Source organism: Mauremys mutica, chromosome 8 (assembly GCF_020497125.1).
Source record: "Mauremys mutica isolate MM-2020 ecotype Southern chromosome 8, ASM2049712v1, whole genome shotgun sequence".
NCBI classification, from domain to species: domain Eukaryota; kingdom Metazoa; phylum Chordata; order Testudines; family Geoemydidae; genus Mauremys; species Mauremys mutica.
The window spans coordinates 53,209,750-53,786,465 of NC_059079.1; the positions used below are offsets into that span (position 1 = coordinate 53,209,750).

Below are 576,716 nucleotides of genomic sequence, written 5' to 3' on the forward strand. Positions count from 1 at the left end.
TTGCAGTCCACACTTGGTACTTCCCATTGAATTGAATGGGATTTTTTTTCCTGAGTAAGAACTGGCTAAAAATTGAAGGATTTGGTCCAATCTTTAATTTACCCAATGCAGATCATGTGATAAATTTTAAGCATTAATGTAGACACTCAAATTACTCTGATAATCAATATCCTTATCTATTCCCTATTGAACAGATTCAGAACATTGGAGCATTATGTACATACCCTGCTTTTTTGAACTAAATTACGCTATAGATGGGTTCCTTCAAACTTTTAATTGGCCCCATTTAGGCAAAGATTCCCTGTTCAGGAAAGTAGTTGCTTAGGTTTTCTCCTGAATTAGGGAGAGATTTAAGCACATTCTTGGTGCTTATCTCACTTAGGGTCAATATGGCTTGTACCAGATTAATTATTTGGTAATAACAGAACTGCTTTGAGATTAATATAGTTTAATGACATGGGCAAATGCCTCAAAACTCCCTGTGTACATTTATAGTCATCTACATTCCATAATCTATTAAGCACACTTGTATCATTTAATTAACTAAGTTTTATGTTATTTCTTTCATTTTATAAAAGTGCTCTTTTCCAATATTCTGAGGACATTAGAATAAGGCCAGGACCAGCCTTAGGCATGGTCAATCAGAGCAATTGCCCGGGGTGCCAACTTCCAAGGTTGCCAAATCAGTGTTCGGGGGCGAGAGGGAGAAAGAAGGGTGCCACATCTCACTCAACGAGGGAGGGAGGGAGGGAGGGGTGTCTCTGTGTGTGTGTGTGTGTGTGTGCGTGTTTCCCCCACCCACTTGGCTATGAGGGATGAAGGGTACCAAAAATATTTTCCAACATGGAAAAACACTTAGGGCCAGGCCTGAGTAGGACCAACATAAAAAAATGGAAACCCTCCTATTTGAAAAAAAGCACTTTGAACAATATATTGTGAATAGAGATAGGTATTGCACTTACCCTACAAAGGATATGATTTCAGACATTTCATATATTGCTGTAAATATACTAGGATGAACTAATTATCCAATGTGTCATGAGTAACATACATGATACATTTGATGCATATAACATTTTTATCTAAGGATCTCAATGCACTTGACAAACAATCCTCCCAATGTGCTTGCAAGGTAAACATTATTTGCAGAAAGGGAAACCGAGGTGCTGAAAAGTTACAGGATTTATTCACAATCTCACACTGGAGGTAGTACCATTATATTATATTTATTATCTAGAGATAGCATTTCAGTTCATTTTTTTTCACCAGTTGACTCAGTGAGAAATTTACTTGACAATGAAAGTGTGTGGTGGGGAGGAATAGGAGAACTATCTATAAATATTTTAAGCCAGGAAAGGAGAAGAAATTGGTTAGGGTGGTCCCAAGGGATGCAACTAGCCCTATTGTGATTAAATAGTCTCGCCTGGAAAATAGCAAGAGCCCCATTGCTTGAGTCATTTAAAACTAGACTGGACAAAGCACTTGAGAATAAATTGTAGAGAACAGTCTTGCACTGACATCCATGGGGTGGAAAAAGTGACCTAATTGAGACTCTTCCATCTGTAGTTTCTAAGAGCCTATGACAGCCAATTCATAATGGCATCAGCAAAGTCTCATAAGAAAAAAGCATCAGATACTAAAGAAAAACAAAACCCATATAACAGAATGAATGCCTGCCCTCCTTTAGTACTGCTAGAATTGTATTAAATCATTCTAAGAAATAAGGCCAGAGGCATATATTAAAAATGAAGATGGGTAATTATGTTTTGGCTATTGGACTTATTGTATCTTATAGATGTATTAAATTTGATAAAATATTTTATTGCATTATATATCATTTGAGAATGCAGATGTTGGATTTTCTGATGAAAGAAGCTGTTGCAAAACACCAGTGTGAGGAAAGGCTCTCCCAGCCTGGATGTTCACGCTGATTCACCTGCAATTATGTTCAGTTTGAATGTGTTTTATTTTATTTTATTTACATTTGAGTCAACTTGAATGCTCACGAAGTTTCTTTAGAACTAGTGTGAGCCAGGCTTAGAATCTGAGCCAATACTCTGCAAGTTTCCCTACCCTTCAGAGCTACAAAACTTTCAGCTAATCCAATCTTGAGCAGAGATTGCCAGTAGTGCTGATTTCTGTCAAACTGTGAGGTGGTTTAATAATGTTCTTCATAGAATATCAGGGTTGGAAGGGACCTCAGGAGGTCATCTAGTCCAAACCCCCCTGCTTAAAGCAGGACCAATCCCCAGATAGATTTTTAATCCCACGTCCCTAAATGGCCCTTTTAAGGATTGAATTCACAGCCCTGGATTTAGCAGCTCAATGCGCAAACCACTGAGCTGTCCCTCCGTCCTGAAAAATAAAAGTGGCCCCCCTCAAGGATTGAATTCACAACCCTAGGTGTAACAGGCTAATGCTAAAAACCACTGAGCAATCCCTCTCCCCCTTTATTTCCTACCCGACGTGGCCTTCAGCAAAACTTGCATTTAAACAGGGGCATAAATTACACTACTTGTGCTTAAAGTTAAGCAGATGCTTATTTATTGCATTGCTGGATCAGGACTCTAATCTACATACAGCCTGTAACTGATAGGTGGTGTGATCGCTCCTGAACATATCTTTTACTTATCTTTTTTGGTTGTTGTGAGGTTTCAGTAATATTTGTGAAGTGCTTTGAGACCCTCAGGTGAACAGTGCCATAAAAAGACAAACTGTTAGTATTGTATTATTATTATTACAGAATAAGGAATTGTGTTGTATACAGTAACTGAGCACTGTAAGATCAGAGCTGGTTGAAAAATGATGGAAAACTTTTTGCAAAATAATTTTGAATTTTTTCAGAAAATCAAAAATTCAAAAGGTTGGTGAATTGAAAAAATTGACTTGCAGTAACTTAAAATGAACTAATGATTCCTGAATAATCCTCACAGAAAGAATATTCATAAAGTGCTTGTACAATTAGATTAATAATGTAGAAATAAAAAGACCTAGGCCTAACTGGAATACCCATATTGCCCTCAGTCATTTAGTGCAATCTGGAAAATGACTGTTTCTGATATGGATGCACATTTTGGTGCTAAAGATTGTGATTTGCCCACAGGCAGGCAGAGGGAGCAGTGTAGAACCACACTGCTCCTTGGGGAGACCACAGGTATATCTACACTGCAGTTGGAGGTGTAATTTTCATCTTGGGTACACATACCCTCGCTAGCTCTGTTCGAGTTAGTGCACTAAAAATAGAGTATGTACCTAGGCTTTCAGATGGCTCATACTTGGGCATATGGCTCATACTTGGGCAGATAGCTCATGCTTGTGCCACCAGTGCTACATTTCTGTTTTTAGTTCACTAGCTAGTCAAAACTAGCTTGGATATGTGTACACATGTTGCAATCACACTTCTCAGTTGCAGTGTAGACATACCCTTAGTGAGGCCATGAGTGGGGAGTGTATGAAGGAAGAGATGGTGGAGAAGTGCAGCCAGAAACTCTTTTCAGGGATTAGTGTTCTGCTATTGGGACATAACCAACTTTTTGGTTTGTTTGTTTACAATGTTACTCTCTACATCTGTAATGATTGCAAAGGGAAAGATTAGGAAGAAGCATTATCTAGTGGTTAGTGCATGGGAGTGAGGAGCTTGGTGGCCTATTATTGGGTATGCCACGGATTGTGTGACTTTGGACAAGACACTTAAACTCAGATATTCAAAGGCATTTAGATGCCTAGGCACCTAAATGCCTTTGAGTGTCTGGGCCTTAACCTCTGCACTTCAGTTTCCCCATCCATAAAACGAGGTTAATAATGCATGCCTACCTCCCAGGACTGTTGCAAGGCTTATTTAGTTAAAATCTGTAAAGTGCTTTGAAATCCTTGAATTAAATTTAAGAGCCCATTCCTAGTGGGGCCCAAATCAACCAATCTGCTCAAGTGTTCCTTAATCAGCACCAGGAAGCGCCTGTTAAACATCAGTAATGAGAGAGAATGTGATCAGGTAAACATATAGGATAGGGCTGTCAATTTCAGTTAACTCAAGTAATTAAGTCAAAACAAATTAACTCAATTAAAAAAATAATTGTAGTTTTAAACAATAATAGAATAGCAATTTAAATTTATTTATTTATTTATATTTTGGATGTTTTTCTCCATTCAGATATATTTATTTCAATTACAACACAGACTACAAAGTGTACAGTGCTCACTTTATGTGATTATTTTGGATTACAAATATTTGGACTGTAAAAAAGATAAACAAAAGAAATAGTATTTTTCAATTCATCTCATACAAGTACTGTAGTGCAATCTCTTTATCATTAAAGTGCAATTTACAAATGTATGATTATTTTTTTACATAACTGCACGCAAAAACGAAACAATGTACCTACAAATCCACTCAGTCCTACTTCTTATTCAGCCAATTGCTAAGACAAACAAGTTATTTTACATTTACGGGAGATAATGCTGCCTGCTACTTATTTGCAGTGTCACATGAAAGTGAGAACAGGTATTCACATGGCACTGTTGTAGTCCTTTGACAGCCCTAATATAGGGGCATATGTAAAGTTTAATTACAGAGGTAGCTCAGTCTGGATAAAGACAGCAATGATTTTGATGACATCTTTCATTCTTGTCACATAAGACAGTGCTGTACACTGAAGACCTTTTGGATTTCCTTAACAAAATTGTTAGCTTTGTTTAACTCATGCTGAAAAGTCCAAGGTGTTTTTAGAGAAAGAGAGCTGTATGACTGGCCTTAGAGCCGGTACTAGGTATGCTCTAGTAATTCTTTTGCACAGTCCTTTTCTCCACATAAACTATTTAAACACTGGTTCATACTATCATATTAGTTGCAACAGTTTATCAAAATGGAGAGTAAGGGTGGTCTTGAGGTTAGGTACTGGACTAGGACCTCTGAAGATCTGGGCTCAATTCCCTGTTCTCTTCAAGTTCTATGTGACCTTAGCCCATTCACTCAGGCCAAGATCCACAATGGGATTTAGGCATTGCAATGCTCAGCATTATGGCACCTCGAAAATCACAGGAGCGATACTGTGAACCACAGAGCCTGAGTTAGGTCCTTAGGTTTCCAATACAATGAATGGGAAGAGAGAGACACCTTAGAATGTGATTGACAAAAGCCAGAATACTAGACAGGAAGTTGCCTAACTAGCCAATGGAAGATGCTGGTCCGAGGGCTGTGTTTTAACCCCCACCGCTATCACAGAGATAGATGCCTATGTCCAGGCAGGAAGATGCCTCCCTCTGCTTGGGATTCCCAGCTGCAAGCTCTCTCTTGGCATGAGGCACTTGAGTCATCTTTGCAAGAAACCAAGGGGTGGGGAGAAGGACCGATGTTGTGTCTTTTAGCCCAGTGGACTCACTGGAATATGAGAGCTCCTCAGTTCAAATCCTCCCTCTACCTGAGAGGGAGAAGGGAGTGAAACAGGGATCTACCACCTCTCAGGTGACTGCCTAAGACAGTCTAAGTTACTCTGATGTGGGGCTCCCTCAGTCTCTCCTGCTGAAGCTGTTCCACTGTGGTTAAAAAAATTTAAAAAACCATTCGAGCAGGGAACTGGATTCTGGGTCTCCCATGTAAGTGCTTTAACCACCAGACTACATAGTCATTCCTTTTCTTGCTTGCTTTCTCTGGCCCAGTGTTGAAGCTGTTGCATTGTGGATAAATAATGGAAGAATCACTGGGCCTCCCTGCTCCCCATCTGTTCAGTGGAAGCTCGCCTATAGGGGCCCAATCCCGTAGGCGAGGTCTGAGCATGCTTTTGGGATTGGGCCCCACAGGCAAGGTAAGCAAAGGAATGCCTATCTTTTCCCAGTTTGTGCATCACTGTGGGGCTTAGGCATCTGGAAACCTGGCAAGGGGATGCAATGCACACGCTAGAGGCAGAAATAGAGATGTCTTAGGGAACTTTTACTGTAAAACTTTAGGCGATGAGCAATTTTTAGGTGCCTATAGGGTTTGGTTGCTGCTGAACAAGCAACAACAACAAAAGTTCAGATAATTAAAGTAAATAGCACTTGTGCCATAGCTGATTTCTGTCAATTCTCCCCCCCACCTTTTTTTTAAACGAGGATTCACCTGAAATCCCTTTTCAAGTTGTTGTTGCATATGAGAAGAGTATGTTTGAAAAGAACGTGAGTGAATGCTGTGCTGTTAAAAGATGCCATCTGAACAATTTTGGAGAGTGAAATCCTTTATTTACGTTAATGTCTTCCCAACATTGATCCTCTGCCAGCGTAACATAACTCTGACCTGAACAGATTAATCTGAATGCCTGTTCAGCCTTGGCTTCTCCCTGAATCTGGCCAGTTAGTTTGATTTGTGGTGGTTTTAGGATATGATTGCATGCCCACCAGGAGCTGTACTGAAAGTAGAGCCTTGCAAATCTGTTGATATCCCCTTTACATCCGCAGATATCTGCATCTGCGGATATCCACAAATCGCTTTTGCAGATCAGATGCAGATACAACTCTTGACTAGTGAACAGACAAACATGATTTTTCTTAAAATGTGGTAATCACCCATCTGGGCTGTGTTTGAAATGATGCTTAATATGCGGTACCCTGTTACCATTCCACAAATACAGCCACTCCTGAAAAGTTTCCTTTTAAAAACGGGTTTGTATATTTTTTGGTCTAACAAATGTGTTAAACTTGGAGTCAAGTAGCCAAATTGATGTGAGGACTTGATTAGTTTCTGGGAAGGGTACTACTGCCCCAGCTGAGTTTTTATATAGGGACATCTGAACTGAGTAAGAGGGAAAATAAGCATTAAAAATGATTAGTAGATGAAAATGTAGTTAGAATGGTATTGGTCTTTAAATAATAGTTATGAGTTTAGGTCTTTTAAATTTTAGCATTGAAGAGTAGTAGAGAGGGCTTAATAACAAAATAAATCTAAGTATGATCAGAGGGAGAATTGCGTGTCAGTGGAGGGAGACCAGTGTGTTTTGGAAGATTACAAATGGGGCTTGGGGAGGAGGGATAGCTCAGTGGTTTGAGCATTGGCCTACTAAACCCCAGGTTATGAGCTCAATCCTTGAAGGGGCCACTTTAGGATCTGGCACAAAAATTGGTCCTGCTAGTGAAGGCAGGGGACTGGACTCAATGACATTTCAAGGTCCTTTCCAGTTCTAGGAGATTGGTATATCTCCAATTATTATTATTTATTTAAACCTTAATGAGCTGAGGAGAGATCTTCGCTCCTGTTGGAGAGGCTTATGCAGCTCTAGATTTAGCTTTGGGAAGATTGGGGAGCAAGAGACAGATCCTAAGGGAGGAAGAGTGTAGTTTCACAATAAGTTTTTCTGAGACTGGGAGTTCTGGTTATTCAATGAAGAGAACTAGTCTGCTCTGGAAGCTGTTAGCTTTCTCTCTCCTTTTTGTGTAGCAGTTACTTGTTGCTCTCGTCTTTCCCAGAGCTACCTGCATTTTATTTGTTCTACACAAATGTATACAAGGTGGAATTAATATTTAAGAACTCTCATATATAATCCCTCTTTGAACTGGGACCAATAGCAGCATTGGTTTTGGTAGCAGTTTATGAAGTATCAGCATTATTGTAATTAATTATCCTGTAATAAATATCTGAGCTGTAATAATACAGAAGTTAGCTGGTCTTACCCTTTCTTTCTGAGAACTAATCAGTTTTATATCAATTAAGCAGACAAAAGACTTGCTGCATTTCCAATTACTATAAACACTGTTAGAACAAAACCTTTATAATGCTTCTCTCAGAAAAAATGGAGAAAAAGTTTCTAAGGTCAATAAGTAAAGAGAGCAGTTTAGTCAGAGAACATTGCTCCATTGCCACAGATCTAGTAGATAAAGTAACAATCTGATATTTGTGTGAAAAACAAATCTAATAGTGCTAGCCACACCGGCAGCAGAGGTACTATTATTTTTGGCCCTTCCTACCGAATGCACCTTTGGACAATATTAAGCATGCTGGACAGCAGGAATAGGAATAATGGTGAATCAATTGGCTGGTAGCTTTCAGTTTGGTATGTCTGTCAGGTATATGAAATTAGGTTTCCTTTGGAAGCTGACCCTAAGACCATTCACCTGTGCATAAATGGTAATGTTCTTTATTTTACAGGCACTAACAATATGCTAGGGCAACTTTATATCACAAAGTTGTAGCATGGAATAATTGAGGCTGCCCAAGGCTCTGACCATACTGTGCTGAAGTGCCTTATTTTGCCCCAAATAGTGATCTAAATATACAAACTAGACCATAACTCTTGACGGATTTTATGAGGAAAAGCCCCTTTAGAGAAAACCTTTCAGGGCTGGAGTGGGGCTCTCCTAAATGGCATCTCTATAAGCTCCCATATGTATGGCTTTCCTGTTTACAAGCTGAATCCAAAGAGCCCACAGGTGAACTAAGTTCTCCAATTATTTCTCCCCAATCAGGCCCAACAGGAACCATATAAATCTGAATCCGTTCTATTTGACTCTCTCGCTCACAGGTAGCTATACTGCCACAAAATCATTTTACAGAATAAATCATATACCCATATTATTTAAGTCATTTTTGGTTAATATAGCTACAGAATTATAATGAATATTTTTATGTGTGTGTATATATATGTATGTGTGTATATATATATATATATATATATATATATATATAATATACCCAAAATAATGTTCTGGCCGCGGCTTCCTGCCTCCCGCATTGGCCTGGGACCGCGAACCGCGGCCAGTGGGAGCCGCGATCGGCCGAACTTGCCGACGCGGCAGATAAACAAACCGGGCCGGCCCGCCAGGGTGCTTACCCTGGCGAGCCGCGAGCCACCGGTTGCCGACCCCTGCCCTAGACCACCATACCCAAAACCCACCCCAATGAAACTCAATCCCTGCATCTGGAGCCCCCCTGCACCCAGACCCCCTGCCTCCAGACCTCCACCCCTGCACCCAGATCTGTGTTAGGTGGAGGCAGTACATTTTGAACTGAGTGTGCCTAATTATTGCAATGAATAACTAACAGAACACAAATTGGGTTTTAGGAGTGTTTTCTCTTCATGTAGCTAGTAATAAAATAAAGGGAAATAACTAGAGATGGATTGTTTTCTTCTTTTCTGTATCCAAGGTATGTTCTTGACATCTCCTTTGCTTAAACAAATATACGTAGAGATTGGACATTTAATAAAGTGAAATACAAATTTCATATTAACAACTTTGTAACTGTGATATGAGACAAATAGATGAGCAGACTTCAGAAGAAAATTGAGTGTAACATGAGGCTGAACAATGTGAAGGAGTAGAGGAGTTTGCATCACAGCTTAGTATATACTGGTAGACATAGGCTTCATACATCCAATTTTTTTATTTCCCCCTCTATTTTAACGGAGAGGCAATTGTTCTTATTCAATATGTTGCCATGTTCCACAGCTTTCTGCCATATTGGTACCAGCAGACGTTCTCAAGGGTCAGGTAGGAAATTGCATCTGCAATTACACTAGCTAAAATAAGAATAAAAGTTATCAAACCCCATATTTCAGGACATAACTAATCTCCAGCTGGGATCAGGAAGAAATCTCCTCCCTTTCCTGTGTCATAGAATAGAATGGTTTGGTTATTTGAGGTTTCACACCTTAATCTGAATCATTAGCATCATGGGTAGAGACAGGATACTGTACTCAATTGACTATTGGTTCTTATAATCTCAGGAATCAGTTACAGAAAACCTGTTGACGTTCCCTAGTACAGCGCCAATGAACATGTCTGACCTAGCCATGAAGGTATTCTCTAGGTAGTCAGCTGATATGATTCTCTGTGTGTGTATATTTATACATTTGTCATAAAAATATTTTTACAGTACTCAAAATCTGACAAATGCATTACAGCATAAATAAAAAAGACTCCCCACTTTGCAGAGTTTATAATCCAATTTTAGTATATCAGAGAGATGTGTCTGAAAGGGAGGAGTTGATAGGATTTCTTTTCATAAGCAATATTTTATATTTTCAGAATGAGTCACAGTTTACAGTCACAGTTTACAGTCAGTAAAGTAATCATTAGTGAATAATATTTAAAAATACATACCACCCTTTAGACATATATTGTATTTCAAACAAACCAGAAGAAATGGACTGTCAGAGTTCCATATGTTTGATTTTTAGAGGAAAATATTAGAACTGTTGATAAAAAGACTTATAGACAGAGTTTTAGCAAAGAGAACTAGAACTCTCCTGAGAGGACTTGGCACATCCTTGGATATGGATTAAAAGATATACCTGAGGGACAAGTACTTAGATTATAATTTTTGACACAGAACCCATTTTAAAACTGCTTGTAAATGGCAGATGCCCATCTTGCTTAAGTCCCTTAGCTTGGTCAGTTTTGATCTATTGCTTTTGGGAGAGTCTTTAAGGACTAAATCACAGACTGCAAAAGTATAATTTTAATAACCAAAATTATATACGGAGGCCATGCTGATCTGGTATCTCAATGTCCTTTTCAAATTAACCATGGAAATTGTTATATTTTTCTGATAATTTTTCTTTCTTCCTTTTTTGGCTGCCATGATGAACATTAGCTGGCATGATGATCATTAGTGACCTTTTGATTGCTTAATGTCCTGTATACATTGAAGGATAAGTGTAATGATTCAGATCATTATAACCTGACCTGACCCTTCTCCCCAAATTCAATATGAACTTGAATCTTTTTTTGGTGTGGGTTAAAAGTGTTTTGACAATCTTTTTCCTCATTTACATCAAGCTCTGTATGCTTATGGTTTTGGCTGAGAGCAAAAGTATCAAATGCCCCCTCCCCCCCAATAAAAACCCCAAACATATTTAGTGGTTCACTTAGGGGTTCAACCAGTGAGCATCAGAATTCTCAGGAAGCAGCCTGTTCCTATCAGACTTCTAGCCTGATTTCTTTACCAAAGTATTTTGAATGAGCTTAAGTATCTGGGTATCTATACTTCATACTGAACTGAACTTCCAAATATTTGGATGTTCATCCTCCATTAATATTAGTGACCTAAGAAAAAGAAACTAAAATACATAAAGATGGAGAAAGTACAGTGGATGCACACCAGAATGATTAAGGAATTCTTAAGAAAGAAACTGAGGACAGTCTAGTGAAATATAACCTCTGTACTAAAGCTACAAAGAGACCAAGTGGCCCTGATGAAGCAACATATTTTGGAAACCTAGAAAACCAGGACAAACCATGTCAAAAACTGGGGGAAATAAATTATAAATAAAGCTGTGAATGTACTATTCCACAATCATCTTCAGGCAAAAGTTTGTGACACAGAGTATATGCCTACATGAGTATATTTACCTCTATTAAGGAAAGGTTAAATCTCTGGCTTTGACAGGCATCAAAATTGCTATATGAAAAGATAGTCCAAGTGCAAATCGTGGGTATGAATATAGTGTAAACACACTAAAGTGGTATTATAATTGTACCCAGATACTGCAGTAATGGAAACATGATAGATTCAGATATATAATCTCAGATAATCTAAATAGCTCAAACTTTCCCATACCAAAAAGGATAATATTTCAAGCCTATGTGGCCAAAAAGCAAGTCTTAGATTCTGAATATACTATACATATGCTAAAATTATATTTATATAACTGGAAAATGCTCTCTCAGTCTAGTTATCAAATGTCCCTTACTAAACAGGAGATTGAGTGATTAAAGGGTCTTTATCAAGGTATGAAGAATGAAGATCTCAGCTCTCTCTCAAAAACTAAACTTCTCAAAATGGACACCAAAGTCTATTGACAAATCATAGAAATGAAGGACCTCTAGAGGGCATCTAATCCATTCCTTCTCCTCCCCGCCAACATCCGCACGAGCATACACACACAGAGGATTAAGAGTAGCAGCCGTGTTAGTCTGTATCCGCAAAAAGAACAGGAGTACTTGTGGCACCTTAGAGACTAACAAATTTATTTCAGCATAAACTTTCGTGGGCTACAGCTCACTTCTTTGGATGAGCTCTGACGATAGCTCATCTCAATTGATTGGACTCTTCCAGTTGGTATGCATACTTCCACCTTTTCATGTTCTCTGTATGTATAAATATCTCCTGGCTGTGTGTTCCATTCTGTGCATCCGAAGAAGTGAGCTGTAGCCCATGAAAGCTTATGCTGAAATAAATTTGTTAGTCTCTAAGGTGCCACAAGTACTCCTGTTCTTTTTACAGAGGATTAAGTATAGCTAGACCAACCACAACAGGTATTTATATACTCTGTTCTTAAACTCTCCAGTGAAAGGGATTCCACAACTTTCCGAAGTAATCTGTTCCAGTACTTAACTATCCTTTATAGTTTGAAAGTTTTCCCTAATATCTAACCTACATCTCCTTTGCTGCTTACTAAACTGGGCGTTTCTTGTCCTGCCCTTGGTGTTCATGGAGAACAATTGGACCTCTTTCTAACAACCTTTTACATATTTGAATGCTTAGCATGTGCCCCCTCAGCCTTCTTTTCTCTAGACTAAACATGCCCAATTCTTTCACCCTCATATGTCACATTTTCCAAACCTCTTATTTTTGTTGCTCTCCTCTGGATTATCTCCAGTTTGTTCATATCTTTCTTAAAGTGTGGAGCCCAAAAATGGCCAGATTACTCCAGCTGAGGCCTCACCAGTACAGAGTAGAGCAGAACAGTCACCTTCCATGCCTGATGTATGGCACTCCTGTTAGTACATTCAGAATATTTGTCTTTTGGGCAACAGCTTCACATTGTTGACTTTCATTTAATTTCCAAGCTACTATAACCCCCCACATCCATTTCTGCAGTTCTCTTTCCTAGCCGGTTATTCCCCATTTTGTATTTGTGCCGTTGATTTTTCCTTCTTAAGTGTGGTACTTTGCATTTTTTGTTGTCTTTTTTTTTAATCTCAACTAAAGATTTGTGCATAGTTTGATTTCTAGGCCCAATCCACAAAGTAGGCCAGTTGAGACAGTGTTAAAGCTTTATCCCGAATGTTTTATTATTTCTTTGTATTACTATAGTGCTTACGAGCCCCAGCTATGCTAGGTGCTATTCAAGGCCCAGTTGTGCTGAGTGCTGTATAAACACAGAAAAAAAGGACAGTCCCTACCCCAACGAGTTTACAATCTAAGTATAAGATGAGAGACAATGGATGGATAAGGATTGACCAGCCGGGGCATACTAGGAAACAATAAAACCATATTTGTTAGCATGATAGCCAGTATTCTCAGTACATCAGCAGCCTAAGGGCTAGTCTACACAAGACAGTTTATGTCGACCTAATTACGTCAATGTCTACACTAGAGCCTTCCTTACACTTATGTAGGTGCCTTACTACACCGACATCATTACTCCACCTCCAAGAGAGGTGTAAGGCTTATGTCGGTGTAGTTAAGGCAACCCAGTGTCTAGACAGACACTGGGACCCTTATGTTGACAGTCTGGTCAATTTCATGGCGCCTGCTGTGAAAATGACATGAAAGTCCTGTTCCCCTAGAGAGCTGGGCAGCTGGACCCTGCTCCCAGCTGGGAGCCAAGGCGAGAAGCCTGAGGGGTGTCCCCCTCCCGCCCACTCTCTGCTGGGAGCCAGGTAGCCTTGTCAGTTTCATGGCTCAGGGAGCAGGCAGGGAGGAGAGGGGGATTGAGAAGCCCTGGCCAGTTACCCCGTGCTCCTGGCAGGAAACGTGTGTGTGTGTGTGTGTGTGTGTGTGTATGTGTTCCCCTACTCCCTGTGGGGAATGGGGAGTGAGGGGTAGGTAGCCTGCCAGGAGCCCAGGGCCTGCAGCAGCCAAGCTCCTGACAGGGAGCTGCCAGAGGAACTGAGAGACCAGGCTCTCAGCTCCCCACAGTGCCTCTGTTAGATCAATGGAAGTGCTCCTGGTGAGGACGTGGCCCACCAACCCAAGGAAGGCAATGTAGACGTGCACCACTGCAGTAATATAGGTTGACTTAGGTTTGTAGTCTAGACATACCCTAACTATTGTCAAGCTTTTTGTAAGCATGATGGGAAAAAGGAGAATTTTAAGGAAGGGTTTGAAGGAGAATGATGAAGTGGCTTTGCGGATGTTTACTGGGATGTTTACATACGCTCAAGCATGAAGGGCAGCACAGGAAAGAGCACAAAGGTGCTTGTTTGGAAATGTAATAAGTGGAGTATGGAGGCTGACATCATGAGGTAAATGTTGACCTTTCAATACTGAACGAGAGATGATAGGTAGGATGGGGATGGGTCAAGAAGGGCCTTGAAAATGGAAACAAGTAGCTTGTGTTTAATGTGATAGAGAAGAGGGAGAGGGTGGAAGGATGCCAAGAGGAAGTCACATGGGCAACATCCCAGGCTAGGAAAATGATCTTCATAGCAGTGTTCCGAATGGATATGAGCAGAACAAGATGGCATTTTTCATGGTGTGTGACTGCATAGGACAGACTGATCTTAGAAGTTACGCAGATTCTTTCTGCATAAAAACTTTTTCACAATTCAAATGAGACTTTGGGGAGCCACATTCTCCATGCGCCAGAGGCTGGGATATTGAGACTTGGGGAGGCAATGGTAAATGCACAGATGAATATTTTTCCAGAGATAGAGTCAAGGCACCAGTATATTTTTGCCAGTGTTGTGATGGTGATCAGTTGATTTACAGACACAGGATGTGTTGGAGAAAACAGGGAATTTAGGGTCAAGAACATGACACCAAGATTGTAGAGCGACAGTGAGCACAAATAGGAGTTGTGAATTGAGGAAATAGATGGAGATGGTTTCAGGTGCTAAAAGAGACTCTCTTGTCTTCGACTCATTTACCAGCATTCAATATGATGACTCATCTGTACCTAGCAAAGGCTACAGTCAGATGCTTGGCAAAATTCTAAGGTTGATGTTAGGATATGAATAACATTCTGTTCCAGTATTGCTGGGTGGGTTGGTGAGCATGACTGAGCAATACTCAATGGCAACACCCGAGAATTCTTCAAAGCTTCTTTCTGTCTGCTGTTACTCAGCTACATCTATCATTTGGCCCGGAGATGTCACAGCATTGTGACATTTAACTCCCCTTACTATATTTAGATCAATACATTTCAGAAATGCAATCTATGAAGGTCCCAGATTAGAAGAAAACTAAGGAAAGGTTAGTCATTTCAGCTTTATTGAAAGGCAACAAAGTAATATGAATTTGTCCCTTCAAATCTTTATAATTTTAGCAAGAATTTTACCATCAGAATGTAGGGCCAACAGTTATTTCGGAGACATTACCTCACTATGAATGGATCAGACCATAATTGCTTTCCGTTTACTAAATCATGTATCATGCACATCTGCTGAAGAGTCCTGTTTGGTCAGTCAAAACAGTTTTGCCATTACATAATCTGCATGGGGGAGACAACAACATATTCATTTCCCAACTTCCTGACCTTGGAATTGAAACATTGATTGCATTGAGTATTATACTTTAATCCCTTCACTACTGAGGGAGTTGCAGCCTCCTGAATGAATTTTGTCATTTTGTGTGAGGGGAAATTCTCATATAGTTGAAAATAATGTTCTTTCTTTGAGATACCTTAAGCAAACTACACAACCATTATTTTTCTTTGCAGACCACACAATTTTAGTAGCATTTTGTTTTTTGAGGACATAACACAGTAAGAAAAATGTACCCAATGTGGGCACATCCAATATTTCTTAAAATACAGGTAAGCCTGTAACATATGCTCTATAGAAACGTGTGTGTGTGTGTGTGTGTGTGTGCGTGCATGTGTGTGTAAATATATAAAAATATTGTTGTGATCAGTACATACAGGTATATAAATGCTAGAAAAAATAGTCTATGTATTTATTAATCAAAAAGTGATGAACACAAAGGAAGTCAAATTTGTATTTCAGGCTTGGAACTAAAGCTAACCTTACACTCACTTGATGAATCTTCTAAATGCCAAAAAAGAATCCTGTGGCACCTTATAGACTAACAGACGTTTTGCAGCATGAGCTTTCGTGGGTGAATGCCCACTTCATCAGATGCAAGCATCTTTGCATCCAACAAAGTGGGCATTCACCCACGAAAGCTCATGCTGCAAAACGTCTGTTAGTCTATAAGGTGCCACAGGATTCTTTGCTGCTTTTACAGAACCAGACTAACACGGCTACCTCTCTGATACTTGACTAAATGCCAAAGATGCCCTAGCACATATATACTGTTATCCGTTTTTGAAATAGCATCTTAAATCCAGCTTTCCCAACTGATGTATATTTTACCAGTTTTGAACCAATATCACTAAATCCTGGAAAACTTTGACTATTCCCACTAGCACCAGTAACTCTGTCAAATAAAAGGAAACAAGAATAGTGGCATACCTACGAAATGTACTGCCTGCCAGATCCTGTTCACATTGAAGCCGGTGACTACCTTTCCAACAAGATCAGATCTCACATCTAAAGCACAACAGTACCATATATGATATAGATACTATCTGGAGGGAGAACAGGTCTGTAAAATTCCACTTTGTCTCTTTTTCTGCTGTGAATGTCGTGTTCTACTCACCCATAACTTTTTGGCTTGAACCCAAAAAAGTAGTTCAGCCTTAGGTATTATGGCACATGTATACATTTTCTGTAATTGTACATGTAGTGATGATTTCAGGAATATATAACATGATTACTTTAAAGCTTTTTACGTTATAACTCTCTGTGTCTGAAGCAATATCAAGGAGTACTAAAAAAAATCACTCCATTTTCCATTAACCTGTCCACAAGTCTTTCTGGCAGAGCTACAGGCAACATAAATATGGGCACATTTTTGGATTTCCTCATATGTTCTGATTTACAAATACTATTTTGTATCTTTCATGGTAAAATTAATTTCTGTCGGACTAAACCTTCTATCAAACCAGAGAAAATGGTGGGTGAGATGCTTACCCAAATACTTTTTACTTAGTTCCCAAACGTGTCTGCTGGGAATTAGAGTGGACACTTGACTGACCAAATGTCATATCAACACTGTTTTTACGAACAGCACTAGCAAAGTAGTATATTTTTATTATTTGTTTGGACAGATGATGCAAAACCAAGCTGGACAACATGGATTAATGCCCCCTGAGCAGATCTGGTAATAGAAGAAATAATTTCCTATTACTCTCCGAATTCAGATGATGGTGATTGTGGTGACTTATTTTGCAACATTTAAATAGTGCCAGATGCTTTATGGTACAAATAAAATTATGGTCCCTACCCCAGTGCAGTCCAAGAGTCTGATCCAAAGATCAGTGAAGTTGATGAAGTCTTTCTGTTGAGTTTCACAATTCCCACTGACATTCTCATTGATGGAGCAGAGTGCACATCTGCCATGTGTGCAAGGAGCAGCCCCAGGAAAGCATGTCCCCTTAAGTACAACATCTTTAGTGCTACAGTCCAGCTCCCACAATACTCTGGGCTGTGACATATATATAGCAGAATCTAACCCCAAACGTTTAGAGCCAAATTTATATTTGGTAAATGCAGATACAATGATGATGAATTTGGCCGGTAACCTCATTTTATTTCCTAAACCTGAACAGGTCTCTGTAAGGAATCTAAATGAATGAATCTTCACACAGATAAAAATGGGCAAATCCCCTTTTTATAGCAAATAAAGTGTGAGCTAGTTTCTGAAGTTGCCCCTGGTATGCTATGGAAAGGTGATGTCATTTATAGGCATTCAGATACCATGGTGATGTTCTATAGTACATACACAGATATCTCTTTTGACTCTCTCTCTTTATATCCATCAATCATACAACACCAAATATATCTATCTATAGTGCTAAGAGAGAGTTAGTTATAGTTCATATTTGGATAGGTGTGGCTCTATAAATCTATTGCGCACTATAATACTGTATCTGGTGTCCTTTTATGCCTTACCTAGTTCACACCCATAGTTCATCTTGTTTGGAATGTTGCTAACTCTGGAAGGGAAGTGTTTCTATGAATTGGCGTTCCTATGAACTGAGCTAGCCACTATCCGCAGCTTTCTTCATATCACAGGTCTACATATTCAAACATGAGGCTGGAGAGAATGGATATCTGGAAATCCAAAATAGGAGCAGCTGTTATTTGCTAGTATATGATGAAAATATTGTGGCTGGCTGACTGGGCCATTTGCAGCCCAAGTTTCTTATACCAAGGTAGAATTTTCCCTGTGGTATCATTTGTTTTTATCATTTGCTCTGTTCTGCCCAACACTCCTATATGTTTGTCGCACTCAACAACACAAAAGGGTTTATTTCTAGGTGTGTCCTGCCAGGAAGCATCAACAATGCTCTCGTAGTGGATAGTTGTGGAGAATTACACATCGCTTTTGTCTATATATTTCAACCAATGTTTCCTCATGTCTGAGAGCACTTATTTCCCCATGCTCCTGCTTTTTAGCAACAAGGTTTTGAAGTAGCCATTCCTGTTTGAGTAGCACAATCTTCACCTCTACCTAAACAATAGAGAGGACAAAACAGTGATTTCTAACAGTAATCATACAGAGTCTATAATAAATGATAATGAATGGAAGCTATTCAGAATTAGGGAGGGACTGGGCTTTATTTAAAATTGGGCCTGACTTTATTTTATTTTTTTTCATCTCTCAAAATATGGGCCAGCAAGGGATCTGTTTTCCCCCCTGATATGCACGCGAAATAGTGACAGATTTTGACAGTATGGTCTATTTGTGCAAGCACCGTTTACACATTCTCAGTTGCGTGCACAAATGGAGATTACTTATGTAAACTGCACTTGCAAGTACAAAAAAGGTTGTTACAAGGAGGAGGGAGAAAAAAATTTCTTCTTAACCTCTGAGGATAGGATAAGAAGCAATAGCCTTAAATTGCAGCACGGGAGGTTTAGGGTTGGACATTAGGAAAAACTTCCTAACTGTCAGGGTGGTTAATCACTGGAAGAAATTGCCTAGGGAGGTTGTGGAATCTCCATCATTGGAGATTTTTAAGAGCAGGTTGGACAAACACCTGTCAGGGATGGTCTAGATCAGGGATGGGCAAACTTTTTGGCCCAAGGGCCACATCTGGGTGGGGAAATTGCATGCAGGGTCATGAATGTAGGGCTGGGGCAGGGGGTTGGATGTGGGAGGGAGTATGGAGTGTGGGAGGGGGTGTGGTGTACAGGAAGGGGCTCAGGGTAAGGGGTTGAGGCACAGGAGGGGTGAAGGGAGTATGAGAGGGCTCAGGGCAGGGGGTTGGGGTGCAGGAGGGGTTCAGGCTGTGGCAGGGGGCTCAGGGCAGGGGGTTAACGTACAGGAGGGGTGCAGAGTGTGGGACGGGTCTCAAGGGAGGGGGTTGGGGTGCAGGAGGGGTGCAGGGTGCAGCAGGAGGCTCAGGGCAGGGGGTTGGATGCAGGGTGCAGGAGGGGTTCAAGATGCAGGCTCTGGCCTGGCACCGCTTCCCCGTTCCCAGCCAATGGGAGCTGCGGGGGGCGGTGCCTGCAGGCGAGGGCAGCTCTCGGAACACTCTGCTCCCCCCCCCACTCCCTCAGGGGCCACAGAGACGTGGTGCTGGCTGCTTCCGGCAGCGGCGCAGGGCCAGGGCAGGCAGGAAGCATGCCTTAGCCCCATGGCACCACAGGACTGGCAATCCCGCATGCTGGCTCCAGCCTGTGGGCTGTAGTTTGCCCACCCCTGGTCTAGATAATACTTAGTCCTGCCTTGAGTGGAGGGGACTGTACTAGATGAACTCTCGAGGTCCTTCCAGTCCTATGATTCTATGAAGGCACTGAAAGAGCTGAATCCTTACTGTAAGGATAGAATAAAGCGCTGCTAGAGGGGGACAAACGTTTTAAAAAGCATAATGCTGTATTCCTATACACAAAAGAACGTGTAAGACTTTATAGCCTGAAACAAATTTAGTGGGTAGCACAAAACACGAAGGTGCTGTGCCATAACTGCACTTGAGCCAGCCCTGTATACACTTCTGTGAAGTGCTGTATGTTACTATATGGACGAGGTTGAGTGACAGAAGTTCATAGAACTAGTATTTCAAAATGTATCATAAACCCTCAGCTTTCCAAATGTTGATATACTATGTTCACCATTTTCAAATAGATGTGTGTGTGTAACTTTTACAGTGTAATAATGGGCTATGCAATTTATGTTAGTATTAAAAGCTACTGTAATAATTTTTGGAATTATCCTGTCCGAAACATTTAATAAATTAGCCATTACTCATTTTTAATGGATCTTTTTTGGCTAAATAATTTGGAGGTACTTATGGAAGAACCACAAGAGATCAGTTTTGCTGTCAGAGTGTAAGATGAACCCAGATAGCAAACTTTTTCTGCAGTGTAAAAATTCTAGAGCCGAACTAATCCAGAGAGTAATTCTCTGAGGCCAGTGGAGTTGCACTGCATATGAATTGTTAAAATCCTTAGCAATAGCTTCCAGTCACTAGCTCATTGTTCTTTGTACTATTGAAGCATCTAGGAGCCCTAGTCATGGACCAGGACCCCATTGTGCTAGGCGCTGTACAAACACACAACTAAAAAGATGATCACTAAGAGCCTGGATAGGAGTTTCATCTGTGTAGATGGATAGGAAAGGCCATATCTTAGCTGTATACAGAAAGAATCTACAAGATTTAAACATAGCCTGGATGTGAGGACCCAGAGACAGGTCAGAGTTGGAGATGGCACATAGGTTACAAGCCACAGTGATAGGCAGGATGGAGGTGGTGTCAGCAGTAACCAGGGGCAGCTCTAGGCATTTTGCTGCCCCAAGCACGGCAGGCAGGCTGCCTTCGGCAGCTTGCCTGCCACGGGACCAGCGGATCCTCTGCAGGCATGCCGCCAAAGGCAGCCTGCCTGCCGCCCTCACAGTGACCGGCAGAGCGCCCTCAGTGGCTTGCCGCCCCAGGCACGTGCTTGGTGTGCTGGTGCCTGGAGCCGCCCCTGGCAGTGACTGATGAAGGTCGTGGGGTGGCTTGGGGGAGATGATTAAGAGCTCTGTTTTAGCTATACTGAGCTTGAGCTCATGGTTAGACATCCACAAGTTGATGTCCAAGAGACAGGCTAAGATTTAGTTTGGACAGAGGGAGACTGATTGCTCTTTGTTCTTCTCACTTCAGTTCCCAGTTGCTAGGTACCCTTGTCAAAATGCCACCAACTACTGCAATTGGCATTAAGCAATAACCTTGTTGGCAGAAATAGAAATATGGAGTGTCAAAGTATGTGTGTTTATTACTGAAAGGTTGGAAATGATGCTTCTTTCACCAGGAAGACAATCAAAGTGCTAACAGAAGAGTGGTTTAAAAAAAAGGTGTGTGTGTATGTGTCTCTCTCTCTCTCTCTCTCTAATGGGGAACTGATAAGTGGAGCTGTGCAGAGGATGGAAGTTCTGCTTCATGCAGGGGTGAAAGTAATATTAAATACTTACCGGTATGAGGGCTGGGAATAGTTCACTCTTGTTTTTCATGACTATTTATGTAACTGACGGTTAATCTATTAGAATGTTTTCAAATCTCGAAAGTTTATGAAACTTTGGCATTAATGATTTGGCTAAAACACTATTTGCAATGTGTTTTCAGTTTTTTTCAAAACAATTTAGCTACTCAATTAGGGAGCAGAATCAATACTATGTGATATAGATGACCACTTTTTAAAAAATGAATAGTTAAACATTTTTCTTTCTTAACTACCCTATGTATTAATTTCACTGTCAATTGAACTTCCTGGCTGAGTAAAACATTAAGTGTATTTTTCTAAGAAGTTAGTTTCCCAGTATCTACAAAGTATTTTGGCAAGAATTGTCACACGTTGTTTCACAGGTACACTTTTCCTGTGTCCAAAACTGTTTAGCTATGGTGGGAATGGGGTCTACCAACAGTCCTGGCCCGTTAGCTAGATGGATTGTTGCAGCTATTTCATCTTGTTCTGTCTCCAGAGACATGGACACAGCATTCTCTCAAACCGCGGGCCCAGGTGCTTTGGAGATTATGCTGGTAATGGGGCAGGTTCTAGCCACTGAATGCCGATTTTGGGCCCGGGAAACAAGCAGACTGGTGGGACCACATAGTGTTGCAGGTGTGGGACGATTCCCAGTGGCTGCAAAACTTTCGCATGCGGAAGGGTACTTTCATGGAACTTTGTGACTTGCTTTCCCCTGCCCTGAAATGCCAGAATACCAAGATGAGAGCAGCCCTCACAGTTGAGAAGCGAGTGGTGATAGCCCTCTGGAAGCTTGCAACGCCAGACAGCTACCAGTCAGTCGGGAATCAATTTGGAGTGGGCAAATCTACTGTGAGGGCTGCTGTGATGCAAGTAGCCAAAGCAATCACTGATCTGCTGCTACAAAAGGTTGTGACTCTGGGAAATGTGCAGGTCATAGTGGATGGCTTTGCTGCAATGGGATTCCCTAACTGTGGTGGGGTGATAGATGGAACCCATATCCCTATCTTGGCACCGGAGCACCAGGGCACCCAGTACGTAAACCGCAAGGGGTACTTTTCCATGGTGCTGCAAGCACTGGTGGATCACAACGGACGTTTCACCAACATCCACGTAGGATGTCCGGGAAGGGTTCATGATGCTTGCGTCTTCAGGAACACTACTCTGTTTAAATGGCTGCAGCAAGGGAATTACTTCCCAGACCAGAAAATAACAGTTGGGGATGTTGAAATGCCTGTCGTTATCCTGGGGGACCCAGCCTACCCCTTGATGCCATGGCTCATGAAGCTGTACACAGGCAGGCTGGACAGTGGTCAGGAGTTGTTCAACTACAGGCTGAGCAAGTGCAGAATGGTGGTAGAATGGGCATTTGGCCGTTTAAAGGCGCACTGGTGCACATTACTGACTCACTCAGACCTCAGCCAAACCAATGTCCCCTTTGTTATTGTTGCTTGCTGTGTGATCCACAATCTCTGTGAGAGTAAGGGGGAGACCTTTATGGTGGGGTGGGAGGCTGAGGCAAATCACCTGGCCGCTGATTACGTGCAGCCAGACACCAGAGCAATTAGAAGAGCACACCAGGAAGCGGTGCGCATCAGAGAAGCTTTGAAAACCAGTTTCATCACGGGCCAGGGTACGGTGTGACTGTTGTGTTTGTTTCTCCTTGATGAAACTACCCCCCCTTGATTGACTCATTCCCTGTAAGACACCCACCCTCCCCCTTCGATTACCGCTTGCTTCCTAAGGAAATAAAGTCACTCTTGTTTAAAAATCATGTATTCTTTATTAATTAATTATAAAAAGAGGGAGAGAACTGACAAGGTAGCCCGGGTGCAGTTTGGGAGGAGGATAGGAGGGAAGGAAAAGGCCACTAAAAAAATTTCAAAATAATGACAGCCTTTTGGTTGGGCTGTCCACTGGGGTGGAATGGGCAGGTGCACGGAGCCTCCCTCCACGTGTTCTTAGTCGTCTGGTGGGTGAGGAGGCTAAGGAACATGGTGAGGTGGGAGGGCGGTTATACAGGGGCTGCAGTGGCACTCTGTGATCCTGCTGCTGTTCCTGAAGCTCCACCAGATGCCGGAGCTTGTCCGTTTGATCACGCAGCAGCCCCAGCGTTGCATCATGCCTACTCTGATCTTCCTGCCGCCACCTCTCATCTCAAGCGTCTCTCCTCTCTTCATGTTCACTGGCATCTTTCCTGTACTTTGATACCACGTCCTTCCACTCATTCAGATGAGCTCTTTCATTGCGGGTCACTTCCATGATTTCCGAGAACATTTCGTCTCGCGTCTTTTTTTTCCACCGCCTTATCTGAGATAGCCTTCGGGATGGAGGAGGGAGACTTGAAAAATTTGCAGCTGCAGGAGGGTGGGAAAAAAGGGAGAGAAGTATTTAAAAAGATACATTTTATAGAACAATGGTTATGCTCTTTCAAGGTGAACAACACTATTCACCTTACATAGCACATGCGATCTCACTACAAGGTCGCATTTTGCATCTTAATATTGAGCGCCTGCGGCTTTGGTGTTAGAGATCACAGACGCAGGTCCGGGCAGCAGAATTCGGCTTGCATGCGACCATGGTAAGCCATTGTCTTTCGGCTTCTGCAGCCTTCATATATCCAGCGCCCTCCTTTCCCAAATAGCAAGCAAAGCCCGTTGAGTGCTGCTTCTTTCCTGTTAACGTGCAGCACCAGAACCACCCCCATCCAATTCTCTGGGATGATCGCTTTACCCCTCCCCCCACCACATGGCTGGTATCATGGAAGATCGCTGCTAGCCACCCTCCCCCCGACCGCGTGGCTGGTAGCAGGGAAGATCCCAGCTAGCCAAACGCAAAAAAGCTCAGTGCCAGTCACCCTCCCCCTCCTCCCTGTGCTTGACTAAATGCAGGGAAGGATTTCTTTTAAGCCACAGGCAAACAGCCCAACCATCTCTGTCCCCTTAATTAAATTCCTGAATTTCAACCAGGTTACTATGAACGATATCACTCTCCTGAGGATAACACAGCGAGATAAAGAATGGATGTTGCTTGAATGCCAGCAAACACTGGGACCATACGCAGCTAGGCTTTGTCATGCAATGATACCAGCTTACTTGCTACATGCATGGCGTGGTCAAGTGTCCTACCATGGAGGACGGAATAAGGCTGCCCTGCCCAGAAACCTTCTGCAAACCTCCAGGAGAGCTTCATGGAGATGTCCCTGAAGGATTTCTGCTCCATCCCCAGACATGTTAACAGACTTTTCCAGTAACTTTACTGGCCGCGAATGCATCCCAAGTCCTCAGGGCAAATTAATCATTAAAAAACGCTTGCTTTTAAACCATGTTTTATATTTACAAAGGTACACTCACCAGAGGTCCCTTCCATGGCTTCATTGTCTGGGATAGTGGCTTGGGAGGGCTGGGAGGGTAATTCCATCAGGGTGAGAAAAAACTCCTGGCTGTTGGGGAGAACGGAGTGCTGTGTGCTCTCTACAAGCTCGTCCTCTTTTTCCTCCTCCTCATCTTCCCCATCCGCAGAATCCTCAGCCATGGCTGAGATTACCACTCCCACCTCGGAATCCACAGACAGGGGTGGGGTAGTGGTGGCGGACCCCCCTAGAATTGCATGCAGCTCAGCATAGAAGCGGCATGTTTTCGGCTCTGCCCCGGACCTTCCGTTTGCTTCTTTGGTTTTCTGGTAGGCTTATCTGAGCTCCTTAACTTTCACACGGCACTGTACTGAGTCCCTGGTGTGGCCTCGCTGCATCATGGCCTTGGAAATTTTTTCAAATGTTTTTTCATTTCGTCTCTTGGAACGGAGTTCTGTTAGCACGGAATCCTCTCCCCATACAGCGATCAGATCCAGTACCTCCCGTGCAGTCCATGCTGGAGCTCTTTTTTGATTCTCAGGAGACTGCATTGTTACCTGTGCTGATGAGCTCTGCGTGGTCACCTGTGCTGGTGAGCTCTCCACGCTGGCCAAACAGGAAATGAAATTCAAAAGTTTGCGGGGCTTTTCCTGTCTACCTGGCCAGTGCATCCAAGGTCAGATGGCTTTCCAGAGCGGTCACAATGGTGCACTGTGGGATACCGCCCGGAGGCCAATACCGTCGAATTGTGGCCACACTAACCCTAATCCAACATGACAATACCGATTTCAGCGCTACTCCCCTCGTCGAGGAGTACAGAAATCAGTTTTAAGAGCCCTTTATATCGATATAAAGGGCTTCGTTGTGTGGACGGGTGCAGGGTTAAATCAGTTTAACACTGCTAAATTCGGTATAAACGCGTAGTGTAGACCAGGCCTGACATTGACTTACTCTTTGACCTTGGGAGTGTCATTTAACATCACTGTACGTAGGGCAGTGACTCTGAAAAAGAGCTCCCAGTGCAACTCTGTAGCCAAAAGGGCTAATGTGATCCTTAGAAGCATAAACTGGAGAATCTCGAGTAAAAATAAAGAGGTTATTTTAGCTCTGTATTTGGCACCCCTGCAACAGTGTGTCCAGTTCTGGTGTTCACAATTCAAGGATAATTTGGAAAGAGTTCAGAGAAGACTCACAGGAATGACTAAAGGATTTAGAAAACATGCCTTCTAGCAAGAGACTCAAGGAGCTCAGTCTAGGCATTCTGTCAAAGAGGTTAAGGGGTGATTTGATTACAATCTTTAACAGGGTGGTCAAACTTACTGGCCTCCAAGCTGCATACAACAATCTTCAGAAGTGTGAGAACTGTGGCGCACCTGCCAAGGGCCGGGGCTTGGGGCTTCAGCCCCACAGGAAGCACCCGACAGAGCTTGGGGCTTCAGCCCCACTCCTGCTGAAGCCCCAAGCCCCAGCAGGTGCACCCCACAGGGCTGAATCCCCAAAGTCCCCTCCCTGCTGGGCAGAAGCTCCTACCCATCAACCCTGCTGCAAGGCAGAGGCTCCCAGTCTGGTCGGTGGAGAGTGGTAGTTGTACAAAATATGCCTTGTGAAGTATCATTTGAAAAATATCATTTCAGCAGTGTGTAGCGTGTGACTAGAGGCGCAGCTAGGGTCACAGAGGCAAGTCTATTTGACATCAAGGATTCCATTTCTTATTGTTCCTAGCATATGTGGGCAATGGTGAGAGTCATTTATGACGATGACATATTTTGGCTAAACAAAGTGTTCGATTTTGAAGGCATTTGGATATTTTCTTCAGGATTGCTGCTGGCTTCCATTTTGTGACACTCTGATAATCATTGATGGCTTATTTTTGTGTACAGTGATGCTACTGTTTACACAAAAGATGCCATCATTTCACCTTCCTGGGTGTGCACAAAAGAACTACTGTGCTATTGAGACCCACAACCTCATTAAAACATCCCAAAACCTTTCAAAACAACTTCAGCCATGAGATTTTTAGTGCTGTTTTAGTAAACACTCTGCAGGGTTATGCCCATATCTAGGTCCTCTCTCACTCTAGATATTGCTACCTCTAACCATATAATGATAGAGAAAAGGGGAAAAAAGCAAATCCTGAGCAGATTAAGGCATTTGATTTCAGAAAAGCTTTCATGGAAAAAAATCTAAATGTTGTTAGCACCTTTCACCCGAACGATTAGCCAATATTCAGAATCTTGCCAGTTGTTTTTATTAGGGGGAGAAATTGGTGATGGTGTCAGGAATATTTGTATGCAATCCTGTTTGTTTACTAAGATATATACTGATTCCTGTTGTTTTCAGGGATACAGGACGTTAACAGCAGGAGACAGCTTCTTTTCTCACGGTTGCAAGCCTGTTCTGGTATATTTGGGGGTGCAGCGAGGCATCCTTCAGCTGTGAAGACAAACTGCCAGTGGGCTTGAGCTTATGAAAGGGGGATCTCAGCCAACCTGGTTGAAAACACTGGGAAAAGGACTTGGGATAAACTATACTGTAGGCGACAAGAGAATTCATGTGAGTTAAGATTAGGCTCTAGAAAGCATGTTGTTGTGTTTTATATGTGATCATTTGCTTCAATATTCATATTTTTGATCCTTTGAATCTCTGTTCTTTGATAACAGACATATTCTTGTGTTCACTATAAATATGCCAAAGTGTTACATAGAATGGGGATCCTGAGGTGAATCGTGCAAGCTGGGGTGTACTATTCCTTTGGGCATAGCGAATCTGAGAGGTCAGTGTGTGTTCAGTGGAACAGGGACTGGACGTGCGGAGGACTTAAGGATTGTGTGCGCTTATAGGTAACCTGTACAGAGAAGGCAAAGCCTGCAGCAGCCTGGAAGGCAGTGCGTTTATTGCCAGAGGCCGGTGGATTCAGGGAGCTCGTCCACAGTAGGCACGGACAAGACAAGCTACTGCTAAGGGCGGGTGATACCAAGGTGCCTCGCAACCCAAGTGCTTGGTTTCTGAACCTCAGTACAGCATTAGCGTTTGCTTTTGCACTGAACACATATAAACTAGTTCAAAGTCATGTCTGAAGAACAGATGACAGTGGTAAGAAGAGACAGCGAAGGAGATGAGAGGACTGAGAGGTTTAGAGTAGCCATATCTAGTCCACTGAGGTATGACTATAACAGCCGCAATATCTTGATTGGTTTAAGAGGCAGTATGGCAAGTGACCTTCTTTGGAGCCTCTGCCTGAATGACTACGCCCATCAGGGAATGGGTGGTATTGCCACATAACTTGTCCCAGTGCTGCATGTCCTGTCCTGAGCTGTATGTAATTGGAGGGTGGACACTCAGATTCCAGCCACATGAGATAATCACATATTTTGAGTTTCATCATTTTAATAGTTTTATTTGAGGCAGCTTTGAAATTCAGCTTCCAGTACTAGAAATGCATTTGAGCTGAAGAGATACTAGACCTCCTATTTGAACTAATAGTCCTGGCACATCTACAACACTGATTTAACAGTGGTCATCACTTTCATCTCATTCTGCTCAGTTATTACTTGCATTCTGCCATTACTTATTGCAGCATTGTATGTCTGAATCTCAATTGACAGGGGTGCTTTATAGGTCAGGCCCTGATCCTTCTGACTGTGGCTATCCATCCTCTCTAATGTGCACTGATTATTTATTCTTTAACACCTCAGGGCTAGGCACTGCACAAACACAGAGTGAGATAGAGTTCCTGTCCCAAAGGGTTTAGAAGTCTATCAGGTCAAATCTTCAGTTGGCTTGAATTGGCATAACTCCATTAAATTTAACAAGCTGGTTAATTGGGTTCTACATCTTCAGCAAACAGCCGGAGCCTTTATTATCTGTTACGTGGAGACTGCCTTGAGGTAGGGATCATCAGAGATTTCATCCTTCCTGAGCCCCTTTCCAGGGCTTTTTCCCACTGGTGGGCTGATCCAGGCCTAGAAGTGTGATTAGATCCAAAAGGGCAGAACAAATAATATGTAGGGATCCCTTCACCCACCACTAAAATGCAGCCACATCTGAAATGAGACTGCAAGTGTTTGATAGAGAACAGCATATTAGGGAAGGAAGTGAAGGTTAGCATACCCCACTGAGAATGTAATTGCCTGAGTTAGAGTTTACTTAGGCATCAGGTTTAAAATCCCTGCTCTTTCCAAATGTGCCACTGACTCTGTAATAACCAATGGTGGTCAGGACTTCCACATTATGTTCCCTCTAGGTTCCCTAACATTATGCCTGAGGCTTCAGTTCAGTAATGATGCTCAGGGAGGAGGGCTACTTACCGAATCACCAACATGGCTTCCGGCAGCTCCACATGTTCCTTCTAGAGCATATGAAAGTACTGACCCAGCCACGCTACTTAGCATGGGAGATCTCGCCTGGTTACAGCACAAAGGGGATAGGGCAGTCCGCTGAAGCACTATTCTAAATTCCATCCAAGAGGGGGCAATAAAGCACATGCACAGAGGAATTCAGTAACACTGCAAAGCACTGATTGATTGCTAATAAAGTTGCATATTAAAGAGGAATCTAACACACTGCTGCAGCCAAAATGCCACATTTTGGAATTCAATTTCTTCTAGCGTATCGTAGGCAAGGGTGTTTTGTGGGAGAGGGAATGTGTTAAGTAAAATGGACAGCGTAATGTCCTAACAAAGGCTCAGCTTCACCATATTATTCTTTTAGCATAAACCAGGCATAGATGAGAAAGAACACAGCTATCTTTGCTATCAGTAAAAAGATCCTGGAATAAAGAATACTGTGATGGAATTATAGTTTAAAAGCCAGCCGATGCTTTGAGAGAGAAGGTAGCCAATACCACAAAGAAGGCACAATAGCTCAACCCAAATAAACTGAAGTCTATCATGAGGTCTATTTTAGTTACATAAAGGTCAAACCAAGAAACCATATATTTCACCTAATAACAGTAACAGCTGGGCATTCCTTATCAAAGATGTACAGAGCTGAATCGTACTGAGCAGGTAGCTGATATCAAATATAAGTTCATGCGATGATGGATAATCTTGATGTGGAACTGAGCTTCAGGGAGATTCATGAGAGCAGATGCATGCAGTTAACTCGAAAAGCCACAGGATGTCATACTCAAACTACCAAAATCGATAGGCTCAGCTCTTGATGGTGTGGCATACCATTCACATTTTGCTACAGTTTTTCCAGGAAATATTTAGACTATGCTGTGTCTGAGTATTTTAATCTGCATCTGATGTGTTTTTAATAATCACTAATCTCTTTCAGACCTTTGCAACTGTTACCACAGAGTAAATATTTTAGGAATGCTGTGAATACTGTATGTGCCCAGTGGCACAGAGGCAGCAGTAATACATTCTCCAGTTGCACGCATTCTGCTCTATTCAGCTACTCCCGCAGTTAGTTACCCCACGTGTGAGTGAATGACAACTGGCACATATAAAGTTGTTTGTTTTCTTTTTTAAAATATAAACATATTCAATCTGGTATAAGCAAAACACTGATCTATATGGAGAATGATTTGAAAATATTTAGCTGTAGAAAAATTATTTTAAATGCAGTAGAACCACAGGAAAAAAATACTTGTTTATATCATCTAGTCCAGGGGTGTGGCACTTACTGATAGTTGCTGGGTCAGGGAATAAATTTAGGATTAACTACACTTCTCAGTCTACAGTGGTTCTCCCACTGATGTCAATGGCAGATTGGCATCAGTGGTAGAATAGGGCCTTTATATACCAATGGACCTGTTAGTTGATTTGTTTAGTACCTTATTGTCATATTCAACAAAAGAGACCCTCCCCTTTAGGACCATGGCTCTTTCTTCCTCATGCTCCCTTCTTGTCTCCCCAGTTTTTCTTTCTTCTTTTCCTTTCCTGACCAATTCTCATTTCCCCCAGGGGGCTCTGCTCCCACCACTTCCTCATTCCATCTGCTTAAAATGATCAGCAATGAAATAGTTACTATTGATACTGAAATATCATCACTGGGACTTACACATGGCACACCCAGGATTTTAACTAGGGCAGGAGAGTTCATGGCTCTGTTATTGGTTCTGGCTGTCTGCAGACTAAGGCAAAAATCACTGAAGCCTTTACACTCAGTTCACTTGCTAAAAGTTCTCTTTGCAAACCTGAAGGCTAGAAACTTAGCAGTTGTTTTTTGTTAAATGAAAACTTAAGTTTTGCAGAAACTGACTATGCCACGTGTTCCAAATAAATATGTGAAGTGGGCCGGATCAGACGCCTTAATATTTCTAATCTAGTCTATTTCTGGTTGCTGTGTAACTGTTCCCTACAACAAGACATCCAGTGCTTTTCTTATTCCAGTTTCAAATAACTCAAGTGAAGGGACTTTCACCACTTCTCTTGGGAGACATTCCATACTTTAATAGATGCATTAAAAACATATTCCTGTTTCTCTGCCAAATTTCCTCTCATTACACCCTGTAAAAAAATCCTTGGATCAACTTAAGCAATCGCTCTTGCTTTTGGGATTCACACCCTTCAAATATTTCCATCACTATATAATTCTGCAATGAGAAAAATATATTGGCTGCTTTTCCCCCAGAAATGATATAAGAATCTATCATTTCTCTGAAAAAGAATTAATTTGCATCTTTCTATAACACATTCATATTTAAAAGATATTCCATCATCACTGAAAGGGTGGGGAAGCCAGTGTACCTCTATTAATGGGTCAGTCAAGCAAAGAGATTGGGCAAGATTCTTCCTGCTGGCATAGGAATGGCCCCACAGGTATTACTTGGCCATTTGGTTCCATTTCCCAGAGAATGTAGGGGATTAAAATTATGCAGATATCCACTGGTCTTACATCTACATAATGCGACATTTAGATTTGCCAGTATCATACTGGAGCCTTGTTTTAGTACTGACTCAAGGAAAAGTGTCACCTCCAGAACAACCAACATTATTTCCTGCAGCACCTGGATTTTCTCTGTATTTCATCTAACTATGCATGTAGAATGGGCTGCCATTCGGTTCCTTTTTTTTTTTAATTGACGGCAATTCCTACAGAAAATGTAAATATTTTAACCTTTTCTTAGACTATTATTTTGTGTAGGGACCATATTTACTTGTGTGTTTGTACACAATGGGCCTCTCATCTTGAGTGGGGCTTCTGAGTAATACCTTAATGGAAGTGGCCAAAAAATATAAAAATGAAGATTTTAAAACATGGACGTAAGGGCCCGATGCTGTAGATGCTATGTAGGTTAGTCAGAGAGTTCTATGCATAAACTGGTTGCAGAATTAGGTCCAAAGATAGTGAGCAACAAAACTTTTTAAAAAGGGGAAATGTTTAGTAGCGCTCAGTAGAACACTTTCATCATATAAAGTTTATTTTTGGCTAAGGGTCACTCTGAAACATACACGTATGTGTTGTGTGCAAGTGCACTCAGTCATCTGACTCTCAACTTTGTTAAAGTTAACTATAAATCCTTTTCCAATGCGATTAATAATATGGGATAGTTTATGTTGGTGCCTTTGCGCTGGCTCCATTCGCTCTCAGACTAGGTCCAAAGTAGTTGTGATTCTTTTCTCTAAAGTGAAACAGCTCAGAACCTTGTTACGTAGTGCAAGATGTGCAGGCAGAGAAAGAGGGTGCATTACACAGTGTTTCCTTTTTATTTATAATTTCCTGTCAGCCAGTAAGAGTGAAAATGGTAAAGAGCACAATAACCCTAATCCTTCCATTCCCCAGCGGCTTCCAATCTGTGACATCAGCTTAGCATAACTGCTTCCATATGGGGAAGTAGCTTGTTGGCTTGCTGGTCTCCTCCCTTTTTGATCTTCAGTTGACCACCTGAAAAGAGCAAACTTGCTGGTGGCTATGTCTGGGGGATTTTAATTGAGTTGCCACTGGAGAGTTCCTGACCCTTAAAGGAATTATCTTGCCTAGACGCTTTCAACAGGAAGGAAAGCAGAAATGGAGGAATTCAACAAACTTATCAGCACTGAGAGGGCCTAGATTTATTTGCTGCAGCTTTACATGAAATGTGGATTTTTCCTCCAGCTTCACTCTGTCTAATCACAGCCCCTTGAGAAGGAAATTAACAGAGAACTACAGACTCTTGTTGTCTTCCCTCACCCCCCTTGCTTTTTTGTGACAATCTCTGCTTCATTATCCATTATTTTTTTCTTCTATCATCTCAGCTTTAGCAAATTTTTAACATTGGTGGCCCTCACTGCACTATTTGGTTCCATGACAAATTAAAAACAATCAACCCTACTTGCTAATATTTTCCCACTTATCTTTATGGAAATTAAAATATACTGCAAAATCCTGGACTAGAAAGGGATTTCAATATGTTGAAAAATAATGGGATTACTAATACAATGGAGACTAGCAGTATAAGGCCTTAAGCCTAATTGGATGCTTTTACTGATTGTAAATATTTTAATAATGATTGTAATCTTTTACCCCTTCCTCACTGATGGCTGAACGTTATTGTCTGAAGGCTTTTAGGGTTATCTCCGTGCAGGGCCATCCCTCGGGCGGGGGGGGGGGGGGGGCGGAGCAGATCAACCTGTGTAGGAGCCCACCCTTAACATTTTTTATACAGGTGAAATCAGATTACAGTGAACTTCAAGGGCAGCTGCTGGCCACAGCTTAAGTATTGATAGCACCCAGCTGTCTAATTATGTTATATTATATTGTAGTTCTTTTTTAGAATTATAATGAAGTTCATATAATTAAAAAAACACACTCACTGTTCACAATCAGTGTTGCACCACTTACATTCTGAACTCCACCTTCCTGGACGTCCTTGCAGCAAATTCACTTCCCAGGTGCATATGGTTTCGCTACCCGCAGTGGATTTTTTGTTCTTTAAATGTAATTGCACACGCGCAATACTGAGAGCCCATGTCTCAGGAACTGGGTGGCCAATATGTGCCCTGGTGCTGGGGAACGCCAGGACCCTCCAGCATGGAGGAGGGGCCCTAAAATCTGTTTTCTATGGGAGCTGGGAGGGGAAAGGGAGGTGGAAAAGCAGATGGATGGAGGACCCGAGTCCTGGGGGCTGGTGGCGAGAGCAGAGTTGTGGGCCCCCCTCAGGGCCTGGTATTGCAGCAGGGCTGCCCAGAGGATTCAGGGGGCCTGGGGGTCTTCGGTGGCGGGGGGCCCCCGCTGCCGAATTGCCGCCGAAGACCCAGCACTTCGGCGGTGGGTCCCAGGGCGGAAGGACCCCCCACCCTGGGTTTTCGGGGCACTTCGGCGGTGGGTCCTGGAGCGGAAGGACCCCCCCGCTGCAGACCCGGAGTGGAAGAAGCTCCAGGGGCCCAGGCCCCGTGAGAGTTTTCCAGGCACCCCGGAGTGAGTGAAGGACCCTGCTCCAGGGGCCCCAAAAACTCTCATGGGGGCCCCTGCGGAGCTCGGGGTAAATTGCCCCACTTGCCCCCCCTCTGGGCAGCCCTGTACTGCAGGGAAGTGGACCCCAAGGCTGGAAAGCTGAAAGGCAAGGAGGACTCTGAGGCAGGGGAGTGATAAGGGCTGGCACTGGCCTGGAGGTGGCATTGAAGGACCCCACCCAGTGCTGGGAGAGGGGAGAAAGGGCAGTGGAAGGGGGAAGTGAGGGGCACTGGCAGGATACCAGTGCTGGGCAAGGGATGATGGTGACTACTGTCTGGCACTCATCTGTGCTAGGGGACCCCCTGTGCTGGTGGAGGGTCCTGCCAGAAAAGGGAAGGATCCGTCTGAGGCAGAAGGGCAGGGTCAGCCTGCCCTGGCACTAGTGGTTGGGGGATGCTAGGACTCTGTGGTGGCAGGCAATGCCAGGAGCCGGCAGAGCGGAGTGGGCTGGGGCTGGTCGCTTGCTGCCCCAGAGACCAAGACTGAGCCCGGTGTGTGTGTGTGTGTGTGTGTGTGTCGGGGGGGGGGGTCTGCAGGCAAGAAAAATAAACAAACACCCAGGCCGGAGAGTGTGGGGCACGGGCCCGATGCCTGCTGATGGCGCCGGGCCGCCCTGAAGTGCAGGCCTGCCCCCCAAAGCATGGGAGGGCTCTGCCTATACGAAATGAGCTGTTCTTACTCCAGTGCCTAGTGGACAGTTGTTTACATCACTAAGCCACCATCACAAGAAATCCTAGCTGGGACAGTGCCCTGATTAGTGTCAGCAGGAACAATGCTCTTGTGGTTTAAAACACTCAGAACTGTCTTCAGTTCCCAGCCCTGCCATAGATTCCATGTATGATTTTTGGGCAAGTTACTCACTCACTTTGTGCCTCAGTTCCCCATTTCTCCCACCCTTTCGTGAGTCTTGTCTAAAGATATGTTTGGGGGCAGGCTATATACACCTAGCACAAAGGGGCCCAGGTCTGGGTGGGAACTTTAGGTACTGCTGCAACATGAGGTCAACCACTGAACCTTGTGGTGGTATTGAGGTGCGGTGGTGGGGAGGTTTGGGGTAAGCTTGCATTGCTGTTGGCCATACCAGCTCTGTTCTGTACATAAAATGACATAGCAATTTGAGGAGTCCTTGTGCTGTATATTTATACCTGCTTACTGTGTTTTCCACTCTATGCCTCTGATGAAGTGGGTTATATCCCATGAAAGCTTATGCCTAAATAAATTTGTTAGTCTCTAAGGTGCCACAAGGACGCCTCGTTGTTTTTACTGATACAAACTAACACGGCTGCCACTCTGAAACCTGATAGAAATTTGAGGCACTAGTGTTATCCATCTAGCACCTTTCACTGATTTTACGTGTATGTGAACTATAGAAAAATATTGTTTATTAGCAACCTCTAGGCATATTTACAATTAAACCCAAGTTAGTAACAAAATAATTTCCCTTCTGCGCAACAGTAGCAAAAATCCACTCCCCTGCTCAATCAACCCTGTATGAACTAATAGTCCCTGAAGAGTCCCAGCCTTGGGCTTCATTGATGAATGGGGGACATGGAAAGAATTCCTGAGCTGAGGGCTCTCCCAGTGTGGATGCCTTCAAATTGTACAAATTCAAAAGATTGTCAATTCTTCTTTCAGCTTCTGGGTTACACTAGAGATGTGTGACTAATTCATAGCAAGTAAGTTGTTCTATGAAAAATTCTGCAGTAATCTCACAGGTTAAGAAAAAGTGAATCTTTATTTGATTATTTCTGATGTAACATTATCCTTTGGTAAAAATGTTGTTATAAAAAACTCAAGATATTGCATAGAAAATACACATGGGGGAAAACCACATATATACATTTCATAAAAATAGAATACATCTTGACACTATTACTTCCAGAGTTTGTTACCATCTTTATACAGTGTATTGACACCTAATATTTTGCTGAACCAAACTTGCTAGATTTTTTGGGGAAAAAGTTCCATTTTTGAAAACAACCAACCAGCAGTAGTGGAATGTGGAAGATTTGGAGCTAAATTAATGGGTTATACCAAAATGTCAGAGTAAGATTTGTATACTAAAATATCTGCTGTCTAAGGTAAAAGTAGCCGTGTAATTTTTTCTTCAGAACAGTAATGGCCTGGCTGAAATCACATGAATGTCACAGGTTCCTATTCAAAAATTTCCAAGTGAAAATAAGCACCAGTATGGCATCCATTTTAGCATTTGAGTGTCGAGTGGTATTTTTCCTTTTTGACCAAATGAAACAACGTACATACAAACCTATTTCTATCAAGTATTTGGTAAGAAAAATATCATTTTTCAGCAGATAAATTTGTAAAACATTTAGCAACCCTTAAAAATGCAGAAATATATCTGGTCCTCTGTTTAGCTTCTTAGGATTAGACTGATTTTTGTCTACTACTTTGACCACTAAAATTCCACCTTGAACTTCTGATTTGTTCTGGTGAATTTTCAGAACCATCTGTGGAAAGTTACTGCTCCAGTGTAATAAATAAAGCAAGTGGTAAAGGCTCCTTAGAACCATGGATTTTTTTTTAAAATTGGAATAATGGAAATATTGGCATCTTCAGGGAAAGCATAAGAAAAGAGCATAGCACCACTTTCACATTGCAAAGTTTGCAACTGTTTTCAAGAGGAGGCAGTACTGTGAGTCTGGAAGTGGTAATACCCACTGGCACTTATGAATATGGTTAAAATACTTCAATTACTGGTTGAAGTGTGCTTTTTAATATGGATAGGCAGACACAGCTATATAAACAATGAATGTTGTCTGATATTCAATGTTTCCATCAGTGCTGTAGGACAAAGCTCTGACTCTCATCCGGTATGTCTCTGGCACTTGCAGTGGCCTGGTTGTGAACACTACGCCTTTTAAATTTTCATCTCTGAGAGCAAATGGGATTGTTGGGTCCTCATCTACCATTAGGAAAGTTGTTCTGGGATGCATCACTTGATCTTGAGTGTAGACAACCAGTCGAATTAAATCCTGATTGGCAGCTATTCCAAATGGCAGGGAAACGAGTTTGTATTCCAAGGCATATGGGCTAAGGGCACATTCCAAATCATTAGGTGGGCAGTTCTTGAGACAGAAGCTAGGAATAAAAACAATACTTTGAAGTAGCTAGGCAGAAGGTATTATGCAGGTCACTATAATTTAGTACAGAATTAGGGCATTATGCAGCAAAGGCCAAATTCCGGTGCACATGTGTGACACACAGTTACTTCAGCATAGACAACCTGATCTTGTTCCTTTGAAACCACAACCGAGTTTCACTGATAATAGAATGCCCTGGAAGCCACAGAGAAGTACTAAAAATACTGATAGCTTTAAAAAGAAATCCTAAATTACTTCTTGTTTTGGTTGCTATAGTCAATAGCTCATCATTTTAGTGACCAAGCTCGTAAACAATGCAAAAAGCACCTTGTTTGGGACAGCCTATAACATATTTAGGCTTCATTCTCCATTTGGTGTGTATGACCTGTTACAGAATTTTGCCTCCAAAATTCAAAAAAAAAAAGATATTGAGAGGGGATGTTTGTTCTCAAGCATTAGTAACTATTTTGAAGTGCTCTAAAAATATAAATGGAAGCATCTAAGCACTGTCCAAAAATAAACTAGAGCCAGAAAATGTCAACGAGCAAAAAGGCTGAAGGAAACTGAATCATCAGAAAGAATCTGAACAAAATCTGTCATGGCAGGGTTTGAAAATTTGTGTGTCAGATTCTGTTGGTACACAAACAGTCTGACCTTGCTTCCACTGAATCGAACATTAGTAATATTGGATCCATGATGGCAGCCAGAAATCACAACATTTGTGTAAACCCACTGCAGTCTAATACTATTATTTATCAATAACATGAAGCAACAATGCATATATATCACTGTCACCAGTGACTAATCTTTGTACAGAGACTGTAACTGTAATCCACTAGTGTGGATCTCTGCACCAATGCAGAATTGTACTGATGTCAGTGGGATTCTGTGCTAGCAGATTACACTGCAGGATCAGGGCCAATGTTTGGGGACAAGAAAGAAACTGAAAAAACAAACAAAACAAACAAATAAAGCATACCCAGAAAGAGGATCTCGTTGATAGTTTGGTGGACAAGGTGTATCTATACACTGGTAGCTTCCTCTCACGTTAAAGCACATGCGATTTGGTCCACAGTGAATGTTCTGTTCAAGGCACTCATCAACATCTGATTGTAAAAAGATTCAGATAATCATTTATTTGTATTGAGGTGAATTTCACAGGTACAGGAAAAACTAAGCACATCACTGTCTTAAAATATTGCCAGACTACAGTATGTACCATATGTCTGCATGCAAAGTAGCCTTCCCCACTTCCCCGTTTCATGTTCCTATTCTTAGAACGCTGCCTCAGTATTTGATTTAGTGGAACTAGTAACCCCAGTAATACACATTGATTGTTGTTGTTTGTATTGCCAAGTGCCTAGGACCCCGTTGTGCTAGTTGCTCTGGAAACACAAAGAGGAGAGAGAGAGTCCCTGCCCTAAAGAACTTGCGATCTAAACTGCAGCTACATTGTCATTGTCCTTGAAACAAAATCTTGTCAGGGACTTTGGTGGATTATCAGGTGTGAGGGCACCATTTTTGGCTGATGCTGAGGACATGCTAAGGATTAGTTTGGTTTTGAAATCTGTTCTACTTCTAACAGTGAAACGTTGTGGTCAGGGTTAGGGACATATTGGAAGGACCACATGGGCTAACTGACAGAGTAAGAAGGTGCAATAGTTTACATAGTCAGTTTTCCGAGCATCACCACTTGGTTTAATATTGTCACACACCATCAATCTGTGCTATACCCATGAAGCACATTAACTAGAGACTGCACAATATCTGTGGTGAAATTCCATGCAGGGAAACTGCAAAGGTTTGCATCTTGTTTTGACTTAGTAAAATTGTTTTTAAAATGGCTGTTTTTTGTTGTTGTTTTTTTAAAATGGAAAACCCACAACATTTTTATAGGTTTTTAGGAAACTGGACTGATTTTGTGAACTTTATATGAAATGCAAAAACCTCAAACTATAAAAGTCTCTTGGGTTTTTAATCAAACAGATACTACACTTCACAGTTTGACTACTTATCTGAGCCTTAAGAAGCTCAAAACACTTTTTTGGAAGCCTTGTGCAGGAAAATGCATATACACACTTCCACTTTCCTCTCAGCACATGTCCAGTCCTTTGTGTCATGTGACAGTTAATAGTAGAAAGGCTCAGATTCAATTTAATCCTTCAGTGCTATCACTTCCACTAGTTTCTATGTGCAAGATACATCATATAAAATGTAGTCTCATCTATCAGGATATCAGGATATTTCAAATATGTGCTGGCTCCAGGTGGGCAAGGGGTACCATAAAAACAGTCTCTCTCTCTCTCAGTATTTTGGCTAAACCCATCTGTAACCAGAAGTACCATCAAACTTAAATCTCCATTTTGAATACCCCAAAATTCAGAGGAGTTTGGATTTGAGACAATAAGGGTCAACTGCACTACTAGGATCTGAATCCAAATTCAGGCTCCAAACTACAACCACTCCTAATCTCAGTTCTGGATAGATCAGATCCAGAGTTCTGTCTCTTTTGCTGGCCCTGTGTAGAAATGAAATGCTTGATTTCTGTATATGCTAAGACCTTTTTACAACACTGCCCAACACTGTCCTTAGTGTAAGTGCAGAAGAGGATTGAAATGACAAATGCTGTAGTTGGGTTGGGTGTCGAGAGCACTTATATGTGACCTTCAAAGATTAAACTAGAATTAGGCTTCTGCCCTTTTTCCCTTCTAAAAGAAGCCTGAAAGCGTTTATCCAAAAGGAAAAGAAAAACAGGGTTTTCTTTTTTCCTCTTTGTTATTTACAATAGAAATTCAAATCTTGTCTTCCCCTGAAACACGCTGCTGACTAGAAGATCAGTGAAATGGGCATCACAAGAGTGAAAGTGGATGGAGATTTTTGTCAGGCCGTTTGAAACCCTATTGTTTGGTTTGGATTTTTAAATGCCTTTTAGTTCCAGTTGATTCAACATCTCAAGCCCTTCAGTTAAATTGTGAGAGTTAATCTGCGGCTTCCTGGAAACTCCTGATATTTCTAAGGTAAAAACAACTAGAAAGAAACCTCTTTCAGGTCTTCTTTATACATCATATAACAAAAAAACCCAAACAAAACAAAACCCTTTTTGCATGTTTTGAGTTCAGTTTTAGACTTGAAAGTGTGAAATTCTTATGTCATCCCTTTTAGGGAACAGCAGCTGTTTTGTAACACACCAATTAAAATATTTTAGCCTCTTTAAAGATGACAGACTCCCATTGGAATATATATGAGTAAGGATTTCCTTATGAAGAAATAATGGTCTTCTACTACAGCTGTATTAAATCAGTATAACATAAAACCAATTTAAAGGGGAAAGGGTTTTTTTTATTCCACCTGGTTTTAATTTTTCTGATTCCTGTTTTCTTCTCTCCAGAGCTTAATTCCAGAATTTGAACAATATTTTCAAATAACCAATAGCAATAAAAAAAATTAATGGTTCATAATTGAAAATATAGAGTGTTCTTTAGCATAAGAACAGCATTTAATGGCTTCTTATTGGGATGAAGAATTTAGTGAGGTAAAATTTTAATGCCAAATATTTTGGTGTTTAACTTCCAGATGTGCTGGTCAGTACCCACAGATATATGTGATGCCTATGTATTTTCTAGTGATGGAGGGACCTCTGAATCAGCTTGGATAAGTATCCAAAAAAGATCATGTGCTTGTCTGAACCTCTTGAATCTGAAGAGTGAGCTGCAAATCTTGTAAAATAGGCTTGCTTAAGCTCTCCATCAAGGTAGGCTGTTCTTCAGCCATTTACAACCTTGCTTGAAGCATTTCTAGCTCTGCTCCCATCAGAACAATTATGACAGGAGCCAGAGTGGCTCATGTTGCTTAGTATATGACTCGGGGTTGATGATAAAAAATTGATTTTTTAAACCTATTTAAAATTATGACACTCTATGTACAGTCTAAACTTATTATAATCTATTAAAGTAGAAATTATAATATTAAGCAGTACATGTTTGCTGCCAAAATTTAAAGAAAATTACACAGCTGAACTGATGGGAAGTCACTGGTTAAGCACCTTGAAGTGCTAAACCAGCTTTTGACTGCAGTAGCATCTTGTGCACAGGGAACATTTTCTTGATTTCAGTTTATTCAAATAGTTCATTCAAAGTTAAGAAACTGGGAGTTGAAAAAGCAGGAAAGCTTGTTTTCTTCTTCCAATCTATGAGTAAAAAATTAGGTATGAAAGGATGATATCTACTAGTTCTAAAATCTGGGAGGACATGGTGGCCATAAACAATCAGTTTTATCTGTGAATTGAACTAACTGATTTATTAAATAAAGGAAGTATTAAATGTAAAACCATGTTTTGATAAACTATTTTTATGCATCCAGCATATTTCAGGTAGTCCTAGTTAATAAAAAAAATATTTTGAGCATTTTAATTGACTCTGAATTTCCATCCAAACAGAGCTAGTAAGTAAGAAATGCATCATTCAACATTTTCTAATGTTATAAAAATTAAGAATCTGAATAAATTAAGCTAGAAAATTGCTTAAATAAATGTGTATAGATATCCTCCTGGTTAGCAAAAAAGTACCACATTTAGTGCAAAGGCTATATTTAGTTGCAAATCAATATGTTTTAATGATCACCAACCAATGAGAATCAGCCTTGCTTTAGGAAAATAACAAAAGGTCCAAAAGCAAAACACGATTAAAACTGATGATTTAAATGAAGGTTTTCTGCTTGTTGATTTAAATCATAATTAAAATCAGTGATTTAAGTAGCTTTGATTTAAATCAACCTTGAAATGGCCTGTATTGTTTCCTTGCTGAGCATCATTTTTTATTTTAAAATTGTGCCCAGATAGGTAAAAAGTACAAATCAAACAGATGATGAGGCGAGTGGAGGCTCTGCAGTGAGAAGGAGACAAGTCCGCGGTGGCCTGTGTTTTCATCATAGCATCTTGGTCTGTGATCTAGCTTTGCCACCCTCACAGTAAACATAGAATAGTTTAGAAAAGGTTTGTTTCTAGTTTTCAGCAAAGTCTTACTTTATCTGAGGTGGTTTACCCAATCTAAAGAAGCCCAAAGGAGTGTCCATCCCCCCATCCCCATGCTGTGCTCTAAAGCACTACTCTTTAAGTTGCTTTCTTTGTCTCTTCTCTCATATTTAAAAATTGTTCAATTCAGGGGTTATTGCCTGGTATACAACTGGTTGACACATTGAAGGTCACAAGTAGAAATGGAGCCAAACTCCCAGGTCCAAACAACCCCAATCTGGGATATATTGAAATGTGAAGCCATATTTGAATTTCACAAATGGCTTTATAATGGACTGAACCAAATCCCTAAGACTAAGAGCCCCTGCATTTTGGGATGTTTGAAAGTTAGACCTGAGTTTTGGGGCTTGAATCTATATCTATCTGCAGTTGCAATAGAATGGCACATGTTTGTTGATAGGAAACAAATTAAAGAAATACTCCATCTATGTATTCTCCACACACACACAGATCTGGAGATATATTTACTTACCTTGGCATGTTTTGCCATTGGGCATAAGATGATAACCCATTGGACAGACACACTGATAACTTCCTAAGGTGTTTCTACACTCATGCTGACAGGCATCTCTGTTTTCACATTCATCAATATCTGCAAAAAAAGCATGAAAATATAAATGTTCAAATACTCAAGCAGACTGATCTCTGTCTTTTTGCTAACCAGATCAGACTAGTCTGATCTTTCTGTGCAGAAACTTCCCCAAACAGTATACTAATACAAAAACCTTTGAGTGATTAATCTACATCTGTATGCAGTGCACATTCTGAGCTGCTTGGGAAGTTTCAGGATCTCGTAGTGTCATGGAATGGCCATCTAGCGAGTCTGAGAAATCTTTTCCATTCAAAATACATGTATTCAGTTGCTCATAATTTTTTTCTCAATTTTTACTTTTGGCCTGACATTTTGCATGTCTCGCCTCAATTCCTAAGTGATTAATAATCATAATTAAATATATATATTTAATATATATCCCTCTGTGACATTGTATTCCATATGATTTTATGAAAATATGCTAATGAGTGTGAATATAATGTAACTGGAATATGCTTCATGCAAAAGGTCTCTTGTAAGGTATCATTACAAAGCTTATAATCTACTGAGTGTGGTATTCCAATTTGTATAAATGTATCATTCTTGTATCTGAAACTAGAAATATGAACTATACCCCTGAGGTCTATTGTAATTATGCAAAGTCCCACACTTTGGGAGGTTTGGAATCTTGATGGCTCCCATCAACTAGGACAATTGTTGTCCTAGTTGGCTCTGTTTACTTGCAAGCCTTCCTGTGAGTCAGGCCAGAAAGAATGAAGGCTTGGGGGTCTCCCAGGACATGTGACCATGTCACCTGGTACTGGAATCCATCTTAAACCTGGTGCTTTTCCATTTAGGAGGAGGTGTGGGGACCCAGAGAGACAAAAGATTCCCACCTTGTACCAAAGCTATGTAAGGGAGTGGACCAGAACGAAGGGGCTGCAGTCATGAGAAATCCCCTAGCTACCACCTGAGCTGGAACAAAGACTGTACCAGGGAAAAGGATTGGACCAGACAAGAAAGGAGTCTAGTCTGTGAAAGAAGCTTATTGGAACAGCTCTGAGGGTGAGATTTTATCTGTAATCAGTTTCTTAATGTATTAGGCTTAGACTTGCGTGTTTTTGTTTTATTTTGCTTGGTAACTTACCAGGGTGGATTTGATTTAAATCATGATTTAAATCAGTAGTCAGAAAGACTCGATTTAATCATGGATTTCTACACAAAAGTGCATTTTTGTTGGTTGTTATAACCTTAATACATATTCTTCACAACTCAGAGGCTTTGGCTACACTTGCACTTCAAAGTGCTGTCGCGGCAGCGCTTTGAAGCGCTAAGTGTAGTCAAAGCGCCAGCGCTGGGAGAGAGCTCTCCCAGCACTGTCCGTACTCCACCTCCCTGTGGGGAATAACGTACAGCGCTGGGAGCCGCACTCCCAGCGCTGGGGCTTTGACCACACTGGCGCTTTGCAGCGCTGGAGAGGGTGTGTTTTCACACCCTGCTGCAGCGCTGCAAATTTGCAAGTGTAGCCAAGGCCAGAGATAGATGTAGGTTTCATTTTTAGAAAGTACACACTATACATTTTTGAAGTGATTTATTTTGAAAACTTTTCAGATTAGTTTTACAGCTATATCAGAAAATGAATGATTGTTTGGTTATTTCATTTACTCAAGGTAATTGAAGCAGATATTTATGAAGTTACTGAGAGGTGAACTATCTCCAATTCAACAGGTTAATCAACATTGGAGGATTTTATTGCCATGCTGTATTAGGAGGAGAACGCCACCAGACAGACATTTAAATTGTTTTATTTAACTAAAACAACAATGTTATGTATTCTGGATTTTTTTCTTCAACAGCAAACATATAATATTTTAACAAAACAAGCATATGAATTTTTTAATTTAGTTAAACATTCAAGTTTTTTAAAATCAGGTTTGTTTTTGTTAAAACTGTTTTAAACTAAATAAGTGAAATGCAATTTTAAAAAAATTAAATCGACTGTGTGTGCCAGGTCAACATCAGAAACTTAAAATATTGGCTTCTATAATCTCTTCAGAAGCCCTTGGGCCCCCATAAGATTGGGTCCCTAATCCGTGAACTATTGGAACTCATTTACAAAACTTTTTTTAAACATTACATGAATATATTGTCTCATACTATAGAATTAGAATGTATAATCCCTATTCCAGGATGAGATATTTTTGAGCTATAATGTATTTTAATTAAAACTATCTTTAGATAGGGTTTTTCCTCAAAAAGCATTTTATAAAAACAAATCCGATTTAAATAAAAAAAAATCCGATTTTTTTTTTAGATTTAAAAAAAAAAATTATTGATTTTTATCCACCCTGTAACTTACTTTGTTCTGTCTATTATTACTTGGAACCACTTAAATCCTACTTGTTATAATTAATAAAATCACTTTTGCTTATTATTGAACCCAGAGTGAGTGATTAATACCTGGGAGAGCAAACAGCTGTGCATATCTCTCTTTCAGCGTTATAGAGAATGGACAATTTATGAGTTTACCCTGTATAAGCTTTATACAGAGTAAAATGTATTTATTTGAGGTTTGGATCCCATTGGGAGCTGGGTGTCTGGGTGCTAGAGACAAAAGCACCTTGTTTTCAGTTAAGTCTGCAGCTTTGGGGCACATGGTTGTCACACCCTCACCTCTGATATAAGTTTTCTCAACATGAGTATTATACATTCCACAGGGAGAGGCCAGATTGCTGGCTTTTAGTGCTGGAAAGTAGTGTCTGGGGAGAAGAAAGAGGGGAATACCATGGAGCAAATTGCCTACAACACGTTGTCTGCTGTAGGTCCCACAGCCAGTCAAACCCTCCCCAGACAGTAGGGGGAGCTGGCTGAGGAGAGGACTGAGTCAGGGTACCCAGGAAATGCACTGATTCAGCACAGTGCCAGTGGAAGCTTCCACTTATGGGAGCTGCTGTACCAATTTAAAGCTTTCCAAAGGGTGAATCCCTCCTGATGTGCAACAGCCTCCCTCACAAGTTTCTGCCTCCCTTGCCAAGGTGGGACTTAAGCTCAATATCTGGAAAGACCGTCAGAAAATTAGGTTTCAGAGTAGCAGTCGTGTTAGTCTGTATCCACAAAAAGAACAGGAGTACTTGTGGCAGAAAATTAGTCTATGCTCGTTGTAGACTTTTTATAGCTCCAAAATAATGCAACAGGTTAAGATTTTCCAAGCAGGCTGGGGGATTTAGACACAGATCTTCCTTAATTCTAATTCCTTAAACTGCTTGAAAACCTCCACTTATTCAGGTAGCAAGTCTTTACTCAAGTTAAACTTACACTAGCTCAGGCCTTGTGTGGTTTACACTTGGGAGAAATATCTATTCACATTCCCACTCCCCCACCTCTGTCTCACACATCGTTCTTTACATAAAATTCAACACAAAATGGTGAAAGAGATTTGTAATTGTAATTCCCAGGGTGTGTATCTTAACCAAATCTTAACTTTTCTCCCTCTCTTGGGAAAGGAGTCTTGTGTACTATATCATTTCCAGCTTAGACTGTGGAAGAAATTAGTTTAAAAATCTAAATTTCAGTTCTACTGAAATGACTGTAAGTATATTACCTGAAGAACTGGATCCTTTACAATGGACCCTATCTCCCATCTCCTGCTGACTTCAATGGGAGCTGTATCAGAGCCCAAAAGATCAGTTTAAATCTTTAGACTGAAAATGCATATTCCAAATCTTTGACTAAAATAGTTGTGTCCACAATAAATGGTGCTAACTAGAAAACTGACAGAAGTCAGTACAAGTTTGGTTAAGGTCCGCATGACTGCAACATATGTTTGTTAGCATTAATTATTAAGTCTTCTGCGACTAGAATATGGTACATGAGATTAGTAGCTATCTTGTGAGCATGTTGTGCCTATGATGTGCATCATTAGCGTCTATGGCAGTATGTGCAGATTATCTAAAGCAGCATGGACTTCTCTATTAAATGCATTCAGAAAAGTTATAGTAAGGGCCAGACTTCCTCACCATGAATAGTACCTTATGCAATATGACTGAATAGCCCATTGAAGTCAATAAGAGCACCCGAGGAGTAAGGGTGAAAGCGTCTGGCTTTAAAGCAGCATATTTGATAAAGATTAAATCACTCTTCATGTCCTTTGCTAGTTGTCATGCTGCTCACTCTCTTTTTGAAAATTAAAATGAGTGTCTGCCTAAAGGTCATCCCAGTCCTCTTGTTCCCCAATGCAGTTCTGCCCTTATTTATTATTTGCTTGTCTGATACAGGAACAAAACATGCAGAAGAGAGGCCCTGATGTGTATTCCAGTCCCCAGCCTTCTTTCTTGCCTATTGTCTAGGCTGCAGTGAAAATGACCAGCAGACATTAGAGGGTTTGGGTAGTGCTCGTCCACTGCCAATAAAGATTGCCTTAGGAAAGATGTCTGAAACTCTTAACTGCTAAACATGAAGAGATCGATCCTCTTGCCCTAAAATAAATCAGTCAACAACATGTGCTAAGGGGTCTTTGATTTCCATGGGAGCAGAATTATAATAATTGTAATAATAAACACCAGTAATGCTGAAAACACCAGCCCTTCTTCCTTGGACTTCACAGATTGGGCAACTGAACTGTAGATGGGCAAAGGGCTTGGTTTTCTGAGGTGCAAATCACCTGCAGTTCCCATTGACCTCAGTGGAATCTGTAGTTGCTCAGCACATCTGAAAATCAGGCCATGGGTGACATGCCTACAGTCACAGAGTGGGCCAATCACAAAGAAAACCCATGTCTCCTTACTCCCACATACAGAGAAAGGGCAATTCGGCCTTTCTGACCTTTTGCAGAGCATCTTGTTTGTCTGATATGTTCAGTGGGTTTCAGAGAGTGCTGTCACTTCTATGTTTCACAAACTGTGGTATCCATTTCAAACCATTCTAAAGTGTATGTTATGCTGCACTTACAGATGTGACTACCCTCTGCCCATACTAATGAAGCTATTGTTTCCACAGTGTCCAGTCCAGAAATCATTATTCAGAATCTACTCAGGCCAAATTCTCACTGAAGTCAAAGGGAGTCTGATGTGAGTAAGATTTTCAGAACTGGATGCATAGTGACTGTTGGTTTTCAAAGGGAAAAAAAGTCAAAGGAAGGCTAATACCCACAGAAAGGAAATATAGTAAAACATTATTCACTTGAGAATATACAGCAGCTGACAAACAAAATATGAGGGGGTTGGGTGGGGAGGGGTTCCACAAAAATGTTACTAGCACTTGTTTGAAAAAACATGCATAACTCATTGAAAATACATCATGGCAGTAAAAAATGTATGGCACCCTACACCATCATGCTTCGAAGCGAGCGACAAGAAAGGTCAATATGTGAAGACAAACGAATTGGATAGATATGGCTGACATTTACCTACACATTTGTCATTTCGTGCCTCATAGCCTCCAGGGCAGGTTTCTCTAATATTCCTTCTAGTCCTGGAGAGAGGTATTCTGCTGTTTCTATACTCTGAGTAGGAGCTGTAGAGATCTGAGGCGTGCCTGTAATACTGTTGAGGTTGATAGTTGTCTCTCACAGGGGAGAATTGAGCATGGTTATAGTTATTGTAATAGGTGCCAGAATTTGGCAACCTCTCCAATCCAGCGCAAGATTTCCCATCACCTAATAAATGTTGTCCAGGTGGACAGATACACTTGAAGCTGCCGGGGGTGTTGGCACATTGAAATGCGCACGGTTTAGGCACTTGTTCACATTCATTAATGTCTGCTCATGTGACATGATCCAGAGCAACAAACCATATAAAAAGGGAGAAAAAACACACACACACATACAGAAAAAAATACATCAGTCTTTGGAGCAAACTGAGGACATAAATGAAATCCTGAAGTCAGTAAAATATTCAGAGCCCAATGCCAAAAAAAAGTGGGTACATTATTTTGCCATGTACAGTAATTTATCTTACTCTTCCCATGAAACCGGTTAGGACATGAGACTGTAGCACTCAATTTTTATCCTGTGTGGATTAAATCCCTTTAAGGCTTAGCACACAATACGTCTGAGGGATGAGGTAGCTGTGAAATGGGGGGATCTGTGTTTATTCCTTTCACTCCATGCTTGCAAGTGCTGAGTGATTCCTATAGGGCAGTGATACTCAGACTGCAGCTTGTGAGCCACAAGTGGCTCTTTAATGTGTCTGCTGCAGCTCTTTGCAGCACATATTAAAACACTGGGTAATAATTAAATCACACAATCAGGATGCTTTTACTATGTTATTAACCAACTAAGTTATCAACTTGCACTAACTTATTTGCTGTGAGAATTATATATAAACTAAATATCTCCCATCATACTGTTTAATTTACTAGAGTACTACCATATTTAAACAATGAATTCACACAACTGTGGCTCTTTTGGGTAATGTTGATCACTAATTTGTCCCCTGAACCACTGAGGTCTGAGTATCACTGCTATAGTGACTGAAGTTATCTGAAAGTCAAATTTAAAACCCCAGACTTTAATGCATGTTGATTTTTCCCATATTAAAAATCCCATACTGTTGGTAATTTCAGATTTATTTCTTAGACTCTTTCTGGATGCTCCATGAGCAGCTTTGATAGGCTATGGGGGAAATTGTGTCCAGCTCTCCTTTCCATGCAAGACTACTCTGTTCTTCTAGTGCCTTGGGAGTAAATAAAAGAGAAAGGAGCTGTAAGGATTCTACCCCCAAAAGGTGTGTGGAAAAATCCAAGAGGCACTAATATATGTTGTGAATCCTTGGTAGCAGCATTATTTCTAGTAACAGGGGAAGATGAGGTCCATTCTACATGCTGTGATACTGAGGTAGAAGGAGATAAGTTATTGAGATTTCTGGGCTGTAATACTGAATTTCCATGCTAGGGTGAGTGATAATGATCATTGACCCTTCAAAAAGTCCAGAGGTTTAGTTCCATTTGAGTAAGAATCCACACTTTTAGTTTGTGAATTTTCTCTGAATTATACAAAGAATTCAGGTCTGCAGAGCAGAGCAAGAATCTCACAACAGACTCTCTGGGCATTGTTTGGGCACTTCCACTTCTGGATGGAATCAGGAGGAATCAACTTTTTTGCATTTAGTACTTTTTATGTACATAGATTCCAAGGCCAGAAGGGACCACTCTGATCATCTAGTCCAGAGATGGGCAAACTTTTGGCCTGAGGGGCACATCTGGGTATAGAAATTATATGGTGGGCCATGAATGCTCATGAAATTGGGGATAGGGTGTGTGTGTGGGGGGTGAGGGCTCCGGCTGGGGGTGTGGGTCTGGGGTGGGGCCAGAAATGAGCAATTCAGGGTGCGGGAGGGGGCTCCGGGCTGGGGCAAGGGGTTGGGCTGCGGGGGGGGGGGGGAAGGGTAGGGTTCCGGCTGTGGATGAGGGGTTTGGGGTGCAGGAGAGTCCTCCAGGCTGGGACCAAGGGGTTCGGAGGGCAGGAGGGAGATCAGGGCTGGGGCAGAAGGTGGGAGTGTAGGAGGGTGCTTTGGGCTGGGACCGAGGGGCTCGGAGCGAAATCAGGGCTGGGGTGCGGAGGGGTGGCTCAGGGGTGCAGGCTCCAGGTGGCGCTTACCTCAAGCAGCTCCCAGAAGCAGCAGCATGTCTCCCCTCTGGCTCTTACATGGAGGCATGGCTAGGCGGCTTTGCTGCACGCTGCCCCATTTGCAGGTGCCGCCCCTACAGCTCCCATTGGTCGCAGTTCCCAGCTGATGGGGGGCGGTGCTTGGGGTAGGCACAGTGTATAGAGCGGAGTCCCCTGGCTGCCCCTAAACGTAGGAACCGGAGGTAGGCCATGCCGCTGCTTCCAGGAGTCACGCGGAGCAGCCCCCGACCCTGCTCCCTGGCTGGAGTGCCAGAGCGGGGCAAGCCCTAAACCTTGCTCCCCAGCGGGAGCTTGAGGACCAGATTAAAATGGCTGGCAGGCCGTATCTGGCCCGTAGGTCATAGTTTGCCCACCCCATATCTGGTCAGACCTCTTGTATAAACACAAGCCATAGAACTTTCCCAAAATAATTCCTACAGCACATCTTTTACTAAAACATCCAATCTTGATTTAGAAATTGGCCGTGATGAAGAATCTGCTACAAACCTTGGGTAAATTATTCCAATGGTTAATTACTCTCACTGTTACAATTTTTCTCCTTATTTCCAGTGAACTTGTCTAGCTTCAACTTTCAACCAGTGGATTATGTTACACTTATATCGGCTTGACTGAAGAGCTCATTATCAAATATTTGTTCGATTTCTAAGCTTGACAAAAATTCAGTTTGGGTTCAGGATCAGCAAAGGTTCTGGTTAGTTTTTAATAAGATCCAAAATCCAATCCTAGTCAAAATGTTACCATTTTCTTTTAGGGTTAATAGTTTTACAGAAGCACAAGCAGTACTATAAAGGTCCTGATGCAGCAGGGCGATGAGTTGCAGGATCAGGCCCAAAGTTTGTTCCCCCACCCTGAGAACAGAAGAAACATCCACATTCTTTAATCATAGACCATCAGGGTTGGAAAGGACCTTAGGAAGTCATCTAGTCCAACACCCTGCTCAAAGCAGGACCAATCCCCAGACAGATTTTTGGCCTAGATCCCTAAATGGCTCCCTCAAGGACTGAACTCAGAACCCTCAATGCTCAAACCACTGAGCTATCCCTCCCCGATGTGGACATATGAGTTGTGATTCTGACACCTATACACCCAACAACTAAAATTTTCAATTAAGTAATATCTGTGGTAGGCAGAGATCCCTTAAGCGCAAGGGACTGGACTGGATGACTTATTGAGGTCCTTTCCAGTCCTACACGTCTATAATTCTAGTGGAAGTGTTCTGGTTTTTCAATAGTATTAAAATTAGGAACATTTCAGGAACTTTTCACCTTTTTGGATGACTTTCAATCAATATAAATGTTAGGAAGAATGGCTTAAAAATGGGGGAGGGAATGTACTGGTGATTCATTTGATATAATAGAAACTAACATACTTGAAGGATCGGGGTTTGGAGTCTTAACAACACTGACTGGGGCCACAAACAGAGGTGAAAGTAAGCCGGTATGGGCCAGTATGCCGTGCCGGACTGGACCGGCTTTTCCAGTGGTGATTTAAAGGGCCCAGGCTCCAGCTGCTGTGGGGAGCCCCAGGCCCTTTAAATCACCACTGGAGCTCCAGCAGCTGGGCTCGGGCGGGGCTGTAAAGGTCCTGGAGCTCCGGCCCCTGCGGGGAGCCCCAGGCCCTTTAAAGCGCCGCCCAAGCCCTGCTGATGAAGCCCCAGAAGCCGGGCTCTGGCGGGGATTTAAAGGGCCTGGGGCTCTCCGCAGCGGCCGGCGCGCCGGGCCCTTTAAATCACCGCCGGAGCCCTGCCGCTGCTACCCCAGCAGCAGCAGGGCTCCGGAGGCGATTTAAAGGGCCCGGAGCTCCCCACAGTGGCAGGAGCACTGGGCACTTTAAATCCCTGCCTGAGCCTGGCTGCTGGAACCCTGGAAGCCGGGCTCCCAGTGGGGATTTAAAGGGCCTGGGGTTCCCTGCAGTGGCCAGAGCCCCGGGCCCTTTAAATCACTGCTGGAGCCCTGCTGCCACTACTCCAGCCCTATCCCAAGCCCTGCCGTCCCAGGGTAGCAGCAGCAGGGCTCCCGTGGTGATTTAAAGGGCCCAGATCTCTGCGGCAGCCAGAGCCCTGGGCCCTTTAATTCACCCCTGAGCCCCGGGGCTCCCAGCTGCTTCTGCAGCTGGGAGCTCCGGGGTGATTTAAAGGTCCTGGGGCTCCCAGCCACAGCTGGAGCCCCAGGGCCTTTAAATCTTGAAAGGCTCCTCCCCTTCCTTTTGAGGCCACGCCCCGCTCAGGACTCCAGTGTACTGGTAAGTCCTTTAAGTTACTTTCACTCCTGGCCGCAAAGCATAAATTCGGTCACAAGTTTTCTAGGTGCCATTGCTAAAGTAATCTCAGAATGCGTCTTTAAAGTAACTTGGCAATTAAGAGTAAAACAAGACAGTGACTGCTGGATGATATCACATCTTTTATGAGGAAGTCCTCAGCAAATGCTCTTTGTTCATTAGTGTTGTTATGGGTGGTGCGCCAAAGAGACAATAAAGGAGCAAAATGCTAAAAAGGAAAAGAATGTAATGGGAGAATGACTTTTGTTTTAAAGACTTGTTTCTGGTTGTTTTTTTTTTTTTTGGCTAATACTATACTTCTTAAGACATCTGTTAACACATTCATCTCTAAACCCTCAGAATGAATAGAACTGACTGAGATTAAGATCCGTAGCCATAACAAAACTCTATTAAATTTAAAAAAACCTCTTTAAATAATAGAGGAACATAGAAGAAGTTTATCAAACAAGTTATAATAATTTTTTCAAAGTACATGTAATTTTAATTTACATAAAATCATGTATCAATCTTCAAAATAACAGGAAATATTGCTAAAAGGTGTCATTTTGGTCCCTTTTGGAGATATACAGCTCTTAACCCTCAGTCAAAAAGCAGTGATACTAGTCTTTTAAAAGGGACATTGTCCAGAAATGTAAGGCAAGAAGGTAGGGCGTACACAAAGTGTTTACAAAATCTCATAGGATAAAAAAATGTGTTTGTTTTCTCTGAAATTCTTACAAAATGTTCTGGTTTGAGATTGGGATTTAAATCTTAGTTTGCAGTGTTGGAAATCTAAATACTGCAGTATTGCTCTAGTGTCTAGTGCAGGAGAACCAGTGAGGAAGGATGCTAACTATAAATAACTAAAACTAACTAGTTAATGTCATTGTTCCCAACAGAATGAAAAGCAGAAAAAATAGACAATATAAATGTCAGAGAAGATATTTGATTTAAAACATTCTTCCAGTTTCATTATTTTCAGGTGTTATAGGCAACACAGCTAAGGATTTTTTTAAATGAGATCAGAGCCTCAGCGGTATAAATCTGCATAGCTCCACTGAGTTCATTGGAGCTTAATTGATTTATACCTGTGAGGATCAAGACCATGACAGCACCCTCTAATGTGTGATTAAGAGGCAAAATATAATAAAAACAAATCATATGGGTAAAGAAATCTTGAAACTCCGTGCAGTTAATTACTTTACATACAGCAGTTTTTACAACTTAGGTTTCTTACCTGTGCAAAACAGTTTTTGGTCTGTAAAATAAGCTCTATCCTTTGCAATGAGTTACAGATGAGACATATATGAAGATATGTAAATGATGAAAATGAAAAACCCAGTAAGAATTGCAGCCATTTTTACAGGAGCAGCAGATACGACAAAGTAGAAAATTAAAAGCAACAAGTCACAGTTCTGCATTACACCAAAGCCATGCTTAGACTGCAGGTGAGCACTGACCATATGGCAAACCAAAGCATTCCAGACAGTATCCCTTTGATTATGCAACATGAATATCAGGTGTAGATCAGAACATTAAAAAAAACCCTAAAATACATCAGCTTTTAAATTTGTAAAACTAAATTTTCCAATTAGTCCCTAAAATGCACTCCTTTCTTTTGGTATTAAAAAGAATCGAGGCTTTTCTGTTTCAAACAACTTAAGTTTTCAAAGCAGTTACTGAGCATTTAATTATCAAGCTTTCTATCATATCATCTATCTTACTATGGACAACACTTGACATATAGTAGTAACTGAAACTCCCGTTAGAGTTCCGTGAGCGATGCACCAACATTTTCACAATAGTTTCACTGATAAGTTAGACAAGCTATCATATTTTTAAATATCCCATATAAAACATGAATCAGTTTGATCCTATTACCATTCTAAGGTCTGCAGAAGTCCAGGAACTGGTATCAGTGGAAATGTTTCATACACTTGAACTGACATTATAATGATGCCCAATAAACTGCATTAAAATATCTCTGCTAAAGATATTAAAATGTTATGGTGAGAATTCTTTTCCTTGAGGCTAGACTGCCCCTGGCCCTGTGCGTACATGGGGGAAAGGTGAGCCCATTTATGGAAGAAGCCTTTACCACAAATAGTGCCCCATACACAACAGCCAGACATAATCAGTGTCTGTAGTCCAACAGACTTCCCTCTCCCTTTAGGGAGAGAGTGAGAGGCAGGAAAGCAGCAGGGCAATATCTCCCTCCCTCCATGCTGACCATGAGACCTAGAGGGGTGCACAGCTGTAACACACTGCATCATCCTAAGGGACTGTTAAATGTGCACACTCTTGCTCACAGAGTGAGTTCTAGGATGGACCATGCCTCTGAGCACACAATCCCTGCTGGAATTCCCCTAGGATGGGCCAACTCCAAGCCATACTCTACCTAGGCCTAAATCACCCAATCTGATCCCAAGTGTGCAGCCTGCATGTACATACCCATCTTTATTGTTAAAGAAACTAACTAAAGCAAACAGATTTGGAGTTACATCTGCCGTGATTTCCTACAGTCACCCTAGAATGCCTGGATATTGCAGCACACATGAGATACACCCTCCACCACTGTTCCAAGACCGAAAGCACTGTACACTGGTACAATCAAATGCTTTTTGATTGTACCAGTAATTAGTAATTGTTTGCAGTTTTTTAATGAAAGACATTGAATTTTAATTTAGGGGATTTTGAGTACCCACAACAGACTGTATAGCCTACAGCCTTCAAAAGGGATAATGTCCCTAGGTTTATTACAATACAAGAGGAGCCAAAAGCAGTAATTGAGAACATGGAATGGTATTAATGTAGGCTGGTTTCCACTCAACATACCCAGACAGGGTCTTCCAACTCCCTGGGATCGATACCCTCTTGGACATATGCAGTGGTAGCTCCCTCGTGTATTCTCACAAATCTGGTTGTACCTGCAGTGATGGGTACCATCTTTGCATTCGTCAATATCTAAAGGGAACAGAGGTAATTAGTAGTAGTCATGTTTTTCTGAAGCCCTGGTTTTCTCTTTCTAAATATAGAGAACAGAGTTACACCAGGGAGAGAGCTGGTCCTGTATTCACAAAATAGCTGATCATGGTGGACATAATACATTTTTCATTTATGACAATAAGATTGGATATCAGTCTGCACCAACTGTGTGACAGATGGTGGTGGGTCTGGATTATACTGGGAATGGAGACGGACGTAAGCAATCTTTCAGCTGAGTTGCATCTATATAATTCAATCTTTTTATAAATTTCCAGATGATTATTACCAGGTTTCTAATCTTACCAAATCCAAAACACTGAGGTGGAAATCTGCCTCCCCCTGGTGTTAGCTGGAGATTTGACAAGGCCCCTTGCATTGCTTATGGTTAAAGGCACCCTGATAAGCAACAGGGACTTGTAATCTCAATATAAAAACCTTAAAAATATATTCAGGAAGAACAGGTACATTCTGCAGGATGTTCATATATAAATCCAAAAGGGGCACAGTATCCCAGCCTCCAACACTCACATGAGTTTTCTAGGACTGAGAGTGAAGGGGGAGGGGAGAGAAAAGGAAATTCAGGGGCCCAACCACTGTTTTTCCTCAAAAAAAGAGACTAGAGCAACAAACACATCCTTCTACCATTTGTCCACAGGGGGTCAATGAAAGCCTGTGGGTGATAGAAAGTCTTGCCACTTGTAACATGTCCCTCACTAATTAACATGAATTCTCACCAAGAAATCACAGTGTATGCATGCCCTTGAACCAAGGGAAGTCAGTGCTGCTGGGTGCACAGCACCTTTGAAATGTAGGCCATTTCTTTAGATGGCTAGAGAGTATTTTGAGGAACCAATATTTGGAAAATATTAGCCATGCCTTTTGTTTCAGAATCATTATATGATAAATAAACCAATGTACCCACCAATGCATGTTCCATTTTCTGCTTTGGTCATTCCATTTGGACACAGGTCAATGCACTTATAACCACCACGTGTGTTCTTGCAGTGCTGATCTGGTCTGCATACATTCTGCCTGCATTCATTTACATCTTAATTTAAAAAAAAAGAATTTAAATTGTTAACTGATTTTCTTATGCTCTATTCCCAAAGGCCAAGGCAACCCCAATTTAATTATACTAGGTAAGTACCTTTGAAAAATGTGTATATACAGTCTGTATGTGTGTATCAAGCACATTTGACAGTTTCTCTTGCACTCATTTATCCATTTCCACTGAGTCTACTTGTGTTTTGCAAGCCCACTCAAAAAATGTTAAAGCTCGCTTCCGTGATTTGGAAAGGGATCCAACAAAGCAGGGGATTCTTTGTTGTTGCATATACCATAAATCTTCTACAGGGAATTTTATTTGAATCATGTTAACATATTACATAGAAATCCATTCCCCTGACTCTATAGTTCATTTCATACCCATGCATTTTCTGCCTTTTAGCTGATATCCTGGGTCACAGCCACAGTGGAAACTTCCTATGGTATTGAAGCAGCGCTGATGACAGGAGTTGAACTCTTGGCATTCATTAACATCTGTTGAATAATGCAAAGCCTTAAATGTTATAGCTGTGGATCTTGTAATAATTTGCAACAAATTGTGCTTTGGTATATTTCACGTTGTAGGCTCTGCTTTGATCTAAGTTCTTCACCTTCTCCTTTTCACATATTGCCCTCCATAAGTAGTCAGGCAAGTGATTTTTACATGAGAAAGAAATTCACAGTGACATAGGAGTGAAAATTTCTGATATAGATACAGGAAAGTATGCTTACCGCACTACATAACAAAGGAAAACACATACAGGACTCAGCAACAAGAATGTTATTTTGTTCTGGGTAGGATTTTTCCTTTCAGAAGATGTAGACAGTGAAATGTCACTGATAAAGTGTCACTTACCAGAATGATCCAAGAACACCTCTGCATAAGTGGATATCAGGAATCAGTAGGAAGCTTATTCCCAGAGAGCCAAGACATTCTTGGGAAAGTTACTTACAAACATGGCTTAAATAAAAGTAGTGTCAGTTCATTAGAATTAAGGTCAGAGTACTGCACACCTTGACAGCTCAATCCATCAGATGTTCTTCTAAAGCCAATTCCACACCTAACCACACAACGGTAGGAGCCAATGATATTCTCACATTCCTGAGCAGCATGGCAGGTGTGTCCACCTAATGCACATTCATCAATATCTACAATAAAGTGCAAACAATAAAAATGTGTTCAGTAAATGAAAATATTTTGCACCTTAGGAAATAAACCATTCTGGTATAACGTATGAATGCCATCAGTAAATTTTATGTTCTTATGTTAGTGGCAAAAAGTCTTGTGTCCAGTCTGTGCATGTCATTTGAAGTCTGGCTTACCCTGACACGTTCTTCCATCTGCTGATATAGTGAGGCCCCTGGGGCAGGAGCAGTAATAGGTTCCTATAGCATTATGACATGCATGAGAACAAGGATTTCGCACTGCACATTCATCTTCATCTAAAAAATAAAAGTGAACAATTTTACAAGAACCTATGGGATTTCATGTGTGTCTCAGTGATAGAACAGGACAAGACTCTTCCAGGCCTTTCTATGGGTTCACAGAGGGTACAAAGTGTTTTCTCCTTCTTCATGCTCTCCGTACAATGGCCAGGGACAGCAAGCCGACCCCATGCTCAGTGTAGGGTTTTACCTGTCATATAATCCCTTGTAGGATACCCCTGAAAGTAAAGCATCTCTATATTACTCTCAAATCACATAAGGCCTGGTTCTCCCTTGTGTTGCACCTGTTTGACTTTAGTGAAAGTCAATTAAATTCAGTAAAGCTACACTGGAGTAAACTGCAGCAGAGAATCAGGCCCACTGTATTTTAGGAAGCCAGTCAAGACAATTGACATGGTTTGAATTAATCTGTGCAGCAGAAAACAACAGCCTTAAAAAGTTTCAGTTCAAGTCAAATGTTTCTTAAAGGTCTCTTTGTATTTCTTTAGAGTTGGAATCTGAAGGAGTGAAAAGTATGTGTATGTAGTAGATATTTGTTGTTCAAGTTAAGGCTCTATTTTTAAGACACAGTTTCACTTACAAAGATAGGGTCTGATATTGTTGTCATTTGGAGTTCTGCTTGAGTTAGATCTATAGGACTGAGCAGTTCAATTTTAAAAGTGATTCATACTCTGTATGTACCGCATTCAATAACACTGTACAAAAGCAACCTGTGTGCAGTGTATTTGATTATATTTTTGTGTTCGTTTTCATTTCCTTACCTGAACAGTAGGGCCCGGTAGAGTTCAGACCAAACCCAGCAGGACACTGATTGCTATGGTCTCCTATGGGGCAAAGGAAGCCAACCATAATGAAAAAATATGACCATCTCATGGCTTTGAGAAGATTAAAATATTGCAGCCTAATGATTGGTTAACCAAGTAATTTCAATCAGTGGCACAGTCTACACTTTAAAACTAAATATACACTTGGCATTGTGGGACTCCACTGTATTTCACTGATTTCCCATAACGAGTTGTTCAGTGAAGGCATGATTTGAAGACAACAGGATTGCACAGGTTCATCTGGGGGCATATTAACTTAGTCTGCAGTTGTTCTATTACAAGCAGTAGTGCATGAAACAGAAAGCCCCAAACTGACTTTCAAATCTCAGGGTAAGTTGGGGGCTGGTAGTTAGGGAAAAAAAATCTTTTACTTTGGCAAAGGAAATAACTGATCTAAAAATAGTGAGACGGTTTAAATAAATTCCCCCCTCCCAACCTTTCTCCCCAGCAATGACATTTTTACAAAGTCCTTTTAAAAGATAAAACCACACCTAAAAGTCCTACTTTTTTAATAGGCCTAAAGTGGAATTTACAAGGTGCACAGGGCCTTATGCTGGCCACTTATATTGAATGAATTTAACCCTTTTTATTTGCAGCAGTGCTGCTAAAATTAGCTTTTGTTTCCCTTTTTTTTTTTTTTTAAACATTGCGGGTTTTTAGTCTTTCAGGTGAGCCTTTAGGATAATATAACAATAGCCCATTATTTCACAGAGTCTCTTTCTGGGCCTCATTCATCATTGCCCTCCACTTTGTATAGTCATTTGCACCAGTGCGAAGTGGGTGTACCATGCTACCTGTTCAGGATGGAAGTATTTTACACTCACTTTGCACTGATGTAAATGATTATACAAGTTGCAAGGCAATGGGCCACTTTCTCTCTCTCGTTCACTCTTGTATTATATAGGTTTTGTGTGGTTTCTCGTATTACTATCACCAGCACTTATCGTACATCTTTTACTACGTTGCCTGCACTCTACCTATATTAATCCCTCTCCACCAGGATTTCTAATACTCTGAACCTCTTAGAAGCTTTTAAATAACTGCCATTAAAAAATAACAACCGGCTAGAAAAAGTTTCCTCTCCTACTCTTCCTGCTCTTGGCCTGAAGCACAGAGTGGGCTACAGTCAGCACTGGAGAAGTACAGGTTAAAGCCTGTACTGAGATCCACCAGGACTACAGATGAGTCACTATTCTCCAGCTTTACTAGGCTTGTTTCTAGCCATCTATTGTCACATGAGCTCTTAAAAATGCAGGTAATCCCAAACCAGAGCCAATAAAGCCTATATATACCACACCACATCATTTATGTTTTCTGTACATTCCAATATTTTACAGAAGAACAATTTTAGGAATGATTTAGAGGCTCTTAACCAAACTTTTCTCTTTCAGTTTTTTAAAAAGGCAGTTTGAAGCTGTTCAGAGGTATAAGTAGTCCCAGAAAAAGTGGATTTGGGGGGGGGGAGTGCAGGGGTGGACACCAGAGGTATAAAATAAATACATAGCTATATAACAAATTGAAAGTGCCATCAACATCAACATGTGCCATCAACATGTGTATATCTGTACTAAAATAATCTGAACATCTCAATGTCTCAATAGCCTCCTCTTCCAAGATCATACTCTACTGTTGAGGATCTTCTATTCTTCCAGTATTCTTCATTCATATTATCTTTTTATTTTGAAGTAAGCCTTACTCTAAATTGGATACATTTTCCATTAATAAAGAGTCAAACAATACCTTTTGCAATGGAAGCATGGATTCTAAAAGCTAGTGTTTCTTCCAGTGGGTTGTACTCTGTTGCAATAGAGGAAGCCCGGAGTGTTTCCAGCAGGAATGGCATTTTTCCTCGAGTGTGATCGTAGGTAATGGTGTGGTTCCATGTATATGGTACACTAACTCCATCTATGGTGAAGAGCCGTGTAGAGTAGGCATACAGTCGTCCAGGGCCAGTCTGAATATAGTCTTCCGTGTAATCCTGAAATACACATCACAAATCAAGATCTAGCTACCAGCAACTGGATTCTCTGGCTCAGCTAGTATACTGCAAAAGAGGTTTTTTGTTTTTAAATAGCATGAAATGTATCTAGAGAAAGGAGCTTTTTAAAAAGCTGGACAAATTGTACTTCAAATGGCACATGGCTATTTAGCTTCAGTTACTATAAATGTTGAATTTTAATGGTTCCCACTATATGTCCCTATTATTAGTGAGGGAAATAACTGTAGTAACTGAGATGCCACAGTCTAGTAGCAATTGGTGGATCCTGACTTTAATGATGGTGGCTGTATGACCATATTTCCAACTCCCTGCCCCCCACACACAGCCTGACAACCATAAGAGGTCCTGATTGGTTTGATAACAAGATCTCTTATGGTCTGAAGTGCTACTAGCAACCACACAATATTTATTATTTAATAATCTAGGAAGTTTACTGGAAATGATAAGCTAACTAAACAATTTACTGCAGAAGTATTACACCACAGTAAGGAAACTTTTATAAATATTTGGGGGCGCTGCACATTGATTGTTCCAAAATGTCAAAAAAATTCTAAACATCCTTATTTACTATACCCAGTATTTATATATTAGGATTGGTTATCCATCAACAAGCACATGCAGATGTTACATTTATAATTTAAAAAAAACATTCTTTCAGGATAAATACCAGTTACGAAATCCATGATACATAATTAAACCCTCAATCCCTATTGTTAATCCAAGCAAAATCTTCCATGGCTTGATCAAGCAGTTAAGACTTGAAGTGTTAAATAGTGACTTTAGTGGGATGATGGAGTGAAGAGGTTCCAGAGGTGTGGAATGCCCTGTCACTAGCCATGAATAGTGGAGCCAATGAGTAGTAGTAGACCTCTTTCAACAAGATGAAACTAACAGACAAGGCAGTAGATTATAACCTCTTGCTCTGAAGACTGCCAGACAAACCAGTCTGTATCTGATCATTTTGGGAAAAAAAGTATGGGAAAGTCCTCATGTTTAGAAAAAGCTGATACTGTAAGGCCTGGTCTACACTAGGACTTTAAATCGAATTTAGCAGCGTTAATTCGAATTAACCGCTCAACCGTCCACACTAGGAAGCCGTTTAATTCGACCAAGAGGGCTCTTTAGTTCGAATTCGGTACTCCACCCCGACGAGGGGAGTAGCGCTAAATTCGACATGGCTATGTCGAATTAGGCTAGGTGTGGATGCAAATCGAACTTACTAGCTCCGGGAGCTATCCCACACTGCACCACTCTGTTGCCGCTCTGGACAGCAGTCCGAGCTTGGATGCTCTGACCAGCCACACAGGAAAAGTCCCGGGAAAATTTGAATTCCTTTTCCTGTCTGGACAGTTAGAATCTCATTTTGTGGTTGGACATCGGGGCGAGCTCAGCAGCACCGGCAGCGATGCAGAGCTCTCCAGCAGAGGAGTTCATGTAATCTCTGAATAGAAAGAGGGACCCAGCATAGACTGACCGGGAACTCTTGGATCTGATCGGTGTGTGGGGCGAGGAGTCTGTGCTTTCGGAGCTGCGCTCCAAAAAACGGAATGGAAAGACCTACGAGAAGGTCTCCAAAGCCATGAGAGACAGAGGATACAGGCGGGATGCAATGCAGCGCCGCGTGAAAATCAAGGACCCCAGATAAGGCTAACAAAAAATCAAAGCGGCAAACGGACGCTACGGAGCCTGCCACCACTGCCCCACCAGCAACCATGGACTCTGACGATGGGACAGTGTCAACGGCCAGTTCCTCGGCGATGTTCGCGGACGGGGAAAATGAGGAAGGGTTTGTGGAGGACGAGGCAGGCGACAGCGCTTACAACGCTGGTTTCCCCGACAGCCAGGATCTCTTCATCACCGTCACGGAGATCCCCTACCAACCCTCCCCGGCCATTAACCCGGATCCTGAATCAGGGGAAGGATCACTCGGTAAGTGCTTTAACCATGTAAACTTTTATTCTTAATATAACAGGAATCTGAAGTATGTGAAAAGGAGGTCTCTCTATATATGGGGATAGAACAGAAATCCTCCTGGGAGATCTCCACAAAGCTCTCCGGGAGGTAATCGAAAAGCCTCCGCAGGAGGTTCCTGGGGAGAGCTGCCTTATTGGGTGCTCCGTGGCAGCACACTTTTCCGCGCGAGGCTTTCGTGAGGTACTCAGGGAGCATTGCCTCCCCGAGCACGGCTGCATAGGCCCTGGTTTGTGCTGGCTTTCACGCAGCATGCGCTCTCTATCTCCTTCAGTGACCGTCCTCAGGGTGATCTCGCTCGGAGAGTCTTGCATCTAATTAGGGGAATTACTGTAATGTTACGCCTGGTCCAGAGTATTTTTCAAAAAACTCCGGACAGACGGCATAGCACAGACTCAGCACGCTGCTGCGTGACGAGCGTAACGGAAAGCCAAAGAATCAAATGGACGCTCATGGAGGGAGGGGGGACTGAGGACGCAAGGTATCCCACAGTTCCTGCTGTCTCCGAAAAGCATTTGCATTCTTGGCTGAGCTACAAATGCTTCTAGGGTCAAAGACAGTGCCCGCGGTGGGTCAGGGCATAGCTCGGCAATTTACGCACCCCCCACCACTCCCAGAAGTGAAAGGGAAAACAATCCTCTGTTGACTCTTTTACATGTCACCGTATCTTTACTGAATGCTGAAGATAGATGTGATGGTGCAGCACTGAACACCGACATCCTCACTCCCCCCATGCTATGGATGGCTGATGGTACAATAAGACTGATATCCATCGTCATCATCAGCCTATTGGTACATGGGGCAGTGCAAAAGGACTGGTAACCATGCGTACTAGCATCAGTGAGGTCGATCAAGGGCGCCTGGCCCTAATTTTTCCTGGTAGATGGTGCAGTATGGCTGGTAACCGTCCTCATCATAGCAACAGGGGGCTGAGCTTCATCAGCCCCCACCCTTCATGTGTAAAGAAAAGATTCAATTGCCCCTGGACTAGCAGCAGGATGCTGGGCTCCTCTCCTCCACACTCCTTAATGTCCTATCTGGACTATCATAGCAACTGGAGGCTGCCTTCCACTCATTTCTCACTAACAAGGCACTGTGTCTTATTCCTGCATTCTTTATTACTTCATCACACAAGTGGGGGGACAATGCTATGGTAGCCCAGGAAGGCTGGGGAAGAATGGAATGAACAGGTGGGGTTGTTGCAGGAGCACCCCCTGTGAATAGCATTCAGCTCATAATCTATGCAGGATCTGACACAGAGCAGCTGTGCTCTCTGGTTCTCTGATACAGTGGTTCTCTAGTACACTTGCCCATATTCTAGGCAGGACTGATTCTAATTTTACATACCAAAAAGGAGGGATTGACTCAGGAAGTCATTCCCAATTTTGGCTTTTGCGCCCCTGGGTAAGAGCAGCCAGGGGCACTTATGACAGCAGCAAATGTTGCAGTGCAAAAGGACTGGTAACCATGCCCATCTTATTACCAATTTATGGTATGGTAGATGGTACAGTATGGCTGGTAACCATCTCTGCTATCATGCAAAAGCAAAAGCATGCTGCTGTGTAGCGCTGCTGGGCCGCCTCTGTCAGCGGCATCTAGTACACATACGGTGACAGGCACAAAAGGCAAAATAGGCTCCATGGTTTCCACGCTGTGGCGTCTGCCAGGGCAATCCAGGGAAAACGGGCTTGAAATGATTGTCTGCTGTAGCTTTCCCGGAGGAAGGGATGACTGACGACATTTACCCAGAACCACCCGTGAAAATGGTGTTTGCCCCATCAGGCACTGGGATCTCAACCCAGAATTCACAGAGACAGACTACACTGTGTTCATTGTTCGCCAAAATTTATCTTTGCAAGGAATTCACTCCCTTTTTCCCATCACACAGCTTCGACTGTCTCCAGACCTGCCACAGCATCCCCCTCACAGAGGCTGGCAAAGATTAGGCGGTGAAAGAAAAAGACAGGGGACGAGATGTTCGCTGAAGTTATGGGGTGCTCCCGAGACGAGGCGGACCAGCAAAGCCAGTGGAGGGAGACCCTCTCTCTGTACCAGCGCTCACACAGCGAACAGGAGGAGAGGTGGCGTGAGGAAGACAAGCAGTCGACTCAAACGCTGCTTGGACTAATGAGGGAGCAAACGGACATGCTCCTGCGCCTTGTGCATGTTCTGCAGGACCTCAGGCAGGAGGACAGAGCCCCCCTGCAGTGTATCTGCAACCGCCCTCCCCCGCCACAAAGTCCCATACCCCCCTCACCCAAAATAACCAGAAGGAGGGGCGCCAGAGGCCGTGTAAACTGTCACTGCACCCCAGCAGAGTGCTCAAGTACCGAAAAGCTCTCATAGCCTAATTTTTGAGAAGTCCTTTCCTTCCCGCCTCACCCAAGCCCCCATCCCAGTTTCATCCCCTAACTGTCTAGTTGATAATAAAAAATACTTTTCTGTTAATTACTTTTTCCGTCATGTTCTTTTAGAGGAGACTGTGTTTGAAGGGGGGGAAGGGGGTTGGTAATTTGACAGGACAATCACCTTTACCAGGGTACAGACATGGGGGCAGGATCAGCAGCAGGTCACACACACAGTGCAGTCAGTAGGCACCCTGGTCGGTATGGGAGGTGGTTTGCAGGTTCTGTGTGGGTGGGGGGGTACGTGACTTTGTAGCGGGGGAGGGGGGTTACAGATCTCATGCAACGGTCCCTGTCCTGGACCACAGAGCCACGCAGCAGAGGAATCTGTATCCGTCCTCCCCCGCCAAAAGGCCACATAGCCCACGCACACAGAGTCCCAAAAAGGAGGGATGGCAGGCTCCGTTGAAACATCCAGTCCGGCACTGCAGACCGCTCTGGGATCAGGAGCCTGTCATTCCTCGAGTTTACAGGCGGTCTTTACATCACCGCACACCCTACCCAGCACAGTCCGTGTCCCAGTTTCAACCCTGTAACGCAAAGTCATCAATAAAGAAACCTTTGTAAAGTTACAGTGGAACATGTATTTTATTTTTATACGTGTGTTGGAAGTTGGGGAAGCGGGGTGGGCGGGGTATGTAACTGCAGATGCTAGTCAACAGTAACTTGGTAAAGAAACAGGGGCAGGTTCAGCTTCTCTGTAAAGAAACTGAACAGTCACAGGTCACGCTGCTCACTGCTCGCTGGTACTTGAAGAGTTCCTTGTCGCTGTGCAAGGCGCCTGCACAGAGCTTCACGAGCCAGGGCATTAGCGGGTAGGCTGGGTCCCCGACGATCACTATAGGCATCTGCACATCCCCAAGACTTATTTTGTGGTCCGGGAAGAAACTACCTTCCTGCAGGTGTCTAAACAGACCAGAGTTCCTGAAAACAAGCACGTCATGAACTTTGCCTGGCCACCCGACGTTGATGTTGGTAAAACGTCCCCCATGGTCCACCAGTGCTCGCAGCACCATTGAAAAGTAGCCCTATTTCTCAGCAACTGCCTGTGGAAGAGGTGGACGATAAGGTGCGAGGAGTTGACAACGGCCATAACTGCAGCGGGATCCGTGCTCAAAGTGCTGTGGCGCCCGCGCTGTCACTGAGCAGAAAAGTGCACGAACAGATTGCCCGCAGGCGCTTTCAGGGAGGGAGGGAGGGAGGGCGTGATTGACGGTTCAATGATGACAGTTACCTAAAACCACCCTCGACACATTTTTTCCCCCAGCTGGCATTGGGGGCTCTACCCAGCATTCCAATGGGCAGCGGGGAGTGCGGGAACTGTGGGATAGCTTCCAAAGTCGACGCTGGCCCCGTTACTGTGGACTCAGACAGTCAAATTAGTGTATTTAGTGTGGATACACAAATTCGACTTCATAAGGTCGATTCCACAAATTCGAATTAAGTAGATTCGAAATAGTCTTGTAGTGTAGACGTACCCTAAGAAAAGTGAGGCAAGTCAGAGTAATTAGACTGCTCACCATTATGGACAACTCCATGGGACAAGACGTTAATGCTATGGCACAGAAAAAGGTCCTCCTTACCTCTGCCACAGCCACATTATAGGAAAAATTAAATCATCGAGATTTTATGCGACCCAACACAACATGTTTTCTGCAGCCACAGCTCTAGCCTCCATCCTTGCAGACGACCTGTGACAGAAACCTTTGAGGACATTGTGAAGGTAGGGAATGCATAGATGCCAGCCTGTCAGTGTCGTGGCTAACAAGTTGTGAATAATACTCTACAAAAACTTTGCCAGGGTTGTGCGAAATGGAGGACTAGCATTACCCTTAGAAAGTCTAGGAACCTAGCTTGGCTGATCAGTCTTTTGAGCAAGATAAAACAGGCCATCTACCTGACAGCAGTAAAGCCTCACCTCATCTTGGAAGAGGGGGTGATCTGATCGTGATCAAAAACTTACCTTCACATGTCCAAGCCAATCATAAAAATAAGTCAGAATACTGTAACACAGCTTATGGTGCTGTTGATGGCTGTATTAAAATGTCAGATAAGAAAAATACAAAACTGAAGCAAGAGTGCAGAGGTGTCATTTTTGCTACCAATTTTACCTTCACGCTAACATCAGCTGAGGACTGTAGCTGCAGAACATGGCCACTCACTACCACATCTAGCAGTAATGCTCCATCTGAATCCATACCACGGGCAATATGAGTCATTCGCAAAATCTCTCCTGTGAATTTTAACACACATTGATTTGTAACCTAGCATGATTTATGATTTATGTTAACTGCACAGTATTTGAATTAGGTCCATGTTGAACCATGTTCGTTTATGCTAACATGTCATTCTTGTGTATAACCACTACTTTGCCCTATATTAATCCTCAGATTCAAACTTGGAAAAGTGAGGCTATAAAGCCTCATGTTCAGCTAGTTATCCAGAACATGCTGCTGTGAACAAACATAACTATGATAAATGATATTTATTAAGCAATTCAACCTTGTATTATGCTTGTCACATACAAATAGAGATGGTGTCCCATTGTTAACTAACCAGTTGCAAACTCCACTTGAGTCTCTCTCTTGAAGATTGCATTGGTGAGAGTAAATCCATTCACTGCTTCTCCAATTTCCTTTGCAGCTGCCCAATAAACAGGATTTAGAATGGAAACTAGCTTCCTCATTGCTGTACCTAAAGAGAAATAACATACTTCTTTAAAAATGCCCTTTGTGTGCTCCTCCTTTCTCTTGATGTAAAGAGAATGTAAATATATTAAAAGACCTCCACCTCCCTCCTGCCCATGAAAAATTGAAGCCAATTCCTTAAAATCTTGGATGCTGCCTTAACGAAAGGAAACTGAAAATTGACAAGCCTAAGGAAGATTCCTTTGTTTACTTATAACTCAAGGAAGCAAACTGACTTACCAAGACTCCGAGGGACATTTGTGATCTTTGCTTGTATTATTCTAGTGTCAGAGTCAGGGCTATCTGTTACTGTGGAATTCAGGAAAGCAATTCCAAATTCAACATCATTAATATTTCCAATAACACTTCCTCTGGCACGTGGAGGCCCACCTGTTGGGGGAAGTGGAAAAACACCCCATGTGAAAACTCTATTTTGAAAGAAAAATATTCAAGACTAGCACTGAGTGCTCTGAGAGAACACAAAGTTCTCTATGTGCATGTGGACTTACATTTTATGGAATGTTTATTCATATAATATTAATAATCATAGCATCTCATATCCATAAGGATACCAGGACTGTTTATAAATGTAAGCTGATGTATAAATTATGACACGGGGATTATTTTCTGGACCACTGAAATGCAGCCACTTCTGGGGAAAAAGCAACAATTGTTGAACAGTGCAAACTGGTGCTACACAACAGGTTACAGCAGGTAAGAAAGTACAACTAAACAACTGAAACTACTGGGGAATTCAGGCAGGCAGAATGTAATTATTTGGCCAGGTCACTGGAGTGTATTAGTCATACCAGATGTCAAGCAAGACTTCTGTGTGTTACCACTCTGTTTTAGAAAACAACAACTGACAAAACAGAACGTATTGGTAAAGAGAGACGTGTTTTCTAATTTTTTTTAAAATGTAATAATATTATTAAATAGAACTTTTCACTAGTATAGCACTCTTTTGAGGATGCATAAGTGATTTTCCCATATCACTTTCAGATTTACTCTCACAATATCATACATCTAGAACAGTTGTTCTAAATCGTTTCACTATTGTGCACTATTTTTTAAACTAGAGATAAGAGCTGATTGAGTTAACCATTGCAAACATAGCTCCATTTGCTGTTTATGAACCATTTGGAAACTAGCCTGCATTTGTGCAAGTATATTTATTTCTTGATAGCTCAGGTGAACAATTTTCAGTTTTATACCTTGTTCAGTGTGACTATTATTTATTCACTTTTAATGTTATATGACTGGCTACCTAAGTTGCATGGTATTTTTTTTTCAACAATTCAATCATGAAGCAGAAACCTTTTAAACACTGCGGTTTTTTAGTTTAATTGATCAAAAGTGCCTCTGGAAATTCTTCTTGAAAACTGTCATATGCTTCAGCATATAACAGCATTCAGCTGACTACAGTTTGCCAGTGAATGGTTACCAGATTCTATGTAAATGCTGTTACATGTCTGGAGAAAGGATATGCTGAATGGACAGGCTTACTCATTACTGAAAGATTATAAATAATAAACTAGGCGTTTTTTTTGGTTCATTTGCTTTAGTGTTCAGTCTCTGCAATAACATACCTGGACATGCTTGGATGTTACACCTGGAAAGCTGTGAAGAGTCTCCTGGGCAAGGACGTCCACCATTTGAGGGGGCTGGATTAGTGCACAGTCGTGTTCGGGTCTGCTCCCCTCCTCCACAAGAAGCAGAGCATCTGATCCAAGCTTGCCATGTTCCCCAGTTTCCATCCACTATAAACAAGGATGGAACATTGAAACAAGTGGCTTTTTGTAGCAGATGTTTCAGATTACATACAGAACAGTGAATTACACTTCAAATATAAATTCCACGTTGATAAAGCTGACATCTTTAAAAATAATCAAACAGCTACAAGAATGGCGTACCATTTTCAATGATAGTTCTGTAGGCAGGGTTGCTGCCCCAAAAAGTGCAATACCTTTGAAACTGTTCATGCCCATATATCAGCCTTACTCAAAAGAAAGAGGACCTTTCAGGGAATGTTTCCAGTGCAATGGATGAGGATTTAGCAGGGAGATATGTGACTAAATCCCCATGCATCCAGGGGCGACTCTAGACATTTCGCTGTCCCAAGCACGGCGGCATGCCGCAGGGGGCGCTCTGCCGGTCGCTGGGAGGGGGGCAGGCGGCTCCGGTGGACCTCCCGCAGACGTGCCTGTGGAGGGTCTGATGGTCCCGCGGCTTCGGTGGAGCATCCGCAGGCGTGCCTGCGGGAGGTCCACTGGAGCCGCGGGACCAGCGGACCCTCCGCAGGCACGTCTGTGGGAGGTCCACCGGAGCCGTGGGACCGGCAACCGACAGAGCGCCCCCCGCTGCGTGCCGCCGTGCTTGGGGCAACGAAATGGCTAGAGCTGCCCCTGATACTGATAATATACCCCTCATAACTAGCCAAGAAAATTATATGCACAATATGGGGCGGTCCTTGCTGCCTCCTCTATGGCTACAGAGTCTCCCTGCCAGTGGAATACACCATGGCTCTTCTGTGCAAAGAGTGGGCACAGGCTCGATTTGGGAGTTCTCTTATGCTGCAGTGCAGGCAGGTTGCAGCGAGAGAATCCGCTGCCTGGACTCCCAACCCAGACCAAGAGAATGCTGGAGACAGAGACTGCTTCCAGCCTCCATTTGTGGGCTAGGCAACTGAATCCATGGATCTGGCTCTATAACAATAGAAGACTGTTTATGAGCAGAGGTGAAGAGCTCAGACTGAGTCCCATTCAAAACTGGCTCAGTTAGGTAGTAGGTTGCCGTGCGTAAAAAGAACTAGTGGTCTCAGACCCGATCTTAGTGAGCAGGTGTCCACATTCAAAATCTACTGTCATCCTTGCTGGCAGTCTCACTAGAGACTCCAAATATTTGACTGGGGCTTGGAGACTGAACTACCCTCTTAATCCTAGAGGTGGTCAGGGACGAAGCACATTGATGGTCACTGAAGGGGAATAATGAGCAAAAGAGGGTCTTCCACCTTTGGGGCCAAGAACTGGTATTTCTCACAAGTGCTAACATTCACATGGACCAAAGAGATCATTATAACCAATTAAACTAAAACAATACCAGATGGGTACCACACAGAAGGAAAATACATTAATCATCAATAAAAATCAAATATTTTTAGATCTGTTAATCATGGCACAATTAAATGCAATCCATTTCTGGATTACTGTTGTAAATACTGATCTGAGCCACGATACCCTCATGGACTTGATAACAGGTTTCAAATCACGGGGCTTGACTGGTAATTCAATAGAACTCAGTGGGGTTGAGCGGGGTATAGAACTGATGAAATAAGAGGAGCGTCAGGCCAGATAAGGCTGCTTGGTAAAAAGACATGTTTTAGCTATCCAGGAGAAAGCAACTAGATTTGGTTTAGGTTTTATCAGATGTACTGACTTTGCTCCTGGAATACATTATAAAAGGTCACTGGTATCCTCTGTAAAATGTCATTAGTGTGAGAATTAAGAATTGGTGGAGGTATGAAGGGTTTCATTTTCACAAGTTATTTGTCTTTTGATTGTTATTTCCCCGGTTTATATAAAATATAACCCCTTAAAGGGGGAATCATTTTAGTGTGGCAGACACTTAATTTTTTTTAAATAAGTACCCAGTGAGACTGGATTAGATCTTTCTGTGAAGTTGGACATAATTACAGAACTTTTTTCTTTCCTGCTTGCATAGTATATACATCTTGGTCTCTGAAGAATGTTAGCGAAGGTTTATTTATTGCCTTCTGTTACCATAGAAGCTCACCAGGGCACAAGTCAGTGTTACATCTCTGTATCTGCGTGTCAGCCCCTGCACATGCTCTTCCACCATTGACAGGGCGAGGATTGTCACAGGTCCGATATCTCCTCATCTGGCCTCCATTGCATGTTCGGCTGCAAGTTCCCCAACCACTCCATGGACCCCAGTTGCCATGAACTGGAAATTTTAAATAAAAGTCTTTACATACACTCTGCTTAATGGCAGCAGATATGGAATCAATGAACAGTTAAACCAGAAAATATATTTTTTGAAGAGAAAATTTTCACACAATTCCAAGTTTACTGCTCTTTTAGCTAAAAAATGTGAGACTTAAGCATCCAGTTAAGTCATTTTTTCCACAGCAGGGCTATTCCACCGAGTATATTAACAGTCCCTTGAGCCCTGTAGTTCAGTGCTTTACTACTTTAGGAAAGCATGCAGCATGCAAGTCAAATATCTAATGGAGAGAGGTACTGAAAAAGGAGATTACACTGACTGTGGGTGTAAAATAGCAAGACTGTGGCTTAAAGATACTGCCTGCAGCTCATGGAAGCACGCTGCTTCTGACGTTGCTGCAGGAGCTCATACAACAGTTACTACTGCTATGTCGTTTAGCAGTGCTTACTCCCCAACTCCTGGCCTATGCAATGGTGCAACTATGCTGACTGATGAAGAGGCTGGTTGGGGATACGGATTTCCTCTCCTCCCTCCTCCCTTGGTGAGTCTAATGCAGCTTCTGGTGTTCAAATCCCACTTTTCATTGCTTGAAGCAGGATTGGGTTAGTGCCCTGTGCAAGGGCACAAGGTGAGGAAGAAGGCGTTTTCCATTTCCCCCTATTACCATAAACACCCTTTGAGAATCCATGTGCGGGGAGGCACAATCTAACACACAGTCATCCCAAACACTTACTGGGGCAAGGGTCACTGTTGCAGAAGTCAATCTGTATGTCATTTCCTTCACATTTGTGCCCTCCAAACTGAGGGGCTGGGTCTGAGCAGTCCTTTGTCCTCTGCCTGGTGCCTCCTCCACAGGATACAGTACAGGCACTCCAACTGGCCCAGGCAGCCCACTTTCCATCCACTGGTTAAAAATTGATGACATTGTACAATGAAACTTTCACTTTTTAAATAATCAAAACTAGCATAATTGTATCAGCAAAATACTGCACTAAGTGTGCTGAATGACAATCTGTGCAACCCCTTGAACTACAATAGGACTGCAAGGAATGTAACCCAGAACAGGATCTGGCCCATTACTTTTTTACTTAAATTAAAATCCACCTGTTAGCATAATAGTTGCAGTGACTGTCCATCCACACTGACGCCCCAAAATTCTTGTGTGCCTATAAGTAGGTCAAACAAGTAGGATATGTAATAACTGAAATCACCAACACAATAAAATGGTCAGTAGCAGTCAGCCAGTGGAGGTGCTGAGTCATCCAAAGGGACTCCTCAGCTATTCAATTAGTACAGCTTCAAGTCTCCTTTTCACCATTAAGAGGATAGAATAGGGATTTAGCATAGGACATGACACTGTGTGTGTTCAAGCTTCATAGCATTTAAGGCCAGAAGGGACCATTAGATCATGTAGTCTAACCTCCTGGATATCACAGACCATTCAATTTCACCCAGTTACCCTGTACTGAACTTATATTAAGGGAGTGTTTTGAAAATTGAACCTTTCCTGTCCACATATAGATGTGGAAGATTAATGAAAAATGAAGGGTAGTTAGACCTGGTGGGAAGATCTGCAGAAATTACATGCTTAGCTGCCAAGGATTTACATACTACTTTTACACAATGGCAAGCAGCAGGAATGGAAACATAGGAAAGAGCAGGATTGGGAGGGAAGGGCTAGTTCCATATGTTATGACTGTTAACGCTTTTCATAGTGAATGTTGAGTAGGAGCAAGGAACTAAATTCTGATTTGATCAGGGATTGCAGTATTTGCCACCACAAATGGAGCAGTTATACTAGCTCTAAGGACAAACTAGGTAGAGTTTTGAGAGGAAACAAATAGGCTAGTCCTTTATTTTCTGTTTGTATCTTATGATTCTTACCTGGGCAGTGTCTCTTGTTGCAGACCTGCATCTGTGTATCAGGCCCCTCACAATATGACCCATCAAATGATGGAGGAGGGCTATTGCACAGCCTCAGTCTGATCTGAGTACCTTTCCCACAAGTATCACTGCAAGATCCCCATGGCAGCCAAGAGCCCCATGCACCTTCCACTGTCAAGAGAGCACAAACACAAACTACATTTACACTACAGAACGGCTTTAACTTGAAGTTCAAAATCAAATCAAAAGAAAGTGATGTCTCTGAGAAGTATTCACAGTAAAATCATTATAACTCCATTTTCTCCATTACACACTGTCCATAAATTAAATATTCTGAATCAGACATTGAAAAATCTGTTCCCTGAACAACAGCTCTAACTGACCAGCAGTTTCCAGAGAGATATTAATGCTTTCCTTTTTTGTTTCCTTACAACATTACTTCACCTGACCACAAACTTGGAACAACAGTGATTCTGCCAGGTGAATGAAGTAGGCTTGGGATCAGACCTGCTGGTTTCCTTTCATAAATCACTGAATCTGACAGTCTTGTAGTGCCACACAATCTCGCTGGGAAAGGGGCTTGCTAGGTATATAGCTCATACAGCAGCCCCACTGGCTAACATACAGCAGGGACCAGCAGTTAGAACTGGTTTTGTAGGGCACTACAGGAAACTGTCTCAGTAGATCAAAGTACAGCATCACAGTATCAGAGAAGCCCAGGGAGAGAGAGAGAGAATAGTAGGAAAAATGGCAATAATGAATAGTCCTATCCAGTCCAAATGTACTAAGCAAAGAAAATCCTAATTAAAAATTAAAAGGACGTTGTCAAAGAAAATACATAATTACCTGTGACACTGATAATACCTTAAATGACTAAACCCAAAAGAATGTATTTTACTCTGCACCTTTTATGCTGCTTAGTAATCTTTTTTCCACTTTGGACAATGGGACTAGAGTGGTCAGTTTTATTGCACTAGCATACAAAGCTGATGTGTTTAGGTTGCCAACACTTCAAGGAATGTTAAAATCAATATAAAAAACCCTATGAAAATATTTTTATGGTCAGTTTTATAAACCACCCTCACCTCCATATTTTAAAAACCTAAATTTTAGACCTACATTTCAGTAAATTGAAAACCTTTCAATTACTGCAGGCAATTTTTAAATAGATCAAATAGAATGTCATTTTTTCCTTTTTCCCCCTCCCATAAATGATTTCAAAGTGAAAGAGGTAAGTATGTGGGCTTTAGAGAAGAAGAGATACCAAACTGAAAAGTTTTAAAGATCAATATCTGCAACTTATAATGAACACACTCTTCTCACCTGGACAAGGCCTGATGTTACACATGATCGATTCCACAGCATTGCCATCACATGGTCTTCCACCATGTTGAGTGGTTGGGTTACTACAAGTTCTGGTTCTGGTCTTGTTACCTTGTCCACAAGTTCTCGAACACTCTTCCCAAGACCCCCACTCTGACCAGTTGCCATCCACTACATAACATCAAAAAAGCACCGTTTTACCAAATATATTATAGAAAATATCCTCTCCCCGATAAGTCAAAGAATTCCAGACAGCAGAAACAATGAAAGGGTGGTGTCACATGGAAATCTGTTTAACATACACTGTATGAGTTCATTAAAGAAATCTACCTGGACATGGTTTGTTCTGGCAACTGCGTATGTCTGTATCTCGCCCCTGACAATGCCTCCCACCATTTGCAGGGAGAGGGTTGTTACACTGACGGATCCTCTTCTGAACACCTTGACTGCAAGTTACACTACATGGTCGCCATTCAAACCATTCTGAAAATCCGCCATGCACTGCAGTGGAAAAATTACATTTGAGCATTTATAATATGGATGTTATACAACTAGGCTCAGGAATATACTTTCTCAGCTGTGTTAAAAGATCTGCAAAATTTTTGCATTTCTAGAAAAAAAGATCAAAATAACCCTACACAAGTTCAGAGGCTACCCTCAGGTATCCAGATAGCATCACATTATCATTAGTGAAGAATTCTTCATGCTTTAGTTGAGAAAATACTTCAGTTATTCTGGCATGGTTATCAGTTATTCTCCCACATTAAAGATGAACTCAAGTTGTGGAATGTGCTCTGTAGGCAGCATCTCTGTTCAGGATCATCTCTATCATAGAGTCTTTGGGCATATCTAAACTGCTCTGCAGTTCACACTACAGGGGTCTGAAGAGCATTGTGCACCAAAGGGCTGTGGTGTAATTCCCCGTGCAGACGCTGCAGGTGCAAACTAAAGAGTTCGCATTAACTTTTCAAATAGGACTACATTAATATTAAGTAGGAATCTTTTCATTTGCACGCACAGTGTCCACATGGGGCAGTTACAGCACAGCACTTTGGTTCACACTGCTTTTCACACCCCCGGATCCAAACTGTGGGGCAGTGTAGACATGCTTTTACATATTCCTTCACTCTCTGCTGCCTGTCTTGGGAGCATGCTGAGGGTGATGACAGTTGAGAAAGTGGAACAAAAGTACAAAATTTTGTGAAGAAGAGATACACTGACATGTCCCACTAGACTTAACGTGTAAATGTAAGGAATATAAAATCTTGGTCATAGTTATTCTGTTTTAAAGCTGGAATCTCACAATTTGGTAATCACTAGACAGCACTTTGGTGTACTACCTTGGACAGTGAATGGTACTCGGACAAGGACTGATCCCATCAGATTTCTAGCCACACATTCATATTCAGAGGTATCCTCTTTCTGTGCTGCAACAATACGCAAGGAGCCATTAGACAAGACAGTCGCTCTGTCATTGCTGAGGATAGGATGGCCTTGGCGGGACCACTCAATGGTTGGAGTAGGTTCTCCATTTGCTTGGCAGTTCAGGATTGCTGTGGTACCAGCATCAACCACCATCTCTACTGGTTCAACTGTAATAACTGGAGGACCTGAGAGAGAGGAGAGACTGTTTTAGCATCACTGCATTCTGCAATAAATGGCTACAAGAGCAGATGACATTTTTTTCATTGCATTGAGGTTTGGTCTGAGAAAAAGCATGAAATCCTATTTCATTAATTTTGGCATTAACTACAATTATACATCTTCAGAGATCTTTGAGAAATACAAGGTCAATGGTGGAAATTAAACATGACCCAGAATACACAAACAATGACAGTGGTATTGTGATTTGTATTATGGTAGCACACACAGGCCCCAAACAGGATTGAGGCCCGATTCTACAAACAACTAGTACCATCAGTAGTGCAAAAACACTTTTCAATTAATTCTCACAATACCTAAATGTGGTAGATATTATTCCCATTCTATACACAAGGAAAAAAAAACAGAGGTAAAAGGTCTGATTCTTCTCTGAGTTATAAATGGAGAAGAGATGTTTGAAAATTCTGTCAGAAGAAAAATTATTCTAAAATTCCATCATTATTTGTGTAAGAATTAATTTAAAGCCCAGTTCTGCCCTCAAGAATATGCCAAAATCAGAAAAAGCAGTGAGGTGCCCAATTCCCATTGGTGAATTTTGACTGTCTCCTCCCAAAACTACAAAGGGACTTGCACACATGTATCCAAAGTCATCTTCTGGCCCCACTCTTGTAGCACTAGATATCTGATTTGAGTCTTACTCTGAAGCGTTAGTGTCACACTGCGCTCAACCACGCCAGCATCATTTGTAGCTATACATGTATAGTCACCAGCATCTTCATTCTAAAGGACAATAAACAAGTAATCATATAAACTATCAACCTACATGGAGTAAGATAATCTTTTCACAATGTATTTCCTGTCAGTGAGTTTGCTACAGTACAGTATGGCATGCAACAGACCTTAAAGAAGTAGAGGGAAATCATTAATTAACAACTACCAGAAAAGTTTATCATACAAGCTGCCAGTCTTTTAAACTACACCCAAAGTGACTTGAATTAAAAGGTTAACTGGGATGGGAGTTTGTTACAAATAGGTGAGGATAGAGAGAAAAACAAGAGAACTGCATCCAAGTAGTATCTGCATGGAATTCTTTCCAATGTTGCTTATGTCCTTTTATAGACTCATAGACTCATAGACTTTAAGGTCAGAAGGGACCATTATGATCATCTAGTCTGACCTCCTGCACAATGCAGGCCACAGAATCCCACCCATCCACTTCTATAACAAACCCCCAGCCTATGTCTGAGTTATCAAAGTCCCCAAATTGCGGTTTGAAGACCTCAAGCTGCAGAGACTTAGTCTTTTTCTGAAACGTATATGGTAGGTTTCAAGTCCGTCAAAACCATCTGCTTGTTAATATTGTAGATTCCTATACAGTATGGTGCTGGATGTGTAAGTATATAAAATAGATTATAAATGTAGCGATACAAAGAAGATTATAGACTACTATTGTTACTACCCAGTAGCCAAAAGTTTTAATAGCAATTTGAACATTTTACGTTTATTAATATTAAGCTAATGTCTGTTTTTTTCCTTCAACTATTTACATTTGTAAATCTAGAAGCTTTTTCTAAAACCTTTTATAAGGGCCATGTTTTCAACTGCAGCTTCTAAACTTGAATGTGCAAATCATGAACATGCAATTTGAACATGCACACTAGGAGGTGGGGAGCTAACCAGGTTGAACTTTCAAATGTAGGATTTAGGGGCACAAGTAATTAAAATGGGGGAGAGGGGGAATCCTGGTACCATTATAGCCAATGTCAAAACTCCCACTTACTTCAACAGAGCCAGGATTTCATTATCAGATTTGTATGCCCAAATTTTGAGGCTTTGTTAAATCCTATTGAAAATTCAGCTCTGCAAGTTTATAGGGGATAGACAGAATAGATACAACATTCCCTTGCTTTGTTAGTGAGATCACAGTAATTTGAGCAGAATATTTTAGACTGCACTAAAAAAATTACATCTTTTAAAATGTAGAGTAACTACTGAATATTTTTTTAATAAAGGAAAATTTATATTCAGTTAAAATACACACCCTCTTGGATAAATGTATTTACTTACAATAATTAAATGTAGCATACAAACACATTTTAATGACTAGTGACTCACAACAGTGCCATAGATGGCAAGAGAACCATTGCTGAGTTGTCGGATCCTGTTGCTAATCTGAATGCCAACTCCTTTTTTGCTCCATTGGATTGTTGGAGGTGGATCTCCTCTGACCTCACAGTTCAATATAGCATTACCACCCAAGGGCTCAATCCAGCTAGAATAATAATCCCCTTGGAAGACCGGAGGCTCTGAAAATGATAAAAAGCAAAGCGAAAGCAAGAGATTCTAAATGAAACTACTGATAGGAATCCGCCATTCTTTGTTTTCATAAGATCTGAAGTTCAACTTGTTACCCCTTTCCCAATCAACCATGGCAGTGCTATTGGATACAACTAAAAATGCGGCTGTGTGAAATTGTCACTGATTGTGCTTAATATTGCAGTTATTTACACGTACCTTTGACATACACAAATCCAATAGCCTTTATAGAGCCAACTGTGTTTTCTGCTGTACATACATAGGTACCAGAGTCGTCTTTAGATACTCTTTCAATAACTAGTTCACTGTGTCCATTAGCATTGTCAAGTTTTGCTGTGGGGAGAAAAGATGTCTTTTAAAAACATTGAAGTAGCTCTGGAAAATATCAAAAAGTGATAAATATTTTGCAGGAACAGGTTTAGATTTACAAGGCTGCTTAGTAGCATGGCTCAATGGCACGCTTCTATAAAAGAACTTACCATTGCATTGGACTAATTTCTGAGACACCTTTGATTACAGCCCTAAAATGCCTTTCCCTGTCTGCGTGTATGTTTTAGAGGGCTGAACAAGTAAGTCAAACAGTGTTCCTTGACTGGTCACTCTATTGTGAATGAATTTGCCCTGCTTCTCCTTTCAGTCCATTCATGTTTTGCATTCCACCACCAGTGAAGTTTTATTCAGACAGGTGCTTGTGGAAGTCATCTTTTGTGCTTAGATGCTGGAATATTTATTATACCCAATGTGTACATTTTAATATGGGGCATGCAGCTTGACACAGAAAGGGTAGGAATTAATGGTAAATTCTCAGAATGGAGAGGGGTAACTAGTGGTGTTCCCCAACGGTCAGTCCTAGGACCAATCCTATTCAATTTATTCATAAATGATCTGGAGGAAGGGGTAAACAGTGAGGTGGCAAAGTCTGCAGATGATACTAAACTGCTCAAGATAGTTAAGACCAAAGCAGACTGTGAAGAACTTCAAAAAGATCTCACAAAACTAAGTGATTGGGCAACAAAATGGCAAATGAAATTTAATGTGGATAAATGTAAAGTAATGCACATTGGAAAAAATAACCCCAACTATACATACAATATGATGGGGGCTAATTTAGCTACAACGAGTCAGGAAAAAGATCTTGGAGTCATCGTGGATAGTTCTCTGAAGATGTCCATGCAGTGTGCAGAGGCAGTCAAAAAAGCAAGCAGGATGTTAGGAATCATTAAAAAGGGGATAGAGAATAAGACTGAGAATATATTATTGCCCTTATATAAATCCATGGTACGTCCACATCTCGAATACTGTGTACAGATGTGGTCTCCTCACCTCAAAAAAGATATACTGGCACTAGAAAAGGTTCAGAAAAAGGCAACTAAAATGATTAGGGGTTTGGAGAGGGTCCCATATGAGGAAAGATTAAAGAGGCTAGGACTCTTCAGCTTGGAAAAGAGGAGACTAAGGGGGGATATGATAGAGGTATATAAAATCATGAGTGATGTGGAGAAAGTGGATAAGGAAAAGTTATTTACTTATTCCATAATACAAGAACTAGGGATCATCAAATGAAATTAATAGGCAGCAGGTTTAAAACAAATAAAAGGAAGTTCTTCTTCACGCAGCGCACAGTCAACTTGTGGAACTCCTTACCTGAGGAGCTTGTGAAGGCTAGGACTATAACAGCGTTTAAAAGGGGACTGGATAAATTCATGATGGCTAAGTCCATAAATGGCTATTAGCCAGGATGGGTAAGGAATGGTGTCCCTGGCCTCTGTTTGTCAGAGGATGGAGATGGATGGCAGGAGAGAGATCACTTGATCATTGCCTGTTAGGTTCACTCCCTCTGGGGCACCTGGCATTGGCCACTGTCGGTAGACAGATACTGGGCTAGATGGATCTTTGGTCTGACCCAGTACGGCTGTTCTTATGTTCTTATGGACAGGGTTCCTAAAGCCCTTCTCCAGAGTCCAGGAACAGAGGCAATTTAATGTTAATTGTAGTTGTGGTATTCTACGCTAACAAGTTCCAGATATTACCATTGTCTAGACCAGTATTTCCCAAACTTGGAACACCGCTTGTGTAGGGAAAGCCCCTGGCAGGCCAGGCCAGTTTGTTTACCAGCCACGTCTGCAGGTCCGGCTGATCACGGCTCCCAGTGGCCGCGGTTTGCCGCTCCAGGCCAATGGGGGCTGCCAGAAGCGGCAGCCAGCACATCCCTTGGCCGCACCGCTTCCAGGGGCTTTCCCTGCATGAGCGGCATCCCAAGTTTGGGAAACACTGGTCTGGACAGTTTGTTACCCAGGCCATACTATGTTTTTCCCCTTATGAACTTTATACTGTAATCTCAAACTGACATCACTGCACACTAACACCACTTCTGGAGGGGGAAAGACTCTGTGTCAGACTGACTATTAAGTACTGATATCACTCACCAGGGACAATATTGTTGTTAAAAGTCCAAGTTATTTTGGGTATCGGAGTCCCAGTTGCTTTACAAGTTAATCTGAGTTGTTCTCCTTTATTCAAAGCTATATCTCCAGGCAGTTCAGTGAAAGCTGGGAGCACATGGACCATCAGACTGACAGTGTGTATATCTTCACCAACAGCATTGCTGGCAACACAGGTATAACTACCAGAATCTTCAGGCTGAAAGAAGAGGGAAAAAAACAGGGGGAGGCGTTGGCGCTTGAACATCATCAATTGTAATGATGGGGGGGAATCCCAAAAAATTTGGAACTTGAGTTCAGTTGGAATGTTCATCTGACTGAATTTTAAATTTTGGCAACTTGCTAGTAATATATTGGAAGCTACGATGAATCAGTCTCATCAGCCTAACTTGATGATTGAATGTCACAATGTAGCAAACCCAGCAGATTACCTGAGGCCTGGTCCACACTAGGACTTTAATTCGAATTTAGCAGCGTTAATTCGAATTAACCGCGCACCCGTCCACACCAGGAAGCCATTTAATTCGACATAGAGGGCTCTTTAGTTCGAATTCTGTACTCCTCCCCGACAAGGGGAGTAGCGCTAAATTCGACATGGCTATGTCGAATTAGGCTAGGTGTGGATGCAAATCGAACTTAGTAGCTCTGGGAGCTATCCCACAGTGCACCACTCTGTTGCCGCTCTGGACAGCAGTCCGAGCTTGGATGCTCTGACCAGACACACAGGAAACGACCCGGGAAAATTTGAATTCCTTTTCCTGTCTGGGCACTTTGACTCTCATGTCCTGGTTGGACATCGGGGCGAGCTCAGCAGCACCGGCAACGATGCAGAGCTCTCCAGCAGAGGAGTCCAGGCAATCCCAGAATAGAAAGAGGTCCCCAGCATGGACTGACCGGGAAGTCTTGGATCTGATCGGTGTGTGGGGCGATGAGTCTGTGCTTTCGGAGCTGCGCTCCAACAAACAGAATGCGAAGACCTATGAGAAGGTCTCCAAAGCCATGACAGACAGAGGATATAGCCGGGATGCAATGCAGTGCCGCGTGAAAGTCAAGGAGCTGAGACAAGGCTACCATAAAATCAAAGCGGCAAACGGACGCTCTGGAGCCCAGCCCCAGACATGCCGCTTCTACGAGGCACTGCATGCCATTCTCGGTGGGTCTGCCACCACTGCCCCATCAGTGTGCGTGGACTCTGACGAAGGGATAGTGTCGACGGCCAGTTCCTCGTCGATGTTCGCAGATGGGGAAGATGAGGAAGGAGATGAGGAGGGGGAGGCAGTCGACAGCGCTTACAACGCTGATTTCCCCGACAGCCAGGATCTCTTCATCACCCTCACTGAGATCCCCTACCAACCCTCCGCAGCCGTTACCACGGACCCTGAATCAGGAGAAGGATCAGTGGGTAAGTGCTTTAAACATGTTAACATTTATTTCTTAAAAGAACAGGAAAATAGACTAGGCGAACAGAAGGTCTATATACAGGGGAATGGAACAGGCATCTTCCGCGGAGATCTCCAGGAAGCTCTCCTGGAGGTAGTCGAAAAGCCTATGGAGGAGGTTCCTGGGGAGAGCTGGCTTATTGGGTGCTCCGAGGTAGCACACTTTTCCGCGTCACACTCTCAGCTGGTACTCCGGGACCAGTGCCTTGACGAGCATCGCAGCATAGGGCCCTGGCTTGTGCTGGCTTTCATTCAGCATGCTCTCTCTCTCTCTCTGTGACACCCTCCTCAGGGTGATCTCGCATGCAGACTCCTGCATGTAAGTAGAGTAATTTGTGTACTATTAGTATTGGTAGTGGTTCACTGTTCCTTAGAACAACAAGAAGCGTCACTTTAGAGCCACGTGCTGGAGGCTACAGAGTGGCAGCATACAGGGATCTTTTGCAAGGGAAAACCGCGAGGGGGTGGAACTGGGGCAGAGTTTATGCTTTCAGGATTGCCTGCAGCAAGAGGACAGAGCTGGACATTGACTTTTAAGCAGCCAAAAGCCTTTGGCTTACCATGCCTGGCTGCTCCACGGATTAAGCTTTCCTGCCCCGCTTGTCTGGTCTGCAGTGTAATACCCCAGGCAATCAAAGCGAATGCAGAGAAATCGAACTTTCCCTGAGTGAGTGAGCATGAGATAGGTGCCGTCCATGGTCTGGTTCACAGACAATGAGTAGACTATGTTTCATTTTTGAGAAAATGTATCTTTGTAAGCAATTCACTCCCTTTTCCCCATCACACAGCTTCAACAGTATCCCGACCTGCTCCACCATGCCCCTCACAGAGGCTGGCGCAGATTAGGCGGCGTAAGAAAAGAACACGGGACGAGATGTTTGCTGAACTTATGGGCTGCTCAAGAGCAGAGGCGGACAAGCAGAGCCAGTGGAGGGAGAACCTCACACAGCAGCAGCGCTCACAAAGCGAACGGGAGGACAGATGGCGTCAGGAGGACCAGCAGGTGACTCAAATGCTGCTTGGAGTACTGAGGGAGCAAACGGACACGCTCAGGCGCCTTGTCAATGTTCTGCAGGACCGGAGGCAGGAGGACAGAGACCCCTGCACTGTGTCTGCAACCGCCCTCCCCCGCCACACACTCCAATACCCACCTCACCCAGAATAACAAGAAGGAGGGGCACCAAGGGCCGTGAAAACTGTCACTGCACCAAAGCGGACTGCTAAATTACCCAAAAGTTCACAGTACCTAGATTTTGAAAAGTTCTTACCTTTACTGTGTTGTCGAGTATTAAAAGTAGTTTGCTGTTAATTACTGTTTCTGTCATGTTTGTTTGCTGAAGACTTTCTGTGAAGGGGGGAGAGGGGTTTGGTAATTGCATAGGACATTCACCATGAACAGGGTACAGACATGGGGGCAGGATCAACAGCAGGTCACACACAGAGTGCAGTCACTAGGCACCCTGGTCAGTCTGTGAGGTGTTTTTAATGTTCTGTTCATAGGCGGCAGGTGCCCTGCTCCAGGTATACTTGGAGGTGGGTCTCTCCCCCTGCCCTGCCTGGATCGGGCCCTGGCCCACGCGGGTCTCCCCCGGCCCCGTCAATTCCCTGCCTGGAGCAGGTCCCAGCGCCCACCTGCCACCCCTCCCCCAGCGTGTCGTCTCCCCCCCCCCACGCTGCATCCCTACCTGACAGTAGAGTGGCTACCGGCAGAAATGCTGTCTGCTGCCCCAGGGTCCTAGCGCCTGCCATCCACAAATGGCAAGGCAGGTTGCCCTCACCCTGCCCTTCTACCGTAGCCCTGAGCCTCTACAATGCCCCAAACCCTCAGCCCCAGCCACAGCACGCAACCCCCTACGCCTCCTCCCTCTTCCCACACAGCCCTCACCCCTTCCTATGCCCCCACCCCCAGCCCAGAGGCTGCACCCAAACTCCGTCCCAAAGCCTACACCCCTCACCCCTTCCTGCACACCCACCTGTAACTGTCCTCCCCCCAGAGACCGCTGTAGGAGCAGTAGCCTATCATTCCTGGAGTCTAGAAGCGGTCTCTACATCACTGCACACCCTACCCACCACAGTCCGCGTCCCTGTTTCAACCCTTTAACGCAAAATCATTATTAAAGAAAAGGTTTTTAAATAACAATGCTCCATTAACTTTATTTTTACACGTGTGTTGGAAGTGGGCAAACGGGGTGAACGGGGTATGAAACTGCAGAGGAGAGTCAGCAGTAACTGGGTAAAGAAACAGGGGCAGGTTCAGCTTCTCTGTAAAGCAACTGGACAGTCATAGGTTACGCTGCTCTCTGAGGAACCTAGCTTTCAAAGCCTCCCAGATGCACAGCGCTTCCCGCTGGGATCTTCTAATGGCACGGGTGTCTGGCTGAGCGTAATCAGCAGCCAGGCGATTTGCCTCAACCTCCCATCCCGCCAAAAAGGTCTCCCCCTTGCTCTCACAGAGATTGTGGAGCACACAGCAAGCTGCAATAACAATGGGGATATTGTTTTCGCTGAGATCCGAGCGAGTCAGTAAGCTCCGCCATCTCCCCTTGAGACGTCCGAAAGCACACTCCACCACCATTCTGCACTTGCTCAGCCGGTAGTTGAAGAGTTCCTTCTCACTGTCCAAGGCGCCTGTATAGGGCTTCATGAGCCAGGGCATTAGTGGGTAGGCTGGGTCCCCGAGGATCACTGTAGGCATCTGCACATCCCCAACAGTTATTTTGTGGTCCGGGAAGAAACTACCTGCCTGGAGGCATTTAAACAGACCAGAGTTCCTGAACACACGCGCGTCATGAACCTTGCCCGGCCACCCAACGTTGATGTTGGTAAAGCGTCCCCTATGGTCCACCAATGCTTGCAACACCATTGAAAAGTAGCCCTTTCGGTTAATGTACTGGCTGGCCTGGTGGTCCGGTCCCACGATAGGGATGTGAGTCCCATCTATAGCCCCACCGCAGTTTGGGAATCCCATTGCAGCGAAGCCATCTATGACGACCTGGACGTTTCCCAGGGCCACTACCTTCGAGAGCAGGAGTTCAACGATTGCGTTGGCTACTTGCATCACAGCAACCCCCACGGTAGATTTGCCCACGCCAAAGTGGTTCGCTACTGACCGGTAGCTGTCTGGCGTTGCAAGTTTCCAGAGGGCTATGGCCACTCGCTTCTGCACAGTCAGGGCTGCTCGCATCCGGGTGTCCTTGCGCTTCAGGGCAGGGGACAGCAAGTCACACAGTTCAAGGAAAGTGCCCTTACGCATCCTGAAGTTTCGCAGCCACTGTGATTCATCCCAGACCTGCAGCACTATGCGGTCCCACCAGTCTGTGCTTGTTTCCCGGGCCCAGAATCGCCGTCCCATAGCATGAACATGACCCAGTGCCACCATGATCTCCACGGCGCGGTGTCCCGTGCTTTCTGAGAGGTCTGTGCCAGTCTGAGACTTCATGTCCTCACCGGGCTGCCATTGCCTCCTCGCCCGATTTCTCAGCATCTGACTGTTGAAGAGGTGTACGATAAGGTGCGAGGAGTTGACAACGGCCATAAGTGCAGCGATGATCGCAGCGGGCTCCATGATCGCAGTGGAGTGCTGTGGCGTCCACGCTGTCACTTATAACAGGAAAAGTGCGCGAACTGATTTCCCGCCGGCGGGAGTGACGGTTGAATGCTGACCGTTACCAAGGACCACCCTCGACACAGTTTTCCCCCCAGCAGGCATTGGGGGCTATACCCAGAATTCCAATGGGCAGCGGGGAGTGCGGGGACTGTGGGATAGCTTCCCACAGTGCACCGCTTCCAAAGTCGATGCTTGCCCCGTTACTGTGGACTCACACAGTCGAATTAGTGTATTTAGTGTGGATACACAAATTCGACTTCGTAAGGTCGATTCCACAAATTCGACTTAAGTTGATTCGAAATAGTCTTGTAGTGTAGACATACCCTTAGACTAATACATCACAGCTATGGCAAGGACAAGTAAGTGAAATAGGCTGACTTTCTATTCCAAACTTAAAACTGTCTAGAAGCCACGCACAGAACAGCTTGGTATCATAAATAATGGAGCTGTCCATCTTACTGTCCTTCCAACTGAAGGTACAATAAAGAGTTCACACTACACAGAAGAGAATCCAAAGAGCTAAGAGGGAAAAGGTAAATGCGACTAGCAGTTGAGCTTAGTAATAATTTCAGGAATGGCAAGTAGAGTGGACAAAACCAGCCTTAAAAGTGGCACTTCATAACATTAAGCTGGACCCCACAATCCTTATGCTGGCAAAGCTCCCCTGCCGTCAACAGACATTTTCCCTTAATAAGGACAGTATGCTTGGAACTAGTGTGACTCCTTCTAAGACAAAAGTATATGATGTGGAAGAGAAGAAAAAAATATTGGTCAAGAAAGGGGATGTGAATATACTGATCTGGAATTTCCAGATGTTAGCTGACATGCAGGCTCCTTGGTGAAAATGCCCAAATGGCCAAATCCAAGAGCTTTCCATTGCAAGCTTTGCAGAAATATTTCCACTATTTAATACATTTTTAAGGCCAGATCTGAATGGTACTGGGCACTTCTTGTGACATGCTGCTTGCCCATACCTTCCATTGACTCTAAGGAGAGCTGAAGGCGTACAGTACCTCACTGGAGGCATTCAACACCCTCTGCTCATTAGAGGCTTTACAATGGGCTGACATTTCATCATGCTGTACATTTCTTAGGCTGTAAAAATAACATGCAAAACACTAGAAAGGAGGGTGCTGACCTTCTAAACAAAAAAACAACTATGATCCATGAAATCCTCCAGTATACTTAATTTAAGAGAGCACTGGACTGTTTTAACAATGTGTATTCTATGCAGTTATGTTCTAAAAATGTTGTGAATTTATCTCCCATGATCAGCACTCTTGGAACCAGTGGTCCTCTGTTTATCCACAGAATAGGTAGCAATTGGCTAGTTTCAGGGCATGTTTTCTACAAGTAAGCCTATACTGTGCCTCAACCCTGACCTGCAGGGACTTTCTTTTGACATAAGAATTATAGACTCCACACAATCTTTCTGTTCATTCATTCCAGACAAATAAAACCTTTCATGCTGCTCAATTTTCACATGAAAAAATACACAATATATAATGAGGAGATTCAAATTCATAACACTTACAACAGCATTCTCCAAAACGAGATCTCCGTACTGCATAGCCCTGTATTTTCCTACTGTGTCTGTTAAAGGTATATTGTCTTTCTTCCAGTTTATTGTTGGCGCTGGGATACCATCAGCCACACATGACAGAACAGCCTGGGAATTCTCAATGACTGTGTGCTGCACTTCTGAACTACGGATTTTAGGTGGAACTATGGGGAGATTTAAAAAGAAATTAATTACTGTCTATAGTTTTCAGCCTTCCATTCAGCCAGATACTGGTGTAGGAACATCAGAAATGACACATCAGACCAGACCAGTGGGTCATCTAATCATGTCTCCAACAGTGATCAGTATCCAAAGCTCCAGAGAAAGGTGTGGAACCTACATAACAGAAAATTATGTAGAGACATACCCACAGGGGCTGGTTCTTCCTAAAGCCAGCCAGTTAGTGGTTTGCTTATGTCATAAACCAGGAGTTTTATGCTAGCTGGTGTAACTATCCTGAAGTCTCTCACTACAACTTTGGCCTCTAACACATCAGTGCAAGAGACTTCTGTCACGATAATGGGCCAGCCTATGTCATTCCTTTCTAGTCGTACTTACTGTGCACAATGAGTTCCATGCTAGAACTGCTTGATCCTGCCACGTTTGCAGCCATGCATGTGTAATGTCCACTGTCACCAGGCTGTACAAATGCAAACTGCAAAGCCCCAGTGCTGAGAATTCGCTGCCTGAAGGACTCTGTAACCTGCTGTCCTTCTTTGTGCCATGTGATCTCAGGCACAGGGTAGCCTTCCACTTCACACTGCAGAGTGGCAGATTTATCCACAGCAACTATGTATTTCTTAGAATGAGATTTGATAACTGGAGGAACTGAAAGAGAATGAAGAAGTAAAACACATTGTTCAGAAATGTATAAACTTAAACACACATACACAGATACACACACACATGCTTTATTTCCTATCCAGAATAATTTAAAAAACACAGTTTATTCTTCTTGCTAAATAATTTCACCTATCAGTTACAGTTGCAAAACAGCATCCAAATCCAAGTGCAAAGTAAAGCAAATAGATGACATTCTATTGGTAGCACATTACATGCCCTGCCCTGGTGGGAAGGAAGGTGCAGAGTTACGTCCTTCTGGGCAGGGACGAGGAACAACCCCAGATCTGGTGCTCATCTGAATGCAAAGATCGTGCAGTGCGTTTTTCATGTACTAAACACTACAAGCACAATTGTATGGCAAACTGACATCAGGACTGATACCTCTTAACAATACCTGTAATGGTGAAGGTCATGAAGTTAATAGGGGCTGTACTTAACGGCAAATTGTGGACCATTACCAGAACACCTGACATAAGTGTTCTTTGTTGGTAGCAGCTCAAGTGGGTTTGTCCTGGAGGCGTGAACCCATCGTGAAGCACATGACAGAGAATCTGTTAAAGCCCTATTATTGCACTGCACGGTCACACAGTAATGACAATTCATATCCCTGCTATATTTTTGGTTTCCTTTGCTCTTGATGTGAGATAAAAACCAATCTTGTTTTTCTTTTTGAGGTGTACCGCTGTCTCTGAAGGTAGAGAAGAAATGTTTGCTGGCCGCTGCAGGGAATTGACTAGTTCTATTATTTGTTTGCAGGAACTAATTTTACAATCTTAAATGTTTACTAAGTAATGAGTCCAAATTATAAAGGAAAAATCTTAAAACTTACAGTAGGATCTAATTTTCCTGTGGGTGAAAATGGAAATAAATCCCAGTGCCTTCCGTAGCAGGTCAGCTAGGAATGAATTTGGTCCATATACATTGCTCAGAACAGGGACCTCACTAACTGTGAATATGCACAGCTTTCTTTTGTAGAAAACTGGAGTTATGGTGATGACTTACCTTGAACTTTTAGCTTAATCTTCCCTAGGGCAGTACCAGCTGGATTCTGAGCCACACACATGTAAGTGCCAGCATCCTCAACAGCTGTTCTTGCAATCTGTAAACTACCACTGGGAAGAACTGTATAACTATTGCCTAAAACATGCATAAGAAAGGTAGAAAAAACATTTTTATAAATAAGGTAATTAGACCAAAATCTTTAAAGAATGAGAACATGAGTTTAAATGCTACAGCAGAATTATCAGCATCATAAAGCTAAGATACCTGTTGTGTTTACATTGATGCCCTCCTTCTGCCACGTTATTATGGGACGAGGTGTACCTGTTGCTTCACATGGTAAAAGAATGGGGTTGTTCAGGATAACATCTAGTGTTCCTGGCTGCACCTGAATAGCTGGTAGCTCTATGAATTGGAATGGCAGAGAAAGAGACAATTGATTAGAAATGGAAGTTATTTACCAGTAACTGGAGGTTCTTCAAGATGCGTGGTCCGTATCTGTATTCCACACAGGGTCTGCATGTGCACCAGTGTTTTGTTTTGTTTTTTAAACAAGCATTGTCCATTGGCCTGCACTTGTGCCATAGCTTTCCTCATGCTCCGAACCGAGGGCATAAAGCATGGTGTGGGCTGATGCCTCTCCAGTTTCCCATTTTTACCACAGTCCAAACAATCGGCAGCAGAGAATGGACAGTGGAATACAGATAGGGACCACACATCTCGAAGAACCTCCAGTTACAGTAAGTAACTTCCATTTCCTCTTTGAGTGATGGTCCCTATGTGTATTCCACACATAGGAGATTAATAAGCAATAGTCAAACAGGAGGTGTGTGCAAGGACACAGAAGTGATATCTGACCCTATTACTGCTGTCCCCATCGCTGTTTCCATGGTGGACAATTGGACCAAAGTGTAATGTCTTGTGCAAGTTTGCGAAGAGCTCCAAGTATCTACCTTACATATCTCTAGTAAGGGTACATTTCTCAGAGCTGTAACTGAAGCATCCTGCCCTCTCGTGAAATAAGCCCTCATCCCTTCCGGGGTGTGTGTGTGTGTGTGGGGGGGGGGATATAAGCTAGTAGGTAAGAAAGGATAATATAACCTGAGATCCACTTAAAAAGTCTCTGTGCCATTATAGCTTGACCTCGTTGATTGCTCTGCTATGGAAACAAATAGTTTAGTTGTCTTTCTAATATCCTTTGTTCTTTGTAGATAAAAAGCCAAAGCCCTTTGAACATCCAGATGCATCCTTCTCTCTTCCTCTGAGGCATGAGGATTGGGAAAAATGCTAGTGAATGGATGTCCTGACTCATATGAAACTTGAAAACTACTTTAGGGATGAATCTGAGGTGGGGGCATAATGAGACCTTTTCTTTAGAGAAGGTAGTATATAGCAGGTCCCCCATGTGCCACCCTCCCCTCTCCCCCCCCCCCACAAGCTCCCTGACTCAGGTTAATGTTATAGCTGTTAGAAAGGTCACCTTCATGGACAGATCAGCCATTAAGCATGTCGCTAGAGGCTCAAAGGAAGGTTTAGTAAGATATGATAGAACAAAATTGAAGTCCCACTAAGATGCGAACTTCACCAACGGTGGAAAGGATCTGAGAAGCCTCTTCAGAAATCTAGTTGTGACAGGATGAGTGAAGATCATATGGTTACCCACCCAAGAGGGAGGAATTGGTAATGATGGGTGCCTCTGGAGTTGGTGTGAGGAAAGGGGTCCCTTCTCAAAACTTCTCTGGTTTTGTCCACCAGACAAGAGAGTCTAACACCTTGGATGGAACAGACACCCTGCTGTTTATGTTGCCTTTGTCTGGTGAGTACATGGAGAGAAGCCAGGCTTGTAAGCAATGAAGATGAAGCCTGGTGAGTGGTGTCATATGTTTGCATGAGGACACATGGCTAAGGAGAGAAAGACATCCTGAGTATGATAGGTACTTGTTGTCTGAGAGTGCTCATGGCCTGAAACCTCTCAAGAGGTAGGAACGCTCTTGCTGTGGTCGTATCCAGTGTTGCCTCTATAAAGTTTATGTACCTCATGGGGATCAACGTGGATTTTTCATGGTTGACTCAAATACCAAGGGAAGCTAGAAGGCTAAGGTGCCCACCAGACTTCTTCTTGGGAGTTGCCTATCAGAAGCCAGTCATCGAGGTATGGGAAGACTGTAAATCCCACTCTTCTCATCCAAACTGCCACCACTAAAAAAAAATCTTTGTAAAGACCCTGGGTGCTGTGGCCAGTCCAAGGAGATAACTCTGAATTGGTAATGGTCTTGACCAAAAGAGGAACCTGACAGCAGCTGCTGCCAGCAAGCTCCCTCTGTTCTGAGCCCTGTTGTGTGTCCCCCTGCTCTGTGGAGATGGCCTGATGGGGTAAAGGAGTGGGGGCCAGGAGCAGAGGGGAGGGAGACATCCTGACATTAGCACCCCTCTTTCCCCCTTCCCCTTGCACAGAAAGCAGGAGGCTCCTGGGAGCAGCTCCAAGGCAGAGGCCAGGAGCAGCCAGGGCCATCCTTATGCATATGCAAGTACACAGCTGCATAGGGCACCAGGACATTTGGGGCACCACATTTCCTGGTGCCCTGCACAGTTGTGTGCTGCTCCAGCCCCTGCTCTGGCTCTTCCCCAGGGTCCCCGCCCCACTCCGCCCTGCCTCTTCCTGCCCCTGCTCCGCCCCAGCCCCACCCCCACTCCCCTGAGCTCTGCAGTAGGGCTGGGCCTGCACTCACTGGCGGTGGGAAGTGCAGCAACCCGGCCCCAGTTGCGCCGCCGGTGAGCCAGCCCAGCCCCCTCCCCCCCCTGCGTAAGGCCCCAGAATAGCTTGGGACAGCCCTGGTGGCAGCACACAGCAGTCAGGGGAGGGACAGCTGAACTGTTCGGCAATTGATAGCCTGCTGGGCGGCTGCCACACAGGGAACTTAGGGGAGCGGGGAGCTGATAGGGGGACTGCCGGTCCATCCTGGTTCCAAGCCCCACCAGCTAGCTCCAGCGGGCTGCTCTTTCTGCATGCAGTGGACAAAGCAGGCGGCCGTCAAAAAACGTTATAAATGAGCATTGTGCAACTTTAAACGAGCATGTTCCCTATAACAATGAAACAACGTTAACTGGGATGACTTTAAGTGAGGCATTACTATACTGCATTGGCTCTAGAAGTGGATGGGAGCACCAGGAGCTGTTTTTCCTGAGTCTTCACCATCAGAGCCAATGTCGGATCCGTCAGAGCTATACCCTTGTGCACCAACTTCTCCTGCTGAGAAGATATACTCAGGCCTAAGTCCTCAGCGCCCATGTGTACTGGGTCTCCCAATTTTGACATGGTCAAGGAGGGATCCTCTCTCTTCAGGGCAGTTTTAGACAAAGATGACTCATCCCTGCGTCTATGAGAGTGCCCCTTACTCTCATGTGAAGCTTCCTCCTTAGGCTTAGCAGTCTTAGCCTCCGTCCTCAAGCTCATGCTTGGAGGGGTGCTGCCTGCTTGCTGAGACTAATATACAAGGGGATGTCCTCAGTTCAGAACTGACTGGGGTCCCATTCCTTCTCCATCATATATTTTCTAAGTCCCAGTTCCCAACCCTCATGAATTCTGGGGGGAAAGGAGCATCAGATGCTGCACTTGGCAGAGATGTGAGCCTTACCCAGGCAATAGAGGCAGAATTGATGTTTGTCGCTCACAGAAAAGGAGAGGGCAGGAAACACAGTTTTTGCACCCCAGGACACTGGGCACAATCCCATACTTCTTGGGGGTGGGAATTCCGTGTGGGAACAGAAGGGGGAAAACCTATGTTAGGCTACACTATAAAAACTACAAAACTGCTAAAAACTAAATATACAATATCTTTAGAGCAATGATGCAGTAGAAAGAAGCTGAGAACACCCAAGATTCTGACTCAGATCAGGTAGTGCTAAGAAGGAACTGGACAGGCATCGACCCACCCCACCTTCTATGCCCTCAGTTTGGCGCTCAAGAGGAGCTAGAGCGCATGTGTGGGCGAACGGATACTGCTTGTAAAAAAAAATTCCAGACTCAGGTCCAGGTACACTTGCATACTTACGTGTGGAATACACATAGTGTACATTGACGAAGTTGTAATATTTTTATGGCTGGAAAATAAAACGAAGACAAATTGTACAATGTGAGAGGCTAAGAACATTTAACTATTGAGGGCAGGGTTCTATTATCCTTTTGATGAGCCCAGTAGGACTACTCTTGCATAATATGGAACTACTCAGCATATGGATTAAAGAATTTAGCCCTGCATATTTAGTTCACCTAATGAATCTACTTTAATTAAGCAAAACAACAAAGCAGAAAAAGCCCTAACAGAAAAAATCAAAGCAGGTCATACCTGTGGCCAGATCATAATATCCTAGGCATTAGAGTTGGAAAAAGCTATCAGATCATTTAGTGCATGCCTTCATCAATGCATGATTGCTTTCTACATTGTATTCCAAGTGCTGAATCAGTCTAAATTAAAAGAGCCCACGCTTTGTAGCTTCCACCAGATACAAATATATTTATACAAGGCCAAATTTTCACACGCTTACTTATGTTGAATGGTATCTTACTCCCCGAGTAGCCAGTATATCTATGAAACTACTCACATGAGTAAGATACTACTGAACATGAGTAAGACTGGCACAATGTGGTCCCACCATTATTCTGTATTATTATTCTAATATTTTCTTTTCAAAACCAACTAAAGCTGTTTATAAAACATGTTTCTATTCAAGTTCCCACCTCACCCTGAACATGAAGAGTAACATGTCTGTGTGCAGTGCCAGCAGCATTCCGGGCCACACAGGTATACCTTCCTGCATGGTCTAACTGTGCAGCAGTTATTTCAATCATTCCTAGAAAAAAAGAGAATTCATTATACAGTATTGTAGTATATTACACTATCTTATGTTCAAAGAAAACAGAGAAACCATAATACCGTTTAAGAACCCTAAATTTTTATTCCAAAATATTTACAATGAAAATAGTAATACACCTTCTTCTAGCATTTTCTGCATCTACTCAAATCCTGCATAATACCTGAAGATAGAATCCTGTAGCTATCTCCTCTGGGAAGGAGTCGTATCCCATTTTTGGTCCAGTGGATTGAGGGGACAGGAACACCTGAAGCAGTGCAGGAAATTACTGCTGGAGACAGTTTTGTTACCAGAAGATCTGTAGCTTCATCTGCTATGGATGGGGGCACTAAAGCAAGGAGAACAGTGTTATGAGAATGATTGATAATCCTGTCATATAGAGGTTTGCATATAGCAATGTCCTCTTTCTTAACAAGAGTAAAAGCTCAATAGAATAAGCATCAAAATTACAGTTCTCATTTAAATAAAGGATTGTCCTGAAGACATTTGTGGTATCATAATACATGTGCATTTACAATGTCTGCTTTACCTTGTACAATGAAATCAATTGTTCTTTGATCCTCTCCCGCATCATTTGACACAGTGCACTCATAGACTGCAGTGTCATCCACAGTGGGAGAAATGATTAGTAGGGAACCTGAAGACAAAAGCCTGAAATAGAGAAATTAGGAGATATTGAAACATCTCTTCACTCAGCACGTTGTCAGTCCATTGAATTCATTGCCACAAGAGGTCAGATTTTAATATTGTTGCTGAATTTTAAAAATGGCTGCACTATTTTATATATTTAGTATTCATACTGCATGGACTAAAGACTTGACTGAACACAGGACCTTCTGTTCTAAAAGCACAGACCTGTAAATATGAACTAAAAGGCAATCTGTTAGTTATAGACTTGTTTAAGGTTTGTAGAAGACTCTGAGACAAGCCACCAGAGGATTATATAATTACAGACATGCAAACAAGTCTGGGATTTCACAATAGAAGACAAAGGTACAGAGCCACAATGTTACTACAGTAACATTAATGGTAACATTAATTACTTGCAAATAGCAATTGTAAACATTTAGTGGAAGTTAGGTAAGAAGTCAATTCTCACATTTCAGAGTGTAAGCTGAGCACTATAAGGGTCAGGAAAGATTTCCCACCTACACAGTAAAACAAGAGCACAGAGAGATGGAGCTCTTTACATGGGGATCTTGCTGCTCTGGCATGGAATGGGAGTCAACTCTGGGGCCCCAAACCCATTCCCAGTATCCCATTAAGAGCTCTCTGTGGGAGTGGAATCTGGGCCACTATGGGAAGCCAATGTTTGGTGGGGTCAGGGCCAAAAGAAAGCAAAGTGTCCCCCGCACCATCCCTTTCTTGTAGGTCAACCCTGGCCAGAGAGAATCCCTCGCAGCCTGGCTTTGGGGGAGGGTAGAGATATGAGACACTGGGGTTCCACAGTAATAAATCCACAGGGTTTGAAGGAGGAACCCACCACTCTTTCATCCGAGGAGCAAACCCCATACAGTTCCAGGGGATCCTTAGGAATTTTTCTCACCCTTGGCCATTCTTTGTGCATCACTGTGGCCCATCTGGCCAAACAGCTGCAAACTGAGAACTAATTATTGCTGTTCTGAGCTGCAACAGTTTGCTCTTAGCAAACGTTAGTGCCTCACTCTGGCAAAATCTAAATGTTTCCAGGGTCTACAGGGCCCATATACAAATGGAATGTCTGAGCTTTCTCTCTCTGGTTTTCTCAGTGTTTCCACCAACCAGGAACATAAATACCATGAAAAGAGCATATTGTACATTATTTTGACCTCTTCAATGGATCTCAGAGGTGAGTAAAAAACATTAAGTCAAATGCAAATAGATACACATTGTTAAAATACAAGGCAAAGAATTGAACTTTATTACTAAACATGTGTACATCAGGTGGCAGGCAATGTTTTATTTAAACCAGTTCACCAGTAAACCAGTTCAGTACTGCTACTAACAGTCATGCAATGAAGTTTGTCTATTTATTTAAAAGCAAATTTTAAATTAAATTAAAATAGGCCAAACCAATCTCTGAACAGATTTGCACCAGAGATGAATTTAGCCCTCAACAAAGATTAGAGCATTTCTCACCTGTATGTATTCTGATTCTGATCAACATTAAGGAGATGCCCATTCTTCTTCCAACTTATTGCTGGCCTGGGGATTCCAGTGGTGTCACAGGGCAGGGTGGTTTGGACATTTACAGTAACTGTAAAATTGGTGGGTCCAGGAGCGATAGATGGAGGAACTAAAGAACATATGAAGCCCAGGTAATTTTAAGAGAATGTATATTTTTTCAGGTTGAACTATTTGAAACTATCCTTTTCTGTAGCACGGATCATTTGACATTTATAAATTTGCCAAAAAATGCACTCGGGAATGTCTCTCAGTTCTGTGTATATCCTGTTGATGTACACACACCAGTTAACAAAGAACAACTGGTTTTTCTGTTCACAAATATTTAGGCAGTGTTCATAACAAACAGAATTTCTAAGGACTTACCAAAAAAAAAAAACCACTAGAGAGAAGCCTTAAACAAAATTCCAGATGTGAATAATCCTGCATTTTGGGGACATCTATATTCTGTGCTTGGATCTGACTTTCATTGACCCCTTTCTCTATAATGGCCTGAACCAATGTCCCAGATCCAAGTAGCCCAAAGCCTGAGTACTTGAAAAGCAGGCTCTGAGTTGCTTTTCTGCAGTTCCAGTCCATTACTAATATGGATTTCAAGATTCAGCAACAATCAATAAATCCAATGTGTCCAGTTTTTGTAGAACATTTGTGTTTATCTGAAAAAGAAATATTTACCCTGGACCTGTAGATCAATTCGCTTGCGTTCAGTACCGGCTGCATTGGTTGCCATACACAAATATCGTCCAGTGTCAGTAACGTGTGCTGTGTGAATGTACAGGGACCCATCCTCTAACACTGAATGTCTAAAACAAAGTTATAGGCATTAATTACATTTTTCATGGCAGGAAATGTGGCTAAGTGTTGTGAGGAAAGAGAAACAGAAGAACACAGGGGGCACAAGGATAGGCAAAATGTGTAGCACCTTAATTTGGCCATATAAAATTTGCCTTTTTGAACATATTACACTCATTCGGCCTTGAGTCTGTCTTTCTGCACTTCTGCTACCCCCTTACACAGTAATTATGAAAACTGACTCCTACAATGACTTTCAAATGGAAATACATCAGCTTTGTATATGTTATGAAAGAGGAGATTTTTATTATCACTCATTTAAACTGAGAAAATCCAAATGATGAATGAATACACACTGAATGAATGAATACTAACATTAATACTGAGTTTGTGAATGTAAAACTATTGCAAATAAAATCCCAAGAGATTTCACTCCAAGTCTTCTATTACAAATACATTGTTAAAAAGTTTCTACAGAATGTTATTCTGACTATTAGATGCTACCTGGCATTGTTTCCAGCAAAAATAGCCCCATCCTTTCTCCATGTAATTCTTGGGGTTGGCACTCCTTCTGCAACACACTCCAGAACAACAGACTTATTTATATTCACAACAACTGTCTGAGGACCATCTTTGATTGTGGGAGCAACTGTATAAGAAAGAATGCCACATGATATTAGAGAGAGAGAGAGAGAGAGAGAGAGAGAGCTGTATTCTGAACTGTTTTAAATTAGACCCATGGAAATGTCTGCTATGACAAAGGAATTGTGCCCCCATGAGTGTACCAACAAGCTTCTTTAAATCTGATTCAATACATGAAAGCTGGTATGCTGTAATGGAAAATTAAAGAAAAACTTCTTATCTTTTACAAATTAAAAAGATGATAGATTTCTGTGCCACCTACTAATGATCTTACATTGTTAGAATTGGCACATGGCATGGTCTCAGCACAGGGGGATGGACAAGATGACCTCTTGAGATCTCTTCCAGCCCCACATTTCTAAAATTCTTTGATACCTTTTAAAAATCAGGAAATCAAGTAGGACACTGAGACCATCTGTCCCAGACTATGTTTTATTACAAGCAAACTGTTCGTTTGAACTGAATCTAGGATTTTGACTCTGGCATGAGAGATTGAAATTAGGGCTTATCCCTCCCCCAGTACTGTACCTCAAAATTAATATCTGTGCCTTTGCAGACTGCAGTGTCTTGTAGTAGTATGGCCCTGTCTTAATAAGAGAAAAACCCACCCTGGGCCTTGTTAACAATCTTAATAGAAAATTTATGCATGGCCAGGAAGGTCCTATGCTTAGCCTCTCTTCAGAGCTGTTCATTCATTTTTGTTCCATGCATCAACCAGAAAAATATGCTATAGAAGCAATTCAGACATCAACCTGCTCAATGGAAACCAAATGCCTCATCTCTGCAAAGCACCTCACCCTAGACCTACAATGGCATTAGGCTCCTAACTGCCACTGATTTCAGTGGAATACCTTTGTGGATATGGGCCCTAATGTGACTTTTATAACACAAACGCACATGAGGGCAGAATGAAAGTTTCCTGGGCTATCTTAAAACATTCTTTAAAGTATTTTTTGGATTGATATAACAACAAAATTACTGTACTGCTGCTTATTGGTTGTGAGGAGTCCAGTAAACATATTCCACCTTTTCCAACTTTCAGACATACGGTGCAAAGATTATAATAGTTAAGAATTAATCAATATTCTTTACCATTTACAGTCAGCACAAACTCTCTGGTAGTTTTTCCTGCTATGTTACTTGCCACACAGGTATAGCTTGCTGTATCACCTAGGTCAGCATTATTGATCTGCAGATATCGGCCACTGGATAGGATGCGAACTCGAGGAGTTGCCTAAGGAAAGTTCAACAAGTAGAACTAATTTTACTATGTTTTTCCATTGTACTGAAAATTCATGTTACAAAGTAATAGGAGGTTTGATAGGGTGGCCATAAGAACATAATGGGTCAAATTCATTGATGGCTTAACTTCATTTGTATTGGTAAAGTTACAAGGATAAACAAGGGAGACAAGGGGGATGGGGTAATATATTTTATTGAACCAACTTCTGTTGGTGAGAGAGACAAGCTTTAGAGCAGTTTCCTAGAGCTGAAGAAAAGCTGTGTGTAAACTCAGCAACTTGTCTCTTGCACCAACAAAAGTTGATCCAATAAAAGATATTGCCTCACCTTGTCGCTCTAATATCCTGGGACTGACACAGCTTCCTAAACACTTCATGCAACATAAATGAGGCTCTCTTACATCTCTTAGAAAATTTAGTTGAGTTTTAAAATATTGATGGCAATTTATAGACTCAGTCATGAATTCATTACTCAGGAATTTTGCCAGAAAGGGGATTAGAATTTGTGACCAAAACAATTAATTATAAATATTTTTTTTGGTTTTCATGTAAGATGGCAGTTTGATGGCACGAAATTGAAGTGCATTCTTTATCCACACCCAGGCATATCACTGGTAGAAGAAATAAAAGCTTTCCCACACTGCTCTTTCAATGTGCCACAGCCTTGATCTAAAGGAATCATTTCCATTATGCAACAGATTAGCCTCTACATTGAGACTGCCTGTAAGGATGCCAGAGGTGGTACAGATCTCTGTCTGTTTGGCAATGCACTGAGCGTGAACACATTGTGCAAAAACAGCCACTAGATGTGAATTGCTTTTGGTCACTGCCAGTCTGGACAAGATTTGTACTGGTGTACTATAATACTGCCAATTCCAAGTGTTCAAACCATCCAAGGGCACACATGATCCTCAAACTGGCTTAAAAATCATGATGGGTTCTTTTAATACTACATTTGGTGTTGTTTAACTTCTCTTATGGTTTCAGAACCTTTAGGCCTCCAATTCTGCAACTCCTTCTCTGCAGGCGGACCCCAGGCTAGTACAGAGCCCCACTGAAGTCAATAGGGCCTCCCATAGTCAAAGGGGTCCACCCATGCAGAACAGATTGCAGCACTGAGGCCCTAGAAGTGAAATAAGCCAACTCCCATTGCCAAGCCCTTGGGCAGAGGCTACTTAAAATGCCTCATATTTGTAATAACCGGGTTTTTTTGTATATTTGTATTTACTCCTCTTACATATTTCAGCACAATTGCTATGACCTTGGAAGCATATAATATAACCGAGAGAAATTAATTCACTGTCATTGCTACTAAGTAGTTTTAAATATAGTACCATATATATGACAAAACAAAGGCAAGGAAATTATAGTTTAGTCCCCAAACTGTACTTTAATTATAATCCTCGTGATAATGAAAACTCCACTGGGTCCTATCTTTAAAAAACAAAATCCACTGCTCTGTTAGGGCCTGATCCAAAGCCCAATTAAGTCAATGGAAAGACTCCCATGGATTTCAATGGGCTTTGAATCAAGCCTCTCTAATGTATCTATTAGTTAATACTCTTAGGGCCTGATCCTACATTCCTTGTGAACCCAAATATCACAGTCAAACCATTCCTAGAAATATAGTAATGTCAGATAAACCTTTTGTTCTGCTGTCAGAGATGATAACGGTGCACAAACATACTATTAAACAAGCACAAGATTTAAGATTTGGCTATTAGAGACAGAATAGGAGAGAAGATTGAAGTTTTCCCAATGGAAGAAGACAAAACTGGTAGGGAATGAAGTTTCATTTAAAAGCTCATAAGAGGGTATAACTAAAAACAATGATAATTTTCAATTAAAATAATGCTGAAGTACTACCATCCGAAAACTGGTATTTTCCAAAAACTTCCCTCTCCTCATTGTGAAACTGTCCACTTTTCCCAAGGCAAAGCAGGATTACTCTTTCCACTCCTGGGTGTACCTCCCTCTATGTTTCTTTAGTGGATGACAGTCCTCCCTTGAGGTCAGGAAAGCATTTGGCTAATTATGTACACAACTTGAACATCTCATTTTTCCTTATTAGGCAAAAGTGATCTGTCTCCAGTCAGACTTCCGAGATCAAAAAAAGAAAACGATAACTGTGCCCCAGAAATATGGGAGATATATGCTGACATAGCTACACTCACCAATGGAAAGAGTAGTGGGGGATAAAGGAAACCCAAATCTCATAGCTGCACTTCATATGGCAATTTTTTTACAAAGGTTTGAGTGGACTGCGCGGTTCTTTTATTAGAACAGTGTGAATGTAGTGCAGCTGAGATGTTCTAAATAGCTCTGCAGACTGAAGTCCTCTATTGACCCACAAAATATGCGCAGGATAGTGGAAGCATCACCATCCTGCCAAACTAATATGCCTCAACCCTAACTTGAAGGGCCCAGTTCCAGGGCTCATAGTAGGGCTGGTTAATACTTCAAAAATAATTCCCAAATATTCATGTGAATAAATGATTATCTTTCAACACTATTCACAAAACGTCTTAATTTTTGTTTTCTGCAAACACTTGTACGAGTGACTTTTTTTTCTTTTTTTTTTTTAAACATAGGAATGTTGACAGAAAACAAAAGCCTCAAATACTTTTGCAAATATGTTTTCCAGGAAGGTACATGTCAGAAGCATTCATGCTGCCTTCTTCCAATCTCTTTCCAGCCTCCTGTTTATAAAAGCTTGTTATACAGGTAAGAAGTAGAAATAATACCAGGTGACCTAAGTGGTCAACCATGTACCATGAAGGAATAGCATCCAAAGGAATTGTGCTTATCTCAGATATAGTGACTGCAGGAGCTACTGTTGAAGTGGTGCCCTTCCTGACTCTAGACTATCCCTCAAAGGCACAATCCAGTACTCATTTAGCATCCAATATTATTTTGTTCTTTAAATATACATTAGATAAGAGTCTTATGGATAGGAATTTCTTTCTTTCTAAAGAGAATAAAATAAGCCTTCTTACACACACAGAGGACAGTGGAACACTCTGTGAATCCCATAAGCAGTCTCTATTTCCAAACATTTCTTCCTTTTATTGGAACTGGACAAGTGAAGCTGGAACTGGCAACAGCCTATTTGTACTGGAACCTTTTTTGATGCAGTCATGTCTTTGCCAGTTAAAACACTCATGTCAGTACTGGCATGGCTACCTGGCCCAAGTTCTTTGAGCTAACTCAAACTTAATGTATAAGTATCATCCACTGTCATTGGGGTGGGGGTATGGGGGAGAGACAACAGGGGGATGGACACTTGAGACACACACAGCCAAAGAATGTCTGTGCTCATCCTAAATGGATCACAGTGAACCAAGAGGTCATGGATGAAGTCTGGAAAGGGACCAAAGTTAAGGGACTAACAAACTGATGGTTCACATGGATTTACCTTTTCTTTCTGAATAATTAAAGGGCCAATATAAAGCAAAAGCCTGAGTTTGCTCAGCACAGTCTCCAGGAAACCCAGCATGACATTAGACAAGGCCAAGTAGTCCACTGGGGAAGGGCTATGTGATTGAAAATCTATGTGGCCTTACAATGGATGACGAGCAATAGAAAAGTCTCCTGTTGAACTACTCTGTTCTTCCTCCTTTGACTTAACCAATAAGGATGTGATGCCTCACTGCCACTGCATTAAATTCTGAGTCAATAGGTGCATTTGGTGCAAAATTGTGATGATTAGCAGAGATTAAAGTAAGCTACTTATTTCTCTTCAATTTAAAGAAATTTCTTTCCTTTCTAAATGTTACTAGAATATGAAAATTCATAATATACCCAAAGTTAAATGTATAGTGTAGTCTTTCTCAGCTACCTTTCCTGGGAAGCCATTCAGGAGTATACCGAAGGCTTCTAGGATTGCTCAAAGGATCCAGGAGGAGCAAGGGATCCCCCTAAAGGAAAAGAGAACAAATCACAGAGGGATGGCCAGTTCATGTGGTCACTGTCTTCATGTACTTGTTTACGTCAAGTTGTATTTGGACCAGGGCTACTCAACAACAACCTTCTCTTGACCTCAAGGGACCACAACTCAACTGCGCTGAAGGAGCAAGTGAGTAGAATCAGAAATTTAAGTTCATGCCCTTTGTGCAGAATGCAAAGATGCGACAAATTTGTGAAAATAACATAGCAAATGTACCTGTAAAAGTTCTCCATCTTTAAGCCAGGTGATCGTAGGAGGTGGCACTGCATCTGACTTGCACTCCAATATAACTTGTCTGTTCTGCAGCACAGTGAGATCCTGAGGCCCACTGGTGCCAGCAATGTTAGGGGGAACTGTTAAAAAAAATAGAGAATAAGAAAAGCATGACAAATATGAACTTTAATTAAAACATTTCTATGGATAGAATCCCAGTGTGTAATTCTCAAACAAGTTTTCATGATATACCAGCAGAGCAGCAGTACAATTAAATGCTTTTGCTTTTCATTGCCAATATCAGATCTGGCTTTTATCTGCAAAATGTATCACCCTAATTTGACTAGCCTTAACCCACTTCCTAAAACCGCATGTCACAAACCACTAACTGATGGAAATTAGTTGAAAGTCCATTCTCTGTGAAGAAACCAGCACTTAGCCAGATGAAGTCAGGATACCTCAAGCTCCATAACCCTCTTCATCAACAGATTCAGATATGATCTGTCATTCACTGGATAAGCAAAACCTTGATTTGATAAAACTTCTTCACTCTAGGAGGAACTCATGTAGGAATTGTGCAAGTCTGCAAGAAGCAGAAGGCTGACTCATCTGAGAGACATCTTTTGTGAACTTACTTCTGCTACCATATAGTCATTTAACACTGAGTTTTCTCCCTAGGGCAGAGAGGAAATTATTTTGCAGTGTCTTATTCTTCAGCGACTAGATTGACAAGATCTAAGGTCTATTCTTGATCTAGAGGAGCTGACATACTGATTCAGCTGCCATTTCTTTTATTTTTTTATATAATATGAAATGTATATTGCAAATGTGTGTCACATACATATATCCTGTCCTCTTTATTCCTTCTGAGTCTTATTGCAAAAGGCCAAAGGACATCAATTCCTCTAACTTTCTTTGTTACTCTGATTTCCATTATAATTGCTTGTGTTTTATTTTAAATAACTACGTTTGCAATGTTCCATCATAATTGTGTCATGTTCTGACTAGCTACATTATATACAAGCATTAAGTAACTGCCCTTGATTTAATATCCTCTTTCTGAGGAGGTGTATTGTCACTTCTGTTTTCCTGACCCACGGTATACAGATTTATAGATTCCAAGATCAGAAGAGACCATTGTGATCATCTAGTTTGACCTCCTGTATATCACGTGCCATAGAACTTCCTCAAAATTATTCCTAGAACGTATCTTCCAAAAAAACATCCCGTTGTGATAGAAATTGGTAATTTGTGCCAGTGGTTAATAATCCTCACCGTTAAAAATTGACTCCTAATTTCCAGTCTGAATTTATCTAGCTACAACATCCAGCCATTGGATTGTGTTATACTTCCGTTTGCAAGACTGAAGAGCCCGTTATCAAATATTTGTTCCAGATATAGGTACTTATAGACTGGGATCAATTCACCCCTTAACCTTCTTTTGGATAAGCTAAATAGCTTGAACTCCTTGAGTCTTCCTGTTTTATAACAATTTTCCCATCCTCTAATCATGCTTGTGGCTCTTTTCTGAAACCTCTTCAGTTTTTCCAGAATACTTCTTGAAGTGTGAACATCAGAACTGGACACAATATTCCAGGAGTGGTCACACCAGTGGAAAAAAAGAGACATAATATAACCTTTTTACTTCACTGAAGATTCACCTTGGTTAGTCCTTTGACCAAAGTGTCACACTGGGAGCTCATATTCAGCTGATTATCCAACATGATCCCCAAGTCTTTTCCCAAGACAGAGTCCCCCATCCTGTAAATATGGCCTTCATTTTTTTGTTCCTAGATGTGTGACTTTACATGTCACAGTACTGAAACACATCTTGTTTGCTTGCACCCAGCTAACCAAGCAATCCAGTTTGCTCTGTATCAGTGACCTGTCCTCTTCATTATTTACTATTCCCTAATCTTTGTATCTTTTGCAAACTTGATCAGTGATGATTTCTTGTTTTCTTCCAGGTCATTGTTCAAAATGTTAAATAGTGTAGAGTGAAAAACTGATCCCTAAAGTACCATCCTAGAAGCACATCCACTCAATGATTCCCAATTTACAATCACATTTTGGCACCTATCAGTTAGCCATTTCTTAACCCATTTAATGTGCTATGTTGATTTTGTATCATTTTAGTCTCCTAATCAAAATGTTATGTTGTACCAAGTCAAATGCCTTATAGAAGTCTAAGTATAGTGCATCAATTACATTTGTCTACTAAATTTGTAATCTCAATGTTTCCTTTCATTTGTTTATCCTTTTCCTTTTTTAATGTAAGAGTAGTTAATTTGTAAAAGGGAAGGACTAATAACTAAATAACCTTAAAGGGTACTATGAACTCCACTTCCCTTAAAAAAGATCTGCTTTGTTACAGAGATCCTTACTTAGGACATAGTCCTTGGATCTTCTGTTCTAGAAAGGAGATGACAGATGCAGTCCAAAACCAGGTAAGATCACTAAAAATGGTACTCAAAAAGTTTTTTCTTTGTCAGGCATTATTCACTTCATAACTTTTTCTAGCTTTTAAAAGCAGTAGATAATTCAGTATTAGGCTTACAGTATTAAATAATGCTTTAATTGTTTCCAGATCAAGCTTACCATGCACTCTGACTAGATATTCTTTATCGTCATCTCCTGCAGGACTAGATGCCAAACACGTATATCTTCCTGTGTCTTCCACCTAAAGGACACCCAGATAACTTTAGTAGAAACTTCAGAATATGGGACCAATTCAATTAAAACAGCAAAAGAAGTAGTGATGTTCGCAGTTGTCTTTGATTAGCAGATATCGGTTAAAAAACACAAGGGAAACAGAAGAAAATAGACAAGCAATTCCTGGGAGAGTAAGCAACCAGAAATATTTGAAAGCTTGTTTATTTTATTTGGGGTAGATTGTGGCCATCAGGCGACAACCCTTTGTAGAGGTGGTTGGCAGCTGCAGCATCCCGGAAAAAAGCACCAGGGCTAATGTGCCTCGAGCAGATACATTCTCTTCTGGTGCAGCTCTCTGCAATGAACAATCCATTAGGATGGAATAGATTGTTCTCTGAATGCATCAGCCCATACAATGGACCAGCATGGGACGAAGGGGAGGAAATGGGACTCTGCCTCCTCCTCAAACCTTTCTTGGCATCTTGCTCCCTGAGAGAAGGTAGCACTAATAGTGCCTTTGCTCTCCAGAGCACAGGAGCACACAGACTGCTATTATGAAGAGGTCCTTTGCCTGCCTACAAAGTTTTTGGCTCTCCCCTCTCTCTACTCCTGCACAGCCATGCAATTACCTCTCACAATCTGGCCTTTACATAGGTATTCTTGTAAAATGTATCCTTCTGCCCCCAAGAATTATTTGACTTCTCAAATATTTACTAACATCTTTATTATCTTCTGCGCTTCATAAATTGTTCTTTGTAAAGTCTTGGGGGTGGAGGGAGGAAGGGGTTTATCATATGACCAACAATAAAAAATTAGTCTAGATCTGTTTTTGTCCAACTCTTCCCATGACACTACATGATGAACTACAAAGTTGAAGTCCAGCTGTCTTCATAGTGATTAAATTTAAATGTGGTTTTAGTTTTCTAGGGTTTTTTTAAGTCTCCGTTTAAATTGTCTGAGTTGATTTGAATTTTTTCTTGTATGATAGGATAAATAGCAGTGTAGCTATGGTAGCATTGGTGGTGGCAGTGGAGGCACAACTGAGCTGTGCAGAGTACAAACCCGCCTGAAATCAGACTGTAGACATAGTGTGCCATGAAACTGGTGATCAGCTCAGCTCTGCAAGCCAGTCCAGGGTTTGCAAAGCCAAACGAAATTTACACGTGTCAGTCACCTGAGCACTGGCTATTCGAAGGACCTCTCCTCCTCTCAGGACATGAACATTGTCATTTTGTGGGAGTGGACGCCCATCCTTCATCCATGTGATTCTGGGAACTGGGATGCCAATAGACATACAAAAAAGCTCCAGTAGGTGGTTAACAACCACAGATATCTCTTCTGGTTGATCAGATCCATTGATATGAGGGGGCTCTGCAGCAAGGAAAGACAATTCATGTTCTTTACTAACAAAAATTCAGATTTATAAAACATGATGGGCAATCAGATGGTTAGAGAAGTAGATTCTAGATTGGTGTGTTTTATTCGTGCTCAGTCACCGACTCCCTGTGTGATATAGATCAACTCACATGAGTTCTCTTTGCCTCAGGTTAGCAACATTAGTGAAATATAATCATATTTTCCTCTGTTACATGGGTGTTGTGAGACTAAATTAGTCTGTGTAAAATGTTTTGATATCCTTGGGAGGAATACACTATACAGTAAAACAGAATTTGTATTAGATCTTCAGCTGCTGTAAATAGGTATAACATCGTCAAGCTATGCCAGTTTGCACCAGCTGATGATCTAGCCCATTGAATTTAATTTCTGTTACACCGAAGTTACCTGGTTAAAGCAAATTATTCTGTACATCAATATGCTGATTTATATTTAGCATGTTGCTGTTACCTGTAAATCTCAAATACTAATATACAAATTTTCACCATGTCCACTCAAAGGTAAATTCCAACCCTTTAATTCTACTATCTCATGAGCACTACTTCCTGAAAATGTTCTAAATTTCTAAATTATTCTCTCTATTTTAGGCATATTTTTCATCTTGTCTGAATGTAAAATTAACACTTACCCAACACTTTTAGGGTAAAGTGCTTGCTGACTTCCCCCGCTTCATTGGATGCTATACAGGTGAATCTGCCTGTGTCATCAGTCTCTGTCGTTGAAATGTGAAGAACCATTCCTTGATTACTTATAGTCAGATGGGTTCCAAGGCTTAGGGGTTGTCCATTTTTAAGCCATACCATATTGGGGGTGGGGGTGCCATCAGTAAAGCACATCATAGAAGTTGGATTGCCTTTTACTATAGTCACTTCCTCTGTTTCTCCTGCATTGTCCATGCTTGGTGGTACTGCAGAGAAACAGATATGATAATTATGGAATACACTCACACACTAATTCTTAATATAAAATAAATGCCCTGTTAAGCAATTAAATTTTCTAGGTTTCTTACACTCATGGGGTGTGTATGGGTGTGGGTGTGGCTGTGGCTGTGTGTTACAATTCAAGTAGAAATAATGCACCACATTTATTCAAAGAAGAAAAGTCTACAACATGTTATCTGAGCCAAAAAACGTAAAGAGGGTTTTAAGGTTCAACTCTTCTTACCTTACAAAAATGTTAGCAAAATTTAAAGTTTCCATATAAAGCATTTGCCAAATATCTACTTAGTAAAGTCTTCAAGCTTGTGTTGGTAAGAAAATAAATAGAATTCATCCTCTGAGAGGCAAAATCTTAATGTTCTCAATTATCCAGAGAGTTTCAATCAGGGGAAGATTTCTACCCTTCTGCTGTTACACTTAAAAAATTAACTACAAAATGCAACTTTTTTCACTTAATATCACAAAGAAACTTACCATAAACTTGAAGATTATAGTGTTTATTGTCCACTCCAGCTCTGTTAGATGCTACACAAGTGTACACACCAACATCAGACACCTGAGCTCTCACAATTCTGTAAAGAACACAGCTGCAGTTATCTCACCCATGGCTACCATATGGAATGCTTTGCTCCACTTTGAATATGACAGAGTATGATTGCAGAGGGCCAAATTCTACCCTGGCGTACACCAATTTCAGCAGAGTTGCATTAGGGTTAACTGAGGGCAGAATTTAGCTCAGATACCTTAGAGAACTGAAAACTCACCTGAGAATCTGTCCAGCTGACAACAACCTGATCTGGGATGAGATAGAGAGAGGAAGCCCATTCTTAAGCCAGTTTATTTGTGGTGTTGGGGTGCCAACAGCAGTACATTCAATGTTTATGGAGGCATCCTGTAGGGCAGTTAGCTTCTCTGCTTCATCTTTATTATTAGCTATTGCTGGTGGAACTAAATTACATAACAGGTGAATAAGAGAGGTGTTAAAATTGGCTGCTCAAAATTATTCCTGTTCTAATCTTAGCTCACCTTGTCCTGAACTGCAAGATGTTACAGGTATTGCTATTCTAACCAAAAAAAGAATCTCACAAGAAACATACCCACAGGATTCAGCAAGAACAGAGTGTCCAAACTTGGCAACCAATAGACCTTCTGATATTAGTAACTGTGGGCCACAGCTAACTTACATATACATTTACATCTTTAAAAATCAAGTGCACATAGTAATATTTACTTAGATTAGAGTAACAGAAGTTGCTTGCAGACTTCACCACAATTGATCACACAGGTACATGGTGCCATATTTTCCCACTAAGAGGTATTTATTCATTATGAAGGATCATACCTGTTGGCGCTACCCACACAAATTGTCTTGTTGGGCCTGATTCTTCCCAGTCCTGCTCCTGGGGTAGTCATTCACTCCTGTGCCAAATGAGTGTAAAATACTCCCAAAAGCAGAACACTCTGTTCACTCACACAACTGGTAGCCCTGACACCCATTTTTACAGGTGTAAATGGCGGCAAACTGTGCCAGGCAGAGGATGATTAGTCTTACTTTCCTCAGTTGTGACATTAAATCAAGAGGATCTGGTACAAAATTATTTCAGATTATTGTTTGGATTAATTTAAATCCTGAGTAAAACAAAGTTTAAAACTTGCTTCACTTCCGCATTACTCTAATTTTAAGAGGGCACAATGTGACTGAGATCAACAGAGCTAAGATGTGTAAAACTTGAGTAATGAAGTGTTGAATTAGGCCCATACAGTGTCTTTCTCCACAAAAAATAAAAAAATAAAATAAAAAATCATCTTGGGTGGGTTTGTTTTGTTATGGAATATACCATAGGAACTGACTTCTGTTTATCCCAAAATTTATTACTCAGCAATGGTTTCAATCATTTTGATCCTCTGCAGTATGTTATATAGAACACAATATGATATCTACATCAACAAACTACACATGAATATAGATACATAAGATTACTTAGGCAGTCACTTCTTTGCCCTATCATGTGAGTGGTAACAAAGTCAGGCTAATAGGTCTGACTTCAGTCTGTCACATTTAAAAACTCACCATAAACATTCAAGTTGAAAATTCGATCTTCTTCTCCCGCAGGATTAGTAGCCACACATGTGTATTTTCCCACATCAGATGTGAGCACTCCGAAAATGTTTAAGGTGCTGCCATCTGGAGTCACTCTATAAAAAAGGTCGTAGAATACAATGAGTTTGTTTGCTAGGTCATAAGAACAAGTAAATAAACAGCTAGTATGTACATTTCAATTAAATTACTTCCCCACACACTTTCTATGGAAATTCAGTTATAAATCTATTACTCTATTCAAAATTTTAGCTCCCAGAGAAATTTGTTTTTAAATCTATTATTATGAACATATTTCATGAAATTCTGGTTTAAGGATTGAGCTGTTTTAGCTTCCATTTAGATTCAGTTCCATCCAATTGCAGTCAAAATATGTCCATCATTCTCAGAGTATTTTTACATACATGTTATATCCTTGGAGGCTTCAGCTTTAGGAAGAAATCACTGGAGACACAGAGAGCTGTAAACCTTGGAGCAGCCATTTATTGCTACACACAGAACTAACCAACAGCCAGCCAAACAGACTGGGCTATCCTCTAATAATCTGATCAGTTGCCATATCAACACAAGATTCTATTACCATGACAACCAAATACACAACAATACAGCTCCCACCTCTTAAACCTCATCTGATAGGAACAGCTATTTAAATGAGAAACTTAGGGATATTATGTGCCAATCTCTGAAATACTTAAAACACAGAATCATGGAAGATTAGGGTTGGAAGACACCTCAGGAAGTCATCTAGTCCAACCCTCTGCTCAAAGCAGGACCAACCCCAACTAAATCAAAATAAAATAAAAATAAAAAATGTAAAAGTAAAAATAAAAACGTTGAGTAAGATATCATGTCACTTTCCCAGATTTGTGTATTTAGTTGTATAGGCCGTTGGGGGTACTCTAAGTTGTGCCTCTGGAGTGGACCTGGTATCCCCACAATTGCGAAGACATAAAGATGGCTTACAAGCAACATTTGTGCCCCCCTCCACCCTGAGCTGTATCAGCACCAAACAGCTTGTCCTAAGGATCTGGTACGTTGTCTCACAAATCATGTATTTATTAGATCTACCTTGTGTATAACTACTTATTCTGAAGTAGGCAGAAGAGAGGGTAAACTACATCTGTAACACTATTTGGTTAGCTAGATATATTATGTAAAACAAAACAGATGAGCAACAAATCTACATAATTAACAAAATATCCTAGAATTAGAGAAATTAAGGACAGAAAAGATCAATGTCACTTACTAAAGTTAGATTATTCAGGCTCATAGTTTTATAATTCTTCTGCCTATGCCTTGCAGATGTTGCAGACTGAGAGAACACAGAGTTTTATTTTTACTCACCTTATTCTTTGTGATTCATTGCTGGTAACTGGGTTTCCATCTTTAAGCCACTGAATAGCAGGTCTGGGAATTCCTTTGGCATTGCAGACAAGCTGGATACTTTCCCCAGGGAGGACGCTGACTTCACTTGGCATTTCAGATCCAACAATATTTGGAGGAACTTTTGGGAGAGGGGGTGAAATTCTAATCAGTTAGTTAAATGGGGGTAAACCAGGAGTAACTCCATTATTTCAATGGAGTTTCTCCCAGTAGATCAAATTAATAGGGAATGTGTATATTCCTCCTGATGGGATGTTTACAAAGGTGACTAGAAAAATCAACTTTAACCATTTCATAATCCTTCCAGTGTGTACAGTAACCTGTTCATATTCAGCAGATTGATAATAATAGATAATGCTTCCTTTAGCATCTATTATAGCAATGCAAATAAAATCTATTGGATACCCTGATGCAGCAAACACTTAAGCACATACTTAACTCTGAACATGTGAGTAGCTCCAATGAAGTCCACAGGATTATTCACACACTGAAAGTTAAGCACATGTTCAAATGCTTAGCATCCCTAGTGATGTAGTGACACATTACTCAGCCCTAACCATTATTCCGTTACTCCACTGATTTTTTTTTCATAAAGATGATGTGTCACAGTTTTCCTTTAAAACCTCCTTTTGGCATCAAACATCACCTAGCAAAAGAACCATAGCATACTACTGCTCCTGAAACCCTTTTGGGCTCCACAACGTTCTACTCACACTGAGATTCGTGTAGCATTAGTGTCCAGCGTGATGGAGCCAGTTGCTGTGATCAGCAACGAACATATGGAAACAGTGCAATATAGCAAATAAACCTATTATTTTCAAACTGCAGTGTAATTAGATGTAAAGAATATTCTTTTGCATACCAACTTCTGAATAACATTGTAGCAAGGTTTTGTTATCCTTATTTTTTGCTATTGGTTGCCTGACAGAAATGATGGCACTGATTCTCCGCTCCGCTATACCAGTTTTATATAGCTAAATCATCTTAATTGTCTTCAGTGGACTTAACACCAGTTTTATGCCAGTGTAAGTGGCCAGTAAGTATGATTCTGTTTAGTGCATACACATACTGTACCTTGAATGGAAAGGATGTAACTCTTCTGCGCTTTTCCTTCTACATTTGAAGCTATGCAAGTGTAGTTTCCACTATCTGAAATCTGAGAGCGGGCAATCTGCAGCTTGCTTCCTCCAGACAAAATATGTATTTCAAGTGAGTCAGAGTTTTCTAAAAACACACAGATAAGAAAGAGTTGATTAGTATTAGAACTAGTCAGAAACAGCAAACACATTTTGTGAAAAAAAAATCATCAACAGATCAAAAATTTAAAAAGATTTCATCCCGCTCTAGTTCATATAAGGGGTAGCTAATATGGGGAGAGAGGGAGGAAAAACAAAAGAATAGTCCCTGAAAACACCACAGGAAAGACACACTATGATCTATTATAGGAAAGAAAACGGGGGGGAGGGGTGTGAAACCAGGAAGGAAAAACATTACCTATATGCTTCCCATTCTTTAGCCATATTAGTGTTGGTGGAGGAATTCCAGTAGCATCACATGCAAAGGTGACAGGATTACTGATTGTTTCATTGATCCTGTCTTGTTCAGGGCCTTCTATACTTGGTGGAACTATTAAATAGAACAGCAGCTGCATAAATACCTTAGTTACCAAATTCCTTAGTAAACTGACTTTGGTTCAATTTTACTGTAGATAATGTGGTATATGCTCACCATAAACATTAAGATGGAAATTTTTGTCATCTCGCCCGGCAACGTTTATGGCTTTACACACATACTGGCCAGTGTCAGACACCTAAAATGGAAAAAGAATTTTTATGTACTGGGTCAATTTTCCTGAAGATGATAACAGACCTTTTAACACTAGAATCCCCTAGTGGTCATGGGCTCTGCTATAGTTAGACTTAAAAAAGGCTTTGCCATTTGTAATCGGAACTTGATTCAAAGCCCATTGAATTTAACAGAAAGACTCCCACTGACTTCAATGGTCATTGGGTCAGACCTATAAAGAGCAAAAATAACTGGTCAACAATAGTGACAAAGTGTGCATTAGACTAATTTAGTATACCTCAGCACTCTTGATTTGTAGCATTTGTCCATCTGCTAGGATCTCTATGTTTGCAGACTCCGTGATCATGCGTCCATTCTTGTACCATGTGATAACAGGTGGTGGGACTGCATTGGACTCACACTCTAAGGTCACTGGGATTCCCACTCTCACAGTCACCACTGCAAGAGATGCTCCACTCTGGTCTTTAATATTCGGGGGGACTGGAGAAAAAATTAAAAGAATTATTTTCTTCCTTGTTTTGTGAGGAGGGGAAAAATCAACCTAAAAAAATGGAAGATGTCCTCATTTCATAGTAATAAATATTATTTAATATGATAGTGAAAAACAAACCATAAACAGTAAGGAAACTCTTTTTCTTGCTTTCTCCAGCTTGGTTTCTGGCTATACAAATGTATTCACCACCATCTGAAAGTCTGGCTCGAGGAATTTGCAGAGTCCGACCACCTAAAGTGATCCAAAGAGAGAAGGTGAGTTAAAATGACACCTAGATTTATTCTGTAGTTATTGTATTAATCTGAAATGAAATTTTGCAATAACGTTTTCTATGAACTGCAATTTAGGCACTAGATTAATATAAGATTCTAAAGAGCAGCACTGCTCTTGCTGACTAGTGCTGCCTAACCCTTAGAGAAATTTCCTTAATGAATTACAATTTTGGGGGAAATTCTTGGCTGGTGTAAATGTGTGAAACCACTGAAGTCAATGGAGCTTTCACCAGAGAATTTGGCCCATTAATACTCTTCTTCACCCTCTTTTCCTTCGCAGCTACTTCCTCCCTCCTAACACAATCATGGCCTTTCCACTTAGCTCCCTGACAAGCCCCTCCTTCCTTTACTGATCTCACATGACTTCCTCCGTTTGTGGACTAACTCCATCCAGATATCTGCCAGTAGGCCACAGGCCTGCATCCCAGCTGCCGGTAAGCAAGTTCCATGTCAGTTATTTCCCATACACCTACAAACGTCCACCCCAGCTAATCCATCTCCAGCATGTCAAGTCAGAACCCATAGCAGGGAACTGGATTGCATTAGGATCTCTAGCTTTCAGCATTAGAAGTGGAGGGTTGGGTGTAGGTCAGGGTGGTTTCCTGACATGATTCCTGTGACAAATAGGGCAACTTCCTGTAATATCCTTGAAAACCCTTACTATATTAAGCTTATGTATTATTGTGGGCCAGGATTGCATGTAAGCTCTCCAGGGGGGAAATGTGACAGATGTGAGACCTGGGAGTTGAGAAGACTATACTGAAAATGTGCCAGACATGTATGGACTTTTGGCTAGGGAAAAGTTAATGCAAAATTCCCCAACTCCAGTTATGCAAAAACACACTTTTGAAGCTACGTCTGAGGAGAGGGTCATTGTCTGCTGGTTACCAGTTACAGAAGATCAAGATCAAAGGTCAGAGGCTGACTTGCCCAACCTTGCTTTGGGTTCCAGATCAAAGACAGATGAACTTGTAACCACCGGAGCCCTAAGCTGGAGTTGAGTTGAGGGTAACCTCACATAAGCTTTTTAGCATGCATGCAGAGTATTTTATTGTTTTAATATTTTTCTCTGTAATGCTTTTACTTTAAGAAAAAGTGTGCTTGCTTAAAGAAGTTGTTTGGTAACTTATAGCTGCAGGAAATACACTGGTCATAGCCCTCAGAGAGGTGCTGTCCTTTTAAGCAGTCTGGCTTGCTGGAGATATCACAGCATAAGGCAAGGAGCTGTGCAGCCTTAAATTCCCCAGTCAGGAGGGAGTGAGACATGGGTCTCTTCCCAAGAGAGGTGACAAGTGGGAGCCAGAAGCGTAAAGTGGGTGCCCTTGGTGGAACACAGATGTAGTTACAGGTGTAGTTACCCTGAAACTGTAACAATTCCTACTCCACTTACTCCCTGATAGACGCTCACAGCCCTTATTGTCTAAGATCCCTGCAGTACCTTTGTCCTAGAAACCCTTAGGAAATAATGAATTCCCCCTGGGAATTAGCAAGGTTCTTAAGGGTTGAGTTGAGGGGCCAATTCCCAGTTAAGTCAGTGATAGGGTGGTTGTTTTTTTGCGGTCTAGACAAATGGGATTTAGATTGGATCCTTAGTTGATAAAGTGACTGTCTCACTCAATCATCATTCCTTTGAAATAGTCTGTGCTATATGAGCTGTCCAACAGTCTGATCCACACCAACACAAACGGTTGTTTGTTCCAATCCTTCCAGCCTGATTATTAAAAAAAACAGTGACCCCATTCAAAAGCAAAAGAGATTCTAAAATATTTTAACTATAAGAGGCCAGATTTATTACTTGTATAACTCCACTTAATGGAGCTACACACAGAGTAAAGTTGGTTCTACATATTTTGCTGTCATATTTATCTACAGAAAAGGAAAGGATGAGACCCCAGAGTTTACAGAAACAGCAGCGATTCCTCACCAGGCACAATGAGAGCATTAGTATTCAAGCTGATAGGTTTTCCATTCTTGAGCCAGCTGAGATCAGGAGGTGGGAAGCCAGTAACCTCACAGGTCAAGGAGACGAAATTATTCACCACCACAGTCAAATTCTCAAAATTAGTACCCACAACACTTGGAGGAACTGCAGAAAGAAATACAGTAATAGAACATACTTCAGTGTCAGCAAACAATACTCCCAAAGACCCTTAATTACTAAAACAAAAACTGAGTTGCTGAGTGCTGCCAAATGGCTGAGTTAAAAACATCTCTCACATCCCATGCACTGATCCTCAGCTTTCTGCAAGTATCTGGAAATACTGTGATTAAAGCCAATCCTGCTCTCATCCCCTTTTCTACAATTCCTTAAAGCCTTACCAATGCACCCACAGTTTCTTCCCTGTATGGGGACATGGCAGGGATGACCTAGCCTGTGCTGAAAGCGGGAGTGAGTAATTCCAGATTCAGGAATTATAAAGCAAATCATTTCTCAGGACATTTGCTCTGTAAAAACTAAATTGGAGATTACCGTGTCAGGGTGAACAGGAGGACTATACATCTTTTTGCTGATTTTGTATTTTTATTACTGATTTTTCTGCAATATTTTCATTACTGAGAAACCCCGAAAAGATTCCTTCAGAATAGGGTTTTTTCCCTCCCTTCATGTCCAGACAGGTCTGATTTATAACTGGTTAGCTATGCAGTTTAAGATACTGCTATGTGTGTGGAGGGGCTTCCCACTCACAAATTAATTTAAAGACAAAATAGTTCAAAATTTGGTCCTACTCTGCATTTTCACTTTAAAACAAAATATTTGTAAATATATTCCTCTCATTGAGATCTGAATTCAGGATTCCAACAACTCTGAAAGAAATGCAGGAGAGAGTTACTGGCTTTCTTTTCAGTGATATAGCCATTGCGAGGAACAAGGATTCCTGATCTTAGAACATGGCAAAAGGATGTGATCAAATGTTCTAGGTCATATCCACCAATTACTCTCCAGCTGTTGTGTCATTGCAGTGACACAAAGCAGTGGTCATTAAGTCAGGTTTATGGCTATTTTGTGGCACGAAGAGGCATAGAGCAACCAGAATCAACTAGTGAATCTGGTTTATAGTTTTAAAATTTAAATATGCGGGTCCTATGTGATCAATACATTTGTTCAACATGAGTATAAAATTCTACCACTAGTGTGTGTACATTGTCGTTATCCACAGAAATTTGAAAGTCTTGAAGTTCAGAGATCAGGTTTACAAAGTTCCAACAGCAGTCTTGGGATGTGATCCCAATGGAAAGTCTGCCATTGACTTCAGCTACCTTTGGATCATGTCCTTAACTGTGCCTTGAGGTGGAAGAAACCCACTAATTGCCACATGAAAGAAATTTAAATCCTTCCCGAAACATATATGGATTAGATTAGAATAGGCTTTTTTTGTACTATACAACTGAAATTCCCATGCCCTTTACAGGAGAATAATGGGCTGATCTTGTGAAGGCATATAGATTACTGAGGTCTGTGATTGTATTCAGGGAAGACATAGATAAAGGTGATATGTCTTATATGATGTTTTGAATAGAGTGGGTTATCGAACTGATAAGGGGTTCTGTGTGGATCACATGCAGAAGGTTATGTTATATGCTGAGATCTCTGAACCATACCACGACAGAAAGTGTGGATGCAGTCTCCAGTGTTTACTTGGTAGGTTTACAAGGTCATAACCCAGTATGAAGTTTTCTATGATATAGTGTATAAGGTAGGTCTTCAGCCCACAGCTGAAAGTTAGAAGGAGGAGTGGACATGGGTCAGAAATGAAGGGGTAGATTCAAATTTAGTGCTGAAATCTTAACTGAATAAGTCCTTTTTGCAGCTTTGAGTTTTTAAAAATAGAAAATGTTCTAATTTCCTGACCGCATTTACATTTGTTTTATACTCGTGAATCTGAAAATCCCAACCTTCCAACTTTATTTTATTCCAACAATATCACGCTACTGTTATTTTAAATGGGATTATGAATACTGTAACTCTATTTCAGCAAAATATTTATCTTGGAATTTTGGGGGTTTTTTAAAGAGAAGAAAAATAAGTTTCTAAGACATTTCTATTCCTGATTATTTTTAAATATTATTTTTCATTTAATTTAAATGTTAATTTCCAAAATTAATTTTCTTGAAAAATGTTATTTAATAAAAGAATCACAAAACATGTTATTACCCTATATCCTTGCAAATAAAAAAAATCCCACTAATTCAAATGTGACAGTCAATAACAAGACATTGCCTTGCACATAAGACAATAAAGATTTTTACATTGGTGCAATTGGCTTCATTACAGCGGTCCCATTCATGGCCTAGTGCAGGGTCGGCAACCTATGGCACACGTGCCAAAGGTGGCACGCGAGCCAATTTTTGATGGCACGCAGCGGCGGGCTGAGCAGCTCAGCCCGCCGCTGCTCTGGGGTTCCGGCTGCTGCCCCATTGCCAGCCGGGGTCCTGGCCGCCGGCCCCACTCAGTGCTGTCTGCTGGCCTGAGGACCCCCAGGGAACCCCAGGCTGGCAATGGGCTGAGCAGGCTGCTGGCTGAGACCCCGGCTGGCAGGAGCCGGCGGCCATAACCCCAGAGTGGTGGCGGGCTGAGCCACTCAGCCCGCTGCCAGCCTGGGGTTCCATTCACTCAGCTGGCGGCAGGCTGAGCAGGGCCGGCGGCGGGCTGAGTGGCTCAGTCCGCTGCCAGTCTGGGGTGCTGGCAGCACTCAGCGGGGTGCCGGCAGCACTCAGCCTGCTGCTGGTCTGGGGTTCTGTCTGCCGGCCCCGCTCAGCCTCCTGCCAGCCTGGGTGAGCAGAACCCCAGGCTTGTAGTGGGCTGAGGGGGACCGGCGGCCGGGAACCCGGCTGGCAGGAGCTGGCGGATGGAACCCCAGACCAGCAGCTGGCTGATCGGCTCCGCCTGCTGCCAGTCTGGGGTCCCGGCCACCGACCCCACTCAGCCCAGACCGGCAGCGGGCTGAGCAGGGCCTGGGATCCTTGTCTGGGGTTCCAGCCACCAGCCCCACTCAGCCCGCTGCCAGTCTGGGGTCCAGCTGTTGGCCCTGCTCAGCCCGCTGCTGGTCTGGGGTTCCACTCACTCAGGTGGCAGTGGGCTGAGCGGGGCCGGTGGCTGGGACCTGAGACGAGCAGCGGGCTGAGCGGCTCAGTCTGCCGCCAGTCTGAGGTCCCGGCCGCTAGCGCCACTCAGCCTGCCGCCGGTCTGGGGTTCCGTCCACCAGCTTCTGCCAGCCAGGATCCCGGCCACCAGCCCCCCTCAGCCTGCTACCAGCTGGGGGTTCTGCTCACCCAGGCTGGCAGGAGGCTGAGCGGGGCCGGCGGCTGGGACCCCAACTGGCAAGGGGCCAGCAGCTGGAACCCTAGACCGTCAGAAGGCTGAGTGCTGCCGGCACCCCAGACTGGCAGCGGACTGAGCCACTCAGCCCCCGCTGGCCCTGCTCAGCCCACCACAGGCCCGCTCAGCCCGCTGCCGGCTGAGTGAATGGAACCCCAGACCGGCAGCGGGCTGAGCGGGGCTGGTGGCTGGAACCACTGGCAAGGATCACACTAAATTGATAAGATCTGCATTTTAATTTTATTTTAGATGAAGCTTCTTAAATATTTTAAAAACCTTATTTACTTTAAATACAACAATAGTTTATTTCTATAACAGACATAGAAAGAGACCTTCTACAAACATTAAAATATATTACTGGCACCTGAATCCTTAAATTACAGTGAACTTGGCACACCACTTCTGAAAGGTTGCCGACCCCTGGCCTAGTACATCACTCCAGAAGCTTTATTTGAGGGCTTAGGTGGGATTTAAATACTGCAGAGACATTGTGCAGGTCCTCTGCACAGGAGTAACTTTCACCTATATAGAAATACATATGGTAGCAGTGAGCTGGCACCACAGAGTATCAGTAATACTAAGTCCTCCATTCAGCAAGGTACTTATGTATGCTCCTACCATTCCGCACATGAGTAGTCTCATTAACCTTAAGAGCACTAACTAAATGCTGGAAGTGAGGCACATGCTTAAGTACCTTGCTGAAATGAGTGCGTTTAAACTAATACAGAATCTGCAGACTGTTTACTTGCAATTGAAATATGAGCCACATGAACAGTAACGCAGCATTAATTTCCTTTATTTCAAAAGGGAACAATCAGCATGTTAGGAAATAGTAATCTTACCGTGAACATTAAGGTTAAAATACTTTTTGGCACTTCCGGCTATGTTCTCCACAACACACACATACCTGCCGGTATCTGTTATTTGGGAATTTAGGATCTAAAAAAGGAAAACAGGCTTCAGTAGAACTAATACGAGGTCATTTACACTTAAAACTGCAAGATATGTATTGCTGATGTATTAGTGTTATTAGAGGGATAACAATAACCAGTGTCATGAACAGGTCAGCCTAGGGAAGTATGCACTCCTGCTACCCAACGGTACCTGCTCTGCCAACCTGCGTGTTTCAATCACCGGGAAAGTCAGCATCTTTCACATTTATTTTTAATTTTGTACTAATTTAATGAAATCCTCTTAAATGAGTTAAAAATAAAGGCCTGATTCTCCACACCATTTTAATGCCTGTGTAAAGAACAGAGCTGAGACTCAGGCCTAACTTTTTTACTATTCTACCAACACCTTCCATTTTTACCTGTAACATCCTTCCACCGGATAAAGACTTGTGTTGGTCATCTTCTGCTAGGAGCTGGCCATCTTTTTGCCAAGTTATGCTTGGAGCAGGGCTGCCAGTTGCCACACATTCCATCACTGTGGTCTTGTTCACAAGCACAGTGACCTCTTCAGGCAGATCAACATCAGCTCCGTTAATGGATGGTGGCACTACATAGCATGCAAAGCGGAACAAGGAGATTGCTACATAATACCATATAAGCAGTGATTTCTTTGTGAAATTGCCAGAGGGATAGAGCCACACATAGATCTTGAATTGGCAGGTTAAGGTAAAGATAACTTCATAGTTAAATAGGGAGCAATAATAAAATCCCAAGGAAAAATACAGCACCAGATCCTCAGCTGGCATAAAGCAGCATAGCTCCAGGGACTGCAATGGAGCTACAGCTATTTACACCAGCCAGGGATCTGATTCAGAATGGAGAAGAGGGGAAAATTAATTTTCCTGCTGGGAAGTTGAGTTTTTAGAGCTATGACAAAGGAGGATTTCCAAGGCATTCCCCTCATCCTATTAATAAATCACTGGTTCTAGCAGTTTTGGAGTTGGAAAAAAAACTGAGTACACTCAAAGCCAAGGCAAGAAGCACAAAGATTTCCTAGAGTATGTCTCTGACTGGATCATACAAGACTTAGACTTTGAAGCCATCCAACCCAACTTATGGAACATTCCTACAGACTGTTAGGAGTAACTCCAATACAATTATATAGAAATTATCTAAAAATCTATAGCATTAACAGAGAACAATGCCAATGATATAGAATTCTATAGCAGGGATATATATTTTTATTACCTTTTATATGATCTTACTGAGTTATTCTATATAATGTAATCATTCTCTTTTAATTTCAGCGGGACTTTTCCTTTAGGGTCTTTTGCCATAAAAAGTGAATTTAGAATTTTTAAAAATAGAAAATAATGCAAGATTAGCTCACAGAGCACATGGACATCGTATTGAATGGAATCTTCTCCAGCTTCGTTTACAGCCACACATGTATATCTCCCAGCATCTTCTGCCTGGGTCCGTGGAATCTGTAACACTCTGCCTCCTGGAGGGAAAACACATTCAAAATTTAAATCTAAAATCAAGTGATTTCCATCACTCAAACATACCACATTCCTCTGGAGACCTGAGTCAATGACATCATGCATGACTGGGGGCAAAGGGCTGGGTATGTAATTTTCTCCCCATTGGTTTGTCTTGAATGATCACTTTCAGTTCTGGACTAACTAAAGCTTTTTGTTTCATAGTTGCTTTCTCTACATCCAGCTTGGTTTTAGTTGGAGGTTCATAATAAAATGTTGGCAAAGAATTAATTCCATTGGAAGGAATCTACATTCTTTGGAGACATATCAGCAACAGAGTTGTTGATCAATCTAGAAGTGAAACTTTCCACAGTGAGCTAATAGAAAACTTTGTCATTGACTCCATTAGAGAAAGTATATCAAACTGAAGAATATTTGCTGTTTGGTAAACTATGCATGACTGGAAATTTTCACTCTCAGTGCTCAGTTATATGTGGTTTTACTCTTTGATTTTCTTCTGTATTTAAAATATTATCCCTTAACAAATTGGTGCAATTCCCTCCCTGCTCAGAGAAGAGAACAAATGTTGGAAATAATACAGATCCAGATTGTGGCTGGCTTCTGAACAGACAAGCAGAGATGGGGATGGCACAAGGAGCCTTCCCACCTATAAGCTGTACCGCCACCCTCTGAACAGAATCCAGATAAAACTGCACTGCTAAGTGCAGGAAATACTCCCTACAAGTGCTCCCTGGAGCATGAGCTTTTCCAAAGGGATGGGTAGCAGGAGGCCATGGGCCTGTCTGCAGGAGGCCATGGGCCATGGGCCTGTCTGCATGAGGCAGGGGAGCTGATTAGCTAGGCAAGGAAGTGCATTCTGAATCCTCTAAAGCAAAGTGTGCTCTGACGAGCTCTGGGACACTTTGTATCACTCAAACAAAATCCCTTCTGGAGCTTCTCTGGGATGATGTATTTCTGCACAGCCCCTTACTCAACGCTGTATCTAGAGGGCACAATCAAGCCCACAGAATGTGAACAAATCACCTATTTGCAGAGTTCCACAGGGACTGTTCCATTTTAGTGTTTCCATGGCTTTCACTGTCGATGGAGAAATGTTACTATTCCAAATGTGATTGTTTTGTTACAGTGAAACGCAGAAGGAAATGTAACAACAGTGGATTGTAGGTGTTGTTCAATGTCTCTGTTGCATATTCACCTACATCTGTCAATCAGCATGTAATAGCTGAATGTCCATATTCACGATCTGTTAAGGGATTATACTTTAAATAAAGAAGAAGAAAAATCAAAAGCATATATAAAGTCTGAGCACTGGGAGTGAAAATTTCCAGTCAAGAAAAAATGGATTGAGAAGGATGCACATCCAAAATTAATTATTAGTAAATTGAGTACTTTGAAGATGAAAATGCAATTGCCATATAAGTGCTAAGTATTATCATTATTTATTAAGCTCATCAGGTGATATGTTAAAATACCCACCTGGTAATATCAGTACTTTATCACTGGAGCTCAGAGGGTAGCCATCTTTATACCATGTGAGAACAGGAGGGGGCACAGCATTGGTCTCACAATACAGAGAAAGAGGATTGTTGACAATCACATCTTTGGTTTCTCCACCTCTGCCTGTATCTACTGTGTTACCAACTTCCCATGCTCTAGGAGGTTTTTGGAACCTAGGAGGAACTACATTCAGAGAGAAAAAAGAGGTTAGAGTTAGGATTTTATAGCAGAAATCCATATTTGGACAATCTAGTAACAAAAAAATATTGGAGTTGTTAAATAGCATCTTTAAGCTACACGGCAAATAAGCATTCTAAATTAGATCCCATCACATCAGCCATGTACTCCATGCATGAAAATCCCGAGGCCCAGCAGCAGTGTGAACGTGGTCATGCAAACAGTTTAACCACTACTGAGTAATGTCTGGGCACTTCCTGTAGGTTAATGATTGACTAAATAGGAAGAACTGATTAAAAAAAAAAAGCCAGGAGAGGACATTACTCCAAGTTAACTCAAAGCTGTTTGGGACAAGTATTGTGTTTATCCAAGATTTTCATAAGTGACTAGTGATTCTGGATGTCCAACCTGAGACATCTTAAAGGCACCTGATTTTTTAAGAAAAATACTTTTTAGAAGTGCCTTATTGTTTTACCCATCATCACTGCTCTTACAGCTAGTGTGAGCAAATTAATAGGTTTTCTTTTTCCTGCAACCTTTGTTCAGGCAAAACTTCCTGTGAAATAAAATTTGGTGAACTATTACACAAGAAATCAACCTAACCGCCAGAGCATAGGCTGGCACACAGGCATGGGTATGAGGAGACCTCATATCTAGATGTAGCTCTGCCAACCACTAGCTGTGTGGCCTTGGGTAAGTCACTTAACTATCAGTGCTCATCTTCCCCCTCTGTAAATGGAAATATTTGACACTTTCCTTTCTTTGTACATAGATTTTAGATTTATAGATGAAAAGTGCCAAGTATGTTTTCTCTCTCTTATGCTAAGCAAGTTTTTGAAGCTATCTTTTTTATGTATGCATACAGTGCCTAGCACAATGGGGGTGCAGATTGGGGCCATTAGTGCTACTGGGTGCTGTAGGGAGAAACTTAATATTGATGCAAAAATGACATTAATAAAATGATTATAAATGTTTTAGATTGTTACAAACTTGTTTGCACCTTTACTGAATAGAAAATGTAACTACAAGAATGTCATAGCCAGGCTGCTTGGGAATATAACAATACATATGTTTAGCTGGTTATGTTACAAAGCATTTAATCTAATCAAAGAAATACCAGAAGGTATCCACGCCTGTCTCCCAAGGACAAGCAAACCTCAAGAAGAGAAACGACTTAAAACATTCATTCTAATAAGGAATGTGGAGTGTGTTATCAGAGTCATAAATCTAGGTTGTAAAGTAACCATACCAATACCAATGCCTTTTCTTTTCAAAGGAAAAACTTTGCTTGTATTTTTGAAACCCCAGGAAAAAACATGTGTAGTTGGAAATGTCTTACACTTTAGTTTATTTCTTAAATGTTGAAATGACAAATACCTTTGTGAAAGCCATGCTTGCAAATAAATTAGCTAAATGCAAAGCTCCAAATATCTCCTAAAGTCATTGCTATTTAAATAATAAAATGCTTTATGTACAACCTGGAATCTAATGACCTTGCTAAACTGACTACTACTACTACAGAGAAGCCACTTAAGTATAGAATATTTACATTAATGGGGAATTAAATAATTACTGGCAATGCACAAGCAAATCCTCATTGAACTCAGGAAGACAAAAACATTATAGTTACAAAAATCTTCAGTGTAGAAACAACTACTTAAGCTAAAGACTTTCTAAGACTAATTGAAATTTAAAAGACTGTTTTGAGAACTGAAAAGCTTGATATAAAGAACAAGAGCATTGGTGGACTTGTTGAAAACAGAATTTCTTTTCTGTCAAACTCTAATAAAAATGAAAGAATATTTAAGAGAATAGACTGAATAAAAGGAAAGAGTTGATGTCTGAAGCTGTCAGGCTACAAGAAGAACAAAGGCAATTAAAGAAATATTACATAAAGAAATGTTACGGTCCTGGGGCTGGTTTTGTTCAACATCTTATTTAATGATCTGGATGCTGGGATGGATTGCACCCTCAGCAAGTTCACGGACAACACCAAGCTGAGGGGAGAGGTAGATATGCTGGAGGGTAGGGATACGGTCCAGAGTGACCTAGACAAACTGGAGATTGGGGCAAAAGAAATCTGATGAGGTTCAACAAGGACAAGTGCAGAGTCCTGCACTTAGGACGGAAGAATCCCATGCACCGCTACAGGCTGGAGACTGACAAGCTAAGCAGCAGTTCTGCAGAAAAGGACCTGGGGATTACAGTGGATGAGAAGCTGGATATATGAGTCAGCAGTGTACCCTTGTTGCCAAGAAGACTAACGGCATATTGGGCTGCATTGTAGGAGCATTGCCAGCAGATCGAGGGAAGTGATTATTCCCCTCTATTCGGCACTGGTGAGACCACATCTGGAGTATTGCGTCCAGTTTTGGGGCCCCCATTACAGAAGGGATGTGGACAGATTGGAGAGAGTCCAGAGGAGGGAAACAAAAGTGATCAGGGGGCAGGGGGACATGACTTACGACGAGAGGGTGAGAGAACTGGGCTTGTTTAGTCTGCAGAAGAGAAGAGTGAGGGGGGATTTGATAGCAGCCTTCAACTACCTTAAGGGAGGTTCCAAAAAGGATGGAGCTTGGCTGTTCTCAGTGGTGGCAAAACAAGGAGTAATGGTCTCAAGTTGCAGTGGGGGAGGTCTAGGTTGGATATTAGGAAACACTGTTTCACTAGGAGGGCAGTGAAGCACTGGAATGGGTTACCTAGAGAGGTGGTGGAATCTCCATCCTTAGAGGTTTTTGACAAAGCCCTGGCTGGGATGATTTAGTTGGTGCTGGTCCTGCTTTGAGCAGGGGGTTGGACTAGATGACCTCCTGAGGTCTCTTCCAACCCTAATCTTCTATAATTCTATGATATTCATAAGGTGAAGAGGCTTCCCAGGGCTACCTATGAACTCATGGAGCCAATGAAAGAACCCACTTGAATCTAAACAAGCCTGAAAGAGGTGTGTTTTCCTCTAATTTCGTGAATAGGAAGGAGAAGGATATAAGAAATTCTGAAGTGAGCACCACATGCACACACACCCCTGCTAAGAGAGCAGGACTCCATAACTAATCCTGTCTCTCTCAACAAGCCAACTTCCCAGACAGACAGGGAAAGTAGAGAAGACTGAAAAAGAAACCAACTCAAGGAAAACCTGCCCAAACTTCAACATAGATTGGTGAGAGAAAGTTAACTAAGATACTGGCAAGGAATTATATTTAAAACTCTTATAATGAGTTCACTGGAATATTGAAATGTTGTAGAACTTAAAAGACTAATAGTTTCTCCTGTTAATCATCAAATGGTTAAACCATATATTCCAGGAAAGGAGACAGAGACTAAACATTTAATAGTGGGATTTAAGATCCTTGATATTTATAATTGGTCTGTATTAAGACAGCTCTTTACATAACTTCTTCTAAGTACTAGTTTAAATATTTAGTAAAGATTTAGTTTAGATCACTTACTTTCCCCAATGATTTATGTATGGCAAATTAACTTGTTTAAGGGCAACTGAAGCCTGTCTAGTTATTACTAACCTAAACTTTATATAAGTATTTAATAAGGGGACTAGATTAAATGACCTTTGCAGTTCCTTTTAACTCTACGATTCTATGATACCTAAACTGAATACACAATAATTCTTTAAAACAATATACTGTACTCTGGTCTTAATTTACCAAGGCTTTGGCTACACTTGCACTTCAAAGCGCTGTCGCGGCAGCGCTGCCGCGGCAGCGCTTTGAAGCGCTAAGTGTAGTCAAAGCGCCAGCGCTGGGAGAGAGCTCTCCCAGCGCTGTCCGTACTCCACCTCCTTGTGGGGAATAACGTACAGTGCTGGGAGCCGCGCTCCCAGCGCTGGGGCTTTGACCACACTGGCGCTTTGCAGCGCCACAATTTGCAGCGCTGGAGAGGGTGTGTTTTCACACCCTGCTGCAGCGCTGCAAATTTGCAAGTGTAGCCAAGGCCCAAGAGAAAAGTGACCCATCAAAGGTGGGTTCATTCACAAGGGTATAATCTATTCTCCACAGGGTTAAAAGCTCTCCACAGAAAGGCATAAAGAAGAGATTGTAATTGAAGTAACTAGTTTATCACTTGTACTCTGTCATGTGTTGTTTTGTTTAATGATTTCTTTTTCTTTAATAATACAATAACCATGGTTAATAATTGTGATTAATTTGCTTGGCCTTGATCAAGTGTCCCCTAAGGCGGGGTTCTCAACCTTTTTCTTTCTGAGACCCTCCACCCCTCAACATGCTATAAAAATTCCATGGCTCACCTGTGTCACAGCTACTGTTTTTCTGCATATCCAGTAGATTAAAAACCCGGTGTTAGTGGGTAGCAGTCAGGGCAATTGCCCAGTAACCCCATGCCCCAGGGGCCCCTGTGAAGCTAAGTTGCTCAGATTTCAGCTTCAAGCCCTGTGTGATGGGGCTCAGGCTTTGGCTTTCTGCCTTGGGCCCTGGTGAGTCTAGCACCGGCCCTTCTCTGGTTTATTTTAGTGGACCCCCTGAAACTTGCTCACAGCCCCCACGGGGCCCCAGACCCCGGTTGAGAACCGCTGCCTTAATGTATGTAAAAGAATCTGCATCTCTAAACAGTGGGAGCCACACCCCTGAGTTGATAGAAACAAGCAGCAGATCTGGCCTACCATTTCTCATTTCTCTGGACTAAGTATTTTTTGTAATTTTTTAAATAAAATTAGTTGGCATCCAACAATTGAAAACTACCCCCTTCCACTCCACAATAAAATATAATGCATTAAAAAGTTAATAAGCATATACATTTTCAAAACACTCTGTAGATGACATGGTTGATCTTCCTTTCACTTACATCAGTGTAATTCTGTTGGCTTCAGATTTACACCAGTGTAAGTTAGAGAAGAAATATAAATTTAATAAACAGCTCATACTTAAAATATTTTATCTTACTAAATACCTAAAAAATTAGAGCAAGCAGGTCAAATTATCCTTGGTCTAGACTGATCCAATGTGGGGGTAGGGGGAAGAAGAGTATAAACAATTTCAGTGCTCCAAAATAAATATTATAAGAAAATGACTCACATTGACAGAATAGGAGAATTTTATTAGTATTTGACCTTTGTTTCCCTCTTTACCTTGTATGTTCACATCAAATTCTATTTCATCCTCTCCAGCAACATTGGATGCCAAACATGTGTAACGGCCAGTGTCTGATACCTGAGCTTCCTTTATCTGCAGAGTCCGGCCACTGGCTTGGATGGTAACATGAGCATCTGGTTTAATAGGCTGTGATTTAATTTAAACAAAGTATTAAATAAAATAAATACTTGAAGAATTAAGAATCATGAAAGTAATCTGATGGTACAGCTCTTTTGCTCTAACATACCAGTCAAATTACTTACTCCTACCTTGACATGACTACTTGACAAGCATTTGAAAGCAAGTTGGGAATAAGAAAACATGTTCTTTTAAACTCATCTCTTTCTTTTTTGATCGCATTGGCTTTGCCAAGAGTAACAGAAAAACATATCTATTATTATTGTTCCCAATAACATTAGGAATCACACTCCAGACAGTAGGCCTGATCCTGTGAGATGCTAAGCATCTCCTGGATGTGCTCAGCCTATTCATGTGCCTATGGCCTAGAATATAGCAAAAAGTCACATTACCATGATACTAAGCTTCCAACCTAATGAAATATATGTGATAAATGTAAGTGAACAAACTTAATGGGAAAGGAGCCCTTTATGGTAATAAAAAGTTATTAACAAAGAAAAAAAACCTACTCTTTCCAAGCAGATGACTTAGATTATTTTATTTTAAAATGCAGTTAATCTGAAGAATGACTCTATAATGTTGTGGTGCCCCCAATTCATTCCCTTTCAATGACTTTTGTACTCAGGGTCCATTGTTTTCCCAAAATCTGCACATGGAGGATGCCTTTTGGAAGATCAGCTGCTTCTGGGGCATTGTCACCTCTTCCCAGAACCCAGTGGAGGGTTCTCTGCAAGTTCTAGAGAACCAGAGTGAGTAGGGGCAAGGCCAGGATGGCAAAAGGAGGACTGAGGGTGGGACCAAGATGTTACGCCTCTTTCCAGCACAAGCCTTGTGGGGAATCTGCGCAAGAGGTAGTACAGCCTGGGGGTGTATTACCTTCTGTGCAATGACCACTCAATACTAAGGAACAAGCAGTCTCAGGCAGATGAAGTCTGGCAGCACTGTCCCACCTGCACTGCAAGTGAACCAGAGGGAGAAGTAGGAGCTCTAGTGCCAGTGGGCAGAGGCATCTGGCCTATTACAGATTCCCTGAGATCCATAAAATTGTGGGGTGGTACCACTGTCCATAATATTGGGGATGGGGGAAGGAAGAAGAAAGCAGGGAGGCACTGATTTCAGTGGTGCAGGATCAGGAGCCATGTGTGCACCTATGGTGCTATAAAAATGTTGATTAAAAATGATGACAAATGTTCAACTGCTTCTGTAAGAAAACCACCCATTAAAAGGAATTAAATTTGTGACTGACCTGTCCATCCTTATACCAGCTGATGGCAGCAGCAGGAATCGCATGAACTTCACACTCCAGAGTAAGGCTGTTGTTTACTTTGATCTTCACTTCTTTAGGAGAGAGGCCCATCCCTGAGATATCTCCTTTGTTAATGACAGGTGGAACTGCACAAAAACAAACATCCCAAGGAAGTGAAAGAGATTTCCCTGACTGAATTAACATGTTATACATCATTTAAAGTGAACCAGACATAGGGAAACCAAGTATAATAACCTTAGAGTAAAAAAATACATTCCTCTGTGATCCTGTTCTCTGAGCACCACAGCTGGGTTATTACAAAACAGGAGTGCTTAACTTATTGGTGAAAGTGCACCAGACTACATCCTTGACTGTCCCACTCTACCATGTACCTGGCTTTCATGCTTACCTACTATTTAATCAAAAATAATAAAAATTAAAGCCAGTATTTTCAAAAACTTGCCAAAAGTTAGGCTTTTGAATCCTTAATGAGTAGAGCTGGTCAAAACTCAGAATATCCTTCCCATGGGAAATTCTGACATTTTGTCAAGTATCAGAGGGGTAGCCGTGTTAGTCTGGATCTGTAAAAGCAGCAAAAAGTCCTGTGGCACATTATAGACTAACAGACGTATTGGAGCATGAGCTTTCGTGAGTGAATACCCACTTCGTCGGATGCATGTAGTGGAAATTTCCAGAGGCAGGTATAAATATGCAAGCAAGAATCAGGCTAGAGATAACAAGGTTAGTTCAATCAGGGAGGATGAGGCCCTTTTCTAGCAGTTGAGGTGTGAAAACCAAGGGAGGAGAAACTGCTTTTGTAGTTGGCTAGCCATTCACAGTCTTTGTTTAATCCTGAGGTGATGGTGTCAAATTTGCAAATGAACTGAAGTTCAGTAATGTTCACACCTCAACTTCTAGAAGAGGGCCTCAACCTTCCTGATCGAACTAACCTCGTTATCTCTTGTGCACCATCTCTACATTTTTCCCTGGGCTTGCAAAGCCTACAGTAACCTCAACTGAATGCTTGTAAATGGTGTCCTACAAATCTTCCTGATATCTTTCAAGATGGTGAGCATGATTTGTATTAATGCAAGTGTTAGCTGGATAGAATGAGTACCTGCTGGTTCAGAAACCCTAGTGAGCAGCAGAATGGGTAAAACTGTAAAGAAAAAATGGAGGAATGAGAAATTAATATATTCCATTGTTATAACAAACTTACTGTAGATTTTCACTTCATAGTGTTTCAGTGTTTCCCCAGCTTCATTTGTGGCTATGCAGGTGTATCTACCAGCACTGTCCTCCTGTGCATTTAGAATCTGCAGGGTTCGCCCTCCTGCAGAAAGATTATATTATTCACTAGCATTAGCACCATACTCCTGATCCTCATTATTAATGTTTTCTGCAGTCATACTTTCAACCCTAATAGCTAAATTCTTCTCTTGGATGTGCATGCACAATTCACATTGAACTCAGAAGGAATTGCACATGTATAATTTAGGTCAGGATGTGACACTATGTAATAATGGATGTACAGTAGCTGAATTGGGTATAGGCTCACTCTCTCCTTGACTAGGTATGTGTCATAGTTCCTATGAAAAGTATTAAAGCAGTTCTGAACATGAATTGATTTATGGTCCTGTGCTTTGTCTGTGCTTCACCTTCTCTTTTCTGTGAACAAGTAAAAATGCACTAATTCTATATATAGGGCTGGATCTGAGGCACTGTACTGTAGTTTAGTTTCAGCACTGTACTTCAGGTGAAAAGATGCTCAGTGTGGAGAATAGAGAAAAGATAACACACTTATGTGAAACATTGTGAATATTAGTGAATCAACAGGATTTGAGACTCCAGATATGCAATTAAATCAATTTGCCTGTACACTTCAGCATGCATCAGTTTCCTTCTCACAAATTCATACTCACTACATTCTCAGAGCACAACCCCAATTTAAACGGGCTAAAACTCCCTTCAGCCTGCATTCTTAGGAACTGCCCCCCAGTGAAGTCATTTAATTCCCACATACTAGTAATGCTCACATTTCCTCCCACAGGTACAAAATTACCAGTAGCGAAGTGTAACAAAAGTGTAACATTCATTTTAATTATTACCTACAATCTTAACAGAAAAACTTTTCCTTATTTCATATATCCACAAAGGTCCAGACAAGAGAGAATCCAACAAAAGGGCAATTACTTTTTAACTTTCTTGATGGCAAGCTACTAACGAGCTATAAAAAATGCTACAGTAGAACCTCAGTTACGAATACCTTGAGAATAGAGGTTGTGTGTAACGCTGAAATGTTCATAACTCTGAACAAAATGTTATGGGTCTTTTAAAAGTTTACAACTGAACATTGACTTAATACGGCTTTTAAACTTTACTATGCAGAAGAAAAATGCTGCTCTCTATTTTTTTAGTACTTTACATTTAACACAGTACGGTATTGTATTTGCTTGCTCTTTTTTTGGGGGGGGTGGGGGGATGGGGTCTCTGCTGCTGCAATTTCAAGGGCCCCTTCCATAAAACAAAGTTGCAATACTATAGAATACTATATTATCGTGGGGGCCCCTGTGGGGCCCAGGGCAAATTGCCCCACTTGCCACCTCCTCCCTCCAAGGCAGCCCTGGGAAAAATAAACATTTAAAAACCTTCCGCATCTTGGCACAACCCAGTTTTGAGAGAACTTCTTTTCAAGTCACCTTTACAAGGTGTCACTAGTTCTCAGCATCAGCTAGTGCTAAAAGGCACTAAAGCTCATTAAAAGGGTTGGACAAATATTTTCCATCAAAACTTTTTTTGGATCGAAAACTAGGGGTTTTTAAAAAGCAGAAAAAAATCACAGACAATGTCTGCTTTCCTTCAAAATTTGTTGTGGTTTTTTTAATTGAAAAGCTGAAATTAGTCTGCCAAAACCTGAACATGGTTTGGGGTTTCAGAAGTGTGGCCAAATATTTGCTGCTTGCTGTGTTTGATTGTTTAAAGAAACAATAAAAAAATTCTGCTTAAAAAAAAATCCAAAACTTTTGCACCACCTCATCTTGTGACCAAACGCCTGAGCCCATCCAGTCAGATTTTTCCAGGTTTCTGATACTCTTCTGGCTTCCTTGACTCATATCTGACTCCATAACTTTGGGTTCATTTAGGTTAGAACATAGGAATGGCCATACTAGGTCAAACCAAAGGTCCATCCAGCCCAATATCCTGTCTACCGGCAGTGGCCAATGCCAAGTGCCCCAGAGGGAGTGAACCTAACAGGTAATGATCAAGTGATCTCTTTCCTGCCATCCATCTCCACCCTCTGACAAACAGAGGCTAGGGACACCATTCCTTACCCATCCTGGCTAATAGCCATTAATGGACTTAATGAATTTATCTGTTTCCTAGAGACTGGCTCCATGGGGTCCCTCACAAACTAGAGACGGTTACTGTGGGTTTGCCTTTAGTATAACTTATGTACATACTCCACAAACTGGGCAGTTGAGTTTGTTCCAGAATCTGGGATGAGCCTATGTTGTGAAAACTGAAATGCTCAAAATAGCACATGCATGTGAATGGACATAGGGTGCTAAAATTAAATTAACCCGGTGGGGGTCTCAAACTGGGGGTCAGGACCCCTCAGGGGGTCACAAGGTTATTACTGGGGGGCGCGAGCTGTCAGCCTCCACCTCTACCTCAAACCCTGCTTTGCCTCCAGCATTTATAATAGTGTTAAATATATTAAAAAGTGTTTTTAATTTATAGGGGTTACACTCAGAGGTTTGCTGTGTGAAAGGGGTCACCAGTACAAAAGTTTGAGAACCACTGAATTAACCCCTCTGGAGCCTCAGGGAATGCAGGGGAGTGGGGGGGGGTCTCCCTTGGTAGGGTTGGGAAGGAGGTAGGTGGTGTAGGATATTGCTCTTCTCATGTGATCCCTCCCCCATGGCTCTCTTGGCTCTATCACTGTTAATCTAAAGTGGCTAATTTTAATGACGCTACCCTCCCCTGACATGAATCTCTCTATGCCACTGAAATTAAATGTAGACTATACTTTTGCATTTGAGAAGTGAAAGGGATGGTAGCCCTAAGGGAAAAGATAACAGCTTGGCTCTTTGTGTTAAATAGCTGTCTGCAAGCCTCAAACTGCTGAATGAGCTTTAGCGTAGGGAAGGCTGTGCCTCCCCAAACAGCCTGGCCCTGCCCCCATCCGACCCCCACCCACTTCCTGCCCCCTGACTGCCCCCCTCCGAATCCCTGACCCATCCTGCTCCTTGTCCCCTCACCACCCCCTTGAGATGCCCCCCAACCACCCCCCCCACCAGCCCTCCCTGCTCCCAGTCCTCTGACTGCCCCGACCCCTATCCACACACCACCACCCCGCCAAGTCCTGACAGACCCCCGGAACGCCCACGATCCAACCCCCCACTCCCATCCCCTGACCACCCCCCCAGAACCTCTGCCCTCTCTCTGTCCCCTGACTGTCCCCAGGACTCCCTGCCCCTTATCCAACCCCCCAGCCCCCTTACCATGCTGCTTACCCCCCGCCTTCCCCCTCTCCCGGAGCCTCAGCGCACCATGTCCAGGAGCAGCCCTGGACAGCGCTGCAGCAGCGTGGCTCCACGGGACCTGAGCTCCCGCTGCTCGGCCTGGAGCTCGGAGCCCTGCCCCCTTACCACACGGCTCTGAGCGGGAGGAGCTCAGGCCCCGCTGGAGCCACGCTGCTTTAGGTCTGTCCAGGGCTGCTCCTAGACACAGCACGCTGAGGTGCTGGGGGATGGGGGAAGGCAGGGCCAGGAGGGAGCCTCAGACATTCTCGTGGGGGCCCATGCGGGGCCTGGGGCAAATCGCCCCACTTCCCCCCCTCTAGGTGGCCCTGAGTTCTGGTTCCAAATGAGATGTGTGGTTGACTGGTCAGTTCGTAACTCTGTTGTTCATAACTGAGGTTCTACTGTATCTTATTTATTTAGCTTTTCTGTTTGTGCTGTCTATCTTCACTTCCTTTCCAGTTATACCCACCTATTTTTGAAGTGTTTCCATTATTTTCACAGACAAGTCTAAAGATTAACAGCATAATGTAGGACATATTTTTAGCAGACCTCCTTAATTCTGCTTAATTAGTTTGTGGGCATATCCATTTTATATTCAAATTGTAGTAAGAGGGTAAAATTGCCTAATTTGCACAAACAGATCTTCCTGCAAATTTTGGGAGGTAATTAAGGAGGTAAACTGAAATTTCTATAAGTCATTCAATTGCCTTTTTAATATGGATATGATGTAGTATGGTAATGAATACATTTTAAAGTTATCAAGCGACAGTGGTGATGTGGGTTACTGTGTGTCATTATCAATATTTCAAATGAAATTACCATGTTGTTGTTATGCTGTTACCACCTAACTTTAATTACATTGTAACTGTGCAATTAACTTATCTCATCACCATCTTTTAGAGAGTAAAGGGATAATTATTATCTGAAAGCATAAAAATGTTTGTGAAACTCTTTGAGATCCTGGGATGAAAAATGCTACAGAAGTACAAAGTGATGCTATTATTACAACTAATTGCTTTGATTTATGAATGTGTCATCTGATAAGTGCCAAAACATTTACTTTGTTTAAGAATAAAAAAATTACCTGGCAAAATTCGGATATTTCTGTTAGATTCCAGTGGAGCTCCGTCTTTGAGCCAGGTAATTGTAGCTGGTGGAAATGAATAAGCCTCACAAGCCAGGGATGTGGGGCTATTCAGGATAACAGTGACGTCTTCTGCACTGCCATGACTGTCTGTACCCGCAATAGTTGGAGACACTTGGAAGCAATAAGAAGATCCTCAGCAATGGAACTGACAGCCATTAAAAGCAATTTAAGGCTACAATAACTTCTAAATGGAGAACTGCTGTTATTTGAAACCTCTTTATAAAGAAAATTCAATATCCTGTTTAGGGACTTGGTTCTAACTTAAATAAGTGGATGTGCATCACTACTAGGCATGTGTGAACTGCTCATAATGAAACCCAGAACCAGGCAAAAGGCCAAAAGCACTACATGAAGTTGTATCTGGTTTCTTGTTTTGTCCTGAAGTTGAAATTCAGCGCATATTCATAGAGCCTGTCAAACGGGCAGGGGGGCGGGAAGAAAGGGAAGAGGGCTGGCCACCAGCCACTTCCCCACCACCTCCCAAGGACTATTATTGGCTAGATGTCAGCTGGCCTATGTCTGATCTTCCTGAAAGCTATTGCTAGGCAGGGGATGTGGGGCAAGATATGAGAGTATGTAAAGAAACTCTACTGTATTAGTTGTAGTCTGTAACGTGATAACCATCACAATAAAATAACAGGTGGTCTGAGTTTTTATGAAACAATGTTTCCTTTAATGGTGTCCTTAACACATTTCTTCTGTAAAACACAAGACAATGCACTGTTTTGTTCAATCTATATGTAGATTAATTCCTGTTCTAACTCCCTGTTTTCCTACCTATCTTGTTTCTTCTTAAAGGTATAAGTGCCTTATTAATATTAAATACTTTAGCAAGTATACAGATGTAAGTATTTAACTCTAGTCAGGTAGATTAGACATTGCTGTAATTAACTGTTAGAGCCATTCTAGCATGAATATCTACCCTTCAATGAGATTAATACCTGCTTTAGATAACCAGCACAATCACTTACCAAGTACACTGAGACTGTAACTTTTGCTTTTGTCACCAGCTATACTGGATGCAACACATGTATATCTCCCTGTGTCAGCAACTTGAGTGTTGGTGATTTGAAGAAAACGTCCACTGGACAGAATCTGGTGATCTCCATCCTGGGTAAGAGACTGACCATCTTTTACCCATGTAATCTGTGGTACAGGATTCCCTTAATAAAAATACAATTAATTGTAAGTGGTAATTACTGTAGCCTCTAGAAAATGAAAAGTTACTGAACAATAGAAAAGAGCATTTTCGTGTGTCCACTTAATTTCCCTTTTAAGAACATTCTATAGAATACATATTCTATAGCCCTATAGATTTTTTAACCATCCTCTAGAATTTTATAAGAACAGCCATACTGGGTCAAACCAATGGTCCATCTATTCCAGTATCCAGTTCCAACAGTGGCCAATGCCAGGTGCTTCAGAGGAAAATAAACAGAACAGGTAATCCACCAAGTGATCCAATCCCCTGTTGCCCATTCACATCTTCTGGCAATAGAAGGTAGGGACACCATCCCTGCCCATCCTGGCTAATAGTCATCGATGGACTTATCCTCCATTAACTTATTTGGTTCTTTTTTGAACCCTGTTAGCCTTGGCCTTCACAACATCCTCTGCCAAAGAGTTCCACAGGTTAACTGTGCACTGTATGAAGAAAGACTTGCTTTTGTTTGTTTTAAACCTGCTGCCTATTAATTTCATTTGGTGACCCCTGGTTCTTGTGTTATGAGAAGGAGTAATTAACACTTTCTTATTTACTTTCTCCACACCAGTCATGATATTATAGACCTATCATATCCCACCTTAATCTCTTTTTCAAGCTAAAAAGTCCCAGTCTTCTTAATCTCTCCTCATATGGAAGCTGCTCCATACCCCTAATCATTTTTGTTGCCTTTTCTGTACCTTTTCCAATTCCAGTACATCTTTTTTGAGATGGGGTGACCACATCTGCACACAGTATTCAAGATATGCACATATAATGGAGATTATATATATGGAGAGAGAGAATATATTTCTGTCTTATCTATCCCTTTCCTAATGGTTCCCAACATTTTGTTAGCTTTTTTGACTGCCACTGCACACTGAATGTATGTTTTCAGAGAACTATCCACAGTGACTCCAAAATCTTTCTTGAATGGTAGCAGCTAATTTAGACTCCATCATTTTATATGTATAGTTGGGATTATGTTTTATGATGTGCATTACTTTGCACATAACAGGAATATACTTTCTGTTAAATTCTACAGGATGTTTAAAAAAATAGAAAGAACCTTTCTATAGTTTAAGTTCTATAGGATATTTCTCTTAATGTGTTTTAGTAAATAACCTTCATTTAAAAAAACTACCCTATTGACAGTGATATTAAAACATTTAAAAAAGAACAGTCAAGATAAAACTCAGAGCCAAATTCTGGCTTTCAGCTCTTTGTACACATGTACTCAAACAACTGTGGTCAGGAAGGGAACTGTGATGTGGACAACTAACAAACACACCAAGCTGCTGTGGGTTTAGCTGTTAAATAGGGAACATATTGTGACATTGCAAAGCCTTACCTATGACTTCACAAGTTAATGTAACACTGTGTTTTTCTTTCACTTTCACATCCTCCAGTTTATTCTCACCCACAATTCCTGGGGGCACTATTAGGGAGAAAAAAGGCATAATATTGCACACTACTAGTTACACCAAATTTAAATATAACACACTACAGACCTATATTGGTATAACTACATCACTCAGGTGTGTGAAAAATTCATACCCGAGTGCCGTAGTTATACCGACACAATCCCCTGTGTAAACAGTGCTATGTTGGTGGGAGAGCTTCTCCCGCTGATAATTACAGCTACTGCCTCTCGGGATGGTGGATTAATTACGCCAGTTGGAGAGCTCTCACCCGTTCACTTAGAGTATCTTCATTAAAGTGCTAAGTATAGTCCTACCCGAAGACGTTGTCTCTGTCTGAACGTATTGTTTCTTTCATATAAAAATAACAAATGGCTTAATAAGACCTACTAGGAACAGGCCCACATTCGCAACAGCAAAGAGTTACGATACCCTAGCAGGATTTACAGGTAACAAAATGTTCCACTCTGCAATCAGCCAGCACCCCCACCTCAATCTCTCCTGCTTGCTCCTTTTGAGCTGGCTTGTCCTTTTGTGACATGCTGGTGAGGAGCAGTCCTTGCACACTCAATACAAGGACTACATTTGTGAATAACCCTGCAGGGGAACACAGGAGAGAATCTGCTCATGACCTCTGTTACCACTTGAGCACTTGCTCAAAGGTCGACCTGCAGTCTGACCCAAAGTCTGTTCTATTTCTAACCATCTGTGTGCATATAGAAAACACACATCTGTGCAAATTATATACAAACAAGAAATCCTCCTCTTACTCACAGTAGTGTAATTCCCCACTAATTTCAGGAGAGCAATCCCTGGTTTATGCCAGAAGACGCAAAATCGGAATCAGGATGATAATGTTTGCACCACTGCTACCCACACTCACTCTCATTCATCTGCAGCTTTAGAGACTCATTTCCTGGAAACAACCCCTATGTTTTCAGTACTGTGCATAAATAGACAAGGCACATGAAAACTGGTTCATTAGTATGTGCGCCAACATGATTAACAATGACAGGAGGCAAGCTGTGAACCTCTTACTCCCATTTGTGAGCCACCTCATTGGCACGATATGCTTCATTTATTGTTGGGAAAAGCACAACACAGTTAACTCTATGGTTTTGGAGAAGCAATTACTTCTTTAAATGAAGGGTATTTTTTAGTACTGGGGCAAAAGAAAAAGGAGTTGGGACTCAGAGCAGTAATAAAGCATAGAGGCTGAAGAAGAGGAAACAACATGGCTATAAGGAGGACTGGTTAGGTTCTCTGAAGTATAGGACAGGTTAGGTTCTCTGAAGTATATTTAGAGAGAGAGCTTCATAACTGGGAAGGAAGAGAAGATGATGAACTAGGGACCAAATTCTACCCTCATGTAAACCCAAATAGTGCAGGTGTGACATTGTATTCCATAATGTTTTATGGAAATATGCTTATGAGTGTGAATATAATGTAACTGGAATATGCTTTATACAAAAGGTCTCTTGTAAGGTATCATTACAAAGTTTATAATCTACTGAGTGTGTTCATCCTATTTCTATGAATGTATCTGAAACTAGGAATATGAAGTATAACTCTGAGGTCCTATTGTAAATATGTAAAGTGTGGGCCATTAATGGTGGTTTGGAAGCTTGATGGCTCCCATTGACCAGGACAATTGGCTGTAAATGGCTCTGTTTACTTGCAAACCTTCTAGTGTATGTGTAGGCCAGCCCAGGAAGAGGCTGGGGGTCTCACAGGACATATGACCATGTCACATGATACTGGAATCCATCTTAAACCTGGTACTTTTCCATTTAGAAGGAGGGGTGGGGACCCAGAGAGACAAAAGATTCCTGCCTTGTGCCAAAGCTATAAAAGGGTGGAACAGAACAAAGGAGGCAGTCATGAGAAATCCTCTAGCTACCACCTGAGCTGGAACAAGGACTGTACCAGAGGAAAGGATTGGGCCCAGACTAGGAAGGAGTCTAGTCTGTGAAAGAAGCTTATTGGAAAACCTCTGAGGGTGAGATTTTACATGTAATCAGTTTCTTAATGTATTAGGCTTAGACTTGCGTGTTTTGTTTTATTTTGCTTGTTAACTTACTTTGTTCTGTCTGTTATTACTTGGAACCACTTAAATCCTAATTTTTATACTTAATAAAATCACTTTTGTTTATTAATGAACAAAGAGTAATTGATTTATACTGGGGGAGCAAACAGCTGTGCATATCTCTCTATCAGTGTTATAGAGGGCAGACAATTTGAGTTTACCCTGTATAAGCTTTATACAGACTACAACAGATTTATTTGGGGTTTGAATCCCATTGGGAACTGGGTGTCTGGGTGTTGGAAATAGGTAACCTGCTGAGTGGTTGTCAGTTAAAGCCTGAAGCTTTGGGGCCTCATTCAGATCCTGGGTCGGTGTTGCAGCAGGCTAGTGCATCTGGCTCAACAAGGCAGGGTTCTGGCATCCCAAGCTGGCAGGGAAAATGGGCTCGAGATAATTTCAGCATGTCAGGTGACAGTTCCAAGGGGGATCTCTGTGACCGAACCATCTAGATAGCTAGATGCACCAGAAAGACAGGAAGTGAATTTTTTGCTTTCACACAATCTAGCTGTGTTACCAGTAATTTGCAAGTGAACGTTAATTTTTAAAAAACATTTCAAGATATAGAATTTACTTTAAACTGATGAGAAAATAGTAAATTAGATCAGATCTTAAGCACCTGATAAGGAGAAAGAGTTTAAAATGAAAGCGGGAGAACAAAAATAAATCAAGCCTACAACTCAAACTATGGGCTGAAAGCTGGAGAAACTACTTCATTGTCAGTGGCTAAAACTTGTCCTCTGCACAACGTGCTTAGTGGGGTGATGGTTACTGGCAGACTCAACCATGGTGATAAGGTCAGTGGACAAGCAGACATGGCTAATACATGGCACATCCTTGCCAAATGTGATGAAATTAGGGCCAAACCCTCTTAATCTGAGTGTATGAGCACTGCTGAAAAGGCTTTTATGAGAGTGCTACTTTAAAATGTGACTAGACAAAAACAATCAATGGGAGACATGGAAAAAATTACAGATGAAATCCGACAAGCTCAGGACTGGTTTGAGGAAAGTTGGGCCAACTATTACTGCTCACAATGAATTTTAAAAATAGAATTACACACATAACACAACCTTGTCTCCAAATTAATTCAGTAAATAATCAACACTAAATTATTCCAGACTTTTAGAAAAATATGACAGTTACCTCAAATATTTTTGCAAATATAATACTAATAATTCCACACCAATGTGTCTGAACAACCTGGCTTGCCTGCTACAAAGTGATTTATGGAAACAAATGCCAGCTTGACTGCCAGTATAAGAATGGTCTGTTAGTATCTCAGTGGTACCTTCTGTTTACAGCATTTACTTGTTTAACTTGGGGTATGCTCCATGTACCTAATGGCTTAATTCCTATAACTAGCCCTTTGAAATACGAATAAATTATTAGAATGCAAAAATAAATACAAAAAAGGAAAACAGAAGAGGCTTCCATCCTGCAAATTTCCATGTAACCCAATTAAGATAGGTTTCACTTAGCATTTCTGCTCAAGGCAAGTGAAGACTATTGTAGAGAGGTTCCCAATTCCATCATTGGCATGCTTCTGTTAAAGTTAGAACCATTTGATGAAAACAGTGAAATGATGAATACTTTTTACTGCTTATCCCGCTTACATTTTTCCATGTGCCTGAGCTGATCAAATAAACCTGAACGGACAGAATATAGTTACCATTTAGGGTCTGACTTTCAGAAGGGCTGAAGACCCACAACTCCAGCTGCAGTCAATGAGAGCTTATAGTATTATCCTGCCAAATGGTGTGATTGTCAGTCAAGTTTCAGGATGCCTGACAATTACTTGCTGATTAAAAAATAATACTGACTACTAATCTGGAAATAGTGTGCCACCCCAAATTTAAGTACATTCCTGGGGAAAATGTAACTTTAAAAAAAAAAGTTTGTGACTGACAAAATTATATAATACAGCATTTTGGGTCATTGTACTACAAAGTGCATTATACCCGAGCCTGTTTAACTGTGCTGGCTGGCTCAGCCATTACTGCATGCATTGTTTAATCACTTTCTAGAAATGCTGCAAAACGTCTTTTAGTCTATAAGGTGCCACAGGATTCTTTGCTGCTTCTACAGAACCAGACTAACACGGCTACCCCTCTGACACTTTCTAGAAATAAAGTCATAGACATGGAAGGTTTTCAGTGGAGCACAGATTTTGCAGATAAAAGTTTTGGTTCCACTTTTAGCTCAGCTCCACCATTTATTTTCATGGTAGGCCTGGGCTTTTCCTTTACAATTATGTTACAGCAGACCATTATCCTGTAACCACTCTTTATTCTATTTCCTTTATACTGAAAGTAGTATAAACTTGGCTGTTTCAGTTCACAAGGGTTTTGCACAAACATTTTGTTGTACCCTGAGTGTTTCTCTGAGCTCTGGCACTGAATGACATGGATTCACAGTATTAAGTTTCACGTGGTTTACTGCTGTAATTTTTACAAACTGAAAATAAGTAGTTATCAGTGATTCCATTATACGTTGTCATGCCTAAATAATATTAATTTTCAAATAAAACCATGGCCAGTTTACATGCAAGTCTGACTTGTTTAAAATTGATTTTCAGATCATGTTATCAAGTGAACATTTAGTGCGCAGCAACTTGGGGTGTAAATCTACAGCACACTAGCATGTAGCACACTAGGGAATTTTTTCAAAGCAGAGTAGATGAAAGTGCTCTAGGGAACTTTTAGTGCATGGTAGGAGGGTCTACATGGACAGTGCATGGCACACTAGTGCACTGTAGATACACATCCAGTTTGCTATGCGCTAACTGTTCATCTAAACAAGCCCTAAGAGGAACTATGTATAAACTTAAATATAAATGCTGGTGAAACATACAGTATGATACTTTATCTACTTTCATTAAAATCATATACTTACCTAAAACTGAAAGGCCAAAATGTTTCCTTGCTTCTCCTGCAGCATTGGTTGCTATACAGGTATATTGACCAGCATCTTCCACTTTAGTTTGCATTAAACGCAGGGTCCTACCCCCTAAAGAGAAAAGCCACAAGAATATACAGGTATTAAAATAGCCTCCCAAACAAATAAAGGATGCCAAAAATCCCACAATGAATGCATCCAAACCATTTTTGTGATTTTACAATCACGTTTAAAAATAATTTATCTCCTGATGCTATATAAAAGACTCTCTAACAGTAGAAACTGACTGGGCTCAATTCTGCTTCCTTTGAAATCATTGGCAAAACTCCCATTGATTACACTGGGGCAGGATCAGACCTTAATCCAGCAAAGTATTTACGCCTGTGCTTAACTTTGATCATGTGACTATTCCCATTGGAGTCAGTGGGACTATCACCTATATAAGTGCTTTGGTGTACAACTCACTGGCTACACATGGAAAACAAATGTACTAAACACAAGGTGCTATCAAATGGATAAATTAAGAAGAGAATTTTTTTTAAATGTCCTCTAATATATTCTAATTCTAATATTATTTTTAGGTATTATCCATAAAAGTAGGCAACAATTTTAGTAGGCAAAAGGTAATTTCTTAAGTTGATTGCTTCTCCTCCATCAACACCCTCTGAGCAGTGTACTGAGCAAACATCTGCAGAGGGCTGTGTGTCTTCCGTCAAATCTTGTCCTCCCCACACTTGCACAGCAAAAGTTGCACAGCTTTGCTGGCAGGGTTTGCCCCCATCATACTTATACTAAAACTTACTAAAAGCTCTTCCATTTCCTACAGCTATTATCTATCTTCATGAAGATGTGATGTGATGGTTTTTTCCATGTTTTTTAAAGGAACCATATGAGAAAAACCATAGACAAACAGAGGAGGATTCAGAGTGAATGGAAGCAGTGTGTGGGCCACTCAATCAGTTTTTGATCCCCTGCCACACAAAGCATGTGTTTGATCTACAGAACTGAGTTGCTTTGGCAGAGTTAAAGGGTGAACAATTTTAAGATATTAATTTAGGGATTCTTTCCTCAGCATCTTCACAAGCAAAAACAAAGAAAACTCCAACTCTAAGGTCCATAAAAACAAAAAACAAAAAAACAGAATTCACCACCACTCTCTGCAGATTTCCTGAGTGATTACACAACAGCATGTAAAGTTCACAAGAAAACAAAGCAGGGGGTTGTTGTTAGTTTCCCCCTTCACCAATATTCAAGGATAACTTGAGGACTTTCCATGGCTCATCTCTCTGAGCTCAGCAGTGACTGAGCACTGTGGAGTTAGTGACATCAGAGTGGGTTGAAGCAATCAATGGACAGAATGGAAACAATTGATCTCAAAAGAGGTTGTTTGAGCTGATGGCAATATCATCCATACAACAGAAAGCCAACATCAGACCAAAAAATAAGGTTTATATCACATAATAACCAGACACTCAAACCCTTTTTCATACATACTGTGGATAAGAAAGGGAACATACAACTGGAAATAGGACTAACCTTTTATGTTCAAGTGTAGAGATGGGAAAATTATTTCAGATAAAATAAAATATCCTCCATATCTCCAGATTCAAGTTTTAAACTATTTTGAACTTCTGACAAGGTTCTGTTTGTTTTCCATTATTTTTCCATGTTCATGCTCCTCTTCCAAGTTCTGGGCAAGTTTGAGAACAGAGGGGCTGAAATCCCAAGAGAGGGGCTGTCTTTGGGTAATGCATCTGGCCCAACCAGAAGAACTAGAAACTTCATGAAACTCACTTCTCATTATATTTCCAGTCCAGTTTTGCAGACCCAACTTAAGAGAAGCATCCTAACTTTTATCAATTTCTCCCAGCCACACTCAGCTGCCAAACCTTGCACAGGTCATTCCTTAATACTTGAATGCTGTAAAGGGCCTGAGCCAAAGCCAACTCAAGTCTATGCAAAGACTCTCATCAACTTCAAAGTGTTTCCAATTGGGTCCATATATCCCTTTGTTAGCTTCAGAGCTGCTAAGTCAATTATATATTTTAAATATGAAGTTACCAAACAGCAATTATATGCAGAGTAACACTGCAGGTGTCAGTCATGTAGGAGGCTGCTCTCTCCCCTCTTTGTAGTCTTGGAGCTATGTGGTTCATTGGAATGGAAATCACAGTCCTCTCACTTAGGAGACTCCTGTGTCAATCCTCCCCTCAGAAAAAAAAGTATAAAGGCCAGGCCTTTCTAGGTGGCCCCAGCAGACTGAAGTTAGGAGTCAAAGATCCCAATTGCACCTGCAGCTATCACTCAGATGTCTGGCCAATCAGATCGGCCAGTGGCAGAGTCCAAAGTCATAAGCATTGATTGCTTGGGACATTTCTCCTGCCTTAGTGTAATGGGGCTTCTCTAGATGCAACAAGCTTTTTCCCAGCTCTCTGCCTTGGGAGGGGATATGTTTCCCCATAGGCCTGGCTATAGGTTAGGCACTCCAAAGCCTGTACTTCCTTTCAATATTGATGACCTGCTGTATGGTGTGCCCAAGGGCTGTCTTTTTTGGCTTTTATCAGAAGGTGCTCTGTCTTATCAAACCATCTTAATTTCTTGTTCTGTGTTTGCTCTAGGATTAGATCTGATTGGCTTTGAGGTCAAAAAGGAATTTACAACTTTAAATCCAAGGGCACACAAGCAGGTTTTCCTCTGATTCTGGTATTTAGAGTCACTGCAGACCCACATATATTCAAGGAAAAGTTCTCTTATTATTTGGGTTTTCATTCTGTTTTATGATCAGTTAGTGAGTCCTTGCCAAAAAAAAACCCCCAAACCACAAAAAGTATGATCCAGAGGTAAAAGCTTGATTAAGTGAACTAACTTCATGGTGCACATACACACTGAGAGCCTCACACCTATCAGCATCCGCAAGGTAAGCTATTACCATTTGAAATGGCTCTGGAGATAAATGTTCCTATGCATAGGCCCTTACCAGGTTGGACCAATCAACAGGTTGCCAAATCCCAGAGTGGGATCTCACTTGTAGATGCTAGCTCTTGCACACCATTGGATACTGGGCTGCAAGCCATGCACTGCAGCAGCTCTGAGATTCTCAGATCTGCACAAGTTAGCATAGCTCTAAATGAAATTTGGTAAGAACTTTCTGCTTGGTTCAGATTTGGTTCAACTGGCTATTTAATAAATGCTGCAGCCAATCTGACTCTAAGCTATGTGTGTCTTTATTTAATGGACAAGCACTCAGCAAGAGTTCCTATTTCTGCTTGTGTTGTTAGTATATCAGACTCTCAACTGTACCTGACAGAATTCTCACAGAGCTATTCAAGGGCATAGGCCTTCCATTCTTGAGCCATGTTATTGATGGCAGGGGAATTCCAGATGCTTCACAAATCAGAGTGACAGGATTTTTCTCCACAGTGCTGATGTTTTCAGGCACTTCCAGGTCACCTACCACACTTGGAGGGACTACAAAGCAAAACACAGGAAAAAACACACCTGATAACACTGAACAAAAATAACTAAGATTACTTCTAGGTAAGACACACCACATTCTTTAAACTAACAAATTAATTCACTGCAGCTAAAACCATCCTGACCAGTATGGGACTGCACAGTTGCAGTGTAACTTCATTTTTCTATTCTAGTTACATAGTAGCAAATTACCATCAGTTTAACATTTTCAGTCTTCATATTATTGAGACATCATGTCACAAAGGTAGAAGATATAAACATCTAGGACCTGATTCTATCAATCCCCTTAGATCCTTTTATGGGTTCAAAATCATAGTTAGTACACAATATTACATTTTGCTTGCTATGTCCATGTAAGAAAAATTGTGTCAGACTGCGAGAATACTGTACTTTTTCTAATAGAAAAAACAAAAATATGATCTAACACCCCCTTTCAGGGATTTAAATAACAATAGTAAATCTCTTCTTGGTTTTTCATTGTTAGGAAGAGGAATAATTCGATGTTTTGCATGGTTCCACATTTCACACTTCCATACAGGAAATTCAGGCTTAGGAACAGATCTGAGTCCGCGAGCATATTAAGTTTACAATTTTCTCTTTGATACATCCAAGTTTAATAATAAAATAAGAGAAATGTTAGAAGTAAAAAAAGAAAATTTGCCAACCCAGAGGCTTCCAACTAGAAAGAACCCCAGTGTAATTATCACCTCTCTTTTTTAATAATTACAGAAATAAACATATTTTCTTCATTTTCAACTTAATTTCTATCTTTTCCTCTCTCTTTCTCTCCCTTTCTTCTCTAGTTGCCATTTCTCTTTCTCATTTTATAGGAAGACTTTAGAATTGGAGATGGGCCGCATGGCTCCCGTTATCTCAAGATGTTCATAAACCTTCGTGTTTCAGAGGGATCTGTGGCAGAATACTTGTCAAACAAACCATGTTAGTAATGATAATCAGTCATCTTCATCCAGTGATACAGTAGCTACCCTAACCCAGTAGTCAAATAACCTGTGTCTAATGAAACAGGAAGGATAGCCAGAGTGTAGATAAAGTCCCATTCTGAATCTGACTGGACACACTGATTTTTGAAATCACATACCATGGCTTTTCTTTTAAATGCAGGTACTCACATTGTAATCCATGCCACTGAAGTTAGATTACTGAAATATACTCTACCTGGGGCTATAAATGAAACCATTCTGATATTGCAGCTAGTGCCTGCTCATTAATTGTGCCTTCTTGCTGGGTGCACATGCACACTTGTGCTCCATAACTTGCATAGGCTGCCAGCTGATTTCTGGATGAAGTTTAAGGTTTGGTTTTAACCTGTAAAGTCCTAACTGGTTTGCATCCTGACTACTTGAGAAACTGTCTCTATCCTCATGCAATACCTTAGCAGCTGTGATTCTTCAGTGCATCCAAGCTAACATCCACCTAGTTTTATCAGGTGAGGACGAGCAGCAGAGTTTTCTTGGTTTCTCACTCGTTTCCTATCTTAGAGGATCTGAGCCCAGATTTGATTATCTTCAGGATGCTCCAGAAGACCTGGCTATTTTCCCAGGTTTTCTTTTAGGATGAAGTTGGGATGGAGACTGGGGTTGGTTTGATTTTAGGAGGGCTGTGTTTAGGGGTTAGAAGATTTGTATTTGTTTTGTTTTTTAAAATAACATTTGTGCTTTAATCTATGTAATGTGCCTAGAGCATGTGATAGGCACAAATGGAACATCTACATCATTATGACAACTGTTTTCTTACTTCCCCCAGCTAAACCTGAAAACATATCTGTGTCTATATTGCCTGCTCCATTCATCTCTCCTACTCACCATGAATGTTTAAATCATATTTCCTGTCAGTCAGTCCTGCCACATTTACAGCCACACACACGTAGCGGCCAGTGTCAGACACTTGGGCGTTCTTCAGCTGAAGAAGATATCCATCATTCAGTATTTCTATTCCCCTCCCGTTGACAAGGGTACGACCATCTTTCATCCAGGTTATTGCTGGCTGTGGGTTACCCTGTACTTTGCACTCCAGTGAAACATTATTCCCTCGGGTTACAACAACTTCAAACGGGTGGTTCCCACTGTTCAGTATAGTTGGGCGAACTATTAAAGAAAAGGAAACAAAATGTAAAACTTTAGCATAAGAAGCTGAGGTTCAGAATGTGCACTGATTCTTACACATAAGAATGAGTGAAGTACTTAAAAGGGAGATCACCAAGAAACACCTCACTGCTGCAGAAAGTGGTGCTGGCAATTCAGTAGGTTGCACTCTGTCTTCTGAGTCGGTACTCAGATAATGCTTGGTGTCAGGAGACACTGCTACTGAAGCTAAGATGTGAAAAAACATAAGCATGTAAAAATGTCTTTACCACTTGTGGTCAATGGCCTTTTTCACAAGAATATAAGTATTAATCCCAATATTTTGGCTAAATTCCAGTTAAAGTATTAATTGCATTTGAATGACTTAATATTCACCCCACAGTTTCAAGTGGCTGCTTCATTCTTATTCAGTTCCAGTCCCAAATAGTTGTATTGAGCTACTGTAGGTACATTTCAATTTAAAGGGAGCTACATTTCAGTGGTGATTCCTGCCTGTGTGTAAGGATCCCAAACCACTTTATAAACATAGAATTATAGGACTGCAAGGGACCTCAAAAGGTCATCTAGCCTAGTCCCCTGCACTCATGGAAGGACTAAGTATTATCTAAACCATTCCTGACAGGTATTTGTCTAACCTGCTCTTAAAAATCTCCAGTGATGGAGATTCCACAACCTCCTTTGGCAATTTATTCCAGTGCTTAACTACTGTGATGCATGGCCAGAAAGGGTTAAACATCCTGAAAAATAAATAACCCTCAAAAGATATATGGGAAGATAATGTTTGTGTTTTTGTGTATTTACATATGCAGGAGTAGGGTTGATAATGTAATCAACAGTCCCTGTCTATGCTATAGTCTGATAATTCAGAGATCAAAAAAAATCCTAGCATTTAAATGAATTGTAAACATGGGATATCTCTGTATTCATCTCTCTTTGAAATGTATAGCAAATAATCTGTGAATAGTGGAGGAACAAGCAAATTGCCTTATGTTAATTCTATAGCTAAATTCCAGTTATGGACCTCCTTCAAAGTCATCCTAATTACCTTTTGTTCCCGGAGGAACTCCCAACTTGTCAAAGAGGACATTAAATTGTATAAAAGATCCTTGGGTCCTCGATTCTGTCATCTCAGATCTGCTTAAACTTCATCGGGGAAGTTTGAGTTGGAAGACTGAGGTCCCAGTTATTCTCGTATGCCCTGAATATGATATTTGGACATTGGACTATAACCTACAAACTAAATTCTAAAGGAACTCTTTACAATCACAAAGCTCACCATCTCTGCTGTGAATCTAAACCTCAATGAATTGAACTCATGTCTGTATGTATATTGATCTTTTAACCATTCTCTCTCTCTCTCTCTCTCTCTCTCTTGTTTTTTAATAAATTTTAGTTTAGTTAATAAGAATTGGCAGTAGCATGTATTTGGGTAAGATCTGGAATATTCAATAACCTGGGAGGTAATCTGTCCAAGCCTTTGAGATTAGTAGAACCTTTTCTTTTATATGATGAAATAAGATTTTCAGAAATCATCATATTTGACTTAGGTACCTGGATGGAGGCCTGAGGCTGGATCACTTTAAGGGAACTGTGTTGTTTGGACATCTGAGTAACCAGTAAGGTAACTGTTTTACGAAGTCTTGGTAAATCTAAGTACTGGAATATCCACCACCTTTTGGGGGTTTGGCAGCCCCATTCTTTGCAGTTCACCCTAATTGAGTGACCACAGCTGGCCCCCACTGGGACCACGGTCACAACTACCACAACAGTTAGGAAGCTTTTCCTAATGTCCAACCTAAACCATTCTTGCTGCAATTTAAACCCATTGCTTCTTGTCCTATCCTCAGAGGTTAAGGAGAACATTTTACCTCCCTCCTCCTTCTAACAACCTTTTATGTACTTGAAAACTGTTATCATGTCCTCTCTCAGTCTTCTCTTCTCCAGGCTAAACAAACCCAATTTCTTCAATCTCCCCTCATAAGTCATGTTTTCTAGACCATTAATCATTTTTTTTGTTATTCTCTGGATCCGCTCTATTTTGTCCACATCCTTCCTGAAATGTGGCACCCAGAACTGGACATAATACTCCAGCTGAGGCCTAATAAGCACGGAACAGAACTGAAGAATTACTTCTCACATCTTGTTAACAACACTCCTGCTAATGCATCCCAGAATGATGTTTGCTTTTTTGGCAACAGTATTACACTGTTGACTCATATTTAGTTTGCGATCCACTATGATTCCCAGATCCCTTTCTGATGTACTCCTTCCTACTCAGTCATTTCCCATTTTGGATGTGTGCAACTGATTATTCCTTCCTCAGTGGAGTACTTTACATTTGTCCTTATTGAATTTCATCCTATTTTCTTCACACCATTTCTCCAATTTGTCCAGATCATTTTGAATTTTAATCCTATTCACCAAAGCACTTTTAACCCCTGCCAGGTTGGTATCATCTGCAAACTTTATAAGAGTACTTCTATGCCATTTTCTAAATCACTGATGAAGATATTGAACAGAACTGAACGTGGAACTGATCCCTACAGGACCCCACTTGATACGCAGAGGGACAGTTTGCCCACGTGCCCTTAATAATATCTCTTTGAAAAACTGCCAACTTTCTTGAACTGTTTTTTCCTCTTAGACTTACTTCCCATGGGATCTTACCTACCTACTCCCAGAGTTTGCTGAAGTCTGCCTTCTTAAAATCCATTATCTTTATTGTGCTGCTTTCCCTCCTACCATTCCTTAGAATCATGAACTCTACCATTTCATTACTACTTTCACCTAAGCTGCCTTCCACTTTCAAATTCTTAACCAGTTCCTCCCTATTTGTTGAAATGTTACAGGATTTTTCAGGCTGAAAAGCATTCTATATCTGCAAGGTTTCTAAAAACTTCCGTATTTAGTTATTCTCATCATTTTTCCTTAGCTGCCTTTTTCTAGGCTGTCTCAGTATTGTGTCCTTTGCTATTTACAATAACAGATAATGTATTTGTTGTATAACACGTGTAATAAGTGTGTATCAGAGCATTTCTGTATTATACCATATGCAAAACATACTCCTAAATAAACACAGCCAATATATAATGTTATCACAGCGGAAAGTAATTTTCAGGATGAATTCAAGTGAAAATCACTTTTGCATCTGTATCTGTTAGATATCAGAACAGACTCAACCAATTCCAGGAATTTCCCATCTGGTGGCTGGACTCACTGTCTGGGTGCCTTACATATTATTTCAGCTGAGATTTGAATCAATATCCTTATGGTATATAGCCAGCAGGTTTATCAGGTGACTCCAGAAATTAATCCTCACTCTGGCTGAGCAAGTAGGATCTTGTGCTGTTGTTGTTCCATCTGGAAGTCACTCTCTGAAAACCTTACAGTCTTAACACAGCTTTACTAATTAAGGTTTCATAATGTAATTGATTTTCCAGATCGATAACCATATAGAGAATATGACCTACCATAAACTTGCAAATTGTATTCTTTCTTTGTGTTTCCAGCTATGTTTGAAGCCAGACACATATAGGATGCAGCATCAGATTTTTCAGCAATTGAAATCTGCAACTGTCTGCCTCCAGACAGCACTCTGACTCTTCCTGTAGGGTCAGCCGGCAATGGAGAACCTGCAAGAGATATTCTTTCAGATAAAAACACAGAGAATGATAATGAGGTTGTTCAGTAAATTCCACCAGCTCTTTTTAGAAAAATCTGAGCCCAGAGTTGCCACTCATAAAAATAAAGAAGTTGCTTAGACCCAAATTTTCAAACTTGGATGCCTAACTTTGGATGCTTATCTCTGATTTGTGCATTTGAAAATCATACATTTGTTTATGGAGGAGATTTTTGAAGGTGCTGCAAAGTGTGAGCTCTGGGTACTCAGAAAATGAAGCTGCCACTTTCAAATGTTTTTCTCAATGTTGAAATTTTTTTATTTAATTTTAGGCACCTGAGTGTGAAAATTTAGGCCTTAATATACAGTAATAAGACTACTTGTATTTGCCTTTTTAGCTTCTATAAGATGACAAAACGACTAAATGATAACACATCATAATAAGGATTTGCCACAATTGAATCTTGTATGAAAATTCTACTAAGTAAAAGTAGTGTTTTATAACAAACATTTCTTTTCCTGCAATTCCTACAAATTCAGTTAGGTTCAGGCATTCAGATACCACAAAGAACAGCGCCCTAAAAAGAACATAGATATACAGATAAATAGATAAGACAGGGGGGAAAGGCACGTCTAGACTTAACACTGGGACTGATTAAGAATATAGGAATTACCATATTGGAACAATGATTCTATCTTGTCTGATATCCTGTCTCCAACTGGTTAATGCTTAAGGGTAGTGAGGAAAAATTCAAAATGCACCTAACTGTGCAATATTAAATCATAAGGGGGACATATGCTGGTGATCAGTTTATACCCTGAAGCACAAGGATTTACAGATCCCTCTCAATATTGATCTGGGTAAAGGAAAGTTCAGTAAATCACAAATGGCAATAACTGTACCTAGATACTATTGTCATCATGCTGAGGCTGGGCATGTAAACAGAGCCTAAGGAAATCCCACTGAAATTAGCACTGAATTTCAATGGCATTTAAGCACCTTAATTTCCTTAGGGTCCTATGAAAATTCCTCCCAAAGTGTTTGAGGGGAAAAATGGTGAAAATTGCAAGAAGAAAATTAACCGTTTCTTTTGTAATTATTGACAATGGTAACTCACTGTTCTTTTTCCAGGTAAGGCTTGGTGGTGGAATACCACTGGATTCACATACCAAACTGATAAGGCTTCCTTCAATTACTGCCAGTTGGGAGAGTTCATGTGAGCCATAAATACTTGGTGGCACTGAAAACAAATACCAAAAAATGCACTCAGTGAACCAGAATGAGACCTGCTAACACTGGGATAATGTCAGACCTGGTAAAAGCAAATGGAACACCACTGTGCATTGAGCAGGACACAGGTACTGCATCCACTGCCTGGAGGAGTACCCTTTTGTGGGGTACATCATACTCCCTCTGGGTGACTGGCTCCCTCCTCCAGGGGAATCAGAGCAGTTCCTGCCCACTGCTGAGCACATACCCTGCAATTCTGACTGGCTCTCATGCAGGTTGCACAAAAAGAGGCTCCTGTGCCTTTACCTACCTTACAGACCTGCCAGGCAGAATCTGACCCTGAATGATTGCCCAACTCATTATCTTAGCTTATGAACCTTTTGATACTGTAAGTCTGCAAGCTACTCAGCCCCTTTTAAAATTCAACCACAGCCAAGATCTTGATTACTTCCCATGGCCACAAAGTCCTTGATTGTCTGCATGCTTCCCAAAGAAGGATTTCCTTTTGCTGGGTCTAATATTGAGTGTCCCCCTGTTCAGTTATTATGCAATAGGAAAGGAAGCACAGAAAAGAAGGGCCAATCCATTTTCACTCTGATCTTCAACAGTTTTTAATATTTTGGGTCAGTTCCCAAAGAAGAGATAATGGCCTGCTTGGAGCTGGGGAGGCAACTTTCCTTAACATGCAATAGTAAATCCTTGAAAATCGACCAGGAGAAGTAGTGGATACCTCAGGCTGAAGTGGGAGAAGGGACTCTCACTAGTGAATGGATTATCCAACACATTTCTACCAGATGAAAATAGGAAAGCATTTCTGTCTGACACTCTAGCCCTCTGATTCCCATAATTTTTTATTAAGCAGAAACAGATGCATGAGTTTCAACACTGGCAACTGTAAAGCTTTATACAGTATTATACTGGTTTCAAGATCTGGTTTCATTTGTTCTGCTTCAAACCATTAAGCTTATGCCAGTCTCCAAGGAGACAAATATTATCTTTAGTACACAGGCTGTGTTCTGACAGTTTCTGCAATTGGAGTTAGCTCTGGGGATCTCACTAGTACTCAGAACATAATCAGACAGACACATTTCCTGTATTTACCACTCAAAAATATGGCAAGCACCATTTCTGCTCCTAGTGAGTAAACAAAGGATTTCATTCTAAACAGTTAACCACAGATGGCTTTTACAGGCAACTTTTGGTTTCCATTAACTTTTTCCAGTCAATGCTGCTAACGAACACAAAATTATTTCTTCTTTCAAAATGGTATTAAAATGCTCTCTGTGCACAAAAGGGCAAATCCAGCTCCCTCTGCTGATGCCAGAGAAGAATCTTTTGCAACAGTGAGTCTGCTGTAAAATTGGAGTTGGATGTAGGGTGACCAGATAGCAAGTGTGAAAAATTGGGATGAGGGTGGGGGGTAATAGGAGCCCATATAAAAAAATGCCCCAATTATCAGGACTGTCTCTATAAAATGGGGATATCTGGTCACCCTATTTGGATGTAAGGTGGGAGATGCAGGGAGTGGATGTGTTGCTCATGAAAAGTGTGTGGAGACAGAAGTTTTCTATTTATTTACAAACTAGGTACATCCTAGGCATCGTCCACATTGTAATACAGCCCCCAACCACCACATAAATGCCAGTCTAAATTAAGATTTTACATTATCTGTTTTTCAAATAAATCCTGATTTATGAGGGTTCAGGAAAATATAATATTTACCTAGAGTATCATGCTTTATACATAGAGCCAGATTTAAAAAACCTGGCCTCCCTTTTGATGACTGCATTTAAGAGGGAACAATAATTGCACCTAACTTTGCAGGTCGCTAACAGGAAGCCAAAAATTAGGCTCAAAATATGTGCACTGGATACATATATCACCAGAATAAAGGAATTATTTAGTTTTGTTAAGGTTATTTTTTTGTTGTTCATAATGGGTGAAATTCAGCCAGTATCAATGACCAGCACAAGGCATATATGCCCTTCTTAGTCCCACTTTACACTCTATTTTGAGGATTTATGTGAACTTAAATGGTTCCTGGGCCTTGTCCTGGCCCCCTGCACTGAGGTGATTTTCACCTAAACAGGACAGTTTTCAGACCTTTATAATAAATCAGAATCAGCAGTCCAATTGTCTCTAAGCCAAGTCATTTATCACATTAAAATCCCATGGTTTAGGATTCCATTCATGTTTCACTCACTTGGCATTGTTTTATATAAATATACTAAAAAGTAGTAATCAGTCATACTAATCACTGATTGACTGATACCAGAAAATTGCAATCAGATAACTGTTTCTGACTGGTGACAGAATAAACTGATAATGATTTTTTTTAAGTATATTTACGGTCAGAAAATGACTATGCTAAAATAGCACCTTCTCACTCAACATATCTGCAACGTGTGATTTCTGATTCATATCTGTCTACTAGCATGACCTATTTTTTTTTTACTACAGCTTTTGTTATTATTTACAACTGTTAAACTGTGCAGAGTAAATATAACTGAGAGAGAGTAATCTGGATTCTCAGACTGCAAAATTGCACACCCCAAAAACTCAGAAATTATGTGGGTTTAATCCATATGACATTGGAGTAAACCAATTGGTTAGTTATATATCTAACTACCCATAGTGGATATGTACAGTTTATGCATGCAAATCTGAGATTGTGGGGTGTCTAAACATTTGATTACATTATTTAGAAGCCAAATTGACGTCGTACTGAAAATGTGGCCTAATATTTTTATGTGGGCAAAACTGTGCTTTTGCTCTCTTCACTCCATGTATCATAATGCATAGGTATACATTTTAGGTTTGCCTGAAAGTAACATTTGGGTAGTCTCATGTTAATTTCTAAGCTCCTTGTGAAACACTAAGCATGGCTTATTTATATAGGCAGCAGAGGATCAACCTCAGAAATGAACTACATATGAACTACACAGTGCGCTCCAGCATTATGCTTCACAGCTTTACTAGAGTTTTGTCCCCAGGCTTGGTATAGTATTATAGACTTACCCCAAACATTGACATTATAATTCTTTTCTGTTTTCCCAGCAACATTTGTGGCTTCACAAGTGTAACGTCCAGTGTCTTGAACCTGAGCTTCTTCAATCTAGAAATAAAATTAAACCTTTTGACTCTCATTTTGATGAGTAGGTTGTTATTTTGTGTATAGACTATTATGTATTAAATGTTATTAGGATGAAGTTGTTTATTTTCACAGCAGTCAATCTAAAACTTTAAACATAAATTTAGTAAGGACGATACACTGTCCTAAAAACCCAGGAATATGTGCTCCCCATAGCACTCATCCATTATTCATGTTAGTATCAATGGGACTAATGCTGTAAAGATCTCCTCTCAAGTAGCTGGTAGCCTGGAAAAAGAATAGTGCCTTCATGATTGATAAGTGGCCGAGGAAGTAAGCGCTACAGGAGTCTCAGAAGTGAGCTTTACCTTCAATACACTTCCATCTTCAGAGATGCTGAGGCCTGGTTTCTTCAGCAAAGGTCGGCCATCTTTGAGCCAAGTCAGCATGGGTGGGGGAATGGCATTGCTCTGGCAGCGCAGCTCCACTGCTTGGCTGATGAGCACAGACACATTCTGTTCTTCTCCCATAATGTTTGGTGGAACTAAAACAACACATAAAACAAAGAATAAACCCCCTGGCCAACACATACTTTCACAGGACACACTGAGGAGTTAGTACACCCACCTAACAAAAATAAGACAGCAGTTATCAGCCAGTTTGGCACATTGTGTGTGGAATGAAACAGCTGGTTTACGATCACGTATCAGAGATACTGTCCCAATTGTGTACAAAGAGTTCTCACCACGAGAGAGATGTTAGTGAAATTCTGAGTGGAAAGAAATGGTGAAATTCTGCTTGCAGGGAGATGAAGATATAAACTAAGGCTATGTCTTCACTATGGACCTTACAGCAGCACGGCTGTACCTCTGCAGCTGTGCTGTTATAATGTCTCCTGTGTAGCCGCTCTATGCCAGTGGGAGAGAGCTCTCCTGCCAGCATAATTAAACTATCCACAGCAAGAGGTGGTAACTATGTCAGCGGGAGGCACTCTCCTGCCGACATAGCACTGTCCACACCGGCGCTTTTGTCGGTGAAACTTATGTTGGTTGGAGTGCATTTTTTTCACACTTCTGACCAACAGAAGTTTTGCCGACAAAAGTGCTAGTGTAGACAAAGCCTAAGGCAAGTAGGCAAATAGTTAATAATATAATTTAGCAAATGAAAACCACAGAAAAGTTTTTAAGTCCCAGACTGAAAAGTCAGAATACATTTAGAACCATGGAACAACTATGGTTCAAAGGGTCGAATAAGGAGCAATGAGATGAGGAAAGAGAAGACAGACTTAACCTGCTTCTTGCAGTGCCGTGATGACTAATGTTGAAACTATCTCATGTTAGGTTCCTTAAGGAACCATTAATGGAAATCAGCAACAGAAAGTTGTTGAGGAACGCTATGGCCCAACTTCATTTTAAATCATCTGCTACACTTTCTGGTCTTTGGGAAGTGAGAGGAGAATTTTGCCCAGAGCGGGCTGAATGTTTATGGTTCCAGCCAAATGAACGATAATTAATAATTTAATCATCATTAGTTCATAATCTACCATTCCACAGTTATCCTCTGTTTGTTATGTATGGTATTTGCTAGCTAGTTATTACATTTGCTGAGAACAAACACTATAATTAAATGCGTGTAACAGCTTCTGTGACAATTCCCACCTCCCTCTACCCCACCATTTTCACACATGTATAATAACTTCCTGGAAAATAATCCCCTCTACACAGAGAAAACTTTTTGGAAGTCTGAAAGCTCATCAGCTATTTTGGAATGGTAGAAGAGTAAAAAAACATGCACACTTTTCCTCATTTTAAAAATGGGAAAAAAGTCATTGTCGTCGTTCCTCCCACCCCTGCCCCGCGCGCCCACCACCAGCACCACTGGTTACTAAAAAGCAACTGTCTTAGCACTTGACATTTAAGTAATACTCACTGAGGAATACATCCAGGACCAAGTCTGAAAAGAGATTTAGATTTTAATTGGGGGACAAATCCTGCAGATCCTTACTTACAGGAATAGATCTTATTCATGTGAGATACTCTTGTGAGTAAAAGCAGCAAAGAGTCCTGTGGCATCTTATAGACTAACAGACGTATTGGAGCATGAGCTTTCGTGGGTGAAAGCTCATGCTCCAATACGTCTGTTAGTCTATAAGCTGCCACAGGACTCTTTGCTGCTTTTACAGATCCAGACTAACACAGCTACACCTCTGATTCTTGTGAGTAAGGATTTGGAGAAGGCCCGCATTGGCCTGCTAAACCCCGGGTTGTGAGTTCAATCCTTAAGGGGGCCACTTAGGGATCTGGGGCAAAAATCAGTACTTGGTCCTGCTAGTGAAGGCAGGGGACTGGATTCGATGACCTTTCAGGGTCCCTTCCAGTTCTATGAGATAGGTATATCTCCATATATTTTTAATGATTGAAAACTGGCTACTGTGAGTGCACACCTGGTTAAGTCTGAATATTTGCCCTTGCACAGATGCACAGTACCCGTATGGGTTCTTTCATACGTGTGTGCTTATCCATAGTAGGCTGAGATTTTCAGACCTACTTGAGAGGGATCAGACAGAACTGGGCTTCCAAAAGCCGTAGGCAGCTTTGAAAGTGTCAGCTGTGCATCAGAAAGTAAAATTCTTGATAAAATCTTGAAATGATATAAAAAGTTAAGACAGCTTAACTGCATCGGTATTCTTCAGTCCATAAAAAGCAACATAGTGTGCTGTTTCAACCCTTCTTTCCTTTCCTGCTATATTTTTAAAAGGAGGCAAATTAAATATAAAAACTTTATTAATACAACATTAAGCTGCAGTCAAAAATATAATAAATCAAGAACTGAAAAAAGTTGAGGTCCTAACAACAACATTTGCTTGGCTACATTGCACATGTCTAATGGGGTTTTTATTTCTGCTCTGTACCACACATCTGCAATATGACATAAAAGGGTGCTGCAATTTCCTTTTATTTTTAACTGTGCAACCTTAACATTCCCAAAATATGGGGGAGAGAAAAAGGAAACACTAGGATTGTCTGTGAGAAATATCTAAAATGACCCAAAGAAGAGCACTGTGTAGCTCGAAAGCACGTCTCTTTCATCAGCATAAGTTGGTCCAATAAAAGGTATTACCTCTTCCACTTTAGGAGAAATGCCACAAACCTTCTTCAAAACAAAGATGTTTTCTTAATTAGTGCATATGAGATTAAAACTGCCCCAAGGTAGTACTCAATACACCAGCAATACAGCTCTCAAAATATCATGAGAAAAAAAACCCATAATATAGCCTTGCTTTTCTTAACACAGGAAGTACTAAACAGAACAGCTGATATCGCAGCTTGGAAATAATTTAGGGGGAAAGTCTGGTCTCTGTGGATAAGAAACATAATAACTGTAAAAAAATCTGTTTATCTTACTTTCTTTGTAGAATTTACAAAAGGCCTAGATTCTTCACGACAGTTTGTGGAACTAAACATTGAAAGCTGACCTGTTACTGCAGAAAGCTAATTTATTTCCAAATATTTTTCACCAATTACTTCTCCTTTCAGCTACGTGACTTGAACTATGTTCAAAAGGAAACTGCATCACAAAACTGAGAAGCAGGGACTAAAAAAACAGAGAATCTGTTTCTGAAGGAACAAAGGATTAAAATGAATCTAATTATTTTACAGGATATGTTAACAAACTTGTTCGAACTCCTAGTTTGGCCAAGTATGTATCAAGTCCCTAACCATCTCGGCCCCACTAACATTCCAAAGTATTCTCTCCTTCTCATTTCTTAATTACTCTACCTACTGGAGTTAAGTATTAACAATAATATTACTTTTTGGTGACAGCCTTCAAAGCTACTCAAGACTGCCATGCAGCTGAGTTTAATCCAGACCAGCCTCTATTTCAATGCTCTTTTTAAGCATGCATCACTACAAGTGCATAGAACCCTCTGTCACAGCTGGTGAAATCTCTCACCTTTGCTGTAACCTCAGAGAGGACAAGTACATCCAGTAATGGGTTGTGGAGACCCTTAGAGAAGGTCCCACCAGCTCAAGACTGAGAAACATTGGCGGGGAAGTGTGGAGGAAGCTCACACTGCCCTGCCTCTGCTATACTTGTCTTGTAGATACACAGAGGAATATACCGGTATTCCTTCTCAGCATCTGGTCTCTTTCCTAGTTTACATTCGATTAGGCCCAGCCTTCCTTAAAGTAGCTCTAAGAGTTGAACCCTTGTTATGGATAAAAACCAGTTTGGGCATCAATTTCAATGTTCATACTAAAGCAAGCTGTCAGAATGCTCACCGTAAACTCTGAGATCAATATCCCTTTGTTTCTCCCCAGCAGCATTCACTGCAACACAGACATACTTTCCTGTGTCACTGATCTGAGCGCTAGTCAGTGCCAAGACACGACCCCCAGAGAGAACCTGTAAAAGAAAGGTTGAAAGAACACGTTCATTATACACTTCTTAGTTTCTCTAGTAATATACTGCAGTATAACAGAGTTCGAACCATTATCTTTCATTTTGAAGCGGAAAAAAAAATGCTCCTATTACATCTCTTTTCCCTTTCCCCTGTGTTTCTCCCAATTCAGATCCTGCAAAGACTGAAGCACATGCTTAACTTTATGCAGGCCCCAACTGGACTATTTGTATTCGTAAGTCTTTTCAGGGTCTGGGCTTTAGCCTCTCACTCTCGGCTTCACACCTATTTTGCCTCCCTCTCTGCTTGGAACAATCTCCATTTTCTACCACATTCCCTCTCTCCCCTCTTTCAAATCTCTCCTTAAAATCTACTTCTTCCAGGAATCATCCTATCTTCTCTTCTCCAACTACCCAGACTGCTTTTTCCCCAGCTATTATTTTGTGTCTTATCTTAGCTATCTCAATGAGAATCCTTCCTTAGCACATACTTGTAACTTGCAATTTTACTGTATGGTGCTATATACATTATTTTTATTAATAACAATGCTACTAGTTATTAGGGTGACCAGATGTCCCGATTTTATAGGGACAGTCCCAATTTTGGGGTCTTTTTCTTATATAGGCTCCTATTACCCCCCAGCCCCGTCCCGATTTTTCACATTTGTTGTTTGGTCACCCTACTAGTTATCATCATGGCATTGTATCCATGGTTAACATTTCCCTGAATTCCTTTAATGGACATTTTTGTTTGCATTTACTACTGCTGAAAAAGTGCTAGGTTGACAGCCTCTATTTATCCACAGGACAGGTTTTCAGTGCAAACTTCCCCAAATTGCCCGACCATTGTGGCTCAGTCTTGATCTCAGTGAATCACCTCACATTTTCAGCACAATTTAATTTCCTTTTTCATTCATTCCTTGGGATCGCTGAGAAGTGTCAATTTTAGCGGTATGAACTCTTGACTGAGAGCACCAATCAATTTCATAAAGGTCACAGTGAGCAATCTTCATACTTATGGTTACTACCAACATAGGTAGTTGCATCCGACGAAGTGGGTATTCACCCACGAAAGCTCATGTTGCAAAATGACTGTTAGTCTATAAGGTGCCACAGGATTCTTTGCTGCTTTTACAGATCCAGACTAACATGGCTACTCCTCTGATACCTACCAACATAGGCTAGATTTGAACCAGTAACCTTGAGAGGAAAGGCACAACATGCCTCACGCAAAACCCTGTAAAAATCCAGTTCCATTAAAAGGAAGTAGTTTTAAGTACCCATGTCAAGATACCAAAAAACCCACAAGTACGAAGGTTTGCATCAGTTACCTGGAGTCCATCAGAAAAGCTGGAAACAGGGCTACCATCTTTCAGCCAAGTCAGAATGGGTGTAGGGATACCTCTGGCTTCACATTCCAACCTCACTAGATTATTAACGACTACGGCCACCATCTCATTCCTGCCAGAAATTGATGGGGGGACTGAAAAACAGAACAAACTTGAAATAGCTATGGAGGAATATAAATCAGAACAAAATTAAATGGGCCACTTATTTTTGGAAAGAGTTTTTCTTCCTGCAACTGCAAGGCAGTACATGGTTTGTCATTTGTCCACACTGTGCCAAAACGTGCTCTCTTTACTTACATAAGTAGTCAGATAACTTCAGTGGAACTACTCGTGTGAGTATGATGAGCAGGATTGGGCCCATAGCCCAGAGGGCAGCCATGAAAACCAGAAATTATAACATAGAATCTGAAAATGTTCTCTCAAATGTTTACAAAAATGTTTAAAGCAAAAAATGTAATCTAAATCTAATGAAGCAAATGCATATGCAATATAGTAAATGAACCTTGTGAAATTGACATGCAAATTTACAGGTCCAGGCGCCTACAAAATCTACCTGCCCATTTTTTACATGATAATGAAAAACATCTTAACTACTCATCATAAATTACTTGCTTCAGGTAAGTGGCCGAGTAGAATTTTGCAGGGCTGCATTTAAAGGGACACTTGCTTGAATTTTTAAATGAATTACTTTGGCCATCCTAGTGTTCCTTTCCTTTATGTTTGCTTTCCACAAACATTCAAGTGAATGAAATTTTATATTCTACAAATATTTGTATCAGTGCAATTCAAAGTCAAATGGATGAGTATTTGCAGAAATAGAATTTCAATGTGCATGTGGGAAATGTCTGACTCATCTAGTCAGGAAATTAGAACAGTATCATTTGACATATCTTACCAATTACAACCAAGCAACATAGCTTAAATATTCAGTATCTGTAATAACAATTTAATTTTTGCAGTGAACCTTTCATGATTAACATAGAAAGAAGAAAATGTCATGATCTACTCACAGATGTTCTATGTATAGAAAAAGAGGGTATGTTAATCAGATTAATTATTCATGGCAAACTAGTTGCTCAATTATGGTAATGAGTGAACAATTTCTGGTAAACCATGATGCAGACTATTCATTCTGCCTTATAAATAAGCTCTAGTAGAACCAGAAATTCTGGAAGATAAGCAGTTATATACACTTTGCCATAACAAGCATCCATTGTTCTTTGATAATTGCAAATGTTTTATAATGGTGAGAAACAACTACAAACATCTTCAGACAATGAAATCATATGAATATACTTTATTTGAATTCAAAAGATTTGGCACCTACAAATAGTTCTATAACTCCTTTCAATGTTAAGATTGTAGTATTGTTTTCTAAACAATGAGAACGCAATGATAATTTATGCTGTAGCTACTGTAACCAAAATACTGTATTTACAACAGAATTTGAATAAAATGAGATATTAATGGGATGAGAAATATACTCATACACTACAGTGATGGGCATGATATAAGAATCAAGATAAGATAAATATATGTTCATTAAACTCAATATAACTTCTCCTGTGTTCTGCCATGAATCCTTTAGAGTCCATTATCTCCTCATTGTGAATAACTTCCACTTTAAACTGAATGAAATATTGAGAAATAATTTACACATGATGACCGTACTTATGTAGGGTAAAAGAATAGCATTATGATCTCATGCTTCACAGAGTAAACTGATCACTGCATAGGTCAGAACGGATTCTCTTCCCAGAGCCATTAGGTACACACTGAACTGGCTACGTGCATTAGGAACGGTTTCATCTTTCTTTGATGCAATCAGTACTGGGTGACATGTTTTGATCTGGAATGGCAAACAAATCCTGTGGCTCTAATCTAGCTGGCTAACCCAAAGGGTATTAAACTGAACTGAAACTCCATCATCCATAAAAAGAAGCCCATGTGTTTAGGAGTTATTTTTTAATTTTTAGCTTCGAATAGAAATAATGACCTTGGCACCAAACATTTCCTGGGAATTAATAATTGTGTGGGGTTAATTGCCTTTGGCTGTGTTTTGGGCCATCAAATTCTCTCAGATGGTCATTAATACCAAGGAAAGGCACTGCCCAAGGTCATTATTGGTTAATTAACATTAAAAGGAATTACATACTGTTTGTGCGTCTCAGTGGAATAATACAACCCTGACACCATTGTGCCAAATTCTGGCATCAGCTTAGCAAGGAAGGCTCCCACTGAAATATGTTGTGTGTGCACAAATTCTGAAGGCAAAATTTGGCTTAGAGCTATGGACTAGCATGCAAGGCCCACTGAAATCAGTGAAAAATCTCCAACTGACTGAGGGGTTTTGATCAGGTTTTTAGTGACTATAAAGATTCACAATTTCATTTAATTGTATACAACCAAATACAATTTCCTCTAAAACCTCTGAACTATGAATCAGCTTCTGTTTTCTTTCTATTGTATAATTACCTGTTGTAGAGTTCAAAATGATCTACAACAAACAATACCCCATATCTTTTCAAACTGCTGAAGCTGCAACATTTAAGTCTCTGACAGATTTGGCTAAACTGCTCTCTCCTATCAAAATTGACAAAGGGTTTGGCTACACTTGCAGCTGTACAGCGCTGGGAGTTAAAGCTGTCTTCGTACAGCTTTGTAGGGAAAGCGCTGTAGCGTGACCACACTGACAGCTACCAGCGCTGCAGTGTGGCCACATTTGCAGCGGTGTTGGGAGTGGTGCATTATGGGCAGCTATCCCAGCATTCAAGTGGCTGCAATGTGCTTTTCAAAAGAGAGGGGTGGGGTGGAGTGTGACAGGGAGCGTGGGGGAGACAGAAGAGAGAGTGGATTTTTGGAGCTGACACCGTGTCAGCTCCCTGCTTTGCAAGTTCTAAGGACTTGAAGATACACAGCACCAACCTTCAATCATTTTAAAAGTTTCGACCCCTTCCCCCACCCCTCTCTCATTCACTAAATGCAAATAGCCTTCAGACCAGATAAGCAGCTGCTCCAAAACGGATCCCCCTGCCCCCTTCCGGGCTGCTTCTCTCCTCAAGCAAACATTCCAAAGGGATCCCTCTGCCTGCCTCTGCTCGAGCAAACAGTAGCTGTGTTTGTTTTTTAGATAAGCAGCTCCGGGAGCCCGAGTTCACAACAAAACAAAGAGAGGCATCACAACAAAACAAAGAGTATTATCTTTACTTAAAAAGCATTATGGGAAGGTTCCAGAGGTCAGTTACAGCGTAGTAAGATTAATCACTGTTTACACTGGCACCCCAGCGCTGCAAGAGCAGCGCTATAGTCGTTATTCTTCAGGCCGAGGTGGAGTACAGCCAGCGCTGCAGCCAGGGAGATACAGCGCTGTATGTGCCTTGCCAGTGTGGACAGGGAGTAAGTTACAGCACTGTAAAGCCATCACCAGCGCTGTAACTCTCAAGTGTAGCCAAGCCCATACATCTTCAATTGAGTTTTCCCATGTCAATGCTCTAAAGGAAAGAAATGTGTCCTTCGTATTCTCCACAACTCCTCTCAGAAAATGATTAGTGATAGGAAGGAGCATATTAAGTATGTGTAATAAAACTGGAAAAGAGCAGGCAAAATGCACATAGATGATTTTCCTCAAGCTGTTTTTATGATATGCAACACTTACCATGAACTTGCAGGTTGTAAAAGAGCTCAGCTGTTCCTGCTGTATTGACAGCCACACATTTATAAATGCCAGTGTCAGAGATCTGGGCACTGTCAAGCTGAACAATTTGCCCCCTGTTTAAGAACGTGACACTTGCAGCACTAGTGAGTGGATGACTGTCTTTGTACCATGTGATAGCTGCAATGTGAAATAAGAGAGAGGGAAAAGTTACTGACTGTACCCTTATAACTGGTAGTAACAAAGCTAGCTCTAAGCAACTGTAGAAAGATACTTTCCAAATTATCTTAAAACTTTCAGTCTCTGTTCAAATGCTGGTTAAATGTTTCTAAAAGCTAACTAAAAATAAATCAATATTTAAACTACAGTAATAATAAAGTTATAACAATAGTAGTGATAACTACTAACTTTTTTGTAAAGTACTGCATAGACCTATGACATTCAGTAACAAAAACAACAACTATAATTTTATATGTATATAGATACTTCCATGCCAAAGCAATTTATCACTTAATAAACTGTTATATTAAGCATGTATATAGGGGCCACTTCATCTACTACTAAACTGAAATACAACTGTTTAAAAATACACTGCAACATGACAACACTTCAATGCAGAAAATCCCAAATACTATATTAAACTGAAACTCATGTGGAAGCTTACAGAGGCAGAATACACTAATCCTAACAGGAATTTGACTAGGGTGGTGGAATTAGAGTGTTTGGGGATTATAACAGACCATAACTGTTGAGGACCTTTACTTTGCATCTCCGTCACAAGATGGCCCTTCCATCAGCTCAGTTCTCACTAACACCTTGCTGGGACACTGGTTCCATGCTTACTCAGATGAAAGTTTTACCTATTGAATCACTCTTACAATACCTAAATTTTCTATGAAAGTCTCCCATCCAAGAAATACATTGGCCTGACTCTGATTAACTTGTGAGAACTGCATGCTGATCACAACACAAGGTAGTGTGACTGCACGCAACACCCTATTTTTTTCAGTCATGTCAAACAAGGAGATTTGTTGTTGCTTTTCAAGGCCATACCTTCCCATCATTTAGCACAAAGAATTCTCATGGAACTGAACAGGAGTTTGGGATTAAGAATTATGGTGAGATATGGTAAAGTGGCATTCTAGCACAATAGTGTAGCAATTAAACGTTTTTTGTATTTCAAGGACCTTTGATGCTCCTTCACAATGTTATACAGAGTTGAAAACCCAGCACAGTAATTGGGCAAAATGCTCTGCCTTTTACTCCATGAAGAAGGGAGTGAGATTTTCCTTGGTGCTTCTATTCCCTAATCTAAATAGTGATATACTAGATTATTCATTGGGTTGTTTTTTTTTGGAGGGTGGGAGGATTGTTTTTGTTTTGTTGTTAATTTGTTTTAGGTTTTTTTGGGGGGTGGGGTTAAGTTGATCCAAGTGGAATTTTTGCTCTGCACTGAAAATTCATTTAGACAGCTTGTAACACATGGCACTATATCATAAGTAGAAGAGCTGGTAGAATTCTATGAATTTAACCATTTTAAAAAAATAATCATCATTAGGTTTGAAGAAACAGTGCTGAGGAAAAATGAGTGCATGCCAAGTGGGCGTACAATGCTACCCTTTGGAACTGTTGATATCTTACATCTAACTTTCTACAGGTGTAAATGACTACACAAGGATGGCAGGCACTGGAAAATCAGATCCAAAAGGTACAAAGTTCAGTTTGGATGCTCATTTGAACTTTAGTCAAATCTTGTTTCTAGAAACTGGGCTATAAACTAAATAAAAATAAACCCTCTTGCAGAATTTCAGTATTTCCTGAGTTTAACTGGGCAGCAAATGCTACAAGAACAACCTCTCTCACATTATTGTAGTTCTTTCACTTCCTGACACAAGCAGGAAGTTCTCAGAAATACAGATTACAGAAAGGAAAAAAATGCACACTTCTCAAACCTTAAAAGAGGTTCAAAGTGGGAAAGAATCCAAACCAAAATCCTAGATCTAAAAACATTCAAACAATGGGGTGTTTGAAATCCAGCTTCTTGAGCTTGTCTTTCTGGTTTGTTTCAGCTCAAGTTTTAGGTAAAGATTATTGTATCTGAAGGGATTCATCTGTCCTAATTATGAGCCAAATATTGAGGTCCTTACTCAAGCAAATTCCCATTGGAGTCAATGAGTGTTTGGCTAAGAAAAATAATGAGGAAGGATTTAGCACCATAAGAATAAATGTGAATTAAATTATGACTAGATATAGAAGGCCAAATTTTCAAAGGCCGGCATTGAAGGTACAGTTCCAAAAACATATGCATAACCTACCACCATCTCAGCAGGCCAATCAGGAAACAAACTTTAAGGTTTTCCACGTACACTAGGGGCCAGATGCAAAGTCCACTGAAGAGTATGGAAAGACCCAGTGGATTACAGTGGGTTTTTGGATGGGGTCCTCAGTGTTGGCCCATTTTTTGCAGGCATACTCATTACACTGGGCTTTGTAAATTTGACCCACACTATGCAGTATTAACCTGATAAGATTAAGTGAGTGGATTTGTTTTTGTCTATTTTTTCACAAAAGCATGTAGTGTACAATAACATCTGCTAACATTGTTACTGACTGAGGACATGGCCGTTATGAGAGGACAATTTATCCAATTTCTCGTTCATTTGAATGGGAAACAGTGGGGATCACTGAATTTTACTTTAATTTTAAATTTCATCTACTGTACATCACTCAAATTTATTAGAGTTTCCCATTAGATATTCACGGTACTATTGATTTCACTAGTTTAAATACTAGAGATTTATGTTCACATTAAGAATCTCAATTATCATAAGCCTTTAAAAATGGATAACCTGTTAGCAGACTCATTTTAACACACGTACCTGGCAAAGGATTCCCAGATGCTTTGCACTCAAGGTGGATTGGGTTATTCACCACCACTGTTTCATTTAACATCTTCCCTGCATGCTCCAGACTAGGCGGTTCTGAAAAAGGACAGAAAATTATGGTTTAATTCATTTAGCCACACAATGGCAGAACATCTCTGCACAAAGCACTTTGTATAATGAAATACCATGCTTATTTACTGCTGAATGTCTGGGGAATATCCGACACCTCCTTTTTGTAGGCTCTCCCCAGATGAGCTCCCATCTGCAGTTGGACCATTCCCTAGCTGTACAGAATCTTCAGCATTGATAGGAATAAAAGCTTCTTTTGCCAGTAAAGTAGGTGGATTTGACTCAAGATACACACAGCTTGAGTGGGGTAGGAAGGGACCAGTTTTGAAAAGGCACTTTTCTAACATGTCAAGCTTTTTAATCATACTCGGTTTACTTTTTAAATGGCTACATTGAACTGAATGATGCAGAGAGCTTTAATAAGGCAAGGCACTTTACTTTACCTAGCCCACATATGTTCTAGAAGGTGGCAGACACACAAGGCAGTGACACACAGCACTCTGACAGGAAGAGTAGAGGAAAAAGACAAACTAGTGTGAGTCAGTCTCAGGACAAAAGCAGCTGGATACATCAAATATGGCTTTAGGAATACAGGAGGAGCAAGGTTCCTCTTTCCAATCCTGATGCAGGTCGGTGCTGCAATCTCCCATTTAATTTAACATTGTTGTGTTAACTTCCATATTCACAAATCAAACAGATACAATAGAAATCATAGAAAAACCACCATATCCACCTCTTTGCCACAGAGGGGTTCCAATCCAACTCCCATTGAAGTCACTAGAAAGACATCACATGACTCCAGTGGAAGTTGGCTCTGGCCTGGCCAGTAGTTTTTAAGCTCTGAGGTTCATATACTTAAAGCATGGTCAAACATTTATCAAACTTACATGCAAATAACTCCTGAACTTTCCTTACTCCCTTCTGTATTGGTTCATCTGGAAATTAAAAATCCCTTCCAGAAGTTTGAAAGAATAAAGAATCCTAACATATGAGAAAAAATGTTTCTGCAGAAGCTTGCAAAGAATGCTTGTTCTCAGAAGATTTGGATCCAATCAGTAATGCCGATAGTGGTGCCTTGTTTCTGGGTCCGGAACACAGAGTTTACCTCCTAATGACTTGGAAGCTTCTCTCAACTCAGCTGTACTGTGTAAAAGAGGATGACACACTGAGTTTATTGGAGAGAGGTGCTCATTCCTGTGACATTTGGTATCAGATGATGCAAAGGCCCTGTTTCCCCCTGAACTTCTTGGAGAGACAGTAATGAGTTCAGACAAAAGCAGAGTGACCAGAAAAGGAGGAAAATGGAGTGACACATCTCTGCAGATAATGCAAGTGTGGGAAATTAACACAGCCTTCCTGAATGTGCTCAAAATAGAAGAAGTGAATGGACAGTTAGAAGCTAAAAAGTGGCAATTTTAAGGCAGCTTTTTTTTATGAGAGGCTGAAACATCATTACCATGCACATGAAGACGAATATGCTGCTGGGCTTCTCCTGCAGCATTTGTTGCCACACAGGTGTATCTACCAGCATCTTCCAGGAGGGCCTTGGCAATTTGCAGAATGCGGCCTGAAGACTCCAGCTGCCCCAAAACAGAAAGCAGAGGATTGTTTTGCACTATGACTCCAGACATAGCCACTGAGATGAATGACAAGATACAAATTTACACTATATACAATGTCTCTTCTTCTTTTCAGACTGGGGCTTACATTCACACAGGAGGCCTAGTCTTGATGGTTAGAGAGCCCCTGAGCCACAAGGCTATGATGGCTCATTAGCTGATATAGCTGTGAAGAGACCCAGATGGCAAAGGACAGGCAAACACTGTGAAGCAGTGGCTGCAAGCAGAGAGGGCTGCTACTGCATAGGACTGCTGGCAGGATGCCAGAAGCCATTCCAGTCTAGCATAGATCAAAGCAGCTTCAAGCCCCATTGCTGGAGAGCACTGAGGTGCCAAGGAGTTACGAGCTGAGGCATGGATTTGCACCAGATCAAACCTCCTCTGGGAGAGCCACACAAACCTCTCCAATGTGAAGGGCATCTCCCAACACAGAAACCCACAGTCCAAGGAGAGTAGAAGATTTAGGTGCCAAATTGACACAGAGGTGGTGCTCAGAGAGAAATTGACATCATCCTGCTTCCCAGTCAGCAAATGGGTGGTGCTACACCCAGTAGCTATCCCAGTTGGAAAGATGGCCACCTCTGGAGAATTAGCTACAGCTGAGAGGTGTGGATACTGTATCTACAAACTAGACTTCCAGCAAACACAGCATATGGATTTCTAAAGGGATTCACACAACAGAACGCTGCAAGTCAAATCCCAAATTCCTTACTCAGACAAAACTCCCATCGACTTCCACGTGGATCTTTAGCATCTTCATAGCATCACGTGAGAAATAAAAAAGGAGAGGAAAACTAATGGGGGTGTGTGTTAGCACTTTAGTGTAAATATCTTTCAAATTTTGGATGCCACAAAAGCATTGTGCTTACTCGGATATTTCCTCTGGCTGTGTTTACAGGCTGGCCATCTTTTAACCATGTAATGGAAGGACTGGGAATACCATTGGCTACACATTGCAATGTCATGGGTTTGTAAACCACCACAGCTCTCTCAGAAGGGCCAGTGGATTTGATTGTTGGAGGAACTGCAAGACACAACACAAACAAAGATAAATCACTATTTGCAAGTATTAGTGTGCAACCTACAGAATCTCTCAAATGCAAATGGCTTTGATTATTACAATTCTACTCACTGTTGTCTCCAATTTATCACCACATTTCTACAAATTTTACAGTTCTGTATAAAACTACAATACCTTCTTGCTAATGAAGGTACGCAACATCATTTTAATATAAAGTCAGTCTGCCGCTCCTTTCTTCCCTTGTGTAACGTACCATGCACAGTAATATCCAATTCCCTTTCATGGTCTCCTGCCTGGTTTGTTGCCACACACTTATAGCGGCCTGTGTCCGACACTTGAGCCCGGGAGATGAGAAGTTTGCGTCCATGTAATAAGATCTTATATCCATCTCCCTCTTCAACTGGCTGGCCATCTTTCAACCACCTAGCATGAAAAAAGCAAAAACTTAAGATGCTTCTTTTTTTTAAAGTGGGTGACAGTCCAGAGACATGTTTCTGTTAACTAGAAATAGAAAGTCACAATACAACTAGATCTATTTTTCAAGGAAGCCTGGAGATATTACGTAGATTTCTGTTTCTTTGGGGCTCCCAGAGATAAGTGAGGGCTTGAAGCGAGCTATCAGGAAACGAGGAAGCAGACACCAGAGAAGGGGAAAGGAAGGAGGCAGGCACTGGAGGAGGCTGCAGAAAGGACAGCTGCCACCAGAGAAGAGGGGAGGTGACAGAAGTGAAAGATTCCATGCAAGAGGGACTATAGTTACCAAAGGAGAGGGAAAGGAGACATCAATAGGGGAAGGGTCATTAATAGAGTTCTGCCATTTCTTTTTAATCCAGAGTGGTCTCTAAAATATTTACTTTGGTATAACCAACAAGGCTACTTTTAAAAAAAAAAAAAGAGGTGGGCAAAATTCTGACCCCACTGAAGTCAGAGTTTTGCCATTGGCTTCAGCGAGGCCAGGATTTCACTCACTGTATTTTAGTCTATGATCAAATGGTATGGTCAGTGCATAACAATTACTTCCAAGCCCATCTAAGCAAGTGGTGGGATTTATAACTGACATACCAACCCCCTTACATGATAGTCGGTGGAGGGGTTCCTGTTGCCGGACAATCCAGCTCCAGAGGGCTATGAAGGATCACAATGTAGTTTGAAGGTTCCTCTCCCCGTGCCACAAGTGGTGGGACTGTAAAGTGATAAAAACACACCAGAAGAAACATTTAAACATCAGAAAAAGTGTCAAAAACAACTTCATATTGTAAAATATATATCTTAGCACCCACCGCATACTGAGACAGGATATTAAATTGGGTTCAATGTACAGAGTTGTACCCTTGCAATGAAGGGCACCAAACAGATGGTGTCCTCTGTCCTATCATTTTTATTGCTCTTGGGTGGCACTTTATCTAGGGCCAGATTCCCCCTACTCCCTCTATGCACGGAGAAAGGAAACTAAGAGCCTTCCCACCCCCCTTTTACATGGCCCATCTGATCTTTTGGGGATCATGGCACTCCAAGGGAGTGGGAAGATGTGGGAGAGGCAGGGCCTTCTGTCCCCACCTCATTCACAGACCAGCAAAGCCATTCAGGGGACAGTAAGCTGGGCACACTGCATCTGCAAGCCTATGGCCCCCAATGCTCCCCTGTGGTGGTGTGTCTCAATGCACATCTGTGCCTACAAGGCATAATCAAGACATTAAAGAATAGTAGGACCTATAATACAAGAAGCCTTACTATGCTGGAAGTTGCTATTTCATGACTAGCATTTGCATGACTCATATATAGAGATGGGCCAACGAGGCAGTGTTCAGATCTAGGTTGGCTTGAAGGTTTCAATGGAAAGAGAGAAATATTTTTCAAAGGAAAGTTTAGAATTTGCATAATGTAGCCAAAAATTTACTGGCAGCCTAAAAATTGAAGAATCCCTTGATATTACTTTATTTATTTTGCACCTGTGATTTTTCTCCTGTCCCTGATCTTAAGGCACATTTGATTAGATTAATTGGAGATATACCAATCTCCTAGAGCTGGAAGGGACCTTGAAAGGTCATTGAGTCCAGCCCCCTGCCTTCACTAGCAGGACCAATTTTTACCCCAGATCCTTAAGTGGCCTCCTCAAGGATTGTACTCACAACCCTGGGTTTAGCAGGCCAATGCTCAAACCACTGAGCTATCCCTCCCTCCCCCCATCTTTGTGTCCTTCCAAGTGATGTTTACAATCTCCCTCATGAAAACTGTCCCAGAAGTAGTCTGAAAGCAGCCGTCCTCCGCAGGCCTATCAAACTTGGCAGAGAAAATGTGCAATGGTTGGGATTAATTAAATGTGACGCTTGACCCACTGAACTGCAGTTTTGTGACACCAGCAAAAATAAATGCAGGTTTAATTCAGTTGCAAGTTCTGTAAATAAATTGTTCTGCTGCTCACGCACCTAAGATTTCAACATCATATTTGATTTCTTTTTCTCCTGCTATGCTGGTGGCCACACATATGTACTGGCCACGATCGGCCTCTACAGCATTCAAGATCTCCAGTTTCTTCCCACCAGACACAATGTGGAGGTTATCATTTGCTTTCACAGGCACTCCATCTTTTAACCAGGTAAGGAGAGGAGGGGGGTTGCCGGCAGCTTTACACTCCAATGTCAGTGAATTGCCAGCAACCACCTGCTTGTTCTGGACTGTGTCAGAGCCACCCTCAATAACCGGAGGAACTAGAGAAGGGGAAAAAAGATATATTGCAAGTGATTAACTTTGCAGCCAGAAAATGTATTAACAGCAAATGGGTCAGGTCCTCCCAACCCCCTCTGGCTCTACCTAATTTTATATTATATATTATTTTATGTGAGAAATCTTTTGTCAGAAGAGGTTAAGATAAAGTAGTTATAAAGAACAGTTAACAATTTAATAGACAAATGCCGTAGCTGATTGTTCACCACGTTATTAAAAGAGATGATGAGGCTCTGAGATGGAAGAATAGAGACTAAGAGTCTCAAGTCAGGTGTGACACTGGCAGACCAGATTCCAGCTCATGCCAAGGCCCCAGGCCTCACTGAACACTAACAAATACATAGCTGGCAACCAGTCTGGCAAACCTGTGTGTTAGTATAGTTAAAACAGTTATTTGAGTTATAAGAATGTGTTTTGACTTTATGGAATGCTTGTAGGATGCTGCATGTATGAACCCTACTTATAATATTTGTATCCAGTGTTATAAGGTAATGTCTAAATGTTTGCCCTGTAAGTATAAAAATGTTTGCTAAGGGTATGTCTACAGTGGCAGAGGTACATCGCCGGCAGTTACATTGCCACTCAGAGACTGCTGAAGAAAAACCACTGTTGTGTGTTCACACTGTCAGCTGCCTGCACAACAGCATGTTCACACTTGTGGCACTTGCAGCAGTATTTGGAGCGGTGCACTCTGGGCAGCTATCCCACAGAGCATCTCTTCCTCTTCTGCCGCTAAGAGTTGTGGGAAGGCAGAGGGCATTGCGGGGCATCCTGGGTCCTGTCCCACCTAGCCACCGAGTACATTAATCGGAAGGGGTATTTTTCTATGGTTCTCCAGGCGCTTGTGGATCACTATGGGCATTTCATGGACATTAATGCAGGCTTGTTCAGAAAGATGCATGACACACGCATTTTTTGGAACACTGTCCTATTCAGGAAGCTGCAAGCAGGGACTTTCTTCCCAGACCAGAAGATCACCGTAGGGGAAGTTGAAATGCCCACTGTGATCCTCGGAGACCCCGCCTACCCCTTAATGCCGTAGCTTAGGAAGCCATACACGGGGAATTGTGACAGCAGCAAGGAGCGGTTCAACAACAGGCTGAGCAAGTGCAGAATGACTGCTAAGTGTGCTTTTCGCCATTTAAAAGCCCACTGGACCTGGCCGATGACAATATTCCTATGCTCAGGGGCGGCTCTAGGATTTGTGCCGCCCCAAGCAGGGCAGCACGCAACGGGGGGAGCTCTGGCGGTCGCCGGTCCCACGGCTCCGGTGGACCACCTGCAGACGTGCCTGCGGAGGGACCGCAGACATGCCTGCGAGAGGTCCACCAGAGCCGCCTGCCACCCTCCCGCGGCACGCTGCCCCAAGCGCGCGCTTGGCGCGCTGGGGTCTGGAGCCGGCCCTGCCTATGCTTATAGCCGCATGCTGTACACTCCATAATATTTGTGAAGGGAAGGGTGAAAGCTTCACTCACGGTTGGACCGCTGAGGCTCAACGCCTGGAAGCTGAATTTAAACAGCCAGAGACCATGGCTATGAGAGGGGCACAATGTGGGGCCATAAGGATATGGGATGCCTTGAGGCAGCAATTTGAAGCTGAAAGCCACTAATATTTGTTGCTATGCTCGGGAGTGCAGTGCTTGTAATGATAGGAGGTGATTGTGATTGGTGCAGACGATGATGCACTGTGAAAAGTTAAGAAAATTGCCTGTTGCTTTGCAGGGCTCTGTTTGCTTTCAATTAATGGAATAAAGATTGCTGTTTCAAACCCCAGCACAGAAAGCTGTACGCCTCTCGTTGAGGTGGGTTTTTTTACAGCGTTGCAACTGTGCAGTTTCTGTGCCCTAAGTGGCGTGGCAGTGTGTACACCTCAGGAGTTGCACCGCAGAAAGCTGCTTTCCTGTGCAGAAACTTGCCAGTGTAGAGAAGACCTAAGAATGTAAATCCCATGCAGTCAGGAGAGAAGCATTATCAAGTGTGAAATACCAGTTAGCACCTCTTGTAGTAATCTCTTTCCCAACAAAAGAAGGTCTATAGACATCAGACAAACCATTGTGGATGAAAGGCTTGTTGATTGCTTTCCCCACAACCCTGAAGAGGGTACATGCCCAACCCCTTGTCCCATCAAAGCTGGAATACGGAGGGAAGGGAATAAAAATGTCTCGTAAGGAGAATTCATTATTACTATGCTGTCTGAACTCTGAGGGGCAAGGATGTCTAAGTATATGCAAGAAGTCCTCAATTATTTTGCCTGGGTTAGCCCTAAAGGTTATACTGAGTTTGCTTACTATAGAAATTTCTATTACCTTTTGAAACCTGACTGTACCTCACCTGTGTGTGTGCTTTAACCTTGTAAATAACTCATTTCTTTTTCCTAGTTAATAACTCTTTAGTTAGTTTGTTTCAAGATTGGCTACAAGCATGGCCTTCGGTTTGAGATCTGAGTACAGTTGACCTGGGGGTAAATGGCTGGCCCTTTGGGACTGGGAGTAACCTGAATATTATTGTGATTTTTGGTGTAAAACAATCATCTACCAGAAAGTCCAGTTTGCCTGGGTGGCAAGATAGACTAGAATGCCCAAGGCGACTGTCAGTGACTCATTGGTAAGACTATAATAGTGTTTTAGGAGTTCACACTTGTTACTGGATTGGTGAAATTTAATTATAGAGAATACAAACAGTTTGGGGGTTTTGCCCTGCTTCTTGACAGTCTGTCCGGAGGTCAGCATTCATGGTCATGAGCCACCCCAGATGTGACGTTCAGAAAACTTAAGATGACAGGAGGGGGGAATGGGGTGGGGAGAGAAAGAAGGGATTTGTGGGGAGGGAAGTAATTTTAATGTTTCCTACATATAAAAGGTACCAACTGACAGCTCTGAAGACAGATGCCTTCTTCAGAGCTGCATAGATGATATTAGATATAGCGCAGGCTGTGACAGTGCAAGCTTTCCCATGCTGCCTTGCCAATGTGTGCCAAACCTTAGCTTCAGCAACCAACTCTGAGTGACAGGATACTTCAGTCCTTCAGGAAGCACTACACAACCTATCTCTATGAGAGTGTAGCTAGAGTGTTGAATAAGCATGTTTTATAAGCCAGAACAAATGGTGAACAAGCATGTTAAATAAACTCTCTCTTTACCATAGACATCCACTTGATATATTTTTTCAGCAGTGCCAGCAATGTTGATCACCCGGCAGGTATACTTAGCAGAATCCGAGACTTGAGCCTGAGGAATCTGAAGGAACTGCCCCCTGTCCACATAAAGAGCTTGTGGACTTGAAATAATTGGATGTCCATCTTTGTACCATGTAATGGAAGGGGCTGGGATTCCCCTGGTTTCACATTCCAGCTTTATTAAGCTGTTGAGCAATGTGGATATCTCAGTAGTAATATTTCCTCCTTTAATAGTAGGTGGGACTATTTAAAAAGATAAAACAACAGCATTAAAACCTTATTGCTAGAGTCCGCATTACAGCAAATTTGTGCAGCTATAAATGGGTTAAACATTACAGTGTTGGAAGATTTAAAGAACTTATGGGCTGATAAGACCTCGAGCATCCCCAACACATTGACCGATGCAGTTATCCACTTTCAGCACAAACATCTGTGGCACACTTGGTGCATGCAAGATAAATGGAATTTAATAAGAAAAGGCCACACCATGCTTTTAAGGCACAGCCCATTCTGTCTTCTGCAGCTCCCCAATATGTCCGTTGGGCAAGGCCCTTGCTATACTCCTTCCAGGATGCACTTACTCCCCTCATAGAACATGGCTCTGTTTTTACCCCATCTTTCTCAGGTAAGTCTAGAGCAGTCCCTCCACTGCTCAGTCAGCTAGTGCAACTACTCAAACTACTGACCTGTTGTTCAGAAGGGCTGAGTATTGACTTCAGTGGGAAATGCTGAGTACTCAGCACTTCTGAAAATAAAGTCACGTACTTATAAGCCTAAACAGGCACTTAGGAGCCTTGATTTAGACTCCTATTTTTGAAAATCTTGACCCAGAGTCGCTCTTATCACTCACTAGTCAACGGTACTTATATTTTTCTAGCAAACAAGCTTTTCATGTAAAATTATCCAATATGAAAAGTTCACAAATCTCTGAAAAGGGCAATAAAAACACATTGCAATTGGCAAAACCTAAATTAACTGCTTTACTGCTCTTGAAAGTACCAGATACATCTGGCAGACACATACCTCCTCTCAGGGCCGGATCCAGTGTTTTTGCTGCCCCAAGCGACGGAAAAAATAAAAAATAAAAGCCACGATTTGCACTTCTACCGCCGTTGCTTCATTCTTTGGTGGCAATTCAGCGGCAGGTCCTTCCCTCCGAGAGGGACTGAGGGACCTGCCGCCAAATTGCCGCCGAAGAGCCCGACGTGCTGCCCATTTCCGTTGGCCGCCCCAAGCACCTGCTTGCTGCGCTGGTGCCTGGAGCCAGCTCTGCCTCCTCTGCTGCCAAACATACATGGTACACCCTAACATACACTGATTTCCATGAAATATTCATTTAAAATGGCAGCACAGAAAAATAAAGTAGAGAGGGGAAGAGGGGTTAAACCAATGAGCTGGGTGTTTTAAGGTTACCAAATTATGCTACAGCTTTATCCTAGTTAAATAATTTACATATAAAATAAAGCTATAAAATATGCTAAAACCTACTTAAATGAAACATAAAAATGTTTCAGCAAGTACTTTCACATACAGAAATTGAGAACAGTAGGAATAGTTTTAACATGCTGTCTTGGGAAACGATCAAAGACAAAACAAGGCTTCTCTTTGCCTCTTCGAGGCCACAGCTATACTAAATACTGGGAGCAGAAGAATACACTAACAGACACTGACTACATCAGTAGTTCTCAAACTTTTGTTCTGGTGACCCCTTTCACATAGCAAACCTCTGAGTGAAACCCCACTTAAAAATTATCATAGACTTTAAGGTCAGAAGGGACCATTATGATCATCTAGTCTGACCTCCTGAACAACGCAGGCCACAGAATCTCACCCATCCACTCCTGTATCAAACCTACATCTGAGCGATTGAAGTTCTCAAATCATGGTTTAAAGACCTCAAGGTGCAGAGAATCTTCCAGCAAGTGACCTGTGCCCCACGCTGCAGAGGAAGGTGAAAAACCTCCAGGGCCTCTGCCAATCTGCCCTGGAGGAAAATTCCTTCCCAACCCCAAATATGGTGATCAGCTAAACCCTGAGCATGTGGGCAAGACTCACCAGCCAGACACCCAGGAAAGAATTCTCTGTAGCAACTCAGATCCCACTCCATCTAACATCCCCTCACAGGCCATTGGGCATATTTACCGCTAACAAACACCAATTAATTGCCAAAATTAGGCTATCCCATCATACCATCCCCTCCATAAACTTATCAAGCTTAGTCTTGAAGCCAGATATGTCTTTTGCCCCCACTGCTCCCCTTGGAAGGCTGTTCCACAACTTCACTCCTCTGAGGGTTAGAAACATTTGTCTAATTTCAAGTCTAAACTTCCTGATGGCCAGTTTATATCCATTTGTTCTTGTGTCCACATTGGTACTGAACTTAAATAATTCCTCTCCCTCCCTGGTATTTATCCCTCTGATATATTTATAGAGAGCAACCATATCTCCCCTCAGCCTTCTTTTGGTTAGGCTAAACAAGCCAAGCTCTTTGAGTCTCCTTTCATAAGACAGGTTTTCCATTCCTCGGATCATCCTAGTAGCCCTTCTCTGCACCTGTTCCGGTTTGAATTCATCCTTTTTAAACATGGGAGACCAGAACTGCACACAGTATTCCAGATGAGGTCTCACCAGTGCCTTGTATAACGGTACTAACACCTCCTTATCTCTACTGGAAATACCTCGCCTGATGCATCCCAAGACTGCATTAGCTTTTTTCCCGTCCATATCACATTGGCGGCTCATAGTCATCCTGTGATCAACCAAGGTCCTTCTCCTCCTCTGTTACTTCCAACTGATGTGTCCCCATCTTATAACAATAATTCTTGTTATTAATCCCTAAATGCATGACCTTGTACTTTTCACTATTAAATTTCATCCTATTACTCCAGTTTACAAGGTCATCCAGATCTTCCTGTATGATATCCCAGTCCTTCTCTGTATTGGCAATACCTCCCTCAGCTCGCGGCCCCCCATGTAATAACCTCCCAACCCCCTGAGGGATTCCAACCCCCAGTTTGAGAACTGGACTACACCAAGATAAAGGTGACAATAACTAAATACCAAATGCAGTCACTCAGCATTTATAATCCTGGCTGTCATCCTGCTGTTAAAATTCTGGTTTTCCGTATTTCAGGTCTCAAGGGGGAAATCCTTCTCATGAATTTCACTTCATGTATCTCTTCAATTCCAAAATTTTAATAATGAAAGTTATTGAAGCTATATCAAGAGTTTGAATTTAAAAAAAACAAAAAAACCAAACAAACCCAAGAGGACTAAAGAGCAAAGAAAACTAAGATCTAATAGGAAATTATGCCCAGATTCCCCTCTCCCTCTCCAAGCATCTGTCTATATACCCAGGGTCATACCCTTTGACATTAATGGCATATGCCTCTTGGCTCTTTAACTATTGTCCAATTTATCCCCTCCCTTTGTTTTTGAAGACTATGAATCTGCTCGCTGCTCGTATTACTTAGATTTTTCCTCAAGCTCTCTCCTCAATCCCCTCCAGCCTGTCTTGCTTTCTTTCCATTCCACTGAAACCACCCGACTCATGGTCGCTAGTGATATCCCCAACTTTTTTGCCAGCACATCACTGTCTTCCTACCTTTTACAATGTCAAATTTAACCTTCTATAACTCACTTTTTTTCAAGGCCAACAGAGTCGTCCTCCCAACTATCTCTCTGCTCTCATTTCCCATTATACTCCTCCCAGCTCGCAGGCTTGACTGGACCTTCACTGATGCTGCCCATTCCAAATGGAAGGCTCTCCTCCCTCTTCTTATCTGCCAGGCATGTGAGTTCCTCCTTCAAACCCATTCCTCCCAGGAATCTTTCTAACCCTGTTCTTGCCACCAATAACTCCCATACCTGCCCTTACCTAAACATATCCCACCGAGTAGCTTAAATTGTCTTTGGTTGGCTTGTCCTTATTATGTTGCAAGGAAGATGCCTTACTCTGTTTGTAAAGCACCAGGCAATTGTGCTATATATGTGAACCAATAATCAACAATAATTAAATGTTAATATAGTTAGCTCCTCTGGGCCAGATCCTCAGCTGGCATAAATTAACATATTTTCATGAAATCAATAGAGTTACACCAAACTATGACAACTGACGACCTAATCCTCTAAATCTACAGATCTAACTCTTTTGGAATGGTGTATATTTTAAGCCATTCTCTGCCAGATTTTCTTCCCAGACCAATTTTACACTGGTGTAATTCCACTGGCTTTAGTGATCTTTTACTTCTGATCTACACTGGCATAAATTGAGGAAAGTCAGGCCCTCGCTGTAGTAAGAAACAAAAAAAAAATCAACAAAATGAAACTAACTAGATGATAACATTTCAGTTGATATTAATTTTTATAAAGAACCCAGGGACTACAGGTTTATGAAACTGCTCCAAAATATTTTCAATAGCTAAAAAACCCAAGAAAATATACCCAAAGCTGGCTTAGGTCCCGTTCCTGCAAAGATTTATGCACATGCTTAACTTCATACATCTAGGGAATCCCATGGAGGTCAATGGAAGGACAGATAAATGTAAAATTAAGCATATACACAGTTCTTTGCAGGACCAGGGCCTTAATCTGCATATTGTTTCCCTGAAAAACAGAAAGCTAAACAGAATGCCTAATCCCAGAGAATTTTTTTAATTTACCATGGACGATCAGCTTGACATCCTTGACTTGTTTGCCAGCAGCATTGGTCACACTGCACTGATAGCGTCCTTTGTCGAGTCTTCGGGCACTCTTTATGCGCAGAACTTGTCCTTTGTCCAGAAGGTCGATATTAGGATCTCCCAAAAAAAGGGGCCTGGAGAAAAGTTTATTTCATTTCCTGGCACTGTACTCTCTATCCCCACAAGTATGTGTTAAAATAATTTTTTTAAAACCCTTCTAATAGTAATAAAGAAAGAGCTAAAATTGCTATCCAATGGTAATTAATGATCATTATTATTATTCCCATTTTACAGAAGAAACCAAGGCACAAAATACTTAAGTTTTGACCAAGGTCACACAGTATGTCAGTGGCAGAGCCAGGCATAGACTAAGATCTCCTGATTCCCAGTCCCCTTCTCTAATTATTAGACCATAATGACTCCCTTAGTAATGACAAAATGTCTCTGTTTAGTAGATAAAAGCTCTGAAGTCTATACACCAAAGAATAGCAAGCAATTGTCACATCAGGATAGCTGGTTTTGCTGGCAAAGAACTACACTGTGACATGTTAATGCTATTTTTTTCAGCCTATTAATAGTACCATTTTTGTTTTTCAGCTAACATTTGCACTGCCAAAATTCCTCTCTTAAATGGGCTTTCCTGAAAGAAGAGCTGAAGAACTGAGACATGCAGTCTAAAGTTATAAAATCTCAACTCTGTTTATACACAGCAATACAGGGCACTATCTGGAAAAATGTTTAACAATTTGCTCATGGGTACTATCCACCACCACCAAAAAAAAAATAAAAATAGCCATTTTAGCAAAGAGGTGACTGCACTTTGAACAACATTAAAATAATCTCTGTGGAATGACCTCAAAGAAGTGGTTGTGTGTTTGTTTTGGTTTGTGTGCTGTATGGTTTTACCCACCATAAATATATACTGCATGTCCCACATTACTTACAAATTGGCATTTCGCTATGAAACAGCAAAATGATATACTTAACCACACAACCTCAACATATAACAGTCGTCTGAGTCTTAACTGATTAGTCATACACACCACTTAATACTAGTGTGCATCTATCTCCTTTCTCCCCCATCATAACGTCCTTGCCACAGACAAAGAGGGGGTACTTACTTGCCATCTTTGAACCACTGAATGACAGGAAAAGGGGAGCCTTTGACTCTACACTCCAGACTGGTCTCTTGGTTGAGGGTGACTGAAACTTCCCCTGGTGTGTCAGCACCTTTTATGTTTGGTGGAACTTGGAAAAAGAAATGTTACAATGAGAACTAAACATGGCTAACATGGTGACTAAATGTGGAAGACTTGCTGACAATGGTACTAACTGAACAGATTAAATCATGAAGGTCATGAGTTCAGGATGACCATGTAATCAGTATACCGTATGTAGCAAAGCTTCAACCTTAATTGTGAAAGTGAATGCTGCAGCTGCTGTTCTATAACACCTTTCTATTGTGCCTATGATCCTTCACATAGAAAGCAATTCTGCACAAGTGCTGGGGAACTGACTATATGGCACAAGAAAATCTTTCTAGCCTGTCATCTGTGTTCCATTAGTAAAATATGCACAAGACACTAAGATAAAATATCTTATATCAGAATTCTGAGATGGAAAGCAGCATTTTGTGTATGGTACCAAAAAGATGACAAAGTTAAAAAACATAAGATGTTATTGTGTGGAGAGATACTATATCCTGTATTTAACATGACCAAAAAAACCCCTGCAATGTAATGACTTTAAGTACCATATACCATTTTTTCAGATTACCAACTTTAAAGAGCACAGTACTAACCTAGCACATCTACATTAAATAGCTTCTCAGAACTCCCTGCTATGTTAGTTGCTTTGCATGAATACTGTCCACCATCAGCAGCAGCAACCTTAAGGAACTTCAGTATCTTCCCATTGTGCAAAATCTGGAGAGTACTGCTTTCCACAACCTTAAAAAAAAAATCAAAGAGATCAGCATTATGTAGTCCAGTTACATCAGCCAAACACTGCAGCTGGATTTTGAAAAGAAGGTAGTAGTTTTTCTTAAACAATAATCTATCCACTTAATGTCCCTTCTCTATCACAACCATAATACCTTCAAAGAACAATGTAAATTATCAAGCATAACCTGTAGATAGTTATATAATAATGGGCAGATAACTGTATTGCAATATTATAATTTGCAGTTGTATGATAATCAAATCTCCTTTTTAGTCTCTTTGCTGCAGGGGTTAAAATACTTGTCCTTCTTTGTAAAGTGTTTTGAGATCTAAGATATAGATGACAAGGTTTGGGGGGAGGCTTGAAAGGTGCTTATCTGTTGCTTTGATTTAATGAATGGGTGAGTTAATTTATTACCTGTAAAAGCAGCAAAGAATCCTGTGGCACCTTATAGACTAACAGACGTTTTGCAGCATGAGCTTTCGTGGGTGAATACCCACTTCTTCGGATGCAAGTCATGACTTGTATCCGAAGAAGTGGGTATTCACCCACGAAAGCTCATGCTGCAAAACGTCTGTTAGTCTATAAGGTGCCACAGGATTCTCTGATGCTTTTACAGATCCAGACTAACACGGCTACCCCTCTGAAATTTATTACCTGTACACAATTCAGTGGTCATCATTGTGATTTATGTGTCCACATATTTAATTAGTTACAAAGGTGCCCAGTGCTTTGTGTATGCATGTTTTTATTGTTGCTTAAATCTAAGGCCAGGTCAACACTACAAATTTCTGCTGGCAGAAGGTATGATCCCTGACCAACATAATTGTGTTGGAACAGATGCAAGTTATATTGGCAAAATTGTGCTTTTACCAGAATAGCTTGTTTCACTTGTAGACAGTGGTTTTACTACATTGCTACAAAGCTTTTCCAATAGAATATAATGGTATTTCTATACCAGTAAAGCGCTACTAAGTAAGCTAAGTAGACATACCCTAAGTAAATAAATACATTTTATTTTATTTAAATGAACTCTCTTCTCAAGCACTCACAAAAAAGGCTTTAGAAAGCTCATGTGAAATCTGCTGGAATTGGCTTTTGTACATTTACAGTCGTTTCACTTAATTTGCCATGAAATCAACAAACACTGCATACCTGGACATCATCTTTATACCATGTGATGATGGGAAAGGGGTTGCCTGACACTTCACAGAAGAGATTCACAGGCTGATTAACCACTACAGATGCATTTGTCACCTTTTCTTGATCTTGAATTTCAGGAGGGACTATAATAAATTATGTTAAGCAAAGATTTATTTAATCAAAAATGCCATGGCCATAAACATGTAAAAAAGCAAAACCAACATGTCTTGAAGTTCTGCACATTTTCACCATGTCAAGTTTTTCTTTATAGCTGGTATTTATTAATGCACATATAATAGCTTTATGCTATAGTCAAGTGTCTGTTAATGTCTGTGTCATCAAATCTGTGTTGGAGTAAGGGGGTTAATACCTCATATCAAACTGTGTTAGGTTAAAAGCTGTCTCACTGTACAAGTTATCAAAGGTAGATTACAGTGGAAGCTGTTTACTGTGAACTCAGATACAGCTAAATACAATGTAAGTCCTAAATCATTTCAATGAATTGCAATATTCCAATTGCAGTTCCATTTAGTGTGACCCTTCTCTGGGGATGAAGATTTTCTTTGGGGAAAAAAAATGATTTCATTGTAAGAGGAAGGGATCCTCTTTATAAAGAAGTCTCAGTATTATTTTAAGAAGAAGACAATGTCGAGGTTAGCCAGGTGAGAGGCTCTCTAAATAAGATCTTACTTCAGCACTTTCATCAGACTGACACTTGCTAGACAGGATACAAACCTGAATAGAACCCTTGTCACTTAGTTTCCTTCTTCCTACTGGTTTAAGTATAATCCTTTATTTTAATTTGACACATTGCTAATAATAATTATGGTTGACCCAGCACAGATGCACTGTGGGAAAGGGTGTAAGGAAACCGTTCCTCCTTTATGCTCTCGGGAATGAGGGAGTCCCATTAACAATACTGGAAGTGCTCAGTGTCCCAGAAGGGGCCTGTCTCCAAGGGGTAGGAGAATCACCATGATTCTGGTCCCTCACATTGCACACTGACTTGTGAATGCAGAGCTGCATTGGAGAAAGTATACGCTACACCTTTTCCAGAGGTGTAGCAATGGCCACTAGTGATCACTCTCTCTACAAATGCAGCTGGAGGCATGATGCCTGATCCTGTCCTGTATAGGCATAAAGAAAAGTTACTTACTTTTGTAACCAAAGTTCTTTGAGATTTATAGTCCCTATCTGTATTCCACTGTGGGTATGCATGTGCTCCACATGTCTGAGACTGGAAAATTCTTCCAAGTAATGTCTATTGCTCTGTAGTGGCCCTTACTCTCCTCGTAATCTCTGCCAACAGTTTAAGAGGCAGTATAGACCAAATAATCAGACATGAAAGCAGAGGGAAAGGAGGATGAGTAGTGGAATATAGATGGCGACCATACATACTGAACGTTTCCAGTTACAATAAGGTAAGTCATTTCCCTTTCTTCCTGGAGTGATGGTCCATATGTCCACACATATTCCAGTGTGGGTAACTCAGAGAGGATGAGGTTATGAGGATGTAGGTGGTATAGCTGCTTGTAGAATCGCTGTCCCAAAGGAGAATTGGACCAAGGTGTAATGTCTCAGGAGTGTGTGGATGGAACTCCACATTGCTGCCTTGCAAATATCAAGGAGCAGCCTGGAACCCCACAGAGCCTATGGTCTATAGGGAAAGCAGGCAACATCCTAATGGATCCCATGGTAACTGCACTGGAAACAGAGCTGCCTATGGTGCTCCACTGAAAGAGTGATACTGAGGGAGCGATGTAACCATAGGCTCTCCGTGCATGCCTGTGCCCTACCTCCCCCTGCTAAATAGAGTAGAAGACACAGAGGGGGAGTTAACACAGCTTGGGGCTGTGTTAATTCCTGTGGGAATTTCCTATTGGAAATAAACCAGATTAGGATGGAAGTCCACTACACAGAGTAGCTGCTATGAGGGTCCACTATCTCCCGATATATGCTGTAATAGATCCCCTACCAGATGGTGTGGTAGGAGCTTTGTGGGGTAGGGAGGGGAGAATGTCATGGAGCAGCTGCTTCTCCATTCTATGCTAAGTTCTTCGAGCAATGACTCCCCTCGCCTGCATTAATAAGGGGAGCATATCTAGCACTTATTCTATAAGCTCTTTGAGAGCAAACGCCTGGTCTTTTACGAGTTTTCCAAGTGTCATATAAATTTATGGTTGTCTATAATAATCATTTGGTTATTTGTGTAAACAGAAGTTGGTTTCTGCATTAAGCATAAGTAAACTGAACTAACAATCAGTCAGGTAGCTACAGGTACAAATACTCAGATTTGCTCCCACAACTACAAAAATGCAGGCACGCATTTTGTGTGTGCAATTTACAAAAACAAAGGAGAAACTGCCCTTTTGAAAATTACCCCTTAAGAGCTATAGTTATTTACCATGAACCTTCAGATTGTATTTTCTTTCTGTGCTTCCTGCTTCATTCTCTGCTAGGCAGATGTATTCTCCATTGTCGTACGGTGTAACTGAAGCAATGATAAGCAGTGTCCCATCCTCCAAAATTGAAATGCCCGGCTCATTGCCAGTCAGCTCCCTGCCATTACGTAACCATTTGATGACAGGTTTTGGGGTGCCTAATGAGAGAAATTTATGAAATTTCAAGAGACTTCTTGCTTAATTTGAAAAAGAAAGGCTTGATATTACTTGGGAGAAAAATGTACAGTAAGAAAAATCTTTGCTGCAGCTTCTGTAAATCACAAAACACACTGCAGTTTGAACTGGCACAACTGGCTAAAAGGGCTTGGGGACTGAACTCTCCTTCATGCTTAGAGGTAGTCCCTGACACTTCAACCATTGGGCAATGTGAAGAACCCTTGCACTGTCATTGTCCTACAAAAATATACTACCTAATTAGTTAAATTACTTAGTATCAATGGCTCTTTTTCTTACTGTTAATGGGTTTTTTTAATATCCTGGTGAGATGCTTGTTTTAAGAAGGACTATACATTTCTACCTTTCCAGAAAACACCAAGGCCTGGTCTACACTAAGGGCGGGGGTCGAACTAGGGTACGCAAGTTCAGCTATGCGAATAGCGTAGCTGAACTTGAAGTACCCTAGTTCGACATACTTACCCGTCCAGACGCGGCGGGGTCGAACTCCGCGGCTCCAAGGTCGACTCCGCCACCGCCGTTCGCGGTGGTGGAGTTCCGCAGTCGACCGGAGCGCGTGGGGAGTTCGAACTATCGCGTCTTGATTAGACGCGATAGTTCGAACTTGGAGAAGTCAAACTCACCGCGTCGACCCGCGTGGTGAGTATGGACCTGCCCCAAGATGCATTGCAACTATGAGTGCCTAAGAGAAAAAAGATAGTTATCAGCCACAATGGTTACAGTGTTGCACACCTTTTGCTGGACATGGAAATGCAACGCGTTGATTTGCAACTCTTTCTTGAAATGGAGTGTTGTAAGGAGGATCAAGATCATCAACTGTAGGAGGTTCTAAAAGAAAAGCAGAAACAGAGTAAACAGTCCCTCCTGTCAAATGTCAAAACATACCATGTACACAGGCAATTTACACCTCTTTCTTCCTTCCCATTCTCAAATGGCCAGATTCTCATATCCTTACACACACTCAGTAGATGGTAGTATTCCAGCAGTCCCATTTATTTCACTGGGACTACTTAAACAGTAAACTATAACTCTGTGTGAATTAGGATTTCAGAATCTAGTCCAAATTGGTTTGCTCTGACAATTGCTATATTTACTCTGACGGCAGAGGATGTTTCTGCAAAATTTGATGGAAATTGGACAAATTGTTTTTGAGCTACAGATCATTAAAAGAATTATCCTGGTTTGAAATTTTGATTCTTCTCTTAATGTTTCTTTGTCTTCCTGTAGCTCAAAGACACCATCCTACCCATTCTGACTTTCTGTCTTGCATCTCCTTGAAAATTCACGTGCTCGGTGTATCTGAAGAAAATAGTTCGTAATTGAGGAAAGTTATTAACGTTTTTTTGTTGTAGATCATTCTGAACCCAATCCCGTTTCACTGTTTTAAATAGGAATTATGGTCAAATCCAAAGCAGTGTTAATGCTCAGAGTATGGGCTTTCAGACCACTATAAATGAGAAGTCCCCCCACTGAAGTCAATGGAATTGTATACATGTAAAGCAAGTAAGTGAGGAAAGACTCAGACATTATATTTGTGTGAACATGTTGCCCACTGTTGGCTGTTTGCATTTTAAAAAGAACAAGAATCCTCCTGCATGTAGAACTAACAGACCTGTTCCTTTAGCTCAAGTGACAGAGGTGTGTGGTTTTGGAGCAATAGAGCCAGGATTCTAATGCAGTCTTGCAGGTGTGTTTATTATGAAGCAGAGGAAGCCTCACCATAGTTCAGGCTGATTTTGATCCCTCTTGTAATATCAACCAACCACAAGAAAGTCCCTTTCAAAATTAAAAGAATTAAAAAGTTTTGTTTTGTTTCATATTTTTGCAAACTATCTAATGTTTCTTTGTGCCTTCCCCTGTTCAAAACAATCACATTATATTACTGCATTTGAAACGTATGTAGATTTTTATATTGGATCAGGCAGCAGTGTCAATAGTGATATGTCTCCTAAGTAGGATCAGTTACAGGTCAGTGGAATCAAAGATCCTTTGAAGATCCTCTACCTCTCTGAAAGTGCAACAGTTTATCTTCCCCCACAACACAAGGTATTTCATATATTAAAATAAAGCTACATTTGATCACAGCTGTAAGTCCAAGACTCAGGCCATGTTATAAATACCTTGAACTTGTATTGTTATCTCCAATTCATCACTGCCAGCTATGTTACTAGCAACACACTTGTAGATTCCAGAGTCTGAAAGCTGGACTTTGCTGATGCTCAGTGTTCCATCCGGATTGCTGATATACTGTCCTCCATCTATTAGCATGGTATTTCTGCCTTTGAACCAGGTGACTGTTGGGGGAGGGATCCCTTGAGCATTGCACGGTATATCAACTCTGTGACCAACTTGTACTTTCATAATTCGAGGCCCACGTTGTATCTTTGGAGGAACTAGGCAAGACAAATAAATCAATGGTAATGAGAAAAAGAAGATCTGGCAGACTATTCATGGAGGAAATATGGTCAGTGTTATCCTTTTAGAAAATACCTTTCCCTTGCCCAATGCAATTTAATGTCCCTAAGTAACACCAAGCAATCAGAACTGAATGTTCCTGCAGACAAGATTTACAGTACTCCATTGCTTAAGTCATTTGGAGACTCTACATTTGAAATCCTAAAACATTATTTCCAAAGAAGTATTGTACTCTCATTCTTCCAAGCACATTTTAAAGAGCTCCTGGGTACTGGCTGCCCGTAGTACAAAATAATTCAAATGTTTTAAGATAAAGTCAATTACATTTGCTCTTTAACATTCTAACTTCCTTCCTCTTAATCCCAGCTATGTATGTTTCTAGGCTAAATTCAGACAGGAAGATAAAATGTGGCTGGAATAGATTTTTGCTGGTCGCAAAGAATAAAAGCATGGTATAAATCAAAATTATAACTGTCTTGCCCCAATGCTTTTCTTTATAGGAATCACTAAAGATAAAAAGACGCAAGTAGGGATGCAGATTTGTCATGGACATTTTTAATAAAAAATCACAGAGCAGCCACACTAAATGTAGTAATAGTCCTGGGGTTAGTGACTGTTCCTGGATATTTGATAAAAAAGGCCGACGACAAATAAAATTTAACTATATCTCTACAAAATCACAGCAGGCCAGTGCCCTCCTCCTCTTGCACCACCACTGCCCCCTCCTCCTCATCCCACAGAGGGGGCACCACGCACCTTCAGCATCACCTTCTGCTCCAGTACTACAACCTTAATCCCAGCCTGGTGAGGAGGAGAGGCCCTGGGGAAGAGAGTGGCTTCGAGAGAGACCCCACCCTGCATTCATCCTGGGCACAGGCAGTAGTAACTCCTGTGATCCTTGGGGCTGGGCTCGGGGATTGAGAGGGAGCCTGCCTCACACACACCTACAGGACAGGCAAGTGGCAACTCCTGTGTCCCATGGAGCTGGGCCTGGGGTTGAGAGTGAGTCCACTCTGGGCAGCAGCAGCTCCTGTGTCCAGCAGGGCTGGGGCTAGGTGTTGAGAGCAAGCCTGCCCCACGCTCATCTAGGGCATGGGCAACCATGGCTCCTGGGTCCCAGGGGTTGGGCCTGGCTCCCCACTCCAGGCATTGAGCCTTGGCACACTGGGTCGCAGCGCCTGCTGTCTCTCTGCTGAAATACCATTCACTCAAGTTTGGCCTGGTCACGGCCCTATCATGACGTGGGTTGAGGCTGCAGGATGAGTGTGAGGCAGGTTCACTCTCTGACCCCACCTCTTCCCTGGGCCTGCTCTCCACATTGGCCAGTGAGTAACCCACCTAGAGCCTTCCTACATGGAAGCTGCGGACAGAGAAGCCATGGTATCCATGACCTTTTCATCACCATGACAAACTGCAGCCCTACACATAAGGAATCTCTGAAACAATTAACCATTACATTCATGGCAGAGAAGTTAGATAAAAAGAGAGAACTTAGATAATAAATGTATATACTCATGCTGGAAGGTAGCAACATATTACTACTTTATTTCTTTGAATTCAGAACAGTAGCACACATGAACCCCAAACCAGAGAAAGACAAAGCAGGCTGCTCTCTAAAACAGAGGCACAACTCACCAATGTTCCCTCTAATTTTTCCTACACATGTGCGGAATGAATTTTGTTATGTGCACCAATATGGAGGTGGTGTGTGACACATCACCTCCATTTTGGTGCACATAACAAAATTCATGTGGCAGGGGTGGGGCCAAGGGGTTCGGAGTGTGGGAGGTGGCTCAGGGCTGGGGCAGAAGGTTGGAGTGCAGGGGCATGAGGACTCCGGCTGGGGATGTGGGCTCTGGGGTGGGGCTGAAGATGAGGGGCTCAGGGCTGAGGCTTGGGGTGCAGGAGGAAATGAGGGCTCTGGGGTGGGGCCACAGATGAGGGGTTTGGGGTGCAGGAGGGAGCTGCAGCAGGGGGCTAAGGTGCAGGGGGTGAGGGCTCCGGCTGGGGATGCAAGCTGGGGATGAGGGGTTTGAGGTGAAGGCTGCCCCGGGGCTAGAGTGGGGAGAGAGGACTCCCCCCAGCTCTCTCTCCCCACAGCAGCACCTGGTCTGGTGGAGAGAGGCGCCTCTCCCCGCCGCAGCAGCTCCAGGGCTGGAGCTAAGGAATAGGCACCTCTTCCACCCGTCTGTGGTAGCTCCGGGCCAGGGCTGAGTTGGGGCACCTCTTACCCATCCATGGCAGGTCCGGGCTGGGGTCAGGGCACCTCTCCCTGGGTCACGGCAGGTCCATCCGCAGTTTGGGCCACCAGTGACAGTCTGCTGCTTTGGGCTCCCCAGGGAGAGTCTGAAGCAGCAGACGGTCCCTCACCGGTGGCCCAGAGGAGTGCCATTATAATACTTACCAGTATCTCAACCTTGCAATGGAATCTGTGCAATTTTTTTGAAGCCCAACTGAAATATCATTAGTTTTTCCACTATACTATACCACCATGAGAAAAGGCAGGCAAGTAGATTCTGTGTGCCCCCTGGATTGGTAAATATTAATGAAAGTTTTGTAAATATTTGTTGACATTCTGGCTACTTTGCATTAGAACGGCAGTTCTCAGCCCATAAAGCTCTGGTGGTTCAAAGAGGGCAGACTGATCATATGGTGCTATATTTCCTCCAGATTTCCACTTTCGAAATCACATTAAGAGAAGAGAAGGAAGTACGTTATGTGATAGCAAATGGGAGGAGGGTGTGGTCCATGTGATATTAAATGAGACAGGGAGATGCCTATGAGAGGTGGTTCACACTATGAAAAAGTTTAGGCACTAAAATTCCAGTTGCTTCCTTAGTAGAACCTCCAGAAGGGATTACTCTTGTAGTTAAATAACTCACCATGTACATTTAGCTTTACTGACTGAGTCACATTCCCAGCAATATTTGTGGCCACGCAGATATACATTCCGCTGTCTGAAACTCGCGTCTCAGTGATCTTCATTGACCCTGAGGAAAGGAAGGTGTGTCTGGAAAAATAGGAAACATGTATAACTGTATAAATATTTATTGAGAGAAGGAGGAGCTTTACTTAGACATTACTAATAAATACCATGAACCAGGGCCGTCCCTAGCTATTCGGGGGCCCCAGACCTCCATGGAGGGAGTGCGGGGCTGGCTTGGGTGTAGGGGGGAACTGCCCCCCATCACTCACTGGTGTCACAGCTGGGGCTGGGTCACTGCACTTCCTGCTGCCCGTGAGTGCAGACCCCACTGTGGGGGCCAGGCTGGGGTGGAGCAGGGGTGGGAAGAAGTGGAGCGGGGGCAGAGCAGGGATGGGGGCTTTGGGGAAGGGGTGGAGTGGAGGTGGGGCAGGGGCGGAGTAGGGACGGGGCCATGGGGGTGGGGCAGGGGCTGGAGCAGCACGCAGCTGCGCAGGGTACCAGGAAATTTGTTGCCCAAAATTTCCTGGTGCTCTACGCAGCTGCGTACTTTGCGTATGGGTAGGGACGGCTCTGCCATGAACTAAAATAATCCTGTTTAGCATGACATTTAGTGCCGTTGAGCAGGTTTTTATGTAACTATAATTGTGATTTATCATTCCTAAATTTTTCCTAACTCATTACTGAATCAATAAATTCAGAATACAAAGCAAATCATCTGAAACATGGCAGGATCCACAGGACAAACTGTAGGTGTTCCAGGTACTCACAGGACTTCTTAAATCCTGTCCTTTTTCTACTGGAAACAAACTTTTTGAGGAATGTGTGATTCATGGGACTGGTAATAAGAAATGGAACCCTTTCACCTAAGTCACAGGCTCAAGGTCAACCCAAATCAGCAGCAACAGAAAGTTGCTATTAACCGATTGCTCACATTTAGCCCATTTGGTGAAGTCCACTTCATCTAGGGAATAAGGATGGTCTTGTGATTAAAGCACTAATCAGAGACTCAGGAAGGCTGGGTTCCATTTTGCACATCTGGTTCAGTGACATGAGCAAGTAACTTAATTTCTCTGTGCCTCAAAGTAAAATGAGGATAGTAATACTTCCTTACTTCAAAGGGGTGACATGAACAAAAATGAATATGTGTGAGGTGCTACAGCAACTATACAAAAATTTACAAATAAATTTGCTCCCCATACACAAGAGCACTCATTACAAAAAACACCAGCACAACTGGAATTGCTAACTGTTGCAGTCTCAGGAGAAAGGGCAAAATCTGAGGGCCAGACTTTGTCACTAAGGCCATGTCTACAGTGTGCAGCGTAGGTGCAACTACATGCCACAGTGAAAAGCACACCCTGATGACACTGCAGTGTGTAGCTACATGTATCAGTGAAAGGCTCTGACAGAGGGGAGACAGCAGTGAAAGGCTTCAGCTGCTCCCTGCTGCCAGAGCCTTTCACTGCAGCAACAGGACATGCTGTGACAGAGGGGAGGCTTCAGGGAAAGGCTGACCCACCGCCCTGCCACAGCCTTTCTCCACTGCCAGAACCTTTCCCTGTGGCAAGGAAGAGGTCCAGCAGGGGGGAGCTAACAGCCCTTCCTTGCTGTGGAGAAGGGAACCAGCAGCAGGGAGCTTCTCTGCTGTTCAAACATTTGCCTGTGGAGGAGGTGGTCTCTAGCAGAGGGGAGCTGCCAGACCCTTTCCCCGCTGCTGGAGCCTTTTCCTGTGAAGGGAAAGACTCTAGTAGCAGGACACTACACTGCTAAAAACAGCAGCATAGACAGGAGGCATGCTTTGGGCCAGAAAAGAACATGTAGGATATGTACCCCAGGTACATACTCACACCTTTCAGCCATGTCTTTACCGGGTTACTCCATGCCTCACCATCTATGTTACTATTTATATCCGTACTAGGGGGGCTGTGTGCGTATGGATACTACATGCCACTGAAAGAATCCTACAGTGTATACGCACCCTAAGGCCCTGGCCCGTATTGGGGGCTAAGACTTCATCCCACTGCGTGACAGTCTCTGGGAGGTTCTAAAAGGGCACAGCATGCTCTCAGCTATGTCTGGCCAGCACTGCTTGCTGGTGTGGTGGGGACAGGTCCATGCCCCTTTTCAGGTGGGTTGGGGCCCTGATGGTGTTAGCAGGCCCTCTACTCAGGGGAACTGAAACTGTGCCTACCCCTTAGCTTACACTGGGAAAAAATGCCTCCTTCGGCCCTCCCCAATCTTGTACAACACCACAAGAGTGGGGGCACAATCTGGCCCAGAATTAATTTGGGGAATAAACCATCTCACCCCTAAAGATGGTCTCTGCACATAAGGACTGAGGTACCTTAACAGGGCATAATGAGGAAAGCTTGTACCACTGCTACCCATGCTGTAACTGATGGGCAGACAAAGAACTTCAGTCTCCAGGGAAGTCAGTTCAACACTTTTCATAAGCCCTAAACTAATATATGTTTTCACATTTTTTAAAGCAGCTGGAGAGTTTCTGAATCCAAGATACAACAGCAATAAGTAGACGCCTGCAACCAGTTTTAAACATTAACAGTCATTCATATTCTATTAGGAATTCATATTTCATATAACACAGACAATTCTCCCCATAACTCAGCGATTAAACATATAACTGTAAAAGAAAATGGAACTTTTAAAGATTTTAGATCAAGCACAGATGATCAGTTCTGGGTGCCACCATAAAATAAATATTAAATGATAATAATGAGGTGTCTGTGTACAGAAGGCTATTTGGACTTGGCCTTCTGAGGAGTGAAACATTGTGCTGACTTCTAACGCTTGTTTTTTCTTATAAATGCATATTGGAGTATGGTATGTACCATGACTGATATATGGCTTTAGTAATGTTCAGAGCTTTACAAGATAGCCACGAGGATTAAAAGCTCTCTTTCAAATTGGTTTATTTACATCTATGAAGTGTTTTGTGATGCATGTTGTAAGAAATATGTTAGACAAAACAACACAGTATTGTACAGAATATGGAGGCCAACAAAGACCATGGTGGGATTTTAACAGGACTGTAGAACTTAAGAGATGGATTTTGCTCTCATTTCTCTCTTCCCTTCCCCCCCCCCCCCCCCCCCCCGCCCTGCCCCCTCACAGTGTAAATGCAGAGTTATTCCAGTGACCACAATAAACTAATTCTGGTTTTACACTGGAGGAACCAAGAGCAGAATCTGAGAGCCTGGGAAAAAATTGTAAAATGCCAACAGTAGGAAAGCCTAAAAAAATCAGTTCAAAAAGGTGAATAATGTGCTGAGTTTGGGAATGAGAATTTCAAAACCAGCTGTCACAGAAGTACAGATTTTCCAACGCCTTACTCACTCATCAGAATGGAACAGGCAGTTAAAAAAAATAAAAACTTCCAAAAACCTGAGAGCTTAGAAGAAATTGCATTTTGTTTTGTTTCTATCACATTTTGTTACCTTGGAGAGAATGGAGAGATAAGCTGCATTTCTTTGGCCCAGGTAATTATGGGGGGTGGCAAACTCTTCACCTCACATGGAAGTGTGACATCTTCCCCTGCAGTCACTGAAATCTCTATGGGTTTGTCATATGTACTTCCTTGCTGGTCTCCAGGCCTGGACACTCTGGGTTTCACTAAAATAAAAAACATGTTAATAAAGTGAAATAAATATGTTGTCTATTTTCACGTGTAAGATAAAATAATGTAGTGTAAATTAAACTTTTTCAGATTAGACTATCCTACATCATATTGAGCATACAAAAATCCAAACTTATTTATCCGACTATCTTGGAGCATAGTCCAAACCTTCAGGTAAACAGGGTTTCAGATGATAGTGGGAGATGGTCAGAAAGCATCAAAAGGCACTCTAGGGGCTTCACTCTTCTCTCCTACAAGGTGTAATTCCATTAACTTTTGTAGAGTTTCTGCCAGTTTACCCCAGTATAAATGAAATCAGAATAAGGCCAGAGGTTCCCAGGCAAAGAGCTCAAAGAAGTGAATGCCAGATAACTGTACAAACCAGACTGCTTTAAAGGAACCGTACTTCTTGGAGCATAATCCCTTTAATCTCACTACCATGGAACCCTGGGGACCACAATTAGATATTGGTTAATGGGAAGTTTGGTAAACCTGAGTTTCACTTCAGATTTTCCAACTGAGTGCATTTTGAAGTTGAAAACAGCTTGCTGGAGGCTAAATACGTTTGATTTTAACTTATACTTACCATAAACAGTTAGTTGGACTTTCCGTGTTGCATAACCAGCCGCATTTGTTGCTGTGCACATATACTCCCCAGTCTCCTCTCCTCCTGGTGAAACTACATACAAACTTCCATCAGACCCAGCAGAAAATTTCATATTCCTGGGAGAAATCAGTTCTCCTTTCTGTACAAAATAAAAATAATAATAAAAACCCTATGAATTTTCTCAGACAAAATAGCAATGTACAAGTGCTTGATCAAATAGAAATCAACGCTTCCAGAGATAAAATGAAGCCTAACAGAAACATTTAAATTATTAGAAGTATCAAACTTGTTAGGGCTAAAAGTAGCTCAGAACAGTTCATCTAGTCCAGCGGTGGACAATCTTTTTGGCCCGAGGGCCACATCTGGAAAATTGTATGCAGGGCCATGAATGTAGGGCTGGGGCAGGGGGTTAGGGTGTGGGAGGGGGTGCGTTGTGCAGGAAGGGGCTCAAGACAAGGGGTTGGGGTGCAGGAGGAGTGAGAAGTGCAGAAGGGGGCTCAGGGCAGGGGGTTAGGCTCTGGGGTGGCAGCAGTGCGCAGCAGGGCTAAGGCAGGCTCTCTGTCTGCCCTGGCCCCGCGCCGCTCCTGGAAGTGGACAGCATGTCTGGCAGTGGCTCCTGGGAGTTGGAGTAGGGCAGGCAGCTCGGCCATGCACTGCCCTCGCCTGTGGGTACCATCCCCGAAGCTTCCATTGACCTCCGTTCCCCATTCCTGGCCAATGGGAGCTGCAGGGGGCAGTGCATGCAGGTGAGGGCAGCGCACGTAGGCTTCTGCCCATCCATCCCTCCCCCAGAGGCTGCAGGGACATGGTGCTGGCTGCTTCTGGGAGCGGCGCGGGGCCAGGGCAGACAAGGAGCCTGCCTTAGTCCCGTGCGCCATGGGGCTGGCAATTCCGCAGGCAAGATTGAAAGCCCTGATGGGCCGGATTTGGCCCACGGGCCGTAGATTGCCCACCCCTGATCTAGTCCAATCCACTGCTGCTTTCCCCCCGCACCATTCTGAAAACTGTCATTGATAGGTATACCTCAAACTGCATCTCAAACGATTGAATAATTAAACTCATTCCCCAAAATATGTTCCAGGTGTAAGGCTCCCTTAAGAGCTGGACTTCTGACACAAGGCTAAGAAAGCACTCAGGAAGCTACTTGTAATGCACAATAACTTTATGTAACCTACAAATTTATGAACAGTGGTACATATTCTTATATGCCTTATACATATTTATATTAACTATCTACAAATACTGATTTATACAGATATATGTTTCTTTTATACAGATTTTCAGCCAAATTTTTAGCTTCACCTGTGTCATTAAAGTCGACTGGATAACACCAGCATAATTGAGAAGAGAATTTGGCTCACTGTATATAAGTAAGGATCTGAGTACTTGATTTGGGACAATAGACTTCAATTCAACACTGCTGCTTTAAACTTTATGTTGAGGAATATGTAATATCCACATATTTAATATAATTCACTAGGCCAAATTCTGCCCTTAATAACAGCAATACAACCTCCAGGCAATCCTACTGAAGTCAACAGAATAGTAACTGAGGGTAGAATGCAGGCCCAATGATTATTACAGAGATGAAAACAAAATAGCTTGGTTACCATAAGAACTCTGACCCAAACGTCACCCATATTAGGAATGACCAGAAGTTCTGAAATGTCTGAATAACATTCTACACTGTTTCTGGGGCCACCCTTTGCTTCTCTTTCCAGCAAGCAATATGAGTGCAAGTGCGGGGAATCATAACAGAAAACCTTGTGAGCTTTGCATCCTAATTCTGGAGACTCAAGAGATTTGGAGACTTCTATCATGTCTTAAATTGTCATTCTAATCTGAAATAAGATTAAAAAGGCACCTTCTTACTCAAAAGGTCTGCTCCCTATGTGCATCAAGAATCATATTTAATAACTTTAATGACAAAAATAAGCTTTTATTGTGTTTTACTCCTATTAGCCTTGTAAAGCCAACATAGCTGAGAGAGACTGAACTGGACTCTATTCCTTCTTGAGTACAACGAACAGAATTGTTTACTGAGTTCCAATCAGTTACATAATGTCCCCTGAAGAAGCCATTATTACATACTCACTTTTCAGAGCAGAAATTCACTTTAAATAAGCCTCCAAAATGAATCTGAACTCTCAATCTATGGCAGTTTGCCCATCCCTAATTTTTCAAACCACAATAATTATATTAACCTTTTCCAAGACTTAAAAAAAAAAAAGGATCCAGAGATAACCAATAAAGTCGTTCTAGCTTTTCAAAGTGTGGAAGCTGAATGTGTCGCAGCCAGAGAGTACTGCATGGAAAAACAGAAGCAGATATGAATAAAGAGTGTTTTCTAGGTCCCTTAGGATAGAGATTTTTGGCTGCCTTCATTGTACATAGCTTCTGTTATAGCTAAATCATGTGTTCAGTTCGTCTTTTAACTTAAACAGCTCAAAGTTTAGAAGTTACCTTGGACCAGACAATGGATGGCTTAGGAACTCCACTTGCTTTGCACGGTAATGTTACTGGGATTCCTTCAATTGTACTGAATATCTGCTGTCCATACTGAATGATAGGTAGAACTAAAAATATATACATACACACAGATACATATTTTAAACCATGGTATAATTATCACACTGTATTCTGTACCCAATCAACTGCTATTCAGCAAAGAAGACTCAATCTACATAAAGTGGGCCTTGAAAATACCTATTAGAATACGGAGTTGAGAAATTTCACTCTGCCCTCAATGACTCAACACAGACTTGGCGCTACCGCCCCTAAGATGTGGTCTATACAAAAATTACCTGTTGCTGACAATGAGTGTCATCAGCAAGTTAAATACTAGTTTGGGTGCACACAATTTCAGAACATGTGTAAAACCATGACAGACTATGTTCAGCATCATTTCAGAAAGCCATGGTTAGGACATCCTCCAAAAAGGTTTTAAGCAAGGTTTTCTGAAATGGTGCAGGGCATGATTTGTTCTCGTCTGCACTTGCTGTGAAAATGGATGCAGCTTATCTGCTGATGAACCCACTGCCATCAATGGGGAACTTCTCTAGGACAGACCACTCCAGGCCCAAGGCCAAGAGGTAGGTCACTCTCCATGCTCATTCAATCTTTAGTTGTTAAAAATGCTAGTAAAGGTTTTTGTAGGGAATGTACTGGCTTTTGCAGAAACTTGACTGGGAACTCCAAATCAGTTCCCACAGACCCCAAACAGATAAGAGATAATAAAGACTTCAGTTCACTATCAAACTGGCCTGATTCCTATTTAGTGACAGAGACAAAAGGCTTCATATTCCTACACTATCCTGCCCTTATATTCTAGACTCTTTAACAACACATACCAACTTTTTCACCCTACCTCATGTTCCCAAGATCTGAAAAATCTTCCCAAAAAGCTGCTCACAAGAGAGAGTTTGTCAAACTCAAAACAGTTGCAAAGCATTGGCAAATAACAACATGTACAGCGCTCAGTTTTGTACTGAAAAGGATGTTCCAGCATTCTCAGTGAAATTTAAAATATGTCTCCCTTGATTAATTTAACATGTAAGAATTTCAGACCATGACACTATGGGTCACTCCAGAGCAAACATTCATTTCACCATGAGTGAGAAACTTCCATTTTTCATGGTATTAAAAATGCATCTTTGCCAAATGATTTATTTTTAAGCACTGTACTCTCATGAGTTGTGCTCCCTTTCAATAGTTATGTAACCTCTTAGATAGCACTTGGCATAGTACTCCAATAAACTCCCACTTGTGTGTCTGTTTTGTTAATAAAGTAAGGGAGTCTGCAAAACCCATCACTTGTAGACAATTAAATAGGAAGATTTTTATGGATGTCAAAAGTCTTTTTTGTCCTCTTTTTCAAACAGGGCAGGCTTGATCATTTAAGTGCATTATATGCAGGGTCCTGATTCTCCATTGCATTACTCCACATTGTAATTCCATTGCGCCCAGTAAATTCGAGGTATTATTGTAATTTTAAATTAAAAAAAAGTTCTCTCCACAAGCTACTACTTCCAAAAAGTGCAACCTTATTTTGAAAACAAATGGAAGCCCTGAGACCATTTCCCTTACCAAATACACTGACGGTGGTAGTTTTGTTGTTTGTCCCAGCTACATTACTTGCCATGCAAGTATATTCCCCTCCATCCTGTAGACGAACTCTTTCAAGGTGCAGACTCCCATCACTGCGAACATTAACATAGGGATTTGGGACCAACTAGAGAAAGAGGAAAGTATGTTTTAACTATGGAAAACACACAATTTTATTATAGCCCTAAGTATCTCAGATACTAGTGGCTTTGATGTAATAACTCGGGCCTTTTTCTCAAAGTCATGTTAATACAAAAGAACATTCCTCCACTTGTCACATGAAATATATTTTGAATAGGATTTCAGTAACATCAGGTAAGGCACCTTTTAGTGCTGGAGTCAGAAAAAGAGTATTTACTCTATGACATAGTACACATACATAACATGCTTCCCAGTTAATGCTAAGGAGTGCTTGTGACCAGGCTCGCTAGCATGGAAGGGGTCCAGGAGCCAGTGGGCTGGAGTGGCCTTTCACATTTGCAAATTGTGCCAGGACTGGAGAGGTAAAAAGAGGGAACTCGACCTGGATGGGCGCAACCATGAGAAGGGAACAGACTGTTAAGCATCAGCAGCCCTGGAGAGAGGACATACAACCTACAGAGCTGCTGCCCTTGCAGAAAGAGGGTGCAGGACCCCTGAGTTGAAATGGAGAAGAACTGAGGCTGGCACTGGAGCCCACTGAACACTGAGGAGGACACTGATTCTCCCAGGACCCCTCTGAAGAAAGAGAGGCCCATATCCTGGAGGGAGCTGTTCATATCTCATATCCTGGAGGGAGTTTTTTCTTTGCCTTTCTTTTGCTTAATTCCTTTTGCTAACTAGAGGCTGTTAGGTGGACACAGAGAGTAGATGAGACAATTGAGAGGCTCTGGCTGGAAGGTGAGTACCAGCCTGCTAAAAAGATGTCCCATAGCACCCACTAGGGTAAGATGGAGTAATTGGACTCATGTGCATGTACTCCCCATGAAGCCTGAAGGGGACGTGCTACCATGACAGTTTCATGACAACTGGATGAGAATATGGGTATGCTGATCGGCTTGGTATAAGAAGAAGGGACTTTGTTTAAAAAAAATATGGATCTGGATAGACTATCAAAGTTGGCTACAGAAAACCAGAAGCAATAGTAACAGCAGCAGCTGGCCTTCCAACAGCAACCACAGATGTGCAACAGCAGCAACAATTAGAGACCTAGCAGTACAACCACAGAAGCAGCAGTAATGCCTAGTGCAACAAATACTGTCCTTTTTCTTGTCCTTATGGGATTCATCAACAGGGACCCCACCTCGCTGGCCACACCAATGCCAGTGAAGCTTACAAAAATGGTGACAACCTGGATATGGTCCCTACCACCTTTGTTCAGGTAGTAGTAGCACTGCCATGCACCCTGGCATCTTGTTGGCCCCTCATCTGACCAGATCCGCCCTGGCTGCCAACTGGGGGCTCGACCCAACAACCGTGCAGGATTACCCCAGAGTCAAGGCAACCATCCTTCATTACTTTGATACCTCAGAGGAGATGCACCATCATTGCTTTCAGGAAGAGAAGTATCCACTGGCATCCAGCCGCACATGGTGACCTAGAGATTGAGGGTGCACTGCTGGTGCTGGCTAAAACTGGAAACCTGGATGGGGGAGCAGGTTGCTGAACTCATTCTGGTGGGGAAATTCACCCAAAACTCCCCATCAGAGGATGAGGATGGGTCCTGAAGCACCAATTGGAGACCTTGGCTGAAGTGGTCAGCTTAATGGAAAACTACATGGCTGCTGACAGCCTACCAGGGATGCCAAGAGGAAACCAAATGGGCCAGGAGTCTGAGACAACTAGAGGTGAAGGCTAGCCAAGGTGAAAGTGCCCCCCCAGGGGCTCTTCTTGCCCTGCCCCCAGGAACTACAAGAGCCCAAGACAGGATGCTATGGAAGAAGTGACGGCTGAGGGAGAAATCCATGTGGGCAAAATGCAGTCCCAGCCACGTCCTCTGGGGAGACTACCCAAAAGGGCAGAAGGAACTATCCCAGCTGGAAAGCTTGACCTGGAATCAGGGAATGAACCCAGAGGCCTGTTTCTCACATGATCTCCACCAGGATTGCCACTTTATGGATTGTAATTTCTGTAATTTCCCATCAGCTGGAATCTCAGGCTAGCAAACCTTACCGTAGACAGATATATTTCTTACATGGAACTCTCGTGTGATCACTTCCTTCAGTGATGAAATACCAATTATTTGCTGCAATCTTTTATTTACAACCTTTCTTCTCCCAAAAAAAATATACAAAAAAAATAATTGCTTAAGAACAGTAGCTATATTACACGGTGCTTAGTTTATATCATGTCTTAAAATGTTAAATGCATATTTTTCTCCCTCAGGGAATATGAAACTGCAAGACTATACATAAAAATAAAAAAAGAGTGTCTTACCACCATATCATTTTTAATCCATCTCCGCCCTGGAATTGGGTTTCCAGCCAGCAGTATACAAGGCAAAGTAAGCTGCTGTCCTTCAATTACATTGGCTACTGCTGGGCTCATTCCAATTAGAGGCGCAACTTGAATTAAAAAAAAAAAGATATTTACGCATTTCTATGTGCTTGCAGAAAATGAAATACTCCTTACTATCATTATGATTTACAACAGTGCCCAAGGACCAACCAAGAATGGGGCCCCATTGCTCTAGCTATGGTAAAAACACAGAAGACTTTATAATTTAAATATACAGGACAGACAAAGGGTAGAGGAAAGGCAGAGTGAACAACGTGATAGCTGGCAAATGTCATGTTAGTGCCAAGATATATTTTGCAGGGGGGTGGTGGGAGGGACATGGGGGTCAGCCAAGAGACAACTAGCTAAATGTAAAGACAAGGGAAGGGATGGGGGACAATGAAGGTATGAGGACAATGGGGACACAGGTCAAGAGAGAAGAGAAGGAGGAGGAAAGCATGAGAGGCAGGTTTGAAGTGAAGAGACAATGAGTGCAGGGGTTGGAGCAAACAGCAAGTCAACATAGGTCAGAGATTGTCCATTCAAAATTATAAAAACAGTATTCCCTTTGGGCTTGACCCTGCATTTCCTGTACACTCAAATTCTATTGATGTAAAGTCAATTTTTTTTTTATTTCTTGTTGGTAGCAGAATTTCTAGGAATAGAAATAGGTAGGTTCACAAGAGCCATGACCAAGAGGTGACTTCCCTTCTGAGCACAAGCTATTAGCTCTCATGGGAAAGGTCAACAGCCCGGCAGAAAGTTCTGGATGCCAATAAATATCTAACATATTGCTTACCAGTTCATAAACAGCTTCACTTGTTTGTTTGCTTTTTAAAGTGACCTTGAAATAGCGGAGATTAAACAGAACGTTTAGATAGGTCAAAAACTGACTGTTTATAAAGTGCTGCTTGCTATGAATGTAAAGATTCCTGACATGTGGTCCAAGATAAAAAACACTTTACTGAATGCATAAATGGACCCCCATTCACTTCCTCCTACAAACGCACACATTTCACAGCATTATGTCTAATTATTTTCATTTCCCACTCTCTACAATAAAACCAGTTACTTAAAGATAACTCTTGTACAAACTATACATTCACTGTCTTCTTAAATCACAGAGATTTCTTATACTCCAATTTTATCAAGAAGTTGCCTTGAGCACTCTCCCTGCTACCTTCAGTTTTTAAGATAAATTATGGCAGGAAACCTCTCCCACTCCCCATCACAAAATGTTTTCATGATGAAGATTTTTCTGCCTTTAACAAACTTTTCTAACAGGAGGAGGATAAAACAAAACTAAGGATAAAGTACCTTTTTGAAGATCCATTTAATTAAGTATAGTTGGAACTAATTCAAGTCTTGCAGCAAGTCAAAAGATTTTAAAAAATGTTCTAATGTGCAAAACTCAATGATTTTGGTTTACACTGTTCCATGTTCCATTCCTATTTCAGTTAGTATAAGTATGTATATATACACACACATCTGATTTGCAAGTACGTATCCTATTTTCTTGTACAAATTCTGTCAGATGAGTATGTGCATAAAACTATGCATTAAGATTTGTAGACCAGGTCACAAGTTTTGTGTGGGATTTTCAAAAGCTCTGCTCGCATTAAAGTTAATGGCAGTTTTACCATTGCCTTCAATGGGAAAAGTGGTGGGCCAGTTCAGTCACTTTTGATAATCCTACCTAGGGTCCCTTAAGGTGTTGAACTCAGTATAGAAGCTTCAGACTATCGGGGCATAACCAAGGGCCTAATCCTGCTCTTATTTAAGCTAAGGGGAGTTTGGGGAGAAGGAACCCAACAAGGAACAGGCCCAAAACTTCTAAACTAATTTGTATGAAAATAAATTAGACTCTTGGACAGGAATAGTTCTCACTAAGGTCCAGATTCTGCACTGGCTTACCCCCTGTGCAGCCCCAATGACCTCAAGGGTCTGCACTGGATGTAAATCAGCACAGAATTACGCTTACTATTTCTAATTTTAAAGACAATTGTATTCATAATATACAGCTAGTTCTTCTAATTAAAAAAATGATTCTTTTATTTCGGACACAGAAGAAATTAACTTTTTTATTAATTACTTCTTATATAAAAATAAAATTATTGGCAATAGATGAAAATTAGACATGGGTTCAAGGCACCTAATTCAAGTCTGGATTTCCCACACCCCAAAGATCAGAAGTATTCACGTTCAGGATTTTTGTTCAGACCGATATAAAAAGAGGGAGCATTTGCTAAGTTCAGATTCAATTCCAGGATCAGATTTCAAATACCATCAGAATTTGGGGGTGTTTAAATTGAAAGTATTTGGTTTGGGCTCATATCCAAAGAAAGAGTGGTCAGATATATTACAGCTATAGAACCTCTACCAGGCCTGGTCTACACTAGGCGTTTAAATCGGTTTTAGGAGCGTAAAACCGATTTAACGCCACACCCGTCCACACTGAGAGGCCCTTTATATCGATATAAAGGGCTCTTTAAACCGGTTTCTGTACTCCTCCCTAACGAGAGGAGTAGCGCTAGTATCGGAATTACCATATCGGATTAGGGTTAGTGTGGCCGCAGATCGACGGTATTGGCCTCCGGGTGGTATCCCACAGTGCACCACTGACCGCTCTGGACAGCAATCTGAACTCGGATGCAGTGGCCAGGTAGACAGGAAAAGCCCTGTGAACTTTTGAATATTTCCTGTTTGCCCAGCGTGGAGCTCCGATCAGCACGTGTGGCGATGCAGTTAAAAATCAAAATAAAGAAAGAGCTCCAGCATGGACCACGCGGATGTGATTGCTGTAAGGGCAGGCAAATCTGTTCTATCAGCGCTCCGTTACAGAAGACGAAATTCAAAATCATTTTTAAAAAATCTCCAGACAGACGCCATAGCAGGGACTCAGCGCACTGCTGCGTGACAAGCGTAACGGAAAGCCAAAGAATCAAATGGACGCTCATGGACTGGAGGACTCAAGCTATCCCACAGTTCCTGCAGTCTCCGAAAAGCATTTGCATTCTTGGCTGAGCTCCAAATGCTTCTAGTGTCAAACACAGTGTCCGCGGTGGGTCAGGGCATAGCTCGGCAATTTACGCACCCCCCCACCCACCCCCAGAAGTGAAAGGGAAAACAATCCTCTCTTGACTCTTTTACATGTCACCCTATCTTTACTGAATGCTGCAGATAGACGCAATGCTGCAGCACTCAACACCAACATCCTTGCTCCCTCCCCGCCATGGGTGGCTGATGGTGCAATATGGTTGATATCCATCATCATCATCAGCCTATTGGCACATGGGACAGTGCAAAAGGACTGGTAACCATGCCGACTAGCATCCGTGAGGTCGATCAAGGGCGCCTGGCCCTAATTTTTCCTGGTAGATGGTGCAGTATGGCTGGTAACCATCTTCATCATAGCAACAGGGGGCTGAGCTCCATCAGCCCCCACCCTTCATGTGTAAAGAAAAGATTCAATTGCCCCTGGACTAGCAGCAGGATGCTGGGCTCCTCTCCTCCACACTGCTTAATGTCCTGTCTGGACTATCATAGCAGCTGGAGGCTGCCTTCCACTCATTTCTCACTAACAAGTCACTGTGTCTTATTCCTCCATTCTTTATTACTTCATCACACAAGTGGGGGTACAATGCTACGGTAGCCCAGGAAGGCTGGGGGAAGAACAGAATCAACAGGTGGGGTTGTTGCAGGAGCACCCCCTGTGAATAGCATACAGCTCATAATTTCTTCGGGATCTGACACAGAGCAGCTGTGCTCTCTGGTTCTATGATACAGTGGTTCTCTAGTACACTTGCCCATATTCTAGGCAGGACTGATTCTATTTTTAGATACCAAAAAGGAGGAATTGAATCAGGGAGTCATTCCCAATTTTGGATTTTGCACCCCTGGCTGATCAGTGCCAGGGGCACTTATGACAGCAGCAAATGGTGCAGTGCAAAAGGACTGGTAACCATGATCATCTTATTACCAATTTATGGTATGGTAGATGGTACAGTATGGCTGGTAACCATCTCTGCTGTCATGCAAAAGCAAAAGCATGCTGCTATGTAGCGCTGCTGAATCGCCTCTGTGAGCGGCATCTAGTACACATACGGTGACAATCACAAAAGGCAAAACAGGCTCCATGATTGCCATGCTATGGCATCTGCCAGGGCAATCCAGGGAAAAAAGGCGCGAAATGCTTGTCTGCCGTTGCTTTCCCAGAGGAAGGAGTGACTGATGACATTTACCCAGAACCACCCGCGACAATGATTTTTGCCCCATCAGGCACTGGGACCTCAACCCGGAAATTCCAAGGGGCGGGGGAGGCTGCGGGAACTATGGGATAGCTACGGAATAGCTACCCACAGTGCAACGCTCCAGAAATCGACACTAGCCTCGGACCGTGGACGCACACCACCGATTTAATGTGTTTAGTGTGGCCGCGTGCACTCGATTTTATACAATCTGTTTTGCTAAACCGGTTTATGTAAATTTGGAATAATCCCGTAGTGTAGATGTACCCTCAGTCAATCCTTTTGCTAGGTTAGATTGAGATGTTAACCCGCCTTACCCAGTCCTGTTACTGTTATTGTGGCCGGCTGTGACTGGATCTTTCCAAATTGGTTTTCAGCTTCACAGATGTAAGTTCCCTCATCGCTGACCCACAAATCTAAAAACAAATTAAATTTAAAAAAGGACAAGATTGCATTATCTTAAACTGTTTTGCACTAAAAGGTTGCAATGCAAAAATATTTCACTTTTAATGTAATTTTACTTGGCCATTCCTTGTCACTGGCCGCATTATATTATATACACATAATGCATTATTCTTCTTCAAGTTCTCTTATGTGGACATTGCTTCTCTCCATTGTGGCCAGTGACAAGGAATGGTCAAGTACAATTATATTAAAAGTGAAATATATTTGCATTGCAACCTTTTATATATACTGCTTTTCATCCCAAAGGATTTTAATGCAATTTACCAACAGTACCTACTGGAATCACTTCACCCATCTAAGAATATAGCTGTCTGGGAGGGAACAAGGCAGTTGTTTAACAACGCAGAACAATACCGCACAACTGTTTAGAACAAAAGGTGAAGAATACAATAGCCAACTGAAGCTGCAAGAAGAAATTAGACAGGCAGAATGTACAATAGCTACCCAAACTAGGACTTGGCACAAACAATGGAGTTAACATCCTCTTCTCTTGCAAAGATTCCATGGAATCTTTAGTGTCAACAATTGGCCAGGACCCAAATTTTAATCTTACCCCAAATACTGTACTTCTACGGCACTGACATTATTCTCACTCAAATACAAAGAGATTCAAATGGTAACTGAAGTGCATTCAGCCCTACTGCCAGAATGCCAGTGGAATTTTGATGTTAAATGGATATAGTCTGTACTAAAAACTGACATTGTTAAAGGCAAAATAAATACTAAAGTATTACAGTAACTTTGATAAATATATTTTTACAGTATATATTTTATGATCTTGTCTTTATAGATTTTTGTCTACCTACTGTTAATAGACAGGGCACCCGTTCTGAGCTGACTGATGGAACTAACTGCAAAGGGTCTGGAGAAAAGAGGCGCGCCATCCAACCGTCTCCATTTAACCTTTGGTTCTGGGTAACCCTGAACATAGCAAGGCAATGTCACGTTTGATCCAATATCCACAGATTCATCACTAGGTTCCTGTGTGAAAACTGGGAGAGCTGGGAGAGATGGAGTACACAGAACATAAAACAGAGAAGTAACATGGCATTAATATTCCCTTTGCAGTTTAGGTTAAACTACAATTTCAATTATATGTCCCATCATACAGCATGTAATATCCAAACAGCAGGTTCTAAATTTAGCAAAACCTTGCAACTGCAGTCTTGCATCATCATTTATTTATTTTTGGTGGTACTCAACAATATTCTAGGCACTTCACTGAAATAAGAATATACCCAATTCTGTGCAAATGATCTTACAGACTAAGACCTTGGCTGTGTAAGTTACACTGCATGAGAGGATCTCTACACTAGCAAAAAGCCTCTCTGGCAAAAGCAGGACTCCATATAGACACAAAGATCTGCCTCAACAGAGTAATTTACAGAACTAGGGCCAATATTCAACATGATGCAACAAGTCAGTGTCACTGTCTGACCAAAAAAGGTTGGGGAAAGAGGAGAGGAAGGACAAGAGTGACAATAATGTTGTGTGGTTATTCAGGTCAGTGTGGCATGTGCACATCTTCATGCTTGCACTGCTTTAAAAAAAAAGGGGGGGAATGTTTCTCCCCTCCCTTCACTTTTCATGAGCTTTGCAAAAAGAAGTGAGGAGGAGGAAAAGTTGTAGGAAGGATTTGAATGAGGCAAGGGAGCTGGCTTGATGAACTACACTGGAAAGTATTCCAAGTATACAGAGCTGCATGGAAGAAGGCACAGTGACATTTTTGAAAGGAGATGTAAGAGGAATGGAGTTTGGTGTTATTGACAGAGTGAAAGGTTAACTGATCTGCGCAATCTTTCACTAATAAGCACAGGTTAAGTTAATGTGAAGCCTAGGTCTCTAATTGTGAGTCTTTCCAATGTCAGGAAATGGAAACATTTAAATCATGGGCAGTTACTGCACTTAAATACAGGATACTTACAACCAACATCTAAAGTTATCTTGCCAGATGCTCTTCCTGCATCATTGCTGGCCACACAAGTATAATCACCAGCATCCAGATCCTGTGTTTCCTGGATCTTCAAAAGACCCCGATTAGAATCAATAATAAGAAACATCGACGCCCTCAACTCTAGGTCACCTAGGTCCACATAAAAAAGATAACATGAAATAACACGGAGTATTTCCAAAACTGTTTCCAATGAAAGAAATATCCTTTTCATTCCCAATTTGAGATTACATCATTGTTCGATTATATTTAATTATGCACTCCCAGATAAATACATTGGCTTCCATTCAACAGAGAATGAGAACATCCACCATTACATTAGACTGGATAAAATCACTTTTTTAAGAAGAGCTATAAAGCCTCTTTCTTCAGTGAATAAGCCAACCTCTAACTGATGGGAGTAAGGAAGAGACTTTCCTTATGGGCAGGTTATCCCAGAATAGTTCACTATGAGTTCTTTGCACCTTCTGCTGAAGCATCTGGTACAAACCACTATCATAGACCAGAGGATGCATCTGCCTGATCTTTTAGGGCAATTCTTATGTACCAGGGCTATTGGGATTCCAGAAAACACAGGTTGAAGTCTTTTCTAGTATTCAGCCTACTTCAATAGTTTACACCTTTGTGCATGGAACAATAAACCTTTTTTTCTGGGAGTTCAGATTCAGTTTCTGAGGGTGAGGGAGAACATCATGTAGCTCTATGATGACTCTCTGAGTGTCCTTCTACTCCAAGAGTGGGGGTCTCTAAAATCTTGATGGCAGGAGAAGTAAAGAGCTCCTTGGGCTTTTTGAGGGGGTTGGAGGAGCCATTCAATTACCAAGCATAGAAAAATACATTTGAAATTTTAGTCACATATATCTAAACATTCTACAAAGTAGGAAGGCCATTATTTAGAAGACACAAGATTCGACTCACCACTCTGTTACACTCGTTTTACATTAGTGTAATTTCACAAAGTCCATGGAGTTAAAATAGTAAAACAGAGTGTAATATAGCAGACCTCAGAGGTCTAGTGCTGTATCTCCAAAATTAGAACCTCATGGTTTAGTCACCACTTCGATAGTAAACCAGCTTTTAGCACTATTAAGTCACAAACCAAAGTAATTGAGTAAGATATCATTGTTCAGTAAATAAACCAAACCAAGCAAAATAGATCCAGATGGATGGAAGAAATGCACCTTTAAACCATTTAACTTGAGGAGATGGGACCCCAGTGGTTTTACATTCCATTACAGTCGTGTCTCCAAGGGCAACCAGAATTTCACTTTGAACTACAGTCAACTTTGGGCCCTCTGGAAAAAAAGAAAAATATTAGATTTTTTTTCAAGTAAACAAAGAATGTTTACTTTAAATATTTGTTACTTAAGTTAGGATGGTCTCCAGTTTACTCTTGTTACATGGACATTAGACAGAATATTTTAACTAAAGCTGATCAAGCTTGACAATCTTAGGTGAGCTGCAAAATATTGAGGGAAATGGGGAGAATAAAGAAACTGGAGTGGCGGGATAACTGAAAGGTGAGTGGAATAAGAAGTGAGAAATAAGAAGTGAGAGGATTTGAATATTCAGAGGATCTGGGAAGATTCAGAGACACTCTCTCGGTGTCTACTTCCCAATATTAAATAGGTGCAATACTGTAGTGCTCAGAGACCCACTGGGCTCAGTGCACTACAGACATATATTATTACTCCTGAGTGTATTCTGGGCCAATAAATAAATAAAAATTCTGCACTAAAAAATTAAAAATTCTGCAAATTTTATTCGTCAAATAAATGTGGAAGCTCCAGCACGGCACTGAGGAGCACAGGCCACTGGCTGCACAGAGGTGGGAGATCACTTTGCAGCTCCCCTTGGGACACGGACTCAGCAGTGAGGCTGCACCCAACCCTGACACAGCGCAAGGATCGGGCCTGCCCCAGAAACACCCCAGGGCCCTGCCCCTCTGTGCCAGATGCAGGCAGGGGCTCAGCCAGCCAGGGTCCAAGTGTAGAGGGGCTTAGTGTGGGGTGATCCAGGTGTGGGTTGAAAGGGTTCTGTGTAAGGCAATCTGGGTAGGGGTGGCTCAGTGGGGGATCCAGGTGTAGAGGGATCTGGCTGCACAGGGGCTTGTTGGGTGGTTCTGGGTCCAACGGTAATGGGATGCTGCAGGGGGATCCAGGTGAAAGTGGTTGGGGCTCAGCGGGGGAGGGAGGGAATCTGGGTGTGGGAGGGGATAAAGCTGGCAGAGGGGGTCTGGATGTGGGGGGGGTCCACATGATGGGGGAGTGGGGCTCAGGGGGATGGGGATCCAGGTGTGGGTGGCTCATTGGGGTGGTCCAGGTACAGGGGGAGTGGGGCTCATTGGGAGGGTTCTGGGTCACGGGAGAGGCTCTGCAGGAGGGTCTGAATGCAAGGGTTGGGCAGATGGGGGAGCAGCTCCCCGTACAATGATCCCTCCCTCTGCAGCTGAGGAGCGATGGGTGCAGGATACCTGGGGGAAGATAGTTTGCAGCTTAGGGAGAAATCTGGGGTGGGTCTAACCCAGCCCCGGATGCTGTGCAGGGGAAAAGAAAGTCCCCTCCTTCCCAGCCCAGCTGAGACTAGCAGCTGAGCCTGATACACGGTAGGAGCCATCAGCTAGGCCTTCCCCTCTGCCCCATAGTGATTTACCTCTCTGCCGGCTGCCCTGGGCACCTGAAACATACTGCTAGGGGGAATCGCATGGCCACTCATGTAGCTTCCCTTTGATTCCCCATAAGAAAAAGATGGTTACTTACCTCTTGTAACTGTTGTTCTTCGAGATGTGTTGTTCACGTCCATTACAATTAGGTGTGCACACATTGCATGCACGGACATCAGAAACTTTTTCCCTTAGCAGCTCCCATTGGGACGGCAGAGGACCCCCCTAGTGTGGCGCCCTTACTGTGGTGTATATAGTACCCTGCTGGCCTGACCCCCCTTCTGTTCCTTCTTGCCGTTGTCTCAGACAGAGGGATAGGGGAGTGGGTATTGTAATGGATGTGAACAACACATCTCGAAGAATAACAGTTGCAAGAGGTAAGTAACTGTCTTTTCTTCTTTGAGTGATTGTTCACGTCTGTTCCAATTAGGTGACTTCCAAGTTTACAATCAGAAGTTGGTAGGAGTCACGGAATGATTGATTGGAGGACAGCCCTGCCAACCACTGCATTATCTCTGGCCTGTTGGTTGACAGCATAGTGGGCTGTAAACATGTGGACTGAAGACCAGGTATCTGCCTTACAGATTTCCTGGATGGGGAACTGCACCAGAAAGGCTGGTCGAATGGGCCGTAATTGGTGGGGCTGGGACCTTGGCCAGCTCATAGCACATTCAAATGCAGTCTGTGATCCAGGACAATATGCGTTGCGCAGAAAGGCCATGCATTCTATCGACTATGGCCACGAACAATTGGGTTGATTTGCGAAAAGGTCTCATGAGCTCTATGTAGAACGCTAAGGCTCTTCGAACATCCAGCATGTGTAAGCTGCGGTGCTGCGGGCTCATGTGGAGCTTTGTAAGTAACACTGGCAGGCAAATGTCCTGGCCCATGTGGAATTGGGAGACCACCTTGGGGAGGAATTTAGGGTGCAGTCTAAACTGTACCTTGTCCTTATGAAACACTATGTAAAGGGGTCCAAGGGTGAGAGCTCTCAGCTCAGACACCCTCCTTGCCGATGTAATGGCCACCAGGAATGCTACCTTCCATGAAAGGTAGAGGAGGGAACAAGTGTGTAGGGGCTCGAAGTTTGGAGAGGCTCATGAGTTTGTAGGGGATGAAGTTCAGGTTCCAGGTTGGGATTGGTGGACGAGAATATGGGAACATCCTCTCCAGTCCTTTAAGGAAGCACTCCACCATGGGATTTGAGAACACCGAGCACCCAGATTTCCCTGGATGGAATGCTGAGATAGCTGCCAGGTGCACTCTGATGGACAAAAGAGACAGGTCTTGTTGCTTGAGGTGTAGGAGGTAGTCCAAAATAATTGGGATAGGAACCTGGAGCGGTTGGAGATGCTTGGGGTCACACCAGCAGGAAAACCTTTTCCACTTTGCCAATTAGGTTGCCCTGGTGGAGGTTTCCTACTACCGAGGAGAATCTGTCTCACTGACTGAGAGCACTCACTTTCCATGGGATTTAGCCACAGAGTTTCCAAGCCATGAGGTGCAGAGACTGTAGGTTCAGGTGGAGAAGGTGCCCGTGGTCCTGTGTGATCAGATCCAGGTAGAGGGGCAGGGCTATCGAGGCGTCTACGGACAGCTCTAGGAAGCTCGTGTACCAATGCTGCCACAGCCAAGTCAGGGCAATAATGATTACTGTCGCCCTGACCCTGCGAATTTTGAGTAGAACCCAGTGGACCAGCGGGATTGGAAGGAAGGCATACATTAGCCCCTCGCCCCACAGTATTAGAAATGCATCAGAAATTGAACCTGGACTGTGGTTTTGAAATTAGCAGAACCGAGGGCACTGTGTGTTGCTCTTGGTGGCGTAGAGGTCTACTTGGGGATAGCCCCACCACTGGAAAATCAACTGTATGATGTCTGATCTGATCGACCACTCGTGAACGTAGTAGGACCTGCTGATGTGATTGGCCAGTTTGTTCCGTACCCGGGGGGGGGTAGGATGCTTCCAGCTGAATGGACCGGGCTATACTGAAGTCCCAGAGGAAAAGAGCCTTGTGGCAGAGGGTTGAGGAGTGGGCTCCGTCCTGTTTGTTTATGCAGAACATGGCAGTAATGTTGTCTGTCAGGATGGTCATGCTGTGACCTTGCAAAGTGGCATGAAAAGTTTGGCAGGCCAGACGAACCGCCCTGAGCTCCTTCAGGTTGATATGGAGAGGTATGTCATCCCTCGACCACAGACCTTGTGTCCTCAGATCCCCTAAGTGTGTGCCCCAGCCCATATCTGATGCATCTGTTACTAGCATCAGAGAAGGTTGGGGTTTGGAGAAGGGAACCCCTGCACAGACTACTGGTTGGTCCAGCCACCAACGCAGGGATTCTTGGACCTGTCCTGGAATCGTTACCACAAGGTCCAGGGGGTCTCAGGATGGGCGGTAACACAGTGCGAGCCACGCTTGTATGGGCCTGAGTCTCAGTCGGACATGCCTGACCACATACGTGCAGGCTGCCATATGTCCGATTAGCTGCAGGCAACACCTGACTATCGTGGTGAGGTATTGAAGTGAGGACTTGGGTACGTTGAGGAGGAGCCCCAGCCTGTGAAAGGTGTCCCTGACAATTGTCACTTGGGACTGGACCTCATCCTTGGATCGACCTGTCAGTAACCAGTCGTCAAGGTTTGGGGTACAGTCAAACTTACCTTTTTCACAGGAAGGCCTCCACCACCACCATGCTCTTCGTGAACACACGGGGAGCTGTGGACAGACCGAATGGGAGTATTGTGAACTGGTAGTGTTTTTGGTTTATTACAAATCGGAGGAAGCATCGGTGTGCCGGATGGATGGCGATGCGGAAATAAGCATCCTTCATGTTGAGGTCAGCGTACCAATCTCGCAGATCCAGTGATGGGATGATAGTGCTTAGGGAGACCATGCAGAACCAGAGTTTGACCATAAATTTGTTGAGTCCGCGAAGGTCTAAAATGGGTCGAAGACCCCCTTTTGTCTTGGAGATTAGAAAGTAACAGGAGTAAAACCTCCTTCCCCTTAACTTCTGTGGAACCTCCTCCACTGCATCTATCTTGAAGAGTGAACAGACCTCCTGCATAAGGAGTTGCTCGTGAGAGGGGTCCCTGATGAAGGACAGAGAAGGTGGGTGGGAGGGAGGGAAGGAGGAGAACTGGGCTGAAGCTTGCTGACCCTGGCGTTCCTTTTCGTTAACTGCTGAAACGACCAGAGAGCAGGGAGTTGGGTGGCAGAATAGGAACTCATAGCCCTTGGATGGGGCAAAGTATTTTCTTTCCCCACTCCTGGCCGTTGGCATGATGGAGGCTGGGATTTGCCATATAGTATTATAATTACTTTGTATGGTCTTTATCAGAGGGAGCGCAACTCTGGAGGGACCTTCAGGAGCCAGGATGTCCACCATTGGATCCTCCTGCTGGACCGTTTCCTCTGCCTGGAGGCCGATGTTGAGGACAATCCTGTGGAGAAGCTCTTGGTGAGCCTTATGTCAATCGGTGGTGGTCCTGAGACTGATGTACCCGCCACCGCTTCGTCTGGGGAAGAAGAAGACATGAGCTGCTTTTGGTTGCCCTCGTGCTGACCCTCCTGCAAGTCCCCATAGGCCTGGGCCACGTTGGGGCCTGATGGGGCTGCCATCTCCTGAGGCATCGTCTGACTTGGTAACACCACAGGCACTGCTCTTGGGGATTCGAGGGTGGCCTAGACAGCATGGCCCCAATATAGCGACCTGGAATGGTGTCGCATAGAGTGTCTGGACCTAGAGGCTCTGGAGATGGTGCAATGTTGTTGATGGTAGGCCCATGGGGTCCAGAAGGGCCACTGTCCCGGAGGTGGCCACTGTGGCTGCCAAGCTGAGTGTGAGTCTCTGCTGGCCATTGTCCAGTGCCTGCTGTAGCTGGAGAGACCGGAGTCGGCTTCAGAGCCGGAGGATACTGACAGAGAGGACCAATGAGGTGCTGATTCTTGAGCAGCTGTAGGGTGCCGTGAGATACAGGCTGGGGACCAGTGCCTGGATGATCAGGACCGCGAACAGTACAGGGAGTCTTGGGACTAGAACTGGTGCCTCTCACACAGTGCCGGGGAGGTTGCTGGCGCCATGCTCCAGTGCCAGGCGACCGATGGCATCCTGGAATGGTGTCTACATGCTGATGCAGGTGTCACGGGTATGTCCGCCTCCAGTGCTGAAAGCTCACGTTGGGTTGCGAGTGCAGGGGAGTGGCGTTGCACTGAGCTCAAACGGGACACTCATCAGCACTGAATTCACTGGGTACTGGACTCAACAGGGCCTGTGGCACTGGAGTCAATGGTGCCAGTTCTTGGCTCGGGCCTGCAACCTTTCTTTGCATGCCAGAAGCCTCTCTAAGCATCTTGGTAGCTCTTTGGGGAGAGCGCCCTCTTTCCCCCTTCTTATGACACTTGATCAGTTCCGGAGAGGTCGATTGGTGCCGAGATTGGGCAGCCTGCTTCGGTGCTGGCGATTTACGGTGCCTGGGTGGTGCCAGATCGCACACCGATGCCGGGGCACTTCGCCCTGAGGAACCCGGGCCTGGTGCCGGGCGGTCTGGGGCCAGTGGTGATAGCGCAGCCTCCATGAGCAACTGCTCACAACAAAAGTCTCTTTCTTTCTTAGTGTGTGGTTTGAAGGCCTTGCAAATTTTGCAGCGCTCAGCCTGATGTGCCTCTCCCAGACACCGGAGACAGGAGTCATGAGGGTCGCTATTAGGCATAGACTTGTGGCACGTGGCGCAAACTTTGAAACCCTGGGCTTGCAGCATGCCCCGCAGCACAAGGTTGGTGCTGGAACTAGCTTCTAGACACCTGAATACAACTATATGTAAATATCTGATAACTATCTAAGAACAACTCTAACTAGAAGACTGAAAAGCTAAGGATCACTCACAAGAGAGAGAAAATGTTCCAATGCCGTCACAGATGGTAAGAAGGAACTGAAGACAGTTTGGGCCGGCAGGGGACTATACACCATCATAAGGCCACTCTAGAGGGCTCCCCTGCCGTCCTGATGGGAGCTGCTAAGGGAAAAAGTTTCCAACCTCCGTGCACACAATGCGTGCACACCAATCACTCGAAGAAGTCGTCATTTTTCTGCAGGGAAGCAAAGAAATTCTGCATGTGCGCAGTGGCGCAGAATTCCCTCAGGAGTAATACATGCACCAGAGAGCTGGTCTAATATGAAGGGTGATGGGAGAAGAATAGATGAAAGTTATCCAGTGGGAGAGATAAGGAAAAGGAGAGAAGTCAGTTGAGGTCCATTTGCCTCCTATGTTCACTGGCAGGTAGCACTGCTCACTGCAGATGTAATTTTTTAACACATTATTTCTTATTGTAAAATTAAAACTAAGATAAACAGAAACATGAGAGCCTTAAGTGAATAAACAGTAACAACCACTATCACCACCTTTAACATTATCAATATTTACAGCTTGTTAGAAAACAGAGGAAAAATTTGTTAACATTTTCAGGATTTTTTTATTTTTATTTTAAATTTTATTTCATTAGAAACGTTCTGAACTGCTCTATCAATATTATTCAACTTTTCCCCTCAGATCATCTGTTTGTTTTTTAATTTCACTTAATTGTTTCTTTCTATACTTGCCAATGTATGTGAGGGTAGAAGTCTGTCTCTCTGTCCCAGCTGAGTTACTGGCCAAGCAACCATAAAGTCCTGCGTCTTTTGAAACGGCCTTTTTGATTATCAAGGTGCCTTCTGGGGTCAACCTATATCTGGGGAGAAAAAAAAGAGTATCGACAAAATTCAGTAGTCATTGAGAAAACAATCTCATGTAGTAGCAACACCATGTCCAGATGGTTTTCATATATGCAAGTGTTTTGTATAAATAGTAACTTCCATCAGAGCATCTCAAAGTGCTTTGGAAGCATCATCAAATTAAGTCTTGCAATATACTTGTGAAATGGGGTAATCATAATATCGCCATTTTACAGATGAGAAAACTGAGATTAAAGGGCCAGATTTTGGAGTTTACCCAACTTCCTTTCCCCCCTCCCCGCAAGCACTATTTACAAGTCTCACAGGCCTTTGAGGTTGGTAGGAAATTTTCATTCAGAACATTTCATAATTCCTAAATGCTAATTCCTGAACACTATCCTCCTCAAATAGAAAAGAGGGAAAGGTTGCAAGCCCATTACCATACCTGTTTGATCCCATGATAAACATGTCATTGTGTGTCCAGACTATCTTTGGCTTTGGATAACCTGTTGCAGAACACATTATAGACACCTCGGAGCCTTCTGTAAAAGACTGATTCTTAGGTGATATGACAACTTTGGGTGGTTCTGTTAAAAATAAAATAATAATAATAATAATAATAATATTGAAACATCAGCTTGTCTTTTATGATGTTCAAGTTTACAGCCATTTACAGAAAACCTTGATAATAAATTACTCTATACACGCTTCAGACACATTCTTATGATGGAAAACACCACTAAGAAAGGATTAACCAGAATTTTTTCCCTCATTGCCTCCTTTTAATACTATTGATGATTCTCAGATCTGCATGAAAAGAGTAACAAAGCATCAGATGCTGCTCAAAAGTATAAATAGAGATTATATATTTATAGAATCCCTTATATCTAGGCTGGTTCTCAAAATGTTTCATATTACATACTTCTTAAACTAGAGAGGTCTTCTTGTAGACGCCTCCCCTCCCAATTGCCCAACCCCAAGCTTTGGCAGGAGACATGCATGGCTAGATGAAAAAGTAGTATTAAAGATGGTATTTAGGTTACAAACAGAAAATAAACCCACATATTCACTTAGTCACTTCAGCTGTGTGTTTTGTGTGTTTGTTCCAACCCAGATGTCAGCATGAAACTCACGGAGTGGGAATCCACAAGAAGGGAGACTTAAGAAAAAACTATTAAAAATCCTTGAAGACTAAAAGACCATTGAGTTCTGGATAACACCCCTTGACTATTTAGGGATAGGGGAGCAAAGGACCAGCAGGGTGTAAGTAGCATTTAGGCAGCTCATAGGCTTTCTGGCAGCCCTCTCTACAGGGATACATTTAATCCTGGGTGACAAAATTAAATACAGACTTGAAATATAATATTTTTAAATTAAATCATCAGCAGTCATAGTGGAGCCAGACTGCATCTATGGTGTTGATGATACCCATAGTGTTATCATGGGTTCTCTAGGGGAAGAGACTGATCAGAGTCAATGAAGCTGCTCAACAATGCCCTAGACTGATTTCCCCACTGAAGTCAGTAGACTATCAATACAGTTCATTTTGGCAAGTGATGAATCTGCTCCTTTTACAACACAGCCTCACATGCCTTCATGCACTTTTAGAGGAGAATCAGCGGCAGATGATGGAGTATCAGAAGGAGAAGAATCTTTCAGGAGTAAATGCTGATGATTCTCGCTAATGCCTTCTACAGTAATGTTGCATTTGTTTCACCACCACCACCCACTATTGGATTAGCAGCATTTGCCTCCATTGCTGCAGCCTGTGTTACAATTGCCTTAACTGCGTCTTTACAATCAGTGCCAATCATGTACCATCTGAGGTTTAATACATGTCCTTCTATTCTCCTTGCTGGCAACAACCAATTACACTGAACAGTCAGGGTCAGGCAGTTTAGGTATTAAGGTGAAAGTGGACTTCAAGAGTCAAGTTACAAAGACCAGGATGCATACTGCTAAGAGAGTCACTCTGCAATTAAAGCCAAGCTACAGACTGCTAAGAGTCACACAGTAAATAAATGTGTAGTACACAGGTGTGATGACATCATCCCTTGGGAGAGGGTGGGGTAAAATCTGCACTTGTGCTGGAAAATATACATACATTATTGCTGACATTAAAGTAACAGTGCAACAAACAGCAACAGCAAAACGATTTTAAAAAACTAATCTGGGACTCCAAGTTCATGCTGAGATGGTCACAGGCTATCTAATCAGCATGAGCGACTGACAGCAGCATTCTCACAGTCCCAATATTTGCCACAACTTAATTTTTTTTTTAACACATATAAGAATTTGTCAAGAAGAGACATAATTTACAGGTAACACAGAGTGATACATCAGTATGTATACTCTCCCCTTCCTTCACCTTAGAGAGTAAAGGCCAGGGCCGGCTCCAGAGCCCAGCGGGGCAAGCACCCGCCTGGGGCGGCCCTTTCCCGGGGGGGCGGCAGGCTGGGCCGGCGGACCTGCCGCAGTCATGCCTGCGGGAGGTCCACCGGAGCCCCGGAAGCAGCGGACCTGCCGCAGGTATGACTGCGGAGGGGACGCTCGGCGGGCGGCTCCAGTGGACCTCCCGCAGGCATGACTGCGGACGGTTCGCTGGTCCCGCGGCTCGGCTGGACCTCCCGCAGGCACGCCTGCGGCAGCTCAACCGGAGCCGCCGGACCAGCGAACCGCCCGCAGCTGCGGGAGGTCCAGCCGAGCCGCGCGACCAGCGGACCCTCCGCAGTCATGCCCGCGGGAGGTCCGCTGCTCCCGCGGCTCGGGGGCGCCTCCCGGGCATGACTGCTTGGGGCGGCCAAATTTGTAGAGCCGCCCCTGGTAAAGGCGGCCATATATGGCCATACTTATATATATCGGGGTGGGGGGGCGTATTTGCTTCAATGGGAAAGGCTGCCATATAAGACCCACAGTGTATTGCATATTATTTTATTTTATTGGTTGAGAGGGAAAAAATATGTAAAATATTAGCACAATGCTAATACGAACTATGCATTTGTGTGTGGGATAAGCAACTAAACATAGTGGAAATAAGGTTACGAGGACTGTATGATTAACAGTGTAACTCTTCCTAGTTTAGTCACTGGAGATCCCTCCACAATTAGTTTAAGATGATGTGAAAAGCAGGGCCGCCCAGAGGGGGGGGGCAAAGGGGGCAATTTGCCCCGGGCCCCGGACTCCGCAGGGGCCCCCAAGAGAACAGCGGAGGCTCCCGCCTCCGCCCCTCTCCTGGAGCCTCAGCGCATCAAGCGCCGAGTCTCCGCCAGGGCCCCTGAGCCCCGCCCCGCTCCGAGCCGTGTGGGGAGGGGGCGGGGCTGGGAGCTCCGCTCCCTCCGCTCGGCGTGGAGCTCCCAGCCCCGCCCCCTCCCCACGCGGCTCTGAGCGGGACGGAGCTCAGGCCCCGCCGGCCGCACACTGCGGCTGTTCCGGTGAGGCGCTGAGACTCCGGGCGAGGAGGGAGCCGGGGGCAAGAGGCTGGGGCCGGGGCCGGGGCCAGGGGGAAGCGGGACCCGCCGCCGAAGCGCAGCCCGGTCTTCGGCGGTGGGGGGCCCCTTCCGTTCCGGGACCCGCCGCCGAAGTGCGGGCTCACACAGCTCTAAATATCACTAAAATCTCTAAATAAAGCTTCAGTGGTATACAGATCTTACACTGGGCCTCTGCAGAAGTTGAATTTCACCTAAGGATTTCAGGTTCCACTGTTGTCAGTCCCGCATTTTTTGCTGGCACTAATGCTCATTAAAACAATTTTAAAAAAGTTAAAATTAACATTTAAAAACCCAGAGTGATTTTTATTTTTAACATGGAAAAATATTGTATACTTCTATTAAGAGAACAGGAAATATATAGCATAATGTACAGTATTAACAAATTATTTCACAAAAATATTTTTCATTCCTCTAAGCAACTTTTTATCATGCTCTTTCACTGTACTTTTGGAAAAACCCATTTGGATAGTAGTAATTGAAACAGCATTTGTATATAATCATATGACTCTTTAACAGAACATGAAGGAGGACTGTCTTGAAGCACCTTAGAGATTCAGTAATTCTTTGTTGTCTCTTTACCGTCTCAAACAACAATTCTTTGGAAAGGCGTGTGATTTAAATTGTTCGCACGACTAGGAATGCATAAACAAAGATAAATAAGTAAAACAAATTAATTGTGTCCAAATCAAAAGCTATCACACAAAAAGGCAATAGTTTTAGTGACTTGCATAAACATTTTGCAAATTTTGCCGATAAGGTGTGGTTTTTGCAAAATTCACTTCTACAACATACTGACCACACTAACTAGGCAAATCTCAGTCCTTGCAATCTGGCCTTCCTGCAACCAAGCAGAGAGCCCCATTATCTTCAAGAGGATTTCACAGAGACATCGGTATCTGCCTGCTTGGATCAGATACCAGGATTAGAGTCACTGTGTACTGGCCACTCTCTATAGGCCTGATTCAATTCCCACTGGGAAAGAGTCCCAATTAACTTTAATGGGCTTTAGTTTAATAGTCTATTTTCAGATGTGAGCAAGTATGTATCATATGTCTTAATTTAAGAAGTAGGGCGCTGTACTTTTGGATCAGAAGAATCATCTCCACTTACAACCATGAAGTGCTATGTGGTCAAAGCATGCAATAGAGGGATGCCTGTGAAGTTCTGTATGGCCATCCATTTGTTAAAAGATCTTTAATTCTACATTTGTAAGTGCCAGGATGGAGGCACGCAATTTTGATCTTCAATTTTTTGAACATCTGCGGTTAGTTAGTGTCATGAATGCACATCCCAAAAAACTACAATAAGATCAAAACCTGCTTGCAACAGATATTAACATATATGTTGCTGAGATAAAAGGGAGGATGGAGTTAGGATGATACTGTGCATTCCCACCACAGACTGGTATTTCTACTTTGAAGTCAATTCTGGCACAGAATCTAGGTTGGATCCATTTCTAGGAAAGATTATCTTTATGCACATGCACATACACAGTCAATATATTTTCAAAAGGAATCTTTCCTTCTCATCTGACTTGTATTAGCTTAGATCGTATTTACCAATATGCATTGGATTTTCTATGGTTTCATATTAAATATTCATTGTATTATTTTACATTTTTGTATTGTGAACTAGATGAAATCAGCTGTGTAAAAAAAGGCACACAAACACAGTTCAGCTACTGTTGCAATGACAGGTCTGAAGAATAGACTTGTTAACGTATGTATCAAAATTAATAAATAATATTTATTAGATACATGCAGAAGACTTCATTATCAAGTAGCCACATTGAATGGATTGGCCACAATTGCATGCACTTAATTAAAAGAAAAGTACAATCTTAGGGAATAGTTCTCCTTCTCTGACGCATGGAAGATGCACCGCATATTAATTGTTGAAAATTTAATGTATTTTTTTGCAAGAAGGGGCATCATGGGAACATTAATATAAAAGTGAGCCATATTCACCATCATTCCTCTAAGGCCCTCTCAGAACCCTGAGGATTACTTCTTCTATCCTCCTCTTTCCTATGTCTTTCTGCATACAAACGCCCACATTGTAATAACCATCATCCTGGTTGAGGAGAAGTGGTTCCTCCAAAGCCTAACCAGATTCCTGAATTAGCTATGGGTTGCTACACAAAACAACATGAGGCACCAGAGCATGCTCTAACCCTAATGTCACAGCAAGAAAAGACCAAAGTCTGTCTCATTCTTGGATCACTGTATGGTAATACGTAATGGCATCTGAGAGGAGAGTAGCTGGCCTATCCTTGTCCATGGATTACAAATACGATCAGTCCTCCTTTATTTTACTTTTATATGTACTTCTAAAATCTTCTGCATTTACCAGACATCTCACTTTGGAAATGTCTTCCTGGCCATGTCCCACTATTCTATCCTCTATGAACTTATCTAATTTTTTTTAACCCAACTTTACTTTTGGCCTTCACAACATCCCACGGCAATGAGTTCCACAGGTTGACTGTGCATTGTGTGAAGTTGTGAGTAGTGCAGGGGGCACAGAATTCATATGGCCTGCATATTTCCGTGCCCCTCATCTGAATTTTTTTTTAAAAAATCGTCCGGGGGACACGCATCTCTTCCCCAGCAGCGCATCTGTTCTAACATGCCTGGAGCAGCCTCAGAAACGGGAGGGGGGGAGAGGAAGAGTGGGAACGGGGGCTGGTCATGCATGCCTGTGTGGTTAATCACTGTGCGGGGAGGAGGGCTGGGCATATATGCGTGCCAACAAACGAGAAAGAAAGAGAGAGACTCTGTCCCTCTCTCTTGCTAGTGCAGCTCGCTGGTGTAGAAGGGTAAGGCTTTTTATTACGCACGAGGCAGGCTATGTCCAGGAGACAGTGTAGCAGCCTGCCTGCTAGTTAATTGATCTCATTCTCTAATGCACAAATGTAGCAGCCTGCCTGTGTAGTAACATTGTTAAAGTTACTGTTGATGGTTAATTGATCTCATTCTCTGAGGCAGAAGTGTAGCAGCATGCCTATTGTTCCTATTGTGAGTTATCTGTTCCCATTTTCAGTCAATTCCCCCAGGAGCATAAAACCCGTAAGAGTTTTAAGGCCCCTACATTACCAGAGTGATGTAAAGGAGCCTTATTATAAATGATAATAAGGGAATCGTCAGCTAGGAAGATCTATGTGCTTTTTCACTTTTTTCCTATGCCAAAGTGGCACAACGGGGTTAGATTACAGCTCAGGATTTATTTTACTTACCCATTTAAAAAAAAAAAAGACTTTGAGGGCAAATAAAACATTTACCAAGAAGTCAATAAAATGTCAGGATAATCAGAACCAAGCACTTCCCAAAGTACCCAGCCAGGTCCAGGACAATGATTAACAAAACTGTATGACTTTCATGTGTGAAAGTATGAGCAAATAAAATGACATTCTACTTTTGTTGTTGTTGTTGTTGCTTATGGTGTTCTGTAATGTGATTTAAATGAAAATCCAGGATTATAACTGGAATGCAGGGTATTAGCTACCAAGTGTTTGTAACTTAACTTTCATGTGTTTAGGAAATGCTGAATAGTTATTGTGACTTTTTTCTGTATTGTAGGTTAAATAAATTACCAAGACAATTGAAACTGGTGTGATTATATTGCATTATTCTGACAAATAAAATATGCAGAATTTTGAAATTTTTGGCACAGAATCCTCCCAGGAGAATTACTCCAAGTTCCTCCTCTTAAAACACTCATCTTTCAAAAAGCCTATAGACTCTAGTTCTTCCCCGTCCCCCAAGGAAATGCTAACAAACTGACAATACAGAACAGGAAATCCAACCCCACATCATAGAACAAGACGAGATACATCTAGTCATTCAGTCACTTGGCTTTTTGTTGCATTTAATTCCCCATTCTTTATCTGTACTTTGTTTCCTTCAACGCATAATCCCTTTGGAGCACTGGCTCTTATCTTCTTACTGTCTGTAAAGTGTCCAGCACACTTTGAATACTATAAAAATAACAAATAGTAATAACCTCTTTTTGAGGTTCATAAGTGACAAACAATCACGTGTTGGAAGCATGGGAAGTATTTGATGAGAAAGCTTTGTTTGCTTAGCTCTTAAATTGTAATGCTCTGCAGATGATCTCATCCAGGGAATATTATCTGAAGAGGCTTCCCAAACCTAAGCAAATACAACCCACAGAGAAGCTTAACAATGCAAACACAGACTTCACTTAGATTTTTCCCCTAATTCCCTTTCACTGCAGGTAGGAAAAAGACTATTTCTCTGTATGATCTAGCAGGAGTCATTGAATGGGAAACCCTGAGAGAGAGAGAGATTATTAAATTTGTAATACTCACTAACTTCCCAGAGACAAGTAGGTGAGGTAATATATTTTATTGGACCTACTTCTGTTGATGAAAGAGACACACTTTCAATGCATACAGAGCTCTTCTTCAGGTCTCTGGATAGGCTGCTCAAGCAATCTCTGACACCCTCCTCCAAACACATGTATTTCCTGTGTAAGAGGCTAACTTCAAAAACCAGTGTAATGACTATCATTGAGACTGCTGTAAATGGTAATTAGCAGCAGCTATGCCATCCAGACATATGGCTACCTACTGATTTAATTATTTTTTATTCAAAGAACATTGACTTTTGTATCAAAGAACATTGCTTGGGAGTTTAACTGTTTTATTTCCTGTTTTGAAAAGAGTGGAAGTACCATAGCGATAAGAGACTTTAGCTAATAACTTTAGTTAACATTTTCCAAGCTGTGTATTTTAATCATCTTAGATAGCTCTCAAGAACAGTTTAGAAAGAACCACTTTGCTATCAAGACTGCTTAATATTTTAATTTTTTAAGGCTGAATAATCTTGCATTTCCCCCATTTAAAGTATCAACAAACGAGGTTGCAATATTCCAGTTTCATTAGATTTTTTTTCCTTTTGTGCTGGGAGGATCTCAGCACTGTATTATGGACTATTCCTTTCATTTTATATGGAAATCTGCACTATATTTTTGGAGTTCGGGATGTCATGCCAAGAGAATGAATGGTATGTATACAAACTTTTCATTCTATAATGTCTTTATTTCCCCGTTATCTTTCTTTTTCTCCCACAACTGCTGCCAAACTGCATTCAGAATGCTTAACCTCTTCTCTCACCAGCACAGGGGAATATTAATGCTGGGTTGTCCAGCAGAGAGTACACAAAAGATATTTTGGGCAAAAGATTCTCCAAAAAAAAAAAAAGTTTGATTTTCCTCTTATACCACTGTACATTCACTTTCCTGGAATTACTTCATTACACTACTGTAGGTGAGGAGAGATTCAGGGTCAACGACTGTGATTAGATATCTGGCTGTGTTCAACACTGCTTGCTGCCCTCTAGGATTCTCAACCAGGGCTAAACATGGTTTTGTCCTTGTTGTGGAGAAGCCCAAACCATGTACAGCATGGGAGCCCAACCTATGGCCCACAAGAGCATTTCATAAGGCCTGTGGCCTGCTTCAACAGACCATACTCAGGGCCTATCCATTAGTGTTTTGTCATCATGTTTACATCATTTTAGTTTACATAAGTGTGTAAATAGACAATAGTATACCTAGAAACAACCTATCTAAATACATAGGAAACAAGCTGAATTTACAATATAAATCAATACAGATGACTTTAAATCTTATTAAAATATGTAGAATCTGTTTGTCCACACAAAGTTGTGGTTCTGTTTATGTGGCCCTCCTGTGTGATAAGGTTGGGCACCACTGATGTACAGTACGCCCAGGGCCAGATTCTAATCTTGATTCTGAGTTGCATTGGTGTAAATCACAGTGATTTATCCAAACCTGTTCCCTGGCATAGGAATGTGGTTGACCTGTTAGGACAAGAGGTTGAGAATGCTTTCTTACAACAGGTATTCAACACAGTTGACTCTGTCTACACCATCAGGACTGAAATTGTTTCAAATGCTATCTTGGCAGGAGGTAGGTGGGGGAAGTTGTCATAGTTGACACCTAATGTCAAACATGCAGTTTTTGTAGTACAGTGTCCACGGTATGTTCACTGAATTTCTGTATTGGGTACCACTGAGATCTTTCCATCACAGTACCACTTGTAACAGGCTGATGCAAACCTTTCAGTTGTGACAAGAAAAATCCTATTTGAACCTTTACAAAAATGCTTAGCAAAATAAATAGACAATAAATTTGTCAGACTATTGTAGCCCCCAAGGAGATTACCTAGATTCCTGGGGCTCTGTCTGCTGGCAGCTCAGGGAGAGGCACACTGTCCCTGGTAGGGAGGGGGAGCCTAGGCAGACTCAAGTCTGCCCAGCAACCAATAGGGAGTGAGATGCCCCTCCCAGGGAGCTCAGGAAAAGGGAGAAGCCATTTTTGAGTCAGTCTGGAGCCAGCCAGGGCCGGGGCAGGACTGGCTATGTGGGGAGCTGGTGAGTCCCAGGCCTGCATGCAGGGTTCCCCCTGAGAACTGGCCTCTAGTAACCTGAAAGCAAGATCCCTCAGCTGGGCTTTTCCCGCTCCACTGATGACTCCCAGTTTGTAGAGTTTTGCTGGGAAACTTCCCCAACCAGTTAGCCCTCCAGCTCCCTAGGTGAGACCAGTCACCACATAGTCAGCTCTGCTCTGGCTGCTAGTCCAGGGCTGCTGCCTGCTTTGAGTGTGTCTGGACGTTGGGCTAAGAGACTAATTTTGGATTTTAGTATAGTTGTGTAATCTGCACCTTGAGCCGGGCACCCCTTTGTGGTGAGGGGAAATCCTGAGACCGAAGCAGCCTGACTCCTGCCTGAAGAGGATCCCTGCCAGCAGAGATCAGCCCGCTGCAGTGACTGAGGAGTCCAGAGTCATCTCTGAACCTGAGGATCATTCATGGAGTTTGTGAGTGCACCATCTTTTAGTTAGTCAGGGAAATTGTTTTGGGGACCCCCTAATCCCTGAACTGTGTCCTCAAGCCAGAGAGTAAGGGTTTGGGGATTTTATAACCTGCTGCCTATTAAACCTGTGGAAGGATTTACCACCTTCTCCCATTTGTGAGTCCTTTGGGCTATACTGAACCCAGTCAGCCACACTGCTAAACCACTGCAGAGAAGATATTGTGGTCATAGGTCATCAAGGGCCCCAACAAAGTACGCGTACCAACGGGACACTAATCTTACATTCGCTACATCAGGTCACGTGAGTGGAGAAAGTCCTGAGTATTATCAGCATGGGCACCAGTGACTCTAAGAATAGTGTTTTACCCTGTGATGTTATACTTGTCTCCTGTTTAATATAATTTTTGTGTTTGTGTTATTTCTTGGAAATCTCCAACTATCTGGCATGTAAGTGGGGATTACCCTGTGGTTAGAATTCTCCTCCCAAGCTGCCCTGGTGACCCTGCCAGGAAGGAGCAAGGGGGGTGGAAGTACCGCCAAATAAATTCATATTAAAAAATACAGACGATACACCCTGCTGAGTGGGTGGCGGGATCCAGAAGAACCCAGACCTGTCCATCAAAACCTTTAAGCAGATTGGCATTAAAGAATGTAACTGCGTGGAAAGGGGGCACTACACTATAAAGACACCAAATTAATTATTTATCATGCGATGCTCAGAATATAATACAAAAAGTTTATAGCTTTCATTCTGTCTAGTATGTGACAACTCATGTAAATAAGCTCATCGACACAAAAAACTGACCTATATGCTGTTTATCAATAGGCCAAACCACCAACAGCCAATGCTTCTTCACCTTCAACAGGTCCCTATTTTTGTGAGATGAAAGCACAACATACCTCATTTCTTATTAATCTGTTGCTACAGCCATGCATGAAATGCTGAAACTGCTGAAAGCTAAACTTCTCTATTAATCCTTAACCAACACACAACACAAACCACAAAGGTTTTCCCACACAATACAGCTGTGTTGCAGAGCCAAAGAGCAAAGTCCAAATTCTATGATAGTATTTCATTGCTGGAATACTCAGAGCTGGAAATCTTAAAAACCAAGATTTTGCCAATAAAATTACATTTTGGCAATATGTAATGTTTTTGGGATTTGAATTTTAATGGTACACATGAAATTCAACAGTCAAAGATCACCAAAAATGAACGTTTTCAGCAAAAAGGACATTGGTTACAAAAATAACTCATTTATGCTTCCAAGCCAGAAAGATTTGATAATCCCAGATATGAGAAACATTGGTAATATTATACAACTATCAGGACAACGTGTTCAAATATGGGTCTACTCTAATATACATGCATGTATCATGTTAATATTTTGTTTACAAGACTGGGAAATAAGGCAAAGATCACATGATAATAGAATTTCTCTCTCCTCCTTGTGGAAAAAATAATCCTAGAAAGATATACTGATTATCATTTCATGCTCCTGGACAGTCCTTACCATTACACTGTTCACATGCTCAGAATACACTCCCCAGGATCCTGGTCAGTGCTCTGAAGCAACCGAAGAGAAGACAATCTACGCCAGTTTCAACACTAGACCCCAATCTGGTATGAGACAGAACTTTGGGAAGTTCTGTTAGTACTGTGTAGACCCCCACACCATGTAGTCATTTTCATAGTGGATAGCTCATAGAATCATAGCGCTTAAGGCCAGAAGGGATCATCAGATCATCTAGTGAGACCTCCTGTATATTACAGACCATCAACAGCACCTAGGTACCCGCACACCAAACACAACAATTGAAATTAGATAAAATGTCAAAACCCGCAGGAGATTAAGATGTTGTGTGCTACAGGCATATAATCGGAGGGACTGGGATGCACCAAAGGCCAAGGCCCCTGCAGTGCTGGGAACTGATTAATGATACACACCGAGATGATCCTAGCATTCAATGTGTGCTCCATGTTGTAGAGGAAGGTGAAAAACCCCCAAGTCCCTGACAATTTGACCTGGGGGAAAATTCCTTTCTAATACCACATATGGCAATTGGTTAGACCCTGAGCATGTAAGCAAGAACCAGCCAGCCAAGAATATGAGAGACAGAATTCTCATGACCATCTTAGAGCACCAGCTCGGCCCTGTCCAGTGTTCCATCTCCAGATGGGCCAGCTCTGATGCTTCAGAGGAAGGAAACAAAACAAAACAAAAAAACAGACTGTTGGAGGGGAGGGGGAATCCTGATCCCTGCAGTTACCTTAAAACAGTCTTTGGGCCAAATCAACAACAGCAACAAATCCTAGGCAAGTCCTTAGACACCTACTAAGGCAAAATTACCATTCAGTGAGTGAAAATGGCAGGATTGACTTCAGTAGGACTAGAATTTAGCCCTTCAAGGCTCAATTCTGACACCTTGGTTCACATTGTTTTGTACATCACTCCACAAGTAGCCCCAAGATTTTCAATAGGACTGCTTGTGGAGTAAGCTGTTACTCAATGTGAGTAAGAGTTGGGCATTTAGTACATTAATACAAGAAGCTCCCATTAATATGGGATGTGCCCCATCAAAAAAAGTGGGACTACTTCCAGTTTAAGATTTAACTTACAGGATTGTATAGCCCCTTTTTGCAAAAATCAGAATTGGCATTTCTTCATTACTATCCTTACTATTTTAACTTATAACTTTCAAAACAAAGGTTTAAAATAATAAACTACATGAACAGCTTCTGTCCACTCTTATTTTTAGAGTTAATGACACCTCTCTACAGCAAAGAACATTTGATAAAAGTGAAATTAATTCTTTCATGATCCAAAATGTAGTAAATTTCTTCATGTTAGATGTAGCTCTATAACAGTGTGCTTTACTATGAATTAAGGAGCTAAATTTATCCTGGGTATAACTCCACAAGACTTCACCAAGCATGGATTCAGCCCACTCTGTTGACGTGGCCACAAATTTCCTTCTTTACAATGTTATTAATGATGAGATTCATTTTTTTCATCCCTTAATTGATAGCCAGCTTCATTCTTCTGCTGCCCAATATTCAGGCCAGAGAGATGTGCAAGCACAAGATTACTTCCCAATAGATTCCCTCTGAGTGTTATTCCACAGATTAGCCAGTAGTGAGTGCTGTACTTGATGCAATTTATTGACATTGATCAGCACTGCAACTCCATACATTTACTTCATACTGCAACTTCATTTGGTCCAAAATATTTCCAAAATGTAGTTGATCATAGAACATGACACCACATGAGTCCATTTCAGCTTCCATACACAATATATTTCAGAGTGTGGAAGTGGATTATGCAATCCAGAAGAAAGTAGGAGGATGCCACTGCAGAAATCAGAGGTACAAGGTGGGTAAGGCAATATTTTTAATTGGACCAGCTTCTGTTGGTGAAAGAGTCAAGCTTTTGAGCTACGCAGAACTCTTCTCCAGGTAGCTCAAAAGCTTGACTCTTTCACCAACAGAAGTTGGTCCAAAACAAGATATCACCTCACCCACCCACTTTGTTCTCTCTAATATCCTGGGACCAACATGGCTACAACACTGCAAACTGCAGATAGCCACATTCAGCTGCAGTTTAGTTTTACTACCTGCTAGTGATATTCCAAGCATCTTTCATCAAACTCAAAAGAAAACAACTGTCAGTCTCTGAACTGACCCTCTCTAAACCATCTGAGAGGTTATCAGATGTTTTAAACAGTTAGCAGTACCAGAACCAGCCAAAATGTAATTCCGATCTATTTGATATAATCAGCCTCATATATTTTGCTGAGACAGCAGCAACCCTCTTTAGCTTTACTGTAATAACCTGCCAGAAGTCATTTAGTAATTGTGTTAAGCCTCCCAACTGGTTTATAGACTTTAGGAAGAAAATCAAAATCCTATGAAGGGATGGGGTGGGAACTGTAAGAATGCTTCTCTTTCTCCCCTCAATGGCCTTGAACAATTGCTCTTATGGAAAACCTCTGAAATTTAATAGAAAATTATATGCTTTCTACATGGTTTTTGTTTTGTTTTGTTTTGGGGGGGGGTGTTAAGCTCTGCTCTCAGTTTCCACAGGCTTTTACCAAATTGCTCAAAGGGCAAAGTTGTTATCAAGGAGAAGAAAAAAAAAGTGCGGAGGAGGAAAAAGAAAAGAAATATACTTCAAAAGAAGATTAACATGCATCTTCTTTGTTACCTTGTACTGTGAGGAAGACAGAAGCCACACTCAATCCACCTTCATTGGAGGCAGTGCAACTGTACTCGCCAGCATCTGTGAGCTTTACAGATTTTACTTCTAAAGACAAATTGCTCATCATCCTTATTCGGGAGGGCTCCACAAGCCTCAAGTCATTGCCATTTCTCTGCCAGGTGAGATTGTAACGCACTGTGCTTAAGGTTAGGCAGGTCAATATGGCTCTCTCCCCAGGGGTGACGGTGACATTATTAGGAACCTGAACCACAGGTGGGGGCTCTATGTGGAAAGAACAAAGAGAGAGGATTCAGAAACTATTAAAACAACAAGGAGTCCGGTGGCATGGTGAAACTATTAGGCTCACTTGTAGGTACTTTGTAAGTAACCATAACACAGCAGTAGTAGACGTAAAAAGGCATACCATTGGGTTATTTAATGCTTAGTTTCATTTCACAGCACTGAAGCCAGCACACCGGGGTCTGATCCAAGGCCCACTGAACCAAAAGGGAGCCTTTCAGTGAGATCTGGATCAGGTCCTAGATTTGTACATGCTGCTGTGTGAAAAAGAGATTACTGAAGAGCTACCCTGAAGACAACAATACTGTATATGTGGGCTTTTTCCAGTGCCACTAAACAGCTCTGAAATTATCATCGTGTTCTTCAGATGTTAGTCTCAACTTGAGTTTTAATGGATTTTAATCTCTTTTTGTTCACATCAGCACCCAGTCTATGCTGCAATTCCTCCTATATTTTGTTGTTTTCTTTCTGACTTCCCTCTCTGCTCCTTTTTACCACTGACTTCCCCTTCAGCAGAATGCAAACTCAGTAACTTTGAACTGGATTGAATTTTAAACACACAATGGTTTCAAATTAGGTCAAATGATCCTTGTTGAGCCATCCCTGAGTAAAAGAGACAAGAAATGCAAACAGGAAAGGAAATTTAAACTCATATAGCTTTATAGGGGCTTGCCCCACGCGTCTTTTGTTTAAACCCAGTGGTGTTTGTTCTTAAACACAGAAATACAGATCTGCAGAGGATAATAGTCTGAGTGTGACACAAATGTCAAAAGGTGGAGTAATTTACCAAGATATGACTGAAATCAACAGATTACCATAAGCAAAGCAAAGATAACCAAACAGGAGTTCTCTGTTAACAGAGAAAAATTCATCCCTGTGCTGAGTAGGGTTGCCAACTTTCTAATCGCACAAAACCCAACACCCTAGCCCTGCCCCTCCCCCAAGTCCCCCGCTCCCTACTTTCCCCCTCCTTCGGTGGCTCGCTCTCCCCCACCCTCACTCATTTTCACTGGGCCAGGGAAGGGGGTTGGGGTGCGGGGTGAGTCCTCCGGCTGGGGGTCCGGGCTGTGGGGTGGGGCTGGGGAGGAGGGGTTTGGGGAACAGGAGGGGGCTCCAGGCTGGGGGGGTGGGGCCGAGGGATTTGGAGTGCAGGAGAGGGTTGCAGTTTGAGGCAGGGGTTTGGGATGTTGGAGGGGGTGAGGGCTCTGGGCTGGGAGTGCTGGCTCTGGGGTGGGGCCAGAGATGAATGGGGCCGGGTGTGGCAGGGGGCTCTGGGCTAGGGTTGAGGCAGGGGGTTGGGGTGCAGGAGGGGGTCTAGGATGGGACCAGGGATGAGGGGTTTGGGTGCAGGAGGGGGCTCCGGGTTTGCTTACCTCCGGCAGCTCGCAGTCAGCAGAGCAGCATAGGTGCAAAGACAGGCTTCCTGCCTGTCCTGGCATCGCAGACTGTGCTGCGCCCCGGAAGCAGACAGCAGCAGGTCCGGCTTCTAGGCAGAGGCGCGGAGACGGCTCTGCATGCTGCTCTCACCCACAGGCGCCCCTGCCCCCCAGAAGAGAACTAGCCTGTCTTAGCCGGGCAGCACCACCAACCGGACTTTTAATGGTCTGGTCAGCAGTACTGACCAGCACCACCATGGTTCCTTTTCAACCAGGTGTTCCAGTCGAAAACCAGACACCTGGTCACCCTAGTGCTGAGGGCCACCCATTCAGCTCATTTAAGATCTCATAATAGGTGCACAGGCCTTGGGCTGGATCTCTGCACAGTGGTGAATTTCTTCAAAAGCCCTGGGCACCTGGGTCTGGAGCCTTGCTTTCCCACAAGTATGGTCCATGTGGGCTCCCCAGCAGCAGTCATCCTTATAGCCACCACCTCAGCACAGATCACCCATGCCAGGGGAGAGGGAAAGAAAGCCAGAGTTGCTTACTAAGGACTGAGTTTTGCTCCTGCACCTTGTCTATATATATATATATATACACACACACACTCACATGTGTGTATGCACACACAGTCCTATCTTTGGTAAGTTACTCCACCTTTTGACATGTATATATAGCTTTTATCTAATGCTTTTCATCTGTAGATATCCAAGCACATTACCAAGTAGGTCAATATCTTTATCCCGTTTTACAGATGGGACAACAGACACAAAGAGGGGAAGGGACTTGCCCAGCAACCCAGAGGCAAAGACAGGAACGGAACCCAGTGTTGTATCTGCTAGGACACAATACCTCCTGTTGACCTCATGTACACATACATACATAGTACGTACCAATGTTTTGTTCAAACCCAGAACCAAATTCCTCACATTCAGTACACATGCCTTTGTTGGCCCTTTATATAAGATGTCTGCACAAACTAACAAGCTATTTGACAATTTAAGATTTAATACTAGCAGGAAAAAACAAATGCAAATGTTTGTTTTTCTGAAGTTGAAGAATGTGGAGATCATTCCTATAGCAGTTGACAAAAATGAACAATCTGTGATATACTGTCTGTCAACTTGATAAACTGAAAATACTTGAAAAGAGTAAGTTTACTTTGCTCGGAGTAAGAAAATTCAAATAATTTTGTTTCAAATATTTTTGTGTAAGGATTTCAAAGTGTCTCCTTACATCATCCCAACTGCACAGTTCAAAACAAATATAATAATTCACATTTACATAGCATCTTTCTTCCGCAAGAATACCCATATGACTGATACATAACAGGAATTGTTTCCTACAGTATATTTTCTAGTGCTTTTGTCTGGCCCAGTTTTAAATGACCCAAGTAATGAACCTTCAGCCACTTCTTTGGGACAATGTTCCACAATATAATGAATTTCACTATTAAGGCATGTCTCTAGATTCAACCTAATTTTTCCTTTACTTAATTTCATCACATTATTTCTTGATAATCCTTTCAGGAATTAAAATAATAATTATAATAATAATAATTAATAATAATAAAAAAATTCCAGATTTCCAATAAATCATCAGGAACTTACTTTAAAACTAAAGTAGACTTAATTTTAGATGCAAATCTTTGTAATTTCACAGCTATCTGATTTGTGCCTACAATCAGGGAGTTAAAAGTGTAATCACTAAGGTTTGAGACAAAAAAAATATGGGTGGATTCTCTCAGGCTGCAATTGCCTCCAAAAGAAATTTAGCCGATCACATCTAATCAGGGAAGCACTTAAACATGTGCTTAAATCCCACTGACTTCATGGAAGAGTGTTAGAAAGAATTCAATGGCACTTTACTTAATATGAATGGATTTATTTATGTGCTTAAATGCTTTAAACTGGGGCCTAAATGCTTCCACTAAGGTTTTGAAATGTGATATATTGCAACAAAAAAACATACATTAACATAAAACATTTTATTGGTATTGGATTGCCATAATCTATGCCACCCAATGTTGCTATTTTCTGTTAAGTAAAAATGACCGTATGCCAGCACTTTACAGTTTAGGAGTCTAATACAGAAATAGTAAACAATATTTACCTGACACATCCAGAAATGTCTGAGCACGTCCAGTGCCCACACTGCTCATAGCAATGCATTCATAATATCCTTCATCAGACAAGGAGACCTTGGCAATTTCCCAGTTCACGCTTGACGATTCTCTGTAAAATTATAAAGCCTCTGTAACTGCTTGAAAGGGATGAAGAGAAGGGCATGAAAGGGTCTAGTTTCCTATTGATTGGCATGTGACTCTCAGTAAAGCTAATGAAAATTTCACATACGGAGGAAAAAGCAGACCCTTTTAAAATCCCTTTTGTTTATGCATTATATTGCATACAGTTTTTAGGGTCTGATTTAAATAAGAAGGTGGGGGGAAGTTATTAGACTTTTATGAGTATTAAGAGGCATGGATTCCTTACACAATACATCCATGGAGACATCCAAAAAAAAATATGACAAGTAAAATACAAAACTGCTGTTTCACTCAGCTGTTTCTACTCTTGGATCAGCCTTGGATTTTTTTAAATGGAAGAAAGTATGAAATACTGTTATATTGATTATTTATCAGCAAAGTATGCACAGAATGCACCATCCCTTACAATGATGCAGACTTGTTCCTTCTAAATGTGTGGGTCAGCTCCAAGGACCAGTGCAGTGAGGGATGAGTCTCACTCACACTTTCTGCACCCCATGCTTTGGTTTGGAGTACCTTATGCCCACAAGACACACACAGAGCAATCTCTGCCCTTTCCTATCTGTCCCTATCCCTTGAATGAGGAGAATAGCATGGTGAGTTTGTGTGCAGAAGGCTCTTTGACACCAAAGTAGGACCAAGAAGAAATATAGTAATTCAGCATTCTCCATGTCAGCTTACCAGCCACACACACTGAAGCAAATGGAGCAGTAAGTGTAAATACAGAAAGATGCAGAAAATAGTAAGTAAAGTCTGTAAGAGTTGGGTTTGGTAGAAGTTGCAATCAGATGTGGGTAAAATAATCAAATGTGCGCTCTTGAAACACCTGGCTTTTGCCCATAGAGTAAAGCTGCTGGTTTATAATACCTTTGTCATTTATAATGCTAAAGGGGAAAAAAGGAAGTAAAAATTTAAACTACATAGTGTTACTGTGTGTGCTTCTTAAAGAAATTGTGATGTCTTCTTAAGATTCAGCAGCTACATTTTGTACGGCATGATATAGTGCAAGTACTGTATTACAATAGCCTTCTAATTCTGTATCTCATAGCTGACTGTGATCTGTTGCTACAGTAAGTAAATATATCTAATGAAGACAAGACTGAACATGATGCCTTTGGCAAAACACTTTCCACAATATGGGAAAGCTGTGTATTAGTGTTCCCACTGCCTGCCCTCTCTCTTATCTGCCCAAAGTCTTGGATTAACTCCATAAAATGTTTTGGGATACAGTAGGAAGAAAAGATTAGATACAAAATAAGGCCACATTTAATTTGGTATTATAGTAAAAAGTTAAGTGCTTCAGCATTGTGAGGCAGTAGAATGTGTTTGCACAAAAGGTTAGGTCACAGATAACAACTGCAGAGCGATCTTGGACTTTCTGCTTATTCCCTCTGACCCCATGCTCATTACAAACTCACATATCAGAGCTGTTGTTCCAAGGCATTCACCAGTGCACTGCCAGCAATGGAAATGCTAGTTACTGCTAGCAGCAGGGAGGTGGTAAGAACATTTACTTGAGAGATCTGCATGCTTCTCCCAAATATAAAGTAGAATTGCTTTTCAAGGAATATATACATAACTGCATTTTTAACAATCTTGTTCCTTTTCTGTTTCCAACTTTATCTTACACACCTTAAGTTACCCTATCACAATGCCTGTTTATTTAAAAAACTTAAACTGGCAAAAAAGCATAATATATGCTTGCAATAAAATCTGGCCAACTCCCTGCAACTTCCATGTCAGTTCCTGGTGCTCAGCACCTTTCAACATCAGGCTCTGTCTTCGCTCAGATTGTTTAAATTTATTTTATTGCACATTTTACTTATTCAATTTAAAAAAAAATACATGCAACTTGTGGATCAAGATGCTTATTTTGTCAGTCAAGGAAATGCTAGCACACGCCATTGGTCGAGCTGCAAATGCTGACGGCTGAGTACCATCCTTGCTCTCAGGTGGGGTGGAGATGAACACCTCAGGGTAGGTAGATGTGGCACCCCAATCTGCCTGTACAGAGTGAACATGGACAGAATGCCTCAGGGGCACAGGGGAAGCACACTGCAGTGTTCCTTCTACCTGCTGTACCTGTCTCCAGATGCTAATAGACATCAAGGCAGTCCTTGGCCATGCCACAATCTATCTGGCTACATCACTTTGGGTGGTACCAATATCCTAGTTGAGCTAGCCAGCAACCCTACTGTATTCAGGTAGTAGTGGGTCCTTGTGAAAGAATGTGGGCTAATAGGCTCTTGCATCCATTCAGGAATGTATTGTGTGTGTTTGGCTGACTAGGATACAGACTTAGCTAACTGAACCACAAACATTGGTGGCTTTACAGTGCATAGCTTTTAATAAATGAGCTCAGGGCTGCATTCCTTGCTGCCAAAACTGCATATTTCATTTTCAGTTTTCATATTCCTTGGTGATCTCATTTAACTTTTCTGTCCTATACAACACAGGAGAGATTTTCAAAAGGCACAAATGGCAGTTAGGCACCAAACCCCCAATGACTTTCAACTGAAATGAGGTGCCTAATTGCCATTTGTGCCTTTGAAAGTCTTTCCCTGCATCTTTTCAAACCAAGAGTCACTTGGACAAAACATCAGACTTTTGAGCGCACATTTACTCTGAGTCCCTCACCACTCTAATTCTCCTTCAGCTAAAATAATAGTTACAGTAACGATACTTCATACTTCCTATGTAGAAAACCATATATCTCCATGTGTTTCACAAAGATGAGTAAGCCTTATTAGTGCTACTTTTACAAATGGGAAACTGATACACCAAGGAGTAAGTGACTTGCCAATAGGGTCATAGCAAGATCTTTTGACTGGACCACAACACTATATAGTGGGCACATTGAAAAATTTGTTGCCATTTTAGAGTTATTTCTGATTCCAGCAATATTCCTGACACTTAAAATGGGGCATAACTCTAGAGCCACTAATATATCTAGAAAACCAGAATGAACTATTTTTAAGCATATCCACTGTAAATGCTTTTAACTCATATTAATCCTAATGTGATACTACAGCCAGAATACACAACTCTCATGATCAATAAAATATACAAATATATGAACCAAGCATATAAACAGCCATTTAATAAACTGATGTAGTTTGGTCATCAGCAAAGTAGAAAATAAAACTCATCAGATGAAGTGCAGTAATACAGCCCAATTATACAGTTAAACCATTCATAAATAACTTAAGATGGACCAGTTCAGTATGGAACTTCAGTACTAGTAAATCACACCAAATAGCAGCCAAAATAACTAATTAAATTGTGCATCAGTGGCATCAATTCAGATATTTCGTGGGGAAGCCCCTACTCATCCTCCCCCATCCCCCTGCAGGGACCTCAGGTCTCCCTCAGTGAAGGAGTATCCCCTCTCTTACCCACACAGTGCATGAGCAGTGTTGCCAGGATCTCAGTTCTTGGTAGACTCCCCTGCACTCCACCATACAGGAACAGATTCCCAGTGCACCAGGTCGCAGCACCTTGGTGTGGATGCACCTCCACCAAATTTTAGTGGTATTGTGACCCTGTGTACCCGGTTGCAACACCACTCACTGAAATTTGTCCCGGCTGCCCCGCTATCTGTACAAAGAGGTGGCCAGAGCAAATTTCAGTGGCATTGCAAGGATGCCTCTAGACTGCGCTAGTAGCAGCTGTTCTGATTTAGTATAGGACCACTGCATAAAGTTGTTAGGAAATGGCTCTCCCAGTTCTGAGGTCTAGGGAACTTTGAGCAAGTGCATAAACCTTGGGAAGGGCATCTGTCATTATGTAGGGATATTAAAGAAGGTACTAACAGTGATTCCCCCAAGTGACAGTGACCCCCCCAGTTTCACCAAGTACGGCACCTGTGTTGTGCATCTTGCTCAGTAGCATTTGTCTTGAAGAATATTTTGTTAAGTCAGTGTAATATTCAGCTCCATTCTACAGATAAGTAACACGATCACTAAAAATACAGCTTGGTACCTATTATGAAAAAAATAAGAAGTAAAATATGATATTTGATCATTAAAGTATGAAAAGAATTACAGAGCAGGAGAAGTATGTGCCTAGAATGTCTAAATGTAAATAGCACCTCATAAAAAATGGGGCTGCAGAATTTTACTCTGCCAAGAATTTACAGGAGGATTTCAGAATTTATTTGCTCTGTTATCAGGTATAGTTGCTATAGAATGTGGTCTTCATTCTTCTTCTGAAAGGTTTGGTGTTTTAAAAGAGGGGATGGTGGTTAACTGTTTTCCATGAAATATTTTCTTAGACTTGAGGGTATTGTTTTTTTCTTTGATTGATTACTATTTCATTGTTCCTGGATTGTTCTATAGAAAAAGAGACTATTATTCCCTTGGTATCTGCAGTCTGCATGGTGGTAGTGTAGATGGAGTCCAGAGACCCTCATGATATATTCCGTGGAAGCTTTCCCAAAGAAGAGAATGATATTGCCCTTGGAGCATAATAAAGCAAAGCACATAGATATCTGCTGGAACCATGTGATCTCTCCGCCTACAAACAGAAAATGCGTTCCCCCCCCATCCCCTCACACATCCCAAACCCACAACAATATACAATCTTAATTTCCTCATGCAGTTATTTGCTTGTTATTCTTTGTTATTTGCTTAAATTCTCACAACTGATAAAAAAAATCATTAACATGGTTACAATGTAAGATTTATCATATATAGGTCTTTCATAGGTCTGACTTCAGTGGGAGCACAGTTAGGCCAGTGCTGAGTGCTTTGGAAAATCCCACCTTAAATGGGCATTCACCATTATGAACAAAGTACAATACAATCACCAAGAATAAAGCTACAAAATCTGCTCTGAAGTTTAATTTTGATTTTTTTAAATGCCCAAAATTATGTTAGGGAATGGCTGCTTACCTGAAGAACTGATCCATTCCCAATTTTATTCCATTTCTGCTGAAACGCTGAGTAAAAGGTATAAGACTTTCCACCTGGCAAGATATATACCCTGGCTGCAGGTAGTATCCTGGAGTTTTCTTGGGCATTATAACTTTTGGAGCATCTACAGAAAGCAAAATATTCATAAACAAGTTATTAGCAGTTACTCACCTACACTCTATTCATTGTGATTAATACACATGCTAATAATCTTTTCTTTAATGTCCAGATTTATCAAGACACTAAGGGCTGGTCTATACTAGAAAGTTAGACTGGCTTAAGTACATTGCTCAGGGCAGTGAAAAATGTCATGTCCTGTGCAACATACTCAAGCCAACCTAGCCCTGGTGTAGATACCGCTAAGTCAATAGAAGAATTCTTCCATCTTGGAGAGGTGAATTTACTACAGTGATGGACGAACCCCTTCTGTCTCTGTAGTTAAGGTCTGTACTTTAGCACTGCAGCTGTGCTGCAGTAGCGTTTCTAGTATAGAAATGCCCTTAGCCTAGACAAGGCCAAGGTGAAGCTAAGATTTAAAGGTGTTATATTAGATCATGTTAGCTAGGACAGCCTAACCAAACTTCTAAAACTCTGATCAAGACAAGGCAAGCTGTACTTTAGTATGTGTTAAGCTGGTGGAGTTAAATTGGAATCTTCAGAAGTGGTCAGTCTCTGCTTCTACTGAAGTGGTAATACTCCCACAGATTTCAATGGGAACCAAGTTAAACTCTATCGGATTAGCGTATGCTAAAGTAATATTTGCTTTGCGTTGACTAGAGCTTTAGAAGACATTACTTAGATCAAGATAGTTTATCTAGGTAACAAGATCTAACATTGAACCTTTAAATCCTAGTCAAACCTAGGACCCAGGGAGCAGCAATTCAGCACAGAATCTCAAGAGCGACAAACTAAAATGAGACAAATTTTTACCCAAAAAATAGAAAAGAAATTAAGTAAAATACCCAGGAAATGTGGGAAAATGTCTGTCTGGAAAATGGCAGTTCTTGAATACTTCGGAAATAAGTGAAAGTACCACTACAATTATTTTTCACACTACTGAATGTACAGTATCTTCCGTTATTATGCATTTTTTCTCTCCATGGCCTTGTCTTCACTCTGGGAAAGAGTGTGTTCTTAATTCCTGTTTACTTCATGTTCAAATTTCAATGTAGACATGGCAAGTTGTAGTTTCAACACTTGTTAGGCTATATCTTCATAGCAAAAAAGGTGAGTTTTTACATCGAGTTAGCAATCTCAGTGTAAAATCCTAGTGAAGACAAAGCACTGTAGTTTTTACTTTGATGTAGCTAATCAAAGGTGTAGTAGATAGCTAACTCGACATAAAACACACACACACACACACACCTTTTTACAGTGTAGTTACAGCCTTAGCTGGTCAAGATGAAACCATAAGCTCCTCCCTAGGGTTAACCTCAGTCAGCTAACACCAATTAAAACTCAAACTTGCCTTGTCTTCATGTTAAGAACACACATTTATTCCTAGTACACTTCCGGGTATGACTACATTAGAGTTTTTCCTAGCCTTTGCAAATGTGTTAACTACCTAACCATTAACTCTAGGTTAAAAACTCTAGAGAAAACAAGCCCAATAAAGGCCTGATCCTTAAGCATGCTGAGCAGCTACTGAGGGTCCTTGGCTTCCATTGGTCTGAATGGGATCTGAGGGGCCCAAACATCTATCAGGTGGTTTGCAGCACTTTTTCAAGATCAGGCCCTGAATATACTTTCCATGCTAATTCTGGCTCTATAGCAACAACTACTAGTAGTGGTGGGTTTATCTCTTAATTCCCTCTCACACCTATTTCTATAATGAGAAAATTTTACCTAGAAAATAGAAATGAAGTGAAGTCACTTAAATATTAAGTGTAGAAAAACGTTTCTTTAAAAATTGGCAGTTCTTGAATAGTTTGGCAAGCTCTTACATGTGAAAGCAGAACACAATTTTTTCCCCACACTACTGTACATACAGTATCTTCCTTTATTATCCAAATGTTTTCTCTCCATGACCTTCTCTCCATGACCTCTGGGAAAATTCATGTTAAAATTTCAGTGTAGACAAGGCAAGCTGTAGTTTCAACACTTGTTAGATTATTTTACACAAAATTAAATTCTCCTTAGTAGATGCCTCCAAGATGCTCAGAGTGCATTGTATCAAGTTGCAAGTTTTGTAGGCAATGGGGTAAGAGAAGTTTTCCTCATTAAATGGGCAAGTAGAAAAAAAACATAAGTAATCCATTCCATTAATTCAGGCATAATAAATGTTCACTGAAGTGAAGTAAAATAGAATAAAATAAAATAAATCTTACCAGGAACAATACTAGAAAATGAAACACTTGACACTCTCTGGAAGAGATAATCATCCTTGTCATACCCCATTATTTTAACAAAAAAGGCTTCATTTGGTGGGATGAAGTCAGTAATATTCCATATTCCATAGGGTTTTCGATCAGGATAGTATTTCACAGGCATTGTCTTAAGAAGCTCCCCTGTGATACTCAGAAGTTCTAGACGGTCCACTCTAGCTGGAAGAGAGATCCCTGTTGTATTCAATAGCACATAGGTAGGTATTCCTATGAAAACAGAAATATATTGTTGTAAGTGTTAACAAAATATAAGAAAAGGTTAAACTCTGTAGATGTGTCTCTCCAGCCCCGCAGTAAATGCACACAATTCAGTTTAAAGCACTCTCTACGAGCTGTTAAGAAACACAAAACAGTGTGTTAGCATTGATAACGTGCTCTATTTAGGATTAAATTACTAATTTCCAACAGGTGCTTATAAAGCCTCATTAACCCCCCCCCCGCCCCCGCACCCCCAAGGGTCCAAATTGAAACATTTTACGGTCTCTAAAAGTAAAAGAAGGGAAGTTGTAACTCTGAGCCATACCATAAATAAAAACATTGGGATTTATGGGACATAAAAACTCTAATACACAAATGTAGCATAGTATCATGGGGTACAACAGGTAATGGCATCATGAATGGAATTAAGGACAGGGCATGGCTCCCTTCGGAACCTGTCGATGGTCTGAGTTTCAGCAGAGGGCTAATTATAGAGGACAACATAAAATATATATTTCTTCCCTACGGTCTGAGCATGCTCCCTCCCCAAACAATTAAATACAGTAGAAATGGAACACAAACTGACCTTGCACTGGTCTGCTGGATGCTTTTTTGAAGTCTAGTGTTGGCTTTCTAGAAAAACCAGCTCGAAAATCAATAGTACTGAGACCTGTTATACGAACAGAGTGCCTTCCACTGCTGGATGTCTGAAAAATATTGAATTGAAACACTGTTGGAGCAATTTGCACTTCAAACTAGCATCCATTGAGCTCACTAGACTTTAAGTATCACTAAAAATGGAGTAAGAAAATGTCAGATGTTATAAACAAAATGAACCATTTAAAAGCTTTTGTTCTAGATAACGGACCCTTCTGAATTTAGTGCTTGTGAAAAGAGAGACTGAATGAAAGTGATGTGCCTCTAGGACATACTATGATGGGCATCCATATGAAGCCAAATATTGCTCGACATGGTTGCATGACTGCAATGGGGGGATGTGTATGAGCAAAGCATTCAAGATTAGACAGTTATAAAGTACACGGGTAATTTTGTAAAGCAAAAAAAAACCAACAGAAGATAGCAAAAGATTAGTGTAAATAATGTCCCATAATTCATGAGTTTACTTCCTGTATCAAGAAAACATATTTACCCTTGTATTTCCATTAGACAATAAGTGCTCTTTTTAAACAAACGTCACTCAAGCTTTAGCAATGAAGCAGATGAAGCGGACAGGGGGCTGCAGACAGGGGAGTTTAAGAGGGAGTTTGACAGAGGGAGGCCTAAGATGGCTAGGAAGACCCACAACACCTGTGCCAGCACTGCTTCTGTCTCCTCCACCTGCACCTGTAGCCAGACAGAGCGCCTGAGCATGGATGCTTCTACCCAGATGCTGGTGTGGTTTTGCAGGGACTGTAACTTGCAATTCCCACTTACTGATATCCAGGCTGGGGGGACCATCCAATGTGAAAGGTGCCTGCTGGTGGAATCTCTCAGGCAGCAGGTGGGAGAGCTACAGGAGGAGATGGCTAGGTTGAGGAGCATCCAAATCCACGAGCAATTCCTGAACAGTGTCCATGTGGAGACAGCTGAGGTAGCTGTCCCAGTACACAGGACTGCTGACACACCACTGGTGGAGGAGGAGATGGCTGAGGGTGGACACTGGCAGCTTGTTACTTCTGGCAGCAGGCAGTGCTCCACCCCTGCTCCAAACCCTCCCACCGTGGTAATAGGTAACCGTTATGCTCTTCTTGATCCAGGACAGAAGGAATCACCCCCTACAGCAGAGGAGGAGAAGCCTCATGCCCCTAAGGCTGGGAGGTCTGCTGTCACCAGGGCTGGATGCAGGCTTTCTGCCACCCCAAGCAGCAGGAAAAAAAAAAAGCCGCAATCGCGATTGGTGGCTCTTCGGCGGCAGCTCCACCGCGCCGTTTTCTTCTTCGGCGGCACTTTGGCGGCAGGTCCTTCTCTCCGAGAGGGACCGAGGGACCCGCTGCTGAATTGCCACTGAAGAGCCAGACATGCCGCCCCTTCCCCTTGGCTGTCCCAAGCACCTGCTTGCTGCGCTGGTTCCTGAAGCTGGCCCTGGCTGCCACCACTGCGAATAGGAAACATAGGGTAGTTGTGGTCGGAGACTCTCTGCTGAGGTGCCTATCTGTTGCCCTGACATTTCATCTCGGGAGGTATGCTGCCTACCAGGAGCCCGTATCCAAGGTGTTACGGAGGCATTGTCGAGGATTATCCAGCCCTCTGACTACTACCTCATGCTATTCATACATGTGGGCACAAATGATACTGTGAGGTGTGACACTGAGCAGATCAAGAGTGACTACAGGGCTCTGGGAGTACGAGTGAAGGAGTTTGGAGCGCAGGTGGTATTCTCTTTGATTCTTCCTGTCAAAGGTAGGGGTCCAGGCAGAGACAGGTGCATCATGGAGGTGAATGCCTGGCTGCGAAGATGGTGTCGCCAGGAGGGCTTTGGCTTCCTTGACCACGGAATGCTATTCCAAGAAGGACTGCTAGGCATAGATGGCATTCACCTTTCAAGGAGGGGAAAGACCCTATTTGGACACAGACTGGCTAACCTTGTGAGGAGGCCTTTAAACTAGGTTTGACAAGGACAGGTGAGCAAAGCCCACAGGTAAGTGGAGAATATGGAGACCTGGGAGATGGGTCGGAAATAGGAGGGAGCATGGGCTATAATGGCAGAGAGAAAGGAGGGTCAGGGCAAAACTGGGAGGCAAGATCAAATCAGTATTTTAGATGCCTATATACAAATGCGAGAAGCATGGGTAATAAGCAGGAAGAACTGGAAGTGCTAATAAATAAATACAACTATGACATTGTTGGCATCACCGAAACTTGGTGGGATAATACACGATTGGAATGTTGGTATGGATGGGTACAGCTTGCTCAGGAAGGATAGACAGGGGAAAAGGGGAGGAGGTGTTGCCTTATATATTAAAAATGTACACACTTGTACTGAGGTGGAGATGGACATTGGAGATGGAAGTGTTGAGAGTCTCTGGGTTAGGCTAAAAGGCGTAAAAAACAAGGGTGATGTCATGCTAGGAGTCTACTACGGGCCACCTAACCAGGTGGAAGAGGTGGATGAGGCTTTTTTTAAACAACTAACAAAATCATCCAAAGCCCAAGATTTGGTGGTGATGGGGGACTTCAACTATCTAGATATATGTTTGGAAAATAACACAGCGGGGCACAGGCTATCCAATAAGTTTTTGCAGGGGTGGCTCTAGGTATTTTGCCACCCCAAGCATGGCAGGCAGGCTGCCTTCGGCAGCTTGCCTGCGGGAGGTCCCCGGTCCCGCGGATTTGGCAGCAGCCTGCGGGAGGTCCGCCAAAGCCACGGGACCAGCGGACCCTCCACAGGCATGCCGCCAAAGGCAACCTGCCTGCCACCCTCACGGCAACCAGCAGAGCGCCCCCCATGGCTTGCCGCCCCAGGCATGCGCTTGGCGTGCTGGTGCCTGGAGCCATCCCTGAGTTCTTGGACTGCATTGCAGACAACTTTTTATTTCAGAAGGTTGAAAAAGCTACTGGGGGGGGAAGCTGTTCTAGATTTGATTTTAACAAATAGGGAGGAACTTGTTGAGAATTTGAAATTGGAAGGCAGCTTGGGTGACAGTGATCATGAAATCATAGAGTTCACAATTCTAAGGAAGAGTAGAAGGGAGTACAACAAAATAGAGACAATGGATTTCAGGAAGGCGGACTTTGGTAAGCTCAGAGAGCTGATAGGTAAGGTCCCATGAGAATCAAGACTGAGGGGAAAAAACAAATGAGGAGAGTTGGCAGTATTTCAAAGGGACACTATTAAAGGCCCAAAAGCAAGCTATTCCGCTGGGTAGGAAAGATAGAAAATGTAGCAAAAGACCAGCTTGGCTTAACCACAAGATCTTGCATGTTTTAAAAAATAAAAAGGAGTCTCATAAAAAATGGAAACTAGGACAAATTACAAAGGATGAATATAGGCAAACAGCACAGGAATGCAGGGGCAAGATTAGAAGGGCAAAGGCACAAAATGAGCTCAAACTAGCTACAGGAATAAAGGGAAACAAGAAAACTTTTTATCAATACATTAGAAGGAAGAGGAAGACCAAGGACAGGGTAGGCCCACTGCTCAGTGAGGAGGGAGAAACAGTAACAGGAAACTTGGAAATGGCAGAGATGCTCAATGACTTCTTTGTTTTGGTCTTCACGGAGAAGTCTGAAGGAATGCCTAATATAGTAATGCCTAAAGGGAAGGGGGTAAGTTTGGAAGATAAAATAAAAAAAGAACAAGTTAAAAATCACTTAGAAAAGTTAGATGCCTGCAAGTCACCAGGGCCTGATGAAATGCATCCTAGAATACTCAAGGAGCTATTAGAGGAGGTATCTGAGCCTCTAGCTATTATCTTTAGAAAATCATGGGAGACAAGAGAGATTCCAGAAGACTGAAGGGCAGATATAGTGCCCATCTATAAAAAGGGAAATAAAAACAACCCAGGAAGACCAGTTAGTTTAACTTCTGTGCCAGGGAAGATAATGGAGCAAGTAATTAAGGAAATCATCTGCAAACACTTGGAAGGTGGTAAGGTGATAAGGAATAGCCAGCATGGATTTGTAAAGAACAAATCATGTCAAACCAATCTGATAGCTTTCTTTGATAGGATAATGAGTCTTGTGGATAAGGGAGAAGTGGTGGATGTGGTATACCTAAACTTTAGTAAGGCATTTGATACGGTCTCACATGATACTCTTATCAATAAACTAGGCAAATACAACTTAGATGGGGCTATTATAAGGTGGGTGCATAACTGGCTGGATAACCGTACTCAGGGAGTAGTTATTAATAGTTCCCAATCCTGCTGGAAAGGTATAGCAAGTGGGGTTCAGTAGGATCTGTTTTGGGACCAGCTCTGTTCAATATCTTCATCAACAACTTAGATATTGGCATAGAAAGTACACTTATTAAGTTTGCAGATGATACCAAACTGGGAGGGATTGCAACTGCTTTGGAGGATAGGGTCATAATTCAAAATAATCTGGACAAATTGGAGAAATGGTCTGAGGTAAACAGGATGAAGTTTAATAAAGACAAATGCAAAGTGCTCCACTTAGGAAGGCACAATCAGTTTCACACATACAGAATGGGAAGAGACTGTCTAGGAAGGAGTACGACAGAAAGGGATCTAGGGGTTATAATGGACCACAAGCTAAATATGAGTCAACAGTGTAATGCTGTTGCAAAAAAAGCAAACATAATTCTGGGATGCATTAACAGGTGTGTTGTGAGCAAGACAGAAGAAGTCATTCTTCCCCTCTACTCTGCACTGGTTAGGCCTCAACTGGAATATTGTGTCCAGTTCCGGGCACTGCATTTCAAGAAAGATGTGGAGAAATTGGAGAAGGTACAGAGAAGAGCAACAAGAACGATTAAAGGTCTAGAGAACATGACCTATGAAGGAAGGCTGAAAGAATTGGGTTTGTTTAGTTTGGAAAAGAGAAGATTGAGAGGGGACATGATAGCAGTTTTCAGGTATCTAAAAGAGTGTCATAAGGAGGAGGGAGAAAACTTGTTCATCTTAGCCTCTAAGGATAGAACAAGAAGCACTGGGCTTAAACTGCAGCAATGGAGGTTTAAGCTGGACATTAGGAAAAAGTTCCTAACTGTCGGGGTGGTTAAACACTGGAATAAACTGCCTAGGAAGGTTGTGGAATCTCCATCTCCGGAGATATTTAAGAGTAGGTTAGATAAATGTCTATCAGGGATGGTCTAGACAGTATTTGGTCCTGCCATGAGGGCAGGGGACTGCACTCAATGACCTCTCAAGGTCCCTTCCAGCCCTAGAATCTATGAATCTATGAATCATGGGTATTGAATATCCAAGAATTATATAAATAAGGAGTGTACATCAGCTGATATTATATATTAAAAGCTAATTTCTGGCTTTTACAGCCAAAGTCTGTGTTGGAAGACTGCTATGCAGAGGGGCTCCACCCAGGGTTTTTTCCCCACACAGGCATTCTGACTGAGTCAACCAAAACCATTCTGAAACCCTAGCAGAGCACAACTCAGAGCGGAAGTTCCAACAACTTACAAAGAGTTGCACCATGGGGCCCTTAATCCATTCAGAGAAAGACTGGCTCATGTCAAAGGACCCAAACCTGCCCCCATCCTGTTCCGCCCTATTTGGGGTATCTAGCAGTCCTGTATACTTGGAAGGAAAGGTAGTGATTTCCAAAGAACACAAGAGGCCAGGGCTCTTTGCATTCACCCACTCTGCGCACCCACTGTGCCTTGTTGTTTATGGAACTACCTTTAACTATTTTAATAATGAAAAATCTATGAACTATTTCACATAGAAAGAGTACAAAAAGATTGCAAAGGAGGGAAAGATTTATAAAGGGTTCATTATGCTATGATTAAACTTTAATCTGTAGAGTCTTCTCTAAACTTCATGCATAGAGAATGCAGCCTGAAATGTACATTTTTACCTACAAAGTAAATTCTCTATTAAATCTCCTCATTCCATTGGGAGTACAGATTGAGAGGAATTATTTTATCTAGTCATAAGTGTATAATTTCTTAGATCTAGTGAAAACTCTGCTCATGATTATTTTTAGATGAAGCAGTTGTTTTTCATTACTGGCTGCCTGGACAATCAGCCATCTAGGCATTATGACAAATTGGTGTCTGTCTTACTGGAACAACCACTATTTATTTCTATTAGTTAGCCTTTCACCTCAGAAAATCACTATGTAAAGTCTTTTTAATATAAACCAGCTGTTAATAATATTAAAGGATACAACGTAATATTAAACGCAATACCAAATAACTTCTGTTATCAAGCATTAATTGCCTGCTAAATGTTCATTGGATAAATGCGGTAACAAAGTTTTCTTTTCATAGTTTTATATGACATCTGTATAAGACATTTATAGCACAATTAAAAATTTTGCAAAGCTTTCCCTGACTTCTTCAGATGCTGTAAAATCTTAATGCAAGCAAAACAGGCCAAGGATCAGAACTGGGTGAACTATTCATAACAAATAATACAGCTGACAAATATTTCTGTTAGTAAATTATCCAGAGACTTGAGTATTAGTGACATTGTTTATTACTAAAAATAACAGTATATTAAAACCATTTTTAGTAATAACCTCTTTTATTATACTACAGCCTGGAGACCTTAATCAGGATCTACGCCCCATTGTGCTAGGTGTTGTGCAAACATCTAAGAACAAATTTAAAGCTGTTGGATTGTTTTCAAACTATGTTTTTTGCCTATTTGTGTTGCATGATGGGTCACTAAAGTCACATATTATCGTTTTTGCTCCTTGATTGGATGGCTGAATGTTTTATAAATAGAAGGAAGGAAATCAAAAAGATGTAAAGACAGCTGCATAAGCATTTGCTATGTGAAATTTTGTGCAAACATGTATTCATCGCACAAACATTTGCAAGACTTGGAACATTCCAGGAACATTATTACAAACAAAAAACAAAACAAAAAAATAATTCAAAATGTATGTAGGTGATGAATAAAGAGGTATTTTTTATTAAATTAAGAAATGTGGTATCAGACAGTTTTTTTATTTTTATATAATTTGTTCCATGCAAGCTGAAGAACTTCAAACTATCATAGCTAGGAGATGGGGGAGGGGTGTGTGCTAATTGTAAGATTCTATTTACATATAGTTATTTACAGGTTACTATAGAGACATCATTTTTGCATTAAAAGTAGATTTCAAAGGATGTGTTCATTAAATGGAATTTATTCTGGCCTGCTTTATCATTACACTCCATCTAAACAGCCGGATTTGGCTTGGAGGCTGTAAATGGGTAATTATAATGGCCATTTAAGAACTCTCTTGTTCACAATAATTACAAGCTTTTCTATTGACTCCTTTTTTCTTCTTTTTCTTCTTTGGCCTTGTGTGAACAGCCATTTAACCTAAATCAGCAGGGAAGCTTCTGCAACATCCTCCAACAGAAAAACTGCAAGGCCTTTTTGATTCACAATTCCTGCCTTGTAGGAAAACAAAACAGTGCTTAAGGATATCTCATTGCTGACTCTTCTGAATGGGACTGCCTCCTCCTATGCCTTGTGACAAGGCTTTTTATCTTAACAGGCCTGTAATTGTGTTAATGGCCTGTAACTTGTTGCCAGCAAGACCTTAAGGAGTAATTAGATGTGATCACCTACCAAAGCTTCTATTATGGAGCTAGTAAATAAAGATTACAAGTTATTTCCAAGCCAACCTGCAGAAACAGTACCTTTAAAATATAGTTTGAAGCACTGACTTCATCTTTGGTCTTTGTTGGAAGGCTTTTGTTAACCAAAGTGATGCACCATGTATATTGATATATTTATTTTATTATGGGACAGACTGTGGCTTTTAAGACCTGTCTCAGGTTGTGGGGAGGAGAGCAGCAGGACCCCCTAGAGAAATTTTGGTTCTCTGCCAGCATTTCTCCTTGGTGCCCAGAGAATACATACTGCACTTAGGGTGACCAGATGTTTCGATTTTATAGGGACAGTCCCGATTTTGGGGTCTTTTTCTCACATAGGCACCTATTACCTCCCACCTCCTGTCCCGATTCTTCACACTTGCTATCTGGTCAGCCTAACTGCCCTGGCAGCCCCACCACCTTGGTGAAAGTGTATTGAGTGCACCCTTCAGCAGAAGGCCAGTTTTGCTGACTGATGCAGAGTGGAAAAAGGAGCCATGGACTTGTCCTCATACCATCTTCTCATTGAAACAAAGCCGAGTGCTGCCATTAGCATCAACAAGGAGCATTGTGTGTGCTCTTCATCCAGGCTGTGGTAGGAGCACAAAGAAGGAATCTCCTTGTTTAAACATATATGTATCCACTTAACTGGCACTCTGACAAGTCTAGAGTGGAGACAACTAGACTTAGTACAATGCAATTCAATTTACTCTAGCCTCTGATTCAAGGCCACACTTAGGACTTGTCTACGCACAGGACTTGCACTGATTTAATTAACCATTGATGAACCTTTCCTCCATGAATTTATCTAATTCTTTTTTTGACCCAGTTATGCTTTTGGCCTTCACAACATCTCCTGGCAATGAGTTCCACAGGTTAACTGTGTGCTGTGTAAAGAAATATTTCTTTATGTTTGTTTTAAACCTAATGCCTATTAATTTCATTGAGTGACCCCTGGTTCTTGTATTATGTGAAGGGGTAATAACACTTCCTTATTCACTTTCCCTATACCATTCATGATTTTATAGACCTCTATCCTATAAGAACATAACATAAGAACAGCCATACTGGGTCAGAACAAAGGTCCATCAAGCCCAGTATGCTGCCCTCTGACAGTGGCCAATGGCAAGTGCCCCAAAGGGAATGAACAGATAGGTTATCATCAAGTGATCCATGCCCTGTCACCCAATCCCAGCTTCTGGCAAACAGAGGTTAGGAGCACCATTCCTGCCCAACATGGATAATAGCCATTGATGGATCTATCTTCCATGAATCGATCTAGCTTCCTTTGGAACCCCATTATAGTATTGGCCTTCACAACACCCTCTGGCAAGAAGTTCCAGAGGTTGACAGTGCATTGCATGAAAAAATACTTTCTTGTGTTTGTTTTAAACCTGCTACCTATTAATTTCATTTGGTGGCCTCTTGTTCTTGTATTATGAGGCGTAAATAACACCTCCTTATTTACTTTCTCTCTACCACTCATGATTTTATAGTCCTATATCATATCCCTCCTTAGTCGCCTCTTTTCCAAGCTGAAAAGTCCCAGTCTTGTTAACCTCCTCTCATACAGAAGACGTTCTATACCCCAAATCATTTTTGTTGCCCTTTTCTGAACCTTTTCCAATTCCAATATATCTTTTTTGAGATGGGACGACCATATCTGCACGCAGTATTCAAGGTGTGGGCGTACCATGGATTTATATAGAGGCAATATGATATTTTCTGTCTTATTATCCATCCCTTTCTTGATGAGTCCCACATTTTGTTCGCTTTTTTGACTGCCGCTGCACATTGAGTGGATGATTTCAGAGAACTATCCACAATGACCCCAAGATCTCCTTCTTGAGTGGTAACAGCTAATTTAGACCCAATCATTGCATATGTATAGTTAGGATTATGTTTTCCAATGTACATTACTTTGCATTTATCAACATTAAATTTCATCTGCCCTTTCATATCACCCCTTAGTCATCTCTTTTCTAAGTTGAACAGTCCCAGTGTTTTTAATCTCTTCTCATATGGAAGCTGTTCTGTTTTGCTGCCCTTCTCTCTGTAACTTTTCCAAGTCTAGCATAACTTTTTTGAGATGAGGCGACCAGAACCGCACAAAGTATTCAAGGTGTGCGTGCACCATGGATTCATATAATGGCATTATGATATTTTCTGTCTCGTCGTCTATTCCTTTCCTAATGGTTCCTAACATGTTAGCTTTTTTGACTGCTGCTGCACACACTGAACAGATGTTTAAAGCAGATGTTTTCAGAGAACTATCCACAATGATTCCAAGATCTTTATTGAATGGTAACAGCTAATTTAGACCCCATCATTTTGTATGTATAGTTGGAATTATATTTTCTAACGTGCATTACTTAGCATTTATCAATATTGAATTTCAGCTGCCATTCAAACCAGGCAAACCAGCCTCAGTTCATTCTCTACCACAAAACTCCATAGCAGAGAACTCTGCAGTAGAGAGGAAGAAGGGCAGGTAGTGGAGCACCCATTGGGACATGTATCTCAAAGAACAACAGTTACTGCACAATGGTGAGTAACCATTTCTTCTTCTTTGAGTAGCGTCCCTATAGGTGGTCCCCTCTAGGTGACTTCAGAGCAGCTCTCTTTAAGGAGGAGCGGGCTTTGGAGTAGAGTCCAGTATTAAAGGAAGTATAGCTGAGCTCAACACAGCATCAAAATCTGAGCCGTGAGTTATTGCATAGTGCTCAGCAAAGATATGTATAGAGGTCCACATCACAGCTCTACATAGTTCACTGATGGGAACATTTTTGAGAAAAGCTGTAGAAATGGAAATAAATCTCGTAGAGTGAGTTTGTATGTCTGAGGGTGCTTGGAGATTACAAGATTGGTATCAACAGCTAATGCAGTCAGATATCCACTTGGAAAGTCTATTGAGAGATCTGTCTTCAATTGAAACAAATAATTTGGTCTTTCTGAAAAGTTTAGTCAGGTCAAGATAGAAGGTCATAGCTCTTCTGATATGAAGTGTATGTAACAATGCCCCCTCTTTGTCTAGGTGAGGTGTAGGGTGGAAGATTGGGAGGTGAATGGGTTGGTTAATATGGAACTTGGAAGATATCATTTGTAAAAACTTGGGGTGTGATCGTAATGTGACCTTGTCTTTGAAAAAGTCTTGTGAAACGAGAGTAAGCCATAAGAACCTCTATTTCTCCAACTTGTTGAGCTCTCACAATAGCTATCAGAAATGCTGTCTTCATCGACAAATGGAGAAGTGAGCAGGGAGTTATCGGTTCAAATGGAGATCTTGTAAGATGTTTAAGAACCAGATTGATATCCCAATCCAGAGAGGGACATTTGACTGGTGGAAAGAGATTTCCAAGTCCTGTCTGAGGAACCTCATCGTCATTGGGTTGGGAATACGGAATAACCTTTTATTGGAGAATCTTCTTCTTAGCATATATGCTACGTGCCTCAGGTGGCACATGACCAAAATTCATCACCCAGTTTGGTCTGCTGGTTGGATCGTTAGCTTCCCCAGCTTGGGCTGTGTATTGACAGGGAATGCGATGTGAATGCTGATCCATGAATGGAAAGCTGTGATGGCTGACAGGTGAACTGTAATGGAACTCAGAGACACCCCTGAGTTTCTTAGTTATAGAATGTAGTCAAATATATCTGATAACTATCAGGCTGTTGGTGGAATGTGTTTGAGGTCACAACAGCAGGCAAATCTTGTCCATTTTTAAGTGCAGTGTGTAGATTGTTTTCTGCTCTGTAATGGCACTCTTTTTACTTCCTCTGATCAGATAATCTCTGGGGTTTCCACTGCCAAGCTCCCACCGCTGGTCCCACTCAGCACCCACTGCCGGCCTGGGGGAAGGAACCCCAGGCTGGCAGTGGGCTGTGAGCCCAACTGACAGGAGCCGGCAGCTGAAACCCCTGAGCAGCGGCAGGCTGAGCTGCTCAGCCCACCGCTGCTCTGGGGTTCCTGCTGCTGGCCCCTTGCCAGCCGGGGTCCCACTCAGCACCCGCTGCTGGCCTGGAGGAAGGAACCCCAGGCTGGCAGTGGGGGCTGAGACCCCAGCTGGCAGGAGCCAGCGGCTTAAACTCCAGAGGGGGGCTGGCGGAGACGCTCAGCCCACCCCTGAAGCCCCAGATCTGGGCGGGCTGACCCACTCAGCCCGCTGCTGCTCTGGGGTTCCAGCTGCTGGCCCCTTACCAGCTGGGGTCCCTGCTGCAGCCCCACTCACCTTGCTTCCAGCGCAGGCCCCCTGCCAGACAGGGTCCAGGCTTCCGGCCCTGCTCAGCCCTACCAGCCGCCAGCTCCACTCACCTCAGATGCTGATCTGGGGTTCCAGCCGCTGACCTCCTGCCAGCTGGTTATCAACTTATAACTCAGAAGCCTGTGTGCAGCTTAAAGTATCTAAATAGGTGCTACCAGACATTGGAAAACTCAGCAAGGGCAAGGATCACACTAAACTAATAAGATCTGCATTTTAATTTAATTTTAAATAAACTTCTGAAACATTTTGAAAACCTTGTTTACTTTACATATAACAGTAGTTTTGTTATATGTTATAATTGGAGATATACCAATCTCCTAAAACTGGAAGGGACCTTGAAAGGTCATTGAGTCCAGCCCCCAGCCTTCACTAGCAAGACTAAGTACTGATTTTTGCCCCAGATCTCTAAGTGGCCCCCTCAAGGATTGAACTTACAACCCTGGGTTTAGCAAGCCAATGCTCAAACCACTGAGCTATCCCTCCCCCCTATATTATAGACATATAGAGAGACCTTCTAAAAAATGTTAATGTATTACCGGCACGCGAGGCCTTAAATTAGAGTGTATACATGAAGACTCGGCACACCACTGCTGAAAGGCTGCCGACCCCTGCCCTAGAGAATTGCTAGTGATAGGCCACCCACAGGTCCCAGTGTGGTCAAGGAGGTGGTATATATGGCATGGGTGGAGGCATCCATGAGTGCTCATTCCAGTGAGATAGTGGCTGTGAATGTCTCTCAGGAATAAGATCAATTTCCTCAGAGACCTCTGGAAAATAGCCTCTATAGGGATGATGTGGAGAACCTTGGACAGATATTTGAGAGACAGAGATAAGATCTTCAACAGAATCCTCCTCTTCCAACTCACTCTGAAATAGTGGACCACCAAAAGAAACATGACATGTAACTGTCAGTACTGGGCAAAAATCTGAAGATCTGGAAGTCTTCGGTACCAAGAATATATGAGAGCTGAGCAATGGTGAATCAGGCATTTCAGACCTGCAGTACCAAGAATGTTGTCGTTACTGTGTCCATGGCCTGCACCGAAGCGATAGTTGGTGCGGGAGTTGACGAAACTGTGAATCCCAAATGCTCCAAGGCGAGTCCAGATGAAGCTAGAGCAGGCTTCTTCAATACCGAGCGAGAAGAGGAGGACATCTTGGAGCCTGGGATTTTTTAGTCTTTATACTTAACTGTGCCCTCGGTACCTGAGGGCCAGAAGCCTTGTGGGTACCAGACAGCAGTGGGCACCAAAGTGGCTGAAGTCATTGGAGACCTTGACACCTTTGAGGTAAATTCCCTATCTGGAGAATTCGAGAGACAATCTTTGGGAGTCTTATGAGAGAAATCTTGGATGTTCCTCTTAGATGCCCCTGAGGAATGCGGTTCGGAGACAGTGAAGGCAGCAGACTTACTCTGAGACAGGCATATGGGGTGTGGGGGGAGTGTCTCCTGGCCAGCATCAGAGGCCACACTTAATGAGCTCTCCATCATGAGGAATTTAAGTTTGATCTCCCTGTTTTTTCTGGCTCTAGATTTTAATGCCAGACAGAAAGTTGTACTTTTGGGAAATATGAAATTCCCTGAGGCAACAGATACACTGAGAGTGTCTGTCACTCATCGGGATTGCCTCCTGACATAAGAGACAGTGTGTGAAACCAGGAGAACTATATAAAAGCGATATCAATAAATAATTTTGGGGAAGAGGTTAAGTTGGTTTTTTTTTTAAACTACAACAGCTGAAACTACTACTAAGAACTACTATAATAAACTAACTACTAAACGAGCTCAGGGGTCACAGTTCAGATAAAACTCAAAAAGGACAACTGCTAAAGCTCTGCCTCAGGCCAAGGCAGGTGAGAAGGAACTGAGAGCGGTTTGCCCATGACATGCTATATAACAACATGGAACATGAGATTAACATGCATGTGCAGGCTGAATGGACACTGCTATGAAAAATCTCCAATCAAAGGCACAGGGAGCCCAAGCACACCTAGAGTGGAGCACCTATAGGGACACCACTTAAAAAAGAACAGGTGTTCTCTAGGTGGCCCTTCATTCACTTAATAACAATTTCCGGTTCTGTTATTGCTGCTAAACAAGTTGGTATTACATCTATCTAGGGCTTTTCTAAGGGCTTGTCTATGCTTACAATGCTACAGTGGTGCAGTGCCACTGTAACGCTTTAGTATAGACACTACCTTTGCTGACAGGAGGGATTCTCCCATCAGTGTAGATGATCCACATCTCTGAGAGGCAGTAGCTAGGTTGCCTAGCACTGTCTACACCAGGACTTTGGTCATCTTAACTAAGCTGCTATGGGGTGCATGGATTTTTCACACCCCTGATCAAGGTAGTTATGCTGATCTAATTTTCTAGTGTACACCAGGCCTAAACCTTTTAAGGCCCAATCCTATGAATGCATATGCAATGACAATACTCACATGTGTAAATTTACTTGTCTTCTGGAAGGTTTGAAGGATTGGGCCCTACGCTCTCTGTTCAATGTTCATTCATAGAGTAATGCATCAAATAAAAGATCGTCTGCACAGTTCATAGGCCTACAAACCAAATCTGTGGTCTGCACATTGTACTCCCTTTCTATCACATGTCCCACTGTGCACAGAGAGACATAAAGCAGCAGTCTCCCCCTGCACATGCTCTCTGACAGCTCAGCAAAAACACATCGTGATCACTGTGTTTTGCTCCTGTGTACAGGAAAAGGACAAGCAGGCAGGCATTGACCTAAAATAACTCTCTGGGCAAAGTTTTAATTCTACTGTCATCAAAATTAGTGACTGCACCTCATACACAGAGACAATAAGCTAATACCTTAATCGTCCACATTCCAGGTTCTGGATCTTTTACATTCACCACCTTTGCAGAGTTATGGATATTTAGCAACTCATTCAAGCCAGATCCTTTTCCCATCTGCTTACCTAAAACACAAGTAAACACGGAGTGAATATATTTCTCTTAGCCATGTCACACATATGGGTATTATATGACTTATTAGCTAGCTCATTTTGTGATATTTACAGTAATTTCCAACTTCAAGCTGTTACTGGAAATTCTTTGTCAGGATTCTAAAAATGCTCAAAGAGTCATTCTAACTTTTCCATTCATTTAATAACTTTACATCTCTGTGTGGTGAGTAATGACTTACTGATATAAGAATCAAATTATCAGGCAAATAACTTTCTCTTCTTCCCAGAACAAACTGATGCCAAATGAGAGGTAGAGATTTGGTGGCAGATGCTGTCTATGGCCAGTTTTCATTCAGAATTTTAGAGAATTCTTCCATTAGTGATGGCACTGATAGTACTGACCAGCTGCCAGCATGCTCATCCTTCTGTCCTCCAGAGTTAGGCCTGCCCTTAGCAGGGTGGATGGCATGGTGGTAGAAACACTGTTAGCCAGTCCCGACTAGCAATTCCATTGTTGCTAGCACTGTTGGTGCTGCACCAGTGTATTAACTTTAAGGAAGTTTCCCACTCTTGTTCGAACTCCTTAAATTTTCATTGTGAATTTAGCCTGGCTATCAGGTACATTCTGCCTCAGTAAGGGAGTACCAGTTTTCATAATGTCTTGGTACTCAGATAAGTTTATAGGCTAGAATTGGTTCTCTAAAGAGACGCTCAATTACCTACTCTGCTAATCATTAAGTGCCATCCATGGCTGAACAATATGAGGAAGAGCTTCAAAACAGCAGATGAGGCTCAAGTGCAGGAAAAGGGCTCAACTTTGGGTACTGGATATATGGGCCACATTGTTGGCTGTTGTATATTGGCATATCTCCACTAATTTGGAGTTATGCTGATTTAAACCAGATGAGAATCTGGCCCTTAGAACATGAACAAGAAGGGCCGATTGGCTATATTGGTCCAGATCCTCAGAGAAGGCGGAGAAGCACACAATGCAGGTCAGCGTTCCTTTGATTCTGAGTTGTGAGCATGCCAGATTGGTCCCTGGTGTAAATTAGAGCAGCCTACCAGTTACTGATATGGCTGACAATTAAAAGGGTAGAGGGACACGCTGGCCATGTCCTTTTCTCCCCAGTCTCCCCCCAATGTCAGCAGTGGAGGGAGGACGAAGAATAGAGACCTCTGTGCCATAGATGGTGCATCCCATCAAAGTGGGGTGATCTTCCTGGGGCTGTACACGAGGACGTTGGGGCTGGGTTGTGCTGGTGGTGTGTCACAAGCAGCTGTGCAGCACAGCCAAGGATCTGGGACGTTACAAAGAACAAAGGGATGGAATTGTTTTCTGATTCAGGCCCTGATCCTGCAATCAGAGAGTACTGGATTTAGTGCTTAATGCAGCAAATAGTCACACTGAAGTGAAAGGGACTACTCAGGGCAGTAAACCCAACTCTGGCAGTCCATGTTTACAGGATGAAGCCCCCGGACATGATAAACTGAAAGCACTGTCATGCAACCCTTAAACACATTTTCCCAGATTACCCATGATTTGAAAGTCACTTTAAACAACAAAGGGTGATATGCATTTTTAAAGTGTACAAAGTAAACAAAGCACATCTGGCAGAGCTAGTATTTAAGGCAGAACTCCACACAACTGTGTTAATCGTGCTCTTCAGAGACACACTCTAAGCAAGTCCCCCTTCCTGTAAACAAAGGAGGAATGCCTCAGATGGAAGACTTGACCGGGGTGCCTTGCAGAGAACCCATGCTGTGAGAAGGAACATTTCATAGACACTTTAAAGAGCTCTAAATAAATCTCCAGCTGAAAGTCACTCAGAGCCCAGAATGCACAATCTTGAATTTTAATTTCTGGAGCATTACACAGGCTTCAAAGGACTCTAACTTATAAAGGAGTAATACATCTATTAAAAATACCTTTATTTATAAATAGTATTCCAAATCAGTAACCTGCATTCTTTTTTTCACCACTAAATAACTATGATGCAGAGTTTGAATTGGAATGTTCTCATGGTTCCGGTGTGTTTGACTCTTGGTTTTGGTTTGGTTCATAACTAGTAAGGGCCAGCTACCGTATTCAGGTATGTTCAAATGCTGAGCTCCAGTTCAGCCCCACTGTACACATATGACATGATATAGCCAAAAACTATATGAAGACAGACTAAAACATTTGCCATGTAAATCAGATACTAAATAAAATGGATATGGTAGAAAATCATCAAGGGTCAAGAAAGAAAAGTTGTATGTTGTGGTGTCACCAGAAGGCACAGCTGTTGAATAAGATAATTAAAATACTTTATAATGGCATTAAAAGACTGAATGCCTTCATGCTAGCAGTGACTATTTACAGTGCTATTTAACCTCATTATCTCTAGCTTGCTTCTTGCTTGCATATATATACCTGCCCCTGGAAATTTCCACTACTTGCATCCGAAGCAGTTGGGTATTCACCCATGAAAGCTCATGCTGCAAAACGTCTGTTAGTCTATAAGGTGCCACGGGATTCTTTGCTGCTTTTACAGATCCAGACTAACATGGCTACCCCTATGATATTTACAGTGCTATCACTTTTAGAATTGAGCAGATCCATACCTCAAGGCCACACTAAAGAAAACCCTTCAGAGTAATTCATCTGTAATACTAGATTGGATATAGCACTAAAAACTGCTGTAGAATACAATCCTGCACTAACTGGAGATTTTTAATGAGAGTTTAACAGATTTAAGCACCCACCTCCCTTAAGCCCTTTTGAAAATCTCACTCTGGATCTTCCAGGTCTCTCCCCAGATGAATAAAATAGGCCTTTTTCATGATTCTAGGACTCACCACTCCAGAATACATTCTTGGAGCAAGTAGGAGGAAAGTCCCAGTATCTGTTTTCAAAGTTTTACAAACTTTATTTTCACTGAGAAAAGCATATTTAAGAGTTGGTTACTCTCAAATAGGCTTTTTCCAGTCAACTTCCAAAACAATATCTTAAAGTGTCAAAGGGATGTGGGTGCTTCTCCTGTGAAGCAAATATTGAGCCAGACAACAATCCCAGTTATTGCTGTATAAATTCAGAGTAACTTCACTGAAATCAGTGGATTACTTCAGATTTATGCCAGTACAAATCTGGCATAAGGTATAAGATTTTGTTTAGAACTGTAAGAATTTCTTGCCATGGAAAGCATACTTGAGCATAAGCAATAAAGCAGGGGAAACAGTGCCTATTTTGTGAATAAACACAAGCTATTCCAGTCTTCGAAGCTAGCTATGTGGCACCCTGCATGCAAGCAAGTTAATTAAGAAAAGTCAGGAAGTATTTTAGCCATTGACATTTCTGGGAATTATGTGATTAAACTGCTGAGTAACCTTCTGGCTATATACTCCTCCAACTTTTCTTATAGACTGATCAGCTAGGTTTCAAAATAATACAAAGACGTTTAGACCCAGTCGTGCTCCCACTGAAGTCAATCAAAGTTTTACCACTGGGCTCATAGTTGCATCAGTACAAATTCAGAGTAACTCTCTGAACTCAGGTTTCAGAGTAGCAGCCATGTTCGTATGTATCCGCAAAAAGAACAGGAGTACTTGTGGCACCTTAGAGACTAACAAATTTATTTGAGCATAAGCTTTCTTTTTTCTCTGAACTCAGCTGAGTTATTCCAGAGCCACATAGGTGTATGGAAGCAGAACTTGGTCTACTGACTTCAGTAGGAAAAGGACCGGGCCTTTCCTGTTGGAGAGTGCAAAGCTGGATTGTCTTGTTTATTTTCCCCCCCACTAAATATAAAAGAATATATAGATATCTCACCTAATGGATCGTGAATTTCAATTACTGGAGAAGGACCACTCAGTGACACTGTGACCTCTTTCAGACTGGGATCAAAAGGAATTTGCCAAGTATTCACTGCCAAGGTTAAATGGTCTGTGGATAGGAGATGCACTTTGGAGGCCTGCACCGCTTCTTCTACCCACTTCAACACCTACAAGAAAAAATAATATTCATGTCACAAGACAGCATGTAAATCTTCCATAGCACTGTTTATTGCAAGTTGTAGGTACTACTTTGATCAATGTTTTGACTGCTCTGAGCAATGACCCTATCACCTAGACCCATGTTAGAACCGTGGTTATCAAATCACTGAGAAAGTTGCATGATAAAAGACTTGCCAATGCTAAAAGTCCTGCTTGCCTGATCAAGCACTCCCACCAATTTCAGTGAAGCTATCCTCCTGATAAGACAAGTAGGATTTGGATCCATATCAGGTAACTACAGCAGCCCAGAAATAAAGTCAAGAGTTGCAATATCTGATTTGGGGATATCTGTAGGACAACAAACAAACACACAAGCAAACCTCTAAGCTAAGGTATGCCTTTGTTTTCATTGTGTAATATGAAAACAGACAGAAAAACATTTGCCATGTAAATCATATACTAAATAAAATGGATATGGTAGAAAAACATCAAGGGTAAAATTCTTGTCACTCATATGATTATCCTTGCTGAAGCCAATGAGACTGTTCACAGCAGTGGTTCTCAACCAGAGACCAGGGGCCCCCTGGGGGAACGTGAGCAGGTTTCAGTGGGGTAGCCAAGCAGGGCTGGAATTACAGTTGCTGGGGCTCAGGACAGAAACCTAAAGCCCCAATGCATAGGGCTGAAGCTGGGGCCCTGAGTCCTGCCACCCAGGGCTGAAGCTGAAGCCTGGGCAACTTAGCTTCACGGGGCCACCTCTGGCTTGGGGCCCAGGCAATTGCCCTGCTTGTTATCCACAATGCTGGCCCTGGCTTTTATATAGAGAAAAACAGTTGTGGCACAGGTGGGACATGGAGTTTTTATAGCATGTTGCCGAGGACCTCAGGAAAAAAAAAAAGGTTGAGAACCCTTGGTTCACAGGATTAAGGTAAGTAAGCGTAAAACTAAAAAAAGAAACTTATTTTTAAAATAATACCACATGTAATTAACCTATGAAATTTGCTGCCACGAGATATCACGGAGGCCAAGACTAACAAGATTTTTAAAGGATTAGACCTGGATACAGATATTGAGAACCACCACAGTTATAATGGTACATAAACTCTCATGCTTCAGGGCATATGCTAATCATGAACTCTCTGGGCTAGGAGAAAACTTTCCTTATACATGTTATGCCATAACATTTATGGAGTTTCTTGAACCTTCTTTTGAGGCATCTGGGACAAGCCACCATCATAGCTGGGATACTGGACTAGCTGGACTTCTGGTCAGATCCAATGAGACAATTCCTATGACACTACATAGACATTTACATCAGGGCTGAATTTGTCCTTAGGAGAATCATGACCCTTAATATTTTGCATTTGTGAACAGCGTCAAATCAACATGAGAAAGTAAAATAAATTACCAGAGTTCAAGGCTCTGTATTTCCGCTGCAGCTGCCAATGATCTTACTAACAGAGCTGTGAACAATTTGGCACATTTGCTTGACAGCACTTTATGCAAATTGTTTTTGGTACTGGTTCACATTCCCTGAGTTTCAGAATCAATCAAGCCCTATAGTTCAAGGCTAAAGCCGGTCAAAACCACTAAAAATCAAGTCAAAATCATGCAAGGTTTAAACCTTTCAGTAAACCTGGGCTGCGTTTCAAGTTTTTACTACAGGAGAAAGCTTGACATGTTTCATGGGATTTCAGGTTTCAGTGTGTTTGCATAGCTCTTATCATGCTTAAAACAAAACAAAGAGCATCCCCATGACACCTCTTTAAATCATCTGTTACAGGGGAAACAGTGAAGGGAAGGTGATATGGCCATAAGCACCGACTCTGTAAGTGCTCCAGGGCTGGATCACCCACGGGGGAAAAAATGGTGGATGCTGAGCACCCACCGGCAGCCCCCCTATCAGCACCTCCACCTCCCCCAGCACCTCCTGCCCACTGGGGGCCCTGCCAAGCCCCACTGATCAGCGCCTCCCCTTCCCTCCCCATGCCTCCCACTGGCCGCAATCAGCTATTTTGCAGCATGCAGGCGGCTGGGTGGGGAAGGGGGAAGAGTGAGGACACAGTGCACACAGGGGAGGAGGTGGAGCGGGTGTGGGAAGAGGTGAGGCAATGGCTGGGCCTTAAGGGAAGGGGTGGAGTGGGGGCAGGGCCTGGGACGGGTCAGGGGGTTGAGCACTTCCTCCCCCTCCCCCCCCCCGGCACAATGGAAAGTTAGTGCCTCTGGATATGGTCCTATCTAAATTCACTGAAGCACTACAATGGTGCAGCTGCACCACTGCAGCACTGTACATGTAGAGAAGCCCTAAGGTGGAAGACATGGTTAGTGAAGAATATGAGAAACATGGGGAGTCATATGGCATCAAAAAAGAACCATTACATTATAAGCTTTCCATTGACATAACTTATTAATGAAAAAAATTCCCCACATTTTCTGCAAAACTGTTCCATTTTCCACCCACTAAGAATCAAAACCAAATCTCAAACATTTTCAACAGCAAAAAGGGGGAAAGGAAGGAGAAAAGGGAGAGGAAGGTGGAAAAGCGGGGAGGGGAAATCATTTTTCTTTTTTTTTTCCCATGAAAAAACAGAATTTTTTAAACAAATGTTTTCTGCCAAAATATCAATTTAGAGAATGCCAGTTTTTCCCAAAAATGTTTTCAAACGAGAAATTTCAACCCAATCTATTTACATTATATTAAGAGAAAGAATTATGTTTGTGTTCTTTTTATTTGTAGTGGCTGTGAGGGTGAAGAATCATAGATTCATAGACTTTAAGGTCAGAAGGGACCATTATGATCATCTAGTCTGACCTCCTGCACAAGGCAGGCCACAGAATCTCACCCACCCACTCTTGTATCAAACCCCTAACCTATGTCTGAGCTACTGAAGTCCTCAAATCGTGGATTAAAGTCTTCAAGGTGCAGAGAATCATCCAGCAAGTGACCTGTGCCCCACGCTGCAGAGGAAGGCGAAAAACCTCCAGGGCCTCTGCCAATCTGCCCTGGAGGAAAATTCCTTCCCAACCCCAAATATGGTGATCAGCTAAACCCTGAGCATGTGGGCAAGACTCACCAGCCAGACACCCAGGAAAGAATTCTCTGTAGTAGCTCAGATCCCACCCCATCTAACATCCCATCACATTGGACATGTTTACCACTAATAGTCAAAGATCAATTGCCAAAATTAGGCTATCCCATCATACCATCAATCCACAAACTTATCAAGCTTAGTCTTGAAGCCAGATATGTCTTTTGCCCCCACTGCTCCCCTTGGAAGGCTGTTCCACAACTTCACTCCTCTGAGGGTTAGAAACATTTGTCTAATTTCAAGTCTAAACTTCCTGATGGCCACTTCATATCCATTTGTTCTTGTGTCCACATTAGTACTAAGCTTAAATAATTCCTCTCCCTCCCTCGTATTTATCCCTCTGATATATTTATAGAGAGCAATCATATCTCCCCTCAGCCTTCTTTTGGTTAGGCTAAACAAGCCAAGCTCTTTGAGTCTCCTTTCATAAGACAAGTTTTCCATTCCTCATATCATCCTAGTAGCCCTTCTCTGTACCTGTTCCAATTTGAATTCATCCTTCTTAAACATGGGAGACCCAGAACTGCACACAGTATTCCAGATGAGGTCTCACCTATGCCTTGTATAATGGTACTAACATCTCCTTATATCTACTGGAAATACCTCGCCTGATGCATCCCAAAACCGCATTCGCTTTTTTCACAGCCATATCACATTGACGGCTCATAGTCATCCTGTGATCAACCAATACTCCGAGGTCCTTCTCCTCCTCTGTGACTTCCAACTGACACATCCCCATCGTATAACAAAAATTCTTGTTATTAATCCCTAAATGCATGACTTTGCACTTTTCACTATTAAATTTCATCCTTTTACTATTACTCCAGTTTACAAGGTCATCCAGATCTTCCTATATGATATCCTGGTCCTTCTCTGTATTGACAATACCTCCCAGCTTTGTGTCATCCGCAAACTTTATTAGCACATTCCCACTTTTTGTGCCAAGGTCAGTAATAAAAAGATTAAATAAGATTGGTCCCAAAACCGATCCCTGAGGAACTCCACTAGTAACCTCCCTCCAGCCTGACAGTTCACCTTTCAGTACGACCCGTTGTAGTCTCCCTTTTAACCAGTTCCTTATCAACCTTTCAATTTTCATATTGATCCCCATCTTTTCCAATTTAGCTAATAATTCCCCATGTGGAACTGTATCAAATGCCTTACAGTAAGAAGGTTCCCACTAATTCTGGGGGCTTACCTACATGGAAAAGTTTGACAAGTTAGACCTCGTTTACACAGGAGATAACATATTATACAAATACAGATTAGAAAATACAGATTATGCAAATATATTAATCTAATTAGACCATTCTGAAACTATTTTAAGGACTGTAATCCATCTCTCCATAATATAATCCAATGGCCTAAATTTGTTACAATTACAATATTAAAATTATTAATTGATATCTCACATTATTACAATGTCTCCAAGGATCCCAAAGTGCTTGACAAATTCTAGACAAAAACAGCAACAACAGAAATGTAGCCATCCCTGAAGTTGGAATCAGAGATGCACTGACAATGGTCCTGATCCTGCAAGCAATTACACACATGCACAACTTTAGGCATGTGAATCATCACACCGACTTTAACCTCCACTGATGCCAAATGATGGAGTTCACTTAAGGTACATCTACACTGCAATTAGAGACCTGAGCCCAAATGTCCACACTGCCATGTTTAGCCCTGGAGCCCAATGAGCCTGAGTTAATTGACCTGGGCTCTGACACTCAGTGTCATAGGGTAGATGTACCCTTAGATTACTTCAGTGGGACTGCTCATGTATATAAAGTTAAGCATGTGTGTTTGCAGGATTGGGGCCAGTATTTATGAAAAGGGTTTCCCATATTAGTGTTCCCATTAACCCAGGCTGAATCTTGTATAGCAGTTTGCAAAGCATATGATGAGAGGCTGTGGAAGCTATAAATTTATTTCCCCATTTGAACACACATACTTTCTCATAACCATAATAAAGGAAGCCACTGAGCAAAGAGACCTAAAAACCTCCAGGGCCTCTGCCAATCTGCAAAATTTTTATTAAGACACGCTTTGCTGGATGTGTTTATACTTTGTTCCTTCAGATATACTTTGCCAAATCTAACACTGGTATAAGGGATGCAATTCTACTGAGCTTATCTTCAGAGGAGTTTATGCACCTTTGCAACAGAGCTGAATTTGGCTCACTGAATATTATTGCAGTACTGAACCATGTTCCAGTTTGAGTAATTTCAGGGAGCAAGTGGGAGTATCATCCAGTGGGAAATTTTTGAACATTCTTATAAATCAGTGCAACAGTTTGTATTTCAAAGGCCAAAAAAATTGCTCTTCAAAATATTGTTATGAGACCCCTGGATGTCCTCTTTGGCAGGGATGATTTAAGAGTTTTCATGGGAGTGCTGAACTCTATCAGAGCCCGGGAAATCATTCCATCCCTCCTTTTCATTTGGAAGCAGAGTTTTAACAAGGCATTGCTGCATATTACTGGGTGGAATGTGATACCCATTGAATGGTGCACAGCAACACAATATATTTCAAGACAAAAATGGAAGAAGAAAATTGCATCTAGTTGAAAATGCATGGGGGACTTTAAGTAAACAAAACAGATTGGTTCTTTTGAACTATTCCAGCTGCTCTGTGCAGATCAGCAGCACAAAGCAGCTACAAACCCAGTTTAACCAGCCATCTAAGGATTCCAGGTGGCAAAGACACATTTGTAACAGCTCCTAGACCACAACACACCTGCCTGAAGTAGAGGGCAAGGCAGCAGAAATGCAGACATGGCCAGGTATCCCTCACCCTCCAGAAATCCCTGACTGTTAAAAAGGTCCCAGGAACCATTGGCAACTGTGACTGCTTTAACTTACATCAGGGGGCCTGCTGATCCCTGGACTGAGGGAAAACCACCTTTGTTTCACCTCCCTTGTCCTGGAGCAGTGCTTAATTTGTGCCGGAGCTTGCCAGAGCTGAGCCCAGCACCTCTAGGCACCTCATAGCCCCAGAATATCTGGGCTTGGTGTGTCAGGTATGAAAGTAAAAAAATTACTTGAGTCCTGGCCCATCTTTCATTATAAATTAATCACTGTCCTGGACTAAGCACAGCTCAGCATAGGATCTGGACTAATGTAGTTACCAGAGCTTGATCCTGAATTACTTATACAGTCCTTAGTCAAGCAGAACACCCATTGACTTAATTATGGGTGCCATAAAACATCCAAGTGATGGACTATAGTTGATAAACTAAAATACATGCCTAATGTGAAGTTGTATAGCACTATTTGCATTGTGACTTTTGCACAGCACACAGCATAAAACACATTTTGAAAATTCCCCATTGTTTATCTGCAGTATGGCAGACTAGCTCTAATTTGAAAAAAGAACAGAAGTACTTGTGACACCTTAGAGACTAACAAATTTATTTGAGCAAATAAATTTGTTAATCTCTAAGGTGCCACAAGTACTCCTGTTCTTTTTGTGGATACAGACTAACACGGCTGCTACTCTGAAACTTCTAATTTGAAAATACCTGCATAAACGAATATTTAGTACTTATGTTTTATCTGTTCGGGCCTGATCCAACTTCCAATGCTAATAACCTGGCACCTTTTTAGACCAGTGATATCATACCTAGAAGGATAACATCTCCAATGGTTCTGTTGGCCATCCAAGTTCTATCAGTCAAAATCACTATTCACGGATTAGCATAGGGATAGCAAGTTGGTAGAAAGGAAGCGAATGAGCTCATGAGTCTACAGCTTTGATTGAAAACCATATTTTAAAAATAAAATCCTGTCAAAATCTGATTTTGTTTTCTTCTTGTTCAAGAAAATGTTTAATGTGACAGACAATGAGATAATGCCAAGAACAAAAAGAGGCAGGGGGATCTTAATGAGAAATACAGGATGACAGAGAAAATCAAGAACAGTCCACGTGGTATGTTATTAATTCTTACATAAATATGCAATCGAATTTAAGTTAATTCATACTGAATGCTGAAATGTAAGTGCATATTTCATATGTTTTTGTTTAAAGACATGGGATCAATTTCCCTCAAGTCCTGCCTGTGATAAATGGATTCCATTTGTGTTTACCTTTTTATAAAGCTGAACATGAAAAGAAAGCCAACCCTAGGGCACTGCAGCAAATATAATTTATTTTATCCACAAAGGGCCCCTAAATTCTACTCAATGGGTCTCAGATGCACTACATATAACTAGTGGATGAGTCAGCAACACCATCAGAAAACCTGATGAATAAGCACCTTCATCGCAGTAATTTAGGAATAGTTATTACAATAGATGGGTAAAGTGGTTCCAATAAAAGAACCCCCAGTTTGAACCTCAGTCAAAACCCTACTTGATTTTTTTGAGCTTTGAAAAAAGTTAAAGTTTTCATATGTCTCTGTATTTCCTATTTATTTTATCCAAAAGCAGAAATATCTATCGTAAGTATTCATGTGGCCCCCATTAAAACACCATCTTTCATGTTTTACCCCCATTTTACAGATGGGGAACTATGGCACAGAGAGACCATGTGTTTTGCCCAAAATCACAGAGGAAATCTGAACCAAAGCAAGGAACTGAACCCAGGTCTCCTGACTCTGAGGCTACTGCCCTAATCGCTGGACTATCCTTTCTCTCAATGTGACAGTAGTGTGAGAAAAGCTACTCTGATAGTATTTCCAGCCAGGCCTAAATCAGGAAGTACCAGGTAATTTGTGTGCGATTGCCAGCCTGATCTCTAGGCCAAAGAAATCTGGATTACTGAAGGGTCTGAACATCCCTGAATTTTGAAGAAATTTTGATCCAGTTCCATAGCCAGATCATTACTGCTGGTTTTTGAGTGCCAAAATATATGGCACGCAGTTCACAAAACTTTGTAAAGAAACTAGGTAAAACCCTGGACCCTTTGAAATCAACAGCACAACTTCCATTGCCTTCATCGAGGCCAGGATTCCTCCTGTGAGCCCATACCTGAAAAGTGTATGATTTAAATTCAGCATGTAAAAAATGTTAGGATTACAAATTAAAACAACAAAAAACCCAAAGGCTGAGGAAGCAAGAAAAGAACAAGGGTAATAATAATGAGGTTACTCAATAATGGCCTGGTCTGGATCCCATTCAATTCAATGGAAGACACCCAATGAAAGATGGATTAGGCCCAAAACAGTTACTTATCTTAATAGTTAATTCAGGTTTTGTACCTTTCCCTTCTTTCACTTCCCATTGGTAAGGCAGCTGAAATCAAGGGAGGCAGTTGGGAGTGAAGTTTTAGGGAGGGTATTTCAAACACAAGGGATCAACATGGAAGAAAGCATAAAGACACGAGTCTATAAAAGGAGGCAGCCACAGGGATGTCTGTCTGTGTCACTGGTGAAGTGAAAAGGATGGAAAAACAAGAAAGGAAAGCAGATCAGGGACAAGAAATTCAAGAGACTGAGGTTCAGGGGTTTCTCTAGCTTCGGACAAACATCTGAATTCTTGGATGCTTAACCTGACCAACTGAGCCTCTGGAGAATCACCCATCACATATGGCTTGAGCTGAGGAATTTCAACTCATTACGAAGACATAAACAAGCAACAACAGACCAAAATAGGAAAAAAAAAAAAAAGAGGAGCATCTCCTTTCCTGTTTACACCATAGTTTGGAGCCTCTTAGTAAAGTCAAGAGGAGCACTCTCTACATGTGGAAATAAAGCAGTTGTCAGACAACTAAAATTCTCATTTTAATTACTATAGCACGTCATTAGTTTCTGAAGACAAATCACTTCTCTGGCTAATGCAGCTGTTCAGAATACAGTCCACGGGAGGGAATGGGGATCAAGTTTTGAAATGAGATGATAAACTAAAGATGGATTAAAAAATGAGAAAAATAAATTCAAAAATATAGAGCAATCTTGCATGGAAAGAAAAACAAGCTATGGAAAGAAAACAGATTCAGCAAAGGAAAAGAAAATGTAGGTACCATAAAACAAATGAGAATGAGGCATCACAGAAAGGGTTAATGTTCTAGAGAGAGCACCTTTTTTCTGTACAAATATTAATGAAATATTATTATTACTCAAGCATTATTATCCCATTTTGCAGATGCGTTGACTGATTTGGTCAGCAAGCCAGAGTCTGAAAAGTTGTGTGTACAATCCATAGCTCCCAATGTTCAGTGATGTGCTTCAACCATTAGAGCAGAGGTGGGCAAACTATGGCCCGCGGGCCACATCCGGCCTGTGAGACTGTCCTGCCCGGCCCCTGAGCTCCTGGCCTGGCAGCTAGCCCCTGGTTCCTCCCCTGCTGTCCCCCTTCTCTCGTCCCCCACCACCCCCCACAGCCACACCACTGCGCAGGCAGTGCTCTGGGTGGCTGGGCTCCGCATTCAGGCAGGGCAGCATGGCAGTGTGTGTGGCTCCAGCCGGGAGGCGCAACTCCAGACATGCTGCTCTGAGCGGCATGGTAAGGGGGCCAGGGCCGGGGGGTTGGATATGGGGCAGGGGGTCCTGGGGGGCAGTCAGGGGACAGGGAGCAGGGGGGTTGGATAGGGGATGGGGTCCCGGGGGGGCAGTTAGGGGTGGGAGGGGGCAGTCAGGGGACAAGGAGCAGGGGGGTTGTATGGGTGGGGGGTTCTTAGGGGGGCAGTCAGGGGGTGGAAAGTGGGAGGGGTTGGATGGGGGCAGAGGCCAAGCTGTTTGGGGGGCACAGCCTTCCCTACCCAGCCCTCCATACAGTTTTGCACCCCAATGTGGCCCTCAGGCCAAAAAGTTTGTCCACCCCTGCATTAGAGTCTACTCTAGACCATACACCCTCTTTTCCAACTGCTTCCCCAACAGATGGTGGGCTATGCCTAATCACATCTAGTAAACATGCCTCAGCAGCTCATTACTTCAGTATTGACTCTTCAGACCAAATTCTAACTTAAAGGGCATACAGAAAGGTCTCACTGAGTTTATTGGGAATTATGTATATGCACCCAAGGGTGTAACTTGGCCCTTGGTATATTAATTAAAAGGAACATGGGATTCAACACCACTGTGTGGTCCAGACCACAGTGTACAGACAGGGAGTGATGTGTATTCATTTGAGAGAAATGCAAGAAAACAATGCCACTTAGGAGTTTTGGAAATGTTATGGTTGGAGGGCTGTTAGTGTTGTATATTCCATTATGATTCCATCTGGCATGGAAGTAAATCTGGAGAAGATTAATACCAATACATATTTTACAATGAGACCCAAAATATTGTATGTATGAAATGTAACATGTCAAATATACAATGACTAATGTGTTATAAAAGACATAATAGTGGCATAATGGGAGGAGACAACTGGAATCAATTTGCTTATTTTATGAATTTCAGGGTAGAGGTGTTTCCCTCCTTCAAACAGAAGTAAGATGACATTTTCTCACTCTCTTTCCTACCTTGATCTACCTCCTTGATCTACAAATAAAAAAAAATGCTTATCTTAAAGGTACCAGTTCCACCTAGGGATTAAGCTCTCAGATAATGGTGGACTTTAAAGTAGCTAAACACAATTTTAGAAGAGTTGATCAAAAGCAACTGAAACACTAAAATATTTGCATGCTTGCTTCATACAAAATCTATATTTGGTTTTAAAACGACTTTAAAATTTAAACTTAAAAAATCAATCATAGGCTGATAACTTTTATAACAATTTAAATCATCATAGTTAGCATGGGGGGCTTCTGAATTAGAGTTCACAATAGTGCAGGGCAAATTTTCAAATTTTCGAGCCCCTGCTGGAGCTAGACAGTGCAGAGACAATGAAAAACAGTTACTGGCGGAAAATGGTATTTGAATATTTACAAAGTTTCAGCTTAATTCTAGGACGGATCTGCATGTTAGTTCTTATTTTATCTTTATTGATCCATCCATCTTTCATCCTTAATGGAAACATCATCTTAACTTTCAATATATGCTGTGGCTTTGTAGATCCCTGAAGACTTCTTTGTTACAATTTGACAATGTGTCTAGGGATTGCATGCAGGGCTAAATTCCAGAACTTCCAAGTTATAATCCCTGATTTGCTGTGTGACTTTAAGTCACAGATTATGTTCTCCATTGTCTCAATTTGCACATCTGTAAAATGAGGATGATAGTATTTACCTACACTCCAGACATGTTGTGCAGTTTCAGTAGTTCAAATTATCCAGCTGTTTTAATACTGCACACATCACCATACTAACTAACATGCTTGTAAAGAATTTTGAAAATATGAAGCACCATAGGGCCCAGTCCTGTGAAGTGTTGGGCATCCTCAACTCTAACTAATATCACTGGGAGTTGAGGATGCTCAGCACCATGCAGGATGTAGCCCTAAAAGTACTAAAGTATGTTTATGATCAGGAGTATTAACTATTCACAAGTAACGTTTGTCCAAAACTCTCCAGAAATTCAGAAGCAAGAACCAAGGATGAGTTATTATCAGGGCCGGCTCCAGACCCCAGCACGTCAAGCGCACGCTTGGGGCGGCATTTTGCCGGCAGGGCAGCAGCCGGCTCCAGCGGACCTTCCGCAGTCATGACTGCGGAGGGTCCGCTGGTACCGCGTCTTCGGTGGACCTCCCACAGGCATGACTGCGGAGGGTTTGCCGGTCCCGCGGCTCAGGTGGACCTCCCGCAGGCAACCCAGCGGATGCTCCACCGGAGCCGCGGGACCAGCGGAACCTCCGCAGGCACGTCTGCAAGAGGTCCCCCAGAGCCGCGGGACCGGCAACCGCCAGAGCGCGCCCCGCGGCGTGGCGCCCTGCTTGGGGCGGCGGGATTCCTAGAGCCGCCCCTGGTTATTATTACTCCAAACAAACTAGTCTCCAAAAAGACACATTTTCCCCATTACTGTACCTGTTAAAGATATTAAGTGTAATTTTCCAGTCTCCTCTCTAAAGAACTCCTCTCTAACCTGCCCTCCCCCTCCCCCGGAGCTGAAAAGAACAGCCACTGACTACATAGAGTAGTGCAGGGGTCTCAAACTCAAATGACCCCGAGGGCCGCATGAGGACTAGTGCATTGGCCCGAGGGCCGCATCACTGACACGCCCCCTTGCTGCCCCTGGCCCCACCCCCAATCCACCCCTTCCATGAGGCCCCGCCCCTGCCCTGTCTCTTCTCCACCTCCTCCCCTAAGTGCGCGGCTCCCCGCTCCTCCCCCCTCCCTCCTGGAAAGTGCTAAGCGCCACCAACAGCTGTTTGGCGGCTTGGCGGCAGGAAGCGCCTGGAGGTAGGCAGAAAAAAAAAGAAGAGTAATATAGTAGTATAGTATTAAAATATAGTATGCTATTAAAAGTCAATTTATTAACTTTTTTATTAACTTCTTTAACTGTAATGTGAAACGTCAGTGCTAATTTTGACGTTTTGTCAAATTTTGTACTAATTTTGGTTATGTCATTGTGACAGTGTTGGTTGACACTTTAATGTAGAATCTACAGTTTTAATAAATATATACACTCAGTAATGCACCTCACTCAAAGGACAAAACACGCACTTAGATTTACTGCCTAAGGCTCTGGGAGGGAGTTTGGGTGGGGGTGGGGGAGGGGGTCTGGAGTGCAGGCTCTGTGCTCGGTGCAGGCTCCAGGCTGCGGCAGAGGGTGGGGGTGCAGGCTTTGGGACGGAGTTTGGGGATAGGAGGGGGTGCAGGGGTGAGGGCTGTGGTGCTGAGGGTGAGGGGTTTGAGGCATTGGAGAGGCTCGGGGCATTGGAGAGTCTCAGGACTAGGGCAGAAGGGCAGGGGAAGGGCAGCCTGCCCTGGCCCTAGTGCAGGGGGGCGCTAGGACCCTGCGGCAGCAGGTGATGCCGGAAGCCGGCATAGCGGAGGAGTGGAGTCAGCCTGAGCTCCCGGGCAGGCTCCCGGGCGGTGAGGGGGCAGCACGTGGGGGCCGGGAGACACTGGGGGGAGGCGCGTGGGGGCAGCAGGTGGGGCCAGGGGAGAGACCCGGCCCCAAACATTGGGGAGCAGCGCGCGGGGAGCTTAGGCACAGAAAATAACTCGGGGAGGGGGGCGGGGTGAGGGGAGTTTGGCGGCGACAGGCAGTAAGTGGGGGACAGGGCGGGCTCTAGGCACCAGCGGGCCAAGCACCCGCTTGGGGCGGCATCCTGGGGAGGGCGGCAGATGGCCCCGGTGGACCTCCCTCAGGCATGCCTGCAGGAGGTCCACCGGAGCCGCCGACCCGCAACCGCCAGAGCGCTGCCCCCCGCCCCAGCAAATCCTAGCCGCGGCTGGGAGTTAAAAGGCTCTGGGCTCCCTGCCCCGGCGGGCAGCTCGGAGCCCCCTCTGATTCCCGGCCGCGGCTGGGATTTAAAAGGCTCTGGGCTCCCTGCCGCGGCGGGCAGCTCGGAGCCATCTGATTCCCAGCCGCGGCTGGGAGTTAAAAGGCTCTGGGCTCCCTGCCGCAGCGGGCAGCCCGGAGCCCTCTGATTCCCAGCCGCGGCTGGGAGTTAAAAGGCTCTGGGCTCCCTGCCGCGGCGGGCAGCCCGGAGCCCTCTGATTCCCAGCTGCGGCTGGGAGGTAAAAGGCTCTGGGCTCCCCGCCGCGGCGGGCAGCTCGGAGCCTTCTGATTCCCACCCGCGGCTGGGAGTTAAAAGGCTCTGGGCTCCCCGCCGCGGCGGGCAGCTCGGAGCCCTCTGATTCCCAGCCGCGGCTGGGAGTTAAAAGGCTCTGGGCTCCCCACTCTAGAGCTGGCCCTGGTGGGGGAGCTCCACGGGCCGCATGTTTGAGACCCCTGGAGTAGTGGAACTGCTGCTAACGCAGAACCCGACTGACTGATGAAGTATCAACATGACACTTCCCAAAAAAACCTTCTCCTATGGAACACAAGACTTTACTTACCCTGAAAATAGGACTGGTACTGAGCTTCTAAATGTTTAGTGAAATCTGCTTTTATTTTTAAATATACAGTTATATGGTAAAATTTAATATTACCATTTGGGAAGTGATTTTTTTAAGCCCTCCAGTGTCTCTACCGATATTATAATTACAGGATGTAGATGATAGTTATGGCCTGTTTCTTATATTTTTACTTCGTGAAGAGTTTACTTTGTGTAATCGCTCAGGGCTAGGTGGTGGCTTTAGGCACTTCAGGTTGTAGCTATGCTGCAACACCTCAGGAATAGCCTTTGGAGGCACTGTGACTCTTGGACACCCTCAGAGGCACAGTTCCCTCCCTCTTGGATGGTGGTGGGAGTTGAGTAGCAATTTGCTGCTGGCTTAAACCAGTGTTGGGGGACAGAGCCAAGACTCTGGACACTCCCTGTCCACCTGGAAAGAAGTGTGCGTATGCCCAGACCCAAGGTCCAGGTAGGCAAACACAGGAAAATAAGAGGTGGTCTTGAGGGAGGGGAGTGTTTCCTTACTCTTCCCTATTCCTTTGTGTGGTCAAATGGTCCATGTCACAAGTGAATCCCTCAGATTTTTACTTTGTGCATGTGGCTGTGATCCAAGGAGTAGGGCAGGCATTTATACTCAGAATTAAAGCTACATGTTAAAGCTACCTTTGGAATGCCTGACTTATTAATTATTATTAATAATCATTTGTATGGACCAGGACTCCATTGTGCTAAGCGATGTATAAACACAGAACAAAAATGGCACCACTAATACGAAGCCAACAGTTACCAAGAGTTACCCCACAGTATCTCAAATACTGCTGCAGGGCCGGCTCCAGGGCTTTGCCGCCCCAAGCAGAAAAAAAAAAAAAAGCCACTTTTGCGATCTGCGGCAATTCAGCGGGAGGTCCTTCGCTCCGAGCGGGAGTGAGGGACCCTCCACCGAATTGCCGCCGAATCCCTGAAAGTGCCGCCCCACTCCCAAGTTGCCGCCCCAAGCACCTGCTTGATAAGCTGGTGCCTGGATCCGGCCCTGTACTGCTGCTATTTCCTTTTTTAAGTGTAAGGAGAAATTGATATCTTGGACAGTCTGTTGTAACAGCTGGCACACAATTACTCTTTTTAAGTGGGGGCTAATAGAACTGAGAGGTCAGGGGGATGTAGCCTCACTCCCTTCTCTGTCAGCTGAACTGTTTACCACCAGTACAGAAATTAATATTAAAAACGGTCCTTTCAATTCTGGGGGTTATTTTAAATGCTTTGGACTCCTGTCAGCACTGCAGAGGCCAACAGAGCTAAGCAATAAAGCTGGATTTTATTCTAGCTCATGCATCAACAACAGGAATGGGAAGCAGAACGTACTGGCCTAGGACTCAGGGGACCTGGGTTCAAGTCCCTGCTCCACACAGGCTGTGTGTGTGACCTTGGTTAAGTCACTGAGTCTCAGTTCCCCACCCATAAAATGAGGATAACGATACGTCCCTACCTTGCAGGGGGGGAGTTGTCAGAATCAATACATTAATAACTATGACAGGAGTGGGCAAACTTTTTGGCCCAAGGGCCACATCTGGGTATGGAAATTGTATGACGGGCCACGAATGCTCACAAAATTGGGGTGTGGGGTGTGGGAGAGGGTGATGGCTCTGGGGTGGGGCCGGAAATTAGGAGTTCAGGGTCTGGGACGGGGCTCTGGACTGGGGGAGGGGGTTGTGGTGCACGGGGGCATGAGGGCTCCAGCAGGGGATGCGGGCTCTGGGGTGGGGCTGGGGATGTGGGTTTGGGGGTGCAGGAGGGTGCTCTGGGCTGGGACCGAGGGGCTTGGAGGGCAGGAGGAGGATCAGGGTTAGGTCTGGGGATTGGGGTGCAGGAGGGAGCCAGGGGTGCAGGCTCCAGGTGGTCCTTACCTCACGCAGCTCCCGGAAACAGTGGCATGTCCCCCTCCCCTCGCTCCTATATGGAGGCATGGCCAGGCAGCTCTGCACGCTGCCCCAACTGCAGGTGCTGCCCCTGCAGCTCCCATTGGCTGTGGTTCATGGCCAATGGGAGCTGAAGATCCGGCGCTTGAGGTGGGAGCAGCATATGGAGCCCCCTGGCTGCCCCTACACGTAGGAGCTGGAGGGGGGACATACCACTGCTTCCAGGAGCTGCGCGGAGCCACATCACACGTGGACCAGGGCAAGCCCCAGACCCCATTCTGGGAGTTCGAGGGCCAGATTAAAATGTCTGAAGGGCCGAATGTGGCCCCCATGCCACAGTTTGCCCACCCCTGTCCTAACATCTGAGTGCTTGATTTTTCAACCTTAATGATATTTCAATGCCGGTTTTTGGTGTATAATATATGAATATGTATATATAATGTTTATGGCATAATTTTCACAGTGCTCATTCTCTACACTATTTCAGATATTGATCTCCCTCATATAATGTATGTGTGTGTGTGTGTGTGCGTGTGCGCACACTAGAAGACAATCAGGATTTTAGCTTTCGGTTCAGGAAGCATGGGGGAACTAGCTAATTAAGCAATTAAATAGTTAACTTTAAATTCTTGCCTTGAGTGTTTGAAAATCTTTTTTATGACCCAGAATAAACACATGGGAATAGTCCATGCTCTATATATTTTCCAGGTTTCTGTATGCATTCCAAGGGATGACCTGACGACAGGAGGAGAAGGGGGTGAAATCTCTGGAGAAATGTTGTAAATTATTTCTGCTTTTTCCTCCATAGTATTAATCAGGCCACAATTTGGCAAAATTACACATTTTTGGATTTTTTGTAAGGATCCCAAAGGGAAAAAATAACTACTTCAAAGTCGATTTTACAGGAGAGTTGAAAACCACTTAGGAATAAAGGAGGGAAAATGGGGTCTCCCAGAATTGCTGATTACACTTTGGGGAAAATTATAATCAAACTGGTAAGTTACTTCCAGAGGTAGGACAGCTGGGTTATTTGATTTGGCTTTGATATTCAGATGTGAGCTTGTAAAACTCACAGATGTATTTGTTTAAAAATTGAAGTCCAGTTCTGCTCTGAATATGAGTCCATATTTATTGACTTGTGATGAGTTACATATCTAATATGCTCGGGTTACAAGCAAAGGTGTGTGTTTGTTTTTTTAACTAACTGTCAGCTCTGCACCTCAACCCCAGATCTGAGAATACAAGCAGATTTTTTTCTCCTGCTCGTACCTCATCATGAGTAATAATGGTTTTGCTGGCCAAGTTCTGCCATCAGTGACACAAGTGCAGCTCTACTGCTATTGCTTTCAACCAGCTTGCACAAGGTTCACTAACTGGAGTTTAGTAAACAATTCTGGTCTATATTTAGGTACTTATGTGGCCCCCATAACCATTGAATCTGAGCACCTTATAGTTCAGGGGTGGGCAAACTACGACCCAGGGGCCACATCTGACCCTTCAGATGTTTTAATCCGGCCCTTGAGCTCCCGCCGGGGAGTGGGGTCTGGGGCTTGCCCCGTTCCATGTATGCTGTGGCTTCCCGCGGCTCCTGGAAGCAGTGGTATATCCCCCCTCCAGCTCCTATGTGTAGGGGCAGCTAGGGGGCTCCATATGCTGCCCCCGCCCAAGCGCCAGCTCTGCAGCTCCCGTTGGCCATGAACCACAGCCAATAGGAGCTGCAGGGGTGGCGCCTATGATGGGGCAGAGTGAAGAGCTGTCTGGCTGTACCTCTGCATAGCAGCTGGAGGGGGACATGCCACTGTTTCTGGGAGCTGCGTGAGGTAAGCCCCACCCCAGAGCCCGCATCCCCAGCTGGAGCCCTCACACCTCCCGCATCCCAACCCCCTGCCCCAGTCCAGAGCCCCTTCCCAGACCCTGAACTCCTCATTTCTGGCCCCACCCCAGATCCCTCACAAACACACACCCCGCATCCCAACCCCCAATTTCGTGAGTATTCATGGCCCTCCATACAATTTCCATACCCAGATGTGGCCCTTGGGCCAAAAGGTTTGTCCACCCCTGTGTTAGGAAATGCCAGAGTAAATGTTGCCTGTTGCAGCCCTGCCTGTAATTCATATGTATTTACATTTGTAAAGTCATGTAGTCCCCACAGACTTGATGGTGCTGATGATCTTGCATTTACAGCATGCTTTTCTAATCTAATAGTAAAGCCTGCAAAGTACTTTGTGAGCCATTTGGTTGAAAAGCGTGCTATAAATGCAAGATCCATGACAGTGGAGGTGAGGTGAGTTTTATTTAAAGCCCAAAATTGCTATCATCACAAATATGCAAGAAACTAAATGCAACAAAACTAATATAAAAAATATAAAATCTCCACTTTTAGTAAGAGAATGTAGCCCTGGTTCAAGGAAGGATATTCTACACATTTTTTTAAAAAGAACAAATAAGCTATTAATAACTATTGTCACTATTTTCAAGGTAAATGCGCCTTTGACCCCTTTATGGGGGTCTTCACGGCCTCCTTAAGGCCACCCACTTAGGACTCAGGCCGCTAGCAGTCACCCTTCTTGGGGCAAAGTCCCATGATATTCTTCCTTTTGGACCAAGATTTAAACTGCAGATTTCTGCAATTTACTGTGATCACCTCGCAATGTCTACCATCCTGTTCTCTCAGGGGCAACTAGTGACCAGCCAGCCTTCATAAAGCAAAGTATTATCTATTCAGAACAAAAGCATTGCAGAGGAAACCTATCTTCGAACCATCAGTAGCTTCTATGCAGGTGTGGCTTACAAGGTTTCCACCTGGCAGATTTCAAAGTGTTTGAAGTATTTCAGGTCTTCTCATAGGACCTTTGCCTCTGGTCACAGTGTCATGTCAGTCAGTTCTCGGAAAGAGTGTGTGAGAAAAGACATACCTCCTGATGTAAGGGAATCTTACAGTATCTCTAAAGGGTATGTCCTCACAGTGGCAATGAAGCTATGTGGTTTCTCCAGCTACATTACACACAAACTCTGACACAATAACAGATTCATTAATGAAAGAGTTTCCTTTCTAGAAAAAAAAAAAGTCCACCATAACTCGAACATTAGAAGCAGCAAAGAGTCCTGTGGCACCTTATAGACTAACAGACATATTGGAGCATGAGCTTTCGTGGGTGAATACCCACTTCGTCGGATGAAAGTGAACATTAGAGGAGTTTTTTTTAAATAAAATTGTGACAAAAGAAAATTAAGGCCCCCAATCCTGCAGTGAGCTCCATGAAGGCAAGTCCCCTTCAACCACATAGAGGCCCATTGAGGTTAGTGGGGTTTCCCTTGCAGGGAATAGTTTGCAGGATCAGGACATAAATAATTTTGTATCTGACAAAATGACAAATCAGTTAAAATAGATAAAATAATCTTATCAAGAAAAAGTGAGTAAATTGCTTACCAAAGGGTGTTCATTTTAGAATGGATTTTATAAAAGAAAAGCCCAATATTAGAAACATTGCTGGGAAATTAAAAACATATTATAAGGCTATTACTCTCAACTAGTTCAAAAAGAAGTATTTATAAAAAGTCTCCGGATAATATTAATTTACTTAAATTAGACCACCAGTAACAAAACTGATCTTTCAAGGAAGTTGTCAATGAAATCTTTTTGCTTCCTTCTAATGCAGCCCTTAGACCAGAACTTAAGAAAATAAGTAAAAAAATACACTTATTGTTGCGCTACTGCAAATCTGTAATGTTCTGAGTTCAGAGTTACCCATGGAAAGGATGATGAATACAATATTGCAATTAAAGGGAAAGTTAACTTTGAGATCAAAATACTATCTAGTGTTCTGGCTTTAAAGTTGGAGGATCTCCTTCCTAATTAAATACACAGAGACTAGGTTTGTTTTGTCAAAATATGACACTCCTTTGACACTGGTAGAGTCCTAAATGTCCCGCACATCGCTCAGTAAATAACAAAGCTCTTCAATGAGACTGTTCTTAACACTTTACTGGACTGAAGTCTGACCCCAACATAATTTTGTCACTTGACACAGAGGAAGTCTTTGACTCAGTTGAGTGGAACTACTAGTTTGAGGCAGTGATGAGCTGCCAAAATATTAACAACAGGTTCCCTCCTCCTCACCCACGAGGGGGTCGTGGCCGCCCCCCCCCCGGGACCCCTGCCCCGTCCATCCCCCTTCCCTGACCCCTGACTACCCCTGCCGCCCCATCCAACCCCTCCTCTCATTCCTGATTGCCCCCCGGGACCCCTGTCCCATCCAACCACCCATTCTCCCTGTCCCCTGACCGCCCCTGGAATCCCTGCCCCTGACTGCCCCCCGCCACCCCATCCAACCCCTGCTCCTTCCTGACTGCCCCCCCAGGACCCTTGCCCCCATTCAATCCCCCTGTTCCCTGCCCTCTGACTGCCCCAGCCCTATCCACCCACCCACGACCCCTCAAGTTCCCCTGCCCTCTTCCAACTCCTTGCCCCCTTACCACGCTGCCTGGAGCTGCTGGGCTGGGACCAGCACCAGCGCTGTGGGGCCGAGCTGGGCCGGGCCAGAGCCGCGGGCTGGGACCAGCACTGGTGCCCGGGACTGGCCAGGCTGGAGCCAGCGCTGTGGGGCCCGAGCTGGGGCGGAGCCACAACCGCCGGGCCTGGCCCAGCACCGGCGCTGTGGGAGCCGGGACCGGCCGGGCTGGCGCTGCGAGGGCCGGGCTGGAGCCACGGGGGCAAAGCTGGGGGCTCTCGGCAGGGGCCAGGACAGGACCGGGCTGGGGCTGCTCAGCCGGGACCAGAAACCGGGCCAGAGGGAGCCACAGGAACTCTCCCTCCGGGCCCCAGCTTATCTGCCTGCCTGCTGCTTGTTCAGGCTTCCCGCGAACATCTGATTCGCGGGAAGCAGGGGAGGGGGAGGAGAAGGGGATGGAGCATTCAGGAGAGGCGGGGGAAGTGAGCTTTGGCCAGAGCTTTTGTTAAATAAAGCCCTTATAGAACCGGTTGTCCTGGAACAACTGGTTCTAAAAGGCCTCCTACATTTAACAACCAGTTCCTGCGAACCAGTGCAAACCAGCTCAAGCTCACCACTGGTTTGAGGTGATGCAATGAACAGGAATAAATGATGACTTCTTAAACTAAACTGACCCTGTACAGTCCTACTAGTGCTTCCCTGATAATGAATGGCAGGCGAACAAAGAGATTCAATTTAATTAGGTGCAAGCAAAGATCCCCCTTCTCATTTATCTTCTTCCCCCTTCTTATTTGATCCTTCTCTTGAAATCATTGTATGTATGATTAGGGTAAAAGCGCAGTAAGTTTAGAAAAGCCCTAAGATACTAATAGATCCAAATTTTACTGTGATTTAAGTCAAAGGAAATTTTATCACTGACTTCAGTGGGAGCAAGATCAAGCCCTAAATAAACAGGCAAAGCCATTCAGGCACAAGAGGAAGGCTATATCTTCCAGTGTTGCAGTAGAAGCATAACATTACTTACTATGGAAGGCTTTCTAGAATACATGGGCTTTTGGGAGAGATTTCAATTAAGAGACGGTTGCCCTTTGTTCCAGGAGTGCAAAAATACAGCATAGTCTTTTATTCTTCTTGAGACCATGTAAATATTGGGTGACTACCCAAGTATTGTTCTCTTTGTTATGTTGTGTTTACTGGTAACTAGTTTTTCTTTTCTGTTTAGTTAGTTAACGTTGCTTCATTTTCCACTTAACATACAAAGAGCAAGGATGAGGATGTGGATTTGAAAACTATGTACATTATAAATAGTTTTTTTGTTTAGGGCTTTTTTGGACAAAGCAACAGAAATAGTTTCAACAAAACGAAATACTGGCTTTGCAGGATATTCAAATTCAGCTATTTGAAGCCCTTTCCAAATTTATAATTCAGCATTAGCAGTGAATAGAACCAAAACAGCGATTATGTCTTAAAATTTATATATTTCATTCTTTATAGATTACGGGCCTACACTGATGAAAGGGATAGTAGCATTTATTTCTGTTAAAGCCCACCTGAAGAATATGCCGTCACTTGTGGATATGTATTGCCACTGTGTATTCTGTTTATTAGCATCTGGACTTCTGCTGGACTCATCAGCATATTTGGGTCCCTTGAGGAAGTAGAAATTCTGGGCCAGAACCTGGGGTCCAACTGATCTGAATGGAGTGCTGGGAGGGTTTTTTTGGTATACATGCACATGTGGCAGCGCTTTGACAAATGTGTTGTAAAAAACTCACCTTAGCACTCCTCTGATCCTGCTATTTCTCTGCACAGGATCTACACTCAAAAGTTACACCGGCGTAACTATCTCTCTTAGGGTGTGAAAAATCCACACCCCTGAGAGATGTAGTTAAACCAACCAGACAGTGCTAGGTTGCAGAGCGTGAATAATCTGAACCTTATTCAGTAGTTTACTATAAAAAAGTGCTGGGGGGTGAGGAGGAGTGAGTTACTATTGAATCTCCACTGTAAATTTTCATATTTGTAGTTTAAAGGTGGATTATCCTGAATTGGGATAAAGGTCTGTGACAGAATGTATCCCTGTGTTCAGACCCTACAGACTATTGTAATAATTTTTGTACAAGGCATGTCTTGTAAGGTATTATTTGAAAACTCATAATTTGCTGGTCAATATTGTCTGAATAAAATAGACGTGGTAACATTATATGTGAAGTTATAAGATTTCACTGTATGATGTTATTAACACATGCTACACAAGCAGAGGTTGGCAAACAGGTCTGTCCCGAACAAAGGAATGTGTGTTCTTCTTAATTTGCATTTAATCAGTAAACAGAGAGTCACCAAGCAGGAAGAGGAGACAAAGGAAGCTCAAACAGGTGAGAAAAAAGCAGCCAGGAACTTCCTTCCGGACAGACTTTTTGTCCCCTGACGGAAATATTTTTCAAGAGGGGGACTGAAATGATAAAAAGGAGGGACAAACACCCCAAGCCACACCCCACCTCTCTGCCAATCAATTCACTGCATCTGAAGAGACAAAGTAAGCAATCTTTGGACTGGGATAGGGGTCCTGACCTAAAACATTTGGTCAGTAAGACTGCTGAAAGCATGTGGTGAGAAAACTTTGCTTTGAATTTAATATAGGTTGTTAAGTTAGGCACACGTTGCATTTTATCTTTACTTTTCTTGTAACCATTTCTGACTTTTATGTCTCCTAAATTATGCTCACTTAAAATCTCTCTTTGTAATTAACTTATTTTACTGTTTTATCTAATCCAGTGTGTTTAAATTGAATTGTCTGGGAAACTCCATTTGGAGTGGCAAGTTATGTGCATATTATTTCTAAATAATAGATTTAATATAGCTTGTATTGTCCAGCAGAGGCCTGGGCAGTACAGGACATACATTTCTGGAGGAAAATCTAAGACTGGGGATGTGCTGAGGTCATCCTAAAATATAAACAAGGCTGGCGAGAGCCAAAGTGTAACCCAAATGTGGCTGGCAGACTGCAGTTGCACCCAGCCACTCAGGGTGAGGCTTGCATGCTGGGAAAGCTGTTTGTGAGCAGCTCAGATGGGAACTCCTTCAGCAAGGTATTATAAGGCACTCAAGCTTGCAGGGAAAGGGTGACAGCTGCTCATTAGTCTAGATTGTACCCTAGATTAATCTAGATCCCATACCTTGGCATGTCACAGGATCCTTCCTTTGACTCCCCATGTAGGTGACTGGTATTACTGGGCCTGGAAAGATGGAGGCCCCACTATGTGAGGACAAATGGAGGCAAACTGCCAATATAATATTATATGTTAACTCTTTCTGAATACTGGTCTGATGCTCTGTAACACCAAAACAGGTATACTAGGAGAACAGAGAGAAAAAATAATATGTTTTATTATATCACTGTTCCCTATGTACAGAACTGGCCAAAGCTGAGCTCCCCCACTTCCAACCCATAAAAAGAAAAATCAGTACCCTGAAATTCAAGTTCTGAAAAGGGAAGTTTCCTGTTAAAGTTTTCCACTAAGTTTGTTTTAAAAGTTTCTATTCTGGGCTAGTTCTATGAGACCAGTGGCTTTGGTATTAAATATTTCACTATGCTGGATGGAAACAAAGTGACATATTTTGCTTTGTAGGACTGTTTGTATAGTTTGGGATTTAGTTGTTTATGTGTGTGGTTTTGGTTGTGCTTTATGTGGAAATTTACTGAAAAAGAAAGATGGCAGCATGATCACTTCCAAGTTTCACACTCAAATAATTGCAAAGGTAAAGTCAGAAGTTGTGCACAGTCCTAACAGACACTCACTCTCTCTCACACACACACAAACATCACACATGATTTATTCCTTAAGAAGTAGTTACTTTTAACCAGAGCCAGTGCTAGCCCATTGGGGGCCTTAAGCCGGACTATTTTGGGGATTCCCCATACTAAAACAGACAAGTTCTTATAATAAAAATGAATAGGGGGCACCCTGGAGCTGCTCGGAGCCTAAGCAATTGCTTAGTCTGCTTATGCCTAGCTCTGGCTCTGCTTTTAACCCTCTGCCAACAACTTAACAGGGATACAACCTCATTTCTACCAGATAAACCAAGTGCAGCAAATTGCAATGCACCAGCAACATTTATGGAATCAGACAAAATTGTGACAAAGGGAAGTAAACAAACTTTTTTTGTTTAGATTTTACTTATTTATAATAATAACAAAAATCAAAACCCAGTGACAGAATGTTGTGTACACCAGGAAGTCAAAGTCATGTTTACAACATTGACAGATGATTCCAATTACCCAAATAACTAACATGTGACGTTGTCTTCATCAAATTAATTCTCCTGCATTTGGGAAATGTCAGTTCTGTTTGTAATAATATAGAACCTGAAAGTCACTGGATGTTCTATAGAAAATGTACATTTTAGTCTATGGTTACCATCACTTCTAATTAGCAATAATACAAATCATTTATTTAGAACAGAATCTGCTCCATCATCTCATTTAGTAGTAAATCAATCGGATTACTCATGAGCAAGATACTGCACAAAGGCTCTAGTCCAGAAAGCTGCTCCAGAAAGACAGGCTGAAGTCAGTGGAGCTCTTCACAAGCACAGAAGTCCATCCTGTCCTAACAACATAATTAAAATTGGCAGAATCAGGCCCTTAAGAGGCCTGGCAGAGGGATGGCATAGAGTCAATACACCAGGCCTACAACAACCAGAATTCACCCTATGTAAAATTCCCAAGAAGCTGGCTAAACCAGCTCTCTGCCTGCTTTGTACCTCAACAGCAGCTCAAAGGAGTTGGTACAGAACCAGAATTGGGACCATTAGATATATGGAGCCATTAAATAGAAGCCCATACCTTACATCGCTCTGTATATAGTAGATAGCCATAAAAATTAACTACAAATTACCTCATTAACTTGCTTTTTGTCCAAATGGAAAACTTGACCAGAACTGGTTGAGGCAATTTCTTCGTAGACCTTGTAACCAATATGTGACCTATCATCACAGTCTCCAGTCAGCACAAATACAACCTGGGGTTTAAAAAAGAAAAACACACAAAGGAAATGAAAATATAGTCAGTCAGCACCTATGGCAAACCTCAATGGGAAAAATCTTACTCTCAAACTTAACAGCAAAGTATGCCAGAAAAATTGAAAGGTTCTCACTGCTCTGTGCGATGGACAGCCATTTTACTTTTGATTAATCTACTCTGAGTTCTGTACAAATGAGACGTACACCCCAAAAAAGGCAGGCAAGGGATTTGGAGCAGAGTTGGATTCTGTACCTACTCCATACATAATACTCTAAATTATTTCAATGTGATTCTTTTCAATTGGAGTTCCATTTGGAAGGCAAAGCCCATCAGGATTGAGTGATGGAAAGTGACTCATTGATTGAAGAAAACAGACATACAGAAATCATGTCAAGAGGGGATGAAATAATAAATCTTGTATCTGCACTTTTTATTCCCAGAGTAATCAGTATTATAACTCTCAGACGAATCCACAGACACCAATGCAACTGCCAAGGGGGCCAAGAAGACAAATATTGGCAGTGGAATATCTTACAGTATTTAACTAATAACCTTAATTAATGTCCCTTTAATTTCAACTTTTATTAATCAGACCAATTTAATTTACAACAAAATAAACACTAGATGCTAGACTGGCAACAGCATTACCTCTTTTACAGAGAGATATCAAAAATATCTTGGAAAGGAGTTTTTCTGGACAATGCTGCTACTGCATTGGTAGTAAATGGGTAAATAAACAGGAATGGTAGTATATGAATCTTCTCCTTACCTGTGACTGCTTCTGCTGAATGAGCTGCAGTACTTCATGTGTCAGCCTATAATCTTTGGATCGTGCATCAGTAAATACATAGATGAAAGAACCAGGAAGAGAAATTTCTAGAGCAATTTTGATTGCACCAATGCTCATCTCTGGACAGTCACCACCACCCTATTCACAATTAGAGAAAGAAAGAAAGAAAAAACAATCACAAGAAAGGAAAATGGATGTTAGCTATAATAATTGGTTTCTTTTTCAGAAAGATCAAGGCAGATTTCTTTTCCAGCTTCCAGCATTTTATCCTTCTTTTAAATTCACAGCATTGCGTGGTTTCTGAAAAATATTTATTTTATTAAGAAAAAAAAAAAGAGCAAGCCAAGTTTTAAAACTTCCCATTGATAGTCAAGTTCTAAAGAAAATGCAATAAAGATACTAACAATCAAACTACACGAAATAGGATAAGTACATGTCCACCTCTGTAAGAGCGTGTCTGAGCCGGGGTGCTAGTAACAATGAGGAATGCATAACACACTGACTGATCTATTCCTTCCGACCCACACCATACCCAGAATCTACCTGCCATTGTACACAATGGGCCATGTTCTGTTCTGGTTTAGCTACATTGGTTAGATTTACACCTAGATAACTGAGAGTAGGGGAAATAGCCCAATTAGTTTATAGTTGGTTTTTATGTGTATGCGCACATGCACATTCACACACACACACACACACACACACACACACACACACACACGCACCCAAGAAAGTTAAAGAAATGAGTTCTGTGTTCAGCTCTGAAAGTGATTAGTTTCACAATCATTCTTATCTCTTGTGGGAGTGAGATCTGTAGTTTAGATCCAGCTCCCATGAAATCTCTGTCTCTTGCAGTTACAAGCCTCCCTCACTGGTGACGATGTAATTGTTCCAGTGGTACATAGCCCTACCGGGAGGTCATGAACATAAAGGGAGAAGTGATCTCTCAGGTAGCCAGGACAATCCTATGGAGGACTTTGAATATCAGAACAGTGAGATCTTGAACTGGACTCTGCACTGGGGGGCAGAGTGGATAAAAATCAATGATTTTTTAAAAAAATATATATATAAAATCAGATTTTTTAATTTAAATTGGATTTTTTGATAAAATGCTTTTTGAGGAAAAAACCTATCTAAAGATAGTTTTAATTAAGAATAATCGCTCAAAGATATCTCATCATAGAATAGGGATTATAAATTCTAATTCTATAGTATGAGACAATATATTCATGTAATGTTTAAGAAAAGCTTTGTAAATGAGTTCCAATAGTTCATGGATTAGGGACCCAATCTTATGGGGTTCCACAGGTTTCTCAATAGATTATTTAGGTTAATCTTTCTATCTACCCAATGGGACTCAGTGCTAAGTCTAGAAGATACCATCAGAGATGTTTAATTTTGCAGTTCTCAAATGTGGATTTGTGTCTCCACAGGTAACATGCTTGTTAACAGCAAAAATGTTTTTACATAAATAAATAAATAATATATAGAGGTGAGAAATAACAGACCTCCACTCTATTGTCCCTCTGCAAATTTGTGTACACAGAGTCAATCCCTTACCTCTCTCTAAAAGTGCAAAGCTTCAAAAAGTTCAATTAATAGAAGATTTTTGGGGGGCGGAATAGATTTGGACAAGGAGAAGAAGTCTGGAGATAAATATGAGAAGCGAGGGGCATATGTTTTTTTGTTAAAATATTATATGTTTGCTGTTGAAGAAAAAAATCCAGAATACATAACATTGTTGTTTTAGTTAAATAAAACAATTTAAATGTCTTTCTGGTGATGTTCTCCTCCTAATACAGCATGGCAAGAAAATCTTCCCAATATTAATGATTAACCTGTTAAATTGGAGATAGTTCACCTCCCAATGACTTCATAAATATCTGCTTCAATTACCTTTGGTAAATGAAATAACCAAACAATCATTAGTTTTACAGCTATATCAGAAAATGAATCTGATAAGTTTTCAAAATAAGATCACTTTTTAAAAATGTATATTGTGTACCTTCTAAAAATGAAACCTACATCTAGCTCTGAGTTGTGAAGAATATGTATTAAGGTTATAACAACCAACAATAATGAACTTTTATGTAGAAAACTATGATTAAATCGAGTCTTTCTGACTAGTGATTTAAATCATGATTTATCAAATCCATCCTGCTGGGGGAGAACCAGTATATGGAGCTTAGGCCAGGGGTTACAGGGGATGTGTTCACAGTAACCTGTGTTCCTAAGCGGGCGGCTTCAGAGTTTATACTAGTTGGAACTTGTTGAGGTTTTTTGGGGTGGGGGTGTTTAATCAAAATATTAAGTATTGCTAAGTTTAACATTATCTAAGAGTCAGTTTCTCCGCTTAATTTAAAATTTATGGAAAAATAACACTTAAACAAAAGTTCATATTTCTTGCAAAAATATAATGTTTTCCTGTAGAAGACAGAACTTTCAAAGCATCTGAACTATGCATCACATCCCTGCAGGAGATGAGAATGACAAGAAACCTCACCACTTTTGGAAGTAAATGCAAAATTTAGGGCTTGTTTGCATTTGAAACGTTACAGCGGGAGGGGGTTCTCTTGTCAGCATAGTTACTCCATTTCCACAAGAGGTGGTAGCTAGGTCAATGGAAAAATTCTTCCATTGACCAAGTACTGTCTACACTGGAGGTTAGGTCTCCCTAACTATGTGACTCGGGAGGGGGGGGCGTGGATTTTTCACACCCCAGGGAAATGTAGCTATGCAGATGTAAATTTTTTTCAGTGTAGACCAACCCTTATTTCTTCTACTTAGCTTTCCCATAGTAAATTCCTCACACACATACACACACACACACCCCAACACACACAAACATATCTCTGTAATTAAACTACCTCTCCAGGTTGAGAAAAAAGAAAAATATAAATGTTATTGTTTTTTCTACACTTTGGAGGCAGTCCAATATCACAATGAAGGAGAGATTAATAAAACTGGGACTTTTCAGGTTGGAAAAGAGACAACTAAGGGGCAATATGATTGAGGGCTATACAATCATGACTGGTGTGGAGAAAGTTGTGACGGGTTCGATCACAGAGACCTCCTTGGTACTGTCATCTGATGCGCTGAAATTACCTCTGAGCCCGTCTTCCCTGTCAGCTTGGAACTCCAGAACCCTGCCTTGTTGAGCCAGTCACGCCAGCCTGCTGCAACACAGACCCAGGTCTGAAACATGTCCCCAAAGCTGCAGGCTTTAACTGAAAACCACTCAGCAGGTTATCTATCTCCAGGACCCAGACACCCAGTTGCCAATGGGATCCAAATCCCAAATAAATCCGTTTTACTCTGTATAAAGCTTATACAGGGTAAACATAAATTGTCTGCCCTCTGTAACACTGATAGAGAGATATGCACAGCTGTTTGCTCCCACAGGTATTAATCACTTACTCTGGGTTCAATAATAAACAAAAGTGATTTTATTAAGAATAAAAAGTAGGATTTAAGTGGTTCCAAGTAATAACAGACAGAACAAAGTAAGTCACCAAGTAAAATAAAGCAAAAACACGCAAGTCTAAGCCTAATACATTAAGAAACTGAATACAGGTAAATCTCACCCTCAGAGATGTTCCAATAAGCTTCTTTCAAAGACTAGACTCCTTCTTAGTCTGGGCCCAATCTTTTCCCTGGTACAGTTCTTGTTAGTTCCAGCTTAGGTGGTAAGTAGGGGATTTCTTATGACTGCAGCCCCTTTGTTCTTTTCTACCCCTCTTATAGTTTTGGCACCCCCTTTTATTTTCCACCCCCTTTTATAGTTTTGTCTCTGTGGGTTCCCACCCTTCCTTCTAAATGGAAAAGCCCCAGGTTTAAGATGGATTCCAGTATCAGGTGACATGATCACATATCACTATAAGACCTCATTCTCCATTCTTTCAGGGCTGGCCTGCACATACCCAGGAAGGTTTGCAAGTAAATAGAGCCATTTACAACCAATTTTCCTAGTTAATGGAAGCCATCAAGATTCCAAGGCACCATTAATGGCCCACACTTTGCATAGTTATAATAGGACTTCAGAGTAATACTTCATATTTCTAGCTTCAGATACAAGAATGATACATTCATACAAATAGGATGAACACACTCAGTAGATTATAAGCTTTGTAATGATACCTTACAAGAGATCTTTTGCATAAAGCATATTCCAGTTACATTATATTTACACTCATAAGCATATTTCCATAAACATATGGAGTGAAACATCACAAAAGTAAATAAGGAAGTGCTATTTATTCCTTCTCATAACAAAAGAACTAGAGGTCACCAAATGAAATTAATAGGCAGCACATTTAAAACAAACAAAAGGAAGTATTTCTTCACACAACACACAGTCAACCTGTGGAACTCTTTGTCAGAGGATGTTGTGAAGGCCAAGACTATAACAGGGTTCAAAAAAGAACTTGATAAATTCATGGAGGATAGGTCCATCAACGGCTATTAGCCAGGATGGGCAGTGATGGTGTCCATAGCCTCTGTTTGCCAGAGGCTGGTAATGAGCGACAGGGAATGGATCACTTGATGATTATCTGTTCTGTTCATTCCCTCTGGGGCACCTGGCATTGGCCACTGTTGGAAGACAGGATACTGGGCTAGATGGACCTTTAATCTGACCCAGCATGACCATTTTTATGTCATATATATAGATAGACAAAAATATGATGCTTCTAATAATCTTCCAGCTCTCAGCAAGGTTGGATCTTTGAATGGTAAGCAATGGAACGTTAAACTGTTAGGCTTTGTCTACACTACTACTTTTGTCAGTAAAACTTTGGTTTGTCAGGGGTTTGAAAAAAATACATCCCTGACTGACATAAGTTTCAGCAGCAAAAGTGCATGTGTGGACAGTGCTATGTCGGCAGGCGAGGCTTTCCTGGCAACATAGCTATTGCCGCTCATTGGAGGTGTTTTAATTATGTCAGCAGGAGAGCTCTCTCTTGCCAGCAGAGAGTGGCTACGCAGTAGACATTATAGCAGTACAGCTGTAGCTGTACAGCTACGCCACTCTAAGGTCTGTAGTGTAGACATAGCCTTAGTAACTATAGAGGTTGTAATCTCAAAGAACTGTTTACATATATGCTCCCAAAGTAGGACTACCTTATCATCTTCTAATGTAAAGAGTGTATCTGTTCTTTAAATGTAATTCTAATTATAAAGCCCTCCAAAATGGCCTTCTGACTTTTATTGAAAAAGAAAGCAGTAAAGCAGACATCCAAAACACTGTGAAAAAAACCCTTTTTGATTTTAATGTGTCAGAAATTCATCCTGGCAATGCTTTTGTATCCTAGAGGATAGCTCAGTATATCCCAATTAATTTTAACTGTTGTTGTTAAGTGTCCTCTTCAACAAATGACTGCTCTGCTTTGTGTGTTACATGTGGACACAAAGGCTAGACAATGGTTACTTCCTACAGCCCTCTTCCATTAAGGAAAACCTCTCGCTAGTCACATTTAAAATCAATCAGAGTATTGTTACACACCAGCGAAGTGTTCTATTATGCTAATGTTTATTTTCCATATAAATAGTAAAACTACTTTGTTAATCACTAATACACAGTGTTCCCAGTACAGCAGGAAACAGAAAACACAAAGGGCTGCCTTCTCAAAAGGTAGATCACATTACAAAAAAAAAATTATGGAGGAGAGCAGCTTTACATATCAAACTTTTCCTAATGAAAAATTCCTTTAGAATTTTTTTTTTCTAAATTGCAATTAAAAATGCCTATAGTTACATCCTGAACTTCCCTGGAAAATTAGTGTTAGGTTCAGTCTAGTTTGATAAGCACCCAGGAGCTCCAATTAAATATCTGAATTTATCTTAACTAGCCACATTTCTGAGGCCTAAATTTAGCCTTGGTTTAACTCAACTGACTTCAAATAGAGTTGCACCCACTTATTCTATGGCTGAATTTGGCCCTTAGTGTGCAAAATCTGACTGGAAACATCATTAGAAAAGACTCTTCTCATTAAAACAGTGATAATTTTTCTATTGGGCTCTATTAAATTAAGCACAATCAGGGGTTCCTTCTATAACTATTAGCAGCTGAAAGCCTGTGCTGTCACACTGCTATAATTCAGAAAATCCTGTGTAAAAAAGCCAAAATTGGTTGAGATCTTAAAAACTGGATAGTAACAAACATGGGGTTGGTCCTGCTTTGAGTTGGGGTTGTTCCTTTTTTGAGTAGGGGGTTGGACTAGACGACCTCTTGAGGTCTCTTCCAACCCTAATCTTCTATGAATCCCAGTGATGATTGAACCTGGTGATAGTCTAAACAAAAAGAGCTCATGCTTTTTAGCTATTTCCATTGCTTCACACTGACTCAACAGACATTGTAGGCTTCAGAGTGATGTTTGAGGTTATTGTGTGTGGTGACTGTGTTATATGAGTGATGGCATTGATTTGTATGTGGGTTGTGTTGTGCTCAGAAAGTTGTGTAGATTTGTGTGAGTGATGAATGAGGGGTGTGTGCTACTTTGAGGGGCTATTTGTGCTTGGGGTTATTGTGTATGCTGGTTGTGGTTTTTTGTAATGGTTGTATTGATTTGTGTCTGAGGGGGTTGTGCTGGGAGATTTGTGATTTGTGTTCAGGGATGAAATCCTGGCCCTACTGAAATCACTGAAAGTTTTGTCATTGACTTCAGTGGGACCAGGATTTCATCCCTGGTTTCGGCTCCAACTGCTATAGGAGCAAGAACCCACCTTTTCAGAAAGTATGTAAGAGAAGCTGGGAAATTTCCTTTTCGAAATATGCAAAGTCAGGGGTTTTCCCCCAAGGTTTGTTGATTTAAACAAAGTATACCCTTTTTTACATACTCAGCTCTAGGGTGACCAGACAGCAAGTGTGAAAAATTGGGACAGGGAGTGGGAGGTAATAGGAGCCTATATAATAAAAAGACCCAAAAATCGGGACTGTCCCTATAAAATTGGGACATCTGGTCACCCTACTCAGCTCATCCTTTTAGGATGCACGTTCCCTTCCATACAACTGGAAAGGAATCTATCTGGAGAATTTCATCTTTTGGAATATTCTTTTGAACAGATCACTGATTTAGCAGAACTTCAATGAGAATGCCACACAATACAGTTCCCCCTTTTAAACTTCATGTAGATTTGAGAAACATGCTGCGTACATGAAGAAAGAATAGGGTCACTGTATAATTAGGGAAGAAGAGAGTCAAGTGGTTTTTTTTCATATCCTGCCATCACTCAGTGCACAAAATTCACATTTAAGTTAATGGGTGCATTGCATTAAAAATAAAAAAGATTATGGTAATATATAGATAATAGTCATTTCACCCTTTCTCTCAAGATAAGGCCCACGGAAATCAGTGGGACTAAATAACAACAGTAAGGGCTGAAGGATTAGGCTTGTATTGGAAGCGCCCCCTCTAGCGACTCGTGTAGTCTGTGCTTTTGTTTTGTGGACAGATTGATTTTGTTATTCACAAATGACCCCTATTAGATGGATGTCAAGTTTAGCCTTGATGCTAATGAAGACAAATTTCATAATCTCCCTTGGCAGCTCATTACACTGTCTAATTGTTCTGATGGTCACAAAGCTCTTGCTTAAAATATTTAATATTTGGCATGAGTGTTGTCCTTTTTGATTAATACGAATAATTGTTCCATGTCCTTTCCTTCTGCATTAATCTCTCTTGTTGCAATGTAAAGATGATCTGCTTCTCAAACCGTTTTTGTTTTCTCCAGTGCTTTCTTTCAATTCATTTTCCTGTGTCTCTTAAATGCTTTATTGGGAAACACACAAATGGCAAGTGGTTGGAAAATGCTTCACTGTTCTGGGAGAAACCCAGGAGTTTTAATCAAAATATTACATAGTTCCAATTACTTTTTAAAATTTAACTTTCTGGTCTTTCAAATGTTATCGTTCATTCAAATGGATGCATTTTGTATACTGATATTAACTTATTTATATGCTCATAGTTTGAATATGAAGTTATTAAAACAATATGTCATTGACTAGAATTAAAAATAAATCATAACAAATAGAACTTCATAGTAATTTTTAAACAAGTTGTTTGGAACTAAGACTTTGTGCTAAACATTAATTACAAGCTTCATCTGCTCAGCAAATTATTTGCAAACATTAGCTTTTGGCTTCTTTTCAACTAGAAAACAGCATTTTTTCAAGTTATTTTTCTCTCTGCCAGTTATGAAAAACAAACTGAGGGTGGCAGCCATTTTAAAACTAGCTAATTTAAGACAAATGTCAAAACAGGGTTGTTCAGTTTTATTATTCAATATATATTATTGTTTTCTCTGAATTTCTAGTTTAGAATTTTCTGCTACATTTTAAGTTGTATTCATTGTGTTACACAAACGAGCACAACACATTTACAAGTAGCTTTTTATTAAAAGGATTCTTCCTAATGCCAGTTTTCTAAGCCAGATCTGCTCTTAATCCACAGAAGATCTAGACCTGGTCTCCGCTACAGAATTAGGTGAACGTAAAGCAGCTTACGTCAGTCTAACTCTGTGAGCATCCACACTAACATGTAGCTCCCTCCGACATAATTTTCCCACTCACTGACCTAATAACAACTCCACCTCCATGAGAGGCATAGCGCTCAAGTCAATGTTGTTAGGTGGACGCAGTGTCAACACTGTGTTGCTTATCGACGGTTGCTGCCTTTCAGAAATTGTCCCATAATGCTCCACACTGGCAGTTAAATCGGTGTAAGTGCTTCAACACAAGGAGTGTCGTGTGGACATATAAAACCAATTCAATTACTGTGGTGGCTGTACACCAATGACTTAATTTTGCAGTGTAGACCTACCCTGATCTCGCATTACTAAGGTTTGGTCTACACTAGGAACTTATGTCAGTATAACATCGCTCAAGTGTGGAAAATCCACACCCCAGAGCAGTGTAGTTATACTGACCTAACCTCCAATGTAGCAGCACTGTGTTGATGGCAGAAGTCCTACCGCTTCTCAGGGAGGTGGAGTACCTAGGCTGCCGGAAGAAGCTCTCCCATCGGTGTAGGTAGCATCTTCACTAAGCGCTATAACCACACAGCTGTGCTGCCACAGCATTGTAAATGTAGACAAGCTGTCATTCAGGCAGTACTCTAAGGAGGGAAGGATTGAATCTAGCAAACACTGCCCCAATCTGGCATGGGAGTTTTTCCATTGTTATAAAGAGGAAATAGACCAGGTCTTCTTTGACTAAGAGCTTGTCTACACTGGCACTTTACAGCCCAGCAACTTTCTCGCTCAGGGATGTGAAAAAACACCCACCTGAGCGCAGCAAGTTTCAGCGCTGTAAAGTGCCAGTGTAGACAGCACTGGTAGCTATTCCCCTCATGTAGGTGGTTGTTTTATAGCACTGGGAGAGCTATCTCCCAGCGCTGGTGCCGCAACTATACAAGCCACGGCAGCGCTTTAATGTTGCCAGTGAAGACATGCCCTAATTCAGGGACGGCCAACCTGAGCCTGAGAAGGAGCCAGAATTTACCAATTTACACTGCCAAAGAGCCACACTAATTATGTAAGTAGTCCTGCATCAGCTCCCCCAACTCCAACCTGCAGTGCCTCCCACCCGCCAACCGCCCCACCAAACAGTGCCTCCCACTCCCTCCCCACACCTCCCGCCCACCGCAATCAGCTGTTATGCAGTGCACAGGAGGCTCTGGTGGGGAAGGGGGAAGAGTGAGGGCATGGCAGGCTCGGGGACGGGGTGGAGTGGGGGCAGGGCCGCCCAGAGGATTCAGGGGGCCTGGGCCCCCCACCGCCGAATTGCCGCCGAAGATCCGGCACTTCGGCGGCAGGTCCCGGGGCGGAAGGACCCCCTGCCGTGGGTCTTCGGGGCACTTTGGCGGCGGGTCCCGGGGCGGAAGGACCCCCCGCCACCGAATTGCCGCTGAAGACCCGGAGTGGAAGAAGCTCCGGGGGCCCGGGCTCCGCAAGAGTTTTCCAGGGGCCCCGGAGTGAGTGAAGGACCCGGCTCCGGGGGCCCCAAAAACTCTCGTGGGGGCTCCTGCGGGGCCCGGGGCCCGGGCAAATTGCCCCACTTGCCCCCTCACCTCTGGGCAGCCCTGAGTGGGGGCAGGGCCTGGGGCACAGCAGAGTTGAGCACTGAGCACTCCCCAGCACATTGGAAAGTTGGCACCTGTAGCTCCAGACCCAGAGTCAGTGCCTATGCAAGGAGCCCCATATTAACCTATGAAGACCGCATGCAGCTCCAGAGCCACAGGTTGGCCACCCCTACCCTCACTGCAGCTCCACCCAAATCCTTCACACAGGGGACCCAGTTCTGATCTCATTTACAGCACCTTTAAACCAATGCAATTCCACCGACTGCAAAGGAGTTACTCTTGATGATTTACATCAGTGTGAGATCCAAATCAGGCCCTAAGGCAATTCCCACTCTGAGCCATCTGACTGATGAGCACCGCTACTGACACAGCCCAGGAGATCTGCATGATGACAGAGAGTGCTTCAAGGGCTGAGTCAATCTGATGGAAAATTTACCTTTAATCAGTCTGTGTCGGGTGGTATCCTGGTGGATGTCACACAACCTTTCTTATATGTATATTAACTAAATTAGATATTTTGTAGGTTGAAATGTTTCAAAATTGCAGACAAATTTTTCCCACGCAAAGAAAATTGAAAAATTTCAACAAATTATTTGCAGTTTTTCACCCAGCTGACAGAATCAGTAAAAAAAAAAAAATTACAAAATAATTCTCAGAATTCTCCAACTTGTTCTAGTATTTTGTATTGTTGAACAAAATCAGTAAATTTAGTCACCCTGTTGTAGAACAAATCACATGGGTGTCAACTATGCATTCAGGGCAGCTAGCATAATAGGGCCTGACTAGGGCCTCTAGTAGAAACAAGTGAGAAAGAAGGCTAAGGAAATAAGGACCATAGCAAGTACCATGTACAGAACAGGTAAGTTACTCACCTGAACATAAAGTTCCCGGAGTTCATATTGAAATTTCTTGGAATCTGTGGTAATTGTCACTGGGCCGATTTCTGGGATTAAAAGAAAAAATTGCAAAGTGTGTAATGAGATTGCAGTAAAATCCCAAAGGCTATTAAATTACAATTCCCCTGAGAGTCAATAATTTCAGAGTCATACAATCTGGTATTTTTAAAATGGTGTTTTTTTTTAAAAATAAAGAAAAGCAATAACATTGTATTTAATGATAAAAGAGCAGAATACTATTTCAAGGCACTGGCCTGTATTGGGCATCATCTCTCCCAACCCCAGCATGCAAGGGGAACATATGCACCGACTACACCACCACATCTTTTGACAGTGAAGCATGCTCCCCTTTCTGCAGCCAGCCAGCTCCATGTAAAGCAAAATACTGCAGCTTTCAATTACTAATTTTTGACATGAAACCCTTTCCATATTAGCACTTGGAAAAGGATAGCCATTTAAATGACCATGTTAAAGGAGAGTTGAGGGGTTATATGCAACAGAGGGCTGCTGATTTACAGAGAAGAGGGGTCTGATTTTAAGTCTACCAGTCTTGAATAATTAAAAACAACTCTGATAATTTTGTACAAATATTATCCTTAGTTCCATGTGTCTTAAACACATGTATGTGTTTGTGTCTGTCTGTATGTGTCTGTCTCTCTCATATGCATGCACTGCTGTTTTCTTTTGCCCCATATTTGTATTACTGCTGGTGACTGAGAAGGGAAAAAGAATAGTGGTTGCACCAGAAATTAATATGAGTTTGTTCCAGATGTAGTTGTATGTCTGAGCGTGAGAAATTGAAGTCCTTTAGCCATAGAACAGATCGGTAAGCTTCTCCCACCAATGTTACACAAATGTGCCTCAAGACCCAGGCCAGGCCTGAAGGGCATCTCCCCTCTAGAAGGGAGAACATAGTTCACTCCCTGGTCTCTCAGATCAAGACTGCCAGCAAAAGCACAAACTAGAAATCAACTCCAGTTCTGGGTTTTGTGTCCACTGACAACCAACCTGAGATCATCAAATTCAACTCAATTGGCCATCAAACCACTAGGAAATAACTTTCAGCAATCACAGGGCTCTATTCATAGTGGCAACATAGAAGTGGAAGTTTAAATATCACATTAACACCCCCCCAAGCCATCCATTCCCTCCTGATGTCTTCCAAATCATCATCCAGTGTGTTTATAACAAAACGTTTTCCCAAGTGTCCACATTTATTTCCTATGCTCACTATAAATTAGAGCAGGGGTAGGCAACCTATGGCACGTGCCAAAGGCGGCACACAAGCTGCTTTTCAGTGGCACTCACACTGCCCAGGGGGCTGGCCACCGGTCCGGGGGGGGGGCTCTGCATTTTAATTTAATTTTAAATGAAGCTTCTTAAACATTTTAAAAATCTTATTTACTTTACATACAACAATAGTTTAGTTATATATTATAGACTTATAGAAAGAGACCTTTAAAAAACATTAGAATGTATTACTGGCACGTGAAACCTTAAATTAGAGTGAATAAATGAAGACTTGGCACACCACTTCTGAAAGGTTGCCAACCCCTGAATTAGAGCTTTTCTAAATGGGGATATAAAATAGCTATTTCTGATTAACTATTCCCAATTAACTCCATAAATGGATGCTCTTAATCAGGAATAAAAGCATCCACGCATGAAGTTAATCAGGAATCCACTTTAAATCCAAACCCCCTACCTTATTCCAGATTATCTTTCATGTGTGGACAAGCCTTAAGTGAGTATTTAATATCCATGTAATCTTGATATTTTTTCCTTTCAAACCATCCAGACAAAGCTTCACTTGATAGCACTTTCAGCAGCAACCGTGGCTGCAATCTAGCACAATCACACGCAAGGGTTTATTTTGGGGCTGTGTTTATGAATGCCTGGCGCTGTGTAGTTTTCACTTGATTTACAAAGGTCACCAGAGAGATCACAGAAAATATTTCCTTGTGTTATGAATTTATAGATGCCTTAAGACTTTTATTATGGCTTTGATTTGAACCATTTATCCATAAATGCTGTTTGTTAAACTATTTAACATGTTACAATTTCATAAAAAAACCTGTCCATTTTAAGAACACGGTGCTCTTTGAATAATCTTGTTTCCCCGTTTCCCCTTTCCCATCCTAATCCTGCCTCACATTCGTTCAGCAACTCATTTCTTCTTCTTCCTTTCGGACTTCTTTAAAAGCATATGCCTGCAAGAACTTGTCTCCAAACTGCTTAGGCTGAGGTCTATCCACTGACAACCATTGTTCTTAATAGCAATGTGTGTGTATTATATATATACACACACACACATACATACATAAAACCACCAGCTCATTTATTTCTTCATCCACTCTAGGAACTAGACTTTTAAATCCCAGAGCAGTAAGTGCTTTTGAAAATATTTTCTCTGCTTATCAAAGAGAGATCTAGAAACCCACTATTGGAGACATGGAGCCAGATCCTCAGCTGATTTAAATCAGCATAGCCAATTTAAACCAAGTGAAGATCTTGCCCAGTTTTAAACAGGGAGTGGAACCCTGTCTTTGAAAGTGAACACCAAAAAAAGACAAATATCTGTACAATTAGTTTTCATCTTGATTTTATTGTTGATTTTTCTTCAGTTAAGTGGAGCAGTTACACTCCAGTGCCTTGTGTCTCATCCCTGCTGGATATACAAACACTGACAGGGTGGCTACATTCATAATTTTCCTCCATAAGGTCATTCCCCATTATTGCATACTGGCAATTGGAGGTTGAAATTCCATAACAAGCTTGAGAGAGAAAAAGAATGGGATTCAAGCTTTTTCACAGAACAATTAATTTGGATTTTACCTCAAGATGGTGAAGTTGTCAATATACAGTAGCAATTAATTTTAATCACTCTTAGAAGTTCAGCACATGTACACTACCTGTGTCAGAGTCAATGAAATTGCTGTGTTATTGCTAAACCAGAGAGTAATTAAAGGAAAAAACAAGTGCTAGATCTAGTGAACACTGATAATGATGAAGAGGTACTCTCTCCATTTCAGAGGCACTAGGCATGACTCTCAGGCTTTGTCTACACTGGATTTTCATCAGTGAAACTTTTGTCATTCAGGGGTGTGAAAAAAAAACACACACACACCCCGAACGACAAAAGTTTTATCAACGAAAAGCGCTGGTGTGAACAACGCTTTGTCAGTGGGAGAGATCTCCTGCCGACAAAGCTACTGCCGCTCGTTGGGGGGGGGGGGGTTGTTTGTTGGCGAGAGAGCTCTATGCTGCCAACAAAAAGCGGCTACACTGTGCGCCTTTTAGCAGCACGGCTGTAGCAGCACAGCTGTGTCCCTAAAAGCACAGTGTTGACATAGCCTTAGTACCCTGGCACAGTGCTTGATGGAATTTAAGGGACATTCTTCGTAACAGTTACCATACAACACAATACAACTTTACCTTGTATATCAGCTTTCATAAACACTATACAAAATATTTTATGGAATTAAATTACGCAAGATACCACCATGTGCACTTGGGGAAAAACTGCAGAGAGCACCCAGCCAGACGCTGCAGCACACAGAGACAGAAGTAGCCAAAGCAGGGATCTCTGGTCATGTACAACTATATAATGTTCTCGGACTTTCACTGCCCTGCACGGATTGATTGTTTGCTCCAACCCTCTCCACCCCTGCCCTGTTCCCCTTACCCCCTTTTTCTTTCCATTCAACTGATCCCCCTCAAGTAAATCCACCACCTCCATCCCCCCAAAAAGCAGAACATGACATTTTCCCCCATCAAACCTTTCACTCAGCTTGTGTGTTCTATTCCTTCCTCACTCAGTATCTTTTCTATTTAGACAATCTTGTCACAGTGTTTCCTTATACTCCCCCATCTTTCTCTACACATCTGCTTGTCTTACACTTAGACTGTAAGCTTTTGGGGGACTTTTTGTCCTGAGTGTATACAGCACCTAACACTGTGGGGTTCTGGTCCATGACTGGGACTCCTAGGCACTATGAGAATACAAATAATAAATTAGTAATCAAAATACCTTTTAGTGCCTGATTTTCAGAAATGTATATACATAAATGTTGTATTTATGTGCCTAATTTCTATAGAGTTGTAGTAATTGCACACACATAATTGACCAACTAATACATCTAATTACCAGTTTATCTGCATGCTCAACTGCCACAGTAGTGCATGAAATCACAGTAAACACACGCACACAATTTCCATACAAGTTGCATGCCTTCACCTGAAAAGCTGCCACTTTAGGTTTAATTCATAGCACACTATATGTTAAAATGTCATGGAACCTGCAAAAAGATCATTGGATCATAGGAAAAGCCATATTTGATTTCATTTTCTGGGTGTTAAGTTGCTTCTGAGGTGAAGGACAGCTACCTGAAAAATTTCTAATGTGAATGCATACATTCAGGTGCTTAAATATAGATTGAAGGGACTAACTTTAGGCACTTACATTGACAACGTTGGGATTTCATTCATTATGGAGGTTTCCTCCATTCTTCATTACTCTGATGCTTTTCTCCCCCCACCACCCTCCCGCACTCCACAACTGAGGCTATGTCTACACTACAAAGTTAAGTCGACGCAAGTTACACCCCAGGGCCGGCTTTAGGCCAATTCCACCAATTCCCCCGAATCGGGCCCCGCGCCTAAGAGGGCCCCGCGCCCAGTGGCAGGGCTGCCGGGGAGGTAGGGGGCAAGTGGCCGAGAATCCCTTCCCTGGCTAGAGGCTCCTTTTTAATTTTTACTCACCCGGCGGCACTCCAGGTCTTCGGCGGCCCTTCAGCGGCGGGTTCTTCACTTGCTCCGGGTCTTTGGCAGCACTTCGGCGGCGGGTCCTTCAGTGCCGCCAAAGACCCAGAGCAAGTGAAGGACCCGCCGCCGAAGACTAGGAGCACCACCCGATGAGTACAAGCCCCATGTGTTTTTTTTATTTTTTTTTTAAGTCATCCCTGCTGGGGCCCCGTCGAAACTGTTTGAATTGGGCCCCGCACTTCCTAAAGCCGGCCCTGCCAATGATCATAAACCGCTATAATTACATCGCTTGTGCATATTCACACAACGTTCCTTGTGTTGGTGGAGTGCATCCATAGTTGGCGCTCTAGCATCAATAGAGAGAGCAGTGCACTGTGGGTAGCTATCCCACTGTTCAACTCACCACCTTCTGCAGCTAGGAGTTGTAGGGAAGTGGAGTGGATTGCAGTGCATCATGGGTGCAGGCTCAACATCCCACATTGCAGTATTTTCTGTCCCATCATTCCATGGGCTTCCGAAAACATTTCACGCCATTTTTCAACAGCCCCCATATACTGTGCACTCCCCATCTCTTCCTGAAACCATGGATCCTGCACTGCTCTCTAGTGTTGCAATCAGTGTTCTGAACACAATGCAGCTGACAATGCAGTATTACATAAGCTTTGAATCTGAACAGGAATCCATGATGCAAGCCCTGCTGTGTGCCATGGAAAGAAAATTCCAGATTACTTTTGGCATTCACAGAGCAGCTGCACACAGTGGACCATCACTTTTGGGCTTGGGAAACAAGCACTGAGTGGTGGGATAGCATCGTTACGCACGTCTGGGATGATGAGCAGTGGCTGCAGAACTTTCGGAGGCCCAAAGCCACCTCCCTGGAACTGTGTGTGGAGCTCACCCCAGCCCCATGGTGCACGCACACCAAAATGAGAGCTGCCCTTTCGGTGGAGAAATGTGTGGCAATTGCTGTGTGGAAGCTAGCAACTCCAGACTGCTACCAGTCAGTCACAAATCGGTTTGGAGTCAGGAAGTCCACCGTGGGGGTTGCATTGATGCAAGTGTGCAGGGTCATTAATTGCATCCTGCTATAAAGGACTGTGATTCTTGAAAATGTGCATGAAATAGTGGCTGGCTTTGTGGCAATGGGATTCTCTAACTGCAACAGGGCAATACATGGCATTCATATCCCAATTTTGGCCCCAGACCATCTGCTGACAGAGTACATCAATAAGAAAGGGGTACTTCTCCATGGCATTGCAGGTACTTGTGGATCACCGGGGTCATTTCACTGATATTAATGCAGGGTGGTCAGAGAAGATGCATGCCACATGCATCTTCATGAACGCTGGCATGTACAGAAAGCTGAAAGCAGGGACTTTCTTTCCAGACCAGAAAACACTAATACAGGATGCTGAAATGTCCATAGTGATCCTGGGAATGTGTGTTTGGCAAATTAAAGGCTCACTGGCATTGCCTTTATGGCAAGTTAGACCTCAATGAGGAAAATATTCCCATGGTCATAGTGGCCTGCTGTAGACAGTTTCACAAATATTATGCAAAGGGGAAAAGTTTCCCTAGGAGTTGAGCATGGATGCATATCGCCCAGCAGCTGATTTTGAGCAGTCAGATACCAGGATTATTAGAGGGGCACAACAGGGGGCTATTTGAATCAGGGAGGCTTTGAAGCACCATTTTGACAATGAGCACCAGTAATGTGTCTTTAAGTAATGCATTCTTCCGTGTTTTGTTTACATGCCATCTGGAATAACCATTTTGATGATTGCTTCCTGACTGTAATTTGTAGTCTGCAAATGTGCCAATTGCCACAGCAGCAACTGCTGTGAGTAGGAGACAAATAAAGATTAATTTTGTTTCAGAGTTGTTGTTTTTTATTAAACAGGAATAAGCAACAAACAGAAAATGCCTTCTTAAAAGGGACAAAACAGTGAGAGAAGCATTCTCCTGAGGGAGGCTCTCATAGCTGTGTGTAAGTCTAGCTATCACTGGGGAATCTGTCCGAAGGGGTAAAGTGAATAGGTCCTGCAATGGGCCAGGAAGATGCAAGAACATAAGAACGGCCCTACTGGGTCAGACCAAAGGTCCATCTAGCCCAGTATCCTGTCTTCCGACAGTGGTCAGTGCCAGGTGACTCAAAGGGAATGAACAAGACAGGTAATCATCAAGTGATCCATCCCCTGTCACTCATTCCCAGCTTCTAGCAAACAGAGGTTAGGGACACCATTCCTGCCCATCCTGGCTAATAGCCATTGATGGACCTATGTTCCAAGAATTTATCTAGTTTTTTTGAACCCTGTTATGGTCTTGGCCTTCACAACATCCTCTGGCAAGGAGTACCACAGGTTGACTATGTGTTGTGTGAAGAAATACTTCCTTTTATTTGTTTTAAACCTGCAGCCTATTAATTTCATTTGGTGACCCCTAGCACTTGTGTTATGAAAAGTAGTAAACAACACTTCCTTATCTACTTTCTCTACACCAGTCGTGATTTTATAGACCTCAAGCATATCTCCCCTTAGCTGTCTCTTTTCCAAGCTGAAAAGTCCCAGTTTTATTAATCTCTCCTCATACGGAAGCCATTCCATGCCCCTAATAATTTTTGTTGCCTTTTTCTGAACCTTTTCCAAGTCCAATATATCATTTTTGAGATGGGGCGACCACGTCTGCACACAGTATTCAAGATGTGAGCATACCATGGATTTATATAGAGCAGGGATCGGCAACCTTTGGCACGCGCTGCTTCCCGCAGCCCCCATTGGCCTGGAACAGCAAACCGTGGCCAGTGGGAGCTGTGATCGGCCAAACCTGTGGACGTGGCAGGTAAACAAAGCGTCCCGACCTGCCAGCAGATTTCCATGACAGGCCACCTGCCAAAGGTTGCCAATCCCTGATATAGAGGCAACATGATATTTTCTGTCCTATTATCTATCCCTTTCTTAATTATTCCCACATTTTGTTCATTTTTTGACTGCCGCTGCACATTGAGTGGATGTTTTCAGAGAACTATCCACAATGACTCCAAGAGCTCTTTCTTGAATGGTAACAGCTAATTTAGACCCCATCATTTTATATGTATAGCTGGGATTATGCTTTTCAATGTGCGTTACTTTGGATTTATCAACATTAAATTTCATCTGCCATTTTGTTATCCAGAGAATGTGTGGGTGGGATTTGAGGAGCGCATGGTAAGCAGTTCTGTATGGGTTCTGGGGAGAAAGCATGCATGTGTTCTGCTTGCAGCACGATTAGGGACTTCAGCATCTCCGTGTGGTCCTCTATTATTTTTATCATCCGCTCCTGGCCCTCGAAAATTTGTTCCTGCCCTGCTTCCTCTCCTGCCTATCTATTTTTAATTATTCATTAATTATCTCTCTCCCTGCTCTGTGTTCTTGATCCGTGATGTCAGAGGATTGGAAATCTCCCAAAACATGTCCTCCTCGCTCTTTCTTGGTCACCTCTTTATCTGGAGGAGGCGCTCCGCTGGCATGTAGGGGGTCTCCTTAAGGGCACATCTGCAGAAGCACAATAAACAATAAACAGAGGCATAATTATTAGTGCACTCACAGCACTGAATCATAATAGCAAAGTACACCTCTTCTCACTGTCCCTTGGAAAGCACACAGCTCAGTGAATGCCCTAAACATTGTTAGTTCGGCCCGGGGGGTGGACGCGTTCAAGATGGGGCAAAGGTTCTAGGTGTTTTTTTAAGGGGATCACTAGGGACAATATTGTAAATTCTGCCTCCATTTTCCACAAGTGGGGGTCATTGAAGCAGATATCTCACTCCTGAGGGTAACCCACTTCTAGCTTATAACAAAGCAAAGGACAGTTCTACCTCATGTAATCGAGCAGTATCAACTCAAAATGAGCACTCACCAGTGCATAATGTGTGCCAGAGATGGAGTGCTGGGACTGAAACTTCAGGGGTGAAGAAGAGGTCCTGGCTTGCCACGGTACTGGACGACCCGGTCGCCTGTCCCATCTCATCCTCCAACTCCACTTCCTCGTCCACCATTTTGTCCTCAGGGTTGAGTCCACTGGCCGCTGTCTCCAGCCCCTGTGAAGTATCCATGGGGCTTTTGGCAGTGGGGGTCACCGCTGAGGATGGTGTCCAGCTCCAGATCTGCAGCGCAGCACCAGAGTGACGGTTTGACTCCCTTGCCTCAGCTCCTTGATCTTTGTACGGTACTGATGCGTGTCCTGTTCATAGGCCTTACCCAGCATGCCACGAGAAATCTTCCCATAAGTATCAAAGTTCCTACAGCTGGAGCGTAGCTGGGACTGCACAGTAGGGTGACCAGATATCTTGATTTTATAGTGACAGTCCCGATATTCAGGGCATTTTCTTATATAGGTGCCTATTACCCCCAATCCCCTGTCCTGATTTTTCACACTTTCTATCTGGTCACCCTACTGCACAGTCTCCTCTCCCCACAGAGCCAGCAGATTCAACAGCTCTGGTGTTTTGCACACAGGAGATCATTTAGTGCATGGAGCCGCCCTGGTCAGCTGGAAAGATGCAATGTGAGCTGTCAACGCTGAGCAAACAGGAAGTGGAATTTCAAAAATTCCCAAGCCTTTTGGAGTGGGGGGCAGATGCCTTTGTACCTGGGTGCAGGGCAGCGGAGTTTGAACTGCTAACCAGAGCGGTCAGGATGGGCATTGTGGGACACCTCCTGGAGGTTATTTGTGGCCACATAACTAAGCATGGCGTCTACACTGACACTGCGTCGATCTAATTTTGCCGCAAAAAGCTCTATGCCTCTCATCAAGGTGGTTTTATTTTTGTGGAGTAGCAGGAGAGTTAAATTGGCAGAAGGAGCATTGTAGTGTGTACACCTCCACTATTTTGTCGATGAAAGCCAACTTTTGTCAGCACAACTGTATAAGATAGACAAGGCCTGATTTTCCAACAACCATGACAATTGATATGACTACATGCTGATAGTTCACATTGATTAGGCTGTAATTTTATTTCTTTGTTTTGAAACTACACTATAAATGTCAAGTCTTCCAAACTAATCTTGGGAATTTTAGGCCTCTCTCACACACACAGAATTGATTACATATGAAAGGATTTTTTTAAAAAGGAATGGTTGCATGTTATTGAACAAAGACTGGACTTTCTAAAACTATAAAGGCACAAAACTCAGCTTAATACAACCAATATGGTGTTTGGTCAGTTGCTTAGGGACAGGCTCAAACACCACTACATAGAATTGTCTGCCAATGAATTTGAAAGCCATTAAGAATGTTGATATTTGCCTCCCCAAGACAAGTTTGAAAAAAACATTCCTCAGTAAATAAACAGGAAAAGTTCTCAATAAGTAAACTGATAAGTTGTTCACTATGGTGTATTTAAAGGACTTTCCACACTGTCATCTGGCTGCATGTTTACATGAGAGTTGGAGAGTGATCACTCTGGGAAATCCTAAAATCATCCTGATTACAGATAACTCATAAACGCTGCTATGGTGTTTGTAGTTTTGGCAAACACCAGTTAATCCGCATACAATACAAAACATCTATACAGTGGAGATTTGGTATGGAGGGCTAGATGGTCCAGAAAACTAGTAAAGACATATGGAGTCTTTCCCCTCTCTGCCATCAGATCAGTAGTGGCTGAAAGTTGTTTGTTACCATACGATGGATGTTTGGTGGCCTATGTGAAATAAGTGGTCTTTGTCCAGTTCTACAGCACATGGTAATTAAAAAGCGACAAAGAGTCCTGTGGCACCTTAAAGACTAACAGAAGTATTGGAGCATAAGCTTTTTTGGGTGAATACCCACTTGGTCAGACACATTTGTCAGATCCAGACTAACACGGCTACCCCTCTGATACATGGTAATTAAAGCAGACCAACTAAGTACTGATTGGTCAGTGAACTATATTCTTATCTTACCCTGAGTGTTCATTCCTCTAGGTTAGCAAAGGCAGCATCAGGGAAAACTGACTACTATGCCCAGGCTTCACCTTATTATGAATAAAGGCCTTATTCTATGGTCATTATTCAATAGATTTGTCTAAATGAGGCCTGAGCTGGTTCAGGATTGGGATTTAAGGCATTAAACCAACCATGAGAAACTTAATTATGAAAGGCAGATGGCCTTTACTAACTTCCTGTTTTCATCATGTCATTGCAGTACAATACCTACTAGCCTAAATTCTCCCATTTAGTAGTATAAATTTGAAGTAGCAGCAGGGTTTTACCAGAGTTACATTAGTGTAAGAGAGCAGACTTTGGCCCTATGTGCCTTTAAAACTGTCCAGCTACAAGCACATTTGGCCACTTCTTTTCTAGCTAATATGTGACTCATGAAGGAAATAAACCAATTTTTCCCCCATACAACATAGCACTTTCCTTTAGTTTAGATGGTCTTAATATTAAAATGAGTAACACTAACTGATTCCATTTCTTATCAGTGCATATTATACAGTATATTGCTGTTGTACATTAAATTGAAGTCAGATACTGAAACGCTACCTTTGAAAGAAATGTTTAAGACAAGACATCATTGAGTATATCCAGTTATTTAGAAAATATGCATTTTTTGAAAATGAAAAATATATACACTGCAAAGCAAAATAAAATAATGCATACACCATGAAAACTGTACAGCCTTATTAGATAACCACCACTCTTAAGAGATCACCCCGCAAAGTATAATTCTGCTCCACACTTTAATTAGAAAGCTGCCTTTAGTAAGCAACTGATTTTTCTTATTTTCACTGTACAGTGTACCCTACCTTTGTCCTTTCAATTAATGTGAAAGCTGTTCATCAGAACTCTCTATAGTAAGGCCAAAATGTGCAAATGTGAGTGCCTACAATTAGCTACATAAATCTATATTTAGTCAAGTAACAAGTGTCTTGGTTTTCATACAAGTTGAGCAACCCCGCTTCCCCAGGGGAGTCTGGAGCGCTTGGCTCAGGAAAAATCGGGATACTTGTTTAGGGGAAGATTTTCAAAGGCACAAATGGCAGTTAGGTAACCCCATGTAAAAATGTTGGCATAGGTACATTATACTGGAAAAATCCTATAGATAGTAATGAGCTCCAGTACTGCTTCCTATCCCATACCTGGAAATCTGCCACATATACCAATATGTAATAGGCTGTGGGAGTGGTCTCCAGACAAGAAGAAGTTACCCATTCACCCTGTTTATGGGGAATGCTTCACCAGTCAACAGCCCCAGACCTGAGGCCTACAGCCCCTGTCTCCACTTGAACTGCGACTCACTCACCCTCCCTCTCCCACTCCAAGACACTCATTTTTCCTGTTATCTAAATTGTAAAAGCTAGGAGTAGCATAAATCTGAATTAGGGATGTAAATATTGTTTACCCAGTTAACCGATTAAAATTATACCATTTAACCAGTTAACCGATTAAAGGGAGAGGGGTGGGGCTGCTCCGGCCAGCAGGCATGCGGCTAGGGCTGTTTCTGGGGTCAGCTGGCGCGCCCTGGGGCTGCTGCTCCGGGCGGCAGGGCTGTGGCTCGGGTTGACTGACTGGCCAACGTCGCCCAGGAATGCTGCTCCGGCTGGCCAGCAGGGCTGGGGTCAGCGGGGACAAAGTCCGCTGGCCGGTGGGGCTGCTCAGGCCAGCCGGGAGCTGGGGGTTAATGGTTAAGCTGGGTTAACCAGTAATACTAATGCTTACTAGTTAACCAGTTAACCATTTACTATTTTACATCCCTAGTCTGAATATGGGGTAAGTTGTGAACAATGCAATATTGCACATGGAGCGTCATGAAAATGATGAAGAATCACAGGAAGAGTTGCTTTCTGCTAATATTGAACACACAACTATATTAAAACAACAAAAATAATATTTTCCCTCAAACTTCTCTCTATGATTCTCTGTAGAGCTTCTGACTCTAACCTCCCCATGTCCCTTATGTGTGGCTACTAGCTACAGATTTGAAGAACCAGTACACATTTCTCCTTTCATACTTCCAGACGAGTGGCTTATTCTTGGGGAAGGGGCATGTAAGGAGTAACCTTAAATACCCAGGATAGAATTGGGCCCTATGTTCTGGGACTTCACCCAACTACTGTGCAGTGAGCTGCAAATGGGTGACATTTTATTGTGATATTTTCTTTCTCTGTCAACAGAAATTGATAACTACAGATGTGAGGAAGAGGAGGAAAATACCTACAGCCCAAAATCTCTCCACCAGTAGCCCCAGAGAATGTAAGTATTAGTACTCCCTTACATCACCATCTGGGAAGAACAATTTGTAACATAAGGCCTGATTCTGCATGATGAACCTCCTTAACTCCCACTGAAGTCAATGAAAGTTGTGGGTGCCCTCCACTTCAAAGTTGGCAATAGGCACTTTACAGGAATGGGTCAACAGTTTATCTACCCAACAAAACCCCATGTGATAAATGCTCCACTGGAATCTTTACATACATAAGCAGTCAATTAGTAATTTCAACTGTAGCTTGGTGAATGCTCCTTACAATCAACAATTCCTCCCTTGGGCTCTGATCCAAAACTCAATGACCTCAGTGGGCATTGGACTGAGCCTTTGCTGATGAGTGGCTCAGTAGTTGAAAGTTTTCATAAAGTATTAAAATTTCTTCCTACATAATATCCTCTTATGACTCAGATGCTCTTGGCTCTGAGCCTTCGGCCTGGGTTTAATTATATTAATTTCAGAAAAGCCCCAGAACTGCAATGAGCAACATTTACAAGATCATTTCATTGGGGGAGGGAGGGCAAGAGAAAGATGTGTTTTTTCAATTGCAGTGACTTTTTACTATGTTCAGCCTTAATTGAGGCTAAAAACCAATAATTTTAAATTAAAAAATTCACTTTACTTAAGAAGGGTAATAACAAGAGATTTGTTAAAGGAGTGTGACTGGATACAGAACTTTTCACCTCCAGGTTGATATTCAAATCAAAACCAGATATCAGATGGTAACAACGTTCAAAGACTGACTATGTGGTGACCTAAGCCACATGAGTTGGTGCCCTCGGTCAAATCAAAACCAGATATCAGATGGTAACAACGTTCAAAGACTGACTATGTGGTGACCTAAGCCACATGAGTTGGTGGCCTCGGTCCAGTCCTTACTGGATAGTATCATATCCCAGTCACCAACCTCACTGCACCTTCATTCCAGTTTCAGCAGAGAGGCCAAGGTATGAATAAACCCATAGACTGAACTGCCTTCTCATGCCTAGAGGCAGCCCCCCAGAACAAATCTGAGGCCCATTGACAAGGCAGTGAACAGATCAGTTGCACTTCTGCTTTCCACACTCCCTGGACTCTGCAGAAAAAGGACATCAGCCTGCGTGTGTTAATCTGGCACCCCGTGTGTTAATCTGGCACCCTTCAAAAGCCGTGCATTCATTTTTACTAGTAAGTGAATAAGAGAATACACAGGAAGTTCTTAGAAAGACATCCACAAAGTTATGCATTAGTAAAGGAAACAGCCTCCCATGTAACACTGAAAGATAACAAAATGACAGAGATACTAATGCTATCATGTAACACCACAGGACAGCACAAAATCTTTCAGGCTGGGATTTTGAACAGGAGACTAATAGAGTTAGGTGCCCACTGTTAATCGAGATTCAGTGGGAGCTGGCTGCTTATCTCCCTTTAAGTGCCTTTGAAAATCCCAGCCTTGTAATAACTCCTTGATGTTTCTCTTGTGCACATGTAAAACTTTACCTGAGGGTTTCAGCTTTAAAAAATAAAAGTTGTTCAAAATTCTTGTAAAACAAAACATAACATGGAGATCTGCAAAATTCTTGAGGGACAAAAATTGATAAGGATCCTGTGTCCAGTGTAACTAGTGCTGAATTTAGCTGGTGGGAGCAAAGCACAGATTTTTCCAATGTATATTAACTAACTGCAATAAGGAATAGTAACAAAGTATGTGCTCATTAATCCACAATGGAGAGTAGCCTACATGAATTTAATATATTATATACTCTTCCCTTTTTAAAAAAGTACAGTGATATCACTCAGACTTGACAGATATTCTCAGCCTCTATTTGAGGGCGTTCAAAATATAGTTATGATCACATTGTAAATCCCGATTCTCTCAGTTGGACAACTCTAATAAGTAGTGCTTTATTGCTCTTGGTGCCTCTAATTTGGATGACATTATACAGTACCCAGTATGGAGTCAGAGAGTTATTAGCTGGGATTTAAACTAATGAAATATGGTTTAAATTAAATACGCTTTAAGGTTTAACTCTAGTTCCAAGAAAAATATACCACTTAGAAGCACATCCTCGCTGGTAGACAGAAAACTTATCATTATTGGCAAACAAACATGGAAAGCTGGAGGCCAAGAACCCTGACTCCATGTGGTTAAAAACCAAGGCAGTGCCAATGGGCATTAAATGTTACAAATGTTTAAAAGAATTGATGTGAGCCAAGTCTTTCTTTTGTGGGGAAACAAATGAATTTCCAGGATCCTGAAATCAGTGAGTGACCCACCTTCCAACCTATTCAGGTGAGCCTTCTGAACTGCCCTATAGGTCTGGTCTCGGTAAGGGGTCCAACAGCATCATTTCTGAAATTACTTTGATGGTTTCCAGCCAATTCTCAATGGATAGTTGCCTAAATTACAAAAACGACTGCCATGGTTGGCAACTCGATTGATAAGTCCCACAAGAGAGGACTGAAGGAGGCATGAAGAGTGTATGAATCTCTCATATCTAGGTGGTCCCTCTAGGTCAGAGTTGAGCCACACTTGTGAGGCATTGTGGGAAAATTCTGATTAGCTGCTCCCTGTACTGCACCTCTTCTGTGCATAAAGAATTTTAGTTTTCAAGGTTGTCAACCTACCACTTTTCAAGAGTACAGAAGTTCACACACTATTTATCGTTTCCAGATAAAATACTAGCAAAGTAAAAATACTTTTGTTTATTATATGCACGCTTTGCCCAACTAATTTGCTTCTTTCAATCTAAACTAAAAGATAAACAACTGATAAGAACCACACCACTGCTTCCTTACTGTACTGAGTGGCATGCAATGACAACTATTTACTGAAACTGGTCTACATTCCTAACACATACTGAATATCTAAAAGGGTCATCGGATTATTTTTTGGTTTTGTTTTTTTCCCTGTTAATGGCAATCTTTTTGCAACCCAGGAACAAACTTTTACAATTCTTTATCCATGATGAACTATAGCTCAGTCCAGGGCTATGTTGTATGAAACTATTTCTGTCTCCTCTTTTGCTATGTATATATTGGCAATGCTTTTTCAACACTTATAATGGTGCTGGAGGAGGAAATATATATAGCTACAAACTGTGCAGTGCTATTTTGGGACAGACCGTCTGAATATTTTATTCTTTTAATGTTAATTCAAGAAAGATTGAAAACTATTTTTAAATTCAAAACTTAAAACAGTTCGTAATATATTAACAAATTAATGTCATATACTGTAACATCCAGGACAGGTTCCCTTTCCTTTCCTTTTAAATGTGCCCAAGGCACACAATAACAATTGAAAACATGGGTGGCTCAGTCTAAAACTCCAGCAACAAAACTTTCCTGAAGGATAGTGAGTATTAAACATAGTTAGCCACTCATCTACACAAGATATAAACGGAACAGCACTCCCAACAACAGCTCAGTGTTCCTGCAAGCAGGATTCTGTTACTTAAGAACAACTGACAGGTGACTAACATTTGTGAGTGCCACATATACACCACACAACAGTCATGCTTGTAGCTTCTCAGGGTAGGTCTTCATTGCAGAATTAAGCAATCTACACTCAAGTTACTCCATTGGAGTTAGCCTAGCTCTAGTGAGAGTGGGCACACTAAAATAACACCTGAGTTGCTGTGTCCACATTGGCACCGTACTTACTGGTGTGTGGCACTAAGATTTCAGTGGGGCACCCACATCCCATGATTCTTAACAATATAGTCAACTGAGCTGTCTATTAATTCTTTCCCAGTGAATTGTGGACAAACTCATCTATCCTTTCTGGGCACATGTGGAAAACTGTGGGAAGGCATCACAGGACGAGTGGCATTTCAATGGCACCAGCCTGCATCCACACGACACAGTGGTTGTGTTAGCAGCTTGTGAGTTGTGTTCATCTGAGTTTTAACCTATACCCAGTCAACTGAAGTTAAAAGTACAGCTGCACTTGAGTTAAGGGTTTTGTGTGTGGACAAGAGTATTGACCTAACACTACTCATGTTAGAATTCGAGTTCACTTTGCAGTAAACGCAAGCTCTGAGGACAGGATACCAATATGTGACAGGCGCGGTAGGGTAAGATCTTTGGGCACACATGCACTGCCCTGCCTGCCATCAGTTACACCAGCAGAGCTGCCTGATGTTTCCCCTTCAGATGGTGTGAATACGCTACAGGGGTTACAGAAACCAGAAAGCCACACTTATTTTGTATTTAAATTGATAAGGATAGAATCAGAGACATTTCTGGCTTTCAAGGACACAATCACTCTAGACCCAGGCTATCATATTAACAGTTTGTGATTCTTTTAGCCTCTTTTACCTACTTTGTATTGTAAAAACTAAATTAAGAACGGTTCAGTGTACCATGCATAGGTGTTTTTTTTGGGGGGGGGGGAAGTGAGTTGAAAGGTGACAGGATAGCACAGTTGTCATTCACTGGGAGATCATATGCAGTTCAAATTAATTTTAGTTTGTTTATTGTTTCTTCCTCTCATTCCCCATATAAGGGTGAGAAAACAAAAATAAAGATAATCTAAAATCCACTCAAATGCACATAAACCCCCAAGACCACTTTATTTGAAAAACTATCCCTTGAAAAATTTTTGCTCTCTCATCCCCAAATCATCCCAGAACTGGTCAGTATAACTAGTTCAGAGCAGAGTAATGGATAAAAGTTAACACGGAGTGCTTGTCTACACAGAGCAGAAATGTGTCCCCACAGGGATGTGATTTTGACAACACAATGTCAATGTGCAATATGGAACATTTAGTGAGCACCAGCAGGGTCTACACAGGCCGAATAATGTGGAGTATGGTACTATGCATTAGAAAATCACACTCCCATAGGGTGCATTACCCCTCCCTGCAGACCAGGGATCGGCAACCTAAGTACCTGGCAGGCCGGGCCGGTTTGTTTACCTGCCGCATCTGCAGGTTCAGCCGATCATGGCTCCCACTGGCCACGGTTCGCCGCTCCAGGCCAATGGGGACTGCGGGAAGCCATAGACAGCACATCCCTCAGCCCATGCCACTTCCCGCAGCCCCATTGGTCTGGAGCAGCGAACTGCAGCCAGTGGGAGCTGCGATCAGCCGAACCTGCCGACGTGGCAGGTAAACAAGCCAGTCTGCCCACCAGGGGGCTCACCCTGGCTGGCTGTGGGCCAAAGGTTGCCGATCCCTGCTGTAGACAATCCTTAACATTTTATTTACAAGCCTATCCTGCAAGCTACACCCTTCCAAAGAATGGCAGAACTACTGTTGCAGCTTGAAGTGCCTCCAAGTTGCAGGAGTCATTCTCTCCAAATCAGCCAGAAGAGCTCATAGGATATGATGACCTGGGCTGTGGCTTCCAAGTCACAATCTGGCCCTTTATGCTCTAAAAATAAAGACAAGTTTGAAGAATAAATCCACATCCAATTTTGGTTTTCTAAATATAGGCCTGATCCTGCAAGATGTCAAGTGACTAGGGTGGGAGTTGGCCTCTCAGTAGCACTTACCATGTCACTGGATTAAGCTCTATATGGGCAGTCAGGGTATGTCTACACTATGGGATTATTCCGATTTTACAGAAACCGGTTTTTTAAAACAGATTGTATAAAGTCGAGTGCACGCGACCACACTAAGCACATTAATTCGGCGGTGTGCGTCCATGTACTGAGGCTAACGTCGATTTCCAGAGCATTGCACTGTGGGTAGCTATCCCATAGCTATCCCATAGTTCCCGCAGTCTCCCCCGCCCATTGGAATTCTGGGTTGAGATCCCAATGCATGATGGGGCAAAAACAGTGTCGCGGGTGATTCTGGGTAAATGTCGTCACTCAATCCTTCCTCCATGAAAGCCCCTGCAACAACCCCACCTGTTGCTTCCCTCCTCCTCCAACCCTCCTGTGCTACCATGGCAATGTCCCCCCATTTGTGTGATGAAGTAATAAAGAATGCAGGAATAAGAAACACTGAGCTTTTAGTGAGATAAAATGAGGGGGAGGCAGCCTCCAGCTGCTATGATAGTCCAGGCAGGACATTAAAGGGTGGGGGGGAGAGGAGCGCAGCCTCCAGCTGCTATGATAGTCCAGGGAGTACAGAATCTTCTTTAGCCATGAAAGGGGGGTGGGGGGGCTGATGGAGCTCAGCCTCCAGCTGCTATGATGAGGATGGTTACCAAGCCTTCTGTACCGTCTGCTGGGAATGACCGGAGTCATTCCCATTTTTACCCAGGCGCCCCCAGCGGACCTCACCGAGGCCAGCCAGGAGCACTCACGGGCTGATGATGATGATGGATACCAGTCATTTTGCACCATCTGCCACCGGGAAGGGGATGCTGGTGTTCAGCGCTGCAGCACCCCGTCTACCAGCAGCATGCAGTAGACATAGGGTGACATTGAAAAAAGGCGAGAAATGATTTTTTTTCCCTTTTCTTTCAGGGAGGGGGGAAGGGTGTAAATTGAATACATACACCCTGAAACACCCGGGAAAATGTTTTTGACCCTTCAGGCATTGGGAGCTCAGCCAAGAATGCAAATGCTTTTCAGAGACTGCGGGGACTGTGGGATAGCTGGAGTCCTCAGTACCCCCTCCCTCCCTCCATGAGCATCCATTTGATTCTTTGGCTTTCCGTTACGCTTGTCACGCAGCACTGTGCTGAGTCCCTGCTGTGGACTCTGTCTATCATAGCCTGGAGATTTTTTCAAATGCTTTGTCATTTCATCTTCTGTAACGGAGCTCAGATAGAACAGATTTGTCTCCCCATACAGCGATCAGATCCAGTATCTCCCGTACGGTCCATGCTGGAGCCCTTTTTGGATTTGGGACTGCATCGCCACCCGTGCTGATCAGAGCTCCATGCTTGGCAAACAGGAAATGAAATTCAAAAGTTCGCGGGGATTTTCCTGTCTACCTGGCCAGTGCATCCAAGTTCAGATAGCTTTCCAGAGAGGTCACAATGGTGCACTGTGGGATACCGCCCAGAGGCCAATACCATCGAATTGCGGCCACACTAACCCTAATCCGACATGGCAATACCAATTTCAGTGCTACTCCCCTCATTGGGGAGGAGTACAGAAATCAGTTTAAAGAGCCCTTTATATCGATATAAAGTGCTTCGTTGTGTGGACGGGTGCAGGGTTAAATCGGTTTAACGCTGCTAAATTTGGTTTAAACGTGTAGTGTAGACCAGGCCTCAGACTCCTCAACTAATAAAAAGAGAAGGAAAGGTAATTTCCTCACAATTTGCATTAGGGTCTAAAATTCTATTTCAGTTTTACAAAGTAACAATGATCTCCATACATGTCACAGACAAAGACATCTGGTGGTAGATTTGCTAGAATTTTATTTCACCCAAAATAAATTCAACTGGTGAACACATTCATTTCTAAAATTTAGTTTACTTATATTTAACATACCTGTTCATCAGACAGGCAGCTCCACTAGTAAGTGACATTAAATAAACTGCTTTTCCCTCTGTAATATACTCAAAGGGTAAAAAGTCCTGAAGAACAGAATGCTCTGAATGGTGAGCATTCATTAAAAGGGGGATGGGGAGTGTTGAATAACCCTAATGAGGAGGAGATGCTTTAGGTCAAAAGTAAGTGCTCTGTGTCTGTTCAAATAAATCTGTTTCCAATTTTCTGCAAGTGATTAGTCTGCAGTATCCTAGGGTTGAGTGGCTGAACATACAAAGGAACAGCTATTCTGAAAATGGCCCTAGAACTTTATTCATCCTCATCAACAAAGTCAGTGCTAAGAGATGGCATTTGTTAGTAATAAAGGCATAAAAATAAAATGTCTACATGGACATTCATTTGTGTTTACTTTAGACTATTTTGATAAAAGAATTTCTTTGTAGCAACTTCTTTCCCTCATCATTATTTTGTCTCTCCATAAAGAGAAGTTGAAATAACGGGACAATCCAACAAATATTACTGAAATATTTTAGAAGTTGAAATAATAAAACAATCAACACCCAGAAAAAAATTGAACACTTGCTCTCCTGTTCACATCTAAAATTGAGTCTGTTTGACTTATCTGCCTATCTATTCATCCATTTAAATCCCATTCCCATTGAAGTCAATTGAACTAGGATTGGCCTCTTCATGCATGTTTAAATATGCAACGAAAGGGTTTCATTTTCTTCTCAATTACATCATTTTCACACCACTGTAACTCCATTAACATCAGTAGAATTACTCCTGATTTATACCAGTGAGAGGAGAATCAGGCCCTTAGTGTTGCATTAAGGTTTTGCATTGAATGCACTGGTATTTAAAAGGAAAAGGAAAAAAATCTCATGTGATGGGGTTGTAAAATACATTAACAATCATCAGCAAAGAGTCCTGTGGCACCTTCTAGACTAACAGATGTATTGGAGCATAAGCTTTCGTGGGTGAATACCCACTTCGCGCGTCTGACGAAGTGGGTATTCACCCACAAAAGCTTATGCTCCAATACATCTGTTAGTCTAGAAGGTGCCACAGGACTCTTTGTTGATTTTTACAGATCCAGACTAACATGGCTACCCCTCTGATAATTAACAACCATTTTACTGTTACCACCAAAACCTAGCTATATTACTGTACGGTTGCCCAATGCACAAATCTATAGTGATAGAAGCAACTGGGTAATTTAATTTAGTTTAAAAATATTATTGTGCATATATTTATTAATTGCTTCTAATTATTAATTTTTCTCCAAGCTCAACCAGTAGACCTCACAGAGGTCACAGAGGTCTAGCTCACAGACCTCACAGAGGTCTAGCTATCTTTGAAATGTGAACTTCTCTAAATGGATTTTTAAAATCCTTTTTGGCATTCACAACCTGCACCTGTAATTACATGAGGAAATATATGTCTAGCTACCTGACCTGTAGTGGAATAAGGTAGTTATACATCTATAAGTCTCATCTGTATGCTCAATTAATCAATCAATCAATCAAACACAAACACAAAATGGGAAGCTGGGCTTCAAATATCTGAGACCTGACTAACTAAGGCCTGATCCAAACTAAGTCAATGGAAGTCTTTCCACAGACTTTAGTGGACTGGATGGGGCTCCTGGTCCTCAAAGGTTAGCCATTTTTTAATTATTCATCTGCCCCAACAATCTCCGATTTGTTTCTGAAGTAGAAAATCTTGCAGATGGAAGACAGGAGTTTCCCTACATTTGCATAACACAAAAATGGTTGAACATATTCTCCTAAAAGTTTCCAGATCAATTCATCGTTGGCTCAAAGGAATACAAAAAGAGATTTATTTTGGAAAATTACCAGAAAATGAAAACAGAGACTTATAATGAAAGTCACCTGGCAACCTGAACAAAATAACGTTTCATGACAAAGTTAATTTGCAAGGAAATTTGAGGAATTTTTGCTTATAAGCAAACACAGATGTTGGCAAAAATGTAGCTTTCCAACACTTTGCTAACAGTGAAAACTGTGAAGTCATTTTTAAGGAAAACAAACTAAATCAGAAAGTTTTACTATTTTGAAACATGGCATTTGTCAGTTCAATGTTAACAAATGTATTTATTTGCTCATGTATACATATCCATGCTTTTTCAAAACTTCTTACAAATTATTATTATGGAAACAAGCTCTGGCTTTGAAAATGTCCATATAGCAAAGGCATATTTTAATACCTAACAATGCATTATGATTTATCCAATAACATCCTTTAAGAATAGATTTTTCCAAGCATGACAAAAATAAAGTAATCTGAGAACAGTTTCTAGACAAGTTGTGACAAACTCTACACACAAGTTGTATTTGGTTTACTAAAGCTTACTATGTGTTGAGGATTTTTTCTAATGTCCAGTTTGCTTCTGACTTCAAAGAAAGCAATGACAAAACTCTTAATGATTTCAGTGGAAGAGGTTCAAGCCCTCCATCTTTAACTATTACAACATAAGAGAAGTTCCTAAAGAACATCCATCCCCATAATCTTGCATAATAGACCCCCAGAAGTTCTGCTACAAGAGATCTTTCAACAGCCACAGAGGAAGGAAAAAGATATGCTCCTATAAACTACATTCCCTCGCTCAGATTACATTGGTCACTGCCTTCAGATTAAATTGTTGAAGTAAGAGTTTGGCCCTAAGGCATTCAATGGATCTATATAAATATTCAGTTCAATAAATCCTGTTGCATGAGTGTGATGTGCAGGAAGGAATGGTTCCAGCTCTCTATGGCTGTGGTGCAGGCAGTGGACTCCGATTCTGAAGGCACTGCCATTTACTTGGCTGCTGGCCTGTAAACAGTATTAGTTTAATCACCACTATGGAAACAGACGAGGTCACAGGCTCATTGATTCACTTGAGTGTCATAGTACAAAACTAGATCCCCAGCCTACTCCATAATTATCAATCTGCTTCTAGTGCTCTATCATCATAAGAATAAGTACACTAAACAGAATGCAGACAAACACTAAAAACAATGTTACTGATACATTTTAAACTGCCATGTGCAGAGACTATGAGAGAACCAAATCTGGGAACAGGGGACACACATATAGTCTCTGGGAATGGTGTAAGTCACTGCCCGTCACTCTCTTCTTTTCACTATATCTCCACAGAAGCACTGAAATCAAATAAGGAGGGAAGAAATTCAAGGTGAATATATGATGCCTTGCTGAAGTTGTATCCTTTCTACAACCACAGGGATATTGTAAACCAGGTTGATTACGGCTGAATGGAATGCAGCCAAGGGCACCAGAACCTTTGTAGAAGTGGGGGGCCACTGGCGCCGGAACCACAGGAGCCAGACCCTCCCACTTCTTAACATGGGCATAGTTTGGGGGACAGTGTTGCCCTCGTAAACTGAAAGCCTTGGGCAGGCATGGAGTGGTCCCAGCGAGGGCTGCGTTTCATGGCAAGGAAGCTGATAGCTGTGATCTGCTCCCCCGCTGGGAAGTGCAGCTCTGCCAGCACCGCTCCATGCCTGTCTGAGCTTGCGGTTTGGAGAGGGAGAGGGGCCCATGTTAAAAAGTGGGAGGCATGGCCCCCTGACCCGTCCGGTTCCAGCATCGTTGAATCCAGATCTACCAACATTTTGGTGTCCTCTCAACAAACTTCAAATGAATCCACTTATACCACCCCCACACATTCTCCCACTGTTCTTATAGGCCAACTCCTCTCATTACTTGGGCGACTATTCCTCCCAGGCCCAACCAAGTGATTTTCCAACCAAGTGAGGCAACCAACCCACCTTAGCTGCTTAGAACCACCTAACTGCATGGCATATCATCGCCTGTTGAATCCAGGTTGCCTCTGATTGCTAGACCCATATTCCAAGGACCCTGCTTTAATCTGACCCAATTAATGGCATATTATATTTACATGCATATATACATGCTGCAAAATGTGTATTAACATGCATTCATTCTGACTGAACAGAGTGCTGCCTCTTGTACAATCTTTCCCCACTCAGTAGGAATAAATTGTGGAGAGAGCTGAGTGTTAGAGATATGATTCTAGGGGCCGCCACATATGTATGCATACATGCATAAAATATGCAAAACAAGCTTCTTGAACTCCGATCATGTCTACACACACACCATGACTCCTGTAATGGAGGCCCTCCAAAGTGGTTTCTCCACATGTTTTCAGGAAAGCCAGAATGAAGGCAGCCATGAGTTGTGCTAAACCAGGCAGGATTCTAGGGTCTGATGGTGGGACAGGGAGTGATGGTGGCTGGTTGGTTGCTCAGTTGCCACAGGGGTCCTCCTGTCCTTTGCCCTCTTCCTGCATGGGATGGTGGAGGTTAAACAAGGGATTATTCATGACACAGACCAAAAAACCCATGACATCTTTAATTTATTTCATTTCAACTCAGACTGCATTTTGCCCCTTTTTTGTATTTTTAAACTCCTCTGGGTATAGACTTTTATTTTATTTAAAGTGAATTTTGCAATGTGGTATTACACCACTGTGGGTTTGGATCTGGGGGCTACAGTTTCAAGCTTACAGAGTGAAAATCACCTCTGCTACTTGTTTTAGAGTTGGAGTCTCTAGGAACACAAAGACCAAGGTAGTGACCACACAAGTACAAGGCCTAGACTGTTTTACAAGTTTTATTAAAGTTATGATTACCCAAGCATATAGAAATTCTATACAGACCTATGCACAAGTTACAAATATAGTTATACTCAGAATATATGTACTATAACATATTGATTAATCATAATATCACACAATAAATGAATAATAAACTAAAATCATTGGCTACAGGGGGCACTGGTCCCTTGTGCTTGTGAATGTTTCAGGAAACTCATCCCAAAATGCACAAAAAATACCAACACAGATCAGGGGGACCTCCCTCTCTGTCACTTCTGGTTCACTGATTTGCCACCTCCCAAATACCATTCCTTTCTCAGGCACTGATCTCAACTCCCTCCTCTATGCCCTACTTTCTGCTGGTCCCTCTTTTGTTTTCTACTCCTGCTGGGCACTGCCCCCTGCCCATCTCCCACTTCTAGACACAGTTCCCAGCTCATCTCCTTTCCCTCTCACTGGATACTGCGCTGGTCAAGTCTTCTTCCTCCCAGGATACCACTCCTGGCCCCTGCCCGCCCCTCAACCCTCTCCCTCTGCTTATCTCCTGGATACTGTCCCTGCCCAAATACCTCTCCTTCCCCAACCTCAATACTGCTCCTGCTTAGCTCTGGGAGAGTTCAGCAGCGCTGGGGAGAACTCCCTGCAGTTTGGAGCTGAGGGGTGAGTGGTGCATGCTCCTGGCATCCCTTTTCTAACCCCCCCACCCCACCCCCCGCATACACACACACACTTACTGCTGGAGAGAGGAAGAGAATGCCCCAGCCCTGCTGGCCCCACGGCACTGCACAGTGAGCACAAGTAGGAAAGCAAACAGATGCTTGTGCTACAGAAAAAGGCAAATGCCCCTGCAACCTCTGCTTGTGGCAGCTGGACTTGCAGCTTAAGGCCTTCAGCTCCATCTCCCAGCTGCATCAGTTAAAGCTCAGGCACAAATCCTGAGCAGCTGGGAACTTTTTGTGAGAGGCCAGTTTTGAATGCAATAAAATTGCAGCATTCATTAAAATATTGCAAGAGTTAACAACCCTGGACTATGGAGCCTAGTCCAGTCATTGGGGTGAAGTAGCCTCCACCGAGCAGCTCCATGGCCTAGGATTTCACCCAGTCATCTCCCTGTGCAACAGCTCAGCACTCAGCCTGGCTATGCCACAGGCCCATTAACGAACATACAGGAAAAAAAAAATCAACAGAAAAAAAGTGCTAGTAATGCTGTCACCCAGGTCTCCATATGACTGTTAAGGATTTTTTTCCTTATCCTTTACTAAGAAGTAATACATGGTCTTCTTTTGATGCCACATTTTTCAAATATTGCAAAACCCAAAACCATCTGTGAGGACATTTTCTAGGCAATGCGCCTGCTCCCATGGACTTCCATGGCAGCAGGACTTGGGACCAAGAAGTTGTCCATATTCAAATTGCAACTGACTGAAAACATGTTTTTCATTCTGGTTTACTGAGCATACATGAGTGTATTCTAATATTTCATCTCAGTCAAATGTTTGGATTTGACTCATAATTGGGCATACGATGAAGAGTTACAGAGAAAGAGAAACTGCTGAACTTCAAGTATCAGAGGGGTAGCCGTGTTAGTCTGGATCTGTAAAAGCAGCAAAGAGTCTTGTGGCACCTTATAGACTAACAGACGTTTTGGAGCATGAGCTTTCGTGAGTGAATACCCACTTCGTCGGATGCATGTTGAACTTCAGTTCATTGGCAAATTTGACACCATCAGCTCAGGATTAAACAAAGACTGTGAATGGCTAGCCAACTACAAAAGCAGTTTCTCCTCCCTTGGTGTTCACACCTCAACTGCTAGAAGAGGGCCTCATCCTTCCTGATTGAACTAACCTCGTTATCTCTAGACTGATTCTTGCTTGTATATTTATACCTGCCTCTGGAAATTTCCACTACATGCGTCTGACGAAGTGGGTATTCATCCATGAAAACTTATGCTCCAATACATCTGTTAGTCTATAATGTGCCACAGGACTCTGTCACTTTTTAGAGAAACAGAAGACAGAGACTTATAATAATAAAAAATAATAATTGGAGATATACCTATCTGCTAGAACTGGAAGGGACCTTGAAATGTCATTGAGCCCAGCCTCCTGACTTCACTAGCAGGACCAAGTACTGATTTTTACCCCAGATGCCTAAGTGGCCCCCTCAAGGATTGAGCTCACAACCCTGGGTTTAGCAGGGCAATGCTCAAACCACTGAGCTATCCCTCCCCCTTGCTAGTTCATAGGAGAAAAAATGACATTTGCCATTCATTGCCAAATTATAACCTCTTCTCCTCCAAGAATGGAATTCAGCAGGAAACAACCACAGAAATATTTTAGTAGCTTTCATGGTGTGGAAGCCTGTTGAATGTGCTTTATCTGTCAAATCTGAGTAATGCCAATCTGGATAGCATTTATCTAAGCACCATGGTTAATCATTGCTGGCTAACCTGCCACCACAAAGGTGGATGGGAGAAAAATAAACTAGCACTGCTGTACACAGACTTACATTAGCCCCTTGGACAGCGCTCCGTGCTCCAGCACTGACCATAAGCAAATATGACATCACCTACCCAGGATATTCAGAGCAGGAGATTAATAGATGTCAGATCGCTAGTTCATGGCCCTGAAGATGGAAAAGGAAAATCAAAAGATCATGATGTAAGTGTGAGCACTCAGCAGTTTAAGAAGCCAGGGGAGGGAATTTCTGTTCATCTTAAATATTGATATATTCTATTTGGGGTTACAAAATTCCATTGAGTTGGAGGGAGGGACTGCAGCACAAGCAAACCCTATAATAATTTGAAAAGCAGATGTTTAAAAAATGAAATCAGAATATTTACTTTAAAAAAACCAAAACACAACACCACTCTTCCTGCCAAGCAGGAGGATTAATGCAATCAGTAATAAAAGCACACAAACAAACAAACATAACATGGTTGCCTTGCTTTCAATTTGCTCACTTTGAGTAATTTATGTAAAAGAAAGAATTTCATTGGTAATTGTACAGACTGTTAAAATCAACTAGAACATGAAAAAGTAACTTTAAACAACACAAATTTCTCTTGATCCCTATGCTTTTCCAATATAATTTGGCCCTTTTACAGCAGAGGCTGGGTTGGTCTAGCCAAATCAGAACAGAATGTACCCAGAAGATTGCTGGAGAAATGTACAACCATCACATGAAAAGCTCAACAGTGGTCAGAATTACGACTGAATAATTAATTATTTGAACAATTAAAAATTAACTAGGCACTATTAAATGTGAAACTGTCAAGTTTCACAAGAATTATCATCTGCAATTAATTCTTTGGCTAGCTCTAGTTAGAAGGATTTTTTTGTGTCCCTAGTCTCTGTTTGCCAGAAGCTGGGAATGGGCAACAGGCGATAGATCACTTGATGGTTACCTGTTCTGTTCATTCCCTCTGGGGCACCTGGAATTGGCCACTGTTGGTAGACAGGATACTGGGCTAGATGGACCTTTGGTCTGACCCAGTATGGCCATTACGATGTTCTCCTCTGTGAGGAACTCAGATTCGCAGCCCAGAGGACATGCCCACTGAAAGTTCAGAGTCAGTGCCATAGCCCTGACTTATATAATATCTTTGGGACAGCCTGAAGTGCATTCACATCCCTGCTATCCTAACACACTGCAAATACCAGAAAACCTCTGCAAAACTCTTGGCGCCTGGCCTGCTCCCACTGAAGTCAATGGGAGTTTCACCACTGACTTCTGTGAAAGTAGGACTAGGCTCATAATTTGATCTACACCAGCTGCTGTTTCCCCTCACACTGGTGAAATCCCTAGCTGCCCTATTAGCGCTGATCCCCATCCTCTTTGTGCTGAGACAGAGGTTGGAGTGGGGCTGAGGATATCGTCTCAATGTTTATTTGTATTTACATTTCCCATGGGCTTTTTAAATGCCTCAGGGATCCATCTGTAGGGCTGAAACAACAACAAATCTGGTTTTCTCATTAGTTTCTGAAGAGTAGAAATCCCACAAAGAGACAAGATCTTGTATTATTTTGGTCCCATAAATGATTCCTTAAAGCATTTGTAATTGTAATTGGAAAATGTAAAGAAAGACACAAATATGTTAGTTTGTCAGAACAGTTACTTTTTTCATCTCTATTTGGGATCATGTGGCACAGTCCCACTGCACATCTTATACCTTTACATACATGCATTCAGGAACCTGATAGTCCACGCACAACCGTTCTTCCAAGTGAATGACAGCCTCCTCAGAGTAAGTCAGCAGGATTTGTGCTAACCTAGTTTCACGCTATGGCTAATGGCTGTTTATATCTCATACAGGCTGCCATTTTTCTCCCCTTCTGACCTTTTCCAAGGGAGTAAGATTTTCAACAAGGTACAATATTTCTTTCATCCTCCCTGAGGAATGAGTGGGGAGATCAGTGAATTGCATGCACATATGTAAAGACAGCATATTTCTAAGGGTTTTAAAAAAATAAACACGCACAAAGTATCAGAAAATGTAATATTGTTTTAGATTTGGCTAAATGTAGGTTAAAATACTTCAAGTATTGCTAGGCTAAACAGATAGAAAAAAGTTAATTTCTCATTAGGAAAAGAAATATGGTACAATTGTATCTCCTTCCCATTATGCACTTAAAATCCTATATTTTTGTCCTACTCCGCAAATTTTCATTTCCTCTTTGCTTGTAATTGACATGGGGCCCATTTCTCCTCTTCCTTACACTTATTTTACACCAGAGCCACTCCACTGACTTAGTTGAGTTACTCCTGATTTACAGCTGGGAGATTGGAGTCAGGCTTTTGTTCCTCTGTTTTTTTTCTCACTTTTTTGCAAGAATCAAGCAGAGTTTTTCATAGACTGAGTATAAGAACTAATGAATTTCCACTGATGATCTTGATAAGACTCCTGTATTGCTTAGGGAAAAAATCAACCGCACCCAAACCATTAAAAAAACCACAACCCTTAAGAGATCATATAAACTATGTAACAGTAATACAAATGACCCAAGCTGTCTCACCGAGAGCAAAAGCAGACTATTCTCCTTCTGATAAGGACAACTGTCAATAATAATGAAAAATACATCTGCATATCTAGGAGAGAATAAACAAATGCTAAAGCTAGTCTTAACTTAGATAGTCCTTACTCTTACGAATTTAAGTTAGACACTTGAATGCTGCCCCGTTGTAGCTTTTTGACCTTTAATTTAAATCTTCCTAAAGGAAGTTATATCTAGTTATAGCTAAAGGAACTGTTATATCTATGCTTACTGCGGTAGTGCCAAAGAACATAAATCATTTCAATATTCAACAAGAAACGTTGCCTCTAAGACTTAAAGAACGCATATATTATAGCATGTCTTCCGCTAAATACTTTTAGACATTTTTTTCTTTTTCAACTTACTGATATTAACTAAACTAAATATTTTTCCTTCTATTCTTTATGTAACCCTTCGGCCAAGTGGAGCCAGCAGCACCCAGGGCCGGGTTCAATATCTAGGGGTTACTTTTCATTGATACAACACAGAACCAGCTGGAGCCCCCAGTCAGTAACCTGGGAAATTTACACACCACCCCTGGGCGCCTCTGAGAGGCAATACTTCCCCACTCAGAAGCACAGAGTCTGAGTGTAGAAAAGAAACTTTTTCTAAAAAGGGGGAAGTAACTTGGCATTAATTTGGGAAAACACTGCAAACAGGGTTAATAAACATAAACCACGAGTAAAAGACCCACCCCCAAGTAGGTTGGGCAGAGTTCCTTTCCCCCTCAGGTTCTTAAGTCCAGCAACCCCAAAGTCCCTTTCATGTGCCCAACCCTTCTCTGCACCCCACTCACAGTTGCTGTCCTTGGTCAATGAAGACCCAGAGTTCAGAGGTGCATCTGCAGAGTTCACCTCCCCCTTGGTAGGGGTAAAGAGGTACCTTAGGGCAGGTCTACACTAAGGGCGGGGGTCGAACTAGGGTACGCAAGTTCAGCTACGTGAATAGCGTAGCTGAACTCGAAGTACCCTAGTTCAAACTACTTACCCGTCCAGACGCCGCGGGATCGAAGTCCGCGGCTCCAAGGTCGACTCCGCCACCACCGTTTGCAGTGGTGGAGTGGCGGAGTTAGACGCGATAGTTCGAACTCCGAGAAGTCGAACTCACTGTGTCGACCCGGCAGGTAAGTGTAGACTAGCCCTTACTCACTCCACTGCTCAGGCACTCACTCGCTGCCAGCCACCCTGCTGGCCACTCCTGCCATCTACCTGCTCACTGCTCTCAGCATGCCTCTCCACCAACCAGCCTGCCGGCCGCTAATCATGGCGCTCCACCGCTGCCCTTCTGGCCACCTGCTCACTGCTCTTGCCACACCTGTCCACCAGCCACCCTGTTGGCTGCTCATCGCACCTCTCCACCGCACTGACCACTCATTCACCAGCTGTCAGTCGCCTTCTACTGCCACCTGCCCTGACCTCTGTACATCAGTCTCTTTTAGTCTCTTGCACTACCCCATCTCAAGTGATATCAGCTCTCAGTTATTTTTAGCACTTAGCAGGCAAGGCAGAAACACAGTCCAATCACAACTGATTCAGCTCTGATTAGACATTTATTATAAAAAGAGGCTCCTAATGAAACCTATTTAGCTCTATTCTTTGAACAGTGGGGAGGAACAGGTTAAACCAGTCTAGGGAGGACCCTTAATGAGGGTGTGCAGCCTCCTGGCTAGAAATACCTTCCCTCACAAAACCTTACTTTCACAGGCCTCTGACATTCAAGCCCCTGGCTTAACCTCTGAGGGTGGCCCCCTCATTTGGGACAGGTTAAGCACAGTCCTGCTTTCCTATAATCCTACAATAATTACAACATTGATAACCATATTTCACTACTCCTTCATTCAGTACTAAGGTGATTTGTAGCCAACACCAACCAAAGTTGATCACTTTGACACCACTGTATCTGATGAATATGTAAGCAGAGCAGGAGCAAACTGTATTTACATAAACACCCCCAAGTCATTCCCCCTCTCAGCTAGCTGTCAGGGAAGCATTCATTCAGACCCTGCTTACATTTATATAGCTTTATTACTTCATCAAATGTAACTGCAGCAACTTTTCTTCATAAACACACCTGTAGTCACTATTACAACTTAGGCCAGCCCTCCTGTTTCAATGATCAGTCTGTCTATTGTGACTGGATCCAACCAGTGCTTAATTTGTGCTGGGGTTTGCGGAGGCTGAATCCCCACACCTCTAGGCTTGGTAGTTCATAGCCCTGGCACCGCTGGGCTGGCCGCATTAGTTATGAAAGTAAAAAAAAAAACTGCTTGTGTCACAGAACCTCTTTCATTACAAACTGAGCACTGGATCCAACTACTGAATCCCACATGCTACTAACACCCTGTGTCTGGATAGTGACTGGTCACTTGTTCCTGGATCTGGATCTGTGAGGCACAATCCCAGGAGCAGACACCACATCTGACACTCTTCACGGGCAGTAGGACTCTGCAATCCTGCTGCCTAGACCTCAGAAGCAGTGCCAGAGTCCTCCTGAACTCCCTGTTGCTTAGACCCATCATTCCTCCCTGCCCCTTGAGTCCACCTCGATGTGGCAACTCCAGTTTCCTAGTCACACCCTTCAGGGAAAATGTGGCAGTAAAGCAAGGGAACATAGGCTTAACAAAGGTATTTCTTAACCACAAACAAACACTTTTATTCTTAAAAGCACAAGAGGTACAGATCTGTGGAAAACAACAATTTCCTGAATGGAATCCCTCTCTCAGTCTGACCTCACAACCCCTTTGAGTACTGGGTTTGGTCCAAACCTTTAAGACAACATTTCCTGCCTTCTTTGCTGGGACTCCTTTAAGTGGCAATGGAATGGCTTTTCTGGACCATAAATGGAGCTCTGGGAGCATACCTGCCAAATGTAATTCATCTGGAGTGACAGTGACAAATTGGGTCAAGGTGCCTGTATCTAATGCACAGGACTATGAGTGAGGACTCTGGGGCTCCATTCCCAGCTCTACCACTGTGAAAGTCACCTAAGCTCCCTGTGCCTCAGTTCACCCATCTGTAATATGAGACTAATCCTATGGATGTACCTCCCAGTAGGTGAAAGTACCCTAAGATCCCCATATGCAAGTACTCTCATTAATTTATTATTAGCTGAGAGGGAGGAAGAGACTGACTGGATCAAGAAGCACTCCCTCGCTTCACACATTCACATCTGCAAAAATGTCACACAAGGAAATACTTAGAGCATGGCATCTAGGTATATGCCATGCCTCCCAGAACCCCGCAGAACAGCCAGAGCCTTGCCTTTTCTCTATCCCTTTTTGGAGTGGCCAGCACTTGCTGGAGTGTTAGAGGGTGCAGCACTTGAGCTCAGGAGCGCACAGGGCCTGTTGTTACTATTGGTATTAAAATGGTGCTGCGTGATTCCAAATAAGATCACTGGGCACATTGTTTTACAAGACAAGACAGCGAGAAGGTGAAAAGGAACACAGAGGCACAGAGAGATAAAGTGACTTACCCAAAGGCAGCGGCAGAGATAGAACCCAGGTCTCCTAACTCTCAGTCTGGTGGCTCTGGCCAGTATGATCCTGATCCAGAAAGGTATTTAAGCATGTGCTTAACTTTAAGCATTTAAAATCATTGATACCAATGGGGTTACTTGCGTATTTAAAGTTAAGCACTTGCTTAAATACTTTGCCGGATTAGAGTCTAGATTACTAGCTCCCACACAGCAGTAGTGAGGCCACAATCTGCTTTTGGGTTAGTTAATAAAAATACATATAATTAGAGGGGACAAAAATCACAGTAAAGATTCATTTTGAGCTATTCTTCACAAGACAAACAACATACTTTTTTCCGAAACTGCCTTTTTTCCTTTTCCCTTCCTTTTTCTCCGAACAATTAGAAGCCCAAGATTACATTGGTTCAATGAGCTACATTACGACCTCACTAACTAAACAAAAAACTCTGTCCTTGGAAAACAGACTCGGACATACCATTGTGCACTTAAGAGAACTCAGGAAATGTTTCAGTGATATTCAGCATCCCCAGAGACGCTTAACTTCAGCTCATGAAAATACTCTAGTGTCTAAGGCATGAAAATTACAATGGCTTCCTGTATACACCCCCTCTAGGTCATGAATCTAATTTAAACAACATGGCAGGAATCCAGCAATAACCTATGGTCATGGATTAGAGCTCTTATCCTGAGCATGCTAACCTGGACTTCTTTCTGTGTCTTTTTTCATTTAACTGTGAAAACATTTTCTCCCTCTTAAGTAACTGATGATAGTAATTCAATTCACTCCACTACAGCAGGAATTTTCAGTCTGAAAACTTGGAACAAAATTCTCTGCTTTCAGTTACATATCAGTGTACCTGAAAAATAACTCTACTGATTGTAATGTTGTTACCCCAGACTTACGCTGGTGAAACTGAGTACAGAATTTGGCCCTATTTCAAGTTGTTTCTTTGCCATGAAGTGTGTATTAAGGACTGCTGTCTTGTTACAACATTCTATGAATTTTTTTTAAAAACTGTCTTCATGTTTTGTAGCGCTGCAGTTAGAACAATAGCAGACATAAAAGGGGAAAGGAATGTTACAGTCATTCTGAAAAATGGTGCCAAATTACAAAGGAGGAAAGTTACAGCTAACCCTCCATTTAGACCTCAGTCCCACAATGGACTCTGCATAGGTGGACCCCCTAAACCCATGTGCAGCCCTGTAACTTCAACAGGGCTCAGTCCCTGGAGCTACCCAAAAAGTGTCAATTCCAGGGTAGGAGCTTAGTTTGCAATTGTTTCCTCACACACTTGTTAACATCCTCTTCACACTTCATACGCATCAGATGCAAGTTTTTCTTTGAGAGTCATGTTACGTGGTACAAAGGCCCCAATCCTGAAAACACCTATGCATTTGAGCTAAATGTAAGTAAAATTATGCCCATGCTTAAGTGCTGGCAGAGGCCTGTGGGTAATGAGTCCACCACTATGGGGGAATATAGATTAGACAGACAAATCAGGTAATTAGATTAGACTACTGAACATAAATTCATTATTTTCAGCCCTGTTTTGCTGTGGGATGTATGCAACTTTTCTTGTTGGCTTGGTGTCTGAGAATGTGTCGTTTTCATATTATCCTGCATACTACCATTAATACCCTGCAGATTAAAATCTGTGGTTAAATATATTTTAGGAGGAGAGCTGTAACTAGAGCAGAACTAGATAATTCCACTCTGAGCTTCTTGGAACAGAAGGAGATTACCAAAGGCAGTCATGATGGAAGAGCATATCAGATACATTGCAACCGGCTCATATATCTTAATAATAGACCTGGGGTCCCGCAGCTGTCTTGCATTTGTAAAAAGCTTGTAAAGTGTGTGTCATGTCCCCCCACTTCTGACTTATCCCCATAAAGAATAACAGCCTACTACGGCCAACTAATTAGGTTACTCCTTCAATTCTAGTGGAAGGGAATGTGCTTTGGCACTGAAGATCATAGACTCAAACCCTAATGATGGCCTGCACTACGGGCAGTTACACATCAATATTTTAATACTGGGTTTAAGATTAGCCAAACTCCTAGACTGGATTAGCAAACGGCTACACCAAGCTTCATGTTAAGGAGGGAGAAAAAGTGTTCTCCTTAACCTATGAGGATAGGACAAGAAGCAATGGGCTTAAATTGCAGTAAGGGCAGAAACTTCCTAACTATCACAGTGGTTAAGCACTGGAATAAATTTCCTAGGGTGGTTGTGGAATCACCATCATTGGGGATTTTTAAGAGCAGATTAGACAAACACCTGTCAGGGATGGTCTAGATAATACTTAGTCCTGCCGTGAGTACAGGGGACTGGACTAGATGACCTCTCGAGGTCCCTTCCAGTTCTATGACTTTATGTTAGGACACAGCATAGTTAACTGCAGCGTCAACCCAGGTTCTTAAAGGGTTATAGTCCAAAACCCCACTACTGTCCACACACAAAAACCTTTTACCAACATTTGGAGTTGATTTTAATCCAACCTAATTTACCTGATTAGGGGTGTGGGTTAGAGCCCAGACTCTATTTTCACTCCAGCTGGGTCATGCCTACTTTCCAGAGAAGACGCAGGCTAAATCACTCAAGTGCTGATAGTTTTCCAATGCCTTCCCACAATTCCCCCTGAAGGGCAAATAAATTCTTCCACAAATAACTGAGAGTGAATCCCAGATCCTCTCAGCACAAAGAGCTATAGGAAGCCAGGAGCACTCTGTGCCTGAAAACCCTGGTCTGGCTCTGTGGAATTTGATAGGCCAAGGAGCCCCCTACAAGTGACTTCAAATGACAGAGTCATTGGGAGTCTGGCCTGAGTGAGTTGGAATTGAGCACACTCATCCAGAGGCAAAATTCAAATGGGGCCAGGGTTTCCATATTTTCAACAAATAGAAACAATGGAAGTTCTATACAGCATCAACGGAAGTAGCATGAATGATGCTAAGAACAAACAAAGTTTATTCCAATTACAAAATACAAATCTTGAATAGGAAATGGACAAATCAACAGCTCATCAAATAATAGACAGCAAAGAGCAAACTTGTAAGAGGATAAAATATGAGTATTATAAATCAGAATAATAAACCTAAACAGGAAATTCCAAAGACTGCCACCAACTATGAATGAACCATACATAGTACTGTAATTCATGCATAAAAATGCATCCTTCTCAGCAGCAGCAAATAAAGTGCATGCAGCTGTCAGACCAAATTAACAGGAGAAAGCACAGTTCCTCAGTCTATCCTGATCCTCTTAACAAAATTGTCAATTACCAAAGCATAGAAAGTAGATCAAGTAACACTGCAAGCCTCTTTTATCAGTTGCAGCTTTTGTCATCCGGGATCTAACAAACATATGTTCCCAATATTTCCCTTGATGAATGTGTCTCCTTCAAAACCAAAACACAGAACATATGCCAACACCAAATCTTTGATTGGAGAACACATACCAATTAGCCTTTGGTTTCTTTTTCCTATCTGTAGGTTTCCCCCATTACATTTGTCAAGCCACTTTCAAAATCAATTTACTAAATCAAATTTCTGCCCCTTCCCCACCAAGTCCCCTTGGCACTGACCTCTTGGTTATCTGATTCCCAATCAACTACCTCACCTGATTAAGGGCCAGATTGAATACACTAATTCACCACTGGGCTTCTGTATAAGCCTGTGTGTGTTTTTTGGAGGTCTGCCACAACTTTACCTAAGTTTCCATGGCAGAGATGCTAGATGGCATTTTGACTGAATCTGGCCCCAATACCAAGGTCATTCTGCATTACCTTTGAGCCATGCTTATTTAAAACTCTCAGTAAAATATTAAAGGAATCATCACCAATCCCTCTCATCTCCCTCACACTAAAAAAATAGATAACTAAAAAAATCAGACTTCTAAATTAACTTGTATATTTGAGGACCTCCAGTTGTAGCCACCATGGGCTGTGATCTTGAGAGATCTCATAAGATAAACAGAGTTAGGCACAGTGGAAGAAAAACTCAAGTACTGCAGAAAGTAAACTCAGGGCTTGGCTACACTTGCAGGTGTGCAGCACTGGGAGTTACAGCTGTCTTCGTACAGCTGTGTAGGGAAAGCACTGGAGTGTGGCCACACTGACAGCTACCAGCGCTGCAGTGTGGCCACATTTGCAGCAGTGTTGGCAGTGGTGCATTATGGGCAGCTATCCCAGCATTCAAGTGACTGCAACGTGCTTTTCAAAAGAGGGGGGTGGGTTGTGACAGGGAGCGTGGGGGAGAGAGAGAGAGTGGATTTTTGGAGCCAACACTGTCAGCTCCCTGCCTTGCAAATTCTGACCACTTCCCCGACCCCTCATTCACTCTTAAATGCAAATAGCCTGCAGACCAGATAAGCAGCTGCTCCAACGGACTTCCCCCCCACCCCCACCGCCGTGCTGTTTCTCTCCTCAAGCAAACACTAGCTGTGGACATTCATCCCCCTGCCTGCCTCATTCACAGCAAACAGGAGCTGTGTTTGTTTTTTAGATAAGCAGCTCCGGGAGCCCCGAGTTCACAACAAAACAAAGAGAGGCATCATAACAAAACAAAGAGAGTTCTTTAGTTAAAAGCATTATGGGAAAATTCTGGAGGTCAGTTACAGCGTAGAAAGATTAATCACTGTTTACACTGGCACTCCAGCGCTGCAGCACCAACGCTGCAGCACCAACGCTGCAGTCGTTATTCCCCAGGCAGACGTGGAGTACAACCAGCGCTGTAGCCAGGGAGATACAGCGCTGTATGTGCCTTGCAAGTGTGGACGGTGAGTGAGTTGCAGCACTATAAAGCCACCACCAGCGCTGCAACTCTCCAGTGTAGCCAAGCCCTTAGTGATTCAATGGGAGCTACTCTTCCCTCTGAGTTACCAACAAAATGGTGTTCCTTTGGGGTGTTAAAGGATTCTGTGCTAGCAGAGATGCCATCTTTCACAGAAGATATTAAATGGAGATCTCAACAATTTGCAGTCATTAAAGAATCAAGATTCCATGGCACTTCTTAGTAAGAGTGTTAACTTGGCCATACAGCAAACTGAATAATTACATTTTGTCTGCTTCTACATCCCATTGGTAATTGCATTCTTCGCTTTCTCTCCTACACTTGTGTAGTGTTGCAGTGCAATGTTAGCCAGTTGCTGAATTCCATCAAAGAACTGGCTGACATGATTACTATATTTAATGTTTATGAAGCACCTTGGGATAAACTGATGTATACAGTCATACATATAATTTTCATTTGTAATTCCTTTTTGAATAGGTTTTACCTTTCCAATTAGAAAATGATAACTAAGGGAGAAATGGTGACTCCATTAAAGTCAAAGGCAAAACTCCAATTAATTAATGAGACCAGGATTTCATCCTAAGAGACTGATTTTCAGGTCCCTTCAAAATGCTTCAACAGCATAAGGAAGTGTGTAGAAATGTCCTCCTTAAAATGTCCCCTGAACAGCCTCCCCAGCCATGGTAGAGTAGACACAACTGCTGTATACCAGCACTGCTCCCAGCCCCTGATGTATGGGGTGGACTGGGGGCAGGTCTGGGTGTGGCTGGAGTAAACTGCCCTGTGACTACTGTTCTGCTTCCTAAGACTACTTCTAGGGAGTCCTGGGATGCAGAGCATAAATTGGAGCAGTCCTGAGGCTGCTCCAGTTTACACTGGATTCCAAAATACAAGGAGTGCAGAAATGGCTCTAAATCACCTTTCTTCCCCCCATACCTGGCCCAAGGGCAGAATAGAGTAACTGAGCATCAGACCCTAAGTTTTAACTATTCTCACTGCTTGGTTTTTTTAGTATAACAAATGATCTTTTATGATATTTAACCTGAACTTCAAGGTTTTTTCCTTCACTGAGGGCTTTTAATATTAATATCCCACTGCACAAGGCATTTCTGTTTTATTTTTGATAACTATCTTTCAGCAAATCTGCTGTAAGTGAAAGAGATTAGCAATTCAAGAGCCAAGTATTCTGTGGTTGATGGTCAGTACTTGCAAAATGCTACCCTCTTTCTTCATCATTTCCTTTAGAATATATCACTAAAAATTATTGTATGATGAACATTAATAACTTGATTAAAGTGAGAGATGGTATGTAATATTTATGCCTTCTGGCTCAGTGTGTTCACCTCATTGCTGTGCACTCTCATAAAACAATTACTGATTCTAGAAGTAAAAGGGACAATGTATATAAATCTCAGGGCAAGGAAAGCGTAAAGAGCTTTATTCATAGCTTGAAGGCAGCTGGGGCTTCATTTAAGGGGACTTCCTAAAAGAATAGGGAGACACCAATGCTCCAGGTCAGCCTGATTGACAGGGTGGGCTGGCTAATCAGGAGGCCAGGGTGGGTCCCATCCTCCCTGTGAGCTGGAATTGCCTGGGTCAGACAGAGTAGGGCTGAGCTAAGGAGAGAGCAGGGGCTCAAGCTGAGCTGGGGAACAGAGCTGTGCCAGCCAGAGGGACCAGAAAAGCAGCCCAGGAAGCAGGTCAGAGCTGGGCGCAGAGTCACGGAAGCAGCCCACAGAGCAGATCCTGTGCTGGGAACAGAGCTGCAGCCCTGGGGCCAGAGAAGCAGCCCAGGGGGCTGGAGGCAGCGCAGCAGCAGCAGCCGTGCTGAGGCAGAGTGAAGCCGGAGCTAGAACAGTGCAGCTGGGGCTGGAGCTGGAGCAGTCTGAAGCCAGGTGTGGTGAGCAACTGGGTCCAGCCAAGGGGGGGACCCTGGGCAAAGGGCCCAGCGCAGAAAGACACCCCAAGCCAAGGGTCCTTGCAGGCCAGACTGGGAGGGGGATCTTAACCCGACAGGGGGCTGATGTTGGGAAGAAGGGTCCCACCACCCAAAGCCTGGAGGTGTGTGGCCACTACCATTGCAAGTGTCCAACCTGCAGCATCCCTGCATCACAGGAGGAGGCCTGGGACCTACAAGGACATTCCAGCGACACTGTTTGTAATGTTCCCTGCCACAGAGCAGGGTGATGTCTTTCCCATTTTTCCTTATTCTTTTTTAAATTAATTGTTGATTAATAACTTGTATTTGCTTTAAATTGTATGTAATGATCAGTGGGTCAGGTAAGTGCCCAGTGCAGAGAGAGCACCCTGGAGTGGGGACACCCTAGCCTCTGTCCTAGGGGACCACAGCAGGGTTGGGGGTCGAGCCCCCCAGGAATCCTAGGCCCAGCCTTGTTGGGGTTACGAGGACTCTGCCAGACAGGAGAGTGGAAGGGGCGCCCTCAAGGGCAGGGAGGCTTCTGGGTAAAGGAAGTGGGAGTGAGGATTCAGATCCTTCTGCTAGCCCACTTCACCGGAGTAGTACAGAAGCCAGGAAAGTTCTCCACAATAGCGGGACCATTGCCCCGCTTACATTCCACACCTAACTTCTGTTCTGCATTTAACAAGAATCACTAGAGGTTCGATTTTATTACATGAGTGTGAGAGAGAGAGATTTCCCCCTCCGTACCCAATCCACAGAGGATATGAGTCTACTACAGCTCCCAAGTAGGGGATTAAGGCCGTTAGCCAGTCTTGCCAACGATTGTGAAATTATTGCAAGCAACACTATTTGTTCCTGCTGCAGGAGCTCAGGCAAAAACACAATAAGTTCCTGCCTTCATGCAATTTGTGGGGCACAAAATCAGAGAAAAAGAGATAATTCACTGCACTGGAAACCATGAGGCTATGAATTCTAGCTCTTCCACTAATGCTGTTAATATTTCTGTGCCCTTCACAGCCCTTACTATTAAGCAAGCAAGGCCTTATTACCCCAAGGACATAACTATCATTTAGCCATTTTACAGATAAGATAACTGAGAACTTGAACAAGGCTATTCTGGAAACAGAACTCTAATATAACAGACCCAAGTCTCATCCACTTTGCTACATTGCCTTTCAGAAGGAACGTGTCATATGTGCGTGTGTAAGTCACACTAATACAGTGTGGCTCTGTGTTGTCCTTTAAAGGCTAGGCCACAGATAGAGATTTTTGACTCTGCTACTGCCTCCACACTAACATTTGTGGTTCTTCAGCTCAAGTGGGAGGGGCCAATGTTTTTAAAACCTGACTCAGTCCTCACTAATGATCCAAACAGGGGTTTTGTTATACTTGGATACAACCCTTACACTAGTGTTTCTCAATGACCGGTCTGTGGACTGGCGCTGTTCCCTGAGAGCTCCCTGGTACAGTTTAGGAAGGCAGCAAGCAGAGCCCTGGTATCAAAAAGGTTAAGAAACACTGCCCTAGACCACCTTCTGCTCCTAGAGCCAGGAATTCAGATGCCCAGTGTTCCACTGCTGTCTCCCAAACACTTGTCACGTGACTTTGCTGGTGGATTACATGTTTCTCTCTATGGGCTGGCCCACATAGAGTGTAACAGAATGCCTTCCCCCACACCACTTACTCCTATAGCAGAAGTGGAAAAGGTCTTGCGATACAAATCCTGCTTGTGGTGGAAAATAAAAGTTAGTGTTAAGACTCTGTTTGAATGATTGTATATTGCACAACACTACTTAGAAATGAATTTGATATTTTAGTGTTGCATATTTAGAGTCTGAACTTTGGCTCATGGGAGCTTTTAAGAACAGGATGTCGCATTTAATTATACAGTGTGGTTGAAACTGAGAACATACATGGGAGATCTTGCCTGTGTACCCAAGGAGTGGAAGATGCTACTTGTTTAAACTCCAGAAACTTGATTTAATAAACATATTTTCAGAAAGCAAACCTCATTCTCAAAGCTGTAACATTATAATGAGTGGGGTTTGGATGCCTCAGGCATTGCTAATGACCTACCGAGCCTTTCACTTATAGGTCACCAGTTTGAATCCAGCACAGATGAGTATGACGACACCTATGTAAGGTGAGTTTGGTGGACAATGGTTCTAAATTCCATGTCACAAATTCATCATGCTGTTTCGCACTAAAATGAAAGTTCTTCATGGTAGGAACTGCATACAGAGCCTAGCCAATGGGACCTGGATCTCTAGCAAGAACAGAGGCCAAAATCTTACTTATGAAAAATTTGCAAAAGTTGGCAACAATGTAATTGTCACAAACCTTTAGGCTGTGGGCAGAGAGAGTTCAAAAATCAGAAGACAGACCCAAAAACATGATTTAACTTTTTTGGACAATCTCACAAAATGTTGGGTCTGCCTCATGATTTTTGAACTTTTGGTGTTGGCAATAATGTCTTTTGCTCAAGCTGTAGAGGTTCCTGCTTTTAGATCTGGAGTACCTAGGTTAAACCTCTGGGGATGACCAAGATGATGGCCATCCTATTATACACCAGTATCACAAAGGCTTCAGTAAAGGATTAAATTAAGGTCACCAAACACATTTACTGTTTATCACAGAAATTTCAGTAGAGATGGACAGGATATGTAGATCCTGTAGTATATCCCTTCACCTGATCAGAGTTATTGTCCACAGTTACAGTACAGTAGGATTAAAAATACCAGAAATCTTTTTCTTATACATGTTTGATCCTCAAAGGGTGAAAGTCAATGATTAATAAAAATATGTGAATGGGCTCCACCTTGAGTCCTAGGGTAGCTGAACATTTCTGCTGAACTGATCAGTAGTGAAATAATTAACAATCCCGACGAGGGTGACCAGATGTCCCGATTTTATAGGGACAGTCCCGATATTTGGGGCTTTTTCTTTTATAGGTTCCTATTACCCCCCACCCCCATGCCAATTTTTCACACTTGCTGTCTGGTCACCCTAATCCCGACATTCAAGCAAACTTAATTAGATTTCAGATTTAGCACCTTTTGAGCTGAGTAAGACAGCATTGCACTGCTTTACATTTGGGAAGTTATCTTTTAACCATTAATGGACAAAAACTTAAAAATACCGTTCCAAGGACACTCCTTGCCCTAACTGTGCTTCCAGTGAAGTCAATAATAAAACTTCCATTGAATTCAATGGAAGGAGGTTTAGGCCACTCCTGCAAATTTCTGAAAAAACTCACCCATAAAGCTTAATTCTTCAGAAACTTCTAGGGCCACCAGAGAAGTGCTGGTCAGGAGAATTAGTTATTACAGCCTGAATCTGACCCCTTATAATGAGTAGCTAAAAACTAGTGTCAGAATAATCACACCACACTTGTTAATTTATCAGTCATATTTTATTCATTATATAGTTTAGCTATATAACAACTCATATTTATATTGATAAAAGTAGTATTTGAATTGAGGGGAGAGGGAAAAAAGGTGATTCCTCTGCCTCTAGTGGAGTTTAGACCTCACTCTGACAGCTATGCCTGGGGTAATTTTTATGCTTGGCTCACACGTATAGTTCTGGATAATACACCAGATTCCCCACATATCAGGCATTATCAAAACTTTTCCCCACAAGAACCTATCCCTGAGACCTCTTCTGCAAGCACTTTATTCTTTCTATATAAATATGTATCAAACAATTTAGCCTACTTAGTAAGGGGGAAAGATGTCCTGAATGCAGAGGGAAACAGCTCCTGTGCAACAGAGAACACTCGCAGTGGAGTGTACCAGAATGTGAGAACTCAAGCTGGTGTCTTCAGTGGCTGATGGACTGGAACTCCAGTTTGCACATAAGCACTCTAGAGCAGGAGAATGAGTTAGCAAAATATGAGAGAGGGCGCCACATGACCTGTCCGCCTAGAACGTGCATGCAGGTTGCACCGGTCTTGCTTAATCTCTCTCTCACACAGAAATCTTGATGTCTCACTTTTTTTTTCCATGTACAAGAATAACTTGAGGCTCTCTGTTAGCTTTACTCCACAGTATCAAGGTCAAAAGAACCTCACCCTCACATCATTGCATCTGTTTGCAGGCCTCGAAGCCATTGTCCCAGCTTTATTACAGAATCCTGAATGGTTCTTTCCACTGCCACACATCAGGATGCAAAGAAAGCTTGTGCTACAACACACTGTTGCAAATAAAAGACCAATCCCAGTATACTCTGAAAACTCATCCATACATCTATTCCCACTGAAATTGCTAGTTCTAGGGATGCAACAGGGATATAGTGCATTAACTAAAATGCTATACAGTTATATATCAATCCATTTTCCTGCTCCCCACTAAAACATAAGGACTGAGGTTTGAAGTGTTTCCCTCTGTGACGTTCTGTACTTCGGGGGAACACCCTACACCCCTATGTTCATTCTTATAATATGAATGCAAAGTTTGTCATGTCGGGTGTCTTTGGAAGGCTCATGATGTACTGAGCATTGTTGTTATGGTAATGTTATAGTAGTAATTGTTGTTATAGTAATGTTATAGGTTGTAATTTCATGTATATAGTTATGAGGCAGAAAATGTGTCCTCATAGCTTAAAGCAAACCCAGGCAAAAACTCTCCAGAAGCAGAGGGGGTAGTTCACACCTCATCAGGGCATGTATGGGACAAACCAAGCCCAGCCTCATGGGAACAAAGGACACTGGCCTAGACAACAACAAAGGATCTGTTGGACTCTCAAGTGAGTCATCCCTCTTCCTTTGGTCAGTTTGGGACTGCAATGAGGTAATGCTCACCTGACTCTGAAGGGAGGGAGGCAAAGCCAAGAGGGAAGAAAGGACATGATAAAAGGGAGAGACATTTGCCAGGCTCTTCCTCTCTCTTCCACCTCCATCTACAGACCTCACCACTAAGCGACTGAAGCGCTGATCAAAGGGGAGAGCCGGGCTGAAGGGCAACCAGCCAGCCTGTGGTGAGAAGCATCTAAGTTTGTAAGGGCACTGAAAGTGTTAAGATCAGCTTAGAATGTGTTTTGCTTTTATTTCATTTGATCAAATCCGACTTGTTATGCTTTGACTTATAATCATTTAAAATCTATCTTTGTAGTTAATAAATCTGTTTGTTTATCCTACCTGAAGCAGTGTGTTTGGTTTGAAGCGTGTCAGAGAGTCCCCTTGGGATAAGAAGCCTGACATGTATCAATTTCTTTGTTAAATTGACGAACTCATATAAGCTTGCAATGTACAGCGGTCATAACTGGACACTGCAAGACGGAGGTTCCTAAGGTTGTGTCTGGGACTGGAGATATTGGCTAGTATCATTCAGTTGCACAATCCAAGGAGCAGCTTACATGCCAGATGCTGTGCGTGAACAGCCCAGGAGTGGGAGTTCTCACAGCAGAACAGGGTAAGGCTGGCTCCTAGAGTCAAGGATTGGCGTGACCTAGCAAATCACTAGTCTGGATAACACCACGGGGAACGTCGCACCCTACCCATGGGAACCCAAGGGAATTATGTTCAAAAAGTTCCCTCCATCTCTCCCAGGGGATAGAATAGGTAAAAGGCCTTCTTATCTAGGGTGCCTCTAATATACTTTAACCTCCTAAAGTAAAAGTGGCTTCATGCAGCCAATTTAAATGAGTTCATAAATAGCCTGAAATCTTTACTAGATACCCATTAGCCAGAGGACTAAACCTCCTGGACAAAAGCTGATACAAATGATGAGTGATGGCCCAAAATGGGAAAATTCAAGGCACCACACTGGAGATAAGCTGTCAGAGAAATTCTGAATACCACAGTAATACTGACAAGTCTCTTATTAATTTTATTTTGCTGTTGCTTGGGAAACTTATAAGCAACAGCAGAGGCAATGCTATTGTCTATTTGTAGACAGGAATACATTGGTTCATATTTGCAATCATAAGGGAATGCTTCTAAATCAAAGTTCAAATTGTGCAGAGATAGATGGCTTACTGTTACTCACTGGGGACAATATACCATTCATTATATGCAAGTGGATTTTTCAGCGCTGTAGTTGACACAAAGAAAGGTTCATACTTTACCTTTCCTACACACAGCTTCACATCTCCCTTTACAATTGATTAGGATACACTGCAGCACTTTTTCATTTCAAAACTATGAAACCTTTTAATTCAGTGCCACTAAAAGTAGGGCCGGCTCCAGACACCAGCAAAACAAGCAGGTGCTTGGGGCGGCACATTTCTAGGGGCGGCATTCTGGCGCCGGCCATCATAGGTGCCGACTCTGGGGCATGGGGAAAAAGTGCCCCTGCCAACGCAGCTCGCCTCTGCTCCGCCTCCCCCTGCTCCCCTGAGTGTGCCGCTGCCACTCCGCTTCTCCCTTCTCCCTCCCAGGCTTGCTGCACGCGAAACAGCTGTTTCGCGCAGCAAGTCTGGGAGGGAGGAGAAGCCGAGTGGCGGGTGCTCAGGGGAGGCAGCGGTGGTGGAGCGGAGGTGAGGTGGAGCAGGGAGTGGTTCCTCTACCCCCCATTACTTCCTGCGCCCCCCCCATCCTAGCTCACCTCCGCTCTGCCTGCTCCCCTGAACACGCCGCTGCTCCGCTTCTCTGCCCTCCCTCGCCTGAGAAGGATGGGGGAAGAAGCGGAGCAGTGGCGCACCCAGGGGAGCAGGCGGAGCGGAGGTGAGCTAGGGCGGGAGGGTGCAGGGGGGGCCCCAGGAAGCAATGGGGAGGGGAAATGCGGCACACCCGGAGGAGGAGGAGGCGGGGCTGGGGATTTGGGGAAGCGGTGGAGTTTGGGTGGGGCCAGGGGAAGGGGGGCACAAAAAAAAGGAGGGGCGGCCAAATTTTTTTTTGCTTGAGGCGGCGAAAATCCTAGAGCTGGCCCTGACCAAAAGGTCTGTTTTATGCCTTGTGTTGTCCCCAAGACACATAATCATGTATCCAAAAAGAACCCTCCTATGGCCTTCTGAACATGCTCCAAACTATTGTATAGCACAGCAACCAATACATTGTAATGGCAATGCCAGCCAAAGGTCTGTCAAAGTAACGACACTGTAAAGTTAAACATGGGATTGTGACCATACTCCTTTTCAGGATTAGTGGGCAAAGCACAGAAGTGGGACTATTTGAGATGTGGGTTCTATCCGCAGCTCTGCCACAGATGATAGACCCATTATGTGACTCTAAAAAAGTCATTTAGCTTTGCTAAACCTCTTTCCCCATCTGTAAATTGGAGATAATACTTTCCTACCACCTATAGGCATGACATAAAACCTAATTCATTTATGTTTGTGAAGTGCTCTGAGAGCCTCAGATCAATGATCCTGCAGAAGTGCAAGGTGTTAATTAGCAAGGATGATCAAATTCACTAGAATGTTCACACAATCCCCAGTATGTGACATTATTACAGAAACACAACTTCTATCAAATTCTCAGGAGAAAATAAGACCCGTGTCTAAAACAAATACATATAAAAAGTTTTTCAATAGAATTGCATAAACAACAACAATTATTGGTTCTCATGTGGTCCAAAACATTCAAGTTAAACATACCAGAATTTACAAACAGAACATTGTATTCCATTTCTGAGGAGTTGGGTTGGGAGTGGGAACCTTCCTAAACATTTGGAGCCTAATTTTAAAATGTGACCCTCTTATAAGAAGATCTGGAATCTGGGTGTCACATTAAGGTGCCATATTTATAACTGGGCTACCTTTAAAAATACAAGATGTGTACGACATATTGTTCATGCTCTCTCAGTTATATATCTAGTGCACTAGCTGACATTTATATTTCATGGTAAAGTAATTATCTTACCTTCATTTTTCCTTGTAAATTAAGATAAAATTATGATTGTTTATTCTTTAAAACAGACATTCACTAAAAATATTTGTTTAAAATACAGCCAGAACTACGTGGGACCAAATTCCATTCTGGTGTGACTCCACTTGCTTTAACAAAGTAGCACCAAGGATTAATCTGTCCCATTAGGCTCATTTTCCATTCCAAAATTCCTTAATGGCATAAAAGAGTGAGCTGGCTGGCCACAGTCATTAAATACAGGCATTCTGGATCTGGTCCTACTCCCACTGAACTCAATGAGAGTTAACTAGTGGGATGTCAGAACCAAACACAGACAACTGCAAAAGTAGTCTTTGATCTTGAGCTTTAGTTCTGATGCAAAATTTCCCTGTGCCAACCCTCCTTAATTTAGTTTTGTAATAAAATTTTGCCATGGGATATAAATGTTTGCTGGAGATTTCTTTGTCAATAGCAACCTGCACAGTCTATGCAACTTCTACTTTCTTCTTTAGGCACTGGCAAACTGATTGCCAAACCCCACTCAGATATACTGGATGCTTCACAAGTACATGGAACTTAACACAGTGGCTAGTTATTATCAGAAGACAGGTCTGGGGTTAAAAAAGAGGTGGAATGGGATTGATCAAAACAACCCAAAATTTCAATGGAGGGGTAGGGTACAATCAGAACCTAAATCCAGAACTTAGTTTTGTTGGGACCACCATTCTGGACCAATCCAAATCCAGATTCCAACTCTCAAACTATAGGTATTCAATATCTCTCTAAATAGGTCCCATCTCTAGTGGTTAATTTTTTCTCTTCTACAAGGGGACAGTCGTTTGGCTTAGGTGTTATTAAAACTCTGTTCATCTCCACCACCTCAAAACCACATTGTGTCCATACATTTATACTGCAGCACTGAGATAACATATAACATACTGTAAATATATTACCATTTGTGTCAGAGATGGCAGGACTTGTAAAGGACTCAGAAGTCATTTGATAGTTTGTGTGTCAGAAATGGATAAGCAGGGCACAATCTTTTTTTTTTAATGAACATTTACTTGATGTGATGCACCAAATAACTTTTTCTTTAAAAAAAAAAATTATGACTGACAAGACTGGATTTTCCTAATAAGCATGGGACACTGGAAGATCCTCAAAGTCTTTCAAATGACATCACATCTGAGTTTTTTTGTTTATGCCTTCACAACGTCTACAGTAACACTTTTATAAAACATTACAATTCTTTCCTCAGCAATACATTTAGGTGACCTAAATGTTACATCTATCCCAGAAGTACTGTAGGAACTGCTTCTAGTGAAGCTCTATGCAGTAGAAATATGTAAGTCAGTCTTCTCAATATTGATTCTAAATTCTGCCAACCAATTCTGTACAAAATTGTTCTGTGCAAACCTGTTATGAAAAAGGCCTTGTGCAGAGAAACAAAAGGCACTCTCGAGGTTTTCTTCATCTATCATGTACCACTCCACATCGACTTAAGAGGGCCTCTTTTTGAGCCAATTGATTACTACTTTTTGAAACTGGTCCAGACAACAGCTGGATTAATCTGGGTATATGAAGCAGAGACACGCAAGAGGACAGATTGTTGGAGATCTTTGGTGAACACTTTCCTCCCTCAGCATCTACAATGATCATCTCCACTCAATACCTGGTTATCTGAGTCTGGTTGGACCACTTCACTAGCCAACATGGGACAAGCTGTACTAAAAGTGACTGAATCCAACAGAGCTCAGTGTATACTATGTAATGTGACCTCAGGAACAAACTAATATACACAAGGCCAAATTCAGCCCAGCTGTAATAGTGTAACTCCACTGGAAGAAATGGCATCACATCAGGTATGAATCTGGCCTATAAGATCTGATGCTATGAGGCACTAAGTGTCTTCAAAACACACTAAAGCTCTGCATTTCACAGGAACAAACCTCCAATAAGATAAATGCAAATTAAAAAATTCCAACAATAGCTAAGTTTATAAGACAGGGATGGTCCAGTTACTTATCCAGTAGTCCATCCAGACCATGACATGCAAAGACAGTGGAAGTCTTTGAAGATGAAGGTCTAATTACCTATTGCATTCATACTGTGGTCTCACACTCCTTGCAGGACACCAGTTGGAAAGGATACATAATAGACACCACCACCTCACAAAAAAAGAACTAGCCAGTTTGTCTATCTAGCAGATGAGCATAAGGCAAATCACAGAGTGGAATCATTCAAATCTTAAATAATGACCAGACAGGCATAACTTAAAGAATCTCCCATAGCCACCTCTTCACCTAACAGTATTTCAAAAAGAATAGCACTAGATATGGGCCAAGAAATGGGACACGATGCAGTCTGAGAGCCAGTGATCTTTATTCTAGATTTGTAGAAATTCGACTCTGTACTAGATCCACAAGATTAGTGACCAATTCTGGAACACAGAGTTTCTTAACCATCTTCTGAAGCACCTGGTATTGGCCACTCTCAGCGATAGGATATTGGACTTGACACATCAGAGTTTGATCAGATATGGCAATTGCTGCATTCCTATGATTCAAGGTAGAAGCCAATATGGGAGAAATTGCTATTGGCTTGTGTGTGGGGGGGGATTACAGAAATAGAGTTTTCAAAAATTATTGTAGATTTAAGATGACAGTATTTATTTTCCATTTTAAAACATTCACTAAAGTGGACCAAATGATCATTTTGTACAAAATCTTCACCTCCAAGGCTATATGTGGAAGTTGAGCTTTCATCTAAAGATGCAAAACAGATTATAATAATATAAAATTTGATACTGCAAACAGGTTTTGCTGTATGCTTTCCAATTTATAAGGGTTCAATTATCATTTTAATTACTAAATGAAATGTTAACATTTAAGTAATCAAGGAAAGGGATTTCCTGGGGGGTCAAAGGAAAGAGACAACAAGGGGAGGGGGCTTCCTGGGTTTTGGGAAAGAAAGAGGCACTGGAGTTGTGGTTCCTGTGCATTGGGGGGAGCAACAAAGAGGCATGGAAGACAGAGGTGGAAAACCAGACGGAAATGGGAGCAAGGAGAGTGCAGAGACAGTGAAAAAAGGAGGGGAGTGAGAGACTGTAAAAGGAAAAACCATAGGGAAGAGTAGGCAAAAGGAATAGAGTGACTGAGGGAGAGAACACAAAGGGGAATGGGGATTGGAATGAAAAGAGGATTTATGGAAACGAGACTTAAAAGTAACCTGCAATACAAGCAAAGCATTGAAAGAATCACTGAAATATAAGTTGGGTGTCCTACCCAAAGCTAGGGAGGAGCAAAGGGAAGGAGCAAATCTATACTAACTTTTTTTTAAAATGTCTTTGCCTGACAAAAATTACCATCCTGCTTCTGGGTTTGAGAAAAGTCTTCCAGAAAAAATCATCCTAAAAAGCAGAGTAACTGGTTAGCTGCTACAGTGAATCACTCTGGGGGGGGATTTTGTCTGTTTAGAATGCATTTGGTCAATCTTCCACTGAAAAGTAAAAGTTTTAAAATTAAAAGGCAAGAAAATCAAAAGGGAACTGTCAACCTGAAATCCAGATGATTTTTTTTAAATGACATAAAGTTGTTTCAGACTCTACAGTCAACCCAGAATGCCCCCAGCTGATTTTTGTGGCTTTACAATCACCATATCCTATTTTTAAAAAGTGTGTGTTTCAGGCAGCACCAGGAAGACAAAGGAAACTGACTGCCTTCACAGAAGAAATAGTGAAGCTGACAATTTTCATAGAAGGCAGTCTGATATCATGATGGACCACCTTATAAAAACATAGTAAATATAAAAATGCACCAAATAGACAAACTGAAAAAAGAAAACATGAATTTTTCAATAATCTTTCAGCATTATAGATATTAGCTGTTATTTTTGACAATATCAGGTAAACATTTTGCAGGCAGATATCTTGGAGGGGATGGTTCTCTTTTTTACATTGATGGCGTCACTCTAAAAGCACCTAAATATCTGAAATAGGGGGAAGGGAGTCTTACCTGAGTTCCTGTGACTGATTCCTAGAATGTTGCAATCTGAAGTGTCTCAGAGGAAACTAGACCCAGGAAACTCGTGTTCTAAAACTGATTTTTTTGGTTTGGGATTTTGTTAAAAAAAGTTTGGTTTGAACTTCTCTGTGTGCTGGCTACTCCATGTCACAGCCTAGGGGCATCCAGTTCCTATTTCCTTTAAGAGAGGTTTGACAAGGGAAGAGGAGAAAGCCAGAGAAAAGGGATAGGAAAGGGACAGAAAACAGATACTGAAAAACAGGAAGGCAAGATATACAGCAGAAAGGAAAAAAAGTGGAATGAGGGAAAGACATGAGCAGCAGAAGCACCACAGTAGAATAGCTACTTGTTTCACAGAAAGCTTGTTGAAGAAGTACACAAAGACTACAAACAAATGTGTGATTTTATCAGAGGAGGCAGGAGACATGATTCTGTGGGTGTAGGTAATGGAACTCTGTAGTCTAAAATTCTTTTTATGTTCTTTAGTAGGACAAAGTCTAGTTTTAACATAAAATGGTTTTTGCGAGAGCAATACTGGATCCTTTCAAAGTCTGTGTGCCTGTGCATGTTTTTAAATCAATTTGTGTGTATCTGATGGGGAAATACAGGCATATTCAGCACTCAGAGGTGACAATCCATATTTGCTTATGCACATGACAGGAGGGAGGGAGTTAACACAATGTAACTTGTTATTGGAAAATTATTCTGGTTGAGAATTCCATATAAAAAGGGTGACAGACATTAAACAAAATATGTATGCACTGATCTTCGAAAGTGCACAAAGTTGCCTTTTATTTTTTATTTCATTTCCAAGGAGAATTCTGTGCTCTGTGCTACTTGCTCACCCTTTTTTTCTAAAATGTGGTTGCAACCCTCTGCCTTTACATATTATATACTGCATTTACTTAATTCAGCAGATGACACCAAAATCTTAACACACATACATGCACACACATGGATCTTCCCAGTTAATTGGACTTGGAAAAATATTTCCTTACCTGGATCATGGAAAGGCACCAAAGCAAAGTTGTAAAGTGGTTTCTTAGGTCTTTTCAGAGAGGTTTCCAAAATTTTAGATGCTCCTTCAATAACTTGAACTAAGTCATCATACATAGAGCCAGTCACATCAAACACAAATGCCAAGGTGGATGCTCCCTCTGGGATTTCTTCAGCTCTGGGCTCCTTCTCTGCACTGGCATCTTGTGCATAGCAAGAAGAAAAGAGAGCCAGCAAGAATACTATGCAGAATCCCACTCTCCAGGTGGGGATATTTCCACGGGAAATCATTTTTCTCCCCAGTGCCTAAGCAGCGTGCTTAGTACTCACTAAGTGTCAGAGGGCTTCCACTGCAGTGGAGAAATACATTTGAACTTTTTAAAAAACAAACAAAACAAAACCTTTTCTGCACAACTTAGATCTGAGTTGCTATTCCCCCTACACCCACACACTCCACCAGACCTTTGAGAGAGGGAGGGAGAGGGATGCAGCAGCTTTTGTTTGTGTGTAGTTTCTGGTTTCTCTCCCTTTCCTTTCTACTTGTCTGCAGGACTTTTGTAGTGTTTCATGGAGTGAGGGGCGAGAGTCCCATCCATGCCCTACTGTGTTTGTTGCTGCTGCTGTTGGAATCTTTGGCAAGAGGCAGAGAGGCGCTCCCAATGTGCTGCTGCTGCTGCTGCTGCTGTTGGAGTCTTTGGCCAGAGCCTGAGGTTCCCAACTGCTGCTGTGAGACACAAGGAGCGGATGCCTAGCCCAGCCTCGGCTTCCCATTGGTCACCCGTTCTCCCCCTGCATTTGCCTTAGAGGCCCTTTTTTAGGGAGACTTTTAAAAATGTTTATAGGGTCACTTGAGTGCCACAAAATCACTTGGAGCAAAACCTTCAGTGATAACAATAAAAGCAGGACTGAGCCATAAGCAGGAAATTCGCCCCAGATGTGTGGTTTCCCCACCACTCTGTGACAGTCAAGGGAGCTGAATGTTTCCATTAGTGATTAGGAACAATGTACTCACCAGGATTGGGTCTGCACATTCCTGAGCTAGGAGGACATGGATAATCCTAGTACTCCCTCTCAACCTTAGGGGCAGGGAGATCCTGATATGAACCCCTCCTTCCACAAAGGGGAAAATAAGCTGACTGCCACTCACAACCTGCCAGGGGGCTACGGGGGGGGGAGGGGGAGAGAAAGATTTCCACTGGGCAGTGCAACCCAAAGAATTTCCCCAGACTTCTACTCAAGTCTGTCTGTCCCCCACCACCACCACACTCCAGCTCTTCTCCATTCATTTACATTTGCAGTGATCTGGAGCAAAAAAAAAATCACAGTGGCCTACGTCCTCCCAGTGTCTTTGTGGTCTAGCTAGCAAGCCCAACCCACACACTACTCAAGCTTTCTCTCCTACAAGTGGAGAGCGAGGCAGGGATTTCCCTACACCCCTCCTAGGTGTAAACCCCCCATGAATTTCCCCAACACCCCCCCTCCCAGTTTTATGAACTAATTACATGCAGTGTTGCCAGTTTAGTGATTGTTTGGAAATTTGAATTGAAATTGAAACATTAATACACACTTTAAAGCATATACAGTGTATGATAAAATGTGTATCTATAAAAGTATAATAGATTGGAAAAGTTTGAACATAGACTAGCTTCTTTATAGAGCTGTTGTTTTTTATGACAATGTCAGTACATTCATTTCGATGATGTTGGCCAACCTAATAATTTCAAATTATGATTTGTAAGCAAAGTCTAAATGAGCTCTCCCTGACAGCTAGTGATGAGCTGGGGGAAAAGGCTTCAGGACCAGATTGTATTTACATTCACACCTAATCTACCTAGGTATCCAGCAAACAGAGCTGTATTGCCCAAGTGATAGATTTTGGCCGGGGTTCGGTTACAAATCACTTGAATGCCCGGGGGGGGGGGAGGGATGAAATGATGTTATTCTTATTGTAAGAGTAAAGGGCAGTAGGACTGTACTTAGCCTGTGCTGATTGAGGACATCAAGAGAGACGGTGGGGACAGGTGTTTTGCTTGATGGTCTGCCTGAGTCACAAGTACTATTTGACTTGCCCCTCTGCACTGTTTAAAGAAAGAGCTGATTAGGCTCCATAGATAATCTTTTGTTTTGATAAGTGACCACTACAGCTGAAATCACTGATAATCAGGTCTAAGTGCTTAGACCTGCTGTGGGACAGTGTTTCTGTGGAAGAGACAGCCCAGTCTGCACTAGCAGTGAGGTTCCCCCACTGAGAGCTCAGCTGAAATCACTGAGAACTAGGTGGAACCTCAAGAGACCAACTAGCAGAGGTCACATTGGCAGGTGGCAGCAGAAGGTGATGGCACAGGGCCATTGGCAACAGAGTGATGGAGTGAACAGTGGCACAACAAACAACAGTGGCCAGAGCGAACAGTGAGCAGCTGGAGGAACGAGCAAGGTGCCTTCTTGCCCCCCATGTGGGAGGTGAACCCATGTGAAAGCACCTCTGAATGCTGATTCTCCACTGACCAAGGACAACACTGGTGAGTATTAATGAGGCTGTTAAGAATACTGGAGACACAACAAAGTTCATGTGAACAAACATGGCTGTGGCATCATACTTTCTGTTTAAGCAAGAGATACCACACACTACAAACTTGAGGACAATGTTAAGTGCATTGTCACTTGTTCATCCTGAAGTTGAACACTGGTTCCGAACAAGACCAGCAAATGCTATCTTTTTGCAAGAAACTCAACTGACTGGCTAGAAGCATGTGGTGCAACAGTGAAAGACTCAACATTCGAAAAAGTGAAGAACTCTCTCACCACATTCAAAAAAAGTGTGTACGTTATCTTGATGTCAGTGATAGGCCAGTAGTTGCATTTCTAGATGTTCAAGTTATAGAAGACACATCAGCTGCATCTGTGACAACCCACATCTTAGAAGAGTTAAATGCTTGTCAATTGGACCCCAGACAGATGGCTGCTTATGCATTTGATGGAGCTGCAAACTTCTCTGGAAGATATGGGGGAGTACAAGCTTTGCTCAGAGAAAAGTGTAACCCTAATCTCTCCTATACACACTGCAGAGGCCATCTACTCCAACTAGCACTAGTATGAGTTGCAGACTCTTCAAACGGCATTTAAAAAGCTATAAATTTAATGTCTTCATTATATTCTTTTGTCAGCAAGAGTCCAGAAAGACTGAATATTTTAGAAAATATAGATGATACACTGGTCCAACCTGGGAAAACCCTCTGGTTTTCTCATGAGCGATCCTTGGCTGTTGTCTTAAAATTACTCCAGCCATTACTACTGGCTTTGGAAAGTATCTACCAAGATGGGATGGATCTAAGGGTACGTCTACACTACAAGACTATTTCGAATCTACTTAACTCGTATTTGTGGAATCGACCTTATGAAGTCGAATTTGTGTATCCACACTAAATACACTAATTCGACTGTCTGAGTCCACAGTAACGGAGCCAGCGTCGACTTTGGAAGCGGTGCACTGTGGGAAGCTATCCCACAGTTCCCGCAGTCCCCGCTGCCCATTGGAATGCTGGGTAGAGCCCCCAATGCCTGCTGGGGGAAAAAATGTGTCGAGGGTGGTTTTGGGTAACTGTCATCATTCAACCGTCACTCCCGCCCTCTCTCCTTGAAAGCGCCAGCGGGAAATCTGTTCGCGCCCTTCTCTGGTCGGTTACAGCTCGGACGCCACAGCACTGCGAGCATGGAGCCCGCTGCGATCATCGCTGCACTTATGGCCGTTGTCAACTCCTCGCACCTTATCGGCCACCTCTTCCACAGTCAGCTGCTGAGAAATCGGGCGAGGAGGCTCCGTCAGCGCGGTGAGGACAGGAAGTCACAGAGTGGCGCAGACCTCTCACAAAGCAGGGTACGCCGCGCAGTGGAGATCATGGTGGCAATGGGTCAAGTTCATGGTGTGGAACGGTGATTCTGGGCCCGGGAAACAAGCACGGACTGGTGGGACCGCATAGTGCCGCAGGTCTGGGATGAATCACAGTGGCTGCGAAACTTCAGGATGCGTAAGGGCACTTTCCTTGAACTCTGTGACTTGCTGTCCCCTGCCCTGAAGCGCCAGGACACCCGGATGCGAGCAGCCCTGACTGTGCAGAAGCGAGTGGCCATAGCCCTCTGGAAACTTGCAACGCCAGACAGCTACCGGTCAGTAGCGAACCACTTTGGCGTGGGCAAATCTACCGTAGGGCTTGCTGTGATTCAAGTAGCCCACGCAATCGTTGAGCAACTGCTCTCAAAGGTAGTGACTCTAGGAAACGTCCAGGTCGTCAGAGATGGCTTCGCTGCGATGGGATTCCCAAACTGCGGTGGGGCTATAGATGGGACTCACATCCCTATCCTGGGACCAGCCCACCAGGCCAGCCATTACATTAACCGAAAGGGCTACTTTTCTATGGTGCTGCAAGCACTGGTGGACCATAGGGGACGTTTTACCAACATCTACGTTGGGTGGCCGGGCAAGGTTCATGACACGCGTGTGTTCAGGAACTCTGGTCTGTTTAAACGCCTCCAGGCAGGTATTTTCTTCCCGGACCACAAAATAACGGTTGGGGATGTGCAGATGCCTACAGTGATCCTCGGGGACCCAGCCTACCCGCTAATGCCCTGGCTCATGAAGCCCTATACAGGCACCTTGGACAGTGAGAAGGAACTATTCAACTACTGGCTGAGCAAGTGCAGAATGGTGGTGGAGTGTGCTTTCGGACGTCTCAAGGGGAGATGGCGGAGCTTACTGACTCGCTCGGACCTCAGCGAAAAAAATATCCCCATTGTTATTGCTGCTTGCTGTGTGCTCCACAATCTCTGTGAGAGCAAGGGGGAGACCTTTATGGCGGGATGGGAGGTTGAGGCAAATCGCCTGGCTGCTGATTACGCTCAGCCAGACAGCCGTGCCGATAGAAGATCCCAGCGGGAAGCGCTGTGCATCCGGGAGGCTTTGAAAGCTAGGTTCCTCGGAGAGCAGGGTAACCTATGACTGTCCACTTGATTTACAGAGAAGCTGAACCTGAGCCTGTTTCAGTGACTGTTGACTTCGATCTGCCGTTACATACCCCGTTCTCCAGGTTTCCCCCCTTCCAACACACGTTTTAAAATAAATTTAATGGAACACTGATTATTAACAAAGTTTTCTTTAATTATGAATTCCTGTTCTAGGGTTGAAACATGGACGCAGACTGTGGTGGGTACGGTGTGCACTGATGTACAGACCGCTTCTACACGAGAGGAATGACAGGCTCCTGCTCCTACAGCGGTCTCTGGGGGGAGGACAGTTGCAGGTGGGTGTGCAGGAAGGGGTGGGTTTGCAGAAAGGGGTGAGGGGTGCCGTCTTTGGGATGGAGTTTGGATGCAGGCTCTGGGCTGGGGGTTGGGGCGTAGGAAGGGGTGAGGGGTGTGTGGGAAGGGTGAGTATGTGTCCGTGGATGAGGGCTCTTGCTGGGGCTCAGGGCATCGGAGAGGCTCGTGGCTAGGGTGGAAGGGCATGGTAAGGGCAGCCTGCCTTGCCATTTGTGGATGGCAGGCGCTAGGACCCTGGGGCAGCATACACCTCCCAGACTGACCCTGGTGCCTAGTGACTGCAGTCTGTGTGTGTCCTGCTGTTGATCCTGCCCCCAAGTCTGTACCCTGGTAATGGAGGCTGTCCTATGCAATTAAAAAACCCCTCCCCCCCCCTTCACACAAAGTCTTCTGACAAGAAAAACGTGACGGGAACAGTGAATAACAACAAACTACTTTTAATACTCAACTACACAGTGGGGGGATGAAACTTGGATTTTGGACTGGGTGATCCAGGAAGGGAAGCACTTCTCAAAATTTATGGCATGAGAGCTGTGTGGTACATGAGCGCTCTGCTGAGGTGCAGTGAGAGTTTTCACGGCCCCTAGCGCCCCTCCTTCTTGTTATTTTGGGTGAGGGGGGGACAGGACTTTGTGGCGGGGGATGGCGGTTGCAGATACAGTGCAGGGGGGCTCTCTCCTCCTGCCTGCGGTCCTGCAGAACATCTACAAGGCGCCGGAGCATGTCCGTTTGCTCCCTCATTAGCCCAAGCAGCGTTTGAGTCGCCTGCTGGTCTTCCTGCCGCCACCTGTCCTCCCGTTCGCTGTGTGAGCGCTGGTGCTGACATAGGGTCTCCCTCCACTGTCTCTGCTCGGCCGCCTCGGCTCTGGAGCAGGCCATCAGTTCCGAGAACATGTCGTCCCTAGTCTTTTTCTTTCGCTGCCTAATCTGCGCCAGCCTCTGTGAGGGGGAAGCCAGGGCAGTTCGTGAAAGAACCGCAGCTGTGTGATGGGAAAAAGGAAGTGATTTCCTTGAAAAGATACATGTTTGCGAACACTGAACACAGTCTACTCAGTTTCTGTGAACAAGACCATACAGGGCACCTAGTCTCACGAGCTCTCAGGACAAGTTCGAGATTTCGGAATACGCTTTCATTGGCTGCGGTCTTGCACAGGAGATCGGACAAGCGGGGCGGTACAGCTGAATCCGTGTAGCAGCCAGGCCTGGTAAGCCCTACACTATAGGCTGCTTAACAGTTAATGGATAGCTGTGCCCTCCCGCTGAAGGCAATCTGGAAAGCATAAAGTCTGACCCTGTTCCAGCCCCTCGCGGCTGTGCCCGGGAAAGATCACTGTATGCTTTTCCTCTGCGGCCTCCAACACGTGGCTGTTAAACGAAGGTCATTGCTATGCAAAGTAAAAGTCAAGCATTCACAATAGTAACAGTACACTAATTGCCCTAATTAGATGCAGCAGTCGCCGAACGAGATTACCCTGAGGCGGGTCACTCGGAGAGAGAGAGAGAGGATGCTGCTAAAATCCCTGCACAGACCAGGACCGTATGCTGCCATGCTGGTGGAGGCAATGATTCCGCTGTACGTTAGGATGGCCTGGCGCGGAAGAGTGTGCTTCCACGGAGCACCAAATAAGGCACCTCTCCCCAGGAACCTCCTGCGGAGGCTTTTCGAGCTCCTCTATGAGAGCTTCGTGGAAGTGTCCCAAGAGGATTTCTGTTCCATCCCTATATGTGTGGACCTTCTTTTTATATAGTTTTATATGGAAAAGTTTTTATATAGTTTTTATATAGTTTTTATTCCTGTTTTTTAAAAAATAAATGTTTCCAGGTTTATAGCACTTACCGACTGATCCTTCCCCTGATTCTGAGTCCGGGTTAACGGCCGGGGAGGGTTGGTAGGGGATCTCTGTGAGGGTGATGAAGAGATCCTGACTGTCGGGGAAAGCGGTATTGTAAGCGCTGTCACCTGCGTCGTCCTCCACAAACCCTTCCTCATCTTCCCCATCGGCGAACATCGCCGAGGAACTGCCCGTCGACACTATCCCATCCTCAGAGTCCACGGTCACTGGTGGGGCAGTGGTGGCAGACCCACCTAGAATGGCATGCAGTGCCTCGTAGAAGCGGCATGTCTGGGGCTGGGCTCCGGAGCGTCCGTTTGCCGCTCTGACTTTTTGGTAGCCTTGTCTCAGGTCCTTGATTTTCACGCGGCACTGCGTTGTATCCCGGCTGTATCCTCTGAGTGCCATGGCTTTGGAGACCTTCTCGTAGATCTTTGCATTCCGTTTGTTGGAGCGCAGCTCCGAAAGCACAGACTCCTCGCCCCACACAGCGATCAGATCCAGGACTTCCCGGTCTGTCCATGCTGGGGACCTCTTTCTATTCTGGGATTGCATGGACTCCTCTGCTGGAGAGCTCTGCATCGTTGAAGATGCTGCTGAGCTCGCCCCGATGTCCAACCAGGACATCAGATTCAAAGTGCCCAGACAGGAAAAGGAATTCAAATTTTCCCGGGTCGTTTCCTGTGTGGCTGGTCAGAGAATCCAAGCTTGGACTGCTGTCCAGAGCGTCAACAGAGTGGTGCACTGTGGGATAGCTCCCGGAGCTACTAAGTTCGATTTGCATCCACACATAGCCTAATTCGAGATAGCCATGTCGAATTTAGCGCTACTCCCCTCGTCGGGGTGGAGTACTGAATTCGAACTAAAGAGCCCTCTAGGTTGAATTAAACGGCTTCCTGGTGTGGACGGTTGAGCGGTTAATTCGAATTAACGCTGCTAAATTCGATTTAAAGTCCTAGTGTAGACCAGGCCTAAGTAGTGAGGCTGGTGGATTACTTTTGCTACTACGTTCAGAGAAGATGACTGCCGTTCTCTCTCTTGTAAGTCTACTGTTGAAACCACTTGGGTCATTAAACAATGCCATCCAGGCATCTACTACAACAGTAGTAGATCTTTGTCCAGCAATAGAAGCTACATTTGTATCAATCAGAGAGCTATCCATTGAAAAAGTACTGGAAGAAGCAAAGACTTCAGTCCAGAAGTTGACTAATGAAGGTATTTGTATTTAATCCTTAAGTGAAGAGGACAAGAAGTGTTTGTTAAGACAACTGAAAAAGTACACAGACTTGATTCTTAAAAATCTACAACACGGACTTCTAGATTCTACTCAACTTCTATGTCGCTTTTATAGATCCCTGTCCTATAAAACACTGACAGTTGAGTGGAGTGAGGCACTACCAGCAATGGGGCTGCCATGTGCTCAGGATAGAATAGAGAATTTGAACACAGAGTGGAATATCATACAACAAATGAATGAAGATTGGACTTCAACTTCTTTTTTATCATCACTAGTGGCTCGACCCGTTCTTTGTGCTATCTTTCATCCCAGGAAACAAGTAGGAATTCATCTCTTGCTACTCCAAGTCACAACAGCTACAGTTGAGCATTCCTTTGCCTCATTGAATAGAATTGTGTGTTCTAAAAGAAGTTGTCTTCTGCCTGATCGTGTGAATGAACTGATGAGCATATCAATTGAAGGAATGGAAGTACCAGACACATGAGAAGCCACCAAAGATGAACGCAATCCATTTAATAAGTTCATTAACAGAGTTGTACAAAATTATGACAAGAAACCAGAAGGACGTAGATATAGTGCTTCATACAAGGCTTGAATAGCCAACTTTAATTTGTGGGATGGTTTTAAAACATGAGTTAAATCTAATAAAATGGTCATGAAACATTTTTCAGTTTTTACTATGGTGCCATACAGCCCACCTTCACCCTCACGGTCTCACCCCTCATCGGCCCTGACCCCAAACACCCCCCCTAATTTCAATTCCTGGGGAAAACACTTGGAGTGAGGTGTTATTTCTTTAATATTTGGAGACACTCAGATATTAAAAGGCTGGAGGGCTATAAAAACATCTGGATAGATAAGCTGCTAACAGACAGAAAAGAGCAGCCTATATCACCCTACCACCACCAAAGTGGAAGGAGGGTGACAATCAACACTAAAGTGGCAGCAGGTATTCTCTATCACTCTCTTCAGTCTGTCCCTCCTCCCTCCAACGGATGAAACACTGGTGGGAAGGGTGGCACATGCCCTGGCCCCAATTTTTTGCCCCCTTCTTCCCCTCTATTTCTTGTTGAATATCAGTGGTCATTATCTAGCTGGCTAGTTGCTACTCCTGGTCTGTTCCACTGGCACTGTAGCCTCCAAATGCTTCTGGGGACCTGGCAACTCAACACCCCCAGTAGCTGGACTTCACATTTTCCTCCCCAGGGAACCTTCAAACATGCCAAGATTCTAATCTCTTAAAGCAGATGCCTGGAGTCCTACCTCACAGAAGCAATCCAAGGAGCCCTAGAAGTGGCAGTTCAGCACCGTGAGCAAACTGAGTGTGAAAGAAGGCAGCATTCAGGAGAAAATTCCTTAGAAATGGGGGGAGAGTGTGTGTGTGCACGCACACGCACACACACTCACTCTCCTTGGGGACATAGTTAGCAATGCAGAATGGGGAATAACAACAATATGAACTGTGGTGTCCTGGGAGAAAGGCAGCAGTAAAAGTGGGTAATAGGGTTGCCTAGCTTTCAACCAGAAAGTCCGGTTACCCACAGTAACCAGCCGCTGCCACCACATGGCGGGAAGAGCAGCAGCTGCGGCTGGAGCCTAGGGGAGCTGCTCTCTGCTCAGCTGCTCACAGAGAGAAGTGGCTGGCTGGTTCCCGACTGGCTCCAGCCTCTCCAGCACAGAGGTAGGTACATGGAGGAGGAGGAATCCTGTCTACCCCCCTCTGCCCCGGTTTCCCTGCTGTCACAAAGTGTGGGGGAGTCAGGTCCCTGCACCCCCACTTCCTGCAATTCACCATGACTCTCAGCCAGCCAGTAAAATGGAAGGTTTTTGGACAACAGGAACACAGTCCCAAACAGAGCTTGTAGGTACAACCAGGACCCCTCAGTCAAGTCCTTCTGGGGGGCAGGGAGCTTAGATCCCAGTCCTGGGGTTCCCTCCGTTTCCCCAGCCAGCTCCAAAAACTGAAACCCCCTCCAGCCATCTCACCCAGCCTCCCTCCGGCTCCTCCTCCAGCCTTTGTCCAGTTTCCCGAGCAAAAGGTGTCACCTGGCCCCAACCTTCCCTCCTGGGTTCAGGTTACATGCTCAGGTATCGCCCCTCAAGAGAAGTCACACCCTGGTATCCCATCACCAATGCAGATAGTCCCAACAAAACTCCCCCACAACACTCCCCGGTCAATCCGCCCCACTCCTTACTCTGTCACACCCTGCCCCAGCCCCTTGCTCCAGGGACTGACCCTCATCCCTCCACCTTGCCATGCCCTGACTGGGCAGGCAGGCAGGCTCTGCGTCAGCTCCTCCCAGCCCAGCTCTGCAGTTGGCAGGTGAGTCCTGGGACAGGGAGGCAACGAGCGACAGAGGGAGGGGGAGAGAGGAGCAAGGGGGGCCTGGAGGAAGAGGCAGGGCAGGGCGTCGTGGGAAGGAGCAGGGCAGACTGTCCAGTTTTCAGCAGTTAGTAAGTTGGCAATCCTAGTGGGTGGTGGCACATGAGGAAAGGAGTCAGTGAGGAAAAGGGAACCACAGAAGAGGGGTTACTTGGTGAATGGGGACAGGGAAAAAGAGAAAGTGATAGAGACTAGTGGGGCAGAGAGGAAGAACAAGACTGAAACAGGATAAATAGCTGGAGGTGGGGCAGAGACAATGAAAGGGAGAATGAACAGATTGAAAAGAGAAAGATGGGAGGGAAAATAAGGCCTGGTCTACACTACAAAGTTAGCTTGACATAAGCCAGCCTGCACACCGAGGAACAGGAAAGGATGGGATGATGGGTAGCGGGAGAGATGTAAGAGTGACTTGCAAATGAAACCTAAGCACTGAGAGAAGCCTCCCTAACACGTACTGGGCAAATTTCTCATACCTCAGTTTCAGCTAATTGACAGGAATAAATGTGTATCTAAAGTAAGCAAGAGTCTTCATGGTGTGGGATATCTGAGAGGGGTCAAAACTCAGCTCCCCAGAATAATATTTATGTTTATGCAATATGCAGTTATACTTAGTGGGGCAAGCAAGCGTAATATAATGCAATAACTGTACACACACTGGGGAAGGGCCAAAACCAAATATCTTACTCACACTATTACTTTCACTGGGTTTGGTTCTTCTCTCAGTTAGTCCCTCACTCCAGCAAACACTGCCTTAAAATATTCTTATAGAAGTGGTATTACGGTAGCAACTAGAGGCCTCAACTTTGATTGGAACCATTGCTCTAGGCACTGTATAAACACATAGTAAGATGAAGTTTTGCTTGGAATAGCTGACAATATAGAGAAAAGGTGGGAGAAAGAAAGTATTTTTATCCCTACTTTACAGATGTGGGAAACTGAGGCACAGAGCGATTCAAGGCCAGATTTGTAAAGGTATTTAAGCATCTGAAGATGCAGATAGGTGCCTAGTGGGATTTTCAAAAGCATTTAGGTGTCTAACTCCCATTGTCCCAAGAACTTAGATTACTTGAATCCCTTAGCCGCAAACCATCCTTTTTATCCCATACAGGTGTGTAGAGGAGGAGTTAACAGCAATTACTGAAGTTAATAGCAATACATCAGTTTAAACCCAGAGTGAGAGGAGAACTAGGCCCTTTGCTTTCCATGGGATAAGTCGTGTGGCTGAGGTAAGCAGGGTGCAGTTTAGTTATATTTGATACAGTTATGAAAAGTATTTTATTTTCTAAATTCATATTATTCATTTCCCCCATTATTTTACAAACTTTAATCAGTAATAAACTACAGTGCTCAAAACCATCATTCTATGACTGGAAAATTAATCATGTTGAAACATTTGCTTACTCCAATCAAGTTATATGCCTAGAATTGGTTTATAAAAAACAGATGTTTACATTCTTCTTCCCCTTCAACACTGACGTCATAAGAAGAAAGTACATAACAAGAGCTGTGCAAAATGTTCACAATAAAACCAAACACCATGGAGAACTTGCCTTGTGTGGAACTTCACTGGCAGAAAACTCAAACCAGGTTAGTCAAAATGCTCACATATCTTCTGAATAAAGATGCACCCAAGCCACAAAATTGGAATACAAATTTTGAACACTTCAGAGACTGGAAGTATTGGATCTACGATTTTGGGTCAGTTCTTTATAAAGATAAGTTCCTGTTAATGTTTTTCCTCACGCAAAGAGCAGCCATATGCTCTCATTGTTGTTACTTTTAAATTAAGGGGGGGGGGAGAAAGAACAGAAGCAATGTCTTCATGAGAAAGTAGTTTATCTCCCCTGTAACATACTGCAGCAACTCTTAAAACAAAATGTCTTTCACATGGACAAAGTTCTTAAAAATTTAAAGGCACGGTACAGGGAAAAATAAAATAAACTACAGTTTCATTAGAAGAAGAGCTGATATATTTAGATTGCCTAACAGTTTCCCTTATATAAGATTCTTATTTGTTTTGCTTTCTTTTAGAATCTCGAACACCTTCCCTGTTTGCAGAAGGTCTTTGAAATTTGCAGGAGGAAAGTCCTCCGGCTAGAGAAGTGCTTTTATCATTGTCCCATGAAATTCCATTCACGTTTTGCTCAGGTACAATCCATTGAAAAAAAATCACCATTTTTCATCTGAAACTTGCATTCTATAGGAAAGTGTTGGCAGCATGCCAAAATAATAACTGAACATGAACATTCTAAGGACAGATCCAGGCCACTGCTAAAGCAGCAGCCACAGTGGGGACAACTTGAAGCTGCCAGACCACTTGCAACAGGACGGGGAAGGGAAGAGAGCCAAGCCAGGTTCCCTCTGACTAATCCCTTGGACCTAGCACATCATTCCAGTGGCCCATCCCACACTGCAACACTGTATGGTACACAAGGCAGAAGCTCCACAGCTCATGGATGAGGGGGTTGAGGAAGGAGAAAGGCTCTGGATTGTGCCCACTTCATCTACTCTAGCACCTTCCCACATTCCTCATCCCTGGGATAAAAGCCATCTCCCGCTCTCTACTAAATGTAGTTAGCCTTGTACCTGAGTAGTAATCTATAGTACAAAGCTGAAAGGCTCAAACCCTTCTCATGCTGCATTGTAAGAGAATTGTCACCGTTGCCTGTAACAGAATTTGGTTTTACTGTGTTTTTTTTTAAAGATACACCCAGGTAATTACACACAAAAAGACTACATATAAAGAACTTTACTTAGTTTGCAAAATCAAGCACTGAGAAGTTAACAACGGCCAGATTTGTGATTGTCCATGCACTCTCAATTCTTCCTTTTTATGTGTGTTTGCATTATAATATCGTCACTAATTTCTTCATTTCCTGACTTTTAAGCACTTAATCATGTAACCTTAATGTTCTTTTAATGTATGCTTTGTGTATGGAATTTGTCTGGTTATCCTAGGTCTCAGGTTAGGAAGAGAAAATAAAAAAATTGGACCTGATTATCTACTGCCTTGCACCTAGCACAGTCATTCACATCTATGTACAGTGAGTATATAATGGCACCAGGGCCGGCTCCAGGCACCAGCACAGCAAGCAGGTGCCTGGAGCGGCCAATGAAGAGGGGCGGCACAGTCGGCTCTTCGGCGGCAATTCGGCAGAAGGAAGGAACCGCCACCGAATTGCCCCGCCGATCGTGATCACAGCTTTTTTTTCCCTGCCACTTGGGGTGGCAAAAACCCTGGAGCCGGCCCTGAATGGCACCATTATAGGTTGGCAGCATTTTATACGTGCTTTGCACAGCTGTAAATGATTACACCAGGTGCAATACAGTAGAGTATTAGACCCATTGATTTCTGCTCTCCCCTAACGGGTCTCAAATATAATACCAACAAAATGTCCAAGAAACAAAATGTCCTATTACGGAAGATAGGCGGGATCAGGTATTAGAAAAGCGATATAAAGGCGTTCACATTTAGGCAACAAGTTTGAATTCTGCTCAGGTCTTTCGGTGACTGAAAATTGTTACCTTCTAATGCCTGCCTATGGGAAATGAGTTTCTGGTTGAAGTCCAGTTCACAGTGAATAAGTGTCCAAACTTCAGAAACCACTGAAAATGTTTTCTGGTTTCCTTTGAAGCTAAATATCAAAACAATTGTATTTAAAGCTCTCATTACTCTTAATTACACAACAATCTGCCATTATAAAAATACACAAGATTCTTCCTCTCTCAGACCCCATGGACCACACTCAGCAGGCTACATCTACCAGAACCTTTTCTCATGATGCTGCCTCTTTGGTCAGAAATCTCTGCACGTACACCAGATGCTTTAGACCATTTGGCCACAGGCATTTGACAAATTTCCCCACATATTATAAACATAAAACTCTTCTTCCCACACCTCCTCCAAATCCCATCTTCTTTCTTTCTTTGAACTTGATTCTTTGTTTTAAAGAAAGATGGAATCACTGTTTTTAGTTTGGGGTATCTAGCTACTGAGTCTCTCTCAAGATTATATCCTGTATATAGACACACTGTTAGTTAGGAGAGATTACATACAGAATTCTCCACTTCATAAAATGTGTACAAAACTTTCTTATGTAAGTATTAAGCTGTCACTTATGTTTTTATATATTTTATGTATACACACACTAGTTATTGATATAAGCCTAGATAATCATGCACTTGTAATAAGATCAAATCACTACTCTATAAATTCAACATGAAGTGATGTTTTGGGTCTTGATTTCCAGTTTCTCACAAGCTAAAACAAAAATAATTGGAAATGTTATGGGTGATGCATACACAGTATTTGGCATGGATAGGGTTAAAATGTCACCCATGAACAGGAATGCTACAATAGGTTTTTGCCCTTGTTGCAATTACTGCTGACATACTTTAAGGTCAGAAGGGACCATCATGATCATTTAATCAGCCATCCTGCACGTTGCAGGCTGAAGCTCATTGCTCTGTTATGAAGCGCAAACAGAGATTAAAAAGGGGAAAGGGTTGAGGAATTGTTCTTTGGTTAAGTGGACAAACACTAGGACTCAGATTCACACAGAGACCAAAAAGAGAGGGCCTTTCCATTTTGTAGGGGATTTTGTTATATAGATATCACCATGTGAATTGAGGGTACAAAACCGAGAAGTGTTGCAATTAAACCTGGACCATTTCCAGCCAGCAACTTCCACTTCTAGAGCTGTGGAGGGGGCCCAGCTTTAACTTGTTGTGGTTTTAGAACAAATCGCTGCTTTCCTGTTCCTTCCTCTCTCTCTGGCCAAAACATTGCCCATTATAGCTAAAACTCTCCTTAAAACAACAACAACAACAAACCTCCAGAGTGCGATCCCATTCAGAATGAGATGAAAGAGGATAGTCTGGATGTTTCCCTAGGTTTCACCAGCTGTAAACGCTCACATTTGCTAGAGTCTGTATCAGCATCAAGAACCCCAAACATTCAAAAACCTCAAGTTTATACAACATAGTAAGTGTGGAGTTCTTTTTATTTGCCTCCTGATGGTTAATTTTTCAGAGTACAATTGGGTCACAGTTACAAACTTTTCTCCACAACGATAATGGCGAGAAACTTTCACTAAAAAATAAAAATAAACCAAGATTCTCACAGAATCACTTTTGTCTAGTACCTGGGGCTTTAAGTAAAACAACAACTATTGAGAGAACTGGCAACACTGTGATCAAATAGTGAGGTTCTGGTCTGAATTGTCCAAAAGTTCAGGTATATTCGGATCTAGGGTTTACATACAGGGTAACTACACAGCTTATATCCTCCAGCTCTCAACTTCTAAGGTTTGGGATGTTTGGTTCCAGAGTTCTGTTTTGAACCCATTCATACTTTGTATCACATCTTCCTACACCCTGAAACTTTGGTACTTCTAGCCTCACCTCTGCATTGTGAGTCCAACCACCATTATTAGGGAGTCAAATTTTTACATGGCTTTGGCAATCAGTGCATTATAGCATATGACGGAAGATGGGCAGAACTTAGCTGTCATAGACATATTGTAAATGTTTATGGAAAGGCATTGCACAGCCTTTAATGTTGCAAAAATCTGAATATTTTATGGCAAATGTTTCACACTCCAGTGATCCCCAAAAAAATCACATGAAGATTTAATCTTTTACCATTTTCAATCTCCTTCCTTCTCTACCCCACAGAAGTTTTCTTATATATAAATTTCATTTTAATTCACAGCCAAAACCTGGAAAAACATCATCGCATGTAATAAGAGAATAAAAAAGCTAGCTGTAGGCAGCATGAGGTACTGGGGACATGAGGAGTTTAACAATTGATTTGCACAAGCCACAAGAATCAGTGCACATTTTTTAAATTTTCCACAGTGCATGGGGTTTTGACTGAGTATGTATGCTCATATTTTCTAAGTGAAATAACTTCTCTTTCAATTGTAAAATACCATTTATTTTACGAAACCAGAATTGTGACGTGGTCAAAACATTGAAGTGGATGTCAAGAGCCCAAGTTCTATTTCTGGTTGTGTTGCAGACTTGCTGATACTACTATTTAATGTTTGTGTTACAGTGGTGCTTGAAGGCCACAGCCAAATTGGGACCCAGTGTGCTTCACCCTGTACAAACATATACCTGCCAGTTCCTGCCCCAAAGAGCTTACAGACAAGACAAGACATAATGGTGGAGAAGATTAAAAAAGTGGTTGGACACACAGGGTAACAAATATTATTATAAGTTTGTTTAACCTTGGGCAACTGATGGTCACTACCTCTTTTCCTAGGTGGTTACTGGGGCCCCAATCATTGTAGTATCTGAGCACTTTACAATTTATCCTTACAAAGTTCCTGAGAGATAGGGTAGCATTATTCCCATTTTACATATAGAGATCTGAGGCACAGAGAGATTAACTGATTTACTGAAGGTCACATGGGAAGTTTGGAGCAGCTGCAGGAAATGAATCCAGTTCTCCTAAGTTGCAGTCCGGTGCCTTAAAACCATCCTCCATCCCTCCACTGTTGTCTCAGCTTCTCCAGCTGTAAAATGGGATAATGTTTCTGTCTCTCTCAAGAATGTTAGGGACATTCATATACGTTTTTTACATGATTTGAGTCCACTGGTCATCAGGGACTATTGAAGTTCAAAGTGGTGTTAGTTTTGCTTTAACATTTGTTTCAGATGTAACCATATCCCAGGCTTTTTTCTTTTTTTTTTTAATGTAAACACATCTCAGTAAAAGGTTCCTTCCTTCCCAAATCTCTATCAATTGCTATTCATTTTTAAAAGCTTCTTAAGAGCCTAATTACTAATAAACAAAATATTGTTTTGAGCTATTATTTGTAAGAGGCTTTGTTGGTGTTCTGCAGCGTAAAAAGAATTCCCAACTAAAAAATAATTTTCTTTTAAACCTACAATCCAAAACACTTGCCTGGTCTGGAAATCTCAACATTGAATGTAAATATCTGCTTCAAGAACTGAATATTTTAAATGATCCAATCTCGTGTCATTCTTTCTGAAAAGAAGAAAGTAGGCTCATATCTTGAAAGCACAGATGAAACCATTCTATGAAGTTCATATTCAAACCCAAATTTCCACAAAGATTACATGTCCAAATCCAGGGTTTTTAATTCCTACACACAAGAGTATTTGCTATTTTTTTTATATGCAGGCAACTCAAACTTGCATGTCTACCTAGCCACACATTCATACAAATCTCACTTGTACTCACACACGCTGGCTGTGGTGTGTGCAAGATGGACACTTACAAAAGTACATTAGACAACTTTATGCACCCACTTGAATAAATGGGTCATGAATCCCATTAGATTTAAAGGAGATGTGGTACACGTGACCAGTGCAAGTTACTTTTTTTAGTTTACTAGCAGTTCTGGGGAAAAAAATTGTTTCAGGTAACCCTAAAATCAACTTTTTCGGAATTTTTGCCTAATCAAAAAATATCCATTTTCAGTTTAATTAAATGTTTTGTTTAACCCGAAACTAAACATTTTGCCTCAATGTTAGGCATTTTTAGAATAAAGGAAATTTGGAAAGAAATGGCTAAATTTACAAAGGGGATTTAGACTTCATTCATAAAACAGAGGAGGAGGTAGTGGTAGCGGTGCCCCCCTTATAGCCATTAGTCCAGTACTTAGGGCACTCACTTGGGAAGGGGCAAGCCTTGGGTTCAAGCCCCTGCTCCACAGTGAGAATTTGGACCTCCGTCTCCAAGGTTTTACTCCCTCCCAGGTGAGAGTCCTAATCACCAGGCTACTGGCTATTCTGAGAAAGGTCCCTCTCAATCTCTCCAGCTTTGTATACATATCAAGATTTTACCAAAACTGAAGGACGCAGTTTCTACAAATATTATAAAATAACTTCACTGCAACTATATGAACATCCGAGACTGGCATATCAGAGCCACTTGACATACTATAGTATGCATGCTCTACACTTGAAAAAGTGCTCATCAGTCTATAAAGGACATATCCATCCAGTTTCTCCTAGACATGCCCTCCCAAGTACAGTATGATGGAAAGAGTGATTCTATATCCCTATGGCAGTTTATGTTTGTTTTTACATATATTTTGATGTAACAAGATGTTACCTATTTACTTATAACATTTTTGCTGCTTTTGCAAACTGAGTAGTTTCCCATTGGATGTAAGAATGTGTCTTGCTTCCAAAATACTGGAATTTTTGCAAAACTTTTAGAGCATTATTCTAACTAATTTGAAATTTTAAAACTTTTTATGCCAGATTGTTATGAGATTACTATTAATATAGGCCAGGATTTTCAAAGGGAACTAAGAAAGCTAGGAATTCAGATCCCATTGAAAAAAAAAATCAATGGTCAAAAAAGAAGTGCTAGCTAGAGAGTTTAGCAAAGAATACTACTTCCACCTACTGGCAGATTAGAATAAGATATCTTTGGAAAATGATTACAGAAAAGAGGATTTTTCTAAACCTTTGTTTAAGATTAGTATAGTACACAATACGGAGCCAACTCCATATGATGCCATAGCTAAGGTTGAAACTAACTTTACATTATAATCAGTTTTGATGTACACTCATCTTTTCCAAAAATACATATTTTCTGTAGCTATTTTACACTGTGGTCTCCTGCTGGAGGATAATTTTTGGAGAAAGCAAGTTTAATCAGGCAAACTGATTTGGTGATATGAAAGCTTGGGGGGGAAATCATTTTTTCCCTTTTAGAAGAGTCTTTAATATTTACTTAAAACATCACATTTTTAAAATGCCTTGAGCCAGAAATGCCACATTTGGTTTATTAATTTGTCCTTAATAAACTCTAGTGTCTGTGTATTTTTGGAAGGTCTGGTGAATAATCTATGGCCATTGGAACCTCTGACAAAATCCACAGAATCCATGTCAAATTCTGTAAAATCACAAGGCAAACTCGAGTATTTCAAGTCCAAAAGAGCTACCTGTAGACCTCTTAAATTTTGAAGCAAACCAGCTACATCGAAGAAACATCTCATAGATTTGAAGGAACTTTGCTGTAGTACCAGCAACCCAGTTCTACAATCCTTTATGTTAAAAGTAAGCAACACCCTTTCCTAGGTTATTCAATATCTAGCTAAACTCAGCACCGGGACAAAAAGCAGCTGAAGTGATGCCAGTAGGAAGGGGAAAGCATTTCAAAGAACTTGTGTCTTCTATAACATCCCCTCTACTGAATGTACCTGTCTTCAGCTAATTATATTAATCCTTAATCTTGAGGTCCTTTTAGACTCCTCAGCACTACTGAATGCCCAAATATTGTATGGTGTCAAAAAGTGCCCACTTCAATTTATAAATGGGCAAGAGTCCACCTCCATCTAGGCCAGTCCAAAGTGAATTTCCTTTGCAAACTCCTGCTCCCCCACCTCACACACATACACCCATAAACGTATCCCCCTTGCACCTACCCGTGGAGGGCCAAATCCCGTACGCTAGGCTGAAATTAAGGCGCGTTCCCCACCACATTCACACAAGGACTGCAGGATTCATCCCTTAGTTCTGATCTCAGCTACAATACTGCAGCCTTCCTGTACACTTCTCTGTGGAGTTGGCTGGTTTAACTACTTTGCACATTATTAAATATCCTGTTTTAAACCTCTTCATGGTGCAGCGCTAAATAACCTCAGACACTCAAAGTGTGTTTCCCTGCCTTTTACATAAACTAAGTAGTTTATAGCACTAAATTTTTTTAAGACTCTGACAGTTCAGTTTTTACAATTAAGCCCTATGGTGGCCTTTAAAATTCTGCTAGACTGTTATTTAGCACCTCACTAATGGTTACCCAAGTGTAATTTTCCAAAAAGACTAGGAACCTGGAGAGCAGTTTCATTACCAACACAAATTCCATTTACACACTCGTGCTCTTTAACAACATAATGGAGACACTCTTAAAACCAGGAATGTGTTCCATGCTTTTTTAAGTTTAATGTGTACAATCTGTGCTCCTTTTCTGGATAGTGGGAGGCATCTGTGATACCTTCTATTTTCCAGGGATATTTGGATGAGTTAAAAGACACAAGCCTTTACTCACAATGGAGTGTCCAAGACAGTTTGCAACACTTCCCCCTGCCCTTTTCCAGGGTCAGCGAGTTGTATGGGCCCATGATGCCCATGCTCCACCAATATGAGAGCACGGGGGCCCAGCTCCACCAAAGTTCGGGGCCGGGTCTCTCCCCCAGCCGTGCCTGCTGCCCCCGGGTGCCTCTCCTGGAGCATCTCCTGGCCCCACCTACCGCTCCCAGATGCTTTAAAAGGGCCCAAGCCCTGCACTGCCACCACCAGCAGTGCAACGGGGCTAAGGCAGCTTCCCTGCCCACCCTGCTCAGCTTCCTGTGGCCCCTGGGGGGGTCTCTGCATGCTGCCCCCACCCCGAGTGCCGACTCTGCCAGCTGCAGCCAATGGGAGCTACATACTATTTTTTCCTCTGCCTCTTAAAATACACAGGATGGATCTGCTCTGGGGATGACTCAGGGTTGTGTAGTGAAGGAGGCTGTTGTCTGTAGGACCCCTGCCTTGTTTTTTGCAGAGGCTGGAAGATGTGTAGTCAATGAGGCAAGACAGAAACCCCTCCACAAATTAGGCACACTATAAAGGGAACATAATATGGGATATTTTCCCTTATAAATGCACACTTCTTTGCTCTTTTTATTCTCCTTCACACCTTCTCCTCTTTCTTCAGTAGATTCTCCATACCACCTCTTTTGTGCCTTACATCAAAAGTGAATAGAAGCTGCAGCTACTCAGTACCTCTGAAAAACAGACTACATATTTTTATATGCTTCCGCATCTTTTCATATTCATTTACATCTGTATTTCCAGTTTTGGACTGGAATCAGAAGAGAAAGTGTCAAAATACTATGAGGAAATCCGTCCTCAAACAATTTCTAGCTCTTCCAGAAGCAGATGGTACTAGAAATATTGCTATGAAACTGGTTTTCTTAAGATGTGCAACCCCAGTAGGTTCCGATAATATTTTACAGCTATATAGCAGCATTCACAAAGGTGAATAAGAACACTATTATTCCTATTTAACATATGGGGAAATGAGGCACAGAGATGGAGTGATTTGTGCAAGGTTACCCATACATAGCAAGTTTGAAGCAGAGCTGAGACGAGCAGTTTCTGTGCTCTAACCAGTAAACCAGCAGACATACTGCCCTATACCATGGATGAGACTCAACACTTGCATGCACTGCTTACATGAATCAAAATTACCAAGCCTTTCGAGGTGCACCCTTCACTAACAGAGATGAAGAAAAGGATTATAGAAAAGAAAGGATGGCACCTTTCTAATATACTATATTCAGTGCCAAAATATATGTGAAGTTATAAAATCTCACAATTGTGTTACTACTAGATAGAGAAGTTGTCTTGCTTTATTTCATTTTGCTACTCCAGCATCATAAGTAAGCATCCAATAACATTCCAGAGAGACTGTGAAAGAGGATAAGAGAGGGAGAAGAGCTTTTGTAGAAGAAAAGCAAGATACCATATCTGCTCTCTAACTCAAATAGGGTTACTTGAGCGCTGGGTGAACTGGAACTAACAAACTTTTGCTTGAATAATGGGAAGCCGTTACAGCTTTTAGCCAGCAATAGGCCCAAACACACATGACTAGATCAGAACCCCCTGAAATTTGGGAATGTTTGGATCCAGAAATTATCTTGGCTCAGTAAGTCTTTCTGGACATTTAAAACTTTTAATTAACTCTTGTCTCCATTTCTTTTCCTTTCTGCATGCCTCTCCACTTCCTGGTTCTTTCAGAACTCAACTCAGAAGTTCTGGAACTCATAAGAAGGGCTGTTCCTATGGTATTTCTGGTCTGACCAAAAACAGGCAGTGTCTGAAAACTTGTCATAGGTTTCACCCCTGCTCTGAATTTTAGGGTACAGATGTGGGGACCTGCATGAGAACCCCTAAGCTTAATTACCAGCTTAGAGCTGGTTGCTGCCACCACCCAAATCGTTTAAAACAGCTGTTTATGAGTCATTTGGGAAACTCTGTCTCTCCCGCCCCAAATCTCTCCCTCCCAAGTACTGCAACCCTTCCCTGGGTAACCTTGAGAGACTTCTCCACCAGTTTTCTGGTGAACACCGATCCAAACCCCTTGGATCTTAAAACAAGGAAAAAATCAATCAGGTTCTTAAAAAGAAGACTTTTAATTAAGGAAAAAGGGTAAAAGAAATACCTCTGAGTGATTAGCATGCAAGCTACTCTCACAGACAACAGATTCAAAACACAAAGGACGTTCCCCTGAGCAAAATCCTTAGTAACACAAAAGAAAACCCAATTTGATTATCCCTCTAATGCAAAAAGACAAAGTCACAAAAGGAAATAAATGTAAGCTAATTCATTCCTTCTCTAATATTCACTACCCTGATTGATTCCTGGATCTTTTCACTCCAGCACAGAACTTAATGAACAGAACAAAGGAAGAACTTCCCTCCTTCCTCTTGAAGCATCTTGTCCCCCCATTGGTTCCTCTGGTCAGGTGTCAGCTAGGCTAGGTGAACTTCTTAACCCTTGACTGTCTGTTTACGACAAAACTTATAATCAAACCTATGTTTGCAAGATTTCAAACTCAGTTTTCCATATTCAAGAAGATGAGATGGTTTATATGAGGTCTGTCAAGCATCCACAATCATAGGTGTTTTTCCAAATAGAACTTGCAACCTTTTCAGCCTTGCCCGAGACAAAGACTACTTAAGTTAACAGGCGTCTTTCCATTGCCTGCAATGGACTTTCAATCAGGCCCTATATGGACACTTCAAAGTGCATCACCACAGCACAAGCTAAGCCCTGCAGTGAAATTGTTAAAAATAGTTACAACCAACGTTTTCGCTTGGCAAGGGGTTGTAATGGTAGCTGTCACTTGTTCGGTGCCTCTACCTATAACAAAGTTTTGCCAGTACCAGGCCACAAATTAGAATTCTTGCAGAGACTGACATATAGGAGAGAACTATGACTACCTAACCTCTCTGAAGCCAAACCAGAGGGGCATGTGAAATAAGTAAGACCATCTACTCTTACTTGGTTGAATGATTACACCCTGAATAAAAAATGAGTTGTGAGCACTAAAGAGCTTGCCTACCCTAGTCCAACAGGGTAACAGCTTCCAAGTTTCTCTAAGAAAACTAACACCGCTACATTTAAACAAACAAGTTGCTGTTTACAAAATAGAATCTTTTTGTCAGGCCATCCACTCCAGGAGACTTACCTGTTGGATTGAGGTTTCCGGCTCAGATGCTGGAAGCAAAGGGTTGTTTAGTGGTTAGAGCTTGGCACTAGGAGTCCGGACTTCTAGCATCTATTCCTGCCGACTGTGCACTTCAAGGAAGCGAGGTAACATCTTCTATTGGACCAACAAAGCTACCCAGAGCTGAAGAAGAGTGTGTCTCTTTCACCAACAGAAGTTGGTTCAATAAAAGATATTACCTCACCTACCTCTGTCTCTAATATTCAGGGACCAATACTGCAAACTATTATGTAATACATTGAGCCAGTCATTATGGGCCTGATCCAAAAACTACCGAAGTCAATAGGAATCTTTCATTGACTCTAATGGCTTGTAGGTCTGACCCTTAGTCTTGTTAGTACCCAGCTTCCATAGCAGAGAAGCAAGATACTGCAGCTGAACTTTCAAAATTGGGTTATAGAGTATTTGGGAACTTAATGGTTACAGTCCAGGTTCTGACACCCTTGGGCCTGGTCTACGCTAGGAGTTTTTGTCGAATTTAGCAGCGTTAATTCGACTTAACCGTGCACCCGTCCACACCAGGAAGCTAATTAGTTCGACCTAGAGGGTTCTTTAATTCGAATTCTGTACTCCTCCCCGACGAGGGGAGTAGTGCTAAATTTGACATGGCTATGTCAAATTAGCCTATGTATGGACGGAAATCGACCTTAGTAGCTCCGGGAGCTATCCCACAGTGCACCACTCTGTTGACGCTCTGGACAGCAGTCCGAGCTTGGATGTTCTGACCAGCCACACAGGAAAAGCCCCGGGAAAATTTGAATTCCTTTTCCTGTCTGGCCAGTTTGAATCTCATTTCCTGTTTGGACATCGTGGCGAGCTCAGCAGCACCGGCAACGATGCAGAGCTCTCCAGCAGAGGAGTCCATGCAATCTCAGAGTAGAAAGAGGGCCCCAGCATGGACTGACCGGGAAGTCTTGGATCTGATCGCTGTGTGGGGCGATGAGTCTGTGCTTTCGAAGCTGCGCTCCAAAAAATGGAATGCAAAGACCTATGATAAGGTCTCCAAAGCCATGAGAGACAGAGGATACAGCCGGGATGCAATGCAGTGCCGCGTGAAAATCAAGGACCTGAGACAAGGCTACCAAAAAATCAAAGCGGCAAACGGATGCTCCGGGTCCCAGCCCCAGACATGCCGCTTCTACGAGGCACTGCATGCCATTCTCGGTGGATCTGCAACCACTGCCCCACCAGTGTCTGTGGACTCCGACGATGGGATAGTGTCAACGGCCAGTTCCTCGGCGATGTTCGCGGATGGGGAAGATGAGGAAGGAGATGAGGAGGAGGAGGCAGTCGACAGCGCTTACAACGCTGGTTTCCCCGGCAGCCAGGATCTCTTCATCACCCTCACGGAGATCCCCTACCAAACCTCCCCAGCAGTTACCCCGGACCCTGAATCAGGGGAAGGATCAGTCGGTAAGTGCTTTAAACATGTTAACTTTTATTATTAATGTAACAGGAATCTGAACTATGTGAAAAGGAGGTTTATATATATGGGGATAGAACAGAAATCCTCCTGGGAGATCTCCACGAAGCTCTCCTGGAGGTAATCGAAAAGCCTCCGCATGAGGTTCCTGGGGAGAGCTGCCTTATTGGGTGCTCCATGGTAGCACACTTTTCCGCGCCAGGCTTTCATGAGGTATTCTGGGAGCATTGCCTCCTTGAGCATGGCAGCATAGGCCCCTGGTTTGTGCTGGCTTTCACGCAGCATGCGCTCTCTATCTCCTTCAGTGACCCTCCTCAGGGTGATCTCGCTCGGCGACTCCTACATCTAATTAGGGGAATTACTGTAATGTTACGCCTGGTCCAAAGTATTTTTAAAAAATCTCCAGACAGACGCCATAGCAGAGACTCAGCACGCTGCTGCGTGACAAGCGTAACGGAAAGCCAAAGAATCAAATGGACGCTCATGGAGGGAGGGAGGGGGGACTGAGGACGCAAGCTATCCCACAGTTCCTGCAGTCTCCGAAAAGCATTTGCATTCTTGGCTGAGCTCCCAATACCTGTAGGGTCAAACACATTGTCCACGGTGGTTCAGGGCATAGCTCATCAATGTACCCCCACCCCCTGAAGGAAAAGGGAAAAAAATCATCTCTTGACTCTTTTAAATGTCACCCTATGTGTACTGAATGCTGCTGGTAGACGCGATGCTGCGGCACTGTACTGTAGCATCCTCGCCCCCCCTCCTTGGTGGCTGATGGTACAATATGGCTGATATCTGTCGTCATCATCAGCCTTGTGGCAGATGGTGTAGTGCAATATGACTGCTATCCATCCTCGTCATCAGCCCATGAGTGCTCCTGACTGGCCTCCCGATCATTCCCAGTAGACGGTACAGAACGGCTGGTAACCATCTTCATCATAGCAACAGGGGGCTGAGCTCCATCAGCCCCCGCCCTTCATGTGTAAAGAAAAGATTCTGTAGTGCCTGGACTATCATAGCAGCATGATGCTGGGCTCTTCTCCCCCACACTGCTTAATGTCCTGTCTGGACTATCATAGCAGCTGGAGGCTGCCTTCCCCTCATTTCATTTCACTAACAAGTCACTGTTTCTTATTCCTGCATTCTTTATTACTTCAGCACACAAATGGGGGGACACTGCAATGGTAGCCCAGGAAGGCTGGGGGAGGAGGGAAGCAACAGGTGGGGTTGTTGCAGGAGAACCCCCTGTGAATGGCATGCAGCTCATCATTCCTGCATGATCTGACACGGAGCGGCTGTGCTCTCTGGTTCTCTGATACACTGGATTTCTAGTACACTTGCCCCGTATTCTAGGCAGCACTGATTCTATTTTTAGATACCATAAAGGAGGAATTGACTTGGGGAGTCATTCCCATTTTTGTCTTTTGTGCCCCCGGCTGATCTCAGCCAGGGGCACCTATGACAGCAGCAGAAGGTATAGTGCAATAGGACTGGTAACCGTCATCTCATTGCCAATTTACAATGGCATGGTAGACGGTACAGAACGGCTGCTAACCATCTCTGCTGTCATGCAAAAGCAAATGAATGCTGCTGTGTAGCGCTGCTGAATCGCCTCTGTCCGCGGCATCTAGTACACATATGGTGACAGTGACAAAAGGCAAAAAAGGCTCCATGGTTGCCACGCTATGGCGTCTGCCAGGGCAATCCAGGGAAAAAGGGCACAAAATGATTGTCTGCCGTTGCTTTCCCGGAGGAAGGAATGACTGACGACATTTACCCAGAACCACCCGCGACAATGATTTTTGCCCCATCAGGCACTGGGATCTCAACCCAGAATTCCAAGGGGCGGGGGAGACTGTGAGGGGGTGGAACAGGGGCAGAGTTTATGCTTTCCGGATTGCCTGCAGCAGGAGTGCGCATGAGATAGGTGCTGTGCATAGTCTTGTTCACAGAGACAGACTAGACTGTGTTCATTGTTCACAAAAATGTATCTTTGCAAGGAATTCACTCCCTTTTTCCCATCACACAGCTTCGACTGTCTCCAGACCTGCCCCAGCATCCCCCTCACAGAGGCTGGCGCAGATTAGGCGGCGAAAGAAAAAGACATGGGACGAGATGTTCGCTGAACTTATGGGCTGCTCCTGAGCCGAGGCGGCCCAGCAGAGCCAGTGGAGGGAGAACCTCTCTCAGTACCAGCGCTCACACAGCGAACGGGAGGAGAGGTGGCGTGAGGAAGACAAGCAGGCGACTCAAATGCTGCTTGGACTAATGAGGGAGCAAACGGACACGCTCCGGCGCCTTGTGGATGTTCTGCAGGACCACAGGCAGGAGGACAGAGCCCTCCTGCAGTGTATCTGCAACTGCCCTCCCCCGCCACAAAGTCCCATACCCCCCTCACCCAAAATAACAAGAAGGAGGGGCACCAGGGGCCGTGAAAACTTTCACTGCACCCCAGCAGAGTGCTTAATTACCCAAAAGCTCTCATTCCCTAAATTTTGAGAAGTCCTTCCCTTCCTGACTCACCCAAGCCCCAATCCCAGTTTCATCCCCTAACTGATTATTAAAAATACTTGGCTGTTAATTACTGTTTCCGTCATGTTTTTGTACAGAAGACTGTTTGAAGGGGGGGTGGGGAAGGGGGTTGGTAATTGCATAGGACAGTCACCTTTACCAGGGTACAGACACGGGGGCAGGATCAGCAGCAGGTCACACACACAGTGCAGTCAGTAGGCACCCTGGTCGGTATGGGAGGTGGTTTCCATGTTCTGTGTGGGTGGGAGGGTACGTGACTTTGTAGCGGGGGAGGGCAGTTACAGATCTTATGCAGCGGTCCTTGTCCTGGACCACAGAGCCACGCAGCAGGGGAATCTGTAACCGTCCTCCCCCGCAACAAGGTCACATAGCCCTCGCACACAGAGTCCCAAAAAGGAGGGATGGCAGGCTCCGTTGAAACAACAAGTCCGGCACTGCGGACCGCTCTAGGAGCAGGAGCCTGTCATTCCTCGAGTTTAGAGGCGGTCTTTACATCACTGCACACCCTACCCAGCACAGTCTGCATCCCAGTTTCAACCCTTTAACGCAAAGTCATTAATAAAGAAACCTTTGTTAAGTAACAATGGAACATGTATTTTATTTTTACACGTGTGTTGGAAAGGGGGAAATGGGGTATGTAACTGCAGAGGATAGTCAACAGTAACTGGGTAAAGAAACAGGGGCAGGTTCAGCTTCTCTGTAAAGAAACTGAATAGTCACAGGTCACGCTGCTCGCTGAGGAACCTAGCTTTCAAAGCCTCCCGGATGCACAGTGCTTCCCGCTGGGCTCTTCTAATCGCACGGGTGTCTGACTGAGCGTAATCAGCAGCCAGGCAATTTGCCTCAACCTCCCATCCCACCATAAAGGAACCCCCCTTGCTCTCACAGAGATTGTGGAGCACACAGCAAGCTGCAATAACAATGGTGATATTGGTTTCGCTGAGATCCGAGCAAGTCAGTAAGCTCCTCCAGCTCCCCTTGAGACATCCGAAAGCACACTCCACCACCATTCTGCACTTGCTCAGCCGGTAGTTGAAGAGTTCTTTGTCACTGTCCAGGGCGCCTGTATAGGGCTTCATGAGCCAGGGCATTAGCGGGTAGGCTGGGTCCCCGAGGATCACTGTAGGCATCTCCACATCCCCAACATTTATTTTGTGGTCAGGGAAGAAACTACCTTCCTGCAGGCATCTAAACAGACCAGAGTTCCTAAAAACACGCGCGTCATGAACCTTGCCTGGCCACCCGACGTTGATGTTGGTAAAGCGTCCCCTATGGTCCACCAGTGCTTGCAGCACCATTGAAAAGTAGCCCTTTCGGTTAATATACTGGCTGGCCTGGTGGGCTGGTCCCAGGATAGGGATGTGAGTCCCATCTATAGCCCCACCGCAGTTTGGGAATCCCATCGCAGCGAAGCCATCTATGACGACCTGGACGTTTCCCAGGGTCACTACCTTTGAGAGCAGTAGCTCAGCAATTGCATGGGCTACTTGCATCACAGCAACCCCCACGGTAGATTTGCCCACACCAAAGTGGTTCGCTACTGACCGGTAGCTGTCTGGCGTTGCAAGTTTCCAGAGGGCTATGGCCACTCGCTTCTGCACAGTCAGGGCTGCTCGCATCCGGGTGTCCTTGCGCTTCAGGGCAGGGGACAGCAAGTCACAGAGTTCAAGGAAAGTGCCCTTACACATGCGAAAGTTTCGCAGCCACTGTGATTCATCCCAGACCTGCAGCACTATGCGGTCCCACCAGTCCGTGCTGGTTTCCCGGGCCCAGAATTGCCGTTCCACAGCATGAACATGACCCATTGCCACCATGATCTCCACGGCGCGGGATCCTGTGCTTTCTGAGAGGTCTGTGCCACTCTGACACTTCATGTCCTCACCGTGCTGCCGGAGCCTCCTCGCCCAATTTCTCAGCAGCTGACTGTGGAAGAGGTGGACGATAAGGTGCGAGGAGTTGACAACGGCCATAAGTGCAGCGATGATCGCAGCGGGCTCCATGCTCGCAGTGCTGTGGCGTCCGCACTGTCACTGACCAGAAAAGTGCGCGAACAGATTTCCCGCCGGCGCTTTCAGGGAGGGAGGGTGGGAGTGACGGTTGAATGATGACAGTTACCCAAAACCACCCTTGACACATTTTTTCCCCCAGCAGGCATTGGGGGCTCTACCCAGAATTCCAATGGGCAGCGGGGACTGCGGGAACTGTGGGATAGCTGCCCACAGTGCACTGCTTCCAATGTCGACGCTTGCCCCATTAGTGTGGACTCACAAAGTCGAATTAGTGTCCTTAGTGTGGATACACAAATTCGACTTTGTAAGGTCGATTCCACAAATTCGAGTTAAGTTGAATTGAACTACTCTTGTAGTGTAGACATACCCTTACTCACATTGAGTAGTACCATACCTTACTCTGGTCATGGTTCCATTCAAACCAACGCTACTACACCCTGAGTAAGATACTACTCAGCATGGATTAGGTTATCACAATTTAGCCCTAGACTTACATTAGCATTTTCAGATCTCAGTCGTGTTCCATTTCTGATCTTAGGTTTTCTGCAACCATTAAACATGAGATTTTGTTTTTGCTTCTCTTGCACCACATAACCATTGTAATAACCCACAGTTTTTGTACAGAGGGCATCTTACACTAAAATTTGAGTAAATCCTCATGTCAAATTACTACAGCATTGGATGTTTTCATGTATGTAAGCAGTAACTCACAGAACACAGTTAATTCCTTAAACTGTTTTGTTTAACAGGATCTGAATGTGCATAGGCAAGCACTTAAATAGATGTCTCATTTCTCAACTCAAAAATAAAAAGCAAAAACACACTTAACTGAAAAGAGCAATGCTACTCTAAGATTATAAGACCACAAGTAACAGTTTCCCCGTTATAGAGGGATGTAGGTACATGCATTTCTATTCATAATACTATTTATACAAATATGATACAACCCTTATTGAATTTATCCTTGCATAAAATCCTCACTTAAGTCATGAGTAAAAATGTGTTTGCTGTGCTCGTACGTGTCTCCATTTCCACATATCCCTAAGCCATTCAAAAGTTCAGCATGGTTTGCCATTTTTGCTCAAGAGAGCCACAAGAACCGAAACAACAGGTTGCTGGTATGGTCAATACTAAAGCATATTGAGCTGTGCAAGGAGGACTGTTGTGCCTACCAGCACTATTCCTTCTTCTGTCCAAAAGTGCAAGTTACTCATGTTCACAAGCACTAGAATCCAGTCACTAATATATTTACAAAAGACTATTACTGTAAAATGCTTGGGTGGGGTATAGGGGGGAAATATAAACAGACTGATGTTTTTGAATTTGAAGAATGGTGAAAATCCAGTCAGCAAGGCATAACATTTAAAAAAGATAAAACAGAAGATGAGAAAACAATAATAAATTACTGCTGAACCATGACAATCTGACTGATGCTATATCTATGTCAATTTCCTTGAATAAGATGATGTAGAAGCAAGAGGGGTAAACATTTCAAAAATCATTGGGAGCTAGGGCTCCTAAATCACTGAAGCAGTTTGGAAGATTTCACCCCATGGCCTTAACTATTAATAAAAATTAAAACTGGATCTTTTAATACATCAGCAGCTGGTGAAGATGAGGAAACAGTGGATACACGAAGGGATGTTGAGGACATTGAAAAATTAGGTTAGTTGTATGATTCAGGACATAGGGATTACGTGAGCTATACAATAAAAGGGTTTAGCAGAGAGGATTTAATTGTTTGTGTTTGAGATATTTTGTTTTAATCCACCCCCATAGCTGCTCCCTCTGGATTACTTTTCAGCATCTTCCTTCTTGCCTGTCAGGACAAGTTAGCTACTACAGTTCCAACAAATGTTATTATGTTCCTTTATTAATAATGCATTTAAGAATACTTATATACAAAACAAACATTATCCCTCTTCCTACACTGAATGGAGTTTAATGCAGCTATGCTTTAACCATCCTATACTAACATTTAATTTCACGCTTCAGGGTATAAACTGGTCTCTGCAGGAACCAGGAAGACTATCTTCCCCGTTTTTATATTACACAGTTTGTTAGGGGCATTGCTTTCATTTTCCTCTGCAAGACCATTTATTGGCCACTGCCAGAAGCAAGGCACAGTACTTGATGAAGCAATCTGATTTGTTATAGCAAATCCTATGAATTTATAGAACTGGGGTGAAATGATATGCTGCAAAAGCTGTTGCTGTAAGTTAGTCTCCTTCCTTTTATGAATAGAGGTCAAGCACAAACACTTTTTGCTAGTAGATGGTTGTTCTAAATGATTACTAAGGGTATTTCTACACTGGTACAGTTACAGCACCGCTCAGAGAGCGCTGAAGAGAAACGGCTGTTGTGTCTTCACACTGTCAGCTGCCTGCGCAATAGCGTGTTCACACTTGCAGCGGTATTCAGAGCAGTGCACTCTGGGCAGCTATCCCACAGAGCATCTCTTCCTCTTCTTCCGCTAAGAGTTGTGGGAAGGCGGAGGGGCTCAGGGGGCATCCTGTGTCCTGTCCCAATGCCCCGTGATGCATTGCTTCACATCCCAGCAATCCCTGTGCTTCTGTCCACATCTGGCGCCATCTTTCAACCGTTTGTGTACTGCGCGCCCTGCCTCTTCGGGCTGCAGGAATAGATCCCACATTTTTTTACCAATATGCTGCTCGCTTTGACTAGCGAGTCATGAGTGGCGGTGGAGTTATTCCTTAAACTACAAAGGCAAGAGGAATTCAACATTGATCTTGCCATGCATAGTAGCTATGACACAAGATTCCTTGGGTCATTCACGGAGGTGCTGACCACAGCGGAACATCGCTTTTGGGCTCGGGAAACAAGCACTGAGTGGTGGGATCACATCATCATGCACATCTGGGATGATGAGCAGTGGTTGCAGAACTTTCAGATGAGGAAAGCCACATTCATGGGACTGTGTGATGAGCTTGCCGCAGCCCTGCAACGCAAAGACACGAGAATGAGAGCTGCCCTGCCGTTGGAGAAGCACATGGTGATTGCACTGTGGAAGCTGGCTACTCCAGACTGCTACCGATCAGTTGCTAACTAGTTCGGAGTGGGAAAGTCGACCGTTCGACTACTGTTGACAGAAGTGTGCAGGGCCATTAACTGCATCCTGCTCCAAAAGACTGTGACGCTGGGCAACGTGCGTGACATTGTGGATGGCTTTGCATAAATGGGCTTCCCTAACTGTGGAGGGGTGATAGATGGCATGCATATTCCAATTCTGGCACCAGACCATCTAGTCACAGAGTACATTAATTGGAAAGGGTATTTCTCTATGGTTCTCCAGGCACTTGTGGTTCACCATGGGCACTTCAAGGACATTAACAGGCTGGTCTGGAAAGGTGCATGACGCACGTATCTTTCAAAACACTGGCCTGTTCACAAAGCTGCAAGCAGGGACTTTCTTCCCAGACCAGAAGATCACCGTAGGTGAAGTCGAAATGCCCATTGTGATCCTGGGAGACCATGCCTACCCCTTAATGCCGTGCCTTACGAAGCCATACACGGGGCATCCTAGGAAAATAGTGGAAGTTCAGTCATTAGGGGCTTTTAAAATTAGTTTTGCCAAACTAGTGGGAAATGGCCATTTGGAATGGTTCTGCATCCGCAGGGACATGGACTATCGGATGATCCAATAGGTCTTTTCCTATCTCTGTCTCCTGGGAGTCTCTAAATCTAGGTGACCTGCATGCCAAGGTCATAAAGCCCTTTGGAATGTTCAGAGCCAATCAGATCTCTTGATTGGCTAAACATTCCAGTGGTGCTGCTTGAAAAGGAGGCTTCTGCAAACTACAATCAGAACACACAGCTCCACTGGGGAGAAGCTCCTTCCATTAATTTTTTAAATGTCAGGAGGATTTGTTTAATTGAAAATTGTCACTGATAATTTATGAATACATAAGCGCTACATAATACAAGTAGCTCTGGATTAGGCAACAATTTTATTCTTTAAAACCAAAAGATTCATAATTAATCAAGTAATTCAAATAATTAAAGTACTAGGAGGCCAAGACAAGCAGTTCGGTTCTGCTCATAAGGGCTAGTGGGGGAAGACAGACTGGGGAAGGGGCTGAATGGGAGTGGAGACCCAGGGTTACAGGGGGGAGGGAGGTTCAGAGCCACATAGTGATGGGGGAGGAGGTGCAGAGCTACACAGGGACAGGGGGTGGTTGGGTGGGGCATAGAGCGGGGGGAGTGGGTGTCTGAGTGGGGGTGGAGGAACACATGTGGACAAGGGGTACAAGGACCCATGAGGGTCCAGGAACACATGGAGACAGGGGCAGATGACTTACTGAATGGGAGAGGTTAGGAGTCAGCCAGGGTCTGCATGGGGAGAGCTCCCTAACAATTCCTCCCCACCCCTCCCAAAAAAACTGTTCCATACCTTTCCCATCCATACCCAGCAACCCTCCAAGTTCACACCCAGGCTCCTTCCCAGCAATTTACCTCCCTCTCCCTCAGCTCCTCCATTACCCCTGACTCCACCAAGCCCTGAAGGGTGCAAGAAATATGGCTCTGTAGTGAGTTGAAATGAATTGTTACTCAGAGTTCTGTATTAATATGCATAGTAAGGAATCTATTTGTCAAAAAAGATTTCCTCAATCCTTTTTGTTGTCTGTATTGATACAGACATACTTGCTGACAGAGATTTTGAAATAAATAATTTGAACTGGTGCAATTATATTGTATATTTACAGAAGTGTTAAAATACTGTGCGCATCATTTTTATTTTTTTGTTGCAGAATCCCCCCACTAGAAAATATATAGATAAGGTCCCTTCAGTGCTATAATCTCAATAATCTTTCTTATGATGACATGAGTGTTGGTTAGGAATAAGAGCAGGGAGTCAGTTCACTTGGGTTTTATTCACATTCTTTTACTAACTTGCTAAGTGGTGTTGAGCAAGTAACTTAATTCCCTGTGACACAAATCATCTGTAAATGGGGATCATGCTTACCATTCTCACAAGGGTGCTGTGAGTCTTAATTCACTAGTATTAGGTAAGTGCTTTGAGATTTTTGGATGAAGATGCTAAAGAAGGGCAAAGTATTATTGGAAGAGATTACTGCAGGTCCTATAGTGTACTTTTACTATATACAACCCATGTACTCCACTGTGTGTAAACAGACAATGCTCTTTTTATAGAGCATTATATCAGCCTGATCTGTAATAACAGCATTTTGCATGATGAGGATAGAAGGGTGAATACTGATTACGCTGCTGGTGCACCAGGCCAAGTTCTATACTGAATTACCCCCATGCATTCCCCCAGGAAGTCAGGCAGAATTTGGTGTGGACACATGGAAAGCAGATTTAATTTCATGAAACTGCCCTACCTTATCCTGTTGCAGTTTCTCCAGCAGAACTCTCACAACACTAGCCAGCTTGGTCTTAGCTATAGAGGCAATCCTGAGGGCAATTCTGTCCTTATCTTGGTCAGCTATGTGTGCCAGGAGGGAAACAACCTCATTATAAACACCTGAAATTAAATAAAAGGATTTAGCTGGTTACCACTGATAGTAGAATTGGTGCTGGCTTCTTTAATTCACTATCCAGTAAAGATTCTGCAGGTGCCCAAACACTGTGAGGAGAAGACGACCTGGGAATCATGTAAATCCTCTTCCTTCCGCCTGATGACCAGGTTTGTGTGCTGAAGGACCCAGTGTGTTTGGGGGGAAATCATAATGAAGAAAATTTGCTCATTTCAAGTAGATCCCCATGTAAAATAATCTTCCTTTCCCTCTTTACTATCAGTTGATGAGGTTTGATAGCATACAGAATAATTATTTATGGCCCAAATGTTCAAAACTGGGTGCCTAAACTTAAGCTCCTAAATCCATATTAAGGCACCTACACCCTGATTCAGCATCCTAATCACATGCTTAACTCTAAGCCAACAAAGAGACCTAAAGTTAAGCACATGCTTTAAGAGTTTTGCTTAGTCAGACCTCCCCCATAACATTCAATAGAAACTGAGATTCTCAGGAAAGTTTCCAGGTCCACAGGCTGTAGGCCAAGTCCTCAACTGGTGTAAATCGACACAGCTACAAGGAAGACAACAGAGCAACACTGATTTACAGCAGCTGAGGTTCTGGTCATAGAAATGGAGAACATTACAACTAATCTATCTGTATGCCTATGCTTTCTGAATGTGTGTATGAATATAGACTGGATCTAGAAAATACAATGCTGACCCTTACCTCTCTGTTACCTCCTGTTCACTCACAAGATTATTCATGTTTTAGTCTTTTCTCACCACTTCCTACAGTCCTTTCTCTAAAGAGCTCCTGTACTGTCAGGCAGCTGGCCTCTCAGTCTGTCATGGCCAGGATAGTCAGTTAAGATTATGCAAGCACTATTATGACATCAATGTGACTGCAGCATACCTCACAATCTGCTGCCGACCAGGTATGTGCTGTAATTACATGGACAAGATCCTCAAAGGTATTTAGGCTCCTAACTCGCACTGAAATCAGTAGCTTTTAGGAACCTAAATACATATCAATATCTGGGCCCATACAAGCAAGCAGTTCAATAGGTGGCTACATTTGCTCCAGTGTAGAATTTCTCATTCTCTCAACATCATTTTGAATTTTGGTTCCGTCCCTCTCTCAGTTTACCACACTTTATCTGCTCCTGGTTGAATTTATATAAAATAAAAGCACCAAACAAAGAAAGAGAAGAAACTGCCTTGGAGAATGCACAGTGACCCTTGAGTGTGGTTGGTTGGTTTCCTTTGCTTTTTAATTTGGTTGATCAAAAAGCCTGATGAAACCTTATTGAACTGTATGACAAATATTGATTTTTATATTCTTTTACAATGAATTGAAATTTATACTTAATTTCCATGTCCTGCCAGACAAATCAACTACATTAATTTTTATTGTGTTTAATACAGTGTGGTGTCATATGTAGGGCCATATGTAGAGCCAACTCTTGATTTTGGAAGTTATGTTGCCTTTAAAGCATTCAGAGTGATGACACACTTTGCAGTAAACCATATGGAAAAAGAATTCCAATTACATTTGTCCCTTGCTATGTATAACTGATTTTGTGCCTTACCCTTTCTGATTTTATCCTTACATGTATATGCTATTCTTTTGTACTCCTCCTTATAATTCATCCGTTTCACATTTTGTAGGATTTCTTTTTGATTTTCAGGTCATTAAAAAACTTACTATTCTTCCTATCTTTCCTTTGTATTGGCAGTTGTGTCTTTAATATTGTCTCCATGAGAAACTGCCAGCTTTCCTGAACTCCTTTATGCCTTAGATATTTTCCTGATGGGTGGCTACCTACCAATTCTCTGAGTATATTGAAGTGTGATTTTTGTAGTCCTCCTTCTGTCATTCTCACTCCTTCCTTTCCTTAGATTCATGAAATCTATCATTCATAATCACTTTCACCCAAATCACCTTCCACCTTCACATTCACAACCAGCTCCTCCCTGTTGGTCAAAATAAAGTCTAAAATGGCTGTCCTTCAGGTTACTACCTCCATTTTCTGAAACAAAGCATTGTCCCCAGTACATTCCAGGAACTTACTGGATAATTTTGTTTTTTTGCCATATTTCTTTATTAACAGCTGTCTAGGTAGGTAAAATGCCCCATTATTATCATCAGGATTTGTGTTTTAAATATTTCCGGTTTTTGTTCTAGAAATGCCTCATCTCCCTCCTCTTCCTGATTGGGTGGTCTGTAATAGACCCTTACCAGGACATCACCCCTGTTTTTTCCTTCTTTTTTATTTACTCAGAGACTTTCAACTGGTCTGCTTCTCACCTCCTTCTGGACCTCAGAACAAGTGTACAATGCAATATGTCCTCTTCTTTTATTAAGTATTGATAAAAATGGAACACAAATACTTATGAGTCTCTTCACAATCTAGGCCATTTTTAACACAATGGGATCACTATGGAACACCATTCGTGCCTTGAATCACATGTTCCATCCTGCCTAACTAAACAAAGGGCAGCTACCGAGACCCCCCCATGCCCTTCAGTGTTGCCATTACCTTCTTCTGTACCTACACAACAACAAGATAGGGATTGCATAAGAGACAGGGCCGGCTCTAGGCACCAGCAAACCAAGCACATGCTTGGGGTAGCACATTTTCAGGGGCGGCATTCCGGCCATCTTTTTGTTTTGTTTTGTTTCGGGCAGCAAAATCCTAGAGCCGGCCATGGCAGCAGCACGTTGTGCCCTGCGGCTGCTGCGGTTCGTGTCACAAGGGAGCAGGTCCCACACCTTGTGGCTGGGCCAGGCAGGGTCCGAGCAGGGGACAATCGGGCTGGGGGCCGCCCTGTGGGGCACACAGTGTTGCCTGCAGGTGCCACAGGGTGACTGCCCCCTAGCACCACAGCCGGCATTGGGCGAAGCGGCTCGAGCCACCCAGGGACTGCGGCAGGGCGGCCAGAAGCAGCAGCAGTGGGGTCATAGAGGGGTCAACACAATCTACAGCAGCTAATTGTGATGCTACAAACAGAGTTGTGACCATAGGTGAGAAATACCTAGTACATGAATTCTAAAAGCCAGTCCTGTGCAAGAATGAAACTATGGTAAAACAAACACAGGAAATTATTTAGAATTTCCTTTTGTTGAAAACTTTGAGTGTTCCATAGCTCAAGTCTTTAAGTTGCACGATTGTTTTATGCCTCTTTGATGGCGGGGTAGAGGACTGTCGCTTTTCCAATCCTTATTTTTCTGTTTATAGTCTGGACTGTGTCCTCATGAGTTACAAGAAGAAATGCAAACCAGCGGAAGCCATCTCTCTCCTTCAAACCTGCTGTATTCTCAAGCTCTCACCTACTGATGCATAAAGCAAAATTATTTGGATTAGTCACGCGATAACTTTCTCTCATTTATAGGAAATGTGTCTTTATTTAAAAGTTACACTCCTAATTTTAAAATACTAATAAGCACAGCCCACAACTTGCACAGTGCTTTGGTAATCTGGAGTATGAGCTGGTGAAGAGGATTTCATGTTTGCATTTCAGAATCTGGAAGCAATGTATTGTTGCCAGTGACTACTGCGTTCTAGATCAATTTGAAGAATATGTTTGGGTATCTGTCCTCTTCCCTGTCTCCTTCATGCCCCAATTTAAAGGTGTCTCTTCTGACACACTACTAAAGGGATGGGCCATGCCTGCACTACCACTTATGTCGTCAAAATGTCTGTTGCTCATGCCTCTTCCCCGAGTGACATATGTTATGTTGGCATAAGTGCGTCATTGGCAGGCGAGCTTCTCCCACTGACATAGTTTCTGCCGCTCACTGGAGTGGCTTTTTGATGCTGACCGGAGAGCTCTCTCTCATTGGCATAGAGCGGCTTCACCACATGCGCTACAGAGGAGTAGCTGTACGGTCCAGCTGCAGCGCTGTAAGTTGCCTTATTTTTCGGACCCGTTTGCCATAGTCTGCAGACCCCCAAGGGTCCGCTGACCACAGGCTGAGACCCACTAAAAAAGCCAGATGACCGTTCTCCTCTGGCTAAGCCAGGAGACATCCAACCTCAGACGGGCCACTCCTCGGCATCTCCTTCTGGGACCATGTTGACTCCTGCCCAGGTGTGGCAGTCGAGTCCAACCCCATCTCGATCATCGGTGCCTACGCAGCAGCTGCACCTCCTGTCCATGGCAGAAGCGTACCAGGCTGCTTGGCACCTCCTCCATCTGACGGCACTGTTCTCTCCTGCCAGGGAAGAACCCTCAGCACCGACATAGCTGCATCCTCCAGTGCACTCTAAAGGGAAGCCGGCTATGATGTCGAGGTGCTCCCCTTTGCCTTGTCCATCTGTGCCTACCCGCTCCAACAGAGAGCTTACCCACTCCCTGAGCTCTCGACATTCGAGGCATTGAAGATCAGCTCTTCTGTGGTCTTCAGTGTCTGAGACCTTGGAGTCTGAGTCTGACTCCTATAGCTCGGGAAGGAGCAGAAGTCGTAGAGTGAGATTGGGTAGAGACAGACGAGAGCATCAGGCGTGGCCTCCACAGTGGCAGAACCCACCTCAGTGGCCCTTCTGGACCCCCTGGGCTTTTCAACCAGGGCCAGGAAGGAACCCAGGGCCCACGATCAGCAACATCTTCATTCATTCATACTGCCTTCCATGGTGCATCTGCCCTGTGCCTCCGGCCCAGTCATTGACTCCGGCACCGTGTTCGGCTCTGACTTTGGCAGCAGCCTTCACGGCATCGATGCACCCATCTCCCACGCCTGCACCATTGTTGACGTCGACCTTGATGCAGACACCTATGGCCCTGGTACTGATGTCGGCATCAGGCCCTCCTGCCACCCACTGCCAAATGCAGTGAGCGGTGGTATTTCATGTCCACCAGAGGCTTTGAGCATCTGTATTCCCACCCGCCGCTGGACTCACTGGTGGTGTATGCAGCTAACCAGTGGGAGAGACAGGGTTTCCAAGGTCCTTCCCCAAAGAATAGGGATGCTAAATGCCTAGATCTTGTGGGTAGAAAGCTCTACTCGACTAGTGGTTTGCAGGTCCATATTGCTAACCAACAGGCCATTGTGAGCAGGTACTTTTGTAACACCTGTGCAGCAATGGTGAAGTTCACGGAGCTTGTCCCTTCAGATTCCCAATTGGAGTTCACCACCTTGGTGGAAGAAGGGAAATTAGTCTCCTGGGCCTCGTTGCAGGCAGCTTTAGATGCTGCAGATGCTGCCACTAGAGTGATGACAACGGGGGTGGTTATGTGGGGGGGGGGCACTGACTGCAAGTCTCAGGGTTACCCTATGAGGTCCAGCGAACCATTCAGGACCTTCCGTATGAGGGTGAGACTGTTTTCAGTGAAGACAGAGAAATGGCTCCACAGCCTAAAAGATTCCCGAGCGACCCTCAGATCCTTGAGCTTGCATACCCCTGCCACACAGTGGAGACACTTCCGCCTGCAACCTCCTCAAAGGTTCCAGCAGCAGAACCACCAGGACAATTCTCGGAGGAGGAACCGGAGTGGCAGGAGGAGGCAACATCCCTCTGCTAATCAAGGCTCTGGCCGGCCCTAAAGCGGCCTTTTGAGGGTGTGATTGAGGATGGCGTTCCAGACCAGAGACTGGATCTATCCCGTCTTACCTTTTTTCCTCCCAATTATCCCCTTTCCACCGTGCATGGTCCCATATCACATCGGTCCACTGAGTGCTCTGCATGGTAGAGAGGGGATACTCCATCCAGTTCTGTGCCCTCTCGCCCTCCCAGCCCCCTTCCCCATCCCTCTTCAGGGACTCTTCTCATGAGCAACTTCTCATTCAGGAGGTGCAGTTGTTCCTAGCACTAGGGGCAGTGGAGGAGGTTCCACTGGAACACAGGGGTAAGGGTTTCTATTCCCGCTATTTCCTAATACCAAAGGCCAGGCCTATGCTGGACCTGCGGGACCTCAATAAGTTTGTGAGGAAACTCAGGTTCCACAAGGTCTCCCTGGCCTCCATCATCCCTTCACTGGATCCAGCAGACTAGTATGCCACCCTCGACTTGAAGGGTGCATATTTTCACATAACAATTGCGTACTACCCCAGAAAGTTTCTGGTCAATGGTTCCCATTACCAATTTACTGTCCTCCCGTTCGGCCTGTCAGCAGCACCTTGAGTATTCACCAAGTGCATCACAGTCGTCACCGCCTTTCTGTGGAGACATCAGGTGCAGGTGTTTCTGTACCTCGACGGCTGGCTGGTCAAAGGCCACTCCAGGGCTCAGGTGGAAGCGCCGGTGGCATTTATCAGAGCCACCTTCAAGAATCTGGGCCTGTTACTGAATGAAGCCAAATCGACTCTGTCCCCAGTCCAGAGATAGAGTTCATAGGGTCGGTACTGGACTCAACACAAGTCAGAGCATTGCTCCCACAGGTGAGATTTCAGGCCCTCAACACCATGATCCAGGGACTCATGCAGTTCCCCACCATCACTGCGAGAAATTGCCTGAAGCTTCTCGGGCACATGGCAGCCTGTACATACGTGGTACGACATGCCAAACTCAGGCTTCATCCGCTTCAGTCATGGCTTGTGTCAGTGCACAGACCTGCCAGGGACAGCTTGGACAGGATCGTGACCCTGCCTCGCCCTATCCTTGACTCGCTCCCGTGGTGGACGGACATTCAGCAGGTGTGCTCAGGAGTTCCCTTTGCTGCCCCACAGCCATCCCTAGTGCTGGTGATGGACGCATCAGATTTCGGTTGGGGAGCTCATCTGGGGGACCACAGGACTCAGAGCCTCTGGTTGCAGACAGATCTCCATCTTCATATCAATGTCAGGGAGGTCAGAATGGTGCACCTAGCGTGTCAGTCATTCCGCCCTTATCTAACAGGTCGATGTGTATCGGTCACTACGGACAATATGACTGGGATGATCTATATCAACAAATGGGAGTGCACGCTCCTCTCCCCTGTGCCAGGAAGCCCTCAGGCTATGGGACTTCTGTATAGAACACTCAATCTATAGGCGTCGTACCTTCCTGGGGTCCAGAACGAGCTGGCGGACCACCTCAGCAGGTCGTTCCACAGCCACGAGTGGTCCCTTTGCCTGGACATCCAATGTTCACTCTTCCAGAGGTGGGACTGTCCCCTGATCAACCTCTTCACCACGTGGCGCAACAGGAAGTGTCAGCAGTTCTGCTCCTTCCAGAATCATAATCTGGTTTCCACAGCGGACGCGTTCTTCTTCCATTGTGGGGGACCTCTTCTATACACCTTGCTGCCTATACCGCTTGTCCACAAGGTCCTGCTCAAGATCTGCAGAGACTGGGCTTGGGTCATTCTCATAGCACCAGCCTGGCCCCATCAGCATTGGTACACATCTCTCCTAGACATGTCCATGGGAGCCCTGATTACCTTGCCACTCTTCCCAGGCCTTCTCAGTCGGGATCACGGGCATCTCCAACACCTGAACCTGCAGTGGCTCCATCTCACAGCATGGAGGCTCCATGGCTGAATCCATTCAAGCTTTCCTATTCAGAACAAGTCAGACAGTTCTTTCTCGGCGTAGGAAACCCTCCACTCCACATACCTGGCCAAGTGGAAGAGATTTTCAATCTGGTCAGCACAGTGCAACTTGCCTCCGGCACTAGCCTCAGTGCCCCACATTTTGGATTATCTTCTCCACTTGAAGCAGGAGGGTCTCTCCTTGTCTTCTATAAGAGTGCACCTGGCTGCCATCTCGGCTTTCCATCTGGGGGTACAGAGCCGTTCAATTTTCGCTAGCCCTTTGGTCAGCCACTTCCTGAAGGGCCTTGACAGGTTGTACCTGCACATCTGCCAACCGGTTCCTGCTTGGGACCTCAACTTGGTCCTCTGTAGCTCATGGGGCATCCCTTTGACCCTTTAGCAACATACTCCCTGCTCTTTCTTACATGGTCATGTTCCTGGTGGCGATAACTTCAGCCCGGAGGGTGTCTGAGCTGAGGGCCCTAATGTCAGAGCCGCCTTACACCGTATTTTATAAGGACAAGGTTCAGCTCAAGCCCAATCTGGCCTTCCTCCCAAATGTTGTGTCGCAGTTCCACATCAACCAGGACAGTTTCCTCCCAGTTTTCTACCCTAAACTCATTTGAGTAGCAGGGAGCAGAGGCTCCACACTCTAGACGTCCGCAGAGCACTGGCCTTTTACATCAAGAGGATGAAACCATTCAGGAAGTCGGTACAGCTCTTGTGGCAGTAGCGGACAGGATGAAGGGTCAGCCGATTTCAACCCAGCACATTTCATCATGGATTGTGGCCTGCATTAATGAGTGCTACAATCTAGCAGGGATCCCAGGGCCCCCGATAATGGCACACTCCACAAGGGCGCAAGCTTCATCAACAGCATTCCTGGCTCAAGTTCCCACCCAGGAAATCTGCAGGGCGGCACGTGGTCATCCATACACATTTTCACTGTGCCTTATGCGATTACTAGATAGGCCAGAGACGATGCGGCCTTTGGTAGAGCAGTACTCCAATCAGTGGACAGCTCCGACCCCACCTCCTAGATTTGGCTTGGGAGTCACCTGATTGGATTTGACATGAACAAGCACTCGAAGAAGAAAAAAAGGTTACTCACCTTTTGTAACTGTTGTTCTTTGAGATGTAGTGTTCATGTCCATTCCAATACCCATCCTCCTACCCCTCTGTCGGAGTAGCCGGCAAGAAGGAACTGAAGGGTGGTGGGTCAGCAGGGCTATATATTAGGTGCCACGAGGGCACGACTCCAAGGGGCACCCAGGCAGACCCAAGAGATGCTGCTAAGGGAAAAGTCTTCCGGCCAACGTGCACGTGCGTGCGCACACTTGGAATGGACATGAACAACACATCTCGAAGAACAACAGTTACAAAAGGTGAGTAACTTTTTTTCTTTTCATTGTACTTTTGGTTCTTCTTCATTAAAAAGTCTATTTAGAAGCTGTCAGATGTTCAGCGCAATAGGACAATATGGTGTAACCCTCTTGTCTTTCTTCTGGTATTCTAGGCGACCATCATGGTGTTCCAGGCTCTTGCGCAGTACCAGATAGACATTCCGCAGCACAAAGACCTGAATTTGAACGTTACTGTTCTCCTGCCACGCCGTGCTAGTCCAAAAAAGTACAACATCTTAAATCACAATGCTCTGGTGGCCCGAACAGCAGAGGTATCGTGCTTCTCTGTGTGATTTAGTACAGATCACTAATTATAGATAAAGGGGATTTGACTAGAACCTCCTATCCAAACCCTTTTGGGAGGGGGAGGGGAATTCCTATTCCCAGCACCAGATCCAAATGCATCCACACTTTTGACTCAGATTTTTAAGACCAGAAGGGACCATTATGATCATCTCGTCTGACCTTCGGCATGACATAGTCCAGAGAACCTCACCTACTAATTTCTGCATCAAGCCCGTAACTTCTAGCTGAGCTGTGAGGGGACTCTTAGGTAGATATCCAGTCTTGACTTAAAGACTTCATGTGATGGAGAATCCACCACATCCTGTCAGGCCCTAGGTTCAAGGCAGTCAGGCCTGGTGGTTGGAGCTGGCTGTAGACTCTGTACTGGGCCAAGGGCAATGCTGAAATCAGGGTCTGGGGACAGGCCGTGGGTCAGAATCCACAGACAAGCCAAATCAGGATTGAAGTCAGAGTTCGGATGCAGGCCAACGGTCAAAGTCAGGTTGGAATCAGTCCGAGCGCCTGGGGGGCCAGGAGGTGGATGCAGGCTGGAGCGGGACTGGAGCAAGGTCAGAGCAGGGCACAGAGGAGGCTGAAGTGAGCTGGAACAAGGCTCGGGCATGGCTGGAGCAGGAACAGGAACTGGATCAAGTGCAGGTCAGAAGCCTGGGGACTCTGTAACACTGCAAGGCCGGAGGAAGGTCCCTGGCCGACTAGTGCTGTTGTGCAGAGTAACTCTCAGCTCTGATGGGGACAGTGAAATACTTGTGCCTGGGGGTCATCTGGCCTGAGCCCTGACCAGGGATAGTCACTGCAGGCTCCGTTGGAGGGGTGAGTCGCTGCAGCTGAGTGAGCAGCCCTGGGCTGGGTGGGGTTTGCCTCACACATCCCAAGGTAAATTGTTCCAGGGTTAGTGGCCTGGAGTGTGTGGTTTTGAGCTGAATCCAGAAGTAGGAGGGGATGGGTTGCTATTTAGGCTTGGCTCTGGAGAAGCAATACATCTGGAGATCAAAGAGTTACTGCCTGGGAAGTAACTTTTTTTCTCCTTCATGCTATTGTCTCTGCAGAGTCCCCCCAGCCCCTCCGGGTGAGTGACTGTCAATCTCACCAGCTTCATTTTCTTCATTAGCTTCATTTGCCCTATCTTTAAATAATAATAATGAAGTACAAAAGAAAATTAACCTTGGATCAACTTTACAGACCAAATGGAATGAAGACTTCACTGTGAAGGCAGAAGGAACTGGACAAGGGACCTTAACTGTAATAACGATTTATAATGCAAAGCTACGGGAGGATGAATCTCAGTGTAAGAAATTTGACCTGAGGGTATCGGTTGAAGAAGCCCAGGGCGGTAAGTAACCACTTGTCTTTTCTTTTCTGAAGCTTGCTGTCAATCCTCAGATCTGGACAAATTTGGCTCAGTTACACCAGTTTAACTCCATGGACAGCAGCGGATTTACACCAATGTGTAAACCAACCACCATCTCTGCAATCACATTCTTAACTTTGGAAAGTATTTTTGTGAAGCTTCTTCAAACTCTCCCAGTTCCCAAGTCCTACAAAATTATACCCATAGGGCAGGCACTAAATAATATTTCCAGCTACTACATGTTCTAGGTTGCAACCAATGCATGGTCATTCCTGATGAGGGAGCAGATGCTGCCTTCTCTCATCGTAGCACTTGTTAGCAGCAGAGTTGGAGCATCGGATGTGGATGGGAACACAGGCCAGCTACTCTGGATATTGTCTCCCTCTAAAACAGAGATGAGCCCATGCCAGGAAGTCTGGGTACAGACCCAAACTTCCAGTGTACACATTTCCAGACAGCATGGGTGTGAAATCAGCATGGGACAGAGGTCAGGATCTTCAGCACCCAAAACACAAGCCTCTGCTACTTGGGCTAAAGGAGTAAAGGACTGGCCACTAGAGGGAGACATGACCACACATTAGGTCCGCATATGATAGAGGGATCCAGGATTTTGGCACCGCTTGTTACAGAAACAGAAGTCACCCGTAAGTTGTTCTTAACTTTCTCAGCTGTCCAAGGAGTTCACACCCACGGGTTCTCTCTGTTTCAGTCTCCTCTTTCTGCTAACCCTAGACTATATTTCATTTGTGCCACTCAGCTGGGAGTAGGGTGACCAGACGTCCCGATTTTATCGGGACTGTCCCGATATTTGCTTGTTTGTCCCACATCCCGACAGATGTTCGATCGGGGCACTGGACAAACAAGCAATTTTGCCCTCCGCTCTGGTGCACAGGTGGAGCCCGGGGGGGCTCTCACCCCCCCCTACCCCCAGCCCCACCCCCTCCTCCCCTATTGGATCCCTCCCCAAATCCCTGCCCTGGCCCCGCCTCTTCCCCAAGCACGCCGCATTCCTCCTCCCTCCCAGGCTTGCACTGATCAGCTGTATGGCGGCGCAAGCCTGGGGGGAGGTGGTGGTCCCCAGCACTCACCCTGCGAACTGCTCCAGTCCAGCTTCCCCAGGAAGGTGAGCACGGCCCGGCAGAGATCCCGCAGCGGCTCCCTCCACCCGAGCCCCCGGTAGAAGGCGAGGCAGACCTGGGCCTCCTGCGCCGCGCCCATGGCTCATGGAGCGGCCAGGCAGCCCCGGGGATCTAGAACAGCACGTGGGCTTGGCAGCTCCGGGCCGGGGCACGTTCAGCTATTGCGGCCACCAGAGTCGGGTGGAGATGGGGCTGTGCCGCCTGGCGGCGGTGGGGGGGGCACTCCAGCAGCTTTTTTTTTTCCTCCGCCCGCCCCCTCACCCCCCCCGTCCCGATATTTCATCTTTGTCATCTGGTCACCCTAGCTGGGAGAGGCTTTTTAGTTTGCGTGCCAGTGACAGGAAGAGTTATTTATGGATTGCTGGAGGGGAGGGGAGGTTTATTGACGGATTTTTCACACCTATTCTAGGACCTGTTTGATTACTAAGCCATGTTTATACACCTAAAAAACAAAAGAGGGTTTTTCTGGCATGAAATTTACATTGAGATGAATTAATTTTTTTCTTCTGCAATGTTTCCAGTTAAGAAGCCAGAAGGAGCCTTGCGTTCAGTCTATATTAAAATCTGCATCAGGTGAGAACAATCCCCTTTAATGATAGATGATAAATAGATGGACAGATGCAGGGGGTAGATGGAGACTCCTGGGCTATGAATTTTTCTATGGAATGGCCAAAAAAATTATGATAAAGCAACAGGAGCTGGTGGAGCGATCACAAAATCAATGTTCAAGTGATGAATTCTGATCAAAAGGGTATTTTCTCTTCTCCTCGTTAGGTTCCTCGGTGTGGTTGATGCCACAATGTCCATCATCGATGTCTCCATGCTCACGGGCTTCTCACCGGACGTGGAGGATCTTAAGAGAGTACGTCAGTGTAATCTGAGAACAGGGAACATAATACAAAATGCAATGGCTCGACTGGGGCTTTCAGATGAGAAAATCCAATACAGCAAGTGAATAGTCAGGCTCCAGGGTTAAACCTGGAGGGAGACCAGAAGGTTCTAAGAATTGGTAACAGCTTTAGGAAACAGCAACCAGGTCTCTCCAGGTTGGTGATGAAATGTCATCTCCATCGGGCAGTTTTTGGGGGCCTTTTTGGGATTCAGCTCAGTTTCCTTGGGGATGGGTGTTCAAATCTCCATAACCAGCTTGGCAGTTCATAGCCCCGGCACCTCTGGGCTTGGTGCTTCAGTTATGAAAGTAAAAAAAAAATTGCTTAAGCCCCGGCACCTCTTTCGTTACACACGTAAGCACTGTGCATATGTACACTGAGGTCACTGAACCTGGGACCTTTATCATGAAAAGCAGAACTGTTTCAGCGAGAGTACCAGCTCCATTAGCTGTGGATAAAGTTGCCAAATTTCTAATCACACAAAACTGAACACCCTTGCCCCGCCTCTTCCTTGAGACCCCGCCCCTGCCTCGCCCCTTCTCCAGCATCCGGCCCCCTGCTCACTCCATCCCCCACCCCTCATCGCTCACTCTCCCCAGCCCTCACTCACTTTCACCGGGCTGGGACAGGTGGTTGTGGTGAGGGAGGGGGCTCTGGCTCTGGCTGGGGGTGTGAGCTCCAGAGTGGGGTAACAAATGAGGCGTTCAGAGTGCAGGAGGAGGTTCCGGGCTGGGGCATGAGGTTGAGGTGTAGGGAGCAGGTTAGAGCTCCGGGTGGGGATGCAGGCTCTAGGGTGAGGCCAGGGATGAGGGGGTTGGGTGCAGGAGGGGGCTCCAGGCTGGGGCAAGGTGTTGATTTGCGGGTGTGTGCAGGCTATGGGAGGGCATTAGGGTGGGGGTTTTGACCTGGGGCAGGCATTGAGGTGCGGAAGGGGGTTCATGATGCGGGCTCCAGCCAGGCAGCACTTACCTCAGACAGCTCCTGGAAGCAGTGACATGTCCCTCCAGCTCCTAAGCAAAGGGGCCTGGGGGCTCTGTGTGCTGCCCGCACCTGCAGGCACCGCCGCTGCAGTTCCCATTAGCCGCAGTTCCTGGACAATGGGAGCTGCGGAGATGGTGCTTGGGGCAGGGGCAATGTGCTGAGCCCCTGTGGCCACTCCTGCGCCTAGGAGCTGGACACGCTGGCCATTTCTGGGAGCTGTGCGGAGCCAGGACAGGCAGGGAGCCTACCTTAGTCGCGCTGTGCTGCTGACTGGAGCTGCCAGGGTCCCTTTTCAACCAGATGTTCTGCTCAAAAACCAATCTCCTGGCAACCCTAGGTGTGGAGTAAGTAGCAGGCTAGTATCTTCCATGCAGATCCTATCGTGGAAGACGTGATCACAAGCACGACACCACTGAGCCACGTGGTGAGATGGTGGGATTTTTTCACCCAGCTGCAGGACTTTTACAGACACGCTGCCTTACCCACAATGCCTCTTGCTTTTCCTTATTCACATTTAGCTTTCCCAAGGGGTCAACAGATACATTTCCAAGTTTGAAATCAACAAAGCCCCGTCCGACAGAAGCAACCTCGTAATCTACCTGGACAAGGTAAAGACTCGACAAGGGGCTTCTCTGATCCTGTGTTAATTTCATGGGCTCCTGCTGAGCCAAACTGCACTCCCAGATACACCCTGGCATCCCCACAGACATCAGCAGGTTGACAAACTGCAACTCATGGCCGAATTTGATTCACTGGCCCAGATTCAGGCTTTCCACTAGGATCAACTGAATGGGCCAGACCCTCAGCTGGTGTATGTGGATGTAGGTCCATTGACTTTAATGGGAAATGCTGCACCTGATATTAAGGCTGAATTTTCTTCTCTGTGTCATTCACTTCTTTTCTTTCACTTCTCTAGTTCTTCTTTCCTCCACCTCCCTCACTTTCTCTTTCCCCTCTTCTTTCCCCAACATCTCCCCTTCTTTTATTCTTTTTCATTCTCTCTCTTCCATCCAGCCACCCTTCAGCCTAAACAATCCTGTTATTTCCACTCCACCCAGGTTTCTCACACAGAGGATGAATGCCTGCAGTTTAAAGCTCACCAGTTTTTCGAAGTTGGTCTCATTCAGCCGGCATCCGTCACAGTCTATGATTATTACACTATAGGTAACAGATCGCAGCTCTCCTCACCATTCAAGGCACCTGGCTTCAAATTCTGCTCTGGGTCACATTGGTATCATTACCTCTTGCAGTCTTTTGCTGCAGTACTTAGGCATCATTATCCCCCTGTAACAGAGGGGATGCACTGAGATGGTAAGAGACTTGCCCTCATCAGGTAAGGCCTAGACAGCTAGGAGCACAGCTGGGAGCAGATTGCCAGTTCAGAGCTCTAAGTACAGCTTCCGCGCACACAGTCCCCTCCCACCATTGGAAATAGAACCTAGGCGTCCTGAATCCCCATGTCTTGCTCTACACTACTCCTGCTCTACTTGTCGTGCGTACCCCAAGTTTACCTCATTTAAAAACGACTTGCTTACAAAATCAGACATAGAAATACAGAAGTGTCCCAGCCACACTAGTACTGACAAATTGCCGACTTCCTCATTTTTTAACCATGTAATTATAAAATAAATCAATTGGAAGATAAATATTATACTTGCATTTCAGTGTGAGATGTGAGCCTGTTTTCACTTGTGAACCTTGTCATTTGGTGCTGGAGAGCAGCAGCTGCTGGCCAGGTTCCCAGCTCTCAAGATAATGCTGCCACCAGTAGCCGCACAGATATTAGGGGACTTGAGCTGCTGCTGGTGGGAGCGCTGCCTTCAGAGCTGTGTGGCCAGAGAAAGGCAGCTGCTCGCCGTGGAGTTGGTATTGTTGGAGGTGAATGAGGACTATTTTTTCAATCCTGCTCTCATCCCGCCCCATAAGATCTACTCCCACTCCTGCGCTGTTTGTTTGTTGAATATTTATCCTGCTTCCACTATTATGGTAGCAGGCCCTGCGGGATCCCAGTCCTGCTGAAGGGCTCTAGATCCTGTTGTAAAACTAGGCAAATATCTAGATAAGTTAACATACCCCCTGTGGTACCACTAGGGTATGTTTCCCCCTGGTTGAGAACTACTGGATTAGAACACGGGGTTTAGACTCAGACTTTAAGGCCAGATGGGACCATCCTGATCATCTAGTCTGGTTTACTGCTCACCTCCCTGTTCCTCCTGTTTTGGAATTATATGGTCACACTCATCACCTTAACACACCCATGCAAAGGTAGACAAAATAATAAGGGGAACCTCTGACTACAGGCAATAATTATCCTACTTGCCCTCTCCCCCCGTTTTACCTCCAGAGTTAAATTTGCTGCTAGCGTGATTAAGAGAGTGTCTCCGACAAGCACCAGCCCGTCATTTCAAGTTGATGGTTTCCTATAGCTAAGAAAGTCGTTCCCACAGACTGCTGCTCCCTTCCCCAGGGTCACCCAGTGGGACTTCTGCTTGAGTAAGGGCTTCAGGGTTGTCTCCTAGGTGCTGTAAACCATGGTCGTTGCTCTGTGGGACGGGGAATGATCCATGTCTCTGATCTTTCTCTAGATGACCGGTGCACCAAGTTCTACCACCCGTCTAACCAGAGCGGGCTCTTCAGGAAGATCTGTCATGGGGACGTCTGCTGTTGTGCAGAAGGTAAGGAGAGTCCTCTCTCTGTTTACATCTCTGGTGAGGGCTCCCGTGTCAGCTTTATCAGCAAACATGAAGTCCAAGGCCACCCCCCAGCATCAGCCCCCTCCATCACCGATCAGGGCCCTCCTTCCCTGTGGGCTCTGGGTGATTCTCACATGCGATACAGGCTCACGGCAGCCACAGGCAGGATGGTCCCTGGGTCTGTCCCCCAGCTTGGAGCTCTGACTCTTGGCCAGCTGTGTCCCTGATACCATTCCTGTATGTGGTGATGTGTGGGACCAGGGTTGGGGTGAGGGTACCCTCAGTGGAAATATGTGGGGGATGCACGCCTGGGGAGCAGAGGCAAGAGAGGACTCAGAAGGATCTGCAGGGTCTGGGATCGGGCCAGGGAGCAGAACAGGCCTTGGAGGCACTAGGAACCCCCAGGACCCACCTTCCCAACCTGAATCCTGCCCCTCACGCCCACAGAGTTTCAATAGCTTCCTTCACTCCCTCTCCTATCCCCTCTCCCCCACATTTGCAGACGGTTTCCACCCTCCCTGACCACCTACCCTCACCTGTGGTCTCTCCTTCTCTTCTCCAATGGCAACCCCACCTGCCAATTGCAGGAGAGCTGGCAGCAGGACGTAGAAGCAGAATTTCTCTAGCTAGCTGGGTGACCTAGGAGGGAGCGGGTATTGCAGACATCAGTTCCTCCTCTCTGCCCATCAGGGCCTTGGGGGCTGGGTGAAGCCAGCAGATCCATGTGTGATGTTGCACTCCATATGTTTTATGAAAATATACTTTGAATGTGAATATAATGTAACTGGAATACGCTTTTATGCAAAAGGTCTCTTCTAAGGTATCCTTATAAAGCTTATAATCTACTGAGTGTGTTCATCCTGTTTGTATGAATGTATCATTCTTGTATCTGAAACTAGCAATATGAAATATAACTCTGAGGTCCTATTGTAGTTATGCAAAGTGTGGGCCATTAATGGTAATTTAGAATCTTGATGGCTCCCATTGACTAGGACAATTGGTTGTAAATGGCTCTGTTTACTTGTAAGCCTTCCTGTATACCTGTGTGCCAGCCAGCAGGTAATGAAGTCTTACAGGACATGTGAACATGTCAAATGATACTGAAATCCATCTTAAACCTGGTGCTTCTCCATTGAGAAGGAGGGGTGGGAACCCAGAGAGAGAGGCAAAGGATTCCCGCCTTGTGCCAAAGATATAAAAGGGGGTGGAACAGAACAAAGGGGGCTGCCAGTCATGAGAAATCCCCTAGCTACCACCTAAGCTGGAACTAAAAAGGATTGTACTGGGGAAAGGATGGGGCCCAGATTAGGAAGAAGTCTAGTCTATGAAAGAAGCTTAGTGAGATTTACCTGTATTCAGTTTCTTAATGTATTAGGCTTAAACTTGCATGTTTTGTTTTATTTTGCTTGGTAACTTACTTTGTTCTGTCTGTTATTACTTGGAACCACTTCAATCCTACTTTTTATGCTTAATAAGAACACTTTTGCTTATTAATTAACCGAGTAATTAATACCTGGGGGAGCAAACAGCTATGCATATCTCTATCAGTGTTATAGAGGGCGGACAATTTATGAGTTTATCCTGTATAAGCTTTATACAGAGTAAAATGGATTTATTTGGTGTTTGGATCCCATTGGGTGCTGGAGACAGGAGTATTTGCTAAGCTCCTTTCAGTTTAAACTGCAGCTTTGGGGGTGTGGTTCAGACTCTGGGTCTGTGTTGCAGCAGGCTGCCTGTCTTGCTTGACAAGACAGGGTTCTAAAGTCCCAAGGTGGCAAATAAAACGGGCTCAAAGGTAGTTTCAGCACATCAGGTGACAGTCCCAAGGGGGTCTCCGTGACTGAACCCGTCACACCATGAAGTGGGGCTGCACACATGGAAGCAGGGCAGTCTGGGATGCAGGAGTTGCTGGGTTTCCAGCCATTCCAACAGGGATGCTCCTCCCTGGTTCTGAAACATCAGTGGAAACATACCAGCTGTTTCAATGGTTGGAATCCAGTGTGGGGGTGGGGGGTGGTGACGTGAAGTCAGGTATTCTTTAAAATATCTGGGTCATCTCATTACAGGATGCCCACAGCTGGCACCCCTCAGCCCCCCACTGTCAGTTTGAATGATCCATGGAGGCTCCACTCCCCGCTGACTCTTGAAGGGATCCTCTAGAAGAGGGTGGAGACCCATTAGTGGGGCCGTTGTTCAGTGGGGAACTTGCTGTAGCCCTGCTGTCTGCCGGAGATACAGAGAGGCGCTCAGTCTCCGGATCTGTCCTTCCCATCACCTTTGATTCCCCATCTGCTGCTCCACTAAGTCCTGTGACCAGGCCCCTCCTGGCGCTGACCCAGGCAGAGATCCATCAGTGCAGAGAGGGAAGCTAGCTGGGATTGCCAGGCCTAGTTATGGTCCTTGGTTATTTCATACACCCAGGCAGAGTTCCTCTGGGCAACATCTACTGATTCCTTTGCAGAGCTGTCTGAGTCTGTCTGCTCAGGATCGCCTCATTTAGACCCTGCAACCTACCCCTCCATCCCTTGTTTCTTCTTTTACCGTGCCCCATAACCCAGGCACTGACTTTTATTTTTCCTGGTGGGTGCTCCACCCCCATGCCGCCCCTTCCCCTGAGTCTTCACCCTTGCTCTGCCACTTCCTGGCCCCGCTCTGCCCCCTCCCCAGAGGCCCCCGCCAGCTGCTCTCTGCCAAGTGCCTCCTGCCACCTGCCAAACAGCTGATCGGCAGCCCCGCCGAATGGCTGTAGCTGGTGGGTGCTGAGCACTCTCTCTTTTTTTTTTCCATGGCCATTCCCTTGTCGGAGGAGGTGGACCTGTCACTGGTCACTGTGTGGGTTAGCGCGGCTCACCCAGGATTCAGATAGGTGGGCACCTGTAGGTCACTAATAACAGAGCTGAAACTATGGTCTCCCTTGGTGATTCTCTCCCCATCTTCCTTCCCCATAGAAAGCTGCTTCATGCAGCAGAAGACAGAGGGTCCCATCACCCTGAATAGACGAATAGAGGAAGCCTGTGAACCTGGAGTGGATTATGGTAAATGTGTGATTTGGATCTGCTGCATCTTTTTTCCAGGAGACAGGGTTTGGAATTCGATTTGGATTGTAAAGTTTGCCTTTGAGGCTGAATCAGGGGTAAGGTCTGGATCTGCTGGGTCAGAAACCTGAGATTTTGGGGCCTTAAGCTCCCAGAAATGAATAAAATCAGATGACTGTTTAAGATTCAATCTAACCAGGGCCGCCCAGAGGATTCCGGGAGCCCAGGGTCTTCGGCGGCGGGGGGCCCCCGCTTCAGCAGTAATTCGGCGGCGGAGGGCCCTTCTGTTCCAGGACCTGCCGCCGAAGTGCCCCGAAGGGCCCCCCCTGCTGAATTACCACTGAAGCGGGACCCGCCGCCGAAGTGCAGCTGCCTCTTCGGCGGTAATTCGGTGGCGGGGGGCCCCTGCCAGGGGTCTTTGGGGCACTTCGGCGGCGGGTTCCGGAATGGAAGGGCCCCCCACCGCCGAATTACCGCCGAAGACCCAGCTGCACTTCGGCGGCGGGTCCCGCTTCCGCGATAATTCACCCGGAGCGGAATGACCCCTTGCCGGCGAAGACCGGGAGCGGAAGAGTTTTCCGGGCCCCCTGGAGTGAGTGAAGGACGCCACTCCAGGGGCCCCGAAAAACACTCATGGGGGCCCCTGCGGGACCCGGGGCCTGGGGCAAATTGCCCCTCTTGCTCCCCCCTCTGGGTGGCCCTGAATCTAACCCTAAGTATTTATCTGCCCCCTATTTCCCTAGTATCTGAGCATGTCACAATCTTTAATATGTTTATCCTCACAACCGCCCGTGCTGTGATCTTTTTCAGGGGAAAAGGCAATACACCGCGTTTATTGAAGATACAACAATTAACACATGAATTCAATTACACCACACACACACACACACACACACTCACTCCTGCTAGTCGATGTTATAGTTACCAGTCCAGATCAGTCTAGTGGCCAGCCAGGTGGATCATGGGTATGGAGGAGCTGGGTTCCATCGGTCGCGACATGATGCTCCGGGGAAGTCTTGGCAGGATGAACCCAGGGTTTCATGGCAAGACACTCTGTTTATAGAGTGACTTTCCTTCACTGGAACCAATGAGTTTTATTCAATTATTGTCTGAGTGCTTGTTTTCTTAAATAGTCCTCCTCATTCTTTATCACAGCTATCTTATCCCCATGGATAGGTGCCTGTCTCATCTTTAGAGTTGTCAATCTGCCCTCCTCAGACATTTCAACAGGGGCGTGTTCAGCCTCCTGGCGCCCTTGCGTCTGTCTCTGGTTCCTCCCCTGTACATCTCATTCAGCAATATCCCTTAACACGCGGCCCGCAGGCCGCATGCGGCCCGGAAAGCCTCACTGTGCGGCCCGCGAGGGGATTCTAAATCCCCCGCACACGGCGCTCTGCGGGCAGCTCAGAACCCTTTGAATCCCGGCCACGGCCAGGAAGCAAAGAGCTCTGGGCTGCCGGCAACCGCGGGGAGTCCAGAGCCCTTTGAATCTCAGCCACGGCCGGGAGTCAGAGGGCTCCGGGCTGTCCGCAGAGGCGGGGAGCCCAGAGCCCTTTGAATCTCAGCCGTGGCTGGGAATCAAAAGGCTCTGGGTTGCCCGCAGCAGCGGGGAGCCCAGAGCCCTTTAGATCCCAGCCTCGGCTGGGAATCAAAAGGCTCTGGGCGGTCCGCAGCTGCGGGGAGCCCAGAGCCCTTTAAATCTCAGCTGCGGCTGGGAGTCAGAGGGCTCCGGGCTGTCCGCAGAGGCGGGGAGCCCAGAGCCCTTTGAATCTCAGCCGCGGCTGGGAATCAAAAGGCTCTGGGGTGCCCGCAGCCCCGGGGAGCCCAGAGCCTTTTAAATCCCAGCTGCGGCTGGGAGTCAGAGGGCTCTGGGCTGTCCGCAGCAGCGGGGAGCCCCAGAGCCCTTTAAATCCCAGCTGCAGCTGGGAATCAAAGGGCTCTGGGCTGCCCGCAGAGATTCTCAGCCGCGGCTGGGATGTTAAGGGCTCAGGGCTCCCCGCGGCTGCGGGTAGCCCAGAGCCGTTTGAATCCCGGCATGCAGCCGCTGTTTGCCCCCTCCCCAGACCTCTGCCCCCGCTGCCCTCCAGGACCCCCACCCCCCTATCTAACACCGCTGGTCCTTGTCCCCTGATACCGCTCTCCTGGGACTCTTGCCCCTAACTGCCACCCAGAACCTCACCCCCATCTAAATGCTGCTGCTCCTTGTCCCCTGATTGCTCCCTCCCAAGACCCCTGCTCCAAATGCCCCTTGGGACCCCACCCCCTATCTAAGCCTCCCTTCTCCTTGTCCCCAACTGCCCCCTCCTGAGACCCCCCCAACTTTCCCCCAGGTCCTCACCCCCTACCTGTCCCCTGATAAACCCCTTGGACTCCCATGCCTATCCTACTGCTGCCTGTCCCCTGACTGCCCCCCTGAACCTCTGCCCCATCCAACCACCCCTGCTCCCTGTCCCCTGACTGCCCCCCGGAACCCGCTACCCCTTCTCCAACCCCCAGCCCCCTTACCGTGCCACTCAGGCCAGCGTGTCTGGCTCCATGCAGCTCCAGATACATTGCTGCCATGCTCCCCCGTGGAGCCCATAGGCCCCCCCAGCACCTGCCTTCCAGATTTGAACACCTCAAAATTCAGGAGTGCTCAAGCTCAGTTTGGGCAGCTGTTATTTCATTTCTCCCAAACCAAATATACTGATCCACTGTAACTTGCTTTAGAAAAAGCAGGATAAAATTGAGCAAGAAATGCTTATTAGCACTGGAATTGCTATTTTCAACAGCCATTGCCTTTTTGTTTGTTTCAGGAAGACAGTGATATTGCATTGGCAAATTCCCCATAGAAAGAAAGAGTGGAACCAAAGAATAATAAAGGCACCTCAGCTTTTCCTCATTTATGGAGGACAGTCTTATAATATGCATCCAGATATCTTCCAATCACACAAGCTGAAAATTGTTCCACTTTACTGCACCTCTGTAACCATATGGGAACCAATCCTGTCTGTGTTTTGTGCACATCCAAAATTCCTGCTGAATGACCCGCCCTGGGAGCGTTACCAGTGACCCAGGGCGGGGAGGCAGGAGGTGTGGGGGGGGGGAGGCACTGGTGGAGGGGAGCCCAGGGCTGGGGCAGCAGCAGGGTGGGGGGAGGAAAGGGGGAAGCCCAGCGCTGGGGCGGCAGGGGGTGTGGGTCAGTGGGGGGAGAGCCCAGGACTGGGGCAGCAGGGGGGTAGAGGGGGGAGCCCAGGGCTGGGACGGGGGGCAGACAAGTTTTTTTTTTGCTTGGGGCAGCAAAACACCTAGAACCGGCCTTGCCGGGTTCCCCCAGCCGCCGGAGCCCTGAGCCCTTTAATTTGACCCTGAGGGCTCCCAGCCACCTCTTCAGCTGGGAGCCCCCGGTTGATTTAAAATAAAGTATCACCACCCCACCCCCAACCTTCCTTTTTGGCCCACAGCTGTTTTGGTGGGGCGGCACTGAGGAAGGAGGGTTTATTTCTGCAGGGCTGGACGGCCCTGGGGCGGGGTGTTTCTGTGGGGCCGGGAGGTTTCGGCCCTCGGCTGTTTTCTTTGGAGGAATGTGGCCCTCGCTGCTTTACGAGTTGTGCAGGCCTGCCTTAATACATACGTTCCTCATTCACACGTGAAACAGAATCAATTTACACAAAACATTGGAACAAGAATATCAAGTTACAATGCAAAAGAAAACAATCATGACACTCTTTTACTTATTTTAAAATGCTAAGCCTACAACAAAGTAGTGAGCTTAAAACATTTTTTACTACCTTGAAATCAGCCCAGACACAGGTTCCAGCTGATGCATCTTTGCCAATTGGCCTATTAGGCCATTCCTTTCTCCTACTCCAAAAGGGTGGCTGGCAGCATCTGATCAAATCATACAGCAATACATTTAATACATGCTACATTATTATCTCATTATTCTTTATCCCTCATTCTAAATCATACAAAATACAAATATAAAATCCTACTACTACATATGCAGCAGGGCAGTGCAATTATCCCCATTGTACAAAAGGGGAAACTGAGGCATGGAGCGACTAAGTGACTTGCCCAAGGTCATGCAGTAGGTCTGTGGTGGAGCAGGGAAATGAACCCCAGTCTCCAGCTAATGCCCTCACCATGGCACCAGCTTTCTCACAGCCAGTTTGAGGAGTCAGTTACACACTGAATTCGCTACAGAAAAATACTGCAGACCTTCAACTGGTGTTTTGTATGTCTTCCTCTTTTATTTAAGTGTATAAGACCAGGCTTGTTAGCAGTGAAGAAGCGGGCAGTTCTGACTACTACACCATGAAAATTTTGGAAATCATTAAAGCAGGTAAGAGCTCCCCTTCTACAATCAGGGTGCAATTTCGTTGAATGGCCTTTGGGATAAAGGCCGGCATAAGAGCTATTTCTCTTAGCCAGAGAAAGTGCTAAAGCCCCAAGGTTAATCTAGTCTCATGCTCCAAGGCATTAACCTGTCGCCACAAGGGGACAAGAAAGAATTTGCTCAACCCTCCTAGGCAGACAAAATAACAGGGGGAATCTTTCCCTGTGGTCAGCAGGCTCCCCTCCCTCCTGCCCTGGGCAATCAGGTGGCTTGTGGCATTTAGAAGGGAGTGGGGAAGGGAGGGAGGAGAAGCGAGGATGCAGCGTGGGAAGTAAAGGGGGAGGAGGTCGAGGGGAGAAGAGGCAGGTTAAGGGTGGGGGTTTGGGGGAAGGGGGCGGGCTGAGGGTTGAGCCTCCTCACCCTTGGTGCTTGCAGAGTAGAGGAAGCTGCCGTGCTGCGCAAGGTGCTTCTCCTAACCTACAGCACCTTCAGCCTCCTTGCCTGCCTCCTCTCCAGTGCCAGTGGGCTGTGCCTGGGTGGGGTACGGCAGCTTAATACAGGTACTGTACTAGAGTTTGTACAGACAGTTTAATACAATACAGTTTAACGCTGCCCTGCTTCCCATAGTGAGAATGGGAAGGCAGCGGCGCCTCCCAACTCTAGTACAGTACCTGTATTAAACTGCCTGTTTAAAATGTATATAACGCCTTTTGTCTTGCAAAAATGTTTTTCCCTGGAACTTAATAGTAATTCTTATGGGGAAATTGGATTTGCTTAACATTGTTTCACTTAAAGTCGCATTTTTCAGGAACATAACTACAGGGTTAAGTGAGGAGTTACTGTACCTATCAGGCCCCCATTACTGTACTTTCTAAGGGCCTCACAAGAGCAAATGTATTTATTCTCACTATGGGAAGCAGGGCAGCGTTATTGCCCTCATTTAACAGATGGGGAAACTGAGGCACAGACAGCCTACGGTCCAGGTCCTCAATGGTATTGAGGCACCTAACTCCCACTGACTGGCCTTAGGTGACCTCTCCAAAGTACTAAAAGGAAGTATCTCGAGATGCTGGGAATTGAATCCAGGTTCGCGTCGTAGTCTAACCCTGGACCACCATTCCTCACGGGGGCTACCCAACTATTTCACCAGAACAGATCATACTGTCAGTGCAATTTCATGGTCCTGCATCCAGCCAAAGTTGTTCCTAAATCACTTAGGTTTCAACTGGGTGGAAATGTAATTAATTAGGGTAAAAACTGCGCCTAAAAATGAGTTTCACCAACAAAGATGCAGCTCACAGAGGCTGAAAGTTCCATCTTCATGCTGTATATGGAGCATTGCATGCTGGGATCTGTAGTCCCTCTGTACTCCATGGGCTGGACCTATGAGAGGGGAGGCAACCCACTGTGTCTCTGCAAGTCAGATGTGACCCTTAGGCATGGGCGGAGTGTGAGCCGCCTGTTTGGGAAGGCTAGACCCCGACACCACCCCTCCTCTGCCCTTTCCTCCCACCGGAGGTCCAACACGACCGCTGTGGCTGCCAGCCCCCCTGCCCCAGCCCCAGGCCCCTCCGGCCAGCTAACCTGAGCACCCCCAGCTCTGAAGCGTTGGGCGCTGCAGCCCCAGCATCCCCAGCCCCAGAGGCCGCGGCCCCAGTGCCACCAGCCCAGGAGCACCATATGCTGTGGCCCCAGTGCCTCAAGCGCCGCCAGCCCCAGAGCTGGGGGGCCCCAGCACCGGGGGTACCCAGCCACTTCAAGTCCCGAGCCGCAGGCCAACCCATGCTAGCCCCAGCCCCCTTGGGGAAGAGGAGCAGCCTGCATGGGCTGTGGCCGGGGGAAGCAGGACGGGGTTCAGGACGGAGAATGAGTGGGGCCACGCCTGGCTGTTTGAGGACACTCAGCCTCCCCTGGCCTGCCATACCCGCTGGCCATGCCCTTAGGCAAACCCGGCTGCCCTTGAGGAACTGAGCAAACAAATTGAACACATTTTGTGCTTCATTGCTCACCCTCCTGCCTGTCCATCCCAGGCTATCCTACATTATTGGCAAGGACACCTGGATCGAGAAGTGGCCCAACGAGGATGAATGCCAGAAGCTGGATTTCCAGAACCTCTGCCAGAATTTCTTTGAGTTCTCTGATGCCATGGCCTTGTTTGGCTGCCCAACCTAAACTTGGACCCAGCTTTCCCAGCAGCCCCAATGGGACAGTTTGAGCTGAGATGGAGCATAACCCTCAGGTGGAGACAGCTCCACTCAGAGTCCCAATGCTGCTGACACTCGCCGCTAGCCCTGTCCTCTTTGGGGGTTTCACTCTTTTTTTTTCTTATTGTTTCTCTCTATATAAAAGGCTGAATTCTTACCCTGCCTTGCTGTGTGACTTTTTACATAGTCTGCAATAGAGCTTTATAAGTAACCAGCTACTAGGATCATGAGTGCACAAGAAACACCTTAAATTAGATTAGGATGGACAAGCATGAATGGATGGCTAGATATGCATGGATGGATATTGGGGAGAGAGTCTTCTGTACCTATCTGTGCCTAAGGTGACCACACATCCCTTTTTATCTGGGACAGTCCCTTTTTTCAGACCTGTCTTGGCTGTCCCAACTTTTTGTAAAAAACGTGGGGTGTTGAGGAATGTGCAAGGAGGGAGGACAGGCGATGTCAGCCCTGCACGGGGGGCAGGCAGGGCTTGTACAGGGGGCAGGCAGGGCTCAGGCCCTCTCCCAAATACAATAGTCTGCTGTCAGTGGGAGTCCTGCTATTGACTTCAAGGGGAGAAGGCTTAATCTTAGTCCCAGACTGCCAAAGGTACTTAGGCAGCTAACGCTATTGAAATCAATGGGAATTAGGCACCTAAATGCCTGTGAGAATCAGTGCATTTACTGTTGTAACTTTGGAAGCACTAGCACAAAGCTTGTGAGGTGGCAACGAGAAGTTGCACAAAGTGGCAGATCTTGGAAGCTTGAAATAATTTGATTCCCCCTCCTCTCGCCCCCTTTCACTTGGTGAATTTTTCACATGGATCCCTTTGATTATTTTTATTGTGGTAGTACCTAAAACCCCCAGTCACAGACCATAGACCCTGTGCTAGGAGCTGTATGAACAAAGAACAAAACCACAGCCCTGGCCCCAGAGTTTCCAGTCTAAACATGTTTCAAACTGTGCAGCTTGAACAGAGGATCTAAGTGGGGGCTGAGACTTTGATGCTTGGAAAGCTCAGTCTGTAGCTAACCAAGAGGCAGCTCCCCCACCTCATGACCACATAAGTCCTGAGGAACAGGTTGATACCAGCCCGGCTGGATACATTACAGAATTCTGTCTAAGCAGCTGCCCGGTTCACACAAAGCACTAGGTAGCAGCGAGTATGACATCATGATGGCTCTTGACCATGGGTTCCCATATCCAGTAGCTGTTTTAAGCTAAGACGAATCCCTCATACTGGAGTCAAATTGAATCCTTGTGGATGAAACCCCTTGAGAAGCAGGTAACAGCTTTTTGAGGAGACCAATTATGTAACAAGCACGGCCAGGAGTCCAGCAGAACCTCTGTTGGCCTTAGGCCCATGCTCTGCAGCATGCCCTGCCGAGGCGACGGTTTCTGAATCAGGCCATTGTGGAGGCTTGCCCTTGGCCTGCTTCTTGTGGGCAACTGGCGAGTGGGAGCGGTGCTGAGCGGAACGCTTCTGGGCCCTGGGAGACCGCCGACCCCTGGGAGTGCTGCTGACGGCGCCGCTGGAGGGGTGCTCCGCACCGAAGCACTCGGGGCCGGGTCCTGCTGCAGACAGAGGGCTGACTCCATGAGGAGTTGTTTTAAACGAGTGTCCCTCTCCTTTCTAGTGTGAGGTTTGAAGGCCTTGCAGATCTTGCACTTATCTGCCTGGATGGGCTTCTCCCAGACACCAGAGACAGGAGTCATGGGGGTTGCCCGTAGGCATAGGCTTGGCGCAGGAGCTATAGGGTTTGAAGCCCTGGGACTGCATGCCCTGGAGCCCCAAGGGGCACTCATTGAAGGGGAACCCCCCCCCCAACCACTAAAGACTACAATTAACAACTAGAAAAGAACAATTAACTAACAATGGGTAACTATATACAAAGATAAGCAGAAGAGCCAGGGATTAGTGGACCACTTGCAAGAAAGAAACCACTGTTTGAACAACCATCACAGGCAGTAAGAGGGAACTGAAGGGGGGTCGGGCCGCCAGGGTCGTATATAGAGTGCCATACCGGTGCCACTCCAGGGGGCTCCCCAGCTGGTCTGACGGGTAGCTGCTAGGGAAAAGTTTCCGACAACCGTGCACGCAGCACATGCACACACCTAAATGGAATTGATATCAGCAAGCACTCAAAGAAGAACTCATTGGTCCCAATGAAGGAAAATCACTATATAAATGGGGTGCCATGAAACTTTGGGTTCGTTTTTCCAAGACTTCCCCGGAGCATCATGTTGCAACCGACAGAACCTGGCTCCTACCTACCCGTGATCAACCTAGCTGGCCACTAGATTGATCCGGACTCTGGACTGATAACTATAATATTGACTGGCAGGACAGTGAGTGTGTGGTGTGTGATTGAATGCATATGTTAATTGTTGTATCTTCAATAAACATGGTGTATTGCCTTTTCCCCTGAAAAAGATCTCATGTGCTTCTTATAAGCATAACACCATGGGGTGTGGTTCATAGGGGATGGAAAGATGGGAAAACCTGGGTATGAACATAGAAGTGACTCTACGGTGCAGAGATACTCACGTTGACTTGATCCTTGCAGATGTCCTTGGCCTCTTCCAATGCAATCAGCACAAAAGCTGTTAAAGAGACATCAGGCTCAGCACCCTTGTACCCTCCCTAAAGGGGAGCAAAGGACAGATTTGGGATAAGAAAGTCCCCCGAGTACCATGAAAAGGAAGAATTAATCCCAGGACCTCAGCATAGGAAAGTATAGCAGAACACATGCTTCCTAGAAAGCTACCCAAGAATGGACTCTCAGTCATGGCCAGACTTATAGCTGGGCCAGGTTCTGATCTCAATTACTGTTACTCCTTTATCAGTGTGGAGGAACTCCATCCAAGTCAATAGAGATGCTTTGTATTAAACCAGTGTGAGAGAATTTAGCTCACCAGGCCGGTGCTCAGGTCCTGCCACTAGCTCCCAGACAGCTTCCCGTGAGTTAATGGATCAAGCCCCAGTGACATCAAAAACCAAACTTTGGCCTGTGAAGCACCAAGACAGCTGCACTCCTCTGGGGCAATGCAAGTCACTAAGCCTAGGACAAAGCACATGAGAGGTGTGGACAAGGCATTCTCAGCTGAGGGGAGCTGGCTGGGGAACCAATGCCCAGGGGAGATCAGACCAGGCCAGAGCCTAAGCATCTTTAGTAAATGCTGCAAAACTATCCCCTTTGGAGATGTCTTTCAACCATGAGAACAGTCATGGTACTAACCCCACCCCCTTCTATCTAATAAACCCTGATATAGACACCTCCTAAACCCAGACATGGCCCCCCCTTTCTGCCCTAAACTCTAACACTGAGATCCCTAACACAGAGACCCCCTTAAACCCAGACACTGACATCCCTAAACCCCAGGGGTGCTGGAACAATTTTTATAGTGGGAATGCTGAGAGCCATTGAACCAAACTGTAACCCTGTATATAATGGAAACCACTTCAAGCCAGGGGTTGTTGCAGCACCCCACGCACCCCTAGTTCCAGCACCTCTGCTAAACCCTGACACCCCTTCAATCCCTAAACCCTAACACTTCAAACCTTAAACCCCACTACTAACACCCCAAAAACCTAAATCCAGACACCGACACCCCCTTCTACACCTTAAACCCTGACACTGAAACCCCCAAGCCTTGACACTGACAACCCCTTCTATCCTAAACCCTAACACTGAGACCCCTAAATCCTGACACTGACACCCCCTTTTACCTAATAAACCCTAACACTGACACGCCCTAAACCCTGGCACCCCTAATCCCAACCCTGACACCCCTAACTCCAACAATGACCCCCCTTTCAGTCCTAAACCCTGAACAACAACAAAACCAAAAATGATCTACCCCCAGCAGAATGTTTACCCCCAAAAAGGGAGAAGTGCCAAAGACTCCATGAAGTCCACTAAGGACTAAATAGATACAATCTGGTCCATTGGGCCTGAATCTCCATTCACTGCTGCCCATGTAACTGCACCAGGCGACAAAGAGGAGATCAGTCTTCATGAGCACAGACTTTGGGATGTAGCCCAGTAAGATGTCCCTTTGAATTATGAACCAACAAGTTGCTGTGATGATTGAGGTGGGTAGTGATTGGTGTGTAAAAGTCAAAGGAAACACGTACAACCATCTCTCCGCGGATTACGGGGGCATCTTCTTGGAAGACTCCATCCAGTTTCTGCTTTTCCAGGATCAGGATTTTTCCAGGATTCTATCTCCTGACTGATCGTGCTGGGGGCTCTGCCTGTCTCCAGCACTCAGGACCCTGAGCTACCACCATCACCTGGGAACCCCGACCAGTTCAAGCCTCATGGAGTGGGTGAGATCCATCTCTCTCTCTGTTTTCTTTCCTACCTCAGGATTAACCTTTAAAATGTAACTGTTATGTTTGTTTAGCCCTCCTGGTGTGGTTATCACTATGATTCAATCAATAACTGTTATGGTTCAGCTGGTTGCTTCTCTCTCTCTCTGAATTTTACTCTTTTGTGTTTTAGCTTCCCCCATTTACTCTGCAGCGACGCTTCTTGTACCTAAGCTAAAGATCCCTGTAGTGCCCCAAAATATACTGTGGGATTTGCTCATCAAGTGCGTTACTACCAGTACAATTGTAATGTGAATGTGTGATAGGGATGTGTTAAACTTGGGGAACATGGGTGCGGGGGGAGCACCTGAAAGTGCGGCTCAATCCAGCCTATTGAGACCAGGAGCACATAAGGGTACCAGCTTGAAAGTGCTGCTTAACCCAGCCCATTGAGTACAGGAACACATGAGGGGATCAGCTGGAGAGTGCTGATTGACCTGGTCCTCTCAGACTTGCTCTGCTAGTGTGTGTGTGCACATGTTCATCTAGTTCTAGGGCTGGAGGAACCCAGCCCTGGGGAACCGAGGTCCTGCAGGAGAGCTCCATTGGGAGGGGACTTGCAGAAGGAAGGAGCAGAGCTCCATGTGAACACACAAGTGACTTTCACAGCACATTAATTGAATTACAGAAGCCCCTCCCCCAGAAGAGTAACCCTGATAAATGAGCCTACCCCCAAAGTAACGGGCACATCTGGGAACAGTGTGCAAAAAGCCCTTTTCCTTCCTCAGGAAAGTTGGATCCCAGGCATGTTGGTTAATGCTGCTGGGAGATTGCTTTAGGTGAAAAACTGCCGTAATAATTGATTTTAGACTCTAAGAAGCATGTTATGATTTTCATTTTATATGTAACCAGTTCTGTTTCCATGATCTTGACTCACTACCTCTTAAATCTTAATCTTTGGTAATGAATTTAGGATTATTCCACTATACATATGTCTCAGTGCTGTGAGGTTATAAAGATCTGATCCTGAGCTGTACCAATCAAGCTGTTTAGATTCTGTTCCCTGGTAATTTCTGTGAGTGTCCTGTGACAGTAATCTGATGCTACTGGGGGACACTTTCAGAGGGACTTCGTGGCCGCGGTGCAACTAATGTTACCATGCAAGGCAGAGCAAGGGCTGGCAGAGCCCTGTGGAGATTGGTAGGCTGGCTAACAGACCCGGTGGTGTTATGCTTGACTAGATATCAGCTCCCTGAGAAAATCTTCCTCTTGCCGGATGAGTAACAAGGTGACTCAGAGCCTGGGCACCCCAAGAAAGCTGCACACATACCCCTGTAACCTGCTTTCTCTCCTCCAGGGACCTCTTTATCTTAGCCAACCCTCAAATATGTTCAAACCATGTTCAAATATGTTAAGGACTGTTATAAAAAGGACCCCGCTCAACGGTTCTCCATGTGCACTGGACGTAGGAGAAGTAGGAATCAGCTTAATCTGCAGCAAGGGAGATTTAGGTTAGATATTAGGAAAAAACTTTCTCACTATAAAGATAGTTAAGTTCTGGAATAGGCTTCAAAGGGAGGATGTGGAATCTCATTACTGGAGGTTTTTAAGAACCCATTGGACAACGAGCTGTCAGGGACGGTCTAAGTATAGTGCTGGATGGGATGATATTTCTAGGACCCTCCCAGCCCTACGTTTCTAGGATTCTCTGAACTGTGGAGTTTAACTGGTGAGCCCCTCACTGAACTGCCCCATCAGCCTTCACCCAGCTCTAGTCCAATGTGAATTATTAACAAAATGAGCTGGTCCCCGATATGGAGACATCACAAGACCAGTGAGCGCAGCAGGACATACCCTGTCAGAGATACCCAATGACAGTCATTCCCTTATAGTGCAGTGGGGGAAGCTAGGGAATACAATAGTTCCTCTCGGCTAAAGTCTTGCAGTTCACAAACAGGGACTTGGCTTAGGAAAGCAGAGATGCCTTCCCTCACACACTATTACAGGCACTGAGCCTAAGGCTGTAAGTAAACAGACGCAGTTCACAGATAGCCTTCTGACCCAGAAACAGGCTAGACAGGAGGGAGGATAACTCGCCAGAACACAGTCCATCCCACTTACAACCCAGAATTCATCAGCAACACTGAATTCCCAGAAAAACAAAGATGAGAATATGATTAAGAACCAGACCCCAGGCCACTAACTACAGGGAGTAGATCTAGCTTTGTGGGGACTGCGGAAGTGTGGTTAGAGACCCTAGAGAGGCGCTGAGCTGAGGTCTTCGTCCAGCTCCACGGAGAAAGGGCAAGGGAGGAAGCCCCCACATCATGGTTACAGTGGACATTGAGGAAGCCCCAATTCTCTCAAAGATGAAATCAGGCCTCTGAGCAATTGAAACAGATACTTCGAACAGTTTAGTAGGAAATATGTACACAGTATATACAAAATCTGGAGCTGGGTTATTTACATATGATCTTGTTTGTGAGATACATGGCCAGCACCTGAAAAAGAAATGTGAAGAGTCATCAGTATTTGTCCAGTGCCCCTTAATACACATAAACAGAGTGCAGAATACTAGGGAATAACAATAGGAGAACATGGACTGGGAATAAGCTGCTGGATACGGTATAGAAAACAATCACCAAAACAGGAAACACTACAAGATTAGGGGAACCCATATTACTTAATAGAGTCGCTTTTGAATTAGTGGAATGTGTCAATTCAACAGGGCTCTCTATTGATTTCCTTCCAATATTCAACTGTTACAGGAACGTTGTCTCCCCATTGAGAACTATAAGCAATAACATCCCAGACTCCCTCTGCCTTTCGCCCTCCTCTGCTAACTGCTGCCTGGTGAATCCTCACAAGCCCTGCACCCAAGGGGACAGTAAACTGGAGAATGAGGTGGTGATGGACACTAGAAACCTGACCATTCAGTGACCTTTTGATATGAGGTGAAGGATCATAGTAGCTAACTTTGGAGGATGAGTTGAGGGGAGGGGAGAGAGATAGCTCAGTGGTTTGAGCATTAGCCTGCTAAACCCAGGGTTGTGAGTTCAATCCTTGAGGAGGCCATTTGGGGATTGGTCCTGCTTTGAGCAGGGGGTTGGACTAGATGATCTCCTGAGGTCCCTTCCAACCCTAATAATCTATGATTCCATGATCTGCTGAGCACCTTCTGTGAAGGGCAGAGCATCCTTATCTCCCAATAACATCAGTGGGAGTTTGAGAACACTCAGCAACTCATAGGCTTGGGAAATACAAAGGCCTTGGGAGGCTAAAGTTAAGCACTAAAATCTGCAGGTAGATGCCTAAATACCCATTATAGCCACCTGCAGAGGTGCTGATTAGGGCACTTAAATCTCTATCAGCTTTGTGGTGTTTCAAATAGATATTTGAAAAGCAAGGGGACTGATGTTTAAAGGCATATTTGGCCTTTGGTTGCCATTAGACAACTTCATGCCAGGTGAGTGGGTTTTCCAAACCCAGATACCTGAACTCAGACTCCTAACAACCACGGGTAGGTGCATCAATAGGGGTGGGGTTAGTTGTAAAGTCACCCTTTTGCTGCCCTATGTTGCAGTGGAGCAGGGCAAAGTAGCCATAAAGCTGCCCTAAGAGGCAGCTAGGAATTCCCCAGCATGTGCAAATCCCTAACACCCAGAGAACCAGCATAGAGAGTGTACAGCCAGTGTAGCTGGCTGTATGTCACCAACTCCTAGCTTCCCACCCAAGTATATGGGGTGTGAGCTGGGAACAGAAGATGGCGCACACAGTGTGCGTTGTGCTACAGCTATCTCCAGTGCAGCAATGGCTGTTACAAGACAGCGTAATTTAGAACAGCCCAGAGTCTAGAGCTCAGGTGTATTTGAGGATCTGAGCCAGTACTTGACTGTTACTATAATAATGACCTCTGAGCAAGCAGTATAATGTACATGCTTATCAATGAGCTTATCCAGAGGCTGCATGTCCATCAGAATGACTAGATGTCCTGATGTGTAATAAAAACGCTTTGCATAATAAAAATCAACCCAGGCTACTTTACAGGGCCTGATCCTTCTCTCACTTACAGCATCTGAGCAGTAGGACAACGGCGACTACTGCCCAGTATTATAGTTGCCTCTGTCTTCTTCCAATTTTGGGTAGCAGCAGCGAGGAGTATAAGGGCCCTACTATCAATCAAAACTTAACCCCACCCCTTGACCCAATAAGCCCTGCCCGCCGGTCATCAGAAGCCCCACCCCACGGGGGTATTACTTTTGGGGTCAAGGCAGACACATGACTGGAAGCAAGGTGTGTCATGTGACCCCTCTAAGAACTCCTTCCACTATACCAATCAGGATAGATTTTGCCCCGATAGGAACGCCCCGAGAGAAGATTTAACCAACCAGGGGGAGTTCCGGGGTTTGTGTGACCCCTCTAAGAACTCCTCCCACTGCCCTCTACCAATCAGGAGGGGCTTCAGCCACTAGAGAGCACCCTGAGAGGAGATTAGACCAATTGGGGGGAATTCTGGGGCTGGGTGACCATCCAGAAGTGGTTCGTGTGACCCCCTCTAGGAACTCGTCCCACCACCCTCTACCAGTCGCGATGGGTTTCGGCTGCAGAGGACTGCCCCGAAAGGAGATTTGACCAAAACAGGGCAGGTTCTGGGATGGGGTGACCACCCAGAAGAGGGTTGTGTGACCCCTCTAAGAACTCCTCCCAATGCCCTCTGCCAATCAGAGTGCATCACCATCACCCCACAAGTCCCAGAGCTGGACAGAGAAGGCGATCTCTTACCAAGAAGACATGTTTCAGAAATTGTGGAAAGGATGAGAGGAAACGTGGACTCCTTTACCACCCCCCTGAGAACTTCAGACTTTGTTTTAGCCCCGCGGACCTTTGGACTCGTGTGGAGAAAGTGCTACAGCAGCAACAGTTCCGAAGAAGTTGAGGGAACAGGCGAGGGGATTCCTTTGGCCCAGCCATTGATGGATACGCCAGAACCTGAACCCAAAGCCCAACCATTCATGAGACACACCAATGAGCATGGTGGCCTCGTTGTCCACCACCCTGGAGGAGGAAGGCGATCATTGCTTGGGGGAGTTACCGGCGGACAAGCTGAACGGAAAAGACGTCGCTCAGGTAAATGAATGATTAAGAAGCGACAGTTGATGATGAGGTGTAATGAGGTTAGGAACCTGGGGTTGTGTAAATCTAAATAACAAGCAGTGAGAACTTACACTTGTTTCTTGTCTGAGACAGCTCGATGATGCCTTTCTAGAGGACCCGGAGGCCCTGGACAACGTTGCATCAAGCAGCAAAGATGAACCGGGCCCGCCTTGTTTTTGCTGAACGCCGCTAAAAATTGTTGAAGAGGACTTCGAGGATGAAGGTTATAAGGAGTTTAGGAGAAGGTTTGGCATGGAACTCGCTGAGCCAGTGCCACATTGTGAGTGTAAAAATGTATGTGGACTATCGTATGCATTGCTGTTTATGCTGTTCTTAATAACTGTCTTAGGGAAAAGCTTTTTGAAGATTGTGAGGGCTATGTCATAGATGCCCCAGCCCAATGGCACCATGACTGTGTGATTTGGACTTCAACTTTATATATAAATTTGTAAATTTAAATATGTAAATTAAAAAAAACATCTATTGAAAAGGGCTCTGTGACTATATGCATTTCTGTTAGAAGGTCTCTGGCCCTTAAGTGAGCTAAAAGTTTTAATGGAGCCTCTTGGTTTGTTTTCAAGAAGCTGTATGTCTTTTAAATTAAAAAAAAATGGTTTGTGAGAATCTAACTTTTGTGGTTTTGTGTAAAAAAGACCCATTTACAGCAAAAAGCTGAAATGTATGTTGTGGGAGAAGAAAAATCCTAAAAATGTGTTTACAGTGTAACCATTCAGCCCATCAGAGTTGGCAGCAACAAGAGCTGCGTTCAGTTGCTAGGAACTCCAGTCCAATAACACAATGCAAAACTGGCTCAAGCCCTCAGCCAGTGGGGCACTGAGGCTCCCCTACTACAAGCTAAAATCACCACTTACTGTGTTAAGTAGTAGGGAGGACTCAGTGCTGGTTCACCATTAGCCCAAAGTGAATTCAGCTCTGCAGTCTGTAATCAGACTCTTCATGGAATCAAAATTAGCACTAACATTTCACAGTGGAGACAGGAAGAAGAGATGGAATTAGTGTCTGGGGCCCACCAGGTACAAATACCTGTCCCCAGCCTCTCTCAATTTGCTGAGTTTTGGAACCCATGTCCCTTGCCTAGCGAGTGCTACTTAGTTGATGGTGAGTCCCTCCGTCATAAAAGGCCAAGTACAGTTCCACTGTCCTTGATTCAGATAATCAGGATAACAAGACTTTATTCTTCCTGCCTCAATAACAGAGAAACTGGGGATTTCACAGCAGCCAAAGTGACCATTTGGGCTACTGTGGGCTCATGCTAGGCGGGGTGGGTGTGCCTGTGCAAACGAGATCAACCCCTGACATTCTTTTCCACAACTCACCACCAAATGTCAGGGTAGATCTCACCCTGACTCTGCTTACAACAGTAAAACAAACAGGGATGGTTCAGACATATGTTTGAGTACAATAGAATTGACTCATCCTGTTGAACTGAATGGTTTTAACCACACCCCCACTGAATAGTGAAGGTAACTGTGACTACTTATCGTTGTTGCCATAGGGATAAATTTGATTGGTGTGCACCCATAGTAAGGGAGGTGGGTGGGTGAGTTTTGATTAATATGAAATGAAATAAAACCTCAGGAATTTGCAGATGTTATTGGACAGTTTAAATATAACCCCTGGAGTTGACAGAGTGCTATTGGACAGTTTAAATATGACCCGGGAGTTGGTTGGATGCTATGGGTCAATTCAAAGCCATTAAAAGTTTAAATTAATATATTTACAACAAACACACACACACACACACCCCAGGGTCTAAACCAAAACTGAAATGTTTCAAGGGATCACAAACCTTCACCATGCTTTAGAAGAAGCATTTGCTCTAAAGACAATCAAACATTTAAAAGCTCTAGGGGGCTTATTATGGCTGTGATACAACCATTTTATTTCAACCCCCACCCCAAACTTTATGCATGAAAGAAACGTTTTAAAAAACAAGCCCTAAAGATATGTATTGATATCTGCAAAAGGTCCCCACTTGGGACGGGGGGGGGGGAGCAGTTACATTAAGGATTGGGGATTTATGTTTAATACTGTAAGAAGGCCCTACAGAAAAATGTATTTTAACTAAAAGAAAAAATGTAGCCGAAAGCACCTCAGTTGTGCAGACAGCTTAATTCCCCCACCCCAGCTCACAAAAGGGAATGTTAGGAAGGGGCCTAAAGTCCTTAAGTCTCTAGTATTTCAGAGCTGTAGCGATCAAATCAACCTGCTGGCTACTATTTTGAAGTCCTTTTGAAACAAAGGGCTTGGATAGTATGAAAACCTCAGGTATTTTGGAGACTTTTTTTCCAACAGAAACTCTTGAATGGCTGCTGGGCTGCAAGAGGAGGTATGCTCCCTGTTTTAAACTCTGAAAATATATATTGTATAATATCACTCGTTGGCTGTGCTGTCTTAGTAAATAATGGTGCCTATGTTTATTGCAGTGTGATCTGTTTAGCACAGAACTAGTAACTTTAAATTGCATTTCATCACCAGGCCAAGGTAAAAACCATTTTAACTGTAGTTTTGCTTAATAACTTCAGGTACTACACAGGTTGTATAGGGATTTGGGGCTAATACTAACTAACAGTTTTTGCTTGTTCTTTAATCCAAAGGCCCAAACACACATTGAGGGGGACAGAACAAGCATGTGCCTGCAACACTTTATCCTGTAGTAGAAGGTAACTTTCTGAAATTGGCTTTTAAATGCGTGTGGGTTTTAAATTCTCTCTCTCTCTCTCTCTGTAAAACATAGGTGGGATTTTTTTTTTAAGTATATGGCTGCAAACTGATGGTAACGGTGTGTTTCAAACTAACAGGGTGTTGTTTTTTTAGTGTGCAAAATGTGTTTTAACCTGGATTTTAGAAGTTGATTTTAAAAGCCGTTTGGTTTTTAGTTTGCAAAATGAGGTGTATTTAAAAAAAAGTTTGTAGGTTTGTTGTTTTAAAATGGTAGAAAAACTCAAAACTCCTGTTGTTATACAGCCTGAAATGGATTATTTTGTTTTAAAGCTATGACTTTTTAAATAGAAAAATACCCTAATGAATATTTTATTTTTAAGTTTACAAGACAGTTTCATGTGATTAATAATAATAATATCATCTGCTCCACAAACCTACCCAATACCAGCAGTGTTGAGAGACCCTGACAAACTCTTTCAGTACCTGTTTTCCCTCAACTATAAGGTTTCATCCTGCAAGTTTATCAACGATGAAACAGCATGAGTGTCTTGAAAGGACCCAAAAGACCGGTACTATGTCTCTGGAAATACCAGTGTTTTCATAGCCTGTTTCACCACTGCTTATGCCTGCATAGAACTATACAACCTGCTAGACAGGTTGCAAAAGCAGTGCCTGTACCATGACACTGACTTGGTGATATTTGTGAAAAAGGAGGGTGACTGGAATCCTCCTCTGCGGAATTATTTAGGCAAGATCCCGCCAGATCAACACATCACCGAGTTTGTGTCGGCAGGACCGAAAACATACGGGTAAAAGCTGCCGGGAAGAAAGACCTGCATGAAAGTCAAAAAGTATTACCCTGAACGTAGCAAATTGTGAAAAGATCAACTTGGACAGTTTGAAAGATCTAGTTCTGGACTATTGCACGGGCCTGTGAGAAAACACCTCCAAAAAGATAGAGGTTCAGCAGCCCTCTATCATAAGGAACAAAAATCAGTGGCAAATAAAGACAAAAACCCTTAAGAAAACACAGAAAGTCGTTTCCACCAAGAAGGTCCTAGGAGAAGGGTTTAAAACCCTGCCCTATGGCTTTAAAAATGGTTGTGAGGTGGAAACACCCCTTTTCTGCAATTTCTGCGGGGCCTAGCAACTGTGGGAAAATGTGTTGGATAATACCAAACAAACATTGTCTGTTATGCCTGAGAGTATTGGATAACATGGCTATAAAAATCATTGCAAGATACACGTCTGGGCTTGTTGAAACATGTTTTAAGCAAGGCTAGATATGCCCAAGAATTTAAATTTAGTTTTTACAAAATTCATCACCATCCGGTCGTTTTGCACTAAGTCGTTAGAATACAATTTTAAAATCCAGTCAAAAGATAAACCCTTGCTACGATGATGTAAGAAAAACACGCAGTGATCGCTGCAGGCGACAGAGTGGGGGTCTTGTAATTGTCTATTGTGAAACACATTATCTGTGGCATTTTTGTTTAAAAATTTCATAATGCTTTTAGGAAACAACACGCTATTCGGGGGGGTGCCCGTATGAGTCAAAAAACTCTCCACGGTTACACCTCACCAGATACAAGGTGAGCCAACATTCACCAGGTTGGTTATGTGGATGCGTGTTGACCACCAAACCTAAGGGTCTCAGAGAGCTTGCTGCCAGGGAGCCAATCATAAGGGAATTCTTTTTTGTGTAAGAGGTCATTGATGAGACACGTGAGAGCTGCACGGTGTCCATGTTCACATATAGTCAAGCAGAACATTTCTCCTCTGATTTATCACTATGATGTTGTCAAAAACCCCATACACGATCATATTGACGGTGACGGTTAAAGCCGTCCCAAAACGTATTTCTGCTCTCAGGTTCCCGGTTTTAAACAGGGAACAGTGATTGGTGCATTCTTGGTTGGGAGACAGGTCAAAGGCAAACAAGGTGTAACCCCGTGCAAACTCCTCACGGTTGATTAACAGAGAACGATCTTTCACCTGTTTACCAGCTGTCTGTACCAGATTCATATGTTCTCTCACGCAGTGTTCTGCCTCGAAGTCTGGTTGCAGAGGCTCGGTTACGGAATATTCCACCTACGCCAGCCCCATACATCCAGGAAGGGCATATCCCACCTGGGCTTTGTAATAGTTCCTGTAGATGGTGGGGTCGCTGTAATTTTTTAGGATCGCCATAATGTTTTGCTTTTTAGAAGCCTCGCTCTCTCCAGGGACACAGGTGCCCCTTGATGATCACCTTGCCAAAGCAATACAAGACGTGTCTGTTCTGATCTGTCTATTTCAATGGTAATGGTATCGATGTGGTGTTTTCTGACAGGAACGTAATGAGGTTTATCGTAGGTGATGGTGACAAACTCGTTGTTTCTTCCTCGGACAGGGACACAACGTAACGGGGAACAGAAAAGTTCCCCACAAACTCGTGTTCTACAATATGTGAACAGACGCAAGAAATTAAAAGCCCTGTGATGTCTGCTGAGAAGGGGAATTTTTGGACGCTGTGCTTCGGGCCCAAACCTAGAACGTTAGCTAGCTCCCCGCTGATAGAAAACATAGAAGTAAAATCGGCAGATTTAAGACTAACTTTTCTACCCCCAGGGTCGTAGTTCATGACCACCTCAGGCGGTGTGGGGTGACGAGCCACAGTACTGTTCATATGATCCAATAATTCAGGTATGGACGAGTAATAACCTCGTTGTAGGATAAACTCCAGGCCATACCTGCAAAGGTGATTTCAAAAGGGGTGTCTTCGTTGATAGTGTTCCGGCTGTGCGGGTATTATATTTCCACTAACCCACCTCCCAGGCTCTCCGGAGATCCTAGGGCTTAATTAGCCGTATTGTAAAGTTCAAGCTGGTGTTCTGAGGAAAAACTGCAGAGCTGGCATTGCTGGGCAACGTAATGTAGAATCTGCTGTCGCTCATTTTTCTCTCTCTCTGTCTTTGCAGGAGGAATCTTTTTGTTTGTTTCTTTTGTTTGTGTCTAAATGTCACAGAGTTGAGAAGCTTCCACCCAGCTGTTAAACTTATCGCCTCCTCAAACCATTTCACCAGTAGCTGCTTTCTTCTCCCTTTTCCTTTATCCGCTAGAACTTTTTTGATCCTGTAAATCCTGTCTCATTTGGGGTTTACTTTTTGTAATTCTTCAGGGTAAAAAGATCCAGTAACTGTCTCACCCTCGTAATCTTTTAATCAGTATATAGGTCTCTGGCTCCTGGTTAAGGCTTCATCCACTATAAATAGCTCATCAGTAAACGTCTGTTCATAACCTTTTTCAAAGGCTCCTTTGAGTTTAGATAGTCTCACATGGTTGCCTTTTCTAAAAGGGGCAACAACTGGTTTTATTTTAAAACCATCTCTATAAACTGTTTTCCATATCTTCAGAGAATGTGAAGGATTAACATCAGCAGGTCTGGTACGTATAGTTCTGTGAAAGCGCCGGTTGTCACTCTTTATAAAGTCAGATAACACGTCTTAAAGCCTCTGTTGTGTTTGGAGAACCGGTGCACATCTACCAGATCTGCCTGCCATTGCGCGTCCACATCTGAAACAATGGTCTTGTTTCTTTTAAAATGTATTTGAGCCAGTTTGTGTAAAGTGTAAGCATCTGATCTGAAAGCCAAGCTGTTACCTGTCTTCTATTTAAAGTTTTACTGTGCTTTTTGGCCACTCAGAAAGAGGATTCCCCCACCAAAGCTCCCAGCTTCCCTGGGGATGCAATATATTTTCATTAACAGAGTTGTCTGTGGAGACAGGACTGTTCCTGGTACCGTCTTTTACTAACGCAAGTATGGAGGGGAATAAAGTCACAGGGACACATTTAAATAAGTTTAATTAATTGCCTGGTTTAACACAACCTTTGACAGACACCTGTAAAAATGGACGCCGTGACCCCTACAACGAAAGACTCTGAGCTGGTTCATTCTTCTATTTTCTCCTTTTCCGGATTTTCCTCTTGAGAGCTGCATCTCAGACAGGAGCAAAAACAGCTGATGCACGACAGGGCTACCGATGTGTACGTTCTCAAAGGCCTCTTGAAAGGCATCGTCGAGCTGTTGAGAGATTTTCAGACAAAAAAAACAGTGTAAGCAACCCCCTGCTTGTTCTTAGATTTATGCAATGCCAAGTCGATTCCTAACCCCATTATACCCCCATGATCGACCATCGCTTCTTAATCATTCATTTACCTGAGCAACGTCTTTCCCGTTCACCTTGTCCACCAGTGACTCCCCCAAGCCATGATCATCTTCCCACTTTAGGGGGGGGTTGTCACACTCATTGGGGTTCTTCACGAGGGTTTGGGGCGGGTCCTGAGGTATCTATCAATGGTCGAGTCAAAGGGCCCTCCTCGGAACTGTAACTGCTATAGCGCTTTATCCATACAAGCCCAAAAGGTCCTCGGGGCTAAAACAAAGTCTGAAGATCTCAGGGGAGAGGTAAAGGAGTCCATGTCTCCTCTCAGCCTTTCCACAATTCATAAAACACATCTTCTTGGTAAGAGATGGCCTCCTCTGCCCAGCGCTGGGACTTATGAGGTGATGTGCTGCACTCTGATAGGCAGAGGGCATTGGAAGGAGTTCTTAGAGGGGTCACATGACCCTCTTCTGGGAGGCTCACCCCTTCCGAGAACCCACCCTGTTTTGGTCAACTCTCCTCTTGGGGCAGTCCTCTGCAGCTGAAACCCATTGCAATTGGTAAAGGGTGGTGAGAGGAGTTCCTAGAGGGGTCACATGAAGCACTTCCGGATGGGTCACCCCACCCCAGAATTCCCCCCAGTTGGTCAAATCTCCTCTTGGAGTGATCCCCAGTGGCTGAAACCCATCCTGATCGGTAGATGGCGGTGGGAGGAGTTCTTAGAGGGGTCACACAAAGGACAGGTCACCTGCCCCAGAACTCCCCCTGATTGGTCAAGTCTTCTCTCTGGGCATTCCTATTGGGGCGAAACCCATCCTGATTAGTAGAGGAAAGTGGGAGGAGTTCTTAGAGGGGTCACATGACACATCTTGCTGCCGGGGTCAAGGGGTGGGGTTAACATTTGATTGATGGTAGGGCCCTTATACCACTGGAGCGCCTTGTTCTGTTTGTCTCCGTTCTGCTTCATTCGCCAAGCGCTCCGCCAGGACAGATGTCACTTATGATCTCCGTTGCCACCAGCTGGACAGTGGGACTTGGGTCTTTCTCTAGGACCCGGAGAGCTGAAATTACAGAGGACATCACGTTAGTGAACAGACTGTCAAATCACAGCTAAGTGTGATCACAGAACCTTGAAGTACCTGAGCAGAATGATCACATGGAAAAATGTGAAACTGGGCTCAGTCCTTCTATTGGGGTGGAAAATACATGAGAGATGAATAGGCCTCACTTTTCATATAGTCACCTGTGCCTGAAATAGCTGGAGACTTATTACTTCTGAATACCACACGACAGCAGCTCTCCAATACAAACAAAGCTTTAGGGTCCCTCATTGGGTCCCTTCCATGCTCCCAACTGTGGGGAGACCCTGACTCTACCAGAAAGTCATCCACTCTGCTGCAAATGGAAGAAGGTCCATTGTTTCAATAGCTTCCACTTTTCAGTTATTTTCCAGCTCTATTCAGGAGCCACTGCCTGAGCTCAACTCAACCTGGAATTTAACACAGACCAGGTCCAAGCTGGTTTGCGCAAGATACAGGGCACCTACTGGAAGCAAAATTGCTGGTGGGAAATTTGGGGTAGCAGAAAGTGGCTACTTCTCACTTGGGGAGTCCACAGAAAGCCAATAAAGCCCAAAGTGTGGATAGCACTGGCTGGGGAGGGGGCATTGCCAGGACAACCAGCAGATGCACTGACTCATATCACACCTTCTGCAGCTTCCTCCTTCAGGGGAAATTAAGGCTGACTTTCTACTGGGCAAGAGTGAATTTGTCCTTTGATGTGTGGCTGATGCACTTTGCACCAGTGGCATCGGTTACTGCTGCTTGTCAGCTAAATTCCTTTATAACTCATTAATGAGCAGGACTTCAGCTGTATTTATCACTTACACATCAGCAGATGTTCCAGGTCCAGCCATTTCATACGCTGAGTGTCTGTGTGTTCCAGGATGATGCCTAAATACACAATGTCAAATAAATAACAACAATAATAAAACCTTCCCTTGTTGAGTGCAAAGTGATATTAGCAGCCCCTAGACAGGTCTTTGGGGTCTCCTACTGTGGGCCTAAGGGTGAGCTGTGGGCAAGAGGATGCTAGAGCGGTTTAGAGTCCACACTGAAGAGAATGAGAGAGACATTTTTTAAAAAGAATGTTTACATAAAACCCATTTGCTTGAAACAGTCTGTGCTCCTCTTGCCACTGCAGTCAGTTATTGGAGACATACTAAGATAGTGTCTTGGTCTAGTGGTCTGAGCAAAGGACTGGGGCCAGGAATAAGTGAGTTCTAAGCAGGGATCTCACAAGGTGACTGATAGGTGAGCCCCAATGCCTGCCTGTCTCACATGGGTGTGCTAGGGAGAAGAGGGCACTGGGTCAAAGAGGAGGAACCTAATGCTTCCTTGACAAGGTGCTGTGGCCAGGAAGGTGAAACAGCAGGCGCTATGGGGAGGTGGGCTGCTTGCCTCCCAGTGAGGAGCACTGAACAGCACTGGGTAGGTCTGCACTTTGAGCTAGGGGTATCACACCCAGTTCAATGGGACAGGCCCACACTAGCTCTGACAGCGCTAGCATTAGAATGTAGCTAAGGCAGCACAAGCCGTGGGAGGAGCAGCCACTGTGAGAATAGACTTTGGGGTTTGGATGGGATCATACTTGGGGTGGTTAAACCTCCTGCTGCTCCTGCCGTCGCAGCTACTCTCTATTTTTAGCACACAGGGCTAGTGCGGGTGTGTCTCATCAAGCTGGGAATTATACCCCCAGCTCAAAGTGTAACCATGCCCTACGTGACAGTGTCCCAGCCACTACTACGAAATGACTGCACCGTGCTTCCCCTGCAACAATCTCGAAGCACTTTATAGCAACTAATGAATTCCTCCGACCACCATCCTGGAGTGGTAGGGACATTAACATCTCCATCTATGACTGGGAAACTGAGGCACAGAGAGATTAATGGCAGCTCAGTGCTGCATAGTGGGATTTTTTCTGTCTCCCTCAATGGGAATATCAAAAGGGACACTGGGCATCATCTCTCACCAGCTAAGTTGGCGGCACCTGCCCGGATCCCTTCCCAGCTGCTACTGAAGGACGCGATGGTTGTGCTGTACAAGTTCTCCAGCAGTTCTGCATTTTCTTTGGCCTAGAGGAAATCAGGGACACATGAGCTCTCTCTGGCTAGAAGTGCCCTTTGACTGCCAGCACATGCTTTTATGAACCACAGGTAAATAAGAGCAAGAACAGGTGGCTGGGTAGAAGTGGGAAAAATGGGAATCTGGGGCAGATTTACATTTCCCATCCCCCTCCAGTCAATAATCTCCTACAGTTCAACAGCTCACTCACAAGGTGTCTGCAAATGTCCACCTGGAGCTCTTCAGGCTTCAGCTCGGCTCTGCCACCAAGGTGCTTATTGATCGCATGTTGGAGTCTCTTCAGTCCCAAAAACGGGAAACAGAGGTGAAATGTAGCTCTGCATTCCTGAAAAAGAGCGTCACACCATTGACTTGTTCCCTACCGAGTGCTGTGTTCAATCAAAGGGAACTCATCTGCGTGACTGCTCATCTATTCCAGGACAAAAAGGGATTCATCTGGATGTGACTGGCAGAAACATGCAGGAATGACTAATAGAGGGGAGAGCTTCCACTGAAACCTGGAGGTAGCATCAATGTCTTTTGGGAACAGATATACCGATGAAAGCTGCTTCACCAGGCACAGCTGTGGTCTCTCCTCTGTTCTGGGGAGGCAGGGGCCTGGGGTGCAGAGACAGACAGGAACAGAGACCTGTCGGGGTCAGACCCATGACCTATCCTGGATTCTGGTGAGGCAGCCATGGACCAACCTGGCTGGAACTGACTCAGCAGGAGGGCAATGAACTGAGGGGAGAATTTGAGCCTCCACAACAAGCAGGAATAGCAGTGCTCCCCTGACATTGGGAGGAAGATTCCTTTGGCTTAGTAAATAAGTCACTGTTGGTCTTACCATTGAAACCTTGGGGCTTGGGTCTTGCAGGTGCAGCAGAAGTATGACCCAGCTCTTTCGAACCTGCTCAGCGAAATAGGCCTTCCATTTTTTCTTTGTCAACTGAGCCAGGATGCCAAATAGGACAAAGGCCACTGAGCGAAGAGCATCGTCCTCCTACAGCCAAGAAAGCCCCACAACTTGGTAAGTAAGGGACAATCCCATCATGCACCTCACACAGCCGTCTCTTCTACGCTAAAGTAGAGTGATTGCAACTACAGCTAGTCAGATAAACTTTAATTAACCAATTTTTTGTTCGAATTTTCTGATTCATGAAAATATTTTAGAGACAGTTCAATTTTGATGAAATTCCTCCAGAAGCCAGGCAGGGTCCTTAGAAACCTGCCTGGTGTCTTGCCAGTACACCCATCCAGCTCCTTGGCAGCCAATCTAGCAGGCTGACTGGAATCATCAGCTTCCAGGCTCCCAGCTTTGGGGGGAAGGATAGCTCAGTGGTTTGAGCATTGGCCTGCTAAACCCAGGGTTGTGAGTTCAGTCCCTGGGGGGCCATTTTGGGAACTGGGATAAAAAGCTGGGGATTGGTCCTGCTTTGAGCAGAGGGTTGGACTAGATGACCTCCTGAGGTCCCTTCCAATTCTATGACCCTGGGAGTCCTAGCTCTCAAATTTGCAACTCCCTGGCACCTCTAGCTCCCAGAGTTTCCTGGGTTCCCAGCACCAGGATAGTCTGAGAGCAGACTGCCCCGGGCCAAGGCTTCCAATAGAGCTAGGTTGAGAATAGTAATTCTGTTTCACAAGGAGTTCTGAAGTTTGGGGAGAGGGGTTCCCACAAATGGGAACAAAACCAAAATTTGAAATCTCAAAATTCTCTGCAAAAGAGAATTATCATTCCAACCCTCTCACATAAAAACGGTATAGAGCAGGCCCAACGCTCTCTATTGCACTCTGTAACCCCCTTTTCATGGTTATCTAGCTACCTAATCTAGTATTCAGACTTTCTTTGAGGTTCTCAGTGGCAATCAAGAAGAACAGAAGGGTGAGACTGTGGGAGCAGGGATGTCACCCCCATCCTCCTAATGTTCTCCTCCTCCATAAAACACCTCCCTTCCCTGGGGCCTAAAATCTCTGCACTCTGACATGAGCAATGCCCAGGGAGTCCACATCACACATCGTAAATCGAGTATAATCAAGATCGGTTGAACTGGAGTTGGAGAGTTCTGTTCACATACATTGTCAAAGTAGGTCTGGATCTGTTCGGTGAGGTTTTTGAAGGAAGAACCAATGTCCTTCTCTTTCAGCTCCTTCAGGACTTTGGCCAGTGCTTTCATGCTCTCACCAATCACTTCAGAACTGAAAACGTCATGTAAGGTCCCGATCAGTATGTCCAGAAGAAACTTCTTGTATTTTTTCACCTGTACAAACATACGACATTAAAGAACACTTATCACTGATCACACTTCTAAGAAGTTTTCTTTAGCAGTTATGAAGCTGTGGGAATTTCATCAACCCTCTCTCCCTCCAGAGACCTATAGCTATATTTCAGACCAGGTGCTAGCTACAATGAGCCAAACTCGGTGCCATAATACACCTGCGTAATCCTATTATTAGATTTCTAGTTACTTAGATTCCAAGGCCAAAAGGGATCATTGTGATTTATCCAGTCTGACCTCCTGCATAACATAGAACTTCTCCGAAATAGTCTCTGAACTAGAGTATGTCGGAGAAAAACTCAGTTCTCGCTTTTTGTTTGGGTGCAGCAAAACCAAATACTTTATTATTTCTCCAGTAATTACAATGGAGGGAGAGAGTGCCATAGGACACAGGGTCACCCCAGTCCCGGACAGGTCTCTCAACTGGTAAACAATTACAGCAAGCTTTATACCTTAGTTACAGACAATTTCTAGCAATAATACAGACGGTAAAAAGCAACAAATACATTTTGTTTATACATAAGCTTTTCTGCTATCTTATTTGTCTCACTCCTAAGAAAAAGCAAGACTGCATATTCGGTTATCTGAATTGCAAGGTCGTAATAACTTTTCACACAGTTCACTCTGTCTCACATTATCTTGCTTCTACAAATCTCACATCATTAGGGTCACAGCTAGCCTAACTCATGCTAACTAACGGACATGCATTAAGATCCCTTCAAATCCTTGTTAATTATTTCCTGGCTTCCACAAGTATATCTTCTAGAAAAACATCCAATCTTGATTTTAAAATTGCTAGTGACTGAAAATCCACCACAACTTTTGGTAAATTGTTCCAATGGTTAATTAAAATTTCTATTAAAAATGTATGCCTTATTACCAGTCTGAATTAATCTAGCTTCCTTTTTCTCCATTGAATCTTGTTATACCATTGTTTGCTAATGTGAAGAACCCATTATCAAAATTTGTTCCCCATGTGAGTAGCTATAGACTGTCCTCAAGTCACTCCTTAACCTTCTCTTCGTAAAGCTAAATAGATTGAGCTCCTTGAGTCTATCACTAAAGGTATATTTTCCAATCCTTTGATAATTCTTGTGACTCTTCTCTGAATCCTCTCTAATTTATCAGCATCCTTCTTGAATTGTGGACACCTGATCTGGACACAGCATTCCAGCAGCGCTCACATAAGTGCCGTATTCAGAGGGAAAATAACTTCTTTACTCTTCTTCAAGATTCCTCTGTTTATGCCTCCAAGGATTATTTCAGTCCTTTTGGCCACAACTTCGCATTGGGAGCTTATGTTCAACTGATTATCTGCCATGGCTCAAGTTTTTTCTCAGCATCATTGTTTCCTGGGATAGAGTCTCCCGTCCTGTAAGTATGGCCTGCATTTTTTGTTCCTAGATGTATACGTTTACATATGGTTACATTAAAGTGCACATTGTTTACTTATGCCCAGTTTACCAAAGGATCCAGCTTGCTCTGTATTGACTGCAAAAAGGTTACTAGGGTATGGGAGAGAGCAGAATTTGGCCTAGTGCATTGTGTGCAGCCTCTGTAAACTCTGAACAGTTATTTCCCTTGGTTTCTCTAGTTATGTTGCATCCTATTCAGTATTCTCTCATACCTTCACAGGCGCCCCATCGACAATATTTCCCAGGCCTCTTACAGCCATCTGACGGACAATGCTGTTCCTATCCTGTGACCTTTCTTCCAAGATGCGCAAGACACTCTTAAGCAACTTCTTCTCCCTGAGCATGGGATCACTCATTAGCTGAAATAAAATCAACATGTCCATTAGCCCCAATATGATCCTTAAGATTGGGAACAGAATTTGAGCCGACATGGAATACACTAAAAACAACAAGGAGTCCTCCTATAGCCACAGTCTTGTGGATACAGACTAATATGGCTATCCCTCTGATACGTGGCACATAACACACTGTAACTTTATCATTCCACACAAATGAGAAATGTTTTAAAAACATGCAGCTTTCCTTTTGGGCACTATAATAGGGATCCAGTCATCTCTTGAGAGCCTCTTAGTGGCTGGGTCTGGTACCACAGTCCTTTTCTCACCCCTGGTGCACCCTGCCCGCTGACCTCAGTGAGTCTTCTGTGGCTCAGGCCTCTGGCTAAGTCCCAAAGTCCAAATGAACCCCTTCTGGGCTAGTCAAGAACAGTCCCATTGCCCTCACTAGGGTCTCCAGCCCCAACTCTGGGTCCTTGAAATTCTGCCCTTTGTTCAAGCTCTCCGTAAGCATTGTCCCCTTCCTGGGGCTTATGCCACTGTAAGTGGTAGGGGAACCAGGGCCTGCCCATAACTCTGAGTTCCAAACCATGGACCCTGTAAACAGTAGTTAGGCACCGCTTGATTTCAGTTCATCGTTGCTTTTTCCTACTGGCCACTTTTAGCTTCACCCTCACCTCAAGGTTCAAGTTCTTAAGGACTCTCTTCCTGCAAACCCAACTTAAGCAAATGCTGCCAGAATCAAACTCTGGCAATCCCCTGAATTTCTGTGGCCAGAGAGCAGCACCCTTTCTTGCCCCTCCAGTTCCTGGCAGGAACTGACCTGCTAAGGCCCTGCAGCTCCTTTTAGCTGAGCTTGATGGGCTCTGATTGGCTGCTTTCATGAGGCCTCTCTAGACAGACCCAGATTTGTGGCTCTTTTCCTGGGGCAGGGGGCAGTAGGACCATGGGGCCTCTTGTAAGGAGTCTCAAAGCCCAGGAACAGCCCATCCCAGGCACAGATCGATTGTTTTCCTTAGAACCAGATGAGCCCCAAAGATAGTTACTTAGCGTAAGTGGGAAATATGATGCAGATGTTAGAGGAGGGCTGTAGAAAGGGAGGATGGTCCAGCAGTTAACACACTTGCCTAGGACTTAGGAGACCCAGGTTCAATTTCCTGCTCCCTCAAAGACTTCCTGGGTGACCTTGGGCAAATCACTTAGCCCTTCTGTGCATCAGCTCCCTGCCTGTAAAATAGGAATAATAGTGCTTCCCTACCTCCCAGGAGTGTTGTGGGGATACATACATAAATGAGTTTTGAGGTACTCAGATACAATAGTCATGCGAACCTACGATAGTTGTGAATGTATTTGTATGTTGCTTGTTTTATAGTATTAGGACACTAGGTTCATTCCGAAGATCTGCTGAGTGAAACCAAAATCAGGAGCTGTTGGTTAGTATCAGCACTGGGACTTGGCAGAAGAGGTCCAGTACTTCAAACTCTGTCTGTATCTCTCTCAGCCAGCACCTGTGGTTGTGTAGCTAGTATAGGCAATGACAGCAATACAAATATCAGCGAGAGAATGACTCCGAAAGGTAGAATGAAGTTCCTTGTCAGGTTTCCATATAAAGGGGGACCCAGTCTACTATCTAAAATGACAGTTACTCCTATGAACTGAACTGTACAACTCCCTAAAAGAAAGGCAAACAGACAGTGTCTAATGGTGAAACTGCTCTTCGGAGCCCTGTGTCTTACCTGGGCAAGGAAAGCTGTGCCGGTGACTCGGAAGTTTTCCATTGGGGAATTCACCCAGGGGAGGAGGCTCTGGATGATCTCAGGTGTTATTAGTCCAAATCTTAGCAGAACTCTGGAAGGCAAAAGAAACCGCTTATGGGGTCGATTGCACACTTCAAAAGCTCAGCTGCTCTGAGCAGACAGCTCTGATATCTATGGGTGGGAGCTTTGTGTTTCCACCCAGGGCACCCCCCACAAAGCTATAAACTGGAGGTTCCCTCTCAGCCACTCTATTTGCTACTGATTCCCAAGGATAAAATCATGCCTCTTAGATCTCTTACCTCACCAGCAGACACACTCCCTCATGGTGAGTCTGGGGGTTTTCAAGCAGAATCCATGTTTTCTGCATCCTGAGCACTCTCACCAGTCTCTCATTCCCAACTTTGAAAAGCACAGATTCTAACGCTTGGACAGAAAACCTGGGGAAAGAGAGGCACAGAACTGCAGCAATCGGTAGGAAGGTGCAGCCTGAACAGAGTCAGGAAGCCCAGGTTACTTGTCAGGTCTGCTGTTCATCGACAGTTCATCCACTGGCAATATCCTGGACACCAGTGTCCCTGGAAGGACTTGATGCCAGGAGGTAAGTTTCTGTCTCATACATCTCATATAACTAGTTTTGCTAGGGACAAAATTTTGAAGTCATTTTTCACTTTCTGCAAGGAGTACGGGCACTAGCAGAGTACAAGGATATAGAAAAGATACATGATCAGGACCCAAAAACTGGGGGGCATAGAATGTGGTGATCACTAGTGGATATTTTGGGGTCGTATCTCCAGATATGATGTGACAGAGTGCTGAGGGTTTGCACTTGAGTCAGCACTCTGGTCACTATTAGTACTAATTCAGTTCCTTACAGAAAGCCTAATTGGACAGAGGTGTAGCTGATTACGAGGTCAGATTGGGGATAGTGAGTCATGGAACCAATCATTCCATTAACAGGGAAACTGTATAAAAGGACATGGGCAGGAGCCCTTTGAGGGGAACAGACAGAGAAAGAAACTTGGGTGACCAGATATCCTGATATTTGGGGCTTTATCTTATACAGGTGCCTATTACCACCCACCCCCGTCCTGATTTTTCACCCTTGCTGTCTGGTCACCCAAAGAGAAACAGAAAGACAAAAAGCTGGGAGAGCCTGACAAAGTGAGCTCTCTGAGTGGAAACACCTTCCCCCCATTTTGGAGAAGAGTTTAGAAAGTTGAGATACAAGATAAAGGTGCTATGTATTGGTAGGGGGATTAAATAGACTACACGTTGGTGTTTACAAGCAAGAAAGTCTCAACGTGGTCTGTGTTCGTAGAAGATGTGGGGGTGCAACACCCCTCTCTGTCACAGCTGGGGGCTCATCAGGGATTTCCCTGTTATCTATACAAATGGAGAGCCTGCTGGAGAAGCCGGGGTAGAGGTCTGGCAGTCCAGGTGATGGAGGGAACACACTGAAATGGGTGGTGAAGCAGCAAGGAGAAGTCTAGAACAGGGGTTCTCAACCTTTCTGTTTCTGAGCCTCCTGTCACCTCAACAAGCTATAAATACTCCATGGCCCACTCCCAGGCCTCTGCCCTGCCAGGCATCAGAGTTTGGGGCTCCTGGCTCTAGATTTTAACTCCACAGGGTGCAGGGGCTCGGGGCTTTAGTGCAGGTGCTGGGCCTCAGGGCTCCAGCCTGGCTGGGCTCAGAGCTTCAGCTTTCTGCCCTAAGCCCCAGCTAGTCTACTGCCAGCCCTGCTTGGCGGAACCCCTAAAACCGGCCCGGTTGAGAACTGCTGGTGTAGAAGACCCCACAGACCTTCCAAGAATCCCACCAGGCAGAAAAACAGCCTTTGCTTGCCTGGTAGGTTTAACAGCAAAAGAGCCTTCAGGAATTTATACGGGAGCAAGCCCAGGTCTGGCAACAACTCCTCCAAAGTCTAGCAAGTCCTGTGACAGGAAATGGAAACCAGGCACAGGAGATCAGACTCTGTAAAATGGGACCTGCGAACAACCCTGATCTGGTTTTGGTTACTCTTAAAGGAGCAGCGGTGAGACCTCACAAGGACAGAACAATGTGGGCCTTTCGACTGATACCCCATTTAACCGGGGAAGCACATATATGGCTCTTAGTGATTAGCAGGCAAGAGATTAGGACATGATTAAGGCAGCCATGCTGGACGAGGTGGGGCCTGTCCACAGAAAAGTACTGCCAGAAATGGAGAGTTGAAAGATGGATTGAGGGATTAGGCCTCTGTGCATTTGCATAGAAATTGAAAGATTGGGCCACTCACTGGTAAGGCCACATACTCAAACTGTGGGGGAGATCATGGACTGCATGATTCTGGAAGTTTCTTCAGAGTTTCCCTGAGCATACCTGAGTATAGGTTACGTGGTACCAGCCAGTTAATCTCGACCCCGCAGTTAAAGTTACAGAAGAATTTGCAGAGTCGGACATTCCCAGAGTGAGTCAGTGGTTTAAGGGGCTAAAAGATCACTAAAAGATTGCCATATGAGTCTCAAATAAAAGCTCATGTCACCAATATCATTGTGAAACACATCTACAGATGCTGTGTAAAGAGCCATGTCTATGCATTGAAAATTACAATCTTATGATCTGTATCTAGGGACTAGTCACCAGGAAAGGTGAAAAAATGGTTTTCTTTAAGGCAAGAAATGATTCTCCATCTGTTTGTTTACACGTAAATTAAGCATGTAGGGCTCACATTCAGTTCAGAAGGACTGTGAGAACTTCAAAGAAAGAAAAGTAACAGGAAGGAGACAGGGGGTGGGGACCCAATTTTGGGGTACACCTCAAAGGTTTGCTCTAGTATATTTGGGGGACAAAGAAGACACCCTGGCATCTTTCACTTAGGAAGTAGATGGACAGCGAGACGGACAGCGGGGTCGCTATCAGGCTTGGTTGAGAACGTTGGGTGAGAAACATCTTTAGACAGGAGGTTAACCTGTTGGTTAAGTTTAGTCTCTAGGAGCATGTTATGATTTCATTTGACATGTAACCATTTTTTGCTTGCATTCTTTCTCACTGTCACTGGAAATTCTGTTCTTTGACCATCTCTGTTCTTGTTTGCCCTATAAATATATCTAAGTGCTGTGTGTTTTGCACTATAGAGTATAAGTAATAAAGTATAAAGTATAGAGTCTAAAGTACAAGAAGTAAACTGGTGTGTACTGTTCCATTGGGAACAGCAGGCCTGGTAATTCTGTGGGTGTTCAGTGGATAAAGGTCTGCACACTATACGGAATGGTCAGAAGACTCGGGGGTTGGTGTGTGCCTATCACTAACCTGTACAAAGAGACTGGGGTCTGAGGAGGCCTGGATGGCAGTGCTTGTTTTGCCAGAGCCTGGTCATTTTAGGGAACTGACCCACAGCAGACACAGACAAGACTTCCTCACTCTAAGGACAGGCAATGGTAAGGTGCCTCATAACCCTGGAAATTCCTGGGGAGTGTCACACAACTCTATTGGAATTCTCTTTGTTTCTCTCCCTTCCTTCTAATTACCGGCAAAGGTTGCCCTCAGTATGTTGTTGGTCATTTTGGAATAGGCTCTGGCTTCTTATCCTTGGCAAAGGCATCTTTTGTCCTGAGGTTCGGCTGACCTGCTGCAGGAGAACAGGAAACAACTCTGGGAGCAGCTCCTGCACAGCTTTGCTCGACTGCAGTGCTGACACCACCTCAAAGATGGCACATGTTGCCTGAAAGGAGAGCATGGTAAAAAATGAGATCTCTTCCCAACACCATCACACCCTCTCTCCCCTTCTGATATCTGCTGTACTGAATTTTCACTTCTGCCAGGAACTTGAATGACTGCGAGCAACTCCCTTAACTCATGGCTCAGTTTCCCACATCTGTAAAAATGTGTATGACCTACCAAGGCATGTTGTGAGTCCTAAGGAATATTTGCAAAGCACTGTGAGAAACCTGGTTCAAAGACTCTCTAATTGCCAGATGTTATTAAGTAAATCAGCCACGTACTCTAAAACTGCCGTATTTGTTCCACAGACAGCAGAGCTGGACTCAGGGAAACAGTACATTAGAGGAGAAGTGCCCACACAGCAATATTCTACCACACTTCTAGCTTTCCAGCAGCAGGATTGTCACAGGGCAGAGGAAAGCCTGAAAGGAGTGTCTGTCATCTGACTTACTGAGAGAGGTTCAGCAGCTGCCAAATGCCTGTCAGTTTCAGTCTCTGAGGTGATGCTGCCTTCTTGGCTTGTTGAAGTCTTTATTTTTTCTATTAGGACCCATAGGACTTGAGTGGCAAGCAAGGGGTCTCCCCCCAGAGATCTCCACAGTTCAGTGGTGTCACTGCAATTTAATAGAAGTTACATGTGACACCTGGACACTTTTGTGGCTCAGACTGAATGTGTCCTATTTAAGTAAAGACCAACTTTTCTCCTTGCCTATGACGAGAAAGTTAGGAGTACTGTCCTCCTCTAACGCGCCTCTTGTTTAAATATTGAGTTTCCAGTTACAAAACTAGGTTAAGTGACCTAGTCTTACTGCAGCCTAACCATTAATACTAGACTTCCGAAGGACAGGACACAGGGCGCCAACCTCAGTTCCTGTTTTCCCACTTCCCAGGAAATATGGACTCATGAGCATGTGGCTCCCAAAGATCCAGGGTTTGGAAGGCAAGTTGATGAAAGAAAAGCCACATTCCTACTAACTGGACATACAATTATGAGAACGAATATTCATGGCCATCCTAGGTCCCCTTCACAAAGGGTGTCCCGACCCTCTGTTTGCCAGAAGCTGGGCCTGGGCAAGAAGGGATGGATCATTTGACATTTACCTGCTCTGTTCATTCCCTCTGGGGCATGTGGCACTGGCCACTGTCGGAAGACAGGATACTGGGCTAGATGGATCTTTGGTCTGACCCACTATGGCCGTTCTTATCGTCTTAGATTCCAGCACTGATAACTGAGTTATCAGTTAGGAATCTTTAAATGAAATGATGGATCTGCTTCCAGTCCAGTTTTAAGTCCCAAGGACGGCAACTCTATTCTAGCAGCCAAACCCTCACTGATACCAAGCGGCGGTCTGATGACAATATTGGCCCTATTCTTTGTAATCAGCCAGGGATTGGACTTGAAGCTGTCATGCTACCAGGAAATCAACAGTCACTGCTAATTTCCCAAGTGAGGTCAATTCAGGTGTCTAGAGAGCCAGGCCGGTTCCAGGCACCAGCCCAGCAAGTAGCTGCTTGGGGCGGCCAATGGTGAGGGGCGGCATGTCTGGGTCTTCGGCAGCAATTCGGTGGCTGGTCCCTCACTCCTTCTCGGAGCAAAGGACCAGCCGCCGAATTGCTGCCGAAGACACCGGCGGTGGTAGAGCTGCAGATAGTGATCGCAGCTTGTTTCTTTTCCCTTTTTTGCTGCTTGGGGCAGCAAAAGCCCTCTAGCAGGGCTGGCTCCAGAAGTAGATGTTTCCAACAATACACTCCAGTTATACCAGTAAAGTTAGGTCTTTAGGATGTCAAAGCAGTTATGACTTAATGGAAACAGAATGACACTTAATTTCTCTCCACACCCCACCTTAACATGCTCTGGGACCTTCCTGGAGAAAGACCCAGGCTATTAACCATCAGGAATTATCCCAAAATGTCTGCTGCTTAAATAAAGCCCTACATCTCCCAGTAAAGCTGTGGGATCCATGTTTTACCAAGATGAATGCAATAGGTAGCGGTATATACCTGTCCATCGGCAGATGGTTGCTGAGTAGGCTGGAGATCACTGCCTCTAGGTGATGGTGAGCCAGAATAGACACTGCCTCCAGCAGGAATTGCCTCAAGCTGCTCTCCTGGATAGTAGCCATGTGGCTATATATTATATCCAGAATAGCTGGCACCTGGAAGGAACAAAACCAGAAAGAAATGTCCCTTTTTCTTTCTCTCCATTCATTCTACAGAATCAAAACCTTTCTTTAGACATTTGCTGCTTTTTTAGAAATTCCTCAAGAAACAAACGTTCAAATATGTCTGTGTAACTTTAACCCACAACAATTGCCCACACTTGGCTGTAAAAATTAACACTGACACACACATATACAGCGAAACCCCACTATAACGCGATGATCGGGGTCCAAAAAATTGGATCACGCTAAATGCGGGGTCGCGGTATAGCGGGGTCTACCATTTCAAGCTGGTCAGTTTCAAGCCAGTCGATTTCTCTTGGGCAGAAAACTACTTTCATTTGCGAACTGCCCACAGCAGTAACTGAAAGGGTGGAGCTCCAGCAGCGAGGGCTCTCAGCCATGCAGGGAGAGAGGGAAACACTTGGGGAGAGCAGGGGAGACGTGCAAGGGGCAGAGGAAGAGAGAAAAGCAGCTGTGGAGAGAGTGGCTCTTCTCACCAAAAGGGTAAGTGGGGGCAGGTGGGAAGAGGCAGTGGGGAAGGCACATTCCATTTTTTGCTTTTTTTCCCCCTTCGGGGGCGTTCCAGCCTCTCTCCCTTCACAAAGCCTCTCCCTCTTTGTTTTTTTTTTCTCTTTCGCGCTTCCGCGGCACTCCAGCCGCTTTCGCGGCGCTCCAGCCGCTTTTTTTTTTTTTGGCCTGGGGCGGCTGGAGCCACCTTACAATCACATTATAGCCGAATTCGCGTTATTGCGGGGCGCATTATAGCGGGGTCAGGGGCGGCTCTAGCCATTTCGCCACCCCAAGCATGGTGGCACGCAGCGGGGGGCGCTCTGCCGGTTGCTGGTCCCGTAGCTCCGGTGGACCTCCCGCAGGCGACTGGCGGAGCGCCCCCCGTGGCGTGCCGCCCCAAGCACACGCTTTGCGTGCTGGGGCCTGGAGCCGCCCCTGAGCGGGGTTCCCTGTACCTACCAGGTAATTGAATGTGGTGGTGCCCAGCTATGCATTAAATAAACCAGCTGGCATGCACAAAAGAAGGCTTTGCTTGCCCAGATTTTGCAGGTGTGATTTAAGCAGCCAAATGCAACCATTTGCCTCGAAGGATGCACAGTTCATAAACAACCACAAGCACAAAATATGCAAGTGCTTTAAACACAGTGTGCAAATGCCTGGGACTATGAACAGGTGACGACCTCTCAAATTCATTCCTAGCCCTTCACATCTTCAAAACACTGTGCAAACGTGGCAGTTCTGCTACGAGGGTTCCCTGTCCTGAGGCCTTTCACCAGCCTTGATAGAAGATTTGTGGAGTGCTCCTTTCATCTAGCCCTAACGCACTGGGCTCCAGAATAAGGCATATAAATAGTGGATCCCAAAGACACTAGAGTTTTCTCCCTCCCTCCTTCTATTCTTAAAGGGTACGTCTACACACCAAAAAAATCCCACAGCAGTGAGTTTCAGAGCTCAGGTCAACCCGGGCCTGAGGGGCTTGCACTATGTGGCTAAAAGTGTAGCTGTTCCTGCTCGGGCTGCAGCCCAGGCTCTGAAACCTGGCAAGAGGGTGGGTCTCAGAGCCCAGGCTCCAGACTCACTGGGAATGACTACAGGGCTATCTTTATCCAGGTAGCCCTTAGCCATAGGCCTCCTAAGAACTGGATGCCTCCAAGTGCCAGTCATTCTGTCTTCTTGTCTTTTCCCCAGAGTCTGTTTTTTCAAGCCTTTCTTGGCTGAATACTGTGGTAACAAGCCAGACAAATAAATAACCAACCATCTTCCTTTTCCCTTGGATTCTCTCTGTCTACTGCTATTGATTCTGCCATTGCCTAGTTTAGGGTGGGAACAGAGATGGAATCGACTATGTCTGACGGGGAGAAACAGCAAGATTTTTGTTCATTACACATGAGGGCAAAGATCTAAAAGCCTCGAGTTTAGGCAGAGAACCTCTCCAGTTTCCCGTTTTACCTGGTCCAGCATGGCATCTCCACACTCCTTAAGGATGATCTTCATCCACAGTCCAGCTGCCATGGCACAGGTGGGGCTGGCAGACAGCATACCATCCACTGTGGCCTCAATAAAGGCTGTGGCCTGTTCTGGGGGAAAGTACTCACTAACAACCTGGGAACAAATCCAAAACAGGAGAGACTGCAATGATGTTTGGCTCCAGCACTTGTGAAAATGGAGGCCTAATATCTCTATGGAAAAAGATCTATGCATCAGCAAATTGCATCCGACGAAGTGGGTATTCACCCACGAAAGCTCATGCTCCAATACGTCTGTAAGTCTATAAGGTGCCACAGGACTCTTTGCTGCTTTTACAGATCCAGACTAACACGGCTACCCCTCTGATTAATTAACAATTTGTTAATTAGCCTCATGTCCAGCTAGCCATTTGGGATTAAAATTCTCTCCATAGTCTATATACTACATTTTTGTATTCTACATTAATGAGATCAGGTTCGAGGCAAAGCTTCTGTTGCACAGTTAGCACAACGTTGTACTGGATATGCAGGAGGTAAGTTTCCAGTTTGTATTCTCTTAGATACACTGCATCTTTTTACAACATATACAATGAAGTCCAGAGAGGCATGCACACAAATATAGCTTAAGGCAAACCCACAAGGTGACGGAATGAAGACTGGATGGGTTCTCAGCTTGATGTTCCTCTAACACAGTTTTTTCTCATGAATGGCGCATCTGCATGCGGATTTTCATGCACGTGCAACATTCTGTGGAATCTGGTTTTTACATGGCATTCATAGCACATATCTATGAAAAGCTGGTTACTGGCAATGAATGCCCCACGCCCACAGCTTGCTCCAAGTACGGAAAGGCATCATGAAAGCGTAAATATAAAATGATGGGTGCCTGGTCACTAGAACATCCGCACAAGTTTTTTGAGTCAGTTACCTTGGCCATTTTGGAAGATGCCTGAAACAAAGCCTCAGGGTCTGGAGCTGTTGTTAGTTCGTCACAGAGACATCTCAGCTCCTCCACCGCTGACCCCAGGTTCATGGGCTGGCCTGGAGTGGAGAAAAGGAGAAAAAGTACTGTAACGACTAATGAAACTGAACCTCTACTGCATGGACATTCATACAGAAGGATCCATGTGCTAGGCTGTTATTAGTACAGTGTAAAATCTTGGCCCCATCAAAATCAATGGCAAAACTCCTGTTGACTATAATGGAGTCGGGATTACACCCTAAATGTTTGAAAGTTAACAGTAGTGGTATGTTATTGTGACTGATACAGGATTGAACAAGCACCGTATTCAGCTTGGAGCAGCTTTCTGGGTGTGCCTAGTTTCAGTAGCGTCTCTGCTCTCAGTATTTACATCTAATCTCATATTCAAGTACAACTCATGCAGGTAGATGTGAGGTTCCAATGCAGAGGTGAATCCCTCCACCAAACTCTCAAGATGGGGCTGGACAAAACCTTTGGCAGGAAACCCAGGCTCATCCGTCACTTCTAAACAATGCTGGGATTTCTATGTTGTACACTCAAACACTGGAGTCTCTTATTCTGTTTCTGAATCACCAACACTGTTTTTTAGGACTGATTAATAATAATTAGAAATAGGGTGACCAGATGTCCCGATTTTATCGGGACAGTCCCGATGTTGGGGTCTTTTTCTTATATAGACTCATATTACCCCCCACCCCCGTCCTGCATGAGTTTCACATTTGCTGTCTGGTCACCCTAATTGGAAATGGCCTTAAATGATAACCAAGATCTATCCCATTAGGTGAAAAGAACATCCTACTCCAGGGGTCGGCAACCTTTCAGAAGTGCTGTGCCGAGTCTTCATTTATTCACTCAAATTTAAGGTTTTGCGTGCCAGTAAGACATTTTAACGTTTTGAGAAGGTCTCTTTCTATAAGTCTATAATATATAACTAAACTGTTGTTGTATGTAAAGTAAATAAGGCTTTTAAAATGTTTAAGAAGCTTCATTTAAAATTAAATTAAAATGCACAGCCCCCCGGACTGGTGGCCAGGACCTGGGCAGTGTGAGTGCCACTGAAAATCAGCTTGAGTGCCGCCTTCGACACCTGTGCCATAGATTGCCTACCACGTCCCACTCTTCACAAAGGGGAAAATGGCCTACACTTACTCCAATAGCTTTGAACGCTCATGACAGAGGGCTGCTGCAAGAACTTTTTGTTTAAAGAATTAGTCCAGGAAACCCCTCCAGTACAGCCAGTGGCAGGTAAAGAGAAAATGTTTAGTACCAAGGGCTTGTCTACATGGAGATAGTCAAGAAAGCTAATCCAAATTCATTTTCAAACTGCATTAGTTAAACTTCATTAAACACCTCTGGGGACACACTTATTTAGAATTAAAGGGGCCTTTTTCAGGTTAGTTTAATTCATGTAATTCACTAAAATTAAGAAGGGCCATTTTAATTCAGAATCAGAGCATCCACATGTGTTTAATGCCACTTTAAAATTTACACCTTTAGTTCATTTGGATTAACTCTCCTCAGTGTCCCTGTGTAGAGAAGCCCTAAGGAACTGAGCAGTTATCTACCTGGTGCAGACCATTTATTATTTGTACAGTTCCCAGAAGTGTGCCATGCTCTTTACACATCATAATCATCTCTTCTAATGAGCTATTTACAAGATGCCCACCACTCTGTTATCTAAGTGCCAACAGACAGGACAGAAAGAACTAGATAGGCAGAAAAATGGACATTACAACAGTGAAAGAAGGTGAACAATTACTTATACCTGCTAATGGTCTCCTCACCTTGTATACAGAGAAGGCAGCTGATACAGTCAACCACCCACTGACGAGACGTGGCCAGTGAATCACAGCTGTATGGTGCTATTGCTCCAATCAGAGATCCAAACTGATTAAAAGTTTCCTGAGTCTAATTAAAAAAGAATGAAGAATGAACGTTCTCCAGCTGTACTAGACTTCACTTGCCATCTTTATTGTTGATACCAGTCAGCTCTGTGTTTTTGGGGAACCAGGGCACAGTATCTAGCTTGTGTGACTCATGAAGGACACCCACATCCTCCATCTTTGTTTGAACCAAAACCGATCAGAGAAAAGGCTTGCAGAGAACAATGAAGGGTTTGGGGAGACACACCTAGACCCCTCCTGACAAGGGTGACAAGATTAAGACATCTCCATTTGCATACAGAATGAAGATCAGAGACAACTCCCCTAGCCTCAACTGCATGAAAGATGGAATAGGGATTAGCATAAAGAATGAAGAACAGAGAACCGCACCAAACTCTGGGACCAGAAAAGCAGGGACGCATTGAATCATGGGAATCCCTGCTCCAGATGCTAATGAACCTACGCCTGCACACACTCAGCTCAGCAATTATCACACCAATTCTAGTAATAAATCTTTGACTCATATCCCAAAATACTGAAGCAGCCTAGTTGCCTTGTGAGCTCCCTGGAAGAAAACAACACCCATAGCCAAGAGTGATCAGCTCCGATTGTCTAGCCTAAAGAAAACCCTTGAGCTATCAGTTTACCCATAAACAAATCTAGTGTTCTCCCTTGAACCATTGTATTTTCTCTACAAAACCCCTACCTATGCCCAGGTAAGGGTTCTCATGTATAGGCCCAAACTCTGCATCAGTTCCCCCGGGATTCCATCTCCTGACTGATCGTGCTGGGGGCTCTGCCTGTCTCCAGCACTCAGGACCCTGAGCTACCACCATCACCTGGGAACCCCGACCAATTCAAGCCTCATGGAGTGGGTGGGATCCATCTCTCTCTCTCTCTCTCTTCTTTCCTACCTCAGGTATCAACCTTTAAAATGTAGCTGTTATGTTTGTTTAGCCCTCCTGGTGTGGTTATCACTATGATTCATCAATAACTGTTATGGTTCAGCTGGTTGCTTTTCTCTCTCGCTCTGAATTTTACTCTTTTGTGTTTTAGCTTCCCCCATTTACTCTGCAGCGACGCTTCTTGTACCTAAGCTAAAGATCCCTATAGTGCCCCAAAATACTGTGGGGTTTGCTCATCAAGTGGGTTACTACCAGTACAATTGTAATGAGAAAGTGTGATAGGAATGTGTTAAACTTGGGGCACATAAGTGGGGGGGAGCAGCTGAAAGTGCTGCTGAACCCAGCCTATTGAGACCAGGGGCGCATAAGGGTACCAGCTTGACAGTGCTGCTTAACCCAGCCCACTGAACACAGGGACATATGAGGGGATCAGCTGGGGACTGCTGATTGACTTGCTGTGCTAGTATGTGCGCGCATGTTCGTCTAGTTCTAGTTATTAGCCCTGGGGAACCTAGTCCTGCAGGAAAGCTCCATTGGGAGGGGACTTGTGGAAGGAAGGAGTAGAACACACAAGTGACATAAGCAACACATTAATAGAATTACAGAACCGCCCCTCCCCCGCACAGAAGAGTGACCCTAATTAATGAGCCTCCCCAAAGTAACGGGCACGTCTGTTAACATTGTGCCTCTGATTCCTGTACTGAACTGGGTAACGCACATTGGAAAATATAATTCCAATTGTACATACAAACAGATGGGGTCTAAATTAGCTGTTATCTCTCAAAGAAGAGACCTCAGGGTCATTGTGTACAGTTCTCTGAAAGCATCTGCTCCACATGCCGTCAAAAACGCTAACAACATGTTAGGAACCATTAGGAAGGGGATTGATAATAAGGCAGTAAATATCATTATGCCACTATAGAAATCTACAGTACCCCCACACCTTGAATACTGCGTGCAGTTTTGCTCATCTCATCTCAAAAAAGATATGTTAGAATTGGAAGAAATACAGAGAAGTGTAACAAAAATTATTAGGCACATGGGACAACTTCTCGTGCAAGGAGAGATTAAAAAGATAGGGACTTTTCAGCTAGGAAAAGAGACGACTAAGAGGGAATATGATAGAGATCTATCAAATCATGACTGGTGTAGAGAAAGTCAATAAGGAAGTGTTATTTAGCCCTTCACATAACACAGGAACAAGGGGTCACCCAATGAAATTAATAGGCAGCAGGTTTAAAACAAAAAAAGGAAGCATTTCTTCACACAATGCAGTCAACCTGTGGAACTCATCGCCAGGGAGATGTTGTGAAGGCCAAAAGTATAACTTATGTGATAGACCCAGGCCAGGTGGGTACAGCAGACTAGCAGAAGGCAGATATACTGGCCCCTGGATTAACAGTTTTCTGTTCCCTGACTGACCAGAGCAGGGGCTGCTCCAGGCTAATGAGAACACCTGACTCTAATTAACCTGTAAAGAGTCAGGTGAGGCCATTCAGTTAATGTGACCACCTGACTCTAATTAAGGCCCTGCTGTTACTATGAAAAGGGCTCACTCCAGTCAGGCAGAGGAGCCAGGGGAGAGGAAGTGCAGCTGAAGGGCCGGTTACTGAAGACACCCTCAGACCATCGTTAAAGGAGCCCTAAGGTAAGGGTGAAGAAGGAAGAAGCAGGAGAGCTGTGGGGAAGTGGCCCAGGGAAATGTAGCAACTCTGGCAGTGAAAGGTTGGCTGCCAACAACTGCTACCATTAGGGTCCATGGGCTGGAACCCGGAGTAGAGGGCGGGCCAGGGTTCCCAACAACCCACCACTACAGGAACAGCTCCTGGAAGGGGAAGTCAGGTCCCTGTCAGGACAGGAGGCTGAACAGAGACTGTGGGAGTTCTCTCACCAACCTCCTTGCAACCTATGATGAAAAGGGCTCAGTAGACTGTAACCCTGGCCCTAGAGAGAGAAGGGCTACGTGGAGGGTCACAGTGAGCCACTGAGGGTAGCATAAACCACCTAGAAGCGCAGGACCCACGGGAGCAAGGTCAGAGCTCTGCCACACTGGGTTCAAAAAAGAATTAGATGAGTTCACGGAGGATAGGTCCATCTCTGGCTACTAGCTAACATGGTCAGGGATGCAACCCCATGATCTGGATGTCTCTAAACCTCTGACTGCCAGACGCTGGGGCTGGGACTGTCCAACAGGGGATGGTTCATTTGACAATTGCCTTGCTCTGTTCATTCCCTCTGATGCATCTGGCACCCACCACTGTCAGAAGACAGGATACTGGGCTAGATGAACCATTCTTCTGGGGGATCCAGGATAGCCACTCTTATGGTTTATGTTCTTAGCTGATTACATAGAAATTCAGCTTTAGCATCCTGGGAGCATAAGAACCAAGAATGCATTTGTGACACTGGCAGACCAGTCAACCTGTGTATGACCCCTAATAACTTAACAAGAGGCACTTCTACTGTATTAAGACAGTTCACTTGCATGTGAATTTCAAAGAGATGTATTAGACTAGCAATCATCAACTCATTCAAAAATGAACAAAGGATGCTAAGTGTATTTGTCTGTGATTATCTATTCCCAGGTTAGAAGTTTCACAATGTAACTAAATTAGCCTGTAGATGCTAATTCCCTTTCATGGCTTAATTGCCTTAATTATGTGTGCAAGGTCTTCAGTTAACCTTAAAATCAAAGATGTAAGACACTTCAGGAAACCAATCATTTCTACATTATCTTCAGCTTAACTATCATCTGTGTTATAATGGAAGAACAGCTAATTACCTTATGTGAATGAATGTAACTAGTTTACTGTGTATGCACAGGAAATAGAAGATTATCTTCAAAGCAAAGTACAAGAGGCCATCTGCATTGGGGGAAGGTCCTTCTGTGACAATTTCTGTGAGGTAGGCTTGTCAGCCTGGTAGAATAGCTATAAAAGAGAAGGCTCGGGCCTGATCCTATCATCTCTAGTCTGCTTAAACGTTGAACAGGGACAGTGTAAGCCATAGGACAGAGATCTTCCAAATGATTATTTGGAAGAACCTGGAAAATGCCTGGAAAAACTAACAGACTTTACATCTAAGATGCCTTTGGATTCTGATCTGTTGGGATGATTCCAGAGAGACTTTTACAAAGCAGCAGTTTATTCCATCTAGTTTACTGTGTATGCACAGGAAATAGAAGATTATCTTCAAAGCAAAGTACAAGAGGCCATCTGCATTGGGGGAAGGTCCTTCTGTGACAATTTCTGTGAGGTAGGCTTGTCAGCCTGGTAGAATAGCTATAAAAGAGAAGGCTCGGGCCTGATCCTATCATCTCTAGTCTGCTTAAACGTTGAACAGGGACAGTGTAAGCCATAGGACAGAGATCTTCCAAATGATTATTTGGAAGAACCTGGAAAATGCCTGGAAAAACTAACAGACTTTACATCTAAGCTGCCTTTGGATTCTGATCTGTTGGGATGATTCCAGAGAGACTTTTACAAACCAGCAGTTTATTCCATCACTGTTGTGATCCTGAACTATGAACATTGAAAGTCACTTGTCTGCATATTGATCTTTTAACCATTTGTAACTCTCTTCTTTCTTTTAACAATAAATCTTAGATTTAGTTATTAAGGATTGGCTGACAGAGTGATATTTGGGGAAGACCTGAGATTCACATTGACCTGGGGATAAACATCTGGTCCTTTATGATCAGTGAACCCCACATATGGTGAATCAGGTTTCCAGTAACCCCTCACTATATTAGACATAGAATATCAGGGTTGGAAAGGACCTCAGGAGGTATCTAGTCCAACCCCTGGCTCAAAGCAGGACCAATCCCCAGACAGATTTTTACCCCAGTTCCCTAAATGGCATCCTCAAGTATTGAACTTACAATCTTCGTTTAGCAGGCCAATGCTCAAACCACTGAGCTATCCCTCCCGCCTCTTCCAAGACATGGATGTTTACATGGGAGCCAAGGTCTGGAATGCCAAAAGGGGACCGTGTTTGGCATCTTGTTAACTAGGGTGGAAGCTCTTTTGTTGTTGACTTGGTGAATCTAAGGATAGAATAAGCCATCAGCTTGGGGGTTGTCTCCCTCTACTTCTTGCAGTCTGCCCGCAGTGTGGTCACAGCAATGTTGTGTAAACCTCTCTCTTACGGAAGCAGAGGGATGTTAGTCACCTTGAGATCCTAGCTGCTGTCCTGGAAGAGTTTTTCATGCATTTGCGTTGAGTGTCAGATCTGATGTAAGCAGGGAAGTCAGCTCAAGGAAGAGTACAGCTATACTCACTGTGCTATGAACTGTCTCTCGATAGGCAGTCAGCAGCTGGATGCTGGCCTGCAAGGCCCTTTCTCTCTCCCACTCCTTCCCTGAACTGATCCATGTCCTTAGGAGCTGTTGGTAGAGCAGGGGAAAGGACAGAGTTAGTACCAGAAAATCCCTCCTAAAAGTTCCTCTTAAACAGGTTTAATTGTCACTAAAATCCCTCTCCAAAGCATCTGACCTCCATGTAGCAAAGGAATTACATGTCTAATGGAAGAGCCCCTTAGATATACAAGTCCCAGGGACCAGATTCACCTCTGGTGTACTGTAGCTCCACTGAAGCCAAAGGAGTTACATGAGAGATGAATCTGGGCCCGTGTATGTGATGTCTGCTGTAGACTGTCTGATGGGATCTGTCTAGCACATTGCATGCTGTTTGATTTCTGCTGCTGTGGTCTGTTTCCTGGGCAACTTCTCCCACATTGAGTGGCAAAATGACAGAGAGGAGCATTTCTTTTTATTAATTTGAATAAGAGCAGAGAAGTCTCCCCAGCCGAGCTCCTTTTTTAACTTCACTTTTATACTGAAGGTGCATCAAACTCCCCACCCCTCAGCTCTTCACGATATTCTGTTCATGTCTGAGGAACAGGAAGTCTGCTCTGAATGAGTTTCCATACACAGGGCTTAACTCAATATTCATGAATTCCTCTTAGAAGAAGTGATCAGTTTCAACTGGTTCTCTTGGATTTGGCTACTGCAGTGGTGATTTTCTTGCCGCTCCAAGTAGTGTCAACGACATTGTAAGAACTTGGTCCCAATCCAGCCCTGGCATAAAATGGCATAGCTTCCGTGGATTTCAATGGGGCACATGCCCGCTTATCCCAGGAAGAATTTGGTACTTTCTCCCTAAAATTCACTCCGTTGTGGAAAATTCCTCCACAACTGAAGCTTGACCCCCTAAATCTCTGACTCTTCCCTGCTGTAACACAAGAAACAATCTCCTCCACGGTTCAATGGTCTACTCACATCAAACATTTCCTGGAACCAGTCTGCGGTTGGTGCTTCCTCCAGCAATGTCTCCATTAGCTTGCCAAGGGCTTCCATGGACCTCACGTAGAGTGACTGAAACCAGAAGAGAAGGAGTGAGGCTCAGCACAGATCATTTGTGTGTGTGGGCCGGGGAAAGCTAACCATAACCTTGCCAGGGAGGCCATGTGTGACTGCCATCACCCAGTGCCTGCTGGGCAGAAATACAGTGGATGGTGCCAGAGGAGAATTGTCGTCACGTACTTGTATAGGCACAGCATCCTTTGCTGTCTCGCCTTCCTCTTTCATCATCTCCAAGGGAGGAAGGGGAAATAAACTTCTGAAGCACTGATCAAGGAGCGCACGGTTTTCCTCCATGGTCAGAGATGGTTTGAGCTTGCTGGCAGAAGAAAGATAGAGAGAAAAGTCATGCATTGGACTCAGTTCCACCTTCAAGTAAAAGAAACGGGTCTAATGACTAGAGATTGTCCCAATCTAGAACCCCAAATGCGAACAACCCTTCACTTTGCACCTCTCAAGTACTGGCTCATCTAGAAGTAAAGCTAAAACGTCAAGTCCCCTTTTTAGAGAAACCAACAAGCTTCCTTCCCCCCTGCCACCTCCCTCCCCATCTGAACTCTGCTCCATTGTACTGCATGCCCCACAACCTCCAATCTTGTCTCTTTCGAGCACAAACCCCCAAATGGACACATTCAAATCCTTAAGAACTAAAGTCCTGCTGGTGAGCAGCATGTGAGCCACAGGGCCACCTAGAGGATTCAGGGGGCCTGGGGTCTTTGGCGACGGGGAATTGCCGCCGAAGACCCAGCACTTCAGCGGTGGGTCCCAGGGCGGAAGGACCCCCCATCGCCAAATTGCCGCCAAAGACCCGGAGCGGAAGAAACTCCGGGGGCCTGGGCCCCGTGGGAGTTTTGCAGGGCCCCCAGAGTGAAGGACCCCGCTCCACGGGCCCTGAAAATTGCCCCTCTTGCCCCCCCCCGGGAGGCCCTGGTGAGCCAAACCCTGCAGGCATTAAACTGCTCCCTACCTGACACTCATGAATTAACAAATAAGAAGGCATCACAGTGCCAGGAAATATGGCAGAAAATAGCCTACCTCAGATGTATAATGGCAAGAATCGCCTGGTAGCGAACTGGAGATGCCAGGGAATCCAGTGGTTCCTGTTTAATGAAGTCCTGAAATGCATGAATAGGGACACCAAAAATGGGAAATGGATTTGAAAGGCAGAGAGGCCTTCCTCTCACACCCTGAAACAGGGCCATATGCCAGACCTGGAATAAACAGACACTGTGCCCAGCAGGCTCTCTGCCTCAGAAATGGACCGTAGGGCCATCTGCAGGCTATACAGAGGACAGAAAGAGAACTCACAGGACACAAGCCATTCCTTCCAGTTACAGCCCACAATATGTCAGCATCCCTGCCAAGCTCAGAGGGGACCCAGCATTCTGGGTGCCATGCAGGTAGCTCATGAGACCGCAGTAGTACAGTCACAGCCAATGGATAAAATATCATCTCCCTGGAAAACCAGTCTCATTACATTACAACAAACTCTCTTGTACTTCAGTCCTCAAAGCTCCTAATCACTCACCAGCATGTAGCCAAGGAGCTCCAGTTTGTACGAGAATTCGAACTCCTGGGAGTCTTTGGTCTCCAAGATGGCACAGCTAATATCCATGACATTGTGGATGAGGGTTAATTTTAGGTTCATGTCCTACATAATCCAGAAGGAGAAACAAGAGGATGTGGATGAGAAACTGAAAGAAGAACCAGAGTCCAGACGATAAAGATCAGGAATTAAATCTAGCCTCAGAGAAGGAGAGAGGTGTCCCCAGACCCCAGAAGGTAGTGGACTCTGGCTCTGCACCCACCTCAGAAGAAGAGAAAACCCAGGTTCATCAAATAAATCCAGGTCCACTTACACCAGAGCAGCCAGGACTCCTGCTTGATGTAGCAAGGAAACCAAGCTCTGTGCAATTTAAACAAGCAACTTGTGTATAGAGAACGCAAAAGCTGACAGCAGATTATTTAGAATGTACCTTGTTCGCAACAGTGATGCCCAGCACCTGAAAAACGAAATGCAAAACAGCTATTAGCAATGTAGATAGTCCCACATTACACACAACCTCAAAATGTCCTGGCTGGTGACTATGGAGCAGAGAGAAATCACTATTGTTAAATCTTCCAAAAGGCAGGAAATGTATCCAGAGCGGGTGTGTTCCAGAGGTCAATATCAGGGGCCATCCTCCGTAATATTTGCATTTGTGAACTACTGGAAGATCTCAGTTTGGTTCAACTGTTTTTGGCAATGTCTAAGTGAGAGTCTCAGTTAGACAAGGCAGAACTGAATGGCAAAGTGACGTGGAGAGGTTGCACTGAGATGAGAGTCAGGACCAGCAGTCAGGCACCTGGGGAACAGAAATAATGGAGCTCACAGACAAACAAGATGACAGATAAGAGGTAAGGGAAGTAGTGAGTCCAAGAAATAGCAAATCAACTAAATACAGGCTAGCACTAGACTCTCTTGGGTAGCAAAAGATAGAGCTAGATACACATCCATATGAGGGGAGTTAGAGTGTTATTCTGAATAGCCTGAGTGTCACTGCATCTGAATTACTGTGTAGCTGGGGTCTACAGAATTTCAGAAGAATATAGAAAAACTAGAGGAAATACAAAGAGTAACAAAAATGATACAACATGTGACAGCCCACGCTCCATCCATTACAGGTTTAAATTTGAGTTATGTGACACTTATCACGCAAAAGCTCTTACCTGACAACTGGCTCTGTAATGGAGAAGGATGTTCCTTGTGATGTCTGCCTCTACCCGGGAGAGAAGCTGGTCTTTTGGAGCATGGACAGCCACGCTGCTGTAGGTCAGCATCAGGGTGCTGCGAGTCTTGTCTCTTCTCCCATGGTGGTAGTCCTAGACAATCAGAAAGTTCTTCTGATTCCTTTTGCTTTGGAATTCTGATCTGCTGCTGACCGAGGAATTCCTCACAGCAGCAATAGCAGCTTGCACTTGCAAAGCTCTTTTCAGCCAAAGATCTCAAACCGCTTGCAAAAAGTATTTAAGCAACATAATAACTGTGAGGCGTGGAGATATTAGTATCTCCATCATTCCCACTAGGTAACTCTGACACAGAGAGATTAAAATGCTGAACCTACAGCAGTGAAGTACACGGGAGCTTAGTCATTGACACTGGTGGGTACAAGATCAGGCGCTAAATGTCTTGCCTAAGGCTGCACAGTGAGTAAATGGCAGAGCCAGCAGTGGAAGCCCAGAGGCCTAGTCTCCTGCTCTAGCCTCTAGATCAGTGGTTTTCAACCAGGGCTACTTGTGTACCCCTGTGGGTCTGCAGAGGTCTTCCAGGGGGTTTATCAACTCATCTAGCTATTTGCCTAGTTTTACAGCAGACTACTAAGAATGCAAGTACAATATTTATATTCCAGTTGATTTATTTTATAATTATATGGTAAAAATGAGAAAATAAGCAATTTTCAGTAATAATGTGCTATGACACTTTTTAATAATTTTATGCCTGATTTTGTAAGCAAGTAGTTTTTAAGTGAGGTGGAATTTGGGGTACACAAGACAAATCAGACTCCTGAAAGCAGTACACTAATCTGGACAGGTTGAGAACCACTGCTCTAAATCACAGGTTCCATAATTGTCATCCGTAGACCACTGGTGGTCAACCTAAAGCAGGTTGGTTGGCCACATGTTGCTTGCCACACCTCCTCATTTCCAGCTACTAACTGGGATTAAAAAAAACACTAAAAATACCCTAAATGCTTTTCCATGCAAGCCACTGAGGTAGTTCCCACACATTGTGCATGGGAGGGGCGCTCAAGCCATGAGACATCAGATGATAATCATTTGAGAGAACCCCAGCTCCAGCTTGTGCTCCTCTCTGCTTAACTGCAGGCGTCACGTAGAACGCACACACCGGGGGACAATGCGAGCTGAGCAGAGCAGACACTACCCCGGGGCTGCTGCCCCTGCTTTAGAGGGAAAGGAAGTTGGAGAGAAACCCCTGGCTCCTTTACCTTCAGGCGGCTGATGAACCCAGAAATCTTAACCTTGCTCATTGCAGCCCCAAACTCCTGAAGTGCGTTCAGGGTGAGGTCCAAGTGGCTCTCAGCAGAGAACGCGAGGATGGAAATGACTCCCTGTCACCCAAGAAAAATACTGGTTAGGATCTAACCCACGAGTCCATTCCTTTCAGCTGAAGCGGTGTAAAGTGCCAGTCAGGTGTCAGACACATGGGCAGCGGGGGCTGAGTGGAACAGCAATGAAGAGGATATGAAGCGAAATGGCATCTGTCCCAGGCCAGCTCGGAGCTGAGCCCTACAGGGAGCGTTCAGGGATTACTTGGTAAAGTGGGGAGAGGGAGAGTCCTCACCTGTCTCTCAGGGGCTTCCATATAATCTGTTGCTGTCAAAAATTGATGAAGCTGGGATTTAACATGGACCAGGTCCTGACAAACTGCTAAGGACGTTCCTAGCGCCTTATACAGGAAACTCTGAAAGAAAGAGACCAGCACTGAGATACCAGTAACAGAACGTGCCAGTCAGTACAGACCCAGCTCAGCAACACTCAGGAAAGAACAAGATAGCCAAGTCCAAGCACCCATACTGCAGAAACATCCCATCATCTAGCCCAGCCAGAGAACCAACAATGCAGCACAGACAAGCAGCCTGTCCAAGCAAATATTGGAAGGGCAGGGGGGCAAGAGAGCAGGGAACAAGTAAAAACAAATTTTATATGGAGAATAAAATATAAAGTAATGAAGCCTTGAGAGAAGCCTTATGCAGCCCCCCAATCAGAATTTCAAGGGAAATTAACTAGAAACTAAACCTTAACAGAGAACAAACCTTCTCACGGGAGGGGCTGGTATAGCTGGCCATCTGCTGGTTCAACTCAAGGCTTATCTGGCTGCTCCAGGCACTGTCATCTATCATCGCCAGAGATGTTCTTAGGAACTGAGTGTAAAAGAAGAGTTAAAGCAGATAGTTAATTGCAAGAATTTGGGGGTTGTCGTCGGGTTTGTTTGTTTATTTGTTTGGCGTTTTTTTTTTCCTCCTTGTTGTCTCTTGTAAACTTTCCAATATTCAGGTGTCATGGGAAGGTTATTTCCCTATTGAGAACTATAAACATCGACAACCCAGACTTCCTCTGCTGTTGTTCTTTAACCTTTGTCTGATGATTCCTCTCAGTCCCCAAATCCAGATGGACAGTGAATTGGAGAATGAGATGGAGCCAAGAAATCTGACCATTGAGGAGTGATTTTATAGTGGATGGAGGATGGGCCTAGTAAACTTTGAACAAAGGGCCCTGGACTACGAAGGATCAGGAATTTTCTCTGAAGTGCTATGAACCCTTTATGCCACCTCTCAAGGGTCCCCAGGGTTGTGAGGTACCTCACTACCACCTGCCCGTAGCACGAGGAAGACTTCTCCGTGCTCTGCCGGCCACAGGAAATACAAGCACCCTCTTCTCACCCCATTCAGGTTCCACTCTCCTTCTACAGATAAGCAATCGGTACAGTCCAACCGCCGAGCCCTCTCTGCAGCCCCACAATGTCCAGCCCCTGTTCCACTGGACACTCACAGAATTCATAGGTTTGCTACACACCACCTTACCAGTTCCACCTCAGCATCACCGCTCCATTTCACACACTTAGATACATTTATAGTGAAAACACGCAGAGTTCAATTGACAAAGATCAGAGAGTTGAGAAGCAGCAAGTAAAATTAATATAAACAAATGGTTACATAAAAATAAAATCCTAACACACTTCTAGAGCTTGAACTTAGATAACCAAACATTCCCCTGTCTCACAAAGGATAGCTCCCCCAAATCTCTCTCCCAGCATGAAACACCCAGACCAAAGGTGATCCTCCATTCATAAGACAAGCCAGCTGGCAGTTCGTCCAATAGGTGAAGGATACCTGGGGCCGGATACCTCTGGACCTCCAGATAGGGTTCCAAGCATCCGTTGTCTTCACTTGTAAACAGGGAACCCCCTATTGTTTGCTTGTTTTTCTTGTATCAAATCTCCTCTGGAGACTTCACAAGCACTTGATTAGAATTTTCCTCTATTGATTAGCATCCACTGTGAATAATTACTCAGTCTACATACAGCCATTCAGGCAGATAAGCATCTCCTGCCTGAAAGAAACTTGTTTATCACTTTGTGGTGACCAGCCCCAACTCACAGACCTTAAAAGCATCAATTTCAGTATAGAACCATACCACCTTATATACCGGTATTATCCATCCAGTCACTGTGCAATGATTATGATGAGCCGCGTGGCACAGGTATCCAGTAAAGGCTTTACATGACACCCTTTGATTATATAGAGACTCTCAGCACTTTGCTGTTTCAGGCCCGAATTTTGAACAGCAGCCAGGAAATATCAGAAACCTCACAAGAAAACCTAATCTTAGTTGATTTTTTAGCCCAAAGAATTTCAAATGAGGCTGGATCTGGAATGGGGAACTCTAGAGTGTAATCCAACCCCAAATGGAACTGCAAACCTTCTGGGGCGTATTGGTCACTAGGTCCCTTCCTTGTCTGGATTTACACGAGGCTGCAAAGAGCTCTTTCTGAGCAGAAAGGCTTCTCCCTGAGACACAGTCACCAAACCCTGTCTTGTCTCTTTTCCTTTTGGGGTTTCTCACAGCAAATTTTCTTTTGAGTGGCAAAGAGAAAAAAAGAATCCTTTCGATGTCCCCCAGTGGAGCATTAGCACCATGAGCATGCTGGTTTTCTGGTTACGTTTTGTGTTGTTCCCAGTGGTAACGCAGAGTTATTGATAACTAGCGCTGGTTGAACAATGGTAAGTCCATTTCACAAAACCAGTGGGAGTTTTTTGTTTTCTTGATTTTTCAACACACACATGAAAAGTGAAAGAAACAAAAATATTTTGCTTTTCAAAATCAAAAATGACCATTATTCAGTTCTTTGTTTTCCCCCTTTCCTTCCTTTTATCCCTTGTTCCCAGGCCTTTCCTCCCCTCTTCCACTTTGTGACTGAAAAACCCGCAGGGGGAAGGAGACAAACAGGAAAGCAAATGAAAAAAAACCCCAAAAAATCATCTTCAGTTTCAAAAAACTGAACATTACCCATTTGGGTTGGGTTGGGTTTTGTTTTGTGAAAAAAAAAAAAATTGAAAATGTCCCATGAAAATAAAAAAGGCCAGTTTTCACTGAATAAAAGTTGCAAATGAAATGGTTTGACCAGCTCTGCTTATAATGAATAGTTTATCGTTAATATTTTCCCCAGCTGATACATTTGGAGGGGGGAGGGAGGGCTGTGACAATACAGCTGAAAGCCATCTTGTACCTGAAGCAGCATGTGCTCCCACCGCGCGTGGTCCAGGGAATTCTCCGTGTTTCCTATGAAGCAGGAGGCAAAACAATAATGTCAGCTAGGTTATCAAGAGTCGTCGTCCAAGGAATCTCCTTTGCAATCAGTCCTTCGAAAACTCCTGCTCTGCCAAGCTGTAACATACCTGGGCTTTCAAAGCTAAATGGGACCTACGCCAACGTTCTTTGCTGGACCAACAGAAAGTATCATATTATGTACCCTGCTGGCATTTTTATTCAGGGTCAGTCAACCCACCAGGAGTGAGATGCTGAGCACTCCCAATTCCTTTTGACTTTAATGGGAGCTGAGGGTACTTAGCATCTCAGAGAACTGTTCAGCACATCAGAAGACTGAGTTTAATGTGAATACAAACTTTTCCTGCATAATAAGAGATTCTGGACTTGATCCTAACTTGATGTAAATCGGTCTAGCTTCACTGAAGTCAATGGAATGATACTGATTTACATCAGCTGAGAATCTGGCCCTGTTTCTGAATGTCCAGCTCAAACCTACCCTTCTTTAATGTCAGCACGAGGCAGTACTGGGAACTCTGTACAGCAACAACAACTAGGGAAGATACAGCTCATTTTTTAAATCTTTTTTTGACTATCAAACCCACTTGAACATTGTGGGGTCTGACCTTCATCAGAAACATATCGGGTTTGGGCTCCACGTAGGGTCTGTCATACTCCACAGAGACTACAATGGCACAGCCATGTCATTGGAGCTCTGCTGGCATAACCCCATAGCGTAGACACAGCCTACACTGACTGAGGAGGTCAATAGATTCATACCACTGTAAAATTGCTGAAAGACATTATTAGGCCCACAATACCTAGGCACCCACTTGGCCAACCTAGCTTTTATGGCTCAGGTTTCCTTACAGAAAGGAAAACTCTGGGTTTTTTAATTGAATCACCCTTGAAAGTAAACATGGGGTTTAATTTTCAGAAACATTCAGTTTGCAAAATCAGACTATATATGGAACCCCAAAATAGTTCACTAACCTCCAGCTTCACGCGTAATTCACCTTCCCAAACATTAACCTAGTAAAGGTGTGGGGGGAACTGCTGTAAAATTTCCATTCAGCTGAAACCTTCTTGGCCTGATTCTGCCCGGATTGAATTGGCTTCAGTGGTTTAACTCTAGATTTAGCCCAGTGGTTCACAGTTATCCAGATGAAGGAAAAGTGAGGGCCTAGAAGCCCAATTTCAATTCCCCACTGTTCCTACATACTGCAACAGGAATGGCACAACACGTGTCAATACGAAGCTGCATTTTCTGGCTTCCCTTCTATTCTCCATAGACAGCACTCCTCCTAACTAGCACTTTACCTTCAATGTACTGCAGCAGAGATGGGATCTTTACTACCCACGTCTCACCCACTGCTGCATGGATATTTTGGTGCAGGGCCTGTAGTAACTGCAAGGCAGCACATCCGTGTCCTTCTCCTGCATAAGGGGACGAGGCCACTACCTGTCAATGAGAGAGAAAGAACAGGCTCAGTTTGGTCAGCACAATACCAGTGTGTTCCTGATGGAGGGAATAGTTCAGACTCTCTCATTGTGGAGACCATACAATAGAGTTGTTGATTCTACTGCAGTGTCTTCCTGAAGAAGAAGAAAGCATTCTAGCTAGTACGAGGATACAGAACAGTGCATCTCAGGAGAGGGCAGAGATAGAGAGATCCAATCATACACATTCCTCAGCCTGTCTACAAGCATCTAGCTAGAAAATCCATTTTTATAGTTAACTGTCCCACTTCACATTCCACAGAAAACCTATTCTCATGGTCTACTCACCAGGAGTCGTGCCAGCAGCCTCTGGGGTGTAGGGAGTTTCACTAGGGAAAGAAAGAGAATATTAATTCTGCCAGACTTTCAGAGAGTCCTGCTTATGTTATTCACCTAGCCATTTCCAACGTGCCCACCAATGTTGAATGCAGCTGATCATCTGAGCTTCTCAAAATGCTTTACAGACATGAATGAATTCCGCCTCACAGCACCTCTATGAGGTTGGCATTAATTTCTCCTTCATTTCACAAGTGGGGAAGCTGAGAGAGAAAGATCAAGTGATTTCCCCAAGGTCACATCAGAATTTTGGTGGCAATCTGGGAACGGAACCCACATTTCCTAGCTCCCTCCCATGGCCATGTTGTAATCACAAGACCATCCCTCATTTTAGCCTTCTCATTGCAGATGAGAGAACTGGAGCAGACTGAACCTGTTCATTGCATAGTGTGCCTGGAGAGAATAAATGAAAGAGTTTCTGTTATAAACCTGGTCCACTGTAGTTGAGGCAAGCAGCTTCTTCTCCTTCCTGCTGCTTTTTCTCAGCCAGCTCCCTAAGGCATCTGCAGAGAGGCTTCAAAGTACCAGTGTACTGAGCTGGCACCACATATTCCAGAAGCCTTGGCCATAACACCTGCAGAGAAGAGCGAGACTGTTCAGTATGCAGCTATTTCCATTCCCCCACCTCCAGTATCCTGCTGTCGGAATCCCTCCCTCTCATGTAGCTTCTCCTTTTATTCATCACTGACCCTTCCTTTACCTATCACCTCATCTCTCTCTCTCCCCATCATCTCACTCCACCTGTCCGGTGCCCCCTCACTCTGTCTTTTAAATACACGGCCTTGTTTGGTGAGCAATTTGGCTTTCACCCAGAGATGAATCCTCTTTCCCTGCATTAGAGCATTATGGAGCTATTTAAATAGCACCATCAACTCACCCAGAACTTTACAGACCTATATAAGGCACAGTCCCAGCCCCAGCATCTGTTCAAATCCAGGATCACCAAATCTAAATGTCAGAAGTATTCATGGGGGATCTAAGGGGGAGTTGCACTCAGACAGTGGAAAGAATGAAGAGAAGATCTCTGCAACATGATTCCTTCCAGTTCAGTTGCTTTCTATCTTTTCTCTAATGTGAACCACTTACTCCATGATGAAGAGGTCACATCCCTGACATGAATCTGACATGCTGTTCCTTCATTATGCTGACTGTGCAAAAAGCTTCCTTGTGGGGAGGTACAAGGAAAGTAAGGAAGAACGTCCCTATTTCAAGAAGCAGTAGCAACAGGTCACTTACTTGGGTCATTCCAGTGACTGAGGTGTCCAGACATTGCAGGATGTCAGTGCACAGGATTTGGATAGTGTTTTCTTCCGGAATAGCCTGGGTGAGAAGTGTTGTACCCTGCTGTGAGACAGCTCTATAGAACTTATTAGCTAGTAGCAAGACACTGGCGAGAGAATCAGTGTCCTTCTCTTACAAAGCCATCTTGAACATTGACCTATGCCTGCTTTTATATTGCACTGGAAGTGCACAAACATCTGAAGGGAAGAGAATAATGGAAACACCTAACTGGTGGGTCAGATCCCAGGCTTAGGAAAACCCTAAAGTGAAGGGAATGATTCACTGAACACCAAAGAGTTTCCCCAACAGGGTTAATTTTCTTTAAATTTGAAAAACTGTTTCATCTTTTTATCTCTGAGGAAAAACATTCAGACTCCGCCCTGTGGAAATCAATATGCAGAACCAGGGGGATCCACTCTGTTTGTTCTGATGCCCCAACCAGCTTGGTCATTCTGGGTGTAGTGAGTGTGATTCTATCAACGGGCCTAATTCTGCTCTTACTTACACCGGACTAAATATTGATTGACTCTACTGATTTCAGTGTAAAGGAGAGCAAAACTGGCCCGAGGAGAACAAGCAGCCTTCCTTAAGATGGGGGTGTGTGTGCGTGTGTGTGGAAAAAAAGGCCCTTGGAGAGTATTGCCACAAGCTCCAACTTTGTAGAAAAAGGGGCCAGGCAGAGCTAAGATCTTCAACAACTTACTGTAAAGTTGAACTGTTTCTGTTAATACAGATCATGGATCCAATCATGGAGCACAAAGTGTCTGGAGCCCCTGGCTGTGTCCATGGACAGAAATACGGCTTGAAGATATTTTTAATCTAGTACATGTAGATTAGAGCATGTAGTGAGGGAAATATGCAGCAAGCTTTTCCAGACTCTTGACAGTCTGTGATGCAACCTGCATAACCTCGGTGTTTTGCTGATAGTTTATGTTTGCTTCAACAGCCACAGAATTGGGCATCATTATGTTCTCTGGAGAGTCTATTGAAAACAAAGAGATGTGCTTTCTTGTACAAGAACATTTCACTGAAAAATGGTGTTTTCAGAATTTTCAATGACTCAGAGGGTTGAGGAACCTAGATAACTCTGTTAGATATAAATACCCAGTGTGAGAGTCTGATCTGTTACACTAGTATAAATCCAGAGTAATGCCACCAAAGTCAGTGGAGTTACCTTGACTTTACACTAATATAACTGATCAGATTCTGGCTCTAATCATTCAGTCCAGTTGTCCTTGAGTCAAAACTCCCACTGAAGGCAAGGGGAGCAGTCAGCATACAAGAATGGTAGGACCGAGTCCTAAGTGTTAAGAACTCTCCTTACCAGTTTGCTGGTGGACACACTGAATTCCCTGAAAACGTGTGCTACCATATCCCATGCTGCACAGTTCTCCACACTTTCTGAGCTGAGCAGCCTCTGGATGAAATGAAGAACTGCCTTCCTCACCTGCAAGGGTAGAGATGACACACATGAGTTATTGTTATCCCTTCTGCCTGAAATAGGAGATAGGATATGAGAGTCCTTATGCTTTTGATTTGATCTCCTTGGCTTATAAACATGGATCCATTTAACACAAGGCAGGAGAATGACATGCCTTCTCTAGTCTGCAGTCTCTCCTCTGGATCTGAATGAAAGCTCCACCCAGATGTCCATTCATCCCATATCATTGAAAAAAATTGAAATATTTCACTGCTCCACACACAATCTTACCGTAGCATTCTGATCGCTGAAAGTAGATTTCACTGCCTTCACAATCAGAAACTTTTTCAGTCTTGTCTCGGGCACTGAAAGATAAGGAGAGGTGTACAGTACTTCTTTGTTCCACACACTCACTTTCCACATTGGAATGAATCCTGGATTTCAAAAGGCCCTATTTAAGAATAGTCCCAAGCTTCTCTCATACACAGAATCAATGGGGAAAACATAGGACCAGACTCTGGTCTCAGTTACAGTAGTGTAAAACTAAAGTAATTCCATTTCTATAAATAGTGCCATCATACTGCCATGATGGAAATAGTATAAAAGAATTAGATTGAGGTCAATCTGTGTTTACACAGTATAACAGAACTCAGAATCTAGTCTACAGTGTCTAATACTGACGATTATCGAGTCAGGGGTATTATTTTATTTTTGATTATTGTTAATGTGCATTAGCCCCAAGGCAACGTCTGTATCTGAAGTTGAAAAATATCTTGGGCTACATTCAGCACTTAGTTGAACCTGTTGATTTCTGTGTGGCCATAGGGGGGTAACTTAGGGCAGCATTTTGCCCCTTAGTGGATATCCAGATCACTGGTGACTGTGTGTTATAGAGATTCTGTGCCCCATTTGCAGAGGTGATGAGTCTGTTACAGCCCTGCTGTGCCTACAAAGCCTTGGTTCTTTAGCTCAATCTATAGTAGCTCATGCTTTTAGCTCTGGATCAGGGCTGGCTTTAGGCCGATTCCCCTGATTCTCCTGAATCAGGCTCCGTGCACATAACAGGACCCTGCGCCCAGTGGCCTTTTTAATTTTTACTCACTCGGCGGTGCTCTGGGTCTTCGGCGGCACTTTGGCGGCAGGTCCTTCACTCGCTTTGGGTGTTCGGCGGCACTTTGGCGGTGAGTCCTTCGCTCCCTCCGGGTCTTCGGCAGCACGTGAAGGACCCGCTGCTGAAGTTCCACCGAAGACTTGGAGCGAGTGAAGGACCCGCCGCTGAAGTGCAGCCGAAGTCTCAGGGCACCGCCTGGTGAGTACAAGCCCCACAAATCAGGCCCTGCACTTCCTGAAGCCGGCCCTGCCCTGGACGTCCCCAACTCAACCCTCAGCATGTCGGCCAAGAGGGCAGCTGGCACAGTTGCTCCTGTGTTACTTACAGTCAGCATCAACAATAGCTCTGAGCAGATTCAGAGATGCCACACGAACAACCTCATTTTCAATCTTCAGCTGTGAGTGCAGAAAGGCTATCAGATCATCAGGAGAAGAACGGGCTGCAAGGCAAGAAATCACGTCCTCACTGATGACAGAACTCTTATTGTTACCATACCTTACAAAGGTAAGGAAGTTACAAGGAAACTACTGTGTAACTCAGTCTCTCTTCCCCTTACCTAGCTGAACTATACAATAGACCAGCTTTGTGTGATTTTCCATGCTGAGCAGCTTAGCTTGAGAACAGAGCTGTGGGAAAAAGGGAAATGGTCAAAGAAAAACTAATCAGAAGCAATTGAAAAGAAAATGTTCAATTAATTTCTAAGCTTCCACTTCCTACTTGTCCAGCTAGAGGTCTCAACCCCTGGTGGATGGTACTGAATGCACAGCAAGAATCAAACACAATGTCCAATACATTAGATGAGAGAAGCTGAAGTGTTTTGAGCAGCAGAGCTCATCGAATCAAGACACAGTCACAGTGTTTACTGTGCAACTCTGACTCCCCCTGATAATCGGCTTATGGTGAAATTGCTTTACAAACTGATCTGGATATTAGCTAAGAAAATGAGACCACTACCTGCTTACTCTTGAGCCTGCAGAAATCAGTAAGGCATGAGGCGGTCCCCAGGCTCTGCACTATCATTCCATAGATTTTGACTGTTAATATGCTTCAGATCTGCTGTGCCTAAGCTCAAGGGATCCAAGCAAAACCACCCCTCACCTGGTTGTGCAGAGCACTGCAGATGGCTTGAAACTTCCCGCCAGGGAGAGGGATCTTATATTCACCCGAGACCTCCAAGAGCTGGCTCAGACTCTGCAACAGAGGGTGAAAGTCAGATGGTGGCACACACAGGAGCAATATGTAGTGACTGAAGCAGATTCAGGGGATTCGTAGATTCCAAGGCCGGAACAGATTATTGCCATCATCTAGTCTGACCTCCGGTATAACACAGGCCACAGACCTTGCCCAGAATAATTCCCAGAGCAGAGCTTTTAGAAAAACATCCCAATCTCGATATAAAAACTGTCAGTGAGGGAGAATCTGCCTCGGCCCTTGGTAAATGGTTCTAATGGTTAATTATCTCACCATTAAAAATGGACACTGTATTTCCAGTCTGAATGTGTCTTGCTTCAGTTTCTAGCCATTGGATCAAGTTACACCTTTCTCTGCTAGACTGAAGAGCCCGTTATAAAACATGAGGCCCTCATGTAGGATATTATAGACTGTCATGAAGTCACCCTGTCACAGGATAGGTCCACCCCGTCAGGTGGTACCAGGTTGTGGAGGAAATGAAGTAGATCTCGGGCGGCCCAGCTGCCTAGTCACTGCAGCAGTCCTGACTCCTACGGCAGCATAGCCTAATGGTTGGGATCAGCGCAGCAGCCCTTCAGTGAGGGTCCACGGCCAAACAGCCTGAGTCTGTAGGGCTCCCCTTCTAGGTATGGCAGTGCGGCCTAGTGGCCAGAGTCATTAGAACCTCCTTTTGCTGCAGGGAAGTGTTGTCTAGTGGCCAGCCCTTCTGCATTGGGTCCTACATATTCCACAGGTCCCAGCCCAGGGCCGTGTCTTGCTGCAGGGGTATCTGCCACCAAATCAGCGGGAATCCTTCCAAAACATGCCAAGTCAAAGCCCAGTGCCTCAACTGGATCAATGCTTAGTCTACCTAGGCTACTTCCCACTCAGGGATTCTGTGGTCTCTCCTCCATCTCTGGCATTGGGCAGCTGGGGGTCAGTTGCAGCCACAGTCTGGCTGGCCTCTGAATCCTGGAGCACTGGCAGTCTCTCTGCAGGAGACTGCAATGCACCCAGTGCTGGCGCTTCCATTTAGGCGAGCTAGGCAGTCGCCTAGGGCACCAGGATTTGAGGGGGGTGGCATTTTGCCGGGAGGGTGGCAGGCGGCTCTGGTGGACCTCCCGCAGGTGTGCCTGGGGAGGGTCGGCTGGTCCCATGGCTCCGGTGGAGCATCCACAGGCACACCTGCGGCAGGTCCACCGGAGCCACGGGACCGGCAGCGAAATGGGTAGAGCTGGCCCTGCGCCTAGGGCGCCAAAAACCCTGGCGCCGCTCCTGAATGCACCTCTGCTGTCTTCGGCAACCAGCCCAGACTGAGCTGAGTGGCTCTCTTTTATATCCTGGTTCCAGCTGAAGCATGCCCAGCAGAGATGAGGGGCCATGGCCTCCTTAACCCATAAAGTATAATTAACCCATGTTGAACCAATGTGGGGTAGGTAAACCCAATCACGCACCCTTTTACTTTCTGTTTGTTAAACTAAATAGATTGAGTTCCTTGATTCTACCACTGTAAGGCATGTTTTCTAATCCTTTAATCACTGTGGCTCTTCTCTCAATCTCCTCTCCAATTTATCCACACCCTTTTTGAGTTGTGGGCACTAGAACTGGACACCCGTATTCCAACGGTAGTCACACAAGTGCCAGATTTAGACGTAAAATAACCACTGTACTCCTCCTTGAGATTCCCCTTTTTATGCTTTTTAGCTTTTTTGGCCACAGCATGAGTTCGCGTTCAGCTGATTATTCATCATGATCCCCACAATCTTTTTCAGAGTCACTGCTTCCCAGACAGCATCCCCCATCATGTATGTATGGCCTAAATTCTTTGTGCCTAGATGCTCACATTTACATTCAGCCATATTTAAATGCATCTTTGTTTGCGCCCAGTTTACCAAGTGATCTAGATCTCTCTGAATCTGTCCTCTCCATTTTTTACCACTTCCCAATTTTCTCATCTGCCAACTTTAGCAGGGAAGATTTTATGTCCTCTGCCAGGTTATTGATAAAAAAGGTGAAAATCGAATTCCTTCCTGCATCTAAACACTTTTCTCCTTTGCTGCTTCAAGCTTCCACAATGTCTCTGATGCCATCTACAGATTTTACTATATTGAAGCAGTTCTGTAGTGCCCTGATGCTATCAAACAAGTCCATGATGCGTGGGTTCCCTCCAAATCATGGGTATTTCAACCCCAAAAGTGACCACATACTCTGTACCAGAAAGCTTCAACCAACAGAGATGGTGAGTAAATTTCACAACCAAGAAGTTATAGCTGTCTCCTGAGTTCGTTTACGACTGTGTAGCCCCACTGAAGACAGAATATGGCCCCTTACTTCTTGCTCATGTGGTACTCAGGGTCGATGAAATAGAGAGACAAGGGGAGTGAGACAATATCTTTAATTAGATTATCTCACCCACCTTGGCGCTCTAATATCTTGGGACCAACATGGCTACAACAGCCCTGCATAGAACGGGAGATGAAATAGACAGGCAATGCTTTTAGATCCATCTAGTTCCATAATCCAAAGCAATCACCCTCAAGCCTCCTTAGTATTAATTTTCAACCATTGGCTTGGTACTGACCAGAGACAACATATGGCAGCCCCTGCTCTGAGGAGCTTGTGAACTAAAAGAGAGACGCAGAGTTGACAGGATGTACTGGGAAATCAGAAGGAGGGAGGATCCTGTTGGAGAGGGGGGCAGGTGTTTTATTTTTTATCTCCTTATCATCCTCCCCAGGAAACAGAGGATGCTTTTATAAGAGGCATTTACCTACAAATCTTGTTGCCTGGGTCACCATGTGTATAAACCCAGAGCTTGTGTGGATATTTATTTTCTAACAAGTCACTGTCTCAACCAGGAAACCCCACTGGCAGCAAATTCCTCATGCGGTTCATACATGCAGACACATAGACAGTTACCTTAAGGAGTGGTACCTCACCTTGGTGATGTGAAAACCATCAGTGCTCTCCTTATATTGCTCAAGAAGCCATGAGATCTGTTCAAATATCTGATCTTGATACTCCTCTTTGTGTAGCAGGAGACTCATCATGGGACCAAGGGCTTTGATGATAGCCTGCTTGAGCTGCATAGATGAGACACAGAATTTATGTTCCTACGAATTCATTCAATATCATTCAATGGGCACACCTTTTCTACTTCCAATGAGTGCACCTTCCCTTGTTCCACTGAAGGATTGTGTCTATCTCAATATTTCCTGGTAAAGAACCAGGACTCGCAGGGTTGGTTTCAGGATTATATCCTAATGCACCTCACAACTATACCAGGTAAAATATTCCCCAGATTAGTATGCATTCTAGGCCAGCTCATCCCTGTTGGAACTCCACTGGGGCTGAATGGAGGAATTAATTTAGGCCACTATCCCGTGTTTATCTGAACGTTAGGTGCATAAAACTAGAATCCATGTACACTGCGTACAGACAGAATTTCCATGATGTGGTGACATTATAAATGTTTGGGTTTTAGATGTTTTACATGACACTCTGTTCCATCCAAAAGGATGTTCCATTGTGATGCCATCATCACAATGAGTGTCAGACTCATAGAATTTAACGTTACAATTTCTGCTAAAGTTTTAGAGAACCAGCAATTCTCACCTCCGGCTCCTCACAGGTCAGCCAGTTGCTGGTCACATGAGAGTAGACGGGAAGAAAATGATTGCACAGCCGCAATTCGCCCACTCTGGGGAATGGGCACTTTTCCCAGTTAGCCAAAAAGAGACGTACTGCCCTTGACCATTGCTCCAGAACTGCATGGACGGAGAGAAGACAGGCAATGTGAAAAGGACACATTAATAACGAGGAGAAGTTGCTTTATCCGTGAAGACACCCAGGTCTAAAGTTTACTACAATTCCGTGGCAGCTACTGCTTAGTTCAGGACTAGACGCTGAAATCCAGCATCAGTTTTTTCTCTTCCCCCCATTCCATGTCTTGTTTCTCAAAAGGCTTTTTAATTTGCAGATCTCTCAATCTTTTTTCAATTACCAGCATCTGAAGACAATTTTTTCTCCCTTCCTTGTTACCTCTTAATTAGAGCTGCTTGAAAAAGCAGTTTAAATTCAATTACAAATCTTTACTAATAGTGTTTTTTTCTTTCAAAATTGCAAAGTTTAAAAATCATTTATATTTTTCAAAAATCAAAAAAAATTCAGCCACCTCTTTAGATACTCAGAAACACTGGATGCACACTTCCTGATCAGACTTGTCACTGACATTTTTCACGTTTGTTTTTCCTCAAATTTGAGGAAAAAATTATGGAAAATATAATTAAAAATCAAAATATTTCAGCAAGCTCTGCTCTGAACGACTCGTGTCCTCTGCAGTTATTGTTTATTTAACTCTAACACTGTATGTTTTAACCTGAGTTACAGTTTGTCTGAAAGATGTTCGGTGCCCCTAACTGCCATTGGCTTTACTGGGATTTGAAGGTAGTGGGGAGCACTTTGCCCTAAAAGTAGGTGAATCTAGTGTCCTTGCTGAGAAGAATTAGGGCCCAATCCTGTTGTCTATGAAGTCGATGGCAAAATTCCCATTTACCTCAAAGGAAGAGAGAAGTGGAGAGGAAGAGAAGACAGAGAAAGAGGGTGAAAGGAAATGATGATAAAGAAACTAAGAGGAGAGAATGGGTGAAGGAGTGGGAAATGGGATTTTTAAATGTACAGTATTGAAATCTGCTCCCTTCACTTCCTCCCCCAGGAGACTGCTGGCAGATGGACAGCCTCAGCCTTTGTGTCTGTTTATTTTAAATTATATCCATGAGTCATAAAGGGCTTGAACTTACAAATGCTCAGTGCCTCCTGCAAAGTGAGGAGCACTCCCAACTTCACTGAGTGCTGCGGGAGCCAAGAAACGCAGCACCTGGTGCAATCCAGGGCAGGGAGCACAGTTCAGGGCGTGTTTGCAAACTTGGTCAGTCACTCCAATCTGTACCAAGACCCCCTAAATATCCATTTGGGGCACCTGCCGTAAGTTCTGGCACTTACCACCGCAAAATGCTTGTCTCAGCCTGCTGTCATTCACTAACTCCAACATGGAGAACATGGCGTTCAGGGTCATTTCCACAAAAGGGATACAGTCAAGTGCTGCAGAGAAAGGCCAGAAGAGAAGGAAGACAGATAATCGGCTGCTCTCCGCCTTCTTAGAACACAATTAGAAACATTGTGGGGCAGGATGCTATGGGCTCCTAGGCCAGTTTGCGCTGTGTAAGCAGAGCAGACTGGCTTTAAAGGAGCCATTGAAAGCCAGTGGGGGATTCTCCCTGAAGAGAGGAATCCCGCACCAGTGCACAGCTGTGCCCGATGCCCAACTCACTCCCAGGGTAAGGGGAGAGAGCACTGGGGCGGGATGGGAAGTGGGGTGGAGAAGAGCTCCACTGGACCTGATCTTCCACTCATTCCCATCCTTAAGGAACTTCAGTCAGGGGCAGAAGTTAGAGCTTGCACCGCCGTCTGGATAGCTCATGATCTGGAAGCCAGAACTAGCAATAGCAGTTAATCCTGTGTCTCTCCACACACGCACGCACACACTCAAGCAGAGCTCTGTTTAGCTGCAACATTTTTAGGTAGAGAGAGTAATCCCCTGTCCTTAAATGAAAGACGATAACTTTGAAACAAAAGATGGAAGTTACCATACCATAGGCTGATGACAGGTTGCCCAGCGTAACTAAAATAAACTCTTCAGGCAGCTTCGGTGGTTTCAGGTGACAGTGCAGCTCATACATGACATCATCAAAATAGCAGCTTGCCAGAGTCACTAACATGTTGCTAGCTGCCACTTTTACCTCATTTGTTGCTTCCTAAGAAAAAAAACACAAAAAGAGAAAGACTGAAGTAACTGAAGCCGGTTGCACTAGCCAGAGTTGTTTATATGAGTCAAGTTCTTATTTCTGTGCATAAGTTCCGAATGAACTCACCCAACTTTCTGCAGATACAGTCATTAGTCATAAATATTCATTGAGTCGTTTGGCTAAACAATTTTCAGCCTTTGAGTTGCTTGCAAGCTACTTAGTTAGACTATTCACCAGTAGCTCCTTGTGGTGGATGACTGGTCACCATAGTCACATGATATTTTGCCCTGCCCTTCTCTGAGGAGGTAGTAAGACACAGACTGGGCCGCTTCAAAGATATTCAGAGAGCCTTCCTGGAATAAACTGTCCCCCAAAAGGAGGCTGACTTCCTTTGGAACAAGAGAGGGATTTTTCCATGGGTTTTCCTGCTGCCAAACTAGATTCTAAATCCAATGCTGCTGCTTTTGGAGATAGCTCAGATTCTGTCTGTCTTAGGGCTTTATACTGCCACTTATCGCTATAGTATCAGAGCGGCTCCCACATAACATCAGTATCAAAAATGAAATCCCTAGTAGACTTTGGAAAAGACGTGCTCATTAAGAAACCACAGGCCTGTCTCTGTGTCTGAGATCATGTGTCTCGGGTTCTGATCCTGCAAAGCACTTAAGCACATGTGTAACTTTCACATGTGAGTTTCCCCATCTTATACATGTGCACAAGTGCTGTCTAGGACCTGGGCTTTGGTCTGGAGGAAGGTGTGGGCCTCTAACAGAAGAATACATTTCATTTCAGTATATAGTTTACCCCCTTCCCAAAAAAAAAGAGTTTTAATTAGTTAAAGCTTTGTATCCTTTGATTAGTAGCTCAGGAGAACTAACTTACCTGAGTCTCTCTCATCTGCTCTGAGGCTAGGCTTATAATTTTTTTCACTAGCCTCATCTCTAGGCCCCCAGTGTCCTGCTGTAACACCCCCTCCAGGATATAGTAGATGGCTACTCTGTTTTGCTGGGGACAAACCAGAAAAGAGAACAAACAATTGGGAAAAGTTTTTCTTGATGACCACACAGTAATTTGACAAATAAGCCCCTGCCCTAAAGAGCTTCCAATCCAAACATGAAATGATTAGCCCAAGTCTTATCAGAACAGAGCAGGTCCATGGCCAGGAAGAGAATCCATGTCTCCTGAGTCATTATCCACAGTCCTATCCACTAGGCCACACTGACTCCTCAGCCAGCATGCTCACACAACTACTCCATTGACTTAATTGGTGTCAAACATGCCATGCCCTCCACAATCACCGCATTAGCAGCACTTCAGAAGCTGCCGAACAATTGACATATTTTAATCTTCCTGCAGAGAAAAAAGCCAGAAGAAGCCTCCTTCACTGCCCCCTTCTCGAGTTTCATTTATTGAAAACAAACAATAAAAAGGAGCCCCTTGCCCTTGCTCTAGCCACTCCAGACAGAATTGGTAAATGTGTAATTACAAAATACTCAACTCCCGCAGTAAGTCCTCAACAGCTCCTAGGGGAAATTAGCTCAGCAGTTAGATCTACACTGACAATCACACAGTTAAAGGTGTCTTTTATGAGGCCCATCAGTGTAGAAATTCACAGATGATACTAAATATGGGGGAGTTTAGTATCAGCTGGGACAGAAAAAAAAATAAAGAGGGACACAGAGAAATTAAAAACCTGAGCAGAGAACAAGATTCCTTTCAGAAAACTGCAAACTAGCACATCTGGAAAGTAACTGACTTAATGGGAGGGAGAAAAGTGGGAAGCAACAAGTGCCCTGAGGGTGACAGTGAAAAACCAAGTCAACATGTATATGCAAGGGGTGACGGCTACCACAAAGAGCCATGTGGGTTGGGTCTTTTCCACACAGGGATCATGGCACAAAGCAGGAAGATGACAGTTCTTCTCTGTTCATCTAAGGTGTATAATACATTTAGGTAAAAGTAGGAGTAATGGGATTAAACTAAAAAAAAGACATACAATTTAGACTTTAATAACAGGAAAAATGCCTCACCTGTGAGACGGGTCTATAAGGTTATGACATAGTCTTCCTAGGAAAATAGTGGAAGTTCAGTCATTAGGGGCTTTTAAAATTAGTTTTGCCAAACCAGTGGGAAATGGCCATTTGGAATGGTTCTGCATCCGCAGGGACATGGACTGGATGATCCAATAGGTCTTTTCCATCTCTGTCTCCTGGGAGTCTCTAAATCTAGGTGACCTGCATGCCAAGGTCATAAAGCCCTTTGGAATGTTCAGAGCCAATCAGATCTCTCGATTAGCTAAACATTCCATTGGTGCTGCTTGAAAAGGAGGCTTCTGCAAACTGCAATCAGAACAGACAGCTCCACTGGGGAGAAGCTCCTTCCATTAATTTTTTAAATGTCAGGAGGATTTGTTTAATTGAAAATTGTCACTGATAATTTATGAATACATAAGCGCTACATAATACAAGTAGCTCTGGATTAGGCAACAATTTTATTCTTTAAAACCAAAAGATTCATAATTAATCAAGTAATTCAAATAATTAAAGTACTAGGAGGCCAAGACAAGCAGTTCAGTTCTGCTCATAAGGGCTAGTGGGGGAAGACAGACTGGGGAAGGGGCTGAATGGGAGTGGAGACCCAGGGTTACAGGGGGGAGGGAGGTTCAGAGCCACATAGTGATGGGGGAGGAGGTGCAGAGCTACACAGGGACAGGGGGTGGTTGGGTGGGGCATAGAGCGGGGGGAGTGGGTGTCTGAGTGGGGGTGGAGGAACACATGTGGACAAGGGGTACAAGGACCCATGAGGGTGCAGGAACACATGGAGACAGGGGCAGATGACTTACTGAATGGGAGAGGTTAGGAGTCAGCCAGGGTCTGCATGGGGAGAGCTCCCTAACAATTCCTCCCCACCCCTCCCAAAAAAACTGTTCCATACCTTTCCCATCCATACCCAGCAACCCTCCAAGTTCACACCCAGGCTCCTTCCCAGCAATTTACCTCCCTCTCCCTCAGCTCCTCCATTACCCCTGACTCCACCAAGCCATGAGGGGTGCAAGAAATATTGCTTTGTAGTGAGTTGAAGTGAATTGTTACTCAGAGTTCTGTATTAATATGCATAGTAAGGAATCTATTTGTCAAAAAAGATTTCCTCAATCCTTTTTGTTGTCTGTATTGATACAGACATACTTGCTGACAGAGATTTTGAAATAAATAATTTGAACTGGTGCAATTATATTGTATATTTACAGAAAAGTTAAAATACTGTGCACATCATTTTTATTTTTTTGTTGCAGAATCCCCCCACTAGAAAATATATAGATAAGGTCCCTTCAGTGCTATAATCTCAATAATCTTTCTTATGATGACATGAGTGTTGGTTAGGAATAAGAGCAGGGAGTCAGTTCACTTGGGTTTTATTCACATTCTTTTACTAACTTGCTAAGTGGTGTTGAGCAAGTAACTTAATTCCCTGTGACACAAATCATCTGTAAATGGGGATCATGCTTACCATTCTCACAAGGGTGCTGTGAGTCTTAATTCACTAGTATTAGGTAAGTGCTTTGAGATTTTTGGATGAAGATGCTAAAGAAGGGCAAAGTATTATTGGAAGAGATTACTGCAGGTCCTATAGTGTACTTTTACTATATACAACCCATGTACTCCACTGTGTGTAAACAGACAATGCTCTTTTTATAGAGCATTATATCAGCCTGATCTGTAATAACAGCCTTTTGCATGATGAGGATAGAAGGGTGAATACTGATTACACTGCTGGTGCACCAGGCCAAGTTCTATACTTAATTACCCCCATGCATTCCCCCAGGAAGTCAGGCAGAATTTGGTGTGGACACATGGAAAGCAGATTTAATTTCATGAAACTGCCCTACCTTATCCTGTTGCAGTTTCTCCAGCAGAACTCTCACAACACTAGCCAGCTTGGTCTTAGCTATAGAGGCAATCCTGAGGGCAATTCTGTCCTTATCTTGGTCATCCATGTGTGCCAGGAGGGAAACAACCTCATTATAAACACCTGAAATTAAATAAAAGGATTTAGCTGGTTACCACTGATAGTAGAATTGGTGCTGGCCTCTTTAATTCACTATCCAGTAAAGATTCTGCAGGTGCCCAAACACTGTGAGGAGAAGACGACCTGGGAATCATGTAAATCCTCTTCCTTCCTCCTGATGACCAGGTCTGTGTGCTGAAGGACCCAGTGTGTTTGGGGGGGAAATCATAATGAAGAAAATTTGCTCCTTTCAAGTAGATCCCCATGTAAAATAATCTTCCTTTCCCTCTTTACTATCAGTTGATGAGGTTTGATAGCATACAGAATAATTATTTATGGCCCAAATGTTCAAAACTGGGTGCCTAAACTTAAGCTCCTAAATCCATATTAAGGCACCTACACCCTGATTCGGCATCCTAATCACATGTTTAACTCTAAGCCAACAAAGAGACCTAAAGTTAAGCACATGCTTTAAGAGTTTTGCTTAGTCAGACCTCCCCCATAACATTCAATAGAAACTCAGATTCTCAGGAAAGTTTCCAGGTCCACAGGCTGTAGGCCAAGTCCTCAACTGGTGTAAATCGACACAGCTACAAGGAAGACAACTGAGCAACACTGATTTACAGCAGCTGAGGTTCTGGTCATAGAAATGGAGAACATTACAACTAATCTATCTGTATGCCTAGGCTTTCTGAATGTGTGTGTGAATATAGACTGGATCTAGAAAATACAATGCTGACCCTTACCTCCTCGGTTACCACTCACAAGATTATTCATGTTTTAGTCTTTTCTCACCACTTCCTACAGTCCTTTCTCTAAAGAGCTCCTGTACTGTCAGGCAGCTGGCCTCTCAGTCTGTCATGGCCAGGATAGTCAGTTAAGATTATGCAAGCACTATTATGACATCAATGTGACTGCAGCATACCTCACAATCTGCTGCTGACCAGGTATGTGCTGTAATTACATGGACAAGATCCTCAAAGGTATTTAGGCTCCTAACTCGCACTGAAATCAGTAGCTTTTAGGGACCTAAATACATATCAATATCTGGGCCCATACAAGTAAGCAGTTCAATAGGTGGCTACATTTGCTCCAGTGTAGAATTTCTCATTCTCTCAACATCATTTTGAATTTTGGTTCCGTCCCTCTCTCAGTTTACCACACTTTATCTGCTCCTGGTTGAATTTATATAAAATAAAAGCACCAAACAAAGAAAGAGAAGAAACTGCCTTGGAGAATGCACAGTGACCCTTGAGTGTGGTTGGTTGGTTTCCTTTGCTTTTTAATTTGGTTGATCAAAAAGCCTGATGAAACCTTATTGAACTGTATTACAAATATTGATTTTTATATTCTTTTACAATGAATTGAAATTTATACTTAATTTCCATGTCCTGCCAGACAAATCAACTACATTAATTTTTATTGTGTTTAATACAGTGTGGTGTCATATGTAGGGCGATATGTAGAGCCAACTCTTGATTTTGGAAGTTATGTTGCCTTTAAAGCATTCAGAGTGATGACACACTTTGCAGTAAACCATATGGAAAAAGAATTCCAATTACATTTGTCCCTTGCTATGTATAACTGTTTTTGTGCCTTACCCTTTCTGATTTTATCCTTACATGTATATGCTATTCTTTTGTACTCCTCCTTAGTAATTCATCCGTTTCACATTTTGTAGGATTTCTTTTTGATTTTCAGGTCATTAAAAAACTTACTATTCTTCCTATCTTTCCTTTGTATTGGCAGTTGTGCCTTTAATATTTCTCCATGAGAAACTGCCAGCTTTCCTGAACTCCTTTATGCCTTAGATATTTTCCTGATGGGTGGCTACCTACCAATTCTCTGAGTATATTGAAGTGTGCTTTTTGTAGTCCTTCTTCTGTCATTCTCACTCCTTCCTTTCCTTAGAATCATGAAATCTATCATTCGTAATCACTTTCACCCAAATCACCTTCCACCTTCACATTCACAACCAGCTCCTCCCTGTTGGTCAAAATAAAGTCTAAAATGGCTGTCCTTCAGGTTACTACCGCCATTTTCTGAAACAAAGCATTGTCCCCAGTACATTCCAGGAACTTACCGGATAATTTTGTTTTTTGCCATATTTCTTTTTTAACAGCTGTCTAGGTAGGTAAAATCCCCCATTATTATCATCAGGATTTGTGTTTTGAATATTTCCGGTTTTTGTTCTAGAAATGCCTCATCTCCCTCCTCTTCCTGATTGGGTGGTCTGTAATAGACCCTTACCAGGACATCACCCCTGTTTTTTCCTTCTTTTTTATTTACTCAGAGACTTTCAACTGGTCTGCTTCTCACCTCCTTCTGGACCTCAGAACAAGTGTACAATGCAATATGTCCTCTTCTTTTATTAAGTATTGATAAAAATGGAACACAAATACTTATGAGTCTCTTCACAATCTAGGCCATTTTTAACACAATGGGATCACTATGGAACACCATTCGTGCCTTGAATCACATGTTCCATCCTGCCTAACTAAACAAAGGGCAGCTACCGAGACCCCCCCATGCCCTTCAGTGTTGCCATTACCTTCTTCTGTACCTACACAACAACAAGATAGGGATTGCATAAGAGACAGGGCCGGCTCTAGGCACCAGCAAACCAAGCACATGCTTGGGGTAGCACATTTTCAGGGGCGGCATTCCGGCCATCTTTTTTTTTTGTTTTGTTTCGGGCAGCAAAATCCTAGAGCCGGCCATGGCAGCAGCAGCACGTTGTGCCCTGCGGCTGCTGCGGTTCGCGCCACAAGGGAGCAGGTCCCACACCTTGTGGCTGGGCCGGGCAGGGTCCGAGCAGGGGACAATCGGGCTGGGGGCCGCCCTGTGGGGCACACAGTGCTGCCTGCAGGTGCCGCAGGGTGACTGCCCCCTAGCACCACAGCCGGCATTGGGCGAAGCGGCTCGAGCCACCCAGGGACTGCGGCAGGGCGGCCAGAAGCAGCAGCAGTGGGGTCATAGAGGGGTCAACACAATCTACAGAAGCTAATTGTGATGCTACAAACAGAGTTGTGACCATAGGTGAGAAATACCTAGTACATGAATTCTAAAAGCCAGTCCTGTGCAAGAATGAAACTATGGTAAAACAAACACAGGAAATGATTTAGAATTTCCTTTTGTTGAAAACTTTGAGTGTTCCATAGCTCAAGTCTTTAAGTTGCACGATTGTTTTATGCCTCTTTGATGGCGGGGTAGAGGACTGTCGCTTTTCCAATCCTTATTTTTCTGTTTATAGTCTGGACTGTGTCCTCATGAGTTACAAGAAGAAATGCAAACCAGCAGAAGCCATCTCTCTCCTTCAAACCTGCTGTATTCTCAAGCTCTCACCTACTGATGCATAAAGCAAAATTATTTGGATTAGTCACGCGATAACTTTCTCTCATTTATAGGAAATGTGTCTTTATTTAAAAGTTACACTCCTAATTTTAAAATACTAATAAGCACAGCCCACAACTTGCACAGTGCTTTGGTAATCTGGAGTATGAGCTGGTGAAGAGGATTTCATGTTTGCATTTCAGAATCTAGAAGCAATGTATTGTTGCCAGTGACTACTGCGTTCTAGATCAATTTGAAGAATATGTTTGGGTATCTGTCCTCTTCCCTGTCTCCTTCATGCCCCAATTTAAAGGTGTCTCTTCTGACACACTACTAAAGGGATGGGCCATGCCTGCACTACCACTTATGTCGTCAAAATGTCTGTTGCTCATGCCTCTTCCCCGAGTGACATATGTTATGTTGGCATAAGTGCGTCATTGGCAGGCGAGCTTCTCCTACTGACATAGTTTCTGCCGCTCACTGGAGTGGCTTTTTGATGCTGACCGGAGAGCTCTCTCTCATTGGCATAGAGCGGCTTCACCACATGTGCTACAGAGGAGTAGCTGTACGGTCCAGCTGCAGCGCTGTAAGTTGCCTTATTTTTCGGACCCGTTTGCCATAGTCTGCAGACCCCCAAGGGTCCGCTGACCACAGGCTGAGACCCACTAAAAAAGCCAGATGACCGTTCTCCTCTGGCTAAGCCAGGAGACATCCAACCTCAGGCGGGCCACTCCTCGGCATCTCCTTCTGGGACCATGTTGACTCCTGCCCAGGTGTGGCAGTCGAGTCCAACCCCATCTCGATCATCGGTGCCTACACAGCAGCTGCACCTCCTGTCCATGGCAGAAGCGTACCAGGCTGCTTGGCACCTCCTCCATCTGACGGCACTGTTCTCTCCTGCCAGGGAAGAACCCTCAGCACCAACATAGCTGCATCCTCCGGTGCACTCTAAAGGGAAGCCGGCTATGATGTCGAGGTGCTCCCCTTTGCCTTGTCCATCGGTGCCTACCCGCTCCAACAGAGAGCTTACCCACTCCCTGAGCTCTCGACATTCGAGGCATTGAGGATCAGCTCTTCTGTGGTCTTCAGTGTCTGAGACCTTGGAGTCTGAGTCTGACTCCTATAGCTCAGGAAGGAGCAGAAGTCGTAGAGTGAGATTGGGTAGAGACAGACGAGAGCATCAGGCGTGGCCTCCACAGTGGCAGAACCCGCCTCAGTGGCCCTTCTGGACCCCCTGGGCTTTTCAACCAGGGCCAGGAAGGAACCCAGGGCCCACAATCAGCAACATCTTCACCCCTTTCATACTGCCTTCCATGGTGCATCTGCCCTGTGCCTCCGGCCCAGTCATTGACTCCGGCACCGTGTTCGGCTCTGACTTTGGCAGCAGCCTTCACAGCATCGATGCACCCATCTCCCACGCCTGCACCATTGTTGACGTCGACCTTGATGCAGACACCTATGGCCCTGGTACTGATGTCGGCACCAGGCCCCCCTGCCACCCACTGCCAAATGCAGTGAGCGGTGGTATTTCATGTCCTCCAGAGGCTTTGAGCATCTGTATTCCCACCCGCCGCTGGACTCACTGGTGGTGTATGCAGCTAACCAGTGGGAGAGACAGGGTTTCCAAGGTCCTTCCCCAAAGAATAGGGATGCTAAATGCCTAGATCTTGTGGGTAGAAAGCTCTACTCGACTAGTGGTTTGCAGCTCCATATTGCTAACCAACAGGCCATTGTGAGCAGGTACCTTTGTAACACCTGTGCAGCAATGGTGAAGTTCACGGAGCTTGTCCCTTCAGATTCCCAATTGGAGTTCACCATCTTGGTGGAAGAAGGGAAATTAGTCTCCTGGGCCTCCTTGCAGGCAGCTTTAGATGCTGCAGATGCTGCCACTAGAGTGATGACAACGGGGGTGGGTATGTGGGGGGGGCACTGACTGCAAGTCTCAGGGTTACCCTATAAGGTCCAGCGAACCATTCAGGACCTTCCGTTTGAGGGTGAGACTGTTTTCAGAGAAGACAGACAAACGGCTCCACAGCCTAAAAGATTCCCGAGCGACCCTCAGATCCTTGGGCTTGCATACCCCTGCCACACAGTGGAGACACTTCCGCCTGCAACCTCCTCAAAGGTTCCAGCAGCAGAACCGCCAGGACAATTCTCGGAGGAGGAACCGGAGTGGCAGGAGGAGGCAACATCCCTCTGCTAATCAAGGCTCTGGCCGGCCCTAAAGCGGCCTTTTGAGGGTGTGATCGAGGATGGCGTTCCAGACCAGAGACTGGATCTATCCCGTCTTACCTTTTTTTCTCCCAATTATCCCCTTTCCACCGTGCATGGTCCCATATCACATCGGTCCACTGAGTGCTCTGCATGGTAGAGAGGGGATACTCCATCCAGTTCTGTGCCCTCTCGCCCTCCCAGCCCCCTTCCCCATCCCTCTTCAGGGACTCTTCTCATGAGCAACTTCTCATTCAGGAGGTGCAGTTGTTCCTAGCACTAGGGGCGGTGGAGGAGGTTCCACTGGAACACAGGGGTAAGGGTTTCTATTCTCGCTATTTCCTAATACCAAAGGCCAGGCCTATGCTGGACCTGCGGGACCTCAATAAGTTTGTGAGGAAACTCAGGTTCCACAAGGTCTCCCTGGCCTCCATCATCCCTTCACTGGATCCAGCAGACTAGTATGCCACCCTCGACTTGAAGGGTGCATATTTTCACATAACAATTGCGTACTACCCCAGAAAGTTTCTGGTCAATGGTTCCCATTACCAATTTACTGTCCTCCCGTTCGGCCTGTCAGCAGCACCTTGAGTATTCACCAAGTGCATCACAGTCGTCACCGCCTTTCTGTGGAGACATCAGGTGCAGGTGTTTCTGTACCTCGACGGCTGGCTGGTCAAAGGCCACTCCAGGGCTCAGGTGGAAGCGCCGGTGGCATTTATCAGAGCCACCTTCAAGAATCTGGGCCTGTTACTGAATGAAGCCAAATCAACTCTGTCCCCAGTCCAGAGATAGAGTTCATAGGGTCGGTACTGGACTCAACACAAGCCAGAGCATTGCTCCCACAGGTGAGATTTCAGGCCCTCAACACCATGATCCAGGGACTCATGCAGTTCCCCACCATCACCGCGAGAAATTGCCTGAAGCTTCTCGGGCACATGGCAGCCTGTACATACGTGGTACGACATGCCAAACTCAGGCTTCATCCGCTTTAGTCATGGCTTGTGTCAGTGCACAGACCTGCCAGGGACAGCTTGGACAGGATCGTGACCCTGCCTCGCCCTATCCTCGACTCGCTCCCGTGGTGGACGAACATTCAGCAGGTGTGCTCAGGAGTTCCCTTCACTGCCCCACAGCCATCCCTAGTGCTGGTGATGGACGCATCAGATTTCGGATGGGGAGCTCATCTGGGGGACCACAGGACTCAGAGCCTCTGGTTGCAGACAGATCTCCGTCTTCATATCAATGTCAGGGAGGTCAGAATGGTGCACCTAGCGTGTCAGTCATTCCGCCCTTATCTAACAGGTCGATGTGTATCGGTCACTACGGACAATATGACTGGGATGATCTATATCAACAAATGGGAGTGCACGCTCCTCTCCCCTGTGCCAGGAAGCCCTCAGGCTATGGGACTTCTGTATAGAACACTCAATCTATAGGCGTCGTACCTTCCTGGGGTCCAGAACGAGCTGGCGGACCACCTCAGCAGGTCGTTCCACAGCCACGAGTGGTCCCTTCGCCTGGACGTCGCATGTTCACTCTTCCAGAGGTGGGGCTGTCCCCTGATCAACCTCTTCACCACGTGACGCAACAGGAAGTGTCAGCAGTTCTGCTCCTTCCAGAATCATCATCTGGTTTCCACAGCGGATGCGTTCTTCTTCCATTGTGGGGGACCTCTTCTATACACCTTGCCGCCTATACTGCTTGTCCACAAGGTCCTGCTCAAGATCTGCAGAGACTGGGCGTGGGTCATTCTCATAGCACCAGCCTGGCCCCGTCAGCATTGGTACACGTCTCTCCTAGACATGTCCGTGGGAGCCCTGATTACCTTGCCACTCTTCCCAGGCCTTCTCAGTCGGGATCACTGGCGTCTCCAACACCTGAACCTGGAGTCGCTCCATCTCACAGCATGGAGGCTCCATGGCTGAATCTATTCAAGCTTTCCTATTCAGAACAAGTCAGACAGGTCTTTCTCGGCGTAGGAAACCCTCCACTCCACATACCTGGCCAAGTGGAAGAGATTTTCAATCTGGTCAGCACAGTGCAACTTGCCTTTGGCACTAGCCTCAGTGCCCCACATTTTGGATTATCTTCTCCACTTGAAGCAGGAGGGTCTCTCCTTGTCTTCTATAAGAGTGCACCTGGCTGCCATCTTGGCTTTCCATCTGGGGGTACAGGGCCATTCAATTTTTGCTAGCCCTTTGGTCAGCTGCTTCCAGAAGGGCCTTGACAGGTTGTACCTGCACGTCTGCCAACTGGTTCCTGCTTGGGACCTCAACTTGGTCCTCTCTAGCTCATGGGGCATCCCTTTGAGCCTTTAGCAACATACTCCCTGCCTTGTCTTACATGGTCGTGTTCCTGGTGGCGATAACTTCAGCCCGGAGGGTGTCTGAGCTCAGGGCCCTAATGTCAGAGCCGCCCTACACCGTATTTTATAAGGACAAGGTTCAGCTCAAGCCCAATCCGGCCTTCCTCCCAAATGTTGTGTCACAGTTCTACATCAACCAGGACAGTTTCCTCCCAGTTTTCTGCATACACAAATTTGCAGAGGTACAATAGGGTTGAGGTCTGTTATTTCTCACCTTTATATATTTATGTATTTATTTAAAAACATCTTTACTGTTAACAAGCATATTATCTCTGGAGACACAAATCCACAGTTTGAGACCTGCAAAACCTAAGCATCTCTAATGGTATCTTATAGACTGAAGAGTGACATCGCCGCTCCTCTCCCTGCACATTCCTCAAAACCCCACTTTTTTGACAAAAAGTCGGGATGGCCAGGACAGGGCTGAAAAAAGGGACTGGCCCAGCCAAAACGGGTTGTGTGGTCACCCTAGGCACACAGTGGTACAGAAGACTCTCTCCCAAATATCCATCCATGCATATCTAGCCACCCATTCATGCTTGTCCATCCTAATCTAATTTAAGGTGTTTCTCATGCACCCATGATCCTAGTAGCTGGTTACTTATACAGCTATATTGCAGACTATGTAAAGATTGGTAAAAAGTCACACAGCAGGCCAGGGTAAGAAATCAGCCTTCTATATATATATATATAGAAACAATAAGAAGAAAAGAGAGTGAAACCCCCAAAGAGGACAGGACTAGCAGCGAGTGTCAGCAGCATTGGGACTCTGAGTGGAGCTGTCTCCACCTGAGTGTTATGCTCCATCTCAGCTCAAACTGTCCAATTGGGGCTGCTGGGAAAGCTGGGTCCAAGTTTAGGTTGGGCAGCCAAACATGGTCATGGTTTCAGAGAACTCAAGGAATTCCTGGCAGAGGTTCTGGAAATCCGGCTTCCGGCATTCGTCCTCGTTGGGCCACTTCTCGATCCAGGTGTCCTTGCCAATGATGTAGGATAGCCTGGGACGGACAGGCAGAAGGGTGAGCAATGAAGCACAAAATGTGTTCAATTTGTTTGCTCAGTTCCTCAAGGGCAGCCGGGTTTGCCTAAGGGCATGGCCAGCGGGTATGGCAGGCCAGGGGAGGCTGAGTGTCCTCAAACAGCCAGGCGTGGCCCCACTCATGCTCCTCCACAAGCCCTATCCTGCTTCCCCCTGGCCACAGCCCACATAGGGCTAGGGCTAGGGCTAGCATGGGCTGGCCTGCGGCTCGGGACTTGAGGCAGTTGGGTGCCCCTGGTGATGGGGGCCCCCCAGCTCTGGTGCTCCCTGGCGCTCCAGGGCTGGTGGCGCTTGAGGTGCTGGGGACAGAGCACACAGCGCTCCAGGGCTGGGGGCACTTGGGATGCGGCACCTGGTGCTCCGGGGCTGAGGGCACAGGGGCTGCAGCACCCAATGCTTCAGGGCTGTGGGGGGCTCAGGTTGGCCAGCTGGAGCGGCCCAGAACTGGGGCCGGGGGGCTGGCAGCCACGGTGGCGGGCTCGGGGCTCCGGTGGGAAAGGGAGACAGGCAGGGCTGGGGTCTAGCCTCCCAAAACAGGCGGCTCACACTCCACCCATGCCTAAGGGCCACATCTGACTTGCAGAGAAACAGTGGGTTTCCTCCCCTCTCATAGGTCCAGCCCATGGAGTATGGAGGGACTACAGATCCCAGCATGCAATGCTCCAGATACAGCATGAGGATGGAACTTTTAGCCTCTGTGAGCTGCATCTTTGTTGGTAAAGGTCATTTTTAGGTGCTGTTTTTACCCTAATTAATTATAGTTCCACCCAGTTGAAACCGAAGTGATTTAGGAACAACTGTGGCTGGATGCAGGGACCATGAAATTGCACTGACAATGTGATTTGTGCTGGTGAAATAGTTGGGTAGCCCCTGTGAGGAAAGGTGGTCCAGGGTTAGACTAAGAAGCGAACCTGGATTCAATTCCCAGCAACTCCAGAAACTTTCTTTTGGTACTTTGAAGATGTCACCTAAGGCCAGTCAGTGGGAGTTAGGAGCCTCAACACCATTGAGGACCTGGACCGTAGGCTGTCTGTGCCTCAGTTTACCAATCCGTTAAATGAGGGTAATAACGCTGCCCTGCCTCCCGTAGTGAGAATAAAAACATTCGATATTGTGAGGCTCTCAGAAAGTACAGTAATGGGGGCCTGATAGGTACCTAAAATAGGGTAATTAGTTAAGGGCGTGTCTGCTTGAAAGTGACTAACGCAGGGTAACCACAGGAGGCTACTTACTCAGCTTTCCTGGGCCACAAGTCGTAGTCTTTGTTACGCTCCAGCCTCAGAGACTCCCTGCATTTTATGTGGCTGATGAATGGGCGGGTTTTTCCTTGTGGATCTTCATCAGTCCCTAGGGCGGGGGTGAAAAAAGATGTCACATATAAGAGCAGAGTGAGGAGGAGATAATACGGGGTGGAGAGGGATGAAGACGAAAGGAACAGAGAAGAGGAGACTCCTAGGTGTTCTCTTGAGGTTTCAGTACAAATTCAGCCCCAGTGTGACTGCAACGATAACCAATCACTGAAGCTCCAGCAGTCATTAGAGACAGGAAGGACCATCTTGTGGTTGTGGCACCAGGCTGGGCCTGAAGAGGTCAGGCCTCAGCTCCTGTTTCTGCCACAGACTCCTGGTGTGACCTTGCACAAGTCACTCGATCTCCCTGGGACTCAATTCCCCACCTGTGAAATGGGGCTAATAAATCCACCCAGTGTTGATTTAGATTGTAACCTCGTCAAGGCAGGGGTTGTATCTGGATATGTCCAGTGCTTAGCACAAGGGGTCCGTAATCTCAGGTAATAAAAATAATTAGGTTTCAGAGTAGCAGCCGTGTTAGTCTGTATCCGCAAAAAAAACAGGAGTACTTGTGGCACCTTAAAGACTAACAAATTTATTTTAGCATGAGCTTTCGTGAGCTAAAGCTCACTTCTTCGGATGCATAGAATGGAACACACAGACAGGAGATATTTATACATACAGAGAACATGAAAAGGTGGAAGTATGCATACCAACAGGCAGAGTCTAATCAATTGAGATGAGCTATCGTTAGCAGGAGGAAAAAAAACTTTTTGACATATCAGCTCCCAGTGAGTGAAGCTGCTTTGAGCTCAGTTAGATCCCTGCTTCCTTTGCCTTTATATTGATTTATAAAAGTCAGCATAGAGAAAGAGAGACTCCACCTCCCCTATAGCTGCTTGGGCCAATGGCCTCCAAGTCTGGGCTTCCTGGTGCTGCGGGGCTTGAGGCGCTGGGGCCGCAGCACACGATGCTCCTGGGCAGGGGGCACTGGGGCTGCAGCACCTGGTACTCCGGGGCTGGGGATGCTGGGGCTGCGGCACCCAAGGCTTCAGCGCTGGGGGCACTCAGGTTGGCCGGCCAGAGTGGCCCGGGGCTGGGGCAGGAGGGCTGGCAGCTATGGTGGCAGGCTGGGGGCTCCAGCAGGAGGGAGGGATAGCCCAGTGGTTTGAGCATTGGCCTGCTAAACCCCAGGTTAGGAGCTCAATCCTTGAGGGAGCCATTTAGGGATCTGGAGCTAAAATCTGTTTTGGGATTGGTCCTGCTTTAAGCAGTGGATTGGACTAAATGACCTCCTGAGGTCCCTTCCAACCCTGATACTCTATGATTCTATGAGGGGCAGAGGACGGGCAGGGCTGGGGTCTAGCCTTCCCAAACAGGCGGCTCACACTCCACCTGTGCCTAAGGGCCACATCTGACTTGCAGAGAAACAGTGGGTTGCCTCCCCTCTCATAGGTCCAGAGAGACTACAGATCCCAGCATGCAATGCTCCAGATACAGCATGAGGATGGAACTTTCAGCCTCTGTGAGCTGCATCTTTGTTGCTGATGCTCATTTTTAGGTGCAGTTTATACCCTAATTAATTATATTTCCACCCAATTTAAACCTAAGTGATATAACTGTGGCTGGATGCAGGGACCACGAAATTGCACTGTCAATGTGATTTGCGCTGGTGAAATAGTTGGGTAGCCCCTGTGAGGAATGGTGGTCCAGGGTTAGACTACGAGGCAAACCTGGATTCAATTCCCAGCAACTCCAGAAACTTCCTTTTGGTACTTTGGAGAGATCACTTAAGTCCAGTCAGTGAGAGTTAGGTGCCTCAATACCTTTGAGGACCTGGACCTTAGGCTGTCTGTGCCTCAGTTTACCCATCCGTTAAATGAGGGTAATAACGCTGCCCTGCCTCCCGTAGTGAGAATAAATACATTCGATATTGTGAGGCTCTGAGAAAGTACAGTAATGGGGGCCTGATAGGTACCTAAAATAGATAGGGTAATTAGTTAAGGGCGTGTCTGCTTGAAAGTGACTAACGCAGGGTAACCACAGGAGGCTACTTACTCAGCTTTCCTGGGCCACAAGTCGTAGTCTTTGTTACGCTCCAGCCTCAGAGACTCCCTGCATTTTATGTGGCTGATGAATTGGCGGGTTTTTCCTTGTGGATTTTCATCAGTTCCTGGGAAGGAGGGAGAGGGTGAAAAAAGATGCCACACATAAGAGCAGAGTGAGGAGGAGATAATACGGGGTGGAGACGGATGAAAACAAAAGGAACAGAGAAGAGGCGACTCCTAGGTGTTCTCTTGAGGTTTCAGTACAAATTCAGCTCCAGTATGACTGCTATGATAACCAATCACTGAAGCTCCAGCAGTCATTAGAAACAGGAAGGACCGTCTTGTGGTTGTGGCAATGGGCTGGGCCTGAAGAGGTCAGGCCTCAGCTCCTGTTTCTGCCACAGACTCCTGGTGTGACCTTGCACAAGTCACTCGATCTCCCTGGGACTCAATTCCCCACCTGTGAAATGGGGCTAATAAATCCACCCAGTGTTGATTTAGATTGTAACCTCATCAAGGCAGGGGTTGTATCTGGATATGTCCAATGCTTAGCACAAGGGGCCCCTAATCGCAGGTAATAAAAATAATTAGAACAGTCATATCAGCTCCCAGTAAGTGAAGCCGCTTTGAGCTCAGTTAGATCCCTGCTTCCTTTGCCTTTATATTGATTTATAAAACTCAGCATTGAGGAAGAGAGACTCCACCACCCCTATAGAAGCTTGGGCCAAAGGGCCACCAAGTCTGGGATTTTGACTCCCCGGTGGCCAATGCCAATTGCTTCAGAGGAAGATTGAAAAAGCCCATAATGAGACTGGCCAATTGTGCCAGGCTGACCACAGGGAGAGGTTCCCCCTGTTATTTTGTCTGCCTCTTCGTGGCATGGCTGCCTAGGTGGGTTGAGCAAATTCTTTCTTGTTCCCTTGTGGCGATAGGTTAATGCCCTGGAGCATGAGACTAGATTAGCCTTCGGGCTTTAGCACTTCCTCTGGCTAAGAGAAATAGCTCTTATGCCAGCCTTTATCCCAAAGGCCATTCAAAGAAATTGCACCCTGATTGTAGAAGGGGAGCTCTTACCTGTTTTAATGATTTCCAAAATTTCCATGGTGTAGTAGTCAGACCCGTCCACTTCTTCACTTCTAACAAGCCTGGTTTTATACACTTTAAAAAAAAGGAAGAAATACAAAACACCAGTTGAAGGTCTGCAGTATTTTTCAGTAGTGAATTCACTGTGTAACTGACTCCCCAAACAGGCTGTGAGAAAGATGGTGCATGGTGAGGGCAATAGCTGGACACTGGGGTTCATTTCCCTGCTCCACCACAGACTTTCAGCATGACTTTGGGCAACTCACTTAGTTGCTCCATGCTTCAGTTTTCCCTTTTGTACCATGGGGATAATAGCACTGCCCGGCCTCACAGGAAGTTGTGAGGCTACACACATTAAAGATTGTGAAGTGCTCAGATACTAGGGAAATTGGGAGCAGATAAATACGTAGGGCTAGACTGAATCTTAAACAGTCATCTGATCGTGTTCATTTCTGGGAGTTTAAGGTCCCAAAATCTCATCAGGTTTCTGCCCCAGCAGATCCACATCCCTGAATCAGGCTCAAAGGCAAACTTTACAATCCAAATCGAATTCCAAACCCTGTCTCTGTGCTCTCCTCATGGAAAGAGACTCAGCAGATCCAAATCACAGATTTACCATAATCCACTCCAGGTTTGCAGGCTTCCTCCATTCGCTTGTTCAGGGTGATGGGACCCTCTATCTTCTGCTGCATGAAGCAGCTTTCTATGGGGAAGGAAGATGAGTAGAGAATCACCAAGGGAGACCATAGTTTCAGCTCTGTTATTAGTGACCCATAAGTGCCCACCTATTTGAATCCTGGGTGAGCCGCGCAAACCCACACAGTGACAGGCCCACCTCCTCCAACAAGGGAGTGGCCATGAAGCCAACCACCCTTCACATTATGGGGCGTAGGTGCCGACGCCGTGGGTGCTCTGGGGCTCAAGCACCCATGGAAAAAAAATAGGGAGTTCTCAGCATCCACCAGCCACAGCTGTTTGGCGGCTGGCAGGAGGCATTCGGCGGAGAGCAGGTGGCTAGGGCCTCGGGGGAGGGGGCAGAGCGGGCACAGGAAGTGGCAGAGCGAGGGTGGGGTCTTGGGGGAAGGGACGGAGTGGGAGTGGAGCACCCACCAGGAAAAATAAAGGTCAGTGCCTGGGTTATGGGGCACGGTAAAAGAAGAAACAAGGGATGGAGGGGTAGGTTCCAGGATCCAAATGAGGCGATCCTGAGCAAACAGACTCAGACAGCTCTGCAAAGGAATCAGTAGATGTTGCCCAGAGGAACTCTGCCTGGATGTATGAAATAACCAAGGACCATAAATAGGCCTGGCAATCCCAGCTAACTTCCCTCTCTGCACTGATGGATCTCTGCCTGGGTCAGCGCCAGGAGGAGTCTGGTCACAGGACTTAGTGGAGCTGCAGATGGGGAAACAAAGGTGATGGGAAGGACAGATCCGGAGACTGAGCGCCTCTCTGTATGCCTGGCAGACAGCAGGGCTACAGCAAGTTCCCCACTGAACAATGGCCCCACCAATGGGTCTCCACCCTCTTCTAGAGGATCCCTTCCTAAGAGTCAGCGGGGAGTGGAGCCTCCATGGCTCATTCAATACTTGGCCTCTGTGCTGAAACTGACAGCAGGAGGGCTGAGGGGTGCCAGCTTTAGGGATCCTGGAATGAGAGAACCCAGATATTTTAAAGAAGTGCCTTACTTCATGTCACCACCCACCACCCCTAGGCTGGATTCCAACCATTGAAACAGCTGGTTTCACTGAAGTTTCAGAACTGGGGGCAGCATCCCTGTCAGAATGGCTGGAAACCCAGCAACTCCTGCACCCCAGACTGCCCTGCTTCAATGTGTGCAGCCCCACTCCATGGATCAGCTGGCTTGGCCCAGCCCCCAAGGCCCTGATGGGCAGAGAGGAGGAACTGACGTCTCCAATACCCGCTCCCTCCCAGTCACCTGGCTGGCTAGAGAAATTCCGCTTCTACGTCCTGCTACCAGCTCTCCTGCGATTGGCAGGTGCGGTTGCCACTGGAGAAGGGAGGGAGGGACCATGGGTGAGGGTAGGTGGTCCGGGAGGGTGGAAACCCTCTGTGAATGCAGGGGAGCAGGGATAGGAGAGGGAGTGAAGGAAGATATTGAGACTCTGCGGGGGGTGAGGGGCTTCAGGCTGAAAAGGTGGGTCCCAGGGGCTCCTACCTCCTCCAAGGCCCATTCCAGCCCCTCTGGGTTCTGCTCCCTGGCCCAATCCCAGGCCCTGCAGTCCCTTCTGGATCTTCTCTTGCCTCCCCTCCCCAGGCGTGCATGAGTTCATGTGGGGGTGCATCCCCCACATATTCCCACTGAGGGTGCCCTCACCCCGACCCTGGTCCCACCATTCCTGTATGTGGTGATGCTGTAGCAGGGACACAGCCGGCCAAGAGTCAGAGCTCCAGGCTGGGGGACAGACCCAGGGACCATCCTGCCTGTGGCTGCCGTGAGCCTGTATCGCATGTGAGACTCACCCAGAGCCCACAGGGAAGGAGGGCCCTGATCGGTGACGGAGGGGGCTGATGCTGGGGGGCCCTTGGACTTCATTTTTGCTGGTAAAGCTGACAGGGGAGCCCCCATGTAAGATGTAAGCAGAGACAGGACTCTCCTTACCTTCCACACAGCGGCAGACGTCCCCATGACAGATCTTATTGAAGAGCCCGCTCTGGTTAGACGGGTGGTAGAACTTGGTGCATCGGTCATCTAGAGAAAGATCAGAGACACAGATCATTCCCCCTCCTGCAGAACAACGGCCACAGTTTACAGCATCTAGGAGACAACCCTGAAGCCCTTACTCAAGCAGAAGTCCCACTGGGTGATCCTGGGGAAGGGAGCAGCAGTCTGTGGGAACGACTTTCTTAGCTATAGGAAACCATCAGCTTGAAATGACGGGCTGGTGCTTGTTGGAGACACCCTCTTAATCACACTAGCAGCAAATTCATCTCTGGAGGTAAAACGTGGGGAGAAGGCAAGTAGGATAATTATTGCCTGTAGTCAGAGGTTCCCCTTATTATTTGGTCTGCCTTTGCTTGGGTGTGTTAAGGCGATGAGTGTGACCATATGTCATAACTATAAAGGGAAGGGTAACAGCCCTCCTGTGTACAATACTATAAAATCCCTCCTGGCCAGAGACACCAAAATCCTTTTACCTGTAAAGGGTTAAGAAGCTCAGGTAACTTGGCTGACACCTGACCCAAAAGGACCAATAAGGGGACAAGATACTTTCAAATCTTGGTGGCGGGAAGGCTTTTGTTTGTGTGCTCTTTGTTTTGGGGTTGTTCGCTCTTGGGACTAAGAGAGACCAGACATCAATCCATGCTCTCCAAATCTTTCTGAACCAGTCTCTCATATTTCAAACTTGTAAGTAACAGCCAGGCAAGGCGTGTTAGTTTTATCTTTGTTTTCTCAACTTGTAAATGTTCCTTTTTGCTAAGAGGATTTACCTCTGTTTGCTGTAACTCTGAACCTAAGGCTAGAGGGGGTTCCTCTGGGCTCTATGAATCTGATTACCCTGTAAAGTTATTTTCCATCCTGATTTTACAGAGATGATTTTTAGCTTTCTTTCTTTAATTAAAAAGCCTTCTTTTTAAGAACCTGATTGATTTTTCCTTGTTTTAAGATCCAAGGGGATTGGATCTGGACTCACCAGGAATTGGTGGGGGAAAGGACGGGGGATGGTTAAATTCTCCTTGTGTTAAGATCCAAGGGGTTGGATCAGTGTTCACCAGAAACTTGGTGAAGAAGTCTCTCAAGACTCTCCAGGGAAGGGAGTTAATATTTGGGAGTGGTGGCAGATCTAAGCTGGTAATTCAGTTTAGGGGTTCACATGCAGGTCCTCATATCTGTACTCTAAAGTCTGGAGTGGGGAAGGAACCTTGTTATGCATATATTTCCAGCATAGGGTAATATTAGAACAGGAGAACCTGGGAAGTAGGCAGTAAGTCAGACTAGATGATCAGGATGGTCCTGTCTCACCTTAAAGTCTGAGTCTAAAACCCCTGTATTCTAATCCAGTAGTTCTCAACCAGGGGGGACACATACCCTAGCGGTACCCCAGGGGGTATGTTAACTTATCTAGATATTTGCCTAGTTTTACAACAGGATCTAGAGCCCTGCAACAGGACTGGGATCCCACAGGGCCCGTTGCCATAATAGCGGGAGTGGGATAAAAATTCAACAAACAATGCAGGAGCGGGTGGGAGTGGGAGTAGATATTGTGAGGCGGGCTGGGAGCAAGATTGAAAAAATAGTCCTCATTAACCACAAACAACATGAACACCTCGGCCAGCAGCCACCGCTCTCTGGCCGCTCAGCTCTGAAGATAGAGCTCCCACCAGCAGCAGCGCACAAGTAAGGGTGTCAATATCATAGCATACCACCCTAACTTCTGCGCTGCTGCTGGCAGCGGCACTGCCTTGAGAGCTGGGAACCTGGCCAGCAGCTGCCACTCTCCAGCATCAAATGACAAAGTTCACAAGTGAAAACAGGCTCATGTCTCACACTGAAATGTAAGTACAATATTTATCTTCCAATTGATTTATTTTATAATTATACGGTAAAAAATGAGAAAGTCAGCAATTTGTCAGTACTAGTGTGGCTGGGACACGTTTGTATTTTTATGTCTGCTTTTGTAAGCAAGTCGTTTTTAAGCCAGGTGAAACTTGGGGTACGCATGACAGATCAGACTCCTGAAAGGGGCACAGTAATCTGGAGAAGTCGAGAAGGGAGCGTGAGCTAGTGTAGAGCAGGACATGGGGATTCAGGACGCCTAGGTTCTATTTCCAATGGTGGGAGGGGACTGCGTGTGCGGAAGCTGTACTTAGAGCTCTGAACTAGCAATCTGCTCCCAGCTGTGCTACTAGCTGTCTAGGCCTTACCTGAGGGCAAGTCTCTTAACATCTCAGTGCATCCCCTCTGTTACACCGGGATAATAATACCTAAGTACTGCAACAAAAGACTGCAAGAGGTAATGATACCAATGTGACCCAGAGCAGAATTTGAAGCCAGGTGCCTTGAATGGTGAGGAGAGCTGCGATCTGTTACCTATGGTGTAATAGTCGTAGACTGTGACGGATGCCGGCTGAATGAGACCAACTTCGAAAAACTGTCAAGTATCAGAGGGGTAGCCGTGTTAGTCTGGTTCTGTAAAAGCAGCAAAGAATCCTGTGGCACCTTATAGACTAACAGATGTTTTGTAGCATGAGCTTTCGTGGGTGAATACCCACTTCGTCGGATGCAAGAGTGGAAATTTCCACGAAAGCTCATGCTGCAAAACGTCTGTTAGTCTATAAGGTGCCACAGGATTCTTTGCTGCTTTTACAGAACCAGACTAACACGGCTACCCCTCTGATACTTGACACCATGCAAGGCACTGCATTTAGCCGTATGGAGTGGAAATCCATTTTAAGAAGTGGGTATTCACCCACGAAAGCTCATGCTACAAAACGTCTGTTAGTCTATAAGGTGCCACAGGATTCTTTGCTGCTTTTTCGAAAAACTGGTGAGCTTTAAACTGCAGGCATTCATCCTCTGTGTGAGAAACCTGGGTGGGGGTGGGGAAATAACAGGATTGCTTAGGCTGAAGGCTGGCTGAATGGAAGAGACAGAATGAAAAAGAATAAGAGAAGGGGAGATGTTGGGGAAAGAAGAAGGGAAAGAGAAAGTGAGGGAGGTGGAGGAAAGAAGAACTAGAGAAGTGAAAGGAAAGAAGAAATGAATGACACAGAGAAGCAAATTCAGCCTTAATATCAGATGCTGCATTTCCCATTAAGGTCAATGGACCTACATCCACATACACCAGCTGAGGATCTGGCCCATTCCGTTGTTCCTAGTGGAAAGCCTGAATCTGAGCCACTGAGTCAAATTCGGCCATGGGTTAAAGTTTGTCAACTTGCTGATGTCTGTGGGGATGCCAGGGTGTATCTGAGAGTGCAGTTTGGCTCAGCAGGAGCCCATGAAATTAACACAGGATCAGAGAAGCCCCTTGTCAAATCTTTACCTTGTCCAGGTAGATTATGAGGTTGCCTCTGTCAGATGGCGCTTTGTCGATTTCAAACTTGGAAATGTATCTGTCGACCCCTTGGGAAAGCTAAATGTGAATAAGAAAAAGCAAGAGGCATTGTGGGTAAGGCAGTATCTCTGTGAAAGTCCTGCAGCTGGGCGAAAAACACCCAACAATTCACTACGTGACTCAGCGGTGTCGTGCCTGTGATCACATCTTCCATGATAGGATCTGCATGGACAATACTAGCCTACTATTTATTCAACAGTTAAGGTTGCCAGGTGTCTGGTTTTCGAGCAGAACACCTGGTCAAAAAGGGACCCTGGCAGCTCCGGTCAGCAGCACAACGGGGCTAAGGCAGGCTCCTTGCCTGTCCTGGCTCTGCTGAGCTCCTGGAAGCGACCGGCATGTTCAACTCCTAGGAACAAGAGCAGTCACAGGGGCTCCACACACTGACCACGCCCCGAGCACCAGCTCTGCAGCTTCCATTGGCGAGGAACTGCAGCTTCCATTGGCGAGGAACTGCAGCCAATGGGAGCTGCAGGGGTGGTGCCTGAGGGTGCGGGCAGCAAGCAGAGCCCCCTGGCCACTCCACCTAGGAACCAGGAGAACATACCACCGCTTCCAGGAGCCGCCTGAGGTAAATGCTGCCTGGCTGGAGCCCGCACCATGAACCCCCTCCTGCGCCCCAAACCCCTCATCCCCGGCCCCACCCTAGAGCCCGCATCCCCAGCCAGAGCCCTAACCCACTCCCTGCACCCCAACCCCATACCGCAGCCCGGAACCTCCTCCTGTGCCTTGAACGCTTCATTTGTGGGCCCCACTCTAGAGCCCGCACTCCTAGCCAGAGCCCTCGTCCCCTCTCGCACCACAACCACCTGCCCCAGCCCAGTGAAAGTGAGTGAGGGTTAGAGAGAGTGAGCGACGGGGGGAAGGGAGATGGAGTGAGTGGGGGGCCAGATGTTGGAGAAGGGGCGAGGCACTGGCGGGGTCTCAGGGAAGAGGCGGGGCAAGGGTGTTCAGTTTTGTGTGATTAGAAAGTTGGCAACCTTATCCACAGCTAATGGAGCTGGTACTCTCGCTGAAACAGTTCTGCTTTTTATGATAAAGGTCCCAGGTTCAGTGACCACAGTGTACGTATGCACAGTGCTTACGTGTGTAATGAAAGAGGTGCTGGGGCTCAAGCAATTTTTTTTTTTTTTACTTTCATAACTGAAGCTGCAAGTCCAGAGATACCGGGGCTACAAACTGCCAGGCCCAGAGGTACTGGGGCTACGAACTGCCAGGCCCAGAGGTGCCAGGGCTATGAACTGCCAGGCCCAGAGGTACCAGGGCTCAGCCCTGGCACAAATGAAGCACTGCGTATGCAGCCAGAGATTACCTGTACCTGCAGACAGTGTGGGGACAGCGTGAGGGCAGCAGTGTCAGTAGATGTTACTGAGCATGCTCAGTACAAGCTGAGCAGCAACTCTGGGCACACTATAGTTGGCATTCTGGCTGATTTTATGCAGCTGCAGGAGGATAATACCAAACATCCCTGGCTTTGTTTGCCGAATAATCCACCCACATTTTATACCAGGGCAGCAATTCACTGCAATGACTCCTTCGGGGCCTGGCTTCTTTGTGCAGCCTCTTTTTCTGTATCCACAGTTCTCCAGGCCCAAATACCTCTGCACCATGTAGGTCAGAGGATCTAAAGGGAATCCATTTTTTTTTTTAAAATTCTGGTTCCACTGTACACTGGCCCCCAAAAACTGCCCAACGGAGATGACATTCCATCCCGGATCCTGGAGAGAACTGGTTGTGGTTTCCTAAAGCTGTTACCAATCCTTAGAACCTTCTGGTCCCCCTCCAGGTTTAACACTGGAGCCTGACTGTTCACCTTACTGCATTGGATTTTCTCATCTGAAAGCCCCAGTCGAGCCACTGCATTGTTTATTACGTTCCCTGTTCTCAGATTACGACAACGTACTCTCTTAAGATCCTTCACATCTGGTGAGAAGCCAGTGAGCATGGAGATATCGATGATGGACATTGTGGCATCAACCACACCGAGGAACCTAACAAGGAGAAGAGAAAATATGCTTTTGATCAGAATTCATCACTTGAACATTGATTTTGTGATCGCTCCACCAGCTCCTGTTGCTTTATCATATTTTTTTTGGCCATTCCATAGAAAAATTCATAGCTCAGGATTCTCCATGTACCCCCTGCATCTGACCATCTACCCACTGCATCTGTCCATCTATTTATCATCTATCATTAAAGGGCACTGTTCTTACCTGATGCAGATTTTAATATAGACTGAACGCATCGCTCCTTCCGGCTTCTTAACTAGAAACATTGCAGAAGAGAAAAGAAAGTAATATCTCAGTGTAAATTTCATGCCAGATAAACCCATTTTTGTTTCTTTAGGTGCTAACATGGCTTAGTAATCAAACAGGTCCTACTGTAGGTTTGAGAAATCCCTCAATAAATCTCCCCTCCCCTCCAGCAATCCATAAATAACTTTTCCTGTCCCTGGCACACAAACTAAAAAGCCTCTCCCAGCTGGTTGGCACAAACGAAATATAATCTAGAGCTAGCAGAAAGAGGAGACTGAAACAGAGAGAGCCCATGTGTGTGAACTTGGACAGCTGAGAAAGTTAAGAACAATTTATGGTTGGCTCCTGTTTCTGTAAAAGCGGCGGGTCAAAATCCTGGATCCCTCTAGCCTAAGCTGGTCTAATGTTTGGTCATATCTCCTTCTACTGGCCAGTCCTAGCAACTATAACAATCAGCTACTCCCAGCTAAGGAAAATTGCTCTTTTAGCCCAAGCAGCAGAGGCTTGTGTTTTGGGTGCTGAAGATTCTGACCTCTGTCTCATGCTGATTTCACACCCATGATGTCTGGAAATGTGTGCACTGGAAGTTTGGGCCTGTAACCAGACTTCCTGGCATGGGCTCATCTCTACTTTAGAGGGAGACAATACCCAGAGTAGCTGGCCTGTGTTCCCATCCACATCTGATGCTCCAACTCTGCTGCTAACAAGTGCCAGGATGAGAGAAGACAGCATCTGCTCCCTCACCAGGAATGACCCTGCATTGGTTGCAACTTAGAACATATAGTAGCTGGAAATATTATTTAGTGCCTGCCCTATGGGTATAATTTTGTAGGACTTGGGAACTGGGAGAGTTTGAAGAAGCTTCAGAAAAATACTTTCCAAAGTTAAGAATGTGATTGCAGAGATGGTGGTTGGTTTACACATCGGTGTAAATCCGCTGCTGTCCATGGAGTTAAACTGGTGTAACTCCATGAGCTGAGGATTTGTCCAGAGCTGAGGATTTGTCCAGAGCTGAGGATTGACAGCAAGCTTCAGAAGAGAAATGACAGGCAGTTACTTACCGCCCTGGGCTTCTTCGACCGATACCCTCAGGTCAAACTTCTTACACTGAGATTCATCCTCCCGTAGCTTTGCATTATAAATCGTTATTACAGTTAAGGTCCCTTGTCCAGTTCCTTCTGCCTTCACAGTGAAGTCTTCATTCCATTTGGTCTGTAAAGTTGATCCAAGGTTAATTTTCTTTTGTACTTCATTATTATTATTATTTAAAGACAGGGCTAATGAAGAAAATGAAGCTGGTGAGATTGACACTCACTCACCTGGAGGGGCTGGAGGGACTCTGCAGAGACAATAGCATGAAGGAGAAAAAAGGTTACTTCCCAGGCAGTAACTCTTTGATCTCCAGATAGCAACCCATCCCCTCCTACTTCTGGATTCAGCTCAAAACCACACACTCCAGGTCACTAACCCTGGAACAATTTACCTCGGGATGTGTGAGGCAAACCCCACCCAGCCCAGGGCTGCTCACCCAGCTGCGGTGACTCACCCCTCCAACGGAGCCTGCAGTGACTATCCCTGGTCAGGGCTCAGGCCAGATTACCCCCAGGCACAAGTATTTCACTTTCCCCATCACAGCTGAGAGTTACTCTACACAACAGCACTAGTCGGCCAGGGACCTTCCTCTGGCCTTGCAGTGTTACAGACTCCCCAAGCTTCTGGCCTGCCCTTGATCCAGTTCCTGTTCCTGCTCCAGCCATGCCCGAGCCTTGTTCCAGCCCACTTCAGCCTCCTCTGTGCCCTGCTCTGACCTTGCTCCAGCCCTGTTACAGACTCACTCCAGCCTGCATCCGTCTCCTGGCCCCCCAGGCCTCTCGGACTGATTCCAATCTGGCTTTGACCATTGGCCTGCATCCGAACTCTGACTTCAACCTTGATTTGGCTTGTCTGTGGATTCTGACCCACAGCCTGTCCCCAGATCCTGATTTCAGCATTGCCCTTGGCCCAGTCCCGACACTACAGCCAGCTCCAACCACCAGGCCTGACTGCCTAGAACCTAGGGCCTGACAGGACATGGTGGATTCTCCATCACTTCAAGTCTTTACGTCAGGACTGGATATCTACCTAAGAGATATCTCACAGCTCAGCTAGAAGTTATGGGCTTGATGCAGAAATTAGTAGGCCTGAGGTTCTCTGGCCTGTGTCATGCCAAAGGTCAGACAAAATGATCATAATGGTTCCTTTTGGTCTTAAAAATCTGAGTCAAAAGTGTGGATTCATTTGGATCTGGTGCCAGGAATATGAATTCCCCTCCTCCTCCCAAAAAGGTTTGGATAGGAGGTTCTAGTCAAATCCCCTTTCTCTATAATCAGTGATCTGTACTAATCACACAGAGAAGCACAATACCTCTGCTGTTCTGGCCACCAGAGCATTCTGGTTTAAGATTTTGTAGTTTATTGGACTAGCACGGCGTGGCAGGAGAATAGAAACATCCAAATTCACGTCTTTATGCTGCGGAATGTCTATCTGGTACTGCGCAAGAGCCTGGAACACCATGATGGTCGCCTAGAACACCAGGAGGAAGATAAGAGGGTTACACCTTATTGTCCTATTGCGCTGAACATCTGACAACTTCTAAAGAGACTCTTTAATGAAGAGGAACCAAAAATACAATGAAAGAAAAGACCAGGGTTCCACTGGGTGTCACGCAGGCAAAGGGTTATATAATAATATTACTTGGCTCCTCCATAGCGTGTTTCATCAGTAGATCTCCAAGCACTTTACAAAGCAGTACAATATCTTTATTCCCATGTTGCAGATGGGAAAACGGAGGCACAGGGCAGGGAAGTAACTTTCCCAGGGTCACCCAGGAAGCCAGTGGCCAAGCCAGGAATAGAACCCATGGTCAATAAATAAATTGTGCATGGTCAGTTAGCTTCCCATCGCCCCTAACTATTAATGGTCCAATTGTCAGCTGGACACAGCACAACAAGATAGTGGCTCCTTCTATGTATATGTAATCCACACACCTCCTGGTGGCACCGAGACCACTTAATGAGAGAGATTAATGAGTGTGCTACAGCCTTAGCTAAGGGCCATGTGGCTTTTAGCTCCTGCAGGAGAGGCTCATGCATTTAGCTCCAGAGGTCCCAGATTCGGTCCCGCAGCAAGGAGCGGTTCAACAACAGGCTGAGCAAGTACAGAATGACTGTTGAGTATGCTTTAGGCCGTTTAAAGGCCTGCTGGCACTGCCTATATGTGAAGCTGGACCTGGCCGATGACAATATTCCTATGCTTATAGTTGCGTGCTCTACGCTCCATAATATTTGTGAAGGGAAGGGTGAAAGCTTCACTCAAGGCTGGACTGCTGAGGCTCAGTGCCTGGAGGCAGAATTTGAACAGCCAGAGTCCAGAGCTATTAGCGGGGCACAGCGCAGGGCCATAAGGATATGGGATGCCTTGAGGCAGCAATTTGAAGCTGAAAGCCACTAATATTTGTTGCTATGCTCAGGACTATGCTATGACTGTGACTGGAGCAGATGATGCACTATGAACGTTTAAAATAATTGTCTGTTGCTTTGCAGGGCTCTATTTGCTTTCAATTAGTAGAATAAAGATTGCTTTCAAACCAACATAATTCTTTTATTAAAAAATAACCGGAGGAGAGAGAGAAAAAAAAACACATCAGCACTGAGGAGGATGGGTGAAGAGAAGTGTGACAGGTTCGGTTACAGAGATCCCCTTAGGACTGTCACCTGATGTGCTGAAATTACCTCTGAGCCCATTTTCCCTGTCAGCTTGGGATTTCAGAACCCTGTCTTGCTGAGCAAGACACGCAAGCCTACTGCAACACAGACACAGGTCTGAAACACGTCCCCAAAGCTGCAGGCTTTAACTGAAAACCACTCAGCAGGTTACATACCTCCAGCACCCAGACACCCAGCTCCCAATGGGATCCAAATCCCAAATAAATCTGTTTTACTCTGTATAAAGCTTATACAGGGAAAACTCATAAATTGTCTGCCCTCTGTAACACTGATAGAGAGATATGCACAGCTGTTTGCTCCCCCAGGTATTAATCACTTACTCTGGGTTCAATAATAAACAAAAGTGATTTTATTAAGAATAAAAAGTAGGATTTAAGTGGTTCCAAGTAATAACAGACAGAACAAAGTAAGTCACCAAGTAAAATAAAGCAAAAACACGCAAGTCTAAGCCTAATACATTAAGAAACTGAATACAGGTAAATCTCACCCTCATTGATGTTCCAATGAGCTTCTTTCACAGACTAGACTCCTTCTTAGTCTGGGCCCAATCCTTTCCCCAGTACAGGCCTTGTTAGTTCCAGCTCAGGTGGTAAGTAGGGGATTTCTTATGACTGCAGCCCCCTTTGTTCTGTTCCACCCCCTTTTATAGCTTTGGCATAAGGCGGGAATCTTTTGTCTCTCTCTGGGTTCCCACCCTTCCTTCTAAATAGAAAAGCACCAGTTTAAGGTGGATTCCAGTACCAGGTGACATGATCACATGTCATTGTAAGACCTCATTCTCCATTCTTTCAGGGTTGGCCTGAACGTACCTAGTGAGGTTTGCAAGTAAACAGAGCCATTTACAACCAACTGTCCTGGTTAATGGGATCCATCAAGATTCCAAGCCATTATTAGTGGGTCACACTTTGCATAGTTACAATAGGACTTCAGAGTAATACTTCATATTTCTAGCTTTAGATACAAGAATGATACATACATACATAGAAATAGTATTAACACACTCAGTAGATTATAAGCTTTGTAATGATACCTTACAAGAGACCTTTTGCATAATGCATATTCCAGTTACATTATATTCACACTCATAAGCATATTTCCATAAACATAAGGAGTGCAACATCACAGGAAGGTCCCAGGAGGAGGTGGGGTCCCGGGATTGTTAAAGATTTGTGTATGTCCAGGGATCATATCCAACCTTCTCCTTAGGAGTACAGTGCAATGGGTACTGTACTTCAGAAGGGCTAAACCGCAGAGGGATGGGTGTTGAGTGCTGTGGGTAGTGGGAGTCCATAGTGCTGGACTCGGAGGAGGGAGGAGTGGAATGCTGCGGGTAGAGACTGGAGCCAGGAGGTGGATAAGAATGTGTTGGCAGTGTCTGGGGGGCGCACGGGAAACAGTTTTGCGACAACGGCTGCAGGGGAGGGAGGGCACAGAGCTGCTCAGTTTGAAGAGCTAGTAGCGCCTGGAGCCTGTCCGCTTGCCACTCTATAACTTTTAAGAGCTGCTCTGTGGCTTCATTCTGGCGCACCGCATTCTCCTTTTGGTCCCTCTTCTTCCTGTCCTGCCACTCCTTCAATTCCTGTTTCTCGGCAGCAGAGTGCATCATAACCTCACGCAGAAAGTCCTCCTTAGTTCTTCGTGGCCGCTTTCTAATTCTGTGCAGCCGTTCAGCCGGTGATAACAAAGAGGGAGGCTGGGCTCATCTTATTTATGTCTGATGAAGCTTTTCTATTACTTACAGTAGACTGAATAAACCAAGGAGCTTGAGTAGCAAGGAGTTAAAAACGGTGTTTCCCAGAAAACATGCATTGCTAAAATACCAGTATGTCAATATGCAGTGAGACTTCCAAAATGTAATGTAGAATTATCTCCCCTAACTATTGAAATACACCATTCCATTTTTTAAATCTTATTTTACTATTGCAATATTACTGTTGTACTTAACAATGAAGTGCCCTAGTAACTCTGTTCACAATGCGGTGTGTCCTTGATGACACTGTCAAAAGGCTACTCTGCTGTTCTTTAATTAAAAGGCAACTCCTTAGATGGTGGGCTAATTATTTCTTGCCACACAATGTTTTAAAATATGTAAATAATTAATTTAAGCAGAAGATTTCAAGAAACATTATTTGTTCAACCGCTTTATACCCAATCTTCTCTTTGGTATATGTGACACCAGAGGGTTAATCATCTTTCAGGAATTGCCAGGGAAGGTGTCCTGCCTGCAGGGTAAGATCAGACACTGAGCATTGTCCTGATGATGCAGTGTTTTTATATTTATTTCATTTATTATTATGTTTTGTAACTATATAGACAGAAGGGGAGTTTGTATGCATGGAGTTCTAGAGTAAGTCACAAATTTCACCGTTAGCATGCTCATTTATCAGATTATTCTTTTAAACACTCATGTTATTTTCTTAATTTGTTCTTGGGTTCTATGACAAAGGTGAAACTACCCCACATCAAATCAGGTATTTACCTTATTAAAATGATAAATAAGCAATTCAGAGTTCCAGACTGTTAGCCACAGAGTTTTAGTGTCATACAGTCAGGATTAAATGTGTCTAAAAAATGGGGATACGGTTTCATTAACAAGCAGAAGATGCTTCACCAGACATAGCTTATGCAGCAGAGTTAGTTACAATTCTGCCTTTTATTCCAAGAGCGTATACTGGTGTAAGGACATGATTACATAGTCTATATAAAATATATAATAGTTCCATGAAGTAATATTCTGGAGCTCATTAGTCCAAAACAGATTCAATTTGCTTAATCCCAAGGGGCACCCAAAAAGTCAGTAAATGGGGTAATGGGAGCTCTATTCCTCTCAGAGAGGAATCTTTTCTTTTTTCTGCATTGAGTTGGCTTCGGTGGATTGGAATCAGAGATTAGTGAGTGGAATGTAAATTACATCAGTACAGGGCAGGTCTGAAAATAATTTATTTCTTTCTTTATTTTTTTTTTAAAAAAGTGTCCATGGCCATTTAGGTTGGACAAATTTTAAGAGAAATCTTTTACATTCTCACAGGGATTTCTGTAGAAGAAAAATATTGAAGAACAGAGGATTTTGCCAGAGAAGGATTTGGGGTTAAGCTATTTAAAAAGTGACTCAGTTTTACCTTTATTTAATGTAAGTAATAATTATAGTAAAACTATAATTAAGTTACATTCTTACAGAACCAATTTGGCAGAGGAGTTTATGGTTCTAACAAGAACCATAAACTATGGTTTCTAAACTGAGCTCTGGAGTAGCTATTGTTTTTGGTTCTTGTTAGAACCATAAACCTATTTGTTTTTTATCTAGTTAACTTTCTGAGTTAAAGTGTTGGTGTAGCTTGTGTTTATTGTTTTATATGCAACTAGGCTACATATATAATTTTAGGTCACTGGTGTGAGTCAAACACCTGGAGGCTTTCCAAAGACCAAGACTGTAATGGGAGGCTTCCAAAGGATCTAAAGATTTAGATAGTAGAAAGCTAGAATTCTACAACTAGCTAGCATCAATTTCAGCAAAAGTAGCAGACATGTAAAGTATGTGCAGTTGTGCGTTCAGCAAATACTAACACACAAATAAAACATTCTAAGGTAATCATAGCTGTGAACAATTCACTAACCCCCACCCCAAGCAAAAGGTGTTACTATCTTTTTAACAAGTATTATTTATAATATAGTTCAACCATATCTAGCCAAAATATTTTATTTCTGTATCAGTTTTCAGTCCCAGTTCTCTGTAGACATCCCCATAAAAGTCTGTCTTAGCTTTTATCCAAGTGGTCTCTTCTCACATTTGGTGTTTCTCATAGCAGTCTCCTTATCCACCCTTTACTTCAATAAAAACTATTTTTTCCTTCTTTTCCCAGGTCAGTGGTCTGAAATACCTCCCTGTGCTAATTAGATCCTTAACTGTCTACAGGTCCAGGTACAGAACTACAAGGAAATTGTTCCGAAAGGGAGAAAGAGAGAAAGAGACAATTGTCTTGACAAATCCTCTGAAGGTCTTAAGCAATTACACTCCAAATTAATAAACACACAGCAACACAAATGGCATCCTCTTTCTCCTCACTTCAATCTCCGTTAGAAGCACAAAAGAGAAGTGAGCCTGCTACACAGATGCACGATACATAGCTGTCTGTTGAACCTACACGTCAAGCTAAATGATATATCCTAGTGGCATCTACTTCCTTTGCAGCAAAAAGCTAAACTGAGCTCTGGAGTAGTGGCATTTCATTGCATCTTAACAGCAAATATAAGAACTTAGGAATTACCAAACTGGATCAGGCTTGAGGTCCATCTAGTCCAATATCCTGTCTCTAACAGTGGTCCAAGGCCCACACCAGATGCTTCAGAGGAAGGTATAAAAGCACCTCAGCAGGCTGATGTATGGTAATCTGATAATACAGTGCTCATGAAAGGTGCCAAGTTGTCAGTTTAATTGCTAAGTGATGTCTTCTCTTTATTCACAGAACAGGTACAACAATAGGCAGTGCTAATATAGTACATTATGCTTTGCCCAATATAAATTAACCCTCAAATAGCTACTCCTAGTGGTGAAAGTTACTTCAGTCTTTGTGAAGAATCAGTCCTTGGCATCTCTGCTGAAATTGCCAGGTAGGGTACCAATTACCAATAAATAAATAAATAAAAATCATCACTGTAACTAACTACTCAGATGACTGACAAAAACTGGTTCTTCAAGAGGGTTGGTTTTCTAGTAGGGGTGGAGCAGATACTTTGGGATAACATCTTAAGTTGACTAATAGAAGATGGTCTTTTGTACTATACTGAAAGGCAGTTGTGACAGTTGTTAAAAAAACAAAACAACAAAATCCAGGGTGAGCATTAATGGTGAGTGATTGAGGTGACCAACTAGGGAGCCAAAAAAGGGTTGGACTTTTAAGTGAATAAGCATCTTCATTTACTTATTTGGGAAGAAGGAGTGTCACAAATCTGGCTTGCCCAAGGATCTGTCCTGCCATTAGGAGGACAACTATCACCAGCTCGTTCTTGACTACTGAACATCAAGGATACGATAATAGCCTTTGGTCACCAACATCAGGGGTCACATGGATACAGTATCCTCTTTTACTCCTGGGGAGGTTCTGCACCAAAAAAATGAAAAATTCTGTGCACAATATTTTAAAATTCTGCAAAATTCTGCCTATTTTATTTGTCAAAATAACACAATATAATCATGCCAGTTTCAATCATTTAATAATTTATTTCAAAATACTAGCCAGTAAGTATGTCTGTAACAATACAGGCAAGAAAAAAGATTCAGGAAATGTTTTTTGACAAAGAGATTCCTTACTAGGCATATTAATGCAGAACTCTGAGTAATAATTCATTTAAACTACAAGAAGAACATAAGAACGGCCATACTGGGTCAGACCAAAGGTCCATCAAGCCCAGTATCCTGTCCTCTGACAGTGGCCAATGGCAGGTGCCCCAAAAGGAATAAACAGAACAGGTGATCATCAAGTGATCCATGCCCTGTCACCCAATCCCAGCTTCTGGTAAACAGAGGCTAGGGACACCATTCCTGCCCAATAGCCAATAGGCCCAATAGCCTATCTTCCATGAATCTATCTAGCTCCCTTTTGAACCCCACAACACCCTCTGGCAAGGAGTTCCAGAGGTTGACAGTGTGTTGCGTGAAAAAATACTTTCTTGTGTTTGTTTTAAACCTGCTGCCTATTAATTTCATTTGGCGACCCCTTGTTCTTGTATTATGAGAAGGAGTAAATAACACTTCCTTATTTACTTTCTCTATACCACTCATGATTTTATAGACTTCTATCATAACCCTCTAGTCACCTCTTTTCCAAGCTGAAAAGTCCCAGTCTTGTTAACCTCCTCTCATACGGAAGCCATTCTATACCCCAAATCATTTTTGTTGCCCTTTTCTGAACCTTTTCCAATTCCAATAAATCTTTTTTGAGATGGGGCAATCACATCTGCACGCAGTATTCAAGGTGTGGGCATACCTATGGTGACCAGACAGCAAATGTGAAAAATCAGAATGAGGGGGAGGGGGTTGTAATAGGCGCCTATATAAGAAAAGGACCCAAAAATTGGGACTGTCCCTATAAAATCGGGACATCTGGTCACCCTAGGGCATACCATGGATTTATATAGAGGCAATATGATATTTTCTGTCTTATTATCTATCCCAACATTCTGTTCACTTTTTTGACTGCTGCTGCACATTGAGTGAATGATTTCAGAGAACTAGCCACAATGACCCCAAGATCTCTTTCTTGAGTGGTAACAGCTAATTTAGACCCCATCATTGTATATGTATAGTTAGGATTATGTTTTCCAATGTGCATTACTTTGCATTTGTCAACATTGAATTTCATCTGACATTTTGTTGCCCAGTCAGCTGTTTTGTGAGATCCTTTTGTAGCTCTTCACAGTCTGCCTGGGACTTAACTATCTTGAGTAGTTTTGTATCATCTGTACATTTTGCTATCTCACTGTTTACCCCTTTTTCCACATCATTTATGAATATGTTAAATAGGACTAGGCCCAGTACAGATTCCTGGGGGACACCACTATTTACCTCTCTCCATTCTGAAAACTGACCATTTATTCCTACCCTTTCTTTCCTATCTTCTAACTAGTAACCAATCCATAAGAGAACCTTCCCTCTTAGCCCATGACTGCTTATTTTGCTTAAGAGCCTTTGGTGAGGGACCTTGTCAAAGACTTTCTGAAAATCTAAATACACTAAATCCACTGGATCTCCTTTGTCCGCATGCTTGTTGACCCCCTCAAAGAATTCTAGTAGATCGGTGAGGCATGAGTTCCCTTTACGAAAACCATGTTGACTATTTCCCAACAAATTATGTTCATCTATGTGTTTGACAATTTTGTTCTTTACGATAGTTTCAACCAATTTGCCCAGTACTGAGGTGAGGCTTACTGGCCTGTAGTTGCCAGGGTCACCTCTGGAGCCCTTTTTAAAAATTGGCATCACATTAGGTATCCTCCAGTCATTTGGTACAGACTCTGATTTATACAGACAATACAGAAATTTATTTCCTGCACACCTTAGAAACAGTGCAAAGGCTTGGGAGAGTCAGGGGTAACAGAGGACTGAGGGAGAGGGAAGTAATTGCTGGGAGGTACCAGGGTGTGAATTTGAAGGATTGTTGGGTGTGGATGGGAGAAGTATAGAACAGGCTGTTTGGGGGAGGGCATGGGGGGGGATAGTTAGGGAGCCTCCACCATGCAGACCCTGGCTGATCCCTAGCCCCTCTCATTCAGTCAGGCACATCTGCCCCTCTCCCATGTATTCCTCCACCTTCCCTCTCCATATGTCCTTGCATCCCCACTCAACCACCCCTCCTCCTCCCATCTCATGTGCCCCTGCACCCCCATCCCCCCACGTGGCCCTGCAACCCCACTCAGCCATCCCCATGAGTCCCTGCACCCCCTACTCAACCACCCCTCCTCTGTCCTCATGTGGCCCTGCACCCCAACTACCATTCAGCCCCTGCCCCAGTCTGTCATCCCACTAGCCCTTCTGAATCCCAAACTGTAACACACACCCCAGCAGCCTCATGTGCCCCATGCTGTCTGTCCCCCCATATCCTGTGCCTCCTAACCTTGCCCTTTGGACAGGGCTCTGTGAAGAAGTCAGCTTGTTTCTCTTCCCTATCTGTAGCCTGGCCTGCTCACACTCAGGAGCAGCTGCTCTCTCTTCTGGTACCACAGCATCCCCCTGTGTGGAAAATGAGTAACTGCAGCATCTTTCCAGCAGACTGGCACATGAATTCTGGCGCAGAATCTCTCCAGGAGTACTCTTTCCATTGCTCTGAACTATCCACTTTCCCCAGCTGTCTCATAGGGCTTGTCTGCACGCAAACTGTTACCAAAACAACTAAATCGGTTTTAAATTTCCACCCTTTGTTATTTCAGTGCAAGTCGGTGGGGGGGGGGAGGGACAACTCAATTACAGCATCCATACACACAGCCCTGCCCCAAAACAAGTGATGTGAACTCAGACTGAATTATCTTGGTAACTCTGTGTGTGTGAACAAGTCCTCACTTTTAAATGAAATTTTCAGCAGTTCTCTAGAACTGTATCTCTGCCCTGAAAAAAAATCTATTCCAATGGCATTATGAGTTCCATGTTTTTATTTTTCAATGGTTTCCAAGTCTGTTTTCAACAAGATAGTATTTCCAGTAGCCAGTCCTGAAAACTCCACTTGGAATCTGAAAATCAAGCTGAGATCTTTCCTTATTGCACATCATCCCAGCAATGAAGTTTCTGTAGGCCAAATTATGCCCTCAGTTCCCATTGCCTTAAGATGATTTGCAGATGTGTAACTAGATTGGGCCTGTAACTAGAATTCAGTATACAATTTTGCTAATGATACACAAGCTGGAATTTCCTTTTAGCTGCATTGGTTCTGCAGGATAAGATAAATACTAGTAAAAATGTATTTTTGTCTTTTAAGCAAGTCCTATGAGTGCCAACGTGCAACAGAACTGATGAAAAGTCCCTAAGGGTATGTCTACACTACCAGATTAGTTCGATTTAAGTTAAATCGAATTTTTGAAATAGACCTTACAAAGTCAAATTTGTGTATCCACACTAAGGACACTAATTCGACTTTGTGAGTCCACACTAACAGGGCCAGCATCGACTTTGGAAGCGGTGCACTGTGGGAAGCTATCCCACAGTTCCCGCACTCCCCGCTGCCCATTTGAATTCCGGGATTTCCCCCCAATGCATGCTGGGGGGAAAAACTGTGTCGAGGGTGGTCTTGGGTAACTGTCAGAATTCAACAGTCCCTCCCGCCGGCGGGAAATCAGTTCGCGCACTTTTTCTGGTCAGTGAGAGCGCGGACACCACAGCACTGCAGTGCGACCATGGAGCCCGCTGCGATCATCGCTGCACTTATGGCCGTTGTCAACTCCTCGCACCTTGTCGTCCACTTCTTCCTCAGTCAGATGCTGAGAAATCGGGCGAGGAGGCTCCAGCAGCGCGGTGAGGACATGAAGTCAGAGAGTGGCTCAGACCTCTCACAAAGCACGGTACGCCGTGCCGTGGAGATCATGGTGGCAATGGGTCATGTTCATGCTATGGGACGGCGATTCTGGGCCCGGGAAACAAGCACGGACTGGTGGGACCGCATAGTGCTGCAGGTCTGGGATGAATCACAGTGGCTGTGAAACTTCAGGATGCGTAAGGGCACTTTCCTTGAACTGTGTGACTTGCTGTCCCCTGCCCTGAAGTGCAAGGACACCAGGATGCGAGCAGCCCTGACTCTGCAGAAGCAAGTGGCCATAGCCCTGTGGAAACTTGCAACGCCAGACAGCTACCGGTCAGTAGCGAACCACTTTGGCGTGGGCAAATCTACCGTGGGGGTAGCTGTGATGCAAGTTGCCAACGCAATCGTGGAGCTCCTGCTCTCAAAGGTAGTGACCCTGGGAAACGTCCAGGTCGTCATAGATGGCTTCGCCGCGATGGGATTCCCAAACTGCGGTGGGGCTATAGATGGGACTCACATCCCTATCCTGGGACCAGCCCACCAGGCCAGCCAGTATATTAACCGAAAGGGCTACTTTTCAATGGTGCTGCAAGCACTGGTGGACCACAGGGGACGCTTTACCAACATCAACGTCGGGTGGCCGGGCAAGGTTCATGACGCGCGTGTGTTCAGGAATTCTGGTCTGTTTAAATGCCTGCAGGAAGGTAGTTTCTTCCCGGACTACAAAATAAATGTTGGGGATGTGCAGATGCCTACAGTGATCCTCGGGGACCCAGCCTACCCGCTAATGCCCTGGCTCATGAAGCCCTATACTGGCGCCTTGGACACTGACAAGGATCTCTTCAATTACCGGCTGAGCAAGTGCAGAATGGTGGTGGAGTGTGCTTTCGGACGTCTGAAGGGGAGATGGAGGAGCTTACTGACTCGCTCGGATCTCAGCGAAACCAATATCCCCATTGTTATTGCAGCTTGCTGTGTGCTCCACAATCTCTGTGAGAGCAAGGGGGAGACCTTTATGGCGGGATGGGAGGTTGAGGCAAATCGCCTGGCTGCTGATTATGCTCAGCCAGACACCCGTGCAATTAGAAGAGCCCAGCGGGAAGCGGTGTGCATCCGGGAGGCTTTGAAAGCTAGGTTCCTCAGCGAGCAGGGTAACCTGTGACAGTTCTGTTTCTTTACAGAGAAGCTGAACCTGCCCCTGTTTCACTTACTGTTGACTTTTTTCTATGCTTACATACCCCGTTCACCACGTTTCCCCCCTTCCAACACCCGTGTAAAAATAAAGGTAATGGAGCATTTTTAATTAACAACCTTGTCTTTACTAATGACTTCGCATTAAAGGGTTGAAACAGGGACGCAGACTGTGGTGGGTAGGGTGTGCAGTGATGTAGAGACAGCTTCTAGACTCCAGGAATGATAGGCTACTACTCCTACAGCAATCTCTGGGGGGAGGACGGTTACAGGTGGGTGTGCAGGAAGGGGTGAGGGGTGCAGGGTTTGGGACGGAGTTTGGGTGCAGGCTCTGGGCTGGGGGTGGGGGCGTAGTAAGGGGTGAGGGGTGTGTGGGAAGGGGGAGGAGGTGTAGGGGGAGGAGGGCTCTGGCTGGGGCTGAGGGTTTGGGGCATTGTAGAGGCTCAGGGCTGTGGTGGAAGGGCAGGGTAAGGGCAGCCTGCCTTGCCATTTGTGGATGGCAGGCGCTAGGACCCTGGGGCAGCAGACAGAGACCCACCTCCAAATATACCTTGAGCAGGGCACCTGCCGCCTATGAACAGAACATTAAAAACACCTCACAGACTGACCAGGGTGCCTAGTGACTGCACTGTGTGTGACCTGCTGTTGATCCTGCCCCCATGTCTGTACCCTGGTAATGGTGAATGTCCTACGCAATTACAACCCCCCCCCCCCTTCACACAAAGTCTTCTGCAAAGAAACATGGCGGAAACAGTAATTAACAGCAAACTACTTTTAATACTCAACAACACAATTGGGGGATGAAACTGGGATTTGGGCTTGGGTGAGCCAGAAAGGTAGGTACTTTTCAAAATTTATGGACTGAGAGCTTTTGGGTAATTGAGCTCTCTGCTGGGGTGCAGTGACAGTTTTCACGGCCCCTCGTGCCCCTCCTTCTGGTTATTTTGGGTGAGGGGGGTATTGGACTTTGTGGCGGGGGAGGGCGGTTGCAGATACAGTGCAGGGGGGCTCTGTCCTCCTGCCTGCGGTCCTGCAGAACATCGACAAGGCGCCTGAGCGTGTCCGTTTGCTCCCTCATTAGTCCAAGCAGCGTTTGAGTTGCCTGCTGGTCCTCCTGACGCCATCTGTCCTCCTGTTCACTGTGAGAGCGCTGCTGCTGAGTGAGGTTCTCCCTCCACTGGCTCTGCTGGTCCGCCTCGGCTCGGGAGCAGACCATAAGTTCAGCAAACATCTCGTCCCGTGTCCTTTTCTTGCGCCGCCTAATCTGCGCCAGCCTCTGTGAGGGGCATGCTGGAGCAGGTCGGGATACAGTTGCAGCTGTGTGATGGGAAAAAGGGAGTGAATTCCTTACAAAGATACATGTTTGCGAACAAGGAACATAATCTAATCAGTGTCTGTTAACAAGACCATGCACAGCACCTATCTCATGCAAACTCACTCAGGGAAAGTTTGATTTTTCTGAATTCGCTTTCATTGCCTGGGGTATCGCACTGCAGATCAGACAAGCGGGGCGGGACAGCAGAATCCGTGGAGCAGCCAGGCATGGTAAACCAAAGACTTTTGGCTGCTTAAAAGTGAATGTATAGCTCTGTCCTCTTGCTACAGGCAATCCTGAAAGCATAAACTCTGCCCCTGTTCCACCCCCTCGCGGCTCTTCCCTGGGAAAGATCCCTGTATGCTGCCACTCTGCAGCCTCCACCACGTGGCTGTAAAGTGACGCTTCTTGTTGTGCAAAGGAACAGTGAAGCACTACCAGTACTAATAGTACACAAATCACTCTACTTAAATGCAGGAGTCTGCGCACGAGATCACCCTGAGGAGGGTCAGTGAGGCAGACAGAGAGCGCATGCTTCATGAAAGCCAGCACAAACCAGGGGCCTTTGCTGCCATGCTCGTGAACGCAATGGTCCCGGAGTACCAGATGAGAGCCTGGCGCGGAAAAGTGTGCTACCACGGAGCACCCAATAAGCCAGCTCTCCCCAGGAACGTCTTGTGGAGGCTTTTCGATTACCTCCAGGACAGCTTCCTGGAGATCTCCGAAGAAGATGCCTGCTCCGTCCCCCTATATATAGACCTTCTTTTCGCCTAGCTTATATTCCTGTTTTGTTAAAAAATAAATGTTAACATGTTTAAATCACTTACCGACTGATCCTTCTCCTGATTCACGGTCCGTGGTAACGGCTGGGGAGGATTGGTAGGGGATCTCAGTGAGGGTGATGAAGAGATCCTGGCTGTCGGGGAAATCAGCGTTGTAAGCACTGTCGCCTGCCTCGTCCTCCTCAAACCCTTCCTCATCTTCCCCGTCCGCGAACATCGCCGAGGAACTGGCCGTCGACACTATCCCATCGTCAGAGTCCACGGACACTGGTGGGGCGGTTGTGGCAGACCCACCGAGAATGGCATGCAGTGCCTCGTAGAAGCGGCATGTCTGGGGCTGGGCTCCGGAGCGTCCGTTTGCCGCTTTGATTTTTTGCTAGCCTTGTCTCAGGTCCTTGACTTTCACGCGGCACTGCATTGCATCCCGGCTGTATCCTCTGAGTGCCATGGCTTTGGAGACCTTCTCGTAGGTCTTTGCATTCCGTTTGTTGGAGCGCAGCTCCGAAAGCACAGACTCATCGCCCCACACAGCAATCAGATCCAAGACTTCCCAGTCAGTCCATGCTGGGGCCCTCTTTCTATTCTGAGATTGCCTGGACTCCTCTGCTGGAGAGCTCTGCATCGTTGCCAGTGCTGCTGAGCTCGCCCCGATGTCCAACCAGGAAATGAGATTCAAACTGGCCAGACAGGAAAAGGAATTCAAATTTTCCCGGGGCATTTCCTGTGTGGCTGGTCAGAGCATCCAAGCTCGGACTGCTGTCCAGAGCGTCAACAGAGTGGTGCAGTGTGGGATAGCTCCCGGAGCTACTAAGGTCGATTTCCGTCCACATCTAGCCTAATTCGACATAGCCATGTCGAATTTAGCGCTACTCCCCTCGTCAGGGAGGAGTACAGAATTCGAACTAAAGAGCCCTCTATGTCGAATTAAATGGCTTCCTGGTGTGGACGGGTGCACGGTTAATTCGAATTAACGCTGCTAAATTCGAATTAAAGTCCTAGTGTAGACCAGGCCTAAGATATACTCTTAAAGGAAAGATGGCACTTTATGGTATTTTTCACATTACTATATGGTTCTGTAGGTTTGGAAAAAATTCTTAACAAGAACATATGTCAAAATAATACACACTTCTAGCTGAAAAATATGCATCATAAAGAAATAATCTCTATACTAATAACTAGCTAGAGATGTAAACTTAGGGGACAAAAAGTGTACACTCCTTAGAATTTAAGCACCCTTAACACTACCAACCACAAGGTGGAGATCTACATCACATATTAGTTTTTTAAAAAAGAAAAAAAATGGATGCTATCAACATGCAAACCTGTTTATCAAATGTTAGGATTGTTAGCATTTAGATAACATGCATACCTACAAATAACTTTTGTTATAATGCTAGTTTTAGAGGTGAACACAGTGCAAATCTGTATCAGGTACTGTTTTTCCAAATTACAATCATGTCTGGTATACTAATTGTGCACTTTCCTGCCAACTACATGTACAGAATGTCCTTTGAAATCTGATGACTACAGATCATCATCATACTGGTAAAAAACATGCTACAATGCCCATTTGATTTTATTTCTGCTCTGCAGTATATTTGTATTGCTTGGATCAGGCGTATATGCTTCCTTCTGATAAAGATGCTTAATCTGAGGCTTGCTCATGCTGACTTTTGTTTTTAAAGAATAACTTGATATATCCAGATATGTTTTCAAAGCATGTTATAAGCTCTCACTGCTACTCCCTCTGCTTTAGAAAGGGATTGAAAACCACCTGCAGAATGGGAAATTTGTTTCTGCTCTTTTCCACAATGTGGTCTGAATGCAGGACTAAAGGCTAAAAACTCCTGATTCTAGCTTTGAGACTAACTGCTTCTGGGGACTAGAGCAGGTGATTTACACCTCCATACCTCAGTTTCTCCATTTTTAAAATGGAGGGATACTGTATTTAGCTACCTCATGGAGTCTCTGAAGAAGTAGTGAGTTAACATTTCTAAAGTCCTTCATCGAAAATATGGTTATTAATGCCATTCTTGTTTCTGAATTAAGAGACCATATAGAACTCTATACCAGGAGAGTCTGGTCCCACATCTCAGCAAAATGTCATATCTCTTTCCCCACCCCTTCTTTGCTTCCTCCTCTGGATACTATAATGTGGGTATTTTATAATAAATTAAGCATCAAGATACTTCAGGCTGGAAGAGAGATTTATGAAGGGAATGAAGATCGTAATATCTCTGTGAGATACGTTTTCCATGTTTTACAAAGTCAGTAAGCATAATGGCAATGTTACACAAAATCTTGATTATCCACTATAGAGGAAACTTAAAAGTATGACACCAGAACTGCAAAATATGAAAGCAAAGTTTACAACACAAGAGGTTTTGTTTTGAATGTTAACTGCTCTGTTAAATCATTCCAGTTCCTTTCTTCTCAAAGGGGAACAGAACAAGCCAAGTCATGTATACAGAATAATGGTATGAACTTACTGTTTATGAAAGTTGGTGGATTGGCAGCCTCTATTTAACCACAAAATACATACACCACCACCAGAAATGCAAAATTCCCAGCATTGCTCTGTTAATATGTCTAAATCTTGATCCAGAGGAATCAACTTTAAGACTGATCAATTCTTGGATTTACCCAAACTGCTTGACACAAGACCTGATTAGGAGGTGGTAGGGTGTAGGATGGCCAAAGATGGAGTCCTTCAAATTCTGGTTCATCCATAAGCATTGTTTAAAGAAGTTTAAAGGAGTTTAAGGCTAGACTGGACATTCAATCATCTTCTAGCTTGACCTCCTGTATATCACAGGCCATTAAATTTCACCCCAATATTGAGCCCACTAACTTTGATTATATTACAGCATTTCATACCTCAGGAGCCTGAGCTGGGTTCCACAGGCAGGGAACAGAAAAGAATGAGTTGCCAACCAATTCCCAAGGCCCCTGCAATTGCAGGGAATTGATTAGGTGAGAGATGACTCGATGATTCTATATGGTGATCCATGCCTCATGCTGTAGAGGATGACAAAAAAAGGTCCCTGCCAACCTGACAAGGGGGGAAAATCCTTCCCAACTCCAAGTCTGATGATCATGTTATGCTCATACAAAGCACACGGGATCTTTATAGAGGAAGGTAAATACACAGCATTTATTGAGAATACAACAGTTAGCATATGCTTTTCAGTCACACACACACACACACACACACACACACACAGGCCTGCCAGTGATGTTTATAGTTACCAGTCTGTTGTAGCTAGAGTCAGTCTAATGGCCAGTTAGACTGAGCACGAGTGTGGAGCTGGGCTCTTGTCGGTCGCGATCCGATGCTCCTGGAGTGTGGCAAGATGAACCCAAGTTCCATGGCCAAGCACCCTGGTTCTTATAGATTTTTTCCTTTTGTTGAAGTCTATGGATTTTGCTGTGTCAGTTTGTGATCGGTTACTTCTTAATTGGTGTAAACATTCCAATACACCTCTGAGAGGGTTATCCTGTCCTTTGTTTTGATTTAATCAATTGTCCTCAGGGGTGCCAGCCTTTACCTCATGGTCGTCAATCTGCCCTTCATTATGGATATGCGTTTGATGTTCTTTAAGTCTTTTTACTTTTTCTTCCTTGACTCTGGCTATAACAATGGCCTTTACACCTTATCTTTTCCTGATGCATACATCCTCATTCACACAGATTGAGAATACAAACAGTAGTATTTTATATCGAGCAAAAAGGCATTGCAAATTAAACCCTGCCTTCAATGTTTCTCTAATCTACTTAACATAGACACAATAGAGAATCCTGTCTTTTACTTACTAAACCTTAAAACAAAGAAATGTATATTTAACTAGAGTGCCTAATTTGTAATACATATAGGAAACCATAGTAGACATTATAACACATCCTAAAACAAAAGGTGACCATAATCAGTCGGAAGGATTGTTCTGGTCTGTCATTCCTTTCCAAAAAGGGTGGCTGACAGGATGAAATCAAATCATACATTAATTCGCATAGTACATTATTAATTCTCATAGTACATTATAGAATTCAGCTCCTACAATCAGTCTGAATCTAACCACTGGAGCAAAACACACCAATCAAGCACCTGAGAAAGAGGATTCTCTGCACCAGCTTACAGCACCGGTCCACCTCATCCAGTGCCTTGTCTCCAGCTGTGGCCATCCTGATGCTTCCAAGAAAGATGAAAAAAAAATCAATCCCAGAATACATCTGGCCAATTTTGCATCAGGGACACAATTCCTTCCTGGCTGCTGCAGGTGACCAGCTGAAGGCCTGAAGCATGAGATTTAATTATCATCCTTGTCTTAATGCAGAGCTGCAAGAGTTATGATGACGCTGAGGGCAACACAGAGGTTTCTGTTCTCTCCACAGCCCACTGTGACAGGACGTACAAACTCAAGACCAGTCAAGAAAGGGCTAAAATATTGCTTTGGGAATAGACAGCCCCATCCCACCATACCTGCAAGGCACACCAGTCTTGGAGAAGATGCCTTAAAAATAGAGAAGCTCAGTTCACAGTGGCCCAGCCTGGGGAGAGGGATAGAATTCTTACCCGCAGTACCCAGAAAGGAGCACAGCAAAGAGACAAGCTATTTTCAATTGCCTGTGAGCAGCTGATGCTGCTCTTTATTTTTGTTAGCTTCCTTTCCTTTGTTGCCTTAAAAACTGGAAGTAGGAGCTTTACCCTGGGGTAGAACCCCACTGAGAATACGAACCCCCCCTGAAGAGGTGGTGGATAATATAGGTAACATCCCAGAGAAGCAGCAAAATTAAGAGGTCTGACCAGACAGACTTTAACCATTTGCTACAAGGGTCTCTGGGTAGAGGGAAGGAATGGGTCCCCTACAACCTCATCAGGAAGACCCCAGACACAAGGGACCAGAAAGAGTATTAGGCCTGGACTAGGGTCATCAACCTGGTGTGAGATCCTGGGATTATTGGGTGAAAACCCTGGTTTAGCCTGAAAGGGGTGAAACTAAAGGTAAAAGGCAATCACAAGAAGACCAAGTCAGCAGGAACACAGAGTAAAAAACCTGGCAATGCTGTACCTAGTCACAAGGCAGCACACACATGAACAAAGGTGTCACGAAGTGTGGGGGAGACAAGGCCCTGCACCCCTGGCTTCCTGCAATTCACCATGACTCTCAGCCAGACAGTAAAACAGAAGGTTTATTAACATGACAGGAACACAGTCCAAAACTGGTCTTGCCGGTACAGACCACAGGATCCCATCGGGGCACCCCTCTCCATTTCCCAGCCAGCTCCAAACCAAAACTCCCTCCAGCTGTCTCACTCAGCCTCCCCCCGGCTCCTCTCCCACTCTTTGTCCAGTTTCCTGGCCTCCAACCCCCCCCCCCCCCCCCCGACCCCGGGGTTCTCATGTTACATGCTCAGGTATCCTCCCTTCCCCAATGCAGACAGTCCCAGCAAAACTCCCCTGCAACCTTCCCAGGTCAATACTCCCCACTCAGCATTCAAAGAACACATCAAGAACATTCCCACTTCGTCACAAAAGGGAATGGATTGGAATTTGTAGATTCACAGATATGGACTTCAAGGCCAGAAGCAACCCTCCACAAGCCACAGAACTTCTCCCAGAAGCTGGATTGATGCATATCTTTTACAAATATCTAATCTCACTTTAAAGACTCCAAGCAAAGGGGAGTCCACTAATCCCCGGATAAACAGTTCTAAAGTGTACCACCACTACGAAATGGCATCTTATTTCAAAATTGAATTTGTCTTACTTCAATTTCCAGCCATTGGATCTTGCTATGCCTTTGTCAGCAAGACCGAAAAGCCCTTGATCATACTAACGTCTTACTAATATGTAATTATTTATACCCCCAGAGGCTGCTCAAGCCAAACTGCTCCCATAGCAAAACTTCAGTATGCCACCCCCTCTTATAAATTTGTGGGAGGGACTCAATCCCCATCCACCCCTGCAATCCTTCTGCAGCCTCCTCCACCCCCTGGAACCTGGGACCCACTCCCTATCTGCCCTCACAACCCTCACCAGGCCTCCTCATTCTCCATTTCCCTGGGACCAGGGACCCCCTGCAATCTTTCCCTGGAACCACTCAGCTCAACCACAATGGGACTTAGGCACCCTCCTCCCATTTCAGCCTGCAACCCCGCCTGACCCCCAACAACCCCCTCACCTTTCCGGTTTAGCTTCTTGCTGTCAGGCTCCGTAGCAAGGAATAACCACAGTGAGGTCTAGGCAACAGAGCCCACAAGGGCCAACTGCTGAGCAGCAGGTGTGGGCTTGGGGCCCACACGGAGCATGCAAATTGCTCTGCTTGTGGCCAAAACCGCAGCAACGCTCAGTACCTGAATCACAGTTGCAATCTTACCCGTGCTGAGGCACACTCCTAACAGCCTATCTAGAGACCATTTGCTGCTTCTCAGAGCCCCTGGGGAGGGGCCGGGAGCACTTCACAGGAAGCCCAGCAAGGGGCTGCTTCCTGCTTCTCAGAATCCCAGCTGGCAGCCCCACCAGCTTCGCCCCCCACTGCTACCCAGGGAAGGAACCAGGGGAGGTTCTGTAATCTCCTGCCTTCAGAATAGCATTGCCAACTTTCTAATCACACAAAACCAAACTCCCTAGCTCTGCCCCTTCCCTGCCTCTGCTCACTACATTCCCCCTCTCTCAGTGGCTCACTCTCCCCCACCCTCACTCACTTTCACTGCTCTGGGGCAGGGGGCTGCAGTGCGGGAGGGAGGGAGGGCTCTAACTGAGGGTGCAGCCAGAAATGAGGGGTTCCAGCTGTGGGAGGGGGTTCCAGGCTGAGGCAAGGAGTTGGGGTGTGGGGGGGTGAGGACTCCAGCTGGAGGTGCTGGCTCTAGGGTGGGGCTGGGGGATGAGGGGTTTGGGATGCAGGAGGGGGTTCCAGGCTGGGGCCGAGGGGTTTGGCATGCAGGAGGGGGCTGCGGGTTGAGGCAGGGGGTCAGAGTGCAGGAGGGGGTACAAGCTCCAGGCTGGTGCCAGGGATGAGGGGTTCAGGGTGTGGGAGAGAGCTCTGGGCTGGGGGTGCAGGCTCTGGGGTGGGCCCAGGGATGAGGGGCTTGGGGTGCAGGAGGGGGTTCTGGGTCTGGGGGGGCTCAGGGCTGGATAGAGGTTGAGACTTGGGGTTGGGGTGCAGGCTTATCTCGGGTGGCTCCCGGTTAGCGGCACAGTGGTGCTAAGGCAGGCTCCCTGCCTGTCCTGGCTCTGTGCTGTGCCCCGGACGGGGGTAGCTGGTCCATCTCTGAGGTGGGGGGGGCAGAAGGCTCTGCGCACCGTCCCTGTCCCGAGCACTGGCTCCGCAGTCCCATTGGCTTGGAACCGTGGCCAATGGGAGCTGGGGGGACGGTGTCTGTGGGTGAGAGCAGCGCACGGAGCCTCATAGCCCCCACACCTCGGAGCCGAACCAGCTGCCAGCTTCCAGGGCACAGTGCAGTGCCAGGACAGGTAGGGACTAGTCTGCCTTAGACCCACAACACCGCCAACTGGACTTTTAATGGCCCGGTCAGCAGTGCTGACAGGAGCCACCATGTTCCCTTTGCAACTGGGCCCCAGTCAAAAAACGGACACCTGGCAAACTTACTTCAGCATTCTACCACGCTAGGCAGCTGCCTAGTTTGCCTATGCCTGGAGAGGCCTCTGTATACACAGTGGTAAAGTTGTTTCTCCACCTTCTCTTTGATAAGCTGAACAAGGGTGAGCTCTTCAAGCCACACCCCATGAGGCTTGTTTCCAGCACCTGGATAACTTAGTGGCCAACATTTGAACTCTCTTCAGTATTTCTACATACTTCCTGAAGTATGGACACAAGAACTGGACACCGTATTTTAATAGTGGTTTTACCAATGGTGCATACAGAGGCAAGATCACTTTCCTATTTCTTTTTAATATTCCCCCTTGTATACATCCAAAGATTGCATTAGTCCTTTTTGCCACAGCACTGCACCGAAAACTCTTGTTCAGGCAATTATCTTTGATGACCCTAAGTCCTTTGCTGAGTCACTGGTGTTCAAGAGTCACCCATCCTGTAGATATTGCCTGAATTCTGTGAACCCAGCTATTTGGCTTTACTAAAATACATTTTGTTGGAGTCTGGCCATATAACAAAGCAATTCAGGTCACTCCGTAACAGTAACCTGTTCTCTTCATTATTTACTACCCAGCTAATCTTTGTGTCATCTGCAAGCTGTGCCAGCAAAGATTTTATATCATCATCTAGATAGACCATTTATATAAATATTGAATAGCGTTGGACCAAGAACCAAGCCTTATGGATCCCACTAGAAATAGTCTTGCTCATTGATGGTCTCCCCTTTCACAACTACATTTTGAGATCTGTCAATTATATTTATAATCCATCTAATGCATTCCCTGTTAGTTCCATATAATGCAAGTTTTTAAATCAAGTTTCACATGGTGCTAAGTCAAATCCCTTGTAGAAATTCAAGTACATATCATATCAGCACACTTACCTTTAACAACCAGACCTGTAATTGTGGGAGGGAAAAAAAATCAGATTTGTTTGACAAGGCCTGTTTTCAATAAAAAGATAATAACTGACATTAAATATATCTTTAACCTCTAATTCTTTATTAATATAATCCCAAATTCTGTTGTTTTGCTCAGAATCGACATCAGGCTAACTAGGTTATAGCGGGTCATCCTTTTTACCTTTTTTAAATACTGGAATTATATTGGCAGTCTTCCAATCCTCTGGAGTCGCTCCAGTTTTTCAAGATTTGTTAATAGTTAGCATTTGCTTCAGAGTGTCTTTCTAGAATCTAGTTTAAGAACCAGAAGGAGTTGATCTGCACTCTGAATTAATTGTGTTGATCCTTTTTGCCTACATATTTGACTTGACATTTTCTTTGCTTAGAATGTAAGATCAACACATGAAAAGTAGAATTGACAACTTTTTGTAGAAGTCTTTTCAGACTTTTTTGTCCCTATATATAAGCAGATAGGATTATTGTGCCAGTTGTATTATATTTTTTAACAAGAGTTAATATACTGTAGGATCAAAGAAGCCTGTAAAATAAGCAGGCATTAGTAATTAATATATCCGAGACCAAACGTTAGGCTTAAGAATTTTAAAGGAAATGGAACTGAACAGCTTCAGAGGATTAGTAAAGGGCTAGATATCTTTGTTTGATCATACCCAGGATGGTAGTGACTAAAAGTTAATCTCATCCAATGTTCAGTGGTCTCTGTGGCTATTAGCAGTTGTATGTACAGAGCTTCATAGAAGGAACTATTTGTACAACAAGAATTTTTATTTATTCTACTTAAAATATTCACCTTTATAGAGAACATCTCTCTTTTACAGAGCACTCTTTGAACAGTGGAATATAGTTCCTCATGGTCAGAAACTACCACTATCTGGCATTAATTCACACCCCTGGCAGTCTCAGATCAAGCATTTATAGTGGTGCCATCTTACACTATTTTAGTCACAAGTCTCATGATATTTGGTGTTTTTCTTCAAGTCCCAGCTCTTGGAACCAGCTGTTCATGTAAGAATCAACACTTTCATTTAAAAAAATAAAAAGTTCCTACCCTTTCAGGGTTATGAGAAAAGCTTGAAAATGAGTGCACCCAACTGGCTCAAAAAACAGAAGGCTAAATACACTCAAAATGTATTATTTTTAAAAATAATTTTAAAACAAATCCTGTGATTTTGGAGGGCCCCGACTCATGATTTTTGAACACTTGGAGTTGGTAATACTACATTTTTATTGAACTAACTCTCATCCCTAGAAATGATTCCTCCCAATCTAGTTTGAAGCACAGTAGGGCAAGGTAGAGTGGGGAAATATGCACTTCTGCTTATTGTACTGTAGGATAAGCGGACAACTATCTCCTGTGTTGTCAATCCTGTACCTTTCACCAGGATTAAATTCACTTAAAAAATCCAGAATTGAAATTCACAATCTTGCATGCCTACCTTCATGCCTCCAGCTTCCATCCCGGGCACACCACAAGATCCATTGTCTACAGCCAAGCACTGAGGTACAGTGATGGTTACATTAACACCACCCTATACCGAAAACCTACCGACCGCTATGCCTACCTTCATGCCTCCAGCTTCCATCCCGGACACACCACAAGATCCATTGTCTACAGCCAAGCACTGAGGTACAACCGTATCTGCTCTAACCCCGCAGACAGAGACCAACACCTAGAAAATCTCCACCAAGCATTCTCAAACCTACAGTACCCGCACGAGGAAATAAGGAAACAGATCAACAGAGCCAGACGTGTACCCAGAAGCCTCCTACTGCAAGACAAACCCAAGAAAGAAACCAACAGGACTCCACTGGCCATCACATACAGTCCCCAGCTAAAGCCCCTCCAATGCATCATCAGGGAACTACAACCCATCCTGGACAATGATCCCACACTTTCACAGGCCTTGGGTGGCAGGCCAGTCCTCGCCCACAGACAACCTGCCAACCTGAAGCATATTCTCACCAGTAACTGCACACCGCACCATAGTAACTCTAGCTCAGGAACCAATCCATGCAACAAACCTCGATGCCAACTCTGCCCACATATCTACACCAGCAACACCATCACAGGACCTAACCAGATCAGCCACACCATTACCGGTTCATTCACCTGCACATCCACCAATGTAATATATGCCATCATATGCCAGCAATACCCCTCTGCTATATACATCGGCCAAACCAGACAGTCCCTACGGAGAAGGATAAATGGACACAAATCAGATATTAGGAATGGCGATATACAAAAACCTGTAGGAGAACACTTCAACCACCCTGGCCACACAATAGCAGATTTAAAGGTGGCCATCCTGCAGCAAAAAAACTTCAGGACCAGACTTCAAAGAGAAACTGCTGAGCTCCAGTTCATCTGCAAATTTGACACCATCAGCTCAGGATTAAACAAAGACTGTGAATGGCTTGCCCACTACAAAAGCAGTTTCTCCTCCCTTGGTTTTCACACCTCAACTGCTAGAACAGGGCCTCATCCTCCCTGATTGAACTAACCTCGTTATCTCTAGCCTGCTTCTTGCTTGTGTATGTATATATATATATATATATACAAAGCTCATGCTCCAATATGTCTGTTAGTCTATAAGGTGCCACAGGACTCTTTGCTGCTTTTACATAAATATAATGACATGCCTGACTAATGGGGAAAGTCACTTGTGAGGTGTTATTGAAAGGCACATACTGAAAATGATAAGAATAATTGCAAAAGGCAATTACTCAGCTCTTGCCAGAGGCTGTATTGGATTTATGTTGTGTTCTTTTAAAAGCAAGGAAGGCATGCACACTAATTCCAAATCAACTCTATATTTCTCTACTTACAAAACTTTTACGAGTCTGTAAAAGATGGATATGAGGCAGATGGTGTTTTTTCAGGATTATGAAATATGCAAATCACGATGCCTGTAGAAAATACATAATCACAGCCATTTACCATATCAGATTCTGTATAAACATTATGAAATTAAAGACTGCAATGAGAATGTTTTACCTTTGACAAAAAGCTTGGGAGCAACAGGCACTGCTATTCTGAGTTCAGTGATCACTGCAAACTGCATCACACAAGAATACAAAAAAACAGAAGTAGCCAACAGATCAACAGGCCATCTATTGCACTGCTTTCCAAACTCTGGGGTGCAGGGGCATGACAAGGTTAACTGGGGGGGGCCAAAGACCTGACTATCATCTCGCTAGCTGAGTCTCCTGCTCCAGCTCCTGCCACTGCAGCCAGGCTGGAAGATCATGGAGGAGAAAGGGATGATGAGCAAAGGGGTAGGCCTCTACCTGCTCAGGAGGTGAGGGGGGAGCATTCCAGCTCACCCATCTCTCCAGAGACTGATACACATGTGCCCACTTGGGAGGTAGTTCCTCCCTGCCCACACGTGTTGGGGGTCGTACCACAGCCAGGGGAACTTGCAGCTTGTTAGTGATTCCAGAGGAGTCCAGGGGTGGGGGTAAGAGGAGAGGGGCTTTTCCTCTGGGAAAAAAAGATAATGAGACAGAGACAAGTAGAAAGTGGCATTGTAGATGGTCAGTTTACCAGAATGTTCATTAAAATGTGTGCTGTACAACAAAATAAAAATAATGCATCCATAACTGCCTATATGAAATCTGCATTGAAGTTTCTCATCAGCCCTATCCCATGCAGCAGTCAAACCATAGTTACTAAATGGGATCATCTTTGAGCAGAATATATTGCCATCAACATTTCTTTCCTTGTGGGAAGCATGCAAAGCTTGTGTCTTAAAAAAGAGAACAAAAAGGAAAAATTTTACTTCTGCCTGATCGGACAAACAATACAGATGAATTCCATGGGCTAAATTTGTCCCTGGTGTAACTTCATTAAAGTTCCTTTCTAAACAAAGCAATGCAAGATTTGACCCCAAAATGACAAGTAAAAGCAAAAAGCTTTTACTGTTTGTTCTCCACATATCTTCCCACTTCCTAGGTTCTGATTTACCACTAATCAGCAAATTCAAGGCACTTTCCACTTTTGAAAGGAGAGAAAACACTTGGGCCCAATTCTATACCTAAGTGCGAGTTTTGCCTCACTAAGCAGAGAGTATGCAGTGCAGGGCTGGATATGTTGAGTAATACTCACGTTTACAGGGAGAAGGACAATTTTTTATTCCCAAAGAAGTTTCTGTGAAAAAAAAAATTCAAAGTTGCTGCCTTGAAAGATTTTTACTATATGAATTAAATAACCCCAAAACTAGCATTGGCTGACATATCTACAAGCATCACTGGGATTACATATTATGTATGAATAACTAGTTTGTTATATTACCTTTCAGTAGAGTACCAAAAGATCTTCTTATGTAACACAAAAATAAGTAGATCTGAAAAAAGTGACTCATACCCATCTGCTTCATGCTAAATCCAGTGGTATACAACCCCATTGTTCAAACTTTAATAATTCCATTCAGATCTATCTTTTATCTTCTGCTTTGTCAGTAAAACCACTTTAATACCCACAGTATCTGCTAAATCCATAAAGCTTCTGCATTCCACACAGCTCATCTTATTACAAATGCTTACTACACAACATAGCAGTTCTTTTCATGGTACACGTTGATTAGGAATGGATACGTTGCTGCTCTTTCAAAGAGTGCAACAAACCTCTAAAGCCAAGAAAACAACTCCAAGTTACCAACGCAAACACTAATTAGCCACAGTTGATTGCTTGGTATTCCATTCCAGTTAGCCACCACACATCATGTATTTCTGTAAGTTCAGTAGTTTAGCTGATTAATTTGTTTGCATTTATCTAAAAGATATGCTGTAGTTCAAACAGGAATTATTTCAGGGAAGTTGTATGGCCAATTTTGTATAGAAGGGCAGACTAGACAATCACAGTTATCCCTTCTGGCCTTGGAATCTTTGAATCTACAAAATAGAACAATCATAAGATTCAATATGGCTCTTTCCAACCAGGGTAAGGGAAAACACCTAAAGAAGATCCTTGTGAAAATCCATTTCAGTATCAGAAGTGTTCACTAGTTTTATGATAAGTGAAAAATGTGCACTGGAAACAGTGTTGTTTAATAGTTAGAGCAAGGAGTAGAATTCAGAGCTCTAGTCTCAGCTTTGCCACAGACTCACTGATCCTTAGGCAACTCACTTTAAGTCTTTGTGCTCCAGTTTTCCTCTCTCTACAACGGGGACAGGAATGATATTTCCCTACCTCAGAAGCGGGGTGTGACGTTGAATAATGAATGTTTTCAAAGGCTTTAAGTTGCCCCAAAGAAAAGAGAGGTGAGAACAGCTCTTAAGAAATCCTGAGTATGAAGTGCCCCTTTGTCAAGGCTCTGTCAGTCCTTCACAAGAGCCAAGATTGACGCTGCCCTCCCTGCTACCAAAGCAGGAAAAGCAGCTGGCATTGATGACATTCTTCCAGACTTCCTTAAATATCTTGGGCCGAGAGGATGGCAACATGATTCATGGAAGTCATTGCCACCAGCAAACTCCCAACCACTTGGAAATGATCAACGATCATTGCCATTTTAAAACCTGGAAAGAGCCCTGTGACCCCAAAAGCTACTGCCCTCTCTCTCCCCGTTCTGTACACAGGGGCGGCTCTGGGGTGGCACAATTCCTAAGTAGGGCGGCACGCCGCGGGGGGCGCTCTGGCGGTCGCCAGTCCCGCGGCTCCAGTGGACCTCCTGCAGACGTGCCTGCGGAGGGTCCGCTGGTCCCGCGGCTCCGGTGGACCTCCTGCAGGCATGCCTGTGGATGCTCCACCGAAGCCGCAGGACCAGCGGACCCTCCGCAGACACGCCTGCGGGAGGTCCACCGGAGCCGCCTGCCGCCCTCCCGCGGCACGCCGCCCCAAGCGCGCGCTTGGTGCGCTGGGGTCTGGAGCCGGCCCTGTCTGTACAATATACAAATTACTGGAGCGGACAATCCTGCCAAAGCTGACCCCTATCCTGGAGACTGCAACTCCCCTGGAACAGGCAGGTTTCAGGGAAGAGTGAAACTGCTGTGATAAAGTGCTTGCACAGACTATACATATTGAGGCAAACTTCCAGCAGAAGCTAACGGCTGCAGCTTTTATCAGCTTAGCCTATGACACCATCTGGCACAAGGACCAACTGCTGAAGCTATCCAACCTGCTTCAATGTGACCAGACATTTGACTCATTAGGTCAATGCTTTCAGACAGAACATTCCATGTCCATTTCAGAAGTCAGATTAGCAAAAAGCAGGGTCTGCACAATAGCCTTCCACCGAGATCAGTGCTAGCTTTTTAAACATATATAAGAGATATGCCTGAAAGGGCATGCCACAAGTTCATTTATGCCAGGGGTCGGCAACCTTTCAGAAGTGGTGTGCCAAGTCTTCATTTATTCAGTCTAATTTAAGGTTTCTCATGCCAGTAATAAATGTTAACATTTTTAAAAGGTCTCTTTCTATAAGTCTATAATATATAACTAAACCAGGGGTAGGCAACCTATGGCACAGGTACCGAAGGCGGCACACGAGCTGATTTTCAGTGGCACTCACACTGCCCAGGTCCTGACCACCAATCCAGGGGGCACTGCATTTTAATTTAATTTTAAATGAAGCTTCTTAAACATTTTAAACACCTTATTTACTTTACATACAACAATAGTTCAGTTATATATTATAGACGTATAGAAAGAGACCTTCTAAAAATGTTAAAATGTATTACCGGCACGTGAAACCTTAAATTAGAGTGAATAAATGAAAAATCAGCACACCACTTCCGAAAGGTTGCCAACCCCTGAACTAAACTATTGTTGTATGTAAAGTAAATAGGTTTTTAAAATGTTTAAGAAGCTTCATTTAAAATTAAATTAAAATGCAGAGACCCCCAGACCCGGGCAGTGTGAATGCCACTGAAAATCAACTCGCGTGCCTACCCCTGATTTATGCCAACAACCTGGCACTAAATGACACAGGCTACAACACTCAAAGAAGCACAAGACACAGGGCCAGCTCTACCATTTTTGCCGCCCGAAGCAAAAAAAAAAAAGCCGCTCGGACTGCCGCCGAACTGCTGAAGTAAAAAATAGACAGAATGCTGCCCCTTAGCATGTTCCGCCCCAGGCACACGCTTCCTCTGCTGGTGCCTGGAGCCAGCCCTGACAAGACACCTTTAATGCTGATCTGAAGTGGATGAAAAGGCATTTTCAGTATTGATGGCTCAAAACCAATCCATCAAAAACAGTATTGTCAGCTTCCATCGCAGCAATTCCGAAGCTAAGAGAATGCTGAAGGTGAACTTCTGCAGCAATCATCCACGATTCTAACATGCTACCTAGGAGTCACTCTTAATCGCAGCCTTACCTATCAACATCTGAAGCAGGTGAGCTATAAAATGAAGAGTCGCATCAATATCATCCAAAAGCGAGCAGATTCTAGGTGGGATTGTGATGCTTGAACACTACAAATGGTGACGCTGGCTTTAGTTTATTCTACAGCTGTGCACCTGTCTGGGGAAGAAGCTTGCACATGGACCTCATTGATATCCAGCTAAATGCAGCTATGAGACTTGTAACTGGCACCCTGGAGTCTACTCCACTGCCTGGGCTTCCAGTCCTCGCAAATGTCCCTTCTCCAACCATCCAGCAAGAGAAGGCTATGTTGTGCAAGTAAAATAAAGCTCTTGCTAACCAAAAGCTCCCACTCCACGGTTCACCCACCTCACACTTGTCTTAAGCCCCGTTGAGCATTTTGGGTGGCTGGAAAAGTTCTCCTGTAATCAAATTTCAACCCGGAAGACACTTGGAGGATACAATGGGCAGGCTCTGATAAACAGCTCATAGACATTCCCACCATTGAAAAACCTGTTTTCTTACTCCATTGAATACAGTGGATGGCCAGCTGTATTAGCTTACATGGAAGAGGTTCACACCTGATGCACAAATGGAGAATTGAGGATTCACTGCAGCGCAAATGAGGAGACCTCCAGACCATCAAACACGATGTTCAAACCTTTCGACTAACCTGTCAATGTTGCTATTTCCATACAAAAGAAGTTGCCTCAAAGTCACTGTGTATGGTATCATTACACATTTTCAGGCAAGTGTCAATTAAGCAATTCAGCAATGAGTTTCAAGCTATCATTCTCTTGAATGGAACAAGTCAACCCTAACCCTGGCTCTGAATCTGGAAACCTATTTATAAAATGCATAACTATTATATAATGTTTTTCTTCTATAGCTCTCAAAGCCCATTTTATAGATAGGGAAAATAAGTCACAGAAATCACAGTGACTTGCTGAGGTCCCATGGTAGGTAAGTAGCAGAGTCAGGAACAGAACCTAGTATTCCTGACTCCCATTCCAGTGTCTTCTCACTTGGCCATACTGTCTTCCACCACAACAACATGGGAAAGGTTCTGGCTGCTCTTACACAGTTATGCCAGAGGGCTACGGAAAGGAGGCAGAGAGTCTATTCTCATTTCATGTTTACCTGTGCAGAGGTTTGCCAGCAATCTCCAAGCCCAACATGTGAGGAAACTATAAAGCTACCCCATTCTGCACTAGATGGCTGCTGCAACCATGAGTGCAATGCTGCATCGTTTTAAAGGCTGCAGCACTGGTTGCTACTGTATGCACTACTCCAGATGCATTCTGCCTGCCTCTGGCCACTGTCATCAGTATGGTGCCCAGGGCTGGATTTATACCTTATGCGCTCCTAGGCCTGGTCTACACTGGGGGGGGGGGGGGGGGCGGAAATCGATCTAAGTTACACAACTTCAGCTACATGAATAACGTAGCTGAAGTCAACGTACTTAGATATACTTACCACGGTGTCTTCACTGCAGTAAGTCGACGGCTGACACTCTCCCGTCAATTCCGCCTGCGCCTCTCACCTTGGTGGAGTACTGGAGTCAACGGGAGAGTGCTCAGTGGTTGATTTATCGCGACTAGACTAGACACGATCATCGACCCCTGCTGGATCGATTGCTGCCTGTTGATCCAGCCGGTAATGTAGACAAGACCCTAGGCACAGCATCTTCAGCATGCCCTTTCTTCCCCCCACACACAAACAGCTGACCTTCGTATTGCACAGTTTTAGAGAGATAAAGCACCCCTAGAACATCGGCGCCCCTAGGCATGTGCCTACTATGCCTAATTGGAAATCCTGCCCTGGTGGTGCCCCTTCACAGTCTGCATATGCAAAAGTAGCTAATAAAGCCCCAATTTAGCCTTAAAACTTATGATATTAGAGCACTGCACACTGAAAAACATGTAAGTCTGAAAGTACTGTACAATAATAAACAATTCTCTCTCAAACTGCGGATTAGACGCCTGATGACATTATAGGGAGGTGAAAATACTGAACCCATAAATAGCAGCTAATTAAAGCAGCCGGGACACTCCGAATTTACATATTCCATACACATTAAGATTATTTAGGAAGGGCAAGGAGTGGAACTGTACGAAAAAATACACTAGACTCCTTTCATTCCAAATGCAGATAGGTTTCTCAAGTGTGTCCTAGATCATGAGCTCAGCAGACATAAAGGTCATATTTCTGGTGTGCATGATTTTCTGATTGCCTAATGTCTTTTTATTTCTGCCTGTTTGCATCAGGTGATTTAAACACAAGCCAAGAGATACTGAGGACAAATGCCAGAGACTTGACAGGGAGCCTATATCTCCCTGCTTTCTGTTAGTGCCTCTTCTTCCACTTTAAATTTGTTCTGTAATTAGAATTTCTTTGCCTCAGGTGAGAGGATATTTACATATTTTAGCTAAGGTTAATATGAAGATTGGTTCAGAAAAATTCAAGGACATATTTTTATCATCCATTTTCTTGAATTAATTTGGGGCTCACATGAAAAGTGCTTGATTGGCTGTCCTGGATAATGATGTCCTTTGGTTATACACAAAGCAGATACAGCTGTAGTGCAAACTTTCCCCATACTATGCCACCAGTGCACATCAACCCTGATGTGGAGGAACCACTTCTGGGGACAAAGGGGGGGAAGTTCAGCCTCCATAACTATTCAACATTTGGACTCTCTTCTGAGATTGCCAATTAGGGTGTCTGTTCTAGGGTTGGGTTCTGTAAAGCTGACACTGCTCAGCTTGAACTTGATCACCATCACAAACTTGATATAAGATTATAGCTTTCAGGCACCACTGACCTGAACTTGATTTGAATTGTTGACCAAGAGATGAAAGACTATATCCTGCTAGCAATCTCCTAAACAATCCATTTCCCTGAAGTACTTCTTCACACATGCCTACATTAATCCAATTGACTATGCAGCTTCTTCAGAGTCCATCCAAACCTAATTTTCTATAACACTTTTCAAACTCAAGATTCCAAAGCACATTACAGTAACAGGTATTGACAGTGCACTCATATTGAAGGATAAAACAAATAATCCCACCCTATAACATTTCACTGAAATGTCAATATTAGAGATGAACCCAAGTTTTAACTGTATAGCTCCCATAACTGAGCCCAATCCAACACTGTCAGTGACTAAGATATCACCATATGTTTGAAATGGTAGACTGTACTGTCTCCAAAAGCAGTCATTTATAAATAATCAATCAGAGCTTTAAAAATGAATTAGATAGTGATGTGTGGAGATGCAGTGAAATCTTTAAAACACGCATTGATGATTTAGGAGTCCAACAATTGAATATTAACCCCTTTCCGAGAACAAGCACATCCTCCATTATGCATAGTGCCTCAACTGTTTATTACCATGTTTAATAATTCATAACATCTTAGAGAAAGTAGATCTTACAGTCAAGAACAAAGTGATTCCTCCCAAAAGAGTTGTCCTTTAAAGTCAAACTTTTTGTATTTTAAACAGGCTTGGCAGAATCTGATTTTTTTTTAAATTAAATAAATATCAATGTTTATTTTAAGCAATATTTTGATTTTTATCAATTTTAAATAATCATAGTTGTGGGAAATTATGGGTTTTAAGCATTTTGTTCTCTTTTATCAGTTCAAATTTCACAGTTGTGAAAAATTATGGGGACAGGAGTCAGATAATTACGGTATATAATGACAGTATATGGTGAGATTTAAAAAAATAAAGCTTTACAAATGTTAAAACGCAAATTGTCAACATTACATGTCAAAATATACAAAATATGCTTACATCAAACAAGTTCTCAAGCAGTACTTTTCTTTCTTTGCCTATCTGTAAATTTCTATTTTGATGGAAACATTTTCTTAGTCAGTTTTGTGTGTGAGTGTGTGTGGTTAAGGACTATTGCTTTTTACTAGATCTGGTCATATAGTGAACAGCCTTGTAAAAAGAGAACCCTTAATACACATCACCATGGAGTGTTAATAAAGCATTACACATTAGTGTAAGTTTATAATTATCTTTTGACACAATAGATTAGCCCTGTCATGCTAACTCTAATGCACTCAGAGGCAGACCCAGCAAGGTATCCTCAACTCTTGGTGGTTTCTGTGGGAAATGAGGATGCTAGTTTACAACATTATAGGATGCTAAATAACATGGTAGCCTACTTGCTGGCAAGAATTTATTGAAGGGGGAGGCTGTAGGGTGCTCCTCCCCACTACCCTGACAACAGGAAGAATCTTTAGGGTGAATCTCGGATCCTTCCTCTACAACAGGAAGTAGAGAGCTCTCTTCCAACAGCTGGAGTCTTATTGGCAGGCCTACCCTCCACCCCAAATCCCAAAACCATCACCCTTTTCGGCACACATGCATGCGAGTGCGCATGCACACACACACACACACACACACACACACACACACTCTTCTATGTATGACTTGAAACTGAGCCTGTGGAAGGCATCTCCAACTCTGCTTTGAATTTTCCCTTCCTTTGGTGTGCAACAAATGCCAGAGCATGTGGCAATTTAGTAGAGGCACCAGGGTTTACCAGAGACTCAGCTGGGCCCCAAAACTTTTCTATAAAAGTAATGAGGAGCCAGAGCTCAGAATGCAACATGGTGCACCATTTACAGAGGCCAAGAGATAGAGAAGGGCAGAAGGCAGCAAAGGAGCTTTACTACGCAAAGCCTAACCACATCATTACCTGGAGGTTTAATGCTTCTGCAGGGACCAAAGACAGGGTTAACTTCTGCATCAAAGCGGAGCGTATCATCCTATCGAAAACCAGCTCCAAATTCTTTCTTTAATGCAAGTTGGGATGAATTCATCCCTGGTAGACCTACATTGACTTCAGTGGGCTGAAACCAGAGATGAATTTGGTCCAGCACCATTACAACAGAGCCTTCCTCTGGTTTGACTGTTAACTAGAAAATGAATAACAGTGCCCACTGTGCAGAGAACACTGTTTTTAATATAGAGAGGTGTTAAGGAGAAGGAATATATTCACCCAGAAAACTAGAACAGGTCTATTATCCATCTAACCAGGAATTCTGTCTCTCACAATCACTAATGCTAGATCCTGTGAAAGCAAGAACCCTCCGCTACCACACACATTCCTCACATAATTAACCTAGCCAATTCTTTCTGATTCCACCTGCTGATCAACCTGAAGCATGAAGATAGGTAGCCTTTATCATTTCTTCCTAGCTAACTGCAAAGAAAGGTTAGGAATCATTTCCTGCAATGCAGAGTCAATGCTCTAGCAGCATGTATGTCTCTATGTGTTAAAGACTTGTGTGATGATCTATTGTTTTGCATGTCATTGTATCTGTGTACATAAATATTAATAAAATGATGGCCAAACAGGAACTGAACCCTCTCTGGGAATGGCTCTCATGTTTCATACCCTGGGAAACAAGTAGTGAAATGAAGCAAATGTGTGAGAGCTATTGAAAAAACAATCAGCATGGCTATCTTTTATTGTGTCTATCTTGTGAGTAAAAGAACCCTTGAGAAATTAAACAAGTGTGTTTGGGTTATTTAAATGTTTTTGACTTAACTTTTTAAAAAAATAAAAACACAAAATATTGTTTTCCTTGAACAAAGTTACATAATAGATTTGCCTGATGATATCCAGGAGATTCGGGGAAATACGGTAATTTAAGTTCTCTTCCTTCCCTAGATCTCATTAAATTTCTCTCCTACTATTTCAAGTATTTGAGGATATATGTGAGACGCCAAACAAAATAAAATGATAACTTACTTATAACTCATCAAGAATGTGCAGTCTGCTCATGATTTTCTTAAGCAAATAGCCAGTAAATAATAATGTATATTTGCAGAAAAAACAAACAGTCATTTGTTCTGCTGGGCCATGAACCAGAATAACAGAATGTCTCACCATTTTAAAGACCTTTTCATTCTTATTTATATTTGGAATAGAATATTTATTATTTGCATTTGAGACCCCTTGGGGCTCTAAAAGCATAGATTTTAAGCAGTGCAAACCAGCTTATCCTTCCTCTTATACTTTATAAGAATAAAGTGCTCATGTCTTCCCACCATCACCACTGCCCCAATAAGATATTAGGTCAAAACCATACTTGGGGTTACTAGTTCGTGGACTTACACCAGAGTAAATCTGGCCTACCATGTTTAAAAACTACACCTGCTGGGTTTAGGGGGCGCCGGGGGGGTATGGCAGCATCTAATTTTTTTAGAAACAGGGATAGACCCAAACCAAAATTCCAGAACCAAAACACTCCTGATATCTCAGGAACTTTGGATTTAAAATTGGCCAATTCAAATGTCCCCAAAATCCTCGGCTTATGTAAATCAGACTAGCTCCAACTGAATTCTATGGAGCTAGGCCTATTATACTAGCTGAGGATTTGGACCATAGCCTTTGTGGCAAAGTCCCGTCTCAGTCTCCCCAGCCTCTGCTGTTTTTAGCTCTGGTGAGACCGGCTAGGGTAATGCAGTCCCCCTTAGGACTCAGGGGAAGTCTGTTCCCTGTCTTCTCACCAGTCTTAAAGTATTTTTTTACCCTGCCTTGTAGGAGAGTGTCCTGCCGCTCTGCCTGGGGAGGCTTGCTGCTTCGACACTCCTGGTAGCCAGACTCCTTCTCTCTCTGCTTTTTCCCCCCCTTCCTTCCTCCCAGGAAGGGGTTTAAAAAGGTCTCAGGCAGCTCCAAGTTGGAACCAGCTGATCCTAATTACCCTCAGGTAGCTCCCCTCAGCTGATTCTAATTTGCTACCTTGGTAACCCTTTCTCAGCTGAACCTGCTTGAGCTGTAGTTGCCTCCCAGTTGATAAGGAGGAGGGCCTTTTAACCCTCGGGGACTGACTCCTCCCCCCCCCCCGGCAACTGTCTGTCCTGAGTTTATCACACATCCCCCCCCCCCCTGCTCAACACTACAGGGTTGGGCTACTTGGGTCGGCAAAACAGTGTACCCTTGAAAGGCCATCCGCGTTGCCATGCTTGATTCCAGACCTGTGTTGTACTCTGAAGTGGAAGGGTTGTAGCGACAGGAACCACCTGGTCACTCTCGCATTTTTCTCTTTGTTTTGGTGCATCCACTTCAGGGGAGCATGGTCCGTGACAAGGGTAAACTTCCGTCCGAGTAGGTAATAGCGAAGACTTTCAATGGCCCACTTTACGGCCAGACATTCCTTTTCAACTACGGCATATTTCCGTTCCCTGGGCAGGAGTTTCCTACTGAGGAACAGGACGGGGTGTTCTTCCGCTCCAACCAGTTGTGAAAGCACCGCTCCCAACCCAACTTCTGAGGCATCCGTTTGCAAGATAAACTCCTTCTCCCAGTCTGGAGCTACCAGCACTGGGTCAGTGCAGAGCACGGTCCGCAGATCTGCAAATGCCTCCTCAGCCGCGCTAGACCATTTCACTATATCTGGGCCACGGGCTTTCGTTAGGTCAGTTAGCGGGCATGCCCTGGTGGCGAAGTGGGGGATAATCCGCCTGTAGTACCCTACCAGCCCCAGGAATGCTCTGACCTGTTTCTTCCGGACAGGTCGGGGCCAATTCTGTATTGCCTCTAACTTGTTGAGTTGGGGCTTTACCCTCTCCCCACTATATATCCAAGGTATTTGGCTTCTGCTAGCCCAATTGCGCATTTGGAGGGATTTGCAGTCAGCCCTGCCTTCCTCAAGGCGTCCAGGACTGCTTCCACCTTCCCCAAGTGCGTCTCCCAATCCGGACTATGTATAATGACGTCATCAAGATAAGCGGCCGCATACCTGCCATGTGGGCGTAACAGTTTGTCCATGAGTCGTTGGAAGGTGGCAGGAGCCCCATGTAAACCGAATGGGAGGACAGTGTATTGATACAGTCCCTCTGGAGTTGAAAAGGCCGTCTTCTCTTTGTCGGCCCTGGCCAAGGGAATTTGCCAATAACCCTTAGTCAGGTCAAGGGTGGACAAAAATCGTGCTTTCCCCAGTCGGTCAATTAGCTCATCTATCCGGGGTATAGGGTACGCATCAAATTGGGACACCTCATTCAGTTTCCGGAAGTCATTGCAAAACCTCATACTGCCATCCGGCTTAGGTACTAGGACCACTGGGCTTGACCATTGGCTATGAGACTCTTCAATGACCCCTAACTTCAACATTTTCCTGACTTCTGACTTGATCTCTTCTCTTTTCGCCTCCGGGATCCGGTATGGCTTTACATTCACCTTCACTCCAGGCTCTGTGAGGATGTGATGGTGAACCTCAGTAGTCCTGCCTGGCTTTTCTGAGAACACGTCCTGGTTGCGTTCAATCATGTGGATCACCTCCGCTCGTTGGTCAGAGGTCAATTCTGGGGATATTCCCACTTGGCCAGGCAGGTTGCTCTCGGGAGGGGGTGACCCTGTAGTGACCACATGCGCTTCTCTGTCTTGCCAAGGTTTCAACAGGTTCACATGATAGATTTGTTCCAGCTTCCGGCGTCCGGGCTGTCGGACTTTGTAATCGACCTCTCCAACGGCTTCTATTACCTCGTATGGCCCCTGCCATCTGGCCAGGAGCTTGCTCTCTGCTGTGGGTACGAGTACCATCACCCGATCTCCCACCTGGAATTTTCGGGTCGTCGCCTGGCGATTGTAATTTGTTTGTTGGGCCCCTTGTGCTCTCTCCATGTGTTCCCGCACTATGGGAGTGACTTGGGCTATCCTGTCTTTCATCTGCAACACATGCTCGATGACGTTTCTCCCTGGGTTCGGCTGTTCTTCCCAACTTTCTTTGGCAATGTCCAGTATGCCGCGGGGGTGGCGACCATATAACAGTTCGAACGGGGAAAACCCAGTCGAAGTCTGAGGCACCTCCCTGATCGCAAACATTAGATACGGTAGCAGGGTGTCCCAGTTCCTCCCATCCCGGCTCACCACCTTTCGTATCATGTTCTTCAACGTCCTATTAAAACGCTCGACGAGGCCATCAGTCTGCGGATGATAGACTGATGTCCTTAGGGTCCTTATGTGGAGCATTGCACATAGATCCTTCATTAATTTAGACACAAAGGGAGTTCCTTGATCTGTCAGGATCTCTTTGGGTATTCCCACTCTAGCGAAAATTTGGATTAATTCTTTAGCTATGGTCTTGGACGTAGTGTTCCGCAGGGGAATGGCCTCGGGGTATCGGGTGGTGTAATCTAGCACCACCAGTATGTACTGATGGCCCCGGGCTGATTTTTCTAACGGCCCTACTAGGTCCATAGCTATCCGCTCAAAGGGGACTTCAATAATCGGGAGAGGTACCAAAGGTGCCCTTAAGCGGGGTCGGGGCCCGTGTAACTGGCATTCTGGACAGGAGGCACAATATCGTCGGACCGCTGCATATATTCCAGGCCAAAAAAACCTCTGTAGAATTCGGTCCAGGGTTTTATCTACCCCTAGATGTCCCCCGAACAAATGGCTGTGAGCTAGCTCCATCACGCCCCTCTGATGTTTCTGTGGTACTAGGAGCTGTTCCACGACTTGCTCTTGGATACGGACAACACGGTACAGCAGATCCTTCTTGATCATATAATACGGCCCTGGGCCCTTGGCTCTCCCTTCCACAGGGACCCCATTCACCTCCACTACTTCTTTGCGAATGTTCTGGTATACTGGATCATTGGCCTGATCCTGTCCAAAATTCTCTAGTGAAGTTCCAAGTTGCCCCAACTCAGAGGGTTCTATCTCCCCCTCCCCTTCAAGGGAGGTCCCTGGGGAACTGGGCCCGGCTACTGGCTCCCCAACCTCCTGCCTAGTCCCCACGTCTGTTGGGCCAACTCTCTCCCCTACGAGTATAGCCTTCTGATTCTGGGCCAAGATGCTCGTTCCCCTCCTCTTATCTGCCCTCCTTTCTCGCCGAGTCTTCCTGGTTTTCCCAGGGCGCGAGAATAAGTCCTGGGCAAATTCTTGGAAGGCTGGGGGGTTGCTAACTACTGAGGCCACCCCATTGCTCTCTGGGGTGTTTTCTTCTTCTGACTCCTCTCCAGGAAGTAGACTGCCAAACCCTGGGAAGTCTCGTCCTATGAGGACTGGGTAGGGGAGTTTCGGGACCACCCCCACCATCACCTTAGTGGGGTTTCCTTGGACCTCTATTTTCACTCGGATGGTCGGATAGTAATTTACATCCCCGTGGACACAGGATATCCCTGTGCGCTTGGCCCGGGATAGTTGATCATACCCGACCAGCTTTCCCGAGACCAGCGTGACTGCACTTCCTGAGTCTACTAACGCGGTGGTCTTTATACCATTCATTTTAACTTGCCTAGTATATCTATGAGGGACCATCGCTACTCCTACTAGGCTTATCAGGTCACATGACTCTTCTAGATTTCCTAGGTCGCATTGCATGGGCTCCTCTAGGTTTGGGCATTGGGCAGCTATATGCCCTATCTCTCCACATGCATAGCATCGGTACCCTCCTCGGGGCAGCCCCTTAATTTTTGGGGTGTGGGGCCTTACCCCCCGAGTCTCTCTCTCCCAGTCCCCAGGTCCCTCCGAGTACTTTGGCTGCTCTTCGTCCTCCTTCTTCCCTGCCATAGTTCGGCCTGGAGCTATGGCAACTCGGGCCCTTGGTACGTAGCCTTGCCTCCTATCCTGGTGCCTCCCTTCCCCAGTGGTCCGAGAGAGTTCCTGTGCTGCTAGACGTCTCTCTACAAGGGCAACTAGCTCATCATAGGAGGAGGGATCATTTTGACTGACCCATCCTCGTATGTCCGGCGGTAGCCCTCTCATGTACCTGTCCACCACTATGGTTTCTACGACTTCCTCCGGCCGGCGGGTCTCGGGGCACAGCCACTTCCAGGCCAGATGAATCAGGTCAAACAGCTGGGACCTCGGGGCTTTGTTGGCTCGGTATTTCCACTCATGGAACCTCTGCGCCCTTATAGCTGTCGTCACGCCAGACCTTGCCAGGATCCCCGCCTTTAGCTGGGAGTAATCGGAAGCTGCTTCTGTTGCCATATCAAAATACGCTTTCTGTGCCTCCCCACACAGAAAAGGTGCCAGGATACTGGCCCACTGGTCTTGGGGCCAGGCCTCCCGCCGGGCCGTCCTCTCAAACGCAAGGAGATACGCCTCCACGTCATCATCCACTGTCATCTTCTGTAAGTAGCGGCTGGCGTGCAGGGGCCGAGTCCCATGGGGGCCGTGCGTTAGGGTGGTCAGGGCCTTTAGCTGGTTCACAACCTCATGCAAGGTGGCTCGATACTGAGCCGCCTGGCTCATCAGGAGTTGATTTGTCTCCTGCTGCATTCGTACCGCCTCTTGCTGGGCAGCCATCTGCACCCTGGTAGCTTCTTGCTGGGCCGCAGTGGCCTGCACCAATGCCTTCACTACATCTTCCTTTTTTTTTTGGGGGGTGCTTTTACCCTGCCCCGAGACGGTTTGCCGCAAAGTCTCACTCACATCCCACTCCTGACACCATGTGTGGCAAAGTCCCGTCTCAGTCTCCCCAGCCTCTGCTGTTTTTAGCTCTGGTGAGACCGGCTAGGGTAATGCAGTCCCCCTTAGGACTCAGGGGAAGTCTGTTCCCTGTCTTCTCACCAGTCTTAAAGTATTTTTTTACCCTGCCTTGTAGGAGAGCGTCCTGCCGCTCTGCCTGGGGAGGCTTGCTGCTTCGACACTCCTGGTAGCCAGAATCCTTCTCTCTCTGCTTTTTCCCCCCCTTCCTTCCTCCCAGGAAGGGGTTTAAAAAGGTCTCAGGCAGCTCCAAGTTGGAACCAGCTGATCCTAATTACCCTCAGGTAGCTCCCCTCAGCTGATTCTAATTTGCTACCTTGGTAACCCTTTCTCAGCTGAACCTGCTTGAGCTGTAGTTGCCTCCCAGTTGATAAGGAGAAGGGCCTTTTAACCCTCGGGGACTGACTCCTCCCCCCCCCCCCCCCGGCAACTGTCTGTCCTGAGTTTATCACACCTTTTACAGATAAAGGAGTACTGGTTATTTGTCTTATAATACTTGGCATTTCTATAGTGCCTTTCAGCCAATGAGATTTAAGTGCTATATAATAGTTATCACAGCAGCCCTGTGACCTAGTAAGTATTATGTCCATTTTACAGATGTGTACTCAAAGGGCAGGTGCTGTAAATTTGAGGCGGTTGTAATACACTATTCATATATATTGAGCAAGTTTGAATAAAAGATAGGCCTACATTTTCTAAAAGTCACTAGCAATTTGGGTGCCTCAGTTTTAGGGTGCCTAACCAGACACCTCTTAAAGGGGGGGCTGTTTTTCCCAAGGATGGATATTCAGCACTTGCTGAAAATCAGGTCTCTTTTTAGGTGTCTCAATTTGGGCCCCCAGAACTAGTTAGTTTTTTAAATCTTTGCCTTAATCCCTGCTTAAGTGTAATTCTTAACTAACTATGGTGATGCTATGGCACCGCCACAATAGATTTTCATTACAATGTTAAGTCAATAGTAAAAAACAGATTAACCAATATTTTGTTGTGTCTTCTTTAGTTGTCTAATCCAGTTGAGTGGGAAGAGTAAAGTGTTTGCTCTGTGTAAATCAATGGAAGGATATTTGGCCAGCTAGCCATGGAACTACAGAACGGTAAAATTTCCCTGGGGAATTTTGGTTGTTATTAACAAATAGTGTGGCGCAGCCATTTGCTCACTGGGAAAGAAATTTTGCCTTGTTATTCTGTAGCATAAGCTGAGAAGGAGAAAGTATGAAGTTTTATAACTATAGTTAATTCGTTCCAGGTTAAGAACTAAACATTACTTCATCTTTTATTAGGGCATTACATATCCCTCCCGTCAAATGCCTTTTTACTGTTAAGGTTCACGCCTGCCAAAATTTTAGTGCAGGGTTCTGGTTTCACATGAAAGAGTTGATGACATAAGTAACACCTAAAGCAGACAAGTGGATGCATGAACATGCTGTTTTATGTGTGTCATTAACTGTTTCGTATGAAATTCAGAAACCTGAACTTGGGTCTCAGTAGTTTTTCTGCTCCCATTTAATGCTTAGGGAACAGAAAGTTAGGCTAATACTTACACTAGAAGTCATTTGTGAATTTTTCAACTGTGTAAAAGCATCTGACCATGTAATGGATGTTTATTGTAATAATTAAAGAGAACAAATTACAATCAGGAGAGCATATTTGGAAGTGCTGAGTGTGTTTGAGGAAATATGGGGAGGTTACTTACCTGTAACTAGAAATTCTTTGAGATGTGTGGTCCCTATCTGTATTCCACAGTGGGTCATGCATGCACATCATGGGCCCGGAACCAGAGAGTTTGAAAGCAGGATCCGTTTGTCCACACATGCGCCCTGTCTTACCTCATGCCTCCAACTGAGAAGATAAAGGGTGGGGTGGATGGACCAACCGCCTCTCCAGTTCCTTCTCTACCACAAAGGGGAAGGAGTGTGGAAAGGGAATACAGAGAGGGACCACACATCCCTCGGCCCATGCCACTTCCCGCAGCCCCCATTGGCCTGGAACAGTGAACTGTGGCCATTGGGAGCTGCAATCAGCCGAACCTGTGTATGCTGCAGGTAAACAAACTGTCCCGGCCCAACAGCAGATTTCCCTGATAGGCCGTGTGCCAAAGGTTGCCGATCCCTGGAATATAGCTGTCAGGGTTCCCCCCTGCGCACTCTGAACTCTGCGTGGGGGCGGATGTGTAGACCTGCATGAAAGACCCCCTAAGTTTATATTCCGCCAGCTTAGGTTAAAACTTGCCCAAGGCACAAATTTCTTTCCTTGTCCTTGGACAGTATTGCTGTCACCATCAAGTGTTTTACACACAAATTCAGGGAAGGGTCACTTGGAATCCCTATCCCCCCAAAATATCCCCCCAAGCCCCTTCAGCCCTTTCCTGGGAGGCTTGAGAATAAACTACCAACCAATTGCCTTAGCAATGTGAGCACAGACCAGACCCTTTGTCTTTAGGACACTGAAATCATTCAGGTTCTTAAAAAAGAACTTTATTTATAAAGAAAAAAAATAAAAGAATCACACCTGCAAAATCAGAGTGGAAGGTAACTTTACAGGGTAATCAAAATATTTAAACCCAGAGGATTCCCCTCTGGCCTCAGCTTCACAGTTACAAAAAGAGGAATAAAACTACCTTTGTAGCATAGGAAAATTCACAAGCCCAAAAAAAGATAACCTAATGCATTTCCTTGCCCTACTTACAATTTCTGTGGTTTGAGATGGATTATTCCAGGTATATTTTCAGGAGATATTGTGCCTGCTTGGCTTCTCCCTCTGTCCGGGGAACGAACAAACAAATCCTCTCTCCCCGCCCCCCCCAGATTTGAAAGTATCTTCTTTCCTCATTAGCCCTTCTGGTCAGGTGCCAACTAGGTTATTTCCCCTATCTTCATGACAATAGCATATGGAGGATCTGCCATCATCACTCCAAGTTCACCAACCCTTCTCATGGAAATGATGGCTATAAGAAAAGTGATTTTTATGGAAAGGAGCAAGTAACTAAAGGCTCAAAGTGGGATCTTGTGAGTATGAGAGAACAAGGTTTAGGGCCCACTGGGGAATAGGCTTCTGAAAAGTTGGGAAGGTTATTAGACCTTTCCAGAATCTATTGGTCAGTGGATGTGCAAAGACCAAGTAGCCTTGAGAAGGTGGATAGTATGTGCTGATCACCACCAAGTGGACTTGCAAGAAGTGATGGACAAACCTGATGCCTGTCAACTCCCTCGCACACACAAAAAGCTTAGTGTTGCTTTCTACCTGGAGTAGCTGGCCCACCTGTGACTATAGGCTCAAGTCCAGGTACTGCTTTCACTCAGGCTGGTAACTCACCTATTTTGCAGTGAAAATGCAGGCAAAACCACTCATGTGTTTATGGTTCTCCTATACCTCCTCACAATTGAAGGGCAGACAAGTTCTCCAATAATTCACTGGGAAAGAATCACACAGCAACTCATCTTATTGCAATACAAAGAACCATGTGCCATGCCTTCAGGAATTCCAGCAACAAACAGAGAGTACAGCACATGGGCACTGACAATTGGAGGCTTGGCGGGACAGGCAGTTAGCCCCCCAAAAATGTAGGGATTGCATTAATAAAAGTGGAACAGAAGCCCATTTATCACACTTTCTTAAAAGTGGACAAATTTAGTCATGGTACAAAACTACTCATGGAAGTGATTTTCAGCAGCTATTATTTTATTTAACTGTAGCCCTCCCAAATTAAAGAAAACCTGTCCACATGCTGCAGCACTAGAGAACACAGTAATTCAAGGGTGGCTTTGTAGTGCAGCCAGTCAGACCCGAGTGCCCATCAACTGAGTTAACTCTGCAGTGAAGAAACATCCTTAGGTCTCAATCCAAAGCCCACTGAATTCAACAAAAAGCCTCCCAGTGACATCAAATGGGAGTTGGATCAAGCCTTAGCAAGCTTGCCTCTCTCATTTGAAGAGCAGTTCAAATGTTTCACTTAGGTTGCAAGTGGAAGCAAGTTTGAAGGACATCTCTCTCTAGTCCCCGTTTGTCCACATCAGAAAATCTGAAAGCGATTCTGCCTGGTTGGAAACTCTTACTCAGGATAGGCCCAAAATCAGAATACCTAATAGTGTTAACAGGTCATAAATGGAATGGCACAGAACTGATCCACACTATATTTGACTCTGGTCTGTGCTATTAAAGCCTAACTTTCACAAGCACCAGGTTGCCTCATGTGTTGTTTTGTTATTTGGGTTTGTGTGTTTTGTTTTTTTGTTTTTTTTCAAGAGGACTATTGCCCCGACCCCCTATGATACAAGAATATTCTTTTCCTTTCTGTGTCAGGACTGAAATATTAATAGGGCAGATATAGAGTAACTCATATTATTGCTGCCTACACTTTGTCTGGCCTGCAGATTTAATTTCTAAAGCTGTTGACCCTTCAGCCTTAACCAACAGAGATATTCATCAGACCAATCATATATTGCTGTGTATATCTGCAGAACCTTTTATGTTGTCAAAATAATAGGACTCTTCCCAGCAGCATCTGAGTAAACTTCAGTCTGCTCTGCCTTTTGCATCAGAAGGTGGAAAACAGCTGAATACACACAGGATAAATGGTAACATAACTAGTGCTGGGGGCGGAGGGGGGGGAATGTTGATTCCCCACATGCTTCAAAGAAGTAATTTCTAGAGGCTCAATGAGTGTCACAACTTTTCTTGTTCATAAAATCCACAATAAACACAGACTATATTAATACAGAAAGGAGTCTACCAGTCTTTATGAATAACCTGCATTCTTCCACCGGATCCAAGTCAGTCACCCTTGGACTGAATTCCTGTTTACTTTGTAGTGAATATGAGAGACTTGTAGTCTGCCAGAAGCTGTTAGGACAATAAAAACATAGCCAGAGGCTGTCCCACGTGTGGAAGTCACAGAGAAAAGTCAATTTGTTAACTTTTAGGCCAGAGAGAGAGAGAGATTTGCCAAACAGAATAGGAGACTGAAGATTGGTTTATGTGTATTATTTTAGTTCAAAAGACAGATTGTCAAGTACTTTTTCCCAAAAAAGTTAACTGGCTTTTCTTCTTTGATTAAAAGCACGAAGAGGAAGTTTCCTTCCTTAAATCTGTCCTTTTCAATTTGGCTAAGGTAAGTATTTTCTCCATCCATCTCCATGTCTTTCCTACACAGATTACCAGCCAGCATGGCTGCATTTTGGATTCATGCACATCTTGCAGAAGTGATTTTACACAACTCTGAGATAATCCTGTGCTCCCTCTGCTGACTCTGTAGTAGTTCAACACAACAGTGTAGGTCCTATATAAACTCACTATTGTTTGAGGTGTTTTTATTGTGTAATTTCTCCATGATAGGATAGTGATTTTAAAACCTAAACATGCTATTTAGTGTTCTTTCCAGAAGAAAAATATTTGTAGTCTCCACAAGGTCTTCAAGGCCAGAGATTTGACTCCAGAGACCAACTTATTGAAAGTAAAAGTCAGCTTAACATAGACGCCTATATAAAACCAAAAACTAAAAAAACCCAAACACACATACTTATTTATATTGTTTGTTTATTTTTATTGCATTTTAGACATTATTACATTTTATTTAATCAGGGTGACCTTGTATATCAGTTTCTATATTCACATGAGCTGTATTCCCCTAGTTGATAAAGCTTAAATATTAACTATTACACAACTTCCATTATAAACTGGAAAATCAAAATAGTTTCTCATTGCATGTAATTTATCTTTTTGAAGTAAAAGTTTATCTCCCTGCCAATTGTTTTGAATCATTCAACTGGTGACCAGTTGGCATGATGACAGGGCATACATACCTCTCTCTCTCTCTCTCTGGTTCATTTTCCTCTTTGCTCTTTCTAGTACTTTTGTAAAAGCTCTTCTTATCCCCCCTAAGCCATTTTCTAGTCTTAGCTGTTTTGCTTTTAAAGCTATTTGTTTTGAAGTTAAGGACATGTTTAAGTGCTCTCCAGCTATGGGTGATTTGATAAACTTGCAGTAGTAATACAAGCAAGGGACAGAAATACCCTCAGAGGCTCTTGCAGTATTTCTGCCCCCATCAGAAATCTTACATTAAAGCCTCTTCCACAAGATTTCCAGTGTAATTTCCAAACCCAAGAGGTTTGGAAAGATTAAACATGGTTCTGGTAAACATCCAGACTTTTTTATGATTATCCAAACTGTACTGAACTCCTGAAACTTTGAGGTTTGCTCATCACCTCATAGAACATACCCTTGAACTCACCTGCAGTAAGATTATGGCCATCCTTTCAGAGATCGATAATAGTGCTATGCCTGCATGAAGCCAGACAGAAATTCATCAATTTGATCAAGTACATATGGTGTTATGATACAACAGATGCAACAAGAACCAGAGAGTGACTCAGGAGGAATATGATCAGTTATAAATACCATCAAGATAACACTATAAATGAAGGAACAAAATTATTATTCACGGTCTCTGAAAATGCAATGACTTGAAGCTAAGGAAGAAAAGGTTTAGAATAGATATTAGGAAAAATGTCTTAGCAGTGGACAAATTTAGCAGTTAAATTTCCAAAGGAAATAGCTGAAGCACCGTGATTGTATATTGGAGATCAGGTCAGGTAAAGCAATAGCAGGAATGGGATAGTAAGTAATCAGGAATCCTGCAACAATGCCTTGATTCCCCCACTTCAGGATACATGCAACTACCACTGCACTGCAGGGCCCCCGAGTCAGAATGGATAAAGCAGGTGAGCTTTTCTGGCTTTGCAGTCTTCTGTGATTATTTTGCTCCGTTGCTCTTGAAAACTGTAATGAAGAAATTTTATAAGCCAATAAAAACAGTAGTGAAATTACCAAAACATACAAAATTTATTTTCCATCACACATAAGGCAAAGCAAATAGCAAAGGACAAGTATACCTCTCATAACTATAAAGGGAAAGGTAACAGCCCTCCTGTGTACAATACTATAAAATCCCTCCTGGCCAGAGACACCAAAATCCTTTTACCTATAAAGGGTTAAGAAGCTCAGGTAACCTGGCTGACACCTGACCCAAAGGACCAATAAAGGGACAAGATACTTTCAAATCTTGGTGGGGGGGGAGGCTTTGTTTGTGTGCTTTTTGTTTTGGGGGTTGTTCGCTCTTGGGACTAAGAGGGACCAGACATCAATCCAGGCTCTCCAAATCTTTCTGAACCAGTTTCTCATATTTCAAACTTGTAAGTAACAGCCAGGCAAGGCGTGTTAGTTTTATCTTTGTTTTCCCAACTTGTAAATGTTCCTTTTGCTAAAAGGGTTTACCTTTGTTTGCTGTAACTTTGAACCTAAGGCTAGAGGGGGTTCCTCTGGGCGCTATGAATCTGATTACCCTGTAATGTTATTTTCCATCCTGATTTTACAGAGATGATTTTTACCTTTCTTTCTTTAATTAAAAACCTTCTTTTTAAGAACCTGATTGATTTTTCCTTGTTTTAAGATCCAAGGCGGCTGGATCTGGACTCACCAGGAACTGGTCGGGGGGAAAGGAGGGGAAATGGTTAATTTCTCCTTGTTTTAAGATCCAAGGGCTTGGATCGGTGTTCACCAGGGAATTGGTGGAAGTCTCTCTCACAGCTACCCCGTGAAGGGTTATAGTACTTGGGAGGGAGATATTCTGGCGGGGGAGGTAGACAGAGTTTCCCAAATAACTCATTAACAATTTGGGTGGTGGCAGCAACCAGATCTAAGCTGGTAATTAAGCTTAGGGGTTCTCATGCAGGTCCCCACATCTGTACCCTAAAGTTCAGAGTGGGGAAGGAAACTTGACAATACCATTGCCCTTCCTTACTCAAGAAAAATCATCAGGAACCTGGACAAACAAAAGATCAAGGCCCTGATTCTTTGGTGCAGCTGAGCCATGTCATCTGGCTTCTGGGCTAGTACCCAGCATAAGCTACGGTTGGAAGGAGGTGGCTGCAACTCAAGTTCTGCGAAATTCTCAGCTGTTGCATTTTGCAAGGAGTTGGGCAAACCTAAAGATTCTGGAAATCAACTTTAAAAGGTCTCAGACCTCAACCAGGAAAAATGAAGCTCTCTCCAGCTTCCATCCCATATAGCCCCATTACTCATTATGTCTCACAAAACATTATAGTAGAGAAACAAAACCATATAGAAGGGTACAGCTTCCTCAGGAAGGACAGGCAGGGGGGAAAAGGGAGGAGGTTGAGATAGCAATAGGAGACAGATTTGTTGAAAGTCTCTGGGTAAGGATAAAAGTTGTAAAAAGCAAGGGTGATGTCATGGTAAGGGTCTACTACAGACCAGCTAACCAGAAAGAAGAGGTGGATGAGGGTTTTTTTTTTAAACTAACAAAATCATCCAAAGCACAGGACTTAAGTCTCCCATCACCACCTACCCACACATCTACTGGGAAAACAACACAGCAGGGTACAGACAACTTCCTGGAATGTATTGGAGACCATTTTTATTTCAGAAGATGGAGACAGCTACTAGGGGAGAGGCTGTTCCAGATTTGATTTTAACAAATAGGGAGGAACTGGTTGAGAATTTGAAAGTGGAAGGCAGCTTGGGTGAAAGTGATCATGAAATGATGGAGCTCATGATTCTAAGGAATGGTAGGAGGGAAAAAAGCACAATAAAGATAATGGATTTCAAGAAGGCAGACTTTAGCAAACTCAGAGTTGGTAGATAAGATCCCATAGGAAGGAAGTCTAAGGGGAAAAACAGTTCAAGACAGCTGGTAGTTTTTCAAAGATACATTATTAAGGACACAAGAGCAAACTATCCCACTGCGTAGGAAAAATAGGAAGTATGGCAAGAGATGTCATGGGATAAGAGGGAAGGTCCTTTCATGGATTGAGAACTGGTTAAAAGATCGGGAACAAAGGATAGGAATAAATGGTAAATTTTCAGAATGGAGAGGGGTAACTAGTGGTGTTCCCCAAGGGTCAGTCCTAGGACCAATCCTATTCAACTTATTCATAAATGATCTGGAAAAAGTGGTAAACAGTGAGGTGGCAAAGTTTACAGGTGATACTAAACTGCTCAGGATAGTTAAGACCAAAGCAGACTGTGAAGAACTCACAAAACTAAGTGATCGGGCAACAAAATGGCAAATGAAATTTAATGTGGATAAATGTAAAGTAATGCACATTGGAAAAAATAACCCCAACTATACATACAATATGATGGGGGCTAATTTAGCTACAACTAATCAGGAACGAGATCTTGGAGTCATGGTGGATAGTTCTCTGAAGACATCCATGCAGTGTGCAGCGGCAGTCAAAAAAGCAAACGGGATGTTAGGAATCATTAAAAAAAGGATAGAGAATAAGATGGAGAATATCTTATTGCCCTTATATAAATCAATGGTACCTCCACATCTTGAATACTGTGTACAGATGTGGTCTCATCTAAAAAAAAATACCAGCATTAGAAAAGGTTCAGAGAAGGGCAACTAAAATGATATGGGGTTTGGAAGGGTCCCATATGAGGAGAGATTAAAGAGGCTAGGACTTTTCAGCTTGGAAAAGAGGAGACTAAGTGGGGATATGATAGAAGTATATAAAATCATGAGTGGTGTGGAGGAAGTGAATAAGGAAAAGTTATTTACTTGTTCCCATAATATAAGAACTAGGGGCCACCAAATGAAATTAATGGGCAGCAGGTTTAAAACAAATAAAAGGAAGTTCTTCTTCACACAGCGCACAGTCAACCTGTGGAACTCCTTGCCTGAGGAGGTTGTGAAGGCTAGGACTATAACCGGGTTTAAAAGAGAACTAGATAAATTCATGGAAGATAAGTCCATTAATGGCTATTAGCCAGGATGGGTAAGGAATGGTGTCCTTAGCCTCTGTTTGTCAGAGGGTGGAGATAGATGGCAGGAGAGAGATCACTTGATCATTACCTGTTAGGTTCACTCCCTCTGGGGCACCTGGCATTGGCCACTGTCAGTAGACAGGATACAGGGCTGGATGGACCTTTGGTCTAACCCAGTACAGCCGTTCTTATCTTCTTAACCAGGAGATCTTCAATTATCTGAAACTCAAAAAAGAGTTCTACAAAAAGGGGAAACTAGGTAAAATGACAAAGGATGAATATAAACAAATAACATAAGTATGTAGTGACAAAATTAGAAAGGTCAAGGCACAAAATGAGATTAAACTAGCTAGAGACATAAAGGGTAACCAGAAAACATTTTACAGATCAGGGCCGGCTTCAGGGCGATTCCCCCAATTCCTGGGAATCGGGCCCCACACCTAAGAGGGCCCACAGCACCCGGTAGAGGGGCCCCGCACCTCCCGCCAAAGTGCTGCCAGAAACAGCAGCAACCGATTGAGCTGCCACCGAATTGCTGCCGCTATCTTCGGCAGCAGCTCAATCGCTGCCGCTGTCTTCAGCAGCATTTCGTCGGCAGCTCTTTTGAATTGGGCCCCACACGTCCTAAAGCCAGCCCTGCTGCAGATACATTAAAAGCAAGAGGCAGAGCAAGGACTGTGTAGGCCTGTTACTCAATGAGGGGAGAAAAAGAATAACAGGAAATGTGGAAATGGCAGAAGTGCTAAATGACTTTTTTGTTTCAGTTTTCACCAAAAAGGTTAGTAGCGATTGGACATCTAACACAGTGAATGCCAGTGAAAATGAGGTAGGATCAGAGGATAATCCCAACCCTCTGCCCCAGCCCTGAGCCCCCTTCCATACCCCGAACCCTTCATCCCTGCACTCCCAGCCAGAGCCCTCATCCCCCCCCACCTGCACCCCAACTCCCTGCCTCAGCCCTGAGTCCCTTCCCACACTCCGAACCCCTCGGCCCCACCCCCACCACATTGATTTTGGTATGTGCACCAATATGAAGGTGATGTGTCACACATCACGTCCATATTGGTGCACATAACAAAATTCATTCTGCACATGAACATAAAAAATTAGAGGGAACACTGTTACCTCAGTTTCCCTAGAAACCAACCCAGGGTTACACTTATATTAGTTTTATTAAATGCCGCTATTGTATCAAACAGAAAAGGGATGGAGCTTATTCATGTACGCACACATTCAGTGCATTCATACCCTCATGCACCCACACACTCATGCAGGCCGAGAGTTACCGGAGATAGCATAGGAAGCCGAGAAGCCAAAGCATAGTAGATCTGGTGTGTCCGCCTGCAGTCATGGATCCAGGCCAGAGAGCAGGTCAAGAAGAGAAGAAAGCTTGCTCACAAGCTCTTCTTTTTATTGGAACTGGGCGGCTCCTGTCACGTACACTGAATTTTCCTTCTGTATCTGTCACCGAGAAGCATTCCCAGACCTCATTCCTTTCATGCATACCAGGTTCTTCTTTTCTTTACAGCACCCCTTGATTGCCTTCTCAGGGCAGATTACATCAGATACACCTGGCTCCTGGTTCTTTTCTCCTTGCAGTTCCTCTCCACCCAGTCCCACATGTTCACACTCTCTTATCTCCCACACACACTCCATTGTTCACACTCTCCCTGATCGCGTGATAGAATATTGCAAAGCTTGGAGGTTATAGAAGTGGTAACTGAAAAGGTTACAAAGCTTGCAAGAGTTACAATATTGTAAAAGGCTATGCTAACAATGACTAAAAGTTACAAAGTTTGCAAAAGGTTACAGAACTTAATGATCATACTAGCAATGACTGAAAAGTTATAAATCTTACAATCGCATTCTACTGGATTGAGCAGAGGCTTTACACAATATTTCCCACCCCAAATTGTGGTGACCGTCCAAAAGGGGATGGCGTACCTCTGCTCATCCATGCCAGTGCTTCGATTGCTGGTAGGGTGACCAGATAGTAAGTGTGAAAAATCAGGACAGGGGATGGGGGGTAATAAAAGCCCATATAAAAAAAGCCCCAAATATCAGGACTGTTCCTATAAAATCAGGACATCTGGTCACCCTAATTGCCGGAGCAATTTGTAGCATATCCACAGTAACAAAAATACATATCAAAATATTGACTGGAAAATGTAACGAGTGCCAAACGGCCATCCTCATGCACTACGTTTAGATGAAAATCAAAGCATTCGGTGGGGAGGTAAACATTCGGTAAAGAGGTAGTTATAAGCTTGATGTATCAAGAATCACAGGCTTTGGACAGAGGTGGTCACCACAGGGATAGGTGTGTGATTGACAATTTGGCAGGAGGCGGAGGGGTAGGGAGAGGGAGAGGTCCGGTTAGAGTTAAAAAGGGCTGTGAGTATGGTTTATTGCTGTTCCCTGCCTAATGCAGTATCTTCCCTTTTCCCAAACACCATACACAATAATGCTAGCAACAAGACAAGTACTACAAGATAAACATGAGACACGAGGCACAAAACATAAAACACGAAACACAAGACAACATAGAAGTTTGTTGCGACGATGCACCATGGTATGTTTCAATTGTTCTTCAGCTGGTACCAGCTCTTTATGGTGCTTTGAAAAACAGACGCTGCAAAAAAAAAAAAAAAAGACAAACATTGTAAACCGTAGGCTATCGTAGAGAGGAACATAGGGTTGGGGTGGTTCCCCCTACATGCTTGAGTTGTCCCCGATGGACCCACTTCCCATTTCCGATAGGGTAACCCCCAGATATTCCACCTGTGGTTGTATTAATTTGCCTTTTCCAGGGACGCCTTCATACCATACTGTTGAATCAACTCCAGTACTCATTCAGTCCTCTCTCGGACACCCACATCGTCCATTCCCATTATCAGGATATCATCCAAATATGAGAACACCCACCCCTTATCCCTTGGAGAGAGATGCTCTAACATTTGGGTCACCACCTCATGTGCAATAGTGGGGGTGCTATGAAATCCCTGGGGGACATGGGTAAAGCAATACTGTACCCCGTCCATGTGAAATGCGAATCGGTCCTGCAATCCTTCCTCAAGTGGGATAGCAAAGAAACAGTTAGACAAATCCAATACAGAAAATCTTTTAGCTTCCCTTGGTATGTCTTGCAACACCTGGGTCACGTCCGCAACTATTGGAGCCCACTGGGGGGTCATCGCATTGACTCTCCGATAGTCGACAGTCAGTCTCCATGAGACACCATCAGCTCTCCTCACAGGCCATATGGGGGAGTTAAAGGGGGAAGTCATTCTTTCACTATTCCCTGCCCTTCCAGCATTTTGACTATCTCCACTACAGCCCGGCGTGCCGCAGTGGGGATAGGATATTGTTTCTGTGGGGGGACCACTGGTCCTTCTATTTTCACTGGTTCCCCAGTCCATTTATCGCAGTCCAACTTGTGGGCTGCCCACGCCTGGAGAAAACGCTTCCCTCCTTCCTCCTTGCTATCCCTGGTCACTGCCACCACTCCCAACATACTATGCATCAGCAATCTGGTATCTCCCTCCGTTACTTCGGGGGTCCAGTCTTTCTTTGGGGTCCTCCATAAACCTTTGTTAGCACAATCAACTATTCCTCCCTCCCGCAAGCAAGCTATGCCCAAAATTGGTTCTGTAGTTGTGGGGCTATAAATCCAGGGCCATCTCCAGGTAAGATTCCACACCTGGGTGACCAGTCGCCCCAACACTTGCCCCTGCACCGAGGTGCCATCAAACACCTGGAGCTCCGTGGTTCCCTGGATTGGCACTCCCGGCATGGGGCAGGGAAGCAGTGAGACAGCCGCACTGGTGTCCACCCGCGCCACGAAATCCAATTCAGATGTCTCAGAGCGCTCATGTGCCCCCCCCCCATCCAAAGGTGCATCCACAACCTTCCTCCCAAATCCACCTGGAGAGGTCCCACCCAGGTCCATCCCTGGGTGCTTTCCTCTCCCAGTGGACTTGGGGAGTCGGGGCTCTCCTAATATGAAGTTGCTTTCTTGGCCCCAATATCGCCTCCCGGCTCTGGGAGCTTCAACCCCAGCTGAATACAGTGGAGTGCTAGGGACTCCATGGGTTTCCAGTCCCATTGGCCCACTGGTTCCCCATGGTCCTTTAAGGCCATCCACAACTGTGTGTGGAGCTGACTGGTGTCCAATCGGGGTCACCTGTGTCGAGGCGCTGGGGCTGGGGCTGGGGCTGCAGCTGCGGGAGCAGAAGCCCCAGCTCCGGGCTGCCCAACCACTCTGGTGGCCTGGCATGCCGCTTCCTTAAGGTGTGATATGTCTAGGGGCTCTCCCTGCCTCCACACTCCCACAGCCATCTGAACATCTTTGGGCAACATTGCTGCAATAAGCCTCAATCTCGGACAGGGTCCTGGGAATCACTCCCCTCTGGGCACGGGCCAGATACCACCCAGTTAACAATCCTGCTAATACCATTCTCTCCACAAAGACGTCAGGGGCCTCCTCTGGAGCGAGGGAGCCTGCTGTATACTGGCGGCTCACCTCCTGCAGTGCCTCTCCTTGAGCCAAACTGCGAACCAGCGTAAACAGGGACTGCCACCGTCTGGCCGCCTGCATCCACAGTGCAATTCCCATATCGCACCCCGGTACAGTGGATGCTGTCCTCAACAGCTTCCTAACCTCCTCTGGGTTTAACCCCTGATCCTCTCTCGCCATCAGAAACTGATATGCCCATTCCGAGAATGTGCTCACCTTGGCTGCCCCTAACCCTGAGCCAGAGAAGTTCTCTCTTCAGGGGTCAAGGCTCCCTCCCTGGGCCGGGGGGCCATGCTGGAAAGTTAACCATTGCACAGCTGCCACCAGGGCTGGCCAAGCTCCCGGCCATACCATGTGTCCCCATCCCAGTCTCCGTGGTCATTTCAGAGCGGCGCCTTTGTCCCTGATCCTGGGGGTCCTGCTGCTTTCCCGCCCGGATGGGTCCCCTGCTCTAACACCAATCCCCGCAAACATTCCACCTGAACCGCCAACTCTTTAGATTGTTCCCTCTCTTCTTCAGCCTGTTCAACTCTCTCCGTCGCCTTGACTGCAGAGATTGCTAGCTGCTGACAACTTCCACATATCCCTTTCTGCCCTTACGCGCTCCAACTCCTGCTTCACTTGCATAGTTTCAGAATTATAATCAGCTTTAGCAGTTTGCCAAGCACAACAAGTTTGCCACAACAACCATGCCGCCACCCGATCCTTAGTCTTTGAATCCAGATGATAAAACTCACAATATTTCTGGTACGTATTTACATGGTGTCTCCTGATGAAACCGTCCCTAGGACCCATGGGTCAACACCCTTGGAGTGTGCCCAGAGGAGGAGGAGGGGAAATTTTGCCACCTTCCCCTCCATTGTGGATTCGGGGGGTTGTTTTGGGCTTAAATTGGAGCAAAGGTGGTTTAGGTTGGACATTAGGAAAAAATTCCTAAATGTCAGGGTAGTTAAGCACTGGAATAAAATTGCCTAGGGAGATTGTGGAATCTCTGTCATTTGAGAAAGAGCAGGTTAGACAAACACCTGTCAGGGATGGTCTAGATAATACCAGGGGCGGCTCTAGCAATTTCGCTGCCCCAAGCACGGCGGCACGCCACAGGGAGCGCTCTGCCGGTCGCCGGTCCCGCAGCTCTGGTGGACCTCCTGCAGATGTGCCTGTGGAGGGTCCGCTGGTCCGCGGCTCTGGTGGAGCATCCGCAGGCACGCCTGCGGGAGGTCCACCGGAGCCGCGGGACCAGCGGACCCTCCACAGGCACGCCTGCAGAAGGTCCACCAGAGACGCCTGCCACCCTCCCAGCAACCGGCAGAGCGCCCCCCGCGGCATGCCGCCCCAAGCACATGCTTGGCGTGCTGGGGCCTGGAGCCGGCCCTGGATAATACTTAGCCCTGCCTTGAGTGTACGGAACTGAACTAGAAGATCTCTCAAGCTTCCTTTCAGTTAAACAATTCTATAATTAATTGGACAAGGAAAGTGAGATATTACCCTCAATGTGATGTGATGGAGTCTGTCCATCTGTCACACAATAACTTTGGTACACCACATCTGATCAATTCAAATATGTTAAGGAAATTTTAAAGCAGCAATAGACAGAACCCTATTGATTATGGTGAAAATTGAAAAAAGAAGAGGGTATATCTGGGGACACATGAAGCTGCCTCAGCCCTCTCTGTAACTTTCTATAGATCAAAGAACCAGCTGATGGCAGCCATTTACACCTTCCAGCACAGCACCACCTCCCATCTCACTTCTACCCATCCTCCCAATTCAATTTTAAAATGCTGACATCCCGAGTGGCTTCTCCAGAGGCAAAAAGAAAATAAATAAGAATGGGAGGAGTAGGAAGAAGGAATGGGAGTGGACACAGGACCCATCATATAGGGGGGAGAATGGGGAACTCTGGCATGGGGGAAGTGGGCACACAGAATCTGAGGCATGGGAGAGAAAGGAGTTAGTGGGAGGTTCACACAGAGAATCCCTGGTGGGGAGAGAATGGAAGACCCTTGTATGGGGGGAAGGAGGCATGGAAGGGGCATACAGAACCTCTGGTGGAAGGAGAATGGGAGACCCTGGTATAGGGACATGGGGGGCACAAGTACCCCCGCCATGGAAGAAATAAGAGGGAAAATGAGAGAGCACCCAAAGTCCTTGGTATGGGGGCAAATGGTGGACAATGGTATGAAGGACACACAGAGCCCTTCCATGGTTGGGAAAGGGGTACACAGAGCCCCTGGCATGGGGGAGGAGGTTGAGGGAGTCCTTGAAATAGATGGCACACAGAGCTTGGGGAGGGGAAAGGAATGGAGGAATGCAAGAAGACCCTGGTGTGTCCAATGTGCTCACCCTACAGAAGCAACAGTGTATGTCCTCTAATATATATATTGAGGTCTGTAGTATCCCTTAGGACAAAGATGAGAAAAGACTCAGGACAGGTCTACACTACAAATTTATGTCGACCTAAGTGCCGTCAGCATACAGCCACTGCAGTCCGCACTATGCTCTTTGTGACAGCAGTGCATGTCTTCCCTAGGAACGCTTGTACTGACTACACTGTCAGTGTGGGGCATTGTGGGATGGCTTCTGAAAGCCAGTAACAGTTGAGATAACACAGTATCTACGTTGACACTGCGTTGACCTAACTACATCAACCTTGTCTCTATGCCAGTCGAGGAGTTGTTCAGTCAGCGTAGCGGGGCAGTTACATCAGCGGGAGCAAAATTTTAGTGTAGACACTTAAATAGTTAGGTTGACGCAAGGCAGTTTACATAGACCTAACGCTGTAGTCTGTAGACCAGACTTCAGTTGCATTAAACAGAGAGGGGATTCTTTACTTAGGATGGTGGGTTTACAGTGAGCCTGGAGCTCCCTAGCAGATGCAAGAACACAGCTTGTACTGAACAGAGTTAACATGCAAGGCCTGTGTAATCTCTGGTCTCATTTAAGAAATTTTGAAAGGGATTGCCACAAAGAGGCTCTGCCTGTTAAACTTAATTTACATTAAGGATCAGTGATGTGTTGACAAAATTTTCAACCAGGGGCTTCCCCCAAAATTTTCTGCCTCACTCAGTGGTATACATGTTGTTCGTTCGGTAAAACACTTCTCTCCCCCATCTCAAATCTAACAATCCTTCCATCACTCCATCAACTAGCACAGTATCTCTTGACCATCATGCTTCCTTCTTGTCAGTATGTCCACAAGGCAAATCTAGGTGGCTCCCACAGCAGCAGAAGTGACCAATGTGTTGCCTTGAGCTCTCCGTGTCAGGTGCGGGGGAAGGGGAAGGTTTCCTCAGGTGCCAGGCAGAGTCTGCTTCCACAAGAAATCTTCTCTTCCTCTTGTAGGAGCTGGTCTTCCTTGACTGATATTGTGTGTGTGATGATGGAGAAGGCAAGGTTTATTTCTGGGCTGGTGGTGAGAGAAATGAGGGTTGTTCAGCACTTTAGATTCTGTGTTGAGACTGAGCAAACAGTGATAAGAGGGCAGGCTTCAACAGCGGTAGGACTTCCCCTCACTGCATGAGCAGCTTGGTGACATCTGCTCGCCTCCTTGGTATGGGGGAAAATGTTAGAGCAGCTGGCAAAAACAGGGGCTGTAGGAACTATGTGCTACTAGCCAATGCACACCTAGAGACAGTGGTGTGGAATATTAACTTAGTGGATGTACTTGGAGAGGGCTGAAAATATCAGCCAGCACAGCTGGCATTATTTTTACCCACAATTTTCACCCCAATAACACTCACGTGCAGCCTAAGAGTTTAAGGGAAGGTAGTGGAGATGACTTTTGGGGATATTCTCTGAGTAAAATGGATTCATTTTTATTTATAAAGAGGGGTGAGGAGGAAAGGTAGAAGGACCTTTAGCGGCCCTTACCTCTGCAACCTGCTGTGAAAGACCAGCTTCATATTCTTTTCAATCTAAACTATTGGTTTACACAGGTTTATGTTATCTTTTCAAGGAAAAAGTCTAGATATTTATTTTAAAATAAAAGCCTAAATTTCTTCTTAGGCTTAAAGACTAACTGTTAAACAAGGTCGTACAATCATTCTGAAAGCCCCCACCAGCTTACCAGTGTCAATGTTTATCCTCTACAATAGTAAATTGCAATGCTTGTATCAGTACCTAGGACTCAGAGGGTATATCTACACCGCAGCTGAGAGTGTTCCTCCCAACTTGGGAAGACAGCCTCATACTAGCTTTGCTCGAGCTAGTGCACTAAAAACAGCAGTGTGGATGTTGCAGTATGGGTGGTGGCACTAGCTAGCCACCTGAGCTCAAACCTGGGGCAATTGGGCAAGGTTGCACTCACGTGACAAGCCCACTCTGCCACCACCACCGCATAGGTCAAGCAGAGCTAGCATGAGTCTTTCTACCCAGTCTGGGAGGCTTCCTTTGAGCTGCAGTGTAGACATACCCAGGCAGGCAATAGGTGCTGGATCCAAAGTTCTCTGACTTCAGTGGGCTTTGGATCAGGCTGCTACATTTAGCTAGATGCTGTTTACAGGCAAAAATAAATACTGTCCAAAGTTGTCAAATGTAAACCTAAAGCTAGACATCTAAAACAGGTGCCCTGCTTTAGCAAAGGTATTGAATACCTTCACTTCTCCAATTATTTTAACTGAAGTTTTAGATGCTCAGTACTTCTGAAAAAAATCAAGACACTTAGCTAGGTGTCTTCAAAGAAACAACCACTTCTATCTGGCACGCTCCCTTCCCCAAAGCCCTGCCCACTCACTCCATCCCCACCTCTCTCCGTTGTTCACTTTTCCCCACCCTCCTCACTCTCACTGGCAAGGGGTTGGGGTTTGGGAGGAGGTGCGGACTCTGGGCTGGGGCCGAGGGGTTCACAGTGTGGGAGGGGACTCCGGGCTGAGCCTGGGGCAGGGAGTTGGGGTGCAGGAGAGGGTGAGGATCGGGGAGGGAGTATGGGTGCAGGAGGGGTCTCTGGGCTGGGGAAGAGTGTTGGGATGCAGGAGGGGGTACAGGATGCTCTGGGAGGGGGGTCAGGGCTGGAGCAGGGGTTTGGGGTGCAGGAGGGGGTTTGGGGTGCTGGCTATGGGAGGGGGCTCGGGGCTGGGGTGTGGGCTCCCACCGGGGGGGGCACTTACCTTGGGCAGCTCCCAGTCAGCAGCACAGTGGGGCTAAGACAGGCTCCCTGCCTAACCCGGCCTCACTCAGGCACATTGGCACCTCCTCCCCATCACAAGCCGGGCCACCCCCACACCCTGCCAGTCAGCAGTGCACCACATGACCATGCCACTCCCAGAAGGGGCCAACGTGCCTCTGCAGCCCCTGGGGGAAGGCACATGGGTCCATGTGCTGCCCCTCTCTGCAGGCACTGCCCCCGCAGCTCCCATTGGCCACAGCTCTCCATTCCCAGCCAATGGGAGCTTTGGGGGCGGTGCCTGCAGAGAGGGGCAGCACGCGGAGACACACACACACACACACACGCCACGGGGCCGCAGAGGCATGCTGGCCGCTTCCAGGAGTGGCATGAGGCACCGCAGCGGGCAGTCCCACTGTGCCTCTGCAGCCGGAGATCGCAACTGACTGGGAGAGTCTCCAGGATCAACCAGTTGATCGCGATCGACGGGTTAGTGATCACTGTTTTAAAGGGACTTGAAGTGGGCAATATATATATATATATATATATATATATATATATATATATATATATATATATATATATATTTTAATTTAATGAATGTAGTACTCATGAGAAGTAGCACCCCGACACCTCTAGAAAAATCAAGTTGTCTCTGTGGAATAAGGTAACACAGTTGATGAGACTGGTGAAGTTCCACCAAGAATCCACAGGGAAAATAAGTTTACTTAAGCACTGAGATGAGAAAAACAGAATGAGAATGAAAGACAAGAATAAGAGAACATATGAGAGACACCAACAGAAATAAGGATATATTTAAAAAAGAAATAATCCAGGCTTCCAGCTCAGCACCAGTAACTCAACACCAAACACAAAGTTCTCTGTTAGTCCAACTAATAATGTTAAGTATGCGTCACACTCCTGTGACTGTTCTTCTAACTGTAATGTTTGCTTAGCCATACCATCTACAATATAGCACTTTATACATTGCAAAAAGATTTGTATGTCCTTTTTCAATGCACACTGGAAGATTCTGGTCAAAGGATAACAGCTTGTAAAGTTGGGTGGCCGGGGCTCAACCCTTCCTGGGGAGGAGGGGAGCCACACCGGCCTGCTGCTCTTTAGGCGTGTCCTGCCTTGTGTCTTCAAGGCTGGATAACAAGGCACAAAGTTAGTTAGGGCTCAGTCCTTCGGCTATAAGGCTGAGCCACAACACAAACAGTTTAGGGAGCCCAGGCCCTTTGGTGCAGGGGCTGGGCAACAATACAAACAGTTCAGGAAGGCCAGGCCCTCTGGTGCAGGGGCTGAGCAACAAACAGTTAGTATAGAGGCCCAGGCCCTAGATTAGGGTGGGGCAACAACAGTCAGGGCTCAGGCCCTCTGGTGCAGGGACTGAGCACTGGGGTGAGGGGGCAGACTGCCACCCGCGAGTGGGGGTGGCAGGGGGGGACGCAGGCCCACCCACTCCACTGCGTCCCAGCCCGGGGCCCTAGCAGCGGTTACCACCGCTGACGGTCAGTGGGGATCCTGACCGCAACACACTGACATAGGCACTGGTTGATCTGCAGCCTGGCTGGGGTCGGCTGCCCCTGGGCCACTTCCAATTTCCCCCTCTGGGCCTACCTGGTCCGTAGCGTCCGCTCCCGGGAAGTCCAACAGCATGGGCTCCTTGCTGCCCGGGCTGGGGGGTAGATCCGGCAGCTCCTCTGGGAAATCCGGCCAGGTTTGCTCCGGGGGCTCCTCGGGGTAACAGCAAGGGAGAGGGGGAGTCTCCAGTGGCTCCTCCTCATAGCTGGCACGGGGAAACTCCGGCGGGTCCTCCCAGTAGCGGGCGAGGGGAAGCTCCGGCCAGTCAGGGCAACTGCCCTGGGCTCCAGCGGCTTCCCAGTCCCGAGCCCTCTCTGGCAGGTCTGCTCCCGACGGTGGCTGGGCTCCGACTGAGCTCCAATGGCCGGCTTTTATGCTTCCGGGTCGCCGCCTGACCCTCTGAGGGGCGGGCTCACTGCTCTGTAGCCCCGCCCCTTCCGGTGTCCGGCGCGGCTCAACCCTTCCTGGGGAGGAGGGGAGCCACACCGGCCTGCTACACAGCCACATTTAGATGAGAAAAGGTCCTCTTCATTCTCATCCATAAAATCCATCTGGTGTAAATGAAGAGAACATCACAATAATAATTTCCATGCAGTCTTTAATGTAACTGAGGCAGCTGAGCAAGATCTGATTAAACCGTACTGCTAACATCAGTGCTGAAAAAAGCATTAGTGGATGTAATAGAGAAGTTAAGGTCATTATTCAAGAGAAATGGCTTGCTTTGGAAAAAAGACAACTGATTAAATGGCTTACAATGATAAGCCAGTTGCAGCAATATGTACTAACAGAACTAATGACACCTTTTGAATAAAGTAAGAGGAATATAGGAGGACATGTTTCAGAACTGCCCCATCCCCCATTTAATTTCATTTGTTTTAGCACCACATCCATTTCTCTAATTTGCTGATCTATCAAGATAAGGGAAGAAAAAATTGTTTTGTCAACTCAATCCCCTGGAGCCTGCTTACACCAACACAAAGGAGTTGCCATACCAGATGATTTGGTTTATCTGGCCTGGTTCTGTACTCCATTGTCATTGAATACACTAATTCTCCAGAGGAAAGTGAAATCCCCTCTGCCTTATTAATGAATTTAGCCATCGCATGACCCCAAAAGGCCACCAGTTTGAAGACTGAAATTTGATTGCTATTGTTATGGGGTGGGTTATTGTTATGGGTTAAACTTCATTGAAACCAATGGGCGCAATCCCCACCATTCATTGAATACAGCTCTGCAAAACCATTGCACAATGAGATGAAACAATAGCAGCCTCACCCAAAACAAAGGCACATGCAAGACACATCAGTGGAAGGGTTTGCTGGGTACTGTTTAGTAGAGGTCTGTAGGAGATAGAGAAGCAGTGAGAACACACCATAGAAACTGATTCAGAAAATGAGCAGAAAGCCAAGGACACAACCTGAACGAGCACTGAGAGCACGGCCCACAGAAAAAGCCTAGAGATGAACTTTGGGGACTGACTGAGCGCTGGCTGAAAGGAGCTTGGAAGTATGTGCAGAAAAATTGTGTCCAGTTTGATTCCTCCTGGGTGCAGGGAATCAGGACTTTGTATATTCTTTGTACACAAACCGGACTGCCAACATAGCACTGTCCACACCGGCTCTTAGGTCTGTGTAACTTAAGTCACTCAGGGGGGTGGCTTATTCATACTTCTGAGCAACATAAGTTATACCAAAGTAAGTGGTAGTGTAGTCACTGCTTAGTCCTTTAAGCAAAAGCCCTGAGCAGGCCCTGAGGTTCTGGGCTAGTACTGAGGTGTTCTGCTGCAGTTCTGTCCCAGCCTCACCCAACACATCACTCAGAGAAAGCAGGCAAGTCTTCTTCACTGTCTTGCTGACTCCCAATTGGTCAGTATTTCCTCCTGGCCTTTCCTAGGCCTCTAGAGGACTAAGTGTTATTGTTGCCCTGGTCTGAGCATGTTTTCCGTAAGCAGGACGGCATCAGGGTCCCACCACCTCCAGCAGGGAAAGGGAACATCTAATAGACCCCATCACACTTACCTTGTTTTCAAAAAAGAAACTGATGATTTAGAAATACACCCTTATACTGCTTGCCTCGTAGAAACCCCTTGAAAATCTACTCCCACAGATACCCATTCAGGCAATAGTGCAAAAAACAAGAAAACCACACACATATCGATGATGCAAAGATTAATTTTTCAATAATTCTGTTTAGTTAAGGGGTCTCTTACATATTCCATACATGATCCTTGAACTCTGTATCTCATGGGTCATTACACAAAGTAAAAACTATTTCCCCATGCTAATTTTTCCCCTACTGTTACTCACACCTTCTTGTCAACTGTTGGAAATGGGCCATCCTGCATACCACTACAAAAGCTTTTTTTTCTCCTGATAATAATAGCCAACCTTAATTGATTACTCTCATTATAGTTAGTACGGCAACACCCATTTTTTCATGTTCTCTGTGTGTGTGTGTATACATATCTTCCTACTATATTTTCCACTGCATGCATCCAATGAAGTGGGTTTTAGCCCATGAAAGCTTAAGCTCAAATAAATGTGTTAGTCTCTAAGGTGCCACAAGTATGCCTCATTCTTTTTTCAAAGATTAAATGTCAGAGAACATATATTGCAGCAGATTAAAGACATGAACTAAAGGCACACAAGTTAGAGCTGAAAAATCTTAGATCCTGTGTCTCGTATCCCTGTCAAAAGTCCAGTACTGCCTCTTTAGTATCAAAATATAATACTAGAACCTGTCCAAGTTTCCCAATAGGGATACAAATCTGAAAATATTAACATAAGTGAATGAAGTGTAGATATATTTCCATTTCAAAACACAACTGATTAAAACTTAACTCTTCTTGCCGAGATTCCAAACAACACAGAAGGCAAGTTTAAAAATAATTCTTAATTGCTGACATCATCTTTTATCTCTTTATGGTAGGGAGGGGCAGTTAAGTTGAAAATGAGTTTCCAGCTCCACTGACTGCCCATGTTTGGTAAATGTTTCTTCTATCTTTCTTCAACTATTTTTATCAAGACACATACATAGCTTTTGCTGATAGGAGAATGTTGATGTAGTGTTCTGCCAGAGACAACAGATAAATATTCTGCTGTATTTTAACAATCTCTTGAGTCATTTCAGAGCTTTCATTGCTTATCTGTTTGTTTGCTTGCTGTTTGCAAGCTATGTCTCTGATCCTGAAAAGTACAAAGCAGTTGAGGGTATCAGCATCTCATAAGCTCTGCACCTTCTATAATGATTCAGGTCTCAACTTGGTCTCCTTTTTAGCAAGGACAATTTTGCACACACAGTAACTCTGTTTGTATTTGTTGGTAGACACACATTGAGCTACTTGTTTGCCCTATTAATCAGGTAACTAGATGTCTTGCTACTAATATCTTCACCTACAATTGACTACAGATGAAAAACTACACCATAAGAACATAAGAACGGCCGTACCGGGTCAAACCAAAGGTCCATCTAGCCCAGTATCCTGTCTACCGACAGTGGCCAATGCCAGCTGCCCCAGAGGGAGTGAACCTAACAGGCAATGAGCATCTCCGGCCGTCCATCTCCATCCTCTGACAAACAGAGGCTAGGGACACCATTCCTTACCCATCCTGGCTAATAGCCATTTATGAACTTAACCACCATGAATTTATCCAGTTCTCTTTTAAACGCTGTTATAGTCCTAGCCTTCACAACCTCCTCAGATAAGGAGTTCCACAAGTTGACTGTGTGCTGCGTGAAGAAGAACTTCCTTTTATTTGTTTTAAACCTGCTGCCTATTAATTTCATTTGATGACCCCTAGTTCTTGTATTATGGGAATAAGTAAATAACTTTTCCTTATCCACTTTCTCCACATCACTCATGATTTTATATACTTCTATCATATCCTCCCTTAGTCTCCTCTTTTCCAAGCTGAAGAGTCCTAGCCTCTTTAATCTTTCCTTACATGGGACCCTCTCCAAACCCCTAATCATTTTAGTTGCCCTTTTCTGAACCTTTTCTAGTGCCAGTATATCTTTTTTGAGATTACGAGACCACATCTGTACGCAGTATTCGAGATGTGGTCGTACCATTGATTTATATAAGGGCAATAATATATTCTCAGTCTTATTCTCTATCCCCTTTTTAATGATTCCTAACATCCCGTTTGCTTTTTTGACCGCCTCTGCACACTGCATGGACATCTTCAGAGAACTATCCACGATGACTCCAAGATCTTTTTCCTGACTCGTTGTAGCTAAATTAGCCCCCATCATATTGTATGTATAGTTGAGGTTATGTTTTTCCAATGTGCATTACTTTACATTTATCCACATTAAATTTCATTTGCCATTTTGTTGCCCAGTCACTTAGTTTTGTGAGATCTTTTTTAAGTTCTTCACAGTCTGCTTTGGTCTTAACTATCCTGAGCAGTTTAGTATCATCTGCAAATTTTGCCACCTCACTGTTTACCCCTTTCTCCAGATCATTTATGAATAAGTTGAATAGGATTGGTCCAAGGACTGACCCTTGGGGAACACCACTAGTTACCCCTCTCCATTCTAAGAATTTACCATTAATTCCTAACCTTTGTTCCCTGTCTTTTAACCAGTTCTCAATCCATGAAAGGACCTTCCCTCTTATCCCAAGACACCCACAAATAGCAGCCATTTTTGAAAATACTTGTTTGTATATATCGGTAAAAAACAGGTTTAATGCACTAAGGTGCAACATTTGCTTATCGCTAGTAAAATCTGCCTTTAAGACACGTTAAGCACTAGGTTAGGAGACTAGCTGTAGTTAATGAAATAAAAAAAGTAAACACTGTGAATATGCAAATTCAGCTCAGCTAAAAGTTTGACCTTTAGTCTGTAGTGAAGCACGCTTTACAATGTGTGCGTGTCTGGATCACTTCAGGACATGCAGGAAGCACTGTGACGCAGGGCTTGTCTCAAAGACCCAGCGGCTTCTCTTCCCCACACTCCTTTTAATGAGCTTTATTTTTCAACCTTCTCTACTGTGTGCTAAAACGAAGATGGACACAAACTTGGTCACTTGAACTAAGAGGAAAGATTATGGTGATTTACTACTTTCATATCAATGAAGTAGAATAAAAGTAAAAATGTGTTTCTAGCACATCAGGAAGTATGAAATCTGATCATATAAGGTTCTGAGTACATCACTTGAGGTGGGAGACAAACTTTCTCCTTCTCCAATATATTGCACAGCTTAGTTAACGAAAAGCAAATATATTTTTCCTGCTGTATACCCATGTTTATCTGCCTCTGCCTCCCAACCTGCAGCACCACTACAACCACAGAGCTTTTACACCATTTTATTTCACATCTGCCTCCTCTACTGATGCCCCCAAGCACCTCTTCAGAAAACTAAATAGAATGAGGGAAAGCTAAATGATCATGAATAAAAATAACTCAGACAAACTTAGCAGTTCTGAGAACAATGACAGAGGGTCTCTGAGTGACACTTTCAGGGAAAGAGCAGCCTAAATGGGGTCCCTCCCTGCCAGTGAAGAGTCCTTGCTCTTAGCCCAATCTAACGTGAGTTTCAAAGGTTAAGCTGAACCAACCCAAATGATCTCCATTGCCTTAGCAGGACAATAGGTTACTTGCAGGACCATCTTTCATCCTATGTGGTGCACTTTGTTTTCTGTACATTGCACCTTTAATTTTTTTTTTTAAAGACTTTCACTTGCAGCATTTTATAATGCAGAGTTGATGCAGCATGTTACAGAGGAGATGCACACTGCAGTCTCTCACGGACACTTACTTTTGCTCTCTTGTTATGCTGTCTCCTTTCATTTAAAATGGAAGTCCTTCAGAATGAAAGCAGTCAGTAGTTCTTTGTGTACATTAGTAAGCTGACCTTGAAATATACATACCTTTTACATAGGCTGTTTGTGAACAATAGGCATCACTGATTTCCATGTACCCATAGTAAAGAGCAGGAAAGGAACCTGAGTTCAGAGACCACTATTCAGCATGGCTATTCGTATTTAAATTCTGATTCTTTACACCAATCCATAACTGGCAGGCAGACTGATTCCCCTTGTCTCCAGACATTACCTGTCCCCATTTGGTTAGGATGGAGTGAAGTGACATGGCTATTATTACTTAAGGTGCTGACTGTGTTTAAGGGATCAGTTTTCAGGGACTACAGTATCTGAAAGCAGGACTTATCTACTGTGACAGAGCCTCTCTCTTCTGTCTAATAGTCTGTAGCTTTGAACAGAGAAAAGGAGGGGCATTTCAGTTCATCTCAGACAGTAAGAGAAATGGGAAAAGAGCAGTTAATAAAATATAGGTTTAAATTAAGAAGTTATGCCTCCACCCCATTCCCAAATAGTCACACTTCCCCCTTCTTCACATACCCCTTCCACTATCCTACTTATTCACTCTCGTCTTTAAACACTTGCCCTCATCTATTGTGCCCCTCTCTCACATTAGTTCTGATTTAACCACCAGTTCATCCCTCATATGCCCATTCTCATCCACCAAAGAACTCTCCTTCTTTCATCTATATTCAGCCCTTCTCTCTCTCTCAATCTATCACTACTATGGCCATGATAATGTACATACAATGATGTAAAGTTAGTACAGAAGTGGTTATTTGAATGCCACTGTTAAGTCTCTGAATACGCTCAGTGGAAACTAGATGTTTCCAGAATCCAGAGCAGATTTAAAGAGAGTTAAGTGCTTGTGCCCAGTTAATAAGAGCCTGCTTTTCATATCCCATTGCCTTCAACTGAATTTGTGGCTCCTCAGCATCATTGCGGGAAAAGAAAAAGAGAAAGAAAATCAGGCCCCAGAAGTGTCATGCCTTCGCTCCTGTCAGCTATGACTCATTTAATGCAGAAGTGGAGATTGTAATGTTTGCTATTTCCCTATCTTCTTCTCCCTCACCTCTCCAGTTCCTCCCCCACCTCATCTCTAACACAGCCCACTCTTTGGTAACAGTTCACATGAATTCAATCCTGCAATGTCTGCTGGCTTTAAGCTTAGGGAGCCATGAACTTCAGTTGAAGATTAGTGTTTTTCAGCAGAGGACTCCCTTGATAATGAATTAAAAGTATGAAAACAGTAAAAATCCTTTTGTTCTAGAATTTACATCATTTTCTGATTAATAAGCAGCATTTAATATATTGAATGTTTCTTCTTTCCCCTGAAAGACAGACTTAATACTATTAAACGAATATTATAAATACAAGAGCCTGAGCCAACTCTGCTATATGAACTCCTAGACACAATATACAGAATGAAGATTTGCAATGCTTACAGATTAGATTATGGCTTGAAGTCACTGACATGGTATGCAGCATGCGGAGGAACAGCCCAAGTAGTATTGTATATCATGCTGGCACAACGTGGTACCTCGAGGAGCACTGGAAGCACGCACAGAGTGGAGGCACCTGCTGTCCCCTTTACTAGGGTGCAGGGTTTGTGAGGAGTGAATAATGTGTTTTCTAGCCCTGCTGTCAGTGCTAAAGTGTTCTCTTCCACCATCTCACTCCTCTCCTGCATAGCAGGTTAGACTAACACGGCTACCACTCTGAGTCCTACTCCATGTCATTTTTGTTCTGGGAGGTGGCTGAAAGGAGCCACTCAGTTAGGGCTCTGTGAATCTATTGTTTTGGCTTCAGTCATACATTAAAAATGTAATAAAAAGATTATTAGTTAAGCAGGAATTATGCAGGTCAAATGCTGCAAACCCAGCATTTATGAATATTTCGTCACACTCCTAACTGCTGTT

The 576,716-nt window shown here is 43.9% G+C and overlaps 5 protein-coding genes and 1 long non-coding RNA gene across 10 annotated transcripts in view; 1 reads left to right on the forward strand and 5 right to left on the reverse strand.

The window, feature by feature from the left end:
* Window positions 1–35,852: 35,852 nt before the first annotated feature.
* Window positions 35,853–355,831, reverse strand: HMCN1 (hemicentin 1). The gene is made up of 107 exons (XM_045027042.1): window positions 355,543–355,831; window positions 302,478–302,548; window positions 291,509–291,667; window positions 290,615–290,737; window positions 265,274–265,445; window positions 261,371–261,477; window positions 246,632–246,752; window positions 245,791–246,054; window positions 243,443–243,587; window positions 238,397–238,518; window positions 234,615–234,890; window positions 220,507–220,648; window positions 219,951–220,078; window positions 212,872–212,985; window positions 211,664–211,822; window positions 210,546–210,740; window positions 209,592–209,690; window positions 204,968–205,095; window positions 202,535–202,679; window positions 200,912–201,024; window positions 198,428–198,587; window positions 197,663–197,837; window positions 194,164–194,291; window positions 190,987–191,259; window positions 189,599–189,694; window positions 188,635–188,829; window positions 186,243–186,373; window positions 184,948–185,095; window positions 184,268–184,394; window positions 183,126–183,280; window positions 178,429–178,707; window positions 174,992–175,273; window positions 173,640–173,748; window positions 172,819–172,988; window positions 172,414–172,568; window positions 171,382–171,505; window positions 169,851–169,952; window positions 166,975–167,151; window positions 163,302–163,453; window positions 161,853–161,976; window positions 157,938–158,113; window positions 157,497–157,593; window positions 154,366–154,488; window positions 153,099–153,260; window positions 149,350–149,631; window positions 147,353–147,520; window positions 144,050–144,163; window positions 139,002–139,088; window positions 137,421–137,612; window positions 136,387–136,560; window positions 131,996–132,109; window positions 130,777–130,922; window positions 129,389–129,539; window positions 124,096–124,299; window positions 122,508–122,621; window positions 121,537–121,724; window positions 121,067–121,163; window positions 116,832–116,993; window positions 114,753–114,866; window positions 114,420–114,622; window positions 114,065–114,146; window positions 113,831–113,962; window positions 113,411–113,560; window positions 112,298–112,457; window positions 110,927–111,051; window positions 109,620–109,803; window positions 109,330–109,427; window positions 108,546–108,824; window positions 107,697–107,893; window positions 106,469–106,550; window positions 103,874–104,010; window positions 99,563–99,704; window positions 98,333–98,477; window positions 97,712–97,839; window positions 96,992–97,148; window positions 95,403–95,524; window positions 95,037–95,201; window positions 94,745–94,852; window positions 90,269–90,406; window positions 90,005–90,139; window positions 88,718–88,987; window positions 88,133–88,323; window positions 81,538–81,751; window positions 79,310–79,444; window positions 78,911–79,101; window positions 77,494–77,575; window positions 76,534–76,803; window positions 75,524–75,694; window positions 75,194–75,364; window positions 73,871–74,041; window positions 72,720–72,890; window positions 71,816–71,986; window positions 69,613–69,783; window positions 68,264–68,413; window positions 67,893–68,030; window positions 67,448–67,569; window positions 60,702–60,939; window positions 58,899–58,961; window positions 58,015–58,134; window positions 57,706–57,840; window positions 57,073–57,186; window positions 56,570–56,695; window positions 55,498–55,626; window positions 48,187–48,537; window positions 42,723–42,842; window positions 38,201–38,327; window positions 35,853–37,219 (listed from the first exon to the last, which is right to left on the reverse strand). The coding sequence occupies exons 1-107, from the start codon at window positions 355,829–355,831 to the stop codon at window positions 36,853–36,855; spliced, it is 16,947 nt and encodes a 5,648-aa protein (XP_044882977.1). The 3' UTR covers window positions 35,853–36,852.
* Window positions 355,832–390,448: 34,617 nt separating this feature from the next.
* LOC123375430 (complement C3 alpha chain-like) lies at window positions 390,449–416,959 on the forward strand. Of its 3 annotated transcripts, none has more exons than XM_045026297.1 (11): window positions 390,449–390,554; window positions 399,996–400,154; window positions 401,368–401,518; window positions 403,197–403,248; window positions 403,450–403,537; window positions 405,065–405,154; window positions 405,605–405,710; window positions 407,132–407,221; window positions 410,188–410,274; window positions 414,515–414,598; window positions 416,623–416,959. In XM_045026297.1, the coding sequence occupies exons 2-11, from the start codon at window positions 400,005–400,007 to the stop codon at window positions 416,805–416,807; spliced, it is 1,083 nt and encodes a 360-aa protein (XP_044882232.1). In that variant the 5' UTR covers window positions 390,449–390,554; window positions 399,996–400,004; the 3' UTR covers window positions 416,808–416,959. The 3 variants fall into 3 exon arrangements, with proteins under 3 accessions (XP_044882232.1, XP_044882231.1, XP_044882233.1); XM_045026296.1 differs by lacking the exon at window positions 390,449–390,554 and adding an exon at window positions 391,051–391,195; XM_045026298.1 differs by lacking the exon at window positions 390,449–390,554 and adding an exon at window positions 391,813–391,962.
* A 6,556-nt stretch (window positions 416,960–423,515) lies between these two features.
* On the reverse strand, window positions 423,516–470,854 carry LOC123375428 (maestro heat-like repeat-containing protein family member 2B). 3 transcript variants are annotated; one of them, XM_045026294.1, is made up of 32 exons: window positions 470,737–470,854; window positions 469,368–469,451; window positions 468,561–468,705; window positions 468,084–468,124; window positions 467,616–467,757; window positions 466,258–466,310; window positions 463,784–463,891; window positions 463,312–463,431; window positions 462,956–463,078; window positions 461,679–461,831; window positions 460,946–460,972; window positions 460,498–460,620; window positions 460,005–460,084; window positions 459,153–459,288; window positions 458,889–458,984; window positions 457,890–457,994; window positions 452,607–452,730; window positions 450,769–450,881; window positions 449,824–449,976; window positions 447,704–447,858; window positions 446,154–446,316; window positions 445,510–445,703; window positions 442,300–442,437; window positions 441,980–442,091; window positions 440,121–440,267; window positions 438,293–438,475; window positions 437,065–437,220; window positions 436,429–436,563; window positions 436,126–436,228; window positions 434,982–435,047; window positions 434,022–434,156; window positions 423,516–423,612 (listed from the first exon to the last, which is right to left on the reverse strand). In XM_045026294.1, the coding sequence occupies exons 1-31, from the start codon at window positions 470,782–470,784 to the stop codon at window positions 434,059–434,061; spliced, it is 3,624 nt and encodes a 1,207-aa protein (XP_044882229.1). In that variant the 5' UTR covers window positions 470,785–470,854; the 3' UTR covers window positions 423,516–423,612; window positions 434,022–434,058. The 3 variants fall into 3 exon arrangements, 2 of the variants coding, with proteins under 2 accessions (XP_044882229.1, XP_044882228.1); XM_045026293.1 differs by lacking the exon at window positions 423,516–423,612 and adding an exon at window positions 426,004–433,013; XR_006581446.1 differs by lacking the exon at window positions 423,516–423,612 and adding an exon at window positions 426,004–433,013 and having other exon boundaries at window positions 433,149–434,156.
* Window position 470,855: 1 nt separating this feature from the next.
* Window positions 470,856–483,114, reverse strand: LOC123375834 (maestro heat-like repeat-containing protein family member 2A). The gene is made up of 11 exons (XM_045027150.1): window positions 482,804–483,114; window positions 479,800–479,922; window positions 478,764–478,926; window positions 478,115–478,213; window positions 476,729–476,880; window positions 476,053–476,196; window positions 473,042–473,134; window positions 472,500–472,569; window positions 472,269–472,382; window positions 471,124–471,197; window positions 470,856–470,906 (listed from the first exon to the last, which is right to left on the reverse strand). Exons 1-11 carry the CDS (start codon window positions 482,909–482,911, stop codon window positions 470,856–470,858), a joined length of 1,191 nt encoding a protein of 396 aa, XP_044883085.1. The 5' UTR covers window positions 482,912–483,114.
* Window positions 483,115–491,049: 7,935 nt separating this feature from the next.
* Window positions 491,050–507,196, reverse strand: LOC123375429 (complement C3-like). The gene is made up of 12 exons (XM_045026295.1): window positions 507,032–507,196; window positions 505,690–505,840; window positions 504,587–504,638; window positions 504,277–504,364; window positions 502,302–502,391; window positions 501,801–501,845; window positions 501,347–501,407; window positions 498,917–499,006; window positions 496,910–496,996; window positions 496,285–496,368; window positions 495,221–495,335; window positions 491,050–491,832 (listed from the first exon to the last, which is right to left on the reverse strand). The coding sequence occupies exons 1-12, from the start codon at window positions 507,179–507,181 to the stop codon at window positions 491,691–491,693; spliced, it is 1,155 nt and encodes a 384-aa protein (XP_044882230.1). The 5' UTR covers window positions 507,182–507,196; the 3' UTR covers window positions 491,050–491,690.
* A 62,103-nt stretch (window positions 507,197–569,299) lies between these two features.
* Window positions 569,300–576,716, reverse strand: part of LOC123375813 — a 119,991-nt gene continuing 112,574 nt past the window's right edge. The window contains exon 3 of the long non-coding RNA XR_006581581.1: window positions 569,300–569,523. This is a non-coding gene — a long non-coding RNA (uncharacterized LOC123375813). The remainder of the gene's footprint in view (window positions 569,524–576,716) is intronic.

Excerpts from the sequence above, each read along its gene's own strand:
- HMCN1 (XM_045027042.1), bottom strand. The coding sequence starts at position 355,831 with ATGATTTCCCGTGGAAATATCCCCACCTGGAGAGTGGGATTCTGCATA. Across the intron at positions 95,525-96,991 it reads CAGAATCAGAATACATACAG|GCTTTTGTCTTCAGGTTCCC; the intron begins GTGAGAAATGCT and ends TCTCTATTTCAG. Across the intron at positions 48,538-55,497 it reads AGTTGGAAGACCCTGTCTGG|ACATTAATGAATGTGAACAA; the intron begins GTATGTTGAGTG and ends TCACATGAGCAG.
- LOC123375430 (XM_045026297.1), top strand. The coding sequence starts at position 400,005 with ATGGTGTTCCAGGCTCTTGCGCAGTACCAGATAGACATTCCGCAGCAC. Across the intron at positions 407,222-410,187 it reads CGTCTGCTGTTGTGCAGAAG|AAAGCTGCTTCATGCAGCAG; the intron begins GTAAGGAGAGTC and ends CCTTCCCCATAG. Across the intron at positions 414,599-416,622 it reads TTTGGAAATCATTAAAGCAG|GCTATCCTACATTATTGGCA; the intron begins GTAAGAGCTCCC and ends TGTCCATCCCAG.
- LOC123375428 (XM_045026294.1), bottom strand. The coding sequence starts at position 470,784 with ATGGTAGCACACGTTTTCAGGGAATTCAGTGTGTCCACCAGCAAACTG. Across the intron at positions 457,995-458,888 it reads GGTTCCAGGAAATGTTTGAT|CTCCTAAGGACATGGATCAG; the intron begins GTGAGTAGACCA and ends CTCTACCAACAG. Across the intron at positions 442,092-442,299 it reads GGAGTGTGTCTGCTGGTGAG|AGTTCTGCTAAGATTTGGAC; the intron begins GTAAGAGATCTA and ends TTTGCCTTCCAG.
- LOC123375834 (XM_045027150.1), bottom strand. The coding sequence starts at position 482,911 with ATGGATGACCAAGATAAGGACAGAATTGCCCTCAGGATTGCCTCTATA. Across the intron at positions 476,881-478,114 it reads GAGACAAGCATTTTGCGGTG|TTCTGGAGCAATGGTCAAGG; the intron begins GTAAGTGCCAGA and ends CCGTCCATGCAG. Across the intron at positions 476,197-476,728 it reads TGACCTGTGAGGAGCCGGAG|CTCAAGCAGGCTATCATCAA; the intron begins GTGAGAATTGCT and ends TCATCTATGCAG.
- LOC123375429 (XM_045026295.1), bottom strand. The coding sequence starts at position 507,181 with ATGGTGTTCCAGGCTCTTGCGCAGTACCAGATAGACATTCCGCAGCAT. Across the intron at positions 505,841-507,031 it reads TGGTGGCCAGAACAGCAGAG|ACCAAATGGAATGAAGACTT; the intron begins GTATTGTGCTTC and ends TCAACTTTACAG. Across the intron at positions 501,846-502,301 it reads TCATAATCTACCTGGACAAG|GTTTCTCACACAGAGGATGA; the intron begins GTAAAGATTTGA and ends ACCCCCACCCAG.